Genomic DNA, 548,647 nt, shown 5'->3' on the forward strand with positions numbered 1-548,647 from the left:
CCTCCTAAACTGGTTTGCAGATCAGAATTACCCAGGATCAAAAGTTTAATGTTGAAAACAATACTTAAGTAGCATAAAGCTATGAACCAGAACCTTCTTGCACGGCTCAGACAGCTCTCCAGCCCTGTGTCTCCCCAAGCTCTTACACCAGGAAAGTAAAAAGATGGCTGGATGAGGCATGAACACATTTATTTCCTCCTCATGAACTCTCTTGTAATTCTTACTCAAAATATTGTGAAGTTCTCCTGTTACAACTGTAGGAAAGCCTAGCGCCTCCTCTGGGACCCAGCAGATGACATAAAATCAAGGTTGCTGCTCCCATGGGTCCTCCAGATGCAAAGCAAGCCCCCAGTTCACCATGGGAGTTGCTTTGGTTTTTGTTTTCTCAGGGATAGTGCATAAATCCCATTGGACCAGATGGGATAAGAAGGATGCACCAAAGTTTTTAATAAAGGGTTGATTTTCCCATGCGCACATATTTAGTGCTAGCAGGCAAGGGCACAGTCTGAGTCAAAGTTTCTTTGCATTTGTATCACAGTATTAGAGTAGGTTTGTAATTTTTTCTTCTCTACAGGTATAGTGGGCTTCACACTTAACTCATTTCCTCCCTAGAAAGACCCAACAGCAAGTGTTGACTTGCTGTTCTCGCATTATGTATTTAAACAAGAAAGTCTGGCCACAAAAAAAAAAAAAAAAAAGGTTTATCTAGAATTTAGCAGCTTTACAGTAGCCTCCTTGAAAAGTGCACTAAATGTTCCTTTATAAAAACAGACCTAGCATGAAAATTTTATTCAGACTGAATCAGTTGTTCAGCTGAGCAGACAGAGAGTTTGAAGTAACTAGCAGTCTCTGTTAGCGAGTTCAGCAAAAAGACGTGATAAAACAAATGGCCAAAAATACAATGCTAAAAAAAAGGAATGGATTATTTTCTTTTATTTTCTTTAAATATGAAGGTTACAGCAAGAGGCCAAGAGACCACTGCCACACAGCTTTCCAGACTGAGGTACAGTTTGGTCCTTGTTGCCCTTTCAGAGAAAAAAATACTTTCTTAAGCATACAGATAGTACCCTTATTTTTAGTTTTCTTAAAGTCTGTGACTAAGTGTACAACACTTCAGTGGCATCTCTGTGGCGTTCTCTAAATCTCCTCCCACCCTCCACCATTGCTTTCATCGTTCACAAGTGACAAACTCAAAGTGTTGATAGTGTTTCTGGTAATATGATCCAAGGTTTCAATTTTATAATGTTTCTGATTTCTTCTAGGTTCATGTAGGAGAAAGTACAGTATACAGAGATCAAGGCAAGGCACCTTCAATCTAGCAATTTGGTGGGCATATTATCCTAGGAAGCTGGGTGGAGGTACATACCGGGATATCAGTGAGATACATAGGACCAGATTTCACATGCTTACCTAAAAATAAAAATAAAGTTTCATAATATGTCCAGTTTTAAAACTTTTTTTTAAAATACCAGAAATATTAAACTATAATTTGTAACTACCCTTTGCATTGGTGCTGCAAAAAAGAACACAATAACATCCTTGCCCATGCTTTGCTAAGTAGGTGTGGGATTCAGCCAAAAACAACAATGGCACTGAGTTCAGTTCCTTAAAAACAGGAAAGGATTATATTTGAAACGGATTTAGGTAGCACAATTCTGGTTATTCTTTTTTTTTTTTTTTTTTATCAGTGGTGTTTGTTTTTCAAACAATGAAGATTTAGTAGATGAAAAATGAGCCTTAATTCAGGCCTACAAGGCCTACAAAATTCTTTGGACCCACTTTCCCAAAAATGAGTGGGTCTTGCTCGCTGGGCAAGGCAAATGTTACCATTACCAGTAAGCCTGTGATATGTATAAAACACACACACAAAAAGAAACTGTAGGGGGATGCCAAACACTTGTTTCAGAAAACTTCCTGTTGCTTGTGTTTGACACTCTTCCCTCCACTATAATACCAACCTCAGAAGCACAGTATCTGTTTTTAAAGAGTATTCACATTTAGTCAATATTGTAAGCCAGAGACAACAATCCTATTCTTTATAGATATAATTTGTAATAATAGATTTTTGAAGGCTTCCTGTTTCCCTGATTGCTTTCAAAACTAAGCCACCAGCAACACTTGAGTTTTAGAGAAACACAATCCCTGCAAAAGGTCACAGACAGTGGAGCGAGCAGCCTTATAAAAAAGGGAAGAAGAGAAATCCATAATAGCACAGGTCTACAGCATCTAACTAGAAATTACTTGATTATTTGTGTGCTACAAAATAGAACTTAAACACATGGATTTTGCTGAAACTGGACTCAAAAAGGGATTATGGGCAATCGTCAGCAGGCAAGGTATCAAGTGTACTTGTGAAGTATGTCATTCACATGAAGTGTCACAGTCACAGAAAAGATATTAAAAAGGCATTCCAATATCTGGTAGGGCATTCCATGGTCTGAGTTTAGCTGGTTCATCCAGGTGTCTTCTTGTTGTGGATGGAGCTACATGTTGAGATTTATCCGCTTGGAACAACTCAGTTCAGAGACAGCAACAGGCAAGTCTGTGACTTGCTGCAAGCTGATCCACAGACACTGCAGAGGGGAAGTCTGGCAAGGATAAATCACTCAACTGTACTCGGGACTCAGTAAGTCACAACACCTGTGAGGATCTGGCTATGTTGTCTTACTCTTGTTAACAACTGGTTTGCCGCCATTCATTATTGCAGATGCACTTGTGCTTTTACTTGGAGTTACCCCAGCCTTTGGCACTGTTTCTCCAATATCATGTAAAGATGGTTCTCGATACATGGCAACTGCAGGGAGAAAAGAGAAAAGGAGAGATGTTTTTAAGAATGTATCGCATTTAAGAGCTCATCTCTAATAGATATAATTTTCTACAATAACTGATATTGTAATATAATCCATGTTCCCCTTGCATGCAAGGGAAACTATGTCTATAGACACTTGTTTTGCACAACTGATAGCTTTCCTTCAAACTCCAAATTTCTCACTTCTGTATCTGACTTAAAAATACAGTAGGAAACTGTATTCTTGCTTGTCTAATGGAAACTATACAAGCCTCAGAAGTGGAAAATCTACTGTTCTGTCTTTGCATGAGGCAGACACACAAAAATGTGTGTGTATATATATGTACATACTTAAGTGTGTATATATATATACACAAATAAATATTCTATAAGTTTTTAGAAGTAAAATATGATAAGACAGATGGTGTTTAACAAATGGGATCATACAATACAGTTATCTAGACTTAAGTGTTCTTTTTTAGTCCTACTTTGCAAAACTAGGCCTGGGTCCAGTTCTAAAATATTATTTGTACATCTGTCTCACAAATCTGAGGAATTTGCCCATGTTCTCTTCAGCAGTGTACTGAAGGAATGTCTGGAACAGTGCTGCATAGAGTATGCAAGAGGTGTGGCTTTTTCTCTTCCTCCTTTCCAATAATGCACGCTGTAACCACTGATCTCCACTGAATGTAGAAGTGCAGAAAACTCCATATTGAGCTATTAACTGAATTCTTAGAGGAATGAAAATTTTGCCCCTTGGCTTCAGTCCCTATCTAATCACTTTAAATCCTTGGAGGAAAATACATGTGTTCAATTACACAGTTCCAGCATTAAGCTGCCTTAATGATTAATGTTCTTGGATAATTCAATTTCATTTTCCATGCCACTGAATCAGGTAATATTTCCACTTATACCTAACTATGGTAGCATTTATTTATATCAGAGCAACGTTAAAAGACATGTCGTAGCAGTGAAAGGAATAAACCATCATGTGATGATTTTGGGACTGGCTGTGTGCTGCCATAGAGAGCAAAATCCCTTCATCCCTTGTCTAATTAGAGTAGGAGGCAGCAGTATCAAGGTACTGACCTTGATCTTCAATGGTGTGAAGTTTCATAATAAATATGCAGGGCCCCATAGCATGATTAACTAATCAAATACTTGTTCTAACATTTCCAATAACATAATGTAAATCCTTTTTATGGCTTCAAAAAGTCTGAAATTAAATGTCTTCTCAAGAGTATGTAAGGCTGGTTATCATCTAGGTATTCAGAATGTTCCCCTGTAACCGTGTTTCAGATGTTTTTCTGATTAATTAAAAGACTTCGATGAAATAACACCATGACCTACAAAAATATTAAGTTGAATAGCATGAGATGAACCTATAATGTAAGGAATTATATAGCAGAGCTGTCATATTTAACAATTCTCATGGCCAATGTAAAACAAGTTATTTCTAAGCCAGTCTAAGCTATTTTGATAGAATCTGATCATCCAAATTTTAATGAAAAAGTAACTTATTTCCTAATCTATGTGAATTGATGTTGCTTTTAAAAATACACCGACTTTCATTCCCTAAATTCATACAGTTTAATATAAAGGGTTTGTGCTATAAAGTGTCAATATTGTTGAGAAATAATGAAAATGCTGTAAGCCTTTTCAAGACACGGGAAGCACAAAGGCATCAACCTGAATTCAAATACAAAGTTAAAACATGGGATCATTCAGATTCTTTCCTTATGATGAAACTGTAAAAATTTTAACAAACTCATTATTTAATCAAAAAATTTAAGTTCAAATGTTAAAAGAAATAAGACTGCTAACTACAGCTTTACTCAGGTATGGGTTTCAGATGTTATGTAATGAGATCATTTTCGGAATGACTGAGGCTATGTGTAGCAATAATACCAGTGAAATTTGGAGTTTCAACAGGACAAGAAGCAAAATGAATCACAGGTTTATAAAGGCCTGCAGAATGCATAGGATAATCCAAAATTTCCAAGATATAAATGAATGTATTTTTCAGAGAAAGTGTGATCTCATTTAAATATGTAAGGCTAATATGACTTTTGTTTGCTCCTATCTTGGATAAAAGGCCAGCTAACACAAGTTATGTGCATTACGTCAACTCGCTAAGTAATACAGTATGATTTGTTTTACAGAGACCTTTGTGTTTTGTCTTAGAAAGCTTTTACTTTGAAATGCTGACACTTCATCCATTCCCTTTATAACTTCCAATTATCCTACAATATCCATTATTTCATTCTGCTTAATGAAAGGACTATTTTCTCACTGCAAGAATCATAATGTCTTTTGTCCCGACCAAGACAATATTTTAAAAACAGTGTGATGCAATTCCACAAAAGATTTATTTTCTTTCAAAATGACCTCTTAATCCCTAGAATTTTTTTTTTTACATATGCCCTTTCTAGCATCACTATGCTGAAGCTAAAAATTGCATCATGAATCCTGGGGACTGTCATTTGGAATGGCCCCTGTGCGGGGCATGCACATACACAAAAGGTATTTTAGAAACCATTTCCTCTTCTTCTTGTGAGATTTATAAGAAGATCTGCCAGTGACATCCTGAACCTCACCTTCCAATGGCTTGGGTAGAAAATGAGCTGCTGGTTTTGTTTTCTTCACTCTGTTCCCTTTCATGACCTGCCCTTCTTTGTTCAGCCCCAAGAACCAGGCCCTCCCCGACTCCTGTTGTCTGTAGAGCATGGATGAGTAGATTACATAATAATTTTCAAAAACAGACTCCTTGAATTTGCACTCTGGTGTAAAAAGTTCCTGTGGGAGGAAAAGTAAATGTTAAACGATATCTCTAAAGAGCAGCTTCTGTTTTGTTAACTTACAGATACCTCTTGAAAACTTTAACATATGACTTATTATAAGCTTCTGCTTTCAGATCAGGATATCTGTCTTCCTCTAGAAGACCTCCAGATGAAGTTATTTCACTTCCCATGGATGCCTCTTTTTTTCTTAGCTGTGCAACAGGGGCAGTATATTTTCAAAGTACAGAGGAAGCAACATGGGCATAAACCCAATATTTTAATACAGGCATACATTTTATTGCGCTCATTTTTTTAACAGGACAGTCTATGCAGAACTAGCATTAATGAGAAAACAGTTGTTCCATTTTAATACAGCAAATGTGACAAAGTCCCCCTATTGTTTATAACTAATGTTTGATGCTTAAAAATTGTTGCTGCCAACATATTAAAATATATATAATTTCCTGGGGTACACAGACCCTTAAACATCTCATGAAAACACTGGTTTGAAGTACAAATGTTCATACAAAGAAATGTAATTCCTATTGACATCTTTGGTGTTCATCCCAATTCTGGTAATGTTTCCAGAAGTCACATTCAGTAACAGAGTAGTTGGACTAAACTCTTTACTAAGGTTAACCTAAGCACAAACTTCTGGAGCCCAGTAGTCAAATGAAATTATTATTTTTTAATAACACGATTACCAGCAAACAAAATAAGCAGTGTGAACATATATTGAGACATTATTTACCAAAATACTTTGAAAAAAACCCAGCAAGTTAGCAAGTAAATAAATAATTTTTAAAATGTAACAGAAAAAAAAAATATACTGTGTGAATGTGATTTTCAGTCTTTGGACCTCTCTGCTGAAACCAATGGAAGATAGCCCCACCATAAAAAGAGAAGGTAGATCATGGCCTCAAGCTCCGCCAGGGGAGATTTAGGTTGGACATCTGGAAAAAATTCTTTACAGAAAGGGTCATTGGGCACTGGAACAGGCTGCCCAGGGAGGTGGTTGAGTCACCTTCCCTGGAGGTGTTTAAGGCACGGGTGGACGAGGTGCTGAGGGATATGGTTTAGTGTTTGATAGGAACGGTTGGACTCGATGATCCGGTGGGTCTCTTCCAACCTGGTTATTCTGTGTGATTCTGTGTGATATGTTGGAAAGTTGGAGGTGGTTTGCTAAATTTCTATAGCACAAAGTTCTCAGCCCTGAATAATTTTTTTTGCATTTATGTTCCTTCCAATTACCTTTCCCAAGAAGTAAGAATCTGGAAATGTAATACATTTTTACTTCTTCCTTCAGTGTTTTTTTTTTCCCCTATTAATTTTTGCTCCAGGCCTCATGCAGTACTGTGTTAACACTCAGCAGGTAATGTTTTTTCAGGGTCTCTATGCCATCCCCAGCTGCCTATATATTGTAAGGATTTCACAGCTGTTTCTGTCACAGATTTCCATTCTGGAAATCAAAGTCGCTAAAGAGACAGCTCCCCATACCAGAAACCACCTTTCTGAATCTGCACTAAATGTCGCTTAGCACACAACCAAGTACTCCTAATGCTATGGGGTACACAGTATTTGCATTGCCATGGCTTAAGCTGCCACCTGTAAGCAAAGCTGCCTTCATGGATACCAGGCATACTGTTCACTTTCTCAGTTACGAAGCAACCTTTAATCTCAAATAACAAGAATCAGGTTATTTTATCCAGCAACAGACTAAAAGCAGTTACTGCAGCAGGTGGGAAGTAATTTGTGAACCTGCCCTAAAATAGGTCACTTTGTAGGTATGCTTAGTGCTATAGGTCATGCTCATTTATGGAATGCAAAAAACATTCTCTGATGTGTGCAGTGGCCATCTTCTTGCACTATTACTTCTTCTCCACCTATGGACACAGCTGTACTTATATACACATACAGAAATGCAAGTGTAGTCAGTACTAGAGACACCAAAACTAACAACGGGAAATACATTAACTGCACCTTCTCCTTTGCTATGGGGCTTTTTCTGTCTCTGTTCTAAGACTTTAAGACATCTGTTGTTTGTGTTACTCTTCTTTCTCCTCCACTGATTTTAAATCACAGTAGGACTCAAGGAAACTCAAAATAAAACCGCAGAAGGCAGAGTAGCATGCTAAAGGGAATGTCTGTTAAAGCCTAGTACAAGCATTTACATTCGAATCATGTTCCTTGGCTGTTGAAACAGCAGATGCTAATCAGGAAATGCCTACACAACTGTCCTTATTACCTGCTTCACTGCTAGTGCTACCCCCTGTGTTCCCCACTAAGTTATACTTCCTTGTAAAGCTCAATTACTATAAACACTACTTCTTAGCCAGTACTCACCTTTTGCTACAAACAAAAGCTGTTTGTCATTCCATGCTCTTCCATACTAGAGATGGTTGGCTGCCTGTAAATGCTATTTTTGTGTTGTTGCAAACAATATCCACTAGGACACTGAAACAAGATCCCTTCAAGCCATAACCCACATCTCAATTAAACCTGGTTCTTTCCTTTCTCATTTCTTTGGCATGTACAGTAGCATTACTGACAGTACACAGCATATGAAGTTGTAGGTATTTAATTTTCCAAGTCAAAAAAATGGATGCTGTCAACACAATTACATGACTGCTCCTGGATGCAGACTGATAGACTAGAAACTGTCATCATTACTATTTCTTAGGATTAAAAAACATAGTAATAATCTGCTGTTTTTCTTTTTTTGGCATATGGGGAGAAGCCAAACCTGAATACTGTACTCTGCCCAAAAGTAATGCAGCTATCCTACTCTAGATAGAAGAGGATAGAGTAGTGTAGCAGCTTTGAATAGCTGTGTCATCTGCCTCATATAAACTCTCAGTCCAAAAGTCATTTAAATATATATTACATTTAAGCAGGCTTATAGTTCAGCTGATGTGGAGAGTATGAATGAATGACAATTAGGCACCTCACAATGACTATGCTGAACTGCAACCACCAATTCCTCTGAGGAAAGAAATACCTGAAAAGAGACTATAGAAATGGGCACCTTCCCTGGGGCTCAGGTGGAAACCGAGGTAAGAGTGACATCTAAAGCTTTGTCTCAGACACTATCTCAGCTGGTTGAAAAGCTGTAAGCACCTATATTTTCTCCAGTAAAGCTGGCGTGACACCTAAAATGCTGTTTCGGCATGTACCTTGGCCAAATCTAGATCTGTATATCTAAGGCTCAACCCAGTAAGAACTCTTAGAAAATGACTAATGTGCTAACAGCACCAACTATAAAAAAACTTATTCACAGCTGACCTTATTCAAAATCATTGCTGGAAGGAAAGGCAGTACTATGGCTTTTTGTAACAGAAATTCAATGGTGAGGGCACTTCCCTGAGCCACTTGTCTATCTCTACCCAACTTGAAGGAATCTAAATCTGCATCTAGCTGACATGAATCATTTAGGTCTTCTCTGCAAGAATGAATTTTCTGGGGGTTTGATCCCAGGACAGTCTTTACATTTTGTACCAGGAAGTGAACGAATAAATTGCAAAACCAGACATGACTTGCAGAGAAGAACTTGTGCTCAGTATTCCTCTTCCAAGGTCAGTGCCCAGACTTAACCCATAGTCTTATATAAAAGGTGGTTTTCTCCTGTCAAAGAAACATTTGAAAAATAAAGTATATACCAGCTGCCAATTTCCAGAACCCCAGGAGTGGGCTTTGGCTGTAAACTGCAATCTGATCAGCTTCCTGCGTCCTGGAGAAGTGAAGGATTTATTAAATTGTATCTCGCTGAGAAGAATTTTCACTTGGATATTTTTGCCAGCTTCCCATCCAGCTTTTGCTTGATTTGAGTCCTATTTGGAGATATTTTAATTCTCCCTGTTGCTGTAGCATTTGTAAGTATCACAACACACAGGCTGTGGATTCAACCACTTGGAATAAGAAAGATCTGTCATTGAGGAATTCTTGGTTTTGGGTTCTCTGCCAGTGTTACCAAAACTCAGCATTGTAGTATTCCGTCATAATAGTGGAGCCTTAGCTCACGTAGTCATGTGGTGGAATCTATTTTCATTTAAGAACAGAACACAAAGTAAAGAATAAAGAACCACTATCCACCTCTCAAACTTCGTAGCGAAATGAATGAAAGCATTCAACTTACCTGTGTGGTCAATATGGAGATGGAAGGATTGTTGGAAAGCAACTCAGATGACAACTAAGATGAATTCCCTACCAAGTAATGTATTTCTGTCAAACAGAAGCTTAAGTCTGACGTGATTTATGGTTGGACTTTATGATCTTAAAGGTCTTTTTCAACCTAAATGATTCTATGATTCTAAATGATTCTATGACGAAGCTAGGCCTCCATGCCAATAAATAATATGGCACACTAGGAAAAGGTTATAGTTCAAAATCAAAGTACAGCAAATGTTACTGTCCTGCAAGTCACAGTAAATGAAAATATTCAAATGCTTTACAGCATAACTTCCAGTTGCTAAGCTTTCACAACTTAGTCTGTTCAATTTAGCTAGCTTTAATGAAGTTGCACGTATCCACTTGTAGCCATGGTCATTCACTTAAAATAGGTCCCATAAAACATAAAGATCTTTTACTTCAGCTCTCAGAAAGAAGAAATAATTACACAGCTATGGACAAAAGACCTATTCTGTGAACCACAGAGCTGCATATTAAAACTAGCATGACAACACAGCTAGCCACATAGACTTTAGATATTATTTAAAGATTACATGAACATCTGCAATTTTAAACTATACTTCTGTTCAGTAAGTCAATGAAGAATGGACTGTTGGGGCTGAACAAAGAGTGATAAGGGACATGTGATAAGGGACAGTGTAAGACCACATGTCTACCACGGCCATCTAAAAAGGCAGAGCCAAGGACAGGGGCTCCTATAAAAGTTGCCTACCTACTCCTGATCCTTCAAGCCTCTATAAATTTGCTTTTTATTCTGAAATATAGGAAAGAAGAGTATTCTAGTTCCAGCTCACAGAAGTGATATAGCTAGTAGTCAACCTCTTGAACTGTAGCCAGCAGCAAGTAAGGAGGCAGTGGATTCCCCTGGGGATGGGCACAACAGGACTCATTCCTCACAGTAGGCAGCAAAAACACAGCTGCAGGCTGAACTAGCTGCGCCTTCTCCTTGGTGCCAGGCAGAAAACACAACCACAAGAGAAACTCAGAGATTGCCAGGCGAGGAACAGGCAGTCTAAGCAAGCACTGAGAAAAACCTCAACCCAATACTATTCATTATTAGTACTTAGAAGTCTAGGTCACGGAAAAGGAGCTCAGTGCTTTGGAAGAAGAGACCAAGTGGAGTCTGCCTGATGTGGATATCTTTCAATCCAAATGGCAATTGATACAGGAAAAAAAAAGCCCCCAGACATCGAAGCAATAGTAGCAGCATGCTAGTAGCTGGTTATCCAACTTTATTGGCAGGAATGTTGACAAAAGATTTTTCAAGGAGAGACTGGAGAAAGGACAACACTAATTCTGTAGAAGTTTATAGCAAACTTCTGCAGAGTGAAAGAAAGAGCACAGAATCAACACAAAGGTATTTGGGGGGTTAGAGGCTAGCGACACTGGAATCAAAAGAAGGAAATAACATTTTAATAGTGGATAGAAAGGTTGGAAATGACTCATGAAGAATGGCCTTAAAATTGATAAGAAGGAGTGTATGTTTAATGAGTAGAAGTCACTCAAGAGAGAAGGGAAATACAGTTATAAAAACAAAGCTGGGAAATGGAAGTCTGCATGGCAGACTTCTGAATTGAGATGGTAGGGGTAGCACTGTATTTCTCAATGCAGGAGGGGATGATGCTGGAGTAATCAAGGTGTGAAATGATGAGATACCAGAAAATAGCTGCAGTGCTGTAGAAGGGCAATAGGCCCTATCACAGATGTATTTATGCAACAAGACCTGTAAAATCTGAAGGCTTCACCTGTACATAAGTACTAGAAAACACCTAAATATTTCCCCAGCTTCCTGCAAGTTGCTTTAGGTGAGTTTGATTACCTTCTTACAGTATACTCTTTTTTGACAAATGCTGGTGTAAGAGAATAAAAAAAGAGTTACTCAAGATTCCCGATCCATACCACCAAACTTTCCTAACTCTTAAGCTGGACAAAAAATGTTGTTCAAGAGTTCATATTCAAATGGCAGAAAACCCAGCAACACGTGATTAGATACTCTATGGATTAAAGAGAAATTGCTAATACATCCCCAGTATGTTCAGAAGATGTTTAGCTGATCTGGGCCTAACCCACCCCTAATAAAACCAAAATTTTTAAACATTAAATAACAATAGACAAAGTTGGCAGAATTTTCTACATGCAAACTGGCCAAGTAAGATAGTGAGGAACAGGAAGCTTTAGCTGTCGTACTACAAACTTGCAGTGACCTTACTAACAAAGCTTCAAAATCAAAAACAGTAATAGCTGAGCCTGCCAATGCTATGATTCTCTGTGAAAGCAGCAAATGCTCAGAAGTCCATTCAAATCCTTCCCAAAGTCTTCTGACAAAAAATTTCCTTAATAGTCTACAACAGTCAGAGAAAGCCATTATTGACTCCTCAGAGCTAGAGTCTGTTCTCTGGAAGATATCTAAACACATCTAATTTAAAAACTATATTTTTTTTTTTAAATAGGACTTGATACCATGCAGGTAAAAACCAGTTATGATTCTTGCTGATTGAAGAATCATTGAGAGTATAGTAAGGATATCAGCGTATAAAAGCAAAACTTTTAGCTACAGTTCCTATCTCATTTTTTCTTTTTAAAAGATCCAAAGATGTGAATATTACTGCTTGTAAAGAAGGGAAACACAACTTCTGAATAAATGCAGGCAAAAGTAAATGTAAATCAATGTTCTTTCAAATATTAGCACTTAACCAGGATTGTAATTAGCAGTGATACAATGCAAAATATTAATAATGTAGCAAGATTTTTATTCACGTACATTCATAAGCACCTAAAATAGGGTCATGAATAAAAGCCACATGGCATATATAAAGACAATCTAACAAAAAATAGCTTGGACAGATTTCTGTGTCTCTAAGACAGTATTGATCACAGCCTGAATTTGGCTTCATTTTCTATCCAGATTGAAACAGAATGTAAACCAGTTTGGATTACAAAAAATTCCTTGTTTCATAACAGAAAGGTTGCTTTACTAACAACTAGTAGCTACGGTCATATTAGACTATAATTAATTAAAGGCAAATAACATTTTGTGTGGAAGCCAGTGCACATACTGATCGCTTCTATAAACTTACCATTTGCAAGACTAAAAAATTATGTCAGATAAAAGCATATTTTAAATCATAATTTCAAGGATGATCCCAAATTACTACTTAAATGCACTTGCCAGGAGAAGTTAATGTACCTCCCCGTCCACATCAAAGTTAGTATTTTATCACAAGCAGTACTTAGGTATTTATGTTCTTTTGATGAATACCTACAAGTCAGAGTCATCAACTCAGTGGGACATGGCTGAAATAGAACAAAATTTCCTTGATATAAGCATTTCTGATATAAGTTATTTAAGGGTATACAGTTTGACTCTAAAAGTGAACTAACGTTTTTGAAAGGAAGCCCCTCATGCAGATCTGAACCATGACTCTCACACTAGGAATGTCTGAATCAAGGCTGTTTAAATTCAAAAACATGTGAAAGAAGGTTTGGGGGAGCAACTTGGAATACATTACATACATTACATACATTACATACATTACATACATTACATACATTACATACATTACATACATTACATCTGGCCTGGACAGGCGCACACTCTCCTGGGTGGAAAACTGGTTGGAAGGCCGGGCCCAGAGAGTGGTGGGAAATGGTGTGAAATCCAGCTGGAGGCCAGTGACAAGTGGGGTTCCCCAGGGCTCAGTGCTGGGTCCAGCCCTGTTCAATGTCTTTATCAATGACCTGGATGAAGGCATCGAGTGCACCCTTAGCAAGTTTGCAGACAACACTAAGCTGGGTGGAAGTGTCGATCTGCTGGAGGGTCGGGAGGCTCTGCAAAGGGATCTGAACAGGCTGGACCGCTGGGCAGAGTCCAATGGCATGAGGTTTAACAAGGCCAAATGCCGGGTCCTGCACTTGGGGCACAACAACCCTATGCAGTGCTACAGACTGGGAGAAGTCTGTCTAGAAAGCTGCCTGGAGGAGAGGGACCTGGGGGTGTTGGTTGACAGCGACTGAATATGAGCCAGCAGTGTGCCCAGGTGGCCAAGAAGGCCAATGGCATCTTGGCTTGTATCAGAAACGGCGTGACCAGCAGATCCAGGGAGGTTATTCTCCCTCTGGACTTGGCACTGGTGAGACTGCTCCTTGAATACTGTGTTCAGTTCTGGGCCCCTCACCACAAGAAGGATGTTGAGGCTCTGGAGCGAGTCCAGAGAAGAGCAACAAAGCTGGTGAGGGGGCTGGAGAACAAGTCTTACAAGGAATGGCTGAGAGGGCTGGGGTTGTTTAGCCTGGAGAAGAGGAGGCTGAGGGGAGGCCTCATTGCTCTCTATAACTACCTAAAAGGAGGTTGTAGAGAGGAGGGAGCTGGCCTCTTCTCCCAAGTGACAGGGCACAGGACAAGAGCAAATGGCCTCAAGCTCCACCAGGGGAGATTTAGGTTGGACATCTGGAAAAAATTCTTCACAGAAAGGGTCCCTGGGCACTGGAACAGGCTGCCCAGGGAGGTGGTTGAGTCACCTTCCCTGGAGATGTTTAAGGCACGGGTGGACGAGGTGCTGAGGGGCATGGTTTAGTGTTTGATAGGAATGGTTGGACTCGATGATCCGGTGGGTCTCTTCCAACCTGGTTATTCTATGATTCTATGATTACTAATTTTAAAAACTGTCTGTATGGCATTTACGTGCCAAAACAAGAACACTTCAACAAAAGTTCAAAAGACCACCTAGAAACCTGTGGCGTCAATGAATAAAAGAAGGAAAATCAATTTTATAAATATTAGTGATAAACCAGATTTGTAACTATGGGTTTAGAATGGTCTGCAGTCCCCAACAGCCATCGCATTTTACAGTGTGTGGTGAAATATAATACCTTCCTTTAATCCCAAAGACCTATAAAGGAGGGTGGGGTTATTTTTCTGTTTCAGTCCAGCTTTGAACTTTAACACAGAAATATGTATTTACTTGCTTGAGTACTTCCCTGGCTTTAAATGAAATGCAGCCAGAATCCTTGTAGAGGTGAAATGAGGTACTTTTTCTCCAAGAACACAATCTCCACCCCACTGAATCCTTAGAATCTAGCTTCCCTTAAGATTTAAATTTGCACTAAAAATCTGCTTTAACACTTCAGTTTGAACACTGACTATAACTCCTTGCTATATCAACACAGAAAGACATCTTTCATCTACTGTGTACGATTTGTGATTAAAAAAAATCCAGTATTGGTAAGAAAAACACATAACCCAAGACATGACTAGGAGAAATCATGTACCTATTTTCTTCTGCTACTGTTATGGGATGTTTTGGAGAAGAATGCGAGGAAACCAGCCTATCTTTCCTGGTCAGTCCTACTCAGAACAACCATATTCCTCAGCTTGTAACAACACCAGCTTCTCAGCTAGAAAAGGTCAGTGCCAAGGGAAAAATGGGGCAGTATTAAATTAAGAGACTGAGAGGAAGGTTTTAAAACATAGCTTTAGAAACAAATCTCAAAGGACTGGGGGAGAAATTCTCATCCAGTTGTCCATTAATCCACCATTCCATCCCTGGATGAATAATGCAGGAGAAATATAGAGTACTCTCAGATATAGACTGAACCTTTCCAAAAGACAGTCAAATTTTCACCTACAATTTTATCTTGACACTTGTAGTCATTACTGTAGACAACCTTCTGTAATCAAAATGGCTCAAATAATACAAACTATTATGAAAAGAAGCGAAATAGTTATTGAAATGACCGAGTAGCTGAAAAGAACCAAGAAAGATGACTTTTTCTTACCATTTATCACTAACAATATCTCTGCTCCTCTGCAATACACTGAAATGCTTGGTAAAGAAAATAGATTCCAGTTTTTGCCACTGCATGACCGATATATTAGAATTAATTAGCTACTATTGTCCAATGTGAGATGGTATATTTTCATATATGTGGTGGTGTTACACAGTATTTGCAGACTTCCTTGAGTATGGTAGTATGATGTGTTTGTAACTGTCTACAAATGCAAAAGTAAACAAAAATACATGCAAATTCAGAGGTATTTTGAAAGGTATGCTTTAGACTCTTTCAGTTCTACATGTTCCTTCCAAAAGATGTGTGAATTTACGAAAGTTTTAAATGGGTGTCATTTACAAGCTGAGAGGCTAGAAAAAGTTGCAAGAACACTCAAGTTATAAAAGAAGTGGCCTACTTTAGTGTACTCTTTTTTATTTCTTTTTTTCTCTACAGTGGTGAGCTTGTTTTTCCACTTACAGCCTTCTATGACCTCCCAGTGCAGAAATTATGCAGCCTAAAGAATCAACTGTTATAAAAGACAGGGTCTGGAATGAATAAAAGTCAAGTAGAGTAGGTAAATTATATGAACTTCTTGCTAATGTCTCTGTCATTCTTTTGCTGTTTTATGCTGGGTATTCATAAGAACGTGAGAAGAACCTCAGTCTGAGGAGACAAATGCAATCGATTCTATGATAAAATGCATTAGTTAAGTCTTCTCTTTGTTTCAGGAGTCAAATAATCTGTAGTTGACCACTGAAGGCTAGGAAGCAAATAGAATGAAGACCACTTTCAGATATTTGTTACTAAACTCTTATTATACAGGAAATACATATTTTTGGAGAAAAACAACATCTTCTGGTCTAGCTTTGGCTTTCATTCATAGAAGCACTGTTCTAAATATTCAATGGGTTTTCCCCATTTCCTCCCAATGCAGCTTTTACATACAAAGGGTCATAAATCCGTTCCCTGTTCTCCTTCCTCTTTCATTTTCAAATGAGAAGGTAAGAAATGACATATGTCAAGTCCGAAAGATGGCCAAAACCCGACAGGCTGACGTGCTCTTAAATATTCTGTACTGTTTTCTGTAGTGCATATTCATTCTTTAATAAAGGTGAATGTCTACAGCACTGTTTTACTTAAACATAAAAAGTTAATGTATACATGATGGGACACCAAACAGAGTTTTCCTCAGCACATAGTGTTTGTCCAGAAAAGGTTACACAAGAGCAAAGTCAACAGTCCTGAACTTACTCCACTCATGTATTTAAACAAAACCCCTAGATTTCTAACTAATATTTTTAAATGCAAGTGCACAAAACATTTTTATATACATATGCCTCATGCAAGTAGTAATTTTCACTTACTGGTCATTTTTCACATTTCAGTTCATCCAGTGATCTAAAAATACTTTTCTGTTATTATTTAATTTTCACAGCACTTACATAAGTGTTACTTCAAGAATCCTTTATCAGAAGAACCTTAAAGTACAGAGATTCACACCGAAACATTCAAAAGCTGAATAGTGAATCAATATCAAATCAAAATGAAAATCCATTCTGTCTCTTTTAACTAAACAATTAATGGGAAATAAAATGTCAGCCACTAAAAGGTATTTTTGGAATGGTATCACACTGTTAACCAGTTAGAAGTTGTGAAAGGAAACAAATTAGACACTTTTATGTATATCATTATATCTTAAAAAAGCAGAAGCTTAATGTATCTAATTAAACAGGAGGTGATTAAATGCAGTTCCTAACACACGCTCAGCAGTGATGCTTGTTGTTGTTATGGATGGGTAACAGCAGGATGATTATAGGTACATCCTGATGCTCAGACCGAATTCCTCTTTTAGCAACATGCTTATATATGTTGATTATGAACAATGTGGAAAAATAGATGTCTGGCAAAACCCATAAAGGTATAAAAATTAGAGTAGCAGCAAATTATGATGGCTTTTTATTTGCCTTAGTGTTACAATATGCATTTCAGAACTGAAAAAAAAATATTTTGTCTAATAGCATATATAACAACAATAAACAAATCAAGACTTTTGTCTGTAGCTGCTTGCAACTGAGCTATAATCAATGTCACTAATTGCTGAACGTGTTAGAAATCTAACAATTTCCCATAAAATCAGTTGTCTCCTTCCTCTCAAGCCTCTACCTAACTTGTTGGTAGTTATAGCATATTCCTATTGCTGTCCTGTGGGAAGTCAAAGCTTAGTATTGCATGGATAACAACATATTGATCCTAGAGTAGCTTCAACCTATCAATGATCCTGATAAATAATGTGATGTGCAAATATCCAACTTTTAACCATTCTAATCTGCAGCTGAGGAGTGCAGGCTGAATAGAAAAAAAAAAGAATAATAACCTTTTTTTTCTTAGCTTCTGCTGTTCTTTAATGGGAGTACTAACTACTCTATATCCTATAGTTTTCTAGCAGAATGCATTATACCATACAATACATAGCAGTTTTTGTAAAGAGGTTCAGCTGTGGTGAATATGTTTCCAAGGAAGCAATAACGGTTTACTCAAGATTATGGTTGCTTTTACTGCTGCTCGGAAGTGAATTTACTTCACCTATGTTGCTGAGAAATGGAGGATCTTCCTCTTCGTAAACATTGCATCAAAAATTAATTATGTATTGATGTGAGTGGCTAATTACAAAAAAAAATTGAGCTAGAAAAATGTATAATACTATTGAACCATCTATAAAAATAATCTGATGCATAGGGCTGGGGCCAGAACTACGGCCTACTCAAATAAGTAAGTCGATCTGTAACATGCATTTGACTGGCAAAGGAAACACAATCAATACACATATTAAGGTGTTCCCCTCTACATCACCTGTAAAGAAGCAAAAGAATGGAAAGAAAAGACAGTTTAAAGGTCTTACAAACACCCTATTGATTTCTAAAGCAAAAAGCAAAAGCATGGAGGTGAAAACAGCAAGTATATCTTATTTCTAAGTCCATTCGAAACACAATTCTTCCCTGTTTCAGCAAAGCCAAGAACAGTTTTTCAGATATTTCTTTTCTAAGACAAGTATGCATCAAGCCATAATACACACAAATGCTCAGCGCAAGGGATAATTCAAAAAGGCTGAAAACAGGTTGAACAATCAGCCAGTGACTTGGTTACCCCCAGCTGATGCCTGGCGATGCCTCTGAAGTTACTTTGATTGAGATCAAGTTGTCTTTTCAGAGAGCAATTACTTTACCTCTGGGTTAGAAGCACTAATTTAGCACTTAGTCATTTGCTCTGTAGACCCCAGTGGTCCTTGATAACTTACGTAACTCTCCTGTTACACCTTGTGTCATTGCTTATAATTTACTTGAAGAGCTTTGGAGTACATTCCTATATTAAAACTCCTTAGCCATGGCAGCATGTCTCTGCTCAAGTCTGTGCCTATGCTGTGGTGCTATTTCTTACAGGTTGAACATCCTCCTCACTCTTTGTGCTCACCTACTGGTCCAGCTCCAGGGAGGGGCTTTTTTATCAGCAGGGAAATTCAGGGAAGAGGACACGCACATGCACGCTCACATTTTCTCACCCTACAAACTTAATTCTAAACTTCAGCATCATGTCAACGGCAAAAGAGGTACATAAGATAGAATAGCTGTAAGCAAAGTTCACTAAATTTTCTGTACCTGCATTTGAGATGATACCCTGCCATTCTTCCCCACTGATACTTTTATTTTCTTTGTTTGATAATATTTATTTAAATGGCTGGTGGCTCTCCTCTCTTCTGACTGTGCCTTTGTCTCAAAGACATTGGGAGAGCACATCATAGCAAACCAAACCAAAACATAATAACTGAATAAAAATGGTCTAGCAAGTTTGTTATTTTGAGAGAAGCTTGGAGTTAAAAAAAAAATTAAAAATTGAATGAATTTTTCATCAAGGAAAAGAAAAACGTGCCCCACCTCTAGATCATGCCTTACTTCCTCCAGCATAAAGTTAACTGTAATTAATTTTCCTAGATATGTAATCTAATTTATTGACTTCTGACATACTGTGAAGCACTGGCCACACACTTTTAAGATTGTGCTTCCTTGCTTACAAGATTGTGGAATTCTTTATCTCTTTGTATTTATTGATCTACATTCCATTTTTCTTGCCCGTTTCCTTAAAGTCTTTCAAGAACTTTTTGAACTCTATTTTTTCTCCCACAATAATCAAACCATCAGCATATTAAAAATGTTGCTGCAGGCCATAAGAACTCCTTTTTCCTGAGAGTGTCAGAATAGGCGCATGCTTGTTTCCATGCCAACATACACTGAGGAATCAATCTGTTTACCTTGACCTTAAACTGATATCAAACAGGGCAAAGATCTGACTTCCTGCCTACACTTTCTTATATTAAGCTACAAACACACAGCTCTCTTATCATCAGCTTTTTCTGGATTTTCAGTTTTCTTCCACTGTGTCCCAAAGGCATTACATGGCATGCATTCATAAAACTGCATATGTTTTGTTCTTATTCCTGCTGAATTAGTTCACCAAGTTCTTAAAATTAAGCAAAGATGCACGCAAATGACTTATGCTTAGACTTAAATTCCTGTACCATTTTTTTACATTTCTTTTAGCTTCTACCTTTTACATTCCTCTAGATAGACATAAGCAGTCCCATGCATGCCTGGGTATGAGTCTATGTTTCAGTACTTCAACCATCACAACTGAATTTGGTCCTCATGCTCTTATAAAGAAAGAAATAGACATGGGTCCTTATTGTTTCTTCCCCAAACTTCCCAGTGGCTCTGCCTTGGTATCATCAACAGATGTTTTTTTCTTGCTGCTCATAATTCCTTACAGAACATGATTTTCAACTATATCCCTATCAAAAGGAAAGCTAAGGCAAGCAAACTTGAAACAGGCAGCCAAAAAAAAGAGGCGTGAGTTTTGTTGGCTTTTTTAAAATTTTCCTTTTTTCTTCTCGTTTTTCACAAAATCACTTGCTCCTGTTTAGGGGGCAAAGGGTGAAAGATAAAATGCACACGTGTAATTCACAGATATGTTTCAGCATGTGGAAAGAAGGACAGACCAGAGAAAAGAGGACTTATTTTTCCTGTCCTGCAGTATTTTTTAATTTTTTTTCAATTGAGTTGAAATACACTTCTCATTTGAAAATACAACACCACAAAACAGCATTCAATGCATACCTTCAATACCTAAACAAAATATCATACAGAGTAATAGTAATGAAAAAATCAGTTGTGTGTATCTGTATAACAAAAAACCACATTTCTTCCATATGGAACCAGAACACATTAAGTACTGCACCAGCCTTTAACTTGGAGCTTTAGATACACAAGCTCCCCTGAAGAGGCAAGCTAACTCAGCCTTTCTACTGGGACTCAAGCAGCCAGTTAGTCTCAAGAAATGTCAGGGCTGTTAGCCTTCTATGACAAGGCTACTGGCTTACTGGATGAGGGAAAGGCTGTGGATGTAGTCTTCTTGGACTCCAGTAAAGCCTTTGACACAGTTTCTCACAGCGTTCTGCTTGAGAAACTGTCAGCCTCTGGCCTGGACAGGCGCACACTCTCCTGGGTGGAAAACTGGTTGGATGGCCGGGCCCAGAGAGTGGTGGGAAATGGTGTGAAATCCAGCTGGAGGCCAGTGACAAGTGGGGTTCCCCAGGGCTCAGTGCTGGGTCCAGCCCTGTTCAATGTCTTTGACAACGAACTGGATGAAGGCAAGTTTGCAGATGACAGCAAGCTAGGAGGAAGTGTCGATGGGCTGATCGAAGTGGACGGATGGGCTGAGACCAATGGCATGAGGTTTAACAAGGCCAAATGCCGGGTCCTGCACTTGGGGCACAACAACTGTGTCCAGTGCAACAGACTAGGAGAAGTCTGTCTAGAAAGCTGCCCAGAGGAGAAGGACCTGGGAGTGTTGGTTGACAGATGACTGAACACAAGCCAGCAGTGTGCCCAGGTGGCCAAGAAGGCCAATGGCATCTTGGTTTATATCAGAAATGACGTGACCAATAGGTCCAGGGAGGTTATTCTCTCCCTGTACTCGGCACTGATGAGACTGCTTCTTGAATCCTGTGTTCAGTTCTGGGCCCCTTGCTACAAGAAGGATGTTGAGGCTCTGGAGCGTGTCCAGAGACAAGAAAGGAAGCTGGTGAGGGGGCTGGAGAACAAGTCTTAAGAGGAGTGGCTGAGGGAACTGGGGTTATTTAGCCTTGAGGAGGCTGAAGGGAGACATTATTGCTCTCTACAGCTACCTGAAAGGAGGTTGTAGAGAGGAGGGAGCTGGCCTCTTCTCCCAGGTGTCAAGGGACAAGACAAGGGGCAATGGCCTCAAGCTCCACCAGGGGAGGTTTGGGCTGGACAGCTGGAAAAAATGTTTCACAGAAAGGGTCATTGGGCACTGGCAGAGGCTGCCCAGGAGGTGGTTGAGTCACCATTCTTAGAGGTGTTTAAAAGATGGGTAGATGAGGTGCTCAGGGACATGGTTTAGTGGCAGATAGGAATGGTTGGATTCAATGATCCAAGAGGTCTTTTCCAACCTGGTGATTCTACGATTCTATGATATCACCTGTGCTCTCTTGCAATGGTCCAGAGGGATGGCTGGACTTCCATATCTCTAACCATGTTCTTTGCTGCACTGACATATCCCTTACAAAAACAGACAAGGGTGTAGAAGTTGGGTTTTTTTCAAATAGAATAATGTGTAAATAAGAAACATGCTTTCTGTGTACATGAACTCCAAGGGCAAAGGTAGGACAGAACACAGACACATTTTAATATTTAGAGACCCAATGATTTGTGGAAGAGCAAATGAAAGAGTGGACAAAGAAAGAGTTTCTGCTGCAATAAATGGAAGATTTCCAAGGTATATTCCAAGTTATGCTTCTTTCTCCTTTTTTTTTTTTTTTTCCTTTTAAGAGAAATATAGCTGTGAGTTTTAATCTATCATCAGTGGTATTTCCCCAGGACTTTGTTCATGGCATTTCCACTCTTTTGCAAAGACTTTAGATTTACTGACAAAAGCAGTGAGATTAGGGACCCATTCTTTTTTTTTTTTTTTTTTCAAATATCCTGTTTCTGTAATAGGTTAAGTATAGAGATGTGGGAAACTAACAGTAAGGAGAGAAAGTCTGCTCACAGAAGGTTGGAGCTGCTGTGTTTCATGAATTAAAATTGGGATCGCAGACACATTATAGGAGAAACCAACAAACAGAACATCCAGTTGAGAGTATAAAACTTACAGCAGGTGACATCCCCTCTTCTGCCTTTTCAGTTGACCCATTATTTTTAATTGTTAGGCAAAAAGTGCTAAGTAAAACCAAATAAGCAGAAAAAGAAAAAAAAAAAACAAACTACAGCCCCCTAAATATTTATTTATTTTGGAAATGTGAGTAACTTTCTTTTTCTACTATGTAATTTACAATGTTTTAGTACAGATGTATCACTTGGCTAATCCAGAGCTAATTATTTGTACAATGAAGGTCTGAAATAGCTGGAAAAACAATATTCTCACATGTCCGTGTTGACTAATTGACAATCATCTATCAGACCTATTAGTGCTTAAAATAATATGACAGCAACAATTGTGTTGGGTTTTTTTTTTCAATCACATGCTCTTAATATTAAGTAAGAAATAATTGTTCCTATTTAAATCCACATTTGAAAGGAGCTTGGGTTGTGCCACAGTTTGTTTGGATTCTTGACAATGTAACATCTCTTTAGCATTTAAGACCCAGTCATCTTTACCAATACATCACCTTGCAGATTCAATACTTCACCAAGCATTCAGAGGTGCCAGCAGGAAACACCAAGATATTTAGGAAATCTCAGGGTACAGAGCAGGTAGTTTGGCTGCCAGTAAAAGCCAAGAAATTCCAAATCAGACTGCTTAGAGAAAGGAGAAACCCTCTCATTCAGGCCGTGCACTAATAAGATGATCTGCTGGTGCTGGGAGCTGCCTGTGTGCATGCAGGTGTATCACACCACAAACTTGTGAATTGAACTCTCCCACAGAAAAAAAAAAAAGCAGCAGTTAAAACAAGACTTCCAGCAGATCTAAAATTGGAGCATTGGACATACCTTCTTACAGCACTCACTAATTTTAGAGAATAAACTTTAATTCACTTATTTCCCTGCATGAGATCAATAGTTAGAAAACAAGGAGGCATTGTGAATTGCTTTCACAGTTTATGCTGAGGTTCTCAGTCCCTGGCAGTCAGAAGAACAAGCTGTTTACATTGTACATGATTTATATCAATAACAAAATTGGTACTTCACCAAAAGACAAACAGAAAATCTTTTTTCTTTCTTTTACTTTCTGTCAAGCTTTATGTCTTCAGAGGTATGTACTAGTAATTTCACCCACTGTTATCGGTAGATAGGTTGGAAAAAGCCTCTGGAGTACAAGTAATAGCTAGAAAAACCTGGGAAATTAAGATTAAAGCCAACACTCTCAAAGGTGGTCACTGATTTTGAGATCATTGTGTTAGCAGCAATACCTGGAGGCCAAACATCCAGTTGTGCCATTCTGGGCAGCCTGTGTTTCACTTTCAGTACCCTCGCTAATTCTGAAAATCAGGCCAGGAATTCAGATCCACAAAACATACAGCTATGGAAATCTACTCATAAATGATCTTCCCCAAACTTGCAAAGTCAGTCCCGTATTTCAGACTAGCTTATATGCACTGCTTGCTAATGTTATGCCTCCTCAGGAAGACCTGGGAGTGGTCAGGGGCCATTTCACCACAGGTTGTCACTGTTAGCCCTGTGCTATCTCATCCACGCATACTGCACAGCACTCAACAATTAGCTATTTCTCTAACTAACTTAAAAACAACCCACATTTAAACACATATGCAGACCAAATGCAGTGTTGTGGCTGCAAATCAACACTCAAAACTAGTTATTATGGAGATTCTCTGCTGGTGTTCCAGGAGTGCGTTTAAGGAAAAGGGAGTCCACTAAATGAGTTCGGAGGACAAAATTTGCAAGCAGGAGTACATAAGGAGAAATAAAAAACAGAAAAAAATATTGGTCAGGACCTGGGAAGACCTGGACAAATAGGAGGAGTGGAGATGGGGCAAAATTGTCTGACAAGACTAGAGAAATCCAGCATAGACATTCAGGGGGCTCAGTGATATGAATTGGAAGGGAAGTTCATATGGACTGGGACACTGTGGAGGAATAAACAGATACAGAAATACTGTTCATGGAAACAATATTTCCCTCAGGGTTCCATATTGGGACCTGTGCTGTTTAATGTCTTCATCAATGACATAGGCAGTGGGATTGAGTGCACCCTCAGCAAGTTTACAGATGTTATCAAGATGAGTGGTGCAATGACACATCTGAGGAACAGGATGACATCCAGAGAGACCTGGACAGGCTTGAGAAGAGGGGCCATATAAGCCTCATGAATTTCAAAAAGGCCAAGTGCAAGACCCTACACATAGGTTGCGGAAAATCCCAGTATCAATACAGGCTGGGGGATGAAGGGATTGAGAGAAGCCATGCTGAGGACATGGAGTTACTGGTGGATAAAAAGCTGGACATTAGCTGGTAATGTGCACTTGCAGGCCAGAAAGACAATCATATCCTGGGCTACATCAAAGGAACCATGGCCAACAGGTCAAGGGAGGTGATTCTGCCTCCCTACTCCACTCTGGTGAAACTCCACCTGGAGTACTGTGTCCAGTTCTGGAGTCCTCAGCACGGACATGGACCTGTTGGAGCAGGTCCAGAGGAGGGCCAGAAAAATGATCAGAGGGATGGAACTTCTCTCCTATGAAGAAAGACAGAGAGTTGGAGTTTTCAGCATGGAGAAGAAAAGGCTTCAGGGAGACTATAGCAGCCTTCTAGTACTTAAAGATGGTTTATAAGAATGATGACAACAGACTTTTTAGCAGGGTCTGTTGTGATAGAAAGAGGGTAGGTTAAGACTAGGTATAAGGGAGAAATTTTTTGCAAAGAAGGTGATGAAAGACTCAAACAGGTTTCCCAGGGAGGCTGCAGATGTTCCATCCCTGGAAACATCCAAGGTCAAGTTGGACAGGATTCTGAGCAACCTGGTCTAGTTGAAGATATCCTGGCTGACTGCAGCAAGGGTTGGATTATATCACCTTTAAACGTCACTTCCAACCCAAACAATTCTGTGATTCTGTGATTCTTTGAAAGTCCTCCCCCCATATATCCAGTGAAACACTACAGTTTATTTGCAGAGCTGCTTATAAATTTTATCAGTGCAGAATGGCATTTTTCCATATTAAAGTAGCACCTGGGATCAGATAAACATATAGGGCTGATGGGCCTGAAGGCATCCCACTTCTCAAGTCTGGACACATTTTGACTGCCTTATTTCTACAGCAGAAAGGGAATATTTTAGCTGCTGAATATTCCTGCCGCTCCTCCCTTTTTAAAAATCACTCTCTTGTATATGCTCTGGGTGATGCCAGCAGAGACACTGACTCCAGAAATATCAACCAGGATAATATAAATCCCCTGGTTTTGCCAGCTGTCTTCTCAAACTGAGGGCCTTCTGACCCCCGCAGGATATGCAGCTAGATCTGGGAAGTGAAAGGGTATCTTCATAGGGCAACTAAGTTACCAGAGTTGTTTTGCAACTTGTGAGTATGAATGTAAGCAGAATTCTGTAAAAAACACTTTTTCAGAGCTCCAAGGTGAGCAGCATATTTGCTCATGATGATATCCAGGGGGGTACCATCCGCCCCCGGCCTCAGCTGATCAATTTGTGTTAGCAAAGCTATTTTAGAAACTGAAATTAAGTAAATAGTCATACATACAAAGAAAAGGGAGGAAAAAAAACCCCAAACAACCCTCTGCTCTATTTTTCTAACCTATCACTGCCTCTAGAACACTATGGCAGGTATTTCATTATTTGCTGTAATCAATAATAATAAAGAGGGGTAATATTTTAGAAAAAAAAATTCCCATTGCTACCCACACAGTGTCTGTCTCTTGCTTTACACTTCTCAGGCTCATGACTTGTACAACACCTACAGTCTGCGTACCTTTAACAGAAGAGTTATCCAGTGCCTCAGTTTGTACATCTATTGAACGTAAGACTGACTCAAATTTAATTTGTGGTGGGCTACAAAGTAGAGGTAAAACTCTGAAATTTTAAGACTGAAGACCTACAGTGTGACACAGGTAGTGAAAATATAAACCTGGACTAATTCACTTGCACTCATCTTCCTGGACTTTTAAGGAGCCTCAGAGCAAGGGCTTCAAAGGCCCTTAAGTTAATTAAAGCCCTGAGTTTAAGCAGAAACAGATCACACCATACACTACTGGGATGTAATTAAAAGTAATTTTTCTGGGACAAGCCTGGCTCCTGCTGGAGATGCAGGTGCCCAGCATAGGGGAAGCAGGGGTCCAGTGTTGGGGTGGGGAGCAGCCTCCTTCCCTGGAAGCAGCCCAAGGGGTGCAGAGCGAGACCTCAGTTTTTGGCGGATGCCTAGCCAGACCCTAAGTTTTGGGGTCTGCTTGGAAGTTGCCACAGCATGTGGCAGCAGTAAGTCATGACCTGAGCCTCCCAGGACACTAAACACTGTTTGCTTTTGTATTCTTCCTAGTAACCCACCAGCCAGGGTGGGTGGGCAAAGGAAGGTGCTCCTGAGCAGGTCACAACACAATTCATGAATATTAAAATAGAAGCTTCCTCCCTTTACTGAAACTCTGTGGAAACTCTGGTTTTCATTACCTTGGCCATTTCTTTATTATGTTTTTATTAGATTCCACTTCTAAAATCAAGTCCGTGAGCAACTAATAGTTACATTTTTAACTTATGAGCAATATTTTTGCTCATATGTCACCCCTTGTTTACATCTCAGGGTAAAAGCTTTCTGTAGGTATCACCACAGTTAGAAGTAAATAAATTACCATTTATATTACATGAAACATTCTTCTTCCTTGATAATTCATGTCTTATAAAGGAAAACAGATATAGTAAATGGAAAAAAAGGGTGAAGATGTTCTTTAATAATATTCTGGTTTATGTGCTTTTAAATTAAAAAGCTAGATACCATGGAAACACTAAAATATTGGCATGATTTTCTCTCTTTTAATGACATGAAAATTTTTCTGACTTGCTGAAGTCTCTACCAGGAGTCAATCCTCAGGGCCAATGAGCAGAATGGCAAATAGACAGAGCATATTTCAAAGCTGAGTAAAAGTACCCTTGAATAATTTATTATCATCAATGTTTTATTTGTCTAAATATAATATTTATGACTCTCATTTATGAAATTACTAAATGAAACATAAAATGTTATGAGCTATAATTTATATTATTAAAATGAAAATCAGGAAAATTCAATTACTGGTATGGATAATATCTGAATTGAATCCCTGTTGCTGGGCACTCTCTAATTCTTTCTAAGGCTCAGAAGCTGCAGATACATTACTTACAGAAGAGCTCTTCTATGTGAAGAACAGAGAGGCCCTACAGCACCCAGGAGAGTCCTTGTTACATTTATTTTACATGAAATAAACCCAGCAATCTTAAAAGCTCTCAACTGCCTTGGATAACAAAGCCCAACCTGTAAACACTTATAAACATTGATAACTTTAATTAGTATACCTGAAATTAGGACAACATTCATATATTTAAGCTAAAATATATAAATAACTGTAATTAATAACATCATTATTTGAAAATAGGTACTCTGTGAAGCATTCCAGGTATTCATCAATGCAGATTACTCTAAGCAGATATGGAGATGACCTCATCTATACCTGCTGCTGATAAAGTAACAGTTGAAAACTGTCAAAACACATAAATATACTAACCAGAGATTTGAAACTTAATACAAAACAAAATGCCTAGATTGGGATACTTTTCTTTCCTGTTATTTCTTAGCTAAGATATTGGTTACAAAGTGATAACTGCTTTCACAAAAGGCTTTTCTGCATGAGAAAGTTAGCTTGGTGTAATATGAGTGACAGTGAAGGGAATTAGGTCAGCCGTGTTGTTAAAAAAACCCCATCTATTCTAAAACCAGAACACAAATAATAAAGATCAAAAAGGTCTTGGGTTGTTTTACAATTTTAAAAGCCCCTTACTATTGTTCTGTTAACATTGCATATTATTTTGTGTTTCTGTCTTGCTCATACTACAAGTTGATACAACTTTTTTCTCATGAAAAGCCAGATCCCCATTCCATTAAATTTATTATAGAGCACGTGTTATAATCTGATTCAGTAAGTGAATATATTTAAGCACCTGTTCTGGCAAAGTAAAGAGAACTTTTTCTACACTAAAAGATACATATCTCTTCAAATACGGTCCCTTGCTGAGCATTCCCTTTTACTGCCTCTCCCTCCTCTAAATATCACTGATACTAGGTTCAGCATCACTGTTCTGACTTTCTGAGCTCATCTGAAATCTGAATCGGACAAGATTCTACAAATAGTGATGTTAATGTACTTTGCTTGTTGTGCATCTTCCTTACAAACCCATTGACAGATATTTTGCGTTGGAACACAGTTTATTATGATACAAATCTAAATATACAAGATACTGCATGAGACTGAAACTACAGGGTACCAGTCAGTAACCTTAAAGAAATCATCGATTTTGAGTTCCAATTCATGGAACTGATTTACAAGCACTCATCCAAAGATCTATAAACCTTCTGAAGTGGAACAGGCAGTAACTAACCCACTCAGTCCACAAAAAGCTTTGCTGTTGCAGCATTCAGTGTTTCAGATCCCCCGAGCGATGCTCTCTTTGGATTTTGAACGTGTCACTGCTTAAACATACAACTGATATAAAAAGGCAGTCAGAGATAACATTTTAATAGGAGATAGATATGCTACTACTTCTAGCTGAGAACATGGCTCTAAACTGTAAAATATAAGTCCAGGTTTCACTGAGAAAACTGTAAGCACCACTCTGTTATTCGGTCATTTGGTACCCCTTCTTCCAAGTGCGAACATTCAAACCCACTTCTGCCTCCAGATGAGGATGAAATAACATTAAAATAATCATTACAAATATTTGAGATACTTTATATTTTCCTTTCCTGTTTTTTTTTTTCCTTTTTAATCTCATTATTACTTTATAACAGGTTTCAGGTATTTCTCTACAAGTAAAAGGAGAAAATTACAAAATGGATTTTTATTTTTTTAATTACAAGGTGTAAAGACACTTGGATTTGAAGAAAACCAGCATAGTAACCATGCATTCACTCACAGGCTCATTGACTTTTATTTACCCAAACCCTTAATTTATAGTGTCACTCCTAAGCCAGCCTGAGCAGACTGTTGAACTATCCCACATAATTTCCCACGAGAGAGGAACTGGCCTAAGTCTTGCAGCAGAGCAGTTTCATGAACCATTCTGAATCACTTATAGTAGGAATTGTGGAGCAGAAAGAAAGAAGATGAAGGTATGCCATCAGCCCTTCATGCTTACTACAGACACAAGAGTAAGAATGAAGTAGTAGGTTTCCCCGTCTCTGCAGAGGAAGGAGACCCTGCTGTGATGTTCAGGAGTGGAGGCAGTTAAGGGTGGTTTTGTTGCCTGCATCAGGCCACCGTCTCTGTGTTGAGACAGTTCACAGGACTTGGAACTTGTCAAGCTCTGCTTGGGCTTGTCCTGGTCTGCCTGGAGCTTTGCTACAGCTTGTTTAGCTGTAACAGTAGCTATGAGAGACTGCCAGAATAACACTCATTAAAGAGACTTCAGAAGGTCCAATCTTCTGCTTAAACCATAGACAGCTAAGAGAGGGGGCTGCTCAGAGCTTTTTTTATTTTCTACATTAGCAGCAAGCCATTACTGGAGAATTTCAGCTCTCCTGTAATTAAAAGTTTTAGTTTCCAAGCTGTTAAAAGGACTCTGAACAGGTGGACACATGGTGCTTGGAAGCAATATGGAAGCTTGGAAGCTGGGAAGACAAGAGAAAATTAAAGTAAACTTGACATTCACTATCTGTTTTCAGCTCTCAAAATTTTTAAATCAATGTTTTCCAATGACTTGGAAGGAACAGTGCATTACTGTACCAGCAACAAATTGGTTATTCATTAACAATTACTAAGGCATTTGCAACTCTGGACATATTTAAATCAGATGACAATTACTGTACAGCCAACTCAAAGTCTTTAAATTCCAAGCATTGCCTTTAAAACACATGAAATTTTCTCTGAATTCATAAGGATCTCCTCTTAATTGGCTTACCAGGAAAAAAAAAAAAGCCAGAAAGACTGTCAAGCACAATCTAACAATCACATTCTAAATCATATATTATAATAAAATATTAAATCACATTATTTTAAGTAGTAATAAAAGGTAATGATGCTGAGTGAAACCAATGCCAAACAATATGAAACTTAATCAAGAGATTGAAAATGACTTATTTTAGTGGCAATTCATACACTCTAAATGTCTGTATACCTGTCCTCAATCTACTTCTAAAGAAAATCAGAAGCCAAATTTTCAGCCAAAAGAAGACATGTCACCACTTTTGGTTCCTGCTTTTGCCCAGATTAATTTTATAACTTCAGAAAGAAAATATTTTTTAAAAATATTTAATTAGTGGAAATAACAGTAAATAATTAATTGTCTGTACATTGCACTTATTTTTGACTCGCAACAAACTTTTGCAGCGTATCAGCCTTAAAACTCCTACTCAACATATTGTTAATACCCTTTATAGTACCATAAGAAATAGAGACAGAATTAACCTACTGTTCCACTTCTAATCACTTTCCACTTTTAAAACAACATATGGCTGAGGTTGAATACATTTTTGAGAACTTTGTTTAGAAGAAATTAATAGCAGCTTAAATTAATCTTTCCCTTAAATTCTGTTGTGATTACTCTTAAATATATCAGTAGTATTGTAATGTATTTCTATCAGAAATGCATAACACCAAGGTAGGGGTTTTTTTGTATGTTATTAGCTGCTCTGCAGAACTGAGCAAATGCTCCTGCAGCACAAGTACAGGCAGATACCAAGATTAACAATCCCATGACAAGTGAAAGCAAAGATATATTTGCATCTGCCAAAATACCCACTCCGAAAAATCTTTCTGTGTCTATCCAACACTCCGTGCTTACCTTCTCTCATTTACTCTTCTCCCTACACCACTCTTGCTTCTTTTAAGTGCCTGGAGTACTTCCCCTCCTGCACTCTCCAAACTCCTTAAAGTCACTTCCAATGTTCAGCAGTTCTCCAAGTCTGGGTGAGGGCATCAGCTGGCATGGGGCTGGGGAGAGACATGCAGCCTTTCAAAGTGCCTGCACCTGGTGGGGTCCTGGTTTCAGCAGCCACCTCCAAATCCTCTTTGCCTCATGGAGGGGAGGATTAGCTGTTGCTCACGCTTAGCTACCAGTATAAACACAGCCCTAGCCACATTGCAAATTGTACTTCTATGGCCCTCAGAAAAATTTCCTAATTATTAAATAACAGTTTTTTACCCCTAGCAATGGGAAAATACAGACTTCTTCCCTATTCATCTCTTTGTCCAGATGGCAACAAATTAATGGAAACAACAGGACAGAAAGGTGCAGGATCCTTCCTAACATCTCTTCCACAGCCAAAACTCGAAATTTTTACTGTGATAAATTTCGAGCCTGGGATATGAAGCTTGTCAAGGATTTTGCAGCATATGTGCAGCATTTGTACATAGAGAAAGACAGTTTGTAATGACATGCAGTCAGAGACTAGGACTGTTGCCAATCTTTATTATAATTTTTCAGTGCAGAAAAATGACTGTTTCAGAGACAATCAGCCCACAATGCTTGAGAGCAGTTTTAGCTACAAAAAAAAAAAAAAGAAAAAAACAAACCCAAACCCAAAACAGGATGAAGTGGTAAAGTTGTTTATCAGAAAGTGTAGGAGGGAGCAAATGAGAATCTTTTTGTGGAGCACATAAGGAGAAAATACTCATGTCAGAAGCAAACCAGAGTGCAGATGTATACAATTTACAGCTAAGGAAATAAAATAACAGTGGGCTATTGTAGAAACAGAGCCACTCTTCACTGAAGTACATAAACAACACAGTGAGAATTTTGTCCTGCAAACTTTTGAGCTCTTCCTCTCTAACCTAGAATGAATTTAAGTGGATAATATGCAGCTAACTCCATGAAGACATAAAATTGGTCTCCTTCTGGGGCTTTTGAACAGCTTCAGTGTGTGTTCTGCAAGAATAACAATCCTGTGTCTGGTTCACCACACTAAAGATCATTCAGAGCTCTCCTGGAAGACTAGGCTAAATAACTGAAGTGAAAATTATTGCTCAGACCCTAAGAGCTGCAAACGAACCACTGCACTACCCAGCAGCCTTCCTGCTGGTTTTAGTGAAACAATTTCAGAGATTAAAAATTTGTACTTTGGAAACGATCAGCATCCTCTCCCTCAACCTCCACAATGGTGCAGATGAGCTCGGCATTCAGACAAAACTTCAGCCTGGTGTCTCTGTAGCTGTGTGCCAAGCGATACTTTCGTGGAACTCCTGGAGCAAAGCATCGCACACTAACACATTTTACAAGCTGCCCTATATTCTCAAGAGCAATGACCAAATAAAAACATCTCATTGTTTGACTTTTTCCCCTGCTAATCCACGCTGCTTGGCCAACCGATGCGAAAAAGAATAGCTGATGGCATTTTTTATATGAAAAAATTCCCAAATCTGGAGGTTTGCAGGACTGCAGAATTGCTCCAAGAGGCTTTCTGATGAGTCATTATCCAGCTGTCTGAAGCTTCTGGCAGCAAAGACATCAAAAACACATTACTACTGCACAGCTTTTGCTCTGGGTCCTTGCTCCAAATGATATTTTTGCCTCTGCATACTGCTAAATACATTCTTTGCAGGATATTTATTCATGTGCTGCTAACTACAATCATTGCAGGATATTTATTCAGTTAGTATTCTTCTTACACTACAACGTTAGACTGCTGTTGGGTGGCCTTAGATGGTGCTATTCAGCTACAGTGGTTGCAAATGTCAGATTGCCTCAGACTACATCTCCATCAGCCAAATTTTCCAGCTTGTCATTTTTATCCCAGATGCCCCGAGGAAAAGTTTCATTCCAGGTAGTGACCTACATTAGGGCAGCTGCGGGGAGCACCTTTTAATGCCTCCTGCTGCTGAGCTACAAATCTGAACTCTGCTTCTCATGCAAAGTCTCTCTCACCCTTCCAGTCTTCGAGGAAATAACACAAGCCTTTAAAAAAAACCCAAATTCTTGGGAATTATTTGGAAAGGAATTAGTTACATTATAATAGTTGTACCTGAAAAATGCTCCACTTGAGCCAGAGAGACAAAAAACCAAGCAAGGGTATGCACATTAATATATGTACGCCTGTTCAGGGTGTATCTACTACAAGCACATGCTCCTGGAACACAGGACTCTACAAACAGCATGTATGTTATATATGTGTGTATATATATATAGTAGCAATGGATACATGGGATCTCTTTTGCATAACTTTAGTTATTAAGACTTCTTATGTATGTTGAAAATAAGTAGGATTAATTGCCCTTTTAGGATATCTCTCCTCTCCTCTCCGAGCATCTAGGAGACTGATCCCATGCTAACTACTGAAGTCCAGTAAAGAAAATCCAAAGGCATAGGACACAGAAATGTCACAGTTTAGCCCCAACCGAGCTAATTTTGGCAGCTAAAACCATGCAGATGACTCCCAGTTCCCCCTCCTAAGACCCCAGGGAAAGGGGAAAAGAAAATGAGAGGAAAAAAACTTGTGGGTTGGAAAATAAAACTACAGTTTTAATGAAATAATGATAATAACAAAACCAAGTATGTAATAAGATATATGAAAGCATGCCCCCTCCTCCCTGCATCTCAATGACTATATGTCACCACAAACACTGCAAAGCAGGCTCAAGGGAGTGGGTCCACAGCTAGGAAGGAGCTTGACTCAGCAACTGGATTCAGGAACACATGGATCCAGGGTAAGAAGCAGTCAGACAGACGAGGTCCTCACTAGACATTGGCCATCATAGAAGAGGGAGAAGCCTTCATGATCTCTCAGTTTTATACTGAGTGTGACGTGAATGGAATGGAATGGAATGGAATACTCTGTTGGTCAGTTTGGGGTCACCTGTCCTGTCCACCCCTCCCTGCAGGTGCAGCCTTTTTTGCCAGCTTGAGGATGGCCTTGGTTACTGTAGGAATAAGTATAAGCATTGACATTCTGCATACCAATGCTCTGTGTTATCACTTCTAGAGAGGAAGGCTGTCTCAAAAACATGCAGTTAGCTTTCAGGAAATGAAGTTACTTAGATAAGATTGAGCTAGACCCAGAAAACTGACTCTAATTTAGCTCAAACCACAACAAGAAGAAATACTGAATAGCAAATATATGGTCAAATGTTATAACTGTAAGCAGCATAACCTTTATCAACTTACACAAATTAATGTTTAACTTCTCTTATTTTGTGTTTATTATCAGAGGGATCTATACTGCCAGCACCCCATCAGTACGTAGCAGAGATACTTCTTTCAAAAAAGTCATGGGTTAACATCTGAACACAATTAGGTTAGAGGAACTTCATGGTTTGAAGTGGTGCTGGTGTTTACTATCCAGCTTCACTGAGTGTACAGTGCAGTGGAGGAAAAAACAGAAGAGTGTCTCAGGCTTGGGTCCTTTTGCTTCCTCATTTTACAGGAAAAAAATAACCCATGCAGGTGATTAGAAGGTGGCTCTACCCTGATGCCCCAGAAGGTGCAGCAGGACTCACTTCCACTTTAATTACGTGGAATGGGGGAACAGGAAGAATGTTTTTATTTACTAAACAAAATTCAAAGTAACTAAAAACCAGCCAATGGAAAATCCTGTAGATGTCCCCAGTTGCTTGAACACGGTGAGGAAAATCTCAGGAAAAATGACAATTACTTGCTGCTCAGAATTTTCAGTGATGTGTACATACATACTACTACATCTGATTCTTTAATCATAACTTTCAAGGACATTTTTAAACAGATATGTCTTACTGAAATGGCATGCACACCTGGGAACATCTTCTATATGTTGGAATATAATAATTATAAAAAAGTATATTTAACTAACAATTATTGGCTCGTGCTCTGAATTGTGTTCCTATAGAAGGACCATGGGGTCCATAATTGTAGAGTTTTTGCTCAGACCTCATGGGCACAGCCGACGTGACTTCCTTTGTAGAATCAGGGCTAATACAGTTTGCAAAACAAACATACCAAAAAACCCAACAAAGAAACAAAACAAAAAAAAACCCACAAAGAAACCCAACAAATGACAGTTTTTTGGTTTGTAAAAAGTGATGTTTAAAAGATGATTGGCTGGTATTGCTCAGGCAATCTATCTACATCTCTGTATTACATTTATCACCATAGCAACTGCAGCCTGGGAGGTGTTTCCAAGACTCTAAGAGCAATTAATTTTCCAGAAGATGTATAATAGTATCCCTTTTCTTTTGTAAAGAAGTTAGATGGAGTGCACTAAGTACTCCAAGAGTTGAAATATGATAGTTAACACGATTTATTTCCTAGGTCTGTTTACTCACAGTTACGATCATTATTCTATAACATGTTACATGCATGCGGTGTTAAATGCAGGAAGGCGAAATTTGTGCTCCCAGTTGGACATGTGGCAGGTACGTGGACTGGAAGAAGTCCATGCCAACAGGTCTCTCCTTGTGTTCTGAATCTGCAGCACCAGAATATCTAAAGAAGCCATTATCAACATAACCAAAAGCTTATTCCACTACTGTATGGCATTGTTTTCACACATGAGCAGCAAACAAATAGGAATTGACACCAGTATTTCTGCTCTGATAGCCAAAGACTCCTCTTATATGTTATGGATTTAATAACAACAACTAGGATCATCCCTGAAAAATATCACAACAAAACTTCCTATTAATCATTGCCCCATGCTGCATGGTATTTCAGAAACCCATGCACACAAGCAAGTGTTTTGGGAGAGCTGTAAGATGCTATGATTCTATTGGAAGAGAGTCTCTTTCCAGACAGAGATTTTATCTTCTATATAAGGTTGAATAACAAAATGGACATAAGTGAATTTTAGTAAGTGCATTTTAAAGTATGTGTAGTTTTGTAATGTACTGAGAGTTAGTGAACAATCCAAACATGTCATGAAAATCCAAATGCCAAGGAAACGCACTCCTCATCAGTTCCCCATCACTCTAACACCATTGGTGCTCTCCATGACACATCTGAGTGCTAATGCATTTTATAAAAAAAAAAAAAAAAAGAAGCATGCTCTTCATCTCCACCTTGTTCCTGGCTAACAGCTGGCTAACTCAGAAACCAGTCTTACCAGTGAAACTTTAGGCAGAAATGCTACTTCTTAAAAGTCCATTTCCTCCAGTAAAATACAGAGAGAAATGACAACTTACAAGATGTCAACTCAGCCCCTAAAGGCCATGGCACTGCCCGGTCCTGGTAACATCTGAGCTGGCACCAACACAAAGAAAGGTGCTTTTTCCTCAACTGCCTCCCATTGTGTTTAATCCATCTGCAGTCTTCTTGCAAGCACTATTACACATGGTATCTCATCATCATTACTAACCTTATTTCACTGCTTTCATTACTAGTGACTCCTTCTCCATTCCTGGCTTGTAGTTTTCAGATCCAGCCCCTTGAAGAACTTCTCATTATCATCATTTCTTCATCACAGATGGTGGTAATCTGCTCCTAAATTTATCACAGTGTTTTGCTAATGCTATTCCCTCAGTTGGTATTCATGTATCCTTTTGTTCTCTTTGGGCAGGTAGTTATCACCACATATTTACTACTTTACCACTATCACCAACCTTTTCTTAAATGTTACTTATTAATGTGAAATTGTTGGAAAGTCACTGTAAGAGCACACATAAGAAGTAGACTTGTGAGACTACACTGAAGCAGCAATCAACAAGCCCACTTTAACTGATTACTTATATTAGAAAAATATTCCTGTTCACCTCAGCTTTTCGTTAAGGAAGCATGAGGTAGAATAAAGCTTTTAAACCTAAAACTATAGAAAAGCATCTGATTCCGATCCTGCTTCTCGGACTCCAGGTCAGGGCAGCCCAGATGCAAACTTCTTTTTGGTCATGGTATAGAACTGTCACAGCCTCACCTGAAATATTCCATGCTAATGTCAGTGTGGATTTAGCTGTAAACTGCATCTCCCCTCTGAAAATTTAAGGAGTGCATCCTTCATTAATCCATTGTAACAGATTTGCAAAGGAGCTAAGAATGTCCCAGTAATGCAGCATCAGTGCACAGGGTACACTTTACATTGATATTAGACAAATAACATCTGGTTTAGGTGCTCCCATATATACTGTCCGTGCATACTAACAATCAGAGGAGAAGAGCCACTTCATGTAGCGGTGGAACATCAAATTACAAAGTCATTTTTCTCAATTTAAATAATTTACAGATTTGGCATTTCTACAGCCAAAATCTTTGCTACTTCAGAGCGGGCATGCTGGGGGAACGCTCCGCGGTCACGTAAAGCAAGTGACCTCCAGCTAGCTAAGGAATGGACAGAACAGGGAACTTGACACCCCACTTGCTTTCAGCTTATTCCTATAGTTTAAAGCAAAACCCAGGCAAAAGCTAGGGAATTGTAGACACAGGGAAGAGGAACTGCAGCAACCTGTTTCATCTGTGGGTTATGCATAGCAGGAAGACTGGCAACATTTGCACAGATAGTTACACACATAAATCCACATGGGCATGTGGATCTAGTTTGATCATGCAATTCCTAGCAAGTCCAAATATGACCCAATACCTCTTCTGTTGAAGGAATCTCTCAATCTGTAAAACAGAGTGGACACTAGTAGTAACAAAAGAAGACAGGCTGTGTTAACGTAACCTACTTCTACCTGATAATAATTCCCTCCTTTGATTGATTCACAGACAATATCCCAATCAACTGCCTGAGAAAGATTAATCTATACCAAACAAAGACACCTCGGCCTTCTCCTGATGGAGAGGTAAACTAGCAGATTCCCAAACTACAGTGCCAAAAAGCTTTATCAAAGAAGAAAGTGTCTTTCTGGTGATTTGGGTGCTCAGCAAAGAATGTTCCTGTGATGGAGCTGAAGAACATTGTTTAAAATACATTAGGCAGGTACTTCCTGAAGGCATAAATTATGATAACGATTATTATAAATGCCGGTGGATAATAAAATGATGTATTTAGTGCCATTATAGTGAAGCATTTGAAGAGTAGCAAAGCCACACAGAATTTCAAGTATTCCATTATTATTTTCCAATGACATTGTTTCTGCATTACACATTATAATTTATCTGATAGCTAATTGTATAAAAATAGTCCATATTTCACATAGAAAACAGGAAAAGAAAGAAAAGGGAGCAATATAATTTTAGGAAATTGCTGCAGTGTAAGGCTATATCATTACTGACTTGAGCTCTGACCCCTGTGTATAGCAATCACTGTGCAGACTGTTTTGGCTAACATGACAGGTTTGGTATCTACCTTCAGCCTGCAGCAGCTCTTCGGCTTCTTCACGGTAGCTTCTTCCAAAGTCATTATGGCCTAGTGACAAAAATAAGTGGCAGGTAGCTGATTCCCAGCATGATGCCGGCAAGGATTGCTCTTTAGGTGAGAAACACCCAGTTAAACATGGATAAACTTCATTTGCAGACCCTGTGTGTCATAAGAGCAGGGCAAAAGAGCTTAAATAGTAGCAAATAATACTTTTTCTATAAGTGAAATGTTCTGTAACTACTTGGAATAAATTACACCATAGCAGTGAGAAGTCTAGGACATGCAGTTACTTCCACCCCTTTCATCAGAGCAAGAACTTTGCCCCTCATCTTTTCTTCATTTCTCTTGCAAATTCAATGTAACCCAATTAACACTATATCTAACCCTTATCAGCACCTCCTTCAAATGAGTTTTGAAAAGGAAATGAGAAAATATGTTCAGCTGTGTGTAATGAGGAAGTACACATAGTACAGAGTATTTTTCAATTATTAGTTGGAAATAATTGATAGATAATATCTCCAGATGCATGCAGGTTTATTCGTTGATGAGAAATATTTGTGTAAACATATATCTGCTCGTCTGAGCACAAACAGAAAAATGGTCCACATGGCTACTCTGTGTTAAAGAACATACTATATTTTTAAACATAAGTACTTCCCTTAATATAAAAGTGCACCAAAGAACATGTCTAGGAAAAAAACCTCACCCAAATTAACTCTATATTAGAATTATCAAAAGTGTGCTGTCAGAAATGGGGCATTTGAGAGCAAGTTTGACCCCCAGTAGCCAAATTTCTGCTGTGCTAAGCCTTAGAAATGAACAAAGTATACATTGCAGGGGAATAAGAATACCAATATTTTAACAAAACTATAAATTTTGTGCTTAAGAAATCTCTTTATCAACAGAAATGAAATGCATTGCAGCTACTTTTCTTTCATTGCAGTACTCCTTTCTTTGTGCAAACTTAAATTCATCAGGAGCCCAACTAACTCCTTGAAAACTTTCTGTAGACACCTACAAATATTGAGAAGCACCTGTTCTGTAGATGCAGAGGTACCCCTCTCTTCCAAACCCTCTGTGCTACAAGGAAATAGGTAGCTCAAACCCCAAAGGACTAAAATGCCATATCCATGTCTGCGAGCAAGCTTTCCTGCATTCCTGCCTATATTCAAATGGTGTGGGTACTGGTGACCCTGCCAATGCACTTGTAAAGAAAGAACCTGACTCCTGTACTCATACAGAAGACAGAAAAGATCTCAAGAAGATGTAGATACTACATTTTTAATTATATGTTTGATTCAGTGGAGAGAGATGCTTTACTTAAGTGCACTGGACCAGTACTCCAAAGGCCTTTTTCTCCTTTCTGAACTAAAAGAATCTACTTAAAATCTGAATTTGCTCCTTGCCATCTCAGGGTTCACTATCAAGAGTTTAAGCACATTTACACTTCTGATAGGCACTATGTAAGATACAGTTTTAAGTTCTGCTTCATTTCATGAAATTTACTTCTACTCTAATCCTTCCAATGCTTTTTCTTCAAGGGAGACCCTTTTTCATTTTCCACTTTAATGAAAATTTCTAGCCATTTTTCAGGGACATTCATTGCCATGTTTGATTGCTCAGGTTTCATCATTTGTTTAAAATTACATTGTACTTTTTTAAGGAGTTTTGATTACTTGAACATATTTGACTGTCCAGAAGAATGAACAGAAACAGGGTCTGACTGGCTTTCTGGGTAAAAACGAATGCTCCAGGCACCTTGGGTCATCCAGGCTGCTACTCAACCAAGACGCTCTACAGGGCATCTGCTTACAGTGACAAAAGAGACTGCTAGCAAATGTGGTCTGTTGTGAAGGGCTTGAGAAGACTTCAATGCCTTTGTGTAAGTCAGGAAAAAACATCTTCAGATATTTCCTGAGGCAGAGCTCTAGATGTTATGTAGCTAAGCACCTTTTGCTTTAAAGTCTCCGTTAACTCACTTTGTATTTTGCAATAACATTTCATAGCTGCCCTTGTTTCCAAGGGTGCATTTTCAGGGTAGCATGTCAGGCTGATTTTACTCTATGCTTTCAGCCACTGTTTTGCTTCTGCAGTGGTGGGTTTTAAATGTTTAAGATGCATTGCTGTTGTAATCCCAGAACTGCAGCAAGAATTCAGAGGAGAAATTATTTTTTTCTTCATGGACAAGTGAAGGGGACAAATCTGGAAAATGTAAGACATCTCATTGCCTCCCGGCTGTGCATAAAAATGGAAAATTGCTGCAATGGGAAATTACAGATCTCCATCTGCAACTTTATGCTGTTGAACAATAACTTTTATTCTGCTTTCCAAAGTAAAAGCAGAACTCTCAGGTACTGAGAATACTGTTAAAAGAAGCACATATCACTAAGCTAACTGAGTGGTGTGCTGCTACGATGCTTGCTAACAGGAAGAGTGAACACAACATCCAATAAGCAACCATGGAAAGACACTTCTTTATACTTGGAAAAATGTTATCTCCAACTGAATTGAATTACGAACTGCCTTCCATTCTTTTATTTTATTCAAACTATACAAAGAATTCATTTCTGGAGAATTCTGCCACACCACATAAATGCTAACCTGATGATGTTTTCATCATTGTCTGGAAATCATGACGCTCCTCCTTTCTTTCAACACTGACTCAAAAGTGCCTCAAAAATATTAGAAGAAATCTAAGACAAATTTGTTTTGATGTAGTGAGGGGATCTATAGATCAACCGAAATCTGTGAATAGGTGGGATGTGAATTACAAAAATAATTTGAAAAGGTACAAGCAAACATTAACATGTTCTCCAAAATGACTGCCCAAAGGGCAAGCTTTCAGTTTTGAGTAGGAAATATAGAGGTTACAGCTGGAGGAGCTGGAAGACCTCTTAGGTACTTTTACCTTTTGCTTACCCTCTCCAGAACAACATATTCATCATTTGAAGATATGGTGAAAAGAATAGAAGTCTTCTTACTCAGACTTCCTGGCTGATGAGCAAATGAACATGTATTTTCTGTGTGTTTATTCGACTTATCGTAGTCACAGTTTAAAGCACACAGAGCCCCTGCGTGTGCCTCCATAAGCAGGGTCTTGCTTCACTTTCAGATAACATGGGTTACTCAAGTGAAGGTGAAATCTCCAGCATCCTTCAAATAGGTCTGTAATTAAAACCATGGTTGACATCTGAATTTAACTGACACCCATATATATGGCTTCAGGCCAGTCTCCACTGGTGTTGTGGTCTGCATAACATTAATTGAAATGCTTCCCTTGAAGGGAAACTTTCTGACAGTTAAGTGAGTAAACAGCTTGGATTCCATTTCCCTTCAGTCACTCTACCAATCTAATACAGTAGGAAGTGATTTTAAATCTGAACTGTCACTAAAGATCAAACCTCAAGGTTAAAAATAAGAAACAGATATCTGAAGTTTTTCACATGGACAAAAAAAAAAAAAAGGTTTATGAAGAGCTGTGTTTTAGTTACACCAACTTTGAAACAGATTGAATCAAAAACAGTCTGTACACTACAGACGTGCAAGGAAGTCAGGAAAACCCAGTTAAATAGACTGAGGAAACCCAAAAAATACCCCTGAAAAATGCCGTTACCACCAAACATATTTATTATGACTTGTGCTAGGAATGCTGGTTGAATCTGATGTAGATTTGGACAAGTGAAATCTGATATGAAACAGGTTAGCAAGAGCTCTTGCTTACCAAATCAGAATTGTATAAATTTGATAAATGTACTGAAACCCAGTGACTGTTTTCATAATCATTGTTAACTAAGGATGATTCACAAGACAATTTCTTGGTGCATCAACAGCCTTTGTATTTCACCGCTTTCACTTTTTACTAAGCAAATAAAGGAAAGTATTGGGTGAAATGTCTGGCTGCATAAAAAAATCAGATAAAGTCCCTGAGTTAGGTCACCCAAAGCCCCACAGTTTCCTTTCCAACCATATTAGTCTGAAACTTCCTTGACAGTCAGGGTGCCGTCCTGACTCCATCTGGGAAGCCAGTGCCTCCCCAGTCCCTGCAGAAGAGATTATGGACAGGATTATGTGGACCAGAAGAGAAAAAGAGTTTTCAGAGGTGCTAAGGCTATACGTTTCAGAAATGTTACAATAAATATTGAGCTGCTCAGTATGTTTCAATGCTGTTCCAAGAGCAAGCAACATAACAAGCCATTTTGTACAGCACCTCTAAAATGATCACTTTATTGTGTAAGAATGATGGATGGAATTATTTCCCTGCATAGTAATTTGTGCTACTGTTTGCCATGTGTGGAACCATTCTAGCCTTTTGTTAACAAATTGTTTATGGAAAAACTTTATCTAAGATTCATGTGCTTCAAAATACAACGGATTTGTTTTACAAATTTGAAAGAAATATTGTGTCTGCTACAGTAAAGCTATCAAAAACCAGATTATATCTAGTCAGTTTTTATCTTGTACAACAGTTTTATTTTATTGGTAAACACATGGCAATACTTCAGTTTTCAAGTATCTAAGAAGAGTTTTCTTTCTACATTAAATAAAATTGCTTTGAAGGAAATACTTGCATTGAACTGTGGCAACTGATTTGCAAATCAGAAGAAAATTAATGATAGTATTTTCATCAGAAGATAATCTTAACTAGCAGTACATGAAATGCAAGTGGGAAACACCTTTTGTTCAAAGTACTACTATAACTATAGTTGAGAAAAGTGCTTTTCCAGAATATAACTTTTATGTATTATATGCTATAAAGTAGTTTTTAAAGCAACTTATATATTTAATGTAAACCCAATTTAATTAGATGTATCCATCTACAGTACTGTAGCAAGCCAACCACCTCTCTTTTTTTTCCACACATCGGAAATCAGTGCAGAAGTGTATCTCCCTGGAAGCCCACCTGCCTGACTGCACTGAAGGATTTACATCCTAATGAAAACCAAAGCCATGAACAGTGAACACCCTTTTTGTTACTTAAAATTTTAATTAAAAGATAGAAACAAATCAAACTGCACAAATCTGAGGGCTAAAATAAACTTTCTTTCTCTTTCCTTTTTTTTTTAAAAAAAAAAATCAGCTTGTGCACATACAAAGGCTTAGACAGATACAAGATTTGCCCCAAAACAACTGTTGACATGTCTTCTCAGACACTTCCATAGTAAATGCTTCACTGCACACACAGCTGAAACCACTATTTCCAGCCTTGGGGGACTTCAAGTAAAGCTTGCAGCTCTCAGCCTTTAACTAAAAAGTATTGTTCATATTAACCCTAGAACAGATTGGTGACAAATCACCAAATTTTTAAAGGTCAACAAGAGCCTTCTGTGTTTAAAGCTTTTCTCCCTAACATACAATGAAAAATTTCCTCAAGAATTACTAGCACCAGGTTACATTGAGAAGCAGGAAAATACACAAAAGAAGAGAGAACAGAAACCTACTGCTGCTTTCTCAAACTGAAATCAGTGTTTCATACTTCCTTAACTGGTAATAAAATTCACAGGCTTCTCAATATTTTGCTTCAAATTTTAGGGACAGTTCCTGTTGTGATTTGCTATGTGTTGACTTCTTCAGTCACATCACCAAGGGCGACCACGGAGCAACACTTATTTATTACTCTGCAGACATTGCCATCTATCTTACCTTAACCATTTTGAGCACTACTTCAAGAATGACCACTGCCAATAACTCAGAAGCCATGCACCAGCACTTTGACCTTTTCAAAGCTTAGACTCTATCTCAAATTCTTTTGCATTTCAGAACAATGATTCCTTGCTGTGTGGACTAAAACTCTTTACCATTCAGCAAGGTAGGTGCAGAAAGGTACCTCCACTGTTCTTTCTCCTTACTGACCAGGGAAATCATTACTATTGAAACCTTATGGAAAGATTACAGAACTTGAGATAAAACTGAAACTAAATGAAAATAAAACTATTTAGTTTTACATTGCTAACTGACAGATCATCTGTTGAGAGTGGACTCTGATAAGCCTATGAAAAAAAATTGCACAGTAATATATAATAACAGATCCTTCAGTTTAACAATAATAGAATAAACATATGTCATACCAATAAGAAAAGATACGAAAAATTCTTCCCATTATCTTTACCCTCTCCCCTATTCAGCTATAAGAATATTAATTGCAGATGGCAAAGGAAAATGTCTTCTTTTATGTGCACAGCTGCATAGTTAGGTGGTGAACTTCAGAAACAAAGTAAAACTCAAAAAGTCATGATACAGTAACAACCTTTTGCTGCTGCACAAGCAGATTTAAAACCACAGAAAAGAACAGAAAATAAAATTCTTTTTGTGTTTAAAAACATAAAGAATGTTCTTTCACTTAAGCATAATGCTTGCTCAAGTCCCAGAGCAAATCTCTTCTGCTATAACGTTTATTTGTGTTTCCCTTCACCTCCCACTCAAGAGAAACTTGAGAAGGGCTTTAACCAAAGCACTGGCAGTAGTACCTTCGCTGAAATACAGCTTGGTACAGTGATTTATACATCTGGTTGAAATATCCAACCACTGGATGTCACTGTTACTCCACACAAAGTAAGCAAAAATAGCCATGAGACCACCACCAGCCTAGAGTAGCTGTCCACTGCTACCTCCTTCAGAAAAAAAAAGAAACTTTGACAAGTACAGTGAATTTTAAGTTCAGGAGGAATGTAAGGGAAAACCATGCTTGGAAAACAAAGTTTTAGAGAATCTGCTGTGCAAAGGAGTGTCAGTCTATGTTACTATGCCAAATTTTGGCTTTGAAAGGAACTAAAGAAAAAGTTGGATTTTCCTTCAGAACGGGAGAACAGGAGAATAGGTACTTCTTCAAGCCCTTTACATTTCTGAGCTTTGGGGCTGCAGATTTTTTCCAGCTGATACCCATTGCATATAACTATTGTTCTGCAGGTACTTTTCCAGTTGGAAGAAGACTGACTGACATTTAGGTAGCAGCACAAAGACACAAATGCACACACTCAAAAATTTCCCGTCAGTCCTCAGCTGGGTATCCTAACAGTGAATGGCTTTTGGTTCTAATTTCCCACTAGTAAATTAGTTATCTATCTGGTGTAAAAGGTTGTAAGCTGAGAGAGCTGGGGTTGTTTAGCCTTGAGAAGAGGAGGCTGAGGGGAGACCTCATTGCTCTCAATAACTACCTGAAAGGAGGTTGTAGAGAGGAGGGTGCTGGCCTCTTCGCCCAAGTGACAGGGCACAGGACAAGAGGGAATGGCCTCAAGCTCCGCCAGGGGACATTTAGGCTGGACATTAGGAAAAAATTTTTCATGGAAAGGGTCCTTGGGCACTGGCACAGGCTGCCCAGGGAGGTGGTTGATTCACCTTCCCTGGAGGTGTTTAAGGCACGGGTGGACGAGGTGCTAAGTGGCATGGTTTAGTGTTTGATAGGAATGGTTGGACTCGATGATCCGGTGGGTCTCTTCCAACCTGGTTATTCTATGATTCTAAGCTGCTTTAAGCTTCTTCACATTACATTGTAAATGGAAATTTCAACATGTAAAAAAAAAAAAAGACAGAAAAACTCCTCCAAATGGATACCCATCTTCTCCCTAGAATGCAAAAAATCCCTTTTTGTCCCCAACTGGTTTTGTCTGCACTAGCCATGAACATGAAACTTCTTTGATCTACTGGATAAGGCAAAAATCTACTTCCTTCTCCTTTGTGTGCCATGCTTCCATCAAGCAACTGTTTCATCCTTATTTTAAACTCCTCACCTGGCTGTCTACTATTCCAGTAGACCTTGAAAATATAGACATAATTCAGCTTCCTAGTTCCAACATCACCTCCAAGAAGTAATATAAGGATTTCCACAGAATCTGAAAAAAGATATAATTTCAGGGTAACATATAGTTGTTCCTAAACAAAAAGTATGCTCCTGGTAAATGCTAAACTTGTACCTTAAAATCAAAAGTAGTTCTCATTTGCAAATAGATTCTCAATAGATTCATCCTACTTCTTTATAACCATTTCAACTTCTGCTTCAAATTTCATCTGCTGATTTCTGAGACTCTCATTTCTTTCAAATTAAAAGTAAGTGTTAGGAATGAAAATCAAATCCTAAGTTCATAACGAGAGTTTGAAAGTTGTCTAAAATATGCAAGCATAAGTCACAAAATTCTCTCCTTAAGTATCCTTAATTGTAGTGCCTACTTTCACTTTGTTTATGCTGTATAACACAGCATAAAAAATATTTTTAAAACACTTCTACACTTTTTTCATTTTTCCTTTGCAGCTAAATATATACAATATTACTGAATTTGTATATTCTTATTAAAATAGGAACGCTATGTTATCAACATTAACTACACAGAAACTCTTAACTCTACTGTAATACGCATTCAAATTCAGCACAGGACCTATAATTCCAGTCAACATGTGGATTTGTTACTGTAGTTAAATGTTATGTGATGTTATGGTCTTGCTGCTCCTGTGCAATAATTGTTATGCTTCTAATTAAACTTAAATCTGTAGAAAAGCTTAGAAATATTTTATCGCTATAATCAGGAAGACAAAAATGCCTGGGACTCACAGATAGCAAAAGCATATAGAATGACTCGAAGAAGTTCTGTTAAGTTATTAAAATGCAATGGAAAATGTCTTTTAAATGATACAAATAGAAGGGTTTCCAGAGAACTAAAAAAAGCAGAGTTCATACAGCTTTTTCACTATAAAATGCAGCACTGATTTCAAATTTTTACATAAGATTAAAAAAAAAAAGGTGTAGGTTGGGTCTTAAATGAGATTGAACAATCATGCAAATTCTTTAAAAGTCAGAGATGGGAGGAATAAACAGCTAGAGTGAAAATACTTGAACCAAAAATGGCTTTTCAACCATCTTTCTAACTCCAGATGAGAGGAGATGAAAAATATTCACAGAGTTGACCTTTACTGAATGGCTCATCAAACCTGGCCTGCCCTTGAAACCAGCAGGACACACAGACACAGCATTTTATGAGGTTTACATGGAGCCAAACATACCATGGCCAGAAATTCTGCCAGACCGTTTCTGTGAACATGACACCATTTACAGTTCACTAATGAAATTTAATTTGGTGGAAGCATTCATAACAAAAAAAATCATCCACTGGAATAACAGATCATAAAAGGAAGGCAACAATATGGCATGTCAAGTGGACTCTGGCCATTTGATATTTGATTTTTGTCTATAGCTTACACTTATTTGACTTGTCTTTGCACTTATCGATTAGCCAAACAGAATGTGGGTCATTCAAAATTGCAGTCTGCAATACTGATCCTGCCACTGCCAGCACATTTAACTTCAATAGAAAGGCAGAAATTGGTCAAAGTAGTTTCATGAAAGAAAAAATATCACTGAAAATGTCTTCCTGTTGTCTTTAGACTGTTATGATGATGAAGCCTGGGTGGTAAGAATTGGGGGGGAAGGCAGGGAGGGCGTGAGGGAGGCAGCAGAAGAGAAGCCGTGATTACTGGAAGACCTCATAGAGTGCATTGCCAGACAGTAAAAAACACTGAAATTCTGCAGATGGTACCTTGAGGCATTTCCTGGCCTTAGATAAGTCCTAGTTTGAAATTTTCTCCTTTTAATCTTTTTGCAAAGACTTTAAATGATTCCTTTTTCCATGGTGGGATGTTAAACAGCTCCTGGTGCTGTCAGCCACAGAGGAGCTCTGACATTGCAAGGATATTTTCTTTGATGAACTGTAACGAAACCCGAGTGAGAGGCTGCATTGTCTTCAGCCTTCATAATGGGATTGCTCATTATATGGAAGGTAAACATATTAAGAATGACAATTTCCATCCAATCATTCAATTTAGAAAAGGACAGACATTCCTTGCAAAGTCAAATAGCACAGCAAGGTTATCTGTAATAGGGATTTTACAGTACAGCTGTGAGCATTCGCAGATCATCTGTTTACCAACAGGTATGGCTGTCACTGTTGTTGGGCTTTGCCTGAAGCGGAGGAGAAAACTGGAATCGTGTACAGTATGGCCTAGTACATTCAACAAATGTTGATACTGCAGATATGACCACTGTTTTCAGGCACACATTTGCAGCTGCATCACTTGTTTAAAGGAGAAAAAAAAAAGGGACAAATTCAGTGGCAAGTGTGCTAGAACTGTGCAATCATTCAAATACTGTAGGAGCTGAACTTGCAAAAGCTTCTGAACTCAGTGCTTATTACCATGAATACCTTGACTAAAATTAATGGAAACACTCAAGCAAACAAAGCACTTAATGCCTTAAATTGCCTGAGTCTTGAGGTCCACAGGTGCCTAAATGTAGAACATCCCACCCACATGGAGTCCCCTGACTTCCCCAAAAAACCCTCTATTTAGGTGAAATCATCTGCCCACACTGTTCTTTTTTTTAACAAAAAAAAAAATTAGAGATGCAGTTTGTGGAATAACATACGCAATAATTTCTCTGAACTTCAACAAGAAATAATTTGCTGCTTCTTCAAACAGATAAGGAGAAATTGACATAATGATACAATGTCAGCGCCAAAATATAATTGATTAAGTTTGACAGTAATGTGAATACAGCCACCTTCCAGAATTTTTTTGTGACCATAATGAAACTCTACTTTTATACAGTCATAAAATCCTCAATTATAATTTGCAAATAGTATTTAATTTCATAAGTGCTTTTCAGTTTTTCGCTTGGAACCTGCACAATCTTTTAGATTCATTGGTGGTCCCTCTCACCAAATATTTCCCGTCCATTTTCAACTTTATGCAGAGACCAAGGATACAAAGACTAAAGAACATAAAATTCACACTGCTGCCTCAGCATGACTCTCTTTCACACCCCTGCTCTTCCTCTAGCTTCCTCGTCCTTCAGGGTTAACAAAAAACTTGCAGAAGTTTCAAAATAACTAAACACACAAAAGCCCAGGGTGATGGTAAGGTCCAATCTTGCTCTTCTCAGACTTACTAGAAGAAATACAAGTAAAGTTGACCTCAGACTCAGATACATTATTAAATCACGTCTTAAAATTGACCACATGATACTGTTCTGATTGATTGCAACAGAAATTACTATGGGTACTGTATTTTGTTAACGGCTTTGTATACGTTTATTTTAAGAAATTTTCGTTTTATCAATTAGCACTGCTTTGAAGAGGGCATACAATACTGAATCTGGTAACAGTTCTCCACCTGCAAAGCTAATTACCATGTCCATTCCTAGCTGGATATTGAATTCTGCTTTTATATTAGACACAATTTATTGGTAAATCTTAAAAATTATACTGGATTAATTTTGGATTCAAATTTTCTACTGGTTTCTGTAATGTATGCCAGACCAATCCTTATATGAAGTACCCATACTAAACTCCACATAGTACGAGGGAAACATATAATTAATGGCAATTACTGAAAGAACTCATTTCTCAAAAATCACAAGTGAATGAATGGAACCTGTCACAGCAAATTAAGTGCATAATAAATATGTAAGGAGCCTGGTTTCATCTAGGCATGAAATATATATGCTTCCAATGGGCTGCTGACTTTTGACTTGCAGCTAGGAAAAAAGTGTGGGCCCATCTCAGTCTCAACTCCAGTGGCCCAGATATCAGCTAACAACTCTGGAAACTAAGCTACACAGTAGACTACAAAATACAAAAACCCGAGTCAATGTTCTCAGGCCACTAAGACATGGAGAACATTTCAGGTTTGCTGAAATAGTGCTTATCATACCATTTATTTTATGGACAGGAACCTTCTATTTTCAGTCCTCTTTTTATCTCTTGTGAGGGCTAATATAACTACATGGATAAGAAAACTTGTATTTGTTGGTATGACATACAGAGCATGTGCAAATACGCATGACTGACAAGTAATGCATATTCTAAAATCTTTGAGTCATGAACCACATCTTCTGTGTTTGGCATTATTTTACAGCATCAAAGTTCTGTAGGCAACAATAAACATCATGAAAATCTCTACAAACAACTGACAATTTTTTGATACTGAAGAAAAGAACAGAACATGTGCTCTTTTTCTCAAAAGTGAAAAAGCTGCCTAAGAGGAATCTCTAACCACCATGTGAATTTTCAGTACAAAAGGGAATTAGTAGGGAATCCTGCTTCTAACACTCTGCCAATATTTGAAGAGGGCAAATGGACTAATTGAGTGTCAATTAACACCGCATCAATCCCAGGCAACAAAACAACCAATGAGAAATAGAAACAATAGAAAATCTTAAAAGACTATATTGGATTTAATTAGCAGAGAAATAGAACTTAGAAATTTAATTAGGTGATTCAACATGATGTTATGGAAGATATATTTTGTCAGAAAAATTCTGTTTGATTCTCTGAGATTACTTTAAATTTGGTAGCTGACATAGGAAACTGTGCTTATATGCACCATATTTCAACTTGGTCAAGCATCTTACTTGATACTTTATGGCCTATTGACTGAAAAAGATAAGACATATCTCCATCACAGTCCTTTAATGAATTGTCCTGGACGGGTGCTCTGTCATTAATGATTCCATGAAGTAATAGGCAGTGAGAAAGACAGGTACTAGTTTGGACTTCTTGATAAAAGCAGCAAATTCAAGACAAAATAGATATTAATATGGCCACTTGGAGATTCAGGTTTTTATGTACAAGATGACAGCAACACTTCTAAAACAAGGAGGAGGAATTATGGAAAATGCTAACTTGAAAAAGGACAGAACTTTGCATGACTTTGCAGCGCACAATGCTTTGGCAAGCAGGACTTGCAGTAGCCTGGACTTGATATACCAAAGATCAGCTAATATTCAGAGAAGATGGCTTTACCTCTCATACAGCATGATCAGGTCAGTGATGGAATAATGCTTACATTTCTGATGCCCATTCTTTTAAATTTGGATTCATGAGAATAAGCAGCTGTGAAGCTGTCTGGTTTTGCACTTATCTGTTCTTTCATCACAGTTCTTATTGGAAGATGTATATTAAGTATTTTTGAGGACTGATGCAAGTCTGACTGTTCAAAATGATGAGATGACTGGTCTTAACATGTCACCTTAAACTGGCCACTTTGATACCTTAGTGTCTACTGGACTGCCTCTGCAAAAATCTCTTTCTGACATATCTCCTGGTGTATGCTGTCCATCATTTAAATTACAGGAAGGTTTCCAACAGAGACTGGAATGAAAATTAAGGTGCATCAAAATTTAGTTTGCATGAATAACATACCAGCACAATATCTGCTGAAGATAGCTGTACAAAAAATTCCTTGCTTTGGGAGACTTTGGAATGTCCTATAATGCAATGACATGTAAAAAGACATAATCAAGGTAACTTCTAGCATCAAGCATACCTCTACAGTACAGAATAGTCATGCAGGGATAGCTGGCCTTGAAAACAAGAAAAGCCACATGAGCATACTCATACTAATTACTCTCATGAGAAATTAACTAGAATGGGCATAGTGCTAAAATGATGCAGCTACAATGCTGCTAGCTGTGCTAGAGCCAGTTCCTTTGCATAAAGCTTGGTTGTCTGAATGGTTTTATATTACATGTTACAGACTGTGTTTACAGCAAATGTTACTGAATTTCCCTTCATCTCAAAATCCATAGTGATTACAGGAGTGTTATCACATTATTATAACACGAAGAACTAATACAAAATTAAATGAGATAACTGATGAATGTAAAGGGGGTGCCTACATGACAGACTTACTAATTTTGAGCAAGTTTTGCCTTTGTGATAAAACAGTTCTGAGCTCAGGCTAAAAGGTTTGTTGATGAACACAGTATACTGGCTGTGCATGTTATAATACTAATGCAGACACACGAATTTGACTTAGATACAGATCATAATCTAATTTGCCAAGATACAGGTCAAATTTGACCACTCACCTTCTACATACCGGTAAATGCACAGCACACCAGTAGTAACACCAAGAGAAGACATGCATCATTTGGCATTCCATACCAAGATAAGACTAAAACTGATTGTACAGAAGAACTTAGGATTCATTTATTGCCTCTTTTGGTGAGAATATCTTAGAAAAAATATACATTTTTTCAAAGAAAGCTATATAAAATACTTATTGTATGTGGATAGGGAAACAAGCATTCCTAGCAAAACCTTAACTTAGTTTAAGTACTACTTAGCAACAACTAAAACATCAGTGTGTTATCAACATTATTCTTATACTAAATCCAAAACACAGCATTATACCAGCTACTAAAAAGAAAATTAATTCTATCCAAGTTTAAACCAAGACCAAATTATTATATTAATAATAAAAATAATATACTATATTCTATTGTTGTTAAATCTCTGATATGTAGTTATTAAGCCATAAATGTTAACTTCTGGCTTTCACTGTAAGACTGTAAAACATTTAGATGTGAAAAAATATTTTTTTGCAAGCTATAGTAACATGAGTTACTATATGCTAATGATGAAGTCAGGATATGTTTCCACAATCAGCTACATGCCCAATGAGAAATACTCTGCTCAAGCAGGCATGCAGTATCTACTCAAGTAAGAAAACAGTGCACATCATAGCTTTGCAAGAAGTAACCTGATATGACAGCGTATGCTATGCCTCTGCAAAAATTCAATAAAATGCTTTAATTTTACTAAACCCTGAAAACTCACAAAACCACCAGAAATGGACTATTATTCCTGGCTATCTTATGAGAAGAAAGAGCAAACCACAACTGGGATACAGCCACTGCACTCTGTCTAACGGAAAGAAGCTTTTCAAGACAGGAGACTTTATGCTCAAGCAGGTACAGAAGTGTGAGAGGTGGAAAGAAGGAATGCTATCACAGATCATTTATAAAACAAACTGAATTCAGGGGAGAAAACAACCCAAACTTGACAAGTGAAAAACTCAAGCTCCTTAATCTGTTTTCATCCTAAAGCAACCATCAAACTCATCAAATCTTACAGTGTCGCTATCATTTGTATTTATCTCCTTTACATTTTTCTGTAACTTTTTCATGAATTTTATAGTATTTCAGAATTTGTATCATCATAATTTTAGATTTTCCCTACCCTCAGGCCCCAAAAAATTATTCAGTGTGAAAAATGTAAAAAATGTTTTGCACATCATTGCTCAAAAAGTTCTAAATGAAAAAGTGGTAGTCTAGGACATTCATGTAGGTTATTCAGGATGGTAAAAATATATTTGTTTTTAGTGCTCAGTGATTTCACACAGTCCGAGTTAGCATTAGTTTTTCAGGGAAGTACAGACAACAGAGGTAATTTCAATTTTAATTAACAATTTCATAGGTAATCTGATGGGATAACAACATTAATTAAATTCACAGAAAATTGAAAGCTGGTGTAAGCACTAATGGGATTGAGGATACAATAAAAATGAATGATAACTTACTAAGAGGAACTCCTTCCCAGACCTGAGGATCATCCTGTATCAGTATGCTCTATTAATAGCTAAACAGAAGTTGAGGATTTAAGTTCTTGACATCACCCACTGTATTTTATTAAAATACGCTTATTCAGATGTAAAAAGTGATAAAAATAATAATGCACAAGCATACAAATAAAATCTGTCTCATATACAGTAAATGTGAAACATTTAGAGAAAGCATCTTGGAATATACACTCAAGAGTAGGAGATTTTGATGACATTCTTTCCAATGTAAGTTCCAAAGAGACTTAGCGTGTTGAAAGTTAGGTCTTAGAGGCATGTGTAGTGCAACTTTTTATTAAGAATCTAAGATTTTGGTTATGTGCTGCTGTATTCACAGAATTGCTTTTTTAATTCATATGATTTTGCTGATACTACACTCGGATTATTGTATGCAATTTGAAGCTCCTCCATGCTGCTGAATGGAAGCAATTTTGGAGGAAATGCACAGAAGTCGTTGAAAATGATTCATCAATTCATTCATTAAAAAAAGAATCAGAAAGGTTGTTGAGGACAAGACAACAAACAAAATTCCACATCCAAATGTGCATGTAGAAAAGGGGATACTTCAGGAGGTAGAACAGACATGATTAAAAATAACAAGGTTCACATTTCTAACAGTAAAAAACAGATTGCTAAACTAGCCAGACTAATGTTTACTCAGTCAAGTCTTTTCAATCATTAAATTCCTCTGTATTGTGCTGCATTTAATTGCACCCATTGTCTAAGAATTAATGTTAGCTAATAGACTTGTTATCTTCTTTATTAGTGCTCATTATGCTAAGCTACACTGCTGTATTGGACCGCTGCCATTCCTATTTTATTCAAATTTTGTATACTAAATATATTTAATCCATTTAGTGCTGCCAAACCTCAACAAAAGGAAAAAAACTCTGGGAAAGAAAACTGAGTTTAAATATCTAAACGAACACAATCCATTTAACAAAGTATCATCAAATAACAAAGAATAATCCTACTTTGACAAAGGAGAGGAGCAGGTGGGATAGATTTTTTTATATCATAAATATCTATCAAACTGAGATTATGCTAAATCCATTATTCAAGGATTTATCCTTTAAAGGGCTTTATAGGATAGAGATTAAAATATGCCCCATATTTCAGAAGACACTCATGTGTTTATGTCAAGAAAGTATTGTTGCGAAGATGGCAATAAAAAGTTATTATTATAAGGAAGTATTTTGAAACAGGACTATGACAATCAGTACAATGTAGATCTTGATACTTTAACATAAGTTTTCTTGTAGAGCTTTTATTAGTTTCTCAGAGGTCTGCATTGTTAAGCATCAACACGTGAGAAACTGAGCAGCACTCCTGAGGAGCTGGATCATCAGCTGGTGGGTGCCACTACAAAGGGAGGTACTAGAGAGATGGCAACCCATGGCTTCAGGTATTCAGAAGCTTTTGACCCTGTCAAACCAAATGGCACACAAAGGACTGACTGCATTTTTTCCAGTGCACAAAGAGGAACAAGAATGTCAAAGATGAAGCACTGGAAGCCAAGAGTGTATGAGCTTTGTGTGCAACTTACTGAAACTGAATGACTGAAGAAAAGAAAATCTATGTATTTGAAACTTAATGAGATTTTTAGATTATTTTTGGAAAATAAGTATAATTAATGTGAAATATTTTGTAGAATAACTTAGGGCTTTTTTTCTGTCAAAAATAAAATTTTTAATTTTGGTTAAACAAATCACAGTTTTAGTTTAAAAATGGCAAATGAATCAGTACCATTTCAAGAGCATTATTATCCAAATGGATAGTGAAAAAGACAAGCTGGTTGAATATGGGTACCTCAACATCCTGGCACTGACAAGAAGCTCCAGAAACCAAACGGCCTAATAAAGTGACTTCTGGTAACTCCTCTACCCCACTGTCTTCTAAGGGTGATAGGACAGGAGAACTCAACTTATGAGTTAAGCATGTCAACTAGATACCTAAAGTGTGGGGCAAACCCGAGCATTATCTCAGCTGTTTCTTGGTGTGCAAGACACAATAACCTTGCTTTGCATAATCACAGACAAGAATAACACTCTTTGCTCCCTATCGGCTTTTATCTGAAATCAAATGTGATGGTAACCAAGCAATTTGGGATGACAGATTTGAGTTCAAATGATGCTGTACAGAGTATGATCACACAACTAAGTCCTACCTGTCCTTCTCTCCAATTCCACCACAAAGGTTTTGATGTTTTGCTCTCGCACAGTAATTACAGAGCTCTAACATCTTAGCAAATAATCAGATGAAGAGATGTAGATGATTTGCAGTGGCCTCCTACCACTGTTGGACTGCTGTGTTGGTAAATGCAGCTGCTGGTCCTTCCTCGACTGCAAGCTTGTAGAAATGCTTCAGTTTTTCTCTTTAAAGTCACTGCCCATCCATTACTCCAGGCTCAAGTAAACCAAACCGTAATACTTTCATAAAACTATGATCAAGAAGCTCATTTAAAGCTCTCCTCAAAAGAACAAGAACTGCAGTCACCATTTTCCTCTGGGAGCTCGAGTTCTCCAAGAAGCACAAAAAGACAAACACAAAGTGCAGTAAAGATTCCCTAATTTCATCTGCAGGATTGGTAAGGAATCAATAAAATGGTAGGGGAGTTTTTTTAGCAACTTTTTCTTTTTAATTATTAGAAAATTACTTCAAACAGTAAAACGGAAAGAATTTGCCTATCAGTTCATACTGAGTCATGAGTAATAGCTGAGGACTCTCAATACACCTGAACAGGCTCCACAGAATATGCGGGTACATTTATTAAACTGCCCTGTTCTTTCACAATCAGTTATGTTCACTCTTAATTCTAGCAAAATCATTCACTGCTGAAATTCCTGGGACTCCTTCCTTCTTCTTAATTTCATCTGCAGTTTTGAAAACCACTGAATAACCTCCAAATCATAACAATTTTCACTTACTCCCCAGTGGTGTGAGGGCAGATCTGTCTAGCAGAAATAGCAAAGAAAGAAGGCAGCAGGGGAAAGGAGACCTTTCTTAAATTAATACGTTTGCCTTCCTGCTGTTCTCTAATACTTTCAGGATGTATGAGAGCCAAATCCCCTCAAATCACCACCTTTTCACAGAATTTGGTATTGCTCAAGTAAGCTGGGTTACTCTGAAATATTTCCACTCTCTTCTCAGCTCTGCTGCAAGACCAGTCACCATCAGAAGCATTCAAGTAAGTAAAACATGACTTCCCAACGGTTTAAATTATGTAAAATGCTAACAATATTCTAAATACAGAAAAACTGTTTCTCTAATGCTTCTCTCTGACAGTTTACCAGAACTGCCTTCATTTCAAAGGCTTCTGCTCCCCATACAGAATTAAATAGCTGCTACAAATGTCCTTTGAACAAGAGCTGCCATCAGTGGGACAGGAACATAAGCAGCCTGGGGGATGGTATCAAACAGTCCCCCAAAAGAAAGATTATAAAGCAACCGAGGACATCTAAAGAGAGAAATCTAGGCTGAGAACTATTTGAGGAATTATCTTGAGAGAGATTTCTTCCCAAAAATATATCAGACATAGTTTACACTATAAAGCATCTTCTACCAGCGTGGTCCGGGGCATACACGTATTCTAGTCTTGTTTCAGACCCAAAAGCCAAACCTTGACCTTCTGCAAGTAAAGTAATAGCAATCCTTGGAGCTACACGAGCCTTTGATTGACAATTTTCCACTGTGGCAGTCTGTGTAGGAGTCTGTCAGCACAAACAGCTCTAACGTCAATATGACAGTGCCACTGTCTTTGCAACATTGGCTCTGCTGGCCGGATTTTCTACCTCTGCTGCCCAAGAATTACATGACTGTACATTCGGAAGCTTTAAGATGTCCCTGTGTCTTGAAAATGTCCCTTCTTTGCCTAGTTTATCAGCACAAGTGGACACTAGCGCCCTTGATAAGGAAAGGGATCCTGGATTTTTTTCAGCCTGAGGGTAAAAAAAAAAACCAGCACAGAACTCCAGCTGCCAGAAATCAGAGAGAATACTGATAGTCCTTTGAACATTTAGAACAAGACACAAAACCCAGTGGGTGATGCTCTGAAGCACAGCTCTGAAGCAAGAAGACAAAGGACAAAACCAAAACACAATGCTGCCACGTGCACGTGGGTACCGTGTAGAGCCTAATGCCACTTTGCACAGGGACTCAGTACCATTCCAGGAATACAGAAGACACTTGCAATGCCCAGAGGAAGGCTTCCAAACACTGCATGGCATAGGGCAGTTCATACGGAAAGGCAACACAGAGCACACAAGACCCAGGAGCTCCTTCAGGCTCAGCAAAACCATGGAGAAAGAGAGAAAAGGAAACCAGAGATTTACAGCTTTCCGTACCTCAAGCATTAAAAAATGACAGAAGTAAACCCGTAATTTTTGATTGTCTCAGCATTTGGCTCCCTATATCCCATCAAAATCTCCAAGCACTTTTCTCCTCCCCCACCCCATGCCACAGAACAAAGACAGTCTATTTCAAGATAGCCAGTTTGTTTCTGGGGCATGTATGTGGTAAAAGAAAGTACACAGTGTGACAAATTGTTAATCAATCACAACTTACTGAGAGGAGCATGCCGAAAACATTGTGTCCCAGCAAATCTGTCTTTGAAATCTAGTGCGTGGTAGTGTTTGCAGTAGCTATTTTTTAAAAAATAAAGCAATAAAGTCAACCAAATAGTCTGGATTCCCAAAGAAAACCCTTTACCAGAGGCATCTAATGTAGTTAAAAGTAAAAATGCTCACAAACAAAGTTAAAAAAAATAAAAACGTGTATGGAACAGTACTGATTCATGTTAATTTAAGTGTAGTGGAAATATCAAAGCACACCTGGAAAGAATTCAGCAACTGAATACTTGGACTGTGCCACATTGCAAACATACTAATGAGAACTCATCAAAAACAGTGATTCTGCTCAAAAATACATTTTTTTGTATTCAAGATCAAAAGTTCAAGTAAAAAGGAAAGTGCTTGCGAGCTGCACCTTAGTTCAATAATCAGGTGGAAATTACTGAAAGTCATAAGAACAAAACAGCAGCAACTGTTTCTCTTTGTAGGGACTGGGATGATTTTAGCTTTTGTATACCAGTGCACATTTATATAAATTTTCATTGAGTAATGACTGTTTTGTTCTCTCAGTTTGTTTGGGTAAATTAAGTTTTGTCTTAACATGCTGAGGAAGCAAAGCAAAGACTTTCCTCTTGTTCAGATGGTGATAGAATAGGTGCTGCCCCAAACTTTTGTGCCATGCAATATGCATATGCTCTACTAAGAAGAGAGAGAAAGGCAGTATGCACCTGCCTTGCTTTGCTACTGTGCTCCAGCAGGTCACCTCTGCAAAGAAGCAAGTGGCACACCTGAATCCTGGTGGCTTGCAACAACAGTAGCACTATGTGGTGAGTAAGGATTTGGCTTAGTTTTGCAATATTTCTGCTGCCTGTATAGTTCTATTCATTGTCTCCAAACTAACTTGTGCATGCTGAAATAGTAAATCATTCTTTGTTGCTTCTTATTAAGCTTTACAAGACAAAGATCAGTTTGGGCTCAAAAGAGTTTCCATTAGGATTGTAATGGCACCAAATCTTCCTGTTCAGCTTTGCAAGTTGTTGTCAGTGAATGATAACTCTGCTTGCTTTGGATTTTCTGATGACAAACTGATTATTATTGTCCAGTCCCAGGCAGGACAGTAAGCTATATTTCCATGTTCAAACCAGCTCTTGCAGATCTCACAGCTGACTATACCTGCAGGGACAGAAAATGCATGATGCACTGTTGCAGGAATTATATTCCCCCACACGAAAGTTCTGCAACAGCCAACAAGTAGCTGCACTTTTCATTGCAGTCTGTTTCTCACACCCACCACCAAATGTTTAATGAGCTCACAGTGACTACTCCACTGGTCTGTAAGTGCCTGTATCATCTGATGACTTCTGTTTACTGTCTTCATCATGCACCCCTCACATGATCTCATTTCCAGAGTAGCACACTTGGCTGCTCTGATAGTTTCTTTGAATGAAGGAATAGAAAAACATCGGTTACACATACTCTAAAACAAAGTACCTCAGCTTAATTTTCCAAAACAGAAGCTTCTGCTAAGGAAGTGGTGAAGAGTCTGAAAGTCAGTTTGAGAAACAATGGTTAGGAAACAAGTTGGATATAGTGACTGGATGTTTAAACAAAGTACATAATGGAGAAGATGGAAAAATTTAATTTAAGGGAGTTTGATCCTGATCACCTACTACACCCTGAGAGCAGGTCTGTTACAGCATGACAAAATGCTGTATGCCTGAAGGTAATACTAGGACAGTAGGGTGCCAGCATACTGCTACAATTAATTTCCACCACTGAAAAATACTATTGTGAGAACAGATTGCCTTAGGCAAAGATTAAAATATGAAAGAAATAAAGCCTCAAAACAAATTTAGAACTTGTGTACTACCAGAATTTTTACTAGTGCAATATCGTTGTCCATTGGTGAGTACTTGCAGGTGGTAGTGCTTGGACTTCGTATTCACACTGGATTAAAAATAAATAATGCAGGATGTATCTTGTGAAATCCTAGAAAAATAAATGTGAGGTATCTAGATATTATGTAACATGATGCAACATATAATCTGAAGTAGCATAAAAATACTTATCACAAAATAAAATATTTTTAAAAGATACATTAACATGTTCGACTGCTACTGATTTCAAAGTCTACTGAATTATTGACTGTTCAGTAATATGACTTAAAACTATAATATAGTGTAATTACTAGGGAATGCTATGATAAATTCTATTGAGTGCACTAAGATATCACAGAGCCAGTAACACATGAGGGTAAATCCTAGATTTGCAATGGCAATTACAAAACACATTGTTGTAATGGTCATTCAAGACACTGTACAATCCTCAAATTTAAAGTAATTGAGAAATAATTCTGGATCACAGTTTCTACCCAGTTATTTTGTGTACAGGGAACTCAACGAGGTTACACGATTCTTGTTATAAACATGTGCATAATAAATAGGACTATATTAAGATGTAGTACAAATATTTGGCTCATCACTTCACAGTTCATGGATAATTTAATGATGGAAAACATACTCCTTTTGTGTTTCATTAACCTCATTGCCTTGGGTGTAAGTCAACTCTACTCCTCTAAAAGCGAAGGAATAGAAAACTGTGAGGTTGAAAAATGGAATTTAGTGATCACTACAACTTAGACAGATACCTGTATCAAATTCAGAACTGATGAGCAAATGCCAATTATATATGTCACTTAACACAAGTATTAATCAAAGTATTTATGCCTTGCAATTCTGTGAGCTGGCATTCATAATTTTGTTGTGAGGAAAAATATGTACAAGGGATTGTAAATCCAAAGTAGTAGAAGCGTGCTTCTTATCTTTCTGAAAGGTATCTAAATTATCAGCAGCAAAATGTCTCTAAGCAGGAACTCAAGCATTCTATCTTTTTACAAAAATGATACTGAATGCATTTAAGGGCTAAATTCAGTGCTGTGATCCAGTGAGTATCCAGAAACCCTCAGATTCCACTCCTCAAAGGTAGTGAGATACAATACTTAGCAATGATGACATTTTAACACATAGAAAAGTTGCTATTGACCCTAAAGTGATTGCTGCATGCCCTAGGGCATAGGCAAACCTAAATTCATATTTTGGGCTGTGAGCAGAAAATGCTTCTCTGATGGAATCAAAAACCAAAAAAAAAAAAAAAAAGTGCTTGTCCTGCAGCCTCTCAGGGATTCTGAATAAATCCACCCAGATCACGGTAACTGAAAAGAAGTAATGTGTATCTCTGTAGTCTGCCACAGTTTTGTTCCAGATGGATGGAGGGAGGAAAGAGAGGAGGAAACTCTATAACCATCATTCCCTACAGAGCTTTAGTACCTGTGCTATCTTCTTACAGAGCTCATTTCAGAGGGATTTGATGCTGGGAGATCTGTGTATGAGAAAAGTTATGTAAGAAAAATTCATCAAAACTGGGCAACCGCACCCAAATCAGCTTGCTTTTGGGGGGAGGGTATTTTTTGTGAAATTTGAATATATTTAAATGTGTTAAAATAATTCTTCCCAAATTGACCTTAAAATTTTACCTATTTGGTCAGCCAAAACTGGCTTCCTAAAAGAAGCGTTTCTATACTGCTAGATTGGTGAAAATACATAGCAGAGTCTGATGACTTAATTACAAAAAGATGAGCATCAGGGAACTGCCAAAGAATCATTTGGATGAAACTTCACAGCTGAGAATTTGGATGTGAGCTTGGAGCAAACCACACTGTAGCCGGTATCTGTGCATAAGCTGCCACTGAACAGATGCAGCTCTGCTTTGGAGTAGAATCAAGAGGGAAGGAAATGCACTGCCTGGCCTCCAACACCACTGACAGGCAGTCCTACAATAATGCTGTGGGTGCATGACACCAAAAAGCGAGACACGTGGAGAGGTTTAGGAATAAAGATAGAAAGCAGAAGGTGATGTGGAATATTGCAAGTATTATTACATATGTTTAACTATTAACCTTTTTTTTCCTTTTTTTTCCCACTTTTGTATTATCAGACTAGATTTTGTCCTATATTACATCTATGAAATAGCGAGGAGTGGGCTTCGCTGCAAAGGAGATGGTAAAAGGAGTCTCTAATCTGGACTAGGACACCACAGCACATCGTAGGGAATCTCCCTTCTCACCCTTAAGATCCTGTCACACAGATACAAATCACCTGTGCAGGGGACATAGGATAGAGCTCGCAGGACTTTTCCAGTGTGGTAGAGAGGTTGGTTAATGCCGATTTCAGGGAACTGCTGGGTCTGCTTGACCGCACACTACTTCAGGGCATGTCCTGTTCTCGATAGCAATGCTCACAATTTACTACAATTACAAACAAAGCTACTACTTGTACCTTAACCTTTTCACTCGTCACTTCGCCTTCAAGACATCACTTATCCCTTTGGCATACCAGCTCCATCTAACTACTTCTGTACAGAACAGCATGTGAAAGGATTTAAGTTGTGAATTAATTATGCCGATAAGAAGCTACCAGGGAATACGCGAGTGCAGATTGCTCATTTGTCTCATGGGATAATATGTCAAAAAGAAAGTAGGAACAATATGTCAGGCAACCTAATGTTTCCGAAGCTTGATACAACACATTACGGGAATGAAAGATATTAAGGTTTAATACAATTACAAAGCAAAGGTAAAATCACATTGCTTTAAAAAGAGAATTATGTGAAAGTACAGCTTCATAATGAGCTACTACTGAAGCTTTATCTTCTGCAGTGATTTCTCCTGCACATTTAAAAGTCTGTACAGAAGATAGACATATTTAAACAGCTTTCAGACTGTAAACATCACCTGTGCTAAGCAGGAAAAGTGTAGGTTAGTGGTGACAATCTCAACTTCAGATTGTCTGTTTTGGCCTAAATCTCAACAGAAAAACCTATTTGAAGCTTCTTTATCACACAGGGAATAGCAGAAACAAGGACCATTTTTAACTTCTGTTTTAATTTTGCTCACTTGCATACTTTGCCTCAGCTTTTTGCCTCTAGTCTTCATTACTGGGTTGTGATAACAGCTTCCAGCCCACCACTTCCCAGACCTATAAAAAGAGCAGTACTTGAAATTATTACAAATGTAAAAGAAGTTTTAAACTGCCATTTGAGCAAACAGACGTGTAACCAGTTCTTCTTTGATACACGTTGTTAGGACAAAATGTGTGTTGCACTGACCCAGGCTGAGGGACTAAAGAACAGGAAAACTATAAAATTACCTCTCTTTTTCTCAGCATGAATAAAATGTTCTCTCCTTTGCATTTACATCATTTAGATGAATTGCTAAGAAAATCACTTTAATGGTTTAGTTACTAAGAAACTGTCAGGTTTTGTTTTTCATAAAAGATCCAAATATGTTTTCTTTAATCCATGCCATTTATGTGGTCTGTAACACTGGAGTCTTTAAAAAAAAATAAATATCAAAACCAAACTAGAAACCTTAGGGAAGTATCAAAAAGGAAGAAAAATACATGAGAAAAGCACTATATGCTTTCATATCTCAGAATAATTTCTGGTGATGTTTTTCATTAATGCATCTGCTGGTATGAAAATGATATAATCAGGTATATGGGCTTGAACTGTGTGTGCTGATCACCAGACCTGGATGTAGAGGGGAGTGCCTCAGTATGGAGGGGACAGCTGAGAAATGCCAAGGAAGGCTAAAACACGTCTGGGGGCTCCTCATAGTCCCACAAACAAAGGATTGGAAGAGAAGCACAGCATCTGTGTGTGGTAAACGCGCCTGCTGACACCCTGAGGCCCTAAATGCCAACAAGGCCATTCTTCTATAAAAGCTGTTTTTATACTATCTAGCACCAAACCACTGAGGGTGCAGCATGATAATCATAAAAAAGGCTACAAAAAAATGTTTCGTGACAAGAGGTCCCACACCACACCTAGTCAGCCACCTCACCACCACGGCTAGGCTGCGGCTGCTCATGTTAGTCATGTTGACATCTCACAGCAGTGCAGCACACTCAACCAGCAGAGCAGTAGCCTGATAGACTAAGACTCAAGAGATCTGTTATTTCTTACATCTGAAGGGCAAAACCACCAACTAAGATACAAATTATAACATTTCTTAGTGGCAAATTCTAAAAAGATTTATTGATTTTTTAGCAGTCGATTACATCTACTCAAGCAAAAGGTGTTTTGACATGTACAATAGTGTAAGGCATGGGAGATTTTAACCAAACACATGGCAAAAATATAAAATTACATTAAGTTTTGACCAAAAATTATTTGGTCTCTCCTCATTTCCATTTCTTGAAATTCTTACAGTTTTAAACTTTTTGGTTTACAGGAATATCATAAGACAAGGCTTAAGGATCAGGTTTGAACACATTTGAAGAAAATACAGAAAATGTAAGGTGAACTGAACATGAAACATGAGCAAAGGACACTGTGGGGGAACTATAAGTGTAACCTGGGCAAGAAATTTTTCTAATTAGGTATGGCTCTGCTATAAGGTGATGTTTGATACCATTTGCTCTGACTAGGTAATGACCAGGTGAGGCCAGCTGGCTTAGGCTTTGGAAGTTCAATCGGCCTGTTGTAGCTGCAATGCTTTTAAATGCATGAGACTAACAAAAGAGAAATTCAAATCACAAGATTGTAGTTTAACTGATCACTGGGAGAAAGTATTTTTTCTATTCACATTTCTCTACTCTCATTCCCTCCTTTCACAAACTATGCAATGGGCTTAAATCCATGAGCAAGGAGACAAACTCAAGCATATCCATATCCATATCTGTATCCGTATCCGTATCCATATCCATATCCATATCCATATCTATGCTTAGGTGCAGCCCCTTGAACACGGGACTCAGTTAAAGTCCTAAGGATGACCACTAGACTACAGATTTGGTGACCTAAAATATCCTGGTGCTGCAATGAGCTACCTGAGGCAAAATGTCTCCCTAGGAGCTAAGAAGAAGAATATTTAAATTAGATTTGAAATAGTTATTATGCACAAAAAAGCAATTGTGAAATTCAGTGTATGCTTATAAAGTCATCTCCCGAATACAACTGTGCTATGAGGTCTCAGCATATCAGATTCCCTTCCAAACACAGGAGTTCTCTATAATGTTTTTATTAATAAAAAGATAAACAGATGCACAAATTAGTTATAAATGACACACTTAAATATACCACATAAATTTGTACAACATTAAGTCAATAAATTTCTGCCTTGTTTACTCATTGAAGGTGGTGCATGTTTCTGAACTATTACAGACACACCATCTTCTTACTGTATTGAAGAGACCTACACAGAAAAAGACAAAGGAAACTTCACTCTAGCTATGACCAAAACTACATTAAGAAACTATTAAGAAACATACAGGTGCAATCATTCCTTGTTTCATCTCTTTCTAATTCTTAATTAAAAATGCAACCATAATGAGTGGTACATTAAACTGGGAAGTAAGCCTGAGCTAGAATTATTTTTATATGGAATAGAGAAGGAATAAAAACCATAAGAGAAATTGTATCTATTTTACCAAGTAGTGGATTAAGATCAAATAGAAAGTCAAAGTTGAAAACTGTAAATCCACACAGGCTGAGACGTGGAGATCAAATGCCATGATGTCAGCAGTATTACAGATTACTTAAATCTGGGCATACTTTGACCACATGAATGAGAACCAACCCCCTTTCTCCTCCAGCCTGAAAGCATCTCCCAGATGAATTTCTTCTGCAGTCTTTTCACAAGGACTAATGCAATATTTTGGCCAAATTGATTTTTTGAAGAAGCTTGTATAGCTGTGCAATATAGAAGAGCATAGCACAGCACTGGGGGCTGCGTGGAGGCCTCCCCCTTCTCCAGCAGCTCCAACATTGCAACGCTGTAATCTAGTGTCTCACCACCTCTGGAATCTCAGGCTACAGGGATAATATTTACAGAACTTGTTAAACGATGAAGGCACTAACACCACTGCTAGAACTGACCAGTTCATGTTTGCAAAGTACTCTGGAGAAGTAAAGAATTAGTTTGATTTTGGATTCTGAAGGATATCCAGTTCACTAAAAGCCAAAGTTGATGACAAAAACAGACTCTTAGAAAACCCATAGATGTGTAGATTTATAGAGGTCTGAATAATAAGACAAACCGAAAGAAAATAACTGCTTTGAACAGTTTGGTTTTTGTTTTGCTTTCTTTTAATTTTAAAAGAAGTGTTTCTTCTTGCTTCTTCAAATCCTTAAATCAAGTCGTTTGTAATAAACAAACCATTACAAATGGAATTTGATTTAAATGTCAGTCTGATGCTTTTCAAGAACAAAAGCAAACACAGAAACTTTCTCCTTTATAGACAGAAGTGAAAAAGATCCTATCTGGCAGCTTAGTAAAGCCAAATTTGAACCATCACAGAGTCTGTAAAATCAAAAGCCAAAATTTTATCAAAATTGCAAGTCTTCCTTCCAAAAAAACCATTGGTTATTCATTGCAGTGAAAACACAAGAGGAAAAAAGGCAAAGAAAAGAGGTCCGGTGGGTCTCTTCCAACCTGGTTATTCTGTGTACCTAACCTTACTATATGTGAAAATAGGATTTTTGATCTAAATCAAAATCCAGGGAAGGTATGAACATAACGCAAAACAATTGAGTTTTTTGTTCTCAAATACACAAAATAATTCAGGGCACCAATTTTACACCTACATTCACTTCCAAAACGTGTAAAATTAGTTATGTCACTACTGCCTAACAGTAACTGTTATTGAAGCGCCACTTTAATCTGTTGCTTTAGCTTGAGTTCAATCTGTTCTGTCTGAAATAGCAAATCATTAATAAAACCATACCCTTGAAAGCACTGTCATTCATACATAAAACACAGATGCATCCTTCATCGATGCTGAAAAGAAATATAGGCAAGAAGAGAATAATAACAACTATATGTGCTTACTATATATCCACTTACACATCATTGCACTATGCGCTGTATCTCAGTTTTATAGGCAACAGACACATCAGCTGTTCAACTCAAGCACAACAAATTGTTTTTATAGCATTGATTTGCAAATTTTGTTCAATGAATTGCATTGCTTCAGCCATTTGAAATGAATGTGATCACTACAGTAATAATGGTTTCCTTCACAAACACAGCACCCTCATTAAACCACAAGCAAATCAGAAAGCATTCTGGATTCTATAAAATAAACCCGTTCTTTTTATCAGAAATAATGTATTCCTGAGTCCCACCGAAGTTCAATGTATCAGCTTAATAATCAACATTATCATGGAAGTCCCAGACTGAGTCAGAATGACTTTTCCTTATCCAGAGGACTCATGTATATTGATAACTGTATGTATAAAAAATGATTTTTCATATGTACAAAAGGCAAATATTGATTTCTACTAGTTCCATAATAATAACTGCACTGTTTCTTGCTATTTGAGCTAATTACTTCCTTTTCTTATTGCTTAAATCAAGTCATCGTACATTGTTATACGTAATATACAACTATGGTTCTCCAATTGTCTTTGCCAGTTTAAGACAGAATTTTTCATATTAATGACAGAGAATATATTTTAGGATTATACATTTTACTGCACATAAATTCCTTCTATTTCTGTATGCAGGGACCAAAAAGTAATGATAATCAAAGTTCCCCCTTAGTCATTTTATCCCTGTTTTACGTTTTTAGCCAAAGATCAGTGTCAGAAAGCATTACACAAATCAGTGGTTAAGAACTGAACAGAGCTTAACAATACACATTTCACATTTCTCTAGTCTCCTTTATGGTCTGAGTTTTAATAAGTAGCTCTAATTAAAAAGAAATAAAACCAAAAATCACAGCCACTGTCAATGCTATCTCAGTAGCACTCTTCTGTCATGTTTTGACCTAAAACCACCACACTCTTAGAACTAAATTACTGCGTTTCTGTTGCATGAGTGCACATATAAAACCAGTTATGTCACTCTGAAAATCATGCTAATTAAAATATATACACAAAAATTTGATAATACTAGTAGAATTTCCTAAAGCTAGTGCAGACGAAGTATATGATGTGCTTCATCTATCTTAGTGCAGCACCATCAGGCCTGGCATAAGCATAATGACTCCTTCAAAGGAAGAGTAAAAAGCAAGATGAGTTGCTTGCAGCTGCTTGTGACCCATGCACCCGGGACCTCAAGTCCATCTTTGCAATCCTTGTCTAGGAACAAACCACTGTACCCCACAGACACACCACAGGACAGCACAGAGGCAGCGGTAACCTGCCAATACACTACTCTATGTCTCCTTTCTTGCATTACCTTCCTGGCTCACAGTCTCAGCAAAATAAATTCTCAAGAATAATGAGTATTGGCAGATCCTAGTAAGAGGCAGAAGTCTCCCAGGTGTCCAGCCCTGTCTCCTGGGACCACACTCTGACCAGGAATGACGCCAGGTTCAGAAAGCTCAGGAAACACCTGAGACTGCATCACCGTGATACAGGTGCTCACAAAATATACACCAATACAACTCTCGGCTCACTACTGTAAAATAAATAAATAAAAGCAATAATATTTCCTTCCAAGAAGAAAAAGCACAGGCAGCTGCTTCATAGTATAGAAAGTGAATATTTAAAAACCATCCTCTTGAAGTTGCAGTTTAAGTCTTCATAGTGAATTCTGTACCTATAAAATATGATAATTATCTTTGCACCATCAAGGAGTAATATGTAGCATGATGTCAGCTGCGGGCTGTTACCAAAGATTTATCATCACAAACCTGGCAAAATACCGTTGTTGCTGAAGATAACAAGTATATGATTTGGGGGAACATAAAAACAGAAAAAAAAAAAAAAGTTCTTTGACACAAATCAAGGGAAATGCAGAGAGGTACAGCAGATTCAGATGTGATGTTCAAAAATACTTAAAAATTGCCTTTGCCTGCTTCACACTGTGTAGTTAGTAATAGCACAGTACACAGGAGAATTGCAGCAGTAGAAACCCGACTGCAATCCCACTGACTATAAGGCTCCACAGAGATAAGCCACATGAGAACAAAGGCCATTTAGCCCTGTAACCTAGGACAGAAGCCAAAAATAGATTCATACGTAAAAAGCAAAAGTGAAATAAACATAGAAAGGATATGGTACATGAAGAATCAGAATGACTACTTACTTTAAAAAAAGGAAAAAATAAAAACCAAACTGCATAAGCGTTACTTGTGTGTGTTCCCAGCATGCTGGTGGCCTATATAAGATGCAAGCTGTGACATACACTATGTCTCTTCCTGTCTTAGAAGAGGTACAGCAACAATGTCTGCATGGAAAATGGGAGATGGAGTAGGATGAAGACCAATGTCTTTCAGTGAAGATGAACAATGTCTGAACATGGACATGTTTCTTTACAGATGCTTTAGAAGGCTTCATGCCTATTTGTGACTTGGGTAATCTAGAAGATAAAGGATACAGTGCTATTATAATTTGTTTTTAGACTTTTAATTGTGGAATTTTCATGTTTTCAGTTAAACATTTAAATCAATTTGCTATACACCAATGAAGAAGGAGGTTTGGGAATATAGCATGCTGAACTATGTTTAGACAACTGCAGTCTAAAAATCCAGTAATTTATTTCCTTTGTGATGATGCCACATTCTGCCAAAAACAACCTCCAAAAAATGTAGCTATTGCTATACTATATGGCTTAATTAAAACCTTATGTTTATCACTTCATACACTGAACACGCTGACTTCATGAACTGCCTCCAAAATTGAAATGAATATGAACTTCTGATATATACCTTTTATTGCATACATCCAGAATTCAAGTAGTTTCTTGACACACTAGTATTTTGTTCCAAAACATTTTAGCCAACTTAGAAAAGGGTCAAAAAATCCAAGGTTTTATCTATCGTGTTGTGGAGGCTTTTTAAGTCTTGAAGCAAACCATCAGATTGCTTCCTAATCTCTGTAATATTTCTAAAGTATACTTTACCCTTACAGCAAGCTCAAAGGTTGTGCCCTATTGCACATCCATGTCATATTAAGCTGCCTTCAAGAAGAATTTATAGGCATTAAAACCATTTCTAGTTTTGCTGGAAAGTAAGTAAGAGGGGAATGGAGAAGTAAGTGGTGCACACTAAAAGGTTAAACAGAAGCTTCTTATGAAGGAACATTGTAGAATGTAATAGAAAGTCACATGAAAGTTTGCAGAATAAGTTCCTCAAAGAATATAAACTTCAGTTATTAGTTACACGGAAAGCTAATAGAATCTCCTTAGTTTGCTTCTTACTTGTGATAAAATTTCACTTATTGACAGTTAATGGATACATCTGGTTTTTGAAGAAGTGGACAAATGAAACAATATTCAGCATTTAAATTTCATCCATGACTTAAGTGAAACATTTCTCTACTAACACAGCTTATCAAAATTGTTTTCCTGTAGTTTCCTAACTTTTCTGCCCTCTCAGTAGCATGAAATACTCTATTAGTAACAGGATTACTATGCCATTTCTGAATTGTCATCAGGTCATCACGTCATTCCCTTCCTGAACATTATTTGCTCCTTACAGTTAAGTGTGCTCCTTACATGCAGTACAACACAGAGCAAAGTTATTGAAAATCTATGGACTATCCCTAAACACAGAAGGGTAAATTAAAATACAGCTTCTTTTTGGGGGGAAGGGATCTTACCAATTGCCTCGTTCCAAGACCCCTGGGAAACCTGTTCCATTGCTTGACAACCCTTAGAGTGAAAAATTTCTTCCTAATATCTAATCTAAATCTATCCTCTTTCACCTTAAAACTGTTACCTCTCATCCTATCACTGCACTCCCTGATAAAGAGCTCCTCCTCAGTTTTCCTGCAGGCTCCCTTTAAGTACTGGAAGGTTACTATAAGGTCTCCTTGCGGTCTTTTCTGTAGGCTGAACAGCCCCAACTCTCTTAGCCTGTCCTCACAGGGGAGGTGATCGACTCCTCTGATCATCTTTGTGGCCCTTTTCTGGTCTCACTCCAACAGATCCATGTCCTTCCTGTGCTGAGGACTTCAGAACTGAATGTAGTACTCCAGGTGAGGTCCCACGAGAGCAGAGTAGAGGGAGAGAAACACCTCCCTTGACCTGCTGGTCACACTGCTTTTGATGCAGCCCAGAATATGGTTAGCTTTCTGGGCTGCAAGTGAACATTGCCAGCTCTTGCTGAACTCTTCATCCACTAGCACACCCAAGCCCTTTATTCTTAAACAGCTTGCTAAACTAATTAAGAGTTGTTATTATTGTCACTTACATCATAAAATATCACCTCTCAAGAATATATCAAAGCTGCCCAGACCTCACAATGAAACTAATGCCAGAAAAACAAATATAAATCACACTAATATATTTTTTTCAAAGTAGTAGCAGTTCAGCTACTTGTGTGTCCTTTTTACATGGTACCTACATTTTCTATAATAATATTACATCAGAAAACAGGCAATTGTTTCATCATTCTGTTTAATGAAAAAGTGGGTTTTTCGAATGTATTCACTTCTGTCTAGGTTTTGCTCCAACTGAATTTAGTATGAGTTTTATGCTAAAATGAACACTTTTATGCTTGGATCTTTGGAGCAGCTGAAGAACGTTAGGTGCCAGCTACTTTATAGATACAAAACTGTGCTGCTGTTACATAAGATTTCAAATAGGGACGAAGGCCGCATACTACTTCTTTAAGCTCTGTTGCAGGTCAAATGGAGACTGTTACTTGTGTTGTTTTCTGACCAAAAATTTAGAATAGATATTTTTGTTTTATTTTGCTCCCTCAAAGATAAAAATGAAGGTTTGGACTTCAATGTAAAAAAGGACAGCATTGAAGACCAGTGTGTTCAATGGCAAATTTAAAACAGTTGAGAATACAGATTTTTCTGTGTCCATTTTTAGCTTTTCACACATAAAAACAAATGTCTACTACAACACTAATATTGCACAAGAAACTGGCAAAACAATCAGTAGGAACCACTGAAAAAAGCAAATCAAACAAGAAAGGTATTGGACAAAATACTAATAGAAGGATTTTCTATGCTCTGTGCTGCTAACTGGATTTAATTTCTATTTTGAATCATTCCCAGTTCCCTTCTATATTCTCCTTTTTCTGTATTACCATTCAAAATAAAGCTCTAGCTGTGTTTTGTAAGGAAGGATCAGGATATGAAATTTAGGGATTTATATTAGTGCTGTAACTATCTCATTGAATATCTCCAGAGCACTAGGTTTTGTTTATTGGCTTCCACTGAATTCAACAGCTTCCCTGTCATGTAACAAAAGACTCCTTTTAAGAATCAGTGCATAAATATTGCCTTTGAATTGTATACATTAAATCCATATTGTATATGATGACAGCTACCAATTACAGTGACTGACTATTTTTTCCTGAAATAATAACCCACAAAGCAACTTCACCTTTCTATCTCCGAGTAAATTTAGCCTCCTAAATATTAATATATGCACACTATTCCTTAAGGTTGGTTTAAAATGCAAATGAAGTAGAGCAGATTTTAATTCACAGCTTTCAGAATTCAGGAAAAACGCTTCTCTTATTCTTCTGGTTAATAAAAAACTTTGTTACATGTCAAACAAGAAAAACACATGCAGAAAAGGATATATCCAATAACTTACACAAAGACAGGCTTACCTCCACGATAAAAAATAACAACATTTCCGTGTACCTTCTTCTTTTCTGCTAACTGCTGAGGGGACATTACAAATATCCTCTCAAAGGGAGACTAGACGCAGTGCAGTCCTTGTTCTAACAATTAGCTGAGATTCCCTCAGTACAGAATAAAAATTTCGAAATGGAATAAAGTAAGCTGCTGGTATTTAGAACTTGCTTATGAAAACCTAGGGACACCAGAAGAAACAAAACCATAACAGTATCTTGTTTTGTGATGACAATACTTTACAACACTAAAAGTGGGAGGAAAAAATGAAAGGAGGTAGGGAGGGAGATGGGCCTTGCAGATCAAGAGGCCAGGAGGAATACAACAGCGGACTGAGCTGCTTTTAGGAGCATGAGTTAACTTTCCTTCCTGATACATCAGTTCACCAGTAGCCCATGTGTAAAAGTAAGAGAGAAAGTTGTATTATACTCAAAGTCAACAACAATCTGTTATTACACTGTACAAGACAGTGCTGTGTAATTATAGCATCACTTCTTTACATTCAGACACAAACAATTTTTCTCTGAAAGCTCTGTCTAGTGAGTCATACACACAGAACTGAGCAGCCTCAGAAATTATATCAGTTTCTGAAGCATCCCCAGTTACAAAATTCACTGGTATCCTCTAAGACCCCTAGAACAAATTTGAAATCTATGGGAAATTCTCAAACAAAACCAAATTTCCATGGCACTGCAAGATGTTTCTGACTCTGGAAAAACAATCCCTCACTAAAAAACCAGGGAATTCTAATTTCAGTCTTCATGCCACAGAGCACTCACAGTTTTCAGTTAATTAGGCTGAACTTACTGTAAGTAAACAATCAAGGCATACTTTTTGAGTGCTATTTCTTTATATTTCTAAGTGGGAATTATCCAAAGGACTCCAAAAGAATGATTCAGAACCTATATCAACCACACTTAAATAGTCTGAGCATGCATGCCAACAGAAGAAATCTTCTCTAGGAAATACACCAAATATTGACTGAAAATCATCAAGCTTGTGAAATTAAACCTAATGTTACTTTAAGAACTGTACAGCTTTTAGTGGAAATAAAGTTATACACTTACTACTTTTTCAGATTGAGGCTGCTACATTTACTAAATGACAATACATTTCTTACATTTAGAATTAACTAAGTTTACTAGAAAGATAAACTAAACTTCAAATCTCCTAATTCTTTACCAGGCTTACTGAAATGGGCGGTCCCCTAAGTATTTCTTTTTCAATTCTGACTGCTTGATTAAGAGTTGCAATCCAAATGACAATGCATACAAGGTGAAAGATTGCAGTTAGTAATTATTTAATTGCATTATCTCTCAATGGCCATAAACTACATAAATCAGTGTAATCATACAAGCATTGGACTGCAAAAGGGTGTTTTGTTTAGAGAGGTTACAGACCATGCTGAAGTTTAGGTCCAGCCAGTAGTGCAGTATCACACTGCCACTAGCTCACTCTCTACCTCTGCCACGGTGGAATGGGCAGGACAATGGGAAGTAAAGTAAAACACATGGGTTGAGATAAACACAGTTTCATAAAACAACAAAAGAAGTAATAATAACAATAACAATAAATATGCCAAAAAAAAGTGATGCACAATTCAATGCAATTTCTCACCACCAGATGACTTGCTGGCCAGCTGCCCAGCCTCGTTTGACCTGTGATTGTGGATCAACATGCTCTTCTTACCCCAACAACTTCCCTTTTACGTACTAAGCATGATGTTTTGTGGTATTGAATATCTCTTTGGCCTGCCTGGGTCAGCTGCCTGGCTATGCTCCTCCCAGCTTTTTGTGCACTACTACACTTGCAAACATGGGAAACTGAAAAATTCCTTAATTTCTTAGCAACAACTGAAAACGTCAGTATATCATCAACATTCTTCTCTAATTAAATCTAAAAACCAGCATCTCTTGGGAAGAAAATTAACTCTATCCCAGCTGAGCATAAGCATTATCTGGGAATAACTAAAACAATACGTTTTATTAACATCATTCTCATATTAAATCCAAAACACAGAGCTACTGGGAAGAAAAATACCTGTATCTCATCTGAAAACAGGACACAAGAGTTTGTCTAACTCATAGTTAGAAACCTCCAGTAAGACTATTCATAGGTTATTAGACTTTCCCACTACCTCACATAGCTGAAGAGCTTTTCCTGATATTGTCTTCATTGACTACTAACTACCTCTTATCCTATCCTAGATGAATATAAATTAATCGATTGCTTTCCTTGCTCCTCTACAGTACAGATTAATGTAATCCAGTTCCCTCAGTATTAAAATCCCACTAAATTGAAGATACAGCATACATAAACCTTTCTACTTGCCACTAGGTAATCCAAACTATCAAAAGAGCAATGAGACTGATTTAACACAGTAATTTCCTGATAGATTCATATGGGCTGTTCCTTACTATTCAATATTTGTATCTTTGTAAAATGAATACTTTCAAAAAGAATTTATCTATGATATCCAGAAAAATGCTGTTTGCTAGATTCTACCTCCTCCTCCCACTCCATCCCTCCAAGCTAGATAGAATACTTGCCTTGCTTTGGGGTTTTCACTCCTACCTTATCCCTTGCAGCTTTGAGTTCCTTTGGCTATTAGAGGCCAGTCACAGCAGGCACTTCTAATCAATTACAACTAACTAGTAAAAAAATCCTCTAGCTAGAGTGAGTCTTTCAGTGGGTCCAATTAGGTTCAGATTAGTTCTGGACTGCTTTGGCCTTCTCAATGCCATACACTGTTCTTCATCCTGTTAAAGATGGACCTATCCTGTTAAAGATGGACCTTTCCTTCTCTTACTTTAGTTGTGTTTATTCAGGCTCTTCTTATTGCCTTTTGTGTTTCTCACTGTGAGTTTTAGAACTTTATCTTTTCCAAATTAAATGCTTCAGTTATTCTTTTGTACACACCTCCAGTCCCATATCCTTGTTTCCATTTCTTCTACAATTGTATGACTAATAGTCAAAGAGGTTTCTTATTTTCTTTTGTTTTATGATATGTCAGCTGGTATTTTTCCCTTAATCTTATAATTTTTAATAGTGGTCAGCTCTCCTGAATACAACTGTCCATTTATTATTTTTTTCACTCCATCTTTTGTGACCATTTTTCTCTTGAAAACAGCCTCCATATTCAGGTTTTCTCTAAATCCATCAAACTACAATTCCAGCTCACGTGCCGAAAGAATAGGCACGTGATTTTAGCGCATCTAGCTGAAATATTGATTTGTTTAGGCATATTTTTACTCCTTTGCAGATTTGTGTTGGTGCGTGACTCTAGACAGAGCTCCAATTAAATTAATGTGGCTCTGCTTGGGGTGTGGCAGGACATATATATAGATTCATTTATAGGTCTGCCTAAAAAAATGACAAAAGGTAAAAATTGGTTCAGACAAGGAGAAGAGAAGGAGGGAAGGAAAGCAGAATGACTGCAGTACCAATGACGGGTACATGATATTACCATCAGCACTAGCAGCTTTCACTCCAGGAGAGGATAATGTACTCTACCACACATATCACATGAACCATAAACAGTGAATTAACAAAATATGTGGAAGATTAACTTATATCATAAATGTTAATCCCTTCTAAAAATGTCTTTTATGCTGTTTCTTTCTATTTCACATATATTTTCTACCTTGAAATTAATTGTACTTTTAAATGAGAAACACACACAGTAGTTAATATTGACACCTTTGTTGGGAGGTGTTTGTGATGAAAAAAATTAAAGAAAAAATCCTGTTCTTTGAACTTATCCTATCTTGTCTTGTGGCATAATTAGATATACTGCAGTTTCTTACTTACTTTATTGGCACGTGTCACATGAAATGAAAGTACTAATAGAAATGAACCCAAACTTTATGCTACCAGAAGTTCTTAAAAATTCTTCTAGTCTTTTTAGTAGAAAGAAATACAATATACAAGAGGTTTCAAATCTTGATTGTTATATTAATCCTTAAGAATTACTTATCTTCTACTTAATCACTTCTTATATAACACAAGAGAATTACCGTTTAATGAAATAAGGTTAGTGTTTGATAGGAATGGTTGGACTCAGTGATCTGGTGGGTCTTTTCCAACCTGGTTATTCTATGATTCTATGATATCCATGTTTTTGAGATTAAAATGCACATTCTGACAAAGTCAGAAGAATCAACAGCAGACAGAAAACAAACACAAATAATATAAATGATGAATGTCATGGCAATGAATCACTTTATACTTAGATAAGGACCAACAGGAGACCAAGTAACACATTTTTCCACATAAAAAGAACAAAAACACTAGAAAAAAATCACAAAACCATAAATTCCAAAACCTTCCATTGACAAAAAGACCTCAAAAAATATTTTCTCTTTTTGGTAAGAGAAAAGTAACACAGCCTTCTGAATGTAATAAGTCGTATCAACAACGTATAAAGGGGAAGGGAGAAACAAAGGAAATGCTTCATTATATATTAATAAGGCTTCTATTTATACTATAGATAGCATTCAAGTTTACATAATAAACCTCTATTCTGCAGTTTAAAATCACAAATTACTTTTCGAGTTTCAGTGGTAGAGAGTATGATATATTTATTCACAGATTTTCACATCATTTACCTCCAGTAACAACTTTGATTCAGTAACCTTTTACTTAGGTGGGTCTTTCTCATTTCAAACCAATTTCTGCAACAATTTCTGGTTCATATATATAGCATTTCAGGCGTACTTGTCTGCTTCCTACCTCCTCCTTGTAATTGTCCTCTTGAGCCACTCAGAGATGGAGATTAGAAAACTGCATTCAAATTACCATCTTACATTTCCAAGTTAACTGGAAATTTTTATTACAGTATTTTTTCTTATTAAGGTAGCCAGCATCATCCTACGCACTACTGGATAGATATTATGGTACATCCTGATGCATTTCCTTTGAAAAGCCTTTTGGTTTTCCTTGACAATTGATACAAAAGTCTTCTGAAAAGCAATGCAAATGTTTACATGTGACTGAGTGAAAGGTTATCAAAATACCTTTGCTTAACAGTTTTCTAACTCCACGTATATACATATATTTATTTATCTAATTCTGTTATAGAAGTATGAATTTATCTTTGGCTCTACCATTCCTAAGGTTATATAGAATGAAAAGTATAGCCAACCTTCACATGCTCTCCATATCGTTCAGGAAAGGAAGTAGCACTCTTAATGAAAAACAACAGATAATTCGATGCTAGAACCTGTTACATATGCACTTTTATGGAAAATCATTCATTACTGGGTTTTGTGTAAGCTACTTGCATAATACTCACAAATTTTGACCAATTCAGTCATAATGTTTGCAGCCTAATATTCGATTGCACTAAGCACCTGTAATTTTAACTTCAGTAATAATGCAGGGTAGATTTATTCGCATTTCTTCTTCACAATAAAGGGTGCTGTTAATCAGGCTCCACTGTTGACTTTTTTTTGACAAATGTAGGTGATGTTTCTGATGCTTCATTACCTTTCTAGTAATTTTTTAGGCAAAGTGGGGAAGGGAAAATAAAACATAAATGTAAGCAAGGTCCTATCCTCCTCTTTGAAAGGTTGTTGGGTTTTTTGGCAATGGGCATAACTTGTCTCTTAAGTTCTTAGTACTAGCATGAATATCAGGCCATTTTTAGGACAAAAGCTCATCTTGCCTTCTGGACCACTACATTTCAACATACAATTTACCAAACATGTGAATCTGGTCTTCAAAGTGAAAGAGGTAACAGATACAAAGTAAATTTTCATTTATTCTATTCTCTGGCATGCAGCATTTGAAAATACAGAAAGCAGAAAAAATAACCCACAGAGATTATTTAGGCTTCAAGTAAATAACACTGAGAAGCACTGTTTAAGACAAAAGTAAATGTAAATATATAATACCATCTATACATAGTGAGCTACACTTAGGAAAAGCATTGAAGTAGTTGTATTAAGCTCCCTAGGGGTAGAAGCTCTGACAAATAGGAAGACAGATCTTTTGTGATGCCATACTAACATCTAGCTTTAGATATGCCTTAATTTTATCTATCAGCATCTTAAAAAACAGCAGTTAACGCTCAGGTAATTTTTTTGTGTCAGATTTATTGTACAGATTTGGTATAAAGGCATTTTAATATAAAGAAATGCAAACAAAGAAGTACTAACAGTTTCAGACTAAGATCTTTCCTTGTTGTGATACTTTTAAGACAAAAGAGAAACTACTAAGTACATCTCATCAAAAAGAAAGGACCTTTTCCCCTTTCATTGGCATAACTCTTTTCAAGCACAAAAGCTTTACAGGTGATATAATTTAAGTAGAGAAGTATCTATAAACATATAGCTATTTTTCTAAGTGATATTTACATTTCAAATCACCTATGATGCTATTAAAAATCAGGAGCCCAATCTAATAGCAGTATTAAAAGGATTGTGGTCTGCACTGCTTATCATTTCATTGCATTTCCCTTAATTATTAACTAATAAACATGAATTTTATATGTTCAAACTATGAGATTTCCAAATAATTATGCACTTAATTTATATGCTCAGTCTGACATCTGAAATGATCACTTATGTTTAGTCTGATCAATATTACTTTTCTTTCACCATTCTCCACTGTAGAAGTTAAGCCTAGCAGACAACAGAGTCACAGTTAGCAAAACATTTCCAAGAAGCAGTAGTACATACTAAAAGTTGCTTCCTGCTACTGCTGCTTTGTCTGACTCAAAACAGCTAGATTTCCACTGTCAGGACCAAACTAGACAGATCAGGTTGTGAACGTAAAGTTTTATCTGAGTAGTGATAAGGTGTCTGTATGTAAAATTCCCCTGGGAGAAATTACATCTTAGTACCAGTATTCAGGTAATCCAGTTAGCTAACAAAACGAGCTTGAGGCAAGAAACATTCACCAGAAATAGGAAAAAAAAGAGAAGCCAAAAAGCTCATTTTAGACAGCTACTTTGAACATGAGATTTTAGCCCAGAGCAAACAAAGTGCATGAAAAAAACAGTTTTCTCCCCTGTTCTGACACTGTGTTCATAATTTTGTTAAAATGATAGAGAGACAGGACTTTTAAAGAATAATTTTTAAGATAAATTTCTGGAGACAGTATGTGAAAGAACAATGCAATTTTGCCATGGTTTATTGTCAGAAAACAGGATATTCCACACTGCAGTCTACATATAGGCTTCCTGCAAAAATAATTGGAATTCATTCTATCATAAACTTATCTCAAATCTTTTGAATCTAGGGCAATCATTTTAGTAGAGGTTTCCAGGTGATGGACAGCTTTGTGACTGCATTCAACCACACACCATGGCACTATGATGAATTTATCATGACTTTTAAATTCAGAAAACATTAAGAAATTCAGCTGCCTTTTTTCTAACCCTGACTTAGAAAGTCCAGAGAAAGAACTAGGGACTCTGTACAGATTAGCTTCTACTGTTAAACCTTCATATATCTCAAATCTTTGCTAAATACTTAATGCTTGACACATACTTCTGTTACCATGGTGAAGTAAACTCTAAACAATTTCCTAAACTGAAGGGGGTTTTTAGATTTTTTAAAAGAAGACAAGAATGCTTACTGGCATTTTTGCACAGCACAAATGGGAGTTACAAAGTTACATTCATTCCTGCATATAAAGTTCTTTGAGTTCCCCAGGTGGAAGAAGTTAACAAAATAATAAGTTCCTGTCACCATATTATGGCTATTTGTTGGCACTTCAGCTCCAGTTTCACAAAGCTTTTTTCATGGAAGTAGCACAGTTCCCACCTCACTGAGACTACCCAAAAGTATGAAACTGCTGATGTGCATGAGAAATCCTTAGCGTATTCTTTTATTAGCATAATATAAGATTATCATTTTAACAACTTGTCCTAGAAAAACCTGCCTTCCTGTCAATGTTTCAACACTGATGTTTAGAATGCATATGGAAAAGAAAACCTTGTTAATAAAATTATTTGTTTATTTTTGTTTACTTGTTTTACCTATTCATACTATAGAATAAATGAATGAGTCAGCTGATGGGTTTTTTAAAAGTCAAAAAAATATTTACTTCAGAAAAGGAACAATATGTCACCTTAATAAGGACTTATCCAGCAGAGCTTGCTTTCCAGGTCACTCCAATCACAGAGCAATATCAATTTGACATTAAAAGAAAGATGCTACTAACAATCTTAAGCATGAGCTAGAGAACCCCCCGCTGCCTACCAGTGAGGGGAATTGAGTTGGAAACCTTTAGAAAAAGCAGCAGGCCATGAAATGCCAAATAAAATTCCTTCTTCCATCCAGAGATAAAGAAAAAGAGTACAGCACTACTTTAACAAATAGGACTTGACAAAAGGAAGAGAAAATAGATGCAGGCATTTTTCTGCATTTGTTGCTTTGTTGAATGGAAAAATGTGAAGAAAAATAGGTTTCTCATCTTTTTGGAGAAAAAAATATCACATACACGCAAACATATTTACTGAACTTCTGAAGACATTTTCTTTTACAAAAACACTATACAGTCTGATTAAGAATTACCAACAGATGGTAGTAATTAAGAAGGAAAACCAATTTTTCTAATTTCTCTGATTATTCATAAAGTTACTGTTACATACCTTCGAATGAAATGCTACCTGATTTGACTACCAACAATTTCCATGTACTGATAGAAGCACAAAAGAAATTCTCTAAATCTGCAAAGTACACAGGTTCAATTCTTGTAAACTGGTTAATAATTTGGATTATTCAGGCTGTATTGAAAGGGAATAAGTATATTCTCAAAATAGTTTTGTGTTTTTTTCTTTTACATTATTTTTTATGATTAAATTATATTTTTAGGTATAATTTACACTAATTTTATTTGTGCAAGGAGGGATACCCATAAATGTTTTCTTTGCATTTCCATGATGGTGTTTCATTCATATGACTATGTGGAAAGTTTCATTCCACAAACTTGTCCAAGAAACATCTGCCACTGTAGACTCACATAAAAACACGTCTACTGACTCATGAGGATAACAAGGTTACAGTGTATCTGTTTTTTAAGACCAGGACCACAGAACTCCATGCTGTATTTCCAGGTTTGGAAATGAAAGATGAATGAAAATGAACATGCCTCTTCACAGCTAACAAAATCTTTGATCCGCCAGAATAAAAAGACACCTTGCATGAACTTTTCATCTTGTCTGCATCTGACATGGCCAGTGCCCTCACATTTCCTATGAGGGTAACTCCAGCAATTTTAAGCAAGGCTATTTTTATCTTGAGCAGTTTCAGGCAAAATTTACTAGTGATACTGTTTTCCTATGACTGGCAGAATTTGAAGTGAACCTCCTATGATCTACCTGTCAATCACCTAATCCTAATCCTTTCTTCTGCCTCCTTCTTTCACAATGCCTTATTTACACATCCAAAACTGTGAGTTGGACACAGTAGTTTATCTCAGTATTCCTCACATGCCTTCTATAGAGCAGTCACCTCCATAAAATAATCTTTTAAAATAAAAAAATAAACTGATCTATCTTCTACTCTAGTCATGTCAGTGGAGGAAATGTGGCTTTCACAGTTCTGAGTAGGACAGCACAGGGCAGGATGCTGTCAACTGTCAAAGATGCAGAGAAATTTCTTTAAGTATTAAGAGGAAATATAAATTGTATCTCTTATTCTGTTTTCAAAAGCTATTCTTCAGCCACCTTCAATGCTCAAATGAATGTTAAATGGGTGATAGAATTGCCTCAGCTGATGCTTCTGAAGTTGTCACTTCCAATGCCTGAAAGGCCGATTCCTTCATCTCCTTTGCTGTTGGTGCCAATAGAGACTCAAAAATGAAGAGACAAGGGCACACTCTTGATCTTCAAATGTCAAGAAAAAAATAGTCAACTCAGTCCTCCTCATGAGCAACCTAAGTGTTGAAAAAGAATATTAAATGCTGTATCTTGCTATCTTACCCTAAGCCTTAAAAAGCAGTTCTCCAGAAAACAGAAGGGGGGAAAAAAGCATGAGGTATGCAGATTAAAATTAAACATACTTGGTATTAACAGCATTCAAAATTTGAATTAAACAGAGGGATTCTCCCTGTGATACTTTGTTCAAGAAGAAGCTGAATGGAAGTGATGCTTAGACTTATCCACATCCTTCTGGTACCTACTGAAGTATAGCCCAATACCTCCAGATCTCACTGGAATGAAAAATTCCTACCAAACCTAAAAATTATTCTAGGCCATTATAAAAAGAAAAGTAATTCTTGTGAAACTATGAAATTACAACTGAGCTCTGAGAGAATGCATTTTTCAGTTCGTACCTCCCTGAGAACATCAATAATTTACAGAGATGGTTCTTCCAGATTATTCTTGATTAATTATACTTTACTTTTTTTGTCTGACTGGTCTGTTCTCACATTATCACAGTGACATGCCTCTTGCTCTTTCCTTGGCAGGGAACATCCAAATACGTTCGAGCATGAATTAAAAAATACCAACAACGATTGCAGAGTGTGGTTAATCACAGGCAAGTCTACTTTTTAATTATAATTTTATGAAAATGAAACCTTTAGTTTTTTAAAATAAAGCCATACCTAGCCAATAATGTAAAACATTGGTAAGAGAAATAGTGGTAATACTTGGCCAATACATTAAAAAATACATTATACTTCTACTTATTCTTAACATCTACTAAACTACTTCAATGAGTAGATCTTTTCATAATATTCTTCTCTTTCCTGATGATCTGGACTGCGCTCCGTTTTGGCCTGTAGCCTGAATGGCAATGTGACAGGTTATAATTGCTTAGGGGACATCAGTCACAACATGGAAGTCAGATGCTGGCCAAGAGGGACATGAAAAAGAGAACATATTATGCTTTTGAAAGATTGGCTATATTTTGTTTTGTGCCTGTGGTATAAAACCCTTCACCTATTTTTTTTAAAATTCACCAGCCACCAGGCAATTCTGCAATAAGTAAACAATTCCATGGTGAATTAGGCAATCACATCTCTTTGTGGAAAACTCTGGATTTTTAGGTGTGTATATCTGTGGAGCTGCTAAGTACCAGCTTTTCATTTTCATGCTGAAACTTCTTGTTTTCAGCTTTGCAGCCACTATCACACTAAAGATTAAGTAATATAATGCAAAGGCCTGACAATACTAATAAGTTTTATTATCCTATTAATAAGCCAAAGTTATCCGAAAGGTGAAGTGCCATTCAAAAAAGAAATCCACAGGTCCACAGAAGAAATTAAGTCTTCAGCTTCTTGTTTCACTTACTCAAATTCCAGGGTCTTCCAGCAGATCCAGTATATTAAGTCCAGGGATTCATGTTTGCCAGGTAGTGGCACTGCATCACTTCTTATTACAAAATGTTTAGTGACATATATATAAGAATTAAATATAGAGGTCACAACTACATTCAAACACAATGGGGTGAGTCATTTACTAACCCCTACTCCAGTGCTTTTAGTGTAGGATTCATGTTTGACTGCTGATTTAATACAGATTTATTATTCCTTTTGAGACACCCCCGGGGAGAGACAGTATGTCCCTAAGGCTGCATTTGTAGTCTACTAAAATACAAGAACCCTTGTCAAGTCAACAGCAATCAGTCAAGACAGCTTCTCATCTGACACTGGATAGAATATATTGAATAAACATTGCACAATAAACCTTGCAAGTTTAACCCTTGCAAGAGGGGCTTTTGAAAGTGCTCAGTTATGCACACCTCGCTACCTGTAAGATCAGCAATTATAACTAGTATCACAATTAGGTCAACACTTGGTTCTCCTGAAATTTTTGGAGCCCTCCAACAACCAGAAAGTAGTTCAAAAATTTGAAACTGGAACTTCTATGTGATTAAAGATGCGTGCAATTACACTAAAGCATGGGCAGAAAAGGCCCCACCACTGCTGGATGTTGTTCTGATGCCACACCACAGCTAGTGCTTGGTCAAGTAATGAGACAGATCAATGTCATACATTCCTCCAGTAGGCCAGTATCTGCCTGTCTCCACCTAAAACTGTGTCCCCAGTAACTGGATCGTGTCTCAAATGAAGGAAAGAAGAGAATGCAGAAGAAAAATTGCACTCTACAAAGAAAAATGTCACAAGCAAGTTGTAAGGTCTATTATATTTGTCTAAATGAGCACACATGATCATGGACTATCCATGGAAATATCCCAGGGATCACTGTTAGGGAAAGTTCCCCACAGAGTAAGTGGAGGATTAAGGAATTTGACATCAGAAATGAAGAGGGAGATGAAGACAAAGGAGATGATCACAAAGGTTTGTAGTGATAGGATGAGGGAGAATGGGTATAAACTTCAGAGGGGTAGATTTAGGCTTTACATAAGAAAGAATCTCTTCACCATGAGAGTGCAGAGACACTGGCACAGGTTGCCCAGGGAAGTTGTGCATGTCCCATCCCTGCAGGGGTTCAGGGCCAGGTTGGATGGGGCCTTGTGTAACCTGATCTAGTGGGAGGTGTCCCTGCCAATGGCAGGGGGTTGGAATTAGATGATCTTTAAGATGACCTTCCAATCCAAACTATTCTATGATTCTATGATTCTGTGACTTGATGTTTGCTACAACTACATACAAGAAGTTACTGGATGCTTACTTTCCTAGCTAGTTTTGCATAGATACCTAAAAATCAGTCTTAGCAAATTCATTTACATTGCAAGTGAATTGTAATCAGTGAATAGTTAACCATAAATTTAGCTAAAGGGGGAAAAAGGTAGTCTCAAGTTATTCTTTCAGAAAGGTTTAGTCCCACAGAAATGAGAAGGCTTCAGAGTTGATCCCAGTTGTTTACGTGGACATATTACCCACAGACTTCCACAATTCTGCAAAGACACGCACTGTATCTAGTCCCTGGCCACAGAAAATCCACAGGGAAAAGCTGGTGGAAGCAGCTCTCTGTCCTCCCAACACGCACAGGTAAGGCAGGGGGACAAGAACACTCTAGAGCAGCTCCCAGGCTAATGGGCTCTGAGGACAAGCAAGAGGCCAGGGTAAGGGAGTCATTAGTCAGGACATGCAGAATCAGCATTTCTACGGGCCTGCCCAGATGGTCGGGTTTCCATGCAGGATCCACCCCAAGGCTAAAGCAGCCGCACCAAGGAGGAAGAAACTGAAATGTCCCAAGTTTTTCCACAGGGGCACTTGGCATATGGGAAGATTACAGTGGATATAATTTTATCACTAATTATCATTCACTAACCTTAGCTACGCACTTGCCTATTCAAGTGAAAATATGAATATGCTGCAAAAAAGAAAACAAATGTATATAGTAGCGAGGTTAGAAAAAAAAATTCAGTAATAACATGAAACCTGTTTTGTTCCAAAAATATAATGGATATTACACATAAATCAGTTACTAACATATGTAACACTAAGACAGAAGACATATATGGCTATTGTATTGCAAACAGCACTTTCATTTTACAACAGACTGTTGTGGCTTCTTTCAACATATAGTATTTATAGAAACAACTTTTATACGAAACCCTACTGTGTAGGGTTGCACACTACAATAACATGTTAAATATACCATACTCCTTTTGCAACTGAATCTTAAGGACCACATGTTATGCAGAATTGTGTTGCAGAGATACAGTAATAAATTAATACTCATATACATGAGCCCACACCCTCTTACTATAGGATACGTAGTGTGCTTTACCAAGCTCCCTGAAGTTATAAGATGCTTGCATAATTTTCTTTAATTACACAGGTCAATACAACATTTTCCTCTTTTATGTTAATATCATAGGATATACATTGAATATTCTTACCCAGTTAATGTTTTAGAGAAATTATAAAAAGTTAAAAAGTATGCATTTGACTTTTTTATTATTGTAACATAATGCTGAACTTTTCTTGCATAATGAATGCATGTTTTTGCCTTACTAAAGGCATTCTTCAGCCCACTATAATTTTTTTTTAAATAGACTTTATACTTAAAAGCTCATAGCTCATTTCTGTTCATCTGTCTTGGTATCTAACCATGTATCTTTTGGAAATAGTCCTGAACAAGAGAACATATATTAACTATGCAGCTACAGCAATGACAGACAGTACCTCATGTGTCTATTTTTTTTTATTCTAGCCCACACAGAGTTAATTGTTGTGTCCTACCTAGAAATCTTGAGGATGCAGTAAGAAGCCTTCTTTAAATCATACAAACTAAATTTATTCTATAATGAAATGGATTTAAGTTTACCATAAAATCCATCTACAATTTTCTTCAATATTTTGAATATTCATTAACCAATAACGGAAATAAGTAGTAAAGTTTGGTAATGAAAATAAGTTTTTTGTAATTGTCCAAAATTTGAGATATTTTAAATCTTTTATAGCTACTTTTCATTCTTTGATGCAATGAATAAGATTAAATAGTAATGAAGAGAAAATTAGAAATTTCAAATTAGAATTTTCTTCCAGCAGATCGACACTTCCTCCCAGTTTAGTGTCGCCCACAAACTTGCTAAAGGCACACTCAATCCCCTTATCCAGGTCATTGATAAAGATAGTGAACAGGACTGGACCCAGCACTGAGCCCTGAGGAATACGACTTGCGACCACATCATCTTACTTCCTGAAGCATGAGATAAGATTATTACCTACCTACAGTACTATTCCTTGCCATGCAATTATTAGTTGAAAAATATCCATCTGTAGCTGCTGAGTCTGTCATCTTCCATGCTTGGACAAGAAGTATGGAAGAGCAGCTATTTAACCATGATACATTTACATACATTTCTGTAGTCTTAGGGAAAGAGAACACATATATCAAGAGATTTATTTGCATGTGCATATGAGAGAAAAAATGTGAGAAAGTTAAAGAAATATTTTAAGCAAATATGAATGTTTTTCTTATAGATGAAAATTTCAGCTAAGCGCTGTCAAGAATACAGTGGATGTTAATGAACCAAACAGGACCCGCATCTTTGGTTTAACTGTCAAAAAACATCACTGCAAGTTTTGAGTCAAGTCACATTATTACCAGTATAGCGTAAGTGGCAGAAATGGGAAACACTGCAACAGCTGCCACAGATGAAGCCACACTAAAATACTGTATCATTATAGTACTGGTTATATTTTTGTATATTCAAAGTAGCGTACTTTTTAACTAGTACTGTTTATGAACTGTAGTTCAAATAGTAGTCATTTCTGCATTTAAAAGACTCAGAGAGGTAGTAATAAATGCAAGCATCATGATACCATCATAAACGTTTCTACAATGATGATATCATCACAGGGTTTTTTATAATTCTGTTCTGCTCAACTATGCTTTTTCTCCTCTTTCTTAAATCCCTGTTTATCACAGTCTCCTCATGTCAGTCTTTTTCCATTCGCATCTTTCCTTCTTACTTCTCTCCTTACGTATCAAACTCTCATGTGTCTGTGCATGCCTCCTTTTTCCCTTATCTTGTGTGTGAAAACACTGGCTTCAGCACATTTAATATAAAAAGGTACTGAAACCCTGACCCACTGAAAAAAGTCATGGACTTAGTATGCATTTTATACCCCTTTTCTACTATACTCTGTAGCAGGGACATCTGGCACTGTTTTGTACAATGAAGAAGGTCTATGTTACCAGTTGTTTCTTAAGTGCCACCATAGAATAAATAAATATATTAGCAATTTTCTGTATTTATTTTTGGCAGGCAGCTTGAGAGACAAATTATGTACCTCCAAACATAGATATGAATAAGCATAAACCATGCAGATGTTTTCCTCCTCCCTGTCAATGTATTTCAGTGGCTTCTGGAACACGCTGAACTCATTTACCTTTCGGGCTACACAGCTTAACTTAAAGAAGAACATAGCCATGAAACGTCCTGTTTACTCTCCTCTCAAACAAACTTTTGTTTTATGAAGCAAATATAGGACAACTTTCAACTGATATCAAATTGAATAAAAAATAACAAACTATGCAAAGGAAGTATTCATACATAAGAAAGCATTTTAGTGGTAAGTCCTTAAAATTAGCTGATGGAGCTTGCATAAGGTCTATGCATTTACATTCCTAAAAAAACCCACTGTTAACATAATTAGCTATCAAAAGTCTTTATCGGAATCTATGGTTTTCAGATCATTAAATTCACCCATTTTCTCCTCTCCAAAGTGTGCCAGAGCAGTTCCAAGACATAGATGATGATGAGTGAACTAAAAAACCTAGTCTTTAAGTCATAGACCAAGCTCATATTTGTCCACATCTCTCAAAACAGATATATTCCTAACTATTTCTACAGTACCTTGCAAATTAGTGAACAATCTGCCAAAACCTAGGTCAACTGCTCTTATGCTGTAAGAACACAAAATCAACAGAAAAATGCTGTCTCAATGTCACATTAACAACTTTTTCATTATTCCTGTAAAAAAATATGAATTTTAAAACACATTTCCATTATGGTCTTGTCTAGTTTAAAAACCCTTCTGTTCTGTTTATTGTAAAGTTTAACGCACCTTTGAACCTTCAAAGTAGTGCACACATGAATCATTGTTATTCCAAAGCACAAAGAGAGGCTCTATGAAAAGTTACTGGAAACTTATTTTTCATTTGACTTTGATTTAGATTCTAGAAATACAGATTACTTCAGTTCTCAATCTTTTTCAGGTTTTACTGTCTGTGCTCCTATGTTCTTTCTTGAGGCTGAATTCTGTTCTCCTCAGATGGGTCAATTATGTGAGCTTAAAGAAGCGATGGAAATATCAGCACTGGGAAGTTGCTGAAATGTCAGAAGAAACCCTCCAAGGCTTTTGTTTCAAGTGAGAGTTGCCAAAGTGATATAACAAATACACTTCCCAGTAACAGATATTGATGTTCTCTCTCATTCATAAAGGCTGTAACACAGACAGACATATTACTGTTGCAGAAACACTATCCCACCAACACCATTCAAATACCCTCAACATCACATACCATGGAAGATCAAACGCAAACCCCCATCATACAAGAAGATTATTCTGTAAAGTTGTGTGTAATCTGTAATTCTGAGATATTTTATAAAAAGTTGGTAAGACCTCCCAGAAATGTGTAATGCAGCCTTGACTTTCTATTACTCTATCTACCCTCCCAGCGGGGTTCCCACTGTACCATACCTAGAAGAGTAGCTCTGGAGCCACAGTACTCAAATCCTGCCAAGCACCACACTAGAAGTGGTGACCAGGCAGTTCAGACCTAGTCCTACAGGCACAGTCATCTTTTAGAACATATTCTATGATTCTATATAGTTCATCAGCCTAACTAAGAAATTATGCAGTGGATTGCTCTGACTTAATACCTGCTGCTGACAATATCACAGACATACTTTACCCTTTCTGGTTTCATCCACATTTCAGGTCTCAGTGAAAACTGGCAGAAGAAATAGTTAAAAAGGAAACACAAAGATGAAAGCACAAGCAGGCAAGGGTGGTTTAGAGTTAGGAATGTTTTCCTTTTGATATTTTAGTTTTTTCCTTTTGTCTTACTCCAGCAGCTACCAACAGGTGGTAACACCCTGATAAACTGTTCCTAGGATGAAAAAACACCCCACAGTAGTCCTTCCAAACCCTCCCAGATACATCAAGTAGGTCTTAAGAGAAATTAATTTACACAATCCAAGAGGACCTTCATATCATTTCCTTAGGAAAACAGTTATCATAAAATGGACTAACATACAATTTTACTTCTGAGTTCATCCTGTCACAATAGCAGAAAAACCTAGAAGCAAAACAGGCTGCAGACTCCATGCAAATTGAACTAATGAACCTTTTGCAAAGTTAGCTGACCAAAATTAGAATCAAAACAAACAAAAGCTTCTGCCATGTACTGCACTGCCATCTTCCTGCTGCAGGCAATATCTGTTCCCCATGGAGAATCCCTGTGGCTGTGCTCAATTTTTTCAGCGCATGAAGCTGGTTTCACTTCTTTTGATTTTGACAGGATCAACTGTGGAAACAAAACCTTATCTTGTCCACCTTTTCCAAAAGTGAGATATGAGTAAGGCATATTTTTGGACTTTAACATATAAAGTCCATAACTATTACAAAAATAATCTTGCTAGAGATTTAGAAGATTCTTTGCAGAAAAATCCAGCTATCCAGCACTTCAGCAATCTTTCACAGTGGTAAATTCAGTCATAAATACTGAATTATTCACAATTCATGAATGCATCTAAAATAAATTTCGACTCAGTTTTATAATTGCCATTGCTCACTAACACATGCCTAGAACCTGGAAGCTATCACTAAACAAATGTACCCAATTATGAGTGGATATAAATGGATATACACATGTAAGTAAAGGTTTACATACTCATGCAGAAATGAAGTTGGATGCAATAACCAAAACTTAAAAAACAGTGAGCTTAATGGACATTTTTTAAATGGGTTAACCCTTAGAAGTGTAAGGAAAAAACCTGAGCATGAAAAGCTCTTGTTCTCACATGTTATATGATAGAAAATAATGAATCATGGTATTACAATAATTACTTTTGAAAGCATTGAAAAATAAGGTCATAATTTTGGAAAAGTATTTTCCCTTAGGAATTCTACAAAGCCATTTCAAACTCCAAAGATTTTGCTTCTCCTTTATTTGACAAGGCTTTGGTGGTGTGTGTTAGGGACCGTGACTTGATAAATCCCCAAAGGACAGAACACAAGCCTCAACTGCTGCAGCAAGCAAAATAGGTATGAAAGCTACACAATTTGTTGTCCTTCTGCTTCTGTTAAAAGAAAGAAACAATGCCATAACACTGATGTATGATGTATGATATTTCTGCATGTTTATCTACTTCTAATCCTGTGAATTAGTTGAAAAAATTCTTAAATATTGCAGAATAAAATGAGAAAGAAAGGAGACTACCAAACTGACACGAACAAACATTAAAAAAGAAAGAGTAGTTTGGGTTTTTTTAAAAGCAAAGTACAGAAACAGTGCAAATCCGCATTTGATAATCTTGTATGTGAAACTGGTCTGCCACTCTAACTTCCATTTTCCTTTTACCAAATACTCCATATCAGAGATAGCAGGATCACACATAATAGTTTTCCTGTCACCGCTGTTGCTTAATTAGCCAACATCATGTGAAGATTACGATAAAAAGTAATTGAGTTGAGGCCTTTAGTCTCTGAAGAGAGGCATCAACAAACGAGATACTCACACAAGCTGTTGATTTCATAGACTGTGAAAGGAGAAAGGGACACCGAGGTACTCAGCAGAGAAGGACTATACAGGACTTCAATAAATTCTACTTCATCTATAGTACATGTTTTTAAAAATTTTTATAAGAAAGTCCTAATATATCTAAATATATGTAAATTTTAACTAGCATTCCCATTATGTGGCTTTTTTTCTTCAATTATGTCAGTTGGCACACAAAACAGAGCACTTTTTTTTCTGCTATTTTCCCCTGAATACCCAAGGGGGAAAACATGTATGACATGGAATACATAACTTTGGCATTTAGGTGCAAAAGACACACAACCATGACAAAGAGTCAAAAAAATCCACCAACAAGACAGTGATAGAAAGCCATTGGTTAAAAATATTTTTCTACAAATGACAATATTCAAAAAATTCCACAGGCAGTATTTCTTCATCTTGATCCTCAGGGAGAAGGCAGGCTTCTCTCTGATGCTTTATCTTCTTATTTCAAATACTTTAGTTTCTAAGCTGAAAACAGACAATTGCTAAGACAAAAATGTATTGTTAATGTTTTCAATACATGAATATGAAACAATCAAAACTCTATTTGAACACTGATGTTTTGAAATCACTACCTTTAAATTTGCATTAAATTACTGAATATTACTACTTTTCAACCTGGCAAAAGCGTAAGTTGAAAATCATTTTGCAGACATATCAAAACCAAAGGCTTCCACTGAGTTTTCAGATGTGTCACATCTCTGTGCCACTTAATGGGCCACTCATCTTTCATTCTCCACAAGAGGAAAAGTAAGCAGCTGTGGGAAGATAACAGGAGATTGTGAGGAGGAATTGTAAAATATGCTCAAGTGACCTTGCAGCTGGGATGTAGAAAAACAAATAAATCATGCTCATCATCGCCTAGTCTTGTGTGCTTAACAAGTAGAACCCTTTGTGCTTAGATAACACAGGCTTGTCATAAACTCAAGACCATCCCAGAAAACTTGCTTGAGATTTCTGCCCTGCTGTGAGAAAGACCAAAGCACACTGGAAAACTACTTAGTTTTTCTCCGATAAATACAGACAAAGTGGCAGATTCGGCACCCACACACTTTCTAGCAAAGACCTAGCTCTTCAGTGTCTGTATTCCTGCTTCCACTTCCCCTGTCTGGGTGCTTTTTCAGAGTTGCCTCAGATTGTGAGGTAACAAATAAATGTATTCTTTTCATTATGTTTGTGTCTTTGTGGCTACTACTGCATTCTGCCTGCATTTGGCTCATACACTAGTACATTCCAAAAAATCACCTTTCCTTACCTTACAAGCTAAAGATAAAAATCTCTTGGGAGAGCGTGTCTATGTGAAATACACTTAAAACATAACATTCACAGAATGAAATTCAGAAGTGGTTAACAAGTTGCCAGTAACTACAGGAGTATAGGAAGTCATCGAGTCCAAAAATCTTGCATTTAGTGTCAATGAAGAATATAGAATCCTGCCAAACATTAAGCACTTGGATTACATTTTCCTTTTACATAATCTTTTATCTACATGCATAAGACATGATCATAACCTAAGTAATCTCGGTTGCTCAAAAAGAAGACATAGGAACCAAGCAATTCAGATTCTCACTGGTGTGCCAGAAATATCTTGTTAGACCTGAGGATGTTCTGAGGGTTGGGTTCACATCTATGCGAAGTCTGGATCCAGCCATCTCTTCTTCTCTTGCCTTGTACTTTCCACTCCTTTCACTTCCTCAGATGCCGCTGTTGATTAAACTTGGTCCATTTCCAGCATCATGCATAAACATGGCGGCTGCCAGAATCTGTTTGTGTAGAGTCCCCTCCTTTGCAGAATTACCCATCAAAAACCTAGTACATTTTCTGAAACTTATATTTCTCTCTGAAGTACTAAAAACTCACTTCAGAAACAGTGCTGGGCAAGAACGTACTCTTAACTGTTAAAACACATTTTAAAAGCACTGTTCATGCCACCACAATGAAATGAATTCCCCACATGAAGTGAAGAAACTGGGAAGTCAACAATGTATTTTCTCTAATAGCTCTAAGATTTTCTTCTAATTAACTTCCCTCTGACAGCTGGTTTTTTTATTTTGAACAGAAGAAAATAAATGTTTTGGATCATACTGCTGGAGTTTCCAGCACACATTTTATGAGGAGTAATTTTCTTTGTCTTTAAATTGACATTCAAGATTAGTTCCATTTTTTCTTCCTAATTAGCTTTTCCAAGACATTTGTGTATTCAAAACAAACAGAATATTTTCTCTCAGGGCATCAGAAACTTAATCTGTCCAATTTACTTTCAACAGACATTGAAAACAAAGCAGTGTATTGTAACTAAGTGAGAAATTAAGAACCATGTGATGTAAAAAATGGAAAAAAGCATTGTGTAAATAAATTCAATACAGATGGCAATATTAATAAAAAAATCCTTTAAGCCACCTTGTTAATACCTGACAGAACTGCCTGTTCATATTAAAGTCTGTCCTTCAAAAAAGGTTAAGACATTTCATTTACACAAAACTGATTTCCGTATTTACAATAACACACTAACTGATTAGCGTTAAATCATTCAGGATATCTTAAACAATCTGAGGATTTTCCAATCACTTTATGCAGCAGTCATGTTTGTGACTTAAAAGATTTTTTCTAAACTTTGATCATTGTACAAGATACAGTCCCTCACAGAACTCTTTATCTTCCTTATACCTGAAATTAAAAAAAATCAATAATGCTAAGCATACAATTACAACATTATGATGATAAACTGTGAGGCTGTTAATAACTTTTTAGACACAAGTTACATCTGTAACTCTTATCTGTAAAAGTAACTGTTGACGCATCTTTTGGATTCTGACCAAAAAGTCACTAAGAAAATAATTTCAGGTGTTTATTTAAAAATTCTAGAGAATGTAATTAAAAAAATAACTTTTGTGGTGAATTGCACACTACCAATAAAACCAATGAGAAAAAGAGCTCTACCGAATGTTTTTTTAGGACCGGTAACACGCAGACTGTCATACACAGTACACAAGAATTCCTACTGTATCCCATTTATAGATATGCTGCATACATATATGGGTACACAAGTGTGTAGTATATGTATAAACACATATAGGCATTATAGAACTTGTTAAAAGTGAATATGTAGATTTCAACTTCATCTGTGCCTCTCAAACAGAGTTCAGAAAGGTACTTACTGATGTGTAGAGGAAACCTTCTCCATTTAGGGCTATATACAAGCCAGTCTTTACACCCTGGATAGCAACAACTCGAAGTCCCACTGGTATAAGGTTGAATAATGCTGTGAAGAAAAAGCAGGACCAGATATGAATATGTTATGGTTACTAAAATATTCTAAGAAACGTCATTAGTAAAAACAAAAATAAAAAATTCCCTGTATATTTTTTCCTGACTTTAAAATTAAACTTACACAGAAAAACTTGCTTCTAGTAAAGTTAATCCTTAAAATTAAAGTCTAAACATCTCTCTAGCAACACATCCAGCAATGGCTTAGTATTTGGTACAAGTGCTAACTAGCAAATACAAAGCACAGCAGACTGGACTGCAATTATTTATGCAGCACTGCAGACAAGGGTATTTCAGGCAATCTGAAGAGTCAGAGCCCAACAGTTCCTTCATCACCATAGACTTATCATAAGGGTAATACTTGTGAGATATCCTGAAGAAAACACATCTCTCATTCTGGCAAGTAGTTTTTTTATCTTCTTAGATATTTTAATGGTTTTGGATAGGAAGCACTCTCATTAAGATTGCTTTCAAGGGAACTGCGATTTGAAAACAGGACTTTTTCTTTTGCTTTTGTGAATGATATACTTGATACAAGCAGTAGTACATAGGCCTCAGGTAATGGCAGAGGCTTATCCTGGGTTAGGAAAGCACTGAAATATGTTCTTGACTCTAACTGAGCTGAATATAGAACATCATTAAACACTGACATTCTGGGAAAAAAAAAAATAATTACAGGGGGACCAGGAGAGTAAAGCCCCTCCCACTGTAGAGGAGAATCAGGTTCGTGACCACCTGAGGAACCTGAACATATATAAGTCTATAGGACCTGATAAGATGTATCCCAGTGTCCTCAGGGAATTGGCTGATGTGGTTTGCCAAGACACCCTTGTGATATTTGGAAAGTCATAGCAGTCAGAAGTCCCTGGTGACTCGAAGAAGGGTAAATTTGTCCCCATTTTTAAAGAGAGTAGAAAAGCTGACCCTGGGATGTACTGACCTGTCAGCCTTACCTATGTGTCTGGGAAGATCATGGAACACATCTTCCTAGAAGCTGTGCTAAAGCACATGGAGAGCAGGGAGGTGATTAGTGGCAACCAGCACGGCTTCACTAAGGGCAAGTCCTGTCTAACCAGCCTAGCAGCTTTCTGTGATGGGGTAACCACATCAGTGGACATGGGAAAAGCAATGTCTTCTGTAAAGCCTTTCACACAATCCCCCACAACATCCTTGTCTCTACATTGGAAACATATGGATTTGATGGGTGGACTGTTCAGTGGATAAGAAATTGTTTGGATGGTCATATTCAGAGAGTAGTGGTCCACAGCTCGATGTCCAGAAGGCGATCAGTGACAAGTGGTGTCCCTCCGGTGTCCGTACTGGGACCAATGCTGTTTACTATCTTCCTCAATGATACCAACAGTGAGACTGAGTGCACCCTCAGCAAGTTTGCAGATGATATCAGGCTGAGTGGTACACTTGCCACACTGAAAGATGAGATGTGGTCCAGGGGGACCTGGACAAGCTGGAGAAGTGGGCCTGTGTGAATCTCATGAGGTTCAACAAGGCCAAGTGCAAGGTGCTACACCTGGTTTGGGACAACCCATAGTTTAAATACAGGATGGGGGATGATGTGATTGAGAGCAGCCCAGCAGAGAAGCACTTGTGAGTGCTGATTCATGAGAAGCTTGACATGTGCCGGTAATGCATGCTTGAAGCCCAGAATTCCAACTATATCCTGGGCTGCATCAATAGAAGCACAGCCAGCAGGTCAAGGGAGGCAATTCTGCCCCTCTATTCTGCTCTTGTGAGACCTCATCTGGAGTATTGTGTCCAGTTCTGGAATCCTCAACATAAGAAGGATATGGAACTGTTGGAATGAGTCCAGAGGAGGGCTACAAGGATGATCAGAGGGCTGGAGCACCTCCCGTACGAGGACAGGCTGAGTGAGTTGGGGTTGTTCAGCCTGGAAAAGAGAAGGCTCTGAGGAGACCTTCCAGTACCTGAAGGGGGTGAACAAGAAAGCTGGGGAGGGACTTTTCACAAAGGTACGTAGAGATAGGACTAGGAGGAATGGCTATAAATTGGAGAGGGGAAGATTTAGACTAGGCATTAGAAAGAAATTCTCCACAATGAGGGGCGTGAGGCACTGGAACAGGTTGGCCAGGGAAGCTGTGCAGGCCCCTGGAAGTGTTCAAGGCGAGGTTGGATGGGGCCTTGAGCAGCCTGGTCTAGTGGGAGGTGTCCTTGCCTATGGTAGTGCGGTTGGAATCAGATGTTCTTTAAGATCCCTTCCAACTCAAACCATTCTACAATTCTGTGAAAAACTCAGCTAATAGCAGATACGTTAGCAATGGGATACACCTCTGTAACAACAAAACCAGCCATGATATACACTTCTGTAACAGTAAAAACAGCCACAGCTTTGATTACTGTCTGAAAAACGACCAGTGTGAAGAGCAGGAGTTTCCCAAGCTCACCACAGAACAACAAAAGAAGAAGCAATAGAAGTAGGAGAGACAGACCAATTCTTCTAAAAATTATGCCAGCACAAACCTATGCTAAGTTTACTGACTCATACTAGGAAATCAGATGCAAAGCACACATCAAACAGTCTCAGAAGAAAAGATGTGGATGAGCCGGAGCTCATGCTAAGCGGTTTTCCTCTGTATATGAGTCACGGATTCACAAATACCTGGATGAAAACCAAAAGCACAACCTGTGTGTTCAACATAGGCAGCGAGGATCATGGTTCCAGCTAGACAAGTTCCCAATGAACACAGTAACACCTACAGTGAGTCCCTCCAAATTTAAGAAGGGCATCCATAGGTGTGACCAAAAAATGTACCCTATGAGGCTGTCTGCAATCACAATGCCAGGGGTAAAGCCCAGATCAAGAAAAGAAGGGTCTTGTAGTTGCAGTGGATAAGTACATTTTTTTTAAGGTGTGGAAACTCCTAGTTGGTTAAGAGACACAAAACCACAAATGGTTTACGATGAAGATGATCTAATCTTTACAAATGAGAAAAAACATAGGCTGACTATTAGCATTTAAAGATATGTGGACAGGAAATAAGTGGGTTTCCTTCAGTATTTTCATGCAGAAAAAGAATATGTAACATATGATCTTTTTAGCAAAAAGCCCATATAAAGCTAGGAACTGTTGTAGCAGAGCACTTTCTAGATGTGTATAAAGAAAAAAATACTCAAAAGAGCTCTGGAAGAACAGAAAACAAATTTATGGATTTACAAATAAGGATAAAAGTGATGACATCAGACAAGAATTAGCACAATATTTAGCATTTTCATTAGCATTTTCATTTACGTGGTTTTCAAAAGTCTTTGTCATGCTAGGACCTTACTAGATTGTGAACTAGAAATATGTGTACAGACAAGTTTCCCTCTCTAATCTATAAAACATAAATTTAAACCAGTGAAATATGACATATATGGACAAGATATCCTAAGAGTATATAAGGTAAACACTGTGTGACTTGAGGGCTTTCAAATGTTCAATATAATTTGGAAGTTGAAAAAACAACGAGCCATTACTCTCAAATGAAACAATGAAAAACCAGCAAAATCACTATTGTGGATGAGGGAGAAGGAGTCTGTCACAACAAAATTACGTTTCAGATGGCAGTGAAGTTTGCTTTTTTCCTAAAAGAAAAGAAATTCCAGGAGGAACCTGGGTATGAACACCATGCTAGATGGAGGACAGTGACAACTGAGGGAACAACAGGAAGGAAAAATAAAAAATACTTGCAAAAAGAAAAGAGGTGAACACAAAAGATAAGTCAGCCATGGAAAACTGTTAATGAAAAGAAACTTCCAATCATAGTGGTTCAGTCAAACTTCTGGAATGTAGCTATAATTTGCTGTATTACTAATAAAAATAAAGCAACAAAGCCAGAAAAAACCAATCACCACTGAAGGAGAATTAGAGGCCTGTAACATGGTGGTGTTTTATGGAACCTATAAAATTACTAGAGTGCTTTATAGTTGCTGGTACATTTAGAAAGCACTGAGAAGAGGATATAATGTGTCTTTTACTGCCACCAAGTTTTAATCAGAGATTGTCAGAGCTGCTGTAATTAGTCTAAGACCATAAAATTTTAGAGTCTGATCGAATATTCAGTAACTTCCACAAAATTTTTCAGACCTGAGTGAAACTAGGGAGACCAGTCTGCATTCAATTACTGACTGACCAATGTTCAGCAATGTGCTTCATTCTGAGGTCAGCAAAACATGCACCAGTAAGGCACAGCATGTTTTTTTTTAACATACTCTGAGGCTGGCCAAGGGAAATTTTATTTCCTCCAGAACCTGTCTGTGCAGTACTCTTCACTGAGCAGGACTTCTGAGCCCAATTACACATTTGCAGGCTTTCTAGGATTCACCTGTGCTATCCCCAACGCTAATAAGAACCTGCCTTGAGAAAAGCAGAAAATGCTCCAGAGTTTGCTGGCATTTCAGGTCTGCACAAAGCTATCCCATATTTGAGGGGGATGTGAAAACAAACGAACAAACATGCTCCCGGCTTCCCTCTGTCTTTAAGATAATTACCAAAACCTAAAACTAAGTGGGGAGTTAGGTCCCTGAAAATCTTTATATACCTACACCCAGCCCGCTGAGTCCACAGATAAGTTGAGACAGGGAGAATTCTGGAATCACTTAGAAACACACAGGTCTTTAGGGACAGATGACATCCACTCGAGTGCACTGCAGGAATTGGTAGACGTGCTCCCCATTTTCCAACATTTATCAGCAGTCCTGGTTAACCAGGGAAGTCCCAATAGACTGGAGGTTGTTAAATGTGATACCCATGTACATGAAAGGGCAGAAGGAGGATCTAGGGAAACACAAGCCTGTCAGTCTGACTTCTGTGCCAGGGAGAGTGAGGGAGAGGAACATCTTGAGTGCCACCATACAGCAAGCATGGGACAATTAGGTGATCATGCCCAGTTAGCATTTGTTTAGGAAAGTCAGGTCCTCCTTTACTAACCTGGCCTCCTTCTATGACAAGGTGACCTTTTTAGTGAATTAGGGAAAGGATGTGGATGTTGTCTACCTGTAGTGTTTCCTACAGCATTCGTCTGGAGAAATTGGCTGCTCATGGCTTGGACAGAAGTAGTCATCACTGGGTAAAAACTGGGTTGGATGGCCAGGCCCAAAGAGTTGTACTGAATGGAATTAAATACAGCTGGCAACCAGTCACAAGTTTTGTTTCCCAGGGCTCAGATCTGGGGCTGGTTCTGTTCAATATCTTTATCAATGATCCAGGGGTATCAAGTGCACCCTCATTAAGCTTGCAGACAACACCAAGTTCAGCAGGAGTGATGATCTGCAAGAGGGAATAAAGGACCTACAGAGGGATCTGGAGAGGCTGGCTGGATGGGTTGAGGCCAGTTGTATGAGGTTCAACAAAGCTCAGTGTTGAGTCCTGCACTTGGGTCACAACAACGTCATGCAATGCTGAAGGTTTGGGGAAGAGTGTCTGGAAAGCTGTCTGCTGGAAAAGGAGCTGGGGATATTTGTTGATAGCTGACTGAATATAAACCAGCAGTGTGCCCAGGTGGCCAAGAAGGCCAACAGCATCCTGATTTGGATCAGAAATAGTCTGGCCAGTGGCACTACATTAGTGGTTGTTCCCCTGTACTCAGCACTGGTGAGGCTGCACCTTGAATACTGTGTTCAGTTGTGGGCTACTTGCTAAATGAAAGACAGGTTTAGACTGCATATTTCTTCACAAAAAGTGTTGCCAAGAACAGGCTGCCCAGGAAAGCTGTGGAGTCACCATCTCTGGAAGTATTTAAAAGACACATAGACACAGTGCTTAGGGACATGGTATAGTAGTGGACTTGGCAGTGTCAAGTTAATGGTTGGACTGGATGATCTTAAAGGTCTTTTCCAAGCTAAATGATTCTATGAACAGCCCAAGAAACAGAATTCTGCCTGATGCTCAGTGCTTTTATGCTGCACACAAGTATAAAGCCTGGCAAATCTACCTGCAAATAAAATGTGGGAACATTGGGGAAATAAAATGAAGCAGTCAGCAAAATGATGTGAGTAAAACCCTTTCTCCTTTTCAGTGCTGAGCCTGTGCTTGTTCCCTTAGCTCCATCTAAACCACAACTGTAAAGCACACAGTTTCTCTTTTTTCTCCTATACCAGCAAGCCTACTCCTACAACACACAAGATCAGAAAATGGGGATGGGTAGTTAACAGCAACAACTGGTATGAAAACAGTTTTTGGTTTAGGTGTTATGGAGGGGATTTGCACAAACAAAGTTGAGTTGGACTCTAATCCTCCAAAAGTTTTAGTTGAAGTTATATAGTCCACATTTTATTAAGCAAGAACTACTTCCTTGAGTAAAACACAAAACTGCAACATTTATTTTTCCGTTTTTTATGTAATACTATCACATTATATTAACTTGAGATCTGAAATGCCTGAAATCAGGTATTTCCATATCCTTGTGAAAGTCTGTTTAGGTACAACTGACCTGTAGCTACAAGAAAATTGCCGTTACAGATCCCTGTCTTTCTAAAGAAGCATGCTAGAAACCAGTTGCTCAAGGCTTATAAATTTGCTGTAAGCTCTGCATGTGCACTGCCCTGGTGTCACTTAACAAAACTTCCCACAAAATCTGCAATCAGACCAAAGCAACAATTTATTTAATTTATCTCCACCCACAGGCCTACAGGCAAAAATGATGACTCTATCAGAACATCTTTTAGATTGGCAATGACTGCAGAGGTGTTGGTATTCAGAGATCAGTCCATCCTTTTCTTATGGAGCAAACCCACCCTACTAGTCTCATGTTACAGAAAACATAATCAAACATACTTTTTAGTATGGCTGAACATGGCCTCCATTGATATTGTCACACTAACTAAGATTATACTGATGGGAGAACCAGGCTTACTTAACTCCCAAAGGTGATGTAAATAGATGACTAAATGCCTGTGTAACTCTTTGAAGACAAACTGCAGTAAAAAAAACCAGTGTAAAAATCAGACTGCAAATAGTTCAGTAATCCAAATTTAACAGTATTGCAGGCATTGGTTTTTAATGTTCATGTGCTTTATTTCAGTCTAATTACCTCCTTTACATTACAAGGGTGCTGTGAAGATTATTTTATTAATATCTTCAAATCAAAATATGATAGTAGTAGATACTTTAGAAAGACATTAAAAGTTAATACTTCCATATTTAATTTGGAAGATATAAATAGAGCACTAGGAGCATGTATTAAAAGATGAAAATAAATGACTGTTAAATGGTTACATGATTTTTTGAACACCAGCCCTTTCAGGTAACAAGTGCCATGAAGGAAGTGAAACATGTTGCTGCATAATTAAGCGGGAGATGCACACAGCACAGACAAACCAATGTTGCTTGGGTAATCTTAACTTTGGCATTTACCAGTTTATAAAACAGGGCTATTAATCAGCAACTCTTTTAAATCTTTTTTAAACATAATTCTAATTTCACAATGGGCACAAATAGCAATGTTTAAGCATTAAAATCATGTTTATCACCTGTTAAGGAAAGTATCATTTACACTGAATTTTTTTTCAGTGGTTGTTGGCTGAGATACACTTTTTAGGTGAATCAAAGTTATAGTGGGATCTAGGGATTCTGGACTTCAGTTTCAGAAAGTGAATTATCAGAATTGCCTGCTTCCCAAATTAGTCTTCCAACTAAACCTTCCCTTCATTCATGAGGCAAAATTTTGAAGATGGATCAAAGCCTGAAAATTAGCCATTTCAGGAGGGGAAGAGGACAGGAGGGGAGTGTAATGCTTGTTACCACGAGTTCAAAATAGAAATCTCTTCTGTTTCTTGATTGTTTGTTTGTAGTAGCTTGTGTTTCCTAAGTAATAATGGTGAATTCTCCACTAATGCTGAGAACTACAGTAAAATCCAGGAAAATCAGAGCTAGAGAGACAACTACACTGAGGTGGACCTCAGTTACTCAGCCTACAGTTCTAACCACAGTCGCTCCTGCTTTCACTACAAGCAAGCTGCCAAAACAAACCAGAAACTGTAAAGCATTAAAGGAAAGAAAAAAGAGAAAACCAGCTAAGAAAAGAGGAGCAATGCAATAAAGCCACTTTCCACATATCACTGAGAGTTTGGCAAAAATACAGACTGTACGCAGAAGATGCTTTAAGCTAGCAGCTTTGATCTGGTCATGTGACTTAAGGAAACTCAGCACCATTAACCAATAGGTGCGTTAATTCATACTCTGTCACAAAATATCACTAACTCTGAAAAGATACAAAAAGAAATTGCAATAACGAACTGAAACCCATTACTCTATTTAGGCTGAGTCCTAATAGCGTGTCCACCAACATAAGCAGCCAAAAGTACATTCAGGGATGCAATTACAAGCAGTCATATCTTTCTTCCTCTTTCAAGCAAGGGTTTGTGCACAGCAATAAACTAAAAATCTTGCCATGTGTCTCAGCAGATCCTTGCCTTTACTCAAACTTAAGGCAAGTTGGGACAATGGTTTACACTACAGCAGCTGACTGAAATCACTAGTAAAACTCATTTTGATTTCAGTTAGAAGCAAAAAGCCACCTTAAAGAGACTAACAAGAAGCTTTAAAGACAACCTAAAAATGTGAACAGAAGAACTCAATTTGAACAGGCTACCTCTTAATCTTACTTTGTGCTACTTCTCTATGATATTGTGACTCCAAAGTGTCTAACTTGTGTTTACCAACATACATATAAAATAAGTAGAAAATTATAGATGCACTTTAGGGAATTTTAACTTCAAGCAGCCCTCTGACTGCTTGACACAGAATAAATTGCAACAGCTCAAAATGTACCAGCATGACTAAGTTTCAAAGAGCTTCCCTGCTGAAAACACTTCTCTGTCCCTTGCTACTCACTCACTGCATGACACCCAGCCACTTGGGTGTTCCATGGTGAGGAGGACTGTTTGACAGGCTCCAGTGACAATGAATAGTGCAGAAGATGGGTGGAAGGCTGGCAGAGATGCACACCCTTCAGCAGTCTCTATTTCCTCCATTTTTATGAAACAATTTAAATGGAAGTCATACTCACTATTGAAGTAAATGTACCATCTGTCCTATTGACAGCTAATACATGTCCATCTTTTTGCCCACAGGGTGCATTAAATAGGCAGACTGCAAGCTTCCTGGTTAGAAGCAGGATTTCCCCCCTCCCAAGCAGACCCTGGCAGGATGGGACCATGCCTCCTCCTCCGGCAGCTGCCAAAACCTTCTTAGCAGTAAGCCTCAGACACAAATTATCCTAATAAGGAGCTCACAAATTAAAAGATCAAAGACTAGGAATTGTATCCATTAGAAATTTTTTTTCTAAAAGAAAAAGGAAACCCAAGATATGTTACAATTAAGAAAAGCAATAAGAAACAAAGTTCATCAGGAAACGGAAGGAAAGAGGGTGTAAAGGGAGAAGAAATAAGGAGAAAGACTGACAGCATAAAAGAAACAGACTTGTACTCATATATTCATGAATATACCAAATGGGTCAGTCTTTTCAGCTCTCCATATAGTGATGATAGATACGTACTAGCAAAATATAATCTGTTGATTGCATGTTTCCCTGGCAAACACGTTAATTTTACATTCATGTGTTCTAACCTGTCTTTACTAAACTATATTGTAAGATGGGACTAGTGATGAAACAGTGAATCACTCCAGCTAAAGAGAAAAAAAAAAGGGAAAATGACATAATAAGCAAAAAAGAAATGATGATTTGTAAAGCTGACAACAGCAAAAAGAAGAAAGTAAGGCACTATGGTCTAGCTTTGCAAAGATTCAAAATCCATCAAGTTCTAAGATGTTAAAAAACAGAAATAGCATTAAAATATCCCATAGTTGTTGTAAATATACACACCTCCTCACTGAAGCTGAAAATAAGAGATTGGCAGAGAGGGTAGGAGAGGGAGAAAGAGATATATATGCTCGCACATTTCTTGGACCTCATATAGGCAAACCTTCAGTAAAAAGCAATAATGATTTTGTCTGTAGAAGGTCTTAGTATCTAGTCTTGTACAGAAGTGGGCATGAGAGATGGACACATTAAGGGAAGAACAAAAGTAAGGAACAGCAGAAAAAAACACTGGGAAAACAGGCAGGGAGATAAATATACATCAGAATAGATTACTCCATTAATAATCTGCATTCTCAAAAAAACAGGACAATAAAAAATGATCATGCTACCTATTGATGAGATGTGTTAAAAGTGACAGCCATGCATTAACAGATAAAACAAGAACCTAACCAGGGAAAAGTAGAAACCTCAAATCACTTAATTTCTATAGCCTAATTTCAATGTTCTGAGGAATCTAAAGGCTTATTTATATATACATAGCAAACAGATCAATCTTTTTCATTAAAAATCCTTAAAATAGACCTCAAGATCACATAGAAATATGTTACTTAAATATTCAATTATCATTAAACTAAACAAATTATAAATGTTCTCTGCTAAACTGAAAATCAACTGTTTCTAGAGTAATAACAGGTTTACTTAATTATCATTTGCTGCTGAAGTTATCAAACTTATATATGTTCATTGAATGAAAATATGTGGCAGTGTCATGGGAAAAGAGTATGAAAACAGTGACACACACAGCCTTTCAAGACAACTTTTTTTTGCAATGTTTTTGAAAACTGACACTGTCACAGTCCATACACTGGCAGAAATTCTCTTTAAACCATTGGAACTCTTGCCGGTATAGGGACTATAGAATCTTTAGCCCCAGTTCAGCAAGCTTTTTCAGCATGTGCTTTAAGCAGGACTTTGACAGTTAGAGATACGCACATTTGCTTTGCTGAATCAGGGCCTACGTAATCAGATTTTCCAAAGATTTTTTTGGTTTCTTTTTTTTTGTTATTATTTATTCATTAAATATACATATAAATACATTTATTAAATATTTTAATATATTTTCACCATTTTTATAAATTACCAGTGGGCAACCATTGGCCTCACTTCTGAGGTTCATTGACACTTACGCCTCCCCCTTTAGCGGGAACACATTTAGGCCAATGTCCTGCACAAGATGTGCTGGTGGTCATCAGGCTTCAAATGGACAGAACCCTCTTCCTTTTGACAAAACACATTCAGAAACCCTCCAAAGGCATTAGCACTGTGTCTGTGCATACACACTCAAGCGATGCAATCTGCGTGTGTGATTAAGACATTCCCTCGGGGCAGTCACTTACTAGAATTACTGCTGTCATCCTTGGTTCCATCGAGACTTCCATCGGGGTGCATTTGCAAGTAGTAGCCTTGCCTGCAATATAACCTGGTCACTATACCCTTGAGCTGGGGATCTGAAAGACAAACATATTTTGTCACTAGCCTCAAAACTTTTTCCAAGAGTTATCCCTACTTCTCTAACTGTAGGAGGAAGTTTGGTGAAGAAGCATTGCCATCTTAAAAGTACTACAACCGGATGGATCCTGATGGAGATGGAGAAAAGTCTCACCACAGAACATTGTTAGGCCAATTGCGTGCCCAGTTCCCTGCCTCCAACATCTTCCATTATAATTAATATAAGTTAAACAGAGAAAAAAAGAATACCCCAAACACCCAAGATGAAGTCTTAAACTAGATTAAGCCCTGCAAAAAATTTTAGATGTCAGCAACAAGTGTAGAGTCTTATAGAAACTAAGAAAACATGAACAAAACCCTACTCATTTGATACACATTAGTAACTTACTATACTTCAAGTAAATTTTAAGGGCACCTACACAAAACTATATGTCTCCCTTCACTCTGTATCAAAATAATAAATGTATCTGGTATAATATATTGTAGACATTCCACCTGAAGAGTTCCCAAAATATATTAACAATCCAGAAGTGGATGCAATTCACCTGCCCTCTCCCAACCCCCAGGGAATACCACCCACAATACGGGCAAGGCATAATCCTCTTTCATGAGAGGAAAAAAACCCCTGGTAAACTAAAAATAAATGGAAAATTCAGGTAGTGGAACAGTCAAGCTACCCTGTGTAATACTCTACATTTATGAAAATTGCCAAGAATTGGGTAGGGTCTGCCAAGCCACAACTTTATGATTCATCTCAAGGATGGTGCCTTGCAAAATCATAAATAAAGCTGCTGTAGAACTGGTTCAGTGCTAAGGACGCAGACATAGCATCTTAAAAAATTAAACAGCACTACCTCTGTATGATAGTGGTATTGATAATGTTAAAAACAAACTATTAGGCCTAACTCCAGGCAGTCAATTCATAACTTGTGGGGACATTGAATTAAAAGCATCTATGTCATGTCATGCTTAGCTCCAGAATAACGCACTAAAACCATAAAGACTTTGAGACAGATATGTAATAAAATACACAGCTGAGCTTCTAAGGAAGCCATAAATTATTCCTATGCAACCCTGCAGCAAAAATATAAAATCCTCCTTGAATTTGCGTATAATTTCTCTCACAATCAATCATGCTGGGTTACTGACAGTATCCTAAGGGGAGGTGAAAATAAACACTAATAAACAAAACCATTTCTGAGTGCAATGCTCTGAAGTTCTCTATAAAAGCTCAGTTCCATTAAATGTCTATGAAAATGGTAAGTTTTTATTGTATACACAAATTAAAGAGTCATATTAAATAAATCCACCTAAATTAAAAATAAATATGCAAATATCATAGCAACTGTTACTATAATTATTAACACACTAAGATGTTTAAGGCATGGAAATAAATAACATAAACATTTAATGATCAACATGTTAGCACATAACAATGTCTTTTTCATTTTCACTTCTCACAGCAAAATTTCCTTTCCACAAACTTTTACATTAGCAGAAGTTTCTCTGCCTTCATATAAAAATATTCAGAAAAGAAGGGTTTTAAATTTATAAACAGAATAAACTACTTTCTTTGAATGTGTTGTCTCAGTCAACTTTATCAGGCCACTCTAAAATATTTTCATAATTTAAAAACAAAAAGTGAGTTCCTTCCACACAGGTATTATTCCTAACAATGCATCTGTCAGTGTGTACTTCCAAACTGATGATTTTTAACATAATTTCTTTACACATATTAAAAAAAAATCTTAAAAGACTAAAGAAAAATATTAAAACAAAATTATTAAAACTAGAGCTTTAAAAAGTATTTAGAGGAAAAATATCAGTATTTTGACAGACAGTTTTGACACCAAAAGAATAATGAAAAAGTTATTCTTTTTCATCACTTCTGGCTCAAAGAAGTATCTCATAGGAAGGCAAAGTACTGTCAATTTGCTATCACCACCTGTTTACACCTATTGCTTAGAGGGAAAAATGTGAAATTTAGAAGTGACTTTCAAAGTTGTTCTTTGTTCTCATTCTTTTCATTTTTCTCAATTCACAAATAAAATCCAGTTTCTAAGAAGAAACTGCACAATCGTTTTTCTATGTTTTCACCAAAAGCATTACTTAAAGTTAACTCTCCCTTATCAGCTATCCAAAATTATAACTGAATGAAAATAATGTGGTGTATAGCTACACATATCAGCTAGCACTTGAGTTTATGTGTGATGTAATATGGTAGGAATCTCCCATTTATTAGTTTATTCAAGTCTAAATACAGCAAAATAATAACTACTACAGCATGAAGCTGGAGGATCCTAGTTTTATATTTTATCTTACTTGTATACAGTGTTAATGGTTTCATTTGTCAAAGAACTGAACAAACTGTCCCAAACATGGCTCTTTCACTTGAATGTTTCATAGAAAACTGGAATTAACTACGAATATTGTGATATTAATTAATATTTTCATTGTGCAAAGTAGTTCTCTGTAGACTAATAATTGGCAAAAAAAAAAAAATAAGTCTTCTGCACAATTCCCCCTCCCAAAATTGGAATCTTCTTTCTTATTTTTCTCTGTGGATTATTAGAATCTTTTTTATTCGCTCTCCTAAGAACACCTTTTCTACCTTAAAATCCTACCTGCCTATACCAAGACTAAAACATTTATTCCTCACAAGTAATTTATTCATGCATTTTTTACTAGTTCTTGATCATAATATTTACTTAATATATATCACAGCACCTCGGATCTACAAATCAAACAACAACTAAATGCTTTAGCTGAGCAGTGCTCGAAAAACTCAGGGAACTGGACAATAAAACATGGTATTTCTTTGATTTTAGCCAGACAGCAGCCCAGATTTAGTGATGAAGTTGTATGAAATGATTCATTAATCTCAATGCACGTCATAATACGCAGTAGTAAAGAAAAACTACTCCATATAACCTCAAGGTAAATATCTCCAAGATGAAGCAGACAATCCTGTCAGGCAAGGAATTTATCTCTTCTCCTTACAGAAAGATAAATGACTTCCCAGGTCCCTTTTGAGACACCTAGGCAGCAACCAGAGAAGAGAAATCCGCTAGTCCCTGTATTTCTATAGCAGTTTATCTACCCATTGTCACTTAATAATATTACAGGAGCAGTCTCAGCTTCAGATGCTTTGCAAACATGTTTTTTGCACCTTTCCAGATCGCACTTTTTTTTTTTTAACTGCGTGCTAGAAAGTAGAAGTGACCCACAATGCCTAGGAACACCAGTAGAAGACTGATGCTACATGTCTGCAGGTGCATTGGACATGTTACATCTTTTTAACTCCTACTGCAGTGATACAGGTAGACAGACCAGCAACTGCCCTTATCCTTTACAAGTCATGCAGGCCTTTTTCTTCTCACATGAAGGAGAAAGGGAATGGCAAGACAATACAGCAAAAAAAACCCCCCAAACCCACAAGCAAATAGGATGAGAGTAGATGACCTCACCTAAGAGTTCCCAGCTCTCGTAATTTTATTATAGGTTTTTTACTACTAGTTCTCTTAAAGTCCTAGCCACCAAAGGCAGGTGATTATGTGAACAATACAATTTCTATTTCAAGTTAAACACTTTCACTCCGGGGGGAAAAGAAAAAAAAACAGAAAACTTCACCATGGATGAAAACGAAAGGACAGTTTGAGATCTCTGATGATTTCTATCGATCTCATTTTGCACCTTGACTTCTGATGACAAACAGATTAGCATGACAAACCTGCAATGACCCACTGTTGAAAGAATTATTCTGACTTGTAGTTACTGGAGGTTGTCACTAACATTTCAAAGACGTTGTACTGAAGGACAAAGCAACAGTTTCTCAAGTCTGTCATCCAAGCAACCTCCGTGGCAGCAGCCACTGGCACCAGCCACTTTTATTGCTTTTTTCCCCTTGTCAGTGGCAATGGCAGGATGCATGATTGTAGTTAGCATGCACGCTCTGTCAGGAGCTTTTCTGATGTCCTCAACAAATGCAGAGTTTAATTAAGATGTCTTCTCTTCTCCCTAGGATAGCGGCTACAAAAATGGCTTTGAGATTAACTCATGACAAGCTGAGTGCAGCTGTTGTTTTAGAACAATTATGACACTTAATGTCTTGAATTAAGAATATTTTATGTTCACAAACAGAATGGTTTTAGCATCTCCCTCCCTACCCTGACAGGCTGCCAGGGCAGATATCTTTGAAAATTTATGGATTTAAAGTAAACAAGGGGACAAACTCATTGAACACAGGTTTTAAGGATTTTACATTTGTGTTCAGAGATAGATGAACTTACAACACTAAAAGAACAATGGTGAATATGGCCATTGTATTTTAACACCATGAAAAAATGAATCCCTTAGCATTCACTGGAGTTTTAGTTTTTAGTTTTTACCATAGAAGAGCTTTTTTTGCCTGTAATTATTTACTTACTCCCTCTTTTGAGAAAAGGTACTAAATAAAAGACAAGAAAATGCTTAATGGTGGGTTAGCCTCATATCAGCTCACATTCTTCTGGAGAATAAACTGTTCTATGCAGCCAATTACCAGTCCGTCACGAAAAAGTTGCTCAGTGAATCAAATGAAAGACAGTATTTAGAGGCGCATTCTGCTCAGATAGCATAGCATCAAACTCATGTTAACAACTGGTAGTTCCAGGTCCTTCATGGTTTACTTGCCCTTTATTCTTTGTATTCGCCTCCTGCCACTTTTGGATATTTCAATACTCAGAATACCACTCATGCTGGTCCAGAATAAATTAGTCACTTTTTTAATATTTGTAGTGCACCAGTAGTCACCATTACTTGACTGTCATTTCTTATTCACTGACATTACAATCACCATCTGTTAGGAATCTTCTCCCTCATCTACTAAACTTTATTTGAAGTATCAAAACCAACTATATTCTGTATTTGAATTAAGAAAACATCAAACCCCTAAAAAGCTGCGATGCCCAGATTTCTTGTGAATCTCAGAAGCAAAATGCTCATCGAAAGCACAGAATGTCTCACCCATTCCACGCCCATCACCCAGTTAGTTCATAAGACCCAGGCCATGTAAATTTTCTTGACTTCTCACAAGAGAGTACCCTGACAGTAGTGTGGTGTTGTCTTGGACTGGGATTCTTGCAGTCTCTGTAGCTGAAGCCACTCTACTTTTTAAAATAATTAACTATCCACCACAGGCAGTATTAGAGCTCATGCACTAGACCACAGTTCAAGGCAGACTCCAGCCCTTCATTGACTTCTGTACAGAAACTTATTGATGCTTCAGATTAACATTGGGATACTATTCAAAACTTTAAACATGTATCAGTACTAATTAATACCTTAGAAACATTTTCCACTAATTCCACTCCTGAAGAAAGGACCAAATCTCATGTAAAAGGACATTTCCTTTTTGCATTCTCATTTCAGTATTTCAGCTCCTACTGTAACGCTTATCCTACTTTCCAAAAGTTGTCCTCTTCTCAAGTACGCTGTTTATATTTAATTGCAACAGTACTCTAACAGGTACAGTCAGCAGAGATGACTGCATCACACTTCATTTGCCTTGGTTTTGGCAACTTTTGCATCATCATTCCAGCACATAAATGTGCAGGATCCTCTGATATGCATTTTACACAATCACAAAAGCAAGCTTCCTAAAGTGAGTGCATAGCCTCATTTTGCAGTTCATTTAAAGGTGATAAAATCACAGAATCACAGAATCACAGAATAACCAGGTTGGAAGAGACCCACCGGATCACCGAGTCCAACCGTTCCTACCAAACACTAAACCATATCCCTCAGCACCTCGTCCAATCCTCAATATGCATCTGAAACCATAACGTTCTTTTATTATTAATCTCTTCAGCTGTTATTATGATACAGCTCTTGCATTCAAAAGCTTAATATACTCCTCACTGCTTTGCTATTTTGACCATCCTGTCACCTGGTGTCTCAATGTTTTGAAGTTTCTGATCATGTTGTTTTTACTTCCCCTCACTGCTAATAGGAAATGCTGAAATATGGAAATTTATATGGTGGTGCTCTTTGATTTTAATAATAATGTTTCCAATATCTTATAATACACACGAGAAAACTAAAATTTGATTAAAAACTCAAAAGAAAAAAAAGTTGAAAAGAAAGTTTTTCTCTATTCAGGACAGAGGGGAAAAGGCTATAATGTGAACTATGAAAAGCAATAGCTTCCATTATTCCCTGTTCCCATAAGTAATAATAGTACTTATTCTAAAACACGGTGGCTTTGTGAGTCTGTTTCTCTGTGCTCACTTATTTTTCTGTCCTCACGATGATTACAGGGCACTCAACTTCAGTGTTTATTTTTAACTCTACTTTTTGTCTGTTCATGCCTCACATCACAAGCTCTTCTCCCGCAGAACCTCGCTTTGAGAGTACATTTAAGAGAGACAGAGAGTGCTCCTATGTTCCTGCACTGTCATTGTCATCGGCACTTCCACAGCATTTATGAAATTTCTTGGTAAACTATGAAAGCGGGTTGGGGTTCTGCAAAATGGTTGCTTTTCTTGAAAGCACAGCATCGTACCCTTTGTGCTGGCGTCCTTGCCTTTCTATTGCAAATGTTTTTATGTTAACTGCAAAATGTGCTCCCTTCCATTTGTGTGTGCTGACATTTTGTCTCTAGCGCTTACAATGCATTTCAAACTACATGAGGTTTGCTTCTTGATACATGGTTCTACTTGAACTAATTTGATTGTCAATAGAATTACAGCAACTTGGTTCCTAGCTGGGATAATTTATATCTGTTCAGATTCACAAGATGATTGGATTTAATAGACTTGTTTACAGCATAATTGTTAACAGTCTCTTCTACAAGCCATATTCTTTTTGGAGTGTTTTGGAAGGCGAAGAGATTTAGGTTGATAAGAAAACACATCCTTCCAAAATTGCGATTTTACATGGGTATGGCTGTTCAATTTAAGAAACTTCATTTAATGATTAGCATTTCTCTTCCTACTGGACTATACTGCACATTTCCAATGTTTCTGATCTTGCAATGCATGGATTTGTTGGGAGATTTCTCCCTAGATATTGCCTTCCACTGTTGACCCATATTCCTTCTAGTGCACTAAAATTTAATAATCTCTAATTTCTCACTATCTGAAATAGCTGATGTTACACACAGGAATACTGAGAAGTATTCTATAAGTACTCTATTCTCAGGCTTACTTATATAGCTCTAGCCACAGTTTAATGCATTTAACTGTTAAATGGCAAGCATCACCTTCTGCTAATATAAAAAAAATATCACCCTTGTAACCATATTCACTTGCTCAAAGTTTACCTCAAAATGTTAAAAAAAACCTACTGTCTGAAGTTGCATGTTATAGCAGTCTTGCTATTACATTTTTTATTTGTTCTTTTCATTTTACATAGGTCTAAAAAAAATCTTGTCTTAATAGATCTTCTTGACTCAGATAAAATAGTTTTCTAGTATTTCGTTTATGGCTCCTATACCTGCACACCTTAGATCTATCTGGTATTTTCTTGCTTCTGAATTCTGAGAGTAAAGCATTAACATCACATAAAATATTTCTTAACATTTCACTTTAAAATAAAAACAATAAGAAATAGATCCAAGAGTTAAGTCATTCCAGGGTCCTCATTTTTGCAATAGTCTCCACTTTGTTACCTTCCCATAAAAAGGCTTTGTGAAAGACCAAACTTCATTTCAGTCACATTCAAAAAATACAAAAGCACCGTAATGTGACAGTTTCTGTTGCCATTTAACTTGTGTTTAAAATTTGACTAATGCATTGCCCTTTGAATCAGTAAATAAATGAGTTTTAAGAATGAGATTTCTCTGAAGATGCCACTGAATGCTGAGAGCACATACATGACCTCTCCAAATATAACTGAATATATTTTACATAACACCTAAATTACTGAAGAATGACATTATGTTTATTTTTAGTTTTGACTATTTGTCCTCTTGCATGTTGCATCACAAAGCAATGAAATATTTGAAGTCAGCGTCCATTTCTTTCATAAACTGACTTAGAATTAAATTTGGAAAGCACCTGAAATATATAAATATTTCAAAACATCATGGTAATACTCACTGGAGAGAGGATAACAGGATAATTTGCAATGCTAAGTATTAAATCCTAAACTATGCTCCATTCTCTATTTTTACTTACAAAAACTTTACATAATATCAAGTGGCAGGGGTCCTTATAATCTGTTATTACTTCTTTTAATTCTTGCTAGAATACATAAAAGCTTGCAAAATGAAGTAGTATATTCCTTCTGCTTAGATATGCAACAGCATAACTTCTAAAGTGTGCACCTCAAGAACACAGTGTATTCTGTTTACTTTTACTTTCTCGCCAATGACAAATAACGGAGGAAGACATTTATATTACTTTCAAGAAATCTTACATTTTCATTTACCAACTAGCCTCAAAAGTAGAGGTAAACATATGAACTGCACTGCCAATGAACTGGGACAAAGAAGGTTTGACCTAGTTAAAAGTTTTAACTAAGAATTGCAGTATCATAAAAATTATAGAATCATTTAGGCTGGAAAAGACCATTGAGTCCAACCCATAACCTATCACTACCAAGTCCATCATTAAACTATGTCCCTAAGCACCATGTCTACACATCTTCTAAATGCCTCCAGGGATGGTGACTCAACCACTTCCCTGGGCAGCCTGTTCTAATCCTTGACAACTCTTCCATGAATAAATTGTTCCTAATATATAGTCTAAACCTCCCCTGGTGTAACTTGAGGCCATTTCCTTTTGTCCTATTGCTTGTTGCTTGGGAAAAAGAGACCAACACTGACCTTGCTACAACTTCCTTTCAGGTAGCTGTAGGGAGCAAAAAGGTCTTCCCTCAGCCTCCTCTTCTCCAGATTAAACAACTCCAGTTCCCTTAACCATTCCTTATAAGACTTGTTCTCATACGGTATGACAGACTCATTGCAGGATAAACACTCTTAGTTTTCTTTCATAACTGAACAACATAAAGGCTTTCCTGGCTTCAGGTGCAGCAGATTCCAATATCTCCTAATGTAGCAGTCTCAATTTTTACTGCCACCACTACAAACAGATATATTACTACATTTTACAAAATTAAAAAAGAAAATCACAAGTTGTAATTTCCACATTAGCGGGGTTGAGCAGACAGAACTATGACTCGTGCAGTTTTAAACATGTAAATCAGAAAGTCAACAGAAACATGACTTGTTCTTTTTCATCAGTACTAACAATTTACTCCACAAAAGAAAACAATAAAAGCATTAAGTTGTGACCAAAGACAAATTAAAAAAAAATCACTCACAAGGAAGTAAGCAAGTACCAAAGATGTTGATAAAATAATTGCATTTTAATGTTCATTGTTGTTCAAAACATTGCATGAACTTCATTGCTTCTTTTCTTTATATCTGACAGAAAGCATTTTCTATGAAAAATATGGATCAGTAAACTGACTTACAACCTTCAAAGAAATGGAAAAGTGAAAATTTTCCTTAGTTTAACACTATGTATTTATATATGTTATTTAATTCTTATGCTTTAACATAAATCTCAAGTCATGTCATTCCCCAATACTGTCTGAATAGATTTATTTTCAAAAATGTAAAATCCCAGAAAAATGTGAACTGTTAAATGGAAACTACTTTTCAGGCCTCTTCATGAAGAAGTAATATTACTGCAGATATAGGACTACAAAGATACGTGGCCAGGATGAAAGGAAAATTGACTGAGAAATGGATAATCCCATTGTGAAAAGGAAATAAATGTATTTCCATATTTGTTATTAGTTAGGAACAATCTTTATTGTTTCTGTATAAAGCAAGATTACAGAGATCCCATCAGACAGCTTGCACTGTTAATATGAATAAAATTATTTATTTATAAAAATATTTATTTGTGTAGTCAAGCATAAATGCACTGACATTAATTCATGAGTTATAGGAAGCAGACTATTAAGAACTACTTGAAGCAGAAAACAGCAAGTTGTACTAAATATTTCAGCTGTTCTTTCATTTTTGCAGTGCAACTAAGTGTTACTCTGGAATGCAATTTAACCAGGGAGCCGCTGAAGAAATACGAGACATTTTTCTACACTTTATTCTCCCATACGCACAAGCACTTGTATCTTTTACTTGCAAGAATTCAGTGAGATGGAGAGACAGAAAGAGAAGCAAAGCATGATTGTTTTGGTTTTCTGAGGTCACGTTTTCCCCAAATCCTCTCTGTAAGAAACATGAGAGTTCAGCCTACAGATTGCAAGGCCACATAATCTGTGCTATTAAAACACAATACAGAAATCTTAAGAGAAGCAGCTTGGAAAACTGATCTTCAGCCAGTGGAACAAGAAAATAATCCTCTGTACTTGAAGAACAGAGTCTGCATCATTTCTAATGCAGAATTAGAGACTCATTTTTTCTATCATCAGTATGACAAAGCCATGCCTTTTTACCAGTGGTGCTCCCTGCTTATTTTTTGAGTTCGAGGTTAACTTGGGCCACAACTTTTTTTTTGTCATCTCCCCTTTGCTGCTGTCCAAGAAAACTTGGAATACACAGAAAGAAAACAAACACTTATGAAGTTATATGACCCCAGGAACTGGGCTTTAAGGAAATCGGTAGACTTTGACATTGACAATAGAGGACAGATCACAGAAAACTGTGACAGGCAGTATTTAACAAATTCATTCTGAGGGACCTCAGCACAAACAGCCTTGCTTCTCTGGAAATGCTCTTGCTTCAAGCCTGAAGCTGGCAAGAAGAAAAAGGCAATAAGTGGCAGACTATTTATCCCACCTAGATTACTCCGGCTCTCTTGGAAAAGCTATCTTTAGCTACTAAAGAGAAACTAAATAGAACTACACTCATAGCATCTATGAGAAAATGAGCAGAAACAGTTCAGATCAACTTGATTATTCAGTAATAAGGAGTGAATTGAGTCGATGACAATACAGTGAAGACACAGTCAGCAAACACTACCCCAGCTTCTCACTGGTGCCATGAACTAAACCTACTGTTCACCTACAAAAATCAAACTATTCTATAAAGTCTCACAAGATTGCAAATGTCTGCTAGGTTTTGAAGGAGTTCAAAGCTGATTCATCTTTTGGCGGACACCTTCCTAAAAATACATCAAAAAACACTGAAAGGGCTTTTAATCTCTAAACCCAAATTTTATTACAACACAAACCAGAACAAATATCTTTTAAATATATAACCTGAAAGTTAAATAAAAATGAGCATGAGTTTTATAAGGAATCTCAAATCCTATCTAGTGCGTTCTTGCAGTGATTTCATGACCTGTTTTTTCATCTAGAATTGCTTCCCATCCAGTTCACTCACCATGAACCATACATCCACCACCCCTACATTTTTTTTAACCCGTTCAGGTGGCAGGCTCTCTTTGCCCTCTCTCATACCTTGTCTTTCACTCCCTACCTGATTCACTCTTCTGTACAGCATTGTCTCCCAGTTGTGCATCTCCAACTATGCTGAGCAGTCAAGAAGACACAAAAAGATAGCCCTCCTCCCTGCTGCCCAATCACATCTTAACTTTAATAACAAAACATATTTGTAATCTTAAATAAAACAAATATGCCATCAGTCATAGATACCCTCCTCTAGTGTTATAGAAACACTCAGATTCTCTTTAGGCTAACTATGTGCTTAGCAGAAGATATGAACTTTACTTTGTAGCTACTAGGAAATAATACACTGTCTATAATTTCTGGATGTATACACAGAAATTTAATAGCACACTGAGCCAAAGCCACCAGCAACTTCATTGTCATCATATGCTTTTTGCAGAGTACCGAGTCATATTGAAGATCAATGGCAGTTCTGAATGTGTGTTTTCTCCCAAGACGTGTAATACAACACTGGTAAAATAAAATCCGAAACTAAAATATATTCCTTAAGTCTCTTAAGCCACACCACTTCCATGATGATGGCTCCTCCCCTCAATGTCTGCTTGGCCAAAAACAGTTACATCAGCATCATTCATTGTCAAGTCTGGTATAATCTCTTAATTTATTACAGATGCCCAATTATGTGTATGAAGATACTAAATGAAGCCAATTCCAGACCTGTCATTTGGGGTCTGCCAATAACGTAACAAGTGACATTCCTCTGATGAGGTATGGACATTTGCCCCTGAGCCAGTGATCTTGAACTCCTTCAAGAAGGAGGATGGAGGAACAGGCAGCTCTTAGTCCCATTTCCTTAATTCTGAAGGACAGGTCAAAATGTACCTACTGGATCACACCCGAAGCGGACAGCTTATCCACTCAAAACATCTTGTGTGTGCTCTTCAGACCTGTTCACCCCCTGGAGACACTAATGCTCTTAACCCTCTGCACAAGCCTTTTCTTCCAAGGACTCGGGTCTAGTCCTTGTCAAACTACCCTGTTAAAACTAACTAGACTTATGGTCTGACTCAGGCAGATCCTCATTCATATCATGTTAGGAGACCTACCTATACAATAAAAATGCATCTATATGGGCACAACTAAATTTAAACTGGTTTGCTTAATGCCCTGCTGACTTTTCTCACACTAGGATTTCCATTCTGCCCTTTCATTCAAAGCTTGTGCCGAAAAACTGCATTACAAAAGATACACATTCAACTAGCATGTTTTAAACAGAATTCAAGAACAATTTCATTCTACAGATCTGTTTGCTTGTACTGCAGCAGTATCTGGTTAGCCCCAGTGAAGACTGAGGTGCTACTGTGCAAGCCAGAACTCAGAAAAGCCATCAGGTATGCTACTAAGGAACAAATTACAACATTTTCTGAGTACTAATATTAAACTCTCTTTAAATCTCTTACATTTCCTGCACATTTATTATAACGACAACTTAAATGTTATTTAAAGCTGAAAGATTAGAGATTGAAAAGCAGGAAATTTGTCCCCAGGATTTCCACAGCAACTTCTGCCTGCGTCAGGTGATGCTGCAGTGACAGCACTGCTATTAGCCCATATTGCCAGGCAGCTGCAACTAGTGGCACAAACTCTACTCTGTAATAATGTCCTAATGACAGCCTTTGACTGAATGTTTCAGCTTTCTTTGGCTTCACAAGCCCAGACATGAGCATTCCATGGCCATGGCAAGGCTTCCAGTTCAGGGGGGACCCTTGGCTGCAGGCTGGTCAGAAGGCTGGCACGCTAATTTCAAAACCCTGTGTTGACTCAGTGTAAAGAAATTGCTCCCTGTCCTGTTTTCTGTTTCAACACTTCAGTGCTCTTACTTGGGCTTCCTTACACACAGTCCAAAGGCTGTTCCTCTACACCTCAGTGATGCACAGTTCAGAATCGTAACACATCTCCAGTGCATGCTTACATGCACTTCAAAAATAATATAACATAGCATGAAATACCTAACACTTCTACTTTTTATTAGGACATAAATTCAAGCCTCTCCAGCTCCTAAGTATAGACAGGAAAAAAAAAAAAAAAGAAAAAGAAAAAAAACCCAAAATAACAATAACAACAAAAAAACCCAAAAAAACCCCCAGAAAGTTGTCCAAAATTAATCTACTTCCTTTTTAACCAAGCTCATATTATAGCGGAAGTTCTTGTTTAGTTTTCAGAGGCTTTTTATGTAGTTCTCTGTTTCTACATTTAAACATAGCAGAAATCTCTGACATAAATCTTGTTCCAATTTGACACACAAGCCAAATTCCCTTTTCTGCACACAGAGAGGAGGGGTATGTATGGGGCTTGATTAGGCTTTATTAGGTTCTTCAGTAAAATCTGTGTCAGTGTCCTCGTCAACAGGGTCTCACTTGATTTTTCTAAGAAATTATTTTTAGCTTAATGCAAAGTGTGGGTTTACAGAATCACAGAATCACTAGGTTGGAAAAGACCCACAGGATCATCAAGTCCAACCATTCCTATCAATCACTAAACCATGTCCCTGAGCACCTCATCCACCTGTCTTTTAAACACCTCCGAGGAAGGTGACTCAACCACCTCCCTGGGCAGCCTGTGCCAGTGCCCAATGACCCTTTCTGTGAAACATTTTTTTCTGATGTCAAGCCTGAACCTCCCCTGGTGGAGCTTGAGGCCATTCCCTCTTGTCCTGTCCCCTGTCACTTGGGAGAAGAGGCCATCTCCCTCCTCTCTACAACCTCCTTTCAGGTAGTTGTAGAGAGCAATGAAGTCTCCCCTCAGACTCCTCAAGGCTAAACAAACCCAGTTCCCTCAGCTGCTCCTCTTAAGACTTGTTCTCCAGCCCCCTCACCACCTTCTCTGGACTTGCTCCAGAGCCTCAACATCCTTCTTGTGGTGAGGGGCCCAGAACTGAACACAGGATTCGAGGAGTGGTCTCACCAGTGCCGAGTACAAAGGGAGAATAACCTCCCTGGACCTGCTGGCCACACTGTTCCTGATACAAGCCAAGATGCCATTGGCCTTCTTGGCCACCTGGGCACACTGCTGGCTCACGTTCAGACATCTGTCAATCAACACTCCCAGTTCCTTTTACTAGGGAAGGAAGAGGAAGAAAGGGGAAAGAGAAGTTAAAAGCTTCCATCACCCTGACCAACGCACTGTCAGCTGTGTGCTACCATAAAACTCTGTCTCTTCTAGTGTTTACTTTGCAGACAAACCAGAAATCTGCCACTCAATAATCAAAGTGTCGCTTCAGCTGTTTCTAGAGAACGTACAAGACAGCAACGTAAACCGAAGACACTGGAAAGCAGCCAAGCAACAACTTTTCTTTCAATACAAATCCTGAAGATGCTTGGCCCTTCCCTACCTATGGTAACTATACAGCCCTTGCCACTGTATTGCCAAAGCAATAGAGGAGTTTTTCATCAGGTGCTTCCTTGTTGCAATAGTATGGACAGGAGTAGTGGTAACTGATGTTACCGAGAAGGACTGACACACATTGCTCAGAATCTATTTACACTGTATGACTTCAGGTTTCTAAGATGAGCAACTTCACTCGCACTCTGAAAGGTCATAAACTACTCAGGGTGCTTAATGCTGAGGACAGAACTCTGAAGTTTGATGATGGGATAAAGGAACCATGGTATCACTCAGGATGTTTGCAACTGAAAAAGGACTTGGATCTGAGTCTCCATAGCACCAGCAACTGCCTGGAAGTAGGAAAGCTGGCCTTTGTTTTTAGAACCAAAACTAAATTAATTAAAAGCTTTTCCATTCTTCTCTAATATAGCAAAGTAAGTAGTAGTGTACTTGGAAAAAAAAACACTGAGTCGCATGAAACCACACAAAATCATCAATAACTCAGAGTTTAATATTTTATCACCCAACAAACTAAATACTTAATTCAGTCAAAGAGTAAATAGTTCAAAGATGAGTGCAGTTTGATAATTTTAAAATTAAATTGCCTCACAACTTGAAATAAAGACTTGCTTCAAAAAACTGGAAAAATAATAGTAATAAAAACTGTAAAATGCCTAGCTGAAAATAAAAGGCTTGCTCCAGATTGCTTTCAGGTTCACTCCTTTCCCCTACAAAGAGCAACATGATTAAACTAACATGTCTGTGAAGACTCTTTTGTTGCTTTGAGTTCTACATTTTAGAATCAAGCTTACAATACAAAAAAACCTTTAAAAAATAGCCCTACCCTACCAAAAATCCCATCTGAATCAGATACACACCAATCTTTTCCATCTGAACTAATGGGATCAACACTGTAGCTTCTGGTTTCTACTAGCAGAGTAGTTCTGACATATGTGAAAGACCTAAAGGCCTCACCATAGATACATGTCCTATTTGGAAATACAGAGATACCAAGGAAGCAAAGCATTACCACCAGATTAAAATTCTCCCAAGAATAGAATCTACAGCCTTCCACTGGCAAAGTGTCATGCACTCAGAGAGAACAAATGTGCTCTACTGAATTTTCTTGGCTGCTTCCTGACTCCGGAAATACAGCTCTAATGCAAAGACCCCCAAAGTTAGTTTTTAATTTCTGCCCAGAACTGCATCACAAGTTGCTTCTGTATTTCTACTTTGTGTTTTTTATTTTTAGAATGTGGCTAGTTTTGAATATTTTGACAGAAATATTTTTAAGGCCATACAGTTATCCAATGAAATTATTATTCAGGTTCAAACTAAAGACAAGCTGCTTCCATTATATCTAAGTTAAAAAACTGTGATATCTAGAGTTTTCATGTGTGTCCAGTTGATTACAAGATTCTGTGGACTAATGTGAAGCCAGCACTACAGCATCATGAAGAAGGTAAGGATAACCGCATGGGCAAAGCCCAGAGGTCTCAGTCAGGAGAAGAGTGTGGGTCAGGCTCCACCTCAGAGGGGCTGAGCTAGTCCAGAGCACTGGGGCGCATCCCTGGAAGAGGAGTAGCACTGGTCTCATATTGTAGTCAGAGTAAAAAGACCCTCCTGCCAGCAGTTCCCCAGGCAGAGTCTAAATGCATCATCAACCTCACTTTACAGACAGCAAAACAGAAGCACAAAGTGAAGATAAAAATGAGGCTTTCTGCATCCTATCAAGGAGGTAGATGCCCCTACTAGGCTAAACAAAAGGACTTAATATTACTGGAAAAGACAATTAACAACTGGATAGACAGAAACAACTATTTACAAGCATGTCAGAAGCCAATTAGTACCTTGAGTTTTATATTAAATTAAGTGTGTTTATTTGTGTAAAACAGCATAAATCCCACTGTTGAGACACATGGAAGGATTTTAACAGAGGAATTTGTGAGGGAAGTGGATGCAAGGGGAAAAGGCTTGCCACTGTTAATAAAATAAATAGATGTCAGTGCGCATAGACATCACTTCTTAGAAGCTTTCTGTCCGTGTGGCGGAATCACTGCTTATAAAATCTTTCCCTAACACTTTAATATCTAGTGATGAATGCAACTAATACAACTGGAAGGGAAAAAAGAAAAAAAAAAAGAAAGCCTTGTCAACACTTCACAAACAAATTCAAATAAAATAATCTGCTTTAAAATTCTGTTTTGGACTATTCATGCTAACTACTAGATACGTGTTGCTCAGAATAAATAATTTCTCAGTGGAATTACCTCCTTTGAAAATTCACAAAACATTTTAATGGCAATGTTTGTACACTATAAATGGCTCTAAGACTTTTCTTAAACTCCTGAGACATTTAAAGCTGAGTAAACTGTAAATTAGTATGAAGATTACCTTACATAGTTTTGGGACACCAGCAAAAATCTAAAGTGTTCAAAATCTCCTCAATGACTGAACATTAGTAAATGCTTCAGGTTTCTTCCACAAAAATGTGTGTACTCCAGCCTGGCAATCAGTGCTCACTGGAGATTCAGGTTAAAGAGTTTTTGTCTCAATGAATGCAAGGAGGAACTCAGACCTGAAATGTCCACATGACAGGAGAGTGCTTGATCCACAGAGCCCTTGGTACATCCTGAGGTTTAACAAAGAAAATTCTCCAGCCTCAAGTTACTTTTCCAACAGAAATTTTAACAAAACTGTCCTATTCTGATGGAAAGTTGGCATTTAGCCAAACCTGACAGAACAGTAAAACAGTTTCTGGTAAAATTAAAATACCAGTCCAACAACCTCTACCAAAAGGTCAGAAGAAATGTAGCTCATCTGCCTATGAAGAAGGATTAATGCAGACATGACAATTTCACTTCACTTGTTCACCATGAAATATGTGGTTATTTCTTTTCCCTTGATGATGATACACAGTCCTAAAGAACCGCTTTACCTTTTTTTTTTAAAAAAAAAGTAATTATAGTTACAAGCATAATGAACAAAGCAAAATGCAACTGAATATAATACAATAGAAGGTCACTTAAACAAGTCACAAAATAAATTAGCTATGTCTTCTAAAGAATCTCTATTTCTTTAGGGAGCAGTATCACTACCGCTACAACAGCAACTGACAATCTCCAATTTAGCACACACACGCAAGTGTGCACCATTCCACTCTCTCCAGCGAGGTGAAGCCTACTTATTGCTGTCATCACTCCTTTGTCATTATGTGAAAACACAAAATGGAACAAACCCTTCAAAATATATCTTCAGTAGAGCTACTAAAAATAAATCCTATGTAAATGAAGGTATTTAATTTGTTAAAACATACTCTTTAACCAGTTGTGCTAAACCACGCACCATACTCATCTCTGCTTTCTTATAATAATGACTAGAACTTTCTAACCCGCACAGTTCTTGATGTTAAACCTAAGAGGTCTGTGCCTCCGTATCTGAATTTTGGCATGTTTGCTTATATTTGATAGTACAATTCCTCTAAGACTGTAAGCTAGAACACCGGTGCAATGTACTGAAATCTGTCTGGATGCCAAACATGACTCATTTCAGTAAGCATCCCATAAAACTTCCATCAATAGAACAATTTTAGTTAAATTTTAAATCAAGTCTGATTCTTTATGAGACAAATAATACCTTGATCATGTTTGTGGGTTTCATTAAAAGCTTCCATTCAAAGTAAACCTCTCAGCATTTATTTCTAATAGGCCAGTTTAATGAGTCCCTAGGTATCTTTCCTTTTATTCAAAGTCAGTGTGAATGTAAAGGCAGCTGTATTTTAGATACAACTTTAACGTATAGGAAAAAAAGTATTTGCAGAGATGGTTTCACCTTTTTGGAAAGACAAAATTACCTCTGTTTTTAGTTGCTGCAGAAAATATTTCTTTTCTTCTTTCAAAATTGTGAACTAAGTAACTTTGAATCTGCAAGATGACTTGGAAGGATGCATTTGTAGTAACTTTTTTTGCTCTAAAAGTTCGTAAAATTAGTACTAAGGGCATCTTGTTTTGTCAAACAGAAGACTACACACGTTCTCACAAATATTTTTATTTCCCTTTAAATCTCATAAGTACAAAGAGCATAATCTTCCCTTTAAAATATATGAATTACAGGAAATACATAATACAGCATACAGGTTTCACTGTCCCTCACTACATCTTGCATAGCTTGCGTGGGTCTATCTATCCTTGCCCACTTTCCCTTCTTTTGCAATATCTGATCTCCATGCATCTGGAATGAAATTACATCAGGAATGAAGTACAGTATTCTTTCATTATCGGATAGGGGTGTTATGGAAAAAAAAGAAGTTAGGGATGAAAAAAAAAGAAATCAGGGTAATGGAATGGTGTAAAAACTAAGGCAACCCATTACAGGTGATTAGGGGATTTTAGGTGGTGTCATGTATCATACCTCATCTAAGAATCCACTAAGCTCACTTTATATGGCTTAGGCAAATTAAACCAAAATTAAGAGCATGGACCACGCTGCAATTTTTACCAGTTCATTCCTCACTAGTCCATTTCAGCAGTAGTGTAGAAAGGGGTCAGGTGCAGGTATAAAGGACAGGATGATAAAAGCTCTCTGAAGTTTCTATAGTCAAAGCTATGCCATTAAAGTTACAAATGTAAACAAGGCCAGGGGGACATCAGAATCATCAGTAGTTAATGCACATAAATGTGCTTTTGCACAGCACAAAATGTACTTTTTCCATATCAAAAGTCTGTTCATGTATCTACTACTGCCATGGCTACTTCTAATGTGCTGTAAAGTCTGTTCTCACAGCCTTGCTTGCCATTTCCAGAAGCAAACTCAGAATGAGGAAAACGTTCTGCAGCTTCATATGCTAATATTAAAATTTCAGTATTGAAAGCCACATGTAACTTCTGTACATACAGAAATTGGCTAAATGCAATCAGTGTTTCTGATTTTGGTTACCAAAATGTGTACAAAAGTTGGTTAACAGCAGGTTCCAAATTTGCAATCCCAGAACCAATTGGCTATATTTTGTTTTCCTTTTACAGAACTGAAACTAATTCCAACTGTTTGTTTTAGTAGCATAAAGTTGTAATAACTATAAACTCGGTCAAATACAGTGGGGATCCAGAGACAGACCTGAAGCTCAGAGATTTTATGCTGCATTTCTATATTCTTCATCTTTAAAAATCTCTCTACCCACAGAGACGGGTAGTTGGCTGTCACAAAACAACTGTTATTCCCCTTGGCTGTGTTTTAATGCATGAAACTGCAGGACCATACCAGGTAAGAAGCATTACTGAACTAACAAAATAAAAGTTAAAGCCTGAATAATTCATATTCTAGTACTTTTGGAATAAGTCTTGTATACCTACCATACATTTTTTTAGATGGAACAAAATATGTATAGCTCATTTGTTTCTTTGTGTTCCCACCCCATCCCGCCCCTCGCATCATCAGGTGTCTTACCAATTTGGCTATACGGTACTGCCCAGTCAGGGTGTGTTTGTCAAAACAGGCTTTGACTGGAAATGCTGGTCTGACAAAATAGGAAATACAGCACACTTTGCAGTGAAAATCTCCACAAACCTAACTGTCAGTTTGTTTTTCCAGATGACAGTACAGTCATTTTCTGAACAGCTTTGTTTAATAACTTGTTGAATTACTACTACTCTGATTTCCAAGCCAAAGCTTTTAAGCAGCCAGAGCATTTCCAATACACTGCTATGTTCTCCTCTTAGGAGCTCCTTACGAAGCAGACCACAAACCACTTCTGCTCCATTTTGGGGTTTTGAGTGGTCTCAAGGTCTTAGGCCTTAGGCAAAATGCCTTCCAGCAGTCTAAGCTTTGCCACAGCATCACCAAGTATAATTACGGCCTCGCCTGCATCAGAGAGTCATATCCTTCTCCTCAAGAATCCAGGTGCTCATAGAAGCAACATCGCCATCGTACATACTTGCCACAGCAGTCACACAAATACCCAGAGCAACCTTAACATCTAATATCATAACTGATCTACATGTGTTGTGTATCAATTACTGCATCTCATTGCTAGTTTAGTCATAACAATTTCTTACTTTCATTCTACTGTTTTTCTAATTTGATTTGCAGATACATAGTCACTTAAACAGCATGTAAGCACTGCAGTATCTGTTTCACTGCTCCCACTGGAGCAAGAGGTGAGATCCAGCACTGGTTGATCTTACTGTTATGACTGAGCAACAGCCTCATGGCCAGCTGTCTTTCAGCCTCTGTCTTTCAGCAGAAGGATGGCAGCATAGATGCCTTGACTTTGAACAGCAAGACTGAACAACTGCACTTTGGGATGGTTGGAAAACAGTCATGTTTCCTTTCGAAAGCATCTCTGCGGAAGTTTATAGGCAAAAGTGGTGGCAAAGGGCTCTCAGAGCTATAGAAATTCATATTTCTTCTTCCCCTGTAGGAGTGCAAATCAGAAAATTTCTGTCTGGCTCCAAATATAAAGTCTGAGCAATCACAATAAAGAACATCGGTTAAATCTTCTCATCTTTTCCTGAAACAGGAGCTTAGATACAAGTAAATAAACAGACAAAGTAACAATATTTAGAATTAACTCACTGATCAGTTGCCTCACAATTGTTTAAAAAACACTGATCCAGTGCCTCCCTACAAAGAGAGAAGAATAAACATAACTAGCCACACACTCAAAATGTGGAAAGCCCAACTGCATCCAGTATAAACACCACAGTCCAGTTAATCATGAAAATGTTCTTCCACAGCTAAACAAGGGATACAATACCAAAAATAAATAATACTGGTATTTCAACCGTTGTCCCCCAAAGACACTTTTCTGTTTCCATGGCAGTAGACAGCGGAGTCCAAAATTGTGTAATTTTCATGTTACTGAAAATAAAATAAATAAAAAGCCTTCACAGGGATGAAAATTCAAACTGATAACCAAATGGAGGCACTCAGGACTCACTGAGCTGTCAACATATTAGAGCCACTGTGCGAGACATTGCTGATACTATGGCACAAGTGAAGAAACATTTTTTCACCTCCTACACAGCTATGACATATCCTTAAAAAAGAACTTGGCATGCCACAATCTATTGGACTCAGGATGAAAGTTGTGCCATTAGTCCTCTGGTGTCACATCTGAACTGCTCTGGGAAATAACCAGCACACATCCCAGTTGATCCTATGGAATAACACACATCTATCTGGAAATCAACTGGAACTAATCCCATTTTACTTATAAACGATTAAACAACCAAAACCTAGCTGCATCTTATCGAAACAGAATAAAAACAAATAACAAATAGTTAAAGACTGTTTTTATGTCAGGTCTTGTTTGTAGTAGTCTGTGTCATCCTTGATATGGTCAAGAGCAATAAAATATCTAAAAAGAAGAAAAACCTTTTTGCTGCTTCAGGTTCCAAATGTGTCTGGTTTCCCTACTGTAATTAGGAACTGAAGTTAGCCACACTACCGACATAAGTAAGAAGCCTAAATTCAAAAGATACTGCTCCAAACAACCCCAGTTATATCCTAGGTGGACACTAATATGAGGACAGAAATAATTAAAATATTAAAAACTACATTGTCTTTACAAATCCATTTGATCTACAGGTACTTACATCTCTAGTCAGATTGCTCAGGTACATTCAACTTAACCCTTTCCACACCTTAATATAAATTAACTTTCTTAAAGTTTAGCCAAAATTTGCAGTTAGTGCCTTTGAAATCAGGAATTTACTAACAATGCATTCCACAACTTACTTATAACCCACCCTTACACTGTTTATACCTAACTGCTCATTAAGCTGACAGCAGAAAACAGGCTTATCTTCCTTACATCCCTCACCATATTTAAGACAAATGCCAGCTGTGAAAACCAAAATACCAATCCTGTGTGAAGTTGGTAACGAGCTGACAAAATTACAGTTAAGGAACCCTAAGCACAGACAACTTCTAAGAAAAGATTCACCATTTTCCTCATACTTGTGCCACTCAGGCTTCTTAATCCACGGGGGTTTAGCTGCTATTACCAAGGCCCTGCAAGTGGAGAGTTTTACTAAGTCAGATCCTGATTTTTTGCCTGTTTATCCATGATAAACTTTGAATAGGAAGTGCCCACTGACATCCAGTGACCTAGAAAGCTACCCCAGTATTCAACTGAAATGCTTGCTTATGTCACCAATTCATTTCAACTGTTACGTTTACAACATAAAACCCTAGTAATCAGGGTGATGACTGATTAATTGATTGATTGATTGATTGACTTGTACTGAAATTATCATAAGTGGCTCAGAGATAGTTATTGGCTTGATCCAGCCACTTTGTCATCACAACGAGATACAACTGACTGTTAATACCTTAGCTTAAACATGACCATATTATTCAGGCTTAACCTACACTGATTTTAGTAGCTTTTAACTGTATGGAAAACATGATGAGGTTTTTTTTCTCTGTTGTTAACATAGGAACTCTTTTGAGACATAAAAACTATAAGAGTGCTGATATACCTGTCGGTGAGTAAAGACATAGAAACTATGGCTAATAGGAATGGCTTAGTTTTTCTTCATTTCTTTATTTTGGAGTCAATTATCTTATCTCTACACTGATATTTACTGTTTCCAAAGAAAGATGTCTGCTTACTGGTATCATTAATGGCTTTCTAAATGCCAAAATTCATATAAATCTGAGCCATCTACTAATTTTGATTTATTTACATGTATGTTGATTCATAGCCATCTGAACGTGAGCCAGCAGTGTGCCCAGGTGGCCAAGAAGGCCAATGGCATCTTGACTTGTATCAGAAATGGCATGGCCGGCAGGTCCAGGGAGGTTATTCTGCCCCTGTACTTGGCACTGGTGAGACCGCACCTCAAGTACTGTGTTTAGTTCTGGCCCCACACTACAAGAAGGATTTTAAGGCTCTGGAGCATGTACAGAGAAGAGCAACAAGGCTGGTGTAGGGTCTGGAGAACGAGTCTTAAGAGGAGCGGCTGAGGGAACTGGGGTTATTTAGCCTTGAGGAGACTGAGGAGAGACCTCATTGCTCTCTATAACTACCTGAAAGGAGGTTGTAGAGAGGAGGGAGATGGCCTCTTCTCCCAAGTGGCAGGGGAGAGGACAAGAGGAAATGGCCTCAAGCTCCACCAGGGGAGGTTCAGGCTGGACATCAGAAAAAAATTTTTCACGGAAAGGGTCCTTGGGCACTGGCACAGGCTGCCCAGGGAGGTGGTTCTGTCACCATCCCAGGAGGTGTTTAAAAGACAGGTGGATGAGGTGCTCATGGACTTGGTTTATTCGTTGACAGGAATGTTAGGACTCGATCCTGGAAGTCTTTTCCAACCTAGTGATTCTGTGACAATGTTTTTTTTTTCTCATTGTACATAGAAATTATAACAGAATGCTTTTTATACAGAGCATTACATATGTCTACAAAGATTTCCAGAATCATGTGCATTACATCAAAAATCTGGTTTTAGGATGGTAACATCATAACTTTTCTATTGTTTATCACATAAACTACTGAGACAATAGAATGTAATGAATATATTTACATCTACAAAATGACTAAAATGCGGGATTACTTACTTGTACACAAATTGCAAATTTGGGGATATCTGACACTTAAGAGTTGGAATTAAAAAAAATCTTTTTTCTTAAATGTTGCAACAAAAATTCATTACTGAGTTTCAGTAGAAGCAAATCTCTCATTAGCTTTAGTGAAGTTTATGGACATGTTAGCTAGACTGACAAATATTTCTACTTTGCCAGAAAACTAAAATACAACTAGAAGCAATAATGAAGTTGGATTTCCCAACCTGATGCTTGGGAGAGTTCAGCCATAAACTAAAAAAAACAACAAAAAAAAAGTGGTTCTCAGAATCCAGGCTGCTATTTTAACTGACGGTTGGACTGGATGATCTTAGAGGTCTTTTCCAACCATAACAGTTCTATGATCCTTTGATTTAAGCAAGCCAAAACTAGTAATGAATTTAAGGCTATGGTCTTCATTTTTAATATTTATTAAAAAAGTATAAATAATATTTGTGCTAGACTCCATTTGGAGTTTGTGATAAACACAAAAATTGATTACCCAAATAAAGCTATTCAGACAAAAAAATAACTTGCGAGGTAGGGAGAACTGATGAGGACGAATTATATCGTTCACTATAAATAATTTTCTAATGAATTCCTTAGGAGGAACATGTATATTTTCCAATCCTTAAAACACACACAAATTTTGTTATATTTTCCAGAAACAACAAAGGTTTTCATTTCTTTAGACTACTTGCATCAGCAGGGATCAATCTCTCTCAACTTTTCAACCCCAGGAATAGTTTTCTACTAAAAAATTCTGAAGTATCCTTTGCTATTCTATAATTAGTCCTACTTCTCGGCACAGTCATGACTCAAGATAATTGATAAGATAATGAAAAAGAACAGCGGGGAGAATCCATTACTACTTTTTTGTGTGTCTCCACACAAGACATGGGGGAAGACTTAGGTCTCCATCCTGTAATCACACCTCTACTTGCTTGAGGGCAAGGACAGGTAATCTTCAGGACTTCAGTATACCTCCAGGTACAAGCGTGACCAGAGCTCTGATAAGACAAGACTTGCAGTGGACACAAGGGCAGCCCTGCTGAATTCCAAAAGGCTGTAGCAAAGCCATCTTGCCATGCAAGTCTCTTTCTAGTGTCGTAGAGAGAGATTTCATAGTTCTCGGAATCTTTTTTTTTGTTGGGTTAAATACCAGAGTTTTAAAAATGTTTTTGGAACAAAACACATTTCTACAAAGAAGGAACTGCTCTGATTACACAGCAAGAAAAGTGAAAGAAAACAGAGCAGTGAAGTTTAAGACTTCATTTATTTTATAGTTACTGGTATACAGATTACAGTGGCAAATTTTCAACTCATGAGAATTTTATATGAAGATATGATATACAAACCACTAATTAAAGTAGAATTCAAGGCTCAGGTATACATATACTACATAGACGAAAATGAGAGCAGCATCTGTTTAAACTAGGATATTCACAATGCATAAAGCAGTAAGTCTATGAACAACTAAATACTTAGTAAATGTTGCAAGATTTTGGAGTGATTATGAACTAAAATCCATGACCTACAGAGCTTAGGTTACAAAAGAGAGCGATTGGTGAAAAACCCTAATTCATCACATTTATAAACATACCAATTTTTTATGAGACCATTCTTACAAACAGAATGAAGATAAAATGATCATGGATTAAAACCAAACTAAATAAAACCATAAATATCTATTTTATATATATGATAGCAAACAGATTGTTCTTTATGAATTGCCAATAAACTTCACACAAATTGTTCTAATCACAAAAATTAAGTCTGCTCTTATAAATCTCTGTTACAGATTTTGAAAGAAAATGTAAGCACCATGCTGAAATAGACTTATTCTTGGTGAAGTACTCACAGTTTCATTAAAATATACTTTATAAAGAAGAGCGCTAACATAATCTAGGCATAAATAACGAATTAATATAAGAAGGTATGCACAAACCATATATTTAGTACTTATGATCACAGAAGTGTGATGTAAATAGTTGCCTTTCAAGGGCATTTCATTCACACTACAGAAAATGCTACAATAAAAGCATAGTAATTTCAGTAAATAAAACCCATTGCTCTAGTTTTATATGGTAAGCAAAGAAGCAATTCTCTCTCAGGGAGAGGCAATTCACTCAGGGAGTGAAAATTCTCATCAAAACCAAATTAGAAATACCTGTTGCATCACTGCATTAAGGGAGACCTGGGTACCAGCTCCCTCCTCTAGGTTCACAAGAATCTCTAGTGTAAAGAAACCTGCTGACCTTTTCTTAAATCTGACATATCTGTTGTTTGCAGAGTGACTTTGAAATTCAGTAACAAAAATGCCCTCAGGCTTGAAAAGTCCTTTTGCACTGGGACATGAAATTCCACTCAGACTTACCTGTACAATGAACCATTAAAAAATGGAGACTAATTTAAAAAATCATTACTTCCTTTCTCTCCTTTGCATTTTTTAAAAAAACTCTGGAAATAGTGTAGCAACCAAAATCAGATACTTTCTGGAGCCAGGCTTCACACTACCAAAGGAGGAGCAGCAGCAGCTACACTTAGGGTGTTGAATACATCTTGGAGATCGCAAAATAGAGCCAAAAGGGCAGGCATTTCAATGGAAATGATAGTTAACCAAGAAGGTCTTTTTACTTTTTTAAAAAAGAATAAATTCTACGGAGAGAAAAACAAAACCCTGTGTGCTTGTGTTTCATAATACTGAATTATTCTTACATGAAATTAAATGCTTGATTTAATATTTTAAAAAAATGTTGTGTTCTATTATTTATCTATGCTGATTACTGCCAATCAGCAGGCCAATCTTTGTTCAATTTACAGCAGTTTAATAGCATAGTAACTCCAACACCTTTCAAAAGTTCTACAACTAGGCAAGGGATTCAGATCAAGACCATAGATTTAATTAAATTGTTTAATTTAGTTACATCCTAGAGAAAGGATATACTTCACATTCCTGTTTCAGTCAACCTTCTCTAGCTTCATTTATGAAAATCTTACTGAACAACAACAATCATGTTTATTAGCTCATACTCACCATTTTACAAAACAGAAACAAAACCAACCTGGGATCCTGAAAACCATGATGAGACGAGGTTTCTGTACTTTTTTTCAACATAGTCCATGTATTTAAATTTTATATCAACCTTTTACTATTTACTTCTTTCAATCTTCTGTTAGCTTTTCATTGAAATACTAGAATTCTCCATCTTCTTTGTTTAACTATTTATTTAGTTACAGAAATGCAAATTTAAATAATGCCACCTATTTAAGGACATGCTGAAATTGCCTCTAGTTTGTAGCATAGAACCAGATGTAAGGGTCCTGGACTCAACTCCTACCCTTTCGAACTTGATTCAATTATATACTCCTAAATCCTGGAAACAAAAGCAGCTAGTTTCTTTCTTGGCTCCAGAAAAGAGTATGCTACCTCATTTTCAGTCCCGTAGGAAAACATATAGAAAGATCTAAATTTGATCTCATCAAGTTATCTGATTTATATAATTGAAAAGAAAGAAAAAATCCCTAATGTACAGCAATCTTATTGCCTACAGTGCAATGAAAGCAGGTTGCTGATTTTGGATCAGAGCTTTACTAATTTTTTCATTGTCTTTTACCATGGAATGCAGTATCATATATTCTTTCTATTTTCACACCACTACGTGTACGGCAGAGAGAAAAATCTGAATTAGCACTGATAACCCCTGAGAACAAAAATGTACCAGTATAAAAGGTTTCAAGAAAAAGCTGATGGCACAGTAGGAATACATGCCATTGGAGTACATTTTCCTGTCTACCGCTAACTCTAATACTTGCCCAAGAGAGAAAAAAGCTTACACACGACCGAGCAAAACAAGCCTCTGTTTACTCATTACAAAATATGGGTGTGCAGTCTCACAGTTCTGTGTATCTTCAAATCTCTAAATTATGCATGGAAATCTAAGTCAAAAGACTTTAACGGTAAATTTTTCTGTAATAAACTTCTTGAGCATTACCTCTTTATTAAAATTAATTATTTCTGTTTATAAGCCAATGATGTGAAAATTCATTATTCAAATTATTTTTAGCACTTCAGTATAGTTCAAACTCACAGACTGAAATACCCTGAAAAAAATGACATCCACTAATGTATTAGAAATTGTTAAAAGATAGAAATCTGTTTTTAAATACAGTATAGAAACCTGACCTCACCTGCAACGTTTCCTTGCTACACCACTATGAATCAGTAATTACCTTTACTCAAATCTCCCTTAATATATCCATTAACCAGATAATTTCATTCTATAATGCATTTAATAGTTACAGTAGCTGAAAAACCTTTAAAAAAAGCTAACTGTAAGTGTACAGAACCTGCCTGAACTTTAGCGATCCAACAAGATCACTCAAGAATAAAAAGTTCATTTGCTAATGAACAGTTAAATCACCAAGCGAAGACAGTGAAAAGCAATGTTTGTATGTATGAGAAGTGAAATTTGGATTTATCCAATTTTGCATATGTTTCCTCTGGATATGCAAATTTTGTGAAGTAAATAAATATAAACTTATGCTTACCAGGAAGAAAGTGTTGAGCAAAAAAACCCCAATGCTACAGCACTTTATAGACAGGACAAACAAGGAATTCAAGCCAAAACAACTATGAAGCCTTTGAGAAATTTCAAAGAAACCCTAACTGTTACCAAACTTGGAATATTTTGAAAACGTAGATTTAGATACTGAATACTCTCTGAAGTTATCTGATTTCTATCATTAGCACACTTTTTAAGATATACAATGGGTATATTTAAGCTTTTCTACTTGCTTTACATTAAAACGGGAGATATTCTGAAATAACATTGCTATAGCATTACATTTACATTGAATGCCCACTATTCTATCACCCCCATTTAACAATCAATAGCCTAAAATTATATTGCCATTTTAAAGTTATTTTTCCCCATTTCCACTCACAAGCATTTCATTCATCACTGTTTGAGCCACTAAGACCAGTTCCAAATACAACAATTACATTCCAACCATTATTACATTTCTTTTTAAAGCCTCCCTTAGCAAATGCAGGGTCTTTGTAAAATTCTGAATGCATGGGGAAGAAAACTTGACACTGAGTCTAGCAAACCACACTTTCAAAAATTATTTTCAATATGTATATGAGGAATTATCTTACATCTGAGATTATGGGCCACTCCCACGTCTGCAACAAAACATTAGCTGATATAATGAGCAATTTTCCAAAAATGTTTTCTTTGGAGAATTAAATTACCTTTATAGATGCTCTAAAATCTAATCAGTCCATTTTCTGAACAAGTTCCCTAGGTCTCTCTTTCTCATAAATATTAATGTACAAAATCAGAGGCCAAGTAATTCAAAAATTCATACATTCTATGTATAAATTTAGAAGTTGTAATGTGGTATTAGCACACAGAAACAGTAAACATCATACTTTGGTTTTAATACATTTAAATGTTGAGTATTTTCCAGTGAAGACTCCCAAGGGACCTAATTAACCAAATGACAGTTTTTCAGATTAGCAAAGAATCTAGATATGCAGATGAAAACATGGGCTAAGAAGTTTGTATTTGCAATAGCGGCAAGACTACGCTTTTAACCTCTCTGCACTGTAGTTGCATGAGGTTAACATCTGACATATATATGCTTCTTTTTATTGGGTAGCCCTAAGTTATATAAGGTTATTTCACATCAAGACTCAAAATCTTGTCTGTCAATTCTCCCATTTGTGATTATATTAACATAAATTAAACCATCATGACTGAACAACCTCTAATCCAGGAAAGGATGACTTATAATTGATTGATGTCTGGCATTAGTGTCAGGCAAGATCTTGACTTCATGGCTATGCAGAAATGAATGACAATGATTTCTTCATCAGATAGCAGGTGGAATAAAATAAAGATGAAATAAATCTTAAATCTCATAATACTAAACAACATGAATGAAAATGGTTTCATCCACTCAGTAGATGATTAGACAAGTCTCCCACAGAAATCACTTTGCCTGTTTAATTAATTCATCAAATTTTTAGAAAATCTGTTTAAAACTACCATTGCTTCTACTATTGGAGCCAATACATAAACAAATACTACTCTTCACCCCGAGTGTGCTCCTGGATGTATCTTTAATTCTACTCTTCCTAAATGTTAGTCTCCCAAAACACACTTCTGTTAATATTGTAGTAGTCCCCTAAAGAAAGGGTTATGAACAGAAAATTAACCACAATGACAGAAAAAAAGTATTTAATTGGGAATACATATGATTTTAGCATGTTATGTATTCATAATAGCTTGATTGGTTGATGGGGCTTTGAGCAACCTGGTCTAGTGGAAGGTGTACCAGCCCATGGCCAGGGGAGAAGGGACGGGGAGGAGGTGTGTTGAACTAGATGGAAGGCTCCTTCCAACCCAAACCATTCTATGATTCTACAATATGTTCACAAATAAATCCCACTGAACAAGACCAGTACTAACAAGTAGTTTTTAAGAAGAGTTTAAAAATAAAGACTATTTTCAAAACTTTGTTAGCATGTTGACAAGTGTGCATAGATTGTGTATTTATCTACACATGTATGTAAAAGAGTAAATATATATTTTTAATTTAAAAAATAGGATCACTAGTTTTTTGCTGCCTGACTATTTCAAAGATGGGAAGACACTTATTTTTCATATGTAAGTACAAAATAGAACACTGTTTTATTCTATCAGAAATACAGTCTAGCTTTTACTGCTCTCTATATAACAAACATTTTACATATCTTTGTACTCTTCCATTGAATTTTATGAGAATGCTATGGATGATCCGTCACATCTTGATTAGCTCATTTTTCACAATGCTCTCATGACACTTCATGTATCATTTACATAAGGCTTATCTGCTAAAATCCCATAGCACCTTTCTGACAACAGGTGTTTTGAAATGCATTTCTCTTTTGCTTGGCAAAGACTTGTTTTAATGGGTTTGACAATATGATTTCAGTGAACAATTCAGTGGTCATTTAACTCAGTTTAGGAAAACTAAAATTAGAGACTCTTGGAAATGTTCATTTTGCAATCAGGTAATTTTAAAGCAATCATCAGCCTTATAAAATGTGTACTTTCCAAATGGTTATTCATTCTAAATTATTCTGCATAAGATGTTTAAGTAATAACTTCTGCTTGATTGTTTCTTCAGTTTCCCTCCAAATATATTGCAACTTTGAATCCACAGGTACTCCATTTACCACTTTATGCATCGTGAACATATACAGTAGAAGCTACAGTAGTATTTTCTTCAGCAGGAATTCTTACAGATTAGCAGTAATCCCGAGACCTTAACATAAATCAGTGGATAAATACCACCTTGTCTCTATTTAGTGCTTTGTAGAGAAAACAATCTTGGGGGTCTGACACTGCAGACTTTACTAGTGAGCAGCCTTTGCTGCAGTTATTCTTACTGACCTCATCTGTACCAGTGGTGTGGGTTAACAGTTGAGTTATATTCTAATCCAGTTCTCTTTTTCAAGAATGTCACAAAGTGCTTACGAAAAATGAATGAATGAAAAAGGATGAGTTCAGAAGTCTTTTTAAAGCCCCTTCCTATCTAAGAAAACGCTCAACATCTCGGTGCTGCGAGACATTCGTCTCCTCCTCAAACCATAATATAGTTAAATACACAGTTTCCCCCTAAATACAACTGCACAGGTGGTTGAGAACAACTGCTCAACTAGCAAATCCTCCTAGGTTTGTTTTCATGAACAAGAACCACATGTATGAATTCACTGTCATAAACCAAGTGCTCTAGTACTCTTTTTAAACACGTATGCAGACTGGGTGAAAATAAGACACCATAGACTTTGCCACTGACATTTTCTCACTCATTTTCCCTATGTCACTGTGCTATCTAAAAGCGTCGAGACTCAGCTTGCATTAGGAGTTACAAGAAATAATCCTGAGAGTAATAAAGCCACGTAAAAGTAAAAATTGCACGCATTTTGTCAATTTATGCTATTTTGAGTACGAAGCACAGAAGAAAAAGCAGGAAGGATCAACGAAGACAGATCACCGATTACACTTAAAATTACCTTCTGACCCAACCTAAAGAAGAGCTGTAGTATACATACCAAACTACAACACAGGGTGGCATTCTGTAGTGCAACGGAGGGTGGCTTGTATTATACTTTGCTATTGATTGGTAGGTATCAGTGACATGGAACACTTCTGGTCTTCCTAATACAATCCCTTTGTTTTAAAACTACGTGTTTCCCGAGGACAGGTACAAAATAAGTCATTGGCAGTTCTGAACGCTGCTGAATAGTGAGTAGAATGCCACGGAATTTTAAAAAATAGAAAAACCAGTGCGATATCATTCAACTGCTTTTATTTCTAGGGTTTTAATACAAAGAAGACTGATAGAACGCCATCACCGTAGTACTCGTGTTAGTCACCTCGGTCCCAGGTGACAACCGGCCGTCCAACCTGAAGAAGAAGCGGTGGGAGCGGAGCCGCCGGGCTCCGGGGCGCCCGAGGGGATGCGGGAGCATCTCTCCCGGCTCCGCCGCGCCCCTCGCTTCGGTACCCGGGTACCCGGGCAGCGGGAAGCGAGCGCCCCGAGGAAGGGACGAGGCTTCCCGGACACTTCCAGAGCGTTCCGCGCCGCGTGCTCTTCGACTTCTCAGCGCGGGCGAGGCGGGGGAGCGGAGGGTCCCGGCTCCGGGTGTCCCCCCTCCCGCTGCGGCCCGCGGGGCGTCCCGAATCCCACCCCCGCACGCCCCCCCCCCCCCCCCCCATCATCATGCCCGGGACGCACCTTGGCGGCGCAATCTGCGCTTCTTGAGCCCGAAGATGCGGACCTTGGAGAAGATGTCCACCAGGTTGCCGTTGCAGAGCCCTCGGTTCTTGCTGGGGCTGTTCCGCCTCCTGCCGGCCGAGGGCCGGTCCCAGTGCTGCTCCCTCGCCTGCCGCTTCTGGCGGATCAAGCCGCTGGCGATGGCCGCTGCCATGGCTGCGGGCGGGGCGGCGGCGGGGCGCTCAGCGCCGGCGGGGCCCCATCCCGGCCCCGCGGGTCCCCGCCCGGGCGCCCCTCGGCCCCGCTACCGCCGCCTCGCCCAGCCGAGCGCTCGGGGAACCAGCATCGGGAGGGAGCCGATCCGCTTCCCCCGGGGGGGGAGAGCGGCGATCACCGCTCCGCGGTCCCACCCCGCTCCAGCCCTTCCGACACACACGCGCACCGCTGGAGCGGGGCTTGGGGTGGGTTTTTTTTGTCCTCCCCGAGCCGAGGGTGTGGAGGAGGGACGGGGACGAGGCAGGAGAATAAAGCCAAGGGGGGGGGGGGCGAGAGGGGCGGGGGGAAGGGGGTGTTGCTGGTGCGGGTTTCTGGTGGAGGCTGCGGGTTGCCGGCGGATCCGCCGCCTCTGCTCCCCCCTTCGCTTCGTGCAGGGGGAGGAGGGAGCCGGTCCCCCTCCCGAGCCCGGCAAAGGAAGGCGGGGAGGGGACGCGGGGCACCCGCCCACCCCCGCCCCGCGTCCCGGGGACGGGCGGCAGAGAGGGGGTTGTGGTGCCCGGAGAGGATTCGGAGCCGTGGGGAAAGAAAAACGCCCGCGAGGGAACCCTCCGCCCAAGCCGACACACGTTCTTTGGGAGAAGAAGATCATAGCAGCATCAGAGTTTGAATTCGGAACACGAAGCGATTTCTCAGTTTTCAGAAATTCCAAAGGAATTCCATAGGGCACCCACAAACGGCATCAATAGGTAGATCTGTTGATCGCTAGCACCGTGCCATTCATTTTCCACATCTTGGATCGCTTGAGCTCGCTAGACACAGAGTGCCTCAAAAGTCTCTGCCCCTAGGAGTTCACAGTGTGCTGCAGATAATAAATATCATGTAAAAAACAACATCTCATTTCTTTCCCTTCACCTTTTTCTGTTGGATCCTCTCCCTTTTCAAAGAAAGGCTCAATGTTTTTCAGATTTGCTTTCTGCCAGCCTACTGGTGCCACTTCCTTAAGTTGTAACTAACTGGAGGAAAGTAGAAAAAGGAATCCAGTAACTGCACAGAAAAAATGCAGGGTTATCCTGTAAGGAAGGGCAGATGCTCACACAGGGAAATATCATGTAATAAGTACCTAATTTATACACTGTTTTTAGATTACTCTAATTCTTATTAGATGGGTCCTTATAAAAGCAGCCTTTGAAGTGTAAATATCCATCCAGAATAACTGACTGCTTTGCAACACAGAACCTCATAGGTGAGAATAGGATATTCATTCAGCAGATCCTGCAGCATGTCAAATATTGACCATTATTTCTCTAAATCCTTTAATCTACAAAGGGCTATTTTTATACAGAGGGCAGAAATATATGGTGGGAACTCCCTCATCTAAAGATTTTATATTATTACTAGACCAACGAGGAGCATAACATGCACAATCGGATCTAGATAATACATTTTAATTCTATTTAAAAGTTTCTCTAAAGAGATTCAGCTAAAACACTCGCACTGGATTTTCTATCTGTCACTTTTTAGAGAGCAGCAATTTCCTTACAATGGTTATAATTATTACCTTAACTAATGCAATTAGGCACAGAGAGGTTTGTGGGGCTTTTTTGGTTTGTTTTGTTGTTGGTTTGGGGTTTTGTTTGTTTTTTTTTAAATTTAAATTTCACTGTAGTAGTTTTGCACACTGCTTCCCCTTTCCGTACTTCCCAGCAGCGGACAAGACACTGTTGTTAGCCTTACGTGTCCTCAGGACAGAAGTGCTCCTCCCGCTCCCACACAGGGAGCTTCCCCACGGCCACGGCCCCGGCCCCGTCAGCCCGCGTCCTTCAGCACCACGGACAGCAGCGCCTTCAGCACCGTGGACAGCAGACCAGAGACTGGATGCGTGGGGCGTCCTCTGCCACCAGCGGCGGAGGTGACAGGACACAGCCCCAAGCCTACTGCTCGACCTAGCTCTTGGCTTCAAACAAAGGAATGAATGAGAGGAAGTAGAGTGAAATAAAGGCCAAACCTCCACTGTCTTTAATTTTCACAGGAATTTCACATACAAACCTAACTTTTGCATTAAAAAAAACCTTTCTCCAAAATTATGTAGGTTCCACGTTTCCTTTTGCCAAAAGGTTGTCTTTATATTATGCAGTGATGCTATTTACTATATGCTATGTACTACTATTGTCCCTTTTCCAGAGTTTCCTTCAAACACTGGGCCTTTGCCAAAACACACTGACATTTCTCAATGATAGGATGCTTGAGGTGATGGCAAAGAAAGGAAAGAACTAATGTGAGAATGGGCAGCGTGCCTGTAGACAAGAGAAATTGTGTTTCTTACTCCAGAGATCAAAAACAATAGATTTCTACTTGCATGTCAGAAACGCAGAGCAGTTGTTTACAGCTTGAGGTTTTGCAATGAAAACTCAAGAGAGCCATCTGCTGTCTTAACCTGTGATAAAACATGTGCAATTCTAGTCAAAGTGAAGGTTTTGCTGGCAGATGGATTGTAGAAATATGAACACGTTGGATACCTTAAAGACTAGAAACTGCATAAGATTATGCATTTAGGACAAAAGGAAAAATGTTAGTTATTACATTTGATACATTAAAATACAATTTTATTTCTTATTATCAAGATTATGAGTAGGAAAATAAATTATTACAAGCAAAAGAGGGGGAGAAGGGATTTTCAATACTTTCTATTTTCCCATCTGTTAACTTCTACCTACTAATTTATCATGTATTTCAGAGGTTTTCTAAAGCAAAAACATTTTAGAAGATTTAGAAAATTACTTGCTGAATGAATTTTAGAGGAAAGCATTCAACCGAGATAAAATGTGCATAAAATACTTGCTTTATTAGATACTCTTATATACTATATAACTTTACTATTCCTTTTTTCTGTATTACTTGGAATAAACTATATTCTATTTCATCTAATTTGAGATGTAAATTTCAGACATCAAAGTCCATATATTAAAATATACACCATTATTATTTGTATATACACATTTACTAGTGATACCTAAAATGTTTTTATAAGGGCTTCCATTTGGAAAAATGAGATTTTATGCTTTATATTCTCTCCTAACCTACATTCATAGGCTACTAAATTTACAAATCAAAAATTTCATCCTTATGTTTTAAGGACTGTGATATATTCTTTTTTCTTTTTTTTCCTCCTTTTTTTCTTTTTTCACTTGTATGTTTTGCGTTAGGTTGGATAGAATTGCAAGCTACAGTAATTCTTTTTCAGTGCAGACACGAAGACTCTACAGAATTCTTCCTTTCATAATCTATTTCAATATAAACAAAAATGGTGAAGCTGGTGAAGGGCCTGGAGAACAAGTCTTAGGAGATGCAGCTGAGGGAACTGGGGTTTTTTTAGCCTAGAGAAAAGGAGGCTGAAGGGAGACCTTATCGCTGTCTAGAACTACCTGAATGGAGGTTGCAGTGAGGTGGGTGCTGGTCTCTTCTCCCAAGTAACAAGTGATAGGACAAGAAGAAATGGCCTCAAGTTACACCAGGGGAGGTTCAGATTTAATATCAGGAAATATTTCTTCACTGAAAGGGCACTGGCAGAGGCTGCTCAGGGAAGTTGTGGAGTCACCATCCCTGGAGGTATTTAAAAGATGGGTAGATGAGGTGTTCAAGCATATGGTTTAGAAGTGGACAGGTATGGTTGGACTTGATGATCTCAAAGGTCTTTTCCAACCAAGCAATTCTACGAAAAATATCTTTCTATAGATGTGTTCCCATACACATACACACACTTCACCCATATTTTATCTTCCCAGTTATCCTGAAACCATTCCTCATACCAAAACTAAATCAAATCAAATTAAACCTTAGAAAAAATAACTTAAAGTCCTTACAAGCATATATTTTCTAGAAGTGTAAAATGCCAGACTATTACATTGCTACTAAACATGTTTTAGTTCTATGAGCTCTAGTGAAATTTTTATTGCACTATAGTTGCAAAAAGAATAGTACCTTACTCCCCAGGTTTTCATTCAAACAGGAAAGGCTACTCTATTGACAAGACCACCAGTTTAGTCACAACAATTTTTAGGTATGTACGACAGTACTTCTGGGCCATTGGGAATATTTAATGTCATCCCAAGAAAAGAAAAAATACTTGTTTATAAATTCTGATGGAATAATTTAATCAACAATCTAGTGCTTTTTCCAAGACAGCCGACTGATTGCCAGAGTGCTGTTTCCAACTAAGGTTGTCTTTCTAAACATTTTTCAATATGGATCAAAAATTCAGTGAAAGTTGCTGGCAATTTTAGTGGACTGTAATTCAAGTGTCTAAATTCAGTTTATATACTATGGCCCCTTCATTCCCACAAAATGATGTCATAAGAAAATGTGATACAGGTCTACAAATAGGATTATTCATACAGCTACAAACTGGTATCTGTCCAAAGTGCACAAAGTGCATGTTTGTGGTGGGGTGGGCATTGGTAAGCAATATTAACTTCCAATTCTTGGTTTCATTTTCTTGGGGGACAAAGATAGAGCAAGAGCTGTGGCTTAATGACTTGAACAAGATGAAAGGAACAGTCTCTGGCTTACTTTGTAGTTTGGTAAGTGTTTAATTTTTCAAAAATTAGCAAACTTGAAAAATGTTTGTCAACATAGAAGATCATATTTTTTCATGAACGTGCCAGTATGAATATATTAAATCATAGGCAAGAAATCTCATTTCAGATAGTTTAAGAACATCCCATGCTTATAATAAGACCAATATGGATATGCAGTGAGCTTTAAACAGTTTAAATTAGACAAATTGTACATGTTGTTGTATGTTAATCTGGATACAAATTTTCTCATAAGTTATTGTTAGCTTCTAGAAGACAATGCACTGAGAAGCACAGCAATTTAAAATCCTTAACAGCCAATGCTTCATGCTGGTGGATTAGACTTTGAAGAGCCTTAAGAACAAAGTTTATTAAACCACGCTGATATACTTCACAGACTTTGGATACCTAGGCTTTTACACTGTTCTATATCAAAAGCACTCAGCTTTCAGTCTTAGCATTCACAATGCACTCAAAAGGAACCAAACTCATATCCATTAAAATTTGCTGAATACATCAGGTACAGTATGTACTAAGTTGTTTAAATACATCAGATGAATCCCTTCAAATAAGACAAAAGTGAGCTTCCAGTACAGTGGTATGGTGTTTAAACTGCACATATTTCAACTCAACTCAACTTTATATATTCAAGTTGTTAGAAAAACCGTTACTACATAAGTAATGTATATTTGTGCAGTATTTGTTCTACATTAACCAGTGACATTTCTTTCACACATTGTCTGGGATATGTCTGGAAGGCGAAGGACTGATTACATATGCTAGTATGGACTCAAGCTCATTTAGGGAACTGAAAAAAATTGTTTTGGAGATGACCAATAGGACAGCACTGAATCGATATTCTTTAGAACTTACATAATTCTCAAATTGCTGGGGTTTGTGGGTTTTTTCTTTTTTTGACTTTGCTTTCCTCCTTCCTTTGAATTTAGCATTGATTATACTGTAGTAATGGATCTCACGAATAGCGCTGTGTCAAGGAAAATACCTACTTTGATTACTGAGAGTTTAATTTTCAATTCCACTGGCTAATTCTTCATTCTTTAACAGGAAAAAGAAAAATGGAGATTCTTACACCGTTCTTACACAATACATCTTTCAGCAAAATAAGATGCATGATTCCAGCTCCTAACTAGTAGCACATCTCTTGTGAGATCTTTCAAGACTTTTCATAGTTTTCACTCTATCTTCTACTTCTGATACCACTTCTTTTGAGACTAGGTGAACAAAAGAAATCAGCTGAATTGATGGGAGAATCTGAACTGTTCACAGATCATATGAGGCTCTCCAGGATAGCTCACTCAGGCCCCAAACTTATCTTCAACTAATCTTTTTCAAACAACAGTTAACAACAAATATGACAAAAAAACCCCAATCAAGATCTCTTTAAGGGACAAATCCATAAAAATAATTAAATACATCGTGGCTTCTGCAGAGAAATTTAGAGAGAGAGAGAGAGACGATTTTAACTTTAAATATTACATAGTATCCACCGCTCCTTGAATACTGTGTTCAGTTCTGGGCCCCTCACCACAAGAAGGATGTTGAGGCTCTGGAGTGAGTCCAGAGAAGAGCAACAAAGCTGGTGAAGGGGCTGGAGAACAGGCCTTATGAGGAACAGCTGAGAGAGCTGGGGTTATTTAGCCTGGAGAAGAGGAGGCTGAGGGGAGACTTCATTGCTCTCTACAACTATCTGAAAGGAGGTTGTAGAGAGGAGGGTGATGGCCTCTTCTCCCAAGGGACAGGGGATAGGGCAAGAGGGAATGGCCTCAAGCTCCGCCAGGGGAGGTTTAGGCTGGACATTAGGAAAAAAATTTTCACAGAAAGGGTCATTGGGCACTGGAACAGGCTGCCCAGGGAGGTGGTTGATTCACTTTCCCTGGAGGTGTTTAAGGCACGGGTGGACGAGGTGCTAAGGGGCATGGTTTAGTGTTTGATAGGAATGGTTGGACTCAATGATCTGGTGGGTCTCTTCCAACCTGGTTATTCTATGATTCTATGATCCTTAAAGACAGGTTCCTAATTACCAACAACAGAAACACATTGCTGTTTATTTTGATCCCACTTAAGCTAACAGCAGATCTGCTACCAGAGTGCTTCAGACAAGCACTGGTGACACAAGCCAGAACAACAACTTTCAGTGAAGAAAAACACCATCCTCCTCCCCCTCCTCTCTTGTCCACACAGATGCACAGAGCAGTTTAAGATTTAGAGACCTAAGACCAGCATGAATAGCTGCTTCATTAATTCCTCATACACACAGCTTAAAACAACATCTGTTGCATATGCTTATCTAGCCACAGCAGGACTTCTCTGTTTGGCCTAGCTTCTGATACATGCAACAGACTGCTGTTATTCTTTCAAGTAACTGGAAGGCCCTGTAACACGAGTCTGCTAAATTTTGTTCTCTAGAAGCAAAAGGAAGATCGTTCCTGAGAAATTTGGTCTCTACAGTGAATTTCCTCTGGAGTCAGTACAGCTGGCCGTGCATGGCAATATGTAAGCTCTTATACCTGCTTGATAATACTCTCCTGGGAAGGTTTCCTACTACTAAAACAGAGAAAAAAATAAGGAGGTGGCAATGAGCTTACTTCCAGTCTCTGATTGTAATCATCACAGATATCCTAAACACACACTGATTTTTGCTGCACAGGTTCTAGAAAAAAACATGGCCTATGGAAAACTAGACATCAGTATGAAACTTTCTAATTGTAAGGAAAAAAAGAATCAGCTCTGTGGATAGCAGTTATTACCAGCATACACATAGGGGATTGTTCCTTTCATAGAATTTGACATCACATCACTGTATTTATTGGTTCATTACATTTTCACTTTCCAACTGTTAACTTCATAGAGTCCTTTTGTTAATGAAACAAATAATACCAGTGCATGCACGCAATACCTAATACATACAATTTTATAATGTATGCATATGTAAAATTTTACAAATTTTTTTTACACATATGTACATGAGAGTATTTTCATATTTATGAGAATTTGGGATGATTAGTAAGAACATGGTTTTGTCTTGTCTGAATACCATTTAAAAGTGAATAACCTGTTTGCATAAGATCTGACGTATAAATCCCAACTTAGACACTGAATCTATATCTTCTGTCTTAAATTATTAGAAAACCTCAAATAAAATAAATATATATAGACAAATATATAGGTAAATAAAAAAACCTATATAGTCCAAGCTGACAGTTGTTTTATTGAAGTCCTCCAAAATATTAATTTTAAATCTCTACATAAGGATTTCTTGCTTTTCTCAGAACAGATCTGAAAACATATGACAAAGTGAGAAAAAATGTGTTATATTTCTGGACTCTGAGAACAAGAAAAGGTGTTGGATACAGAGATCCAGGAGAAAAAGCAATTTATATCCATTATAACAGAATGCTAAATGGAAAAGATAGGATAAACCGAGACATAGATAAATTTCTAGCTTCAGAAGCAGAAGGATGGATCCCCCCAAAATATATCAAATAATCCTATATGTATAGAAAGTTATTTTCACCAGTGACAGGAAGGATTGGAATGCAGCTCTCTGCATACTTGCATGCATACATACACAAATATGCACACAATGTCACTTTGTGACACTTCCTGGCAATTATTTAGAAAAAAAAAAAAGGTCATTTTATTGAAACTAAAATTGGCAATGTACTTAATTTGGGAAAAGAACTTATTGAGAGTTGGCTCTCTTTGCTTACAGTTCTTCTAACTTTTGTTTTCAAATAACTTTTGGTTTGCAACCCATTTGGTACTATTCTGAAGACATTTGCAAGGAAAATAACAGGCCTGAAACCTAAAAACCTATTCTTTTCTTGTTCTAGAGGCAAGATAGTGAAGTGTTTTTTCTGAGTACTGCTAACAAGGAGAAGGTAAGTCTCTGATGGGAGAAAAAGTAGGTACAGAACAATGTTGGCTAATGCAGCATTCATCCTTGATCTTGATCCTCATCCTCTGAGATCTTTTCATGCAAGAATGTCCCTTCCTTTGTGGTTCAGACACAACTAATGCTGTCTAAAAAAGCCACATGCACTGTTTCCCTTTTTCCAAACAAACAAAAAATTCAGTAAATTTTCCATTATTTCTATTGAATGACAGACACAAATCTCTGAAACTAAGTATGCCTTGGCTTCTTTTTATTTAATCTAGGTATTCAGAAGTATCAACACGGTTTACGTTAGCGTAGAATGCACCTTAGCTTATTTCTCCTTAATGGTATTTTCACTCTGTATTATTTTCTTTGACTGAAAGATTTTCTTTTAGTTGACATACTATCGTTAAGCCACAGATGCAAACAAATACAATCTACTACAAAACAATACCAGAAGAATAACTTTTTATATACCAGCTTTTTCTCTTCCTCTCTTTGATAATCAATCTACTTCAGCTCTAGCTTCATCATACCAATGGTAATTGCTATATCAAGCTGGATGTTTCCATTTTATTTCCTGCAGAACAGAAACATTATTTCTCCTATACTTCATTTGAACATTTAAGAAAAATCTAGAAAAATCAGCAATGAATGCTTTGGCCTAAAACCCACCCACATTTAAAGATTTCTGCTTGCCTTACTTACATGAATTAGAACATCAAGACAAAGTTCTCAGTGTTGATATCTTTTTCTTTACCACTAGAATATAATGAATACTACAGTTATTGTTAAGTCCTGAAAAAGATATTCCAATGTGTGCTTATATTACTGTGCTGATATTTCTGGCTATTAGTTCAAACTTCATAGCATTTATTATTAACAGTAGCAGAATGAATACTCCAACTGATTTTACAACACAGCCCTACAAACATAAATTACAAAATATCTCACAGTCAAAACTTAACTCGTCTAAACCTTTCAACAGCATATTGCTCTAATGTGCAATGCAATTATCTGATTTGCCAGCAGTGGACACTGTTACTCTAGTTATCCACAGATGTATTGCCTGGGCAATAACTTGCAGCACATACTGGTAATTTTTTCTTTTATTACTTGCACTGCACTAATAACTTGGAGTTATTTGTACCCAAGAAAAGCAGGAGTAAAAACAGTGTGGTAGGAGTATTTCTTGACATATGTGCGATAGCAGATGGATCATCCCTTTGTTTAAAAAAACTGTTCAGTTACTTTAAGAGAAATAAACATAGACTTATTCACAGGGTTATGCTTTTTTATCACAATCATTTAAAGTCACAGAAGGTGTTCTGATGTAAAAACAAAAATGTCTTCATTTGTCTTTTTCACAGAATAATAGTCATAAAAAAGAAACTGTACATCTTTTGCATTGCTTCTATAAAATTATTTCAAATAATTTCAAATTCAGTAAGCTAAAAATTTCTAAACCGTATATTTACTTCAGTATCCTGTACTATTTGTTGAATAATATAATTGCTCAAAATCTGCAAAGAACATGTTTTAGCCACTGATATTTTAAAGGCACTTTGAAGTTAAGCTGAAGTGTACATTTTTGCTTAGAAAGAAAAAATAGATAGATATCTATGAGACCAACACAGAGAGTTGCAGAAGGATTAGCTAGGAATCAACCTAAGTAGTTGGAAGAGAGAATCTTAGGGACAGAAAAAAAATGTAAGCAATTACAGAAAGCAATGCACAGGTTTAATGACAGATAATAAATTTTATCTTCTTAGACACAGTTACAGGAGTTACAAGAATCATCTTTTAATCTCAATATTCAAATGACTCATTAAGTTCCCCCTAAGATTCCCATTAGTCTAACATTATTGTATAAATACATTTTTCATGTAAGAATACGTACAACCTTAAGAGCGTAATGCTTATTGTCTGGCCAATAAAACTTAAAAATAGGACCTAATAGTCTGTTGCCAGTATGTATACAGAGGGCATCCAGCAAACTAGGGTTTTTGTCATATGAAAAGGCAGTTGTTGATCCAGTGCATTTTTTTTTTCTTTTTACCATAAATTGCTATGACTTAGGATGCAGTTTGGTTATGTAGAGCTGGCACATATGCCTGTGAAACAAGGAGGGTCATGCCTTTATTAGTGGTAGGATAGTCTCAGGTCAGCCTAAGGTTATTGTGAAAGTGCCTCCCAGGAAGTCGAAGTTCAGAAAGATTGGTGTGAGGTCTAGCCTCTAGCTGACTGTATTTCAACAGTTGAGAACCTTGAGCATTCACTAGGTCAATGACTCTTGCTCACAGCCTCCTATTATTTGGGTAAAAGTCACTTAGAAGCCATTGGTCAGTTCATACATCCAGTCAAAACAGAATAACTGAACTAGACTGAGAGATGGCAGAAAATTCCCTCCAGTCACAGCAACTCTTAAACCTGCTTAGCCTTGAACACAGATAACAGAACCACCTCTTCCCAAAGCCCACTTTTCCCAATGCATCCACATTGAAACTGAACTTGCTAAAGATATACAAAGTTACTCTTCAGAATCAATCCTTTGGAACTAATTTTACCAGACATCTCCAAGTGTCCCTTGTATTGCCTTCTGTTTTTAGGTAAGCCTCGTCTTAAAAGAGAAGAGAAGAGAAGAGAAGAGAAGAGAAGAGAAGAGAAGAGAAGAGAAGAGAAGAGAAGAGAAGAGAAGAGAAGAGAAGAGAAGAGAAGAGAAGAGAAGAGAAGAGAAGAGAAGAGAAGAGAAGAGAAGAGAAGAGAAGAGAAGAGAAGAGAAGAGAAGAGAAGAAAAGAAAAGAAAAGAAAAGAAAAGAAAAGAAAAGAAAAGAAAAGAAAAGAAAAGAAAAGAAAAGAAAAGAAAAGAAAAGAAAAGAAAAGAAAAGAAAAGAAAAGAAAAGAAAAGAAAAGAAAAGAAAACTTCACTAAGTCTCAAAGCTTTTTGACTTTTTTCCAGCCTTACTTCAAGCACTACGGAAACTTGCTTTCACTGCAGATGTAGGGAGGAAGAGCTAAATTAATATCAGGAAACAGCTTGATGAGTGGAAGCTTTCTTTGATGCAATCCAAACTGTGCTCTGTAAATAATAAGAGAGGGGTTCTGGCTATGCTAGGCTGATAAGGAAGAACAGAAATCATTAGAAATGGAACATACTGGCAGCCAAATTGCTGCAAATCATAGTTCCTTGACTAATATTCTCTCTGCAGAGAAAAAGCAATCCTTTTGAGGCCTTAAAGACTCAAATACAAACAATCTACATATCATAATTTATTGTGAAAGTATTTGCTTACCATTACTGTTTTACACATGTGGAATAGGGTACTATACCATGCTGTAAATATCACTCATATAAGTAATGTTTTAATGATTTTAAGTGTGTTATACAAAATAATGGTGCATTGATGTCACTCATTTTTTAAATTGACTGCTATACCTTGGATACACGTAGGACAACTTTCCAGATCAATCACTTTTTATTATTTTAAATCCCCTAATTTAGTGCAAATAGACAAACAAACAGCTGTCGCTCATCAATCTTGCATATAATTTCCTTTGAAAAATATCAGCCCCTTGCAGACCAGCTTCCTCATTATTTCAAGATTTGCCCCACACCTAAAGAAATTTGACTGCTTAACATTGCCGAAGGCTTAAAGGAAAAAAAATAAAGAGCATAATGATCTAAAATAATGATGTTTTGTGATAACCATTAATTGTTATCATCATCTGTAAATCACTTTACAGATTTATGGAAGGTTTTGCCAACATATAAAAAAATATAATCTTAAAAAGATCAAGTGATTAAACTTTTTTGAAAACATAAATTTTCTTAATTAAAAACATGTAAATTGCCAATAAATTTACTGGCTTTTGTCTACTATTGAATAGTTTAGGTTATATCTCTGAAGTCCCTTTAGAAAAGGTTTAGTAAATGAGAAAAATCTGTCCACGTAGACCGAGATCTGAACAGCATATAGGTATAGATATTTGTTTCCTGAGAGAAAAGATCACTTCTGTTTCATATCTTTTAATTGAAAATGTATGCAAAAATGGATTAAAAATAATTTATTAGATAAGTCCACAGAGCACAATTTGATTTTGAAATTATTTGTTATCAGACAACAGCATATTTAAATGTGTAGTTGTTGGCAGTTTAAATCTCAATTGTACCTCAAACACTTCACATGACACAGGATTTTCTGAAGCATATACAGTCTTTACTTCCAGTTGACTTTCAGAAAAGACTTTTCTGATGGCCTTGATTTGTGAACCACAAGACTTGAAATTTTACTCTATATGAAAGGAATCTATCAGTGGCCTATATAGGTTTAAATATTAATATCACTGATTAATCAAGAAAGCTTAAGTGAATTCTCCTAAGATTGTCAAGGGACATAATTTCTTGCACTTTTGCTTAAAAAATATTTATTTAATAATTATGCTTATTTAAAGGCAGAGATTTATACATGCTACACATAGCTACATACAGGTTTTCCACTGCTAAAATGAAATGCAAAACTAGACTCTAGAAAACAAAACTTCATAGCCCATCAAGAGAGGATATAACGGAAAAGATAGCTTCAAGATGGATAAAAGTATATGGAGAAAAATGTCAGCAAAATCATAATTATTTACTGTTGGAAGGAAAAAACATTTTCTAGCAAGCATATCATACTGTCACCAATCAGCAAATCTGAAATGGACATCTACATCGTAACATATATATAGTAGAGTTAGAGCAACTATTTTAGTAATTTCAGTCATCACTAAAAACTTTAAGACAAACCAAAAGGAATGGTGCCATTTCTAATGAAATATATGGAGATTGTTCGTGGAGAGTGTGCCTCATTTTACGTGCCCCAAACAAAAATTCAAACCTTTTGTTTTCAAAGATCGGTGGATTTGATGGGCAAATCCCATTCATGATGAAGTTGCCTTAATATGAATTATCACACTGTTTGAGTTAACAGGGACCTTCACGGTGGTATGCAACACCCTGAATGTGGAGGGCATTTGGCCACCAGGTGTCCTGAGTTTAAAAGGAAATATTCAAACATATTTTTATAATTTATTAATTTTTAGTAGTTAATAAATCATTGTTAGAACTAGGCTTTCCATCTTGCAGCATTAGCTGAAATATCCTGGATTTTCTTTTTTTCATGTTTATAATGCTCACATTCATCAGAAATCTTTAAGCTATTTACATTTTCTCATGAAAGCCAACAAGGTTACTAATTAAAAGATTATGTAAAACAGTTTTAGTGTGAGGCATTGAAACATTTTAAATTATCAAGGATTAGTGACTTTTACACAGACAGTTATATCTGCTGAACCTTGAATAATTTTGTATCGTAGCTCTGATCATTCTGCCTGGTTATTCAGTAATGCCTGAACACATCCCAGGACAGATTTCCTCGCTCTTCTCGCTACAGTTAATCAATATTCTGACATATTATCAAAACCTAGTGTGTTTACTTTGTTACATGCAAAGGCTCCCATTGCAGCCTCATCTTTGAAATTAAAAAAGTAAGAGCTTTATCATCTGGCTAACATAAACTAATAGTAGTGTCAGAGTCTATTTTCTCCATGCTAACAGCTGGCTATCTCTTCCACTGCAGTTAAGTGGCAAGATATTATGTTAATGGGGGAAGGGAGTTATTGTGTTAGGGGGGAAGGGGAGTGAGACAGCTAGTCAAAAATCTAAGATGCTTTTTGTTGTAAAGCACTCCTACATTGCAAAACACTTTCTGAAATGGAAGAAAAACACCCATCTCCCTCACATACTCTGAATATAAAAAAAAAAATTCTGTTTTAAAGCTTATTTTCTAGCTGAGATAAATATTTGTATTAAAATGCCGTATCGTTCATTCGTCTTTTATATGTGCTTAATCCTATTTTTTTTTTGACTGAAATAAGTCAACTACTAATGAAAAAAAACTACCTGATGCAGTTCGGTCATAAAATTAAACATTATACCATATTCTGTTGAGGCAGAAGACACAAGTTCATTCCTTCTAACCTTCAGCACATTTTGATATTTCCTTGGGAAAATAAATATTAATTTCATTTCAATTTAAAGCCAAGCGAAATCTACTGCCCTGTTGTGCATTGCTTTGCTCCAGATGAATGCTGAAATGCAAGCAAAACAATCCCCCCTATTTTTCGAAGATCTTTTTGTGGATACTAAGTTTTCAAATGGATATTAATAACAACAAACTGGCTTTTCCTTTTTGTTTTCTGTGTCCCTTTTTTCTGTTTGGTGGCCAGTACTATTAATCAACCTGTTATTTTCTCCATCACTTTGGCTTCATTAACTTTGCTATGCTACCAAAAAAACTCTTGCACATTGTCAAGATCTAGTCTGTATTATTTTTGAGTTATTAATTAATTCTTTTTGGATTCATTATTATCACATCCTATGCTCTGTGCCAGGGCTTTCCTTTGCATACCATTGAAGTCCCACCTCAGCATTACAATCTGATGGCTGCCAAGTGAGCTTTTTGGAGGAGGGACTCACACTTTTCTGTGTGTCTGGTATCTAGTACTAGGACTGAACCTCTGTGACAGCTATGCCAAGACAAAGTGCACTGATGATCTCCACATTAAACATCTCTGATTTCATCGCCTATCCACCCTAGTAATATCTTCCTCCATAATACAAAACAGCATGAGGAAATCAGCATTGTTGCCAGCATCAGAGCAATTGGAATGCTCTGATGTATGGCACAAAAAACTGTGCTTCCTTTAATATTAATTAGACTGTGTAGGCTAGCTAACTGTTGTATAAAGAGGGTCTTATTCTCACTGGTGTCTGTGTGCTTTTTTAGTGCAGTGGTAACTACAATTCCTAATATAGGAAAGGAAAAGAAATCTGAAGAACAGTAGGTATATTTTAGGAGATAAAATACAGCTTAAACTCATTGAAAACATCTGTACTGCAGTTTTCTCATGACACAATAAACAATAGATCCTTTATGCTCTCTGTACCACTGATTTAACTCAAGGGCCAAAAAGTGTTAATAATACTCAAATTTTTTAAAAAAACAGAATGTTTATTATAGCCTCTTAAGAAATCTTCAGCCAATCAATGAAACATGACTAACAAAACACTGTGTCAATCTGGAGGGAGAGATCATGCAGGAATGCCTACATAATACACACAAGCAGTGAGAGCTCTTTAAGGACAAGAGATGCAAAGAACTAGATTAAGCTCACCTAAATTTCTTCAGTTACTAATTTGGAATTTTGGCTCCTTCTGTCATGGAGCAACCTGTCCCAAGGAGACTAACACTCACCCAGCCTTTGGAAACTGCTTACTATCCTCAGCTGATTCCATGCTCTGAAGCATTAGGTGAGACATGAAGAAAGTATTCAATAAGTTTGGTACAACAGAAACCTTTTGCACCCAACTATATAAATGGCATTCCCACGTGCCCTCCCAGTTTATGTCTAATAGCTGTCTCTTCTTCATAAGCCAGATCAAGATTTTACAAGCTTATTTTGTAAAACCTGCTGATAGGCTATTTTCCTTCTTTCTACCCTGTATTTTGCTCGCTATTCCATGTCTTCATTCCATGTCACAGAAGCTATTCTTGCTCTGCTGAAGGGCTTGGTCTGACCAGAATCAGTGAAGTCACAAGGCTGGATGAAGTCATTTTGCCTCTAAGTTCCCATGTCGTGCCAAACTGCAGTTGGCATAGTTGCCATTTTTGTGTTGAGGTGAAACAGGAAAGGGAACATCAGTTTGTTTAGTACAGTCAACTTGTCTTTGTATTTAAATGGTCATAAATATCATAACCTTCCATAGATACATTATTAAAATAAAAAATGAAGAGAGCCATTGAAATTCATTAGCTCCTATTTTAGCTAAATAATTCCTCATGGAAACAATGACATTAAAGTCTTGCAGGAGTCACTTCCAGCAGAACATCTGCAGATGCTAGATTCATAATAAGAATATCTTGGGGATTAAGGGAAAATTCTAATAATTTATTTTTATTTCTTTTTGGTATCCTAAGCAGTAAGAATGATACATACACTTCAAGGATTATTATGTACTTGTTTGATTAGATAACACTTCATTAATCTCCTGAGCTATTAATCTTTGTGAATCACATGCCATCAGACAGGCTTCCAGTACTTATCTAATATACTTTCTGTCTCATTACATTTTGCCTCCAACTTTTTGCTCTCTCTTTCATCTCCTCTACCCTCAATTCTTTCCTTTCCCTCCAACTTTCTAAACCCTGCAATTATTCACCCATCCTGTAAGACATTTTACACTAAACAGTCACTGAGCAGGGTAAAGAATACCCCTAGGAGTAGGAACTGAAAGTCAGGAAATCTCTTGTTTCATAGGAAAATTTTTGTTACAAGGCAACCAACATGCCTGCTACTCCCTTCTCATTATTTGATGCACGGGGCTACAAAATGAACAGGAGGAACAGTGTGTCCTGTGTCATTGCCTGGTCTGTAATCTGCAATTCCCAAATCTTACCTGTCTACAAAGGATGTGTTGCTAAGATCTCTCATTATATATATAGTCCTAAGCAAGTAAGTATACACCAATGGAGGCTATATGAAAAAATGAGCATAATTTTCTGCAGTGTCAGCTGTAGATAGTGGCAGGAGAAATTATCTAAGCTCTAATATTTAAAGTGACGAAGAGGGTTCTGGGCCTAACCTCAGGAAAAGGTTTTGGCTCTAAGTATCAATCGGACAAATACAAACAATTGCAGTGTAGTTTACAGCACAACTGCTGAAAAGAACTAAAATATATTTTTGTGAGTAGAGACAAGGAACTACAGATGAAATAAATTTTATTCACAAAATGCATGATCCTTCTTGACAAGGAAACTGTTTTTGCAGTCATAAAACATGAAAATTTTCACTTTCAGAAGTCACATGAGAAAAATATGAATATTTTCATCCTTGTGAAGAAACAATCACCAGCATTAAGGGGAAAAAAAAGAAGGGACTAATATTCGTGGGTGGCAACAATGGAACATTTTAGTGGTATAGTCAACACTTCTTTAAACTCATTTTAAAGCAGTTAAACAAAAATCAAGGCATCACATTTGTGGGTCATTTCTGAAAATATCAACTCTCCATGCTGCATATAAAGAGTCAGCAATATCAGCCATTATTTTCCATATAATAAAATAACTATCAACAAGATTTTTGAGAAGAGAAGAAACTGACTTTCAACATTATTCTCTTGTTGTTTTTGAAAGATAATATTTCTTAGTTTCAAATAAAACTTTATCTGAATGCAGGATTTAATATGTTAGCATACAAAAGCCAAGTTATCAGAAAACAAGCAAACCTTTTTTTTCCAACATAGCCTTGAAATGAAAGGTGTAAATTTAAGTAGTACTGTCAGCTGCTTGTGGTACAAGCCATTTCACAGCAGGTTTCTCAGCCATTAACAAACCCAACATCTACAAATTAAAAGGTTGACAAGCAATTTGGAAATGCCTAGCCATTGTCTACTTCTTATATATAATGGTGAAGTAGAAGGAATATGAATTGCCATGTTGATGTCAGTACGATGCACAAAAGAAATGTCAATGATTAGTCAATGAATGCTCCCACCACAACATTTGATATGTGCAGACAGCACCTCCCCTTTCATACAGCTTTCCTGAAATCTGTACGTCTTGAAGGGGCAATAAGTAGAACCTAGTAGCAAAAGGCCAGGAATAGGAATCCATCTCTTGTTTTGAAAGTCATTAGAGGTATAGCAGTGCAATTTCCTGGTCACAGAAGGCATGATTTCACTTTTTTTCAGTGATGAAAAGGCTTAGCTAAGAGAATATTTGTATTTGCATTTGCTCTGTGTCTGTTGAGACATAAATTCAGGTCCTGAACAAGACGCACTTTCATTTTATACTGATCTATCCACTAGTCTCCAGCTCCCTTATTTGAACATCATACCCCTCCTCTAATGAACAGTGGCTTTAGCAGGAGTCAGAGCAGCTCACTAATCTAACAGAAAAAATGGTTTTAGTTTTAGCAGATTAATTTGCTGGATTATCATGAGATCCTGTTTGCTCTGTAGCCACAGTGATAGAAGGCAGGGAAGAAGAATGTGAGGTCACAAAGAACACAATTCCTCCCAGATGAATGGCTTTATAAATGCTTAACATATTTTATTAAAATGTCTAGTGCTCTGTAAAAGATGGTTGCCTTCCATATTTGAACTTCTGAAGGTTGCATATTAGTCTGGGATCTGCTAGCGCAAAAGGTGTTATTGCTACTAGAAGTCTATGACTGCAATATTCTATCATAAGGACTTCATAAATATTTTAAAAATTAAGCTATCTCTTTTTAAAAGAAAATCAAAGGAAACTCACTTTAATGAATGTTCCACAGCCCCTTTGTGAAATGATAGCATCATATGCAAATAGTGAGGCTATTTCAAAGGGAATGCCACAGGCATCGGATGATTTAAAGACTTTTGCACTGATAAAGAAGATTCTATGGACTTAAGGAATTTTGAGACTATTGTAAAATGTTCACAAATGTTTGTCTATTGCTCAACACTGTGTACATTTCTAAATCAGCTATGATGCTCCTTTCAGAAAGCAAAGCTGAAAATTACAGGCTAAAGCAAATGATCTTGATGATCTTGATTCTCACATTTCTGAGAAGAGAGAGACTAGTCTGACTCTAGTCTTGGTTATGACTTCTGAAGCATAAGGCTTTTGACAGTATGACCTCTGCTCTCGAGTTCAGTGATCGTCATGCCATGAGACAAGTCCTGTGAAGATCTGTGATACTGTGGTCCTATCTCGGCTCTACTGTGTTGAAACTACATGACTTTAGTAGCCTGGTAAGGCATCCAGACCATTTACAGTTTCCTACATAATGCTTCTTCTCAGATTATTTTATGACTTCTAGCAGCAGGCACCTGTGAAGACCTATCGCCTTCTGGAAAGGGAAAAAGACTGCGAGCAGTGAATTAAAGTCAGGAAGAACTACAGGGACCATGGCTTTCTAGTTCTGATTAGAATAGAAGTCTTCTCCCACTGCCAAAAAGTAATGTCTAGAAGAAGCCACCAAGTACTCAATAGCTAATTAGTCTTGGAAATAGATACAATAATCAGAACAAATTATCTTTACATTGTTTCTTCAAAGAAGATGCTATTGGACAAGTACAAATGACAGCAGTGAAGCCATCTAAACAACTAAAGAAGAAAAATTTGTTTATGAAATAGAAAGAATGCTTGCACATGAACATTGTTTTGAGTTGTTCACTGACCTGTTTTACCAATTATTACGAACATACAAATTCAATTATTAGAGTGTAGGAGACAAAATAGAAACTGTATATTTATGTTTGTTATGATGCTGAAAACCTCTTTTGTGCCAGCCCACTTCATTACAAGTACTTATTTTTATTACAGTAATGGCACTGATTAAATGACTTCTCACGAAAAACAATGGCAAAATGTCAATGATTTTGATAGATCAGACCCTAAATAGCTGCCAATTACAGTACTCCAAATTTATTTTGGATGTATTTAAAAATGTTTACCTCTGTTCAGGCAGCGCAGGGAGAGATGCTTGTTATTTCAGCTTGCAAAATTATTCATGCAACAATAAATATGAGAAAAGCATAATGAAATATTTATTATACATAGTTTCTGCTTTTCTGTTGTGGCTGGTCAAAGCACACTATATAGCAATTTTAATGAAAACTGTTAGAAAAATTACCTATGCTGAAAAATTACGTATGCTGAAATTATCTATGTCTTTTTTTAGAAACAGCTTAAGAGATGTGACATCTTCGTCCAAAACAGGGTGTGTGTATAAACCCCTGGATCCCCAATCCCAGCTTGGTATTAAGTAATTATACTGACTTTTCCTTAAGTAGTATGGGAAAAAGTAGTGGGGAAAGGGAAGGTGGTGGGGTGGGGGGGGAAGCCTAAGGAAGAATGAAGAGATATGTAATAGCTGCACAAAAACATGAAGAAAAGTTTGCCAGTGATGGATAAGAAGTATATAAACTAATTCAGAAAGGCAGTTTGCAAACATAAGTTAATATAGCTGCTCTTAAGGTGTCATTCTCATTAAGAAGGTTTCTTATCAAATAATTCCTTTCAAATAATACCAAAGCTTCTTAATTTGCTATAGCTTTTATATAAAAGGCCATCTTTTTCTTTGTAAGATATTCGATAGCTTTTTAATAGTATGAGTCTATTGGTTAAATGTCTACTCAGACCGAAGCACAGTTGAAAGTGTTTGAACTTTCTAATGTCAATTTAAATCTGATTTATACAAAATCAATGAGAGAATGGAGAACATGGATTAAATTCAGTGTTAAGAAGGCTTTGCTTATATCTAATTTTAACAGTCTGAGATCCAAATTACATTTTCATTTGAGGCATATTTCTTCAACATAATGAAAAATAAACTGGAAATAGCTTCTAGTAGAACAGTTTTATTCCACTAGAGATTCAGAAAAACACTGCTGAGCTAAGTATTCTGCCAAATTAAGATAATTTGCACTTAATTTCCAGAAACTTAAAAGCAAATATAATTTAATCCTAAAAAGTAGGAGGAGAAACCTGCATCTGCTTGGCACAAGTCAGTCAGTCAGTATATTCAATCATCACATAACACCACTTCATTATTTTGAGGAGCCTTGCATTAGACGTTAACATGCAAAACAATTACACTAGCACAAACCACCCTTCCAAGGAAGGACAGTCAAAGAAATCAGAAACAGAAGTAGTGGTATTAAAATTAATTTGTTTAGGAAAGTTAACAAAATCAGAATGTATTGTTTCTTAAAGAAATTTAACTAGCCCAATGTTTTGCTGAAATGCATTATTTTGGTACACCAAGAGAGCGATGAAAACAGTTATGCGTGACGTGTTTTCCATCGTTTCCACTTTTCTAGACCTTGTCTACATGTGTGAATAATTTGCTTCAGCCATCAAATAATATTTTAGTTAAGGATAAAGCTAATGACAAGTTTGAAACTTGAAACAAAATTAATTTTGATTTATTGAAGTGAAAAAGTATCCTTAAAAAAAAAGAGAGAGAGAGAAGTTTCTATCATGTTTCCAGGCTCAGACTCAGTCTTTTGCAATTTTTTTTTGGCACTTTTAAAAATAAAATCATTATTAGTTTGAGACTCATTACCAGAGGTGTCATGCCCTTAAAGTAATACAAGACGTTTGGTTGTTAGGCCAGTTTTAACAATTCTCATTGACAGAAAAACTAACACATTGCTGCAGCTCAAATACCCTCAGAACCAGCAGCTGCAGTCACCGATGTGTCATAGAAGTTGACCTCGCAAAAAAGCACTGATATTTTACATTTAGAACCAAAGGAAAAGAATCATTTGTTTCCTGTTCAGCTATAAGAACGTCTTGTTCTTACACTGGATGCTTGCAGTTGAATTTCATCTTAAAAATAATCTGTTGGACAGAAATCATATGCAGCTTGCTCTAGCCAATAGTTTTTAAAGGAAATTTCTAAAGAAACCCTTCCAATCATCAATTATATGAATAAGAAGCTTGCTTTGCTAGCAAATGTTCATCACCCTAAATTTCAACCTCTTGAACTAAGCCAAGGTTTCCATATGCAGGCTCTTAATTCCAGAAGCAACACTTTTAGGATTTAAACCTACCCACCACAAACACTTGCAAAGCCTGATAATCTCCATTTTTGGAAAGTCAAACCAAAATCCTTGCCCAAGGTTATAATGTCAGGCAAGTTACAAGACAGCAAAAGTCCCCGAACCCTTTTCCATCTGTTGTACCCATAAAAATTCCCAGTGCTTGCTCCAATAAAATATACATATATTAGTAGTTAGCAGCTTATACATAATTTCTAAAATAACCTCATGTTTTGAAAAGAAAAACAAGAATGGAAAGACATGTATATTGGAACAAGTTTTGAGGAAGATAGCCATAACAGTGATATTGAAAGGAACAGCTGCCTACATAAATTGTCTCAAAAAGAAAGATGTAAACATACCTTTTGAAGAACCTAAGCTCAGTAACTGTCATGAAATAATATTGAAAAAAGCCATCTTTAAAGAAATATTTCCTCACTCTTCATTGTCCAGCTATTGTATCATAATGCTAGTACTTGAGAAATGAGAAGTGAAAGGAAAAAAACTGAAGCAAAAGGGAAAAAAAAGAAAATTTATATTATTTTTTTTGACTGTGGAATACATATGGTGAAAACTAAATTTAGATTGGCTGCGATCCCATGCATCTCATTAATTTTGGCTTTCAGACCCAGAAAGGCTGTTTGGAACAGCCTCAGCACAGTAGGGTCCTGGCCCAAGACACTGAGGTATTAGAAAAGAAGAGTAACCATGCGTAAATATTTACACATATACATAAAGCAGAGAGGAAGCAATACAGTAATTCATAGAAAATTCCACATATCCATTCTCCCCTGTCACTCATTTACCTCTCTGAAATGTATCAGCATGAAGATCAGATACTTGCCCTTAAACACAACCTACTAGTGTCAAACCAAGCACTAGCAAAACTTACACAATCTAGTCTTAACAGAGCAGAAGTTTGTAGGACAAGTATTAAGGATAGTATGAATGAAATGAGTGGAAATGTGTGTTTGTAGGGAAAAGAGGGAGAGAAAGAGAATGCACAGTATGCGAAGCAGCAAGCTTTGATTTACAGGATATAGAATTTAGTTTCATAGAAAGAATTACTCAAGAGCATCCCTTAGTTATAATGAGCTGCTGGCAGAGAAATGAACCTAAGGGAAACTACCTGCAAATGGCACAGAAATTTGAAATTTTTGAGTCCAATGGCTGATCAGCAGGCTTTGTCCACAGTGCACCTCTTCCTACCTTGCACCATTTCTCATTGGACCAAAATCATGAGTTTTACGTGATGAACTTCCCATCAGAAAAGAATAAAACAAGCTATTTTCTATTTTCATCTGACACTCCACAATTGTGTCACCAGTTGCTTCTGTAGCCTAACTGGCTACACAGGTGCTGGAGATCCATAGACTGGACAATCCTTGTAGACAGAAAAGTTCTCAAATAATGGGAATCCCAGAAACTCAGTACAGCAGAAATTATAGCACCCCATTCACTTGCTCTGGCATTAGAAAAATACCTCTGTCACCTCATGTTTGGTGTTCAACACTGGGAATCATGGTGTAAACTAAAGTAGCCTACATGGTATTCGTCCGTATACCAAATCAAGATGTCCTGAGAATGAGAAAACTGTAGCTGGTTTGCACCCTTAGGGGTCTATCCACTTATTTTTTTGCTAATTTAAATCACAACTATTTTGGTGATTTTATTGTGTGATCGTAAAAGAAAAAAACAAACAAAACAAACATCCAGATTAAACTCATAGTCCTTCCCAATTTTCTCATTTGTTCCTGAAAAGTTTGCTAAGTAAAGGCTGTTACTGGAAGGTGTGTTTATTATTTTCATGAACTTTGGAAACAGATTCTACCTGGGCAACTGCCAGAAATGAGGAAAGAAGAAATAAAGAAACATCAAAAAAGCAGCTAAACTGATTTTGTTGCTTTCTAATTTGATCTGTTGTGTACAACAGCTTGATAAATGTTTAAATTAAGGATGGCACTTTAAATTAAAGTATGAATGAATCACTGTATTAGTGTTTGCAGGCTCCATTATAGAGTAAAGAACACAACTGAGATTGGACATAAAAGTAAACTCTGTTTAGGGTGCACTAAGAACCTTACTAATACTTCAGCTATAATCATGCAAACTGGTACAAGTCAGCTGAAACACATTAGCTGTTTCTGGTTGTCAGAATAAAATATTTAGAGAGGTACTTCTCTGGCTAAGTTTCAAAGACAAAATTGCCATTTTTACTGCTAGAATTCTGCAATTTGCCCTAAGTTACAGGTGAGGGCACTATAAGCAAGAATAAAACCTTAGGACAGGCTAAATGCAGATACCTTTGAAGTGAATATCTTTAGAATGCACAACAAAAACGTGCTTACTGTAAAAAAAATTCCCTAAAATTAAAAATCATGTAAACAAACAGGATTGCTAGACCTAGACTGAAAAGTTAAATCTGCGGCCCAGAGCACTTGAATCAGGGTACAGTCTTAGTTATAACTATAAACCAAGAAGAAATAGCTCAGACTAGCTCAGGCTTTTTCTCCTATGATTATCAAACCTTACTTGATAATGTTGATGAGACCTGATGTTCTAAGGTAGCTCCATTTTTTTCTAAGTAAATGCAGCTGTATTTGATTTCAAATAGATTTCTGGTATATAATGTACATCACACAATCAATATGATTTTACTTTAGGAGTTAGATGGTATTAAAGAATTAAATAATTTAAGAATTAATTACTTTAAGAACTAATTACTTTAAGAATTAGAATCAAAATTACTTTAAGCTTAAATAGTAGTTTTCTCTGTTGCTAAGATTGCTTAACATTAGAAATCAGTAAGTTTTTAATCTTACTTTTATTTTATAATTTAAAAGTTATTTCAAAAATTCATCATTCCAGTTCAAAATACCTAACTGAATTGAGCAGGCAAAAAGACTGTGTTTAGAGAGTGATGTAAATGAGATGATTTTAAAGAACACGGCACCAAACTGCTTCATAATATTTTTTTACAGTTTAAGATATGGAGTAACAGAAATCTAATGCATTTTTCTGGAATGACTGTTAGAAAAAAAAACTAAACTATTCTCTGAAAACTGCTGTGAGACAACTGAAGATGCTGTCATGGTGCATGTACGAGAGAAACAACTTCAGTCTTTTATTTGGCTTCCTCTGACAAAAATTCTTAAAAATGAGCAAATTCAAAATCCTTCCAAACACACAAAGGAAAGAGGAAAAAAAAAGGGGGGGGGGGAGGAGAAAAAACCCTACAGTTTATGGCACCTTAAAACTCATGAGATTTCCAACAGTTTGCAACCTTGAACTGCTACTGCATTACACCAAGCAACTACATCAACTTTAATGAAACTATGTAAGTGAGAACAGCTGTACCAGAGAACTCCATGAATAGAAGACAACCGGAAATATTTGACTCAGTTACCAGTGGAAGCCTGCCATCCTTCATAAAGCACTACACATTAGGTTCAAAACCCCAGCTATTTAAAGTTTCAACTAATCCAAGTCTGCAGGCTTTGTGACACATGCCTAAATATTTGGATCTTGCCTTGCATTGAAACCCATCAGATACAAATCTAAACAAAGTCAGCTTGGCAAACAGTGATCCACAGCGGCACTTGCTTCTGAAACTTGGGATACATGGCTGATTTTTTCATGGATCCTTTTGCAGCCTAAACTCAAAGGTTATTAATTCAAAATCTAGTAGGTCAAAGCCATCTACTAGTAGGGCCAAAGCAATAAAAGGGTTGTCTAAGTGGTTTGCTGAATGCCTTCCTTTTTCACAGCAAGACTGGGAGACCTGTCTAACCCCAGGACAGCCCCTAGGATGCAAAGACAGGGAGCGAGAGTGTCGGTAAAACATATGGTGAGGTTGAAGAACCAGTGGCGTGATGATGGTGATAATGATGATGACGAAGTCGCTTATCCCCAGAACACTTCATGATGACACTTCTCTTCAGGGTATGCAATGATTATCAAAACTCTCCTAAAAAGTCCAAAGCCTACCCCTGCCTTCTAAAAGCAGATAGCTTGCACTTTGAAAAAGGTGGTGGTCCTTTTTCGATTAACAGTTTTCACTGTCAGAGGTAATTCACCTCTGGAGTCACCCAAACCTACTGTAAGCATGATGCCTCAGAATTGCTCCCTGTGGTTTTGGGCCTTATATCTGCCCAGATAAATTAAAATGGTTTTAAATCTGTGAGGTAGTTGACAGAGCTCTACATTTTGTTTTAAGAGAAATCTTTAGGTGCATTTTGGACAGAAGCTCTTCTTGTATGGATCTTACACAGCAAGTCACTGGTGAAGGAGGTGCTGTCATCCCAGATGCCACCTGCCATAAGCCATGAGCGTGCTACCAGGTTGCCTCAAACTATCAACAAGACAGTACTTCCTGATATACACTGAAATGTAATTTGAGGCATTCAGGGTAAGGAAAGTGCCCCTATAGAATTTAAGTCCCTTCAGTGTTTGGTGAAAGTTGAGAACTTATTTGGACAACAACTTGGACCTGGCTTCCAAGGAGATATTTCTAATGAGATAGTTCTCTCTATGCATTGCATTTTCTGTGCACTTTCTCTCAGTGAATGAGAATGCATTTTTATAACATTTTGGAAGCATAAGTACATGTAATGAGCCTGATGACACAAAAAATATATAACAAACGCAAGTTTTCTTCCAACTAGGCAGCCAGGCTATCACCCCACATTTCATGTTTTAAGAGCAAGTAAGCCCTACTTTCCTACATAAACCTTTCAGGTTAAAACTCTAACACTTAGCAAGACTTTGTTTATGTTAAGTGAAAGGTTTGAACAGCTACAGTTACAGCAGAACTACAAACCAAACAAACAAAACAAAGCAATGCCTTGTTTTCACAATAACAAAAAAGAAGGGAATAAAAAAGTCACAAGTTGTCACAAAAATTTTCACATTTAACAAAAATATTTTTCTTTCATACTTTTTTTGCAATAGAAACAGCTCATCACAACTGTAGACATTTATCTGATCTGCTATGTCTTCCACAAAAGTGGGGGGTTTAATACAAACATGTAACTTTCACTGAATCTTCCTTGCAAATGAAGATTATATATTTAGTATTTATAAAACCAATGATGAGAACACTGTCTGGTAAAACGCAAATTAAAATCTATTGCCTGAATTAAGAAATATCGATAAAAATGATTTTTGGTAATAACTACTGCTATTATTTAAGAATCTAAGTTCCCAGAAAAAAAAAAAAAAGAAAGAAATATAAGCCTACTTTCCCACATTCTCTCTTCCTCCACTATCCCTCTTGCTGCCACCAAATGAGCAAAGTACCTCAAAGGTACAGATGCAAATACCATGCAGATCATATACTTTCCAGGTTCCTCAAACGTATCCATATATTACCTATCCTTCATCTTCCAGTTTCAACTTTTCTTTACTCCAAAGTGGTTAAAGTGTTTTTTTAAGAAATAGTTTTAGATAACACAATTTAACTGTGGCAATTTATAATGGATGGAACTTCATTTTCATTGCAAACTAGTTTAAAAATGCATAGAACACCAAAAAGGCCAGTTTCCATCAGAGCAGAACTAATGAAACTCCCTCCAAGTAGATTCACAAATAAGAAGTCTCAGACACTTGATACCAAGCTCTGTGACAAGTAATTCATTTCACAAAGGACAAAAAAACATTTACAGAGGCTTGTTAGCAATGTCTTGACAATACTACCTGCAACAAGAGGAGAACCTCAAGGCAGAAGGATGACTGCCTCAAGCAAGAAACCATACATTTTTTGAGATTATGAGCATACAGAAGGAAGTAATTGGCCTAAGATGACACTGCTTATGACATGGATGTCTATATACTCCATGGGAGACATCTCTTCTACTTTAAGGCTTCACACAGGTTTGAGTCAGTACGAATATTTACTTAATACCAGGACAGACTCACTATCACTGATGAAAAAGAAAATACTATTGTCATTTTCTAGCATGCATTTTCAAGTTCCTCCTGATATTTTGTTTGGTTCAGTCAGATTTACTTTACTTAATTTGGATTTGCAGACCTGCATGACAAAAAATGCAGAAATAGTGTGTTTTCTCTTGTAGTGAAGTGAGTTACACATGTAAGAAAAGAACAGCTTTTTATTAAACTAAAGCATTTTCTTAGCAGACAGATGACAAATTGTTCCTTCAGGACAACTATGCGTTATAATCACTAAATGCTAACACAGTTATAACAGTCAGATACCACATTCTTTCAAGATACGATGCTAATATTTCACAAATGCAAAATAATTAGTAAATTTAATGCATAAAATTCTATAAAGAAGACTAGAGGTTGTTTCTAAGACTACCTAATATAATCAAATTAAATCAAATAACAACAAGCTCTTAATGGATGAAATTTACTACATTGAAAGAAAAAGATACATCCAAGATGATATAAAAAATCTTCTGATTTCTGAGTGAAGAAGTTTTACTGGGATACTTTTGATGCTTTCATACTGAAATTTGTGTTTCATGTTTAATACGATGCTGGTCTTAACAAGTGATGTCAGCTTTAAAGTATGCCTGAAGAACAGAATGAAGCATGGTGGTAAAACAATTTATGAAATGATGCATAAATAGCCTGTGCAGTTTCCCTGTGAGACTTGACAAAACATACTGGCTTCTATCCAGACATCAAAATGTAATTAAGTATGATTTGTTGTGTATATTCATGGATTATTCACATCTGAATACTTTGCTTGCTTGAACTGCATTAGTGTATTTGGCCCTGATCTAGAAAATATTTTAAGTGAAAAATCAAATTAGAGCTACTTTTCCTGGAGGAAATCAGTTTCTTTTTGTCTCCCCTTCTACAGATCTAGAGCAATTAATAGTTTGAGACACTGGATTAGTGTTAGACCATTAATCTAAATATTTAAAATAGCGACAGATGGTTCCAATACAACACACAGTGTGATCCTGCAGGAAGGAGAGCCCAGCTATGGGAGCAATACCAATATTCCATATGTTCAGGTTGGTAGTGAACACTTTAAAGGAAAATTATTTGGTTGCAACAGTGGCAGATTCACCAAAATACCTGCATAAACCAATAAGTTTTCAAACTATTTTGAGAACCACCCAGTGCAAAATCTCTGCATTTTCAGGCCTTTGTCAGGACACTATTTTCAAACACACGGAAAACTGAATCCACTGATCAAAGACAAGCTCAATTTTCTCTTATTTGCAACGATGAGAAATCTCTCACCTTTAAACTCCTACCAGATTGGCCTTAACCTTTTCTGTGTTGATTTAGTAGGTCAAAATGTTTGTTTAAATAAGTGGTGCCTGATGATTACCTCTAGTGAAAGAAGAGAGAAGTACTCAAGCGGCAGCCTTCTCCCCTTGTTCTGCTTTTCCCTTGCTTTCCCTGGTCCATGTAAATATGTTGGTTTGTAAATGTTCTGCAAATTTCAGTATGGGTCAAACAGCTTTTACAAGATGTTAAGAAAAACCACAACCTTCATTGTACAGCCCAAACAGTACAGATGTTCTCTTTGACCATATGGCTAACAAACACACTATTACTCCTTCCTGTATCAAAGTATGCTTGCTTTAACATTCCTCTGTACCGCAAACTCTCCCCTCCTCTAAAACTTCATTTGTCCCACTTTATGGTGACAAATACCAGATCTGAGACACTTCTAGGCACATTTCCATGAAACTCCCTCTGTGTGGTAACTAACACAGTGGGAGGCCACTCAAGAGCTGTTAGAACACCAACGTTAATTTTGCTGCTTGTCATATTCTGCTATCAAAGCATAAAGGATGTTTACAAATCTTATGAACTGTACGCTCTGTTCAGTTGTACAGATATGCTGGAAGAACGGAGAAAGGAAAGGAAGGAAGTACTAGGATTCAATCTAGAATAACAATAAATACAACTGATAAGGGTATTTATATAGAAAGAAATGCATTTAGTCAGCAAGAGTGTTGTAACAAAGTTTTAAGCAAATATAGAAAAACCCCATCCATTTCCAAAAAGAAAAGTCATTCAAAATTACTTTTTTTTTTGCCATTGAACTATCAAAGTAATACAATCTAATTTTATTTATTTACTTATTTGAAAACGCTTAGCATCTTGTAACTATGGCAACATGCCTTGCTAAATGCATCTTTGTTAATGTCCCCTTGCTATGGTAATGTTTCCATCACCATCTGGCAGTGACAATTTTCTTGCTTGAGTGAAAATTCCTCCAAAGTATAAAAATCAGGCCATTTATATTTAGAGGGCTGACTGCCCCAGCTCCTATTGACTTGCAGGGTGCAAGTCAGGACCTTTGCAAATTCAGTCATGTGATTTTGATACTTTAATGAAAGGAATAAGCAGCAGTGTGAAAAATGATAAAGTCACAAAGCTAATCAGTTGTGCTCTTGCCTTTGATAAAGAGGGTTATTATTCAAACTTTTTCAAGGAGTGGTGTTTTAAAAAGCATGTACTCAATCTCACCTCCTTTGCTTCACATAAAATCAGTGGTATTAAGCAGATGGTAAAATGAACTCTGTTATTAATAAAACAGGTTCCAAGAATATCACATGAAGACTGGGAAGCCTTAGGTTTCCATGGTAAATCACTTGACTCTGATACACTTAATAAATACGTTTAACATTCGAGACTCTGTAGGTCAAATAGAAATAATGTAATCATAGTTATCAGGTCAAATAAATAGGTAAGGACTCAGAAGAACAGTAAAATACCAAATATATACTAACAATCAACAAGGCTGGACAGATATGGAAGCAAGAATCTTTTCAGACATGGGCCTGCCTCCTGTCTACATTTTGACAATTCAGTAACTCTTAAGAATTCTTGTCTAAAGCAGAAAACAATATAATTGCATCACAAGTATAAAATACGCATTATTTTTCAGTTAGAAATAATATAAGTGCTGCTAAAAATGTAGTAAATTAAACTTCTTCGTCTATGGTTCTATTTTGCATATCTGGTTATTAAAAGTCAGATGACTAAGAAATTATTTATGTACTAAAAATGTTCTTCAGCATTACAAAAGAACAGTCAAATAATCCTTCTGATTTTGGGGGGAATACAGGTAACCACCAAAGTGATGACAGAGCTTAGAATACATTTATACATGCTTATGTATGTCTCTAGTGTACATGAAGATTATAGACCAGACAAAACCATAAAGACTCTTTCTTCCAGATCACTCATCCAAGCATTGCCCCTGTTGATTTTACCCTTTACAGGTTCAGAGTATGAGAACCGACTCTGCTATTCTGCTCTGTGTAGCAAGCATATAACAAGACTCTTTATATGCAAAATTTACTTTCTATGTGTGTTCATACACCGGCAATTCTCTACCTCAGAGTGATTTTTTTTTTCCTGAAAGTAAATGTTTTCAGAAGAAACAAAGGAATTGACAGTAGCAGCTTTGGCTGGCATTTGGAAACAATGGAGAGAACAGCACATAGCTTGAAAAGAAACATACTGCTGGAAAAAATGTATTGATGGTCACAATGCGAGAGCTGAGAAACTGCAGTAACTTTCAAATTCTAGAATAATTCTGTAGGGTTTGAATGCTTCATAGGACAGATATGTTTTAAATAGCATATTTAACACAAACACTTGACAAAAAAAGCTGAAAAAAAACCAACTTCAAAAAAATGAGTCTTATTCTGCGTGGTATCAAATAAGTTGCATTTCTTAAAGAGAGCTCCTTAAGTTACCTTAGAGAAACAACTAAAAGTCTGGTTATCTTTAATGATTCAATATCTCTCAGGCTTGATGTCTCAATTCACCTCCCAAACAGCAATTTTCTAATTTATTAGGTGTTTATGTTTGTTTGTGTATTTGTTTAATATTGCTGCAAGCTTCCTCTCTTTCACAACAGACTTTTCTTTTTATTTTTTTAAGCTGGTTGAAGAAATATGCTAGAATTTATTAAATACGAGATAAATTCTTTTATGAAGGGACTGAAGAGCAAAATCTCTATTAAATATCTAGTTTTATTTTTTTAAAGTAGTTTAGCATGTGTAAGACAACTTTGGAAAGGTTAGATTCTGTCTAAGGAAGACCGTTATCAATTTTTGACCAGAAAATACAATGATGGCATGGAGTTCTTTAGGCGAAAGTATAAAGCCTAATGTTTCTGTTTTCTTCTTTACAAGGTAAAAAAAAAAAAAATCTAACTTTTATTGAGATAATTACTCCTTCTTTGTGTTGTGAACTTTCATAAAGTGCATAGTTCTTTTCACTGGGTAAAAAACTCATATATTGAAATGAGAAATGTTGCTTCTTCTAGTCTCTTTTATGGAGAGAATTTAACACGTGTTTACAATGTAGAAGGAATTACCAAAAAGTCACATGAACAAAATCAGGAGAACTCTTAGAGCTACAAATTCCTTGTACTGAGATGTGAAAGTAACAATTTACCGCACCTCCACCATAAGCATAGTATGAAGAAAGGTATTGAACTCTGTTCAGAGTTAGATCAGCTTCCGCTGATAGGGCCAGTCTCTCTACTGACCCTCAATAAATAGTCCATGGTCATTGCCTGTATCTTAGCGAGAGTAAAGGGAGATGAGCTGAATTGTCACCCTTCTTATCACTCATCTCCAGCAATGCAATGGAGGCCAGATATAGCTTCACAAAAGTCAGCGGCGCTGTAACAAAAAGGAAGCAATAGCATGAAGACATGCATCTTTTTGAGCAGCATTAGACGGGAATACGTTCCATGTATTGAAAGAATCATAGAATGATTTAGGTATCATTGCATATGCACTTGCCTCACCTTAGCCTCAGGAAAGCTAATATTTTGTTAATTCTCCTTCCCTAGGAATTAGATGCATAAGAAGGTTGCTCCTGCTCTTTGGCTGGTATCTATTTTTTCAGACATCAAGTCCATGACTAACAGTTTTCTCTTCACAATACTTCCAGAATCTCATCTCAGTGTTTAATGAAAGAAATCTCCTCTTTTACTGCTGCTACTGAGCTCAAAACAGGCATAAAAAATGGATGAATATATTTACAAACTTATTATAATAATTATAGGCTAAAAGATCAAAACCAGAGGACATCAGAAATTATTTTAAAGGCAACAATCATTCTATTCATGGTAAAATAAATATAATATACTTGTCATAAAACAAGAAAATTACAAGCTATGGGTCAAACAGAAGCCAACCAAAAGTGTAGCACAGCTGCACCACAAACAGGCATGAGTACAGAACTGCTCTTAATCTGTTTTGTTAGAGATGAATAGCAGTTTTCAGGTACTGAAGCAATTCCAGCCATGCTGTATTTCTAATTTACATTGTAAAAATTCAGTATTACCGAAGAAGCAGAATGTTATTTTTTATAATATATTAAACTTCATACTCTAAGTATCCATTCTCAAAATCTACCCTACAGTATTCTGAAGCACTGCCTTTCATTATTTATAACAGAAAAATTGCAAAAAACCTAGCAAATGGCAGAAAATACACCCACACACCTGCTACTAAGTATCTACTTATGTCCATAGGAAAGCTTTGCTTAAAAACGTTTGTTGTATTGTTAGCAAATTGCCATACCTACTTCATCACATTAGGAGGGTTGTTGTCAACTTCGTTTTCAGGAAACACAGCAAACACAAGACTGGCATACTGTAACGTATATTTTACATTCACAATTCAGCCAACACAGTTACTGAGGTCTTTACTCCTAAGCAGGATTTCTAGCTGTCGCAGGGATATCAAGGTCTCTCCAGGAGACCCCAGGTTCCACTATTCCTCTCCACTCCAACTTGTAAGAGTCACTATTCCACACCCATTCCCATTGCATCCACAGTACCGAGACAAAGAAAATTTTCTGGGCCCCTCGCCACAAGAATGATGTTGAGGCTCTGGAGCATGTTCAGAGAAGAGCAACAGAGCTGGCAAAGGAGCTTGAGAACAAGTCTTATGAGGAGCTGGGGTTGTTTAGCCTTGAGAAGAGAAGGCTGAAAGGAGACCTTATTGCTCTCTACAACTACCTGAAAGGAGGTTGTAGAGAGGAAGGAGCTGGCCTCTTCTCCCAAGTGACAGGGGACAGGACGAGAGGGAATGGCCTCAAGCTCCACTAGGGGAGGTTCAGGCTGAACATCAGAAAAAAAAAATTCACAGAAAGGGTCATTGGACACAGGCACAGGCTGCCCAGAGAGATGGTTGAGTCACTATCCCAGGAGGTATTTAAAAGATGGGTGGATGAGGAGCTCAGGGGCATGGTTAATGGTTGTTAGAAGTGGTAGGACTCAATGATCCTGGAGGTCTTTTCCAACCTACTGATTCTGTGATTCTGTGATAATATGAACCAGGATAACATGGAAATGATGGCCACTCCACTATAGGCCAGGAACACCTCTTGCAACCTTCTAGGCTGCATGAGGAGAAGGTGGCTATCACAGCCATAGGTTTTGTGATGGCTATGCAGACAAATAATGATAACATATAAAGAAAATTTTAAAAAAAGAAAAGCAATTCCCCTCCACACCCACCTCAAGTAAAATTTGTAATTATATATGCCCTTGGAAATATTAAAAGTGCCATTTTTCTTAACACCTCAGTAGCCCATGCACTTTCTATCAAACAGACAGCTCAGTTCAATGTGTCATGGCTATGCAACAAAGTTATCATGAAAATTAATGGTAATGTTACAACCTAAGAATAAAAGCAATTAACTTTTTTTTTCAAATGCCAACAGTACAAAATCTCTACATCTTAATTAGTTCTCTATTATCTTACTTCATATTTTTCCATAACATGCAGTTATTATCTAAATAAAATACACTTTGGAGACTCATTTTCCAGCATGATGGAGTTTTGCTCTATATTGACAATGTGAATTTACATTTGACTCTAGTCTGGGGAGAGAGGCTGAACTTCCTTTGAAATGGACCAAGCACAGATAGATTATCCAAACCACTTTTGTTTCTAGTTTCACAGTAGAAAGAAAAGAATTATCCTGACCACAGGCATTGTGTCAGTCCGTAAAAGCAAAAGCATACTGAGGATTAAAGTAATCTGTTATAATGGGTTCTTCTGTTCATGGGGGGAAATAAAAGATTCTATTTTACTGAGTCTCAAACAGAGAAAGTTTATTCTACGTTTTCCATTTACTTTCTTGACACACAATCTGTACAGATCAGTTAATGTACTGGATCTGCTTCATAATGTGCTCTTACCAAGAGAAGCACAGATTCCCTACTCCTCTATTGAGGATTTACTAGGTTTTGTTCTTGTTTTCAACAGAAATGGAAAAGCTCTCCCATCATCATGGCAAATATAAATGCAGCTTTTGTTTCATAATTATCACAGCTATTCAGAACTTGAATATATGACTTGGTTTTTGCTGTAGCTGTACTATGCAGATCTTAGGGGTGTCATAGAAACTAGCAATGATTCACTGGGCAGACATGTTCCTTCTCAGACAATAGTGAACCAACAACCCAGAATGATGCTAAGAAAAAATGGTGTAATGAAGATGGTATCTTTCTTGAAATAAGTTTTTGACACATCATTCATTTTTCTCTGTTGCATTGTTCTCAATTTGTTTTTTCAATTTAAATCATAACCCTTGTGCTGCTGCCATCGTGCTTTGTATATCTGCCTAATAAAGACTGCTAATTTGTACCATTTTAAGAAGCAAACAGAATTGCACCTTACAATGGGAGAAGAAACCCAAACCAAAATCAAATGATGTCTTATGAATAACCTCTGTGCTTTTGGGTGAAATGTTCACACACTACACAACATGGTACTTTTAAAAGTGCTGTCCTACCCTTAGAAATAATACAACTCTTCTATCTTCCCCTTTATTTTATGAGAAAAATCACTCCAACCTCCAGACAATAGGTTTTACACAATGCTGAGTACAGCCTCCCTATGCCATTCAAACTAATTAAGATTCTGCAACTAGAATTTAAGTTTACATTGTTTTGATGAAATGACCCAAAAAACTAGGCACTTCTCTATGAGCTCTACAGTATTAGCTTCTCAAAAAGATAGCACACTCTGTGCATGCAGTCAATTTTATTTTAAATAGAAGGATGATTACCCTTTCCCCATCACAGCTCTTTCCTCCAAAATACCAAATACAGTAAGTAGCGTGTTAAATATTTTAAAGGATAATGGATGTCTAGGGGACTTCAGATGTCACAGTGGGATATAGAACTTGCTCAGTTAAAGTTCAGTGACACTGTGGCCAAGAGTGACCCACTACCTACGTATCATATATCATATTTTGTTTGCATTCTTTCTTAAAATGCTTCAGGCAATTATCTAACAAAAAAAAAACCAGGAAGATGTGTTTTTATTAAAAGCAGCAAATAGCAGTACAAGGTTTCATCATATGATTGAGCATTCTGTGTAAAGACTGGTAAGTAGGGAGAGACAAAGGAGAAAGGGAAAATTACATACCACTATTAGAGTTTGTTGTAGTCGTCCCTCTTCTTCCACCCTACAAAACAAGATCCCATACAGCAAGCGTTATCTACCTACTAGGAAGCAGGAGGTAAAAAGACTGTCAATCACAGGGGCATTACATACAGTAAACTTCCACCCTTTCTCCCCCTTGTAGTCATTAAAAAATGGGAACCAATTTTGTAGAATTAGGACATATACTATTATAGAGAAAGTGAGTAAAATGTAGAATGGAGAAAGAGGGAGGAAGGTAGGATGGAAGAAAACAAGACTCTGACAAACACAATTACTTGCAAGTAATTTTACATTTTTGTATATCCTGTCTCCTCCCACCCTACAAAACAAGATTCCATACAACAAGCAGAAGTGGTAAGAAATTAAATCAGGAGATAGGCTCCTCTTAACTGTCAGTCTGAGGAACTCTTCAATCAAAACCATCCAGATTAAGCAATACTTCTTGTTGATAAAGACAGTGGCAAGAACTGTATCAAGGATCAAATCTCAGCTTTGTATGTCATAGACGTTGCTGCCTCAGTCGTTTGGTCTAAAAGGTTAAAATGCCTCCAATGCACTGCTCATGAACAGGGAGACACCTAAGATTTTTCTGTACCCAATGGAGTATCTTCACAGCACTAAGCAATGTTTATTTTAAGTATAACTAGAAACTTTCTTTCTCATGGGATAAAACAGACATCTTTATATGAATGTGGTCTAGGTCAGGGAAGATGCAGGGCAGATCTGATGGCTCTTGAAAACCAAGAGGTATAGCAATTCCTATATAATGCTGAAAAGTAAAGAGACATGCTACACAAACGACTTCATCTGGAAGTAGTTGGTTCAGAAAAATAACAAAGTCTGACTCCAGTGGTGGTTTGTGTAGAAGCAAATGAGAGGGCTCAAAGAGACACGCAGAAAATTTTGGAATATCCAGGTTTTGAAATACAGACTATCCTTTCCTTATTGACTGGCAGGTTGTATCTTGAATAAACCAAGTACAGAAAGTTCTTGAGAAGAGCTTTTTTTTTATGAACTTAATGGAAAGAGGAATTAATACTGAATACCTTCAGAGGTCACTGGATAACAAAACTATCCTAAAATAATAAAACTCAACAGACGTAAACCAGCTTCAGTACTTAAAAATATAAAGGGAACTGATGTTGTAGTTATAAGACAAATATGATGAAATTACTACTAAACAGGATGAGGTAGTCAAAGCTGGTCGTCGATAAGCTCAAGAGGATTGAAAGAATATCTGCCGAAATACATAACTTGCTGCAAAAGGTTATTTCCCTGTTTCTACACACACTTAAGCATAAGCAAGCAACTAAGCCAAAAGGAGAGGAAAGGGGAAGTTAGATATTCATGCATGAACTGGTCGAATGTTACAACAGGATAAGCTTTAGAAATGCAGTTTCCTGATACCTTAAACACATTTCTTGCAACTGCTAGTTCTGGATTATAGAAGAGCCGTTCCTTAGAAAAACATAAATCACTGTTCTATATCAGTTCACACAGGAGATACAGTTTGTTCACTAAGTTATAGTAAATGCAATGCAATTAAGCTGTACTTTTTGGAATAATTATTACAGTATTGGGAAGCTTGCAAATTAGAGAATGAATTTTTTTAAAAAAAAATTTATAAAAAATTATCTGTACCAGATGCAAAGGCTTGAATACATGAAGGTTAAAATTTTTCAACTCTTTTGGAACTCTCTTTTAAAATAATATAATCAAGTCACAGGGAGTAGACACTACAAGAGGGAACAGCAGTATGATGGAAGAAGCAAAATCCAAGAAAAGACTGAAAATATTCATCTTCTATAGCCCATTTTTTTTGAAGAGTAAACCCAACAGAAGTAAACTTTGAAGGCAAGTGGAAGACCAAAAAAACCAAAAAGATAAATAAACTCAGAGAAAGAGAGGCCTTAAGAAAATAGAAACATTCTGTGAGTCCCAGAGCAATTGTAATAGATTAAAAGCAAGATAAATTACCTATTTTGCTTGTTGCAGCTACAAAATTCTTAATAAACTTCTATTCTCAGGTAGCAAAGAAAATATATTTGCAGACAAGGACATGTTAAGACAGCCAAGAAAACTGAAAAGCCACAAACCACAAGAGGACAGGAGAATCCATCATCACCAGGTGACCCACTAGATAGGCTGGACAAGACTAATTGAATCCTGTAGCTACTGTACACAGGCAAATGCTAAAGCTACCATACCCAATAACCTCTGGCTTCCTAAATATGCCATTCATGGCTAGGTTATCTGAATCAGAGCATTTAAGCCATCTTAAAGTCAGCAAACATCTCTGCTCTTGGACCTACAGAAATGCTTTCCAAAGGAGAAAGGATCTCGGGTAGAAATTTCAACAAGGAACATAACCAGGAACTGTGACATCAGGCTGTGTTTCTGGCTTTTTGGCTGTAGAGCTTTCTTTGACCCTATAGACACCTTGAGCTGCAGTCAAGTCTTGCTTACACACATCAGTCACTGAAGTGAGAGGAGAGCAGGCTTGGAATTCCCATACAGGTTCAAACTCCCCTCCATCATGCACATTTGATTCAGTGGGAATGTCCTAATATACTTAGATGCCAGATTACAACATCATTAAATGCAATTTGCTGTCAGATACACAGTGCCTGCCCAGATTAATCAGAGCAAAGCCTGCACAGCATACATAGTAGAGAATAACAAAGATGCTCAAATCTCACTGTACTGTGCAGGTACACAAGCATAATGCTCTTAGGCACATAAACTCTGCATTCAGTCATCTTCACTTCAAATAATTCACACCATTTTCTTGCCAAAAACACGTTACTGGCCATGAAACCCAAAGAGAGCACAGTAAGAGATGTTTTTCAGTTGTGGTGCCTGGAAGATTCTTTAGAATTAAAAGTTTGCCAAAAAATATATATAAACAAATCCTACAGTGCAAAATTTGTTCTTTGGCAAAAGTCACCACAAAATTGATTTTAGATAAACCTATTTTTACTGAAATGAACTACAGAAATTCTTACCATTCTTTCTCCTGCAGAACAAAAATGTTTGATCCCAATGAAGTCTACTGCAGAAGTTTTCTGGGAAGTGATGGTTTCCTTATATAGAAGATATAACATGTTAGAAATATCTGTTGAAACACTGTACTCAATCTAAACCTTAATTGGCCATTTTTTGGTGGTAAATATTATATTCCAAAGGGTCTTGTGAGTTAATCTCAAAATCACTTGAAAGATTTTTTTTTTTTTCAGAAGAAAACAGTCCCACTTGGGAGTTATCCTACAGTTCTGCAAAACAATTGTTTTATTGGCAAAGTTTTTTATCCATATAAATGTAATTATTTGAATAATAGGTCCCACTGGTCTGAGTGGAAGAGAGCCATAACACTAGATCAGAAGCAGGCAGTGCAAAAACAAAAAGAAAAGCAACTATTCCTCCAAAAAGGGTCAGTCTTTTCAAGCTAGGACATGTTCTGTTTAGGAAGTGGTGAATGTATTCAGAAAAAAAAGAGTAGGGAGTGAATGAGCATTGAAAAAGGGAATGACTAAATAATAAGACCAGCTACAAAAAGACTAGCTACAAAAAGACCAGCTATTTGGCAGTGGAGATTAAGGGCAGCTTTATCTATTGTAAAGAACACATCAGCTGCCAGAATACTTGGGGCGGGGGAGGAGAGGGGCGGGGCAATAAAAAGAAAAATATCAAAAAACACAGGAGGATTTAAAAAAGTGAGCTACCAAGGAATGATTTCATAATTTAACAAGAAAAAAAGCAGAAGTGATTTTTTTCCCCAGAATTCTAAAAAGATATATACCCAACTGTGTATGGAGTCTGCATTTTGGCATGGGCTGTAGCAGAAGACACACATCTAAAAAGAACATTCAAATACTAGAACTCCTGGTTTCCTTGAAAATGTTTGGCAAAGGACAGGAAAAGTTTAATAAATAAATAAATAAAGAGGAAAGAGAAAAAAATCCAAACAGTGAACCCTGGGGCACTAAGAAATTTTATACAGTGAGAAAATGAGGCAGCTACAACTACCTGGCTGTGGTCTTCCAGGATGTCAGTGATACTGGATACTTCGATGACAACATACAGAGGTTATAGCCGGTGCAATGTAATTTTTCCCCATGTCCAAGAGAGAGACAGTCTGTGACATGTGGGAACAATAAAGTTGATAAAGGCTTGCATATGTTTCTTCTTTTCACCCTCAGCTGTCATTAAGGAATGTACAAAATCAGATACACCTCATGCTTGAAAAGCCTATTGCCCTCTGGAAGCAAAAGGGTTGGGCTCAGAAGTGTTAAGAGAGCCAGTGAGCTAAGGTAGCATGCAACTGGATGGTTTATACCTTCCTTATTGCATTTTCTTTCTGTTTCATCCTTTCAAGTAGGTGGAGCTATATTGCTTATTGTATGGAAAGTTATTTTTGTGGGAGAGGAAGGCATATATGAAAGTAAAGTTAAGGTGAAACCTGAAAAATAGCACTGGCAATTTATTTGGGTGAGACTGACCTATCTCTGAAACATGAGTGTAAACAGCAGTATTCCAGTCACCACACAACAGCATCTTAGATGTTGAAGGTGTAAGAAAGGAAGAAAGGAAGGAATAAACTACCTACTACGTGAGAACATGGAGTTCAGTTTTCAGATTTTTTGCTGCTGTACAGATACTGCTCAAAAAAATGAATCTACAATAGTGGTAAAATTCATTAAATGAAGGAGAGCAGACATTTTTCACACATTTCAGATACACATAGAAATAACCTTCACAAGGCCACACAATTCTGTGTCTCTAGTCTTATTTTTAACTGTTTCGCCCATAGTGAAATAATGGTGAAAATATTCAAGGTCAGGGATTTATTGTAATTAGGCTTACATACTAGATAGCTCACTATAAATGCATATATCAGAGCTTACAGTGCTCTGAATGCATTTCATAATTGTTTAGAAAGGTAACTAACCTACTCTGGCCCAACAGCCTCCATAGCAAAACTAAAGTTATTAAATACACATATTGCATACATACACATTTGCTCACAAATTGCAATATAATTAATAACTATTCTCCAGTCACAACAGATAATCATTCACTGTACTGTAGACAGGCAACACATCAAGCAAATACCAGCTATAAAAATGCAGCCATAAAATTAAATGAGCTTATTTTCTTTATAAATCAGCACCTTTTGTTATCCCAATTTTGCTTCATAAACAATTAGAGTTCGACAATACCATATTTGTTATTTTAAGCCATTGGCACATGAAGAAAATTACCTTCAGGGTGCCTTGGGGAAGGAAAGAAGATAGCGTGTATTCCCTGAGATATAAACACTGTAGTTAAGTGCAGGTCTGATGTGATGTGATTATAAGTAACACCAGAAAAACAGGAAAAATAGTTATTTATCTTACTCTACCAGGGTGATCCAAGACCTACTGGAATAATATCATATCAACAACTGACTTCTCTTATACTTCTTTATGTAAAATACTGCTGCACTGACAGATTGAAGAGAGATGTTTCCTTAAGGAAGGATGTCATTCCTCAGCTGTGTGAAAGCTAAAGCATATGAATTAACTCAGCTCTCAGTTTTTACAGCAGACAGTGGCTTTCTGGACTATAACGAAGCCTTTGAGGCAGTACTGCAGTATAAGTAACAGGTGTAACTATACAATCTCTGTGCAAAGCTATTCAGCTGTGGCTGATTATCCATCATATATTTGAAAAGTCTACTCTGTTCTTTACTTCTACTTCAAGATAAAGACAGTTATTTGTAATATTTTGTGTTGCTGGCCATACAAATATACTTCTATTTGTTTGGGAATATACAATGAATGATACACTTCCTAATGTAAAGCGGTAATCTAGGTGTGAATTTGACTACAAAAAGACCCAGACCTCAGGGAATAGCATACAATGGCCATCAGGAAAGACACAAGAGAAAGCAACTCTAGAAAACATATATGCAATGCTTTTAGAAAAGAAAAGAGCAGGAACATGTGATGAGAAGATAAAGCGCTAGATGTAGCTTTTACATAAAAGTCAAGAAGAGCAATGACAAGATATCCAGCCTAGAGGGAGAAGCGTAAAACCCAGCTATGAAAGCTGAAGTCCCTATGAATGGAATGAGGAAACACACTTGGAGGAGGGAGAAAGAACTTTATAAAGAGATGGAAAAGAATTTGAGGCAGATTGGACAATAGAATAAAAGAAAGTGTGTGTATGTCAGGTAAAGACTGGCATTAAGAGAAATGAAAATAGGAAATAATTACCAGAGGAGAGAAGTAGACATTAAAAAGAGCTGAAAATAAATTTTAAGTGAGTATAATCAGGCTTTAAAAATACATGAAAGAAGCATCTACTGAATAAGTAGAGCACAGGTAGATAAATGGTACTTCAACAACTTTCTAGAAATCTTGGCATTTCTGTAGGTCTCAACAGCACACTATTCTGGCTGCCTAAAGTAGTTTTTAGAACCTATAAAAATTATATAATACATCTATGTGTTTAGACACAGCATTTAAATGCCTAAGGCTGTACAACTGCATTTGAACACTGAGGTCTTTTTATGTGCTATGAGAATCCCCTCTAACATGTGACAACTGGGCTGTTTTTAAAACTTGTACCCCTCCAAGCGTTAGAATAGGAGCCTGGACTAAGTGACTGACATCAGTTGTAGAAGTGTTGATTATATCCCCTCAGCGCATTGCTTTTAACTTCTTCTGTAAAGAATATTATGTGCTAAGGCAATAAGAACACATTATGCTGGGCTGTAACAGCTTGAATCCGAGGCTGGCATTTTGTCTAGTCTGCACGTTAGGCAGCTGTCAAGTGGTACCTAACTTGCATCAGCAGGTCTTATGGGTCCAGCACATTGTATAGAGTGGCACGAATATTGTTTATTTCCTAATACATTTATTCTTAAAAAAGTCTTTTTCTTTTTGCTGAAAAAATCTCAAAATGGGCTCATAAGGAGGAAAAATAAACTGCATGCTCCAAGGAAAATGAAGTACCTATCAGTCTCCTATACCTTTTAAAGCCCTTTCTTTTTACAGCAAGTGTGACTCACCCTTTCTAAGCTGTAACTTGCTATATAGGATCAGTGATTACAGACTACATTTGTGCACATACACTTGATCCTACCATAACTCTCCAATGAGTTAATAAATGAATACTAAGCCATCATCTCCTCTATACACTAGCCTCCAAAAAGGCCATAAGAAATGACTTTAGATGATTTTTCCAATTGCCTGGCTTCCATTCAGGTACCTAAGAAAGACTTTCCAAAAGGCTCAGCAAATGACACATTCAGAATATTCAAAAAAGCTGATGTCTTATGTTGATAGGTAGATAAGACTGGAGTATCTTGCTTGTGGTTTAGAACAAGAAAAATCCAGTTCAGGAAACCAAATCTTCTTCCACACCAAGCGAAAAATACCTTAATCGTCCTGGAGTTACTTTGAACCTTAAATATACTTTCCAGCAGGATGTCCAGGTCTGCAAACATGTTAAGTGGAAAAAGATACAGCCTGCCACACGCCTTCTTGACTTTTGTGAAATACTAAGGAAGGACAGTATAAGACAATAAAATTAAGATACAAGGCAAGAATCTGCTCGCTTCAATGTACTCAGAGCTATTAAAAAAGAAAGTATATTTACAAAGGGAATAAAACATTATAGTTCTTCATATGTACAACAGAAGGCTCATCTGGGTTAAACACTTTATTAGACCAGACTGACTGAAGATTTTAATTTCCCTCCCAGCTGTCCTTCAGAATGAAATAATTTAATCTGGCTTCTCGTTCCACTATTGAAATTTAACAGATTTCAGGTCCAGTGTTCAGAAAAGAATTTGAATGGATTTCCACCTGAAAGAGTCTCAGAATTTTTATGCAGGTAAAGTAAACACAACAGGATTTGATTTCACATCAGTCAACATAGTAATCCTATATACCACAGACTTGCTGCAGCAAAGGTAGGCTATCCATCTTCCCACAAATGAACCCCAAGATGTATGAAATCCTCCCTGCTCTGTAACACTGTTCCTTCAAAACCTGCCCATCATTACACAACAGGTGGCATCTGTAAGCACCCAGGAATAACAGAGCCCAGCATGTCCACATGTGTGTGGTATGTACTTCTCTCCTACTTTTCACGTATTAACATTGTTTATATACCAGGGAACGCTAACAGAGAAACAGAGGACAGACATTTTTTAAGTATGACAGTGAGATCCATTATTGATGTCATTAACAGCTGATAGACAGGGAAATCCCAGGCCACATAACCCATAGCCTCCTTCAGATTTCTGCAGGTGAGTGATACTCAATCAGACAGGGGAAAATCCACTACTCTTTTCAAACGTTCAGGTCTCTGATGTTATACCAATAACATTTTGGAATATTCTGACTGTGGCAGACTCGAAATTGGATTTAATCTAGCATTAGGAAAAAATTTTTCACAGAAAGGGTCATTGGGCACTGGAACAGGCTACCCAGGGAGGTGGTTGATTCACCTTCCCTGGAGGTGTTTAAGGCACGGGTGGACGAGGTGCTAAAGGGCATGGTTTAGTGTTTGATTGGACTCAATGATCCCGTGGGTCTCTTCCAATGTGGTTATTCTATGATTCTATGATTATGCAATCACCAGAGAGGAAAATTAATCCCTGAATAATGACACTGTCATGGAGTTCAAGAGGAGCAGCACTGGGCACAGCCTGGAGGGGGATATGCATTTCTTAGTTCAGGGAGTCATATCCTGCAAACTGAAGAGCTCCATGCAAAGTCTGAAGGACTCTCAGCATTTCTCAAGATAACATGAGTTGTTTGAGTTCAATTTAATGAAATCTCTGAGAGTGTTAACTGGTTTAGAATATAACATCACAAGTTCTGTTTCACATTTGCATCCCAAATGATGGAAAGTAACCTGGAAAAAAACTATAGCACTCAAAAGGGAAAATGCTTAATTTAATAACATTGACACGTCAGTCACATGAGCTGAAATGTTTTAGCTAAAAAATCAAAAGTCAAATGTCTTCCAGTTTATAGGTAATTAAAAACAAAATATAAGTATTGTGCAAATAAATACAAGTTAACACTTTTCTTCTTTGATTGATGTGATTGTAGTCAACCAATTACATACACATCCATAGGAACAAGGGATTTATTTTTGTAACATGAATGCACATGACATCCAACACTTCAACTTAGAAGAGCAACATCATCACTGAAAACAGCTGAGAATTTTAGCTAACATCTTACATGCCAAATCTCACCACCACTCCTGCTGATTCAAAGGAACTTCTTCGGTACTTAGACATACACAAGGAGTTATACTAAGATATAGGTTGCTGTAGGTTCACATTACAAATCACTGCATGGATGGATATTCAGTATGTATCATCATGGTTAACGTGTAATTATTAAGAAAATCAAAAGACACAGTTATGAAAAAGATTGCATCCAAATTTTGGGGGTTTAATTATACTCAAAAGCAAATTTAAGATGATAATTGAACTAGATTTTTTTTCCAGCAGCATTTCAATTTAATCAATCGCTTGCACAACAAGCCACAGCTTCAGCATGTTCTCTTGATTTAAGCACTTTTCATTAAGCAGTGTAAAATTTTATTAAATTATTCTGTTATAAACTACTATCCTCGGCTCTGGAAAACAGAGAGCTTCCAAATTCTACACAGTTAGTAATTTTTCAGTAAGTTCCATATGAAATTAAAGTTTCCAAATTTGATTGACACTTTCTCATACTGCTGAGAAGTTCTTTGATAACTATTAAGGAAAAAGAGGCTCACTTAAAAAAAAAAAAATGAAACCAATAACATATTCCTCTTCCCAGAGAAAATGTCCTTTTTATCTGGCAGCACGAAGACTGACAAATCAGCTGTTTGTGAACTGAGACAGGAGGAAATCAGCTGTTATTGACATAGATGGACTATGCTGCCACACTTCAAGGAGACTATGTGTCCAAGAACGCTAAACCTTCTGGACACAGTGTCCCCGCATGGGATTAACTCAGCCCACTGTGAAACTACGTTATGTCACTTGAAGTATGTGGATACAACTTCTTCAGCCGTATAAAGCCTCTTATATGGAAGCCAGCAGGACTTCAACAGCTTGTCAGATAGTATTTCTTTTTTTTTACATACAATCAGGAGAACTTGTATATGAAAAATTTTACCATTGCCCATGTTTCTCACTGTGATAAGCATTCTTTACAGAGCAACACCAAAGCGTATTCGCAAAAATGTTTTCTACTGTATATACAGCTTAAGCTTTAATAATTTCTTTCTCCCTTACTTTTTGGGCTTGAGTTCATCCTAGCAAGATAGTTTCCTTAAGAAAATCTACTGAAATGAAGACTGGAATTGATACCTGCTTATTTTTTCATTTAAAATACCTCTAAATCTCACCAGCAAATATCTCAACTAAACAAAACCCAAGAGAGTAGCTTATTTTATTATATAATTATGGAAAGCAAGAATACAAGGTTTCTAATGAAGGTTTGAAAATACATATTTTTGCTATAGAATGAATCAAATTACTGTGGAGTGAAAATTACCTGGATGATAAAAATTTACATCAGCAAAAAATTTTTCATGGAAAGTGTCATTGGACACTGGAACAGGCTGCCCAGGGAGGTGGTTGAGCCGCCTTCCCTGGAGGTGTTTAAAAGATGGGTGGATGAGGTGCTGAGGGCATGGTTTAGTGATTGATAGGAATGGTTGGACTTGATGATCCAGTGGGTCTTTTCCAACTTTGTGATTTTGTGATTTAGTGATCATTCTGATCAAAACACAATGTAAACAATATATCCACAGTTCTGCTATCCCTGCTCACATGGAAAACAGCAGTCAGAGGAAAACAGAAGAAATTGAATTTTTTCTTCTCATAAGAATATTTACTTTATTTACCATAAAGATGTCCTACTGGTAAAATTCCCAAATATGTATCAAGTGCCTCCCATCCAAACTCATTTAAGGGAAAAGACACAAAACCTCCCTGGATTCCAGTTGTCTCTGACATTGTGAGGAAGGCAAAGTAAGTGTCTGAAGGGCACAACAGGTCAGGCATGTGTCTGATCAGAAGCCACTTAAACTGCCACTCCTGCACATCCTCCAGAATGGGCCCCTCGCTACAAAAAGGATGTTGAGGCTCTGGAGTGTGTCCAGAGAAGAGCAACAAAGCTGGGGAAGGGGCTGGAGAACAAGTCTTATGAGGAGCTGGGGCTGTTTACCCTCGAGAAGAGGAGGCTGAGGGGAGACTTTATTGCTATTTACAACTACCTGAAAGGAAGTTGTAGAGAGGAGGGTGCTGGCCTCTTCTCCCAAGTGAAAAAGGACAGGACTAGGGACAATGGCCTCAAGCGGCACCTAGGGAGGTTCAGACTGGATATCTGGAAGAAAATTTTCACAGAAAGGGTCATCAGGCACTGGCACAGGCTGCCTAGGGAGGTATTTGAATCACCATCCCTGGAGGTGTTTAAAAGACAGGTAGACAAGGTACTCAGGGACATGGTTTAGTGATTGATAGGAATGATTTGACTTGATGATCCAAGAGGTCTTTTCCAAGATGGTGATTCTGTGATTCTATGAATATGAAATGACATCCATCTTCATAATCCCCTTGTCTTTCATCCTTCTGTCCTTCTGTAACTTTCCAACTTCTTTTTTAAGCTCTAAAAACCTACTTCTTGTTCCCCTTTCCCCTCTCCCACAGCTGTGGTTTTTTTCAGCCTCTAAATCTCTCACAGAGACCAGACATGGGAAGGCGAATCTGAAGATGCCGAGTAATCTCAGTCAAAAGTGCAGCACTAAATTGTCACCTTTTCCTCAAAAAAAAGACTTTGCAGAGCATATACATGCTCAAGTAAAATGTAAGATAGATGCCGTTGCAGAGAGAGCACAAATATTTCAAAACTATACGATCTTTTAAAGTTTCCATCAGCCTAAAATGAAAACAGAATTTGCTAAAGAAAATATAACTGCAAATTATGGAGGAGAAAATGAATTGTGGAAGAAAAATAACAGCTTTCAAATATCAGACTAGTGATATTGCATAACATTTTGCTCAGAGGGGCAGTGGCGCAGAAGAAAATATACTAGTTTCTGATGTGGAACTATTTAAAAAATGGATAGCTATGCTGTCTGTAATAATAAGGTCCCTCAGACATTGCATTCTCAAATTCCTTACAGCTATGTCCAAACAAAATGATTCTCCATGGCTCTGGTAAAGTCAACATAAAATTAAAATTTGGCAGATAATATAGGAAAAATAAAAATGTGCAAGTTGTTATAAATTTTTTAAGAGGAGTGAGAGGGAAGAGAGTGCAGGAAGATAATTATAACAAAGCTATTTGTTCCAGTTCCTTGTATGCAGCAGGAACATGAAAAGGCAGGAGGTTAATTATACTCTGTAAATAATGTTTTCAACGGAATAGCTTTGGAAAGTGTAATAGGTTCTCTGGAACTGCAGCCATTATGTATTGCCACCACCTGTCTAGACCTACATTTTAGCTGATATATCTATGGAGAAAGTGATACACGCCATATTTTAAATAAGATTTTCAATGCTTAGATAATATCAATAATTCCCATGTGCAATTTTATCTATATTCTGTTTCCCCACCTTCAGTTTTGTGACTCAATATTATTATTACTCTTAACGTTACGGTGTGAAACATTTCAAATGCATTTCAGCATTTCAGAAAACTACCACGACACCCAGCTACTCACCACAATGAGTGAAAGAACCATCGCACTGAGCAGTAAATCACTGTTTGTCTTCCACAATAACCACATAATTTATATGCCATTTATTTTGGGGTTTGTAATAACATTCAGAAGAGCACTATAAGCAATATTATAACTTCAGCATTGGCAGCGTGATGCTTACATTTTCACTTCTACTGATGTTTTTGCCTCTGAGAAGTGGAGATATGGTAACTGATATCAGATAAACTTAGAAACACCAAAATACAAGCACTGCTGATAACACATTTCAGAATAACTCACTCTTATCTGGACAGGCAAATAACAACGATAAATTCAAGAGAAAAGAAATGATGACAGGCCACACAACTGCAGAGGTTGTTTTGTGTACTCCTTCAGCCTCTTCTTCAACTGCAGCTACCCGCTCCATATGCCCCCTCACCCGGTGTCTTTGCTCAGGGAATGGGGAAAATACCACACAGAAGTAACAGAAGACTTGCATGCTATGACAGTGAAGAAACACAAAGCAAGTCACAAGTCTAATTTATATATCTAAATACACTCGCCTTTTTTCTACTAATCTATGGAATTTAGTGCTTCGTACTTCTGCCTTGCTGTGTATATGGTACAAAGTTACATGGAACAGTTTTGATTCATCTAGTTTAACACTGCAACAAAAATTGAAAGATGATGCTCTTTTTATTTAAGAGGATTAATTGTGATTAATAAAACTTTGGAACAACCTTAGAGCAAGTTCGTAAATAGAAGTGTTTGAGAATCTTAGAAAAACTGCAAAAAGCTTGTTAAAAATGTGTGTGTTCTCGTTTTCTTTCATGTCACGTAAGTATTATAGATTTAAACATATTATTTAAATGCATCTAATGCTGAATGAAGAAAATTTACAATAATTTAAACTTGCATTTACTCATCTATGTACAGTAATATGTGAAGTAAATAGAAGGAACAGAAAAATCAGAGGTCAATCTCCTATGGGTGATACAGTCATTCAGCCTGTGTGAGAAGGCACAGAAAGACCTTTATCCATTGATCTACGGAATAAAGCCAGATTACTTTTGTGAAAATACAATACTGAATATAAAAACATTCTGAGCAGTTTTGTCTGTGAAAAAAATATGTCTTTTTTGGTATAAGGAGAACACAGAAAAGGAATGAATGAGATGGTAAGAAAGAACAGTGGTGAAAATCGTTAAGGGCAAAAAAAACCAGAAGCCAACTGACTGACATAAAACCCACCTTTTTTTAGCTAGTAGTAAAATCATATTATCTTTATACATTCTATAAATATATACACACATATTTTTCTATTCTCTACAAATCTATATATATAAAGACCACAATGAGGAATCGTGCAACAAGCTATTCTGTTTTCTCTAAATGCACTAGTAGAACAACAAAATCCAAAAAATACACTAAGGCAGTGAATGGTTGCACCTTTCCAATTACATTTACAAAATGTTATGACCTACAAGATGACAGCTCTGACAGATTCAATAACCTCGAACACAAGACAAATTATTGATATTATCATAAAGCTGAAGAAAACCTGATCAATACATACCAAGGCTGTTTAAAAAAAAGTATAAAACTCACTATGTTTTATTTAGTTACAGATGAAGACTTGTCTGCTATGATAATTCTCCAGTCCTCATTATTTTATTTAAACAATTTTGGCTCCTGTTAAGAAATATTAATTGAAATTAGGGACTTGCCCCAACTTCCTGCATATTTCACTTGATGAAATAATACTGCAGTGAAGGGTGAGGCAGTCTTTTTTCAAAAAAAAAAAAAGAGAGGAAGCAGATGTGAAAAGATGTCAAATAATTATTTACTAAATCTAACCATTTGGCTGAAACACATTTGTCACTTTTGACAAGAATTTTTTTTTTTTTCAGATGTGGGAAAAGGAAAGAAATAAAGGAGGAAAAAAAAAACCTAGAGAAGTAATTTAAATAACATCCCCAGCAAGGACAACACTTGGAATAAGGAGAATCTGTTTAAGATCCTAAGATCCACTTGTTGCAAAACTTAACAGGAGGTAATTTTTAACCTTGCTGTCTATAATGCAGTGAACATTGATTATTTGTCTCTTTTTGGTCCAATGCCTAAATATAGTAAAAGAGGAAAAATATTGCCATTATGTCTTAACTGGAAGATGGATGCACATGCCTATCAGCTCATCTCGGAACACCCAGTTGCACTGCAGAAAAGAATGCATTTAAATTGAGACATGTCCTACGGATGAGGAAACTACCCCTCCCAACTCTTCCTACATACCACTTTTACTACAAAGAATTTTCTATCTTTTCTCGTATTGAGTAATGTTTGTGATTTTCCTTTAAAGAAAATAAAGAAAATCATTACTTAGATCCAGCAAACAGTTGATGTAGGAAAGTAAAAGAAACCAAAAAATCCCCAAATTCAGCTATTGATTGCTTCCATTCCTATAATATATTTTGGATTTTTGGCAAAAATTCAGCTTAAATTCCCTTGAAGTATACTGGAAAGTACTGGGAAATTTTCAGCACTTTAATTAAGATTTACTTTGAAGTATTACATAAATTAGGATTCTTCAGCTTTGACAACAATACTACAGTGGCTGGGGAGCAGAAGTGTTTTCTGTAAACTCAGAAGTGTCATAGAGAATGTAAAAAGAGAGCCACTGTAAAAGAACTATGCTAGCAAATGAAAGAGGGAGAGGGCAGGTATGAAAGGAATGAAATTCAGTCAGCTCTTTGTCACCAGATATTGTAGATGAATCAAGGAGTAAGCAGGCTGCAAAACTGATTTGACCAGATCTCAAGCAGAAATCTTGAGTCAAATTAAATCCAAATATACTGCCTCTGACTCTGGAAGCCTCTAAAATATGTAACTTTCTGGGGGAAAAAAAGAATCTCTTCCTGCCCACCCTATTTTTATTGTTCTCCAAATACCTGTTATTGAATGACGGCAAACAGAGCTAGGTGGACCTCTGTTTGCACAAGTAGAGTAATTTTAGCAGTTACATATGACTGCCTCCACACCTGCCTTTCGATAACCATAATCAGTCTGAAAGAAGCAAAAGGCCAACATACCACCTAAGAATAAAAGTGAATACAGCCTTGGCCTGAGCAGAAGTCACCACTGTGCTGCAAGACATGAGCCTGGGTACCACATGTAGCAGCAGAGACATAGGGAGGACCACAGCCTACCTCTCCCTCTTCCTCTCAGCATGATTCTGGACCAGGAAGCCTGAAGAGCCCTCATGAAGAACAGCCATGCCAGTGGTAATTGTCCTTCAGCTGTTCCTATCTCAATATGTTTTCAAGGTCCATTGCAAACCTGTTCACAAGAGCTATTTGCTTTAGAATAGAAAAAGTTAGTGTTGCTTTTAGCATCAGAAACCAAGTCACTTTGATAAAAATAATCAGATACAAATGAACTTGTGACAAAACATATAACACTTAAAACATGAGATGTATATTGCCGTATGCACATACTATTGGCCAGCACACTGAACCAAAACCTACCACAAACCTTAGAAGGATCTAAACAGCCTGAAATGAGCTTTGGAAGAAGATCTGCATGCAAAGATCTTTGCCGCTTTTCATGAATGACCTGCTGCAGATTTTTGTCTTCTTTCAGAAAACAGCATAACAAATAAAACAAAAAAAAAAACCAACAAAATCATACTGATGACAAAAACTGATCAAAATACTGTACAGTGAGATGCTTGAAATACAGTCTTGTTTAACAAGATTTGATTTGATTTAGCACACATGTATAGTAGTAGAAATTCTGATAAGTAATATGGCTTGGTAATAATATTCAAAGCTCTAAATATGCTCTGCATCAATTTGGTTTAAAGAGATGTACATGTTCCAGAAGGTAAGGGTGGAAACTGCAGAACACAGCCTAAAATAAAATAAACAGCAGAGGGAAGAAGAAATTGCCTTCTCACAAAATCACCCTATTTTTAAACCAGTTCCATTTGGGGGTCTTTTACATACATATTTAATTTTTTCTCATTTGGTAGAGAAAATACAACGGTTTCTTATCAATCATTCACGTTTCTAGGCTCAGTTTCTCTATGGCATATAGCTCATTAGGAAAAGTAGTAATATTAAATTACCTTTCTTTTCAAGTATATCCTGCCAATAAGAAGGGAGTTATTACTGCCTTGTAAATACACATTATATTACCACCAGAAAGCCTAGAACTGGGGGTAGGGAGGACACGACGGGACAATCTTACTCATAAAGGAAAATAATTTCTCTTTTTTCAACAGTTTGCAGTAGAGGCCTTACTACTGGAAATCAAACATTTATCCTCATTGCTTACAAATATGCCCTCTTCACTTTTTAAATAAACAACATAACTGTTTTGTATCACCATGATGGAATTCTTCATCAGGAAGAGAGAGAAATACAGGAAACTGGTAGTGTTGAAAGCTACAACTTTTGCTATAGTGACCCACATATCAAATGTACCTACCTAGGTAGTCCAGAAGGATTCAGGACTGGCATTTCCTCTCTTTGGTAGGGGTGGTGACCAGTGATGAATACACTAGTGATGGACCCAAGACCATTTTCTTAAAGCAAGCATGTTTAACTCTGGGAATAAAGTGTGTCAATGAGAAATACTAAAGAAGAAAGAGGTCTATATTGAAGTCTATTTACAAGATGCCAGCAGGGCAATTGAAGTCATGAGTGTAATACACATAGATTTATTCAGACCAATTCCAATGGGGTCATCCTGACAAACAGAGCAGTGACATAGGAAAGATGGATTTCAGTGATGAGCAGATTCTATCAATACCAGTCAAAAACAATCAAGAAAAAAAGAAACAACAAAAAAAACCCCAAAAACTAAACCCTATGCCCTCTTGCTATCGATGATACAAATAAGACCCAAACTGCAAAAATATCAGGTTTTCCGTTATTCAGTATAAACCATAGCATTATCAGTAGTATCAAACTATTTCATTCCCGGTAGTGACTCAGGGATTTGAAATGAGAAAACAACTACAATCTGCTTTTAATTTATTAACAAGCAAAAAAAAAAAACCCCTCTCTCCTTATTCTCCTGTCAATGAAAAGAAGGTGTGATGCATTGTTTGGCTATGCTTCAGCTTTGTAATCAAAATAGCTAACTGCCACAGGTATTGGAAAAATTAGTTAATTTATTGCAAAACTTATACAAAACAATGCATAAAGGGCAGTCAAATGCTATTAATTATTCTCTGAAGAACTTTCCTACGGGCAGCAGGAGGGAAATAGAAGCAGCCTATTAAGAGGAATCTATTAGTGTACACAGGTAAGAAGAACCTTCATTTTCTTTCCCCGTCCCAATTCCTCATTAAGATTACATTAATCACATGGTAGCCTCCAATAATTACACATGAGATAGTATTCAAATTCATAACTTTCAAACACACTACCATTTTTATTATCCCCCTTCAAGATACTTATACTTCTTGAAGCACATTTTACAGATTGTTACAAATTTAAAATATTTCAGAATATTGAAACAACTCCCTATTCCCCTCACATCCCGATTCAAATCTCTGTTTTGAGTAGAAGAACAGCATAATTTACAACATGAACTTCACCATCTATTCAACTCTGATATTAGCAGCAGTGTGCTTTCAGGTAGCTTGTCTGGGGAATCACATGTCAAATGCAGCATTTTGGATTTTTATGTGCAATGCAGAATGACAAAGGCTTTGGAAGCAACAGAACAGGATTAGACTGTGCACTGTCTCTTAGTAAAGTTTAAAATTTTGAATTAAAACCAAACCTTGCCTCAGTAAAGAGGCAGCAATAGAGCCCTAAAGCCTGCCTTGCTCCAGACGTCTCTGGAAACAACCTCCAGTGACTCACTCAGAGCTTTATATGGTCCATGTTGGCAGTGCAGAACAACATTGCCAGCAAGACAAAACTGAAAAGCACTCAGCTAAAATACAAGAGCTGCTGAACCTTCCAGTCAGACAGGACATTGCCCCCTTGGCCAGGGAAAAAGCGAGAGCAGAGTGAGTAAAGGCTTGCTCTGGCAAAGACTGCTTTGTACTGAGGGCTGTGAGCAGATTTAATCCTGAACAGTTCAATCAGAGAAATTAGCAAAAGCCTGCAGGAGCCAGAGATATCTGTTCATCCTGGTCTTTTCATGATCCCTCCAAAAGAAGGTACTGCTGATGCATTTTCTTCTGACACTTTCCATATGCCCATGAAACACTTGTTAGGCTTCTCCTCTCACCAGCGATTTATTGCTGAGCTGTGCTGGCCTACCGAGGCCGATACCCATCATTCCTCTTCCTTAAATAAAGAAACGGATCACCACATGCACACAACCCTATGCATTTTAAAAGTTGTTTGAGCTAGCAGGCAAAGGTATTACATCTTGCAGAGCATAGGGACAAGCACTGGCTGCTGTAGGGACACAGGAGCTAGCACAGGTCATCCTCACTTCAGCGCATTGAACTCTGGGCGCTACAGCGCTAGCCCCATCAAATCACTGAACTTGTGTGCTTGGCCCTAGGAAACATCACCTTTTGGAAGAAGCATTGACATAACAGCAGTTTATCATCTGTATCCAGATATGCTACAGCCCAGCCTAAAGTAGCTGAGGGATTTTTGGTGATGTGCTGCACTAGAGTTAGCTAAAACTCCTTCCAGCTAAGAAAAAGACTATTTGGTAAGTAACTGTGCCTTTCAGATAGAAAAAATAAAATCAGAATTTCAGAGGACAGATAATGAAATGCAGCTACAGAATAAGATGTCTGATACTTCTTTCTAACAAACATCTAGCATCACTTTAAAAAATAGGCAATGACTGCAGAATATGAAACAGGTACTCAAAGTTTTTAAATCACCTGCATGCACCTGGTAACATTAACACACAACTGACTCTTGAGTGGAGAAGAAAGAGGGGAAAAAAAGGTTAAAAGATGCATTGAGAGATTTTCAGGAGAGAAGCAAGAGAGTGAGAAGCATCCCTGTACTGAACAGAAAACCTGAATTTAGTTAGTATCACACTGTGACAATAAGCATCATTTAAATGCTGTGATACAGCCATGGCTGCTTTGGTTCCAGTTCTTATACTTACAAACTCTGGGAGAAGTACAGCACTGTGAAAGAAGGTGAACTGGGGATGACCCTGGAGACCATTGTGCTCAACTTCATATGTATATATTTTTATTTATATACTCATAGCTCATTTTCAGGGATGTCAGGGGAAACAACATCTTAATACTAGTAACAAATATTTAAACAATAGGGAGATCATTTCAAGTTACAGCAAGAACCTTTCACAGCATACAGAAAAAAAAATAGTGGTGCTACTATCACTCCTTGTAGGTGTGCTATTTAAAGACTGAGTTATTGTGCTGAACCATCAGATTAGTCCCATCCTCTCTTGCTTGGAGGGGCAGACTTGAACCATTCTGAGTTCATTGGGAAGCTACTGGTCACAGGTTTGGAATGTCCTCCAAAGCACCTTTAAGCACTGAACTAATTTAATGCAGGCATCTCCATTTCATTCCTTCATCATTCTCTCATCATTAACTTTCCATAATGATTGTATAAATTCCCTTAAGTATTGTTCCTGTATCAGAAAGTAACTATGACTCTGACAATTATACTGGTTTTATTTGCCTTATTCAGCTGTTCGGTAGTGAAAATAAGTTAGTGTCTGTAAGAAAGACTTAGTGGTCAGCAAATATTAAAATTCTTTTTTTTTACCAGTATTTTTTAGCTTTGTACTATTTTTATTTCTGGTTACTTACATATTTGGCTCTTGTTTCAAAGCAATTTTGCCTGCATAATTTTGTCTCTAAGTTTTAGAATTAATAAACTTAAAAAAAATCTGATGTTCTCATGCAGTGGGGAGAGGCAAGTAGGAAGATTGTCTCCCCCTAGTGCAACAAAAGCAGCCAGTGCAAGGGGCAGGATAAGGAAGAGCAGGACTGCAAGCTTTGGCATCCTACGTTTTCAGAATAGATGAATATGTGTAAATAATATATTTCTAAAAACGTAATTCCAAAGAGAACCAAGCACTGGTGGGGGAAACCAAAAGCATCTCATAAAAGTACTGGCAGCTTTGTAAATGATGAGCAATCGTTTTAATGTTTTTATGATGTGATTTAAAGAGTCCTTATTACTTTATAAGAAATCCAGGGAACAATGTTCCTGTCTTCAAGAACATAATTATTAAACTGAGATACATACCCAGCTTCAAAAGCATTAGAAAGCAGACTCCTTCTCTCTCTCTCAAAAATGTGGGCAAAAAACAAGAATCCACAATGTCTTTCAATCTACAAGCTTTTGTAAAACAGAGAAGCAGATCAGAGCCTCAGTGAAGCAGCCAGTTTTGAGGGTAAGCTTTCAGTACAGTATTAATTGGGGTGATTGCTAGAGTCCTCCAAAACCATCTGAATTTGCTTTAACTTCACCCAAATAAACAGTTCCACTGAAATCCAAACTTTATGAGAAAGACTCAAATTCCAGTACATTCATATTTGGAGATTATTAGCAGGAGGCATGGTATGGGAGAAAAGTGTTTAAAACACATTTACATAAATAAAATTCAAGAATAGCAGCCCTGCTTCTAGCAGCATTCATTACAGCCTGCTGAAAATGACTCTGTTACCACAGTAACCAAGCTAATATTGGCTTTCCAGCTTGCAGGCATTAAATGCTTTAAAAGCAGATCCAAAGGATGAATTCACAGTTTTGAAGCAGGTGAATTTTCTCTGCCAAAAATGTCAAAAGAGTAAGAAAGAAGGTGCTCCACATTTTTAAGAAAAAGATGTTGTAAATCAGTTACCCAAGTAAAGCAGTGGAGGAGCTTGTGATAGTAGTGAATTCACGCTGGATGGAACACAAGCTCTAACTATACAATTCCATTGGTTTTCCTTGAAAATAATAGGCATTATTTGACGAGTTAGTCTGATGATGCCTAGTGTAAGCTAGAATTCATTTCGTTTCCTTTAAGGTTTAGGAATCATAGGCAAAATAGAGGTTATTTTTTGTCAAGTGAGCAGCTGAGTTCCTGAAGAGAAATATTCTCACAGTTGTTTTCCAAAGGAAAAAACCTCAGTCCTGGAAACACCTGTAGTACTATGAGGGAAAAATGCTGTTCTAGCCTGTCCTACCAAACAAGCGGTACAAAAAAGTTCTATCTAGATACAGGTCATAGACATCTAATTTTTCCTAAAAATGGTTAGTACTGAATTCCAGGAGAACATTCACAGATAGCCCTTCCTAGAATTATTTTCATACTACTCATTTTAACAAGTGGTTGTTTGTTTTTTTCATTTATACATATATTGCTCTTTTGCCTTCTGCGTTAACTGCAGCCTAAAAAAAAAAAAAACCTTACAAATTATAAGTTTTACAAATCATACAAAAAACGTGCATATTAAAAAGAATTTCTAAATTTTATGTGCAATACTTCATGTTCCAAAATGAAATTGCATTCTGGCATGAAATCGTTGTTACATCCTACATTTAAAATAGATAAATATATGCATGTTGATACAGCATCTGAGTCTACTAACTGTACAGTTTCTAGCCTGATCCTATGAGAAATCTTTGCCAATCTAAGAACACGAACATTTGAGGAACAGAAGTCAAAGCTGCTTGTCTCAGTCTCAGGGGCTGTGCATGACACCAGGATGCCCTAACCTCTCAAAGGGGCTGCACTTAGGGTGAGGTTCATGAGTCACTTTTTTCTCTCACCCTCTGACTGACTCAAGCATTTTAAAAAAAGCATGACTAAGGTAGGCAGTCACCTGGGAGAACTCACCCTTAGAACATCTGGGGCAGGCCAGATCAGCTTAGCAGAGTTTTCTGCCTCTTTCAATGTACACATTCACTCAAGAAGGTCCATATTACAAGGCCCACACTTCAGGGGAGCCAAGATGACATTTCCCAACTAATCTGCCATTTTTTCAAAATAATTTAATCTATATTTGCTAAACATAAGAAATAAATAATAAAATAATGTGCAAGGAAGTAAATAACTGTAATTTCATTGCCATGAGAATAATCAGAGGTTTTATTTAGTGATTCAGCCAAATGATTTTAATAAATCTTTCCTCTCCAAAGTTTGACTATCACAGATGACATTTCAGATTCAAGAAATCTCTGAAGCATTAGATAACAGTTGAATATTTTTTTTAATGAGCAAAGGATCAACACAACAGATTCTTATAAAATAAATGTTAATGCAATGCTCTTGCTCAGTTTTAATAAGAGGTAGTGTCTTTGCCAATATTTTCCTAGTATTCCCGTTCAGGACCGTGATATTTCAAGCATCAATATTGGTCCATGGGGAGTTTCTGAAGTAACACTTGTATTTTTTTTATTATAAGGGCTATTTAGAATACCAAACATTTAAATAACAGGCATATCACTGAAGGATGACACTACCCTGAAATCTATTTTTTTTCTTTCTCATATGATAGTAACACCTTGAAGACTAAACAGCATGAAAGAGTAAAGTAACTGTCTTACAAATCAACACAGAACAGGCAGACCTTTTTAAATACTGCCAGCTGGTGTACTACAAACAAGAATTTATAGCAATGGGTTATTATGCAGTACCTAAACATATATAGCATGGATATTTAATAAAGATATTCTAAGATGGTTGATGCATCGGAAAAAGGAATGTAACTTGCTAGCATTCAGCAGGAAACACTCAGAAAAATTGCACTAATCTAAGTTTTACTGATTTTCAGAAAAATTTACAGAGCAGCAGCCTGGAAAATGAACATCTTAACCTGCTGCAAAGTCTTATGAACAACATTTCCACTTTATTACCTCACTTTCAATCTTATACCAGGAAATTTGCAAAGTTTTTGTCAATCAAGTCAAGAATCATCATCCCAGTAAGGAAACAGTGGTTCAGTGTATGGGAGAACACCAAGATTCTAGCACTCGATGTCACTTATTGGACACTGTGTTTGCTTCTAAATAACAGAAAGGCATTTTCTGTACTGCTTTCCCTCCATTCACAAACCATTTGTGCCAACATACCACGGATGTTAAGAGTGTCCCTTTGACAAAGCACATACAAGTATCAATTCCTGCAGTTTGTAATGAAAGATAAGTCAATGTAACAGGTATTTTGGCCAAAAGAAGACAGCCTTGAATAATTCTTCACTTAAGATATCTGTTTTAAATCTAATCTAATAGGGTATTTTCACCAGAATGCAAATAGTTTTAAACTGAAACTTTTTTAAAGTTATTCGAGATTCCCATAAAATCTCAAATAACTATTATCGTTAGATAATGTCTATGTTATCTAACATAACATTGAATTATTTTGCCTTTAAGTAAAAAAATCCACATTTTTTCCTTTAATTTTTAATTATAGATTGATTTAAAACATAACACAGCAGCCTCAGGCTTGCAAAAATGTTGATTAAATGCAGAAAGCCTGAAAGTTTTTGAAAGTCCAGTTTCTCTGCACAGAAGCCTCAATATCAAACCCTGTTATTAAAGGAAATGTAGCTGAAGTTATATAATGAGTTTAAGAAATGTAGATAATACCCATAGTATATTTAAGAACACCTGTTAAATTAGAAGTCTTACTAAGGGGACCAAACCGATGCAGCATGGGACTGTTTAGGATCCAGATGCTAAGCACAGATAATACTGAATTGAGTGCTGTACAGAAATTCAGAAATATAGTCAGCAGTCAGAGTTGTCATCTCTGCCTGACATGGCATCATTGATGTTTTTGTGACAGGTCCTATTCTTCATAAAATTATACTGACTGACTCAAGTACACGTTCATCCTCTGATGTCTTAATGATTGCATCTCCTGTGGTATCTTCAAGCTCTGATGATGAGCTATCCAGGTTGCATTGTTATCAATCAGCCTGTATTCACATATAAAGCGAACAAAAAATACTGGCCCATTGTATTTTCCAGCTCTCCTAAATACATCACTAGGATCAGATTTGTTAAACTTTGTCAGTTACTTAGAGCTTTATGGTCAATTCTTCTAAACAACTTTAATATAAGTTATCAAACCTGCAGTTATCTGGCTTCTGCTTAAACAGATAATGTGACGCTACTGCTTTGACACTCTCCCAGCTTTCCTTAAAAAAAACAACAATTAATTATTTCTGTCTTTTCTCCATCATGCTTGATAACTTAATAATGCAAACTGATGTCAGTGCAGAAATTCTGATATATCAGAGCTTAGATGTTAACTGAACTACTTGCTATGCACATAATTTTTACTTAGTGTCTAACATAATCTTTACAGTGTCTAACTGCTTCAGTCACTCTTTCCTTCCTAAAGTAATTTATTCCCATGATTTAACTTTCTCTAAGAGTCCCTGTAATGTCATTCACCTCAACTCTCACTTGTATGTAGGATATATTCCATTAAATTAATGGAATGTGTACTCAAAACTGCATATAAATAAGCACTTTACATTGTAGAACTTTGGCAATTTTCATTTACTTGTAGGAAAATAAAACAGTCTTTCAGCACTTCAGTGCACTTATGATTTTTTAAAAATCTAAACCTTAAATATTCTGGAATATTTCACAGTTATATGCTGGTTTAACACTTGTAAGATAAATAAATAGTCTGAACCAGACACTAATTCCTCACTCGCAACTTTATCATTTGAGAAACAGTCACATAGTATATCAACATGGCATAAAGAGCTAAATCTCACCATTTTGCAAACTGTCATGAAAGACAGCTAAGGATCCCAACACTGCTTCAAGAAAATGTGGTATGTTTTTGTTATGAAGAAATAACAAAATAGTAACCTTTGAATTACACAACTGTTGTTTACCAACAGTGCCCAAACACAGGCTTAGTTTATTTTTCTGTTTCCTTCATCTGTCTCCAGAATCCCTGCCTGTTTTCAAGGCTTCCCGCAACATTTCTCCATGATTATAAATTCCTTCAGCTTCAACAGTCATACAGCATTATGACATAAAATGGCATGTAAGATGCATCCATTACAAAACCAATCACATTTTCCTTATTACCTCCACATTTGATTTAATTTCTGCTAATATCGGAAGTCACAGATTCCTTTTTGATGTTATAGATCGTGTTGTTGTGTTACAGAATTATTCCCTTAATCAACAGAAAGCTTGAAAATCCTATTCGTTTTAAAGGAAAACCTATATTAAAAATTTCCAGCTAAACTAGTTTTATCAGATGGGCTCTTAGCAAGCAAGATTATTTTTTTTTTTTGGTCAAGAGATTAAATAAATATACAACATGGAAAGAAAATATTAAAATGCAAGAATAAACAAAATGAAAAAATAAAGCAAAATAAAAGATATTCTCATTTTTATAAAAGTAAGAAGCTTCTTTTCCTGAGGGGGTTGTCACTGAACTGAGCTAAAAACAGACGTGAGGATAGCAGCATGCAGCCTGCAAGCACTACGCCCTCCAAAGCTTGTGTCATATTTGTCTAACCTCCTCCTTCCCATTGAAAAATGTGTGCCAGTCATCTTTCATGCATATTCAGGCCCAGCTGAAGTTAACAGTTCCCCAATTTCAAGAAGTAAGGTAAAAGAAGCGAGAAAACCCACGGACTGCTGTTCTGGGTAGCCATAATCTGTAAGTAGCTCGAGACATGGTGCAGCCCAGAGGAGAAAGATGCTGCATAAGTAGGCTAATTGGGCAGGCAAAATCCTCCTCTGTAAGCTGACAAAATATTTTTTTCCCTCCGAGTTTATTATCCTTTAGAAGAGGAGCAACAATTTGTTTATTTTGGAAGGACTGTTTTATTAGGTATCCAAATACTTTTGGTATTAGCTATATATGCTTTTTTTATTTATTTACTTTTTTACTAGAAGATAACTGTAGTAAGCACTGAATTTTTAAACTAAGTTCTACCACTCCACCATTATGACCAAACTGCAGCACTTCACACATTTACATCATTATTTTAATGCACGGAGACTTTGTTGCACAAAAAAAGCATTAATGGAAGCCTCCATAAATTGATTTTTGTCTCTACAGTAAAGTAAAATGAATGTTTAAATCCAGTTCCTCAGTGAGACCCCACAAATAATCTTATAAGAGACAAATATTGCAGCGAAATTCTGCTACCATTTGAAATAGCACAGGATTCAGCAGAATAATTTCCACTTCACTATGTAGCTATGGGCTGAGGAGTTTGTGAGTGGCTTCATTGTCCCATCATACCAGACAAACCTCTAATTTCTACACATTCCCACTGAAAATATTCTTCAGATAGATAAGAATCAAGTAGCAGAGATTTTTAATTGCTCAAAAAAAGAAACCCAAAGAGGCAGTTTTCTACCTGCCAAATAACATAAATAAATAAGGGAGATATTCTAGAGGTATTCTGCTTCCTCCAAGTCAGGAGGAGTTTATCTTTGGTGCTAATGAGAAAAGAAAAGCCAACAAAGAAAGCTTTGCCCAGATGATACCAAGTCCCTTCTTGCTGTAGCCTTCTGAACAGGGAGCTCAGTATGTAGGCACACTCACAGCATTCCTAAAATGTTGCTGTGGGTGTTGTAAACTGTCCTCTGACAACATGTACAATGGAAACAGGTATCTCTTTTGACAGATGTCTATCACCAAACATCCAGATGGATTTTTTTTTTGCATGCAATAAAAGCACAATTAAAACTGAAAACTTTATAGTAAATTTGATGGTATTACAGTCACTGTACTGATCAGTGCCCATGGCAGGGAGAAATAAAGGCCCTCCAAAACTGTGATATGATAAAATTTTAGCTGTGCTCTAATCTGTTCACTAAGTATTTTCCCCTCCCCTGCTGAGACCCTGTTAGTGAAAGAAACCTTGGGGAACCAAAAGTAGCAATATTGGCTGTAGCACCAGAGCACAGTGAAGTGATTTGTTAATTTAGACTTTTGCAGTTCAGCTAAACATAGTAAAACTGATGTCATCAATCCCAGAAACATGTCTAGAAATACTCACACCACTCCTTTTCAGAGAATGAAATCATCTGAAGGACACAGGCAGAGCTGGATGGAAAAACAAAATTCACAAAAATGTTCTCGAAGTTGTTTTCCTTCTTAAATGTTTTAGAGAGTTTTGACATTTCTTGAAAGAGGAACAACTACCTCTCCACCAAAAGCATGTGAGCCCAAAAGGCACTACACCAGTGCAGACCCAACACAGATACATGCACCTAGGCCTCTCATATTTCAAAGAAATAATCTAAGATCTGAAATATCATTTGTTCCAAGACATATCTGTCTCATTTTAAAACAGAAATTAAGTCTTAGAAAGCCCTGTCAAAAGTAACATTTGGAGACATACTTCAGCTTGATAAATTGGATGATTTTTGCCAGAGGCAAGTGAAATATTGAAAAGCAAGAGCTAATTAAAAATAATACCTATCTCGAATACTACATCTGAGTACAAGTGTTAGAACAAATATCTTAGTTTTAAACAGCAAGAATGCAGCAAAACTTGGCTGTTTGTGAATAAAACTGCAATCAACAAGCTGTGCTCAGGCAAACTGGCTTCTTTAGGTCTCTGAGTAGGATAGCAGAGAATCTGTGTAAATTTTATTGAGGAAAAAAAAAGAGAGAAGGGTTAAAAAAAAGCCCAGAAGATGTTGGTGCCTGCCTTCTGGTTTTTGTAGCAATATTCCTTGGGATTATAATTCACCTCCAACTGAAGGCTCCCAATGTGAACATCAAGCAGTAAACCTGTCTGAAGTAATGCTGACATACTGAATTATTTAAGCAAGAAAATCTTCATAATAAGGATTTTTCAAAAGCAGAAGAGAATTATTTTGCTTTAGCCCTGTTGCACGTCTTAGAAGTCAGAAAATAAAAGCATTCTCAAAGCTTGCTGTAGGTGATATCAGCACCAGGGGCCATCAGTGGGAGGTGAACAACTCATTCCTACCCTCAGAAAGTGCTTTCGCTGCTTTTTAAAGGAAGAATAAATATGGAGGGTGGGAAATCACTTTCTCTGTTGCCCTCCCTACGTTTGGAGTTTATTGTTGTTAATTAGTTTCAGCTCGCTGACTAATATCCTTGAAGTTTTCTGTCACCATCCCACTAAATTAGAAGTGTAGAGGTAAGGAGGCACAACATACAGTCTAGTGACACAGACCCTATTGCTTCTGGGAAACGCAGTGCCTAGTGAATGGTAAATATGCCAAATACCAATTCATATCAATGCCACCAAACCTATCACCCCTGTCAAATCTCCTCTCTGGTCTTCTCCTTTTTGCCTTATCTCTGAAGCACGGTTGCCGATACAGCTCTCAGCGTGATGGCTGATGCCCAGGGGAGCAGCAGCAACTGGAGTGCAACCTCCACTGCCAGGATGGAGGCAGCTGGGGCCAGCTGATCTGAGGCTTAGTATGGAAAACATATGGAAGAAGTCTTTATGCACTGCTAAGTCACCCTTTAACACGTGCAGTCAAGCAAGAGACCCTACCAGCCACCCACTTACTGGGATGCAGTACGGTTTTTGGCATAGTCTCTTTTTCATGCTTAGCAAAGTCTTTTTTCCCTAAAGAGGAATAACTCATCTAGGCAGTGGGATACACTATTACATACAGTTCTGCATCCTTCCCTAAGAAGGATGGTGCTGAAAACACTGCAAGTCACAATGTCACAAGAGAGAAAAATCTAGTTCCAAGTTTCAGATTCAGCATCTCCCTGTGCAGCTCGGCATCTGCCATCAATACGATAGTTTTCTCTGTAGCTCAGAACATACGCTTCTTTGTGCGTGAGACAAGATTGGACAATGAATGACATCATCTTTATCTTTGTTAAACCATTTTCAGGAAACTGGAGTCCCTTGACAGTTGAATTTAGAAAGATAACTAGTTTTTCCATGTGCTAAACCAAGATAATCTCCTGTGTTTTGTTTCTTCTGGCATCTTGCTTAGCACTTATGCAAATAATATAATTTATTTGAGCCATTTGCAACATTAAACATGGAATTCAGCAGACAGCATGCACAACCAAATTGCACAACCATATGAGAATGAGATGGTTTCCAAAGATAGTTACACTAAGCTTACATTTGCAGAATAAATAATTCAATCCTCATGCTCCACATTTAAATATTTATACAAATACACTGCTTGTCACAATTAGTTTGATTAAACTGTTAAGAAAAAGGAACTGTTCCAGAAATGAGACTTCATCTAGGAGGAGAAGGTATTTATGTTGAAGTTAATTATGTGAAATTACAGAAGTAGAAGCAGGTCAGGAAGTGGTCCTCCAAATCAACCCAAAGATGTGACCCCCAGCTTATTCAGGGAAGGTTTTCTACCTGATTTTTTCATTTAGCAAACAAGACTCTGACCGTACTTTCCTCTTGGTTTCGTGGAAACAAAAGACATGTTTTCATCTTTCTCCCATGAAAAGTCTTATTTATAGATTGTGAAAACACACTGTAGTTTACAGACTATTTTCTGTATAATTTTCTTTCATAAGATGCTCAGAAAAAAATATTTGCTTTCACAGCACGCTAAACACAAGTCCCTGAAGAGAATCATTAATGGGAAACCTTTTCCCTTTAATCTCAGGGATATTTTTCAGGAAATTTCAAAAATCCTAAATAGCCTCAGGAAAAATGTCTGGATTTGTGATCCTGTTTACAGATCAGAATAGGGTTTATTTCTGACCTATGTGAAGTTTGGTGCTACAAGATTTAGGGGGAGAAACTGACACTCCCCCTCTAGGAGGAAGAAATCAGCTTACGCCATCTCACTGGCATTAATTTTGATATGACTAAGGCTACCCAGAGCTCCACACATGACATTTTGTAGTATTATGAGGAATTCAAGTCTGACTGTATGCACAATATTGGAGGGCTACTGCAACAAGACTTATGAATAGGCAAGTGGATCACCTTAATGTACAGCATTTTATTCTGTGTTTTTCAGTAGCTGAAGGAAAAAAAGGTGTGACAGGGCTCTATTCCATCACTGATCATGTTCAAACTGCACAACATGTGTAAAAGCATTTACTGCACAAAACAACTGACCAGTGAGAAGGATTCTGCAGGAAAAGCCAGACTGCCAAACTTGCCTATTCAACCTTGTGAGGGATATGCCCTTGTATGAAAGGGCGTTGAGTATAGACTTCGTCCAGAGGACAAATACAAAATTCCTCTTGTTATTTCAACACCAGTTCTGCAATAAGCCTATGAGAGCCAGATTAGGAATGCTGAAAAATTTCACTAACGCCTATTGTACCTTTCAGTAGTGTCTGCTGATGCAGGAGGAGAAAGTGTGGGTAGGAAAGAGTGAGATACAGCCTTTAAGTGTCATGGATCTGCCAAAAAAAATACTGCCAAAGAGTTTCTTTTATTGTATGGTTCAAATGACTCAAGAAGACCAAAGAATTTAGTTATTGTATCTATGAGGCAAGCTAGATTCCTGGATGTAGGTGAAATTTTTCTAGTTTATTATATATTTGGTTGACATATTTCCTTATATTCCACTCTCTCTTACCTTCCCCTCACAAATACGTGTTTCTCTTTTTTTTCCTATTTCTGAGCATGAATACATAATTATATGTGAATGAAAGTGAGACCAAGAACACATTCAATGAGGTGGTATTTTCATTTTCCAGTACCAAGAGTGAACACATGTAGCTTTGTGAAAACTCTTCTTCTACCTGGGTTTATGTTTAGAAGAGCTCTAGTGAGACTGAACCTGGTCCCCTTCATTGCTAGCATCTGGGAGAAGGTTAAACATAATTACATACATACAAAGAAATCCATAATTAAGGACAGAAGTGGTACACACTTAGAATGAAAAAATAAGTTGACTACTTCTCCACAGTTTGTCAATCAAGCAGAAAAGCAGGTGGATAGTTACAGAAAACCACTGCTTCCCTCCCATCTAGGCAAAAGTTAAGATATGCAGCTACAGTCCGTAGGAAAGAAAAAATGGGTAGTCAGGTAAAATTATACAAGGAATTGATCCAGAGTTTATGCTACTGACAAAAGCTGCCACTGCACCACAGACTTTCTCTACTTCAGTAAAGAAACCAAAAAAAAAAAAAAAAAGAGGCATCAAAGGCATGTGGAACAAGTAAAAGGGGAAAGTAAATACGCATGATCTGGGTATTTGTCAGCTTAACCTTTCCAGGAAATGGATTACTAAGACCCTTCACTTCCTCCCCTTTTATTTCTCTGTCACTAAAACAGTAAAGAACAATATCTCTGTGTCAAAGAGGGAAGCCCTCAGGAGCTTTATTATTATATTTATTACTACCTAAAAAAAAAATTCCTCCCCAACAATCCTCAATGCTGGCAAGCTGCTGAGAGAAATAAAAGCACAGTGTATGAACTGTTTGCTGTATTTGCCAACCTGTTCATGACATATTTACAGGGGCTGTGAAAACACTTCATTTTCACAACGATAATGTAGCAAATCAGTAAAGACAAATTCTAGTTAGGAACTGTAAAAAGGCTTCTACAAACCAGGACCTGTCATAAGACCTCTGTATTAAAAATATTCTTGCATACTTTCTTCTTGACTATTTTAACTCATATTAGTAGCTTAATGAAGTAACTGTACTAGAGAACAATTTACACCAGTTCAACCTGGACCTGTTACTGAAAGAATCTTACTAGGTATGATTTAACCTGGAGAAACTCTCCAGCATCTTTTACTGCATAAAGGTTTGTGCCAGTCTGAGACTCTGGTTAGCACAAATGTAGGAACAAGGCATGGGGATGGACCATGCCCTGGACTTTTCTTTCAGGAGTAGAGCTGACATTAAACATTCAGGAAACTGTGACCAAAGATTTGGGGTATGGGAGAGTTTTACAATTATTTTGCAATTATTTCTCATTTCATATAGACTAGTTCAAGTTATAAAATCATTATTCACTGTCAGGTGAGTCTGACTCGGGAAAAAAATGTCCGGAGTTTGTAGAAGAAATTGAACTTTTAATTATACTATTATTTTCTCTGATTTCACAATGTGCTACTCTCTAGTCATTGTCCCTTGAATATAAGGTTTCAGAAGAAGAAGTTAAAATAAAATCCATTATAAAAAAAGGAAAGAATGATAATGCTAACCAATATTCCCTTCTCTGCAGCAAAGAGGGAAAAGTAATTGCAGTGATAAAACATTTTAGATTTCGTTCTCAAAGTGGTAGTACATCTGTGATGTAACTAACTACATCTTATAACTGAATTATAGATCAATAGTTATTTTGCTACCTATGTTCAACATCACATGTATACATATGTATATGCTAAATATAAGAAATACTTGCTTGCTTGTCGATAAGCTATGTGTGTCTGACAATCACCTGGGGACCTGTCCAACAATATCCATTCTGTGAGTCTGTGATTGTTCCTGCATATTCTACATTGTCCTGAGTTGTGTTAATTCATAATTTTACTTCAAAGTGTTTGAATTCTTCTATTAGAAATTTTGAATCCGTAGAAAAGTAAGTATCATAAAATCCACTTTAACGTGTACTCCAGTCTTAACTTTTAAGGTTTCAGAATGTTCAGGATGTTATATTTCTCCTTAAATATACAGTACTGATGTACTCCAACAAGTTTAAGGTCAGGATCTTAATTATATTCACTGTTCTGCACATCTTTCAGACCCAATCATTACCTAATAAAGATGCCACTAGTCTATAAAAGTTGCCTAAGTTTACATTGCTAAACCAATATATTTTGTTTTCTTATTTAGTTAGAAAGTAATGGCCATCATTCACTAGCAACCATAAAAAGAAATAATGTTTGAGAGTTCAAAATGATTAAGGATCTTTCTGTAATGACTTAATTTTCCTCCTTCCAAAACAAGGCAGTATATTATAACAGCCAAATTTGCAAGGAAGGTTGGTCAGAAGAGTCTACCAGACGCCATCAGTCACAAATGGTACTCAAATGACAAAATGCGAAGAATGTGTGGAAAAATAATGCCACAAAACCAAAGGCAGTCCAAAACAATTACAGAAATCATCTAAGATTTATAAAATCTTAGTTAAGTCAGGCTAAAACTTTGTTTTAACTCCTTATTAATATGTTATTCTCTTTTCTCTCAGCTATTGAACCATAACAGACAGCTCATGCAGTTATCAAGAGTGAATGAAAGACATTTGTATTCACTGCAGGCTAATCTTCCTGATTATTTCCTCTCAAACTTCTCTAGCACCCACTATAACCTGTACTTAGGATCATAACATAGCTGTGGTGCACACATGATCTTTTTCTCACGTGTTTGTACTATGCTTGCCCTGGTGGGGTACCACTCTTTGAGCAGAGTGTCTAAATGTCACCCTAAAAGTATTATCTAATTTTATTTGATATTACCTGAAAGCAACAACATTACTTAATATTACCTTAACAGAAACATTAAATCACTGCCACCTCTAGAAGAAGATGTAATGTGTTACACCCACCCTAGTCTAATCACATGCTGCTGCCAAAAGCACATTTCCTTTCTGTCTCCTGCCACATCTCATGAAGACAGGACTGCAGGGCAAATGGGATAAACTTGATGAAAACCTGGATCCCATAACCAAATTTTGTTAGTTACTTCTCCACAAAAGAAATCAATGTGAGTTATCTGCAAAATGTACAAGTGCAAAGACAGGCTGAATCTGCAGGTCCCTGGGGAGTCATGTGGGGATTAGACCCTCAGTTAGATTTGATCAGCTTTAAAAAGAAACTACACCCCAAAAGAGCTGAAAATTACTTTGGAAAGGCACTAGTTTATCATTACAAGCATGAAAATAAACTGGGTGATCCTGTACATAAACACTGTAATGTAACTATGGATTTTTATTTTATCCTAATAGTAACACTACCGATGGAATCAAATTAGCTGTATCAATATCCACTAGTTTCAGAAACACAACAGTAGGAATCATGCTTAATTGCAAAGCAATGTGCTGACACCCATCAGTCAAACAAGCAGAACAATTCAGGAAAACATATGTCACAGGAAAGAATCTTTGATTAGAGTCCTAGCCTGGTATGCAGATTCAATTTCTTGCTCTCCCATAAATCTCTCAAGATGATTTAATGCTACTAAATCTACAGAATGACTACAGAGTATTCTAATATCAAACATCAGAAGCCTCAAGCTTAAAATGCCTGCACCTAAATACATAGAAGGACTTTAAAAAAAACAAAAAAACGAACAATCACAAAAAGAAACAGTGACAGAATTATCTGTCTCAAATTAAGCATGCCTGAATGATGTCTACTTTTTAAAATCTTGGCCAAAGAGCAGAATAGAAAATTCAGAGCTAAACACAGAGCAAGTACACAAGAACTAGAGGTGAGGCAAGAGACTCGTGCTACAAGAAGGAAGTTATTGAAAGTCAAGTAGCGGGAAATATAATTAACCAGACATGTGAGCTTATCTTCCTTTGAGCTTTGACTTCTGACCTATTTGGACTCTGTAGCTCTGATTTTGGTGTGTCAAGCAGTGCTGACAATTCGTCTGTCCAAGAAACAAGCTGAGGATGGTGGAGGACATGTTATTTCCGCTTCTATAAAAGGTAGCAGTAACTGATCTCTAGCTGAACTCCAGATTGAAAGCATTTTTCCTAGAGGGCTGGAGTTAACTTCTGCATGCTCCATAGATCAAGAACCAGAGTCACAGTCTGGGACTTCAGCCTGCCTCTCCTGCAGACAGCACTGCCAGAGCAAGACCCTGATGCAGCTACCTAAGAGCCAGCCATACCCTAAAGACTGACTTCTGAGTCCTGTTCCCTAAAACTGCCATTAGAGTTTACAAGGAAAAGTCATTATATCTTTTATTGGTGCCGTGAACAGAGCTACAGTACAAAAAGAACAAGAGTAATTGCAAGAAAAATGTTAAAGAAAATGAAAGATCAAAATGTAAAGAGTGGATTTTCTAATATCACCCAGCCCAACACATGTTCCAGGCCATGAAACAAGGAAAAAATTTTGCTGCCTTTCCTAGTCCTCTTCCAAACTGTCTCACAGCCAGCACTTACTAGGGGCTTAAGATGTTCAAGCAGAAGCCTGTAGTCCCATACTGTAAGAAGTCTGTTTAAGGATAGTTTTAGCAGTTTCAACAGTTAAAAGGATTTCTTCTTTTGCTCCTTTTCTCACTTTTGGCTATTTCATGCATCCAGCAGAAGTTTGTTTGAAGATATGCTGCACAAATAGACAAAATCCAGTGTAATCTAAAACTGTCACAAACTCTGTACCAACCATCTGTGCTGCAGGAATGATTCTAGAAGCAAAAGTACTTGAATGTCCTCTGCCACAATAATTAATGCCAACACATAAATTTCATACTACAATCATGACAATTATTTTCTCAAACATCTAAAGATCCCAAAAGTAGCAATTAAAAATTAAGCTCATTTGCACTTATACTTCCCCAAATATGAAAGCTAAAATTTGTAGAGTGACTGGAACCTCAATTTAACACAAGGTGACAGATGCCATAAGACCTTATGATGCCCGTGAGCCACTGTAACTGTTGATGTCAAGCAGTCCCTTACAGAACAAGGGTGACATAGGGTACAAGCCATATGCTGTCTATATTGCAACTGCCTTCTGAAAGAACCCTCTGCCTATATATGACACACAAGAAATACCATCCCCTGGCAGTTCTTTTTACATGTGTGAAGCAGTTACTCACTTAAATCTCAAACATCATTTTGTAGTAGAAATAATATTCACTTTGTCATTCACTGAGAGATCTATCTTGAGTTAAAACAGGGGTCTTCACTAATTTTGGAGGAGATCTTCCATGCTAATTACAAATATGTGTCTATACTTGCAAGGAAAAAATGCTGTAGGATCCCAAGGCCTTCACATGGGACTCAGAAGAATTTCTGTGACAAAATTATTTCTGTCAGAAAAAAAAGAGGAAATGAATCCACACTCTGGTCTTGTCATAGAGTTTTTCTGAGCACAAATGATAGAAGTTGATTAGTTACTCCATCCTAGATTAAAACAAAACAAAACAAAAAAATTCAAAACAAAATAAAACAGGTTTTCACCCTAACAGGAGATCCTAGGAAAACACTTCTTCGAAAGCATTTTACCATTCATTGCATTTTGTGATACTCTTATAATTTCATTTTTCAAATCCTTCACCAATCTTATATCGGAAAGCTAATTTTTAAAATATGAATTTGCTTAACACACTTTGCTTCATTTCCTTTCCACTCTGTTCAGGATCTAACTGGTTTCTTTCTCTCCTAAATCCAGCCCAATAACAGAACAAGAAAATAAGGAAACGTCTTCTCTAATCCCAGAGTAGGCTTTAGTTATCTTTTAAATCCATTTTTAGAGGAGATGCAAAATGCGATATTCAATGAATTAACAACATCCCTTTGAAACAGAAAGCTCTGGTTTGGGGGGAAATACCATCCCCTGGCAGTGCAAAAGCTTTATGCTACAACACTCTCTATAGAGAAAGGAACACTTCAGGCACAATGACAGTGAGATCTTAAAAGGAAGAAGATTACAGTTCCATTGGGTGTTTTACATATAAGGATTTTCCTGTTTCTGAATATAATACAATTTTACCAATTCTTCTAGGTTACCTTCAAACATGTTCATTGTTTACTACCAGAATGGTAAATTCTGTCACATGAACGTGATTAATCCTTAGAGTTCAGTCTTTTGTATATATTCCTTTTAGGCATGTTCATAGTAGGCAGAGTTCTGACAGGATGAAATATTTGTTCCTTACAAACAGTTAAATTCAAGCAGTATTACAGTCTGAAACAGTTAATTTTCTTAATAGCATTACAGAAAGCAGCAGATTAAAGAATTCATAGTATATTGATAGGGAAAGCAGTAATATAAATTTCAATTAGGCCTTCACCTTAGAAGAGTTTCACTTTATATATTTTATTTTTTCCCAATCTGAATCCTTGGCAACTTTATTATTAATAGACACACAAAAAAAATATTTGACATAGCAAATTCACTTGCTTATAGGATCTGTGGTCTTTATTTGCACCCACATGGATCACAGGCACCAAGAGGCTGTGAGATAGAAACAAAAACCTATCCACTGAAAATAGGAAGACCCAACTGACCCTGCATACGCAGACACACAGCAAAGTCCGGTACCTTCCTTTTCACTGACTGCAAGATTTAGCTGATTACATGGCTGGATTTACAGCACAGATTTTACTTCCCATGAAGAGATTTATTTAGCTGTAACAAATTACAAGAGTTGCTGGAAGCAGGTTGATGGTGCTAGTCCTGTGAGACTGTTGAACTTCACTGACAGGCTGGCTGAGATGAGGGCAGTGCCCCTGGTCTGAATTCTTACAGTAGCTGCCAGCAGAAACATGCTACAGATTTAACACATTAAAGCTGTAGATGTCAGCAAATAACAGTTTGAATTCCAAACTCTCACCCTTCCAAACACCCCCCCTGCCAATTCTGCAAAAGTGTTAGATTATTCTGATAGCAGGTTATCTGTGACAATAATGCAAATATGCTCATTACTCAGAGAGAAAGAAAATAATATAAGGCTCTATCGCTCAGTTAAAAAAAAAATGACACAGATAAGAGCACAAACATCAAATGAAAACAGAGATCTAAACCAATCCTACATCAGTCGTTTTAAGACTTCATGAGGGAGTTATGACCATTCAACAGACTTGCTGGTGAAACACCAAGGAAGAAACATTACATTCATCCATTTCCAGGACCAGTTAATTTTCATTCCAAATCAAAACATTGTTCTTCTAATGATTCTCTTCAAAGACAAAATTTCCACCAATATCAAGTTAATAAAAGCAGTCTAGAACCAGCACACACTGCATAAGGACTGAAATAGCAGCAGTAAGTCCTATCAGAAGTCCTGTTCAAATCAGACTCTGCATTCCTCCTCTATCCCAACAATCTCAAACACAAAGCCCTCAAAATAGCAAGAAGGAGAACAGTTAAGTTCAAACCTAATGAAACATTATTTAATATTAGCATTATCATTATTTCCTGTATTTCTTATATTATGTCATGGTCAAACAATACTCACAGTTAATCTAAAAAGATATGCTTTTGAACAGGTTTACGCATAGGTGTTTGGGTTTTTATTCCTTTATAATTACTTACCAAGTGTTTGTCAAGACAGGAAGAAGAATTTTTAAAAGCCAATAGTTTGCTGCACATGCTTTGTATGATCACAGTTATTAGGTCCAATGTGAATACAGCGGTGTTCCCATGTGTCTTATGTTTCCAGCAACAAGTCATTAAGGGAATGTGTTCCTGTAGACAAATACTACTTCAGCAGTGGTAGTTGTCCAGCATCTTATTAATAATGTCATATGAGGATAGACTATTAAGGGACCCGAAGCTGCGATCCTGGGGTACCAGATCATCACTCAGACAGGGTCTGGGAATATATAGTTTGCCTTGCTGCAAGTGAGACTTCTTCAGTTCTTTCATAAATTATGCTGGATTTAGAAAAGTGGTTAAATAGAAGGGAGTTTCGATGAACATTGATGAGAAAATTAATCAGTATGCACAGGGAGAAAGAACAAGTTTATTCTCCCTCGGATTGAGCTAAACAAGGGAATGAACCATCCTGCAGGATGCCAGAGAAGAGGAAATCATCTGTGCTTAATGCTGCAGCATCGCCTATTCATAAAAGAGCTTAATATAACCCATCATATCTGGGGGAAAAAGCAGTCATCTCAGAAAACGTGTACTAGAGTATTGAAGGAGCTACTATATCTTTCTAAAAGTTGTTAGTGTATTCAGTAGAACTGAGAGGAAAAAGTGTCTGAAAGCATAACACAACAGCAATTGTTAGGCCACACATGAAATACTGTGTTTAGTTTTGGTCCCTGCTGTAAAAAAAAAGGTGTGGACAGACTGGAGAGAGTCCAGAGAAGGACTACAAAGATGATCAAAGGACTGAGAAGCCTGCTATGTGAGGAATGGCTGAAGAACTGGGTTTGTTCAGCCTTGAGAACAGAAAGTTTAGGGGAGACCTAATAGCCACATTCCAGTATTAAAAAGGTGGCTACAAAGAAAATGGAGACTCCCCTTTAACCAGGAGTCCCATGGAAAAGATGAGGGGTAATGGGTCCAAGTTGCTTCTGGGGAGATTCTGATTGGATACAAGAGGAAAATTTTTCACAATGAGAACAACCAGCCATTGGAGTAATCTCCTCAGGAAAGTGATGGATTCCCCAACACTGGACAGTTAAGATTCAGCTGGACAGGGGGTCAGGTCATCTTGTCTAGACCATGCTTCTGCCAAGAAAGGTTGGACCAGATGATTCTTACAGTCCCTTTGAACTTGGTATTCTATAATTCCATGAAAACAGCAGTAAGGGAAGTACCCTTTAAAGCCATTACAGGAACTGGTAAACCAAATGTCTTGTGGAAACAATATTTCACCAGCATAACAGGCTGCCCAGGGAGGTGGTTGAGTCACCTTCCCTGGAAGTGTTTAAGGGACGGGTGGATGAGGTGCTAAGGGGCATGGTTTAGTGTTTGATAGGAATGGTTGGACTCGATGATCTGGTGGGTCTCTTCCAACCTGGTTATTCTATGATTCTATGAACTAACACAGTTGCTACAACCAAGATGCAATTGGTTAAAACCAGCTTTCCTTCATTTAATATATATCTAATAATACGGGAGGCAGAGAGATTCTATTCTGTCTAAAACCGCACAGCTTCATTCCCAAAGCAAATAAGTCACTGGTACCACAAAAAATGTATGATCTCACCACTCACCACTTGCTTCATTCAGTATGTTTTGACAATTTACTGAAGAACTCCATTTCTTCAGTACCGCATCTATTCAAGAGTATTTATAGGCCCCCTCTCCTCCTTTTCACTAAAAAAGACACATCTCTAAGGATGACTAACTGGAAAGGGGAACACAAGAGTCCTTATTGGTAATTGTAGCTGTGGTAGACTGCCAGCTTTGTAGGCTTTCATTGTCCTCCACGGCTCCAGGCATCACAAGTGAGATGATGAAATACAAGAAAAATACTGATGGACAATTAACATTTTACCTCAAGTTCCAACATATTATCCAAGGGATTGATGACTGACTTTATTGTGAAAGTAAAATCTGAGAGACCCTGGAAGGTTAGAATGGGAGACCGTTAGACTTGGGTTAGGATCTCCTCATTAAAAAGCTGAGGGAGGGTTCTGAGTCTCAGTACCAAGTTAAAGGCCACCTAACACGTTTTAAAATACCCAGGGGGGAAATAAGTTTACAACTTCTAAGGACATGCTGCTTTCACAGGGAAAATAATTTGTTCTCTTGCTTATCTAAGACAACAACTCATTGAACAATGAGAGACTTTCTGAATTAAAACTAAAGCAAATTCAAACAATTCAAAGGACAAATTGGGTCTCTGTGAGTGTCTCATCTGTGAAGACCTCCTTTGATTTGATTCTCCTCCATACCAGATCAAGAAAATTAAAGACTATTATAAACTGAGTGGAAGAAAATAAAAGAACCAATGTTATCAGCATTGTATGATTAAACATACAATTAAATCAGAAGACATGCTGCTTGCTTAGAGACAATGCAGAAATATGATAAATGCCTGTACCAAGAGTTGTGTGGGAGCAGCAGTGCCTGCAAAAGCAGCCAGTGGTTATGCCTGTGGTAGCATCCCTGGACAGGAATGCAGGGTAAAGCTCTTCAAGAGTTTTCTTTCCTCCATTCTACTACCTTCATCTATTGATTCTCTGCCTGGCATTTACCTGTAGGCAAAGCAGATAGACATCTGTAGTCATATAGTATCTCTTTCTTGGCTGTTAGTTGTAAGTGAATGCTTTGGGGGGGGGATCCTCAAGAGCCCCAATGTGTTAAGGTAGAAAAAGATTAATTAAATTACTTGTAATTAGTTGTACACAGACTGAAGAAAAGCTCCAAAGTTGGTATACAACATTTTTTTACAAATAATGCTCTTGACATCCAGTAGAGCATAAATGAGCATAAAAAGAAAAAAAAATACCACAAAATAAAAAACCAAAACAAAAAAAACCCCCTTAACTCTCAAAAAAATCCCAGCAAACTTTTCAAATGTAAATTTAACCTGACAGCAATCTTGTAAAAATGTCAGTAATTTCAGAGTTCCTTACCAAGACCCAAACAGAAATAAAATCAAATTGGGAATTGAAAGCAATGATGCATAGGTAAGAAGGAAGATTTCTGGAGCTTTTTAAAAAATTATTTTCTACACACACAAATGCATTTCATCTGTGTGAGAACTTGAGCAAAGTAACTGAAAGCTTAATAAATTATAACTTTTTTAAAGGAAGGGCTGTTCATTCACCTTCCTTTCTTGAATGCTGAATTACTGACAAATGGATTTCTTAAAAGAAAGGAAGAAAAATATCTAAATTATTTATATTAGTCAAATGATAGAATATGATGGTTCATTAATTCAAACAAATTAGAACTCCTTAATATAAGACTATCAATATATCAGACAGACCTTACAAATTCATTGCGCTATCTACTTTTGATTCACTGTAAGTATTTAGTTAATTTTTTCTTGTTAACAGCCTCATCTTGCAAAGATTTATAGCTCCTTAATTGTTACGCTGTGATACACTCCCAGATCTCAGTGGAACTATTCGTGTCATTAAATGTACAGAATACGCATACATCTTTTGCAGAAGCAGGGCCCAATTCTCAGACTAAGCTCCAAATTGAACAATGATGCCAACTGCCTTTGTCATTAATTCAGTTTTCAGAATGTATGTTCAGGAGGAAAGAGGGAAAAAATTGCCTCCCCTTTAGCAGAGTATCTAGGCAAACAATTCAAGGGATGACGTATTCTGGGTAAAGATTGATAAGTTGCAAGTCTGTGGAAAAATTAAAAATGAATATATAAAGGAAAGTCTGAGTTTTTATAGGCAATTCATGTTTTCATCTCAATAGCTGAAAATACAGACCTTGTTCTGTTACTATTTTTTTCCCTTTTGTAGTATTAGGCACATTTTTAATTGAATGAAAGTACAGAGAAACATAAAAAGCAAATACTATAGTAAAAGCAGAGAAATGGGGGGACCTAAATCTTTGAGAAACAAAATCCTGAGCTAGGATAAAAGAAAAAGACAGGCTGTTATCGTTCTTCTAGACCTAAACTCCTTCCATTTGGCTTCTGTAATTTACAAGATAGGCACCCATGCTGGCATGCAGCTCTTGATTCAAACATCTAACCTTGGGAGCCTGTAATCCCTTTGTAATCACTTGAGATCTAGTCAGTATTTTCAAGGAGGACAGAAGGAGTCACCTCACCACAGGTCACCTGAACATCGGTCTCTGCTCCTCCAGGAATATTAACTGCATCTGTATTGAATCTAAGAGGTGCCCAGGCACTTGCTCCAGACACGTTGGCAGCTTGGATGTCTCGGTTTGGACCTGAATCGCATCCCTCATCAATGTCAGTATTTCAGACTTCTTCTTGAAACCCAGGGAGAAAAATAAGCATTTCTGAAGGCATGTTTACCACTTCCAAAATATGTATACAATAAATAGGATGAACTGCCTTCCAGGAATGCCTGCCCCGCTCCCAGCAACACAAGGCAAGGTTCACTGTCTGCCTATAGAACAGACACACTGAAGAAGACTCATCACACTTCCAAAATCTGCAGTGCCAGCATTTAAGTATCAGACCAGTAAAATAAATCCCAGTACTGGACTGACTGGAATGGATAGTCCACAGTAGGAGTTTGCTCTCTTGAGCTGTTCTTTCATTTGAACTGGAAATCAGTCAGACCTGCTAGAGCCTGACTGAATGGCAATATGAGCAGTGGATATGCCAGCTTGGCTCACTTTGGTGAACATTGGGAGTCCGTTTGTTCTTAGGGAAGCTCGACATTTTTTGCCCACCATCTACCTCTGAGCATGAAGGTTTAGTAACTTTATTATAAAAGGGATGAGCTTCCTTTCCATTTTCTGGAACTTTTGTTTTACTCCCATTACTGTTAATCCCTGCTACTATTTCACCTCTGCAAAACAAAGCTCATTACTGCAATTCAATTTTGCAAATGCTTTCTCCCCTCAGGTTCACTGCACCCCTGGGTTCCCCATCCTACTCTGGGTCTATGACTAACCTCTATTTCACCCAATCTGGCTGCCCACCATTCCTCCTTCTTTTATGGGCTTTGATAATAGCTGGCAAGCTACTTTCCTTCCCACTGATTACAGCTCCCCTACCTACACTCTTTTTCTTACCTCCCTAGATGTACTGTCCAAATAATAACTGTCTCTGTGTGGCTATTTTTCCACCTTCTGTAAAATCTTTCCCCCTGCTCTACCCTTTCATTTGTTTTACAGTTTCACAGGTATGGTGGGGTTTTTTTAATGCCTCAGATCCCACAGCAATGCTTCACATTACACACCTAGAAACTAGAACTGAATGCTGGCTGCAGTCTCCAAGTCACAAAATTAAAACACTCTGGGGATAAAATGTCTTAAAAGCAGAAGTAAAAAACTAATGGAATCAAACAGCTAGAACTGGTTTTGCTTCTCAGACATGGAGGCACCCTGAAGATAGAAGGGAGTGATCTGTTTTCTCTGTCTATAAGTAACCTTTCCATCAGATGCAGTTACTCTGAAGGGCAGAACAAGGCCCATTACTTTTACAGCCCTTTGAGAACTGCACAACATAAACATTCACTAGGCGGTGCTAAGGCAGCACTCATTGCATGTTTGAACAACCAGGAAACCTAGGTCTCATCCAACGACTCATCAGGCTAATCATGCTGTTTTTTTCAAATGTCCAGTCAGTCTCTCAGTGCATGTGTGATGTATTTTTAGTCCCTGGCTTCATTCCTGGACCTGCTGTTTTTCACCCAATGGCATGGATGTGGTCAGTCTCCGAGAGGCGCATGGGTCACTGGTCGGAAGCTTCACAAAACTGCTTTTGCAAATTTACACTCACATGTATTGACCTAGAGTGGAAACGCTGCCACCTCCAAAAAAGAGCAGTGAAGGTACAGAAACAAATTCTTAGCAACTTAGGCAAAGCTGACACTTCTATAGGTATTTTGGTTGTGGATTGCACAGTATGCAGTATGCTGTTCCTGAAGCTAAAGAACTTGACAAAGCTCTTAGTCTTACAATGAGTCCTGCAGGACTGCTGCGACATTGCTAGGAGAAAGGCTGTTGGCCCCAGGGTGAGTGCCCAGGAGAGGCTGAGCAAGGCCAGGAACCCCCTTCATGACCTGGTGGTGAATTTTCCTGAAGGATGTTCATAACATTTCGCAATGATAAAGCCTTATTTCCAATTATTGAAATCTGAGCAGATATTGCTGTTTGAGGGGACACCGCTGCATTGCAAGTCAAGCTGTGCTGAATATCACATATGTTCATATATTCTCATCTCCACATCTATGCTTGAAAAGAGAGACTTTGTAATGAACTATGTACAAAAGGGCACACAACATCAAATTGAATGTGCGTAGACAGATCCTGAAGTTAAGCCAGCTTAGATTTTTATGGCAATACCACTTAAAACATGGCAAACGCCCTTCAATAAAAAAAAAAATCTTTCTAAGCAAGCAGCATCTGCAGATCTTCCACAGCTATCAGTGCTGACAGCATATTTCAACAGTCTGAAACCCTTCACTGCAGGCAAAGCTATGAATCCATGGTGTGATATTGTAAGCGAGAGCTGAAACAAAGCAAATGTTTTTGAAGTTCCAAAGTTAAAAACAAGTTTCCAACTTTTCAAAGTCGTCACAGTTTATTATCAATCCTTGATTAATAAATTAACAGTTCTATAAACGATCAGCCAGTGAAGTAAATAACTTGTTTTACAATTAGGAAAGATGAAGATACATCTGTTCTCTGTATATAATTTCTGGGGTTTAAGGTAAAGTCCTGGCTCCACCTAGCTCCTAGGAATTTTATAGCTGATTCCTGTAATGCAAAATTTCACCAGATATTCCATTTGTTCATACACCACATACATTTTTTCATGCACTATATACATTGTGCCTGCCATATCAGGCATCCACAATATTGTGAATTTTAGCAGTGCAAATCTATAATTTCTAGCAATATTGGTAGTTATACCTCATTTCAAACTTGAACAACTAAATAATAAAATAAATATTTCTGATATAGCTGGAGCACATCCCTGTGCCCTGAAATCTGTTTCCAAGCACAGAAATATTGAGAGTTTTGTTCTTATCATTCTTATGATATCTGTCTGTCACAGTTTAGTCCCAGCCTGGCCAATTTCAATAGCTAAAGCTGAGAATCTGGCCTCTCAATTCCCTTCCCCCTCACCACCAGGGAAAGGGGAGAAGGAAATGAGAGGAAAACACTTGCGGGCTGGAAACTAAAACTACAGTTTTCATGAAATAACAATAATAACAATAACAACGATAATAAAAATAATATACAATTATATGAAATTGTGCTCCCACTCCTTAATGACTATACATCACCACAAATGCTACACAGTAAGTCAGTGAAGGGGCGAGTGGCAAAAAAGAGTTGGACTAAGGAACTAGATTCAGGAATGCATGGATCTGGGATCGGGGGCAGACAGTTGAGTTCCTCACTGGACTTCAGCCATCAAAGGAGAGAGAGAGATATTCTCATGATGTCTCAGGTTTATTCTAAATATTACGTATATGGGAGGGAATACTCTGTTGATCAGTTTGGGGTCACCTGTCCTGTCTACCCCTTCTTGCAGGCACAACTCTTCATCTTTGACTTACGGCACTCCACTAGCTCAAGGATGGCCTTGGTTACTATAGGAATAAGTACAAGCATTGGCCTTTCTGCATGCTGATGTACCATTTTATCACTTCTAGAGAGAAATACTGTCTGAAAAACATGCAATTAACTTTAAGAAAATTAAGTTACTTAGATGAGACTTAGCTGAATTTAGAAAACTGATTCTACCTTATGTCAAATGAGAACACTGACAAATGCAGTGCCCCTACAACCGCCACAGTCAAAAGGTAGAAAACCCACATTATAACAAGCAGCAGAGTCTGCCAGTTTGAGATGTTAGACACAACAACAATTTATTGAAAAACAAAGGACAAACTGATATTGTAGATTTATGCATAGCTGTGTTGTAGTATCTTAATAGTTCAAGCATATATAGCATCAAGAAAAGTTGGTTATGAAAGTAGTTATTTTATTGAATGTCCCGTGAATTATTTTAACAAAATTTACACTAACTGTAATAAAAATTATCCTTGTAACTTTTACCTGGTAAGTTAGTCCTGCTTAGTTGGCAGGCAGCAATTTGTTAATCAAAAGTGGTCAAACTACTGTGATTTATGAAATTGTACTCTCTTCATATAACCACTGCTGAATATCAATGCTTCATACAAGATACTTAACTTGGAAGAATCAGCCTTTCCCACATGGAACAATTGTAGCTCAAAATGCCCGGATCATTTAATTGTTTTTACTGATTCCCCATCTCTTAACTGGGTGGCAATCACCATTTCATATGATTTTTATTAAGCAATGTTTGCAAATGTAAGGTGTTTTGAACCTGACAGTGCTAAGTGCTACTAGCACACTGAAATTGCAGCTAAGATAAAGATCTTTCAGGAATCTTCATAAATGCACTCCTCCTTATCGCAGTTAAGATAAAAGTGGCAACTACTCGGTTGCATAAGTGGTTCCATCTATGTTGCTATATAAAAAGCCAGGTATTTATTGGATGTTTTTTACTACATCCTTGAAAAATGATTGTCATTGCCAAAGGTTTACCTGTTCTGCATGGATGAAGACCACTACCCATAACAAAGAATTTTGAAATAGTATTGTATTAGCAGAGCTGGATTCAGGACTCCAAGTCTTACAAAACTTAGGTAAAATTTTGACAGTTTGAGAGGGATTAATGTATCAATGTCCAATATATCTAATTTGGGCTACAAATAGTTATTTAGGAAAAATGTTTCTCCTCTGCACACATACAGCAAAGCAGCAGTTCTGATTCTTTTTTAGCCTACCTTTCAAGGCTGTCAGCCATGCAACTACAAGCCAGCAAAAGCTGGTTCCTGTTAGCTGCACCCAAACAGCAGTGCTGGCTCAGGGACCACTCAGTGCTCCCCACCCTCCACCTCCCCTTGTCCAAACACCCAACCTGCTTCCCAGGAGCAGGAAGAGAAGGTCAGCAGCAAAAAAAAAAAGGAGGGAAGATAAAAGAAGAGGGTAGGCATCCTCTTTGTACCCTCGGGTGCAGCTAGGAGTCACCCCTGGGAGCTTGAAGTTCCCATAGCTCTGATGTACACCACAGTTCAAACATCAGATGCCACATGATCTGTGATAAGCACATCTATTTAAACATGCTGTTTCTGTAAAACTCCACATACTGATGAGGACATAGTTTCGTATGTGACAAGGTTACAGAATTGAGCCCTACAGGGAACTCAGTTCTATTCTCATTATTGCTACCAATACTCCAGCAGCAATAGTGACAGTGATCAGATCCCTTGCACAGAACTGCATGCAGATACATAAGATGGCAGTTTTCCACCTAGAAAGGTTTTGTGCTCTAAATTTAAATGAGGTCTTATAAATAGCAACAGAACAATGTGTTTAAATAGTCTCCTTTGTTAGCATCATAGTGATTCCAAATTGCATCAATGGAAGCAGAGAAAATTAACAGCTTTGCCCTAATCCTTTGTATGTTATGTTGGGGAACTTGTCAATATGACTCCAACCCCAGCACTTCTATTCCTGTAACTTGCTGTAAAGAAAACAAAATTGAATGTCCCTGAAGACAAATTATTTAAGCCAGAAAGTGGGTGAGGATAAAGGTATGAAGTCCAAAGTTGAAGAATCTACTCATTCCTCTTAAAAGAAAAACACACACACACAAAAAGCAAGAATCACTAAGCAAAAGTAAAAATTGACTTTCCAATTTTCTAGTGGAATCCCCTTACAGTTTAATATAGATTCCTCTTCTTTAATAGTTGAATCCAGCGTGCTTTACAAGTTGGTTTCAGTGCATATTTCAGTACAAAGTTTTGGTGTCCATTATATTATTGAAGCTTACAGAGGCATAGTTAAATGCCATGTAAATAACAAGCCATAGTGCATGTCACCAAATGGCTATTCAAAGGCTCATGTAGGCATCCAGAAAACCTACAAAGACAGCTTTTGTAATGGGAAGAGTTACTAAGCACACCTCTAGAAGCAGTACAAATATGAACAGTATTGCAGGAAAACAGCTAAAAAAGGAATAGGTCTGATTTATCACCACACTACCTGAGTTACGAATGACTCTAATTCCAGCAATTTTCCCAGGAATAAGATGAATCCATTTTTGGTGGACAAAGTTTGAGTGGCTTTAATAACATAACAAAGCAATTAATTGGATTTTCTACCAACTGCTACTATAGATTTCTCCCTGTCTAAACCCAGGAGGAAATATGAGATATCTTTGAAAATAACAGCAAAATAATAACTTCATAGTGATAATCACTCATTAAGAAAGAGGTATAAAATATCTCTCAAGGCCAAAAAAAGTGGAAAAAGTTACTTTCATTACCAATGTTCTGACATGGACTACAAATCTGAGGAGATAAAGCGTGGCCTTGCAAAACAACTACGCGCATGTACTCTGTAAGCCTGACAGCTCAGATGCAGAGGTGGACATATTTTAAATAGAGGAATAATCTGGCCAATTTTAATAATAAGTTTTAGTTTTCAGGACAAAGCCCCTGCTAGCACTCTTTTCAGTTATTTGGTTTTTAGGTAGATGCATAATGAAGGCCATCTTTTGATCTCAGAATGTTATCCATAATCAAACAGGAGTACCAGGTATAAACAAATCCAAGCTAGACTTCTTAGTGTCAATGCTCATTTGTGTATCATATTTAAAATATATAGGCTGGGGAGAGAGTGAAAAATATTTCAGTGAAAAATATTCCAGTTAATTCTAGCTGAAAAATATTTCAGCTAGAAACATGTGTGATTGTGTATTTGATACATCATAAAAATCTTTAAAGCCATCTTCAAAAATAATCCACGAATGCAAACCATACAATCCACATGATACCTCCTCAAAAACACCTTAGAGGAGGAATGAAGATGATAATGTAATTTCCCATATTTCTTGTTGTATCTGTGCCTAATCACAAGGCTCCTTATAACCTTGCAACCTTAACCTTTATAAGGAAGTAGAAAGAGGCATTCTGTCTTGAGTAGGCACAGAAGGGAGCACAGGGAATTCACAAGGAATGAGCTATGCTAGTCTTTTCTGTCTCTAGTCTTTCTCTTCCCTCCCGAAAGAGAGAGATGCCAGGTCAACCTTCCAAAAGTGCAAGGGAGGTCAGAGACTGTTGACCATTCCAGTAAGAGCCTTCTCCAATAGCAGTGCTATGTCATTCCTGATCTTAAGAACTTTAAATGGCAAGCCTCACAGATTATCCAGCACTAAACAGTTAATGATTAAACCATACTCATTTTAATATGAACTATTGTTTCATGCTGATATTCATTAACATAATCTTTTTTATTCTAACAAAACTTTTAAACTCTGTATGTGATGAAGATGATTGACTCATCTGATTTGTACCAATTTCCCTGTCCCTTTGGAAATCCTAATCAAATTACTGGTAGACTTTGGCTACTATAAATAAGAAAGCTCTGGTAACATGGGACATGTATTGCAGTTTCTTTCTCCCACAAAAAACAGTAAGATTCCTGTTGATCCTACAAACCAAACCTGCAAGGAATGATATCTAGTGAGTTATAACCAATATTTCAGTTGCAAGTGGGAAGAGGGTGTGGAATTCAGGAAAAAAAAAATCACAGAAAGGGTCATCGGGCACTGGACCAAGCTGCCCAGGGTGGTGGTTGAGTCACGATCCCTGCAGGTGTTTAAAAGATGGGAAGGCAAGGTGCTCAGGGACATGGTTTAGTGGCAGACAGGAATGGTTAGACTCAATGATCCAAGAGGTCTTTTCCAACCTGGTGATTCTATGATTCTGTGATTCTGTGAATATCATAAGACTGCCAGGATTTCATGTTTTTCATGAATAGAAAAAAATGAGAGAGACAAAGTCAGTTTAGCTGACCAAGCATATGTAAAATACAAAACAAATGCAGTAAATCCAGTGCATACTCCTTGTCAAAACTGGCAGTTCTGACAAGAGAACAGAAACTGTTGCCTTAATAATTTTAGGTCTATCAGGAACATCTGAAACCCAGTACATTGCAGTGGATATTTCCTAAGAATAAGTCAAGACACTTGTGATGGCAAGTAATAAAAATTCAACATAGCTTCCACACATGTTAAATTATGTACACTTCAGTAAGTCCATATCCTTGCTTGATCTTGATGAAACTGACTGGGAAACTGAACACATACAAGAAAAAAAACTCTAATTTTGTGTGGCCAGCACCAGGCCCCCTATAAGGACTGGTTGTAGGACTAATAATCAATAGACAACCTCCCTCCAGATTCGCTAAAGAAAATCTCACTGCAAAACTTAAAGTAAATACAACTCTTCTTCTTACTTTGGAGCCTTTTTACTTGTAATTTCCATCCCAAGTTTTTCCCCGCTAAGGAAAGAATCAATGTAACTCCCTATTAATTTTAGTAACTTGACAGGCTTGTTGCTTTCCAAAAGCTTTAAATGAGAAATAGAATTGTAATTCTCATGATACAGCTGATAGACCGCTCGAACCGTTTCAGTTCTATTTAACTTTCCCTACAAGCAGACAATATCCATTACAGAAAATCGCAGTCACTGCTGCTGATCATGACTGTTTCCACTGTACCTGCCATGGAGTCTCAGAACCTTAGTGGATTCCTGGAATAAAATGTGTTGCAATATGAGTAGGTTGCAAAGCTGCTGCAGAACTAGATACTTCACAAAAAACATTTCACTGATTCATAATGTAGTTGTGTATGCATAACTATCAGCAAAGTAAATTGTGCAAAACCCTCCTTATTCAGGCTACATAAAGAGTGTTTTCCTGTGAAACTGCACTACCTAAAGAACAAATAGTACACAGACAAAAAAAATGACCACCTACCATGCAAGTTTCCAGGCATGGACTCCTTCCCCTTTAATCGTGTCCTCCCTGTGATTTTGTGCATAGTGGTACAGGTGTAAACGATCTCAAAAATTGCCCAGCATGACAGAAATACTAGCAATTATTTATCTTCTTAAATTTTGTTTAGTAAAACTAGTAAAAAAACCTGAACAGTCCTATTCTCCTTAGTTCACTCTGCACCAGGTGGGTCCTGCAAGCAGAAAAAGGCACTGTTTCTCTTGTAACAGGTTGGAAAATGCAGGGAACTCAACAACCAAGGCTATAAGAGCAAGAATGTCAGGACCTGAGTGAAGCAGAAATAGATATTGTATCATTGTCACACACAGCAAACAAGAACACTCAAATGCCAGGTTGGTGAAAAGGTCATAACCCATGTATGCCAAAGCAGGATGGGGAAGGAGTTTTCAAATCAACCAGTGAGTACAGTCATGCTCTTTGTAGGAGAGAGACTACTATGGGTTCTATGGCAAAAACAGGCAGGAAGATCAGGCACTGACCCTTGGACACCTGATGCTTTTAAAGGTCTTTTAAGTAAAGTTGCATGAGTTTTTGAGGGTCTTAGGAAGAGTGGATTGTTTACGGAAAAGAAGGAGTTAATAGGGAGGGCAGCCTAGGCTGGAGGAATGTTGGATGGTAGGCAGCAGCTCATGTGAACTGAGAGTGAAGATAAAAGCAGGGCACTAGGAGACAAAAACAAGTGTTAGTGGGGATCACACTGGGGATTACAATGCTAGGGAATATTCCTTTGCCTCAGAAGGGCTTAAACAGCTGCTGCTAGGAGACAATGGTGAGGCTAGGAAAAGAGACTGAAGAAAATATTTTCAGATATTAAAAAAACAAAACAGAAGAGGGGAAAAAAACAGACTGAGTTGGCTTGGGCTAAGGCAGCTGTTACAGCAGTGTTGGTGAAAATACAGCAGGGGAGATAGGAAGGCGAAGAGCATCATTCTTGCAAGAAGATAGCTGAGAAGATTAAACAGAAGTGACTGGGTATGATGGGTAGAGTGGCTGCAGTACAAACCAGAAGACAGATAGAAAAATGGGGTCTGGGGGACGGGCAAAGAGACATTTGGGATTATCCCAGTCCACCTGGGTCTATACCTTGTGAAAGTAAATCACCCCCACAACTCTGGTGTCCATATGGCCCTTTGCACAATGAGGGACAAGCATACAAATAAATAAGGACAAGATGTAGTGGTAAAAATAGCAGGGCAGGTAAAACTATATGAGAGAAGGGCCACTGAGAATGTGACCATGAAACACAAGCAGCTACTACTCAGATTCAAGCTTTGACTAAAGAATTGGGACTTTTGAAGAGCTATGTGAGCTGGCTGGTGGCTTAAGAAGCATAGCTTGGTTCAAAAAATCCTGACTGAAATCACCTGGCTTAGACAGCCTGTGTGGCCACTGAATGGGCCATGTGCAATGCTGAACCACAAGAAAAAACAGCAATAGCAAATTATATGGTTACAGCCAGTGCTGAGGTGTGTTGAGGCAGCTGGCTTGGTGTCTGTAAGCCTTCATTTGGAAGAACAAAAGCTAAATGGATCCAGAGCCACATATTGTTAAAAGCAGTTACTGCTTGAAGCCGTTAAGCTGGTGCTGGAGAGAGGCAGAATCTAGATATAGTGAGCTGATATTCAAAACCACTGGAGGATTCACTCATCCATTGCACTTGATTACAGAGCCTGTGAACTCTTCTAACATAAACCCAGTGAATTTGGAAAGGGCACTGGCAGGGCTGGGAAACGTCTCCAGGAAGGAGAAGAGCCCAAGGAACCTAATAAAAAAGTAGAAGGCATATAAATACAATAGTAAAAGAAATAGGAGCTGTTGTCAGGCTTGCTAATACAGGCCCTGAGGGCAAACAAGCCAGGTTTCTGGAAGGGAAGGACAAGCTGAATGCCTGCAGTTCTGAGTATGGGGCTTACCTGCAAGATGGCACAGTGAGTTTATTTATTTTTTATTCTTATTTTTGCAGGAGTGCTGGATAAGTGATGAAGACTGCATTTGAAATACATCAGTTATAGGGTCTGGAATAAAAAACAGAGTTTATGGGAGAAGGTACAGCCAAATGGATTAAGAAACTGCGTACCACCTTTACGCACAGGTAGACAGAACTGTGTGCTAGAAGTGAAAGAGAAGATTCCAAGAATTAGGTGGTGAAACCAGTGCACGTGATCTCTGGCAAAAGGAGAGTAATGCCTTCAGCCCCACTATCAGTCAGATTTTAAGACTAGGCAGGTCCCCTTTCTTGAGCCTTTGGGACACTTTATTAGATTAAAATATAATCTGCCAGGGGAGACTTTTATGAGCCAGACCAATTATTTAAGGGTAGCTGTAGGGAGCAACGAATGGCCCTACCTTGTTGACAGAATCTGGTGCTGCTATTGATGTTTCAAAATACACTGGGTGCTTGGGAGACACAGCATACCAACAAGTCTTTGGGTACGAATGGTTGTATCATATTCAGCAAGACAGGAGAAAAAATGGCACTTCAGGAAATGATCTCTGGCCAGGAAATAGTCTCATCTGGATCCAGCTAATACTTGTTTGTGTGGGGGCAATACAGAAGAGAAGCCTTATAGTAATCTTGGTTATACTGCAGTGAAGGCCCAGAAACACTTGAAGCACAGCAGGGGTGAGTTGCAAGACAAATTTCTACACATGTGTGCTCAAGAGAAGTTAGAATGTACACTTCACAGAATCACAGAATCACAGAATAACCAGGTTGGAAGAGACCCACCGGATCATTGAGTCCAACCATTCCTATCAAACACTAAACCATATCCCTCAGCACCTCATCCACCCGTGCCTTAAACACCTCCAGGGAAGGTGACTCAACCACCTCCCTGGGCAGCCTGTTCCAGTGCCCAATGACCCTTTCTGTAAAGAATTTTTTCCTAACGTCCAGCCTAAACCTCCCCTGGCGGACCTTGAGGCCATTCCCTCTTGTCCTGTCCCCTGTCACTTGGGAGAAGAGGCCAGCACCCTCCTCTCTACAACCACCTTTCAGGTAGTTGTAGAGAGCAATGAGGTCACCCCTCAGCTTGTATTAATGTACACTTGTATTAATAACAAGATCTGATCCAAAACCAACAGAAACCAAATGAATGCCCAAGTAAGGCTGAGGAATTATTGTGACCCATTATTATTAGCCCTTTTCATTACAGAGTGGTAGTCCAATGACCTGGTTTATATAGTTTACCAATGTATCATAGACTAATGGAAAGATGTGGAATCTGGATTTAAGGGCAATAAACACTATAACTGCACAAGCAGCACCTAGAGATCTCAGACTGACAAAACATGGCCACAGGAATACAAGGACCAAAGCAGTTTTCAGTTATAGACACAGAAAGGTCTTTTTTTGTTGGTGGTTGTGGTTTGTTAGGATTTTTTTTACCTCCTCCCTAGAAATGATTGCTGGTACAAGTTTGTTTCTGTTTCAAGGGAAATATATATTACTTCACTTGAATTCCTCATGAGTTTCACAATGATCCTGCAGTCTGCAAGCACACATCACCTGAATGCATAGTAAGTTAGTACATGAGTGAAGGAAAAATAAAATATCATAGATGCTGAAGTAAATTACAGGTTTGACCAAAAAATTACATTTTTGAAAACTAAAGAATTCCATATATCGTTCATACACACAAAATTATGCGTTAGGCTAGAAAGGAACAAGAGATACAGCATTCAGCACTGTCCATAACCCCTTTGAATGCTAACAGAGTTTGTCATATGATATAAGCTAGGAATAAAACCTTAACAACATTTGAAAACCAACAACAGCTGAAATAGCGCTCAAAATTACTTGTCTGTGTTAAAGAATAGGAACAGACTAAGCTTTTATATAGTGAATTGTTTAAAACTCTTTTTTCCAAAGTACATGCATAACGAAAAAAATCCATTTTCCAAATCTTTTTGCAGTATAAGAGACATCAGCCTTAGATCATTTTATATCAATAGACATTGATACCAGCAGACGTATTGTGCAGCAGTTGGTTTTTGAAAATAACAGTTTGGGGTTTTGTAAAGCAATTGGCACTGCAATTATCCGAATGGCTTGCTTGACAGGAACTGCTTGAATTCTACCCTGGTTTCTGCTTCCCCAGAACCGATTCCTGTGGAGTTCCAACCCAAACTTCCTCTCAGTGGTAAAATTAGACAGGAATATTTTAAGAATAGTAATGTTACTGTAACTGCACAGCTTAAAAATCAGTAACAGCAGCTGTATTTTAGGATTTGATGTTACTAAGCATTTTTAAAAAGCAGAACAAATGCCTGCTTGAATGGAACAGGCTAGTATTATAGTAATATTAGAGTGAAGGTTGAACTTAAATTGCTGATTCACTTCTGTATTTTCATTAAAGTTGACAATCTGTAAATTGTTGGCTCGCAGAAGGGCAAGGACAGCAGTAAACAATTGAACCTGACTGTGGAAAGATGATCCTGCACTTAGCAAATTTTAACCAGTTCCTTAGTAAATCCAGGTTTATCCTGCCCCAGCATTTATGGTTTCTTTTCTTTGACAGTTGATTCTTTAAGTGAGCAATAGTAATGCAAAGAATACATCAATGCAGTGAGATGGCTTTATGGCATCCCTCTAGCTGTGCCAAGGAAGATGTTTACCAGGTGTAGGATGCAGAAAGGAGAAGGAGAGGTGGAAGCATTCATGAAAAGCATTTGCAGGCAGCCTGGCACTGTTTGAGAGCAGAGCATTTGCCCTTAACATGGTAGACCCATATGGGCTGTAGGCAGCTTTCTGAAGCTACCTGTAATATACCAGAATTGCCTCACTGTTCCCTGTCTAGGTGAGCCAGTGAAACTGGAGGCTGACAGATGACTGGCCAAAAAGTTGCTACTTCACTTCTTTTAAAATACATATATGAATTTAAGTCAAACTTTAATGAGTGATGTTTCCCTCTTTGCCATTTTTCTTTCTCTGCTAAGCTGATGGAAAAGGGAGTCTTTGGTAAGAAGTGAATGAAGCTGGGCATGGCTGGGGGAGAAGAAAGCCAGTCTCAGAACTTCCCGAGATCAGCGGGTAAGAGGAATTTCAGATAGCAGTATTCACATCCATGATGGCTTCTTTTAAAGGCCAGAAAAGCCTCAGCAGCATAAATCAAAACAACGGCTCAACACAAATTGAGGGTTAGTTCCTATTCATACACCACTTTACAGTGTCTTACTTTGTGAAAGCATAAAATAGTTTTCAGTTACAAAAAAAATTTCCCTATATAGTTTTCCACACGGTGATAAAGGAACTTCATAAGCTGCACCCATCGTTCTCCTTATTATACAAAGGAAAAAAAAGACGCTGCAATGGAAAGGCCATTGCTGATTTCAAGAGTTGATCTAGGAACAGGTACAGAATGTTCAGTTTGTGTTTTTTCACCCCTTTTAAATGGAAGACCTGATGTAATTTTAATAGCGGCATAATTGCTATTGTTTAATGTTGTCTGGCTAATGAATGAAAGGAGATGCTAACACTATCAATTCTAGGGACATGTTGCTTCTTCACTGGTTTTAAGACTCAAAATCAACATGCATTAAGTTAATCTAATCTGTAAGGCAGCACTTCCAAGAGCAGAGTTTGTACTGGGAAACAAAGTGGCGTCTTTTTTTCTAAAGACATTAAAATCAAATTATTCTGAAAGATCATAGCCTAAACAATCTCTCTGGTCAATAAATTTTCTTAAAGACTACCATACAGAAATTTTCAGGTTGTTCCATCCCATTCAAAATACCAATTTAATGTACGGAAGGAGAAAGAATGGTTTAAGTCCATTGAACGTCTTTTAAGACTTATGTTGACATCACCTTCATTTAAATCTTGATTGTTTAAAATATACTCTATTTTCATTTATTTTGTCTCTTAACCATTGGGAATTTTATTCTTTAATTTTGTTTCATTTTCTTATTTTGTGCTACGTATGTATTACTCATTAATTCATACAGCTTTTCTTGTGGTGGGCATAGGCTTAGGTGAGCGCAGGCTCCACCACAGGACCAGTATCTTACTTGATTCCAGATCCGGTGCTGCTCAACAGGCACCATTTTCACTCTTGCAAGTCATAACGCTTAGCTATTTAAACTGTCATAGGATCATTTAATTAAATGGTCTCCAGGGCTGCAGTGTTGACTAATAAGTTCTAAAATAATCTCAATTCTTGGATGCACTGTAGACTTGCAATGGCAAAGGCAGCTTGGCTACAAATATCTTCATTCACAAAACAGAAAGCATTTGATGAACTCAAGGTAATTCTACCTGCTCTGCAATCTTGAGCCTTTGCACTGTATGTGTACACAGTGCAGGCTGTTATGCCAGAAAATGATAAAGATTTTCAATATGGTCCTGTTTTAATACAGCTGCAAGTCCTACATCAGCAAAAGAAGTATAAAAGCCAGTATAATGTTATGGCAAAATCCATTATTTAACCTTAGGATTTCATATACTTCACCACTTGAGCTTTACCCTTGCAGTCTATAAGGTAATAATAGTCATTTCAGTGAAATTGCAGCCTTGCAAAGCTCTGCTATATACACAGCCACACAGCCTTCTTCACTGTAATACAAGATTTACAAGGCAATATGTAGGAACTGGAACATTTTCAAACCTGATGCGGATATTTGAAGTAACGAAGCACGTAACAAAGCACTTTACAAAGGTGAGCAAGGCAGGTCTTAAAGCTCCTTTTCCTTGATGCTCAGAGAGATCTTTTTTTCCAGTACCTTCTTTAACCTAAGCCATATCTCTTTCCATTATAAATTCCCTTGCTCTTGTAGCTCTCTGCACAAAAGGGCATATGCCAGTCCCTTACTCCCAGCTTTCTTGCCAGTAAGCAGGTTGGGTTTCTCATGGGCTTGCAGCAGCCTATAGAGGTGGCCAAAACCACACAGCACACTTCTGTGTCCTTTCCTGTTCTCACAGCCTGAATATATAATAGGGAAAAGAAAAGCACTGCCCTGGGCTGCCCAGGAGCCAAGGCCCAACTGTTTAGTGGTGTCACAAGCTGACTTACTAGTATCTCACTCACCTTCTCTTGCAGATGCTTTATCCGTCAAACAAGGTATACTTTCCTTATTCTATAACGTATTCTGCATGTTAATACTCACAAGGCACGTTTAGATTAGCAACAAAAGGATACAACTTAAGAACAAAGAAATGGCTGACTCAAATTGTCCATGAGGACAGTGGGTTTTGTTCCCATAAGGATCATTGTTTTGTCTTGGGAAGCAAAACCTCTGAAATCTGTATTCCGCACATCTGAAGTGAATAACAGTAACTTGATATGAAGGACATCTTGAAATATTCTGCCTTTGTGAATATGAATGTAAGAATCTGCAGAAACTGTGAATGAACATTTACAACAAACTGTGAGCCTCCTACTGATGCACTCACATACAAAACAGGAGGCGAGAGAGAGAAGGAAAAGAGATGAATTTGTTTTCCTAGCTAACAGCTGTCTTCTTTAACAGAAGAAACTAAAAAGAAAACAGTGTGCGAAGCTGCATTAATTACAGTATTTTTAGATGCTACAAGCACAATTTTGATAAACACTCTAAACTGTGAAAAAACTGTACTGTCGATGCAATTAAGCCTTTTCTCTTGGTGCAGCCTCATCAATGCATGTGCCTGCTGAGAATATACTGTGGGCTGTGCAGTGCAGTTACCCTTTGATTAATGATTCAAGGCAATCAGTAGGGACCACACAAACTCCTCAGGGATGCAACAGTAAGCAGCACAATGTCATCATTTAATTTCTTCTCTTGACCTACATTACAAAGAGCGAAGACACAGTCACTGTTAAGGGCCAAATTCCAGCCGTGGTTATAGAAAAAGCACTCCTCCAGAGTTAAAAATAATAGGTACATGGCATAGAAGCAAAATTTGCCATGGAGAGATTGCTTCTTTGATATTTGGGGGGATATTATTTGTTTATTTAGGTCAACTGGAGGATGTGGAAGGTGTCAGACTAATTCTTATGTTTAATGGCTAGGCTGCTGTTAGATGTCCATAACAGAAAAAACTAATCCCTCTAGCTAGAAAGAGCCAGATCTTGCTTCTTAGCTGGTTACTATTTCTATTTAGCCAGAGGATGGAATTAGAGCTGGTATTTTACCAGGAGAGACCTAAAAGTGAGTCTGAAATAATCTTTTTGCTAGAGGCACCAACCACTAGTGACATCAGATTGTCAGCTGGATTGCTTTCCTTCACTGACATGAAGTCCTCCATTTCATGCCAATGGGCAGTGAACATATTATCTCATGAAGTATTTAGAGCTGAGTAAGGTAACACAGCATATTTGGGTTTGTAGCCTTCAGCACTAAGAAAACACTAATGAGTTCAAAATGCTGTAGCACCTCCTTCAAACAATGCTGTCTACTATTTTGATAGCAAATCTGTCCTTTGTTTCCTGAACCAGCTCTCTGTAAGGTATTTATTCTTGCCCAAGGTCTCAGTTATTATCCTTAAGTATGTCATTGTTGCAGCCAAGGTTAACCGAAAGGCCAACATTAGTAACATTGCCAACAGCATTGCTGAAATTTTCTACGGTAAGCATGAAGCTCATCTGCACTAGAGACATCATTTTCTTCAGGGCTAAGTGTTTGGAATGTATTTCCTGAATAATCAAAGAGCATCTATGTGCAAAAGTTATTTTCAGCTTTGACTTCATTTATAAACCCGAAGCATCTCCACTATTCTTATTTTTCCCATGGGGAATAGAAGTAAGAATAGATATGATGGATGCTAGCCACATTGCTTTCTGCACTTCAGAAAGCTGCTCAGACACTGAAATATGAAAATCTACAGGATATGAAATGGAACAAAAGAATATAAATGCTTAGATATATGAGAGTGCAGATAAGGAATAATTCTGGCTGTAGTGGGAGTTGTCAGTTTAAGCAGCTTCACAGGGAACACATATATCAGTGCAAGATTAATATTTTTGCTAAGTAAAGTACTATAAGAGCTTCTATTTTTTTTTTTTTTAAAAAGGTAATCGTTAAACTCCCTATGATGTTTATGAAATGTAGTCCACAGGGTCATATACACTGAAAACTGACTTCAAATTTGTGAATTGTCACCCATTAAATACTTCCTCTGAGTATGGTCATAAAAATGATCTGGAACAAAAGAAAACACAGCACTCTGTAGGATGCCCACAAGGAGCTGCTTCTAGCCCAGTATAAAAGAAATCAGGTAGCAACACTGGAACCCCTTTGACTGTCTACTAAATCTGAAATTGACCAAAACATTTAAAGACATCCATTATTTGGGGCATTCACTGAGAATTTGTGGTTTTGTCTTGCAATGCATAAGAAAAATGTTTTTAGATTTGGTAAGTCTCACAGATGCTGAAACAATCTTCTATGTATTTATAGGCAGTTCAGCAGCTGTCATGAACTACCATATCTTTCCTCACCTTCACACCAATGATGGTTTAGTGCCTACACCTTTATAATTGGAATGGCACATAAAACTTTCAGTCTCATAGAAATAGTCTCAGATTAATCACTTATAAAGCTTTTTATGTCATGCAAAACCAGTTATTTCTATTACTGAATCAGTATAACCGGTACATATCTCTTAAATTAATAATGTATCTCTTTTGAGCTACTTAAGGAGGATTAGGTTGTTCTATATGCATCAGGCATGAAAGCACAACTCATCATTTTCTAACCCATCTTTGTTTATATCCATCTCTCTTCATGTAAAGAAGTGATCCATTCTCCCTGAGAAGAGTAACACTTTTAACCCTTAAAATATGGACTTCAAAATTATTCAGGTACCTGGAATTGTGCTTCCATGCTTAAATGCAACTGGCCTAAGACTGAGGGAGTTGAGCAGTAAAGTTACTTTATTGACAGACAGTCTCTATTCCAAGGATATCACTTACCCATTATCTATTTAATATAAAAATAGATCCTTAGACCAAGCATGAGAACCAATGTGTCCTATTTCTTCTCTCCTTCCCTTATGAGCCCTAGCAGCTAAGGAGCTCTGTCCTCAACATTTAAAACATTTAATTAGACCAATTTCAGCAGGAGGAAGGAGAGTAAATCAATCAGCGTACATCACAGACTTATATTTCCCTGAAGGCACTTAAAACCTTCTTCACTGAGACCTAAAATGTGTGTTTTGTAATTGGAGAAAAAACCTTAGAAGCAGCCAATCTAACTTTAAGAATAAACTGGCTTGTCTCATTCCAAAGGAGGTAGAGAGAAGAGGAGGCTGAGGGGAGACCTCATTGCTCTCTACAACTACCTGAAAGGAGGTTGTGGAGAGGAGGAAGCTGGCCTCTTCTCCCAAGTGACGGGGGACAGGACAAGAGGGAATGGCCTCAAGCTCTGCCAGGGGAGGTTTAGGCTGAACATTAGGAAAAATTTTTCACAGAAAGGGTCACTGGGCACTGGCACAGGCTGCCCAGGGAGGTGGTTGATTCACCTTCCCTGGAGGTGTTTAAAGGGACGGGTGGACAAGGCGCTGAGGGGCATGGTTTAGTGATTGATAGGAATGGTTGGACTCAATGATCTGGTGAGACTCTTCCAACCCGGTGATTCTATGATTCTATGATTAATTGTTCTTTAGAGGAGTTTCCCTCACTCCTTTGACCATGAAGAAAATCTGGGTGAACTCCTGAAGCAAGAACCCTTTTCCTGAACTGTGTTGCTGGTCCCTTCTTGCCTTGTGTTCTCATGTCTACACTCATCCTCTCAACATTCATTGGACCAGAGAAGCCCAGTTTGATATGAAACAAAACTGACAAACTACCGACCTGATCAAGTACCATAGTGTCCTTAGGGTACCAAAACTGAAGGCCTAAATATGAAGAATTTAAGACATTACCCACCATACAGATAGGATGGCAGCACTGACCGCTATGCCACAAGAGATTAGAGGCAGAGAGGACAGGAAACACAAGAATAGGAGGAGCCTTCAATTATCGCTATTAATATTCACACTGGTACAAAACACAGAAATCATATATTTACAAGGCCAAAAATAAGTACATCTTGAAGCAGCTGTGAAGGCAGTGCACAATGTGGGACACCTCTCTCAGCTTTGTCCTGACTATTTATTACTTGGCTCAAAAGCGCATATGTGAATCTAAATAAACTCTGTGGTCCTACAGGAGCAACAAAAGCCAAAATGATACAATGCAATTTCACTCTGTTTCTAGAGGTACTCTAGAGCCACTCAACAGTGAAGAAACTTGTTTAAAATGAGCAGCTAAGTGAATGATAACCTTACAGAGTGGAGACTATTGAAAGATCAGCACTGGCGAATGCATATCACAGATATTTTTTAAAGAGATTTTTAGAAAGGGTGGAAAAATCATGAGGACTTAACTGCAGGTAAAGGAGATTATTGCAAACTAGAAGGCATCCCTCAGAAGGATGGAGCTGCGTCAAACCTAAGAAAAGGAAATGATCATGAACTCTGGCAGATTAAATGTACAAACAATGAGGAGGGTCTAAAAGAGGGCTTGAAGAGTAACTGGCAAAAGGAAATAAAACCAAATAGAAAATTCCTTCAAATGCATAAGTATTGAGATGCTTGGCAAAGTCTGTAAGGCCAACTGATGATCAAAGTACACAAGAGAAACCTGAAAGGACAAGATTGCAAAGGATAAAATAAATTCTTTTTGTTAGCTTTCTCTGTGAAAGAAACCAGGCAGATTTCCATGCTGAATTCCTTATTTTGAGGGGACTCGGTAAAGGAAACCTGACTTACTGTACCATATTTTACAGTTACCTGAAATGACTGGTAATAAACTGGGAAAAAAAATCTGGCATTCAATGAGCAGCTGTAAGAGAAATCAGGGATGAAATCAGTGGTTACTAGCAGTGGTGAGTAACCTTTCCCTACAAGCTGTCAAAATAGTTGGAAATGGTAAATGAAAGCTGAGTTTTTCAAAATTGATTAGTTGATAAGTAGATGTGCAAGTCCAAAGGAGAACAATGAAGCTGGTGAATGGTCTAGAGAAAAAGACATGTGAGGACCATCTGAGGAAACTAGAGTTGTTAATTCTGGAGAAAGGGAGGCTGGAGGGAGACCTTCTTGTGCTCTACAACCACCTGAAAGGAGCTTGTAGCAAGGTGGGTGTCAGCCTCTTTTCTCAGGTAGAAAGCAATAGGACAAGAGGAAAATGCCTCAAGTTGCGCCATGGAAGATTTAGAATGAATATTTGGAAAAAATTCTTCACTGAAAGAGTTGTCAAACACTGGAACAGGTTGACGAGGGAAGTGGTTGAGTCGCCATCCCTGAAAGTATTTAAAAGACATGTAGACATGACTAGGGACATAGTTTAGTGGTGGACTTGCAGTGTTAACTATTGGACTCTATGATCTTAAAGGAATTTTCCAACCTAAATGATTCTATGATTCTAGAGATTCTAGATAAAGAGTATTCATTAAGTTTGATGCAAGTACCCTTACAAGTAACACAGATATTTTTCTATCTTTATCAATAAGAAGATGATTGAAATAATAGTTCAGGCTATGGTGTAAAAGCTTCACCCCCCTACTTCCCTCATAATGCACTCCTTTAGACACTAATTTGGATTATTATTCAATGGAAGACTGAATACAGCAGTTGTTATTTTTTAAAAAGATGCTTTTTGGTTTGGATGGACTATTTTTTCAGAGTCAAAATATGTTATTGCTTAAAACCACAAAATAAAAATAGTGTAACAACCCAAAAATACCTGCTTGAAAATATGTTACTCACAGTCTTTGAGGCAATTTTACTGTCTTTTCTTTTGTATATCAGAGTGCCCTCCTCTAAACTGCTTACTTCTTTCATTGGTGTAGACTTACCTAAATGACCTGATCTTTGAAGAAAATTTACTGGAAATGACCTAGTAAAGCCATCATTTTATTTTGTGTTGTACTTTGTTCTTGTTCTCAATATGTTGAAAGATCTTATTTGTCAATGTCTACATGACATTTTCAAAGCAGTGCTTTCAAAATAATCATGTTGTTCACCATTTGTACACAGATATCTGCTTGAATAGACATAGGTGATGTCAGAGCTGGTGATTTTCCAGAAGGAATATTTGTCCTCTTTCTTCTCCCTAAAATATGCACATTGGGCTCTTTTTCCTGCCCTTCAGATATGAGCAAGATCATCTTGTCTAACTCGAGCTATATGTTACATTCTTGTATTTCCTGATAAAAATATCAGTACTGGGCAAGTCCAACCGTTCATCTGACCTGGCATTCTGTTTCCAACAATGGCTATAGTCTCACCTCTGTGCCCAGCAAGATCATGGAGCAGATACTCCTAGAAACTATGCTTAGGCACATGAAAAATCAGGAGGTGATATAGCTTTACTAAGGGCAAATCATGCCTGACAAATTCAGTGGTTGTCTACAGAGAGATTACAGCACTAGTGGATAAGGGGAGAAGAACAGATGCTATCTACCTGGACTTGTACAAAGTGTCACACATGACATCTCTGTCTCTAAATTGGAGATATGGATTTGACAGACAGACCACTAAGTGGATAAGGAATTGTCTGGATGGTCACACTCAGAGTTGCAGTCAACAACTCAATGTCCAAGTGGAGACCAGTTACGAGTGGCATTCCTCAGGGATCAGTATTGGGACCGGTGCATCTTTGCAGCTGACATTGATGGTGGGATTGAGGACATCCTCAGCAAGATTGCCGATGAGACCAAGCCGTGTAGTGTGGCGGACACACTGGAGAGAAGGGATGGCATCCACAGAAGCCTTGACAGGCTTGAGAGGTGGGCCCATGTGAACCTTATGAAGTTCAACAAGGCAAAGTGCAAGGTCCAGCGTCTGGGTCAAGGCAATCAAAAGTACAAATACAGGCTAGGCAAACAATTAACTAAGAGCAACCCTAAGGACAGGGACTCGAGAGTGTTGGTTGATGAGAATCTCAACCAATGTGTGCTAGCAGCCTAGAAAGCCAACCATAGCTGGGGTGCATCAAAAGAAGTGTGGCCAGCAGGCTGAGGGAGGTGATTCTCTCCATCTACCCTGTTCTTACGAGACCCCACATGTAGTACTGCATTCAGCTCCGGGCCCCTCAGTAAACTAAAGACATAGACCTGTTGGAGCAAATGCAGAGAAGGAAGGCCACAAACATCATCAGAGGGCTTGAGCATGGCTTCAACATGGGTCTTTCCCACAGGCTGCAGTTATTCAAAAATTGTTCCAGCATGTGTCCTTTCCACGGGATGCAGTCCTTCAGGGATGGATCATTCCAACACAGGTACCCCATGGGGTCACAGGCCCTGCTACAAAACCTGCTCCAATGTAGGCTCCTCTCCATGGGCCACAGTTCCTGCCAGGAGCCTATTCCTACCTGGGGTCTCCATGGGCTGCAGATTCCTTAAGGGAATCAATAGGGTCTTCCATGTGCTGCAGGTGGATATCTGCTCCACCGTTAACCTCCTGGGCTGCAGGGGGACAGCCTCTCTCACCATGGTTTTCACCACGGGCTGCAGGGGAATCTCTGCTCTGACACCTTGGAGCACCTTCTCCCTGTCCTCCTTCACTGACCTTGGTGCTTGCAAGACTGTTTCTCTTACAACTTCTAACTCTTCTCTCCCAGATGCTGTTGTGCAGCAATTTTTACCCCTTTTTAAATACATTATCACAGAGGCACTACCACCATCATCAACTGGCTCAGCTTTGGCCAGCGGCAGGTCTGTCAGAGACAGGTAGAACTGGCATTTTCTCACACAAGCTACCCCGGCAGCCCACCCTGCTCCCAAAACCTTGCCACATAAACCAAACACACACGACCAGATTACCAAGCCACAGTTGGTATGGAAGTTGTTCCCTGCCTTTGACTGTCATCACTGCTCTTTCCTGAATCTCTTCCACTATTGTTCTATTGAAACTATTGTTTCTCCAAAATGAAAGGGTTTTTTTTCCAGGTTCCTTTACTAAAATCTCCCATCCTCTAACTTAATATATCTTTCATTTTGTTTAAAAATATATTTTCTGAATGTGTGGGATGAAAATGAGTAGTAAAAAAGAAAAGTTGAAAAGGACAAGAATGTTAAAGTCCTTTGCATGGTTCTTGCTTGAGTAAACAAGCTCTACAAGTAAAGCTTTACTTTTTCCTCATGTATTGATTCAGCTTCTGTTTTGTATAGTATAAGGGAGTAAAGGGAGAAATTCTCACAAAGAATGAAAAAACATAGATCTGCCCATGACCAAGCTGAATACTTCCTAATACCCTGATTAGGATGCATTTACTGCTGCTCTAAATGTAGAAGAGGCTCTCAGCAAGCCACGTGTGTGCCAACCAACTGAGCGTGGGGATGAGTCTGAAGTTTTACTTTTCCCTAGGGAAACATAAATCCTGCATGCATTCAACTGTTGTATTTCTGATACACGTGTTTGCATAAAGATAATGAGATATTTGTAAGTGGCATGATACATTACCCCATAAAACTGATGAGCAATCCATGCATCATGCTCTAAGAGAATCAAGAAATTAATCAGTCACAAAGTAACCTTTCTGGCTTCAGAATTTTAATTTTTTAGAGGAATGGTGAAAACAGTAAACTATCAAGAATTCCAAAGTTAACATTCTCCAGTAACATGATTTCAGGATTTGATTTGAAAACTACCTAGTAGAAAGATTTAAGTGCTTATTTCTCTAATTAAATAATGTAGGAGGATAATGCAGTGAGTGATACTGTTGACCTACCAGAAAACAGGCAAAGAAAAAAATCCATGAAACCAGCATTTTCAGGAGGTTTTGGCAGGGAGAAGAGTTAGCCAAAATCAGGAGAATATACAGCTTAGGGCAGGAAGCCTTTCATACTGAAGTCTACAGGCTACAGGATTATCTTTCAGTGACTTTCAACAGTTTATGAAGCACCGTTCAAGGGCTAGAATGGATGGATTACTGGAGAGAGCGTACTTCCACTGTTACAATATAATAGCCAGAAAGTTGGCACAGGTCTTTGGACTCGAGAGTTACTTTCACTTTTGGGCTGCTCCAAGGGCCAGATAAGTATTACCTGTTCCTCGCCTTGAGCTGGCTATAATTCAGTCTTAGACAAGATGTACTAGAAATATTTTCAGAACCCTGCAGAGTTCAGAAATTTTTATTTCAGAGAGCTACTCCACACTAATGCAGTGTTTTCTTTAAATCAGTCTACAGTATATCAGCTAAAAATACCTTCGGATATTTCAGCAAGAGCCGTGATATTGAAGCAATTGTTCTTCAATTAATTGATTCCACTAGACTTTGGGTTGATCTGTAACCTTTCAACACAAAGAGTAATATCTCAGTTGAAAGAATTAATTTCATCAGGTAAGACTGCTAGTCCCTTGTTGTGAAAGAAATGGGACAAAATAAAAGCAAGCCAAATCACATTCAACTGGAACTGCCAATTTAATCTGTTTTTTTCTTTTACACCTCTTAGAAAGCCACCTGCTTCCTGTTAATTTAATATCAACCTTTTATCACCTTTATTTCATACTTTTGTTTGGACTTCAGCTAAATGACAACAGCAAATGTCTCTTAAGATTTTTTAAATGTTTTTCCAAGGGGAAATAGGACTTGACTAGTTTATATCAGCTTGAAAAATAAGAATCCTTCAACCTTGTCAAGGCAGAAAAAAAAAATTAAACATTGCTTGGAAGTAATGCATCAGCTTTATTAAAGACAAACATATAACAAAAAATAGAGCCAATTACTGTCTCCACAGAAAGCATACTGTTCATCTAATTAGTCCCTTTAAAGATATTTACTTTTCCCTCCTTACACCTGAAATGGAGAAGGAAAAAAATGGCAGAATACAATTTCCTTCAAACTGCAGAAATCCCCAATGAGTAAAAGAATGGGCTTGATAGAGAAAGTCAGAGGCATCTAATCACAAACAGAAAATTAAATTCCTACATATAGTACTCATTCAATTGCAAGAGTATGCATGTGCTCTGCAGCACGCATGTTTGAACATCTGATGTAGAACACAGAATTTAAATAGCCCCAGAAAACTCAAATGTATATGACAATGATTTTTAAATAATATTCCTTTTTCCATCTTGAGAAAATCGCTAATCAGTTTGCTTCTTTATTGCAGGTATTAGAAAAGGATGCCTTACACAAACAGGGTTAAACATGAAGTAATTCTCAATTACAAATCAAGTGACTGGAAAACAATAAATGATTTGTGGTGGAAACAAGAGAAAGAAAATTAAGCCCATGTATATGGACTACAGGGTACAGAAAAAATAAAACAAGCCAGCTGGGTGACAAGAGGAACTAATGCTGACCACAGCAGCAAATCAAACTTCAAAGTTTCTTGACTTTTTAGACATAGTATTTTTAAACCTAAAAATAAATTACTATAGTAATTAATAAGTTGAAAGACTTTTCTGAGAAGTACAGAAGTTATATGCAAAAAACCTGAAACAACAAATATGAGTGCCTTTCTGACCTATCCATTCTAAATTCCTTCTATTTTGCAACAACTATGGCAATGAATAGATTCCTTTCTTTTAATATAAGCTGATTTAATTACCTGCCTATTTATGTATACAGTGCAGCAACTGCTAGGGCAGTTCCCTTCAGTCCCAACTTGTCCATGCATCCCTCATCCATTTCTTAGTAGAATTTTTCCTGTTAACTTCCATCAACTCTAACTTGATTGTAACATTTTCCATGTGATGCTATCATAAACATTTTCCAAAATAATACTACAAGATACTTATTGAAATGGCTCATCTTTTCATAACTAATAGTCTGGGGCTGCCCTATTAGAAGATAATGTTCGAAGTCATTAATACCATTACTTTATTCATAGGATGCTTGCAGTTTCTCAAACTCACATTCAACTCCATTTCTCTGTTGGCAACGGGTTACAATTCCCTCCCTTAACAAGGTCAAATCTTCACCTTCATTCTCAAAATTGTCTTTTACTGGACCTCTCCACTAACATTATTGATACATTTGAAGATTGATGCTTTGCAGTATGCTTTTCTAGAGAGGCAAAGACTGCCTATGAAATTTGAATGTCATCACTATTGGCAATGCAAAAGAAACAAACAGGAAAGGTTAACAACAAAATTTCACTCACAACAAGCATCATTTTCTCCTCTTCACCCTGGCCTTTTCAAAAGCAAGACAAAGATTGCTTTAAATGAGGTGCACAAAATGACAAACACCAGCTAGTTACCCAAGTAGCTTCCTTTGGGGAAAGACTCTATTTGAAATAAGTGACTCATTGGTTTCTGTGCTTTCCAAATGACAAAATGCCTTCACTGCACTTCCCTCAAGCACTCTCCTTGCCTTCTGTAATGTTGGCGAGATACTGGCAACAGTAGCTGGTCTTGCTTCAGGTTTGGATTGCCCGGTAAGACCCCTACTCCCTCTGAAAACAGAGATTGGGTTCCATGGAGTAAATGCAACAACACAAGTAAATTTATTTCTATAAGCCACAGCAGAATTGCATATTTCCAGGAAGTTCTAAAAGAAGATAACAAAATGAAAAAACTAAAAGCAGAACCAGTTCTGGTCTTTGTGAAACAACTGAGGACAGCTATGCTCATTCCTGAAGCTAGAGATGTGCTTAAGCCACAATGCTTTCTCCTGGGCAAACTATCAGATACTGCATTCCGTAAAACAACCAGCCCAGATGGGAGCAAGCAACTGATATGTTTAGCCTCCCAAAGTTAGAGGTGATCTAGTGGAGCCTGAAGGGGACTGCAGAGATCAGGAAACCTGAGTTTGGATTCTGGCTCTGAAAATGGCACCAACTCTCACTGAAGCCAACAAAACAGTCCAAGTTTAGGAGTTCTGTGTGAAAATTGGTAAAATTAACAGAAGAAAGAGCAATAGAGTCTACAGAACAAGACACACTTCATGGAAATGTAAAAGAGAAAACAAAATCTTAAAAATTAATTTTAAGGCAGTGAAAAAGAGAAAGAGACAAAATCTTTGTCTTCCCTCTTACACACACTGCTCACACTGTTTTAAGTGCTCCATAGTTTAATAGGGTTTTTTGGAGTCTGCAGCAAACAGTTGTTATAGTCATGCCATGCTCAGTTACAAAACTCTCAAAAACATCAATAGCTCTATGGACGTATTTATTCAAAGACTAAACCTTAGCTGGTGAAGGAGAAGTCAGCAGGAATATAGATTCAGCTTTCTTCAAACAACACCACTTTCAGTGAAGTTCTACTGCGACCCTTCATCTCGCCCTCTGCAGTTTGCACATGGCTTGTCAGAAACACCACCAAGGACTGCTGTGTAGTTACTGTATCTGCTCCAATGGTTGGTTATGCTGGTGTTCAACCCAACCTACTAACTTAAAATCCAAGCCCTTATTAGCACAGCAGGTTGGGGGCTTCCTGTGCACCAGGAATGATGGCTGCCCACAACTAGACTATCTGTCAGATCAGACAGACTTTGACAGACTCCCGTGGAGTTATTCCTGCATGAACAGTCCACTTCCCAGGCTACTCCTAGGACAACATGGCAATTCACCACACCATTGCCTAAAAACTCAGGACATAAGCATGAAAACAGACACTAAGCAGTCTTCATGCCAGGCTGCTCCTAACATTTTTTCCCTTTGAACCTTTGTCACAGACTTTGTTCTTTGTTCTGAAGAAACTTCTTTCCAACACTTTCATGCCCTGAATAGAGAATACCCAAAGCAGCCTCCTAATGTGTTTCAGCAATGCTTGCACTGAGGTTCTACTTAGAATGTGAGAACAGGATGCCTTGAGAAAACAACTCCTCATCCTGAGACCAAGTGTGGAGTCTGCCACCATAACTGTTCTGATTAAAATAGAAAACATGACTGAAGGCAGACAAAAAAGGCCATGAAGTACAGATTGCTAAACTCATACGGATCCTGCAAATGGGTCATCAAGATTTACATTTACAGTAGAGATGCTAAAACCAATGCTCTAACTGCAGTATCAGCATGCTTTTCAAAATTTCTTTTAAATTTTCTTCCAAAATGCTCACAAGAAGGTGAATTCTCAGCATTCTTATCTTCAGAAATCTCATTGAAATTTCTAAACGTACAAAGTAATACTTGGCAGCACAGACCTAGTGGAATTTGATGTTGTCCTTGTAATTACAGAATCATAAGATCATAGAATGGTTTGGGTTGGAAGGGACCTTAAAGACTATTCAGTTCCAACCCACCTGCCACGACCAGTGACACCTTCCACTAGATTGGGTTGCTCACAACCCGATCCAACCTGATCTTCAACACCTCCAGAGATGGAGCATCCATGACTTCTCTGGGCAACCTGTTCCACTGCCTCACCACCCTCACAGTAAAAAAATTCTTCCTAATATCTAATCTAAATCTACTCTCTTTCAGCTTAAATCATTGCCCCTCATCCTATCACTGCACTTTCTAATAGAGCCCCTCCTTAGCTTTCCTGTAGAGGGGCTCTTTATCAAGGAGTGCAGGGATAGTTAATACTACATGATTATTCCCATAAATAGAGCTTAAATTTATTTTCAAATCAAAATAAAGAATTTTAACAGGAACTGTTTAATGAATACAAAACTTCGTTTCATGAGTGAAAACCTTGGACTCTTAACTCAGAATTTTCTCAATTTACTTAGAGCACCTATAATCTTTTGCCCCTGCCCCCTATGTAAATGTCAGGCTTCCCTGGGGTTTCATAGTGCTTTGCATGAATCTTCCAAACAGGCTTCTCAGTTAAGAAATAATGTATTACAACGGTTATATCAGTTACATATATATATTTCAAAAGCAGAAGCCTACAGAAATGGACTAAATTTTTCAAGCAATTAATGAAGACAGTAGCTTCACTGACCAGTTTTGCTAGCTGAGAGTAACCTATTGCCATAAATATGAGAAAGTAGTCTTCCAAGTTCCCAGCATATTTGCACATCACCTAACTTGATGTATGGAAATACACTAGGTGCTTCATCTGCATGCCTTTTACTAATACAGTAATTTATTTACAATGCTAAAGTATGTGTTTTTAATTAAAGGAGTTTTAATTAAAGAAATTTTAATTAAAGGAATTTTCTACCTTAAGTTAACAGCTATACGTGTGAATAGTGGGATACTGCCTACTGCCTACAAGGTAATACTTCAGTGTTGCATCTGACCTATCAATTTTCCTTCATGATGTGTACTTTCTACCACTGCCATTTTCAGAGAGCCCAGGACACTTTTGTCTCAAACTGAGCAAATGAATAAGTATTTTGTATGTATTTAGTTCTTTAAGAAATGCCTACTAAATTTGTCCAAATAAAAAGTAATGTTATGCATGGAAATGCTAATATTAATCTTGATTCCCATACATGAGTTCTATACAAGTACCTCCTAAATTACTAAAATGTATTTGTCATCTTGAAATGAAAACCTGGTTAGCAACAATTTCACATTAATGAAACAGAATACAAAATAGTACTGTTATGTCAGGGCTAGAAACATGGCCAGTGAGAAGGCCAGACAAATATCTTTTGACCCAGGACATGAAGTCCAGATTTGACCCTCATCAGCACTCATTGGACTCTGTCAACATCACGAGGATAATCACATAGCAGTGCCACAGTGTCAGCCAGGGCCTTGCCAATTCAGAATAGAACCCTTGTTGGTCCGAGTATAGTATGTAGAATAGGCTTAGCAAAGTAGAAATGAAGGGTTAATAATCACTGCCCTAGAGAGCACACCCTCTGACAGTTTGATGCTGCACTGAAACTCATGAGCCCAGCTCTTTAGCTCATGCCAAAACCCTGAAGCAGCCATAAACTCTGCATAGTGTCATCTTTGCTCATGAAATTGAGATAGACCCAGTCCTTTAAAAGAAAAGCTACTGACAAAAGGTAGCAGTGTTGGAGGAATGCAGGTAAACAAGTGCAAGTGTTTATATTTTTATTATCAGCAGCAGAAAATTTCCCATTTCTTCTTTTTCTTCCCTGTCACCCTTTTTATTTTTTTTTAAAGACGCTGAAAAGACCTTCGTGTCTGTGTTTTTTTTCTTCACCTAATTCATTCTATACAGGAACTACGAAGCTGGCAATATGCTATATAATTTCTGTCTTTGCTCTTTTCTCCCCCAAGTCCCATAGGCTTCCCAATGGTGAATTGGCTGCACCAGAGAAAACATCATTCATATCAGATTTTGAAAAATAATTCAGTATACTTTTTAATAAGGTGATTTGTTATTTTAATTTGTAGATTTCCTTATGAGGTTTGGATCAATCCATTATCTACCAAATAAAGGAAATCACAAAAAGAAATGTCTTAATGCACTAAGGAACACATTTTTATTACAACACTTCGATGTTTTGATATAAAGAATCATGATTGGCTCAAAAAATGTTATTTCAAGGAGACACATTGGTATAATTTTTGAAATGGTACACAATAACTCACTCTCTAAGCACCCTTGCAGGTTGCTCTCTTCCTGTCCTCTTTGTTCAGGAGGTTCATTGAATCACAGGGTTTTTTTGCCTGCCAGAGTTTCACCCACTCATTATCAGGAATGAATCACATCTCTGTAGCATCTCTCCACCCATCCAGAGTCTCCAAACAGAAGAAGCAGCCCACAGATCAGCTCCTGATTTCAGTCAGGCGAGCAATTCTCCCACCCCAGTAGATGTGGGCGACCACCTGTGATGTTTGTACAGCTCAGGCACTGCCTGGGTCCTGCAGGGCAATGGGAATCACTAGAAGTAGGGAGTCATAAACTGACAAGAGCTACCACTGTACCTCTTGCAAAGTCCCTTTCCCTCCCGTTTTGTCTTCCCTCACCTGTAAAATGCACCCATTGCTCCCCTTTTTTCCAGAAGTGTGGCTTTAAGTCAAAGTTTCTAACCCAGACCGTATTGGCACCACCCATAAGCACTATTATTTCCCCATGCTGGGATATGCTTTACCCCACTTCTGCAAGTGACTTGGATTATTCACTCATAAATGGTTCAGAAAGTAGTTGGTCTCTCTTTTTCTTTTCTTTCCTTCTTTCTTTTTTTCTTCTTTTCACAGAACTCTCGTGAAAGGAGCTGGGAACCCAGGGTTCAGATTGTCCAATATTTTAAAAGATAAGTATTATACTTCTGTAAGTTACTGATTATTCTAGTTATGAAATGTTGGAAGTGATTCAAGCTTTTACACTGATGATAAAATAAATACATTCACACTAACAGCTTCTTTTGACAGTTTTTTTATATTTTTACTTTATGTACATGTTTTTAAAAGAAGGCTTTTTGGCCAGAATTTTCTTTCCACAGTCTTTTATAATAACTTTACAGAGTTTTTTTATAATATCATGTCAAATAAAGTAACATAAAAAACACAGTGGGACAAAAGATGCGAGTGGAAAGAGCAAGTAGAAGAAAACGAGTCTCATGAATGCATTGAAGGCTACATGTTCAAATCATGGCAATACTAATAGATACACATGCCCTGAGAAGAGAGGCAGGCACAAGAGCTGTTCACAGACCTGAGCTTAGAAAGAGATGTTAGTGGCAACTAGCTTTAGGGTTTTAAGCATGTCCGTATGAATATGGCATTTTGAGAGATAATTTTCTTAGGCTTTTTATGGAATCAAAGATAAATGCCGAAATCCTCCAGATTCGGGGTACATCTCTCTTAGCCAGAAGGCCAGCCTTTGTTAGATGCCTATAACCAGGTAGTGTGGCTATACCAGCTGAGACAGAACTTTATAATACACCTAGGTAATATAAGCATCGCCACATTACTGTTTGTAAGAGTAGATGTTGTTCAGGCTGCACTCTTGAAAATTGTGCAAAGATTCCTAATGTCACTGCATTAAGGCACAAAAGGGGAGCAGAATGGCAGATCTAATCTGAAAAAAAGATTTAATACTTTTGATGGAATAAAAACTGTGGCAGGTGAACAAACGAACAATACTAAACTATCCAAAAGAATGAGAAATAAATTGTATCTTATTGTAGATTATTTTATCTCTATTTTGATATTAAGAGGAGGGGTCGGAAGAAAAGCAGTAGAAGCAAGCAGTCTCAGAGGATGAACAAACTTGGCTGCTACCCCTGTCACCTTTCCCCAGAGTCACAGACCCATTAGGACAGTGAGGAATCTTCTGTTTTTTTAACGTTGTCCCAACAAGATCCAGCAGAGAGTCACACACTGACTTTACTACCATGCCTATTACATCTGGCTAAATCTTGAGCAAGTCCAAAGTGACATCTGTTTTCTACTGTTCCCCATTTCTCTCCTCTCTGAGACCATGCAAGGCCATCTTTTTCACAAAACAACATTTCTGTGAACCTGTGACAAATGAAGTAACTCAATAATATTCCCAGCAGCCCAGTCCTGCTACAGGTTTGCCACATCGCAGAGCAGCTGATGAGACCATGTGTTCTGCCTACATCTTTCCAGTACCTGAGTCAAGAATGGCTTTTTCTATTTTTGCTACTTTTTTTCTAGTACATTTTGTCTTAAGAAAAAAAAACCTTCAAAGCAGCAGTCCATCTCAACTGACTTTTTCTTCTCCATCCCTTCCATAGTACCTGAGAATGGTCAGTAGTTCAAAATACAGTAGAAGGCAGTCAAGAAGGATTTTTCCCCATTAAAATACCACACTACCTCCTGCGAAAAAAAACCAAATCCAGAACAAAATTAAATAAATCCACATACTTTCTAGAAAAAATGGAAGTTTAAAATTAAAAACAAAAATGATAAATTCTGCCAAAAACAGAAGTCTTAGTATCTGTTTAATGTTCCCATTGCTTCTGCTTACCTGTTCTCCTCTTTCACATCCATCCTGCCCAAACAGAGATTTGCTAACATGAACAGAGCAGCCTACAGTACATATTGGCATCTATATTAGCATGTAGTCTACTGCAACAGGAACATATCTGTAGAGCAAAGCATCTGATGCTAGGGACCTGGCATCTACTAAGATGCTGATATAGATGCACTCCCTGTTACTCAAAACTGTGAATGATCTCTGAATTCATCACCCACAGTGAGAAAGGCTCATAAAGCATCCTTAATTCCCTAGGTTTATTAATAGAAACAAAATGCAATACTGCTGCTTCTCCTTCTATGAAAAACAGATGTTGCACTAATATTAGCCAGACCAAACAGATATTAAATTGACTTCAGAATTACCTGTTCTAACAGGTGAAAGTACCAGGGTAGTGAAGCAACATTCATAATACTATATGAGCCTTGCCATCAATGCAGTGAATTCAGAGAAGACGCTCTTCTAATACTTCTGTGCTAAAACAGCAGATCAGCTTAGCAAAAGCTCACATATCCACTGTTTTGTTGGGGTCAGGCTCAAACTCTCACTACAATTGCTTCTTAGAAATATCTTTGACTATCACTTGTTGCTAGTTGAGTATTTCACTTCCAAGTTCACTAGATAAGTATCTTTTGTTCAGTTCTCCTTATGCCCATTAAAAAATATTCACACATTTCAAAAAAACCCCACATTCTTTACTATACACAGTGAACAACAGAGGAGGAATTCTAATTAAGGTGCCTGTACTGATGGCACTTTGTAACCAGCAAAATCAGCTATTGTAACCAGCATTCCTTTCAAAACATGCCATACTCTGTTTGGTTTGGAGCTCCATACGCAAGCGGTATTGAAGATTCAGGCTTCAAAATGGACTTTAACATTCAGCAGAAAAAGAGCAGAGGTTAAAACAAATCATCTTTCCAAAAGATTTAGATGAGAAGGAAAAAAAACAGCAGTTGGGTTAAACAAAATGTTTGTGACCAGTCCTTAAATGGATGGAGCTCATGGAAATTGCCTGTCTCTGAACTTGCTGTCACTGCTGTGGAATTGTTCTTACAGAAAGAGGTCGTGTTTTCTCCAAGCTTCCATGTTGTTTTGCTTAAAGTTCAAGAAGGAAATAAAACAAAGCTGTCTCTAGAGGGAGATCTAGTTTTATGTGCCTTCAATCTGCACTACACATTCGTGACCAGCCTACAGGGATGAACAAATGATCAGCCCAAACCACTTACATAAAATTAACACTGCAAATCATTATATCAGAATGTGCTAAAATTGCAAATAACAAGTGTTTGAAAGTCAGAGTGTTCAAAAAGGAAACTTATCTATAAAATCTTAATTCAGTATTTTCTGTATAGGCAAAATGTATCAGCCATTAATTGCAGTTTCATTTCCATACATGAGAGCTGCTGCTTACTATTAGCAAAGTTATGGAGAGCAAAAAAAAAACTATACTTATCCATTTGAGATCTAAGATGAGTCACATTTACCTATGGATCATTACAGACCAGCCAGAGTACATATGAACTGAAATTCCTCAGAATTGCATGACTTCTATTTCCCTTCAGCATTCGTTCTTTGAGTTTTTAAAAAATAAAAAGACAAAAATCACTAGGCAACCCAAAAACATTCTGAGTCAAAACCACAGCACCAAAAGTTTCATTCCTATGTTTAAACTTAGCAGATGCAAATCACTCAAAATAGAATTGTTTGAAGCAAAGCAAAACAAACAAAAAAATCCCTACTTAGTTTCTTAAAAAAAAATCATCATTTAGATGATACAACCCATCCTAACTGCTCCAAGAAAAAAACCCAAAATTTAAATGTGCTCTGCAGTGCCCTGTTTTAATTTCTTTTACAAGCGCCTGACTGCACTCATAGAATCATAGAATGGTTTGGGTTGGAAGCGACCATAAACATCATCTAGCTCCAATCCCCTTGCCATGGGCAGGAACATCACCCACTAGACTGCTCAGGGAACCATCTAACCTGGCCTGTGCATAAAGATTCCTCCTAAAACACTTGTGGAGCTGGGGAGTATTCTTGAAGATCCTAGCAGGTGCCTGTGGGGCTCTGGATGCCTCCTTGAGGCCACATTTAAAGTACAGAAGCATCTTCTGTATGGTAGTACAGAAACTTCCTCAGCCCAGTCCAGCCCTGATTAGAGAAGAGACTTATAGGTTTATTTAAGCTTCTGCAGCTTAAATAGATCTTTTCACTTCCGAAGGAAGAGCGATTGGCACATGTTGCTAGTTTTCCATTTCTTCTCTCCTAGAGGTGAGGTGTGCTACATGATTAATCATAACAAATGCAGGGAAGAAAATAATGAAATAAACCCGCTTTACTGTGTGTAATGAGTGGTTTATTCATGTGGTTATGGAAAACATTTTGAAACAGTTAAGATTAAACACCACAGGAAGCTGCTGAGGCACATTATTTATCAATATGATCTGTACAAGTATGTGGCCCCCTCATCCTGCAAATAATTTCCGCTATGCAGTACGTTACCAGACACTAATTGGTAGCACTGTAGGTAATCTTACAGTATATTTTTCCTTGCGTTCAGAAGTCAAAGAGTGAAGAATAATGTTCTTAGGCTGATATTTTTGTGCTTTTTTTATTCCTTAGGGAAAGACTACAGGAACAACTGCTAAATTTGAGGTATGGCACATGTGGTCCTTACTGACTACTAATTTTGGATTTTACTTCATGTTTTTAAAAAATGGTTTTTCACATTAACAAAGACACTCATAGCTTTTGCTAGTATAGCCAAAAACTTGTTTAAGCATTTCACAGAACCATAGAATGGTTTGGGTTGGAAAGGACCTTTAAAAATCATCTAGTCCAACCCTTCTGCAGTCAGCAGGGGACATCATCATCAACTGGATCAGGTTGCTCAGAGCCCCATCCAACATGAATTTGAATGTTTCCAGGGACAGGGCACCTGCCACCTCTCTGGGCAACCTGTTCCAGTCTTTCACCACCCTCACTTTCTTCCTTATATCTAGTCTAAATCTACCTTATTTAAGTTCAAAATCACTACCCCTTGTCCTGTTGCAACAGGCCCTGCCAAAATGTCTGTCCCCATCTTTCTTATAAATTCCCTTTAAGTACTGAAAGGCCACAATAAGGTCTCCCCAGAGCCTTCTCTTCTCCAGGCTGAACAACATCAACTCTCTCGGTCTGCCTTCGTAGGAGAGGTGTTCCAACCCTCTGACCATTTTTGTGGCCGGCCTCTGGATGTGTTCCAACAAGTAATTGTCCTTCCTGTGCTGAAGGCTCCAGAGCTGGATGCAGTTCTCCAGGTGGGGTCCTACCAGACTGTAGCAGAGGGGCAGAACCACTTCCCTTGACCAGCTGGCCATGATTCTTTTGATGCAGTCCAGAATAAATTTAGCCTTCTGGGCTATGAGCATACATTGTCAGCTCACATCCAGTTTCTCATCCACCAGTACTCCAAGTTCTTCACTGCGGGACTGTTCTCAATTCCTTCATTCCCCCAGACTCTGTTGATACTGGGAGTTGCCCTGACTCATGTGCAGGATCTTGAACTTGGCTTTGTTGAACTACGTGAGGTTCACAGGGTCCCACTTCTCAAGCTTGACCAGTGAACATGCTTTTAATTTGATTTTGCAAACACTTCAGCTTTCCAGTAATTTCAGGTACATAATGGCACTTGACTATCAAATTAGCAATGAATAGTCATGCATTTTAATTGTGATTCAGAATCGACAAGTAAAACTCCTGTATGACATTGTTTCTTCTGACAACACTCATTTTCAGATTCAAATGTGCTGCTGTTCAAAGGTGATGGACAATATTTGTGTTGTATAAGTGACCATGCTAATAATTTCCTTAGCATGAAGGAAGTAAATTTAGTAAAACTCCTTTGTGGTTTGCTAAGGTTTCTTTTTTGAACAGATGCATGATCTGTTGCTTACCTGAAGTATGGGAAGCAAAGAAGTATTTCCTGATTAAACAATTTAGGAAGTGATCATGGGATTATTTCCAGTGATACAAGCATCCAAAGTTATTGCTTTCCTTTGGTGTTTTACTTCATTTCCAACAGCTCGAGGTCAGTCAAATTGCTCAGCTGTCTAAGCATTTGTATAATATATATATATATATAGTAGTTCTGTAGTTAGGACTTTAAGTAGCTATGACAGAAGGCAGTTGGAAAGAAAAGGAGAAAAGAGCAAGTAAGGCAGAAGTTTGCAAACGTGGGAGGGATGCCAACATCACTTCAGACCACAGTATTATACTACCGTTTCAGTAGAGTTCCTCCAAGTACCATGGATCTGGGTATTTGTATGAATTCTTTCAATACCTCCACCTCATCAAAATCCATGCTGAATGTGATGCTGTGCTTTGAAGATGTAAAGCACAGATGTATGCACCAGTCACATACACTTCTAGACTTGATGGACCATATTCTGTAGTTACAACTAAGAACTGGATCCTTACATTTTAAAATCAGGTTCATTTCTTCACAAATGATCAAAATCTAAAAGAACTGATAATACAGGATATAGGAAACGAATAATGTATACATATAGTATAAGTAACCCCATCATTTTCAGTTTATTCATCTTGAAACACAATTTCTAAAAGAACAAATTACAAATGCATAATAATAACCTGAATCTATTTTCTGCCCATCCATCTACAGAAGTTTTAAGTGGTTGTCCAAGTGCAATTATTTCATAAGATATCTCAGTGGAGGCAGCCTTGTTACAACAAAAAGTTTATTTTGATGACATCCTCCACAACCAAGGCATCAAAGAGCATCTCTTCTACTCAAAAGCCTTTTACTTCGCTGAAGAGCGGCCTTCATGACTCATACCTTTTTGCTTACCAGCTGTAAGCAAGGGCAGAGATGGGGACAGAGGAGGTACAGCAGACTGCTTTCTCAACTGCCACAAGCTAGCATTTACTTTGAGTGTCAACTCAACGCTAACAGCTTTGCCAAATTTTCTTCTTCCCTGTCCAGAGTCTTGTAATTTGGTGAGGAACGTACAGACTGAAGGTACCTCGATTTCCTGCAGTGTGCACCTACATAATTTCTGTTCATTTTTTTTTTATTCAGTCAGCACTCTAAATGTGCATTCTAATGCCAGCTGTGCTGAGGGTATTTGAAGAGCTGATTCATTCCCCTGCCCTCATTCCAGAAGGTGGGATTCTTGTGCAGGTATGTTGAAGTACAGTGCAGTCCTACGCCTGCAGACTGCTGCTACACTTTAAAATTTATGTACTTTGCAATGTTTGTAGCAAAACGTTCCCTTCAAGCATTAGCCATCTGGCAAGGTTTGCTTATCAAATCTTTCTGCATGCCTCAAGGGACAGCTGTGGGCAGATCTAAGGCAGTAACAAATACACCAGATTAGGCCTTTGGTCTTTTTAATCTATTTTAATGGAAAGTAGGGAGAAAAGGAGTATTCAACATAATACCTTATATTCTCCATAAATTTGTCATGCATTTTGGTAGCACATACTTTTCCTACACAAAGAACAGTCTGTGCTTTCAAAGCACTTACATAAATGTAGACTGGTAACTCTAACCAGAAAGGAAACACACAGCCAGGCTAGGTATAATTGCCACTCTAATATTCAGATCAACTTGAAATGTCTTAAATTGTTCATTGCATCATAGCCAGTTAGAAACCTTCACATCTGATAATAAGGTTATGGTTTACTTGAGGAATATTTGTATGAATAACCAACTATGTGCTTGAATTCAAGTTTCAGGAAAAAAGTCAATAATTGATAATTTATTCTATTTCACAGATCCTCATATTTGGAAAACACAGTTGAAATCTTTTTGTCACTCTTCAGAAGATATAAATTCAATCAGAAGAAAACAACATCAAGCTTAAGGAAAGACAAAGTAACTCAATTGTGGGTTTATGATCTTGTTATTTGGAAGGCTTCAAATTCAAGCTCACTCCCTCCCCTTTTATTTTTATATGAATACATAAGGCATTTCTATCAGAACAATCAGTCAAAGAAACATTAAACACTGTTCTTGATGGAATATATCCAGTAAATAATCATACTGGAATCAGTTTATCACCAAGCAATTCAAGGATATGGGCTCCAGCTTTTATGTAACATACTTTCTTTTGACTGAAACCAAGTGAGGACACCACCAATTCAGAAGATAAATCTCCTCCTATTCCCTATTCTGCCTCTGCATACCCTGTTACTTATTAATACTGGTATTCAAACTGTGGAATGAACACACATTACTGATTAGGATACCTCAACCCCTTACTTCCCAATTTAAAAACCTGTCTGAATACACAAAAAAATGCTATATTACCTGCCATTCTGTGAAAACCAAATATATTTTTATTTCTATCTAATCACAGAATCCCTCAGGTTGGAAAGAACCTCGGAAGGTATACAGTCTGACGTCCCACTCACAAAAGAGTCAGCTCTGAGATAAAACCAGATTGCTCAGGGCTTTAATCTGTTGCATCTTGAAACTCTCCAAGGATGAAACCTGCCCAGCCTTCACAGACAACCTGTTCCACAGCCCAAGTGCCCTCCTGAGGTGAGAAATTTCTGCTTTATAAAAGGTTGCAAACCTCCCCATCCCCATTTTTCAATCCGTGGCCACTTTCTCTCATTTATTTGCTAATCTCAGTTCCTTCCCGGTAGGCACCATGGGCCTGCTGTTAAGTCCTCTGAAGCCATCTCTGTCCCAGGCTGAACAACCTCTTCTTCCTCAGCCTGCCCAGCACTGACTGATTTTGTGGCTCCCTGCTGACCTTGAATTTTTCAGCATCTTGTATTGGAGTGCATTAGAACCATAGGCAGGACTTCAGGTCCTGCGTGGATCAGAAAGAAACAACCACTGTCCCAATGTCTTGGTTGCTTTCCTGCTGATACAGCCATGGATACTGTTGGCTGTCTCTGCTGCCACATCTTACTGCTCATTCTGTCTGGCCTGCTGTCTGCCGAGAGCTCCAGCTCCTCTCTACAGACCTGGTCCCCAGCCTGCATCATTACCAAGGGATGGTCCAGCTGCAAGACTTCATATTTCCCCTTTTTGGGTTTCACGGCTGTTGTGTTGGCTCAGTCCTCTTGATTGTCTAGGTGCCTCTGAATGACAGCCTTACCCTCAAGCATATCAAAGGTCGCTGTTGATGGTGCCTTCCATCTCCTCCTTCAAGTCATTGAAAAAGACATTAAACAGGAGAGGACCCAGGACAGATGCCTGCAATACTGCACTTGTAACTGACCTCCCGGTAGGGTACAATCACTGAACTTTAGCTTGACCATCCAGCTGGTTTTGCCACTCATCTGGTAGACCACTGATCATGTCTGCAATACCCTGACTTGGACAGAAGAATATTGTGGCAGATGATGTAGAAAACTTTGCTAAGGTTGAGGTAAATGACATTCACTGCTCTCTCCTTGTCTACCAAAAAAAACCCAGCAGTCAGGTTTGTCAGACATGATCTATCCTTCGTAAATTAATGCTGGCTGCTCCCAGTCACCTTTTTTATCTCCACAGGAATGTGCTCCTAGAGCACAATACCCCCAGGGGCAACAGTGAGGCTGATCCCCTGTAGTTCTCCAGATCATCCTTTTTGTCTTTTATGAAAATAAGTGCAACATTTGCCTTTCTCCACTCACTGGGGACCAACCATGATCTCACTGACTTTCAAAGATGATAGAGAGTGGCCTTGCAAGTATGCAAGCCATCTCTCTAGGTAGCCTTGAATGAAGTAAATCTGATCCCATGGACTTGTATGGGTTGTGCTCTCAAAACTAATCTCTGGCTTAGTCTTAACCTACTGCTGATCATTCTCCTCGTCCAAGGCTTTCCTTAAGCACAGAGACCTGGGAAACCTTTCTTGTGTAGACCAAAGCAAAGAAGATATTGAGTCTACCAGTTGTACCTGTGCCTCTGGCTACTGAATCACCCACTCTACTCACCAAAGGGCTCACATTTTCCTTGTTCAGCCTTTACTATTAATGTAGCACTAGAAACTTGTCTTTCCCTGGGTATTCCATACCACTATCAATTATTTTGGGTGCAGCTGTCTCTCACATAAAGTCCAAAATAGATGTTCCAGCACAGATTGCAAGCACCATAGCACTGATACAGTTACCATCTTTCCTGAATATCAGGATGCAGTATTATTTGCTTGGAGGATGCTGTCCTTACGGGCCTTTAGAAGCTGTCCTTAAAGACCTGTCAGTAATATTGAGCTACTTCACCCTTCAGAGCTTCCTCCCTTGGGATCCCACCTATTAGTTCCCTGCAGAAGCCTAGGGCTTCCTGAAGCCCAGGGTCTGTGCTTTGCTACCTGCCTTCCTCACTCCCCTGTGATTCTGAACTCCAGTATTTCATGGTCCCTACACTTAAGACTGTCACAGATTAATTATCACATTCAGTTGAACAAAGTATTTTTTTGTCTGGCTTAGAAGATCCAGCAGACTATCACCCTTGGCCAGCTGACCTAGCATCCATGTGATACAGTAATATTCAGCATTGGTTCCAAGCCTCCTGGATTGCTTGCATCTCATCTTGTCTTTCTAACAGTGCAACTTATAGTGGTAATGTTTATTCCCCAGGAAGATTTCTAAGCAAATCGGGTAAATTCTTTTACACTTCTTTGATTTTTTTTAAATTCCATCATCACAGTTCAGCATCTTTTCAGCCTTCATCAATCTTCCAATAGTCTACTCTGATTTTCATCCTACTTATACCTTCATGGGTTGTTCAATCTTTTTCACACTAAAATGAAAATTTTATACAGATTTGTTCTTGAATCCACAGTGTCGTCATTACTTCCTCAAAGTGAGATCTGCTTCACTCTTTAGTTTATGTAACACTCTTCAAATGGTCCATTTGAATACTTTTCCTTTGGTATATACACTGTTCAAGTTAGTGCTACAAAAAAATCAGTATCGTGAACACACATGAATGTAAAAAACACTTTCAAGATTTAAGGATGTCATAGGACCCCTCAGCACCTTAGAAAATAAATGTGGGAAATATTGATTTGAACAAAAGGGGTTGCAGAAAAGAGTGATCGGAGAAAATACTATTTACAGACAAACAAGGCAAATTACTTTAAAAATAAATCAAATTTTGGCTGAGGCAAAGAAACAGGGCACGTACAGAGTATATTTTTTTTTCACTGCTGAGTAATACTCTGATCAACCATGTGCTTTGCCTGAATGTCAGGTCAGATGAATCAGTCACATCTGCGTTACTTCTTCAAATACCATTATTTTTCCTTCTAGACAATGAGAAACCTTCTTAGAGATGACTCATTTACGTGCCTGTAGCTGAGTTTCTATGATGTGAAACTTACTCATTCCAGGACAACTTGTAGCTTGGTAAGAAATAGCCACAGTGCTCCACTCTGTGAACAATTTATACCCAGTCTATTTAAGTACACTACTGCCACAGTGGTCAATATAAACCCACTCAGACAGTGTACAATCACATTAATGCAAGGATAAGTCTTGAGTCAGCCTTGCTGAGGTATTCAGACCTTAGCAGAGCCGTGGGTGAAGCACTTTAAGAGAATTCCTCAAGCAGAATGGCCTTGATTCAGGCCCTAATATCAGGTAATGCTCTGAAGACCTGCTTGCTTCTCTTATTTAGATGGGTAAGCAAAGAAAACTAAGGGTTGCACACACACACATAAATATCAGAGTAACCACATTTGTTCTTTCCTGGCCACCACTACATTAAGCATAATTCTTGGCTCTTAGGCTTTCAATATTATCATTACTTTGTGTTGTGAACTCAATCCATGTTAAAAGTACTATAAACAGTACTTGTATGTTTAGATAGGCTGAAATCTCCAGCTAATTAAAAGCTTCATTGACTAACAGCAAGAAGAAAGTACCTAAACTCAAACCCAGCCAAAACAGCCTAAAACCCTTAGTAACTTGCTGAATAAGATACAAAGCGCACTTTTAAAGAAAGTCAGTCAGACTGAATTTTTGATAACCTTTTTGTTTGTTCACACTTGATAGGCACAGAAAGGTCACAGAGAAGGTCTGACCCCCTTCTCCTGCTCCTCAAGGAAATTGCTCTTCACACAATTATTTTGGGTGCAGCTGTCTCTCCCATAAAGTCCAAAACAGATGTTCCAGCACAGATTGCAAGCACCATAGCACTTTGGCCTGGGGCACAAGGGATGCTGAGGCTGTGTTGGTGGAAAACTGTGATCCTGCCTCTCAGCCATTTTGCATCCTTGAGCAATGAGGTGGGAAGGCACTGTAGGTAAGAGAAATGCCAGCACATAAAGTGGCCTGCTTCATCGTCCATCATAGGTTGATTATACCCATGTTGTTTGGTTGCTCTGGGAACCTTGCAACACCTAAGGAAAAGAATCTCTTTCTAGGTATAAAAGTCCATGTCAAAATAGCATCCTTAAAAAGGTCTTTACCCTCCTCTCACTTGGACACAGCTTTTCATAAAGTTGCAAATCTGAGTTTTCTGCTTCCAGCCATTCTTTGTTTACCTTCCCATCACCCATTCTTTATGGCCCTTTCTCTACCTACCTATATTTGAATAATTTATCTTATTTGCACCTCACAAATTTCCATCCATCTATGTGATTTTGTTCTGTTACAGGTTTGCTCAAGTTTTCCTGGCTGAAAACTCAAACAAAAGGATCCTAAGCATTGCAGCAGCATGCTATATACATCTGAAAAATATCTCAGCCTCCAGAAAGTCTCAATATGCTAAGTACAAGCGGAGTCCTGTGATACTTGAAAAAAAACCCTGAATCTCCTTGTTTTTAAAATAAGACAAGGCATTTTTTTAAAAAAAATAAGGCAACAGCAGGTTTAATAAAAAATTACTTTCAAACATAGGGTTTTATTGCTTTGAGGTAGCTTGAACAGTCTACAAATACCTGAATAGTTCTCAGAATATGAAAACTCAAAGACTAGTCCAAACCTTGAACTCAGAAGTGCTAAAAATTTCATAGATCTGTGCAGTATTAATTCAGTCAAAATGCAGAAGCCAGTGTTCAGCCCGATTGTTGATTTTGTTTATACGGAAAAGCAAACCAATTCAAAACACACTCAATTATTTCACCAATTTATTCACACGTACAATTTCACCAATATTAACTAGAAGCACAGAAGTTCATTAATGAGAGACTAAGCCTCAAAATCCTCTTCCTGAAAAATTTGAAAAGACAGCAGTCTCAGGGTGCTGAGACTGAAGCATCTCCCTGGTACCACAAGTGCCCAGTAATTCCAAAGGGAATCACTAAGCTGCCCTGCTAACTGAACCACTGTCCTTCAGAAGTTTTAGCCCCTACAATATCTTATTTCTGTCTGGAGCTGAGGCAATTAATCTTTCACTGGAATTAAAAGGCCTTTTTCCCAAGCACTGGCACCAAAAAAGAAGTTTTTAAAAAATAAAGAAAAAAAAAAACCCAAACAACCCCAGAAACAAATGGTGAATGAAAGTTTGTGGTTCTTACCAAAGAGAAATAACAGTTTTTCTGCCTCCTAACAGGACTACTATATTTTAGTGAAAAATGATACGCTTGCTGCTTTCTGCATCCCAGAACATTTAAAACAAATATTCATGATTATTGGAATGTAGCAAATCATGAGAATTTTCTATCGAAATTCCAGGTTATTGAAGAACAGGTGAAAAAAACATGTGAACATACTTGTCTAAATCCACTTCCCATTCATTGCAGACTTAATTAAATCAATACACATTTAATGAACCTATTTCTAGCAAAAGAAAGAAATGCGTGTTTCACAAGTCAGTACCTTCTGAGATATTTGGGGCAGATTTGGTAAATATACCACCATCCTAAAATCCAATTCACTGAAATATCAATACCTCCCCAGCTTGTTAAAAAAGTTATATTGTGATACAAATTAGATCCTTTTTTCTACAGAGAATGTCTATAACAGCAACTTTATTTCGTGTTTCACTCAAAAACAAGATTTTAAGTATGATTATTCAATAAATTCACATTAAAAAAGCTTTCCTCAGCTTGGTCTAATATGAAACCATTAGTTGGAATGAAATTCACTTCTTTAAGGGCCATTGTTTTCCTACTAAAGAGGTGATACCCCATCCCTTCAAGGCTCCTTCACTGCTGCATCCTCCTTTGCGACATCCGCGCTATACAAATCCTATTAGTTACAGCTCAGAGACCCTCTGGGGGTGCATTGTTTGTGCCTTAGCACAAACTTATCAAACCCCATTCAATCCTTTTAGTGAGAAAGCACCACCAGGCACAGGCAACCACTCACCAGTGACAGGCCAGTCATTGGACAAACATGATAAAAACACATTTCTCTCAGCCTTCTCACTATTTCATGAACAGTCTGCTCTCAGTTCACTACACCTGCATCCAACATCCTCAAATGTCTACAGCTGGTCTGTGTTGACCTTTCACAATCCTGTCAGCCATCCCTTGACCACAGCCTCTCCCAGACATAGCCACTGTCCAACCTGCCCCACTGAGGATAGTTGTGGGTGGCTGCCTACCCACCAGCTATCCCTGACTTTAATCTTCTATCATCTTTTCTTTTTTTCATATGATATTTTTCAAATTTGTTTTAGTTTTAAATGGGTTCATCAGCAGGCACTGTACTTCTGAATCAGGAAAAGTTACCTTCTAGGATTTTCATCTGGCAAAAAAAGATTGATTACACCAAAAACTCACTAAGCTGAAATCCTATTCCTGTAAGCAAAATTTAAATATGTCAAATATGTCAGATAAAAATATTCAGGAAAAAAATATTACCCTGTTTTGTATTCATCTATGACCAAAAATACTGAGACCTGTGATGCAAATATCAAATTAGCAGGCAAAACATTAACAACGCAGGCTTAGAAAAGAAGAAAACAACAGTTAAAGGGGAAGAAAAAGAATACAACTGTGTTTAATGCAATTATTAGGTGCACAGTAGGATAAAACATCAGCTTGCAGCAATTCTAAAGACAAGAGATACTCCCAGGTTGGAGTATCTATATTCTGTAGAGCTTTATGTCTCATCCTAACAAAGAGCCTTGAATTGTGCAACTCCACATCCAACAAACACCTATGGGTTCACAAGAAGAAAAGGACAGCATTTTCAGATTATTATTGTTGGATCCTTTTACAAATTGTTACAACTGCCACTTTTTAAAATATTAAACACTCTGGAAGAAATATTGACAAAGCCTGAGTTTTGAAAGAAAGAGCACTAAGGTGGCCCGCCAAGCAAGCTGTTTATGGCTACAGCTTGCATTCACCTCACCTGCTTGGCAATTTAAAGATCATGTACACTTAATGAAGCCAGCTACCCAGGGGAATCACTGCATTACCCTTTACAAATAACATAAATATTAACAAGGATTTCACTTCCTACCCATTAAAAAACTGTAGGTTGTAATAACTCCAATTAGAATAATAGTCAACTCTTACACTAATTCCCACCTTCCCTGAACGTTATAGTCAATAAGATTTTTGTGGATTTAAAATTTACTTTTCAACTAAAAGTCAAGCTTTTTCATTTGTAAACTCAACACTGAAGCACACATTGTTCTCCCTGCTCTCCAAAAAGGTGCTGTAATAAGCTTTAAGGCTTTTCTACAAAAGGGAGATGATGAGGCTGATGGGAATTTACAGCTTCTCAGCTACTTCAAGGCAACTCATATGCCCACATTGTGAGGATGCAGTAAGCACAATCACCTCACAGCATATTGAGCCAGGAGCAGCTGCCAAGAAGCCCTGGTGCAGATGCATCTGCAGGGCAACACGGCCACTAGCAACCACTGTCCATCTCCATCCTGCTCAGTGTTTTCAGTTGGAACATTGGTGTTTGTTCAGCTTACATGCCCAGGTCGAGGGGTGCCTGAGGGCTGGTTGGTCATGTAAACACACCTCCTTTACTGGCAGTGTCATTTTAGGTCTATTTAAGTTACAAATGGGATTATCCCTTACTCCATTTTAACATACTTCATGGTACCATCTCCACGTTACAGGCTCTTTACAACTTGCCCAAACCCAAGAGAACAGGTATATTTATATAATTACTTTTGCAAAAGAAGCAGAATGTAGCAAAGCCAAATACTAACAGAAATGGAGACAAATGAGTTAAATCAAGGTTTGATTAGAAGAGAGCTCAAATTAACCTATGATGGAGCTGCCAGACCCTTCCTTTAGCCCAGAACATAACCCTACCAAAAAAAAGCATGCTTGCAGAAAGCACACCCCCCGCCAAGTCCAGCTAACAATTCCATCACTAATATTGCAGCTGCAGGTTATTTGCAATTAGTAGCCAAATGACAGACCTTCCTACACTTCACTTCAGTACAAACACAAACCGCTTGTTTCTCCTCTACACTAATTTATAGCTCAGTTCATCCTAATATAATATGTGACCAGTACAAGACAAAGACATACTGCCTGCACTTGGCTCTAGAGTTCTAGGCATATAAATGTGAACTAAAACCAAGGAAGCTTACAGCTTTGAAGAGTATAAAAAAAATACAAAAACAAAAACCAAAACCTTTAATAAAATGGTAAGGTTCTGCACTTAATCCTGGTGCATATGATCACCCTTGTAATCCTGATGCTTATCTATCAAAGAAACTGCTCTACTAGGACTAGTAAGAGACAGGAGAGCAATTTAAGGTGTACTTCTGATCAGAAAACACAAGTTTCATTATTGATGGATTTGAAACTTAATCATTACCTAGAAATTTGCTTTGTGTTCTTCAAAAACTCTTACAATCAGATTTGCAATTAAGCTCCTCTATCGCAATTTTGTGAACACAATGGTAGGTGTTCAGAAACTACTCCAATATCTCATTTCTTGTAGGAAAATTAATTTAATGATTTTGGGTTAGGTGGTTTGGGTTTACTTTTTTTCCCTGTCTACACTGAAGCACATTTCAAAACACGACAGCAGATAGCTGTTCCATCTGGCTTCACATTAATTGGTGAAACACCAGCTGATCCTGTCATTTCCCACTAAGCTGTCCCTCCAATCACAAAACTACAGGTCTGACAGTCATCCTCTAAATTTTTTACTGTTGTGTCCATTCAACTTAAAATTAACTGCAGCCTTCTCATTACCTTCCATTCTACTCCAAAACATTAAAAAATACTAAATGTGTAACTAGATTATAAAAGTGATTCATATCTAATCACTAAACAAGTTATCTCTCTTGTATTTACTGCAGCCTTTACTTCAGCAGATTAGCAGAAGTACAATTTTTTAGTGAAAATATTTTTGAAGAGTCAGCATAAATTTGTATGAAAACAGTATATCAGCTTTCATGCAAATTATATTGAAGTATTTACAAGAGAAGATTCAGGTAAGCAAGCCATTTGAAAAGGACAACTGCCAAATATTCAGCTCAAATAAATCTTTTTCTTCTAATTTTGTATATGGTCCCCTGATATTTTTTCCATCTTACATTATGAAAATTTACTTCTTAGCCTCTACATAACGCTACTTACCCCACTTTTGTCTTAAACTTTCTACAGTGACTATGATTTTGTCTGACATTTAGAAAATAAAAGGCATTTTTAAATTACATTTTGAATCTAATGTGATTTACATTATTAGTTAGGATCTATACCTCTACTTAAAATCATAGAATCTTTTAGGTTGGAAAAAACCCTTAAGATCAAGTCTGACCGTAAACGTAACACTGCCAAGTCATATAATTGTCATACACAAATCTTGAAATTACTCATACAAAATCATATGCACATGTACTAACAAATTTAGACTTTAGATGAGATTCTCCATACTTCTCTACAAAATAAATTTGAAGGAGAAAGTTGATCTTCAGGTAAAGGCTATGAGCTTGCACTTGAAATGCCTCTGTCAGGATAAAAACAAGGTTGTAATTTTCCTGTGTCTTTTAACCCCATATCCAAAATAAAAATAGTAACTATATGACTACACAGGTCAGTGATACATAATACAATCACAAATAAAGACAATATAGAAAGTTTGAGTTAGCTTTGAACTAGCTGCTGTAGTTTCTGTGAGCCATATGACCTTGACCGTGCCAGGTGGCAGATCAGGCACTATTTGTACTCCTCTTTTCAGGTACCTAACTACAGAAGCCCATCATCCCCAGCCACCTGCCCAACCCCTCCCCACAGGCAGTGAAGAAAAGATGCCCAGAGAGCCAAAACTGCTGACCGTATGCCACCCAGCACAGAGATCAGGACCAACGGTGTGCCACACAAAAATTATCATCTCAGATGAATTCAACAATAAAACTTATCTTAGAAAAAATCTTAGAAAAAATATGTTTATGCTTTACATAAGACAATTATCTAATCATTATACATTTTTAATACCTGTAAAAGCCTGAGGTGGAAGGTTTCTACATGAAAAGGAAAATATGGTACAGCATTTACACATAAAATTCCTATCTATTTCCCATGAGAATATAACAGGCATTCCTGTACACTGTGGTTGTTGAACCTCAGGTCATATATATTTTCATCTTTCCACTCTAAATATCAAATCCGCTTTAGAGTGATTACTGCAAAGTGAAACATTTTCATAGAATCATAGAATCATAGAATCATAGAATCATAGAATAACCAGGTTGGAAGAGACCCACCGGATCATCGAGTCCAACCATTCCTATCAAACACTAAACCATGCCCCTTAGCACCTCATCCACCCGTGCCTTAAACACCTCCAGGGAAGGTGACTCAACCACCTCCCCAGGCAGCCTGTGCCAGTGCCCAATGACCCTTTCTGTGAAAAATTTTTTCCTAATGTTTAGCCTAAACCTCCCCTGGTGGAGCTTGAGGCCATTCCCTCTTGTCCTGTCCCTTGACATTTGGGAGAAGAGGCCAGCACCCTCCTCTCTACAACCTCCTTTCAGGTAGTTGTAGAGAGCAATGAGGTCTCCCCTCAGCCTCCTCTTCTCCAGGCTAAACAACCCCAGCTCTCTCAGCCGCTCCTCATAAGGCCTGTTCTCCAGCCCCCTCACCAGCTTTGTTGCTCTTCTCTGGACTCTCTCCAGAGCCTCAACATCCTTCTTGTGGTGAGGGGCCCAGAACTGAACACAGGATTCGAGGAGCGGTCTCACCAGTGCCCAGTACAGAGGGAGGATAACCTCCCTGGACCTGATGGTCACACCGTTTCTGATACAAGCCAAGATGCCATTGGCCTTCTTGGCCACCTGGCTCTGCTGGCTCATGTTCAGTCAACTGTCAACCAACACCCCCAGGTCCCTCTCCTCCAGGCAGCTTTCTAGACAGACTTCTCCTAGTCTGTAGCACTGCATAGGGTTGTTGTGCCCCAAGTGCAGGACCTGGCATTTGGCCTTGTTAAACCTCATGCCATTGGACTCAGCCCAGCGGTCCAGCCTGTTCAGATCCCTTTGCAGAGCCTCCCTACCCTCCAGCAGATCAACACTTCCACCCAGCTTAGTGTCGTCTGCAAACTTGCTAAGGGTGCACTCGATGCCTTCATCCAGGTCATTGATAAAGACATTGAACAGGGCTGGACCCAGCACTGAGCCCTGGGGAACCCCACTTGTCACTGGCCTCCAGCTGGATTTCACACCATTTCCCACCACTCTCTGAGCCCGGCCATCCAACCAGTTTTCCACCCAGGAGAGTGTGCGCCTGTCCAGGCCAGAGGCTGTTTCCAAAGCAGAATGCTGTGAGAAACTGTGTTGAAGGCTTTACTGAAGTCCAGGAAGACCACATCCACAGCCTTTCCCTCATCCAGCAGCCGAGTCACTTTGTCATAGAAGGCGATCAGGTTAGTTTGGCAAGACCTGCCTTTTGTGAACCCATGTTGACTGGGCCTGACCACCCGGTTCTCTTGCATGTGCTTCATGATAGCACTCACGATCACCTGCTCCATGACTTTCCCTGGCACTGAGGTCAGACTGACAGGCCTGTAGTTCCCTGGGTCCTCCCTGCGACCCTTCTTGTAGATGGGCACAACATCAGCCAGCCTCCAGTCCAGTGGGACTTCCCCAGTCTTCCAGGACTGTTGGAAGATGATGGAAAGGGGTTTGGCCAGCACATCCGCCAGCTCCTTCAATACCCTTGGGTGAATCCCATCCGGCCCCATAGACTTGTGGGTGTCTATTCAGGCTAGCAAGGCTCTGATCACCTCCTCTTGGATCATGGGAGCCTCAATTTGCTCCTCTAGCTCCTGGGTTTGTACACGGACGGAACGACTTTCTTTACAATTAAAGACTGAGGCAAAGAAGGCATTAAGTACCTCAGCCTTTTCCTCATCCCCTGTCACTGTTGTTCCTTCTGTGTCCAATAGGGACTGTATAGTCTCCCTAGTCCTCCTTTTATTATTTATATATTTACAGAAAGGTTTTTTGTTATCTTTCACAGACTTTGCCAATCTGATTTCTAGTTGAGCCTTAGCCCTTCTGATTTTTTCTCTACACAATCTCACTTCCCTCCTCTAGTCCTCCCAAGAGGCCTGTCCCCTCTTCCAGAGCCCATAAACATTTCTCCTCTTCTTGATATCACACAAGATCTCTCTATTCAACCAAGCTGTTTTTTTCCCCTGCCGGCTTTTTTTCCAGAACACGGGGATGGCTTTCTCCTGAGCTGCTAGTATTTCTTTTTTGAAGAGCTCCCAGCCCTCATGGGCTCCCTTGCCCTTAAGTACTGTCTCCCATGAGACTTTGCCAACCAGCCTTCTGAATTTTAAAACTGTAGCAAATGTATCGAATTAGTATTATGTAGCTGACGTCCTTCCAGAACTAAAGATATTTCTGTACATATAGGTCAAAATGCTGATGACACAAACTAGAGGGAAGGCATATGAAAACATGGAAAAAAACCTCTCAGCTTGCACAGTCATTATATTCCAAGTTCTATCAACAATCTCTTGTCTGGAGATTATGAAGTTGATATAGTGCTGGATTATGAAGTGCTGTGCAGTTTCAGCATGTGAAACTATATGAAGGTTAAGTTTAGGATTAACCTGCTTGCACAAATTGTTGCAGATATTTGCAGGGATAGGAAAAAATCATTTGTTTTGTTTTCAGAAATAATAAGGAGTAACTTGGTTCTAGTGTGAGAAGAGCAGGAGAATGTGCCCTTTGGGAATGAACCATATCCTTACCAGGCTCATACCTGAATATGGCCCCAAAATCAAGTTAGAAATAGAAAAAGTGTGACTGCAACAACTGATTCAGGAGACAGGGATAAACTTCGGACAGCTCTCCCTCCTAAGCAAGCAGAGGTCACAGTGTGCAGAGGGCAAGCAGAAGTCAACAGCCATTGCGTCTGCATTTTAAATCCACCCAAAACATCTGTCCCCTTCTTATGGTGACAGCACTGTTGAAGAAAGGTGAAACAGCTCTGTTAAATGAGGCTCTTTCAAGAGTACTTGTCTGCTTTCTGGTAAAAACCTGTTCTGAAAGCAAGCTGGAGGCCATCTAGATGCCTTTATATAAAACCACTCCCTTTCAAGATAGACAAGTTTACCTTTGCCTACTAATAATAATTACCTTTTGACCTCAGTGGCTACTTTCCTCTCCCTGCCCTGGGCTTTATGGGCCACATTTAATGCTAGCTGGTAATTAGAGAAAAAGAAAGAAAAAGCCCACTGCCACTGTGCATTAACTTCCTAAGTAATGCACACCTCCTCTGCCTGATTTAGAAAAAACAGCTTATAAATTTACATTTGTATAGAATAAATTAATTACAAATAATGGGGAAAAGTCACCATGTGTCATATGTAGGTCTTCATATAACAAAATCAAGGAAACACAGTTTATCGAAGGAAAACAGCATATCCAGACAAACTTATAGCCCTGAGAGCACAGCAATAAAATTGAAAATAGTATCTCATGCTAATTTTTCTGAGACATAAGAAAATTCATCTATTTATTATTTTAGGAAAAGAATTATAGAAAAGAATGAGCTATTATTTTAAAGATATTGTAACAACACATTAAGATTTGTGTCATACTAGTCTCCAGGATTGTTTTATTCCTGGGTGTTGAAAAGTTTGGAATGTTAAGAAAGAGCTGAAATTGCCTAGGGGAAGATATTCATATCGATTTCATTTTCAGTTTTCAGGACGTTTTCCCTCCTGACCCTTAGCAAGTGTTTTGCTACCATGTAAGCATGAAAGGAAAGCCTCCAAGATTTTGACTACTGAAATTTGGGATAATTCATGAAGTATTCTTGTCCTGTCTCCAGCAACTGCTACAGTTGACTACTGTGCTAGATGGCATGCTGCATGGATTTCTTGTATTACGAAATTGTTCTTTCTCTGAGAATGCCTTCCTCTCCTGAAAATAAAAAAAATGAAAAATTGGATTTGAACATCACTCATAATAAATGCTGCAAGCCAAGGGTATGATACATTATCAAAGCCAAGAAATCACATTTGTTAAAACAGGAGAAATCCTCTGCTATGTAATTCAGAAAAAAAGTAAAGTGAAAAGACCACTGAGTTTAAAAATGATATTGTGTCACCAGCTTTATAATTTAATCTGCATACGCAAAAAATAAATTGCTAATGACTAGCATACTTCCTCTGGAATTTGTAGCTCAGTCCTGCTCTCAAAGTAACGAATGTTTATGAAACTTCTACTGAAATGAATGCTTATAAGTCCTTTAATTTTATTGGAAGGCATATGGATTTTCCACTCAAGTAAAGTTATTGTTGAGTCATAATGGTATTTTTTTCAACAGTACAGAATTATTACTTTCTAAGCTTTCCAGGTATTTCATTTTGGCACTGATTTCCAGTACCTGTTAATAAACGTACTGCTTCTATTTCCTGGAACCTGTATGGTTGTTTAGGGACAACCTCCACTGTCCAAAGTACTTCAGTGATGAAGCTGAACATGCATTTTAATTGAGCCTCCAGTAGTTAATCTCTCCTACAGCTTATGCTGTCTGGACCAATGTAAGGTCTAATTTCACCCAAACAGGAGAATTTTTATATTTCTCACAGCTAGGTAATACCTGTTTCCCCTTCAATCTTAATTTATAGGCTGTTGCAGTTCACTGAGGGCTGAAAATCATGAAAACACTGTACTACAAGTACAAGTAAGAAACATAAACATTCACACAGTCCTTTTAAAAAATAAATAATCAAGGTTGGTCACTTCTAAAATATATGAATTAGCTTCTTCACATGGGATTAATCTCTGCAGACTTTATCAAGATATGGTTTTGGCCTCCAGTACTAAAGATGGCAACTTAGCTTTTATTTCTCTCTGTTCCTTAATAAACACAAAATTCCTTTCTGATTTCAGTAATTAACAGTTCTGACACCTTTAAGACACCTTCTAGCTAGTGGTGTATTTAAATCGGAAGGAAGGAAGGAAGGAAGGAAGGAAGGAAGGAAGGAAGGAAGAAAGGAAGGAAGGAAGGAAGGAAGGAAGGCAGGCAAACTATAGAAATGAGACTTAGATTTTGTAGAAGTGAACGTGAACTGGAGAAATCCCACCCTTATAGGCTGCTTTGGCAATAAGTAGAAAAGCAGTATAACTTTTTAGCAATATTCCTGTTATACAGGTTCCTAATCCAAGATGCAGAACTAAAATCAGTCTTTCCAGCTTTTGACTTCTGAAAGTTCAGAGTAGGGTTCCGATTTGAGTTTGGATCACTGGTAGTCTTGTTACATGCCCCTGCAAAATCCCACTGATTACAACCCAAAATTGATACTTTTAGAAAGAGCTTATCTAGTTCCATGGTGAAACTAAAAAGTGCAGTCTCAAACCTCTCTCTCTGAAAGCCACAAAACCTAAAACCCAGCTACAGCTGCCAGTTCCATGTACTCCACTACCATAGCTACCACAACAAGACTTGAATACCAACAAAGAGAATCCCATGATAGGTGTGGCATAACCTTTGAGGAAAGAATTGCCACAGTGCTCTGGAAATTTCTCGTTACCAAGGTAGAGATGTTTTGTTTACCTCCAAATGTTTACAGCTAATGCTTGTCACCAGCCTGCCACCGAGGACATGCAGCACCTCTTGCAGGACAGGGTTGGTCAGTGGGACTCAAACCTCCCTTCCTGCTGTTTAATGGCAGAAGAGATACTTACCTTGCTTATCTTCACATGTGATAAATCTATGGGTCAAAAGGCATGCAGCAGAAAAGGGCTTTATTTTTCACACTTTCACCCCATAAATACACTAATTGTAATATGCCTTTAATCTTATTAGTAGGCAAGTACTTGGAAGCAAACTGCAAAAAATCCATTAAATGTCACGAACACTCTCAGCTTAGGAGCAATTTTAATTTAACTAATGTTATTTAATAACATGGCATCCGATCGGCAAAACTACTCCCATTCAAAAAAGAAAATGCATGGGAAATGTCAATGACTGTTATATTTGTGAATATGTAACATTAAGCAAATTATATTACTAAAAATGTGATTATTCCACGGAAGATCCAGTTGCCAAAACAATATTTCTCATCACTAATAATATTTTGACATTTATACCTCTAAAGTTTTTATTATGCACCCATTGCAACACAGTGATCATAGTGACTGTTGTCATAAACAAACATGGAAACACTTCTGACCAACTGGAAAAAAAGGAAAAGCAAAAAGAACCAAGATGTCCAAATGCCCCACAAAAAGGAAAATAAAACTTATGCTTCCTTTTGCTAAAGTTATTGATATATTTTCAAATGAGCTCTTAGTCTGGCCATTTACATGAAAATGGAAAAAGAGAACTGGCCATCTATCTGTGCCAAGTCAGAGCAGTAACTGAAATTCACATAATCATTAGTATTTCTTTTCACAGATTTTCCTCCTGGGTCACAAGGACAAGTGATGGCCACAACTGCTGACTTCCAGAGACACGTAAGCCCTGAATTGCCTCCCTACTCACTAAACTCACCACAGTGAATTTGTAAGCATGATTGGTTTCAAGCACCTCGAAGTACCTCTTAGGTACCAAGAAATACACATTTCTCTGGCTGCATTGTGTGTGGACTTTTTACCATACACAGATAGAAAAACGCTCTCCTGTTGTATATTTAATTGACAATGAAACCACTCAAACATGAGTTGTGATTGGACTTCTTCCAGTGAACACACAGGTGGACAGTGACTGATTTAACCTGTTTTACTTGTCCTTAGCGATAACAACTGCCACTCTAAAAAAAGTGCCACAGGAGAGTTTTGCCAGACAGGCCATGCACTTCCCAGAATACAAATTATTAGAAGTTAGCTCAAAATCTTCAGAAGTATTAGTTAGTACTTTTTTGTTTGTTTGTTTCTTTGGAGTTTTCTTACTCCCTCCTCTTAGTGAGTTTTATACTGGTTCTGTTGTTGTTAATGAAAAATACTTAGAATATATTTCCTGAGCCAGTTTTTAGAGTACATGTCAGAACCGTTTATTGAATACAGGGCAGACTTATGCTACTGCATCATTCTGAAAAAAAAGTTAATCAGTAACTGCAAAAAATCAATCCAGGTGGACTAAGCCCACTAGATACCAAAGAAGATCCTTTTCAGATACAGTACTGAAAAGTCCTAGCAAAAAAAATATAAATATGATAATAAAAATGACAGAAGTCTTAGTAGTGACCTGAAATTCTGTGTGAAAAAATAATACACATATATGTATGTAAACCCAAAATCCTAGATATAAGGTTTATTTGATATCCACATTTCATAACTTAATGCAAGAATAGTTCACAGAAATGAGGATGATACTGGATTACAACTATTTGTTCAAACAAAGACAAGGGAAATAGTAATTTTCCATATTTATTTCACATATTCAAAGCACATCCTGATGCGATGAGAGCAATAAATTAGTCTGCCTCAGAAATTTCCTTAGAGTTCAGAGACAGTATTGTGTGTTATTGATGAGTTGTATTCAATAATAGTACAAATGCACAAATACAACATGCACAGCCACAGAGTCAGAAACATCTATGAACAAAGAATAAATTAACAGGTTTTGCCTCTTATTAACCTCTGCCTCACATAATTTATTTTAACCGAAGTATCAAATGTGATTAAAAGCTCAGAGCAGATTAAAAAACTAGATACTTTTAAAAAGCAGTGTTAGCTTTATTAGCAGCACCCCTGGCTTTGCGTCTTAATCATACAAAAAAAAGGAAAGTAAACTGATCTAAAAGATTTTTTAACTATAGCTCTAGACAGCCTTGTTAAACTGTTTGGGTTTGCCTGGATGTGAGAGTACTCTTCCTTAACTCCTGCATCAACAAACTTCATCAGTTACCTGACTTCTGTATTGAGACACGAGTTGTAATTTGAGAGGGTTAGTATTTTATTTCTAACAATTAGATAATATCAGGTAAACATTGCCTATCTTTTAATCCAAGATTCGGGTCCTTCCATTGAACTTTGGAATGTAAAGAGACCTTGGCATATGCAGCAGATACAATAAGCAATGAATACAATCTTGGATCATCCTGAAATTTTCTCCTAATGAGGCTTTCCCCTAATCCTTCCACTAGAACAGGAGGCTGGATCATTCTCTTTAAGCCATAAAAGGGCTTCAGTGTCCATATGAGTATAGCAAGAGAGCAGACCTTATTTGTGCCACTTCAGTGGTGTTCTCCCTTTATCTGGGAGTATCATGAAAACAGAGGGCTAGAGGGATCATTAACTTCCAGTACCAAGACAAAATAAAATATAGACAAATAGATGTAGGTAAGAATAATCTAAATCTGCCCAGAAGGCCAATTTTCTTTTAAATATCACATGGCTGTATAGTTAGTTGATGAAAATAGTCCTTGATCTGAATTGACTTTTTAGAGCCAATTCTGCAAACAGGCCTGTGTATTTGTCATTTAAAAAAGACTTAATTTGCCTTTAGTAATTTGAATTGCCTGCAAAAGAAAAGCACAGTATCTGAATATGTGCAAAACAACGACTAAAATCCAAATGGTGGAGGCACTTGCTTCTTTGAGAGTTTTTTAATGGAAGGGGAGTTTTTTAATGGAAAATGGTAGTATTTCTGTACTTTGAGTATGAAATAATTGGAAAATTATTATGAAAAATATGCAGCCAATTTTCAAAAGTATAAAAGAATTCCATTAATTTTTACATTCAAATATTGCCATCTTTAAAAAGTCACTGATGATATCTGTTTACTGTGCACATAAGGAATAAATACAGAATATAGATTTGTATTCTGACCTAAATTTTACTTCTTCTAGCCAACTCCACTGTGTTGACACATATCCAACCTCTTACTGCAGAAAGAGGAGATATGCCAAAGTTGGCTTGTGCTGACCTTACACAGAAATTACAATGATTTTAAGCTTATGCTTGGGAATCAGAAAAGACATGTCACTTCTTAGCACGAATATTATAAACAGAGTAATAACAGACTCAAACTTGTATTTCTAGAGACCATGTACACAGTTATGATCAAAGTGAACCCTAAAAACCCTATTTTTAAAATACTGTGATGTTGCACAAAAATGTTAATTTAAAGAACATTATAAGAGTTGCAGAATTCATTTGCTCATATTCAGCCTTCAGGTAATGCCTGAACTAGGAGTGCCTATTTCTTTAAAAAAATTTTTTCACAACACTCAGCTCTTATTCAGTATATCACTTTGCCAGTGCCCATTTGACAAGCAGCTATTTGACATTTCATTGTTGTTGGAGGCTTGGCCCAATACCTGATTTACTACCAATGATTCAAATCCTAGTCTTAAAGAACAATCACTAATTTCCTCAAAGGGTTTTTGAAAGCTGTCATCACTTATGCTAGCCAAAGGCCTCAGTAAAATTCATCTCCTCTGCAGGTGAGGGCTATAACAGCAACTCCAATTTCAGAGCAATGTCACTTGAGAGGTGTCCACAAATACTAACTGAAAACTGACAGTTTCCCACAGAGCTTTTGTGAAATAAAGTACATGGAGGGTCAACGTTCAGTTAGAACTGAGCCCATTTCCATAGGACAGACAAACAGCTGATGTGAAAAAAACATTATGCCTCCCACAGCAAAATTTCACAACCTTCTTCCTTAATCACTGAAGTGCTACAGAGCTTCTTTACGAATGGGTGTGGGACAGTTTAGCACATAGAGAAACTTGGAAGGGTTGCTGAATTTCATACTTAGGAAAGATCTGGGGTGGTTCTTCTTTCCCCCTGTAACTCAGAGGGAAGCAACTCCTGAAAACTAGCAGGGCTGCAGGATAGCTGGGAGAGCCACAGGTTTCTGTAGCAGCCACCAGACCTCAGCGCACACCCAGTAGCTTGAGGTGGCTGTGCTTAGGCCACCACGTCCCAGTGACCATATCCTATACAGAAACAAAGAATCAGCATGAAAAGTAAATACAGAGAAAGAGCTATAGTGCTCATGCCCTAGAGCTGTCGCAATGATGACATTCAAACTTCAGTGCTTACACGGTATACTTTGGGACCACTTATATCTGGCCAAGCCAAGATAACTATCATCTAGGCGTTTAAATCTGAGCTAATCACCCTAGGCTCTCTTTATAGTCAATGGAGAGAAAGAAGCAGTTCTAGGACATGATTCATCTCGTTCTAAGGCAGGTGTCCAAAATAGGTCAGATGAATCATGCCCTAAAAGCATCTGTTTCTTTCCATTGACAGCAAAGGAGCCAACATCGATGAGCTTGAACAGAAACTGCTACCACAGAGAACTTCTGAAGTTTGGGGAGCTGAACCTCACCCATGCCCTGCAAACAAGTTGAGGTTCCAGGACTTGAACTTGCTAAGTGCAGCCTTGCTAGGAAAAAAGGCTCTTTTTTACTCATCCTCAAACCCGTTCCCAAAAGCGCATCCTTATCCTTTCCTCTTCACTTAGGAGCTGGTTTCCTATTCCCTGTTTTTCAGAGACTCATGTCACCTTGAGCTTCACAGCATGCCCTTCTAGCAACACTCTTCTAAGTGCTCTCCCTACTTCCTTAAGCACTTCCCCTCCCCTGCAGCCTTCTCCTGAGTGCATTTATTCCTTGCAGCTGCATTTCATAATCCCATCTGCTGTCTTGACAGAGCCTGTGTTAACCATTTCTCTGCTTGAAATATCTTGTAAACCCTAGCCCACACCATGACTTCAGATACATTTATTAGTGTTTATGCAAGCTGTGTACACTGAAGAGCGTGTATGCATGTTAGATTTCTGGATTTGAAGGAAACAATCTGGAGAAGCAATAAAATAACGTAAAAAATTAAGACTTCTGGCTCTTTTGAAATGAGGGTAAATGTGTGTGTTTCCCCTCAAAAAGTATTCTATAGGATCCAAGCATCTCACCCTGTAATAATGAAAATATCGCAGCATCATAGTAATGGTGGTACTATAATTCAACCACAATGAAAATAAAACATGCAAATATACAGAAGCAAGTTGCGTGAATGAAGAAACCACATCTTTTTTAGTTCCAAGTGGAACTACAGTCTATAAACTTCAGGAAAAAAAAACCACAACATTAGCTGTGTTTCACACAAGTTAGAAGTTACATTACCATGCACCAACACAAAATAGCAGCAGCACAGACAACTCCACAAAAAGGGAGAGGAAGACAGTGTCTCATGAAATCTTAATTCATTAAGGAATGAATATGTTCCCATAATTTGTAAAGGAATAAATCTGTTCTGAAGAACAAGGCAATTCAGGGTAAGGAGGAGTATCTAAGCACTTTCCTTTTGATCTGAAAACACATCTTTTAAGCATCACTATGTGCAGCTGAAAGAACAAGGAATGAAGGTAAAAATGAAACTATAAATATTAAAGACTATGTAAAAAATACAATCTCTGTAAAGTTTCCCCAGTTCCTGAATGGTTGCTATCACATGAAATAGGGAAATGTGGACAATAAACAGGGCAACTTCTGTCTGTATAATATATGATTTTTTCTGTGATTCTATGCCTTATTTGTCCAATCCTGAAGTCACCAACTCACTCCACTGTGAGGAAACTAAAAGCATTGTTTAGCCTTAGGTTTAAATAGCACAAAACAAATATGTAATTTTAATTTTACATAATTGAAAAGCATTACTGAATGAAATTTAACTATTCATTTACATTCAGCCAGGTGTATGCTTGTAGGATTCAAATCTATTTCATGGCTAAGTATATTTCAAAACCTGTGACTCTGATGAATTTTTCATATCTAGCAATTTCTCTTTCTTAATACGGTTCAAAGAAGATTCGCAAGTACGAGTATAAGGGAACAAAAATGATGGTCATTTAGATTCAGCACTCTTTTCTCCTCTTAAAGAGGAAGAAGAAAGTGTCTGATACATGAATGAACAATTTCATAGAATCATAGAATCATAGAATAACCAGGTTGGAAGAGACCCACCGGATCATCGAGTCCAACCATTCCTATCAAACACTAATAAACTAATAAACTAATAAACTAATAAACACTAATTTCAATAGAGAAAGAATGCTTGAGGGTGGCTCCATGGAGAAACTACTTTTTAAACTTAACTGTCTCTATATAGTTCTAGTGTTCATCACCAAGGAGCACGAATGCTGCCAGCCATTTGCATGATTAATAAAAAAATCATGCCAAAACCAAACATATGACTTCGTATAAACCCTGTAACTGGCACGCAAGAGCCATGAGCTGGCAGGCTGTGCTCCAGTGGATGTGGGGGAATCACCACGCCCACCTCCAGATCCACTATGGAAAATAGTAGTGACCCTAGGAGCAGCAGTCTCTCCCAGCAACTCAGCTTCAAGAATTGAAGCACCATCTCTTGTCCTGACTTTATCACAGTGCACTTAGTCTTTGGCCTTAAGAAATACAGAAATCTTCATTCTAAGTCTTATGGTAGCTGTAGCCTGGAAGACAGAAAGCCAATTTTTTTGACTGAGTGAGGTGTTTATTATGTCCCTAACTTTTAAAAAAAAAACCTTTCCAAATTTTTAAGTTTTAATTACTCATTTTTCTTGAACAAACTTATATATTGTCCTGATAGTGTGTGTGTATATATACTATTTCACTGATGTGTATATATACTAATTTTATGGATACCTTCTGAGTGGGTCAGAGATTCAAAGGGATGTTATAAACTTGAAAATCAGATTTTCAATGGTATCTTACTGCTCTTTATTATAAAAGAGAAGACAGCAACTTAGAGCTAGAAAAATACGGACAAAACTTTTCTAAAGGTATGTATATAAAATGCTCTAAAGCCTTCTGAAGCCAAGAATCTCAAATTAGCCTTCATAAAATATCTTTATAAATTGTTCCTATCCATTTTTTCTTTCCTGTTCCTCTGTTAAACACTGCTGTACTATTAATGAAATCGAGCAGAACAGATATGCATTAACAGGACAGACATTAATATATGAAGCGCAAAGAGTCTTCCAAGCTTTTAATGTCATTTCTGTGAACAAGTTTTGTTTTAGTCCTTTGCAAATGAGACATATACATCAAACAGGTTAATTTTATAGAATTAAATCATGCTGTTTGCCTGCATTTTCCATGGCATAATATTTGTAATTCTAACATTACTAGTATTTGCTAAAGGTCCATGGAGGAAACTGCAAAATGGCACTCTCTTCTCTAAGTTGCTCAGTCACGCAAGCTCGAAAATTAATCATATTGGAAGTTAACTGAAAGAAGCTCAAAGAACTACACACTTCATATCAGTCTTAGTTCTGCTGTAATACCTATGGAAGCAACCCTCTGCACTGTTATGTCCTTATGCATTTTTAAATCAGCTTCTAAGGTGCTTTCTTTCAGCTTCATGTCCTCTGCAGAAGGCTGTTCTTTTAGGTTCCAAATTAATTTTAGTTGCTTCTGTATTGCATCAGCTGCCCCCTACTCACATGGGTATCATAACCCAAGTGTCTCATGGGCCTTGATGAGAAATGGGAGTCCCAGATGAGACTGGGCCATCAGGGCCTATTGGTGTATTCATGGAACAAGTACAAAATAGTAAATATATTTCTGGAAGGACATATTCCTTTAAAAAGCAGCAGCTGATTACATAACAGGAAAAATAAACTTTTCAAGAATCATAATATCTCAGATGTATAATGGTAGCAGAAAGAATTAGTTTTACATTCATTACACTTTGTCACTGAAATGATTACTAGTAATGGTTGCACTGTCTCCTTCTTCTGGCTACACTGGTAGGTTTAACAAAAGGTATTAACACTACCAACTTACCTCTGTTTGCCCTTAGACCATCAGGACTAGAAAAATGCTACCCACAAAGAGTGTTAAGGATGACAATCATCTTAAAAGTTGTTATCGTTGATTCCATACCACTCCTCCTACACATTTTTCAGCCAGTGTAACACACCAGCTCTTAATTCACATGGGGAAAAAAAAAAGAGTTCCAGCCGACATGTTATATAAATTAAGCTTATCCATCAGAAGTACCATAATGCCAAAACACCATAAATCTTTGTCACAGTCAGTATCTTCTTCTGCAATGTGGTGGAACAGGATCAGTTTGTAGATCCGTTCAGTCAGCCATGAGGAAAGAAAAAGTGTAACATCCAAAATTTTTGTGGAGATAATTAATTTCTTCCAGATTTCTGAGTTTCCAGGACATCCTCATGTTTTATGAAGTGGGAAATTGAAAAAAGAATTAACTGGAAGGATATTACTTTGTAAGAGATTGCTTAGACAAGATTTGTTAAGGAGAGTGACATTTACAACAATAAAACTTCTTTATGGTGCATGCAGCCACCAGAGAAAGTAGATCAGATTGCAGCTGATTTAGTCTGGCCAAATGCATTCTTGGGAAATGAAACAAACAGCATCTCCGTTATCAGCATGCCGACAAGTCTTTTAGCAAACTGATATTGTTAAGTGCCTTTCAGTGGCCATGTGCCAATACTGTCATTCTGCCTCTAAGTAGCTATCTGTCTATTAAAGTTATCCGACCAGAGGGAATATCAGCAATGATATTCTGAGTCTGTTTTGATTGTCTTTTTAAGTACTGTCTTGGTACTACCAACACCTTGCCAAGGAAATCAAGATACCTTTCTTCAGTCTTTTTAGCCAGTGCTTTTTGTTCATATTCTTGTAAATATCTGGAACAAAAACATAAAACAGATATGTATATTGCTGTGAATTAGCATCTCTCTCAGTTTTCTCCATCATTTCCTCAAGTCTGTTTGTGCACATATGCAAACCCCTATATTATCAAGTAACTATTTTTGTGCTTCATCTCCCCATCTACTTGCCTCTCTGAAGCTGTGCTGAGGCTGTGCAACATTCAGTGCATAAAATCACAACCAATACAGCCACAGTAGAACCATTCAACAGTTAATAATTCTTTTTAATTCTCCATATTGATTATAAATTACATAGGGAATTGGGGCTGGTGTATATTTCCAGCCAACACACACCTCTTCAGTGCCAGCATGAATCCTCTCTGCAGAAAGTCCCAGGAGCAGGGACATTTCCTCCACTACTAATTATTTCTCTTTCTCCTTCATTTATTTTATTCTCTTGAGCAAAAAGTAACATTTTCTCATTGTTTCTACAGCAGTACGGTCTCAGATGCTTACTCGCTATCAGCAACAACCTAACTCCTCTGATATAGCCTTTTTGCTTCTGAACAGGAAATTTATCAGTATATTTGGGGGAGGGGAAGAGAGAATGCTGAGGTGTTTTCCACAGCCTTCACATTATTGCTAATGTCAGATGTTCACAATTCTGGAACAATGTCACCACAAACTGCAAGAGAGCATCTAAGGTGGGTGGGAGAAGAAGAGCATTCAGGTGCCCTTATTTTGCTTTTTGCTTTTCGAGCAGTTAAACAATATTTTTAATAATTTCCTGACTTCTTTTTCTTGCAGGCCCAAGAGGTAAGAACATACTAAAAACTATAAATGGGTTTCTGATACTTGTATAGCTTAGGCAAGCTATAAAGGGCTCTGAAATTCAAATGAAAACCCAGACAGTCCTGTGACTAGATTTAATTCCTTTCCCATTTGCTTCCTAGATAGGGCAGTTTGTTTAGTTTTTTTTAACAGAGATGTTTAAGCCATGTATAATTCCTAAAGCATATAGAGCTAGTATACAAAGGGATGATATGGAGCTGAGTAGAAATCTTGAGCAGTCCATAGCACAACTAACTACATGCTCGTTTTGTGATGCAAGTTATGCTTCTTTTAAGCAAGATTTTATGCCTGGGCTGAGCCTTGTTGGCTCAATCTGCCTGACTTGGGCAGCTAATTTGCACTGAAATTTTACACAATGAAGCAGTTATCTAAGTCAATAATCAAGTTCCTCATATTGCCAATGGAGAAGGTGAAATGCCTGCAAAGGAATAGCATATCCATCTAACATAAATATACAGATTCAGGCAGAATTACTCTCTCTTTGGACATCTCTGAGGTATATAACTCTTCCCACTTGTACTTCTACAAAAGCAGTTTAGGATAATCAATTAATTTAGGTGAATGGGGAGACTAAAATTGAAGCTCATATTAGGTAAAGGTCCTCACTAGTCAGCTGTATTTGGCATTAACCTGCAACAGATTCTGATGCCTCGACCGCATATATTGGTATTAATTAAATATTTATTCACTTCTGTGGTGATAATGCATTCAGTTATGGATGCATAGTTGAGCAGAAAATTTAGACAGAAGTATTCTGGTATTCATGAGAAACCTAGTGATAAGAGTCTTAAGCTAACGGGTCAGTAAACCTTAGTGAAAATCAGCACATAAAAAGGAAAACACAAGAAGAAACACATGACTGATGATCTATGTTTTAATTTTTTTTTTTTGTTATTCCGCAGAGGTCAAGAGTAAGAGGAGCTTTTATAAACATCAAACCCAAGAGCTACAAGAAAAAGAAAGCATATTAATACATGAAAAGAGAGATTAAATTAGTGTGTTTCAGAAATGAATGTTATACTGAAAACTCTTTTCAAATCTTTCTTTAGAAAGATTAAGGAAAGGAGTCTGAATAAATAAAAAGCAGTGAAGACACTGTAAAATAAACTATTGAGAAAATGAAGATGAAAGAATGAATGCCACTTTGGATGAAGCCTATCATACTGTGCAGCTGCCTGGAAAGGCACAGGCAAGTAGGTGCTGGAAAACTGGAAGATCACACTACTGGGTCATAAATGGAAAGAAGGGCAATATTTTTCAAATACATTATTCATTGCCTTTTATTACTCATGGTCTTTTATTAGACCAAGTAAAAAGGTCAAAACAGGACCAGAAGTAGCAGTAAAATGTATATGTGGGCATAAAAATGTAGGTAGTGTCCTGTAAATATTTTATTAAATTTTTAAAAATGCCAAAACAAAAGAGATGTTGCAATTGAATGATTCTACTACATATATTTCTTAGACGATACACAGGATATTATTATGTATTTAAGCTTTGCAACTTGTTGTTTTCATTTTTCTTCCTACTTAGAGAAATTTTGATTTTTATCTATTCTCTGTTCTTTTAAATGTCAGGGCAAATAAGCACTCAATTAATGCGTCCATATTTGTGTATTTCCCTTCATATTTCCATGCACACGTAGAAAATAATGTTCTTATGCTTCTGCATCAGGGAAAATACTCTCACTAGTGAGGTTAGAACTCAACCACACATTGTAAACTGCAGAATCACTTACAGCTTTGCTCTAATACAGTTTATACTCCTATAATACAGTTGCCATGCAGCTGTGTACAGAGATTAATTTTTGCATGTCAATAAGGGATATTTTCAGCAGTGGAGACGTACAGGTTAAATTCAGAATTTCAGAGAAAGGGATGACACATAGATGACTTCATTTTCATTTTGAAGTTTTCAGAAGGCAGTCCTTTCCCCTTCCGTCATGATTTTGGTCTTTTTTATGTAGATTCAATAGTACAAGCCAATACCGTAGTCAGGGGAAAAACAGAACTTCAAAATGAAAGCTAGTTTCAGCTTCAGGCTGCAGTTTAGTAAACGTAACTCTAGCTAAATATAGCTTTTCTTTATTTTATAAAAGCATAAACCTGAAATATGTGCAACTCACTTTATCAAAGTAGTTGGACCAATTTTTTTATTTGATAGCAAATGATGCTGATGCCCAGGTAAAAGAAATCAATGCTTCACTACTGAGTAAAAGAGATGTTTTTAATGGAGCTGGTAAGGAGTGGGACAGTGTAATGGTTGTGAAAACGGAGACTGAAAAGTTGTACATTGCAAGACTGTAAAGGGTAGACGTTTAAAGTCATAGGATGTTCTAAAAATAGAGAAAAATGAGGATATTCTACAATCATGAGAGAGACAATAACATTTTTCATCAGTTGGAATGCATGTATTTTTTTTATTAAAATCCAGTTGGAATAAGCTTTGGGCTCCAGATAAATTAACCAAAAATATTAGATGAGAAAGTTTATATTACCCAAATTACAGGCCTATTTCTAAAATTAAGTAGGTTTTAGAGACTTCTAATATGGTTGGAAGAAAAAAAAAAGTCAAAATAAATAGTATTTTCTTCATATAAAGAAATGTTATTAAAATATGCTGAATTAAACCTTTTTCATTATTTCTGTCTATAAAAAAGTCACCTGAAACTTAAATGTTCCATAAGCTTTTTTTTTTTAAAAACTCAGATACCACTGTCATCAACAAGACCTTGTAAAAGTACTCCTTGCATTGACGGAAGCAGTTTGTTAATAGCACGACATTCAAAATACTGCAGTAAACGATGCAGAAAATACAAGACTGCAAGGTGTGGAGATAGCCATTAATAAAATATAGGACAGCAAGAAAACTATTTTTGTAACACACCACTATTATTTCGGATTACTTGGTTTTGCCAGTACTTTTGTATGTAGAAAAAATTTCATTTTGACTGCCTAAAATTAAACTCCTGAAGATGATCTGATGTAATGCATGTGCTTTGATATGTTCATGACTTCAAAGGTGGTGGACATGCAGAAGCTGCTAGTGTGTCAGTGCTAAATTGCGGATTGAGTTATCTCATCTAAGGCACTCAGCATCACTTTGACTACCATGAGGCATCCTGCCTAACTTTTGCTACCACTTCATAAGGATGGAAGTTTCCTAAAAGTCTTGTGTTACACTAGCCAGCACTATCTTAAATGGCACTTCACACCTATGTTCTGTCAACTGAGCCCTGCCTGAAGTATTTAACTTTCAGAATGAAAGATTTCAATTAGCCTACAGACATTTATGATCCATACTAATAGTACATACTATACATCTGAAAAAATCTGCATATTTAGATGTCTGAAAATGAATCTGTAGCATAATTCTAAGTAAAGCTCTTTTCGTAGTGTCTTGGGATTTTTTTGACAAAAGCTGTGATTCGTCATGGATCCCCCACAAAAAGACATTTTTGCAAAACTGGAGCCTTTTAAAGCTTATCCTTTAGACAGAGAAGGACCTGGGGTTGTTGGCCAACAGCCAGTTGAATATGAGCAAGCAGTGTGCACAGGTGGCCAAGAATACCAACAGCATCCTGGCCTGTATCAGAAACAGGGTGGCCAACAGGATTAGGGAAGCCATTCTTCCCCTCTACTCAGCATTGTTGAGTACAGTGTACCTTGAATGCTGTGTTCAGTTTTGAGCTCCTCCCTACAAGAAAGTTATTGAGGAAGTGAAAGGTGTCCAGAGAAGGGCATCAAAAGCTGTTGAAAGTTCTGGAGCAAAAATCTTATGAAGAGTGGCTGAGAGAACTGGGGCTGTTTAGCCTAGAGAAAAGGAGGCTGAGGAGAGACATTATCACTGTCCACAACTACCCGAAAGGAGTTTGTAGCGAGGTGGGTGTTGGTCTCTTCTCCCAAGTAACAAATGATAGGACAATATGAAATGGCCTCAAGTTGCACCAAGGGAGGTTCAGATTAGATATCAGGAAATATTTCTTCACTGAAAGGGTTATCAGGCACTGGAACAGGCTCCTCAGGGAACCTGTAGAGTCACCATCCCGGGAGGTATTTAAAAGATGTGTAGACTAGGAGCTCGGGGATATGGTTTAGTAGTGGACAGGTACGGTTAGAATTAATGATCTCACAGGTCTTTTCCAACCAAATAATTCTATGATTCTAATTTGAAGAACTGCACAAAAGTATTGACCACTAAATAAGGTCCCCTTATTCATTAGCTAAAGCATATTTTGGCAATGTAAAAGGGTAAACAAGAAATCTACACAAGTCACATAGACTAAAAAGTGCTCTTGAAGAAACTTCAGCAAGCATACTTACAGCCATATATGCTTCATGGTGCTATTCAACCACATACTCCATGGGAAACACTAGCTTTGTATCTTCTGCAGAGGACAGACAAAAGGTCAGAAGGAGCTGTGTCATGGGCATACTTCATAGAATCATAGAATCATAGAATCACCAAGTTGGAAGCGGCCCACCGGATCACTGAGTCCAACCATTCCTATCAAACACTAAACCATGCCCCTCAGCACCTCGTCCACCCGTGCCTTAAACACCTCCAGGGAAGGTGACTCAACCACCTCCCTGGGCAGCCTGTGCCAGTGCCCAAGGACCCTTTCCCTGAAAAATTTTTTCCTAATGTCCAGCCTAAATCTCCCCTGGCGGAGCTTGAGGCCATTCCCTCTTGTCCTGTCCCCTGTCACTTGGGAGAAGAGGCCAGCACCCTCCTCTCTACAACCTCCTTTCAGGTAGTTGTGGAGAGCAATGAGGTCTCCCCTCAGCCTCCTCTTCTCCAGGCTAAACAACCCCAGCTCCCTCAGCTGCGCCTCGTAAGACCTGCTCTCCAGCCTCTTCACCAGCTTTGTTGCTCTTCTCTGGACTTGCTCCAGAGCCTCAACATCCTTCTTGTGGTGAGGGGCCCAGAACTGAACACAGGATTCGAGGAGTGGTCTCACCAGTGCCGAGTACAGAGGGAGAATAACCTCCCTGGACCTACTGGTCACACCGTTTCTGATACAAGCCAAGATGCCATTGGCCTTCTTGGCCACCTGGGCACACTGCTGGCTCATGTTCAGTCAGCTGTCAACCAACACCCCCAGGTCCTTCTCCTCCAGGCAGCTTTCTAGCCAGACTTCTCCTAGTCTGTAGCACTGCACAGGGTTGTTGTGCCCCAAGTGCAGGACCCGGCATTTGGCCTTGTTAAACCTCATGCCATTGGACTCTGCCCAGCGGTCCAGCCTGTTCAGATCCCTTTGCAGAGCCTCCCTACCCTCCGCAGAACAGATCTTCAGCATGAGAATAAAGCCACTACAGAAAATACTATTTGTCTGGAAACTTATGGTATTTAATACTATTCATCTGGAAACTTTAAGCTAGGCATGACTGTCACTCTGTGCAGTGTGAAGCTTCTTACCAGTCGGACCAAAGCTAAGCATTATCTGAATTTGAAAAGAGTGAGAAAAGCAGAGAAAATCATTGTATGCTTATTCACATCCTCCCATGACAATAAACAAAACTAATTATTCAAAGCTCAGACCCTGTCCCCAAAGGAGAGGACAAGCAGGGTTAGTTCTCTTACTGAGCTGGACAGGGACATAGCTGAGCATCAAAAGAAGCATGGTGAGCTGTATGTAAACCTGATGGAAGAAGGGTGTTCTGCAAGAGCACATATTAACTTTCCCTCTCCAAGTCCAGCACTTTTCCATTTTTCGGCTCTTCAGAATGCAGGACAAATGCTCCTGGTACCATGATTACCTAGGCACTATCATTTTCATATAACTGCATTTAATTATGCATAACAGTAATAAGAAATCTTTGACAGCACACGTGCATGAAGCACTTGTGTCAACTTATGCATGTTACAGTGTCACACAAAAAATTGCATTGCCTCTGCCAAATTCAACATACTAAAATATACATTAGGCCTTAATTCTTTTTCTATCAGCTATCTCACAATCACTAAACACCCCAAATACAGAAAATGTGAAGTCCACTAAGTATATTTATTAAGTTTTGATCTCTTCCATCACCAATAGTGTTCCCTTCAAACTCACCCCAAGTATGTGTCCAGCTTGCTGTCACTTTGCTGTTCACTTCACAGTAACGTTTGTGAAGAATCAAGTTTTCTTGTGAAGTATTTCAGTGAAAGAAAGTGCTACTGCATTTCTTAAATTTCTTTGTGGTTTATGCAGTACACTGCACTGTTCTATGTGATCCTGACTTTTCAAGGTTAAAGAAAGAAGGATTTGGCATGGCAGTATCTGGTATAAAGCACAGCAATCAGTATCTGTTTCACAGTGTAAACAGGCAGAAACAGCAGCATGGCATCACCAGACATCCAGCAACTCACTACAATTGCAATAGCAGACAGCAATATCAAAGAGGAGGGCAACTGGCATCCCTTCTAGTGAACACCTGCAGTACAACAAAACAGTTGTGCTAATGGAAAGCTCTAAAAACTCACTGTGACATCTCCCCCGTAATAAGTCTAAAAGCTTTTGATAGCCAGAAAGGCATTTCAGTCTTCAATAATCTTGCTACTTGCAGAGCCAGGAACCTTTAGAAAGAAAATTGGAATACAGGTAGGGAGGAACTTAATTCAGGTGATTAGTTCAGTGACAGACGTTTTAGTAGGGCCTGCTGCGATAGGACAGAGGGTAGTGGTTTTCAACTAAAAGAAGGTAGATTCAGACTAGATATAAGGAAGAAATTTTTTATGATAAGGGTTGTGAAAGACTGGAACAGGTTGCCCAGAGAAGTGGTAGATGCCCATCCCTGGAAACATTCAAGGTCAGTTTGGACAGGGCTCTGAGCAACTTGGTTGAGTTCAAGATGTCCCCACACATTGCACAGGGGAACTGAGCTAGATGACCATTAAAAGGCTCTTCTAACTCAAACTATTATGTGATTCTATGATTCTGATTTTTTCCAGGTACCGTTAATTCTCACTTTTTCTTCAAAGACCTGTTTCTAGTCCAGGGTAATTAGCAAATTGCTTCCCATCCTTCCCAAGGTTTTAAGAAAAAGAGGGTCAGTTTAAAAGAAATTCCTAACTGACCTCCAAATCTGGTCAATGGATCCAAATTTGCCTCACAAGGTTAATCACGAAGCTCTGCTCCAAATACTAGCTCTTCAAATCTCAAAAATGAGAAGTGACCCAAACCTATTAAAAAATGTTTATGTCACAGAAATAGTGGGCATTTTAGGGCATTCTTCTGGGCAAGGCCGCATAAATTTGTAACAACTGTTCTGTAATAGCACAGTCATAGTAATTTCACCAGAGTAAGCAGAATAAATTTTTAAACCCAACGATCAGCATAAATTCATCAGCTTTTTTACCAATCTAGCTATGAATCCACAAAAGCCTCCCAGAATCTGAAAAATTCAGCATTGCCTCATCTAGCTGTGACATATGCTTTTAGGAAGAAAACTGGCTTCACTGAGATGTGTATCTTCCAAGGTTAGAATTAAGGATGAAAGCTAAAGTTAGTTGGTGCAGTGACAAAAGCTGTTATGCAAGATTAGGTGATATTATCTCATGGGTTTGGAGAAAAACTACATCAGCCTTATGAGCTATAGTAAATTAGGAATTTATGAGTCCTCTGCTCCAATCATAGCATGCTGGTGTGGAGATGTGTTCCCTGTCTCTGTAAGAGGAGCGGGAATCACTGTCAAACACATTCAGAAAGAAGGAAAAGACAGTCCTGAGGATACAAAGCGGTGCTGTTATTCCAGGTCAGACCAAAAGGAGCTCAGACTCAAATTATGAGTGGCCATAAATAACATAAAGAGGCTTGGTTCTATTTGTAGTCACCTCAGGAAAGGGCTGGCTGCTTCAGCACACGGATTTCAGCAGTTCTTGCACTCTGGTGGCAGAGCAGAGCTCACAGCAGTAGGAGATACACTGCCCAGAATGCTGCATGAAGTGATTTGGTATCTAAGAGCCAGATGCCTTCCAAAGGCATCAGCAGATACGTGTGTCTGGTAGAGATTAGGTAGGCTTCACAACAAATTTTCCCCTCCTACCACTGCTGCCCATCTCGTGCTGATGCAAAGAAAATATTCCTGGCCTTGACCCAGCTGATTACCCTCAGTACTCTTTTGCACTGAGTGAATCAAGAAAGCTGATGAGAAGGCCTCCTGCCTGAATCAGTAAGAAACTCATAAAAAAGCATATAGTGTCTGGAGAAGGCAGTCCAGTATTTCATATTGTGCTTTGCCACAAGAGTTCCAGGCATAAGGGCTGGAGGGACAGGTACGCTGCTGCCCATTCTCCCACCTCTGAGGGGCTGGTCAAGTCTCCTGATGTTATCCTGCAGGAGCGCTCTGTTCTCTGCCAGGTGAAGAGACACAGGTCACCTATGAAAGTCCCATGGCCTGCTGCTCCAGGGCCATCATATGAGTCATCCTGTGTTTAATACTCACACCTCCCCACACACCGTTCTGGGGAAGAAAGCCTTGACTGTGGGCCTGCCACCCCACCTCCCAGAAGCTCTGAAGAGCCAAGTCTTTGTTGCGAAAACAAGAGAGTGTAGAATCTCTTACATAAAGCGCCAGGAGATGAGAGGTGGAGGAGGGAGAGAGGTGTCTTCCCATAATACCCTGTCTCGGTGAGTCTGCCAGAAGACAAAGCAAGCGCTCTGGAAGCGGTTCAGCTTCCTGCATTGTTGAATAGGTCTGAACCTACTGTGTTCCTACTGTCTGTCTTTAGACTTGAGAATTATTGGGTATAAAACAATGAAATTTTGCCCAAACACGCTTTGCTGCACAGGTCTGCAGAAGGAAGAGCACTTTTCTCTGCTGTCATAAGAAAAAGAGGATCAAATAATGTAGTTAAATGAATTAACAAATACCTGCACGCCTTCAAAGGATGCATGCAACACTGGGAACCACTGCTGAGAACAGATGTTGGGAACTTCTGAAAGGTTTTACCCTTTGCATCATCCCTTCTGCAACAGAGCCCAGGTCCTCTTAGGCAGGCAAGTGCCCACCTACAATTCAAGCCAACAGCAAGGCTTCCACTCACAACTAGTCTGTTTGGGGTGCAGCCTGTGTCTCACCACCAAACACAACAGTCAGCTGGTCACTGAATATTTTTAAGTTATTCTGAATTCACAAAGAATCCATTTTTAGCACTGCCTTTGGTTAGAAAACTTCCCTTTAAGAAATGGATGGGGTTAGCTGATGAAGAAGAAAGTCCCAGAAAGATCCTCCAGTCCCAGACTAGCTACTGAGAGTAAAGTAGACATATCCTGAAAAAAACCACGCTGCACAACTGTTTACAGGGAAAGAAGATGAACAACCAGAATAAACCTGGTCTGCTAAATTATTTTCATTGTTACAGAGCAGTTGTCTTGGATACTCACAGCAAGTTTATTGGACCTTTTAAATGTCCTTGACAGAATTATACAGTGTCTTTTATTGTCGTTAGGTTTAGTAGCCAGCATGCCAAGATCTGCCACTTGCCAGAATTGAATGCTTTTCTCTTACAGCCTTAATCTTTCGGCCGTGCAATCATTATCAAAACACACAGAATGTTCCTCAAATAATTTTAGTAAATTAAGGATGAAAAACCAAGTAGTTCATTACTTGATCTTTTTTTCTAATTGCACATTTACTTTATATTTATTGTTCTTTTGCTGGAAGTAGTAGGACAGTGAGTCTTCCGGAGCTTCAAAATATCTTACTGATTCTTCACTTACGCTCTTCAGGCCTGGGTCCTCTTACATGACACAAACATTTAATGAAACAAATATTTCTTGTCATGAAGAATTATTTCCAGAAGAAAAGCTACTATGAGAATCTGTCTAACAATATGAGTAATGTGAGATATAGTGACACTGTTCCTTTGAGCCTTTTTTCTGTATTACTGGCTTTCCCAACTGCCTTTTAACAGCGTGATGAACCACTTACTGATTATGAGTGATTTCATCAGCACTAACAACGTCCTCGAGACTCAGTACTATCTCTCCTTTGAAACACTTCTATCAATAGCCAAGGATCACATGGTATTTATCAAAGGCATCAGAGGTAATTCAAACTATTTTCTAGCTTATTACAAGTACTTTTGATATACTACATCCTCTCCTGGGTGAAGATGACCCAGATGTGTTCTAAATAGCTTCAAATCTAACCTCTGACCTACATAAGGCTTGTTCATAATTCAGAGTTTAATATCTCTTGCTTTTGTATAGCTTATATATTCCTAGAGAGAATTCATCCCAACACCAACAACAGCTCAAACTACAGCAGTAAATAGCTTTTCTTTACATCACCTGTTTGCAAGCCACATTATTTGAGTGTTGATACTCAAACAGGGTTATTTCAGTTTCTCTTAGACATGACCATGCACTTGAGAAAAGGACTGTAATGTTCTCTGTAACACTATGGCCATAGATAAATGACTTCAACAGTAGCCCACCAATATGTTACAGTCGTGACTACTGTTAGGAGACAGGTTCATTCTCTAGAAGAGACTTAGATCATTAACTGTTAATTAATGAAAAATTAAGTAGAGATCTTTCTAGTGAAAGCTGCAAGGAAACCAATGCAGTACCAACAACATATTGGATAAATTGTGTACTTTTTTGGACAGCAACAAACAGGCTGAATTTTAAGCATTAACTATAAGAAGAAATTTCCATACATCATTCACCATTCCTACTAAACTACAGAATCTCAACCCTCCCCACCACCAAAAAAAGACTTAACTTGTATGCATTATTTGGAAAAAAAATCACCTTTCCAATTACATGGGTTTTGTTATTTCATTTGCCAGAAATTACTTTAAATCTACAGAGAGCTCACCACCAGAGGGTAATCTGTCATAGGATCACCTTTCTCTATTTTTCAGTCACTTCTTTGAGTTCACCAAAAAAAATGTTTTCTAGGCTGTATGATTGTGTCTCAACAGAAAAACGGTCTTCTCCTCTAACAAAATCCAGGTGATAGTTTTCAAGCAGAAGAGATGGAGCTTAAGCTCCTATCAACCTCCATCCTCCAATTTCCTCACATCATACCTTGCTCATCATCTTCTCACCCCTTCACTGCCATAGTTCTGGCAGCTCTCCTCTTCTGAGCTGCTTTGCTGCTAGCAGGGAGAAGCTGTAAAGTTACAGCACAGGCGCATGTGCTCAGCTCTCCTGTCCCTAAAGTTTTACCATGTTGCACTGCGTAAACAAACATGATAGTGGGGTCCAGACAAGTCCATCATGTTACAATTACACCTGTCCCTGCTAAAAGAGATTAAAATAAGATGAAAACTCTTCCAAAGTAAACCCTAAAACCCTAAACACATGCTGCTTGCTATCCACATCTTCATTTATGATGTGACATGTTTGTTGTACAGTTCAAGGTGAAGAAGCTGAACCATATGCTCTGTGACCATTAGTAAACTCATAGCACTTGTCCAAAGGATAACAATGCTATGTGTGTACTGACAAACTCTAACACATTTCTCCCAAGCAGCTTCATTTACATTCCCGCACTCTCTATGGGCACAAACGCTTGACAAATGAAACACCTTTCTATGAGCCCAGACACATTTCTGAACTGATGTTCCTCAGCCAGCTCTGGTTGCAAGGGGGTCACACAGGAAGGCTGTTGCAGAAAAGCACACTACAGCAAACCATTTGGAATAATTTAATAACCTCCAGCCTAACACATGCCTTTTCTCACACACAGATACATCTATTTCTGTGTCCTCAGATCGATGCCTTTACAGACCGAGGAACCTCTGCACTGTCATCAGGTACTGCTTTAAACAGCAGAGACATTTAAAGCAGGGAGAAACATTGCAGAACAGCTATGCTGCATCATCCTGTTACTATTATTTGTTTTCTCAACACGCTTCCCAAGGGATAGAAGTACACTCCACAGTGAACAAACAACATCACACCATTATCTTCAAAGCATGAAAAGATACCCAAGTGAAACACAATTCAAAGGATGACCTTTGTGTGCTATTATCTGGAGTGCAGTAATTAATTTTATCTGCTATGCACAACTGAAATGAATAGCCATTTCGCAAATACATGAATGAATGAACAAATAAATAAATAATAACATACATACGTACATACATAAATGGAAACCACCAGAAGCCTCTTCCAATACAACCCTTTTTCTTCCACTTTGTGAAGCTGTACACAGTGGGCAGAAATAAAAGCCAATAGCTAGCAACCCTATGCCTGTGTTTTAAAGTGCTAAGTTGTTCACTCTGAAGTGTTACAAAGAATATTGTGGCTTCAGATACAAAGAAAACCTTCCAGCAAATAGGACTTGATGCTACCTGTCATCTCATATCACGGAGAAAAAAGGATCCTGCTGATGTCATCCATGCTTTCAGACACAAGCAAAAACTTGCTGGCCCAGGGCAGACCACATCTGTATAGCCAGGGTAAGGGTAGGCCTGGTCTACCTGTGGGTGACAGGTCTGGGTTGTAATGGAATAAACTAGGAAGTCAAGGGAAGAAACTTCTGCAAAAATATTGTAACGTTTCAAGCAAAGACAGCTGAGGCAGATCAAACAACTGCTTAAACCGTTAAACAAGGCAAACCACTCTGCTATGTGCTACACAGCCTATTCGTTCTTAAAATAGAAAGTTACAGGCAGGTGTCTCAGAGAAAACTCAAACTGGCATTGTTGCGTCTATTTTAAAGAATGTTTTCATATCTGTCGTTCCTAAATTTTTGCAACAAACATGCTCCTGACCTTGATCCAATGATATCAGGACTTGTATTTCTCAACACCAGTTGCAGAGAGGAGTTAAGCAGAGCCAAGAGATACATTTGGCTTTGGTTTTGAAAATACCCTTTGCTCTGCCCCCTGATTAGTGCAAGCCATCAACACTGGAGAGTAATTTTAAGGCATTTTTCCATGAAATAATTTTAGAAACTCAAAGATATTATTTTCCATCAGAAACACAGACACATTTTCATTTGTTAGAAATGGGCAAACCCAGCATTACCTCCCCTTTCTACTTTCCAGTAAAATGAGTATCATGTGGAGACCAAGCTTTCCCAAAGAAAGGAGTGGTTATTTTCAAAATGTCATTTTAACTTTTGTAATGACATAACAATTCTAACTGACGTCACTTTTCATCTTCCTTCTGCTGCTCCACACTTTGATAGAAGTGAAATGCCGCAAAGTGCTCTGGGCGCGCTCATGTGCTGAACTGCAGGAGAATTATTTTTATTCCAAGGGATCAGCCACGCAGTGTATGTGCTACTAACTCCACATTCTGAATTCACTGCAAAACTTTGGGGATCTGCTTTTTTTTACTGTCTGCACATTAAGTTAAAGGCCCCTGTTGATATCTAATTTGCATTGATCACTCAGTCATGGAAAGCTGCATGTTAATTAGGCCAATAACTGAAATATATTGTAGGGAGATTTAAGCTTTGTAAAGCTGACAAAGATTACTCAAGCATCAAACAAAAGAAGAACGAAGGAGCACATTTCATTGGGATAATGAATGTGGGGCTTTTATGCTTAATTAAAAAAAAATAAGATAAATGCAATAAGAGAGAAAGCTCTTTACTCCTCCACTGTCATGAACAGTGACAATTCCTAAAGCCAGAAGTGCCATAGCAAATCTCTAATAGAACAGCACAATCACTCATTACTTTATAAAACTCTTTCTGTACTCTGGAGCTTTTTTCCTCTAAATTCCAGAATCATGAAAGTCCATTATAATTTGATGTTTTCTTTAAAAAAAATTAATAAATGCTTAATCTTCATATTTGTCATGAAAAGCTTGAAGATGCCACAAAAAGAAGGGTAGAAAGAAGTTGCAAAGACACACAGACCCCCAAACTGTAGACTTATTATTTTCACTACAAGGTATTATTTTTATATGTTTGAGATTTATTTTGTATTTTTTTAAAAAGTATATAAAACCAGGGTTTGACTATTTTTTCATTGTAAGCATTGTATAGTTATGACTCCCCTTTCTTTGCAGGTGGAGAAACAGAGTAATAAAACTATTTGAGACTCAGGGTTCAGAAATGTTCACTAACTTTGATTTCTTCCACACTGTGTAATTCAAAATGAGCTATTTGATACTTTGCTTTGATAATTTGAATATAATTTGTTTTCCTGGAGACTTCTCCATACAGAAAAAATAAAGATGCTACCAGGACATTTTTATTTTAGAAGAGGCCCATAACTTTGAAATTTACTACATATGTTGTCCCAGAAAAGTCCAAAATGCTAAAGTATGCTGCAGACATGTTTCAAAGCTTATCTCTTTTGAAGAACTCGCTGATTTTATGTGTTACACCTCCCAAATCACATTGGGTGTAGGTGTATCTGTAGCCTAATTCACCTATTATTCTCAATGTTAGAATCTATCAGGAATTCTCACATTCTTGGGAGAATAAGCATAGCTTTATCCTGCAAGTGATCTCAGGGGTTATAATAAGAATTTTAAAGGATAAGAGTTATCATACTCGATTCTAGTACAGAATGAAAAATCCGGTCAAACTTAAATATGAGTTTTTCAAGGAGTTTATGACTCGTAGAAGGATGACCAGGTTAAATAATGCTGTGTTTGGGAAATTTCTGTTATACTCTTCACAGGATAACATGGATTATACCCAAACAGTGGGACGTGCTAACATCAAGAATCTTGCTATTAATATGCCCAAGCTGTACTGTAACCTCATTTGTTTTGTTGGTTCAGGTTTATATTTTGTGCTGTTTTAAATAAACTCACAGTGTAATGATGTCACTTCTTTGTTTTCTGTCAGCACATAGATGCAAAGGTAATCGCCCAACTGAACAATACTGCTACAAAAAGAAAATCAGCATGAAACAGCTTTAAAAGAAAATTCCATAAATAAATAAATAATCTGTTAACAAAACAGTAGAGGTCAAATAAATCAGCTTACAAAGAGGGATGTGTTTCAACACGATGTCATCCCAAGGATTATTTCAAAAAAGGCTTATATTTGTGCAAACAATTTTTATATTATCTGGTTTTAAAATGCTATGAAGCAAATTAGGATTTATCTTTTAAAAAAGAGATTATTTACTTCTTTTTGTCATCAACAACATGATGCATATTGGCTGGTTTCCATTAGTTCAGAGTCTGGTTTCATTCGTACCAGAACAAGAAAACACTTAATGTATTTTGCATTTAAATGTCAGTTTTTGTCATTTCTAGTAGATGTCTATTGTGGCAGGTCAACACCAAGGGAGATTCACCCAGTAAGTATAGGATTTTACCCAGCATAATAACTTAACATTAATTCTTATTTTGATAATAAGGTAAAACTGGAGGCATAATATTTTTTGGATGGAAAAAAAAGACAGTGAGATAAAACAGGATTTTTTCAAAAATACCATATAATGTGTACGTTTCCTGAAATGTACACTTCTCCTGCCTCTAAATCTATTGTTCAAGTATTAATAAATGCAATTTACTATTTAAAGAAGGACTTATCAGTTTTAGTCAATTTGAATACATCTTTCTTCATTCACAGAACACTGGATATGAAAAACTGAACTTTATTTTAATTGGGAGCTCAGGGTTAACAGAATTGATATGCAGTAGGTTTTGCAATATATCCATGTCTCTTTAAACAGCATGATCTTTCCACTGCTGTGTTCAAGGCAAGACTGAATGTCATAATTTCAGAATTACTAAGAAATTGAGAGAAGAGCAAATGGCTAAATCAAGTTAAGGTAAACTTTCTTGTTGAAATTGAAGTGTGAAGGCAGGTTCTGCTACTACAATGCAGAATTAAAGCCTTTTTGTCTTTCTGCTTTATAACAATATATTTCTACAGAAATGTTTTATTTACCATAATGTTTTTTTCTGGAATGGCTTGCTATAATTCACCATTCAGGTAACTATATTATGTCATAAATTTTATCATGTATAAAATAATTTTTTTTCTAGCTTTCAAACTGCTTCATAAAAACTTCAAACATACTGTGACAGAAATAGAAATTAGTATGTCACTGTCACTGACAGCATCGCTTTATCTTTGTCATCCCTAAGAGGACTTTAAAATTGCTATTTTCATACAAAGTAGAAAGCAACTTAAACCACTCAGAAAATAGTTTTATATACTTTCGGCTGCAGGTTGAACAGAGAGAGTGTCAGAGGTGAGAGGAAATTTTGTTGCATATAAACAAATCTGAATTCTATGGAGTTGATGACTAGAAGGAAATACAAATTTGTACTACCCAGCTTTCACATCATGGTTAACGTTCGGCTTTTCTGAACAATGCAGTACAAGAATTGGAAAATATCTGGAAACAAGCACTTATATTTCATTTATCTCTAGACAAGATGGTGTCTACAAATAGTGTCTATAGCCAGCAACAGCATTAGCTGCAGATGAAGATGTTGTGTTAAAACTGAAATAATTTTCTTCATTATGCATTCTTATACTTTATAACATTTCTAATGCATTGGCTTTTCAACTCTTAAAAATAACTAAGGAAACAACAGTTTAGTTTCAATGAGGTTATATGATAACAAATAATTTCTTTTGAAACATTTTTGGTGTTTGATTTGGGGCATCAATGGCCTCAGAGGAAAATATATCCCTTCAAACAAGTCATTAATTTTAAGAACTGATATATTATGGACTATATATAATGATTCTATCCTACTGCGTGACAAACAGCAGTACTTAATTTTCCACCACAGTTAAGTGATCAATGTGAATAATTATACATAATAGGTAGTAAACCAACACATTTTCTCCAGAATCCTCCTTATCATTTATTGTATTTTCTTATTTTACGATCTTACTACTGCAAAAGTTTCAAGAATTCTGTTCTTGAGCTATACTAGAGTTGCATCTGTGATCTGCTCCATCTGCATGCTGTCCTACATCTGACAGTCATTTCTAAACGACTGAGAAATTTCTTCTGCACAAACTCCAGCAAGCCTTGTGACAATTACTGCTGTTTCTACAGATGCATGAAACCTGCTCTCCTACTCGTTTTTTAAAATGTAAAGCTTCTCTTTTTGTACTTTGACTCACCAATGTGATGTTACCACCATGGTAGCACTGAATAAAATATGAACAGATTGACTAAAAATATACTTCTAATATCAAAACGTAGACTTAAATAAGTTTAGATATTCTTTCTTCCATCCCTCACATCCAGTAGGATCTGGGATTCTGTACTCTATTCAGCCATGTGATTTGCCTACAGTTATTCTGGGGTTATTTAGTTACTTACTTATTATTTCATATCTAAGTAATCTGTTCATAAATTTGAAGAAGAAATTTGAGCTCTTTTAGGGTTTGAAGTTACTACATAGATCTAATTATGCAATACCTAGCTTTGTATTTACTTCAAATTAGATGTTCAACTTCAAACAGCAGGGTGATTTAGGGAAAAGAAAGAAGAAAGAACTGCTAGCCAAAAAAAAAAAGAAAAGAAAATTAAAAACCAGAATTCCAACTTGTGGCACAAACATTTACATTTTCTTCAGAATTTACTGTCTCTTTTTTTGTTAGGTCATTCAGCCTTCAAACTGTAGTCCCAGTTTTGTAAATAAGGGAATTGTTTAGCAGCAGTCGTTCATCTCCATTCTCCTCTAAAACTCACATTTAGTATTTACCCTTTGGGGTGCCCATTTCACTTACTGTCTTGGCACCTTCTTTGCAGCATCTCCTTAGTGACTCAGAAAGAATCAGCACCAGAGTGCAAATTGTCTCCCCATTCTCCTGTAAATGGCTTGCTGGGATTGGATGAAAACCTCTGGAGAGTGCTGGTGAATGAAGGAACATCCAGGTTTTGTTAGAAAGCGTTGTCTTGCCCCTTTGTTTCACAGTCCTACCGCATTTCAGATCAAAGTACTCACTGGACCTTTTCAATAAAACTTAATAGCACAGATTTACTCTCTGCACAGTCACTAGTGACCCTCTCCAGGAGTTCATTCCCTTGGTCTACATCACCTTACTGGCATCATAAGTGGAAGTTTCCTGTGTAAAGCCACATTTCTGTATCAGGTGTATAATTCAACCTTGGGAAAACATAGAATGAGAGCCTCTCTTCTCGAAAACTTACTTTTATCAGAACCATTCTTCTCAGGCTGCATTTTACCCTGGTGAGGAAGTTTAATCAACACTTACATTGCTTCAGGTTATTCTACAAAGGTCTGATATATTGAGCCCTCCAGTTGTTCATAGGACAAATGAATGAGAAAATCTCTGTCCCTTATAATTGAAGGGTATTTTCCCCTCAGAAAGAAATTCAGGAACAGATAACAAAGTATTGAAGGTATGGTCACCCAAAGTCCTAAAACCTCTAGGTATATTTTGCTTAGCACTGGACAGAACTAAAGATGAACTGCATTTCAGAGACCTAAAGCCTTATTTGCAAGAAAATACTACCAGCAAGTTTGATGAAGAGGAGGACAAGAAGGAGAGTAAAGATAAGAAGGTCATACAGTCATCTAGTATTTCTACCAGACATCTCGATGTCTTAGATCATATCACACCTTTTATTCTTAACAATCATCTCACTCTGTCTGCCATGAACTAGCTATCATGGACTGCTTAGTCTTTTCCGTGTACCAAAAAAGAGATAACGACGAAAAAAGAGCAGCAGAAGCAAAGACATAAACCTTAAAACCCCCAAGGTAAAGGAACAAGGAAGGTATTTATTAGTGGAGAAGCCTTCCTAAATACAGAAAAAATGCTGTTCCTTCAGGGGACAATAAAATTTCTAGAGAGAGTTTGAGGAGAAAATAAATGTAATACTACTAGAACCAAGAAGCAGAGAGGCTGAGAAACAGGAGAATTCAGCATCTGGAGATCACAAATTAATTAGCAAGACATCTGATGACATTTTTAAAGCTTTTTAATGTTACCTTTAATATCATATTTCTGAACTACAATGTGATGTAACTTGCAATCAGTTCATACTTTGGGGGTTTGCAACTACATTAGTTAGATCCTTCCTTTTAAAGAAACAAGCAAAATACCCTGAAAATTGGCATTCTGAGGAACTGGCCATGAGAATGTTCACCAGCTCTTCCCAAGCCTTTAGTGTCCCAGTATGCTAATATTTCAAAGATTTCTGAACATCAAACTGATTTCATTTCTTTCCTACATCCTTTTTTTTTCAGCACAAAACCACTGTGTATTTTTGTAGTAACTACCTCTGAGATGAAGTCCTCGTGAAGAAAAGGCTCTGGTATTTTTTAAAGCATTTTAGGACTTTCAGGTTCCACCCTAACCTATCCTTTGTTCTGTTATTGTATCTGACAGGTATAAAAAGCCTTACTTCAACCAGGATTTTGCATCATCTTAACTAAAGCGAGAGTGCAGCTTTCTTCCTATGGTGAACATGCCCAAGAAAAGTTGAGGAAAAAGTCTTTGTTAACAGAACTGAAAGACCATCTGGGCAGTGGCTGTCCTTAAATTCATCATCTTTTACACTCAGTGTTAAAAATACTAAGAGGAGAAGGTCTCTCTGCAGAAAAAAAAAAAAAAGAAAAAGAAAGAAAAAGGGTTTCAATTAAAACTTCCAAGAATAAGAAGCTATCAAAAATAGGGACTAGGGGTTTGAATGGAATTTCAATGGATTTTTTTCTTCCTTACCACTATATTCCAAGTGAAATGCTAACCTAGACTCCCTGGGCAGGGAAGGCAATGCAATGAATAAGCCTTCACTATGAACGCAACATGAATATAACTGGTCTCCAATTACAGTTTTTAGACATTTATTGAGAAAGAAAAACAAGGATTAAGGGAGAAGGGGAGTGAGAAATGTACTGGGAGGGAGAGAAGATAAATTGTGTATGTATTTATGTATGTATGTATGTATGTGGGAGAACAGAATGAGTTTAGAAGAAGAAAAAAGTCAGCTTTAAATCTCCTTTCTGTTTTATCCCAGATTTCTTTGCATCATCAGATCTTTGTTCAGCATCCAACACCAAGAATCATTTTCTGTTGGAAAGCTAATTTATAAGCCTCATTTAAGAATGAACTTCCTTTCGAAGAAACTATGTAACACAGAACTGATTCAGAAATAGCTTCTTTTGCAGGTAGTAGTTAGGTTCAGGAGGCTGAAAGAAGGAGATTAGGATTTGAAAACCAAAGCCACCTGAGAAAATGGAATAAAAAGGAGAGAGGAGGCTGACAGGGTAATTGAAAATGTGTAACAGCATATGTAAGAATATCACATAACAATATATTCAAAGTACCAGAAAGAACCTGCCTGAGCCATTTCTCTTTTTCCTTCTATGCTTTTGTCATTAGGAAATGTTAAAGCAAAGATGCATTGCAAAAAAATCACTAAAATTTTAATACTGAAAGGCATCTGAATCTTATGATTGATAACTGATATTTTATGAAATTATGAATGACTGCACCACTGTTACCCTTTCTAAGGGCTGCAGAATAATCAAAGTGTGCACAAATAGCCTAGCAATAAGAACCATGAGAGTTACGGCCATAAAGCACATTTACTTTGTTGCAATATATTTACATTTAAAAGATACAGTTTAAATAATGATCATGACAAGAAACTAAGGAAAATAAGAATGGTGACTGCTGAATATGTTTTAAGTGAACTAATTTTGAAAGAAGTCTAATTAAAAAAAGTTTAGTTTTTTACCTGGATGAATAAATGAAATAATTAATCATTTTTAGTCTCCCATGACTTCATTCCAAAAAAAAGAGTCTAAAATTGGCAGATAAAAAAAGATTATTTTCCAAGAGAAGCAGCCTTCTAAGTTAGATTGCCCCTTTATGAGTAAGCAGAAAAGATTACTATGAGACTAGGCAGATCTACAGAAAAAGGTCTTGAAAAACACATCTTCATCGAATGAAGAATCTTAAAGACAGTAGATAATGACTCCTGTTTCTTTAAGCAGGAGTTCATGAACTCAAGGAAGCGGTTGTGGAGTCCTATTACACTGAAACAAATGCAAGTTAAATAGCAAACCTGGTAACAAAAGGAAAAGGTATTGCAGGGATGTTTCCAAAAATTTCAGAGAAATGAAAGTGAAAAAATGTTAGTCCTGCAGTATCTATCAGCTTAGGGGCTTTTGTTAATATTTGACAATGAATGAATCTAACCTTAAAATTGATTTTTAAGAACAACATCAAACTGAGAAAAGCATAGAAGCACCTGACTGTGGGGATAAAATAAAGACTCATGACTTCCCAGGCTTAGCAGAAAGTTTCTTTTATATGAATAATCTATAACCTTCTACACAAATCAAACCCCAGCAAATGGTGGGCTTGCTGGTAGCAACACTGTACTGGAACTCATTTGTTAAGCTACAATTTTATTTTAAAAAACCCAAATAAGACAAGGGAAAGAAACACAGAAAAGAAAGACAAAACACTGGATGCTTTCCATTTCTCAAAGTTAACATCCAAATGTAACATCAAGATGATGCTAATATTATACAAGCTTGCTGCACTGCACCAAACTTGCAGAACATACTGCACTACTTAAAACACTGCCACACTCTCTCTACAAGCAGGCTGACATAAAAGAGCCTCCTAAGTTATTTCTAGCATTAAGCTGTTCATCAGAGAAGGCATTCGTTTAATCATCTTAAAAGGGTGTAATATATAGCTGTGTTATCCATTCATTGATATGTATCCAACATTACAGTGGTATGTAAAACTAAAATCCAAAATAACTGTGCTTTTCCTCTATACAGAAGCTTCCTTCTGTGAACAAAAAAGCAGTGATTCTTCACCTGCATCATTAACGTGAGGCCCACAAGGACTTTCTGTTATACAGGATCATGCAGCTTTAAAGCAAGACACGGGATCAGTTGGGCAATAAATAGGATAAATGTCACATTATACTGCAGGAACAGAAGAAAAAAAAAAGTTTTAAGACATTTATAATACATATATCAACTTTTGTGCCATTAAAACTTTGAATATTGCCTAATTCTAGATTAGAGGATTAGTAACAGAATTCTGGAAGAAGCTTCTTCAGGAGAAACATACGATATTTGCTCCCCCGACAGTGGGAATTTTATCAGCCAGCCATGATAATCCTGGAGTCTAGTTTTCAAATCCTAATCCAACATGCTAGCAGAAGATGCAGGACATCAAGCAGGTCTAGGCCCACTCCACATAAATGCCCTGCGTTGCATCACTGAATCGTTACAGCTTGGTCCTGCCTATTTGCCCTTCTGTTTAGATCGCATTGGTATCCTCCATATCCCTAATATGGCACTTACTCAGCTTATCTGGCAGATTTTATGCATTAGTAGGCTAACTAACACTGCTAGAAAAGGCCCAGAGATTTTGGTTGGATTAACATCTACCTGTTGGGCACCAATATACATGTCTGAAATTAGCAGAGTATTAAACTGTTACAGCTGTTTCTTACAAGGTTTTAGCTAGGTCTGTGTACCTTTGCTTTAGGAAGGAAGAGAATCACCCAAAGGATGCAAGACAAGCTGCAGGAGCTGGTTTCAGGGGCAGAGGCTGGCTCCTGGCTCATTTTATTTGCAAGTAAAGACATAGCCAAGCAATTCAACCTGCAAAGACACCGAGTAGTCATTTTTTGACATGTAGACATCTAAGACTCTTATAATGGCAAGAAGACAGTCAGCTAGGAATACCAACTTTATTTTGGCTGGTGATTTGGTCCATGCTGCAGAAAAAAAACATGAAATAATCCATGATATCCATGTCTGTCAGAGCTGGGGTACCTGGCTTATGCACCTTGGGTCTTCATAGGCACATATCTCATCATGGTGTTCTGCTTGGTGTAGCCCTGTGAGATTGCTTTTCTTCAAACAAAACCCTTCCAGTTTCCCATCTTCCTTACTAACAACCAAGAGTCTGTCAAGAATCACAGACAGCCTCAGGGAAGGTAATGCAGACCATGGCAGATCTGCTTGAAGCACTATTTTTCCACAGACTACCATAACTCTCCATTTTAAGATTTAAAACAGATGACAGATGTCAGGCCAGATTGCTCTCCCTCAGGTGCACTGGGGCAAGTGCCAGGGTCACAAAATTCTGCGCTAGAAACTGGACAAGGAACATGACCTAATTCTAGCACATGTATTCTTCTTGTGCCAGAAGTACCTCCAGTGGTATTACTAGCTGTGTACCATATGGCCTATTTCTGTTCACATTTTGATACAAAACCACTGCTGATTACCAATATCCCACCTTAAAGACCAACCCAGTGGTTTAATTGGTTCAACGACTTCTATCAGACACATCTCAGTTAGGAAGTCTAAACCACAAATAAAATCGAATAACCTGCATCGTACTAATGAGATTATTGTACCTAAGCCTAATTTGATTGTGATTTTCCATAACCAAAGAAAATAAATGCCTTTCCTCTTGTGATGATACACTGATTTTTTCTGCTTATAAATCTTTGGCACAGAATGTACATGGACATTTGAAGTATTCCACAGACTCTTCCATGGCAATGAACTTGCACTGATAAAAGCCCTTTTGGCGTTTAGGGAAAGGGATGTATGCCAAAGATCTGAACAACAGTGAAAAAGAATAGGGTGGATGGCAAACCACAGAAAGATAAGAAAATGAGAACGCCAGGCTGTAGTTGTACTGAGGAATCTGCATGCCTTAAAGACTTGTCATTCACTTAGGAGAGGAGAAATAAGTCAAAAATATGTAATGTATCTACAGGCAGGGTATTTTTATATATAAAACCATCTGTCTTCCAAAAGTTCAGGTCGCATCGTTCAGTTAGATAATTATAAGCCCTTCCAAAGACCCAGTTTTAGTTGAAAATGCTAACTTGATATGAGTTCCTGGTCTGAAATAGCTGTAGGGTTTGCTAAGGCATGATGGAGGGAAAAAGGATGTGGTCAAAAATCCTTCCAGCTTCAGAAATTCCTGCTCCCTAAGGGAAGGTAAAGATGTATTTGTGAGGCTGTTGCAAGTCACTGGGAACCCCAACAGCCCCGGGATCGATGAATCAGAGTGCCACAGGCAAGACAGAGTGAACAGCATCCCACAGTAGATCTGGATACAGGGGTTTATTTAACAACCAGTGAGACAAGAGTTTTATCTACTTAATTATGAAATATCCACTTCCTCACTATGCCCAATGCTATTGTCATGTGATCTTGCCATCTCTTTCCAGCACGGAAGTCACTGCTGGCTCAGGACAGCTAGGCAGAAAGCCAGGTCAGCTCCTGCTCTGTTGCTGTTCACCATGATCTGTCTTGGTTGTTATAGGCCAAATTCTCTGGGCATCCCCTGGCACTGATCTCCATTGGGGTCCTCAGTGAGATTTTTGGTCTCCAGGATCACTTCTAGGATCTTTCTTCTAATCATGATCTTAACTTTCTTCTCTCCAGGCTCCCTTCTTTCTTTTGAGAGTCTCCCTTCTTTTCAGACACCCTTCATATTGGCATCATCTCTTTTTTCCAGCACCTCAGGCTCCTAGTTTTCCTGATCTAAATTGTCTACATGCAGAAGTACAATATGTGATCAGCTTTGTAATTGTTGTTTCTGGCTCATGTCTCTCTCAGCTGGGGAACAGAGGACATGATACTTGTTTAAATGTTTAATCCAGAGTTTACAAGGAATTCATATGGGCTGCTGCTAGTAAGTAGCAGTCTTCTGCTGGAGATTTCAGTAGTGCAGCTTGGGGGACACACACACACATATGCATCCCGTTACCTGGCACCTCATGGCGTGCACAATTCAATCAATTTTTTCACCTGCAACAGTTACTCTAACTCATACCAGGCAATGTAACATAAAGACTAGAAACATTGCATTACGTAGCTACAATGCACATCTGAGAGCACTCAAATAACTGTACCTGCTCCAAAAACTCATTTCAATAATGTTAGATGAGCTTTTCTCAGCTGAGTCAGGGACCACAGTAGTTCCTTCTTATATGGCCATGAGCTTGCTTTACATGGAGGTGTGAAAAGAGAAAGCAGAGAAGCTTCCCTCCTCCTTACTGAGCCATACCTACCAAGTGGTACTGGGAACTTTCATGAGTGCTGGAAGATTTGGCTAACTAGGGAACTAAACCAACATTTTCTGCTTGCTGTCTGAGCACTTCACCTGCAAGCCTCACCGCAAATCTTCCCCTTCGGTATCCTACACCCTCACACTATCACAAGCTGCCTTTTCTTCACGACATCTTGCCATGCTCCCTAACCTTCTCCACAAGTTGTCTGTCCCTAACCTTCTCCATGTTGTCTGTCCTATATCAGTTTCCTCCTTCTCTTTCCTGTGACTAGTTTCAGAGTGTAAGCTAGTACTATGAGCAGAGCTTGACTCTCCTCCTGATATCTAATTCTGGTACACTCCAGCCATCAAGAGTTTGGAGCTTTGGCCCCAGAGGTATCAATAAACAGGTTTTTTTTGTACAGGCTTCTCCAATTCTGCTTTGAAAAGCAGCAGCAAGAATGAACACACTGTGCTCAGAAGAGGAAGCTCATATTTGGACAAAAATGGGGCTTAAGTGGCAGCTTAAGTGGCAGCTTAAGTGGGGCTTAAGTGGCAGATAGTGCATGTAGTCTTCTTGGACTGCAGTAAAGCCTTTGACACAGTTTATCATTCTGTTTAGGAAACTGTCAGCCTCCGGCCTGGACAGGCGCACACTCTCCTGGGTGGAAAACTGGTTGGATGGCCGGGCCCAGAGAGTGGTGGTAAATGGTGTGAAATCCAGCTGGAGGCCAGTGACAAGTGGGGTTCCCCAGGGCCCAGTGCTGGGTCCAGCCCTGTTCAATGTCTTTATCAATGACCTGGATGAAGGCATCGAGTGCACCTTTAGCAAGTTTGCAGACAACACTAAGCTGGGTGGAAGAGTCAATCTGCTGGAGGGTAAGGAGGCTCTGCAAAGGGATCTGAACAGGCTGGACCACTGGGCAGAGTCCAATGGCATGAGGTTTAACAAGGCCAAATGCCGGGTCCTGCACTTGGGGCACAACAACCCTATGCAGTGCTACAGACTAGGAGAAGTCTGGCTAGAAAGCTGCCTGGAGGAGAAGGACCTGGGGGTGTTTGTTGACAGCCGACTGAATATGAGCCAGCAGTGTGCCCAAGTGGCCAAGAAGGCCAATGGCATCTTGGCTTGTATCAGAAATGGCGTGACCAGCAGGTCCAGGGAGGTTATTCTGCCCCTGTACTCGGCACTGGTGAGACTGCTCCTCGAATCCTGTGTTCAGTTCTGGGCCCCTCGCTACAAGAAGGATGTTAAGGCTCTGTAGTGTGTCTGGAGAAGAGCAACAAAGCTGGTGAAGGGGCTGAAGAACAAGTCTTATGAGGAGCCGCTGAGGGAACTGGGGTTGTTTAGCCTGGAGAAGAGGAGGCTGAGGGGTGACCTTATTGCTCTCTGCAACTACCTGAAAGGAGGTTGTAGAGAGGAGGGTGCTGGCCTCTTCTCCCAAGTGTCAAGGGACAGGACAAGAGGGAATGGCCTCAAGCTCTGCCAGGGGAGGTTCAGACTAGATATCAGAAAGACTTTTTTCACAGAAAGGGTCATTGGGCACTGGAACAGGCTGCCCAGGGAGGTGTTTGAGTCACCATCCCTGGAGGTGTTTAAAAGACGGGTAGACAAGGTGCTCAGGGACACGTTTAGTGGCAGATAGGAATGATTGGACTCAATGATCTAAGAGGTGTTTTCCAGCTTGATGATTCTATGATTCTATTCAACCACATCAATAATGAAAGTGCATCTGTATTCACAGAAGTCAGATTCCAGGTGTCTTAGAATTTTTACAGTCAAAGAGAAAAGCAATCATGCTGCTGTTCCAGGGTTAGGAAGCATATGAACAGCAGTTTCTGCATCACAACTTTATGTACTGACTTCTGAATTCTGCTTGATACACATTTAGATTTTGATGTCTTCCTTTTTTGGTCCGGCCCTTTCTCTTTCAGTAGGATTCCTTGAATGTGCTTGGTACTATCATTCAAAAGTCTCAGCCTTCCCAAACCGAGGCACTCTTGATAGGTTAACAAGAACCTGTCAGATCTTCTTATAGAGACCAGTCATTTAAATGTCATCCTGAACATCGTCAGAGTATGTAGGGATCGACGAGTAAGGCCTAGGCCCACTTGGAATTAAATCTAACAAAGGACATCAAGGACAGAAGGGCTTCTTCAAGTACCATCAGAGGCAAAAGGAAGACAAGGGAAAACATGCGCCCACTGCCAAATGAGGTGGGTACCCTTGTGATAAAGGATGCAGAGAAGGAGAAGTTGCTGAACGCCTTCTTAGTTTCAGTCTTTACTGCTAAGACCAACCTTCAGAAATGCCAGTGGCAGGACAAACTGAAACACAGGAAGTTCCACCTTATCCTGGTGGAAAACTACTCTACTGTGAGGGGGATGGAGCACTGGAATAGGCTGCCCAGGGAGGTTGTCGAGTCTCCTTCTCCGGAGATATTCAAAACCCACCTGGACACATTCCTGTGCAACCTGCTATAGGTGAACCTGTTTTAGCAGAGGCGGTGGAGTAGGTGATCTCCAAAGGTTTATTCCAACACTGACCATTCTGTGATTCTGTAATAATTATAAAAATGGGTGGTCAGGTCAGTGAGTGCCATCAACTTTCTCAGAGAACAATGATCCCTAATTGGATGCTTACACTTCATCGTGCAGCAAAAAGTCTGCCTGAATGTGCCCTGCCTCAAAATGCTCTGTCAAGGAGTGAGCAAATACACCAGACTATTTTTGGATGTGAACTGACATCATGAAATATTCCATCAAGGTTAATGACATGATCTTCTAAGGTGCCAAGGCAAATCAAATACAAAAGTTAAATTTCCTTTTACCTTCAGGTTGAGGACTAGAACTTTTGTTTTTTGAAATGACAGAGAGCAACACAGCCCCCAGATTCCACTATAATCCTCCACTTTTGAGACAGACATGTAAAGGAATAAAACTCTGTGCCACATATATATTACAAAGCCTCAGTGCATACCTTCTATACATAGTTCAGACATCTTATGCTGCTTTATCATAAATGCTTAAGACATTGCACTATTCTGGATTAAAAAATCAATGTCTTGGGAGTGTAGCAGAAATAATAACCTAGCTATTACACTGAAATTTTGTATCTATTTTTTATGTTTTATAAATAAAGGGAGAAAATCAGAGAGCTCTAAGTCAAGAGCCTTTTGAATGACAAATTGCCCTAAATATGAAACAGAAAATGCAATGCGTATAGTTATTATTACCCTCTCTACCCATGTATGTAGTCATATTCTTTTTATAGCTTTCTAGTATTACAGCCTCTGTGTTCCACTTCAGCAAATATTGTGCAAAGGGGCTGCAGAGCGGATCTGCTCTGGACTTGGTGGCAATTGTGAGCAATATTCATTGTTCTGTATTATATCTCTCATATTTCCAGCAGCTGCTGAAGACTCCCACCAATGGAAGGACCCAAAGTAACATAAATCATAAACTAGCCAAGTCCTCAAAACGAAGCAGATCCTTGTGATCTGACAAGACAAATGACAAGGTGGTTTTCCGCCACAGATAACACTATGTGTTGACATAGGAGAACATTGATTATTGATGCTCTGTTAAGTACTATTGTTTATATTACCACAACAGCATCAAAGTCAACATCAAGACTATGATATCAGGACTATCAGGTCCCTATCTTACCACATTTAGTGCAAAGATCTCAGGCAGAGCAGACGTCTTTTGAAATCTCTTACAAGGAAAGGAAAATTATTTGTTTAGATTTGTGTTATGTGGCTTAAGCCTGGTGATTACACAAATATTGTATAGTTGTTACTGTGTAGTATGCAGTCACAGCACCAATGTGATAGCTGATGCATATCTTACAACACTGAGCAAAGTCAGAGGGCTGTTTTGTAGAGGATATGATCAGATCATAACTTTCATTGCTTAATCTGTTGTGGTGCCTTGAAATCTTGAGAGCTTTAACTTCATAATAGAATCATAGAATCATAGAATAACCAGGTTGGAAGAGACCCACCGGATCATCAAGTCCAACCATTCCTATCAAACACTAAACCATGCCCCTTAGCACCTCATCCACCTGTGCCTTAAACACCTCCAGGGAAGGTGACTCAACCACCTCCCTGGGCAGCCTCTGCCAGTGCCCAATAACCCTTTCCGTGAAAAACTTTTTCCTAATGTTCAGCCTAAATCTCCCCTGGCACAGCTTGAGGCCATTCCCTCTTGTCCTGTCCCCTGTCACTTGGGAGAAGAGGCCAGCACCCTCCTCTCCACAACCTCCTTAACCTTAATTATGTCCAACCTATAATTGCAAAGACATAAAGATAAGAAGCCCACAGCAGAAGTGCATTTATAACTTCTTTCATATTTCTCAGTGTTTCTTTTTTTTTTCCTGCTTTTCTTTGAGGGCAAGCAGTGGAATAATTAACATATTGCCTAAGTTAATATTTTTTTGCTATATAGTTCGTATTTTTACCTCCACACAAGAATCTGTACCCTCATGTTCTCTAAAAAAAAGTACATTTACATAAAAGTGCATCTCCCAATCACTAATATTTGAGCATAAAATTGTGAGACGTCATTGACAGTAAATTCAAATTTCAATTGCTTGTGGTTATGTTTGAAATGCCTTTGACAAAAATAGTTTGCATATATGTGTATGTACTTCTGCAGGCACATACTTAGAATGAAAAAAAAGCTCCAAACAAGTGATTCAGGCATTACTCTCCTGTTTTACCTAGCACTGGATTTTGCTTCAGTACAGCTAAGTATAATCTGCTGTTGTTTCAGCTTCAGTAATATACATCATCTGGTGTTGGCAAGAAAAGACGTTATTTGAATTAGCAGGATGAAATTCAATTGGAAGAAAAGTCAGTCCTACCAAAGCACGTAGTCGCTTTGCCCGTCCATCCAAGGGTTACTCTGGTGCAGGCAACCCAAGGGTTCAAAGTGGCAAAAAAAATCCAGCAAAAAATAAGAGCTGAAATTGATGATTACTTACATTTGACAAAGGCCACTAGAAGCAAAGGGCAATACTTTTAGTGACAGCCTAGGTACTTTTGGAGCCTGCATCTCATCCTCATGTAGCATTTAAGAAGACAGAGCCAGACTGCTACACGCTGAGGTGCCTGAGGCAGCTGGTAGCCTGCATATGAATTTCAGCTGTACCCAGCAACTGAAAACCCATTAATCTCAGCTGGTTCAGACCTGTCATTGGACTGGTCATCATCCCCAGTAACCACTTACTGGACAGTGGCTGAACCTCAGGAAATTCCCAGCTCTTCCTCGGGTTATTGGTAAAACTATTTTACTAGACTTTTTTGTAGTTGTAATGAAAAACATCAATTCCACAGTTGCCCACTTTTTATTACTGCCTGAATTCCTATGCTGATAATGTGTTAGGTTTCTCTGTTTGAAAAACCGCAGGTGGTAATAGTATCTGCAGAAATTTAAGACATTCACAGTTTGATGCGATAGAGTTCATAAAATATAATTACCGTGTGACCATATGAACACTGTATTATGAAGGTGTGGATCCTAGTCTGATTTTATGAACTCCTTGCATACATCTTTGTTAAACTACAGCTTATATTTTAATTGTGAGAATAGCCTGACTTATCTACTATTAATGTCACCTCCATTTTAATATGAAATCTAAAGCAGTGGTGACAATACTAACTAATGGAGATTTCAAATCCTGAAAATTTTGCGTTTAAACGAAAACAACATCAATGAAGGTGGTTAGGTGAGTGAAGCCAGGCAAATTAAAAACAAAAAGTAACTCAGTACCAGACAAGGAACATCAGTCCATCTATCAAGACTCCTCAGTGAAACAAACTAGAAAAGGATGCTGAATTTTTTAAAGATACTCTTCTTTAAAACTAGATGAGAGAAAGGAGAGCATACAGAGCACTAAATTGGATCCTGCATATGTTCTTGTACTAAGTTAGAGTTTGGAGCTTCTGCAAGGTGGATGCTCAGTGTCTCTGGTGTCTCAGGAAAGCACAGGAAAGATTGAGTCCCTGAGTGGTGCTGCTTCTGGCTGGCAGTGTGCTCACGAGACCCCAATTCACACTGCTTGTCATGCAGCTGAAACTACAGTCTCACTGTGAAGCATTAAGAGACCACAAGCCCTTTTTTTGATCAAGGAGAAGACAACAAAGAAGCCTGAACTAAAGCATACCCAAATTAAAGGAAGCTCAAGGGAAAATGTGGTTGCTTGCAGTCTGCCATAGGGCAGGAAAACACCCCTTCAGAACACAATCTCTGGTACCTAAATTAACTAGGGCTGTGCTGGGATGGGATGCAATCTGACATTTACCTTCTTTTGTTATTTATATCTGTCGGTTTGGAATACAATGTCCAAAAAGCGGCCTCAGAATATCTCCTGGTTATTTATTTACTTTTATCTATCTGTTCATTGAGAGATTGCCACAAAACATATGCAAATAAGACATGGGAGTAACTGTCACTTCTGTATTCTTTTGAAATGAAATACATTTCATTATTCAGCATATCTGATATCCTCATCTCCTGTATTACCTTTAGAAGATTCAGACCTAAGTAGCTCCTGTAAATCATGTATATAAACTGATATTCCCAGCATCTCAGGGAACATATTTTCTATATATCTCAGCACATCCTGCATCATTTGGTGTATGAAACCAAATTCTCTTTTTATTGAATCAAGCCCTTAAAAACAACAAAAAATCCTGACATCTGAGGTGAAAGTGCCTATAAAAATCCAAGCAAAAAGTAAAGATTAAGTGATTAATAAATTCATTTCAATAAAATGTGCCTGCAAAGAACAAGTCAAATTAACTGTTTTCTCAAAAGCAGTAGTAAATTCTCATATTCCATTTATGTAATATTTTCTACCAATTCTTCTACGCATTTGGGGCAGACACTTGACAGAGTGTCAACATAGTATTAGGAAAAATGAAAACACACAACTCTACAGATCAGCAAGATATGACAGCCCGCTCCAGTACCTCAGCTCTGTCTATTTACCTTTTTGTTCTAATCTACTTTTTGTAAAGGTGTATGTCTAGTTCTGTCGTCAACTGAATGCACAGTTCTCATTTGGGAAAGCATATGGTACGCACAATGTTATTCATGACAAAAGAGAAAACCAACACATTGGAAAGTCTCAAGCTCTGGTAAATGAAATACTAAATTTATATAAATTGTGCACTGATGTCTCTACTCTGGACGTCTCCTCTTCCTGACCCGGCCTTGGCATGCAGAGTTCACCGATGTGTATGTAATAATTTATGTCAAAGAAAAAAGGGCAGATTAGATTATCTAACAGTCATTTTGAGCCTGTCCTGCAACTTCCATTAGGAGTGCAAAAAAAAAATGAGTATACTACCAAGTCAATTCACTGCTAGGAGTTATAGTTTCATTATCTAATAGAATTTGGCTGAAGAATTGAAGTGTCTATTTAAAGCAGTGGTTTAACTCAATGATTGCAGAAATACTTTCCTGTAGACTGTAAAGGACACCCTTTGATACTAGCTGCACCATTCACTCTGAAAGCAATGGATGATAGTCTGAAAAATATTTTACCCCTTAAATCCAAACCTCTGAGCAAAGCCATCCAACTAGGAGCCATATTCACAACCTGGAAGAGTAGGCAGAGTCATGTTATGGGGCAGAGTCATGTTAGGAGGTAGAGTCATGGTAGAGAGCAGGAGCATCTGTAAGGACTCACTAGTGACTATGAGCTGCCGGAGAGAAGAACAGTGAGGGACTATTCAGCTGCAGCAGCACTGGTTAAAGAGATTTCAAGCACACTACCTTGCTAGTGAAATCCTTGCTATTTTTCAGGAGATCCAGAAAGAAAGGCAGAGGTGGGCAAAATTAACCAAGAAAGAGAAAACCGCTTAGAAAATCTGGTCTTATCAGGGCAGACAAGAGACCAAGGTAGTTTAGCCACAAACTGTCTTAAAATTTTGAGGTTAGCGAAGGATAAGGAATTTTTTTTGGGGAAAAAAGATGGCCTGTGGACTTGCAGAATGTTATAAACAAACAAAACCACGTGCATAAAACAAACACATTCCACAGCAGCTCCAGAGTGATTAGAAACTCCTGTTGTAGTGAAGGATGATGTATTATTACATTAATTTGAAAATATATTCTCTAATCCCATTCTTCAATCAATCTGGACAAGTATATTCAAATTTTGGCTTTGTTCCATGTTCATCGGAAGTTGAATACTGCAAAATCCTGATTAAGCACACGGAAGAACAAACTACAGTTCAAGATGACAGCAATGAACGGACACTCCTTACACTGACTTCCCTGCAGCAGCTCTTTTTGTGCTCATGGTAATAGGATAATTTAATAGGAAAGCTAAAACAAAGCTTTATATTTTATATCACATTGTTTGTTTGCAAAATATCCAATCTTTATTCCTCTACTGTACTGTTCCTTTCAGACAAAATAATAAGTGGCTGCATATTAAAAAATATTGCTCACACTCCAGCATTTGACACATCTTAAAAGGGAAAGAAATATTGTGCAAGTGGTTATATGTCAGCTGGAGCCTTTTCTTTAAGATGCCTCTAAGATGCCTTGGTGATTGGACCCAAGAGCATCAGTCTTCACTGTTGACTATTGCGTCCCTGGTTCCTTTGCAAGGGTTACTGCCTTAGTGATTTTTAATCTACATGAAAAATAAAGGCTTATAATTCACCTGCTATCAATTCTAGGAGCTAAGAATGGGCAAGAAAAGAAAGACATCAAGAACCTTAGGATATCATCTCCCATCCTTGGGAGAAAAGAAGAGACTCTCCATTAAGAGCAAGATATGTCTTAATGTATAAATCCTGAATTTTCCATGCAAGAATTAACTGACCTGATTAATCTATGCATCAAATACATAAATGAAAGACATTCATATTGATCACTTCTGTACGGGACTGTGTTGCCAAAAGTGCTACTTAATACACGTGTAGACAGCAACTCTGATCTCTTAGGACTCTGTAGGAGCACAGAGATCCATCTCCTTGCAGATTTTGCCATATAAGTCCCCAGTGATACCCCTCACTAAACCCCAGAAGGCAAATTGAGGTACTGGTGAGGAACTGGATAACACAGCTTCAATAAGATACCAAATACTTGCTGAGGGATAGCAATTTTTTAACAAATACAACTTTGTTTTTCCATTTCACTTTGTACATATATTATAGCAGAAAGCATAAGAAAATCTGTGCCGGCAGAAAGATTATAATAACTGTTTTGCAAGTCTCTCTTAAAGGTCAGCGGAAGTCAAAGACTGCAGTGCAGCAAGGCTCAAACCTCATTGTAAGAATTTTAGACATCAGAAATCACTGTACATGGCTAGAAATCCCTTGGCTGTAACAATTATATATTTTCTACTTATCCTTACCAAGAAGTTTACATAGGAACTAGAAACTAGAGAGAGAAGTAAAAGATAAAATAAACCTCTTTCAGGTTGTGTGGACTTCCTGAATATACTATGCATTTATCGGGTCTCCCAAAAGGGAGATAAAACATGTAGAGGAGGATTACAGAAACAGGCAGTCTGTTTAAAAGGCTGGATTTGAAGTCCTAAAGGAGGAAATACATTTCAGACAGTCAAAAGAAGATCCAACTATGAATGCTACAGGTCATGACCTGCAGAAAGACATGATGATGTTTAAGGTAGCAAGAGGGTATTTTGGTACCTTAGCTGGCCACATTCAAGAACTATAAGACAAAGACTACCCTGGCAATAGCAGACAGATAGACATGCCTATGTGGCACCATTCTGATATTAGAAGAAGTGCAGTCATGTAAATGTTTCCCCCAGAAACTTTGCTTGCAGAAAAAATGAAATAGCTCAAGAACCCACATTGTCACCTCAGCCACACAGCTCAAAGGCAAACTTTGAATGTTGCACCTCAACTTGCCAGATTCTTATGGTACACCTACACTGCTTAATCACAGAAGTTTTCCCACTGCTTATTTGATATTTCCTCACACAGCTGAAGCCTGCATTGACTGCCCACTGCAAAAAAATCCTTGTCAATTCTTCCATGGACTCTTCACACCACAAAGTATTAACAGTGTCAAAAGGTAGTAGAAAGAATCACCACGTGGTGTGCTTCAACTGTGTGCCAGGTTTTGCAGGGTTAAGCGCACACTCCTTACCTGGGGATTGCAACTGCCTGGGTACCATGCACAGATATATTGCTCTGAAGGGCAGCAACACGTTCCCCACACAGAGCCCAGAGAAGAACAAAGGCCAGGTACACATTGTTTCCAGACAGCCAGTCTCCTCTAAGTATATGAAGGTCCTTGGTTTTCTTTTATTTAGCAGTAGATGTACCCTTAGTGTCTAAAAAAAAGCGTCTAAAAAGTCTTGGAGACAATATTTTGAGGATTCAGATCCTTGCTGCAGAAGGAAGAACAGGGAAAGAGGGCAGGGGTTTGCCATATAACCTCGTCAGGAAGATTAAAATCAGCTCTGCACCACAAAAAAAAAAAAAAAAAAATCCCAACCCTTTTAATTCTGCTGCCAAATTATGTAGGAGGATTGAGAAATTTGTAGGCAAACGAATTTGTCTGAGGATAAGATGATATTTTCTTGAAAAGGTTTTTCTTTTCTTGTTTCTCATTTTGCTGATTTTATGGACTTCGTAACAAATCTGGCCTTGACAGAAGTTATTTAGGTAAAACCCTTAAAGCGTGCAATATCCCCAGTGGGATCCTCAGAAGTTGGTAACTACTATCCTGTAAACTATGTAACTTCCATGGACAGTCTTCATGACATCTCCTTTGTCCCAGCTTTCACACCAAGGGACCTACATTTGCAGACTCCAGGATATTAAACTAATTAAAATACATAGTTCTCAAGATCGAAAGGCTACTGATCTGGCTTCTGCAAAGATGTCAAAAAAAAAAAAATCACCTTTCCTCTGAGTCAGAATAAAATCAAGTTATACACAGAGTAGATTAGATTAGAGAAGGTCTGTTTCTTAAAGTACCTTATCTGTTCTCTTCTCATTCTATTCAAAGCTGGCGGATTCACTGAATGCTGTTTATATCTGTGAGCCTCATCCTAGCATAGGGATCAAATTTTGATCCGGTAAATGTTTAACTCATTCCAACAATGATATGTATAATCTTCATCTGACTCCAAAGCAGAGGATTTTAGCAAAAAGAGCAAGTAAACTGCGATGGGTGTATAAGTGCATTAATGGCTCCTGCTAAGCCTCAGTGATCCTCTTACAGGCTATAATGGATCCATGGTAGACAAGAGGCAATGCATAGTGTTTCATGCATAGCTCATCCTGATAGCAAAACAGAAACAGTGATCAAGGAATTGAACATCTTTCAAAAATGGTTTAGCTGTTCAGGAACTACCATGGAGGTCTAATGAGCATAATTGGGATGAAACTTCTCTCGTTGCTAGAGGAGTTCCCCAGAAGGGAACTTGAGAAGGCATCTAGTCCTGTCCCAGCCTGAAGGTAGCAGCAGCTACACCTCCACACTACCTGGAAACAACTCAGTTTTCAGGAAGACACAGTATATTTTACCTGATTACCTGAGAGAGTGAGAAGCCAAGAAAGGAAATTCTAGAAAAATATTATATTATCTCCTGGTTATTATGGCTTGCAAGCCACCTCAAAGAGCCTGTAAGCTGAAAATTTCACAGAAGTCACATCACCATCACCAAATGTAACCATTTATCACTTTTATTTTTGTCCATTCCCTTATTCCTGTGTTATCCTGGGGACAGTTAGTTCTTTTAAACTTTCTGATTGACTAAGCAGGCACAAATGTGCAAGTAATGCACAAAATAGAAATATTAAATATTAAATAACTGGTAAAAAGTTCTTTTAGTTCTTCTAACTATCACTGTCTTGTCTTACCTTTATAAGCTATATTTTTATCATTGTAACATACTAAGCGTGTTTGCTTGAAGACAGCTATTGTTATTGAGCTTTTTTTCATTACTTTCTGAAAACTAAATATATCTAATGTTTTATGTAAGCATTTCTAAAAATACAAACTGTGTTTAGGACCTGCTTTTTTAAGGCTTTTTCAGTCAAAATAAGTTCAAATGCATAGTATTGAGAAGTAGCTACTTTTTTCGTGGCCTATACATTTATACATAAAAACTTATTCACATATAAAAATGTCACAGTGTTTAAACATACTCTCTTTCTGATATTAGACAACTGATTAGATTATATTTGCTATTCATATACCTAAGACATTTCAGAACTATGAACAAACCCTTTACCACAATGGAAAGCTTTCAGGGATATGGGACACCAAACTTAATTCTCACTCACCTAATTTGAACACCAGTTGAAAATACAGTGGTTGGTTGCATATTTTGTGCCAAAGAGGACAGAGTACTGTAAATTGCCAGAAGAAAGAAAATTATTTGTAGTAGTGCATATTTATTAAAGGTCAGCCATCTGAAGCAGCTGAGACTTTCAAAATATTGGTTTCTCTGACAGGGACAAATTAAAGACTGGTGAACAGCGTTTAAGTATAATTCATCTTCTGCTTCAGAATGCTGCCACGTGATCATCAGCTCCACATCTGGTGGATGCTCACATACCACTCACCTAATTTATACATAAACAGTGCTCACAACTGCTGCTTGTGCTTGTGTTTATATTTTGGAATGTTTTCCTGTATAATGGGGAAAAAGGAACTTGAATAATAGGAACTTTTATAATAGGAACTTCCTTCCTTTATAATAGAAAAATGAAAGAGAGAAAATGTGTATGAAAAGACAGGAAATTCAGCACCTAAAGGTCAGAAAGATGGGAGAAAAAGATAAATGTTAGAAATGTCATTTTGTTGTATTCTGAAAAATCATGAGAATCTGATATTACCTCAGAGACAAATGACATCACCTCAAGGCTACCTTGTTCTTCAGCAATAGCGAGCAACTTACATAGGCCTTGTTTTAAGAAAAGTGAAAATCAGATACATTTGAGGAGTGAGAAAAGGATAAATCTTCGATCATATCATGTACCACCTTATTAACCTGAATTTACCTACAATGTACATGTATAACCTAACACCACAGATTAACAAGACCACTTCTCCTTAGCCCCTTATTTCAGTTTAAAATTTATTTGAATACCAGAGCAAAATTTGTGTGAATTCTGAAAATGGTAGAAGGGTAGGGAGGCAGTTCAAAGCCATGTAACTATAGTATCAAACATCTCAAACACTCAAAGAGCTGTGCAATGTGATTTGTCAATCTGAATTCAAGAAATTACTCAAAAGGCAACCTCAGCCCTTTAGAAGTGGCATTACAGTAACTTTTAGAGACCTCAGCAATGGTACTGAATAGTAACATGCTCCTATGAAAGCTGAAGAAATAAAATACAATTGCAACCATAATAGCAGTCCGTTCCAAACCACCTCAAAGTTCAAAATCATTTCATAAAACAGCATTAGCATTTTTCCAGACAAACCAGGCAGGCAACTTAGATAAACACTGGCACTGGCACAAAAACATTTTCTGCAAATAGCTATGTGTTCCTCAAAACAGTTTGTTCATTAGAAGGCAGAAAAATTGGAGTATTTTTCTCTTGAAAAAAATTATCCATAAATCTCTATTTCTAGATCTTTCTAAATACTGCCTGGGCAGTGGAAGCCTGCAGCACTAAGGAGTCACATCAGATGTCCACTGTCATGCAGTGTATGCTTAAATAAATCCAGCCTTGGAAGAACTTAAAACTACAGAGCAGCAGATGCAGTGACAAAAATGCTGAATTATTCTGACTGCAAGGCAGGAATAAATTAACCTATCACAGAGAGTTACTGACTATTTGACCCTTCTTGGTTTTCTTTGGAGCATCCACATTCACTTGATGTCCAGATGCCAACTATGATCACCTCTATTGGCAGGAACAAAATTTAGTACCTAAAGACACTCTCTCCAGAAACCCTGATACACAGACCAGTAGACTTTGCACTCTATTACTTATTTTTTTAAAAAAGCTTTCCTTATAAAATATATCTTAAAAGCACCAGACAACAAGGCACACTCTCCTTCTGTAAAAGCTCTGGTCAGATACTATCATAAAAGTGGTGTTCTCTTGCAGCATCCAGGTGAGCAAATATATTAATAAAGAAAAATCAAGTAGCAGAAGGTAACAATTAAGTAATGTCATTGTACTGTCCAGATCATTCATTTGTGTTGTGATTGCATATTGAACCTCTTAAGCTGCAGAGATATTTCCCAGATGATGCTTCATAAGATGCTCCAAGCTATGGTCCGCTGGGCTCTGGCAGGCAGATCACTTCAGGGCCTGCCAGGGACACAGCTCCTACAATAGACCCAATTCTTTGCTAGCCCAAAGGGACAGAAAATAAGCAACAAACTCTGTTGGATACGCAACTATATAAACACAGCCTTGCCTACAGAGCTGTACAGGCAAGGAGGTGGTGGTGCTGCTACTAACTTCTCCTCTTGCTCTCACCCAGGGATTCTTATGTCTTTTCCTTCTCTCCTCCCCACTCCTGCTTTAGTACTGCTTTACATTATGAATAGGACCAGTCTGATCTTAGCACAGGTCACCCGAAGCCAGCAGTCTTTTGCACTGCCCTCCTGCATGGCGCAGAGGCATCAAAGCCGGTGGCAGTACGGGAGCAAGCAAAGCACCGCCTGCCCCAGGCTTCCTCCATAGGGGAAGGTGATGAACAAAGACCTTCGTATTAAATACTGAGTTATATTGCAGTAGTGATAAAGGGCTAATGTAAATGAGCTCTCACTTCCTTTATTATACCACTATTCCTTTTGTAGGCATACGTTGCTTTCTCTCTGGCTCTGTAAAGTGTGTCAGACCTGCAATAGTGAAGTGCACCATCTTGTACACCATCATCTTTCTGGGGCTGTGCAACCTGGAAAACCAGAATTTTCTCTAGCTGCATCTGACTTTATTTATAAGCTCTGCTTTTTGTTTTCTATGAATAAAGACTCCATGGAATGAGATAAAATTATTTTAACTTTGTCTTTACATTGTTTTTATGAGAAAATAGGTGATAATCAAATGCCTTAACTATCTTAGGGAAGAAATTTAGAAAGAATACTACAGAAGAATTCTCTTTATCCACAAGAAAAATTAATACTTCACGAAGAATAGATTAAATTTGAATATCAGTCTCTATGTAAAGACGCAAAATCTGTCTTTATGCAGACATGGATTTGATAGAGAATATTTCTTGAAAATTACTTGCTTGTTGTAGCATTCAGAATTTGCATTTGGATTTCCTTAAACCTGTTTTGGATTTTTTCTGTAACAAAGACCAAATACAACTAGGCTACTGCCTAACCAACAAACTGTACAAAGCTAAACAAACTTTACCACCTCAGAAGTCATTTTTTAACTTTGCCCACTGAAGGTAAAATGCTAATCTGAACTCCTCACCTAAGTGATACTGAAGTAGAAGAACAGTTGCCTGACTTAGGCTGGTTCCATCTAACTTAGCTTAGGTGTTTAAAAATAAGGTGTTTACATTTCTGGGTCAGACATTTGGTATGAATCTGATTACACACAGATGGCTGTTTTAATATAAGAAGTATCACCTTCTTGAGCTGCCTTTTCCTCTTTACTGACTGTTAACAGGGCCTCGGATAAATAGCACACATTCAGTAGTCTTTTAGATGTTAAAAACTAAACAGAATGGATTCCCATACAGCAAAATGCTTCTTTTTTGTTTCACTGAGATTTCAGCTTTTCTACACTGGAATCTAAGGGTGTTACAATGCACAAGCACGAACAAATGTCTCTACACAACAGAAAAAAAGTATTTTTTAAAATTTCAGAAGCACTCAGCTTGCATGTTTTACCTATTCTGCAAAATGTCCATCTGTGGATAGATTACTTTAGGAAACCAATAAGTACTCATTTTTCTCAAGATTTTGGTAAAACAGGAAGAAAAGTACAACTTCTGCAGAGCTCAAGTTTTAGTCTCTCTATAACCTCTTATCTAACTCCTGATATATTTGACTTTTGCTGTCCACATAAGCCTGTTTTAAGTCACTTCTTGAAAACATTCTGATATCATCACTAAGCTTTCAGATTCTAAAATCACACATGCAAAACAATAAACATTTTATACCTCATGAGACCAAAACGGTTATATGCATGCTTAATCAAAAATACTGATTTAGTTTCTAATGTACACGTGAATCTAAAGCACCTAGATGAATTAGAACCCAAGGGCATGAAAACCTAAGATACTGGCTCCAGCATTTGCTGTTGAACAAAGGAATGAACAGGCTTTGAACAACTCTTAGAACTACAGCTGAAAACCTTTTTCTTAGAGTTAGACTGGAGTAAAAATCATTTCCTATTTTAGAAAAAATTCTTCAGAAAAATCATAGACACATACCACATCATTAGAATAATAATAGAATCATAGGACAGTTTTGTAGGAAGTGATCTTAAAGATCATCCAGTTCCAACCTCCCTGCCATGGACAGGGACACCTCCCACTAGATCAGCCTGCTCAAGGCCCCATCCAACCGGGCGTTGAACACTTCCAGGGATGAGGCATCCACAACCTACCTGAAGAAAGTGACAGCAGTACTGTCAACTATGGCAAGAACCATCAATGCAGGTGATAAGTTACAGGTAGGCATGCAAAAACCTCCCCAGCAGCACTAATAATCTATCTCAGCAATGCATCAGATAAAACACTTCTGAGAACAGTGATTAACACATTCACCAGATCAGTGTTACCTTTGATCTGAGCATGTGACAATAAAAGCATAATTTTATACATACACAACCAAAGCATACTAATTATGGTCTGAGCTTAAAATTTCTGGAATGACTAACTGAGGGAAATGGGATAAAACAACTCTACTGCAACGGAGTTCTTTGAAACATTAGGTTTTCAGTGTGAATAAGATGATTTTAAAGTTGTGATATCATCAAAACAGAGCTGCAGCCAAATCTAAATTCTTCTATTTATTTGCAGTACTGTACATTTCCTGACCTATCATATGAATGATTATTTCAATGGTGTTACTGTCTGTGCAGATCCTATGCAAAATAGATGATTTTCTGTCCAGCTTTACGTGCCAAGCACTAGGCTGCAAAACACAAGACAAATACCATAGAGTACATCTCCTCTGCAAACACCTCTGTCTCTACCTAAAAATGTTGGTTGGTACAGTCGCCGGAGCCCTGTCCATGTTGCCTCATGTTCAGAAAACCACAGGCAAATGTCCACAGCATAAATTTAGATTAGCTCCAAAGTGCACATGCATAAAGTCTTCCTTTCTTGGGATGCTCGCCTATGCACCAAGCAGACGGCGAACATTTGGATGCAGTAACTCTGATACATTTTTTGTGTGTCAGACTTCCTGCTGATGGCCAGATCAGCTCAGCGGCACATGCACAGTTACTGCTATCCCAAATAAAACAGACTCATTCTGCAAAGGACTAACATATGCTCTTATATTTATGGCACCTCTATATTTTCAGTTCTCTGAAGTGCTAAAATGAACGTCAACATAATGCTTTTTAAAGTTACAGTATAACTTATGCTGGTTATAACTGCTGAGAATCTAATCCTTTCCATCCAGGAAGGGGAAGAAAGTACCATAGAGTTTTTTCTTGATGAATTCCATATAGTAAGTACCCTTTGCAATCTGTTCCTGGTGATAATATCTGCTGTGGAGCTGGTGAAGGTACAAGGCAAAATCTCTCTTTAAAGATTCAGCTCCAAAATATGCATTTTGTAATTTTAATCACATTCATCCACACTAAATATCAGATAAAGAAAATAAATGAAAACATTGTGAATTTGCATGACACATATGCAGTGCAAATGAGCTTGTGAATTAATAGGAAGAAGCAAGAAAGTGTTTATTCCAAAAGAGAAAGCCTTTGTTAAGGAAATAAAAAATAAACAACTTGGGATTGTTGCCATATCTTCAGTGCTGTTGCGTTTCATCAGAGAGTGACAATCTATCCACATAAATAGTATCTACAGATCTCCTGTAGGAAGGATACATTCTATAATGTTTGGATTTTTAGTAAGTATGTTTGAAAGAAAGGAGATGTATGCAGTCTTGTACCCTTAGTGAAGGAAAAGAAGGTGCCCTCAACTTTTAACTCAGCCACTCCTGGATTTTAGAGGAAACTGAAAAAATACAGCTTGAGTAAATTGACTTATATCAGTGATCATATCACTTGTATCTGTGGCAGTCAAGCCTTGCCAGCATTGAATGCCGAAGTATATGTCCCATGTTTGAAAATTAAATACACAAGGTCGTGGACACTTGAAGGGGAAAATAATCCCCACTGAACAAAAAGATATATTAGTTAAAAACAACATGCAGAATGTAGGCAAAATAGCTGTATTTGTTTTAGTGGATTCACAGTCTTTTAAGCCTTTTTAAGTCTTTTAAGCTGTTTACTGATACTGAACTTCAATTTAATAAAGTCAAAGATGATATCTTTCAGGTTTTTTGATGATTGAATTATTTCCTACCCTTTTAAAACACCTTTTTTTTAGCAATTGGTGCATGTCTTTCCTTAGCACTTGAGTGAGACTGCATTTGAATCACCAGATTCAATTAGCTGCACTATGTTATCTAAACAGCAATGCTAAATCAGATAAAGAGGATAAGGGGGAGCACAACGTGGTTTAGTGTGAAAAGGATTAGATGTATTTATTATAAAATAGCTGCTTCTTTATAGGAGTAAGTCAGTGTCCCACAAGTATTTGAAGACTACTAAAGCCATTTAGGGGAAGAGATATTTTAACACGCAAAAAAAAAATAAGAATAATTTTAGGATTAAATCAGGAAGAAGCACTTATGCATATTTCCAGGAAAACTGCCCTGTATTCAGCAATACAATAATCTGGGAAGAGAATAAATACAAATCTTGTCTTCTAGGGCTTTTAAAATAGAAGTCAGATGTTCAATAATACAGTAATAATGCAGTAATTCCTTCTTGAAATACAGAGAATGATCTTTTTTTTCCAGGAGACAAGAATGATAGATCCTCCTACCCTTGCAGCCACAATAACACTATTGTGTACAATGGAACTATCTTCTACTAATGCTGTCTGAGCAAGGTGGGAATACCACAGATTCATGTAAAACACACTTTTCTGCCATTTACACTCCTTCCAGTGATTCTGATGCCCAAACCGACAGTGTTTACTGCTTCCTTCTATCCCATACTCAGCTGGGGATGCCTTAATGCACTGCTTTTTTAAAGAATGAGAGAAAAGGATCTTTATTTACACCCTTGCTCTGGTTTGCATATCAACACATCACCAGGCAGAGCATAATGCCCACATCGTGCTAGGCAATGGCCTAACTTAATGCTCATATCAGAGCTAAACATGCCATTTTACAAACTTCTTATAAAATGATGCAATTATTACTGGACCATTGGCCTAGATACAGTCTCCCATAACCGTACAATACGCAAGTCAGTCAGATGATTGATCAACACTGTTACTTGTCTTTTAATCTCCTGTTAGCCATCCCAAAATTGCAATACCTGAACCAACAGCTCCTTCAAACTTCATATATATGCCTTAGTTATCTCAGAAGATAATAAATGTTGTGGTAGCAATTCAACAATCTACTCGACAAAAGCTTTTAACAGTTTCAATAGTTGAAATTAATGTGACAAATTTTAGTATTTCTGAAAAGCTGCTTTGTTCAAGACCATAATCTTAGTTTTAACTGCAGGCCACAGCAGCAACAAAGGCTAGTAAAATGTTATTTACTGAGTTTCTTATTTCTGTGTAAGTGGAAAGCATTTTGGTATAAAGAACGTTTAGTTCAATGGACTTTTTCCATAACTGCAAAATGAAATCCATTAGAATTTATCTTAGGTAACCTTGCAGCAAACACTTTCACATTATAATCCTAATGTTTATACAAAAGTTGACAGATGGAAATTATTGCACTTGTTCTCATGTTTTGCTTTTGAGCTTTTGAGCACATGAACAAATGGGTGTGCTGCTTTCCTACAAAACAAAAGTAGGAACTTGGCTGTTGGACTCATCGCACATGGTCAAGTTGAGCAGATGGGCTGAGCACTGAAGTCACCAACCCATCAGGACTTTCCCTGTGCTTGGGATGCAGAACCAAAAAGGAACTAAGTTTCCAGGTGCACTGAGACAGAACTCAGTTGCAACAACTTGCTTGCTGAACTTGGCTATAGTGCTAAACTTCCAGCTTATGTTGTGGTTTCTAATAATCTTTTTCTAAGTTGTCACTCCAGAAGTATTTGAGATCATCCACAGCCATAGATTTACTCTTTTGATTGCCGTCAGCACTGCTAACAGCCTTCTCTTCATGACTAGGTTTCAGATCTTTCAAAATATCCTCTGAGATGATAAAAATCATGTGGAAGAACAATCTGAGAAAATACAATCTGAATAGATAGGTAGGTGTTTTCTCAGAATCAATTTATTTCCGAACTGCTTGGAACTGCATCCAGACCTGGCATACATGCCCAGTTTTGCCAGAGATAAGTGAATCCTTCCAGTATCCTGTATGAGGAAAATTAATGAGCACAAAAGGATTTGGAAGTAGACAGAAACACTTTCACATTATGAATTGGTATTTCCCCTCTTTACAATGTCTCCTATCAAGCCATCGCAAAGTTATGATTTTTAAATCCCTTGTCTTTCACCTTTCTCCATGCCACATACACATCACACACAGAGAGCTGTGTAGCTCACCCAGTCTCTGCTGATTATTCTCCAAGGCTGATCTTTGACAAGCTGGTAGAGCCTACTGTACTTAACTTTTTGTTTCTTCAGCACATATTTTTGGCACAAATGAAATATTATTTTTGTAAAACTGTGAAGTCATTGAGCTATTGCGGAAAGCATAAAAGGGCCTTAAGAGGCTAAAACATCCTGCAAAGAAAGAAAAGTGAAATTCAATTTGGAAAATGCAGAGAAAAATACAATGCCTCATAGAAAATAACTTGACAGAAGTGTTCAACAATACAGTGCCGACACTTTGTACTTAACCAGCTCCTTTCATGGAAGGAGCTAATGTGCTTTAACAGGTGTTGGGAATAATTCTTTTGTCCTGCTTCTGAGGTAGCCTGTGTCTCAAAATGTTGCGTGACTTGTTTAAGATGAAACAAAGAGTAAAGAAAAATGCATATAGTGGAAGAAACATAGCTTGTCTGTAGTGTTACAGGCCCGGTCACAGGTTGGGGTCAGAGGAAGGCAAGAGACTGCTTTAGCTATGGTGGCATTCTTCCACCTACACGTTTTAAAATTCTTCCAGCTTTGGGTCAGCTAGTGATGCACTCTATTCCCATGCAAGAGAATAAAAGCAGAAATCTCCTATTAACACCTTAATGCCAATCTCTGCTCCCTGCATTTAACTTCTTCAAGGTCCAGAGAAGAATTCTAGTGTAGCAAACACATCTTTATCATCCCTGGAGATGACTAGAAAACCCTGGATTTAGGGTATAAAAGGTTTTTCTTCTACTCTGAAATTGTGTTTGCTCTAAGAAAACATCCCAGACCACATCTTTTGAAATACTTCCTTTCTTTGTTGGTTTTTTCACATGGAGTTTGGCGTCCTTCTTTTTAGGGTCTCATCCTTTTTATTCTTTTTGAGCTTTTTCTGAAATAGATTCTAAACACTGCTCCACTTAAAGGGCATCTAGGTAGGTGTAAATGTTACCTATATAAAAGACCTTCAGTGAGACAGAGAGTAAGCACACACTTGCTTAGTATTTTGCTGAGCCAATAATCAGTTCCAGGGCAAAATCAACCCAAACGTCCTGTGGGCTACACACTTACTGAAGCCATCACTGTTTAAGTCAAAGCTCCATTTCAGGAAGCACTAACCCCTGGTGTATGGAGAAAAGAGGTTTTATTTACTACTCCACTCAGCTGTTAAAAATTATTACTATTCCAAGCAAGTTCCCTATTAGTATGAGCTAAATGTTCAACCCTTCTCTTCACAGTTTCCTAAATGAGAACCTCTGAGCCTAAATAAACATAATATTTTGTGTCATTTAAATACAGAAGAGATTCAGTGCTTACTTTTAAAAATATTCCTAGAGCTACTGTTCAAATAATTCATGCCTGATCTTTATCTGGCTGTTAAAAACCTCTAGAATGGCTAAGTTTTTTTTATAAAAAGAAAAAGATCTCATGGGTCCTTGCTTTAATTTTTTTTTAATAAATTGTCACAGCCAGAACGTGGAGAGCTTTTAAACTGGTTATGTAACTCACAGAAAGATCCATCCTTAGTCATCAGTAACACTATCAAGCAAGCAGCTGCAATCCATACATCCTCTTTTGCCTTTATCATGAAAACAGAATGAAATTTATCAGTTATCAAATACAATGCCTTCCCTGTATGAATAAATTATCTTGTGGTTATAACATACAAAATGTTCCCATCTCTATCCATACCAAATGCATCAAGTCATTTCAATGACAGAACACTACAAAAATTATCTGAGCTGTCAGGAAGCTGCAGTGATTTATTGTATAAAAATTATTCCCTTTTTACTAACTCAAAACAGTAGCAAAGAGGGCGAGAAGAGAAGTCTTTCCAGAATCTTGGTCATGTATAGTTCGGAGTGAATCATTGTTGAAGAAATCATGTTTGCTCTTTCTAAGGAATCAATGATTTATATTTTAATGCCACTTGACAGGGAAGTCGTGATCCTTTCTTTCAAACATATCTCTCTCCCCAAGAAGCATTCTATGAAATTTTGAGAGTACCAATAACTTCGTTTTAATGCAAATGAATTTAGAGTACACATATCTTCTTATGTTTCCTACTCAGATACTGTCATCCACCACAAGATGATATAGAGCTTGAATCATTAAAGTCGCACCCGACTTTTAAAACTTCTTTGTTTGACGCTAAGAAACTCCAATGGAGCTGAAAGGAGATCCATGGACGAGAGAGACATACAGAGCTGACTGACAGAGCTTGAAGAAGAGGTCTTTAAGCTGTTTTTTATGACTCTTCAGTTGGAATCTGGTCAAAGCATTCAGTAAATATTTGGATAACCACGAAGAATGTCTCATTTTTTTAAAAGAAAAAAAAATACCTTTTTCTGTCCATTTTGGTGATTATGTAGCCAGATCAAGGTTTTGGTTTTCACAGTAGGGCACAAGTCTTTTCAAAAAGATTTTTCATAAAATAAAATTGTAGCTCCTTAAATCAGAATTATTTTCTTTTCTTTTCTGGAGACAGCAACTTATCCCTCAACTGCAAAAACTTCAAGCAGTTTTCACTTGAGCTGAGTCAACATAGATTGAGCTGAAGCATCTGGTCCTATGAAAGCTGCTGTGAGAGTTTGCAGAATTTTAAATCCTATTTCAGGACCATCATGGTGACACTGTAATTATCACACTGCACTACTAAATAGGCTTGAGCTTCCTTTTAAACACACAGAGCTTATGCTCCAACATAGCCCAGAAACAGTAAGCTAGGCTTGGCCAGTGGCCTGACTCATCCAAAAATGTCTCTTAGAGCAGCATCCTAGGATCTCTTCAGAGGGAGACAAAAGAAATCCTGAAATATGCAATTACAAAATGACTCTTTTGGTGGAAACAGTCTTCCCAGTCCCTCAGTAATAATTAAAGTTTGGGTTATGACTCAAAGTGTTGAAATTTTTCAACGTCCCAATGGTGGATCCTTAGCACGTAGGCTGGTGTCACAGCACTGAAGGCAATGCAATGGCCATGGCTGAGGCACCAGCCCAGTTACAGGTGCTTCTTCTTAATCTCTGCTGTATGTCTGAAGGCTTAACACTCCATGTAAGCATTCAGTTATCCTTTCAATCCTAACTCTTTTTTTTACTGATATCCACTGACACTGTATCTCTACAGGCGTTTATTGCAGTACAGATTAGTAGAATCATAGAATTATTAAGGTTGGAAAAACTCCTAAGACCATCATGCCTACCAAACCATGTCCTGAAAAGCCATGCCTACATGTTTTTTGAACACATCCAGGGATAGTGACTCCACCACTTCCCTGGGAAGCCTGCTCCAATGTTTGATCACTCTTTTGGCAAATAATTTTTTTCTAATATCCAATCTAAAATTCCCCTATTAATCTGGTTTTAATTAGCTGTACTTTAGTTTGTTTGCTCCTGCACCTCTGAGTAATTAGAGCTTTTAATTTCTGGTTTTAATCTCTTTGCATTCCTTACTATCCATTTCCTTCCTAAACTGAGTGATCACAATCTCTCAGACCTTTTCTCCTTTCTACTACTCCAGTCTGGTTAAAAACTGTTCTTATAATTGATTTTCAGCCATATTTTAACAGTGGAGAAAAAAAACCCACCACATCAGTAGAATAATATTAATCAACACAGAATCCCGCAGATTGTCCCAGCAAAAAATGCCTTTACTGATTGACCTCACATGCAACAAAGTCCCATGAATTTCCTCTTTCAGTCTCCACTTAAGGAAGATGGCACTGAAAAAAGAATGCTACTGTGGAGGAAGTTTGTGACTTTTTCAGCCTTCTACAGGACAAGATGACTGAAAAGCAAGTTCCAGCCTTGTTGCGCTCACTCAACAAAAACCACAGTCTTTGCATTTTACTCATAAATGTTAAAATAGAAATGTCAGCTAAATGTGTTTAGGTTGGAACAATCCACTCCAATGCCTTTGACCTTGTGATCTATGACATATACCACCAGTAATCAAAGTATAAGACGTGCTCAGTCTGCCTGTAATTTCCCACGTAATATCTTGAAGCAGACAGCATTACATTTTTTATGCAAACCCACAACATGATCTTCACTCCCTTAATGTAGTCCCTGTGAATTTTCTATGGAGGGCAGCAGACAGAACATAGAGCCGATAGCACAGGCAACAGTATCTGACCTTTCTGTCATTCTGGAGTTGGAACTAGAACATCTTTAAGGTCCTTTCCAACCCAAACTATTCTATGATTCTATGATTAATATTCCTTAGCAAAACACACTGACAAAAAGACTTTTCTTTGTTATATAATATCCTTTCCACAGTCAGAATCTTCCTTCCTTCCTTCCTTCCTTCCTTCCTTCCTTCCTTCCTTCCTTCCTTCCTTCCTTCCTTCCTTCCTTCCTTCCTTCCTTCCTTCCTTCCTTCCTTCCTTCCTTCCTTCCTTCCTTCCTTCCCTCCTCTTTCCTTCCTTCCCTCCTTCCTTCCTTTTTTCAAGAAAGTGACTTGTAACTTCATAATTGCATTTTGTATCTGAATAATTCCACCTTAGTTTACTCCAGGGCATGATCAAAGATATGTGAGGTTGTGCTGCTGTTGCACCAATTATTATAAAACTCCTTGATTTGCCAGGCACACCTCATTTTTCCTTTTACTCTAGCATTTTTCTTAAGTGATGCTCTCCTGAGTAATCATGGAATTAACTTAAGAAGTGCTTCTCCTGCATCAACCTTAACCCTGTCTCCTTTGATCAGACATTATCCAAATTAAAAATAAGACAGCTGAAAATCCTTCCAGATGATAACAGAAAATATACAAAATCATGTCTTACAAAATGACAGACAAAACTATAATGGGTCTGGTCTTCCTGTGTATAGATGATAACAGGAAGGAGGTAAAGTGAGGCATCATCTGGACTTCTGCTACTCTGTTTATGGTTTATCCACGAGCAAACAGGTACAAAATTTGCATTTGTCTGCTAATATAGAGAAAGAGTTCAAATGTTGAACCAGGTCACCCAGAGAAGTTATTGACGTCCTTGGAAATAGTCACACTTAAGCCTGAGCAATCTCATTTGGTTGGTTCTACACTGAGTTGAACCAAATGAACTCCAGAGGTCTCTCCTAACCTCTTCTAGCTTATATTACCCCATTACTCTGTAATACATATCTTAAATGCTTCATTTTGGATGTACTGAAAGGGAAGGGAGGTTTTTGACCAACCCTGCCTTTTCTTCCTAGAAAGCAGCAGGTATCAGACCTACATGTAGTGCTTATGGAAGAGAAGGCACATGATTAAAGGCACAAAATCTATAGACCATCCAGGGCTACTGTGAGAATAAAACATTCAAATGCAAGTTTTTTTGTTCCTTGAACCTACCCCTTGCTCAAGGGAAAATAGGAGATGCATAAATTTACTACAAGTCATAACAACATATGCCTTCGAAAAACTACCCCTTGTTTTCAGGTTTTGACAATCGCAATCTTTCTTAAATTTCAGAATAGCGTCTTCTTATTGGCCGTATAGAGCTTCTTTGTAGTCCTCATTGGAAGTATCTAACTATACGACCAACTTTCATGTTATATCAACTTAATATGCCTTGAACACACAAAAGCCTTTTTAAACTGGCACATGTTCTGAGTATGGAGGCAGAAAAAACAAGAATCTCTTAAGGGCTGAAAGGAAAGATTACTTGAAAGAAGGAAAAGTCTGTTACTCATTCATAAATGAGAATGCAGAAGAAACTGTTCTGTGTTTTTAAAATGTAAGACTAAATAAATTAATTCTGAATTGTGAATTTCATGTTGAAAGGAAAGCTAAAATACAATCTCGAGATTCAGATTTGAAGGGATGAAGACATCAAATAAAGTGACTAGGTTTTAATGTGACCACGCCTGTCTAAACATTCACTGGTTGCAGTCAGACAATATTCACAAAATCTGTTGCAACATGACCCTGCATGTATAACAAAATCCAAATAGTATCAGTTGTCATTAATCGCTCTTCATGCAAGTGCAAGGTCATTTAAACACAGGCTACATCTATGACAAACACTATCACTATGGAGCTTTAAAGAAGTGGAGTGAGGAGGCTTTTAGTAAAGCAAATACTACCCCCTAAATCTGTCTATAACAAGGACTGATTTTCTCCTCGATGTTTCTCATCAGAGTGAACATTAGTGGGAAGAAATTACAGTACCGTGCAGATGCTTCCTCCCTGCCAAAATGAAGGCGTTTAGTGGAGAAGAAAATAGAAGTTGCCTACTAAGGCATTTGCTTCCTTTCAACAGTTAGGTAAAAGTAAGAAAAATAATTTTATAACACTGAATCCACTGAAAAGGTACAGGTAAATCCTCCTTCACATACTCTAATGAATCAAAGACCTTAAAAAAAAAGTGCATGTATGCACACATCTCTGTTACCACAAGTTTAATGTTGTGTTTTTAATTAGACGTGATAACACAGTCAAAACTGATTTTAATGATCCTGGATATGTGTTGTAGTCTAAAGTGATGAATAGGTTCATTTACCCAGCTGATAAACATGAAATGAACATAGCTGGGCTTGCTTTACCTAGAAATGGCAGCAGAAAAATGGTTTTCTGATGAATCCTTTATCAACTTCCTATGATATGAAATCTCAAAGATTCCTTATGAAATAAGGATATCTTCTAGGGGGCCAGAAGTAATGTGATAAACTGTCAAAGAGCTTATAGGAAAATACTACTTTAAGACCATGTATCACATAAGACATATCAAACAAGATGAAAGACAAAAAATGTGTTTAATTTAATAAAGTATGCATCTTTCAGGCCAAAAAAACTATTTTCACGTCTAGGCTGGCTTTTGAGTTATGAGTGTGGGAAGACATATCAGCCAAAAATATAGGACTTCATCAATACTTGGGAAAAAAAAAAAAAAGAAAAACCATGAGGAACCATCAAATCACTTAGAATGTTCTCAAAAATTCCCTCCTAGCTTCTTAATTCAGAGTGCTAATTTGAGGCAAAGACTTAGATTTTTAAAAAAAAAAGCAAATCAGGTTTGTTTTATGGGGTTTGTGTGAAATGCCTCCATGGAAGTCTGCAAAGCAGAGAGTAGCATAAGCACTGAGATTAGTGATATCCAAAAGTAACAGGGGAATGGCAGAAAAGGTGGCAAGCTATAGGCAGAATACTCAAGAGGAAAATGCCTATGGTACTAGCATAACGTCCTTACTTTAAATACTTCAAAACTATAGCAAACCATCATTTTTATGGCAGGGTACTCTTCGGCAAATAAAAAAAAAAAATACTTAGGGAAAGGCTCAGCATTAGCTACAGAGACAGCATGCAGACACCTTGCCTAGTATGGAAAAAGATAAAGCAATCCCTCCTGTGCAGTGTCTGGTGACTCAAGAAGTATTCCAATTTAGAAGAGCTACTAAACCAAATAATTTGCTTTTAACTTAAGCATGTCTTCAGGAAGGTATCCTGTCTATATCTGCAGACCTTAGGAAACAGAGAATATAATCCTCAACAACCTGTTCCATCTTCATTTACTTCCACCATTAAAATATGATGTCCCCTTACAAATTCGACTTTATTCAGTTTCAAATACCAGCCACTAGTTTCTGCTGTGCCTTCCCAAAATAAAGTAAACAATAAATCCATTTCTGACAATATCTTCTAGGTCTTATAGACTGTAATCAAGGCACACTACTAAAGACTGAGCTTCCCAAGTCCCTTTCTAAAAGGTATTTTCTCCAACTTTAACATATTTTTTCTCTCTTGTGTCTTCTCGTTTTCCTACAGTTTCTTGAAAAAACAGTAGTATCGGAACTGCACACACTGTACTATGTATTTTAGCAATCAGAACAACGTTGTACCCATCTGCTTTTACGCACAATATTTAGACTAACATACTCACAGGCCAAAGTATTGCCCTAGTACCTTCGCTGAGATGTTCACCCACCATAATTCCCAAGTACTTCTTAAAGTCACTACTTCCTGCACACAGTTGTCCTTTCCATAAACATGGTATTTGTCCCTTGTCCCAGTGTTTACTTGCTCTAGCAGACAGACCCAAACAATCCAAGTCACACTCAGTGATTGCCCTTCCTAGAAAGTGCAGTCCTCCACTCATTATATCATTTTTTTGTTTTAAATCAGCAGTGACTTTCAAATTTCATTTTGAAACTTCATGAAAAAGACAAGCAACTTCTCAGACCCTAAAAGTCTCAAAACTACGATATGTGGAATTAAATCAGTAGCTTTATGAAACTGGATTTTACTTATACAGTCTTCTCTTTGTCATTCAATCTAATTTATATTCTCTCCAAAACAAAATAATGGTTGTTTGATGAGAGTTATTTTTCCATAAAAACATGTTGACTGGCATTAATTAACTTCCTGTCCTTGAAGATGTTAATAACTACCATCCAGTATCAATTTTTCCATCAACCCAGGACTGATGTCAACTTGTGGTTAGCCGGGTCAGACAAACTATCCTTTTTAATGTTGGAACAATGTTGTCCTGTCATAGGTCTGTTAAATTGCAATAGGAACAGCTGAGAGAGCTGGGGTTGTTTAGCCTGGAGAAGAGGAGGCTGAGGGGAGACCTCATTGCTCTCCACAACTACCTGAAAGGAAGTTGTACAGAGGAGGGTGATGGCCTCTTCTCCCAAGTGACAGGGGACAGGACGAGAGGGAATGACCTCAAGCTCCACCAGGGGAGGTTTAGCCTGAACATTAGGAAAAAGTTTTTCATGGAAAGGGTCCTTGGGCACTGGCACAGGCTGCCCAGGGAGGTGGTTGAGTCACCTTCCCTGGAGGTGTTTAAGGCACGGGTGGACGAGGCGCTGAGGGGCATGGATTAGTGTTTGATAGAAATGGTTGGACTCGATGATCCTGTGGGTCTTTTCCAACCTGGCGATTCTATGATTCTATTTTTTCTGATATTTATTAAAAATTTACAATAAGGCAGCAGATATCTTCCCAATCAGATACTTACAAGATCTGCTGATTAAAAATTGCTCTTATCTCTGGCAGATGTTATTTAATATCCTAATTGTTTATGAACCAGGATCAAAATGACTAAATTATTTTCATGTAATAAGAATACATCATCCTATTTCTTTCCAAATACAGAAATGAACAGTTTTGTTTCTCCTGAATCATACTAACAATTTTATAATTTCCACTCCATATTGAACTGACACCTTTGCCAACATTTCTTTTGTTCTTAATCTATTAAATCATAAAAAAGTTCCTACTGTTATTAGCTCTGCCAGGCACAGATTTTTCCTGACAACCTTTTATGGAGATTTTCTGCTTTTACTTACAATGAACATATTTAAGTCATGATCTTTTGTCCCTGGTCCCCAAATACCCATCGTGTTCAAGTATGATGGCTAATTCATCTTTACCCACTATACCAATGACAATTTACTTTGTACTGGAGGCAGTATTCCCTAGCTCAGACATTACTTACTATCTTTTTCAAAAATTTAGATGTTTTATTATTTGTTGCGTGAAAGTGAGCAAATGCCATCCAATTTCAGTATCTCTTTCCTCACATTACACACTATTCACTATTCTGGATCAGGACAGGTGACAAATTATAATGTGCACTGAAAGTATGACACCAGAACATCTAAGGTAAAATCTGAAAAGTAACACACTGTGAGACAGCGGGGGTTTTATTCAAATAGTTTCACCATCCATAATAAAAGAAGATAAAAGTCAGCAAGCAGCGGGGGAATCTAAGAAACAAAACTAGGTGATTTAGTCTGATACATTTAGTAATGATACAAGACATCACAGAAACAGAGAACATCATAGTAAGTGAAGATAAATATATACTCTGACCCTAAAACACACAGAAAAGAGAGTTTTTGTAGTGGAGGGAAGCAGTATTATATCTGAAAAACATGATAAGAAATCAGTGATGCCTTCAACAGAGTATAAATGAATACAGATCTTGAGTTATAAATATATAGCATAGTGCTGATATTTCAAAAGCCAACTGACCAAGGAAAGGAAGTCCGTTTCACAAACTTAAGAAATAAATCCAAATGTCAAGTGTTTATAAGATATTTCATCTCCATGTGCAAAATATGTCACATGTACTTAATGCCTAAAAACATGGCTTCTCAGGACAACTTTTTTCACAGCATGCGGGACTTGAAATAGTTCTCAGGTTTCTCTTCTAAATCATGCTGGAATTGGTTTAAGAAGTAACTACAGCAGAGCCACTAATTAACAGTGACACAATACAATTAAATTCAACTTCCTCCACAGAGTAATCATACCATAAAATAATACCATCACACTTATCTTCTGAGAGGTGTATTTAAAGAAAAGTGAAGAAGCTTATCAAAAAGACACAGAAGTAAAGAGTGAGCACACTGCAATTTTTAACCACAGCATGAGGAAACCTAAGGAGTTTTAAATAGTTTAGGTGGTAAAATACCAATACTTATATATCTAAATAGCACAGGAGGAGAAAGAAAAGAGAAAGAATGGGGAAGGAGTGAGTACTTCTATGCTTCAGAGAACAGAAACTCAATTTTAGGGAAGTCAACAGGAAGAAATGATGGCAAGTAAAATGATTCCTGGGAAAAGACCATGGGCACTCTTTGTAGAAGAGTTCAGTGAAGACTTCTGCTTGCTCTGCAAATCAATAAAACAAACAATGCTGGGGTGTATAAGGTACTGAAGAGAAAATAATAAGAGAATGATAATAAGGCTGGTACATGAATTAGTGCAGCCTTAACTGGAACATAGTGTTTAGTTCTCTCAAAGTGAAGATGAACCACGGAGTGTGCAGAAAATGCCCCCTAGAAAGACCAGAAAATGTAGAGAATGAAGGTATTAAGGTTTAAACAGGGGAGACTTCAGTGAAGTAGACCAAAAAAATTAACAAAAAGAAAAACTGAAACCAAAAAAAAAGAGAGAAGGTACATGGGAAGGTAAAAAACCTTATATGCACTTTCATATTCATAGTGATACAGGGTTGATCAGGTAAACCGAATGGTCACAAAAATTAAAAGAAAAGTATTGAACAAATCCATAGAGTTTGCACTTCTGATGTAGAGGCAGGAACTTGCATCTCACAAAGAAAGAGCACTTTTTACAGATAACACTTTCATTGAACACATGAAGTTTCAGAAAGAGTTTTGAAGTTTATGTAAATGCCTTTCCTAGCTTAAGGGGCAAAGCCAAAAATTCTTGTTTGATAATTAACAAATGGAAGATATAGTTGAACATCTTCAGCCAACTGGATCTTAACGCTGAATGACAGATAACATCATTAGCAACAGGTAATGAAGGGCCTTGAGAGGGAAGGTAAAGAGTGCCAGGGAGAGATGGAGAGTCAGGAAAACAACCAAAGTAAGAACCTAGAAAAATAACTTTATACCAGATGTGTGCACATACTCTGCAAGGCCTACCTCTTCTCTTTCCCCTTTTTCCCAGAGATTGCTACAAATATAGGTGAATGAGAACAAAGAAGTCCAAAGAGACAACCTGGCAAGCACGATCATCAAGATCATATTGTGCCCCAATATTTTTAATATACAAGCAGGAAACCTCCATAACATTGTGTGGCAGGACAATATAACCTCACAGTCCACATACAACATGTTTAAAATGTTATTCAACACGTTTAAAACTCAGAAGAAAGAAAAGCTAACTCTGGAATAATTTGAGAACTACATTATATATATGACAGGAGATTCTCCTGCAACATCCACAGAGAAAAAGGATGTTAAGATTTAAGTTTTGTGCAGCTGTAACATCAAACACTACGTAACATTCCCTGGACACCCCTCTAGGTCAGATACCTTATTATCCCATGAAAGTCTTATTATTAGGACTAAGACTCCAGGTATAGATTTAATTACAGCTCGAAGGAAACAAGCCATGGTGCCACACAGTGTGATCACAAAACAGTCCTTAGAAAACAGGAATGTGGGAGAGTGTGACACTTTAAAGCTCTTTTCAGCCTTCATAGCCGAGCCCTATGTGTCAGCCTGTCACAGTGCTGCATGTGGACTAAAATAGTTCAGTAATTTAGTACCATTCTGCCTCAATTCCTTAAAGAAGATCTCTTGAGAAGTAGTTGCTTTAGATAATAATGTCTCATCAAATGGCCTGCTTGATTATTACAGAACATTTTTTCCTATATGTTTTTCGATGTATTGGATGGAAAGAGTATATTTCTTTATTAGACTCCTCCTCTCTTTGCCTTCCAAAGCTACCTTTTTTTTTCATGAGAAAACAGTCTGACTCTGAGAATGAGGCAGGTAAATATTGACTGATCCTCATATTGAGTCATACAGTCACTGCAGATGGAGTAGAATGACATTATCATGATAAAACGCACTTCTTGATCAAGTCTGGAGGAACATTTCCCATCTCCTACAATTCAGGTGAAATTCATCTGGTATAACATAGGAATACTATGTTAGACATCCAGATTTGAGTGAATCAGCCTGAGCACGCAGTATTCAATGGGAAGAAACTAGAATTTCCGAAACTAGCATCCACCTCAACCCAAACAACACGTCCAAAAAAAGGCCAGATGAAGATCTTTCTGGAATTGTCTCCATCAACTATAAAACAAGATTCGGACTACCAGATCAGTTAAGAGGTTTAATTCTATGGTATCTATAGCATGATAAAAGTCAAAACCTCTTTCTCACCCCTATCAGTCTATCCAGAATACTTTCTAACATACGCTTAACCTTCTTTCCCTCCAGCTTTTTAAGGTTTGTTATTCCGGGTACATGCTAATTGTCACAAAATTGGTTCAAGTTCAATAAGAGAGTGGGAAAGGGAACACACTGAACATCCATCTGCTTATCCCTTGTGGATCTTTGTAGGATGTCCTGACTCTGAATAAAAATCTTGGCTCCAAAACCTTTGAAATTTCCCAAAACAAATACCAAGACCTGGATCCTACTTCCTTGTGCCCACACCCTGACACACAATTTTCCTAAGGAAATGTATACTGCATTTGTTTATTCTTTTCTTTGCAGTCCAATGATATACAAGAAGTATCATTTCAGTTACCTTCAGGTCAGCTTCTACAGTGTATTTTTTTAAACACTCTACAGCTTTCTGAAAGACAACTCATTTGCATCACTTCATTTGACATTCGAGTGGTGTGTGTCCTTGGATGAGTCAGCTCACAGAGCCTAGAGCACAGAGCTTCTTTAATCGAGGCCTGAGCTGCACCACATTTTTGGAGGTGCAGAGTAAGACTCTACAACTCTGAGCTGTGGATTCACTTCAGGCCAATTTGTGCCACTGGTGTAGCAGCCCATCTTTCACAACAGCCCAGCGCCACAGCTCAGTTAGAAAAATGTCCCTTCACTTTGCTGGTATGAAGTACATTTCTGTTTCTAATGTTTTACACCAATTATTTTTAGGACTTCCTGTAAAATGATTTTTCTACCAGACAGCAAATCAGAACACATAGAATCCATTTTTTAAAAAAAGGGAGAAAAGCCACAGTGTAGTAACAAACTGCAAAAAAATGTAGTGGAAGCAGAACAAGCTGAACAACTACAAGGTAGTGCTGGTGCCTCAGCCAAAGTTCTGTTGTAGAAAGGTCAGCATCCCCACATTTTTCCCTCATTATTTTAGAGCTTGAACCAGGAAAATCCTCCCTAATAGATGGAAAATCCCTCTTTCTCCTCCACATTTGTCATGTACCTCTTGAAGCAATGTGATTAAAAGAAGTAAAGATAATCTGGATCATCTTCGTAAGTAATTCACAACTCTTCAATCGGCTACCAGAAGCCAGAGAAGTTTTTGTCAGATGGGATCAGATGGCTGTGGTAATTCATCTGCTTTCCCACACCAATGTCACAGAGCTCCATGCAGCCAAGACAGAGAAAGGGAAGATTTTCTCCAGTCTTTCTACAGTCCTAGAGACTAGCCATCAACAGGCACTCAACAGCTGGCTGCTGGTAAGATGATGGAGAGTGGAAAGCTGAGCTTGCAAGTGTACCATGATCAACTACATAAATGCCTCAGACTCCTACCCTCACTTCCATAAGATTGCTGCATTGTTTGGCCTGCCCTATCTCTAGTGACCTTTGCTTTTCATCAGTGAACAGCTGTTTTCTCCTTATCTCCCTGCTGAAAAGCAAAACTTAGAAAATACCATAAAAAAAAATCTTTTCATAATCATTTGAGCAGATTGTAAGCATTTTGGGAGGAGAAAACTCTCCACCATTACTACACCAACCAAATTATTCAAAATACAGCTTTATTGGAGACAACCTCATGAATTTTTGTACTAATGGGCAATGCACTACTTTAGGACCAAGGATGGTAAGTTTTTTCTGGAAAATCTTTTCCTACTGATGACTGCTTTTTTCTATCATCCATTTAGCTCCCATCACCCAAGTCATTCCATTTCTGAAGATACATGGATACAGTCACTGCATTTTATAATAACACAACACTTCTTCCTTTTAAAAAATGATTAAAGTACACAATGCACAGTGCAATAAATATACTAAAACACTTCTTCTGAACAACTGTTCCTAGTAGACTTACTCATCTCTGACAAGACAAAGACTAACTCCCAGTGATGTAAGGACAGAGCCATAGATAAGAGGAAAGAAGAGGAGATCTCTTCTTCTCTTAAGCTATTTGTACATGTGTTAAGGTTCATGCACATGTGTGTGCACTGTATGTAGTCAATCACTGCTGTCACACATTAGAAATTACTCTCAGAAGTAGTTTTAATTTTGCAGATAACAACAATTATGAAGTTTAAGCTCTGGAGAGAGTACTAATGAAAGGCCATATCAAAAGTCCTGCTTTTTGGCTATCTGACATCATGATTTGATCTTAAAAATATTTACCTGGCTTAAAAAATGCTAGATACAGAAAACAGAAATATTCTCTCAAAACTTGAATAATATTTAAACTTAATTTCATGTTACAAAGAAATTACTTACATGTGCAATGCTAATCAGATAGATATTAAATCTTGTATATAACGTTTGTCTCTTGGTAAAGGCAAGGCAGTTTGCTGTTACCCCTTCAAATTTACCAGATTTTAATCTTTCTGAAAAGTCAAGCATTATTTATAATTAATTTCTGATGGTGACTTTGGCAGGGTAAAGACTCTGCAGGGAACCCCACATATGATTGTGCTCTGTCAATTAACTAGCTTCATCACGGAAAGAATTTTGGACTCTGTTTCTGCAGGGTAACCAAGGGAGCTCCTCTTGAATGTGCTATCAAGGTCCTGCTGCCCTGAAATGCATGGCCAGGATCTATGGTTCCAAATTTTTGATCACACAGATTGGGTACAAACTGGGGAAAGCAGCTAACAGTTAAAATTTCAAAATAAGTACTATTGTAAGACTGTTTCTTCTTTATACTCTCCTTCTTCACCATTATAACTTTAAAAAGTCACATCTTTAGTATTTCATACAAGTCCCACTGATCAGTGAAATATGTACGTATAAACATGAATATCTTTTGATATCAGAAACAACTCCTTTCTAATTTGTTTCTCAAGTGACTAACATTTGTAATTTCTCTGTCAATCTCATGAAATCATGCTATCTTACAGTATTCTAAACCACCATTGTCACTTTCCAGGAGCCAAGGAGTCTTGGTTATTTTTCTAATCAAGGTTCGACATCTAGATGTGACAGTGAGAATTACTTTAAAAATCCACTTTATCAACAGCTGAGATGATAGAGTTTTCTTTTATAACCAGCAGGCAGTATTCAAGGAACAAATTTAAGAAACCATGAGGATTTCAAATGAGACATGATTTTCTATCAATGAAGCTGATGAAAAGGAAATAGAAGGGAAGAAAAACCAGAAAAGGGAATATGTTTTACAATTGCCCCATCAACACATGCTTCAAGTGACCAAAGCAAAATATGAAGGTAATATTTTACTTCTGCATAGTGATCCCTTGTCATCAGCCTGCACAGGTATCTGCTACAAGCCTGCATCTGATCCAAGAATACATGGAAGCTAACCGAAAGAAGACATTGTCTGCAAACTGAGTGTCTCCTTGCACACAGCTTTATGACGGAATACAGACACTGAGTTCTTAGAATCATAGAATCATAGAATCACCAGGTTGGAAGAGACCCACCGGATCATCGAGTCCAACCATTGCTATCAAACACTAAACCATGCCCCTCAGTTCTTGTCACTATTAGCACTGCCACAAATATAACTTAATCTGGTCTTAATTTCTGAGATGTTCTATTAACTCTCCTTCTTTAAAGGAAAAAAAAAAACAAAACAGTGAAACGTTTAATTCTAAACTAGAAGAAACTATTTTAGAAACAAGATAACCCCGCTAAGTGTAAAAATATTTTCAATGATCACCAGGGGAACAACAAACAAATAAACAAACAAACAAACAGCAATAACAGAAAAGGTCATCTCAGCTCTTTTACCTCCCTCAGATAGGAAACTATTCTTACAAAACTGCACATTTGTCAGGGCAACAGTATCTGGTAAGATGATTTTTTGACATTAGCAGTTTTAGAATATAAAGTCCTAGTTTAAAGGAAACAATGAAAGAAAAGGTCTAAAGGATACACACTAAAGTGCAAGTCCACATAGAAAAAAAAAAGTCATAGCTCAAAACAATAATTATAAAGCAAACGCTTCACATTCTATTAAAAAAATGACTAGGAATGCTTTACTAAAATTTTTCTTTCCCCTCATAACTATATTAAGTCTTTCTACTTCTTATCACCCCACAGTCTTTTTTAAAACACTAGTTTCCACAGTGGAAATCTTTGAAGCTTGCTAGAACCTTCAAAGCAGGACAGGTAGGTAAATAAATATCCCTTGCAGGTGTGCCCTTGGCTGGCATCCTGAGCCCCATGTGGTCATTGTTTGGAGCACATCATATCCCTCCCTTCCTGCCGCCATTCCCCGCTGCCAGACCACGCTGATCAGCTGACCACAGCTGGGATGTGCAGACCAGAAGGGCTGGTCCTATCTGCCAAAGCAACTGCTTTGCAAAGCGTAGTAGAAGGGATGGTAGAGAATTGAACAGCTCCTGCCTGACTGCATGAGGTAGATGTGTGTCTGCTTGTGTGTGTGTTTCTCCAAGTCACGATGTAACTGCACAAATACTTCTTCTCAGAGGCAAAGTCAGTTTAAGAGACTCTTGCTTTAGCTTCAGATGCACTAGTTGTGCACTTCTTGAGAAAAGTTATTTTTAAGCCAGATACTTCCCAGTCTTGGTGTGCACAATATATCCACTGACCACTTGTACCAGTACAAACACAAAATGGGAGAGTTGAGGTGGGAAGTTGGGTATAAGCAGCCAAGACCAGAGATATCCTCAGCTGACTTCACATGTGCAAATAAGTCCTCAAAGTGCACACGTGTCCTCTTCAAACACTTCTAAGCATTTTTTACTCACACTATAAAAGAATTATAAAGAAAAGAGGTCAAGCCTACCAGTGACGCACTGCTTACTTCTTCAACTTCTCACCTTCCAGTAACACCATTAGATCAACAGCTACTGTGTAAAAATAAGTGTAGTCATGTCTACACAATAACAGAAAAAAAGGTTAGAACAAGAAGAGAACAAGAGAACACAGAGAAGGGGTGAAAAGAAAGAAACTGAAAGATGCAACCTTTGGGAAAAAAATAAAAGGAACTGAAGCCAGTCTTAAGGTCCTGTTTCAAAACTGTTTGCTTTCTTCGTACTATAAGCATATAAGCATGCTATAAGCATAGTGTGCACAATCACAAAAATATTTTTTATTAAGGATAAGAGATATTACTATTAAAAAAAAGGTGGCTGTCTTCAATACTTTCTTCCCTCCACCAGTTGTTGAGTGCTTATGTTTGTCCATTTTCCTTTCTGAACCACTAGACTAAACTTTCCTCTACATGACACACAGAGATAATTTTCCCAACAATTCAATTCAATATTCAGCAGAAAACACTTGGGAGGTGACAGAGAGAGAAATGCCATATTATGCAGACAACATCTCTAGAGCAGCACTAGGTGTAGAGCAGACATGATGATTTGTTTGAATGCATCTGTTCTGCCCAGATGCTAACATGCACAGTACTGCATACAGAGACATTACTGACCTGAGAAGAGCATTTGCAGAGTTATATCTAAGAATAACACTGGTGTTTGAAATGATGAGATTGAATGAATTATGATCAAGTGCTTTTACCACTATATTTTTATTCATTCTCAGGAAGGATGGTCTAAGGATCACCAGCGTTCACAGTCTGCTTTTTGGGTCGATAGTATTTCCATTAACACCCTAACAAATTCACAGTCTTACTTTCATCAGTTAATACACAATCTGCATGCCAACACATAACACTGTAAACCACTGGCAGTCACACAGGAGAAAACTTCATCCCAGTGGAAGGTGACTCTTCCTTCAGCTAACGTATGTCATTCCCTGGTAGACCTCTGCATGCCAAAAGTCAGGGTTCTGTCAACCCTGTCTGATTTAACAGAGAGCATGGGAAGCTCTGGATCTTCCCTTTTCCCCCAGCCCAGCTCCACTTACTCAGTAGTCAGCTGGCAGCAGCTACTTGTGGCCCTGAAAGTTACACTGATTATTTTGTCGCCTCATGCACTGAGCACAGCATTAAGGCTGAGGGATAAAAAGACACATCTCTTGCCTTGCACATATGTTCACAGAGGTGGACACATCATTCAGGGGATCTGTAACTCCACAGCTGCTCTGGTACTCGAGGCAGAGTGCAAGGCAGCAACTTACAGACACCTCCATATCATGCAATCAGACAGGCTTGGCGTGACTCTCCTGCACACTTCCACTTAACAACTGACACACCCTCCTGTGTTTTAAAGGCTATGAAGGAGAATATGCTTCTGGGCAGAGAAGCAGCAGTTTACCACTCATCACATGAAGAACTGGCTGAAAGGCAGGACTCAAAGGTTTGTAGTCAATGGGGCTACATTTGGCTGGTGACTAGTCACCAGTGTTGTTCCTCAGGGTTCAGCTCTAGGGCCAACTCTGTTCCATATATTTACCAACAATCTGGATGCAGGAGCTCAATGTACCATTACCGTGTTTGCTGATGATGCCAAATTGGGAGGTAGAGGGATGCTGATAGATTGTAACATTGGGTTATGACTGATAAGATGAAATTTAACAAGTCCAAATGCCAGATTCTGCACCTAGAATGGAGTAACATCAGGCACAAGTATAAACTCAGAGAGGAGTGGCTGGAGAGCAGCCTTGCAGAAAGAGATCTGAGGGTGCTGGTCAACAGCAGGCTCAATATGAGCCAGCAGCACGCCCTGCCAGCCAAGAGGGCCAAGTGTACCCTGGGATGCATCAGAAACAGTAAAACCAGCCAGTGGAAAGAGGGGATTATCCCACCGTACTCAGTGTTGGTGTGGCCTCACCTTGAGTACTGTGTGCAGTTCTGGGCTTCACATTTTAAGATATTATGTGAGGTACTTTCATGTGTCCAGAGGAAGGCAATAAAGCTGGTGAAAGGGCTGGAAGGAATGTCCTGTGAGAAGTGGTTAAGGACTTTGGGCTTGTCTAGTTTGCAGAACAGGAGGCTGAGGGATGACTTCATTGCCCTCTACACCTTCCTGGGGAAGAGATGTAGAGAGGGAGGTACTGATCTCTTCTCCCTGGCATCCCGTAACAGGACACATGGGAACAGTTCAAAGTTGTGCCACGGAAGGTTTAGACTGGATATTAGGAAGCATTCTGTACCAAGAGCGTAGTGAAACATTGGGATGGGCTTCCTGGAGAGGTGGTCAATGCCCCAAGCCTGTCAGTGTTTAAGAGGTATTTGGACAATGCCCTTAACAGAATGATTCAACTTTTGGTCAGCCCTGAAGTGGACTAGATGATCATTGTAGGTCCCTTGCAATTGAAATAGTCCGTTCTATTCTATTCTTTTGACCTTGTCTATTCTATTCTATTCTTTTGACCTTGTCTATTCTATTCTATAAATTACAGAGGAGAAATTATGTGTTGCATATTTTGCTTTTCCTACATTCATGTGCCATATGCACACTTGGTAAAGTATGGCTGTGTGATTAAGCAAGCCCAGCTGCTAAACTGATAACACAAGGAAATCATCCAAGGATTTCTCTTTTTCTCTTCATGAAAAGGGTGGGCAAACCAACATAATGTGACATAATTGTTCCATTTGACTGACACTTCATTTTGCTCATCCATATGAAAAACAAAAGGCTACATTAATAGCAGCTACAGCAACTAGCTTTTTATCTCCAAGAACTGACTGCCTTGAGCCCTGGAGAAGTTCCCTCACCATCCAGGCATGTGGTAGAAGAGCAATAGCACATCTTCACCCAGCAGGTTTCTAGCCTCTCAGCCTTTTCTTTATTTCCCCATCAGGAAGCACACTGAGAATTTGGCCACATTTGCAAATATTTTCAGGAGTGCCCACACTGCAGTTTTCAGAACCTTTACTCTCAGTTCCAGCACAGCACACGTAACACAGCTATGACAGCCTTTCTCTTTTGAAAATCACTGTCCCCTGCAGTTTCACTCCAGACTGTGCTATAGCCCAAAGAGAATATGTAGGAGCTGTCACATAGACAATGTCTTGCACCTTGCTTGCTTCATGCCTGATGTAGTGGTTTTGATGATTAATGAGAAATCCGTCTTGGAGTTTAACGAGATAAGAAGGACCAATAAGCTGGCAGCCAGAGGGGAGTCCACCCAGCACTCTCCATGGCATCTTAGATGACAAGTCAAGCCCTAATGCATACAATCCTGTAAATATGGCCTAGTCTCCTTTTTAAAAATTTGAACAAACCTAAGCAAGACAAATACTACAATAGCATGCTCCACTGGTTTACTTTACTTCTACAAAATGCTTGTACAGGGTGACTTTCTATTTTTTTCTTTCTTGAAGTAGAAATAATCAACGACTTTGAAGATATAAACTGTTTCTTACACAAAGTAATTATATTGTGTCCCTCTCTAAAGCCTACTGACGTAACCACTGATGTGCTGAGTGGGCTAATTTCCTCAGCAACAGAAGCCAAGGCCAACAGTCAGCAGTCACATTGAGCAGGCAAGCTTGTTTGTTGCAGGCTACCTTGCCTTTACCTCTGGCATACTCTGGCAGCTCTAACTACTCAATCTGACTCAGTATTTCAAAAGCACTGTTCCCACACCTTCCTACATATACTTGGCACAGCCCTTTGACCTGCTTCAGCACTTGGAACCTACATCATTAGCACCTGGTGAGAAGGAGCTTAAGAAGGCTATGAAAAACGTTTTTTAGTCTAACTAGTGGTTCTCAGGCAGTCTGGACCAACAGATTGCTGTCAGACCTTGACATTTTTCCTGAACCAGTAAGTACTGTGCCACTAAGCAATGTGCCTATCACCAGCCAAGGGACGCGTTGAGTTACAGGCAGAAGAGAAGTGATGACTCCCAAATAAGAAGGAAAGTAAAACTATTCGCTAAATGTGTTCCAGACTGAAATGAAGTAATCCACAGGACTTATTCTAGAAGACCATTACCTAAAATACAGGGGCAAATAAATCAAAGCCATGTAATGTAAACACAAGCATGAGACACATAAATTGATTAACTTATCAAAAAGAAGAGTCTTAAAGCTACATTTATGTAAGCTGAAAGATGTAAATGAACTTTAACAAGAGGTCAGCCTTTTTTGTGCTGAATCTTCCTTAAGCTTTCCTAAAGATGTCACTTCTGGGATGAAGAGGGTGTCCCTTTGTGCTTTCAGCTGGGAACTGAGCATGAATATGAGTCATTGCCAGGAGAACATTGCTCCAGGGCAAAGTCCATGGTTTATTACCTAATCACTAAAATTAAGATGCATTATTATAAATAGCAGAAGTTGCTGCAATTATGGTATCACCCTGTTTCCAGGCAGATTCAGTCTAATCTTAAGTCTGATTTTTATAGCCTGTGGTTCCCTAAATCACAATCCTGTTTCATAGCCTGTGCAACTTGTGCAGACAAAAAGTTTATTTCTTCTACCATTTTTTACCCATGACTATTTCATTTGACTTTTCTTTCCTTGATACCTCTTTTTGGTCTGTCCTAAGTGAACTGCAAAAGGCACTAACTTTCACAGAGTACTATAAAAAGGACTCAAAAAGTCATTGTTACATCCTCTTTAGCACATTAGGAATTTAGTCTGTGTCTTTCTTACTTCTATGTCTTACTCCATTTTCTTTCATTTCAGCCACTGGTATAAGAGATTTTGAGGCTCTGAGGTACTGTTTAAGCCCTAAAGACTCTGTTAGAGCAAGTCAAGATGTCAGCAAAGACTGCCAGCTGTTTGTTTCCCTGGGACAGCTTTGTCCCACTTTCTGTAGCCTCAAAGACTTCCAGGGATCTACCGACCACTTAAAGACTACTAGATCCAAGGCAACCAGCACGTATCAATTAACACCTAGAAAGAAAATGCGTAACTTCCTCATTTTTTCCTTGAGCCCAGCTCCGGATTATATATTACCTAAATCCCTCAATCTCTCCCTAGCTTCTTTGTCACCAGATAGCATTACTTGCACTGCCAATCTGCATTCAGCTGCCGAGACTTCCCACTTTAAAACTGTGTCAAGACACCGATGATGTTTTGACAGCGCAGGCTGTAATGTAGAAGATTTGACACAGCTTAGAAAATGGGTAGGAAAAAATGATTTTCAAATACAGAAGCAACCAGTTTCAAAATGTTTCATCAAGAATAGCAAAGCCATCATGGAAATAAACCATCCATAGTCATAGAAATGATGGCTGGTAGAGTAGATTACTTTAAGATAGCGTCTCCTTGATACTGAAACTCTGCAGTATATTTTACTATGCGCTAAGACTCAAATTTTTAAAATATTATTGTCTAGAGTCAGCTTCCTAAATCAAATTTAAGTGCCATATTTCCAAAAGTGCTGAACACCAGCAAGTCCTGCTACAATGCTTCTCCTTTCTGTGGCATGTTGACTTTAGTATGATGAATACTTTGATAAAACCAATCCGTTTATTTAGATGTCTAAATAAGGTCTGGGCTAGCATATACATTTCAGACTCACAAAAATAATTTTCCATCACAACAGGAAATGTCTCTGCAGTGAAAATGCTGACACATTCTTAACAGTAGCAGTAAAATAAAATCCCAGAATAGAGTGCACATTTATTTGTTCTCATAAAAACAGTTAATTTCATTAAATTCATTACAACTGTGTTTGAATCTCCTATTACATGAGTGCTCAACATGACTTGACAAATATGGTTTTTTAAATGCATGTGTAAAGTTCCTAAGCAAACGAGTAGATAATGGATTTCTTTTCTAGAAGTAAAACCATGGACAGAGGGTGCCCTTAGAGCAGCAGAAATCACATAACTTTGAATATCTGAGAGAAAAGTCAGGATTTCTGACATTTGTTCAAACCATCCACATCTCCAACATATGACAGCCAACCGGGGTCTAGGTGGCAGGGGCACAAAGAAGTGGAACTGAGCGCTTGCGAGAGCCAGAAAGTCGTGTATTAGTAGATCCACAATCAGCCAGTGCCTAGCAAATCTCTGCTTCTTTTATTTTAAGAAACAAACAGAAGATACAAACCCTGTATTTTCACAAAACAAAGTATGGTGTGGAATATGGATATATTTTGACGCATAAGCAATATGGGTATGCTTTTGACTGGTGCCTTAAGTTTAACTCATTGCTTCCCAAGCTCAGTCCTTGATTTTTCTCCTTCTGTCAATGACGGCTGCTTGAACATTTCTCATGTAAGTTGCCTTTTGTTTTTATTTCAATCGGACACTGGACTGCAATAACCAAAATTTAAGAATGGATTCTTAGCAAACAGCAAAGACTTCTATTTCATAGTAAAATGGTATTATACTATCTGTACCATTTACAAAATGTTGCATCACATTGTCATGAATTAACCATAGCATGTTGCTGTGACTCAGCCGAGTTCTTAGTTGCAACATAGTCTCTGAGCCAATGACACAGAAATAACAAGACGAGGGAAAGAATGTGATTTTTTTTTTCCTCGACTAGACACAGTGGATAGAAAATATAATGCTAAATCTGTGGCAGCTAGAGTTATTTGTTGTAATACAGCAACAATTTCGAGGCCATAAGAGGATCCAAACAAATGATAAAGTAAGTCAGAATTCTTATTTGGCAAACTTTTCACATTTGTGACTGTCTCATGTATGTCCTTAAGGTGTATGAAACTCATCCTCAGCAGTGCTCAAATTCTTCAATCTGCATGCAAGACTTTCATGCTTATTTGGCAGTACACCAAAGGTATCAAGCAACCTTTAACATGAGAGTGAAACAGTAGCCACAAAGTTGGTACAACTAGCTTCTGCACTACTGAGAGACCTGGCAGAAGTGCTCACCAACCCATTTTCCATCATTTATCAGCAGTCCTGCCTGACTGGGGAAGTCCCAGTGAACTGGAGTTTGGCAAATCAGATGCCCATCTACAAGAAGGGCAGGAAGGAGGTTCTGAGGAACTACACACCTGTCAGCCTAACCTTGGTGCCTGGAAAGGTTATGGAGCAGATCATCTTGAGTGCCATCACATGACACACGCAGGACAAGCAGGCCCAGTCAGCATGGAAAGGTGGGTCCTGCTTCACTAATCTGATCTTCTTCTATATCCAGGTGACCCACCTAGTGGATGAGCAAAAGGCTATGCATGTTGTTTACCTGGGCTTTAGTAAAACCTTTGACACTGTTTCCCATAGCATTCTCCTGGAGAAACTGGCTATTCAGGGCTTGAATGTGTACTCTTCACTGGCCAAAAAAAAAATACTGGATGGCTAGACCCAAAGACTTCTGGTAAATGGAGTTAAATCCAATTGGTGGCCAGTCACAAGTGTTTTTCCCCAGGGCTCAGTGTTGGGGCTGGTTCTGATTTTATATTTTATCAATGATCTGGATGAGGGAATCAAGTGCACCCTCAGTAAGATTGCAGATGACACCAAGCTGGGCAGGAGTGTTGTCTCCTTGAGGGAAGGAAGGCTCTACAAAGTGATCTGGGCAGGGTGGATCAATGGTCTGAGGCCAGTTGTATGAGGTTCAACAAGGCTAAGGAGGTATTTAAATATGGCACCTAGGGACATGGTGTAGTAGTGGACTTAGCAGTGTCATGTTAACTTAAGAGTGTTTTTGAACTGAAATGAATCTATCATTCTTCAAACATATTCTGATTCTATGCTTCCACTCTGTCCTGAAGCCTTCAGTGTAGAAACGGCATGCCAGAAGCTTGCTAGAGTAAGGCTGCTATGATAGATGCTGCACTGATGCTCAAAAGCGATCATTAATTGACCAGGAGAGGCAAAAGGCCACTTACTAAACAAAAATGCATTCTATGGTTAAGAAAAATACAATAAATATGACATCTAATAGACTATTATTTTCCTTTCTTTCAGCTCATCCACATGAAACCCCGAAAAGAGGATATTGTACTGCAGAGTTGTCTGTGTTTTTGGTGTTCCCATTCCTACCAAAAGCTCTTGCATTTGCAAGGTAGATCATAGCAGCTCTCTCTTTAGGGTATAAAATACTGCCTCCGACACGTACATGTGCATAAAGCATAGCATAATCCAACTAGTATTTACACAATGATTGCCATTGTAACTTGCGGATAACTTGCTCAGTGTATTTGCTATGTATTGCTCATCCAAGCCTTCTGTGGAGTTCAGCAGTTTCCTCCCCATCCTCCAGGGTGTCTGTGGAATAACAAGGACCAGGTAGACACATGCCTACGGCAGTGATAGCCATTCTATTAGTTGCATTAGGCACAACAGATTGTGACTAAGTGTCTAGTGACTAAGTGTCAGTGACTAAGGCAAAAACCTGGCTGAAGAACTGCATTCACAAAAAGTGATGCTGGTGAGGAGAAAAGCAGATGGAAATACATAAATTCTTCCATAATGGCACTTTCCATGATGAATGTCTGCCCTGAGATCAGTAAGACCTTCAGTAACTAGGTTGTTCACTGGGATTTATGAATGTTTCAGAACATCTAACTGCAGCCACTGCTGTAAAAGCACCTTCCTCCTTCCACGGCTTAAACAAAGTTGGACTTCATCTTGTCAATTGAAAGCTGAACTGTAATAACCTCATACGTAAAGCCTCCTTATTATTTACATAGCTATAGTTCTGAGTACTCTTTATAATTTACCTCTCTTTTTATGACACTGCTAATCTTTAAAGAAACTAATTCAGTCAGAACAGAAAAATCGATAGCATGATTAAGTGCACCACTACCTGCCTGCCCTGTTAAATGACAAGTCAAATTGAATAATATCAAGACTTCCTCTTTAAAAGCCAATTGTCATGCAACCATCTTCATGTGATCCTCCAGAAAACCTATATTCTACTACAGCAATAGGACTTCCATTTTCAACAGCAAAAATCATAAAAGCATTAGAGGTTTCTCTTGACACCACAATAAGAGCTGGAATTAACTCCTAGAAAAGAAAACAGATTCTCAGCCTTCACAGAAAATTGCAAAAGCTAATGTCCCCCAGAAAAGCTAAAGAATAATGTAGTTCTGTTACTATTTTGAAAGTGGAAAAGAGAGAGTAATTGTCCCTGACATGCACCTTTTAGGTTTTATAATGTACCTGAGTAATACAGAAATGAACCCACAACAAAAGAAAGATCCGCCTTTGCTCTTCTTTGTGCAGATGAAATCGTAACTGCAAGTTACTTGAACTGACTACCTATAAGTGAAGAGGGAAATGCATGAAATGATGGATATGTTATTTAGCTCAAGAAACTTTTGTGATTTCATTAGCTGTCATTTCCCTTCTGTGCAAGGTGCAAATCACATCTGTCATCACATTACTTGTTGGAGCCTGAACTAGGAAAATAGTACTGAGTTTTCTCTCTTTTTCATAAATTACAGCTGTAGGAATGAAGCTGTTACACACGACAAAAGCAGCATTTCCCTGAAGCCATGTAAAAAGCCTTTTAGTTTAGAATTGTTTTGAACTAAAGCAATCAATGCTATTGCAGTCACAGACTCCAAAATTCTCTTTTTAATCTTTAACACAGATTTAGGGCCTCGCAGTTCTATAAGCTTCTGTGAAGAAATCGCAATCTTTATTCTTGTTACTATCAAGGTTTCTATGGAAAATTCTTTTCTTCTTTGCAAATCAATGACAGATTAAAGATTATATATACACCCACATGCACATAAACATTTTTTTTTGGTTTACTGAATATATTCACATCCTTTCTGAGAGAAACATAAAAAAGCTTGAGTGTGGAAAACTATACATGGAAGGAGAAGGCAACCTAGAGACTGTTCTGTAAATCAAGTATTATGCTGCCTTTGCAGTTTCAAACTCTCCTTGGCACTACTGTCACGCTTTGGAGCATTGCAACCAGGTGCCCACAGGCAAGGGTTTATACAACACAGCCTGAACTGTGCTAGCTTTGAACCCTCTGACTAAAGTTGCATCTGTGTAGCTTCACCAAAATCAATGTTTGTGCACCTGGGTAATTGCTGGTCACTTCCTCAACGGCAAGTAGTATTGACTCAACAGCAGCTATATGCTTGATCTTTCTCTCCAATGGGGAAGATGGAAACACATCTGGTCTTCAGCCTTTTCCAAAAGAATAAGAATGAGTGACAGGCACAGCAGCTTGCGTGTGGATAAAGAAAAGGGGCTGCAGTTTTTCATTAATAATAAAATAATGAATAACCGAAGGATACTATTTATAGCATACAGGTGCAAACAATTGCTAGTGACAAAGCCCAGATTTAACCAGACAGTACAATAAAAATGATAATATTGAAAAAACAGTAGCAGCAGCTACACCAATAGGAAAGATGAAAATCAGAAATACATCATTTTCCAGAAAGGAAATTGGGACTGAAACGAAGTAAGAAGCAAGATAATACACATTGTTTGCTTAGCAGCCTGCTGTGTAATACAGTGCTTCAGCAACATGTAATTGTTAACTTAAAGTGTTGCTTTGACATTGTTTATCTGTGTGTAAGAATACAACATTTAGCAGTATTTCAAATGCTAGCAATGTAATTGAAAGGAATGAACTAAAGTGAAGTATTCAAAATAGCATGAGTGTTTAAATAGATATACATTGATATGAAACAAAAGCCTCATAATAATTGAAAAGTGCTTGTTACTGAATATACAGGTTTGCTAGACATCAATAATAGGGAATGTATTTAATGTTGATAACCCCTAAATAACTGGGAAAAAAAAGGTTAAAAAAGAAAAGAATGTACGAAGCATTTTGCCATTCTTATAAAACAGTAGGTATTATGTCATCTACCAGTTCTGAATATGCCATAAAATGCTACAGAGGAATTACACACTTTGAATTATAAGCATGTGGCTACTGCCATTACAATAAACAGATTACTGCTATGAATATTTAAAATATAAGCAGTACATATATAATGAAAGTAAATTTGACATTTACAGCACTGCATGACCTGAAGGCAATGCAGGCGAAGTACCTGCAATGCACCTGAAAGCTGCTGTACCTGTCAATAAATTGTGAGATTGCATGAGCTCTGAAAAGAAACAGATATCCAGTCTCAAACGACTGCAAGACAGTGCAAAAACACCCCACAATTTTCAGACTTTTTTCTTATCCCTATGAAGACTGTTGGCAATGCTGACTTCTATTACGTGCTTTAAATTAGAGAAAATTATGGACATAACACTAATGAATTACAATACATGCAATGCTTTGACTGTAAGTCTATCCTGTATAAACAAAGTGTATACAAAGCAATTTCATTTCTTCAGAGATCATGACATTTATAAATTACTCTCTTATAAAATGAGATTAAGGTTGCTAAATGACCCGCATAGGCACATTTTACTCCAAAATGAGATCCATAACTCATAACGTGATATTGGTGTATGGATACCCATACAATACACTGATCCTTTGCACTACAATGAGTTTCCAATAACAGTGCTGACTTCTGTCCTGTTTTCTTCATACCCTTCCTAAGTCACGGAAATATAGCATAGCCTTATTTCCAGACAAAGATTTCACAAAACACACAAGGGATGTACAGAAATCCCTGAGGCATTATTCCTCCTTCTCAAGCAATGAATGTGGCTTCCAGGCATAAGTTATTTCACAGCTGTGGCAAAAAAATATATGCTCATGTAGTGTAAAGGCAAGAATATGAAGTCCTCAAAATAAGGTATCCAAAAACACGTACATTAATGAATGATTAGCGTTTTCAGTATTAGATTGGCTCTCTCCTGCCCAAATCAAAAGCAACAGGCTTTGCTAAAGTCATGTTATAAATACAGACAAAGGTTTTATCCCTTCTGAGGGCATCATCCAGCACATATTTATCCTTTCACTGTGAGGTAGAGAGGTGTCCTCCCCATATTGTAGATGGGAATCTAAAAGAGGTGATTTGGTTTTCCCAACCTTCCTAGGATGTCTATAGAAGAAAAGGAACAAACTTGCTTTCTGGAACACCAGCTAGCATCCTTCCTATTACATCCAGCAAAATTTCTGACATTTAAAGTTGAAAATTCAGTGCAAATCATATGACAATCCCCATTAATAATAACGTATTGTCACTTCTTTTGTCTGCTTTATGAAGGAATTTCTGATCAGCTGGATTTACTTTACTCCTGAGACACAGAAGATGCTGTGTGCACCAAATCTCTGAATTTCCTTTCACTGTGCATGGAAGTTAGAGTTATCAGGAAGTTGTTTGCTGGGAACAGGTTGTGGTTTGGATTTGTTGTTATGTTATTTTGAATCTAAAGCATAATCCAACATGATAGCAAAACTTCATGAATTCTAAGCACCAAAATAACACACTCTGCAATGTATAGTATTTTGGTGTTTGACCTAGGAGAAAGATACAGTATCTCCCACAATTCAGATAAAGGCATTTACTCAGAGTATAACATATACAGAGACCTACTTTTTTAATAAATTATAAGTTCTATTAGTTGACATGCTAAAGAAATATTCTGCTATTACTTTGGGAAATATCCGGTACCCACAAACTTCAAAGAGCCAGTAAATAAGCATCCCAAAAGGATACTGTAAATATTGTCTATATATAAAGTATGGCATGTATCAGTTGCAGCACACAACACATCATACTACAATCATACGTAACTAAAACTACAATCTTCTCCTGCATTTTTGTTCCCATCCTGACTTTCTATTCCCGAGTAACTTCTGTGACAACTTCATAGTAGTAGTTCAAATTTTAGTCCTTTTTTCTGTGAAGGAAACAGACATGATTTATTCAGCGATGATCAACAGTCTAAAATTTTTCAGCCTATGAAGATTGCTAGATAATTTACCCACTAGGAATAAGTCTCTGATAACAGGCAGTATTTGCTGGTAAGAATTACAATTCTTTGGAAAGCTTTATCATCAGAACTACAAAAAGCTGTTATCAAAACCAAGCTTTGGCTTCACTGCATTAAGCTTTGCTTTCCATTCCTCTTTCCAACACAAGAACTCATAAGGGCACACAATGTATAAATCCCTTCAATTTATCCTGCCATACTTTATTTCAACAGCATAAACTGTTTTGTTGTGAGATATTGTGTTATAACGTACTGCGTGACTTTTACTCCTATGAATGTCAACTAAACTTCAGTTTCTTACAAAACTGGGATGATATTACCTATCTTCTGTGAACAGATAATCCATAAAAAAAAAATTGAAATCTAACAAGCTGCATTAAGTATACAGCAAAATAGGAAAGTCTTCTTGCAGACATTGGCAAATTCTGAAAATATTTTTTCCAACAATAAAGTGAAAGCTATTAGTAGGTTATAGATCTGCAATTCAGTATGTAGATCCCCAAATGTAGTATATTTCTTACAATCCACAAGGTTGAAGTGAAATCCACAGATATTTTAAGAATCTGTTATGAACTTTAGCAGTTTTGTAGAGAGTGTTGCACAGAATGAACCTTCTTCAGATCTCCCTCTTCTAATGTTAACTTTTTGAACATTTTACTTGGAAGACATCAGCTAGTTTGCAACTAGCAACTAATGGACATAGATGCAAACATATTGTTACCTATCCATTCCAATACTTCGTGGTGTTTAACCTTATAAAGGTCGAGGTACTGCACTGCCATTCCCTCTGAATGTTTAGAATGAGTATTCACCAAATCTGAGGATGTTTTGCAATTAGTTGTCCACTTTGTATTCAGTCTATATTTTGGAACAATTTAATGTGGTATTTTCAAATATAATTGAGTCTTCAGTAAGAACATGATCAGTGCACAGTCACTTAAACTGTTGCCTTCTACGTCAACATTACCTAAATACTGGGCTAGAAGATTTCTACTTACAGCTATGCATTGGATACAGTCTATGCTAAAGGCTGGATATCCCACTTATTCAAGATAAGCAGTTATGCTGAGAAATAAAAAGGAAAACTGTATTTGTATAAAATTAAACACTGAAGGATACTATTATGTGATAAGAAAGGTTTACATAGCAAATTTCTGGCATTCAGGTACATTTAAGTAAAACTTGCAATCAATTACATCATCACATACCATTCATAAAAATACATAAATCACCTATACTGGAGATGTGGCTACTTCATAGACTTTGATACATTTATGATGCTTTTAAGCTAGTCAAGGGAAAGCACTTCTCGCATAATTTAACTGAACTTAAGAACTCTTTGCAAAGTGGATCTCCTACACTTAGAAATGCATTATTTTAATAAACAATTATATTTTCTTTGTGCTTGATGGCCAAAGCTATCAGCACCTGTTAATATGCTTACCTGTTGAATGATTTATATTAGTGAAACATCATAAAAACAGGGCCTGAAACAAAGAATTCTTTGGAATGGGGCCTTATTTGTATTTATCTGAAAGCAAGGAGGGGAAACCACTCTTGACTACCTGTTTCAAACAAAATCCAAACTAAATTAATTGAATGGGGAACAATACCTATGCCTGATAATTTAAAAAAAAAAATTTCTAAGTGCAACCAGTTAGCTGGCTTATCTAATGTAGTGATTGCCAATATGTAAGAGTTTTCTACTTGAAATATAGAGTGACTTGCGTCCTACTGCTTTCAATTACTAAGAATGGGATTAGAAAATGGAAGAAATACTGTTCCAGCAATGTCTGTTGGCAAAACTGACCTGTCAGGTCTCTGAGAGTCTGACATTTTGGACAACCCTGAGATTTTTCCAAGTCATGCTAAGATCCAGTTCATCTTTCAGCAGCATAGGGCCAATACAGCGTGCCCCAATGTCAGTCATGTACTATGAAGGAGAAGCTCTATTTTGGCTGAGATTTGTGTTGCACTGCTGACATGCTCCACACTCCCTGTGGTCCCACGCATGATGTTGTATGACAGGGTGCCCGTGGAGCACCCCTCCTGCTGTGTGGACACAGCATGCCCCAGTGGGTTCCTACAGTTGGCAACTGGCCTGAGCTTCATTGCCAGTAAACACCTCATTTGCATCTTGAGACCTCAAAAAACCGGATTTGCCTCATTCTTCCACCTTCATACTGCACCCATCAATAATGGAGGTGCACACGCTGTGAATCAGTGTATGAATCCCACCACCCCTCAGATGTAGTAAATGAAGCTCTGCTGCAGCACCAAAACTGCTTGCTGACAAAAGTACCTTATTAACTGTAACTTCAGGAGAAAAGGAAAACTTGAACTCACCCAAGTTACATGTTCATATACTAAAAAAATCAGTATTAACCATGGCCTTGGAGCCTGTCCTCTTGAGAACACTTTTTAAAGCAGCTTCCATGGATGATTTCATGTGTGCAAGAGTAATTCTCTTGGTATCACTCTTAGGAAATGATTATTTTAACTGTCTCTTAGAGAATTAGATCAGGAAGAAACAAATACAATCAGGTCACTATTTACAAAATAACCCATAAAGGTTTTAGTTAATATAAAAGAAAATGAGACCTTTTGTGATCTTAACTCGGCTATTTAACAGTAATAAACCAAAAGAAATATATAATATTTTCATAATGCGGGCAAAATGTCAATATACTACCAGTTTCTATAAGATGGTCATGTAAGGGACATAAGGTTAAGGCATTAACAGAGAAATCATTTTGCCTGTGGTTAAGAACTCCAACACACAGGCTGAAAGGTCTCTTTGCTTATGTCAGCTGCACATGACTATAATGCCAGCGACTCTCCTGTGATTTAGACTAGTTATTCTAGATTACATTATATCAAACCCAAATCCTTGGGATAACACCTAAAAAGATACCTGCACTTAAGAAAAATGTAGGCTTTTGAAACTCAAAATTAGAGCTTCAGCTTTTTTTTCACTTGCTGTAATCCTGTTCTTTTTTTTTTTTTTTTTCCAGTATTGTCTCAGCTATGGATACTGCACTGCCCTATGACTTTTTTTCTGCTATAGAAAGAAGATATCTTTCTCAACAATTGCTGCAAAAAAACAAAGGCAGACAAAAAGGAGAGGTTCATGACATAGGCTACATATAGCAGCAATTAAGCCTGGGAGTAGAAAAAAGAGATTTCAGTTTCTTCCTAATAAAAACATTCCTGAACAAAGCCACATACAAAGATTACTCTTCTTCTAATTGCATGAATAAAAAATGTTATAGAGAGACCATTTTAATTATAACTATATTCATATCTATTAAAATTGCAGGTGAACACACTTAGAAATGTGAATTCAATAAGGCTCATCCTACTTTTTCAATTCTTACTAGATAAGAATAGCTTATCTGAAAACTCACCTTTTAATTGCACCTCTTGACATGTCAAACCGCGTACAGGTATTGTGTGCAAAGGCAGCAGTGCATAATCAAGCTGTATATAACAATAAAAACTACCTCCTGGCATAAAACTCTACATACACAGATGGGATGGCACATACAATCATAGAAAACACTTTCTATTGCCTTCCAGATTTGATTTGAAAAGACAATGCACATATATAAATGTATATGTGTGTGTGCACGCCTGTGTATCTACACAGAGACCAGCAATGCAAAAGACTGGTAAATAGTTATCTGTCTAGAGAAATGATGACAGAGTTTACTTGCTTTTCCTTATTAAAGTGCAACTCTATCTTACTGACTTAGATGGCAAGTCCTGCACTTATAGTTTCAGCACCATTCCAAACAACTACATGCATTTTTCTAAAAATCGAGAACAGTCAGTTTCAGAGTATTCAATCCTTTTCTTACAAAAAGGATGAAATAGCTAATATGATATTATATATTGCATATTATATGTTATTATATTAATTATATTATTAATATATATGTATTAATATGTTACACTAAACATTTAATTTAACATTTAATGCATTTCTGAAAGGAGCAACAATGAAAGATGAAATTATTTCCTTACATAACAAGCGTCAAGCACAAGACAAGGTTGTCATCAGTCACCTTTCTTTACTCCACAAATGCTTTGCTTTGCTCAGGTACAATAACTGACAAATACCATTATCCTATGGCAAGAACACAGTAAATTAGCTAATGCATTGTATGCAACACTACAAGTTTTTTGTAGCTTGTACATGCCCATCCACATGGGCCCACGTGTATAGCCAAAAGACCTAATAAGGCAATTAAGAGATGTATACACTACTGAATACAGTCTATTTTTTTTTTTTACCACACCAGTCTAAGCTGACTAGTGTGGTTAAGGTGTACTGATTTCTGTAGCCAAGAGAGCAATTCAGGACAGCAATGTGGCTCCTGCAGCACCTCATTCACGTTGTTTCCCAAGTCCTTATGATCCACTGCCCAGCTAGAACTGGATTAAATGAGGTGTATTTGGCACAAACTCAAAAGACTCACACCTTCACCACTGGTTTCACATGCTGACTGCACTGCTCCATCTGACCTCGAGCGATTACAATTATTAGATTCTCTGTTTTTCAGAGAAGATTTATCAAAATGCTTTGGACTCACATTTTTATATAGTGTATTTGAAAGCATTTCTCGGTACACAATGGAATAAATCATCCTTGCTATTTCACTTTCTTTTCACTTAATCCTCAATTCACAAAATTGGGTCGTTTTCAATGTGTTTATCCCATGAGCAGTGAGAAAAAATAATAGTCAGCAATTAAGTCAAATTTAGCACTGATTAATCAACAAGAATTGCCTAGGAAGAGAACATGTTTTCCATAAATGCATTCATTGTTCAAAATTCTTTTCAGCATGTTTCAACGCATGCGCTTCATCTCCTATAGACTTCTAATAAACTGGTCATTCTGAGAATGTATCACAAGTTGGATACTCACAATTCAAAATTAAAGTTAATTTGACATGTCTCCAGTTAAACACCACTTTTTCTGATTACACAAGGATAACTCATCTGATTTGCAGTATGTCCATCCAATAGCCTGAATCCTATATTTATTTTTCATGAATATTCTCAAATAATAAATAAACACCCTGTTTTTCTAACTACTGCTATGAGCGATCATGTTCCCCTGAGCAGAGCCAAACTACATACAGAGGGAAATCAGACCGAAACAGCTTTGTTCAGCTCTATTCCTGCTTTGAGCACAAATCCAAGAATTAAATGTATTCGAAATATGACTAGTAAGTTCCAAAGAGGAAAAATATGGTGTCATTGCCATGGAATTAAGATCATTCATCTTCTCACCTGTTTGTATACAAGAAAAATATGAGCTATTGTCTAGGTGTAAGTGCCATACACTTAGTGTCAATCATAATAATCTCGTAGCAAATACTTAAGTGATCAATTTCGTATTCATCAGCTTTATCTCACAAAGTAAGTGTTTGCCTCCAAAGACCTTTTAAATATGTAATAAAGATACTTTAAATATGTACAAAGTCTGCAGTAGCAGACATGGCTTTCTGGACCATTTTCTTTTTCAAGCCGTAATATAACTGCATGCACACCTACTACAAAGTTAGAGTTCAACATCTCTCTCTCTTTTATATTTCATTTATAACTTGCAAAAAAAGTCAACATCCCCTTACAATACGAATCATTCAGGTTGGATTCTCATTACGTGATCAAAATAGAAAGTGAGGGGTTAGAACAGGCACACTGTATTTATAACATCCTTCGACTGTATCCCAGCTTCAGTTTCCCAGCACAGAGAATCAAGTCTTTAAGTTAAAAATAGTCTTCAAGTTTTTGGTCGTTAGGTTAAAATTAGCACTCAAAAACATTCATACCAAGGGAATCATAGCTTGAGCAACAAATCTTATCATTTCAGTTACAATATGCGATAACACTCTTCTGCAACACCTGAAAAGCTAACATGATGAGATGTTCCCTATTAGGTAGAGACTCAGGAGGCATAGAAGCTCCAGGCTGTGTGTGAATGGGTCTCTGAGCCTAAAGCTAGAGCATAGTGCCACAGACAACGTATTATACCTGCAGTCTCCATTCCACAAACTTGAGGGAAGTGTCAGGTTGATGATGACAGTGCCACAAGGCAATGAAGTTGATCTGCTTCAGGTCCATGTAGCACATCTTCGGCCCATACACTGTTTCAGTCTCCAACCTTCATTCTGTAACTCATGCAATTCACAACCATGTAAAATGAGGCTGCGATAAGCAGACAGATCAGATTTGGTAGAGTATTTATGCTTTGCACAAACACAGGAGGCCTCACACTGTGCACAGCAGTAAAGAAGTCAGCCCAACATTTCTCCAAGTTGTTTATCAGCTACCTCTCACTCCCACATATTTGCAGGCTGCTAAAAACGACAACTTTTCTTCATTTCAGCTGACTGTCTACCACGGTTTGAAATTTCCAATCTGACCACTGAACAAAGTGGGAGACCGTAATGAGACAACTGAGCCAGTGAAAGGCTCTTCCCCAGACACTGTGTGGCAGAAACTGAAACACCTATTTCTGTACACATTTATTTGCCTGGGTTGGCTTGGATATCCATTCACCAGAATTCATTACAGGTAATAATATTGGCTAACTAAGCCTTCCTTTTGTCTTCGAATAAACACCACAATATGTAAGAATATATAAAAAACACGTCCGTATCATACCTGTCTTCTAAACACAATAACTTGTGGATAGGATTGTTAATATCAATAGACTACTACCTCACAAGAACGGTTACGTATGTTGTCAAAAAGCCAAATATACAAGGCACCACATTAACAAAGTCATAGCTATCTCTTTGGAACTTAATAGAACAGTAATGGTGAAACACTCTCAATTTTTTATATTCTGGCTTTTTTCACTACCAATTTTCCCAGACTTCATCGGTATACGTATATATAAATACATATTATTGCTAACCTCACAGTCACAAAGCTGAATAGAGCAGTTTTATCCTGGCTTTGGCCATTCTTTGGAAGGACTGACATTATTTCATTTTGGAGTGCTTTCAGGAAGCCTTCCACAAGGACCTTTACCTTTCTGCTTCTGCAAAAAGGCAGAGGTACTTCCTTCGGCCCCTTCCTCCCTGTGCTGTTCCCTGTGGTCCTCCACAGCTGTGGACATGCCCCTGACCTTGTTCCTTCACAAGTTCCTGTCCAGTTTCCCATCCCTTACAAAAGTGCTGTTTTCTTTTTTCTCCATACAGTGTGTCTAATTAAAGGACCAAACAACCAGCTCTTTTACATCCTACCTTGTGGTAGGACCTTGTGGCAGGATGCAACAACTCCCAAACAACTCCTATGCCTTTCCTCATCTCACCTTTTCCCCTGGGCTGTGACAACGACAAGATGAGGAAATACACAGACTGAGCATCTGCTACACATACTCCATCACCTCTCTCTCTCCCACTTCACCTCAGAGATACAGCAGACTTCTTGGTTTGCCCCACATGTTGCCATGCATGGGACAGGAGAAACCAGTTTAGGCTGTGCAACAGCTGCCTCAGCTGGAAGTATTCTGCACCTCAGTCCAAAGCCATCTTCCACCCTCCAGCTCTGGCAGCCATCCCATCCTCTGCAGCCAACACTGAAGCAGAACTGCTGAGCTGTCAGCAACTTCTCACAAGAGGCCAATTTTTACACCGCATAATTGTAGCAAAAAAAAATAAAAAAAATCATGAGAGTTGGCAACCCGTGTTAAATTTGCATGCATATCTGATTAGCTGCATCTTTAGAACACACAGTCTTACAAAATATTGCAAAATTATTCATTTTATTTTTTAAAAAGTCTGGATTGAGTTCTGTCAAAATATAAAGCCTGTTTTCTTCTTCCTTCCCTCCCTCCAAGTGAATATAATCCAATTTTCCTTTGAAACTGTAACATCTTATTTCGCATTGCTTGGGAGTCATGAACAAAAAGAGAAAAACAGTAATAAGAATGAAAAAAGGAATTTACTAGCTTCATCTTTATTTAAGCAGACAGAGAATGAAATAGGACACTTTCCTACATTTATTCCTCTTCTTCCACTGACTTCTCCAGAAGATATCTAGAAGAGAAGGCTCCAAACTGGCTAATCAAAGCTTATAGAAGGCAGTCTCAGGGGCAGTTTTATACATCTTCTATATGTCCTTAGCCTGAGAGTTCAGACTACTGAGATCACCATACAGGAAAGGAGCCAAGATGTTACAGATGTAGGTGCTGATGGAAGTCCTGCTCTGGCTCACCTAGACAGCCAATGTCAGAAGGCCAAAAACATAGTTGTCATTCAGGCTTGAGTGTAAAAGTTGTAGTGCATCAGCAACAGAGAAGATTTTAATCAGTTTGCCAGACCGACTGGGACATATTTTGTGACACTGGGAATGAGGGCATTGCAGGAAGATTCAAGGAGGGGAGCTGGGGTCACGTTTTCTGATCTTGTGGAAGAATTTGGTCCGAAGATGCTGCTGTTTCAGCTTTGCTTGTGAAGGCTCAGATGACAAATGCTGCATTTCAGGCTGTGGCCAGGACCACCGAACATCCATTTCATTTGGCAGTTTCAGCTCACAGCTTGGCCTCTTGCATCCAGCGGAGCTGCCTCAGAAGGCAGATGACAGCCTTATCCTGTAACATCAGACTGCCCCAACCCATCCCATCTCCTCAGTGTATTTGGGATGTCGAAGTAAGGAAGATCAAACACTTTCATGCCTAGAAGAAGGACCCAGTCTTATTTCCTACCTCTTCATCCACCAAGCTACTGCATGTGACAGTCCCCTTTAAAACTCCCCATCTCAAACCTGACTCAAAACTTTTTCCTGATCAAGCAGGAGAAAGCCCATGTGAGCCATCTTCTCAATCAACGGGTCTTCACAACAACCAGAAGCCTCCAGCAACACACAACCACCTGTCTTCATCCTACCTTAACCCTGCCTTTGTCAGTGCCTTCCGAGCACCCACAGACTCTCCATCACCTACTTAATGTCGTGAAAGGTATAATTACGTGCAAAAAACCAAATACATAAATTGCTATCATCAGTGACATTATATGCCACACAAACTGAACCTCAAAGTCTGTAATAAGCACAAAACAAATTATGTATCCCTGTGTGCTAAAACTAAGACCTCTCCTTTTCCTTCTCTCATGGTTCCAAAGGTACAAATTCTTTATTCCATAAATATGCATTATGTAAACTGCCAAATAATACGATGAGAAAGGTTGTATCAAATTGTTTCATTTTTCTTTACAATATTTCAGGCAGCATTTTGAATGCTGTATTTTGCTCAGTGTGAATATCTGAGCACTGAAAGTACTTTCTCAAAATAACATTTAAAAAAAAAATAGACATCCTTGCAAGACTTCCATACAATGCCCTGGATGTGTTTGTATAACACTTTCTGAAAAGAGCAACAATGCAAAACCCAGGCTTCTGTTCAGAAAGTGTACAAACAAAAACGTCGCAGCAGTGACACTAATTTTGTTTCAGTACTTCGATATGTAGGTGCTCACACACGTTTGACAAAAATAAGCCTTCCATAAAGACTTCCTATTAGGAGGCTAGAAAGCCCAAAGCAATAAACCATCCCCAGTGTCATAAATAAAATTCATCCACTTCTGTGGTGAAACACAACTTTTAATTTTTCATTATCCTCTTACAGCTTTAAGTAATGTGGCCACCATAGTTCATTTTCTTTGTGCCGAAACTTTATGCCCTAGTTCATAAAAATAGAGCATAACGTTTAGCCACAAAGAAAACAGATAGTCATTGCCTGGTTGATGTGTAAGTGAGAAAGCAGGAAGCAATAATAAAAAAAGAAGATCTGGGAACAAATAAACTATGAATCTTGCATACTACTGTCGATTCACACACAGCAGCTGTCAACTCAAACAGTAACAGCAACCATTTCTCTTGTCAAAGGCCACAGAGTCTCTGTAGTTAATCTGATGGTAGTCCTCAACCCTGAAAGGTGTTTGGACACTGAAATCCTAGTAAGGAATTGGCACCTACATTAACTACTTTCTGCATGTGGAGGGGACACAGTAACAAGATAGCATGAGGTACCTGGCATCAGTGCCTGCATCCATCAAGGCTTTTTAGCTCCAATGAGAACCAGTTTCAGGTGGATCTAAACAGCTTTGCTTGGAGCTATTTGGACGTGTCTGCATTGCACTCTTCAGCACACCATGTTATAAGAACAACTATTCACTTGGGCACGATGCAGCACAAGTACACACAGACAGCTTGGTTTCTAATCACACCTGAGCTAATAAGCCCTCCTGAGACTTATTAGTATCAGCATGAGCTGTCTGGAAGCATTTTGCCCATATTTAAAAAAAACTACCAATCATTTCTCTGAAAAGGTCTAGTGCTTTCATGAAGTAAGCAGACACCCGAAAAACCACCACAGAAAACATCAGACTGTGTATTTATAAGATACTTACTAGAATTTAGTAGCTAAAGCCTCTGGTTGTACTGCACATGCTTTCGCCCAGGATTTTGATCCTTGAGCAGGGGGGATTTTCCCTCCTGTTGCTCCTAACATCTTTCCCAAGCTGTCTGAGAGGTACTCCCCCCAGTGCTTCTGCAGTGCTTGGGCGATGCTCAGTGCTCAGTCAGTGAAGATGAAGAAAAAAATCAACAGGCAAACAAGTAATTAAAACCCCAAACTACCATAATTAATACATATGCTAGAGATCAGTTAAGAAGAAACTTAACTGTTCTCCCAACAGGAGGTTGCTTTATTCCAGGGCTCCTCATTGCTTCCTGGTACAATGGCCTACGAAGTAGTGCTGTAGTTTAAGTAACACAGCTTTCTAAAGTCAACTAGACCTAACATTTGAATGCTTTATATTGCAGCTCCTTTTAATGAATTCTAATTTATTTTGGGCTTTTTAATAATGCATTGACAAATATTGTCAAGCAGCAACAAAAACAATTTGAAAACAAGCACTATGATCACATGCAGCAGGTTTAACTGCCTCACATCCTTGGGAGCTATCTACTTTTTTCAGGTATCTGGATGCCACGGTATGAAGGATAGTGAGCAAAGAATGGCTTTATGGATAAGGCATTGAAAAATGAGAAAAACTATTCTCAAAAAAACTATTATAGAAAAATATAAGTCTATTTTCTGTTCCTCCTTTTCCTACTTCTAAATAGAGGTTAGTAAGACTCCCTTAGACTGTAGTAACGTTTAAAGTGCTAATTAACATCTGCAGAAAAATTCATGATCACAGATGGATACAATTACCTTAAAGCAATTAATTTTTATTGGCTATCTTTTCCATAGTGCATCTGAAAAAAAGCCTGCATGTTGCAAATCACAATTTTTATACAGCTCCTGGCTATGCCCTGTTCTCTCAGAGCATTCAGCACACTACTGAATGAATGGATGCAAACAGACCTGATTTTAAAAGAAAAAAAACTACCACAAACCTGACAGTTTCCATAGCACTAATTATTCTTTATACTCTTTTTCCCAAAAAAAAAAATAAAATAAAAATGCTTGGCATTATCAATGAAACCAGGCAAAAATCACTACAGTTGCAAAATATTCTGGAACACTTTTCATTACTTCTATTCATACAGAAAAAAAGGTAATGCACTTGTTTCAGATACTATATTATGCAGCAGTCCTTCTAGGAGGTAAGTGCTGTTGTGACAGAAGCACATTTCCGCAGCATCACTGATGTGAAAGAAACCCTTTCAGTTTTCATCATCAGAGATGCTGTTCTACAGTGAGGGGGTTGCTAGTTTTTCTCCTGAGGCTGTTGGTATCTTACTGCAGATCCAGGAGCTGAAACATAGGAGAATTGTCAACATTGTCCCCACATCATATAGACAAATGACTATGATTCCTGGGCAATTTTCTTTCACGTGTTCACAGAGGGAAGATTGTGGTCAGAGGAACTGGGGCATGACTTCTTATCTTTGTTCTCCCACTGTCATCTCAGTCCCCTGGGGTCAATTTTGAACAGCATTTCTAACCTGAACCAGGAACCTAGAAAGCTGGCCAAGGAATGCATATCTGCAGTGAAAATGTTTATTTACACCATATGCCCATGCACTAGCTTCCTGTCATAGACACCATAAAGGAACTAGTCTTCAGAGAAAACACCAGAAATATTAGAAAAATAAGTTATCTCAGTTCTGCAACAAGCAGGAGGTTGTTCTTCATTCCCCCATCTTGTTGACTGCTAAAGTCACCCTCTCTAAAGTATAAACAGCTGAAAATACATCCCGGTCTTTCTGCCTGCATTGCGCGTGATGCGTTCAAATCATCTGGATATCAACACATCCAGCTTTGAACAGATGCTTGAAGTCAGTAGAACAGGTAATGTTTCCACTCGTGTAAATATTGTATGTTAGCAACTCTATGTGAGTCACAGCTCAAATTCTGAGAAGATGTTAAAAGCCCTCTCCATTCTTCTGACTGCTTAGCAGCCATTAGAACTCACTATTTGTCAAAGATTTGAAATAACATCCTGCAACTTGATATTTTAATTTCTGCAACATATGACAGTAGCATACACTGTTAACTGATCAGAGGAAATGAGGTAACAGGAGACTAGAATTGCAGTTTAAGTAAACTACCCATTACAGCACAAGGATAAACGAGTGAGGAGCAGGAAGCACCTAACACTGAAAAAATATTGTGAAGAACTGAGGTGGAGTTGTCAATTTTAATTGCTATTTACATGAAACTAGAGTACTGGATTTGCGGTTGTGTCCCACATGTTAGGGAATCAGGGAATCAGAGAATCTGGGAATCAGCAGAATCACACCACCCCATGTGACGTCAGAGACAGATCTGTTCTAATTAGAAGAACCATTTCTTTATACTATTTCTTTATGCTATTACTCTATGTCCTGTAGCCCACAGGGCTGCCTATAGCCTTCTGGCTACTGCACAAAGAGCAGAGACATAGCTAGTCCCACCTTGTTGAGGATCAACCTCCTGGACATCCCTCTGTGCCTAGAACAGAAGTCATCAGCTAGTGCCAGCCACTCTGCAGGAAAACAAGGGAGAGAAAGAGCTAGGTATGATGAGTGCAGAACTAAGTATAATCTCACCCTTACCATATGAATAGCACCATTTAAATGAGTGCACATTATTGTACGGGGATTTTCTTGAAGTGCATCTGGCACCATCAGCACATATTTTTAGTGCTTTTTTTCATGACCATGGCAATGCTATGCACATAAAGCAGAGGCACTCAATAATAAAATCCTATCCTTTGACGCTGCCCAGTGAGATGCTGAATTTGGATAGAACGCAGTAAGTCCTGTGGGGTCTTGGGATGAAGAACAGTGACCATCCAAAACTCTTTTTTAACTGTATGATGACATTATTCTTAATAATTTTTGTCCCTGAAAAGATATTTCAAGCAAGACAGGTTTCCAGTCTCAGTTCTAAAAGTGAAGATGTATATGACCATGACTCCAATGCCTCCACTCCTGTAGCTACTGTGACCTATTTAGTTTGTAAAATAGAATAAGCTACTGATAAGACAAAGGCAGCATTACCTTCCTTCCACACCTGGAACATTTTCAAAGACCAATGAAGACTAGCAAAGAAATTTACTTAGGATCAAGACTAGCTAGTGTAAACAGTAAGCAATTGCTGTCTTTTAAAAGACATTGTTAAGATACAAATACCCTTCTTATTTCCCACTTGTGTTTTCCTATTCATGTAAGTAAAATAATCTTGAAATAAAATAGTAATTAAAACCAACCAAAATTTAATATAACTCACTTTTCATCTATTTTCAAGCTGCTTATTATATGTGAATATTTTTCTTAGTTTGGGTAGTAAAAATACCCTGAAATCTTTAATTTTATGTCTTAACTCGTTTGCTCTCTCTTTGATATGAATATGATTGCTACCTCTATTAATAAGGTCCTGTTTATGGCTGTATTTTATTATTTAATTATTTACTACATTAGGTCACTGGATCACTCCCTAACTGGGTCTTCTAGAAAAAAAAAATACAGCATTTAGTGCCAGTTTATAAAAAGAGAATTTTTAATGAGACAATACAATTTCATCTGTTTACACAGTGGTTCTTGTATCTCCTCAGACTTGCATGTAGGCGATATATTTCCACTGTATTTATAATACAGTATGTGAATGAAAAATACCAGTTCAGACATGAGCTTGTGAATAGCAGGAATTGTCACCTCTGCAACACAGTTCTTCAAAGTTTCAACCAGATACCAAGGCGGCACAGATTGTGCAGTGTCCAGCTTGGTATGAACATGTCGTATTTTGAGTAGCTTGATACAGTAAAATCAGTCCTTATCTAGGCATCCTGAAGTACAATAACAGCTAGCAAGAGTCTGAACCTACAGAGAGGGAGGAAAGGCAATCTGCAACATTTTTGTTCCAGCCTCCAGGAGCAGAGGAGAAAAAGGCAGGAAGGAAAATACTCAGAAATAAGAATTTCTTAGTTTCTGAAGGATAAATAAAACAACTGGATCATTTGTAGGAACAAATATCTTAAAGACAAAATTTGTATTTGCTTTTTGCTACTAACCCTTGTAATATAATCATCGGTTAGCACCTTCACTTGGGTAAAGACGAAGATATGGACAGAGCCTTAAGTCTGCTACTACTGAACTGATATAACTGTCGAATGATTCAACCCTTCATAAAACTTATCAAAACACTGAAAGGCACTGGTAAAGCTATACAATCAAGAAAGGTTAGTTAAGAAACTGAATGTTAATATTACCCTTAAAAACCATATAGGACAGTTGTACCTTCCATTTTACATTACTGTTGACTGAATAGATCCCGTTTATTAAGTCAGTATAGTGAAATTTTCTCTACAACACTCACCCAAGCCAAAGGCACTGCTTCCTTTTACTGAAAAGACCTTTGGGCCTGGATTGAATGCTCCAAACAAAAAGGGAGGATTTGTAATAGAACTGATATTCCAAGACATGACAATGAAAGCATAAGCCTGACCCTAAAATTAACATTACATTCTGCCTTTAAAAACATTTTGTGACCTGTTAACAGGAGAATGGGAATTTGAATAACATGTATTAACCTATTTATCTCTCAAATTATCACTAGAACTTTTAAACTAGAAATCACCTGCAAAGAACCAAAATCTAATAGAACGAGCATCCAATGAAAAATCCATCATGTTTCTTTGTATACGGCAAACTATCTTGGGCAATAATACCAAAACTGACCTGCAAGTGTTCTTTCAGAACCTTGTACATCCATCATAAATATGACTATTTGGCTACAGTTTAGACATTATCTTCTAAAATCCTCATTACAGTAGTGCCAAAAATGGAGCACAGTCGAGTGGACACAAAAGAAATGGCTGCTGCCTGATTAAGAATCAAAACAAAGGTCATGTTATAAGTATTAAGAGACCCATGGTAACCATGAGCCTGGAAGAGCAGGAAAGAAGAGAAGTACGCAATGAATACTGTAGTATAGTACATTGGAAGTGCTGGAAGGCTCTCTGTAATTAAATTAAAACTACCTTGTTTTATCACCTTCTGTAAAAAAGAAGACTTTTTAGTAAGAAGACCTCAAAATTTTGATATCTCAACCACGAAACCCAAAGATCATTTGCAGGACATCTGGATACCTGTGGATTTGCCAGCTTTTTTCTTTCCTCTCTCTATTCTACTCACACAAACCCCTCTGCACACAGGCTGGATGCTACACTAAGCAGAGCTTGTCCTCTCTCTACAGAAATTTTAGAAACCTTTTCTCCTCCCACCTGTTATTCAAATCCACCCTGATTCATTCTGAGCCGAGCTTGTTCTCAGAAGGGCGGTGTTTGCCCCACAGTACCATAAACTCAAAGCTCAAAATCTCTTCACCCCTAAAGCAAAGGTTTCTTCCACTACAAAACAACTTTGTAGTCTGAACCTCATGGAGTGACGGGGCCACGCTGAACCTCATTAGGTGGCAGGGCTACATGCCACGCTCCAAGGATGACAGTAATTGTCATCGTGGCTTTGAAAGCAGGCACTGGATATACTCTCTCATCACTGAAGCGACCTGTTGGAGGAAGGCCATCAGATCTCTTATGGAGGACAGCAGAAGTGTCCTAGCTCTCAGGCTTTTTAAAATCCATCAGGATGTGAAATATATGAAAAGACACAGTGCTGCCAAGGCCCCGCACTGCAGGGAAGGATGTGAACTGACAGGAGCTTTGTATTTTACCCACAGAAGTGGAGAGAGTGATGAGAAAGCTTTGCTCTGCGCCCCATCCCGAGGTGGAAAAATATCCCGACTGGTTACTGTAAAGCCAGATTTTCACTCTAACAAATTTATCTGAAAGGAAGACAGGGAGAAAGGCAGCTGAAGTAGGAAGGAAAGAAGTAAGTAGATAAAGTGTAGTAGAAGCCATGGCACTGGCGAAAGTACTTTTCCCATGTCCATATCCTTTGTGGGTTAAGAAGACAAAATACAGGTTAAAGAGCTCTATAACCAGATAATCTCTAATTAGGTAACTACAAATCCAGGGGCAAAAGCAGTTCAAAGAGTTATCAGCTGTGGAATATTAGGACAGAAATAGTGTCTTTTAACAGGGCTGTTACAGGAAATGTAGGAGCAACAGCTAATTTATGACCTTGAAAATAGTGTGGTAACAGTTTGTCCAGCTATGAACAAAACAGAAAAAAGAAGCCAGGAATGCAAAGGCATAGTGATGTAAAACGATTCTGTAAAAATACCTGAGTGAAAAACCTTCAGCTCCATCCTTTCATTATGAAAGCACTGGGTGTGATGAAAGATCTGACTCCTCTTGAAGTGCAGGTACGACTTGAGCACACAATGTACCACACTCCAGACACTCCTACTTATTAGCACTTAGACAATTGTTAATGTATAACTGCTTATCACTAATTTAAACAAATTGCATGTAATCATTTCCTATAAACCCTCCAAAAAACACTGCTTCACTACCTTGGCCATCTGATTGTCTCAGTATAGTCACAGTTCTAAAGGTTTAGGCATTCACAGAGGGTACCATAAACTCTGGGTTTAGTATCACGCAGCTTTTCATTTAACTGCCCTACTAAGTCAAACAGCACTGAACTTAAAGCAAGAATTTTTACGTCTTGGTGATGGACCTTTATTTCATAATTAGTTGAGTGTACTGCAGTCCACTGGGCAGCACATTGCATACTGGCCGTACCACCAGTGCTCTTTCCAAAGCTATATAAACTCACTATTATATCTAACTTTAAAAGAATTAATATTTTTAGCACTATTCTTTGGAAAGTACTGCTAGTATCTGCTGATGACACATATTTCTGCACTAGCCAGATCAGAAAGAAAGATCCAGATCATTCTGTTCTGGATTAAAACCAAAATAATAATAATAAAAAAAATGACAGTACTCTGTCAGGGACTTAGGATACTGTTGTTGCATATCCCCCTCAGGGAGAAACGTTAGTGCCATGTATCACGAGCAAGGAGACTACCAGGTGACCCGCTTACTAATTTGTATACTGCAATATTTGCTGTCTGAACTTTCATGCTCTGATATTCCTTTTTTAGAAGGATTTTTCAGAAGGATTATAAATTCCTGCCAACTCAGCCTTTCATTTTATAAATTTGCTCTGAGGTCCTTCATTAAAGACACACTGAGACTTCTGAAATCTATGTGTATAACCCCCAGTTTGTTCTGGTTTCCACTGTTGCCTGTTCCTAATAGAGCAATAAAAAAAAAAGGATGACTTTGGAACTCTGAGAAAAAATGCTCAATTCTCTTTAGAGGGAAAACCCAAGAGGACTGCGTCCACATGGGGAGGAATTGTTCTGTCTCAACCGTTCATTTGCTGCTTGTTCAATTTGGTTTCTGTAGACCTTGATTAGTTTCATTATACATTAATGCCCTTGAATGCAAACTGGGGAAGACATGCTTGTTCTGCAAATTAGTCACTGTAAGTTAAAATAGATGAGAAGATGGAGTAGAATGAGGCTGATGCTATAAGAATTATCCAAGTAATAGTAGATTAAGCACAGAACCATTTAAACTGTACAAGAAAATTATTGTCTTCCACAGGAATGGGAGCCTCCCCTTACAGAGACCAAGGAGTGATGGATTAGCAAGAAAGGATTTGAGTATTTAAATTTAGCTAGATTTTTAAAACCCAAAGCAGTCTGCCAAGACTAAAAAAAAAAAAAAATCTCCTTTCTTTTCCTCTGAGGTCAAAGATCATTTCCACCACAAGAATCCTCCCATGCTCTGGCCATGGAAAGCACACTCATTTTATCCTCCTGTAATACCTTTCTTTGGAGGTCTTTGCTGACCTAATCTGACAATGGAGTGCTGCAGCATAAAGCAAACAGCAAGGAACTTCCAAAAAAAAAAAAATTCACTGCCCCAGTCTGGAAGAGGGAATGAAGAAAAGGTATTTGCACTCTTGGAAAGAATCTCAGTGCAGTTATTCTGGCTCAAATTTACTTAATTGCCATGCCCTGTGGAAAATCCTAGACATGTTACATTAATGGGTTACTAAATGAAGAAACAGTTTCCAAGATACCTAATAAATCGAGAAATATTTCTATCAAAAGCCTTTTACTCCTCTACTGCTAAAAAGACTTTACTGGCTTAGAAAGATTTAACTTGACTTCCAGATTTACCAAGTGGTTAAGCGTGGTTTCAGAAATCCCAGCTCTTCATAACAAGCCCACATGCTAAACACAGTCCCCCACTGTGTTTTACTCTAAAGCAACAAAAAACCACGTCCCATCATCAGAGCTTTTCACAATTGGCTTTATTTTAGGCAATGAAAACATGAAAATGTCTTTTCTTATTAAATATAACACCTTTCTTAGCCCCAAATTAAGTAATGACACTTGCGTTTCTTCAAATTTTTAATTTGTAAAGGAACCTTCAGGATTTTGGGGGGAAGTCATGAAAATAGAAGACACTGCTTAAATTCAACATTTTCATATACAGCACTTAAAGCAAGAGTAAATAAACCCTTTGAATCCTCAGAGGAAAGAATCAAGAAAAGAGATCCCACATGCTATAAACTGATTTTCCCCAAAAACTATTTTAAAAAAGAAACCCACAAAACAATAAAACTGCTCTATGATAGGAAAAATACACAGAAATATACTAATATATACTGTCAGACAATAAACCAAATACTTTCAATTCACAAACCGTGACCAGATTTAGCCTGTCAAAATATTTAAAGCATCAAGAATCAGTAAAAATGTTTCTTCACCTGTGCTTCTCAAAACTATGTAAGGAAAGAGAGGGACTAGTGGCCATATGGGAAGAAATATGTACCCTTTAATTAAAGGAAGATCAAGAAGCATGCGCAGGAGCAGCTCCGGTTGATGTCCATATAGCTTAGCAAACTATGTAGGTGTGCAGTAAAACAGCAGGTTACTCAGATGACTGACCGACAGTGTTGACCAGCTTCATTGATCATGCTCACGCAAATGAAGGGGTGTTCCCTAGTAAAGTCAGCAAAAAAGAAAGCAAGTACAAGTCAGTGAGATGGAAGAAAAAGGTTTTACGTAGAGATGGAGGAAACCTGTCTTTCAGCTCTCCCTTACCCTGGAGCTACATCTCCTTCTTGTCAGAAAGAGGAGAAAGGGGAAATCTGTTGCTTCCCCAGCAAGACAGAGCTTCCCTTCCTGTCTGTTTCACCCTCCTCTGAAATTCATTCTAATTCATTCCTTGCAGACTCATGTCTCTGCTGCTCAGCTGCCAGACTTACTCCAAAGCAGGGCACTCTACTCTCTCTCCTCCAGCAGCTTTTAAACAGGGTTAATCAAGATCCCATGGGAAACCCCTTTCTAGGCACTCTTCGCTCAAAGGATGAAGCTAGGATTCATTCTTTCTATTGAAGCTCTGATATTCCATTTGCCTGGCTGGGATCGTGTCATATGCTGTTATCAGTCCAGGTGCATTCCCACACTAAGGTTGGGGGCACAAGTAAATCACCCTACAATCAGGGCTTGCCCTAACTTTCCTTAGTGGGGGTGAAAGGGGTTAACTGATCCTCTTTGGCTGTGCTCATACTGCTGAAAAAAAGAATCGCTAGACCCCTGGCCACCCACACTTATTCCTAAGGTCCCATGAGGTCTGGGACCACTTCAGCTGGCTTTCTCCAAGTCAAATCTGCTAGGGAGAGTGCTAACTGTAAGCAATGTGAACGTGAGCAAGACAGAGCCATTTGTACTTGGATCAATCCCTAGCCCTTTTCAATTAAGCAACATAAATTCAGTCTTAAGTTTCTGAGCAACCAGAGGGAGTTTAAGGTGGAGGAAGGATATCAATGCCAAACTGAAGGTGGACAGTCGTCTTCACAATTCTTTCTTGCCATCTGTTAATGAGAAGAGATTGGTGCTCTCTCCAAAGTTACTTTAAGATCTCCTGTATAAGCTTCTTGATGCAGTTTTATGATGATCTTCTAGGTCTGAATGGCACCTGACATTCTTGGCCTGCTTGATGTGGGACTTAATAAGCTACTGGAAGAAAAATGCAGACTAATATTGAACCTATGCTACCCTCCTTTAAAGTGCCTAGTGCTTGGAAGTGTGAAAAGATGCCTTTGCAATCTCTCAATAAAGACAAAAGCTACTTAAACGCTTCTAGTGTTGGATACCTCTACAGTCTATACTGTCCAGTGCGTGGTGTCTTTTACAGAGATTCACAAAGCTTAAGGTCCACAGGGGCACATACACCCCATTTTAAAAGTTGTGTCTTAAATCAGTTTTGGGGAATCATTAATTTCCTCTCACTGGCAGTTACTGTGGCAACTACACTAACTGTTTGAGTTTAGCCACCCTCGTGAGCAGACTCAGTGCCATCTCCCCTGCAGGTGAGACCGCAGGTGTTAGCCCGGGCAGATGGAGCACACGTAGGACTCTATGTGCCCATGGAGGTCCAAACCAGCAAGGGCTGCCAGGCGTGCTCACACAGACCATCCGTGCAATAGCAGGCAGGCAGACAGGAGGCATCAGACACCCAGTCTAAGGACACCCTGGAGGCCACTCCTTTGGAGCTGTGCAGTGACGGCAGAGCGTTAGGGCACCTTCATTTATAAAAGCAACATTTACAGGGATATCTCACCTATAGCAATATAGCTATAAATGGAATACACTGAGACAAGCTAGACTTTCAGATGTAACTCTCTTGGATGTCCTTGGGAAAAAAAACCCACTTCTAGAAATAGAAGTTTTCCATGAAAATGTCCTTAAATTTCAGATATATTTGCTCTTTGATTGATAAGTAGTTTAAACAATTTGTAAATTCTGCTTGCCTGTAAGACTCTCTATCACGAACCTTTCTAAATGACTACAGATTCCTTTAATCCCTTTATTATTTACTTTATAATTTCTTTTGTGGTTCTGGTTTTTCATCTTCCTCTGAGAGTAAGTGGGAGAGAGAGCAACCCACACTATTCATGTATCATCCACACAGCACTGGAAAAAAAATCTCACCTAATGTACTAACATTGCGTTCTGACTTAGTTTTGTTCAAACTTCAAGTTCCACCCTCAAATTCTTAACCTAAATATATGACTACAAGGGCTTAGTATTTATCTTTTCCTCATCTTCCATCTTAAATCTATTAGCAGGTATTCTTTCTGACATGCAATTTAGACCATAGTCATTCCTGCTAGCCACTGAAAGCCAAGGAAAATAGGTCTCAGCAAACATAATGTAGCCTTCTGTTGCTGTTTCTCCTTACATTTTATTGAAATTATTTTAAAATAGCCTGCACAACTTACAGCTCACTTCTTTTTTTGGTTATAAGGTCCTAAACTGCTGCCTCCACTTTCATCCTGACGGCAGCTTGCATAACTGGAATAAAATCATTCTCATCCAGCATCTAAGAGGCCTTGAAACTACGCTATACAGTTAAAATACTGTGATACTCACCAGCATATCCTTAGATTCAATTACTTTATCTCACTGTGCTTAAAGACTTTTTTTTTTTCAGTCAAGAGCACCATATTTACTTAGATATCTTGAGGAACCCCTTGGATTGTCTTTTCCTCAACGGTATATGAGAGTGGTCAAAATCAACATGGAACATCAAAGTGCTAAGAAAGCCAATGTTTTCTAAGGTGCACTTTCACTGAAAGCCTTCTATGAGGAGAAAATATCTTCTGTGGCCCACAAATCACAAGACTCATCTTCAATTCATGTCAGTAATAACCTAGATAAACCATCTCTTATAAACTGCACGGACAACCTGAAACAAGGAAAGACACTAGAACACAAAATCACAATGACTCCATTCCCACTACCTCGACACATATGGCTCCTACCATGAGTAAACCAACTGATTTTACCCAGATATCTATCATCTAAGAAACTACAGCTAGCTTTACTTTCTCTTACACTTTTACATCTCCACAAAATTTATCAGAGTTTAAAGTCCAGTTCCAAAAATACATCAGTCCACCTTCAAAAAACGTGGGTCTTCAATATAAGTATTACGCAATGACGTATCTGATGTAAAACAATCTCATACTGCTTTTAAGTGACCCGTTCCATGGAATAGGAGTCTATGTTACAAGTTTCAAAGGCAAGAGAATTAATCTCTGATGTGTTTCAAAACTTTGTGCAAGCAGACAGAGTTCAACACTCTAGAACACAAGTATTAGTAAAAAATACAGTCACTGCTTTTGCCACAAATGTCCCTGGACAGCAGGAACCCTAGAGCACGCTGCACTGAAGTGGCATGTTACAATCCCCTCATAAAACAATGTCTGAAAACTATATTATCAAAAGTGAACACAATCAAAGGTCAACAAAGAAAATCAAAGGTCAGCAAAATCCAGAGCATGTTTGCTGCGTCCATATTCTGCAGACCATATGGCATATGGGGCATGACTTGCATCCACACTGGTGTTTTTCAGTTCTGTGGGAACTCAACAGGGTACCATGACACCATGACAAGGAGGCAACCCACATGAGCAGGTACTGCCAGGACCTGGAACCAGTCCCCCGCCAGGTTAAGTAAGAATTGCTCAGCAATATTAACCAGAAAACTTTCCTTGAAACCAAGGAGTCCTGCTTTAACAGCAGAATCTCACACAAGGCATTTTATCCTCAAGCAGGTAGCATCCTCAAACAATCCTCAAAACAAAGGACAGAGAGAACTTTCGTTCTTAGGTCTTCTGAATCCTCTTGTTGATTTTATTGTCTTTTCTTAATCAATCACAGTTGCTTTACTGCCTCTGAATTTATGTACTTCTGCTACCGTTCTGCTACTGTAAATTAGCAGAAAGTGGGAAACATTTATATAGACCATGCCCAATAAAACAAAGAGTAGTCCATCAGCCTACCCTTCATCCATCATCAATATATATTACATCATTAACCTGTACAGTCATTCTGTTCACTGCCACTAGCCAATTATTCAAAGGGGCGGACAGAACTTAAAAATATCTGAAAAAAATATAATTAAGGGCTAATTTTCCCCAGAGACCCTCACCCAAAGTAAGAATGTGAGATGCCTGCACAAGCAGCAGGTGAAAGAACTGAAAGGGATGTGAGTGGCTGTAACAGAGGTGACAATGTTTGCGACAGGTCAAGGTTGTATTCACAGAGATAAAACAAGTCTGAGTAAAGCCAGGAAGCTAACAACTGTTAGTACCAAACACTTGTATGTCCCAATTTTTTTGAGGCAGAAAGTCTCCTTCACATGAGGGCAAACATAAAAAAACCCCAAACATTTATACTGACAAGGGGCTAGGAGGGAATCTCTGGGGGGTACAAGGCTTTACAAATTTTAATCCACCCTTTAATGCCATTTAAAGACACGGATTTTAGTGAAAGCTGAAAGAGCCCAAGCCACAAAATTGCACCTAGGTCTTAGACAGACTGAAGTTAATTCACATGTGAGATCTTGGGTTGATCTCCTAGTGGGATAATCTGTCTAAATCACATTCAGGTTTGCTTTCTCACGGACTATTAGCAATCTGGGCATTGACTTGCAATTTCTAGTTGCAAGAAAATCAGAACCGTAAAATGTTTCTTCATATCATGACCAGTTTGAATTAAGAAGCACTACTATTAATTTAACCTTTATTAAGACATTCCTGAAAGGATGCTCTGCTGATGATTTCACTGATTATTTTGAGCATTTCCCTACTGTATACCTTTTCCACATCTTTTTCTGTATTTTCCACTATATTTTGCACTGGCAGTTCCTCTTCATCTCATTCAATGTCAGTAAATGTACCTATATTAGCAATGAGTGTCATCTGCAGAAACTACTGGGCAATAGTGATGCTCCATAATGAACTTCTTTAATGAGAAGCATAAACTGGGAACCGTTTTATATGGACATTTTGTTTAAATGTAGCAGGACATGCTTAGGAATACATTTGCTGAAAGTGCAACAAGTCTGGCAAACTTGCCGTCTTTAAATTAACATTTGCAGCTCAAACCTCATTAAAGGGCAATGAAATTCATGTATATTTCCTTTGCATTAGTGAGAACCAAGAGATTTATATGTAAACAGAAGCCTTTGCTTTTATACGCAAGCTCTCTCTCCTCTTCAAACCATTCAATGCTGGTATAAAATTATAGTTTTTGGTCACACTAAGGATTAATTTTTTAAAAGCTTGTTCAAGGTAGCAACACCGGCTTCTTCCCTCAAGAGAAAGGACTTTGCGAAAACATGCCCTTTGCAGAAGATACTTCCTTATCCCATAGGCCTAGAAAATCCATAGGAATGAACTCCTTTTAGCTGGATGAAAACAGAGCATGCAAAGGGATGTGTCAGCTGCTGCCTCATCTTTGTCCTCCAAAGCCAAAACCATCCTACATCCTCAGTTAAGGCAAGTTATACTGCATAGGAACTGCTATGAGAAAAACTCTGAAGATTTTCTGACAGTTCAAGGAAAGCGAAGGCACCATGAAGGAACTAATCTTCACCCTATAGATGAGATTAGCCTTCATAATCACAACCCTAGAGCAGGAGTAGCAACATTAGCCTATGTTTTTCAACAGGAAAAGAATCGAGGAGTACCCACTGAAAGTACAACCCCCCTTTATACTCTTTCCACACAGCATGTGGTTACAAGGAGCCCACTGCCGCACAAAGTTTTTGATGCCCGAAATAGAAATGCTGTTTGACAAGCAAAGGTGTGTAGCTCCTTCAGAGGTTGCTACATGCAGTGGCCTGAATAAAAGTTCTGACTTAGGACATTGCAGTGACAGCTGGAAACTGAGAGGACAGATTATAGAAAGGATCAAACCCAGATTTGCCCTGTGGCTTGTATTTTTCTTACATCACCTAATGCCCAGAGCTGGAGACAGAACATGTTCAAGAGCTAAGGCATGAGTCCCACACATTCTGTGTCCTCGCTATGTTCTTATCTTTCCAAATTACAAAGCTGTATGGAAAAAAAAAAAAAAGAAAACATGGATGACAGGATGAATTTTCAGGGAACAGCAAAGTCTATTCCCCTATGAGCTCAATGAAATGCAGACCTTTCTGGTATCTCCTTAAAACAAATTTTTCATAGGGAGGATTACAGCTTATTTCTATCACTACCTGAGAGCAACAGCCAAAACAATTCCAATGGAATTAAAATGTTTAACCTTGGTTTGATTCCACTGTTTGATGGAACCAGGTTAATTTTAGTGCCACAGAATGATTATGCCAAGTAATTTCCAAGACACTGTCTTCTGTATGCAAGCATTAAACTTTTCATTTGCAATTCCTCATGCTGTTTCCAGATAAAAGTAAAATAAGCAGGTGTCAAAGTGAAAACACGAAATACGGACATTAAAATTACACCATCAGTTTCTGCCATCAACTCTGTGTCATTTGTTTTTATTTGCCTCATACAACCATCTAATATTAACTATCAAAGTGTTGATTATGTACAACACAGTATGTAACCTAAACTAGTGCACTGAATTTTACTACAGAAACTGTTATTATTCTCACTTTTGTGTTGAATTGTACTACTGGTATTATATTATGACTTCTCAATGCTGTCTCATCAGTAACCATTAACTTCCCTTGCTACTATTTAATGTGAAGGTTTTTAACGCACTTGCTACAGATACACCAAACCTGTGTTCCATTTATTCATTTAAACCTTTCACTAATGATTTTTGGGGTTTTGGCCTCAGAAAGATCCTCTTCAAAGACAGCGTGCACCTGATTTTAGTAATAACCTTGTTAGTTAATCACATGCTATTTACCTTTGCTGTAGAGTATATTAAAGAGAACACACCATCACACACATTTTACTTGCTCTGAGTCCAGTCCATCACGGTGCCAGACACCATCCGTTTGCTTTGCAATTATAATTCTCAGGATCCACTCCGAGAACACAATAAATAATTTTTTTAATAGTCAGTCTGAAGATGAATAGCACTTTATCATGTGATCTCCAATAACAAGGTTTTCTTCCCAGCTGCTTTTTTTGATCTGACAGTAGAAACACTCTTTGTGCAGAAAGCTGGCTCTTTCTGAACTAAACATGGCCACTGTCCTGCAAAGTTTATTTCCAGGTACATTGTTTTACTACCGTATGCATTCTTTCTGTACAATGGCAAGTAGCTCTTAGGGATATTAATTGTAGTCTTGTGCTACATCACAGTAATTTTCTCACAACACAGACTGCAAAATTTTAAGACCATTGTTTTGTGGCTCAGTAAGCTATTCAGTAAACTTGTAATTTGTCTTTGAAAATATATCATTCGCTGAAATGTGGGAAGCAAATAAAATGAGCAACAGCACACGTGTGCATTGTTCAGACATTGCCTGCAATTTTTAGCAGGCAGCAAAGCAAGGCACAGGTAAGTGACGGTGTGCCCAAAATCACAAAAGTCATCTGAAACAGAAATAGGTATAGAAACAAATTATTGCTCCCAAAGTAACAAGAACATCCTCAATTGAACAAAACTCGCTCCAGCAGGACTCATGCTCACAGGCACATTTGGCAAACATCTGTATATATTCAGTAGAGTTTCATTTGCACACAACTACTTCATTTATCCAACCACATTCTAGACCTGAATCATGCTACGTGCTGAGTGATTATACAGAAACCTCAGACCGCCCCCCCTCAACAATCATATACCAGCTCAGAATCCATGTAATGCCCTGACTCCTGTTTCTTTAGTTTCTATCAAGTTCTCTTGAAAAACTGCTTTCCTATTTCGAACAACTGTATCCTTTCCAGATTATATTTTTACAGGCATTTACTGGACAGAAAATGTTTGCAAAGGGACAAGTACTGAACGTCTAAATCACTCCTTATCTAAATTTTAAGCCAATGAGAATTTTAGCTCAAAATTAATATCCTTAACATAATCAAAGCAGACAGGTAAACATCATACCCAAAAGAAAACTGCTTACACATAAATATTTAAACCAATGATATCTGTAAATACATTTTTTGTATTTTCCCTAAGCCTAAGTCATCCTTTGTATATTTGAATTAATTTATAAATGGCTTGTCAGTAGCAGACATTAAACTAGATGCAAGCATTTTATCACAGTAGGGAGATGCATGAGCAGGCATGAATTTCACCCCTTAACAAGTAGAATATGCAATTTAATTTGATCAAGAATAATTAAATTTGTATAAATTTAGGAAATGCATTCCATAGAGGACAAAACTTCAGTAGGTGAGATACATGCAAATTGGCAATTTTACATTTGAGCAAGAGAAACACACCACGGTTTGATTAAAAGTACAGGAATTATGGTATTTAGGCAGTCAGAGCTGCTTTTCAGACCTACATGAAAGAAACTTTTATGACCTGATCCTGCAGCTCTTACTGAGGCGAAATATCCTTTGTCTATTGGTGAGAAATTTGATTTCTATGAGTAAGGAAGGCAGCAGGAAGCCTCAGTTTACTTCTAATTCAGGTAAAGACACACTTTATGTATGTTATGGTCAGGATCCAAGCTTCTGCTTCAAACAGATCCTCGTATGGCTGGGCTTAGAAACTTTTTCAAAATTACAAGTAACCATCAAAGAACAGTCTATTTTACAGAGAAGGAGTTTAACAAGAAACAATGCAGAAATCCAGTTCAGCCACAGCCTTCATTTCACATACTCTTTAAATAAGTTGTGTTCGAGATTGATATGGGATTGATACGAAATCCAAATTCCTCTATCAGCAACATATTTATAGTAATGCCAATTTCCATCTACTCTCCTGTCAACTTGAGTGATTTGGAGGGGTGCCTTTCCTTGGAGGTAAGCGGAGAGGAAACCTGATCCTCTGGCTGCAGGGCTGCCACCAAGAGTGAAATGTGACAGCAATTCCTGCCATAGGGGCATCTAGTACTCCAGCCAACTAATTCATCTCCCATAGGAACTGTAATAGCTGTCACTCAATTAAAAAAAGTATTCACTTGCTTTATTTGCTGCAAAAACTACCCAGAGATGCTCTCCTTCTCCTCAAGCCCCAAACACTCCCCATGATTTAGCCATGCCCCAACTTAACCAGTTTAGAGCCTCAGGGGAGGAATCTTTACCATTACAAGCTCTGGCTGAGTCCTCACCATCTCGAGCAGTTTTTAATTCTTTGTGAGATAAAGTCTCTTTTGCCTCACGCTTTGTGAAGTCCTCTCCGTGTGCTGGAAGGGCAGAGTTAGGTGGGATGGGATGCTGCATATACGTGGGGCTTCATTACTTCTGGTACTATTAAACTCGGGAAAACTCAAAACCAAATCAGTGGGTGCAAGCAAAGCCACACCTACTGATTCTGTATATTTTTTTTCTCTTTATGAAGAAATGTAAACAGGTAAACAGTTGCAGCGATCCAAGGCAGCTCCTCTTTTCCAGGACCTCAAATTTGAAAGGGTTTTAGCCAGCTGTGATTGATAAAACAAAGCCTCCTGGGGCAGGAGGGTCCCGCTCGCCCCTCACTCCAGAGCTCTGCTCGGTGCCCCTAAGCCCGGTGAGGCCAGAGGCGGGGGGGGGGTCCCGGGGAAGGCAGCAGGTCGAAAATAGATAAATAAACTGAAATTGGAGCCAGACATAGCTGCCTAACCCGCTAGAGTTTCCGCTCGGCTGGGGAAGCAGCACCTGCTCGCTCGCGTGGTGCCTTTTGAGACCGAAAAGCCCAGTCGTTCCTGAGAAGTTTGGGGTAGGAAGGGGCTCGGGAGGAGGCCGGGGGGCGGCGGAGCCCCGTGCCGCAGCGGGACCGGCCCCGCAGCCCCCGCAGAGCCCCGGGAACGGGGCAGCAGCGCTGGTCACCCAGCTCGTCCAGCCAAGGGGATTATTCGCTCTCCCCAGCCAGGCAGTCGCAGTTTAGCGGGTCGGGACGTCGGGCCGGGGGCTGGGCTGGGCGTCCCGGCTCCTCCGCAGGGAGCGGAGAGCGAGAGCGCGGCCCCGGCTGGCCGGGGAGGGAGCCGCAAGCCCCGTCTCGGCTCTCCGGGGCGCCCGGAGCCCGGGACGCGGTGGCGGTGTCGCCGCCGCCACGAGCCGCTCGTCCCGTGCGGAGTGCGGCCAAGTCCCCCGGGAGGGGGGACAGCGCTCCGAGGGACGCGTTTCGGATTCAAGGGACGTTTCCCCGTCCCCTGCAAAGGAAAAGGCCGCGGACCCGCGCGCGGGTGCTGCTACGCGCCTCTCCTCCCCCGCCGTGTGGGCAAAGTGAAAGGTCTAGAACCCAGCGCTCCCCGCCGCTCCGTCCCCGGGAGCAGCCCCCGTGCCCCGCGGGGGCAGGGCCGGCTCCGCTCTCGGCCCCGGGGTGGTGGGGGTGGGGGGGGGTCACACGGCTTCGAAGCGGCCCCCGGCCGGCTCGCTGCGGCGCCGAGGGGCGAGGGAAGCGAAGGGCGGAGCGCAGGCTCCGGCGGGGCATTTCGGCCTCTTTGGTATGCTGAGAAGTGGCTGCTCTTTGCTGCAGAGGCAGGGAGGAGAGGGGCGAGACGAACTGGCGAAAGGGAGCGATGGAGGAGGGGGGTCCGCAACCGGCCGTGAGCTGGGGGCGAAGCGGGAGCCGGCGCCCCCGGGGAGGAGAGGGGTGCGGGCTGCCGGGGCTGCTGCTTGTTGATGTTGGGGTGTCAGAGTGGCAACGAGAGCCTATGATCTACTACACTGCAGTGACAGCGTCAGGAGGCTCCTGCTCGGGAGCTACCACTGCAGGGCAGCCGGCACACACACACACGCCCCCACACCAGCGCGCACACGGCGTCCCCTCCCCTCCCAGCCCAGCGGCTCTCGCCTCCCCAGGTGCTTCCAGACAACCTGCGCCCGGGGGGGAGCGAGCACGACGGGGGGAACCAGAGCCCGATGTGAAAGCGGCGGGGGGGGGGGGGGGGGGGGGGGCTGGTATTTCCCCCGACAAGCTCTCGGGTCCCTCGCCCGCCTCGCTCGCCGAGAGGGATGCAACAGCAGCAGCGTGACCCCTCGGGACCGGCCGGCCCGGAGCACCCGCATTTGCATTTCTTATGTAACGCACTGCAAGTTTTCGCCTCCGGAGCCGGCCCGAACCGGAGCGCGCGATCCCGACTGCCAAGCGGGACGCGGAGCCGCCCGCAGAGCCCCCGGCGCGGGGACAGAGGGGTCATCCCGGCCGGGGGACGCGGAGGGGACGCGGCCGCCCCGGCGGCGCTGCTGCTGCTGCTGCCGCTCGGCTGAGCCGGCCGAGTCGCCGTCCGGGCACAAGCCCCAAGCAAAGCTCCCACCCCCTTCCCTCGCCCCCTCTCTCCGTCTTCCCAGCCTAGAGCCCCGGGGGAGTGAGTGATAACGGGGAGCCCCCGCGCCGGGGGGTGTCGGGCTTGACTTCAGAAAGCCGAGCGAGGCGGGGGCGTGCGGAGGAGGGAGGGGGGTTAACACACTGCCAGCTCATCAGAAAGTGCGGTCGGTGCAGGACCCCAGCCCCGCCGCAGGCCGGGCCCGGGGGAGCGGGGCGCCCCTTCCCCAGCCCGGCCGGGGGCGCCCCGGGAACGGGAGGCGGCCGGGGGTGGGGGGGTCCTACCGGCTTCTCCTCCACAACGGCAGCGATACAAAAGTTTCCTCCTTGCGAATACACGGCAACTAGGAGATGCCACCTGGGCTAGGGTCGCTTGTAATTATTTTTTTCTTTTTTCTTTTTTTTTTTCCCCGTGGTGACAGTGGCCGAAGCCGATCCAGACCGCTCCTCGCTTATTCCTACACGAACCCACATGCATGTCCGTGCTGGCCTCCTGTACGTCTCCCCCTTCTCCCCTCAGCAGGACTGCGGATCTACCTCGGCGAGCAACAGACAGTGTAGCATAAAAGGCAAACAGCGCACTGCAATGGGTTGCTTACCAGTTTGGTTCTTGTTTTTCTTAAGACTCTTGCCACAAAGACACTGCAGCATATGCGATCCTTTGCTGAAAATGTTCCAAAGAAACCACATTGATTTGGGCGAAAAGCAATCCAGCAGCTTATACACCCTGAGAAAGAAGAGATCCTTGCGGTTGCATAATAATAATTTGAGACCAGTTCTCCTGAAGAGGGGCACCAGTTTTATCATAGAAAAAACGATTATATTCCGATCTTCTCCCAGTTTTTTTTCCTCACGTGGTCTATTTCTTTGAGACTTTTCAACGGATGCTTTTTTTTCAGCCAGGCTGAACGGTTATTCCCCCTAGACCAACATCGGATTAGAACCAAAAGCGCGGAGAAAACAGAAGAAATCCCTTTTTTTTTTTTTTTTTTTCTTTTTTCTTTTCAGCTCGAAGGCAAACGAAAAGTAAGGTAGCGAAATCCCGGCCGAGGCCAAAGCCTCGTCGGAGACACCGGCGAAGCGCGGAAGGAAGATCCCCGGGGGAGAAAAACCATCGCCCGGTCCTCGTCCGCTAGGAGGATGGGTGGATCCGCAGAACAAAAGCCGCGGCAGGATCCATCCTAGCGCGCTCCTGCCATTGTGCAGCCCCCGCGGCGGCAGAGCGCTCGGCCAGCCCCCGGCGCACCGCCCGCCGCCGCCCGCCGAGCCGCCCGCCCCCGCCCCGCAGTCCCCGCCGGCCCCGGCCGCCGCCGCCGCCGCACCCGCCGCGCAGGAGGCAGCACCCGCGCCGCAGCCTCGGCGCCCAGTCGCCGGCGGGCGCCGGGGGGGTGGGAGGAGGAGGAGGAGGAGGAGCCGCCGCCGCCGGAGCCTCGCCGGCCCCGGCCGCCGTCACGGGCCCACGTGCGGCCGCGGCGCCGCCCGCGGGGGCGACGGGCGGGATGCCCCGTGAGGGAGCGCGGAGACCCGGCCCCGCAGCCCGCGCCGCGCTTGCCCCGGGCGCTGGTACCGAAGGGCGGGAACGGCCGGACGAGCCGCAGGCTCCCTAAATCGCGGGTTCATAGAGTGGGTTGGGTTGGAAGGGACTTTAAAGATCAACGAGTTCCAGCCCCCCGGACACCGGCAGGGTCACGTTCCGCCAGACCGGGCTGCTCAGCGCCCCGTCCAACGTGGCCTTGGGCACCTCCGGGGACGGGGCAGCCACAGCTTCGCTGGGCAACCTGTGCCAGTGCCTCACCGCTCATAGAATCATAAAATCACCAGGTTGGAAAAGACCCACTGGATCATCAAGTCCAACCGTTTCCATCAATCGCTAATCCATGCCCCTCAGCACCTCGTCCACCCGTGCCTTAAACACCTCCAGGGAAGGTGACTCAACCACCTCCCTGGGCAGCCTGATCCAGTGCCCAAGGACCTTTCCATGAAAATTTTTTTCCTAATGTTCAGGCTAAACCTCCCCTGGCAGAGCTTGAGGCCATTCCCTCTCGTCCTGTCCCCTGTCACTTGGGAGAAGAGGCCAGCTCCCTCCGCTCCACAACTTCCTTTTAGATGAAGAAAATCCTCCTTCATGGTGAAGAAAGTCCTCCTTATATCTAACCTAAATCTGCCCCTCTCCAGTTTATACCCATTGCCCCTAGTCCTGTCGCTACAAGCATTTGTAAACAGTCTCTCCAGAGCTTTCTTGTAGCCCCTTCAGGTACTGAAAGGTCGCTATAAGGTCTCCTCAGAGCCTTACCTTCTCCAGGCTGAACAGCCCCAACTCACTCAGCCTTTGTAGCCTCCTCTGGACCTGTTCCAAGAGCTCCATATCCTTCTTATGTTGAGGATTCCAGAACTGGACACGCTACTCCGGTGAGGTCTCACGAGAGAGCAGTAGAGGGGAAGAATCACCTCGCTCAACCTGCTGTCCCCACTTCTTTTGATGCAGCCTTGAACACTTCCAGGGACAGGGCATCCACAACTTCCCTGGGCAACCTGTTCCAGTATCTCACCACCCTCATCGTGAAGAATTTCTTCCTAGGGTCTAGTCTGAATCTTCCCCCTTCCAATTCAAAGCCATCAACCTGCAAATGGTGTTTCTGGATGCTGTCCCTGCTGGCATCATACCTAGAAAGTGTTCTAGTGAGGTCTGGGGATTGCCCCGGCAGAGGCAAGTGCCATCTGTCTCATGTTAGGATGGTACCATCCACGGTAGAGTCCTGGGCCGTATGACTGGGGCACCCAAGCACCTCAAATATCTACAGGGATGGTGCTAAAATAATCCTGCAAAGCACCAGCTTCACATACAATTTGAGAGGTCCACAGGGGGCCAGCTCCAGAGTGGTGCCGCTCACTGCTCTCCATATTCCCACCCAGGAGCACTGCCCTTTCACAAATCCTCTCTGGCCTGTGGCAGAGGGCTGTGACCAGCAAACCCACAGCAGCTGCATCTGTGCATGGTAGCAGTGGCACTAGAAGTGCTGGAAACTGATTCCCGTGTTCTCCCTCTTCCTTTTAGATGTTACGTGGAACAGTGTGGACACAGGAAAGTGCCGGAAGTGATGGGACAGAGAGCATGAATAAATGAGGGAAAAGACAATGAGGAAGCAATAGAAAGGAACTGCTGAGAAGAAAGTGGAAGGAGAAAATAGAGGTGACAAAAGTGGAACAGTGAATAGTGCTCTCTTCTCTCTTGCTCTGTCACTTATTGCCAAAATCTTCTATATCCACCTTCTTGGTCATCTTTACCTCTTTGGATAAAGGTCCACTTCTTGACCGTTAACTTTTTTTTTTCCAGCAAGAAAGCAAAAAATAGAAGTACCAGGACACTGTTTTCACCTATGACATTTCTATTAGTATTTGTATTAACTTAGCCATGGTCAGATGTTGGCGTTTTCTCCTGAAGCTAAGGTAGCTGCCATTGCTGCAGGAAGCGTGAGACCGAAGTATGAAAAATGCCGGGATTTGAGTGTGTACTTTTCCTCTGCTGCAAGGATCTCTGTCTGGTTTCTAACGTTTGGGAAACTCTTAGAGTAAGTGTTTGGTCAGCACACCAACAAAACCAGTGGGAACTGAAAATTTTCCAATAGTTTTCATTTCAGCGAGATTCTAGATTTATACACATCAGTGAACTGCTTGGTTGCCAGATCCTCTTATACATGATGTTTAAACATCTTAACTCTGTTTTACAGAGATGAAGAACAACGCACACGAATGAAGGGCTGGGTGGTGAGAAGTGGCCCATGAGTTTGTAGAACACTGGAGGTGGGTGGAGATGCCTACCTCTCAGTACACAAGCTGACAAAAATAAAAATAAGCAAAAATTGACTGTGAAAATTTAAGAAAAGATAAAAAGAGAGTGAGGTAAAGGTCACAGAAGTTAGCGCTAAGAAGTGGCTTGATCCCCTGTCCCACCCCCTTGGCTGTGCTGCCTATTGAGCTAACAAATTGTCCTTCCTGGTGTGCAGACATTACACAGGCTGCTGGGAAGATGAGCTGGCTCAGCCAACTTGCAACCAGCTGGCTGGGAGTTTGCAGCAGCCCTAGTGCTATTCATTGTAGCTCATATGTCATGGCTTCATACAAACGTAAAATTGATCTAGAGTCTTCCCAAAATATCTGAGGTCTGCACCTATCTTCCCTTGACCACAAGAGCCAACATTATATAGCTGGGAACAGTCTGTGATCTGTGAAGAACAAAAAGTCATTGACAAGCTTTCCACCCAAGTGTTTGGTATATATACCTCCCTCAGGCTAGCATGTAACTCCCTACTTTCTAAATAAATGTAAAACCTCTCTTTAACATCTCCTTATCATTCAGATGTCAGGAATTGTGGCTACAGAACTGAAGGGGACTGGTTCTGATGGTGACATATGATTTAAGATTTGCTGGAATTAGAACAGAAGCAGAAACTTCTGAGAAAACTAACATTCACCTTACCTGTCTGGTAACTTAATGCCCTTGAGGAGGTCCTTAAAACATGACAGGCCTGCAGCTGAATACCTGAGCAAGAACTTATGCAGAATTCCTCCTTACACAAAGTCAAAAGTCATGGAAAGATTAGCCTTTGGAAGGAAGAGTTGACCTAATGTCGAAAAAAACCAGAGGAAGTCTTTTCTTCCCAGGTGAAATACATGTAACCTTAAAAACTGTAAACCATATACTCAGACCTATTTGGCCTAAGTATAAATTATCCTTTTCAACACTTTTAATTAATTTTAAGTGGCCTATCATTATCTGACACTGAACTGCGTGTAAGCATTTTGTCACAGTAGCAAGATTCATGAACAAAATAAATTTCATGCTTTGCTGTATACAACGTGCAAGCAAACAAATCAAAAAGCAACTTGGGAAAAGAGAACAAAACATTCCCTCTAGAGTCCTTACCTGTCTTAGAACCATGGGATAATAACACCTTACCTGAAAAATTATATATATTTAAAGGGGCGGCGGGGATGTGGAAGAAAATGTCACCTACATGATCTTTGCTAGTCAAGAGCCAACGAGTAATAGTTGATCAGCTCTTTCTCCAAGAACTTCGGGTTCTCATTTAGTGGAAAGGGAGAAAACAGTAGTAAAGATTCTGGTCACTCAGACCATACCAAAAAGACCTCTGCTGATAGAGACTATTGCAGGTTTGAGGCAGAGCAAGAATATAACTAAATGAAAGGTTTCTTGCTTTTACTGCACCAAGAGGCCCTGCCTCCACGTGGGAAACCAACATGATGGTGATGGAGGACCGAAAGTCCTGGTAATCCATCCTCAAGGGGTGGTGGCATCAGAGAGCCCATTTTTATATGAGGAAAATTAAGCAAAATCATGTTCTCAAAGTCCTTTTAGAACAATGACAATTTTCTCAAGATGTCAGAGCACATACCATTAAAACGGCTTGTTTATTAGTCAGTAAAACTGTGGAATGAAAAACCCTGCTTAACCCAGAGTTTATTGTATACGTTGTTTGCAGGAGTAAATTAGACAAGTTTAGCTGTTTGCTCATTAGCCATAAACTCCTTTGTCTTCTCAAATACAGAGCCCGCATAATTCCCATGTAGTCCAGAAAACCCAAAGGATGATAGCTGTTGTTTAGTGAGTCTGAGCCTGCAGAACGACACATCTAGATGCCTACCTGCACACTAGGTGGTTCAATTCTGTTATAGTCCATGAAGATCTGGGTCTTGATTTGGCTGCTGAAACTTAGACATATAGTAGTATGTGAGACTTCCTAGGATATTTTGCAACCTAAGGCATGGCAGATAGGGTTTTGGGTCTGTGATAGATCCAGGCGCTTCTGCAGCTGCAGGTGGAGGCCACACAGCGCATCCTACAGTATCACGAATGGCAAGTGCTGGTTGTTCATGTGTGGGTAACTTACAGAACTCTTAAATCCCTATTGATTGCAATGGATTGCTCAGTTCATGAGTTTACACATACAGAGATAATTCAGTTTAGGTGTCTTACAAGTTGTATCTCAAACTAAACGAGACTTACAAGGAGCAGCTGAGGGAACTGGGGTTGTTCAGCCTAGAGAAGAGAAGGCTGAAAGGAGACCTTATTGCTCTCTACAACTACCTGAAAGAAGGTTGTAGAGAGGAGGGAGCTGCCCTCTTCTCCCAAGTGACAGGGGACAGGACAAGTGGGAATGGCCTCAAGCTCCACCAGGGGAGGTTCAGGCTGGACATGAGAAAAAAACTTTTCACGGATAGGGTCATTGGGCACTGGAACAGGCTGCCCAGGTGGGTGGTTGAGTCGCCTTCCCTGGAGGTGTTAAAAAGATGGGTGGATGAAGTGCTGAAGTGTATGGTTTAGTAATTGATGGGAATGGTTGGACTCAATGATCCTGCGGGTCTTTTCCAACCTAGTGATTCTGTAACTGTGGACTATTGCCATCCTTGGAGACAGCTAGTTTTGAACTCTTCATCATACTTCATGGTAGATTTTTTGACTCTTCCACAGAGAGTACATCAGAAAGAAGTATCTGGGAACCAAGAGCAATGGAAATAAAGGGATCTAGACTTTTTGGAAATGTCACCTTGTTCCTAGTGGGAAAGGGAAGAAGGAGGGATTGTCATTCACCCGCAATTCAGCATACGGGTGTGCTTGCGCTGAAGGAATGAAGAGGATGAGTTTGAACAGTGAATGATCTTAGAAATTAGAACACGCTGATCCACCAGTTCCAGCCCAGTGCCAATTTCTGTAGGAGTACAAGGATGGCATTTCTTATGTGAGAAAGGAAGGAAGACAGTGGGGAATCAACCACATTCTTACAAGCAGATGTTAACCAAATTCATAATTGTATATATAAAAAAAATGTACCAAATATCAGGATTTCCCTGTTGTTCCATGGTGGTGAAAAAGTTGCAGGGAGTTCCTGGGGCAACTCAGGTGAATGCTGCCCTAACCCAGTGGTGCCCTGGTGTCCTGTACTGGTCATGCTTGATTGGGTAGCCTGGGTAAAGTTGAACACACACTGAGGTCCTGGAGTTGTTTTAGTAAGGGAAATAGGTAATTTTATGTGCCTGAGTGGTGTCCCCTGTTACCTGTCTCTATTCCACCAGCCTGGTATCTCATGATGGCATTGCCTGTGTGGAAAAGGAGCTAACTGAGTGGGAGAAAAAGGGTCTTGAGTTGTCTGCTCAGCAGGGGTCTAAGGTCCTGAGAGTCAGGAGGAGCAGGTACAGGAGGAATCCTACTGTCTCTGTACAGTGTAGTAATGGAATAACTGGGGGGTGGATGGGATGTGAGTGTGATATAAGCTATTACATGACATGGTTTGATGCTCAGAAAACCGGACCAGAAACCCTGTAATGTTTACCCTGTTTTGGACTGGAAGCACAGTGAAATGCTTTACAAGGAGATGCCAGGATTACTTTACTGAACAATTTGTTGTTATCAGTGTAGCAAAGCCAAAGAGCGTTAGTCAAGGATCGAGACCTCACTGTGATGAGCCCAGTAGAAACAGTCAAAGACTGCAGGAATGAATAAAAGACCTCACTTGGCAGAAACAGCTAGGTTGGAACAGCTCAATTATTGTCCCACATTAGACAAAATTTAATTCATCCATCGATCTGTAAAAAACATGAGATCTTTTCACAGAAGCAGAAATGCTCCTGCATTTCTTCACTGTACAGACAAATGTGAGGTCCGGTGGGCATAAACGTGGATCTGTCCACTGGGGTATTTATCACCCTTGCTTTTTCCAAGTGAGAAGCTAAATACAGATGGTCTGGCCAAGCAGAGTCCAGCAAAAGGGGTGACATGCAATGTGTGAGGGACCCATGTACGTTTGCATGCAGGATTTGTCTTCAGGAAGTCTATTAAAATTTCCTCCATTAGACTTGCGTGCCGGAGCAGGTCGTGATGTCCATACTTACCTCTGCCTAACCTGAGGCAACCAGATGGCAGTGACTGCTTTTAAGGCACTTGGCAAGGGTTGGAGACAAGTGAGGGATTTACAGATTGAGCTTTTCTGCCTGAAGCCATCCCCTGGCTGTGCTGTTGGGCACTGCCCCTGCACCCGCTCCAGCTGGCATCAGCACAGAGCCTGGCTCAACTAACCAAAACTTTGGAGAGCAGAGCCCTAGCCACTCCACGATGTACAGGCAGCTGGAAAGCACTCTGGTTATGGCAGAGGACTGGGCAATATCCCTGTTTAAATTGCGAGACAAACACTGCGGTGTTTTGCTCTGTGGAAATGCAAGTCAGTCGTTGCAGAGACAATAATCTGTAGCAAATCTGAGATGGCTGTTGTCATATAAACAAAATACAGCTATGGGTACTAGAGCAGGAGGTATTAATTTTTAAACAAACCTTGTCTCGGCACCACTTGCAAATGCATATTGTGTGTCTTTCCCTTCAATAATAGAGTTTTCATAAAGTGCAAGAGCGTGTTCTACAGGGCACAGGATAGTAATTTAAGAAATATAAAAACTCTGAAGAAGCAGTTACAGTTAAGATAAAACAAATACATGGTAAGAAATGTCTCAAGGACTTAAGGGCAATGGCACTGAAGAAGCAATTAACTGTGAATCTAAGCAAATATTGCAGATTTTAGGACACAGGAAAGACTTAAAATAGCTTAGTCTAAGTTGTTTAGGTTACACAATGGTTTGGTATCTGTAGTTGCCTGATTTAATTTCAGATATGTATAATTGCTATGAAGATTGACTAGTGAAACTTTTGTAGTTCTTAAAGGACAAAACATTTGTGTTACAGCTCTGTGGCTAAATTAAAAATCGTGTCAGTGAAGGGCAGCAAAATGCTTCAAGTGGTTTAAGTGGAACAAAATAATTCTGCTTCAGTTTATGTTTATTGTATTTGAAAGATGGGAAGAAATCAAACTATTAGGGAAAGAAGAAGGTACTGTAGTGTTTTTTCACTAACCTGAGCAAGAGAAGTAACCAAGTCTCTGAAAGATACTTAGAAAACCAGCAAACCCTGGTGAAAGCATAGGTAAAGTATGATACCTTAACTTCATCCTATGATCCAACAAGGAAGCGCAAAATACACGTTGATTCAAATGAGAGTATAATTGGTATAGAAAACAGAGACTCAGTTCCTGACGAAGGAAAGGGGAAGTACAGTGGTGACAAGCTTGGACATGTGTTTACAGACTGTATTTGCCTTGGTGCCATTTAGCAGAACACCCTAAGGCAGCAGCTGCATCAATTAAAGCAGTGGGCACAAAAGGTGATGCAGTGGGCTGCCAAGCTATTTAAACAAATCTCAGTGAAGTGTGTAGACAATGCAGCACTATGAATATGAGGACAGATCACAGGAAAACAGCACAAATCTGTTTGCCATCAAAGCAGAGCAGGAGAATTTGCAAACTCGTACCTGCTGGACACAGAGGACTTTTTCCTCAGTGAAGGACTTTTATCTGCAGTGTATTCACATCAACACATATGTTCTCTGAAACAATAATCATGATCCACAGGAGGAAATCAGAGTCCCCCAGAGGAAGATAATCCAAACCATTCAAAACCTAAGTCAAGTGCATGTGTTGTCCCTTAGAACAAATTATAATATTTTCCAGGCTTGGCTTGTTATGTGGTGCATCAAACTCAGCCAGCAATATTAAACTGTCGTAAGATAAACATTACCTTTCAAATAGGTGAGTAAGAAATAGTTGGAGATAGAATTCAACTCACCTATCTAGTTGCCTGACTCAGGAACTGATAGCTCTGAAATTGTGGGCACTCAGCCATGGGAGACAAGAAGGGAGTGTCTTTGTCTTTCCATTGATTAGGCAGAAAACTGAATTCAGCTCACTGCAAAATTAGCCAGTGGCCCAATTTGTAGACCTGGAAACAAGAGATTCCCTTCAGCCTAAAAAGAGTGATTATCTGATTACTAGGTCCTATCATTGCCATTATCTATAACAACAGTCCAATATAGCAAAGCATTCATGGGCCAGGCATTAGATTCCTCCACTTACCTGAAGGTCTTTGAGCCCTACGGTAGATTCAGGCTTTCTCTTCTCTGACATATCCCGAAACATGTGAAGCTCAGGAGAGTGCTGAGGTAGATTTCTAGTTCTTCCTTCTTCTAGTTTTCTGGAGCGCTGCAGGGATGTTTAGATCGTACCAAGTTTGTTATAAATGAAAAGCATGTTTAAGCAGCCTGATGGAGAACTATGTGGCTGTATCTCTCAGTATGAATGTAAGAGGGATGAAGCTTCCACAGCACTGACTCTCCAGATGTGAGGGAAGGGAGATCTGAGTGCATCATGGGCAAATGGATTAAATATCAATGGGCAAAAGAAAACATAATACTAAACCTAACTAAGAAAGGAGGTAAGAAGCCTCACCTTTAATTTCTAGATCATGACAAAGACTGATACCTTCACTAGGAGGGGCATATCTACAAATGCAGGACTCTACTGAAGAGCTGATGGAGCTCCCTCATTTAGGGGAGAGAGACAGAAATTGTGAAGGCTCTGTAAAAAATTGTCATTGTAAGAAAAAAAGAGTTCTTTTTGTCCTGTTCCAGGCACAGTCTCTGACTCTCTGCTTCCTGGCATTGGCACAATGAACAATGAGAAATTTCTGTGCGTGTGTTTTCAGGAGTGTTAGGACAAAAAGTAAAAGAACCATTCACTAAATTGCTTGCTGGAAGGAGTTTTTGACACTACTGTTCTCCACTCCTTTCATGTCTAACGTTAGGAACTGCAGCCATGCCATTACAGATATTCAGATATTTCCTGCTGAAAGCAACACTTTGAGTACTTGACCCAGTGTCATAATGCTAAGGTCATTGACTGAAGCTTTTTCTCCGTTGTATATTATGTATATGTGAGATACTAGAAAAAACAACAGTTTGTGAATAGCTTAGGTAAATAAGACAATAAAAACAGTTAAAGGTATTGAAGAGCCTAGTAAGCAGAGACAGTGCCAGGAGTGGTTGGGTTTTTTTTCATTAGAACTCTCTACGTGCCGGATTTCATTATCACTAACCATTTCCACAGCAGAAGTGATAAAGAAGAACAAAGATCCATATTTTCCTTTTTTTTCCTTGACCATAAAAGTAGCCAAGGCTTACCCAAGACATAATTAATTCAGATCTAGCTTGAGTACTTTGCTTGGCAATTTTGTTGTGCCATTGAGAGACAACTGAAATTTGGAAATCTGTTCTCTCAGGTGACCCACTTCTGCTTTTTCTTCCTGCCTAAATAAAGAAAAATATTTTCTAGGTGAAGACCATACCAGGAAAACTATCCATCCTTTAGCTCCAAAGCTGTGCTTTCTACCTCAGAAAAGTGCACATTTTCTTTGTGCCCTGGTTCTTACTGTGTATTAATGTATGAGAATTGCTGAAAACAGCTGTAGGACCTGTATTTTTTTGTATCGAGGAGTGCAGTTATTCTACAGTGGATGTATAAAGTGACTATTCAACACTGAGTTCAGATTTCGATGCCTGATGATAGTCATAGCAAATGGATTTTAGTTCCCAGTTTAAAAGATCTAAATGTAAGATGCCTGCATGTATTTATACATAATCTATATATGCCTATGTGTGAGATAGCTGTCTCTGTTCCCAAGGCAGTCAATGAGATTTCCTCAGCACAGTGATTGGACTCTAAAGAAGAGTAGATTCTAGTCCAGATTTTTCCTGCTCACCTCAAAACAGACATCAGGTCAGCTTTGCGTCCAGTCAGATGAAAACCATTCTTGATCCCACTGACTCTACTGACTAGCCATCCATAATAGAGATTACGCTTAAAAGCCCTAATCTGCAAGATTAATCCAATCCTTTATTATACGCAGGTGATATGACAACAAACTGAATGTGGAAAGTGGTTGGGTTAATTTAAAAAATTAGCTTATTGGCAACAGAGTGAATAAAATAGTAGGTAGGTCAGACATCTACTGCTGATGCCCAGTGCGTGGACGTACTGGTGTCTGCACGTGCAAGCTAAGCTACATTGGTTTGACTTTCTACTATGATCACCACCCACGTAAACAGCTTGATCTTCTGAGGTGCTGAGGATTCATACTTCCTGGAGCCAAGAAAAGCTGCAACAGTGCATCAAATGTGAAAATTGGGACATTTATTTAGATTGCAATGTGGCAATGTTGATTTAAATACCCAGCTTGAAAATGTTGGCCACAACTTCTTCACTGAGAAAAGCAAGCAGTACCTTAGCATAGCCAGTGAAAGATTCTTGATTTAGTTCTACGATTATTATTCCTTGTTCTTCCAGTTAACTTGTTCTTTCAGTTGGCATCTTTGATTCTTTTTCTAGTTTTTCCCCTACAGGTTCTGGCCTGGTGTTCTGCTGACTGATATCCATGATGGCCCCTCTTTGACACTTTCAGTATTTCCAGATCTTTTCTCAGTACTGTTGTTGAAAACAGAGATTTGCTCCACACAGAAGTCATGTCCTCCCTTGCCTCTCTCCTTGTGCTGTCATGTATACAAAGAAAGAGTCGGAAATAATTGGATAAGTCAAGACTTCTCATTTATCATTGTTACATTGATTATACTTAGATGCGACTATACAAGCAGTGTAAGTAACCACAAAGTAGTGTAAAGCAGGGCTTTTCCAAAAGCATTTTCTGCCCTCATTTACATTCAGTCTCCCTTACTTGTTACTCTAGTGTATGAAATGTTTTAATCTGTAAGGAATTTACAGTTGCATTCACTCTAACATCTTGTGTACTGCAACAGTGAAGTAGCAAGGCCTGTTTTAAAATGAGAATTATGCCTCAAGTCCTTTTCTGGCAATATGTTTTTATAAAAAAAATATCTGGAAGGGGTTCTTTTTTGCTGTACCAATAAAAAAATAGCAACTCCAATAAAGAACACTGAAGGCAAAATAAACACAATCTTGCCTTAGGATGAAAGGTGTTAAATAAAACACATATCACTTCTTTTTTCAGGTCTTTCTCTTCATATCAGTATTTAGTCGATGTTTGTGCTAAACAAGCTGTTAATCCAAAATACATTTCAAAACAACTTTTTAGGGTTTTTTATAAAGAAAAAATATTCACTACGTGGTTTTCACATTTTTTTCATATATTTTGCCAGCCAAATTATTTGTTTCAGGTCTGATCTGGGCAACTCATCAGCTCGTCATCTACATTAACATGCTAATTTTTCAGTAGTCACTTTTACTACACAGAGTTTGCACAAAGATCACAAAAAATATCCAGTTAAAGGCTTTACTTTGTACTAGGAGTATGGGCCTTAGATGTAACAATCTCCTATTTAATAAATTAAAACACATAGTGATGTACTTTTGTGCTGCAAATGAATGAGAACATATTTTAAATAATAAATTACAAGACAGACTGACAAAGTATCCACCGCAACATCTTAGATCTTTCATTTGTATTACACTAAATGACTAGTCTGTGGCTTGTTTCGTGGAAGTGTAGGACAAGGTACATTAAAATGTAGTGGTTTAAAATGAGAGTGCTCTTGGAAAACAAAGTCCAATTTTGTTTCTCATATGCATTGTTGATAATCTGCAGTAACTGTCAAATCACTGAGTTGCTATTCATTATTAGAGATACAAGTAAGAGCAGAAGACGGCTTCTAATAATGCTCTACCCATCCTCTGTGGAGACATCTGAGCCATTCTGCTATTATTTTTTAAATAAAAAAACGTCTGCTCAGGGGCAGCATTTTGTTAATTTTTATTTAAGAGAGCAAGCAACAAAGCATTAAAAAACAGAATTGAAGCTCTTTGGTTTAACCCCATTTACCCATCTGCAGTCAGATATAGAGCAGGAAAATCAAGAAATCTGGAAATCAGCTTAATCAAAATTAATATCGGTTCAAAAGTTCCAGGAGCTACAGAACTTCTGCTATTAGTTCTTCAGCTAAGGCTCATTTTCACATTGAGTGACAGCAAGACAACATTTGCAGAAGTCATTTAAGAGTGAGGGGCTGGATATATTAATTAACCCTGCCACCAGCATGTATTAGTTTTCAATGGAGTTCTAGAGAGAATCCAACGCAGGCGGCAACTGGCAAGGACAAAAATACTGCTGTGGAAAACTAGGCAAAGCAGAAAGCAGTTGTGCTCTTCAATAAATAACCTAGGGTCCAGGTTTTTTTAATACATTCCTAATATATACTGAATCCGTTCCAGGACTGCTTGAATCTGGGCAGGAGGGAACACTTTCTGTGCTTTCCCTTCTGCAGTGATAGAGACTAGAGGAGCATCTGCTGAGAATGAGACCATAGGAAGTACGAGATTTGTCTGTTTAACTGGTATGGGAAAATCAGATTTTGCTTTGTTAACAAGTATCTTCATAAACTCGCCACTACAAAGAAATAAAATGGCAGTAGAACTGGTGAGAACAACTTGAAAAAAAAACTGGCAGAAGCCCCACTGCATTGTGCCACACCAGCAAGGAGTTCCCAGAGCTGGTACAGGCATATTGCTATTTCTAAATGTGAAATATGGTTTAGGAATACAAGTGCCCTATTATTTCCTTGTTGTAACTCACTTTGTAAAGGAGCTGAGTTGAGCAAACACAAGAAATACAGTTTGATAACAAGAAGGTTTAGATTAACCCTGATCAGGGCATAGGAAAAAAACTCATGTCACTCTTGATTTCATGTGGAAGAGCCAGGCAGCTAAAAGATATGTTAGCCAGCTGGAGACACCTGAAAATTTTTAACTTACATAGCTACTAAAAATACAATTTCTTATTTTTTATTTTTTACTATTTAGCTACCCAATCTAAATCTTATTGTGTTATTTCCAAGTTAGCTGCAACAAGGTACTGCAGAATTGGAAGGCTTTAGGGCTTTTCTGCAATAAGGCTGTTTAGCAGGCATCAGCTGCCAAATAAGGCCAAAATACAGAGGGAAGATGAAAAACAGAACAAAACTTGAAGTTCCTCCCTCTCACTACACTCAATGCTAGATGCACTGCTTTTTGTCATTGTCCATGAATAGGAGTAGAAGATAATATTCCACACAGCATTAAAAAGGACACTGTCAATGTGGCTTTAATAAATTAAATAAAAATCTAATAAAGCTACTTTCTCAAAAGGCCTCAGAGATCATCTCCTCTGTATTCTTTCTCATGATTTAAACTAATTGTATGTAATTTAATTTTTTTATTACTTTTCCATTCTCTGCTGCTGTGAGACCATTTCTTCCCCCCCTACAGAGATGCAAGCAGCCTGAAAAGATTCCCCTGAGAATGATTGAAAGTACGACTGACATCTCAGGGACCCTTAATGGACAGCTGTGTCACTGCTACAGCTTTATGCACCTACATGCACCCACCTGTGCCTGTTCATTGCTTCTCTTCTTCCTTAACTTCAAGCAGAATAAGGCAAATTGGCAAAAACACTTAATTCTGGTGTTGTAATCCCTAACTACCCTTCCTTAATTGCTGTGTGACTTTAGGATGCTTAAAGACATTACAAAGGGAGTTTAAAACTCCTAAGGCAGAGAGGAGACTGAAGTATGTGCATGCTAAGTAGCTGCTCTGTCCACTACCCCATCCTTCAGAAAGGCACAGCAGCAAGTTTTAAAAGGTTGGTGCAAGCTTGTCCAGCTTTAAAGGGAGACTGAAGGATCCTTCATTAAGGACATGGTCCTGCGAGGAGAAAAGGAAAAGTGAGGGGATGTCTGTGTCAAGACTGAGATCAAAGATGCTCTTGAGTATGCAGCATTCCCATCTTGACTCTCACCTCACAATCCCACACTCAGTAGTTTGACTACAAGCATGTTTCTGTTCAACATGATAATTACTCAGGTTTCGTACACAGATTTGGTTCAATTACCTTCATCTTTACAACATCTAAGTTTGGTTTTGATGTTCCCTTAAGATCCTCTTTGCCTTTGTTCTCCTTGACACCATTAAGTCTTCAAAGCCCTCACACTTCCATGAAGAATCCATTGTTTTCCATGGTGGTTGTATTTTTCAATCAGAGATGTCCCAAGAAAGCACTAAAAATCTTCCCACATCTACATCAGTCAGACCGTAGCACACTAAATAAAGCAAACAGTTCATTTTCTGTGGCAGCTTGGCAGTTATTCTGTGTGTTCCCTTTAAGTCTTTTGGGAAGGTAGAAAAGGAAAACTGCTCTGCACATCCATTGCAGTAGTGCCTTCTCCAGAGTGAGAGCTTCTGTTCCACTTGCTTTCTCAGGTTATCACAAAGACTGACCACATGCTTCTGAGACAGGGAGCAGCTGCTTAGATAAACAGTCCTTTCCCTAGCATCTGCAGCGACTCAGTTTAGAAAAACAGTACTACTCACCAACTGCTGTGTGGACGTACACATTTTCTGAACACTCTGAAAACCTTTACAGAGTAACTAATCTCAGTAAATAACATTCTCCTACTATCATCTAGCTAAGCTCTTTGTCATCAGCCACAGCTCAAATGCTTTAAATTTAAGCAGCCGTATTTATAAGGTCTAGGCTTTCATCCTAGAAGAAACATGGCTATTGAATTCTCATTTCTCATCCCTTAGACTAGGACATGACACTGACCAAAGGGTCACTCATTTCATATGCAAAGAAATAAATTGGAAATAATTCCTCTCAAACTGAACAGTTCTGGGAAAACTGCTCATACATTCTGGAAGTGGTGTTTCAGGTGACAAAGTCAGTGGTCTGCAGAAAGCTAGTCAGTGCCGCTTGTGATAGCAGTGCTTGTCTCTGGATCTAAACTGCATCAAAGAAAGCTAACTACCCTTTTGACCTACTTTTGTAATGATACCATTTAAAAAATTGATGCCATTGTCTTAAACTGCAAGTGCTTTTGAAAATGACCCACAGCAGCCCAAACCATGACTGAAATAGCTACAACTCCCAGCTCCACAGCTTCCCAGTCACAGAATCACAGAATAATCACAGAATAACCAGGTTGGAAGAGACCCACCGGATCACCGAGTCCAACCGTTCCTACCAAACACTAAACCATATCCCTCAGCACCTCATCCACCCGTGCCTTAAACACCTCCAGGGAAGGTGACTCAACCACCTCCCTGGGCAGCCTGTTCCAGTGCCCAATGACCCTTTCTGTAAAGAATTTTTTCCTAACGTCTAGCCTAAACCTCCCCTGGCGGAGCTTGAGGCCCTTCCCTCTTGTCCTGTCCCCTGTCACTTGGGAGAAGAGGCCAGCACCCTCCTCTCTACAACGTCCTTTCAGGTAGTTGTAGAGAGCAATGAGGTCACCCCTCAGCCTCCTCTTCTCCAGGCTAAACAACCCCAGCTCTCTCAGCCGCTCCTCATAAGGCCTGTTCTCCAGCCCTTTCACCAGCTTTGTTGCTCTTCTCTGGACTCTCTCCAGAGCCTCAACATCCTTCTTGTGGTGAGGGGCCCAGAACTGAACACAGTATTCGAGGAGCGGTCTCACCAGTGCCAAGTACAGAGGGAGGATAACCTCCCTGGACCTGCTGGTCACGCCGTTTCTGATACAAGCCAAGATGCCATTGGCCTTCTTGGCCACCTGGGCACACTGCTGGCTCATATTCAGTCGGCTGTCAACCAACACCCCCAGGTCCCTCTCCTCCAGGCAGCTTTCTAGACAGACTTCTCCTAGTCTGTAGCACTGCATAGGGTTGTTGTGCCCCAAGTGCAGGACCCGGCATTTGGCCTTGTTAAACCTCATGCCATTGGACTCTGCCCAGCGGTCCAGCCTGTTCAGATCCCTTTGCAGAGCCTCCCAACCCTCCAGCAGATCGACACTTCCACCCAGCTTAGTGTCGTCCGCAAACTTGCTCAGGGTGCACTCGATGCCTTCATCCAGATCATTGATGAAGACATTGAACAGGGCTGGACCCAGCACTGAGCCCTGGGGAACGCCACTTGTCACTGGCCTCCAACTGGATTTCACACCATTTCCCACCACTCTCTGGGCCCGGCCATCCAACCAGTTTTCCACCCAGGAGAGTGTGCGCCTGTCCAGGCCAGAGGCTGACAGTTTCTCAAGCAGAACGCTGTGAGAAACTGTGTCAAAGTCCTTATCTATTCCTTTCTGCCTGAGGTTGGCCAGCTGGCTCAAGTAAGCTACCCCACTCCTCGTCACCTCTCTCCCAAGGCAGCTGATGTCATTTGCATGTACAGGTGCAATTAAGCAGCTGAGTAGGTCAACCTGAGTAACTTCATCATGCTCACCCTCACAGACAGACAATGTTCAGCTGCTCGTTTCCTCTCCTAGGGCGAGGATCAGTTTGCATGGACCTTGTCTATATGTTCATCTTTGCCATCTCTGCCACCTTCCTATATGGCCTTGAATCTTGAGTTTTGCAGCTGCTTCTCTTTTCTGCCTGACTTTCTGCTCCATTTCCACTTTCAAATAAGTTAACATTTTTTTAAGTGTGGTCTGTTGTTTTTCTGGAATACATAGTAGGACTTCAGGTTTTCTGCTTTCACCCCCAAAATTAAGTACGAATATTTAAACTTCCTAGTTTCCTTCTTTCCATCAAAACCAACCTTTTCTTCACCCTGCCACCTTTCTGTTGATCTACGATTGGCCCACACCACTGCAGTGCTGACTGCTTAGGAAGATGCTGATGGTTTGATTAGCGTGATTTGTGTGGATGGACCTTTCTTCTGTACAATGTCTTGCTGACTGTAGTGTAAGCTTCATCTGCCTTCGAATTAGCAACACTGAGGCCTCCATCAGCCAGAGTTCTGTTCTCAGTGTCAATTTAGAGTTCTGTAAAGCCATCAGATCAAAAGGAAATGCTTATAAGCTCTCTGCTGTTGTTGGCAATGCAGGCCAGATGTAAACACACAGGAAAAAGACTCTCTTAGCAGTTTTAGGCTATTGGAAGTTTGTAAGACTGTTGAATGGCAACATCCAGGAATATCTGAAGTCAATGAAACTGAAATAAAATTTATTGCTGACGGTGCTTATTTTCCAAGTCGGCAGCGTGTACCTAAGATACATAGCATATGTTCCACCACATACATTTGTGTAGCTGGCAATCACAATTTGGTTGTAAAGTGACAGATGTAGAATGAAGCCATTAAAGAACAATAAAAATTAGAATCCCGTGAAACCAATTGTACATGATGATCACTTATCAGAACATGGCTACATTTTAACATATGGTCCATAAAAAACGTTACTCAGTATATTTTAAAATCTAAAAGAATGACCTTTTTAATTGCTGGTAAAATTGGCTTGCTCCCCAGGCAGTCCAGTTTTGATAGAGCTGTAAAGAAATAAACTGTTTTGTTACAAGAAATGAATAACACATAGATTATATTTCTAGGAAATACCACAGATGGAAAAGGAAACTTGGAAATATGGTGTGACTTCTAATTATCATTTTTTAAAAATTCATAGTGAAAAGAACCAGAAATCAAAGTTATCACAAGCCACCATTATAAACATGAATTCAACTAGTTAAAAATTACATCAATGATTTATCCTATTTTAGTAATAGAATAACAGACTAGGTTTGATGAGCTAATAATACAAAGATATGTCTACAGACAGGAACACATTGTGCACAAGGTACATAATTTTTAATAGTCATAAAAGATCCATTTCTCTTATGAAAAGATTGTAAGATTTGATCTACAGAATAGGATGCCAGAGTGTGGCTGATGTAAAACTATCACAGTAGCTATACCAAATGTATTGTTTCGTATCTCTGTCTTATTTTAACCCTGCTACTTTTCAAATAGTCGTTTGTACAGCATGACACGGGGTCCAATGCTGCCTTTTAAAAGCACTTTTTCTTACATTTAATGCCATAAAAGCATTTTCTTGTGAGGAAATCATAGCTCATTTTACATTTCTCTTAACAGCATTTACTTAACGACTTCACCACTTTGGAGTTACAGCTGGGACTGACTCATAAGATATTTATATAAAGGACTATTTTATCTTGTAGCTAAATTCCCGTATACAGACAAACTCTAACCATAGATAGAGCAGGACAAGATTGGTACTAAGAAATGTGGATTTATATTTAGGATTGCTGAAGACTCAATTTTACAAAAAGCTACTGAAGTGATCTTAGTATGTATTCATTTTCTAACAGACTAACCCGAGCTTATTTCTAGGCAGAAGGTGCATGTGAATCTTGAGGAAAGCAGACCGCTGCTTTTACAGTCCATTTGCTACCCTCTTCTACCCAGAACATGTGGTAGTTACACAGCTGTATTGATTTGTTCCTATCATAGTATGTGCAAGGAGGTATCTCAATTATTTCCTAATAGAGCTAGGAACTCAGTAACTGAAAAGTGTTGGTTCTTTAGATACACTCTTAGATGAATTTAAAATAATATATTATTATTTTTTCCCAGCAAAACAAAACAAGACCATGTAATGCTTTGACAAGATGTGTTCTCTTCCCCACATTTGCAGTTTTACCAGTAAGATAAACAAAAAAGATGAGAGTAATGGTTAGTAATTAAAATCCCCAAGCAGTCCTAAAAAATGGAAGACTGAGAAAAAACATTTATAATCTGGGTGGGGCAGGGAGAAATGGCTTCTACTGGAAAATAGGCTGGTAATTTTCAAAATTCCATTTCTCCTGCTGCCATATCAGAGAAGAGACAGACCACAGCCAGTATCTGCTAGGAGACATTTTATTACGGAAGCTGTTATTCTTAATAGAGTCAGGCTGTTATTATGCAATTAGTAGCAGGTAATTATCCATCAGCTACTCTGGCTGGACACTCACTCTGGGGGTCGAGAGACATGGAGCGGGCTCCGTCTTACCATCCTCCAAGGGTCCCAGCCCTGTCGGCAGGTGTATGCCTGCCTGTAGCCTCCTCATTCCTTCTCAGCTCTGTTTCCTGCCTCTGGCTGGCTGTTTTCAGTAACCCTTTCTCCATCCATGTCTCTATGTCCCTACAGAACCCATTCACACAAACTCGCACACGGGGCTTTTATGGCAAACTGGCTTTTATTTTTGACAGGAGGAGAAGGAAGGGAGGAAGGAGCCTCCTCACCTAAAATCTTCAAATCATGGTTATATTTGTCTCTTTTGCAAAAACAACTCTTTGCTCTGATTCTCTTCTTCATCTTGTTTATAATTGAGTTACTGTGGAAAATGTTGCTTCGTAAAAGCATCAGATAAATCTAATAGATACGTGTTTATGTTCTTAATAGTTAGAAAGACTTGGAAAAAGCCAGTCAAGAAATTTGAAGATAGCGCATCACTACAAACGGGAGATCAGCAGTCCCAGCAGGGTGAGTTAGCTACCTCTGTTAGTAGCTAAAACTCAAGGGTTATGTTAAAGCTTTCGCCATATTACAGGTATTGTACTCTCCTACACTCCAGTGTCATAACCAATTCATACATACTGGCAGCTTTTTGATGTGTCTGACCGCAGAATTACAGCTATTCAACTATTTCTTGCACCTCAGTAAGGGAGGAGTCTCAATCATGTGACATAGCTGTGTTATTTCCAGGAAAAGGGGTGGGAAAGTGTATTAAAATTATAGAACTCTCACTCAAAAATCCCTGGATGACAAGTGTCCATGTCCCTGTGCCTATCCTTTTTCACCTGATAGTCTATAACCTTTGTACCTTGGAAGAAAGGATGGAAATGTTCTTCCCTTCTTAGTACATCAGAACCTGTTTATTACAAGATTTACCTGGGAAAAATGAAGACAAACTTCCCTGGGTCTATGCAAGTGCACAACCAAGGCTGTCCTACTCTGGATTTTCATCACTCTGTTAATATGTACATGACAGGAGAGTGGGACACCACGGTTATCATTTTGTTTCTTGAAAAGATCTGGTCATGCTTTATTAGGTACATATCTTCAAAGAGGACTACACAGAATGGATTCTGAGTAGACAAAGCCATCTAGCATTTGAGTCTCTGTCCCATTAATGAAGAAAGATAAACATCTGATGTAGGCTGCATTTCTCTTCCACTGTCTTCAGAGACAACTACCAGGCTACATTAACTTTAAAGGAAATGTAGGCACTTTCTTTTCCCCTACTAGGTCCAAATAATTAGAAATTCCTGCAGATTTTTGCACATGGGTTAGACACACTGCATTTCTCTTGCACAGACTCCCCTTCTACACGGACTCCCCTTCCGCAGGACTTACTATAATAAGTAATCTTATACCCCCAACATAAAACAACTTTGTGTTGCATCACGTGGTATATATGCTTGGCACTTTCAGGATACAGCTAAAGTTGACTCCCAAGGGATGAAGGCACCAACCTGACTGCCCACTCCTTGTACATTGTTTAGTCTGTCTGTACAGCACCAAGTGAATGTAAAACCCATCTGCCAGACGACTTGGCTTTTTTAAGCTAACACTCAAAAAATTATAAGTGTCTGTGACATGGCAGTATTTTATTCTGTATTTGTACCCTGTCTAGCTCAAAGGAGTCTTGGGCAGGAGTCTGGATGCTATGACTAATGTGATTGTATATGAAAGTGGGGTTTTTATCTCAAAATGTCTTTTTTTTTTTTCCCTGGCTGCAAAATTTATTCCAAGAGGATTTTAATAAGAGCTTAGAGTCAGATTTTGAAGGTGTGACCAAAACCAAGTGCTGGTGCTTTGTTATTGTGGGAAAAGGGATGGGAGACTATACCCCAAGGTGAAGGTGCAGATCATCCAGGTAGATCAGGCCTGCGAGAGTTGAATTGGAGGTATTGGACAACTATGCTACCTCTGGGGAGAAGTGATAAAGCACATCTCATTACAGATGGTTTCATTTTCTGACACAGATGTTCTAAAGGTGGTGGACACCTCTGCCCTATGTGAGAAGGACTTTTCCTCTGTTTGCTTGCACTTTCTCCATTTATCTTTGCCCTCTGAATGTATTTATAGCTTCTGGAAGCTCCTTATCTTGCAGCCAAGAGGCCAGGCCCTTGGAGTCTATTAGCTACTGGACTCCTGCTTTTTCTCAGTAAGACGTGACACCTTTCTGCTGGTGATAGCTACAAGCCTAAATCCCACAACTGTGGGTGAAGACAGCAGCTCCCAGTTTGGGAGGATGATCTGAGGTCTTGTCTGAAGTGCTGCTTTCCAGATGTTGCAGAAGTTGCATGTGGCTCGGTGCACCAGCTCTCTGCTCCTGGATGGGAGACCCACAGATTCACCTGCGGGCTATCAAAGAACTAGGGCAGGTGGATGCAGACTGCTTATGCACACAGGCAAGGAATGCACATTGTGGCAGAGACTGAAAGGAGTTGGAGGTAAGAAGACCAAAACATCCTCGGTAAGTAAAGAGTCTTGGTGTAACAAGTGACATTTGATGGCTGGTTTTGGTGCAGTATTCATGATTCATAGGGGAGATCATTAAGAGAAGTGGTGATTTCATCTTTTCATGGAGTATGTCATCTTAAGAGGCCAGAGATGACTGTTAAAGTACTTAAACTAACTTCTCATGTATTAAAGGCATGTAAATGTCACCCACACATTCCTGTACTGAACACAATGACTTTAATTAGACTTAAATATTTCAATTCTCAAGCTACTAAACCCTTTTCTACCACAGAGAGGGAACAGGCAAGATTGAGGCATTTGTCTACAGTGGAGGGGATCATAGAATCATAGAATGGTTTGGGTTGGAAGGGACCTTAAAGATCATCTAGTTCCACCGCCTTCTGCCATGGGCAGGGACACCTTCCACTAGATCAGGATATACTACACCACAAAGGACCTGTTTTCTTTCACTTAAATTGCAAAAAGTGTCATGAGTCCTTCCAGTATAGAGATATTTTTCATCTCAGAAACATTTCTTTATCATCCCAAATTTTATGTTCAACTGGACTTAGAAAAAATGTCAGTCATCAGTCTGCTGACTGAAGTACCAGTCCATGTGTTGTCCTATGTCCAGCTACAGTCAAAGTTTGACATTTTAGAATAAGGGAGAAAAATTAAGAAAAGAAAATTTTGCCAGTTGTTATTCAAATGGGGATCCCTGGGAACAGATCACAGTCATTTGTTACAGAGCTGCCAGTTTTGCGAGACTGTGCAGGCAAGACTGTCAAACTTTAGAGATATATGGCTGAAAGTGGATGGCAGACTGGTATTTGGAGCCACAAGATCCAAGGCAAGAAGGAACACAATCACCTAGGTTTACTTAGGTACCTACCTGTGCAGCTTTCAAGCTTTCTGAAGCTGGATCAATCCTATTTTTAGGACAGCAACTAACGTCACCTTCCAATTATAGTGACTGTACCACCCTCCAAAATCAGTATTAATTTATCATCTTCCCTGTTAGAAAACTGCATCATATGTCAAGGTGAATTTGCCTGACTTCTGCTCATTGGATCTGGTTGTCTCATGTTATATAAGACTGAAAAGACTTTCAGTTCTACTTTCTTTCTAAAAGCCAGAATTACACACTTTTAGATTCCTTTTTTCCCTACATGTATGAGTAGCTACGCAAGATCGTATCTCAGCCTCCTTTTTATAAGCTGAATAGGACCATCTTCTCATCTTAAAAGTTATTTTTAGTGATTTCATTTAATGACTCTTCCTCTTGAAGTGAGGATAGCAGAGCCCTTGTGATAGTCCAGCATGCTACAGTTGCACAGCATTTACTGCAGCACAGTAGTACAGCTATTGCAGAAGTAGAACTGTTACAGTGGTGTGTTTCTCCTATGTGCAAAGGCAATATTGTGCCTCCTCCCAGTTCAATATGATACTCCCTCTCTTTATCTTGATCAAGGAGGAGTATCATCCTTGATAAAGAGTGATGTTGATACCTCTAAGGACAGTGTAACACTGAAAGCTGACAGTAAGATGATGAAGATGGCCATTGAGTAAACCAAAGGAAAAAAAAAAACCAGAAAAAACCCGAATTAATTTCTGGGAAAAGATTTATTCAAAATATTTTAGCGGAGGGTGGGGGAGAAATTCCGTTTTCAGTCATCATGAAAGTAGAGAACTAGAATGTTTATATATTTTAAAAAGAAACAGGAATGCACTACTTGACTGATACATGTCTCATCGTTATAGTCCTATTAGCACTTCACAAAAAAGAAATTGCAACATTTTAAGATTCAAGGACAAGGCAAGGAGAAAATCAAAACAGAGAAGAAATATTCTGGCTACCTCATCCTTCTCAGAGTGAGGCTTAAATTTAAAAGGAAGAGAAACGCTGAATACACACCACATTTGATGGCAAACATGTGGCCAAGGGTAGCTCTAAAAACACATTTCAAACCTGTAAGTTGCACCTGCTTAAAGGAAAAGGTGTTTACTCCTTGATTAAGTAGATAACTTAAAATTTAGATGCAAGGTTCAGAAAGGTTCTGATGTGTTCCAAGTATGTCACTTGGTTTGTAGGCCATTAAGAAAACCAGGTTCATGTTGCTAGAGATATTTCTCAGGAGAATATTTGAAAGTATAGTTTTACTAACAACTAGCTATATCAGAACAGCGTTAAATATTTTTAAATGTACGTATTGACCAAAACAAACTTATTTGAACCTATCTCATAAAACTTATTTGAACCTATCTTACCCTCAGCAAAAACACAGAAAATAATTGGAAAATGTTACTCAAGAAAAGAAAAAAATATCAAAGAGAACCATTTTTATAGATATCGCAGAACATATTTATTATCACTTAAAGGATACCTTGTATGAAATGGAAAAAACATTTCTCTTTTCTTCAATCAGCAGCAGAAGCCAAGTGAAAGGAATATTTCCAGTTTTAAAAAGTGTATAACACTGACAGTAGAACAGTCGTATAAATAGTTCGCAGCCATTTCAGGTTGCAGTACAGTATGTTGGCCTAAGTAAATAATGAAAATTGTTCATTTATGCTTGCAGATTGAATAACCAAATATGCACTGCAGAGGAAAGTTTCATAAGACAAAAATACTAGTTAGACACATGATTTTCACCTTCTCCCTGTGGACGTTATGTCTTTAACTGATTTTTGCACATTTAAAAGTTTTTCCTGCAATCACCTCATCCAAAAAACACAAATTTTCTTTTTTTTTCCTTTTAAAAGGAGCCATATTCTCTCTATCAAATCATCAGGTATAGATTTTTGGTTTCTACTGATGTTTTCAGTCCTGAAGGATGTATCCCTACCAGAAAGCTCTCAGAAAGGTAAGTTAGCATTGTGAAAGGATCTGGTCTCTGAAATCAAATAAAAGCAAAGCAAACCAAAATGTAGGGTTGCCTCTACCAGCTAAATTAGGACCTGAGGTGTTATTAGTGTATTTTGGTTTTATCTGAGGAGGCACAAGCAGAAGGCATATGATCACAGAATGTTTTCGGTTGGAAAGGACTTTTTAAGATCATTGAGTCCAACACCTCAGGTGGGGGACCTCTTTCACCCAAATCCCATCCAACCCAGGGTACGGGTATCCACAACTAATCTGTGAAAATCTAGGGAGTAAAGCAACCCAGGTAACTAATTTGTGGAGAAGATATCCGACTATGGATGCTGAGGGTTAAAACACTGATCAGAGTTGGTTGTGGCTAAGCTGGACCTGAATGATACATGAGATTGCTGAGGAACACTGTTCCTTCAACTTTGACCTCAGTGTTCTGAGCTTATTAAGCATCCCCCTTGAAATAAAAGGTTCCTCTTGGGAAACTTCCAATGCATAGAGCACAATTATTCTTGTTTCTCTCTGGTTTGCCCTCCCCAGAAGCACCTGTCACAGGCTCTGTCAACCTCCTGTTGGTGGAGATTTGGGACATATAATTGAATATGTGTACTCTTATGACAAATCATAACACCATTCATTCCCATATTTTTCCACCCACATTATTTTTGTGCATTTCTACTTCAGAAAAAATGAATTCATTTTTCTCTATGGTCACTCGGTAAAGCAGCAAATTGAGGTATCATGGAAGTCTATGTTACAGCCATGGAGATTATCTGCTGTGATATCAGCAAATCTGACAAGCCTGACCCCAAAATTTACCCATGTCCCAGCAGCCCCTGGAGAAGGTTGATGAGCTGTTTTTGGCCTTCAGCTAGTGCCAGGAAGACATTACACTTGCTGTTTTCTTATCTTGTATCCTACACAAGAAAAGATAGGTCAGAAACTCCATTTTTTTCTATCTGTGCTCTATTCTTGTCTCTCGGGAGAATGACATTCTCTTCTTTGTCCTCTCCTTGCTTTTGTACAGAGTCTTCGTGTCTCAGCAGGTTCTGACACAGCTGGGACCTTTACGAGAACAACTGCAAAGTAAATATGTTCAATCTTCCCTGAGCTGCAAAAATTTTCCTCTTGTTCATCTTTCTGGAAATCACAAGATGATGTAGAATTAACTTCTACTTTTTAAATTATTAAAAGAAATACTTGTGTGCAGCAGCTCCTTTAGGGAATGTTGAGCTCAGACGTAAATCCAGAAAGCCCTTAATTCCTTCAGTTACTGGTTCAAATGTTCCTTCCCTTTGGCTTTCTTGAGAAACTCTTTCCTCTGAGGAAGTGTGTGCGTCAGTGGAGGTATCTTCCCTGACTCTCTCCAGCTTCCCCTGTGAGTGCAGGGTCTCCACTCCTGAAGCTCTACTTCTCTACTCAAAAATCTTTTTCCTTGAGCAATTTTTCAGATTCTTTCTGAAAACCATATTTGTTTCTGATACATGCCGCTGTGCCATATGGACAGCAGGAAATGTGCAGAGTAGCAATGTTTTTAAGAGCCTAAAGGTATTCTGGCTTGGCATATGCTGGTAAATCATCCTTTAGGTAATGTCAAGGACTTGCTCTGGGAAAACAGCATGTACAGACCCCGAAGAGTGCTGAAATGTGATTTAAGAATATACAGGCCACAGACATTTTAGGTCCATTTGAGGAGGTTTTGGAGCCCTTCAGCTCTTCACCACCTTCAAAGGATTGACTGACAATTGATGTTGATAAAACAAGATGATAGCGCTGTTGCAAGAAGTCTCACTTCATCGTGTGGATTTTCCATTTTTCTTGGAGGACCAGAAGCTTGAGTTGACTGACACTGGTGAATGTAGAGAATTGCCACGTGTCATTTCATCTGGGCACTGTTTGATTCCTTACATTCTTGACTTCTGTGACAGCCAGTTCAACAAGCATCAACAAGATATAAAACAAGTTGGACCAAAGCTGTGAATGATTTCAGTTACATGTCTTTCTATATTTAACAGTATTCAAACTGGAAAAAAGATCCATTTAAGACCGGAGCTTAAAAAAATGCGATGAAGATGTTATAAATGGCTTAAATGAAACAATGCTTATATGAAACAAGAACAGTAGGACAGCACGTTTTCTGATGAATGAATGAATGAATGGATTTTGATCACTTGATAGTTTTTGCCTTTCCACTAAGAGTGTGTGTGTGCATTTTGGCATGAGGCTGTCTTCCCTGTTATAGCTACTTATAGGAACACCAAATCATGCCTTTTTGTGAATTTAAAAGGAGTGACAACCCTGACTGTCACGTGACCTTCAGAAGGTAGGAGGTGGGGAGGAGAAGGTGAACTAGAAGGACATAGTTTAGCATTTTGTTTTATTTTACTTACTTAAACCACATTTCTGGCTTCATGGACCAAATTTCTCCAGGAGAAGAGGGAAAAAAGTAACTGCTTCACAACTTTCATATGTGATTGTCTTCTGCCTCTTGTGGAATTAACATAGCAAATTGAGTGTTCCAGCCACTGTGACTAACAATAATTCTTTTCTAATGCATACTTGTATTGCGTATTCATTCACTCTTCTTTATTCATTGAAAAATAAACTAAGCCTGAAAATGTTTGAACCAGTTTGATATTGATGTTGGATCAGGCTTCAGGTTTTGATAGTTATCATTCATTCAATGAATTGGAATTTTTTAAAGACAGTTAATAAATCACTTTGTCAGCTGAAAAGTGAACCACCAGAAAAAGAATAGAAGTGGTAAAAAAGCTTTTTTAAATATGATATATATATTCTGTGACTTTCTGTGAAAACTATGGAGAGAACATTTTCAGTCAGTCTCCTTCAAACCATTGGTGCTTGTCCTCTGAAACTTTTTGTGTGGCTGCAGAGTCTAGCATAAAATATATTTGCACATGCCAAGCTGAAAGGTAAATGTGGCTTTTTGTTCTCACTAGACTATCTGGATAAACCCAGTACATTGTACGGGAAATACCTGCAGGACCTCCAGTTCACCTCTACAGATTAGCGTGAAAAGATATATATCTGGAACTACCAGAACCAACGTGGCATTTCTAACAATTAATGAGTGATGTAATGGACACTTCACTTAAACATTTGTCTAAGTGCTGAAAGTTCAAAGAATTAAGTTACAGGATTCATGCGGTATGAAGCTAGAGACTGCCGCTGGGATGGTCATGTTGACCTCATCTGGTCGTGCAGGCAGATAATGTGATGACAGCAGGGAGCAGGCCAGAATCCCTGAGTTCAGAGATACACCTGCATCTTCCTGTTTGGGCACAGTTATGTTCTTACAAGGTCCCCTCCAAAGATTTCTGCACAAGCAAAGCCTGAACTGGATCTTTGCTTAGAACGTAAATATGGGCTCCACTCCCTAGTCTAGCCGAGATGTGAATTTGAATGCTATTGCTCAATTTCTGCTGACAATATAATGATACAGTCATGTAACAGTCTCTCATAAACACCTTGAAAACTTAGCCCTAAATTTGCATCTCTTCTTCAGCAGAAGACCCCATCTGTGCGAGGAAGTGATTCAGTATGAATTCAATATTATTGGTTATATTTCCTTATGTGACGCAAAAGATGCAAATTCAACAAATGCAAATTTTGCAGAAGGAGCCTGGAATGTCTTTTGTGATTGTTGTTAACATAAGTAATTACACCCTGCAGTGAAGCCAATTTATTCGACATTCACGATATTAGACAATGGGCATCTTTTGTGTGTGATGGCTGGTAACAAAGTATAGCACCTTCAGTAATCAATTTATTTACATCACTGACTGGTTTTGAGCATGTGATTGAGTGCGCAATATTCACTTCAGCATTTTCAGCAATTTGACCCAAAGCCTGGTGGTGTTATTTTGTATCAGTTGAAAAAGCAATTTCCTTCTACTGAAATTTGCCATTAGACAATTACAGGATGTCCAACACATGTAGGACAAAGACAGGACAAAATTAGAACCATAGCCCTTTTTGGGTACAGTGTTCTTTCAGTTGCACTGTCATCAATATTCAGCACTTTAGCATTGTGGTTTGCTTGCTTGTTGCATTTTGATGACTTTATAAAGCCCAAACTGCACTTTTAAAACCTAAAGGAGGCACGAAACACAGAGCCAACGTGAGGAACTTAGTAAGGTTTTACCAAGGCACTCGTATATTAGAGCAAGGTGACTCCATTTATTTCTGCCGCTTCAAGAAGCCATGTATGACCACAATCAAGAAGAATTGGGCTAGCTAGTCTTCTTGAAGTCCAAGGCCTACAGACATCCTGGCAGAGGTGTGTGTGTGCTTCATCCCTTTGAGTAGAGTGCTGGAGAAAAACAGATGCTCACGGCCTAATTCTCATTTACAATAAGGCCCTCTCACAATGACCTAGCTGTCAATACAGGGGCTTTACAGCATGACAAAAGTGCAGCCTCATACTCTGTCTTACCATAAAAATGGAATTTCTAGATCCTTGCCCTGATGGCCCAATGAAACCAAATAGCATTCACCATACTTGCATGACGAGCCTCATCATCTCTACAAAGCTTCATCCCGTAAGTAAAAGGGTTTTAAATTCCACTGAACTTAATATAAAGGTCTCTGTAGAGGATAAAAAGCTAGGGCCCTGATCCTACAAACATTTTATTGTTTGGGGCATTTTATTTCATTTTTTCCCTTCTATTCTTCGTCTGGCACAACAGATTTCTTCTTAGTGTTTGTCACACATCAGTCTCTCACAGGAAACTTTCACCCTAGGGTACTGAAGGAGCTGGCGGATGTGCTGGCCAAACCTCTTTCCATCATCTTCCAACAGTCCTGGAGGACTGGGGAAGTCCCACTGGACTGGAGGCTGGCTGAGGTTGTGCCCATCTACAAAAAGGGCCACAGGGAGGACCCAGGAAACTACAGGCCTGTCAGTCTGACCTCAGTGCCAGGGAAAGTCATGGAGCAGGTGATCTTGAGTGCTATCATGAAGCACATGCAAGAGAACCGGGTGATCAGGCCCAGTCAACATGGGTTCACAAAAGGCAGGTCTTGCCAGACTAACCTGATCGCCTTCTATGACAAAGTGACCCGGCTACTGGATGAGGGAAAGGCTGTGGATGTGGTCTTCCTGGACTTCAGCAAAGCCTTTGACACAGTTTCTCACAGCGTTCTGCTTGAGAAACTGTCAGCCTCTGGGCTGGACAGGCGCACACTCTCCTGGGTGGAAAACTGGTTGGATGGCCGGGCCCAGAGAGTGGTGGTAAATGGTGTGAAATCCAGCTGGAGGCCAGTGACAAGTGGCGTTCCCCAGGGCTCAGTGCTGGGTCCAGCCCTGTTCAATGTCTTCATCAATGATCTGGATGAAGGCATCGAGTGCACCCTTAGCAAGTTTGCGGACGACACTAAGCTGTGTGGAAGTGTCGATCTGCTGGAGGGTCGGGAGGCTCTGCAAAGGGATCTGAACAGGCTGGACCGCTGGGCTGAGTCCAATGGTATGAGGTTTAACAAGGCCAAATGCCGGGTCCTGCACTTGGGGCACAACAACCCTGTGCAGTGCTACAGACTGGGAGAAGTCTGTCTAGAAAGCTGCCTGGAGGAGAGGGACCTGGGGGTGTTGGTTGACAGCCGACTGAATATGAGCCAGCAGTGTGCCCAGGTGGCCAAGAAGGCCAATGGCATCTTGGCTTGTATCAGAAACGGCGTGACCAGCAGGTCCAGGGAGGTTATCCTCCCTCTGTACTCGGCACTGGTGAGACCGCTCCTCGAATACTGTGTTCAGTTCTGGGCCCCTCACCACAAGAAGGATGTTGAGGCCTGGAGAGAGTCCAGAGAAGAGCAACAAAGCTGGTGAAAGGGCTGGAGAACAGGCCTTACGAGGAGCGGCTGAGAGAGCTGGGGTTGTTTAGCCTGGAGAAGAGGAGGCTGAGGGGAGACCTCATTGCTCTCTACAACTACCTGAAAGGACGTTGTAGAGAGGAGGGTGCTGGCCTCTTCTCCCAAGTGACAGGGGACAGGACAAGAGGGAATGGCCTCAAGCTCCGCCAGGGGAGGTTTAGGCTAGACGTTAGGAAAAAATTCTTTACAGAAAGGGTCATTGGGCACTGGAACAGGCTGCCCAGGGAGGTGGTTGAGTCACCTTCCCTGGAGGTGTTTAAGGCACGGGTGGACGAGGTGCTGAGGGATATGGTTTAGTGTTAGGTAGGAACGGTTGGACTCGGTGATCCGGTGGGTCTCTTCCAACCTGGTTATTCTGTGATTCTGTGATTCTGTGATTCTGTGAAATGCAGCATCCTTGCCAGGGTCTTGGTTTTGAGACTGCTCAACACAAGCCCAGCTCTGACATCTTCACTACAATGAACCTTGAGGTGTCACACGCATCTAGTGCTGCCGTTACGGAAACATGGTGGGGTGGTTCACACAACCAGAGTGCTGCAATGGATGGCTATAAACTCTTCAGAAGGGATAGGCAGGGAAGAAGGGGCAGTGGGGTAGCTCTGCATGTTAGGGAGTGTTTGGATTGTCTGGAGCTTAGTGATGGCAATGAAAGGATTGAGTGTTTATATGTAAGGATCAGGGAAAGGCCATATTAGAGTTACTGATATGTGCTCTGCATTATAGATAATAACAGTATTAGCAATAGTCATAAGAACATACGATTAGTACTGTATTTTTCTTTGTATAACTGTAAACTACACAACTGTGGATTTTTTTCTCGGGAAAAAAAGCCGTGTGATTTCAGGAGTGGTGTAGGCTGATTTCATGAGTAGGTAGTACAAAAGCAAATTCACCACAGAGTCCTGATCATCCAGCAAACCTTTTGCTTTTAATTCCCATGACATTACTCTTTTGTAAGGATATGAATTGTCTAAATACCTATTTTCAAGGAATAGCTCCTTTTAATGTGGTGCAGCTGATGTAAAAAAATATTGCATTATGCAAACACAAAGCCTCAGTCAAGTTTTCAAGAGCATTGTATAGCCTTGACTTCATTCCATTCTTACTTCTTGAATCTGTGCATTCTCTGGAATGTTTCCTCCAACCAAAGAAGTAAGAATAAAAACACCTCCATTTGGCATTAGTTGTCCTATTTCTTTTCGGAAAAGAGCTGTAGTCTTTGTAGTATTCATGCTCTGCTATTAAGGGCTAAGAAACCTTTTCCTTAATTATATTTTTCAGACAATGCCTTCATTTCACATTTCCCAAGGCAGATAATGCCATGTTGCAGCACATCAAATCCTGGCACACCAGCCACACACCTCATTATCCCAGGTCATGGGATGGAATGCAGGAAGCCTGGTATAAATGGATGTCATGAAGCACAGTGTAGGATGTCAGAGATGAGTCCTTTGACATGCGGTATTTTCTGCAGTGTAGCACGATGAAAAAGCATCTTCTCTTAACTCTCCAGCATCTAAAGGCAACAAACTGAAAGCATGTGCAAAAGCATAAAGAACTCCAGACCATGCTTATTTTCTCCTTTTTAAAATCTTCAAAATAGAGATGATTACCTAATTAAAGTTGCAAGCAGAAATGTTTCAATATAATAGGATCTCAGATAATAGGAGTCTCTTCTTGATTCTCATCACTCAGGATCCAGGCCATTCAGCTTTGAGAGACACGATCTCTCTCCCTCTGGAAACCATCAAAGTCAATGATGCATCTTAATTGTCTATACAGGAAAATTTGGCCTTACGTCAGGAGGATTGCTTTGTTAGACATATAAAATGTATGTACAAGCAAATTGCTAAATTAGGCAGACTTGATACAATCCTCCCTTTTTTTTCTTGTTTTGGAAGCATCTTGACCTCATTAATGACTAATTTATTTAATGTATGGAAATAGTTTACATTTTAAAAAAATACAAACTCTAAAAAATTATTTTATTATGTAAGAACAGAATCCAATTATTTTAGTAAACTAATCAAGGTATCTGCATTAATCATTTATAAAAACCATAGCTAAAACTTCCTGCAATCTGAATGAAAGCAGGAGTTCATTTTGCAAACAGAATCCATTTTAAACATTTACACAGCCTCTAGCCATTAGGGCAGGGTGCGCATAACAGGGGGACTGAACTGTGATAAATGAAAATAGCTTATTCTTTGGGAAACAGAAAAGCTATCAGCTTTCCCAGGAAAAAAAATTAAATACAAAGCAGGGCTCCTTCATCTCATGTTCTATTCATCAGCCTTTCATCACCTCTAGCATTCTTGGGGCACATTTCTCTGGTGTTGTCCCCAGACTTGAAATGCGTCCTAATATTTTGATGGCACATGTAGTATTCTGTGTCCTGTAAACAGCATTTATTCTTGCAAGATGATGCAGTTCAGAGGCAGGAGGGTTTGTTAATTGTACCAACAAAACTGAGGAAGAAAAGGATCACTGAGAGTGTGACCCTACTCTAAGTGTAGAAGTATTTTGTACAAGAACCTCCAAAATGCCATTTCAGCTTGAATGGGCTTATATTTTTTAAGCTGTTTCACTAGGGCCTGAAGTACACAAATGGAAGCAAATTTTAAAATACTTTTGCTTTTCAGCCTTTTATGTAGCTATTACATGAATTATTTAAATCTTTTAGGGAAAATGGAGGAGAGTGAAGAAGGTTCACTTGCTGTTTCATCCTCTCCATTGAAGGGAGCTGAAACCCCCTCCTAAAACAAAAGTGCAGTCTTTTTGCAGATGTGAGGCAGACAAATGTAAAGCTCAGTAAATGCTGCAGTTATGTGCCTATTTGCATGCTGTTTTCTTCTGAAACAAACAGGTTTGAGCTACAGTTCTCTGCTTTAAGCCTGCTTCATCTTGCAAGGTCAGAATCCACGCAGCCAGTGATGATCTTGCAAGCACTGTACTGACTCTAATGCCACGTTCCCCTCATCCCCGGCACAGGAGAAGGGTTTATGCCTTGTACTCTGGTTCATCCAAGTTCTTTACTCAGGACTGACCTGAGCTTGGAGGAGCTGTCAGAACATCTCTGAGCAGTAGCAGGCTCCTGAACTGCACACAGTGCTCTCTACGTGTAGCACTGAGTCAGGCACTTTGGGATTACGAAGTATTATATCAATAGAAGAGGACTGTGTGCACACAGTATGAGTCTGTTTGTCTTCCCTAAGATTTACTGGTGTGACTCATGACTGGCTTTCTCTGTGCCATTAACGGGATAATTGAAATACTTTTCCAGTGGTCAATTTAACATACTCTATACCCAACAGCAAGATGACAAGAATGGCAATTATACTCCCCCACAGGTTTTATAATTTTTAATCTCCATGGGCAGAATATATTCTCGTTTTCTAAATGTATGGCAGCTTACAGGTGCGTACCACAATGCTGCACTCTCCCCATGGCTCGCATAGGGTTTCAGTGGTTGGAATCCATTCAACTCTGCCTCTACGTTGCTTGAGCCAAGTTGGCAGTAAGTAAAAGTAAGTAAAACAAAGAAACAGCAGTAGAGTAAGTGACATGAAGGGTCATATGGAAAGAAAATGTTATTATTGACTAAGCAAGAGAAAAAGATGAAGTACAGAATGTTACTTGGTAAGTACCTGAAAGAGTTGAACCTGAGCTAAGGGATAAGGGAGGAGGACAGACAGATGAAGTTCAAGACTTGGGCTGGTGCAGAGAAGCACTGAGGGGGCATTGTGGAGCATGTGCTGTACAGAAATGAGAGGCCAAAGCTGTCTACCACCTTCCCTTTCGTTACATTGAAAGGACCAGCCTCACAGAAGATGCAAGGAATAGCCCTCAGTCCAGAGCTGGGCAGCCCCAGTCAGACCTACAGGCTTTCTCACAGCAGAAGCATTCACTGTCTTTGTGAGAGGTCTCAGCAGCCAAGTTTGTAGTGGTGACAACACACTTGGAGGTCAGTCAGCCTTGTCACACAGAAGGTGTATCTGATGACTGAGCTGTTGCTTTAGGACCCTGCTAAGAAAGTAAAAGGGGAAAGAGCAAGAGCCCTTGTGCTAAGGGCAAGACTTATGGCTATGTAAGGAACAGTGTAGAAGGACTGTCTGTTGGAAATGCAAGGCACTGTCAGATCCTCAGGAAAACAAAAAGGATAAGAGGATTCAAGCTGCTGTGCAAGCAGAAACAGCCATGGGTCACATTGCTGCTTTAGGCAGAGGTATGACCACTCAAAAATTACACACTCGCAAAATGCCTAACAAGGGACTTACAGCTTCCATGGAAGAGAAGTAGTAGGCTATCAATAAAAAAATTGTATAAAAAAGGTACTTTTTGTACTAGTTGACATTATGTGGGCCACTGTTCAAAGTGAAAAATCATATCTGACTGCCCAAAGGCTGTCTGCTGATGGCCGAAGAGAATGGGCTGAAAGATTTTATAGCAAACATTCTGGGAAACCAGCACAGCCATCAGGGAGTGGCAGCATCCTCTTCTTTACCACATGGCTCCTGAACTGGACAAAGAGCACACGGCTGGACTTTGAAAGAGACATTTCACACCCTGTGCTGCTCATATGTGTGACCAACTGCTGCAAGCTGTCACACTGATAGCCTGAAGAGAGTAACTCTTTGTCGTTTAGGGAATAACCTCAGTTTCTGCAGCAGGAACATGTCTGTGACACCACCTGAGACCAAAACCACCTAGAAATAAGACGTGTTTCAGGGGTGACTTCCCTCCCTGGAGCTAACTTGCTGTTTAAGTTTCAAACACTGCAGTCCAAAAAGAACTATTCTGATATAATTCGGTGCAAGACTCCGCAAAATGGGAAAGGGACTTGAATTTGAACTGATTCCTTTGGGTTGCTGATAGAAGAATCAGATCCAGGCTTGCCGCCTTCTGCAGTTTTTCAACGTGGACCAGTGAAACAATGTAGACATGCACTTTAAACTCCTCTCAAAACTGTTATTTGGGTGCAGAAAATGGCAGTTTACCCTAGTGCTGATATGGGCATACAGCTTTGGCTTGCATGAGAGTCCATTGAGACCCAGTTCCAGACTGTGCAGAACAAACTTTCTGTGACTCTCAAATCTGCCTCCGAAAGAAAGTTCTGCCCTGTGTCATCACAACTCACATGAAGCATGGACGTTAATGGGAGCTTTATACAGGAGCTTTGCTGGATGGAGGACTTCACCCAGTAGCATTATGGCAGCTTGTTCATTACATATTAAAATAAGGACAGAGGACTTTTATTTTAAAAAGTGAATATTAATATCCTTTGAACTACCTAACTAAAAAATATTTTTTTTACAGCTAGATGGAGTGATTATAGCACTTTAAAAATCAATCACTGTTCCCCTTTTAAAAGGTTCTTTGCATTTACTAAACTGATGAATAGCCTAATTAAATTCAAACGAATTAAGGAAGAAAAACAAGTTCAGAAACTGAAGCATGCCGAAGTGCTATTTTGGGGAACACAAAATATGACTATGTCAAAAGCCTGTTTGGTGAAGCAGCATGTGATGAAAATTGTTTTACTCAAATGAGGCTGCTCCCTTTCTAGATGTCATAAAGATTTTGAATGAAGAACAGTAGTGCTGTTCTTTCCAGTTTGGAGCTCCTATTTTATCCTCTCCTTTTTCACTTCCAGTAGTGATGTAAAACAGGAGGAAATTATAAATGCAGTAGTGTAAATTACTACTCTTCATTTTTATGGAATTATGGATGCATAATTATTTTTGTGCCTTATTTTACTGTCTAGGCAGAGCAGAATTCTGTTGTGCATGGCAATGTGCAGAGCATAAAGAGGGCTGAGCTACTTTAGTGTAAAACAGGTATGACAAAAAGAAAAAATTCTTTTCCTCCCTCAAACTGGGAGATTTAAGGAATACAACTACATAGCTACAACTAAGATATTTTAATTTTTGTATCTTTCATTGTATGATAAAGTATATCTATTTATTATCTATTAATACCTATTTATTATTTATATCTATTTATTATATAACAGAAGGGTGTCACATTTGCTTATTCTAAACTTCTTGTGAGGTCTTCTTTTAGTTTCTTAGGCTTGTTTAGTTTTCAAATACTACAGCAGCAGTTGATATTTCCTTAAAGAGAGTTAGTGGAGTGGATATTTCCTTAAAGAGAGTTAGTGGAGTGAATATTTCCTTAAAGATGATCAGTGAATCTTCTATATCAGAAGTCACTTCATCTGGTGCTTGGACATTGAAGAACCAAACTCTCTTTTCTTCAAGAGGATCTGTTGTTTGCCCATCTGCCATGTAATGGTAGTAGGGACCAGTTGTGCTCAAAATTTTCAACTGTTCTCTCAATTTAAGTGAAGTAAAAGAAACACAAAGGACAAAGAGTATTAGGGCTGTTATTTTTATATGACATTTTTATAGTTTTAGGTAGAGGTAATGATAGAGAAGAAAATACGATTATGATTAGAAAAAATGTACCAAGCAGACAAATAGAGTTAAGGTCCAGAAAGAAACTTAATGAGAAGGTGAGAGATGGAGTTGAACTAGGACTCAGGGGCAAGTGAAAAAGTGAAAGACGTAGGAAGCAGCTGAGGCATAAAAGTCAGAATAAGGGAAGGAAGTCAAAGGACTGGAAAAAATAAGAACTGCAGACAGACACAAAGTGCCGTATCTAAGAAACATAGAGAAGGAATTGTTAGCAAAGAACCTATTAAAACCAGTGAGAGAGAAAGGGAGAAAGTAGGAGGCATGGAAGAGGAAAATCTGGCTCTGTGATGGCCTTAACTGTGGAGTTCTGCCAATCAAAGTGTAACTGCAAGAACAACATTAAGGAAGGATGGGGTAGGTGGCAGCTAATGTGAGGAAAGGGACAAAGCAAGAGAGGAGGACATTGAGCTACAGTGATAGATCTGTGTTTTTTAAACACTGTGCTCATTGAAATGTGGGTTGCGTTTTCTTCAAACTGTCAAATTCTGAGGCATGTTCAGGCTTACCCTTTCCCTTGGAGAAGAAAGAATGAGAGATTACTCTGATTTTCTAGTTATAGATCAATGCTTTAGAAAAATTGATAGAATAATTTCAAGTAAAAAGAAAACTGCCAGCAGCTCCTTTTCTTGCTTGGATTTCCTTTTACTAGTGCATACTGGAATTTGATGTTACTTTCTCTTTTCTTCCAGATGCATTAGCACACACTTTTTTTTATGAGAATAGTGTCACTAGAAGGTTTGGATTGACTTCTGCTACTGACTGAATTGGAAAGTTAAGACTTCTGGGGTAGATAAGCTTATAAGTAGCTCCATAAAATTTCTACTTGTCTCTTTTTTTCTATTGTGTGGAGGTTATCAGACAGCCAAAGTTCAGTCACTCTCGATGCAGTTCACAGCTCAGGAATATACAGGTGCCGGAAGAATTTATTGTGGAGAGGCACAGGCTGATTTCAGTGTGAGAACAGTCCATTGGATGAAAAATTCATAGTGTATAAAAGTTGGAGTTTCTGAAAAACCTCTCACAATGAAAAGCTGAAACTTGTGATAAATTTAATAGGTGGGTTTGCTAACATTTTTGTTTTGTGAAATAATTTGTCTGAAAAAATATCAGTCTCTTGATCATTTTATTTAGACATTACATTTGTTAGTTAAAATCTTTTTCTTCTTGTTAGCCTAGTGCTAACACATCCTCCTACCAGTAAGTCCTGGCAAATGGCCATAGAGTAGTAAGGACAATTGCATGTTCGGTCATCTGAATGCTGGAAATCTTTAGAATCTGGTTTTGCTAAGCCAGTTTTACAAAGCAGTAACAGGATGATCATCATTGCCTGATACTGCTTTGTGATGATCCCACCAGGTGCCTCAGCTACATATATGTGCAAGCAAAATATATGTTCTGGTTTTCCATGTTTAACTTTAAAAGCTATGTGGTGGTTGGCAAAACTACTTCTGTGTTCTTATGCTTTCCTTTTCTTTTGGCTTGCTACATTTTTAAAATCTATACTCTCTCTGCATAAGTGCTTTAGTTTCAGGCATATGAAGGTATCACCCAAGGTGCCCTGTTCCGTCACAACACTTTCATTACTCAGCCCTCAAATGGAAAAAGTCTCATCCTTCTCGACTCCCTCAAACTGCACACTGCTGGGAGCAACAGTATAGAACTGCAAGACCATCTAGCAGTGATACGTTTCATTGGATATTTGTCCAGATATTGGACCTCTAGGTTTCTGGATGTTCATTGCTACCTCGTCTTGTATTGAATGCAATTTTATTTTTAAAAAAAACAAGGCTATGTTTAAACACCATCATAGCTGCCAAACAACCATCTTGATGCAGGTGGGAGAGTTTACATACTGATGGTAGGTCCTGTTATTTACACCAGAGCTGGACCTGTGCCAGGGGACAAGCAGGGCAGCTGCTGCCCATGCAGGCAGGGGAGCCAGGAGCAAAGGGTGACAGTGGGGCAGGACCCGGACCCACCCAGACAGATCTACAGCACCCGAAAAAAGAGAAGCAGATCAGGTCCAAAGATGGTCATGTGGGTCAGCTGAGAATCTTGGTGGCCAGGGCAGTCCACAGGAACAAAGCAGGGCCAAGGTCAAGATGGGAAGCCAAGTCAGCACAGCAAGGCCAGGCTTAATGCAGTACAAGACTGAGCGCTACCTTTCCTGTCACGTAGCTTATGAAGGGATAGGGGACTGAACTTAAAGCTTAGCTTAAGCCTGGGTTTAAAAGCATATGCCAAGTTAAATGACATAAAGGACCAACCTCTCTGACCCAGCTCTTTCCCAGCCATCAGCTCCGAGATGACAGAGCTGAGCCTTACTAAAGCTGACTTGAGTATGGGCAGCAAACCCAAGGGAGATGAGAAGAGAAGGTGGAAGAGGTTGTAAAGACTATTCTTGCCCGCAGGGCCATGAATTAGATAGTGATTCAGAGAAGCTCCCTAATCATCTAAATCAAGGAAACTACTGTGGCATCCTGCGATTCCTTTTCTTCCAGTAGAAACCAGCCTGTGGGCAGGGAATGGAGGAAACACAACCTGTGTAGTACAGACATGGCTGGGATAAGGGAAAATCCTCCTGGAGCCTCTCTGTTTAGGCAGAGATATCAACAAGAAAAGTGGTATTAGTGTCCACTAATTTTAGTGCCCAGCCCAAGACAACCAGATTTTTGTATTTCAAAGTTATTACTGCCCTGTATCCCATGGCACACAGGTACCAGGGCCGGTTTTGTAAGAGTTAATGTGAGCAGCTGTTGGAAAGAGTTGGGACTGCTAACACCACAGTGCTTGTTTTGGGATCTCAGTTCAGCATCTGCTTCTGAAGTGAAGCCATCACGCTTCTTTTGGGGGACTCAGAGAATCCTGCAGTTCCATCTAATCAGCACTTAGCACAGATCACATCTTCAGTCACTGCAATGATCAAATTCTATTGCCTCTACTGTCAAACTGAGCACATTTGATAATTTTCTGAATCGTTTTGTGCAGATCCAAACGGGAGAGAAAAGGTAAACCCTGCCAGTAAACTTGAAGTTTCTTCTTTGTAGAGCTCTTCACAAAAATGCTTTTAATAATGGAAAGACAAAGATCTTATACCCAGTCTCATTTTTACCTAAAATCTTGTAAGAAACTACAAATTCGCAGCCTGGGAAAAAAAATATCCTAGAAGTTTGGTTAATCTTTGGCAACGTTTTAAATAACTGGAAACAGTCTTCTAATGGAATGTGTCAAGCAAATTGAACTGTAGGAGGGACTGTCAGCTATGCCTACGATTTCTTAAAGTCATCTCCTATTGGAAATATCACTATATAAAAATCTTAAAACATGATTAGCATGAGCACTGCACCCTTCCTAATAGTTTTCCTTATTTGAGCCTGATAATTGTCCATTACATCATCATTACTGCAGTTAATTATACTTCTCTTTCTTCACAGGTTTGCTTTCTATGCATCTAAGTTTTACGTCAAGTAACAGCTCTTTTTAGTGGTGGTGCCTTGAAGAACATCCTACTTTGTTTCTGACCTCTTGGGACATGCATGTAACATAGAGGTATTGAACTAAATCCAGGAGGAAATGCAGTAAGAGATCCTTTACCACTACGTGAGTTACCTTTCTGCATATATACCTAGCTTTTAAGTGTCTAAAGGCAGATTAAACTAATCCCATCCCAAATGGATCCCAACTACCTTCCTCACTATCAGATGAAGGACAAAGAAACACAAACAATTACCAAAGTCTTCACCTTCATTTGCAAGTGTCATCTGTCATTCTCCAAGAGTGGTGAGGATACTATCCTGAACCCAAATTCAAGGTAGGCAAATTTGAATCTATGCAATCAAATAAACAAGATTAATAGTCCAGTCACATCTGCCAACTCTGATGTCTACTCAAGTCTAAATGGTATGTTGACATCCCAGGTCATAGCATCACCAATTTTTATTTAGAATCCTCTTGAAAAATTTAGGGTGTGTTTTCCCTCTAATTCAGTCCAAGAATTTCTCATTTTCTATCTCTTTGCAGAAAGAAACCTTGTGGCTCTGAGGAAATATCAACTGTCCCCTTCTCAACAAGTTACATATGGATTCTTATGAAGTTGTTGGCTCTTGTCCCTACTGGAGAAACCCTTCACTTGCATTGGAGAAACCCTTCACTTGCATTCTTAAGGAAGAGTCTGATAAATCATAGAAAGTGCTTCTATCCCATCAGTGCTTCCAACTGCTTCAAGACATATGGAGCATTCTCTTTCTGTTTCTCCCACATTTGATTTTGGAAACACTAAACTATTTATTGTTCAGAAAGAAGCCACAGCTTGTCTTCATCTTCTCATCCTTTTTTAATATCTCATGCTACGATAAATAGTTCCAGACTGTCACTGTGACTCTTCCTCAAAGCTTCTCCAAGCTTATGGGGGATGATTCTGACACAAGTTTTGTCAATTGCTCAGTTGTCTCCAGCAATTCCAGGGCTATCAATTAATTTTATTCTAAAATAGGCACCTAGGACGCATAAAAATGCCAAGGGCCTCATCCAACTATAACACTTGGGAAAGCTGGAAGCAGCAGCAGAAGCACTGGGAGCTGTAGGATCATAACCTTGAGGAAGACAACATTGTTCCAATAATTCTTGCTTCATGTTCAGAGGGTTTTCATCTAAATCACACAGTCTTGAGCTGTTGATTTCCATATTGATATTTAAATAAAGCTACAATTCTAGAGAATTTGATAGCCTTGTTTGGAAGAACTGAAGTCAGAAAGGAGCTATTTCGTCAAGCCTTACATATTTAGTAGCTGACATCTACTATATTTAGCTTGTGTACTGAAGAGCAGATAGCTGATTATACAACAAATTGAACATTTTGGGGCCTCCTTGCAATGAGCAGGGCATTCAGCACCCTGATTGCAATGGTAAACAGTTAATAATTATTGTAATAAGGACTGTTGTCATTAATCTAGCATTAAACTTCTGAGATTTTCAAAGCATTTTACAAAATAATGGAGATTTGTAACACTGCTGTGAGTTAATTAAGACCTGACATCCTTTTTTTTTTTTTTGGTACTGAGGATTAAGTGCCCCATCTAGAAAGGAATATAGATGATACTGGCTCAGGTTTCCATTTTAACATTAATAATATTGATAACATTTAATTGTTTAAACTTGTGTAAAATTATGTGCTTTAATATCATAACTGCAAAGTTATACTAAGGTAGTGTTGGTCGGACTTTTCCAGAAGCTTCTCTTGCTATTTATACTGAAGGCACAAATAACTCAAGTATTAATGAACTTATAAATCCTGCTAGTGTAACATCTGTTCCATGTAAATGTGTGAGAAAAAAAGAGGAAGGTTGAGAGAAAAATTCATGCAACAGAAAGCCATTCTTTTTTTTTAATCCTAGTTAATGTTGAACCAGCAGTGTAAGTATCAGGCAGAAGAAATTTTTTTAGGAATTTTTTTTACAAGTGTTTACTTTCATGTAGTTGGCACTTTCCAAAGATTACTGAGAAAATGGATGGCATCAGGACTTTGAAATCTGAAAACATTTCCCCAAATACACCTTTCATCTCCCAGCGCTCTCCTCTAAAAATTAAATCCTCACCAATCAATGAAACAGAATTCTGAATATTCGTGACTGTGCTGTATAACTCCACAAGTAAATCAGGAAAGATGCTTCATGAGAAATAAACATCTTACACTCTCTTGTTTTCCCCAAAGTGCTAATTAGGACTTCTATTTGTTCTTCTTTTTGTGATTAATCTTCTCGTCATTTAATAAATCACCATGGTATAAGAATGACTTTGACTGGTTAACTGTGCAGTAAATTGGCTGTTATTAGTCAGTAGCATTTCTTAATACTGTGTTTGTGCATATAGCTGCAGGTGAATTGCCAAAGTAATGTAAGTCAATAGGGAAACCCACAGTTGTTCTTTCTAATTTCACCAAAAAAAGCAGTATTCACGTTTTAAATAGAGAAAAATTTAAACAAAATCTCTGTAGCTGATTCTATCAACTTGTTGTTTGGTTCATTCATGCTTATGCCATGTGTGGGCATAGCCATGATAAGCCCTCCAGTGTTCACCTATTTAAAAACCACAAAAATTACTGTTGGTTAATTAACATATATTTTGGCATCTGCTGAAGTGTCAGCTCTCAGGAGCCGGATTAGTTTATAGTCTGTATTCCCTAGGGGATCACACATTACCTATGCATTACCACATATTGGATGCAACAAAGCAGATTGTTTTTACCCGAAACAAGCTGTGTTTGAGTTAATGCATGCAAAATAAATTGATCACTTTTGTTTGTCTTCCGATAAAGACAAATTTTCACTTCCTTTCTCTGATGTATTGATATTTTGATGTAACTTTTAAAGTATTGCTTTATATGTTCTTTTCTCTTTTAATAAACACACTGCTATTATATTTTTGACATTCTGACAACTGTGACAAACAATAAATTCAGATTTAGTAGAACTTCAATTGTTTCTCCTTCAAACACTGATATTCTGTGATTTTGTTGCAAGCCACCCTTCCAAAGGAAAAATACATCAGAGCTAAAGAATCATAAAGAGAACTGCCTAGTTTCTACATGATCCCATCCTACCTTAGCTCAAGCATGTAATGTCACCTTACTAGGCAGTAAGAGGCAAAAGCATTGTCCACCAAATGAATGATAAACCACTACACAGCTCCTGTCCCTTCTGCTTTCTAGTCTCATTCAGTCTCAAAGGAAAAGAAGTTCTGTGCTCTTTTCTTTCCTTCTGTAGCTGTTTCTACACTTTTGTTGGCTGAGTATGCATTTTTTCTTAATGGCAACTCCTGAGATTTGGAGAATGAGGGACTAGTTCGCTGACTAGTTTTCTTAGCTTTAGTATCTGTGATTTCTCTGATTAGGCAAGAGCAGGCAGTAGATACAATGGCTGAAATCCTGACTGCTGTGTGACACTAATTGTGAAGTTGACATAGACACCAGCTCAGATCAGAAACAGATCCTGAAGTGTTGGTCTCCAAGCTCAGATTCAGACAGATGCTGCAACTGCCTGATGGCTCAGCTGATGACAAACGTGATGCAATATCTAAGCAATAACTTAGCCCACTGTGAAAAAGGATAACAGCAAGTTGTTTCCCATACATTCACCACGGTCTAGGAACATGTGCAGCGATCTGATCATGTGTCTGACCCTAGTGAAGAAAGCCATGAAGAAAGTTCCAACATAGAAAAGCTTGGCTATAGGGAGCTGGAGAGGGAAGAGAGAATATTTTATTGTAGTCACAGTGTGTTTGGAGTGTGTTACAGGTGTTTGGCATTCCACACTTGGCTTCTGATCCACATAATTCCAAAAGCGTTCAAAGGCTTAAAAGTTTTAGTTAAAGCCCTTAATTTTAGTTATTGAGCACTGAGAGTGTTAAGAATTTTCTGAGTGATGACTGTATTGTTTATAGTGGACTGATTAGTTACCAGTTAGTGATAGCATGAAATTTATATGATGCCAGTGTATAATTTAGCTAGAAAATCATGGACTATCACATCAATCCATTTGAGAAGTCACTATCTCAGAGTCTGGCTGAAATTAAAACTCAGCTTTGCATAATCATCTGGCATATAAGCACCAACAGATCCAGAAACTTTCCTTGTTTCTAGATAACTGTTATTAGTAAATTTTTAGACTGTTAGAGGTGTCTCAACACACATGCTAATTAAGGCAGATTGCCATAGTTTAGTATCTTCTCACTCATCCTTCCATTTTTCATCCAGTAGGTCTGTTATGAAAAGAACTATATTACTTTTAATCTTTTGTTCTATTTTAACCTAGCACAACCCACTGCCTTTTGTTCACATGTGTGGTAGAATGTCACTATGGTAATAACTGTGCTATTTTTTTAAGCTTTTTTAATGGTATGCTAACGTTTTTAGAAGCTAGAGGTTTCATTGGGGTACTATTTCTCACATCTGTAGTATATTGTCCACTGAGGTTTGTACTGTTGATTCAATTTCTGATTATAATTCCAGACCTAAATTTTATTTGTTCTCCTTGGCTTTCACTGAATGAACTACATTTGTGTGTTTGTATTCTTTATATATAATTTTCCTTAAGACACTCTGTGAAAATCGCTATGTAAGCACAATTTGTGCTGCATGGTGTTATTAAGTATTCTCTTTTAAGTTGTACAGTGAAAGAACTGTATAATTCATTTTGTTGTTGTTTCCCAAACAAATATATTTTGCTAAAATATTTTTGATCAAAAATAGATGTGTCATGTAGCTGCTTCCCACTGATTTTAAACTGAACACAAACAGCATAGGCTAGAGGATTTTCGAAAGATGTGTCCATCTAGAGTATTTTCTTTGAGTTGAATCTAAAAAGGTTTCCACTAGTAAAACACTGTTTCAGAGCTACCACACATAATTTCCTATGCCAGTATTCCTATAAAAGTCTTAATGTCGGATCATCAATAACAGAATGTGTACTTCATAGTTGAGATATGCAAATCAATCTCCTTTCTTTCACTTTAAATTTTAATACACTACAGATCATAGTATAGAGAGCCACAGTATTCAGTACTGCCTAAAAAATTCTGCTGGTGAGAAGGCAGTATAAGAACTGCTATTTAAAATAAAAAAAAATCCATTTTTACATCAGCCCAGGAGGTAATTATACACTGCTACTTCACAGTTCACCACAACAGTCGTGAATAGTGAATGTCTCTGACTGTGGCTGAGTTCCTATGCAGATTTTAACCAAACTGCTTTTTCATGGTAATCACCTCTGGGGCATTAGACAGAGATTTTTTTGCTCTACCGGTATATTTCATGGTGTAAAACATTTTGGTTTGTTTGGAGGACAGTTTTTACAGAAATTGCCTTTAATGCTCTGCAGAAGGCTAGCTTTGTCTATGGAGCTGCAGCCAAATTTTACTCTCAGATCTACATGACAAGCTTCCATTTAATTTCATAGTATTCACAAATGTATATACAATCTGGTCTAATTTCACAATGCCATAGCTTACATTGACACAAGGGAAAAAAAAGCTCCAATTCAAATAAATCCTATTCATTCCCTTCTTTAAAAAGCATTAAATTTGAATCAAAATGACACTGAAACAGAAATATCTTCAGATTTCGATGTGGAGCTGAGTTCCACTGAAAGCGATAAAAGTACAGAATCAAATACAAATGGAAATACCCCTCAAAGTCACCAAGTAAAATTTAGAACTGGATCTGAGTTTATGTGACTCAAATCAGTCTTTAACAGTTGAATTACCAAATTACAACTATTACTTGATTTAGTCACATATCCAGGGCACAGCAAAACTTGAGATCCTTTCCTAAGCTCTACTGCAGTCCAATTTTTGACATGTCTTTAAAGGAATCATCATCTTTCTAAGTCACTGAGGTACAATAGCATCTCTTTTTCTCTTGTCAGTGGCTCTTTATGTCAGTTTTTCTCTGGCTCATCACTCTTCAATGCCCTATCCTGCCTACTGCAGACTTTCCTCAGTCACCATACTGCTGGCTTATATTTTTATTTTTCCTACTTTTCTGGAACTTCAATTCCTGAGAGACCTCTTTTGCCCCGTATTCTCTGTAAATAGTTTGCTATATACTTGTAGCTTCTTAAACCTATGTGTAATCTTATACACAAATATTGGGGGGCAGGGGAGCAGATGGGCAGAGATTCAGGCTAAGTGACTCAGAAACCAGACTTGTGCTTTAATTGTCTGTTCCTAGTTTGTCACTCTTTGTAAATTGGATAAGCCTCCTGTATAGCTAATGGAGTGAAGAGTGTGCTTTTGAAAGCCTTCAGTGGGAGGCCCTATCTGCCTAAATTTTAAGTGCAAGTTAAAAGCCTAAATTAGGCACACTATATATTGCGTACTGTGACTCCCTGGATACAGAGATGAGATATTGTTTGGGCCTGTACTTCCTTAGCTTGAGGATACTAAAATTGAATTTTGTTCCTTCCTATCCCTTTTTTATGTTATTGTCATTGACATTTCAGATGTACTTGCTGTTATTCAGATTTCCAGCTGTGCAGTTCCCTGCCCTGTCTTATGCTGCTCATGGGCAGCTTTATTTTTCTAACATCCTTCGAAATCCATCCTTTTCTTTACATCTCAACCAGCAAAATCTTGTGTCATTTTTTTCTTTTTTTTTTACTTTTCCAAAGGTTATAGTATCCTTCTTGCCCTCCGGTCTCTCTCACTGAACATTTCCTTCTTAAATTTTTTTGGCTTGTAACATTCATTGAATTCTGCTCTAAATTACAACTTACGTGAGTTCTGAGATTCCCAGTTCGGTCCTTATCTGTTGCAAGATCAAGCATTAACTCTGCTATTGAGAGAACCCATGCTAAGGTGATGCATAACTATGGTTCTTCTCACTTGAGTACCCTTCTGCCATTGAACTCCCTCCCTGCTCTCTGCCCATTTTCCTTCTTTGTTTCTTTCTTTGCCTTTTCTCCCTCATTTGGAGGTTTTGATGGCTTAAGGTGGTAGAGGTGGGGACAATGCAGAACATATGACAGTAGATTGCTGTTCTCAGTTGGCCTAGCAGAACCCTCTACCTCTTTCCATTGATTATGGAAGGAGGCAAAGGCAGCAAGCCTCTCTTGGGCCAGTCACCCACTGTTTTTAATCCTGCACTTTTCCCTCTGCCTAGTGATTTTCTTGTAATGAATTAAGGAACATCTGTCCCAATAACCACTTCCTATCCAAAACCTATTTCTCTTGTCTTCAGTCTTCCAATCCAACAGTGATTCCCTGGGTCATTGCCTAGTGGACAGGGGCAACAGTATCTTCAGGCTGTATTGCCATGGAGAGCAGAGGAATTTATCCTTTCCAGTCTGAAGGATATTGGTAATTGTGGCACTTGTACAAGATGTTTTCATGTGCAGGGAGTGCTTGCTTCAAATTATATTTTACACATACCTTTTATTTTTATAAGTAAAATTTAGTTTTAATATCAAAACATTCATGTCAGGAGATGGTTTTTAACCCTACTTGGTTTTATGTTTAAATTGCACTGAGAGTAATGTTTCAATTAAAATATTTTTCTTAGACTTGAATGACAGAGGAAATATTAATGAGGGATTCTGCACCACAAGAGCTACTGAGAATGAAACAATCTTTGCAGAACACTTTTTTTGTACTGCTCACTTGAACAGTGAATGGTTATGCTACCTGTCTGTGAACTGCACATTTTTTGTCCTAATTGTACTTTGATTTCCCACAGTACAGAAGACACCCATTCATTCTAGCATGTGTCAGTTCTGGTGGACTTCCATTCCACAAGATATAGCATGAGCTGATCAGTCATTTTCCAACAGAAATTCATTGGTCTTCTGTTCATCTACTACCATGTCTCGCCAACCAAAATTTCTGGCCTTGTTAAATTTGCATTCTGTCTAGGATACTTTTGACAGGAAAAAGCAATTGAAGACTAGCTATCTGTTTCTTCCTTTCCATTCACAAAAATATCACCACTCTCTCTTCATAGATGTGTATCACTACCTCAATACGGTGAAAGAGGTTGATCCAGTGTTTATATTCAAGGTTAAAGATTAAAATAAGAAGGACAAGAAGGTTTGCTATATGATCTTTTTTGTTTGTTCCACTGTCACTACAGAATTTATTTCTGCCAAAACTTGTAATGCTTGTCCCACTTGATGTCATATGATGGATTACTTAAAGTGAAACATTAGTCAGATATAACATATTCTTCCAGTGCAATATCGCATGAATAGAAATGCTTGAATTACTTTGAGTTCAGACTTGTAGAAAGGAGAGACTGAGGAAGTTCAACAAAAACAAACAAACAAAAACCAACGTGTATGGGCTTTCAACAGAAAAATGAGAGTAAAAATATGAAACGAGATGTCAGAGCACTCTTACAGAGAAGATAAAGCCTCATTTGTGTCTGATCAATGTTCCTTGCAGTCTGAGAATGAAAACAGAAGAAACAACGATAGAACTGTTTTATTTGAGGTCTGAGGTAAAGTAAAATTAAATACTAGATAGAAAGATCCCTGGCAAAGACAGTAACAGGACTGACACAAAGGAGGTTCCTTAAGATCTCCTAAGCACTGAAAGTTTCCCTCACATGGATAGCTTCATACAGAGTCTTGTAGTGTTTGCATCATGGGGTTTATGGCATCCCTGTCTAAAGATGGTGTCAAAGGTCTTGGTCTTAAACCCAAGAAAATAGGCCTGAGATTTGTAATGTCTCCTGAGGTTACTTCTGCTTCTCCCACTATCTTGGTACATTTCAACAGTAGTGCAAATTTTTTACTAGCATAGCTGGTAAATATAGCTGAGTTTTTGCAGTGTTTCCACAACTTTGAGTGATAGCCTAGAGGTATCTGTCAAACACAGCAACAAAGGTAGAAAGACAGTGTGGTGCAGAAGCCAGGAAACTGTGTGCCCCAAAGAGCTAATAGTCCTAAGTAGTTCCTTCTCCATCTCTTTGCACACAGAAGTGTTCTAGATATAGCAGCTCACATGTGCCTGGGAGGACCTGGAACATGGCACAGGCTCTGAGCACTTAGAGATACAGAGACATCCAAATGCACTATTTGTAGGAGAGTCCATGCATGACTCTTCAGCTCTTGGCAAGGATTCACTCAGGTGTAAGCAAGGATGTAAGGAGGACTATGAAGACATCCTGGAGGGGGGTGGGAAAACCTTTGGTAGTCAGTAAGTACTTGCCCTGCTTTGTATAGCCTTTCTGCCACTAGGTCCCTCTGACTTCATATGAAGCACTTAATCTGCATAGAGCTTTCCCCATATGAATAGAGTGCCAGCCTGGTTGCCTCCTAGGACTTGCACTTTGCAGGACTTGAGGCACATAAGAAAGGTGGGCTGTGGTATGAGAGGGGGCTATGCCTCTGGCAGAGATCTGAGTGTAAAGAGGGCTTTCAAAGGATTAGTGGATGGCAGAAGGGCCCGAAAGTATCATGTGCTGACTGCCCCTGACGGGGACATTCTGTGTCATGCAGCCTGCTCTGAACACTGTTTCTGACATACGTGATGTGTCCATCGTGAGGCAGGCTCTGGCTGCCCTATAGCATCATTATGGATTCTCCAATATCAGAATTTCTGCACAGCAGGGTAGGAGTCTCTCCTGCTAGTTACACCTCTGATTAGCATCACTAGCATCCAGAAATGGAAAACCTGCATCATGCACTTTGAACCAGTCAAAAGGAGTTTTGTCCAAGAGAGTGTGGGCCCTGTGCTACAGCATTTGATCCCAAAAAGGGCAGGGGGACAGCCTATGAATGTGGTGAGCTCCATGATGTGAGGCTTTTGAGAGGACTCAAGGGAGGATCAGAGAGCAGGTGCCTAACTGTACCAAAGCAGCTGCTTTTGAACAGTCCTGTCTCCCTGCAAGACAGCTTTAAGGCCAACACAGTCTGTGCATCTTCATGTCCTGAAGATGCTCTTGGAAATTCTCCTACAAGATGTCATACATAGAGCTCACACAGTTCTTCTTCAGTATTTCACCTATAAATAAATGTCTTTCTCCCCAGAGGTAAAATCTGGTGGAGTCTAAATATTTTGAATTTTGATGCTATGGCAATGTGATTGAATGCTTTTTCCATACTTACAGATCAGTTCCTAGGAGAAGACGCCCTGTATTCTCCCTGAGGAAAAGCGTGTCTGTCTACAGTCAAGCAAAAGAATAGAAAAAGAAAAGCAATAAGCTACTTGAGTTCCTGCCATTCAGAATTGTTTCAGATGTCAATCAGCAATCAGTTACTGCTCTCAAGTTAGGACATTTGTGGCTGAAGAAGTTTTAACCTTAGACTTTACAGCTAAAAGAAACTAAAAGCCAACAATGCTACTCAAATTTTGTTTCAGAACAAGTAAACTGACAGTCAAAATTTGTTTTATAGGGAACTGATGTTGGATGCAGCTATAGTAAAAATGTAAAACTGACAGAAAAGTTTGTTACACTCAGATTTTATGATATGCTAGAGTAAACAGGATTTTGACTGACAGCTTCTCAGGGAGTCAGTCTTACCATCCTTGTATTGCGAAAAGTATGTTAGCAGTAGAGCACAGTAAATGGTACATGAGCCAATATGCAACAAAACCTGTCCAGAATTGTTGATGCTACTTGAAAACAGGTGATATAAAAACAGCTTCAGCTTTTCTTTGATTGATTGATTTACAAGAACATTAGGAAAATGAGATAAACCTACTTAGACTACCTAAATTCTTTAAACTATAATAACTTTTCTCCTGAGAAGTTAAATTTTCATTACTTTTTCTAATTTTCGGGTTGACAGATCTTTGATTTTGCAATGCTTTACCTTGTACAAGCCACATATTTCTTCTGTTTTATTGTCATTTTTTTGACTGTTTGTACTTCAGGTACATCTAACAAAATATATAAGCAATACTGAGAAAGCCAGAATTCAGCACAGTATTCATGCTAGGGACCTACTATTCAAAATAACATACTTTTTAATATGTATTTTTCAGTGTTCTTTTGCATACTCATAGAATCATAGAATAGTTGGGGTTGGAAGGGACCTCAAAGATCATCTAGTTCCAACGCCCCTGCTATGAGCAAGGACATCCCACTAGATCAGGCTGCCCAAGGCCCCATCTAACTAACACCCCCATCTTGGGGGTGTTGGTTGACAGCCGACTGAACGTGAGCCAGCAGTGTGCCCAGGTGGCCAAGAAGGCCAATGGCATCTTGGCTTGTATCAGAAATGGTGTGACCAGCAGGTCCAGGGAGGTTATTCTCCCTCTGTACTTGGCACTGGTGAGACAGCTCCTCGAATCCTGTGTTCTGTTCTGGGCCCCTCACCACAAGAAGGATGTTGAGACTCTGGAGTGAGCCCAGAGAAGAGCAACAAAGCTGGTGAAGGGGCTGGAGAACAGGCCTTATGAGGAACAGCTGAGAGAGCTGGGGTTGTTTAGCCTGGAGAAGAGGAGGCTGAGGGGAGACCTCACTGCTCTCTATAACTGCCTGAAAGGAGGTTGTAGAGAGGAGGGTGCTGGCCTCTTCTCCCAAGTGACAGGGGACAGGACAAGAGGGAATGGCCTCAAGCTCCACTGGGGAGATTCAGGCTGGACATCAGGAAAAAATTTTTCAGGGAAAGGGTCATTGGGCACTGGAACAGGCTGCCCAGGGAAGTGGTTGATTCACCTTCCCTGGAGGTGTTTAAGGCACGGGTGGTTGAGGTGCTAAGGGGCATGGTTTAGTGTTTGATAGGAATGGTTGGACTTGATGATCCGGTGGGTCTCTTCCAACCTGGTTATTCTATTATTCTATGATTCTAACCTGATCTTGAACACCTCCAGGGATGGGGCACCCACAACTTCCCTTGGCAACCTGTTTCAGTGTCTCACCACTCTCATGGTGAAGCAAGTCTTCCTTATATCAAGCCTAAATCTGCCCCTCTCAAGCTTATACCCGTTCCCCCTCATCCTATCACCACAAGCCTTTATGAATAGTCCCTCTCCAGCTTTCCTGTAGGCCTCTTTCAGGTACTGGGAGGTCACTATAAGATCTCCTCGGAGCCTTCTCTTCTCCAGGCTGAACAACCCCAACTCTCTCAGGCTGTCCCCATATGAAAGGTCCCCCAGCCCTCTGATCATCTTTGTAGCCCTCATCTGGACCCATTCCAACAGCTCCATATCCCTCTTATGTTGGAGATTCCAGAACTGGACACAGTACTCCAGATGAAGTCTCACAATGGAGGAGTAGCGGGGCAGAATGACTTCCCTCAACCTGCTGGCCACGCTTCTTTTGATGCAGCCCAGGATATGGTTGACCTTCTGGGCTGTGAGTGCACACTGCCAGCTCATGTTGAGCTTCTCATCGACCAGCACCCCCAAGACCTTCTCTGCAGGGCAGCTCTCAATCATGTCATCCTTGATCCTGTACTGAAATCAGGGATTGCCTCAACCCAGGTGTAGGATCTTGCACGTGGCCTTGTTGAACCTCATGAGATTCTCACAGGCCCACTTCTCCAGCCTGTCCAGGTCCCTCTGGATGACATCCCGTCCTTCTGATGTGGCTACTGCACCACTCAGCTTGATGTCATCTGCAAACTTGCTGAGGGTGCACTCAATCTCTCTGTCTATATCATTGATGAAGACATTAAACAGCACCGGTCCCAGTACGGATCCCTGAGGGCCACCACTAGTCACGGATCTCCATCTGAACTTTGAGCCATTGACAACTACTCTTTGAATATGACCCTCCAACTAGTCTCTTATCTACCGCACCGTCCACCCATCAAATCCATATCTCTCCAATTTAGAGAGAAGAATGCTGGGGGGGACTGTGTCAAAGGCTTTACAGAAGTTCAGATAGATCACATCCATCAGTTTACCTGTGTCCACTGCTGTGGTCACCCTGTCACAGAAAGCCACTAAGTTTGCCATACAGTATTTGCCCCTGGTGAAGCCACGCTGGCTGCCATTAATCACCTCCATGTCCTCCATGTGCTTTAGCACAGCTTCTAGGAGGATCTGTTCCATGATCTTTCCAGGCAAAGAAGTGATGCTGACTGGTCGGTAGTTCCCAGAGTCTTTTCTACTCTTTTTAAAAATGGGCACAACGTTGCCCGTCTTCTAGTCACCAGGGGCTTCCCCTGATCGCCATGACTTTTCAAATATCATGGAGAATGGCTTGGCAACCACATCAGCCAATTCCCTCAGGACTCTGGAATGCATCTCATTAGGTCCCATAGACTTATAAATGCTCAGGTTTCTCAGGTGGCCATGAACCTGACCCTCTTCTACTGTGGGAGGGGGCTTGCATGCTCCAGGTCACGGCGCTCCAGGTCACGGTGCTCCCTGAAGACTGGGTAAATCTGTTGATGGTTCTGGGGCCGTGCCCCCCCCATCAGCTGCCATGAACGAGCCTGGGCTTCCAGGAGTCCAGACCCACCTGCCAGGCTCCCTCTGGGGTTCCTGAGCTTCCCCCACTCTGTCAAGCGCCCCTTCACCTCGATCTATTGTCCGGCTGCAGCACTTAACATGTCTTCTGCCAAACCGCGTCAATACTGGCCCTTATTTCTTTACACAGGCAAGTTAGGCTTTTCTGAGTAGTGTACTTAGCAAGATGACAAATCGGCAGACCTTTCTATTCATCACCGAACTAGCACCACTCTAATGCATAGGTTCTCTAGTTGAATGTAATTAAGATATGCATTATTGATGTGCCTCTGCAAGAAAAGAAGCAGCAAAAATGTATCTTTGTCATCAGGATCAATCTGAATATGATGGCATCTGTGGTTATTAGTTTTACCTAATATCTTATGAAAGCAGTTCTGTTTTAATTAACTATCTGAGGTAGTTCTTTCCTCTGTTCATTTAACAGACTTCTCTGGTTACCCTACCAGGATTTCTATGTTCGCTTTTCTCATTAATCTCCCTTTACATAATCTAATCGTAACTTCATTTTCTTTCCCTGAATTACCCCAGTCTTTCTCTGTTCATTTACATTTAATGTAGTCTACTTCCCTTAATTCATTTTTAACATATGAGCTCTTAATTCCTGCTTCCTTAAAACCACGCTCCTCCTTTCCTAACTGCTACAACTCTGATATTTCCAAAATTTTTCCCTTGTGAAACATCTGGAAAGTTAGGTCATTATGTATTTGGAGGCTTCCAGCTGTGAACACTTTCTTTGCTTTCTCAAGCACTTCAGAACTACCTAGAAGACTCTACTGAGCTCGAGGCTCATCACAATCCATGATCCATTCTATGAGTAACATAAATGTCATGGTGTCAAAGACCATTGCTTTTCAATGAAGAACTGAGATGCAGAAATGATAGCCTCTCATGCAGTTCATGGCAGTAAGTGAATTCAGGACTTCTCTGAATCATTTATTGTTTTCTGTGGTCACTATAAAAAACAGAGTGCTTTCATTCATACGGCTTAATAACAGGGTACAAAGTAATACAGGGGAGGAAATAAAATTCATGATATTTTTATTGCTAAAATATTACTCTGAGCTTGGAAGACCAGCACTTGAGGATTTCTATTTCTTAGGCAAGAAATTTGGTGGGGTGTCTATATGCTTAGAATAACATCTAGATTTCTCAGGAAAAAAGTCAGATGATGACATGATTAAATCATGGAAGCATAAATCAGGTTTCCCATCCAAGTGATTTTCATAAGAAACTTTAATTAAACTTTGATTAGATGTAGATTCAAGAGAGGTACTTTTGTCTCATCAATCCACCTCTGTGTTCACCTCTCTGTTTACCCACTGTCTAATAATTTTTGAACCTACCAGCCAATTTCAAATTTGACAGACTGGTTGAGGTCTTAAATATATCAGGCATCAGGCAAAACAGTGACCGAGTAGAAAAGGGTCCCAACTGAGCACTGCCATGAAAGGAAAGGTAGTGATTTCTCAGACTCCTATCAATCCCCAGGAGAAGCTGTCCCCTGGCAAATGGAAAGTGTCCGTTCCTAGCAGAACTCAGACTAAGCTGGGAGGAAGGCCTGCTTCCCTGAGGGATGGGAAGGACAAAAGCTGAGGTGGGAAAAAAACAGCTTTGCAGAACTGAGAAAACTGGAATGCACAAGTTCTGCTGCTAAGAGAACTATTTGCTTTTTCCTCTCTCCTTTTTTTTTGATCTTTATGTTGCATAAGAGATGGAAATGTTTCCGTCCCTTTTGATCAGTCCATAAAATCAGTTAAGCTGTATCCTGTTTCCAGCAGCTGTTGGAACAAGAAAAGCATTTTTACAATTACAGAATTACCCATCCACAGTGGGACCCCTATTCCCATGTCTTCTCAGTTAATAGCTGTAGCTTGTCCTGAACATGACTTTTATATCTCTTCTCTTTTCTTGGTTGGCTTTCTGAAAGCAAAAGGAATTCACTATTAGTCTGCCTACCTGTTTGTGTGTCCAGGTGTGTCTCATGCCCAAGAAGAACCATTGAACCCACTGGCCATTTCTAGCAAAACCTGAAAAAATAGAATTGTAATAAACTGTGTGAAAATTGATGGTTCTGGTTGGGGCTTAAATTAATGTTCCCACTCAGAGAAGGTCTGCAAAATTCAGCTGCAATACATCCAGTTCAGCAACAATCAGGTAGCCAGCCTGCACAGAGTGTACAGTAGTGTTGCCTCTGGCAAATCAGCATCACGGGCTGGGGAGTTAGGGCTAGGATATATTGGGGGAAAGCAGAAGAGGGGACAAAGGAAAAAGCAAATCGGATGGAATATTGTTTACAATCAACTTGCTTCAGAGTCAGTTTCTTCCATAAGAATAAAAATAATAAGAATAAAAAAGTACAAAAGACTCATAGCTTTCATGTCAGTCTCTTCATGTTAGCTATTCTGGAGGAAAGGAAGAAAAATTTCCCTGGCATCAGGAGAAAGTTTGTACAGAATATTTGTAGCGAGTGACTTCATTGTACTAGAAGAAGCTTTAACCAAAATTACTGAAGTGTTTATGAATTTTTTAATCCATGTAAACCAGAGTAGTTTAATTACATATAAAAAAGGATTGCATAACCTCCGTAAAGTGTTGAATATTTAATCTCAGGCTAAGCAAACTAGAATGCTCCATTAGTTGAAAAAGCCCTTGAGAATGTGTGAAAGTGGTGTGTGAGAGTGTCTCTGTGTATGTGAGGTTGGGAATACATGCATACATTTATACATACATGTGTAAATATAGGGGGAGGAGAGGAAATATCTATGGGCAGTATAACATTGGGAGGAGTAGGTTGTATCTTACTGAGAGGAAACAGGTGTTTATAGAGAAACATACTATCAACTTTCATTATAAAATCTTATTTCAATAGTATAATAATTTTGACTTGAAGTATTGTTTTGCCTTCAGTCTTGCCTTTGATTACCTTTGAAGAAAAAAAGGGAATGCTTATGTAAAGACTGAGTAACATTCATAATTCCTTATCTGAATATCAGGATGTTAAACAATACCCTGTTTGTAATATTTGGCATTTGCCTAAGATGTCTTTGTTTTTATGCAATCAGCTTGCTGCTGAATGTTCAAACTCCTCGTGGCTATTGGAAGGAAACAAGATTTAATTTAGCGAGGTACTTATTGTTAATTTGTTAGATAATTTGGTCTCCACTGACGTAAAGAGACTATTCATTCAGTCATTTATTTTGCTCCTGGCTTCAGCAAAAGCACAGTATAAAATGTATGACTTCTCCTAATTACAGTGCAGAGACAGCATATACTACATTCTTTGCAGCTCAGGATTACACGTTCACACCTTCCACAGAGCAGGGATCTGAAATAAGTTCAGTGTAAAGGTAAGTTTGACTGTCCAGCCACGCTCAGTTAAGCAAGAATATCCCCCTCTCAGTAAGTACAGAAAACTGCTGTTAATACATTAGTTTCATTCATCTGTCTTTGCCACATCACCTAGATTAACCCATTAATAGCATGTAAGAGTATAATCATTGAAAGCTATTCCATATCTAGCCTTTAGAAAGTATAACACTTTGCTTTTCTCACCTGTTACAGACCTGGAGCCAAGGTCAGCTCTGAGATAGACAGCAGCATTTTAGAGGGGTCCAGAAACACAGGGACAATATTCCTTGTAGGCATCTGGTCCAGAAGATGAGAAAGATATGCCCAGGCACAAAACTCACTGCTGCAGTGTGGCAGAGGAGAGCAGGCAAGGAAGATATTCAGCATTGTTGTTGCTTACAAGGCAAACTGTACTTTGACTCCTATGTCCGACCACCTAATAAACCCATCTGTTCTCCCAGGTATCTTCCCTAAATGACAAGCAACTTATAAAGCAGGAGCCTGGGACGAGCTGCATGGTACAGGCACTGAAAAATCACTCTCCAGGAGCCACGTGGCCAGGAAAAAATCAGTTTTATATATAAAATATAAAAAAGACAGTTTTAACTAGAGGTCTGTAAATATCCAGGGAAAGGGTTAATGCAATAAACAGTTGGTTTTTGACATTTCCCTGTGAACATAAAGAGATCCAACAAGCAGCCACTTACCTTTTCTGCTGGCAAATCAGACTGCTGCTTTGCTATCTCCTCTTTGATTTAGTCTGAGCTGTCCACAGTGGTCCTTCACATACTTTTCATTCTGATGCCACAAAATGTGTCGTCCTGAGCTGCTCACTTGGAAGACTCCAGGGTGACCTGCCCACCCCGTGTTGGTGTGCAATATTTACTCCACTGTGAGTGGGACGAACAGCAAGCAGACCCAGCTGAGCCCACCAAGCCTATCCCTTCCATGCTGCAGGAAAGGCAAAGCCCATGCTAAGTGGCAGCAGAGGCCCAAGCTTTCACCTTTAACATGCCCCAAATCTCCTTAAAATCCTGAGCCTTCAAGACATGTTGGTACGGTGCAGGTGCAAGACAGGTTCAGGTCCAAAATGATGTAAAGCCACATTGAAACACAGGATCAACTTAACCTTGTAATCCAGTATGAGTTTTATTTCATTTGACAAGTTTAAAGAAGGTTTTTAATGAACATTGGCATGGGACTTAGTCACAGAGGCAAATTTTCATAAGGTAATCCTGGGAAATCCCATCAGTGTACTTGTGCATCAGAAACTCTCTTTTCCCCCTTGGAGAGAGGGTAGGAATTGTAGCTCTCAGGGCTGCTGTTCAGCATCTGCCATATAAACACACTGGACATCCCAGCAACAACTGCATCTCACTTGTCTTCAGTGGTTCACCCCCTGTGTTATGATGTGGTCTTGCAGAGAGTTGCCCTGATATAAAGACTTCTCACCACCAAAAAGGAGAAGATTTGTTTCTCTGTCTTGTTCACTTCCCACAATAATAAAAAAAAAAACCAACCAGAAAAAACCCACTCTCTAGTTTTTCTTGTGCTGGAACAACAAACCAAATTAATTTCCAAAAGCTCAGCAGGAGAAGTATGCATGCAGGAGAAGGCAGCAAGGCAGACAAAAAAAGAAGCTAATCCTCTCATTTGGCAGCAGTGGATTTTAAATCTGTTCACCCCATCCTGTGAAAACTAAGTTATGAATGCAGAGAGATGAGTAGCTTCTACCCTAGCAACTTTAAAATGGATCTTACCTAACTACAGTCCAAGGCAAATTAAGCAACAATTCACTGCATTCATTTGAAAAGTTTATTGAGAGTGCTCAAGGCAAAGTGCATCCACACTTTAGGACTGGTTTGTTAGTGCCTCATCCTATCTGTATAAGGAATACACCCTCAATCCCTTTTCTCCAAAATGGATGCTTTTAACTCTGTTTTTGTTACAAAAAAAATAGCTTTATCAATCCTGCTTATCACCTAGAAGATATAATTTCACTCAATGGATTTTAGCTGCTCCCACAACTCCTCTAGTCAGTTTTTCAAGAGATATTTCATCTTTGTTTGCTCACTGTCCTCTTTCTCCTAATCCTTTTCTTTGCTGTCATATAATCAGACAGAATGCTATCAGTTAGTCAAATTACAGTGCAGATGACACTCTCAGCCAGAAGAAAAGAGGAATTACAGAGGCTGGCCCAGTCACATGCCAATAGCTAATTAATTAACATCTTGTGAGATTTTTGGAGAGTAGGGGTAAAGAGTAGAAGAAGGAAGGGTGCTAATATATGTCAGAGATCATTTTTTCCAATAGTCTCCAAAGGAAGCGACTGATGCTCCTGTATTTGAGTATTTTGAAAATTGTTACGGGTACAGCATTCTTCTGTCTCTAAGCATTTTCCATCTCTATGATGCTGCCAGGAAACACTTCAAAGTTAATTAGAGAATATTTGTAAAATGCTTTGAATATTCAAGAGCTGTGGTACCAAGGTATTATTAACTATAATCCGAATGAATCAGGGAGGAAATTTAGATGCCAGCAGCACCAAGCAGGCATTAGTGCCAGGCTGGCTTGCAGATCTTCGTGGGGAGAAGATGAATTCAGAAATGTATTTCAAATTCACCTTAGACAGGTGAGGAGCAACATGAGGAGCTTTTCATCCTAGACATGCTAAACCAGCAGTGGCTGGAGTATCTCACAGATGTAATTCTCCCTTACTACAGATTCCTAAACAGAAATCTTTGTAGCACAGCATTAGCAGTTACTAGTTCCTAATTGAGAGGAACAACCATCAGCATCCTCTTTTCTACACTGTTCCAGTCCCTTTTCATGTAGAGGATGAAGAACTTAGAACTTTCGGTGTATGACATATTCATGTCGACTCTTTCATGCTGTATATGGAGCACCTCATACATTCCCAGCCTGAATGGAATGGCTTTTCTCCTGGGGATTCTATTGAGTTGAGCTTTTCAGATCAATCTTGTCTCTCACCTTTCCACCAGCACAAGACTGGAAGCAATGAGAACTCTGTAACTCTTTTGTTTTATTGATAATTTGTCGTCTTCCTGAGTTATATGAACTCAATGGGCTGCAGCTCACTGAGGAAAAGAAACTGGAAGGCTTCTGGGTGGATGCATTCCCATTATTATTCCTTCCTGGTTGTGCTGTTAATCTAGGCTACATAAGTTTGAGGGAGCAGAACCTGAGGCCGGGAAAAAGCAATATCTTATAGGAGTCTGCTGGCCAATAATGTTCGCCTTTCTCAAAAGACATGGTTCTTTTGAAATCCTCCAGCTTGGTATGGCTTGGACTGGAGATCTGGTGACCTGCAACATTAAATTTTGAAGACCAGTTGATTTCTGTCATTTCTTGGATCCATGGAGAGGCAGGTAAGACATTCTATTTACTCTTTACTCTTACATGGAGATCCTCATGGGATGGATTCCTCTTTCACTTGGAGTATTCTGTGGAAACAGTGATTGGTAGCTACACAAATGTGTCTTACTATGTGTACAACAGTCTCACAATCCATGGGAGTTTTGACTGGCTTGCAGTTTTTAAAATCAAGCCTTTTGTTTTCAGTGAACAGAAAATACATAATTTTAGGTGCCAAATGACAGTATGTAGAAATCCATTTTAGTGCCCAGCTTGACGTAATTTTCTAGCCTTTCTTATCCTCTGCCACTGATCTCATCAATTTCTGGAAAATTCAAAGAAGCTTCTCTTAAGGCACATTAAGGACATCAGACGCAATTGTCTATTTTATATAAACAATGAGACAAGGTGAAAAGAACAAGCAAGGCTAAATACTGTTAACGTCAGGATGATTGCCACTAGTTTTCATGGTACATGAAGTTACCTAGTCTCTTGCAGGTGGTAAGCATTTCCAAAATTTTCCTGCTTAATTTTAAAAGTCAAGAAATCGAATATTGCATATGCCAGAGTGCCTGAAAAGGAATCATACCGAAGGTCTGAGGGTTAGGGAATATGCATTTAACATCTGTTAGTTAATTCTACAAGTTTTCTCAGGGCAGAGGCAAGCAGAATGCCCACACTGATCTCTGGCAGACTCTGTTTGACTAAGAGGCATCGTGACTGTATGGTGCAAGCTGGACAGCTGCCACATGCTCATACTTCAGCTTTGAGCAGTGAGCCCATAGTCTGAAATCTGAGTGTGTTTGTACAGGAAGGCTGCAGTTCTTAGGCTCTGCAATGCAGCCAGTCAGTGCCTTGTTTTCCTTCCTGAGCTGCTTCAACTGACTGCAAGTTTTACTGCTCCAGGTAATGAGCCCTGGATATTTTAAATGACCATCAGTTGTTGAATAATTCATTCAGGCCTTTTGATACTGTTCACAGATAGGAAGATGTCCCGGGTGTTAAACCACTTCAGCTATAGTAGGGCTTCATGAGATCTACTCACTGGACTAAGAAATACTACAGGAAGTGTTGAGATTATAGCTATTGAACTTGCCGGCAGGAAAGGAAAAAATCCCAACTCAGCAGCAGACTTCACAGCACACAAGGTTGGAAGATCTTCAACAGGGCACTTGGGGGAAAAAAAAAAAGAAAGCAGCTTCAAGCAAACTCATAAAATGGAGAAAGTAACAATTGATTTTATCAACAGGTAAATAACAGCATTTCTTTTTTGTCCACATGTCTGCTCAGTTGCGAACACTAAGAGCCTGCATGATGCAGAAAGCAGTGACTCCTTCCCCTTTAGGGTACAGCTGTTGCAATTTAACTACTTATCTCTCCTGCAGGATGCTATTTAACCCTATGAATGTCAGGATTTCATTTTTAGACATCTAAGAATACCAATGCAACAGTAGCTCAATCTGCCAGCCAGAATCCTGTTAGATCAAATTGCACCACATAAGAAATCACAAAATCACCAGGTTGGAAAAGACCAACAGGATCATGGAGTCCAACTGTTCCCATCAGTCACTAAACCATGCCCCTCAGCACCTCATCCACCCATCTTTTTAACACCTCCATCTGGACCCAGCCCTGAGCCCTGGGGACACCACTTGTGACTGGCCTCCAGCTAGAGTTAACTCCATTTAGCACCACTCTCTGGGCCTGGCCATCCAACCAGTTTTCAGCCCAGGAGAGCATTGCCTGTCCAGTCCAGAGATGGGATTTTGTTTGTTACATAAATATTATTATTTTCCTGTAATGCCATTTTACAAGGCCTTACTGCAAGGTAAGCAATACACTGTTGAATTTAACTGGAGTGGGCTGTATCTACAGAACCTCTTCTTCATTCCTTCATATTACCTGTACTGGTTAAAATGAGAAACTAAGAGTGGCCGCATTGGCTTAGGTCTCTTCAGCCCATCACCTGTCCATGACAGTAAGTAGGGGAGGATCCTCAAGGAACCATCTAAGAATGGGACAAACATTTAGGATGCTTCCCCTGTTTAATATACTCTCCAACATTTTGTGGCTTGTACACATATTGTAAGCATATAATAACTGCCACTTGACTTAGAATGATAAGATTTCTGAATCCATACATTTTTAGTAGCCACAACATCTTGTGAAAATAGATCTTACAGCTTAATTGTACTGTGTGCAAAGATATACCTCCCATACATCCAGTTTCATCTGCTGCCGTCTAGGTTTTGTACTGGAAGATACAGTAATTCCTGTTCACATCATCATAGTACTCCATTTAGACTTCTAACTTATGTCCTTCATTTCACTCTTTTCCCTACTGCAACCGGAGTCCCAGTTTACTGATAAATCCATGAATTTGCTCATCCTCGTCCTTGTAGCTCTTCTCTGAATTTTTTCCAGTTCTGCTTTCTTTTTTCTCATGTCTGAATGTTTTTTGTGTTCTTCCCTTTTTGAGATGAAGCATGTAGAACTAACTGCATGTAATGAACCATGGAGCTGTGGCATAATGATGTTCTGCTGTATTCTCTGTACCTTCTGCTCATAACTCTTAATATTTAATTTGGGTTTTTTTATAGAATCATAGAATAGTTTGTGTTGGAAAGGACCTTAAAGATCATCTAGTTGCGACCCCCCCTGCCATGGGCAGGGACACCTCCCACTACAGCAGGCTGCTCAACACCCTGTGCAGCCTGGGCATCCACAACTCCCCTGGGCAACCTGTTCCAGTGCCTCACCACTCTCATAGTGAAGAAATTCCTCCTTCGACTTCTGACAGTTTGGGTTTTGACCTCTCTGTATGTATAAATATGTATCTTTATATAAGATGAAACCTTCTTTTGCCCTAATTTCCCTGAATGTTTAAGTATTATTTGAAAACTCTTACCTCACCACATCCTCTTCTCCAGGCACGTGCATATGTCCCAGCACAGATCCATGCAGAACTCACGACTCCCCATCATTTAAAGAGATGAAAACTTATTTCTCTGTTGTGTTTCCTAATCCAACCAACTACTTGAACATGAGTCATCAGCATCCAAGGTTGCATCAGCAGGAGCACAGTGAGGACATAAGGTATGCATTGGTCATCCCCTTCTGTTCGGTACTCACTAGATGACATCTAGATACTGTGGCCCGTTTTGGCCTCCTCAGAACAGGAAAGACATCAAAAAACTTCAGAGAGTTCAGTGATGGTCAGGGCTGGAGCAGGGCCCTTGAGAAGTGCCTCGAGCAGGGGGATTGTCCAGCCTGTGGCAGAGACGGCTTTGGGGACACCTCACACCCACCCCAGTACCTATGGGGAGGTCATCAAGGAAATAGGAGTCAGATTCTCCAGTGCGGTGTGCCAGGGGAGGATAAAAGACTGTGGGCATAAACTTAGTCTTCTCTGAAGCTTCACATTTTTCGTCAACTAAAAAAAGTTTAAACCTGTAGGCTGTCTGCATTGACCTAAAAACGGTATGTTATGTCCATGCCTCAAGGTCTCTTAAGGCTCACTGAAAATAACTCCTTTATTTTTAAGTATTCAGAAGTCTTGGAGTCCCATTCTGAACTGGTTTTTACCTCACAATGAATTGTGATTGCCCTTTGCAATTCTACTTTTCTGATCATATTTGTATCACTCACAAAAAGGATAAGAGAAGTAGTAGAAGACTTTGACTCCAGGAAACATATTGGGTAGTTATCTGGATAGGACAAATAAGTGTTAGGGATCACATTGGTGTGATATGGGAAAAAAAAACCCAATAAATTTATTTAATTTATTATTAATTAGGCCTAAGCATTATTTTGGAGTTGGAGAAAATAAATTAGCAATTGAAAAGATATATTTGCTAATTTCCTAGTTCTGTCTGAAACAAAATATTTTGAGCATTAAATCAAAGAGCTTCTAGCAGACCTTACATGCAAAGGTCTGCTATTTTTTTTGTTGTTGTTGTTTTGTACTACCAATGTACTTTTCCAGAGAAAAATGTTTTTATCAGATATAAAGATCTAATTGTTGAGACTTCCGACAGAGATGTAATTTTTAAAAGAAATGCTGAATATTCAACGTATGGAATTAAGGACAAAACACTAGAAAGCTATAGAGTTATTCCACATCATTTTTAATGGACTACAACTAACAGCAATGAATGATGCTTGAGTTGTGTTTACATAGAGCAATAGTCACATCTAGTGGCCATAAAGTTAATTATTTCTATTTACTTTGCATAGCTAATCTGAAAGCATTTTGTACATCATGTGTCAGATGCTATTATTTTCTACTTAAATTGTATGCATGTTAATAAGATCTGAAATATCCACCTATGGAAGATGTACATGCATCTGTGTAAAAATTTATACTTGATAATTCTGAATGATGATAGAGCAAAAAATGATACAACACTAACAGATGTAAGAAGAAGAAATACACAAGGCATTTAAAGATATTCAAATGGGTAAGGAAAAATTTTGATTTAGGCATTTCTGAACCCAGTCAAGTGTGGTGTAAAATAGTAATATAGTCAGAAATATCAAGGACTTGAGGTTCTTATACCTTTGAAAGCAAAAGCACCATGAAGAGGCTTGCTGTATATGACAGCAAGCAGACATGTACATTAAACTAGCCCTTCAGGGCACATTAGATCATATGGACAAAAACCTTTCTTCTCTTGTCTAGCCTGGTTAAGTTGGTCATCTTGTGGAAGAGAGATCTGCCTGGTAAAAGAAGAGCTAAACTTCCTGAACATCAGACAGGGGCTCCGCTGCCACCACTCGAAAGGACTTCAGAGAAGCCGTACTGATTTCCCTAGCTCCCCCAGTTCAGCCACCTACCATGGCACCTGGCCTTCCTGACTGCTCCATGCAGGGCCACTAGTTCCTTAATTCCCAACAAGGACTGATCAACAGCATCCAGTACTTGAGTTCACCAATCAAAAGACAGAACATGGCACTAGGTATGGACAAGGGATAGCTCTGCTTTCAGCTGAAACAGTTGCTAACAAGTCAGCCATCCCAGAAAGTTATGGGAGTAAGTCCAGCTGTACAGATACAGGGAGAATGGAATCATTTGCCTTCTCACCAGCCTGGAGGCAGTTCACCCTACACACCATACAGAACAACATTGCATGCTCAGGTCTCCTTCCTAAGCCTGAGGACAGCCCTTCCAGGAAAGACATGCCCACTGGCTTTCACGTCAGCGTAAGTTAAATTCTTATGGTCTTCATGATATGCCTTGAGATTCCCCTCCCTAAATTTCCTCTGCTTTATGATGAACTGATCAGTATCACTGCAAATGGAGAATGTAAGTACCCGTAAACTACTTGAGGGTTTGGATAATGCTTACAGAGTATATGTTCATTCTACAACACTGCAAGTACTCCTGTAGAGCGCAGTTCCATACAAACCATCTACCTCACACTGAAAATCGTATCCCGCTCTTCTGGGAGCTGGAAATAAACCATCAAATGAGCAGAAGGCAATCAAAGTCCTTCCATTGTTCCTGGTATCTCTGCTTTACTCTCCAAGTTTGAGGAAAGTCTTACTTTATGGGTCAAAAACAAAGAAAAAAGTTCTGAATCACAGGGTTTCTATTAATAAGATCAATGTAGCAATAAAATAAGACATGCCAATGTGCCTTTGTAGCATTGCCAGCAGGAAAGGCACCCAGACTTGTCTTATTTACTCTTTTATCTAGCTTCATTCAAAGACTACACAGAAGTAATTGCTATCTTCAGTAGTAAATACAGCACTAGTTCAACCTGTTGTTGATAGCTCTTTTCTTAACAAATGACTGAGGAAAGAAAGGTTGTTCTTTTTAGGCTTGCACTGAATTTGATATGACAATTAAGAGAGTTTGCCACTGTTGGTGTAGCACGTGGCATCAATACAAGAAGTAGATGTGCGTTGATGTGCAGAGATACTTCCTGAAACCTGCCCCAGGCCTACTGACTACTGTAATTATTTGCATTTATTTGTTCTGTGGCATAAGACTGCATTGAAGAATGAAGCCACACAGGATACACACAAACAAGGCAGTCTGAGCAAGTTGTTTTTGCTGTGTTGTTTGTAGTTGTTTCTTTTTGTCTGTTTGAAGGCATAGCACTGTGTCCACGTTAAAGACACAGTAGACAGAATACAGCCAGGGATGTCATTTGTCTTGACATTTCGTGTGTGAATATGCTCATGAATCACTACAGCTGTCCAAGGCACGTGAGTTTTTCACACAGCCTTTGGTTGAGCTCCACTATTATGAAGCTATATTTAAAAAGCTCATTTTAAACTTTGTTACACAGAGCTGATGCTAGCTGAAACAATTCATAGAAAAAGAAAACTGCTAAATTTTTAGAGGATGTCCAACATTTTTTCACCTTATCTGACAAATAGTGGAGAGATTATGAGGTGTAGGATATATTTCTACCTCTCAGTTACTTTGTCCTTGATTTATAAGGTGAAGCCTCGATTTCATACACTGTATTTTTCAGTTCGGCTTTCAGGCTTTGTCCTTTCCTACGAGAGCTACAGAGCTGTACGCTAAGCCATGAAGGCCAACAAGCAAGCGGACCCTGGCCTATCTCAAATTCAGGATATTGTTTACCACACCACTAAGAAACACGAACAGCTTCTAGGTCTGAATATTTGCTGCCCTCAAGAGGAGAAGTTTAACAAATACCTAACTCATGACATCGCTGTATTAAAAGCAATAACTGAGTGGGTTCTTTGTTTTGCAAAACAAAAACACATCCCAGTCAATATATCTTCAGCTGACTGTCTGTAAAAAGCCTGAAGAGTCTGAAACACTTAGTTTTAGAGTTATTTATATTTTTAAATTAGGTAAAAGGAAACTCATATACTGGATAGCTGTAACCTTTTAAATTAGGTAAAAGGAAACTCATACACTGGATAGCTGTAACCTTTTAAATTAGGTAAAAGGAAACTCATATACTGGATAGCTGTAACCTCACCACTGCCAACATATAGTTTCAAGTGGAGATTAAATATGTGTTTGGAAGGCAGATCTATGTAAGGCTAGTATATAGACCAGCCTCATCAGGTTCGGAAAGTTCCCTGAGCTGAAAATAGTAGAAGTTTAGGATATTACTCACAAATGTCATTTATATTTGCCCAGATCTTACTGCTCCCTTGGTATCTGCTAATGGCCCTTACTGTGAAATAGGAAACTTGATGGTCCCATCAGTCACTCAGATTCTGAAATATAGTCTTCAGGTATTGCTTAAGTAACCTAGAAAATGCCTCTGAGGAGCCTAGTGTCCTTGTTATCTCCTGGAAAGAGCTGTGCAGCTCTTCAAAAAAGGTGTTTCCCAGAAGCATTCAAAAGCTTTCCAGGACATTCTCAGTGGTTCATTCTTTTCACAAAACTCTAGCAATAGATTTACAAATTTCTTTGAATTTCCTGTTTAGGCATATCTTTGTCTTTCTGGGAAAACTGAAGTGTAACAACAGACAAAAAAGAAATCAACCCTGAATTAGAGAGCAACTTAAGAAAAATAAAGAATAAAAAAAGGAATAGTTTGAGTATTTAAGCTCAAAAACAGTCTAAATTTCTTCAGCTATCATTCAAGCCCTCTTTTGTGAAATATTTTCTTTAATTGTTAGATGTTCTCTTTGCATTGTACTGCTCAAGAAATTATATTAAAGGCTCATATGCCATACACAGTTAGCACAGAGATTGTGCCTGTGATATCGTTTAACTAATGGGGATCTCAACAGAATATGTTGTACCAGATATCTACACCTGTGTATGAAACAGTGGAGGTTGAGACAACAGTACCATAAAAGTCAAGAACAGCATAGGTTATGCCGTTCTTTGTCGCCCACTGTAAAACAGAAAATAAAGGAACTTGTCATTTTCTCCTGTGCTTCCTTTTCTCTTGTCAAACCAGGTTGTCACATAACTGACTCTATGACCCTGAAGAGATAACAGCAATATACTTGCTGAAGGCTAGTAATGTGTTCAAGTAGCCATTAACTAAAAAAAAGGGAAATTACTTACAAGATATAAAAAGTTACTACTTATTGTAACTAGCTTGTATGAGGTTTGTAACTTCCTCTGTTTTAAAATGGAAGCAAAATTTTACTGGGTATTTGCACTACTACATGGTGTGCAAGAACAACGAAAGATTTAAGAGGGGGATATGAACATCACTATCCTCAAGGAAAGAGCTGTTCCTGCTTGGAGAGATTTCTCACAAAAGACACCCCTTACATTAGAGGAAATTCAAAGTTACTTCTCTTACCTTGATGCAGATTTCTTTTGCTTTTCTTTCTGCCAATGGTAAGTATTGAATTGATTCCTTGTTTTACTTTGTTTCTGTGCACAGCTTTTGCTTTACCTGTTACACGGTTTTTATCTCAACTGATCAGTTTTCTCACTTTCACCCTTCTGATTCTCAACCCCAATCCAGCAGGGGGAGAGCCAGCAGCTCAGTCTACTTAGTTGCCAGGTGGGGTTAAACCAGGTCAAAGTATAACTTGCACAAGAGTATTTGCATTCATAACTTTAAAAAGAAACAAAGCTGTGGTGTCTTACAAAATTCGACTAGTTAAAAGCCTAAAAACCCCAAAGAGGCCTTCATCTAACAAAATAAACACTGTTGCAATGCTGTCTGCTTTGGCAATCACCCTATTAACATAGTATTCCTGTGATTGCAGAAATTTAATACAACAAAACTCAGTGTGAAACCACATGGTAAAAGAAGGTGATACTTATGTTAAACAAAACCAGTTTTTGTAATTTACATTCATTATCTCATAGATTGTTCTCCTGCACTCACACGTTTACCTGCAGCAAGGTGTTTGTGTCTCAGTGGTCTGGTCAGTTTCACAGAATCATAGAATCACCAGGTTGGAAGAGACCCACTGGATCATCGAGTCCAACCATTCTTATCAAACACTAAACCATGCCCCTTAGCACCTCGTCCACCCGTGCCTTAAACACCTCCAGGGAAGGTGAATCAACCACTTCCCTGGGCAGCCTGTTCCAGTGCCCAATGACCCTTTCCATGAAAACTTTTTTCCTGATGTCCAGCCTAAATCTCCCCTGGCGGAGCTTGAGGCCATTCCCTCTTGTCCTGTCCCCCTGTTTCATTTATACATGACACAGTGGACAACGGACATCAGCTATCAGCTCCTAACTAAACCTCTTGGATTCCTCTTGCTAAGAATGGGGTTTTATTAGGCTTCATATTTCATACCAGATTTCCTTATTTGTAGATATTTTATGTTATATGGGATTTTTATTTAGCAGAGTGATAAGGCAATATACTAAAATCACAAGTGCAATATAGCAATTGCAATACCCAGTAGGATCACAATACAAACCCAATTGCCATTACCAGTCTCTGTGTGCTCACTGTTATGACACTGGGCATCCCATCCTCCTTCTCCAGGGAGGAATACATTAGTTGAAAACAGCTCACGACAGTTGCTCTTTTCGTTTTTCATTTTCTTAATTGTTCAGCTTTTAAACTTCTAGGTTTGGCTGAGTCGCCTACACACTTCTCCACCCATACTGTTTCTCTCCCCTAATTATCCCAGGCAAGACTGTTTACACAACTCAAAACCCCACTGGTACAGCTGGATATCTAAAACAAAGGTGACTCTCAACACCCTTTGTGTTGAGGTAAGTTCGGCTTTCCTTATGATAACCGGTAGCCATTCCTTATAGTCTTCTTTGTACTCACCATTGCCCATTTCCTCTGAGCTTTCTTTCCTTGTAGGCATCAGTCGTCAGAGAGTGCAATTCTCTTTATTTCTTTCTGTACCCAAAAAAAAGCAAACATGGAAAAACATTTGTTAGTTATATTGAAGATGAAAGGTGAGTATGCCATTTGGGTTTGTGCCACTCTTCTGAAGGAAAGACATCTTAAAAAACCAACTCTGCTAATAATTTTTCCATGGAATAAGACTAGATGTTTCATGTTTAACTGGTACTGAACTTCAGCTGCAGCTTTTTGCTGAGGCCAGTGTCTTGCTAAATGAACCCTATCTTCTTAAATTTTCAGGACTAATGAGTTCCTTTGAGCAGCATTATTGAGAAAGTGTTTAAAGTGATACAAGAACAACACTCCATATGGATATAATTTCAGACAATTTTTAGCAATTTTGTAAATGACAGTATAGCCTAAAACCATTGGCTGGGCCTCAAGAGTCTGTGGCAGAAAACAATAAGAAGTTGTTAATTTTAGCTTCTGCTCACTCTGACAGCCATATTTGAAATGTGATTATGTTGGAGACTAACAGCCAGCTGTTGTTGACTAATGATCTCATAATTTTATATGTACCAAATGATCTCATTTTATATTTATCAAGGGAGGAACACGGCAAAATGACCCAGCCAGGCACATAACTTTATGAAGACAAAGTTGAGGATACATGTTCGAGAAAGGAAGATTCATTATCAAAACTAAAAGATGAGTATGTGTTTTCCTCTGTATGAAGAAAGAGCATCAAGGTGCTCACTGCACAGACCTGATAACTTTATCCACATTGAACTGTTTTGTATTAATGAAAGAAAAAAGTATTAGGATTGAATCTTATCTGAAAATCTTTGTGAATTGGATCCACTAAAAGAAACTTCCTTGTAGATATCCAGGCACTTTGTGGAAGTCTCAGTACAGGAAGTAGTAATCAAAATCTAAATCCAGATTCCCTGCCAGATCGTGCTGCGTACTATGCGCAGAGTCCAGGGCTCCCCATGCAGTGCCACAGACCCATGGCCTGTTTAACCAGGGAGCGCCGTGCTGTGAAGGACCATCTCCATGCTGCACCAGCACAAGTATGACAAAGGTGGTACAAGAACCTGTCTCAGACAAAAGTTCCTGGCTGCTCTCGTGGGGTCGTTTTCAATCACATTTATTCCTTGATGTGCTCCACCATGAAGCCACACCAGTACAAGTGACTGGGGAAGCAGAAGAACAAAAATTAATGGCCAAGGATCAGGCTGGGTGGGAGAAGAAAACTGTTCCTTCTGGAGGACTTGTGTTGATTCATACTTCCATGGGAATAATGAGAGCCAGTGTGAATGGAAGAGAGACACACAGCAATGGCAGGAATTAGACACATCTTGATGCCTACTTCATTCAAGGATCACCTATCCCCATTATAACCTACAAGTTAAATACCAAAGCTGTCCCTCTCTTACAAGAGGGGGATGAGGAGTAGTCTTTACAGAACACCTCAGTAATTAATGAACTCACTCAGACTACTGAAGTGCCTCCCATGCCTAACGTGATTTGATCAAACACCTCCTCTCCTGGTCTAACTTGTAGGCTCATTCTTCCTCTCAACATGTTCTAACTGAGGCAGGGTTGAAAGAAGACATGAGTGGGTGAAATCTGTAACCCGGTGACTAAGGTAATTGCTAGCAACTGAAATTTAAGTAGTTCTTCTTCTGAACTCCAACTGATACTTTGCATAGAATAATTTGGTGTTAATTAAAGAAAGAATGAAAACACTAGTACTTCTCCATCCATGCCAATGCCTGCACTAGTAAGATATTAGGTCATGTTGTCTCCTGTTCACTTTGGGATGCTTCCATGCAAAACAGAAAAGCCTGACTCAGAGAGAACCCTGCAGCAGCTAGAGCATTTAGTTTGCAGAAAGATGCAAGCTCAGACAGAAAAGAGATTTGAATCCCACCATCCAATTTTGGGGTGTAAGGTAGGGCAGAAGATGGAGAAAGTCTCCTCAACCTTCTTACCTGAAGTGTATCAGAGCTGCACATGAAATCAAAGGGGATTGTGAGCTCAGCTCTGCATCCTGACAAGCCTGTTATGAGCAAGCGGGGGAATTGCTCAGCGCTGTCAAGACTTCTGAGAACCTTGCTGGTTCTCAGAAGCAGACCTAGAAGCACATCTGCTTTTGGAGTATTCAGAGCTGAATCCAGATTGACCATTCCATGACCATGGAAATCTAGCCACTTGTGTGCATTTAGATGTTGCCAGGCCTAAAGTGTATTTCACGGTAGAGGAATTATTGTTAGGGAAAAGGAGCAGCCCTAACTTGAAAATCAGAGTACTGGGACATGGCAGCAGTGGTTTACTCTTCCTTTGGCTCAGTCCCAAGATTCAGATGCAAACAGCTGAAATGGTTCCTAATATGGAGATGTGAATCTACTTAATACAGCAAACCCAAATGCACTGCTGCACAAACTTAAGATCCTAGGAGAGGCTAAATCATTACTGTCATGAGCAAACCATATTGTCTCAAGAAGTTTTGTGACAAACTCAGAAGAGTTTTCAAGATAGCAACTTTACTTTTGCCTTTACTTTTGTGGAATGGTAACAGTATTCCTCAGAGAAAAATAAAGCTCTATTTATTACAATTCAGAAACTTAGATGCGGTAAGGGAAATCAACATTGAAACGTGCATATTACCATTATAAAATAAATACATTACAGAATTGTAGCAAGCTCTATAATCAAACTAAACATTAGAAACCTGAGGAGCTCAGAATTAAATGTAGAATTCCTTAAATCTCAATGTCTTCAGATCTGCAAAGGCTCGGTAAGATGCACCTTAACCTTAACCCTGTATCCTAACGAAACAATTATATCCATATAGTTAATACAATAGGATTATGTTTTAAATACTGTAACCAAATTTAGGTTTTCTTTCTTCTCTCATGGTGCTCCTTTAAAGTCTGTTAAAAGATGTTTGGCACACCTTCCTCAAATCCTGGTTTTTCCTGCAGAACCTGCCCTGCTCCTTGGCAGTGCACATCATTGAGTTATACATATCTATACAATTAATGCACCTTCTAATTAGATGAATTGTTTGTGGTATAACTCTTAAAACCAACACAACAGAGCAGAGCAGAAAATTTCAGGGTTAGCAATAAATGTTTCCAAATCACAACATACAGTTTGTTTATTGAAAGTGATGTAAAACATTTTGATAATTTGATGTAGATTAATATCTTAAAATATACTAGGAATAGGACATATTAGAATTCTCTTGATCTGAACATACTACCAGAAATACAAGCATCTCCCACTGAGATGCATAGGCAATTTAGAAAAACAAAACTCAAATGGTGGTGAAATCAATATTAAACAAGATATTAATCAAGACCATGTTGGACGAGGCTTTCAGCAACCTGATCTAGTGGGTGCCCCTGCCCATGGCAGAGGGGCTGGAACTAGATGATCTTTAAGGTCCCTTCCAACCTACACCATTCTATGATTCTACAAAGTGAATAAACACCTTGTCAGAATAATTCTGTCTTCTGAAGTAAAATAAGTCAAGGGTTTACGCAGTTCTAAAAAATGCGAATGTGTCTGTCAGACACCAGCACTATTCTAAGAAAGTTAAGTATATGGCATCTAGACATCAAAATGTAAAATTTTGACTGATGATTGAAAGAGAAAGAAGGAAGCAGCTTGAGTTACACAGTAAGCATGTATGGTAGATCTTTGACTTTTTTAAAAATATAATACGCATTTTTCAGGCAGTGCTCTTCAGATTTATTTCAATACTTGCATGAAAATCTGTAGATCTCTAAAGCCATTGATGAGCCAATGGTAGTTCCCAAAACGTGGAAAACACATAATGTATCACTATTTGCCAGCACACATCCTCCCCTTTCTGCTAAGAAAGATCAAATGCCAGATTTCATTCAATGAAGATTAATGAGTGACAAACATTCCATAAATAATCTCATCAGACCTATGAAACAAGTAAATTAGAAAATAGAAATAATTATCAAAATTAGAAAATAGAAAATTAGAAATAGAAAATTTCTCAAAATTAAAAAACCCTTGCATTACAGTGACTATGTTAATGTATCCAGACAAATTTACCCCTTTTTCCCCCAACATAACTCTCTGAACAGAAACTTGCCTGAAGAAAGCAAAGTGATATCCAAGTAACCAAGCAGTCTGTACCCACACTTGCGGTTAAAAATGTCTAAAAAGCCATGTGTCAGACACTATAAACGAGACAACTTTGTACATGAAGTTCTCCATACATTTGGTTTTAGATATTCCATAGTTCTGCTCTCTTTGCAAGCTTGTATGTGACCACGAAGTCTAGAAAATAACTTCAAAACCTCTCTTTTCCTTTATCTGCTTCACCACAAATTTTATTCAGAGCTCCCCATAGCCTTCATAGAATCACAGATTGTTCCGAGTTGGAAGGGACCCACAAGGACCATTGAGTCCACCTCCTATCCCTGCATAAGACAACCCCAGCATTCACACCATGTGTCTGAGAATATTGTCCAAATGGTTCTTGACCATTGTCAGGCTTGGCACCACGACTACTTCCCTGGAGAGCCTGTTCAAGTGCTCCACCACCATCTGGATGAAGACCCTTTTCCTGATATTCAACCTAACACACCTCACCCCTGACAATCTTCTTGCCATTTCCTTGGGTTCTCTCAGTGGCCGCCAGAGAGAAGAGATCAGCATCTGCTACTCCTCCTTCCCTTCTGAGGAAGTAGTAGGCTTTGTATTTTTTCCCTTTGCTGAACAGCTGCACAAGCATCAAACCACTGTGCAGTACATTACAAAAGCCACAGTGATGGAGGTACAAGGCTCCTGCAGACATTGCACCCACACAAGACATTTTCATCCCAGACAATTAATTGGCAAATAAATAAATAGATACTAAAATAGAATCATAGAATGGTTTGTGTTGGAAGGGACCTTAACGTTCCAACCCCCCTACCATGGGCAGGGACACCTCCCACTAGACAAGACTGCTCATGGACCCATCCAACCTGGCCTTGAACACCTCCAGGAAGGGGGCAACCTGTTCCCGTGCCTTACCACCCTCATCATGAAGAATTTCTTCCTAATGCCTAGTCTAAATCTTCCCCCTTCCAATTTAAAACCATTCTCCCTCATCCTATCACTACATGCTCTTGTAAAAAGTATGTCCCCAGCTTTTCTGTAGGTCCCCTTCAGGTACTGGAAGGTAGTTATAAGGTCTCCTTGGAGCCTTCTCTTCTCCAGGCTGAACAACTCTCTCAGCCTGTCCTCTTATGGGAGGTGCTCCATCCCTCTGACCATCTTCGTAGCCCTCATCTGGACTCGTTCCAACAGTTCCATATCCTTCTTATATTGGAGATTCCAGAACTGGACACTCCAGGTGGGGTCTCATGAGAGTGGAGCAGAGAGGCAGAATCACCTCCCTCGACCCGCCAAGAAGTAAAGAAATACAAAACATTTATTATTTAAACATCTAAAATATTAGAAGTAAACATTTGCACATCGGTTCTCTTTGTTATTTGGAGGATTTGGTGCATCCCCATGCTGCACCACTGGCATCTCCACCCAGCAGTGCCCAAGGGAGGGGAGGGGAGGGGAGGGGAGGGGAGGGGAGGGGAGGGGAGAGGAGAGGAGAGGAGAGGAGAGGGAGAGGGAGAGGGAGAGGGAGAGGGAGAGGGAGAGGGGAAAAATAGGGAAGGGAGGATGGAGGAAGAAAACGAAGGAGGGAGGAAAGGATGGAGGAAGAAAGGAAGGAGGAGGAAAGGAGAGGGGGAGGGAAGGAGGGAGGAAAGGAGAGGGGGAGGGAAGGAGGGAGGAAAGGAGAGGGGGAGGGAAGGAGGGAGGAAAGGAGAGGGGGAGGGAAGGGAAAGGAGAGGGGGAGGGAAGGGAAGGGAAGGGAAAGGGAAGGGAAAGGGAAGGGAAAGGGAAGGGGAAGGGAAGGGGAAGGGAAGGGGAAGGGAAGGGGGGAAGGAAGGAAGGGAGGGAGGGAGGGAGGGAGGGAAGGAGGGAGGACAGGAGGGCGCGAGGCCTCCCCGCCGCGGCCCCCGGCTCCCCTCGCGGGTCCCGCGCCTCAGCGCGCGCCGCCCCTCCCCTCTCCCATTGGCCGCCCCCGGCTCCGCGAGGGGGGCACGCGCACGGCGCATGCGCCTCCCCTAGGCCACGCCCACCTGCCGCCCCCTGCTTCCCCCCCGCCCCCGGCCCCCCTCGTGCAGACGCCGGCGGTCGCGCTCTGGTCTCGCGCGGCCCCGCGTGCCCCCTCCCTCACCTCTCCCCCCGCCATGGCGGCCGCCGCCGAGGAGCCTTTCCCTTTCCACGGCCTCCTGCCCAAGAAGGAGACCGGCGCCGCCGCTTTCCTCGCCCGCTTCCCCGACTACGACGGGCGGGGGGTGCTGCTGGCCGTGCTGGATACCGGCGTGGACCCGGGTGCGCCGGGCATGCAGGTAACGGGCGGTGGGGAGAGGCGGAGGAGGCCCTGAGTCACGGCTTCGGGCCCTCGGGCGGGGACTGGGCCCTGCCGGGCTGCCCCGTGGCGGGACTGGGGAGGGGAGCTCTGAGAGCGGGTCCAGAGGAGGCCACGAAGATGATCCGAGGGCTGGAGCACTTCCCGTGAAAGGACAGGCTGAGAGTTGGGGATGTTCAACCTGGAGAAGGGAAGGCTCCGCGGAGACCTTAGTGCGACCTTTCACTACCCGAAGGGGCTACAAGAAAGCTGGCGAGGGACCTTTTATAAGGGCGTGTAGTGACACGATAAGGGCGAAAGGCTTTAAATTAGAAGGGAGAAGCTTTAGATTAGACGTTAAGAAGAGTTTCTTCACTATGAGAGTGCTGAGGCACTGGCACAGGTTGCCCAGGGAAGCTGTGGCTGCCCCATCCCTGGAGGTGTTCAAGGCGCCTTGGGCAGCCTGGCCTGCTGTGAGGTGTCCCTGCCCATGGCGGGGGGGTTGGGACTAGATGACCTTTAAGGTCCTTTCCACACCATTCTGTGAATGCGAGGCCAGTGTAATTGCCTGGTAGCGGTCACGGCCCCCAGCGGCCCGAGGCGTCGGCAATAGGCGCGGGGGCCCCGTATGGCTGTCCAGGGGAGCTGGCGTTGTGCGTGTGTGTGTTTGGTTGTCGTTCCAGCTGAGTGCACGTCAGCGTGAGACTCGCGCGGAAGGAAGGGGGAGATCCCGGTAGACGGGGGTTCCGCAACAGTCATCTCGGGTGTTTCTCATAGAATCGCTAGACTAGAAAAGGCCTTAGAGATCGTCAGTTCTAACCATACTCGTCCACTACTAAACCATATTCCCTAAGCACTTTATCTTCCCGTCTTTTAAATACCTTCAAGTATGGTGACTCAGTCACTCTCCCTGAGCAGCCTGTGGCAGTGCCCCATAACCCTTTCAGTGAAGAAATTTTTCCTAATGTCCAGTCTGAGCCTTCCCTGGCACAACTTCAGGACATTCCCTCGAATCCTGTTGCCTGTCACCTGGGAGAAGAGACCAACACCCAGCTCAATACAACCTCCTTTTAGCTAGTTGTAGACTGTGATAAGATCTCCCCTTGGCCTCCCTTTCTCTAAAGGCTAAACAACTCCAGTTCCCTCAGCCACTCCTTGTAAGTCTTGTTCTCCAGCCCCTTCACCATCTTCATTGCCCTTCTCTGGACACCTCCAGGACCTCAGTGTCTGTCTTGTAGTGACTTTTAAACCGTTTACAGACACTTTATGGCACTTAAATCTGTCTTCTTTCATGTAGAACTCATTATGAAAGGATACTTTGTGGTTTTGTTAAACCATGGCATTACCTCATTAGTAGGTAGCTAGGGGCTACAAACAGCCTCTTATGTCTTTTACATGAGAAGTGTATTTCTGGCAAAATTTGCATGCATCTCTGTGTGCGTTTCCTGTCTTGTATTGCAATAGCAATCTGTATCAAGCTTGCTTCTGCCAGCTTTTTTTTTTATCAGCTCACACAGTGATTGCTGTTACAATCTTGATCTCAGTGTTGTAGATTTCTGTGTCTTGTCTCTTTACATTTCTTTATCATGCAAGTTTATGTGGCCTTTCATGTTGCTGCTGTTTCCAACTTCTTGTCAACATTTTTTTTCTGAAATGTGGCAGAGGAAGCCTTGAGAAATTATTCAGTGTGTTGTATGCAACTCGCTTGGATACTGCATCCTTTATTTTTTTTTAACCAAGCAGGACTCGTGTTGGTTTCTGCCCTTTCTTTGGCACAGATTTTACTCCTAGGTGACCTAGGTCAGGGAACTAACCCTGGCAGATGTTTACTTCAGTGTTGTGAAATAACTCCTTGTGTGGGGCTCAGGTAAGTGAAAGGATAAGTGAAGAGGACAGGCAGTGTGGAAGGAGGGACTGGGCAGCTGTACCTTCAATTTATTTAAACTGTAATGAAACTGGCACTTTTGACAAAAAGTTCTGGTTAGGTGGAGTAGTAACTGGGAAGCTAAAAGAAAGGTAGCTGCAAAGCAAACAAGAAGAAAACACAGGCAGACCAGAAAGTAGTATAAGATGATTAGATATGAATGTAAGTGGGATGTGCATAGATCTGAAGCTTTACATATGAAAGCAAAAGCCTCAATCTCTAGAGGCTGTAAATGAAGAGTGGTCAACTAAAACCCAATTTTCTTCAACCCGTTTTCTTTATGTGGAAGATGAGATTTCAGGTAGTGAAGTAGAAGATTTGTAGATAACCTTTTGGGGAATAAAAAATTCATCTTGCTATGGGTGAAAGTGAGTTAGCTGGGATGTTGGAAAAACCTGTAAAGAAGCTGTGTTGTCTTTCTACACTGCCTGCTTGAAACACCTGGCCAATGCTACTTGCTAAACTACAGAATGGGGCAGCTTATTACACAGAGAGCAGGGAATTATAAAGGAGACATAGGCAGTGCATGACCTGTAGGATAGCTTTGTAAGCATTTTTTCAGCAAGTGGTTGTCCTCAGTCGGGAGTATTGGGCAGCTTACGTTTTGGCTCCATGGAATAAGACAGTGTCCTGGACACAGCTTAGCTGTACTGTGAGAAAGTAGTTTATAATCTTGGGAGAATTTTTTTAAATTGTTTGGGTGTCATGCCCCGGTTGTCTTTCCTGCTGCCTTTTCTTACCGTCAGTCCTCAGCCTGGCAAAGCATTAGAACTGTGAGAACTGAGTCAGTTGCTTAGAGAAGGAAGAGAAGACGTTATGTTTAGCAAGGTCAATAGGTATTACACCTTTAACTTCAGTTTAACGTCAGTGATCATTACAGGCCAAAATGAACTACCCTGTTTTGAATATGGTGGGGTTTTTAGCGAACATAAGATGGCTTATGTTTTGTTGTTCCTTAGTATCTCGGTCTTGGGTAGGGTTCCTTTGCTTGTTGATGCAGTACTTTGGTTTGTAAACACTGATACCCTAACTTTATAGCATACAATTACTCGCTGAGGGACAGAAAGAGTTGGAGACAGAGTATAACAGGGAAGTACCATTATATTTATGTTCTTCCCTGGACACTTGCTGCTATAGAGGGGGTAGTTCCTGGACTTAGCAAGTTTTCTTGCATCGATTTCATTTTTGTTTCCATTACTTTGCACTCCACATGTTGATGCCTACTGTTAAGTTCAGTTTGTTGGCTTCTTTCCTGTTAATTCTGGGCCCCCTGCTCCTCAGCCCTCCTAGGTTTAGAAGTAGAATCTGTTTCCTGTTGTTATCTGCCAAGCCACAGCTTGTAATTCCTCATTAAGGCACCTGGTGGAATTTTAGGTGGACAGTTAAGGTAGGTTTAATGGAGCATTTTGGTTGTGTATGTGTAGTCTTTTATTCAACCCCACCCTGGCCTTTCCCTGTTGCCTTTGTCACTTCTTGTTATGTTTCATGGTAGGTAAGTTGTTTCATCTGCTGCTTTCTTGCAATTTTGTTTTGTTTGTGAGGTGCCTGTTGGGGTTATTATTTACTAAAATTAGTTTGTACTTTCCTGAGGCGGCATTTTAGCAGTAGCAGCCAGTTTGGTTTGCCTTACGTTTTTGCAGAGTTTAAAAAAAATACTCGAAAATTATTTTATTTGTGATGCTGATCAGCTGTCTTGTGACAAGCTGAAGGACTTGTTAGTCCCTTGTTGCTGCAGTAGCTGTCAGTTGGTATCAGTAACATTGTATGGACTGGCGAAATCATGCTCAAATGCATCTGGCTTTGTCTTTTAATCTGGGATTGTCACATTGCTCTGCTACTTCTTTTATACTGATCAGATGCCAGCATTATGCAGATAGATTATTTTTGATGTTCTCCATTTACTAATTTATTTCTTTTACAATCAGAGCTTTGAGCAACCTGACCTAGTAGAAGGTGTCTGCCTGTGGCAGGGGTTTGGAACTACATCATCTTTAAGGTCCCTTCCAACCCAAACTATTCTATGATTCTGTGAATCTATGATAGTATATGTTTTTCAGAATTTTAAGTAAAATGTACAAACAGCAAAGGCTACTAGTTTATTATTGAAAATTACTATTTTATTTGGTTTTCTCAAATGGCTGTAGGAAAACCATGATATTGAAGGTAGAATTGGGGATTTTGTTGAAATATACTATAGAATATTTTGAATTGTATAAAAATTCTTCGCTTTTTTAGTATTAATATGAAAGGTACTAAAATGTAACTTCTGTCTATAGTAAATTTGTTACTTCAGGATTTTCTGGTTCACATGAGAATTGATCAAGTTCACTTGATTATTTTAGTCTTTCCTCAGAATTGCAGAACTTGAGAAGGAAAACCCAGTTGAACTGAGTTTCACTGTAGCATTACTGCTGGTGGGTGGTTGCCAAATGACAGTTCACATCAGCAGAAGCAGCCATATCAGTTACTTGCATGAAATGACTGTGAACCTATCTGGATTGTTGCCATTTGGCATTGAACCTTGGACCTTTGCACAGAAACTCTGAGTTTCTTGTGTCTGACTGAGGGACTCTGATTTGTTGATTCTGATTGTACAAACTCACGTGCGTGTGTGAACCTGCTATACAGCTAGGAGGCAAAGAGCTGTATAGTGTAGGAGTTGCACATCGTCTTCCTAGTTGGGAAGCAACTTTTAAGACTACCCAAGCTTGCTATGGCGTAAATCTGTGTTCTAGCTACCTGTTGCAATATAACTTCAAACAAAGTCAGGAGCAGCTCTTGACTTTTCTGAGCCAGGGCTTGCATTTTAAGGCGTTAATTACAAATGCTAGAAGAATATATGGTGTGACTGCCTGTGCACTGTTTCCCACATTAGTTTTCACTACTGTGTTACTATTGTGCAGTAGATGTTTTAACAGGTTAACATGCTTTAACCATTTTTTTAACTTAATGTGAATTTCTGTGAACGGAATAACAGTGTTGGTTTCTGCAAGGGAAGTTCTTCCCTAGCAAGCCTCTTCAAAAGCTGCATTTGTTACCTTCTGGGAAACAGTAGTGAATGTCCCTTTTACGCTTGCCGTGTGTTTGGGATGTAGGGGTTTGCTTCTTTTTTCTTCTTTTTTTTTTTTTCCAAAAAGTTTAAACTTGTTTTCATTTGTAGGGGAGGTTGCTTGGTTTTGTTTGAGAATTTTTTTGAGTTGTGTTTTTTTGGGTGCTTTTGTTTTGAACCATGAGAATTTGAAACCTTGTAAGTACGTGTTGAGGTAGGACAAAAGTTTGATCCTTGTTGTCTTTTGGGCAGCAACACAATAACTTTTTTGAAGCAGGTCAATTGTGTTAATTTCCAGCAGCTGAATTCACAATTCCAGAGCATGATTGGAGCAAACTACCTGCCATCTATGTTATGTCTAGCATCAAAAATATTGTTAGACAATAAAGGCTAAAATACTAAATATTTAAATGATAGAAAACAGCAAATATTGCCTCTTTCCTGAACAAGAACCTTTTTTTGCTTTCAATGTAGTTAATGTGTAGGAAAAATTGAGAAAATTTATTTCTTTTTTGGGTTTTGGGTTTTTTTTTTTTAACCAATCTTTAATGTAGAACTGTAAAAATAGGTGCATATAGCCAATTCATAGAATCATAGAACAGTTTGTGTTGGAAGAGACCTTTAAGGGTTGTTTGGTCCAACCCCTTTGCAGTAAGCAGAGACATCTTCAACTAGATCAGGTTGCTCAGAACCCTGTTCAACTTGACCTTCAGTGTTTCCAGGGGTGGGACATCTCTGTTTCAGTGTTTCACCGCCTTCACTGTGCGAAATTTCTTCCTTATATCTAATCTAAATCTACCCTCTTTTTATTTAAAATCATTACCCTTTATCCTTTTGCTACAGGTCCTGCTAAAAGGTCTGTCCCTGTCTGTCTTATAAACCCCCTTTCAGAACTGAAAAGCTGCAATAAGGCCTCCCAGAGCCGCCTCTTTTCCCAGCTGAACAACCCAAACTCTTTCAGCCTTTCCTCATAGGAGAGGTTTTCCAGCCTTCTGAACTAATATTGTCCCTTCAGAAAATACTATTGTTTACAGATGGTAGTTTATTTGCTGAATAAACTCATGGTACCTACTAGATGAAGCATGTTATTACAAGAAGAGAACAATTGACGTTTTTTCTAAATGTTGAAAAATATATTAATCATAATCTTGTTAATTGTGTAGAAGGTTCCTCTAGGTGAGAGGAACTTTAGATAGCTTGGCAGGGGGGCATGTTTTTTAGTTGCTTGCAGCTAGTGTGAAGCCTATCAGGGCTAGTTTTCATTTAATTTGGGGAAGCTTTAAATATATACTTGAAAACTCTTCTTAGCTAGTCAGCTCCTCACCCTGGTGAAAATACTCCTTACGTTATTAGGTGTATATAATAGCTGTAGCTCCTAGCACTTCAGTTTGATTATAACATGAAGCAGAATCCGTGAAAAGGGAAAATAATCGTATGGTAACCTGTTTTCCTTTCAGGTTTCAGCTCAGCTAAGAGACTCAAGCTTGTTGGTGCATGTACTTCAGCACCTTTCCTTTTATTAGAGTTGTGCAGTCATTACTCTGCAATTTGGTCAGACTGTTGGGATGGAAGCAATGCAGCAAATTATTTGAACACAAATGGTAGTTTTTGCAAATGGCTTTGCAAATTTAGGTTCAGGTTTAAACTGAGGCTCCTGTACTTAAGTGATCTAATTTTTTAACTTATAAATCCTTCTTAGAAATGTGTTAATGAATTTGTACAAATTGGAAATATGGGCATGTTTCTTTTAGTTCATTGAAAATGTCACTAACTTCGAATTGGTTTTATGTCCTTCATTTAAAGGTTGGGTGCTCAAGAAACTTAGTTACTGTTTTTAGTAACAAAAATTAAAAGCTTCCTGGTTTGTATGCTAATGGATTATCTGCTACATTTTCAGTTTTTCTGTGCTCATATTTTCAGATTACAACTGATGGGAAACCCAAGATAATTGATATAATTGATACAACAGGCAGTGGTGATGTAACTACATGTACTATTGTAGAACCTAAAGATGGGGAAATTATTGGTCTTTCTGGAAGAACTTTAAAGGTGAGTATTTGGTGGTACAGAGACACCACTAGGCATTTTTTTTTTCTTGTTTAACAACAGATTTAGGACCTATTTTGTTTTCTGCAGAGCTTGCTTCATTTTAGCTAGATCTTATCCAAAACTAATACTGCATTTGCTCATCTTCATACAGATTGCTTATTCATATGGCTTTTTTTTACTGTTCGTATGTCTTTATATTGAATATTCTCTATAGATGAATGAGGATATGTACAGAGTTTTATCGGGGGGATAATTTAACTATTGTGTTCAGTTTTAGAAGTTGGCTGAAGAAGACATGTTAACATGCTTTAAAAATTACTACAAGAGGAGTTATGTTAGGCTTGTGCTAAATGGCCCTGGAGACTGAAAAATCTGAGGACTTTGTTATAGTCTCACTATATAACAAAAATCATCTAGGGTTTTCAAAAAGGTTATGAGATCTAGTACAGATTTTGGCTGTGTAAAACTGCTGATGTTACTGTCGTGTTCTTAATTGGCTGGATAGATTGATGAAGTGATATGGGGGCATCAACTTTTTTGATCTCTTCATCCTCTTAGCTTTCTTCTGATTTTTGCACAGGATATGATTGTAAGGGTGAATCTGTCGCTTTCTTTTGCTGCAGTTACTAGGAATAGTGGATCTGATCTACTGAGACTGTAAATTGCAGCACGATAGGAAATCAGACATTCAGATCATGACCTCTTACCATCATGCCCCTTCATGCTAGGGTGCTTCTTTTCATTTATAGTGCTATTATTTCCCCAGACCTCTGCTCAAAAAAGTCACTGCTCAGGCTGTATGTTTTAAAAGTAGAGTATCAAGGTGACTGAATCTTATAGGTGTTCAATGGCAGTCTTACATGAATTGGTACTAATTACTCTGGAACTGGATTGAAATTGCCGTGTTATGTTGTTGAAACTTAGTGCAGTAGTTACTATCACAGAGACAGGAAATTAAGTTGACTATATCTGCAAGTCCTTTCTGCTAAGCTCCTTTACATAGTTTGGGTTTTTGATGCTGTTAGTCAACCTATTTCTGAATATACTTTTCTATAGATTCCATCAAACTGGGTAAATCCATCATGCAAATATCACATTGGCATAAAAAATGGCTATGATATATATCCTAAAGCTCTTAAGGAAAGGATTCAGGTAAGGAATTAAATTTTGTTTCTGGTGTGTAGTCATATTTCACTGTTCTGATTTTTAGGTTTTTTTCTGGGAAACTGCAGTATGTGATTTGTTAACACATCTAGGCTGCTAGCCAGAGCTATTCCCTCACTGATTTTTGTTTGGTTTTGACATGATCTATTTCTTCTGTGATTTTTTTAGAATGGGAGATGGCCCTCTGGTCCTCCTCACAGCCATTAATTACAACAAAACACTTAGAAATTGCTGATACCTGGGGAAGGGGTGGGGTGTGTAACAGTTGTTGCTCGTTAATAGTATTGTTTTAAACTTTCAGCTGTTTCTAATAGAAATTTTCAAGTTATTGTTGTAGTCTTCAAACTTCGATGTGCACATTTGTCAGTATATTGAGGAACCTGATTTTATTTTACAGAAGGAACGCAAGGAAAAGCTCTGGGATCCTGTACATAGACTGGCTTTAGCAGAGGCCTGTAGGAAACAAGAAGAATTTGATGCTGCTCATAGCTCTCCCTCACAGGTTTGTATAAGTCTAAATAAATTTGTAAACTTGTTGTCATCAATTTGGTGCTGGTTGAGAGGATTAAAATATTTTATTGGATAAGTGAAGAAAAGATATTTCTGATTGTTTTGGCTTATATCTTATCACTGTATCTTCTGGTTGCTTTAAAAAGTCTGTATATGGTTGGTTGCTTGATTTGCTTTGTTGTTGACTTTCTAAACTTGTTGGATATGAAAAGGGTATTACTTGAAATAGTAGATATTTTTAGTAAGTTTTATTTTTAATATGATATGCTCAGTTTTGAGGCTGTCATCCTTGCTGTGCTTAAAGTTGGAATCTTCTAAACGTATCCTTTCTTTTCTGAACTAAGTACTATTTGAGTGAAGTACCAAAAATGCCTCAGACTACTTCTGTATCATTCAGCAGTCTGTGAAAAAGATGAGGGCTTTAAATGTTGCAATTGCATTAAATTAATTCAACTGGAAGTATTTATACGTAGTAGGACAAAAATGTAATGCACTGTTGAAGACCACTGAACTTTCAGTATAGCCTTACCTTCTTGCTTGTTGAAGTAATGGAATGAATGTGTAGCATCAGAAAGGAATATTGGAATACCTCTCTCTTGTAATAATTTTAGAAATACTTCAACTGTATCTTTGTTCCCTTATTAGGCAAATAAGCTACTAAAGGAAGAACTTCAAAATCAAGTGGAACTGTTGAATTCTTTTGAGAAAAAATATAGTGATCCTGGTCCCGTATATGATTGTATAGTATGGAATGATGGCGAGACCTGGAGGTAAATGCCTACACTTGTCAAAATGTCTTGTTCTACACGTGGTAAAACAGCTTGCATTGAAGACTGTGTTAACTTTTAAATCTATTCTTTTTATAGAGGTCCTAAATATTATTTGCTTTAAAATATCATACTGTATCACTTGAGTTTGATGACAAAGTTCTGATCCCAAATGAAGATGGGGTAGAATGAAGCCTTTTTAAAGACAGCATGATGTAAAATGTAAGCTTGTGGGATTTTCCTCTGAGGAAGAGTAGAATTGCTTTCAGTATCCATTGGTGACAGGGAAAGAAAAAAAAAAAGAACCAACCAGGAGTCTTTGCACAAAGAACATGGCATTTTCTTGACTGACAATGTGCATCATACAAAACAGTGGGTGACACTTCAAATGTTTCTATGCCAGCACTGAACAGATAGCTTTAGTAAAATTTCTTACTTGAAGAAATTGCCTGAATATCCAAAACCACATTTATTTGAATTTAGTAGCATTTGAAAAATCAGTTTATTTTGTAGGTTTCTTGTTTGGTTTTTATTATTTATTTGTAGTTTCTGAATGTAAGCATAACGAGCAGGGTTTAAAAATATTGACTTAAAGAAGGATACCATAAACATAGAAGCAGGCTTCTTGAAGTCTTTGTGATACTTTGCTGGGAAGTGGGGAGGTAACTGAAAGTTTACAGAAACTGGAAAATCACCTTTTTATTTCTGTCAACAGAGCCTGCATAGATACAAGTGAGAATGGTGACTTAACTAGCTGTACAGTGCTGAGAACATACAAAGAGGCTCAGGAATATGGATCTTTTGGAACATCTGAGATGTTGAATTATTCCGTTAATATTTATGATGATGGAAACCTTCTTTCCATTGTGACAAGTGGAGGTAAATGAAACTAATATTAAGAAAATCTTGCTGCCAAGTAGGTATCATGAGAAGCAACAATTTGTATTGAGTCCTAATTCCAATACTTGGGATAGCTCAAAGCAGCTGTCTTAATATAGTATTCATTACTATTTCCTGATGTGTTTCCTGAACTTGCTTGCATTTTTGTCTGAGATTTGTTTTCTTCTGCATGCATATAAGGTACTATTTAAGTTGTTCCTGCATCTTGAAGCCTAAAATAGAGAGAACCATCTTTCAGAGTACCTTTTTTTGTTTTGTTTCTTAGATATAGGGTGGTGATTATTTTTAATTGCTGCCCTTTGTGCTTGTATAATTTAAGAATCTTGAATAAGGTGCCCATGAGCAAAAGGAGTATTAGTCTTTATTTTGGTTGATGCAAACTTTATCGTGATGACAGGTGTCACTAAGCTGTAACTCCAACCATTCTGAACCCCTGTTTGTGTATTCTTCATATAATCGTGTTTTGTTTTGGAAGCATACTGTGGTTAAGGCAGTACAGATGTATTTGATTTGAAAAATGCTCTTAGGACAGTTTCACAAGACTTATCAGTAGAGTTGAAGAAGCAGTTCTGGTATCTAAATTGATAGTAATTTTTGTAAAGACTCCTTTTTATACTTCTGTACAGTTTTGTTTCTAATTCTTTTCTTAATCAGCTTCTGTTCGTGGAATTAAGTTAATACTTCCTTTCTCTCCGTCTACTAACTCCTTTCTCAGCTTAAAAAGCTGTTTGCCTACTTGGTCACCTGGGCACACTGCTGGCTCAGTTAGCTGGCTGTGGGCCAGCATCCCAAGGTTCTCCTCCACTAGGTAGGTTTCCAGCCACTCTTCTAAGCCTGTGGTGTTGCATGGGTTTGTTGTGGCCCAAGTGCGGGACCCAAAACCTAACCTTGTTGAACCCTATACAGTTGGCCTTAGCCCCTCGATTCAGCCTGTCCAGAGGCTTTCTTCCCTCAATCGGGTCAACACTGCTGCCCAGCTTGGGATCATCTGCAAACTTACTGAGGGTGCACTTGATTCCCTCATCCAGATCGTTGATAAAGATATTAAACAGGACCAGCTCCAATACTGAGCTCTGGGATACAGCACTTGTTACTGGCCACCAACTGGATTTATATACTTACAGCTCAATAAGTAAAAATTAAGCTGTAGCATATTAAATTGATACAAATGAAGTTCAGTAAATATACAGTGATATTTTTCATTTGCTTAGGAGCGCATGGAACACATGTGGCTAGTATTGCAGCCGGGTACTTCCCAGAAGAACCAGAACGAAATGGGATAGCTCCTGGAGCTCAGATTCTTGCAATCAAGATTGGTGATACAAGGCTAAGTACAATGGAAACTGGAACTGGTCTAATAAGAGCTGTGAGTATTTCAATGAATAAATGATTAATCTCAGCAGTATGACCTAATTGTAGAGCAGTATGGAACACAGAAACTGAAAATAGAAAATTATATTTGTGTCCCTTTGAATATCTTGCTATATCAACATAAAAGTGTACAGTAATGTTTTTGTTTTTTAATTTAACCAAACTGCGCAGGAAAGGAGAATTTTAAGTTATTGAGGGCAGGTACTTGAGACAATACTAATGTCTGCAGTTTTCTCTTAGGAAAATGTCTTAATTTGTAGCTTGAAACATGTCAAGAAGACAACTGTTCAGGGAGTGGAGTTGTTATTCTGTTGTTTCCCTGGGAAAATACCACTTAAATAACTGATTGAATCAAATTATTGTCTTTTGTAGAATCAAATGAATTTATCCCTTTTTCTTACATCTAACCGATAAGTTTAAGCAGTTACTTTTTGCCATTCCTTAAGTGACTTATTCTATGACTAGTATGTATTTTGGCTTTTATTTTTACTTTATTAGATGATAGAAGCAATAAAATACAAATGTGATCTTGTCAACTATAGCTATGGAGAGGCAACACATTGGCCAAATTCTGGGTGAGTACCACTGTGGTTAACAAACTATTTCAGTTCCTTTAGCTTTGCGTAAATGAGCTATTGGTAAAAATGCTACCCAGGTCCAAATGATTCACGTGCATTAAACTATTGCAGTTTACATTTTTAAGTAAACCTGTCAATAGGGATACTGATTTATCATACAAAGAATGATTTAGAATAATAAAGGTATTTTGTAGCTGGAACACCACGTAATCTGGGGATGAGGTTAAGACCTAATATTGCTACATAACTGTTACTCCTTTTTAAAACTAGAAGGTGTTTCTTAGTAGTCAGTTTCTGTACTGGAGCTGCGCCTGCTAGGTGTGGGAAGTAGGATGCTTATTCCTGCTTCTGTGACTGGTTGTAGAGATTCTACTAGAAATAGGAGTTCTGCTCTGTGGGAAGAAGGCAATATTGTTAAACAACTTTTTTTTTTTTTTTCTTTCTCATAAGGAGAATTTGTGAAGTGATTAATGAAGCAGTGTGGAAACACAACGTAATCTATGTTTCAAGTGCAGGAAATAATGGCCCTTGCCTTTCTACAGTAGGATGTCCTGGTGGAACTACATCTAGTGTAATTGGTAAATAATTTGTTGGCAGTATTCAGCTTCTGTATTTTTAAGCTTTGTACTTGTGTTACATGTTTGAGATCACTACTTGATTGCTGAACTAAATCTGAAAAAAGTTAGACTGCTGAACTACAAGAGATGAGAGGAGCATTCGCTGTAAGCTTAGGTATAAAAATTTAGATTATCTTCTTACATTTGAAGGCCTTATGTAGAAAACAAAGGTAGGAGGCAGATGGTCTTGATTTGATGTAGCTTTGTATAAAATTTGGAAAATAGAACTTTAATCTGGCCTATTCGATTCTAAGATTATTTTAACTGTAACTGAGCACAGTTGTTGAGCACTGCTGGTAAATGCAACTTGTAAAAAAATATAAACAAATTGAATTCTAATTAACATTCTGCGAAGTCTTACAGTGCATTCTGAATTGTCAGAACCACAGTTTTAGATTATCTATCTTCGTCAGATACTCCAATTCCCATTTGTAGTGAAAAAAAACTTTGAATATAAAGTAATTCCATTCCATGACTTAGACAATTTCTTCTAGGGGAAGAATTCTTTCAGCTGGAATGCCACTTCGGTGAAAGTCTATTACTGGCATAAGAATTGGCTTTTCTTATGGGCTAGTGTATGTTTTTGATGTTTCAGTAAAAGACTGAGGTATAAGACTCAGCAAAATGTCTAACTTTCCTGATCTTAATTTTCATATAAAACCTCTGATGCTGCTTTACTGCATTATGCAAGATGCTTGTTAAATCTCAGAATTCTCATGCAAGCACATGAGCACATAGACACGTAAGTTGAAGGCACACTATTTCAGGACAACTAGTGCAATTAATGCTGATTACTTTTTAAAAGTTAAGTTGCAATTAGTCCTCTGCTGAGACTGGAGGTTGGAACTGGAATTAACAAGCTTTTTCCAAGTCTGCATTGCTTTGCTCTTAAAGTGCATCTACTCTGTTTATTGAGCTTACTTGTATCATTCTAGAAACTGGGTAGTCATTCACTCTTGTGTGTGAAGTAGCTTGCTCCTTGTCCTCCATCTGGTTGGTTTTTTTGTTTTATGAATTTAAAGCATTTGACAGGTTGATGAAGTTCACACAGACAGCATGAACATGGGCCCTGCCAAATTTGTCAATGTGGTGTGGTAGTCTACTATCCTGGTAGTGCTTATGCCATAAAAAATAATGAACTGTATGCTTTAGACTAGGTACACAGCATGGATGCAGTGTGTATCTTGACGCAGTTTTCTGTAAATACAACTTTAGTAGGCTTTGACTTAGTTATTACTTTCCCATATATCCGTTCAAACTGCCCAGAAAATTTAAATGACTATCTCATCACTCTCTGTGAGCAGTGTGGATATGGCCATCTGTTCCAGGTGGTGCAGCTCTGAGCCATGTGAACATGAACCAATTCACACAGACTGCTTTGAGGTATGGTTGATACAGTTTGTAACAGTGTAAACACATCCAAAAGAGTGCGGGAGAGAGTGGAGATGTGTGAAAGTGATCCTTTGTGAAGGAAGTATAGAAGGTGACTGCATTCTATTCCAGTTGAATAAAAAACCGAAACTTTGGTTTTTATATAAAATTTTAATGTTATGCAGTATGACCATCAGCATTCTTACTGTTCTTCTCGTAATTAATTTATAACTCAAATATTTTACTTTTAATTAAAATTCATTGTATATCTCAAATGCTTTCATGTTTCTTACAGGAGTTGGTGCTTATGTATCACCTGACATGATGGTTGCTGAATACTCTTTAAGGGAAAAGCTGCCAGCAAATCAGTACACTTGGTCATCCAGAGGGCCTAGGTAGGTTATACTGAAAGAACAAATCCATTACTTTTTGTTCTAATTATGTTATACAAAATCTAAAAATTGGTTGTTAATGCCAGAATAAAAATATTATTTTCCCATGGGAAGAGCATTGGTAACCTTCTCTTCCCAGAAGGCCTTTGTATATTGGGCTCAAGAACTTCTAGGGGAGGGGAAGACCACTGAACTACCCCAGCACAACCTGTACATTTCATGAAAGTGTATTTGATAAACATACACCTATTTGGAGATGATAATTTGTTAGAAAGTTGGTCAGAAATTTGTTCTCTTTCAGAGGATTTTTCCCATAGCATTTGTTTCCTTAAGGTAGCACCCTGAAGTTAAGTGTTCAGTTAAAAGAAATACTGCTACTGCAGTGGTGTCACGGCTTCAGTGACATTGCTGTGATGGCACAACTTTGCTTCAGTCCAGTAGAGGTGTGAGTAGACAGAAAAAATGCTTTTCAACTTTGTGTTATAAAAATTTATCTTGAAGGTCTATAAAAGAAAATTTAGGAGGCAATGAAAAGTTTAGTTTTCATTTCATGTCTCAAAAGCGTTTTATAGTAATGTCATAGCTGAAAGCATTCAAGAATATCATCTCTTCATGGGTTCTTGCCTGTGTTTAGACTTGAAATTGTTCTTGTGAGTTGTGGAATAACTGTATACTGTCTTTTATAGTTTAGCCTGTGATATTATTGGGAGGTGGAAAACAAAAAACATAACTTGAGGTTATCCTTAGTTTATTTGCTGATTATGTAGCAGATGCTTCCCTGTTAGTGTTGGTCTTTAAAGTTAGTTGTCATGGTGTTTGTATTTTTACAGGTGAGTGTATTGTTCTAAGAACCTTATTATATAGAAGTGTCATGTTTCTTGTAAGGAAAAGAGAAATGCAGTCTCAGCTGAGAAGGGGAGAAAGATTTGTAATTAATATTGATATACATATACACACACGTATGAAAACTGGGTTTCGTGTACTTCGTCACTTTGCGTTGTAAGATAGTCAGAATGAGCGTATGTCAGCCAAAAGGCCTATGTCTTGCCAAAGGAGGATTCCCCCAGCGTAGGGTGCAACATGCAGATGACGGGAGAGTTCCTAAAGTTTTGCTAGAGCAGGCCTGGGTAAGGGATCAGACTGATGAAGCATTAAAGGCTTTGAGGCAGATATTCTGTGCACTGCTTGGCCAGAAGTGTCATGGTACAGAACCTGTTTGTATGGGGATGTCATAAAATCTGTCCAAACGTTATATTACTGTATCATACTGCGTGTACTCTGATTTGAAATAGACTGTAGATATGTGAAGCTGTTGGCGTAGGGTATAAATACCCTAAAATACCCTGCCTCTCCATAGAGCTCAGTAGTATGGACACTCGGGCGTGATGGTGTCCTTATATAAGTGGTGCAGATTTTGTCTACCCAGAACAAGGAAGACAATACAACTTGCTCATACAGTTGCAAAGTAGATGCTACATTAACTGTGCCCCAGGTACCCACTCCATTCCTTAATACACTTGGGCAAGAAATAGAGGTGGCTTAGGCCCAGTTGACCTTGATCCACCTGTTGACATTCCTTCCTTTTTTTCCCCTTGCTCTCAGGTTCTTACTGCAATTAAAAATTTGACTTTATAGTGAAATGGCAACATGCAAAATTAGAAGAGATCCAAAATCCAGATCTCTAGTCTTCATCTCTCTTTTACTATCTTTCTTTAAAAATAATTACTTTTAAATAGGTTATGTAAAATACTATTTTATGTGCTGAATTGTTTAATAGGTTTATTTTTCTTTATTTTCTACTTCAAATCCCAGAAGGTGTTCCGCTGACTAAACTGAAGCCTGGTGTAGAGTATTGAAGGAGGGAAAGTGTAGAAAACTCGCTGTAAAACAGGAGTAGCTTATGATTAATGTGATGGTTTAAGTTGTTACTTAGTAGCATGCTTTTTCTGGGGTTTAATGGATTAGTGGATTTAGTGAAGTGATACACTTGGGAATGTTCCCTTAAGTATTCCCTTTTAAAAGCATGGATAAGTTCAAGATGAAGTGTGCAAAACAGAAATGTTTGTTTTCCAACCATTCTGTTTTAACACTAGCACTGATGGAGCCCTTGGAGTAAGTATCAGTGCCCCAGGAGGTGCTATTGCTTCTGTTCCAAACTGGACTCTGCGAGGAACGCAACTCATGAATGGCACATCCATGTCTTCTCCCAATGCATGTGGAGGCATTGCATTAGTATTGTCAGGTAATGTGCAACCACGTTAAATATAGATTCATAGTCTAAAAGATAATAGATAACTTTTCCTCCTTAAAAAAAAAAAGCTTTAACTTTCAAACTTTTGTATTGTATGCAATAATACCCTTATTTTTAATTTCAGGACTCAAAGCTAATAATATTCATTACAGTGTTCATTCTGTCAGAAGAGCTTTAGAAAATACTGCAGTGAAAGCTGAAAACATAGAAGTATTTGCACAAGGACATGGTATTATTCAGGTACTTGCTTGCAAAAAAACCAATAATATAAATAACTGTCATTGGAAAACTAACTCACCAAAAAATAGCAGCTTTTTTGATGGTTCTTGGTTCTCATCTGATTGAGGGAGAAGGGAATGTGGTGGGAGGGGTTGAGGAGTGAGACAGTTCTTTCAGTTTCAGCATGCAGTTACTGTAGAATAAATGTGTTAACTAGACACATTCTTAGACTGATCTAAAAGATGTGTGGACATAAAAGCGGGATGTAGATTTTTATCACCCACATATGGACTTGGATGCCTAAATTCTGTCCCTGATGTTCAAAAGTGTTTTATGCTCTTGTTAGAGCTGAACTTGTTCTGTGCAGACAAAAGTTGGAACTGTAAGTTCTGGGCAGTGAAAATAAATACCCACACTGGTTCACAAAGAATACAGCTGCAACTGTGGGATAACTTCACTCTGGGCCTGTCTTGAGAGGTCTGAGTGTTCATTGTATCCTTTGGACTTCCAAGCAGCTTGGAAATCTGTGATGTTATCCTTTGTGTGATGAAGGCGTAGTGAGCTACAGCCTCCCTGTGCAGAAACTTAGGTTCTTAAAGAGCTGCTGCTGTTCTTTGCCTGCAGTCACACCCATCCTAGCCAAAGAGAGGTACTGAGATTTTGCTCTCATGCTTAATATGCTGGATATTAAATGATTAGCCCTAGACTTAAATTCTGGAGGTGCTAGAACCCAGCAGGAAACGCCCACTAAGCACATCTGTAAAACTGAGTTTGATTCAGAAGGCAACAAGTGGTGGTAGCCATATCAAATAAACATTGCCACAGAAACATGAAGTGTGCTAGTCGTGTCTTATGATTTAATAGTTTGTTCTTGAAGCATGTGTTAAAACGGGTCTGAGAGGCTGTTGTGTGTCCACTTGTCTCAAACAAGAATGCCCTAATCTTCACTAGTGAAGGTAGCTCATTGTAAAGGAAAAGAGAATGTAAGTTTTTTTGTTGTGTTTTTTAATTTTTGAGTCAGTACAGTAGAAAGTGAGATAGAACAGTATCTTTTTAAAATGAAAAAGTGAACTTGTCATCTGAGTTTACTGTGACAGCTCATTTACTTAAATCTAGGACTGGATTTCATGATGTGATTCTCCTATTTCATCTCAATATGTAAAATGTATATGGGCATCCCATATTGCTTATTTCTTCCAAATTGCTCAATTTCTTGTATAAAAGGTTTAAACACTTAACTAGTGTTGCTCTACAGAAAAAGGCACCTAAATTCTGGGCCTTTGAAGTCAACTCTGAAAACTTCTACTATGTGTTTTTTGATGGATTTATAGCAGAGGAGATTTGTATGTTTTCTAATAACGTTCTTGACTTTGTGCTCTCTGTGGCTGTTGATGACTGACAATGTTGCCTCATATTCTATACTAAGTATCATGTAAGGTGCAATCAGTGAGTTACTTCACTGTTGCTGTGCTTGCTGAACGCTTCTTATTGAAGGCAGTGTGCATAGATTACTATTAATTTGAAATGTGTTAATTTAGAATGTGTTTATTTTCTAACAGGTTGATAAAGCCTATGACTACCTCATTCAGAATTCATCATTCACAAGTAACATAGGCTTTACAGTTACTGTTGGCAGCAACCGCGGAATCTACCTCAGAGATGCTGCCCAGATAGCTGCACCTTCTGATCATGGGGTTGGCATAGAACCTGTATTTCCTGAGAATACAGGTAGGAAGGAACTTTTGTATGGGGAGGGTGGTGTGTGGAATAAAATTTCACATTAAGTGAAGGCATACAGCTAAACAACTTTTCAATTCTGACTTATTGTATGTCTCTGCGTTAGGCAAGGCTTTGTATCTATATAAGTTTCTATCTGCTTCCAGACTATGTCATGAGTAACTGAAGCATTGCTGACTTGCCAGCCTACCTCTGCCTTTGTCAGGTCTGACTGTTGAGGGGAAAGGGGAGGGATTTCAAGGTTGGGTACAACCTTTAGTTTACTGTATTCTGCTTTTCTGAAGTTAAAAGAAATAATACAGAACGTTGTCCTTTGTGGAGAATCTGGCATCTGTAACCCTGAGACATTGGTTCCTGTTACATTTTATTGATGTCTACGTTTTAATGGCATATACTGTGTTATATTATAGTAGAATATGAGCACATATTCATGTTATTGACTGTCTTTTATATTTGTTTCTTGACAGAAAACACTGAAAGAATATCACTCCAGCTTCATTTAGCTTTAACTTCAAATGCACCATGGGTCCAGTGTCCTAGTCATTTAGAGCTTATGAACCAGTGTCGACACATAAATATTCGTGTGGATCCACGTGGCTTGAGAGAAGGACTACACTATACGGAGGTGAAATATTGGTGTTCTAAGCAAGATTGTGTGGCCTTTCCTTTTCATGTCGTCTCCATCAACTTTTTATAGAAGTAGTTTTTAAGGAAATAAAAGCTGTGTACTGTACAGACCAGAAAATACTTGCAACACTCCATTTCACTATATAGGCTGAATCCAAAGTTCAGCAATAAGTTATGCTATACAATGTTGTATAGCACATGCCAAGGGAGCATATAGGAAATATAAACCAGACGTAACCATGCACTAAGGTGTTTTCCTCTGGATGTATTTTCACCTCTGACTGTCTGGCTCAGTGCTGTTGAGGATAGAGATTTGTGGGTTTGAGCCTTAAATATTCTTTGCTTTGTGTGGTGGCTAAGGACTGGCCTTGCTTTTGTGGTGTTGGCATGGAGTCTTATATGGACCCAAGATTTTGCATTACCTTGAGGAGTTGCTTGGGTGCAGTGATGCTACCTCTTTTCTGGTTTCCTCGCTTCTGCTCTACTTTGGAAAGTGAAGGAGAAAAATGTATGGTGAAGGCTGTGTACCGCAGAAGTATTTTGCTGGCTTTAGGTGGCTACATTCAAGTTTGGACAAAAATAATATGAAAGCCACTGTATTGCTCATTTTCTCTCCCAACCATTTTCTTTCACTCCTGCAAAGGCAACCTACCAACAAAAAATATTTTTCAGCCTTCTCCATCTTCATCAAAAAACTTACATTAACATGGAAATGTTTCCATTGAATTATAGTTGATCATAATGAAGATGATGATATCTGTCTGCTTTATAAGCGACTTGCCTAAGGCACTTAGAGATGCAAGTCTTCTATGATATCACTGAGAATATTTTAACAAGGTGATGAAGGAATAAATTTTCAGAGATAATATTTAAGGCTTGGCTATGAAAGATGTGGTAAATAAAACTGTATTTTCTCAAACATAGTCCTGGAAAACAAGGATTAAAGTATTTCTAATACAACAATAACAATAGCTGAAATAAAATAATAAGGCTGTATGAGAAATTTGAGTTGAAACTAGATTGAGCTTTTCTATCAAATTTGGCTTGAAAGCTTGAAAACTTCTAGGGAAAGACTAAAATAAGTAAAGTGTGAAAACTAATTTTTTCTTTCTTCTTCGTGAATGTTAATCCTTTACTATTTCTAGGATGAAAGTGGTCAAATGAAGATTTTTTTTTTTCTCAATGATAACTACAAAGATTCATAATACTCTGCAAATTTAAGTTTATTGTTGTCTTCTATAATTTCATTTTGACCAAAAGTTTTACATGGCTATATTTTATTTTGTTAGGTGTGTGGATATGACATAGCAATGCCTAATGCAGGTCCTCTGTTCAGAGTTCCAATAACTGTTATTATACCAACAAGGTCAGTACACCCAAGCTTTATCTGCAATTTAAGTTCAGTTTAGTTTTCTGTACTCACTTATCATTTATTTCAACACCTTTTTTCCTCTGGGAATTCTTGAACCTAATGCTAACGGTAAAGGAGCAGAGATCCAAAAAGGTTCTTTCAGCAGACTTATACAGCGGTGGCTTTTTTTGTGGTTTTGGTCTTGACAGGCAGAAGATAAGGTATTCTCGTGGGCTTAGCCACAGATGCAGCAGCTTCCTGGTCTATCAGAATATAGATAACTTCTGGCTTGTTGACCAAAGTATTGATCAGTGTATTAATAGACGTAGGTCAACTGGAGTTTGGTTTTTAATTTCTAACTGATGGACTAGAGTACATAAAGGCAGGGGGCATTATTTGGCAAAAGTGAACATTGGGATAAGCTTCCGTCGTTACTTTAATACAGCAAATTCAGAGGGTTAGTATTGTGCCTGTGGTTGGTTTAAACATATGACTTCAGAGATGTTGATAAGGAAAAAGTATCTTACTAAACCTACTCAGTGGACACTCTGCCCTGGGAAAACTACTGTAACTTGTCTCTGATTTGTAGAAATGTTACTTCTTGCATACCCTAGCTCACTTCAGTGGAAAGTCATTCAGACAGAAAAAGCAGATCTGCAGAAAACTAGGATTCTGTGATACTTATGTTTAAGCATAGTAATTTTAGGAAGGTGGGGACGATGTTTACTTAATATGGTAGAGCTGATATTTTTAATCTTTTAGATAAATTCTGCTGTCACATTCTGTACTTGTTCAGATTAAAATAATTGATGCTGAGGACATTTAAAAATACTTAAAAGTGCTTCACAGCTTGTTTGATTATTATTTGTATTTCCTTTTTGACATACAGAGTAGATGAATCGTCAAGCTATGACCTGACATATACAGATGTTCATTTTAAACCTGGTCAAATCCGAAGGCACTTCATTGATGTTCCACAGGGAGCTACGTGGGCTGGTAAGGGAAATAACCACGTTAATTAAATTTAAAAATCGCATCTGTCGGACTTGACAGAGTTGTTTTGAAATCATTCTGAGTTCTGCCTGAATAAGAACTGAAGGATTTAATCCATGAATACGTAAAACATTTATTTGGCCTTAGGCTCTTAGAGGAGTGATTTTTTGAGTTATCTTATGGTTTCTGGTGTAGTGGAATCCTGATTCCATTCATCCAGAAACCAGCAAATAAAAGCTGAAGTGATTCCCTTTAACTGGATTCCCCATCTTTATGGAAAAGTATTACTTTCTGAGGTTTGCCTAGTTTTTTTAAGGTGTTTGGATATAGTGTTGAGAATGTGATTTTTCTAAAGGGAAAGTTAGCTCACAGTTCTGGAAAGAGAAAAAAAAGGAATGTTTTTATCATCTTTCTGCTTGAAATAATAATCATTTCAAGAATCTTTCATTTAGAGTGAAGTTAGTGATAAAACTTAGTTTGGAATTCAGCAGCAGTCTGTCCTGTACAAATTATACATCTGCACTATCTGATTTATTTTCAGCATTTGTTTCAGCCATGTTTCTCTTAACTGATTTCTGAACTCGGATTATTTTTCTTTATCTGAAACAGTCTTTGTAATTAACTGATAGAAGTGTTGTTCACACTTGGAGCTACTTGGGATACTGCATAACTTAATAAATTACAAATTGTGAAACTAGTGTTCTTCTGATAAGTCTTTGTTTTCCTTCTAAAATTCTTGGCTCTTGAAACTAAACTTTTTTTTCTTTAATCTAGAAGTGACAGTATGTTCAGGTTCAGCTGATGTGACTGCCAAGTTTGTGCTTCATGCCGTTCAGCTAGTGAAACAAAAAGCGTATAGAAGTCATGAGTTCTACAAATTTTCATCCTTACCAGAAAAAGGATCAGTGACTGAAGCATTTCCTGTCTTAGTAAGTTACCTTAGGGTGGCATTGGGGAAGACAGAGAAAGTGATATATCAGTACAGTGTAACATAACTCATTCTGGATTTTATCCCCAAAGAAAAACTCCAGACTCAAAAAATCATGTTTGTTACAGTAGTGAATGCATCTTGTTGTTAGTTTTGAAAAGATCTCTATCAGCTTGCTAGTGTTTAATTATTTGGTAATGCCCTTATAATGTTTTAATCTTTTCAGTTTGTTCATGCTTGTTAATGCAGACCAGTTTGTTTCCCTTTCGGATAGGGTCTGTGACTTGTTGGATAGATGCAAGTCAGCGTATTTTGCCTTTAGTGCTTAATCTGGAACGTCATTGATATTGAAGCCAAGTGATAGCTGGCTGGCTCACATTCATAATGCTTAGATACAGCAGGCTTAGCTTGAGTAATGCTAGCTCAAGATTGCAAAATAGAACCAGGAAGGGAGCTAGCAGTTCAGGAATGATGGAGTCCACTTCTCAAGTTTGTCCCCTGCCTTGCTTAATTTAGTTGTGTAGTTTTAAACCCTAAGAGTGATTATGATTTTTGTGCTATTCAGTCTCTTTCCCTCTGTGAAAATGTCAGGTGGGGGATGTAACATTTAAAGGCTGTACCTTTCTCTGTAGTGTATACCCTTGCACTCTTTGTTTTCGTGCAGTCATTGCTCATCCTGTTTTGTTAGAGCTGTCTTGTTTTCTGGACCAAGTATGATGTCTTATTTGGTACCGTACAAACTTAGACAGTTGGAGTAAACTGGGCATAATAGGGTGTGTTTTGATCTCTACTCCAATTCTTTTGGCCTGGGATGTGGGAGGCTGGAGTGAATAGAAGGGGGAGATGGGAGCTTGAGACTAACTTTGTGTTTTTCTTACCAGGCTGGAAAAACACTTGAATTTTGTGTTGCTCGTTGGTGGGCAAGCCTTAGTGACGTTAGCATTAATTACACAATTTCTTTCCACGGTGTGCTTTGTGCTACTCCTCAGCTAAACATGGTAAGTTTTCCAGAGTGTTAATTTTGGATTTTTCTGAAGTCCTGTGGTATCTCAGAATAAAAAAAATTATCATTCTTTGTATACATCACATGTTTGTGCTTTTTTCTCAAAAATAGATAAATAGGAGTTCAGTCCCACAGAAACACCCATTACCATTATTTATGGAGTCTTTTTTCTACACCTTTGCATTATAAATTAAGAGCAGAGGGAGAAAAGAACAATCCCAACCCAACACCAAAAGAAAGGGCGTGGTGCAAGTACAGTTAAAATTTCACTCTTTTACTAAGTGTTTCTGTGAACAAACTTTACTGGAACCACAGTTCTTGAACTTGAATATCTAGACAACTGTTGCTAAAAGACAATACTCTGAATACAATTTTTAGAATAAAATGTCATTAAAATTTAGTTCCTGTTTGATGTTATTGTGATGTGCTGATTGGCTTGAGATTCATCATTTGGAGCCGTTGAAGGCGCAGTGAATGGGCAGCATCATGATTCTCAAGGCTCTGTGATAAAAACGTGGATATCGGAGAATTTACAGTACTTTTGGTTTTGCTCCTATGTTCTTTGCTGTCCTGTGCAATCTGATTTGGCTTGACTTTGAAACAGCACCTACTAATTAATCCTGGCTCCTTCCTTTTTTCAGCTAAGAGTAAAAGCAAATTATAGCTGTTCCACAGGTAAATTTGGATATATTCAGATTCTATAAGCATAATAATCTGGGGACAAAAAAAAAGTGAGTGCATTGTGCTAAGGTACCAGGTATTGAACTAGTAGAACAGGTGAAGAAAGAGCTGGTGGTGATGGTGTGCGCAGCAGCTTCCCTGACCCCAGTAGGATTGCATTAACTCAATAATGGAGAGTTAAAAACGAGAAAATGCAAATAGTTTTGCCCTTCCTTTGTGATAACCTGTAACTTCCTTAAAATAAATTTTAATAATGCTGATATACTGGTGGCTTTGTGATAGGATACTGCTAGAAAAAGTTTCCAAATTATTTTGCCCATTACTAGCTTGTATATGTACTGTCTTTTGTTTCATAAAGTTAAAATATTGTGTAATGACAATCTTAAGCAGAACCACCGTAAAATACTTGTTTTAAGACTCTAAATAAATAATACTTGTATTTATTGAATTGCATATTCAAAAGAAGTCATCACAGATGGACAAACAGAATACATCTATGCCCACAGTGCAACTTGTCCGGTTCTGTAAAAATTACTTACATTCTTAAGGTGAAAAACATAAGGCTTTAGCAACAGTTGCTCAAGTTCTGCAAGTCCTGCTATATCTGCTGTTGTAAAACAGAGATAAGCTTATGACACTTTCACACTCCTGCAGTATTACTACTTATCGTATGGTACATACTATACTTATGTTGTGTTTTCGAGAGACTATTCAGCTGGTCCACATCTGACGTTGTAAGAAGCATAACTGTTATATACTCTTTCTTTAGCATGCTTCAGAAGGCATCGTACGATTTGATGTTCAGTCCCTCTTGAAGTATGAAGATATTGCTCCGTGCATAAATCTGAAAAGCTGGGTTCAAACACTCAGGTAGAGTTTCTGGGGAACCGTATTGGGAAAGTGGGAAACCATTCCTATATAGTTAAAACAGTAACAAGTTAGCAATGAACTTGAGGATAGCAACAATATTCTTGTCAAATTTTAGGTAGGTTTGGAAGCCTCAATTAAAAGGAACCAAAAAGGGAATGCTGAGAAACTCTATTATCTTTGAGACAATTTGAGAATTATAGTGACTTTGCACACAAATTATTTTCCTTAAGCTAATTTTTGTAAATGGTTTTCTTAAAAAAATATCCTGCTGCTTCTTTAAGTGTCTGGAGACACTTAAAATTAGAGGAACTTTAATATCTGAAGAAACAAATTGTATAGTTATTCAGTACTACTGTTTGTTGTTTTGGTGAGTGTTTTAAGCAGCTGCTTTGGATCCTGCCAAATTTTCACCTGGGAAGACTGTCTTCTCTTTCTTGCTTGATTGGAAGTGTTTTGCAGTTTTTTGTTTGGAAAGTTGTTTACCTTGTCAGTTTGACACATGCTGATTTGGACAAAAAGCTTTGTTGGAAAATTTCTAAACAATGCAGCAGTTATTAAAGTTGATCGCTTTATTGGGGGGAAGGAAATGTCATAAAGTTTAAGCAGTACTTTAAAGACTTGGACCAGACAATTTCAGAGGGGTCAGTAATCCAAAATTTTCCATTATTTGGGCCTCTCAGTGGGGGCTTTGATCTCTGTCTCCAGCTTTTGGTTCTTGTAACTGGAATTGACGTCACTAGGAGTTCATTGTTTATTTAAATTACTATGTAATACTATATTCAGAAATACCCAACTTGATATGCCTTAACTGAGGAAATAAAAAAATACTTTAATACATCTTTGCCTCATTATCGATTTGTAAATTGGAGATGCTTTTGTCTCCTTGTAATATTTGTGACACTCATCTGACAGTAAACAAACTGCAGTTAAGTCAATTAATGAGAAATATTTATGTATTTAAATTAAGGCATGAATAGTGTCTCTTGAATGAAATAATGAGTCATAACAGAGTGGGGCGGGGAAGTATCGAATGGCTTCCCATTCAATCTCTTGAGTTTCAAATGCTTGGAGGCAGGACGAGTATTAAGGAGACGTATCATGTGGTATTACTCGGTTCTTAGGTCTTCTGTCAGCAGTCTATCTGGTGTCTGCCAGACTAGGACACCTGGGTTAAATGGACCTGTGTCATCTAATCTCTACAGAAACGTTACTAAGTGACTAGTCTGTGCACTTGGCAGTGAAAGAGCTGACAATCTCATGAGAAGAGGAGGCTGAGGGGAGACCTCATTGCTCTCTACAACTGCCTGAAAGGAGGTTGTAGAGAGGAAGGTGCTGGCCTCTTCTCCCAAGTGACAGGGGACAGGATGAGAGGGAATGGCCTCAAGCTCTGCCAGGGGAGTTTCAGGCTTGACATCAGAAAAAAGAAATTTTCACGGAAAGGGTCATTGGGCACTGAAACAGGCTGCCCAGGGAGGTGGTTGAGTCACCTTCCCTGGAGGTGTTTAAAGGACGGGTGGACAAGGTGCTGAGGGGCATGGTTTAGTGTTTGATAGGAATGGTTGGACTCGATGATCCTGTGGGTCTTTTCCAACCTAGTGATTCTGTGATTCTTTCTTTGGCAGTCTGTAATATCACTAAATCTTGGTTTTGAACTGACGTGCATTAATTGAGGAATTTATTATGCCTGGATAGTTACGTAGAGGATACATGCTTAAGACCACCTTCTGTTGTTTTTTGTTTAACTGTAGACCAGTGAGTGCAAAAATAAAACCTTTGGGATCCAGAGATGTTTTGCCAAATAATCGTCAACTGTATGAGATGATTTTGACCTATAACTTCCATCAGGTAAGGCTATATCTGATTTGTTTTTTTAAAAAGATGTTAATAAATACAGCATGTTTTCTAAAAAGTTTTTAACTATAGCTAGGTTTCTGTCAGAAACAAGGTCTAGACTTATATTCTATCCTCTCTACAGTCAAAATTCTAGTATGGTTCTCTTTAGGAAGCACTGTTGCTTGAAATGGGCTTTAGTTCAGATGTCCTTTTAAAATGTATGTGTAATATTACACTTGTTTTATTCAATGTGGATTAAAAGTTTTAACCATTCTTTTAATAGCCTAAGAGCGGAGAAGTAACTCCAAGCTGTCCACTTCTTTGTGAGCTGTTGTACGAATCTGAATTTGATAGTCAACTGTGGATTATTTTTGACCAGAACAAAAGACAAATGGGTTCAGGAGATGCCTATCCACACCAGGTACAGAGTAATATACTTATCTTCTATTTTTTTCCACAGTGTGAAACTTAATTCTTTTTCACTTCTTAGGCCAGCTCTTAGCACCTAACCTTTCCTGATCCATAGGTGTAATATTCTTGTATCTTCACAAGACAATAGGTTCAGTGGTGATATATTTGTATGGAAAAATAAATGATGGGTTTGTTCCATGAAATAGAACATTATGATTATATTTTCTCCTCCATGGAAGGCAAGAGGGTTATATTTTATTCCTACAAAACACTTGTGATTTCTTGTGATTTTTGACTGGTACTTCTCAAGAAGTGAATCCAAGTTCTTGTTGTCTTTGTTTGGATTATTTAGAAAGATGACGTCTTGAACTTTCCTACTGAAGGTGGAAAGGATTCATGATTTTCTTCTGTAATCTGACTTGTGCACTAATAGGTCAGAGGCTCTTGAATCCATGAAGGGTGTCTTCTGTGCTATTGTTGTTTTCAAACAGCCTTTTAAATACTATAGCTTGGTTTACTTCCTGTTGCTGTCTTTCAAAGGCAGTTTTTTGCACAAGACTTGTAGATACTGTACCCTCTGTGGGAATGTCTTTCTGCTGGAAATGTGGGAATATCTTTCTGTAGTTTTGGGGTTTGGAACTATTTTTTACCAATTCCAAATCACAATTGAACTTCATCAATCTAATGTTTATTTTGATGGATTGATCATTCTGGAAGTGTTCAAAAGGTAAACTTTTAAGCATATCTTTTGAATCTTATAAATAAATTTCATAAATTGTTATTTAAACATTTATTCCTTAACCTTCATTTTTCAATCCTATAAAGTCTGAAAATCACCGAAGTAGTCTGTTACTTACACGTGGTGGACCATTGCCCTGTAAATCTCTGGTATTGTGCATCGCAGAATGGTTCTAAAGCAATTCAAAATTGTTTAATTTGGGAAGAGACGGCAACAGGAAGCGTGACTACCTAATCCAGGAGAGGGAGCTTCTGAGAGCTGGCTACTTCTGAATTATTGTGCCTTTCTGTTTAAGGCTGCCTTTTGTTTTATAGCAGTAGCAGCAGAAAGGAGAACTAGCATGCTACTACACAAAACATCTACATGGTGCCCTTTTAGGCTGGTAGAAGTGAAAGAGCGTTTTCAAAACTAAGAATTTAAGAATCTGTAGGGTTTGTTGTGTATTCTTTTCAGGGCGTAGGGTGGTTTTTTTTCACTAAGTGGAGATAGTGTTATCGGTGTATTCCTAACTGAATGTATGAAAAGCTCAGGGCAGAGTCTGACAGCAATTTAAACTGCAGCCTTAAATCTCACAGGAATATTGAGTCCCTTAGCGTGAAAGCTGGTACAGTGTTTGAGACAGTAGGTGATGTCCTGTGGTCTAACCACAGAACACCCGAAGTTACATAGTAAGCTGGAAGTGTCTCAACACAAGCCTTCTAGAGGTTTTAAACTGGAAGTTTAACAAGAATTCGGCCTATTATTTGAGAAGTTAATACAGTGTTAGAATAGGAACAAATGATATCAGTCTGGTTTTGTCATCTGAAAACTTTTTTCAGTCAATCCAAAATGGATTTTGGCTACTAGTAAGTCATGAAAGCACTCTAGTTTCAGGAGATTCCAAAAGTAAGCAATTTAGCATATTTTTAAACATTGAAGCTGTATGAATCAAGAATAACATGACAGTCTTATTTCTAGGTTTCTTTCTTGGGAGTGAAGTGTTTAATCTTGACATTTATGAGAATTTCTTTCTTTCAGTATTCTGTGAAACTGGAAAAAGGAGATTACACTATTCGGTTACAAATTCGTCACGAACAGAACAGTGAGCTGGATCGCATCAAAGATCTTCCATTTATTGTTTCTCACAGGTTGTCTAGTACCTTGAGCTTAGATATTTATGAGAACCATAGCTTTGCCCTCTTAGGGAAGAAGAAATCCAACAGTTTGACATTACCACCAAAACACAGTCAACCGTTCTTTGTTACATCTCTGCCTGATGACAAGTAAGTTAGTGAAGTCCTGTTTCTCTCATCTACATCTAATTAGCTGCCTCTGCACCTAACTAAAGTGATGCTTTGATAGTGTCTACATGTTTAGGCTTGGTAATTCCTCTCGTGTTGCTCTTTCACTGTTTGGGTTCTTTATTGTAGTACCCATGGAACATTAGTGAACCTGTTTTTAAAACTGAACTTTCTTTCTTTGAATAGAATACCTAAAGGAGCAGGACCAGGATGTTATCTTGCAGGAGCTCTTACACTGTCTAAAACAGAACTTGGAAAGAAAGCTGTGAGTATTTGAAATGGATGGCTGCTTCTTTTTCTGAAACTTTTGAAACAAGTAAATGGCATGCCAGGAAGAGCTGTATGGTTTTGATACTTTAAAGAGCAATAGGTTTAGTAACATAATACGTTTTAGAACCAGTTATTTCGTTATAAAGTCAGAGTAACTTCTAAATAGTTCTGGTTTTATTTTCATCTTATAATTTAAAATTGTTTTCTGAATTTTGAATTCTAATTCTTCTCTGTAAACCCTTTTATTTCCAGAAGCAACTGCTTTTTTGTTTGTGTGGCAGCCTTTAAAAATAATTTTGTTTAATTGCCTAGCTTAACATAGCTTTTGAATGAAAAATATGTGCATATATATTGTTCTTTGCATGTTGATTCTCTAATAAACAGCTATACTCTCCCTTGCATGCATATCATTTTCAGCCAAAATGTGCTTTCTTAACACGTACATGTTCCATTTACAAAGTAGTGGGAATTTTGCTGACTCGGATGCATAAGCAGATAGTCTTACCTGCTGCACACTGATGTTGTCAACCACTAATATAACTGTATGCCAACAGAATGATGTAAGATCTCTGTATGTGAAGGTAGAAAAAAGCTGTAAGTTTTCCTTGCTCAAAATGCAGCATCCTATAAAAAATATTTCCTAACTTGTATGAGTGTGTAGTGCAACAGTGATTATAGTAACCAGATCACTCTTGTGTATCTAGTGCTAAGGTATTTGGAAGATTCCCTTAGTTATTTTTAAAAAGATTACAAAGCTGAGAATAAATTTAAATCAGTCTTGGTGATTATTAGTATTTAGGGGTAGTTGATCTATGTCCATATGTCACTAGATCTGACTGAATGGTATGTATAAAACTAGAGTATGTTTTTATAGAAAGGAAGTTTCTGTGTGTAGGTAGGCACATATGAGATCTTGTTGAGCAGAAAATTTAAGTTCATTCAATCCAATTTGGTTGGAGGTAGTACTTTTGAGGTAGATTGCATGTTAACTGCAGGTTAGATAATGTCTGTCGGGAGAATTACGTATATCAGTGACGAAAAGTGCAGCACCAAAGAACTCTAAAATACTTAGTTTTATATTTCTTTTTTATTCCCACAAGGCTGCAAGTACACTTCTATGCAATTCCCATCTATCTTATTTAAAAAACAGACTAAGCGATTACGTACAGTGATTTCTGGGATGGGATGTAGTAGGTAGATAGGTATTGCCTGTCAAATTCCATGTGAGGAAGAATACTTAAGAGCATATATGGAGAGAAATTCTAGCTGAGGTGCGTCTCATTTCATAGTCTTAAGTCATTACTGTTATGGTTGTATTTCACTGGAAAAAGGATGATATCAAATAACATCAACTACTTTCTGCTGCCTTTACTGAATCTCAGTATGTACCAAGAGACAAAAAAGGAGGACAAGGCAGCGAAGTTGTCTTTAGGTCAGAGAGTGGATGCCATGTGAAAGAAAATGTATCTAATTTACGTATATTTGTTATGAAGTAGAATGATGCCACTGAACAGACAAAATCTCAAATTGACACTCTTAAGGCCGAATTTCTGTAATTTATTAATTTAAGCTAAGTGGTTAACAACACTTGCTTGTCTTACAGGAATAACAGACTGTATACACAATAATGCATTGTTTTATTATTTTTTTAAAACCTGAAAGAGCATGCTTTAAGAGCATGGTTGATGTGACTCTAAAAGTTTAAAGATCTGTAGGTTGAAAGTATAACCTTAATTGTACAGAGAAGGTGTCTCCATCCTGTGTGGTGTGTGCATGTTTTCTTACAGTATGTTATTCTAACTCCCAGGGGCAGTCTGCAGCAAAGCGACAAGGAAAATTTAAAAAGGTACTGAATGTTAGTTTTTGAAAAAGATATACTTAAGTCTTTTTGCATATGACTTAAAGAATTTGTCTACCAGTATTGGTTTTGAATTTGTCTACTTCATCTGCCTCCTTAGTTCCGAGTTATTTACTTCAGCACAATAAGTATGTCTGCTGGTAGAATGACAAAATACTACTGTAATACAAAGCTGAGGGGCACATGAGCATTTGGATACTTCTTCAATAAGTGCTGTAAAAATGCATGCGATGATTAGTGGTCTGTAATTTTTCTTTATATGAAATACTTGAGAATCTTCAGTGTTTGTGGTCAAGACTTTGTGGCAAGCGTTTCTGCCTATTCTGTTCTGTCTGTAAATTGAGAACTGAACATAACACTTTGATATAGAATTGAATATTTAACAGTATACCAAGTCTACTGAATTGACAACTAGCTTCATTAGTTGTAAAAAAACACTGTAGCAAGCAGTTTTTTCTTAGGAGGGATGGACTTGATTGAAAAAAGTCTCTCAGTTCATGATTCTACTAAAATTACATATAGCTTGTTATAGGCTAGAGTTTATAAAGTGACGTAGCAGGTTGTAGAATTTACAAAAGGAATTTTGGAGCATGTATAAGGTATTTCAGGTGGAGAGTTAGTGACGTTTAACATAGCAGTGTTTAATATTTTGCTGTCTCCTATTTTTACATTAGGTAATACAGTATTCTGCTAGCAGAGGCTGAAACAGTCTTTATTAATAAACTTTCAATAGGCTATCTTTATATGGTTACTGTTTTGTTTCTTGTTTTTTTTGTAAGTTGTAAGCGTCTTTATATTCTTTTGGTTTCAGAGTACTGTGTTCTGGAGTGACATGCAAATTAGATCAGATTCTTTTTAGAAATAAGGCATGAGAATCTTGAATAACGTAGTTTATTGCCGTTATCTATTACTTAACAGTGAGCTGGTAACTGAGCCTGCTAATTTACTCTGATCTTGATGTAATAGTTGTGTGGGAATCTGGTTAGGCTTCACAAAAAGGATATTCATACTGCATCTCAAAATCGGGCAGATAACTTTTAGAAAGGTGATTTAAAAACCTATGTGAATGTGGGGATTCCTGATGAATAGGTTATAAAATCTTCACTAAGAATGTCTCTATAAAGGAAGCTAAAACTGTAATCATAATTTAATTTGCAAAACAAAGCCTATTAAATGGATACAAGAAGTTGCATGTTCTGTGTTTCTTTAGTTTCTAGAACAGAGATTTGTGTTCAGATCTGAGCAATATGCCCAACCAAGCCTAAATAAAAACTGTTTTTCTTGATTCTTCCAGTTATTATTCCTAAGTCACCCGCATACTAGCAACAATGAAATAAAATAGTGCGTTTCAGAGCATTGGTCCATAACAGCTCCATTAATTAATATATTTTTCTGAGAGTGCAATTCTGAGGGCTTCCTAGTTGGCAAGCGTTGAATTTTTGCCCTGCCATGTCAAGTTTACACGTGTTTGTTTATTTTGTAATATGTAAAATATGTGACTTGGTCAAAGAAGTGTTGTAGATTTTTTTCATTTTTTTGGTAAGTTTTTGTTTGTTTATTTTAGTTGCAGAGGGAGGGAACTTGTTAGATTATACCTACATGCATGACACTACCAGAACTTCAGGGTGGGCGTTTCTGGTTGTTCGGAAGTACTTTTATTTTCACAGAATCGCAGTGTGTATGAATCTGGAAGGGAGTTGTGGCAGTTATCTGGTCTAACCCCAGGGCCTGAGCAGGGCCTCCTAGAACTAGTTTCGTAAGACCGTGCCCAGACGGCTTTTTAGTATCTCCAGGGCTGGAGACTACACCAAGTCTCTGGACCACTTGTGCCAGTCTTCAGTCACCTGCACTGTAGGAAAGTATTCCAGTGTCCAGAGGGAACTTCCTGTGATTCTGCTTGTGACCATTGCATCTTATCCTGTCACTGTGCAGCACTGAAAAGAGTCTAGGTTTCTCTCTGCGCCCTCCCTACAGATATTTATGTAGATGAGATTTCCTCCTCCCTCTCCACCCACCCAAATGCCTTACCTAGGTGAACAGCCCAAGCTTTCTCAGCTTTTCCTTGTAAGGAAAAATGCTCTAGTCAATCATCTTCATGGACCATCATTGCACTCTCTCCAGTATGTCCATGTCTCTCTAGTACAGATCAGAGAAGGATCACCTCCCTCAACCTGCTGGTGGTATGTCTAATGCAACTCAGGATACCATTCACCCTCTTTGCTGCAAGGGCACGTTGCTGGCTTACATTCAAGCTGGTGTCCACCAGGATCCCCACATAGTTTCCTGCAAAGCTGCTTTCCAACTGGGTGTCCCCCGGCGCGTACTGGTGCATGGGTTTATTCTTCTGGAGGTGCAAGACTTGACAGTTCTTGTTGAACTTAGTAGGTTTATGACAGCCCATTTCTGCAGTCTGTTAAGGTCCCTCTGGATGGCAGCACAAACCTCTGCTGTAGCAGCCACTCCTCCCAATTTGATATCATCTGCAAACTTGCTGAGAGTGCGCTCTGCCCCATCATCCAGGTCATTAATGAAGATATTGAACAGGATTGGACCCAGTACTGACCCTCTGGGGTACACCACTAGGTACTGGACTCCAACTGTGTGCTGCTGATCACCACCCTCTGGGTCTGGCCATTCAGCAGGTTTCAGTCCACCTGACTGCTTGTCCAAGTGATACTTCAACAGCTTCTCTATCTTGCTTGGAAGCATTTTGTGATTATGCCAGAAAATAGCAACCTGATTTCAAAAAGAAGGTAATGAATGCATTTTTAAATGGACAAAATTGACAATGATTTTTTTCTGCAGAAGAAACAGGTGTGGGTTTTTTTACAAAACACATACAGCAGAATCGTATGCCTAATCCATAATTTTCTGCTCAAAGAGCTATTTTAGGGAGCTGAATTTTATCACCAAACCCAAAACAAAACCCAAAGCAACCCTTGGGTATGGGTTTTTACCTAATGTCTTCCCATCTTCAGTGCATCTGGACTTAAAGAAAAGAATCCTTAACTACTGAGCCTGTCTCACGTATGAAGTTCAGAATTCAGTGATGTATTTCCTTTCAACTGGTCCCGACTGAAGTAGAATGCCCTACTGTCATGCCTTGGGAAGCTGATGTACCCTTAAAAGCACCTTTGATCTCTTAGAGCACAGTACATGATAAACAACCATGTGAAAAACACATTGATTCTATGTACCTTTCTTTTTTCACAACCTGACTTTTGTAATGCAGTTAGAAAGCGATTATATTTTTCCCCTTGTCTCCTGGTTTTGTACTGAGCACCTCTTTTGTTCTAACTGACTTGTTCTGGTCTGTATTAAGCATTTTTTTGTTGTTGTTTCACATAATGACATAATGCAGCCCTTGAACAGCAATGTGTAACAACTAGGTAAGGGTCAGAAAATTTCTACATCCTTTTCCCTCCTCTGCCATCCTTTCTTCCAATTTGAAATATAACATAAAAGTATGGCTTTCTTTGAGCTTTATGACACTCTCTCTTTAATCACAAAGTCTTATATCAATAAAGTACACATCTGAATTAATTTTGTATAAGCCTGGCTAGTGACTTCAAGAAACTTTGTTCTTTTTCGATTACATACGGGTATTGATGTAAAAATAAGCAACGTTACATAAATTGTATGCAACTTCAAGAAGATACAGATTCCTTATATAAATTAATCTGTGTGTATGCAGAAGTGCATGTTATTTATTAAATGAAAAGTGAGATCAGAGATATGCTCCTTCAAGGAGCTTTTTCCTTTGGTTGGTTGCTGTGGGAAGTTTTAAAGTACTCCTAACAATAGTTAATATGTCTCTTCCATATAAAATACTAGATGTTGAAACATTGGATAACTATGTAAATTTAAATCTTTAAACAAAGTTAACTGTTAATTAAGCTCTTTTAAGAGATGACTGTTTTGAGGGCATCATGCTTGTTTCTGTATGCAGTTTGTAGTTCTAGTTAGAAGTAAACTCACTGAGACTTATCAAACTGTCACAGTGTACGCTGACCGAAGTGCATATCCTATATGCTTCCAAAGTTTTTAATATTCCTTCATTTTTATAGAAAATAAACAAAGGGCAGAACAAAGGGTAACTTTGCCATTAATTTGAACGTTTGTTTCAAGCCATTTTTTCAATAGTTAATATGCATCCTCTCTGCCTTTCTGTCTGTGGCACTATTTCTTTTTATAGCTATATATAAAATTGAATCCAATACACTCTTCAATCAGTTCTGTTGCTGTGGAACAGTTATAGTGAAATTTGAATAAGAAAACAGATTAAAAGCAGTGAATTGTGAAGTTGTCTTCTCCTTAGTCTTTAATGATGAATGTTTCTGTAGTGGAAATGACAGTGTCATTCTGGGATCTTCTGGTATCGAGGGGGTTGCCAAGCTTTATGAAGAATGCTAGTGTTTACAGACAGAATAGAGAGAAGAAAGAAACCTTTAGTCCATCTTGTGGTAGTTCAGTCAAATGTGATAAATATATAAACCTCATTTATCCCATGAAATAAGTTTGATGCCTCTAAAAAAGTGTGAACCTCCTTTTCTGTAAGCCCTTTTGAAGAAGGAGGTTGGCTAGGCCTGAAGCTCATTGTTTTCCTTTCAATGGCCATAGCTTGTAATGCTTGCAGAATGTCATGAGACCAAAACTACCTAGCTTAGAGAATGGTGAGTTGACGTTTTACTGTTTATGGTTTAGCTATGTAGAATAAGTCCATTAAATGAAACTGTTCATCCACATAAGTGGGAATTTGTTAATCTAATTATGCTTGGTTTTAAACTTAAACCAGAATAGCAGAGTCTCCTCATAAATACAAGGCTTGAGAATGCAGAGACCATTTAGATACTTAACTCCAAATATCCATTGCTAAATAAGATCGAAGAGGACTTTGAAGAATGGAACCTTAAAATATTAGAAAAATATTTCTGGAAAGGCAGGTTTCTCTCTTAGGAAAGTATTTGTCTCAATAGAGAATATGTTATAGAAAACCCTGGACTACTGCTTCAGATTTTTGTACCGAACTATCTTCTTAGGCATCTTAAAATGTTTGGTCTGCTGTAATAAGCTACGTTGTTGCTTTCTACCTTTCTAATTGCATTAGCCAGCCCCATACAGTTCCTGATTCCTGTATCCTCCACTGCATGTGCTTGCCTCCATGACCTGTTTTGTCATGCTGTGGCCTAAGTCTTGCTGAAGTCTGCATTGGGTGTGCTGCCTGGTCATGCACTTCATACTTGAAATAAACGTGTTTAGGAGAGTTCCTGTGAAAGCTACACTTTAATGTAGATTAGTCGCCTAAACTAGGTTTTAAAACAAACATGTAAATGTCAATACCATGATGCATCTGCAATCACATAATAAGTAGCTGGAAAAATTGTTGAAAGGGAATGCTTTCTTACCGGTATTGTTTTCAGTAATCCATAGCAAGCTACTAGTCTGTTTGAACTTTCAGTTCAAATGAAATTGTTCTGCATCAATGTTCTTGAGTAGTTTCAGGAGCTTTTGTTGATGTCTGTTACTGAAAGGTTATGCATAGAAGTTTCTAACAGTCACCTTTTACTCATTGTTTATGTAACCCGAAATAAATAGTATCTTGTGCACAAGACTTCATTTCATTTTGCAACATTGACTTGTTTTAGGATAAACATGCCCACAAACTTGTGCCTTCACTGTTTGAGGAGAGGCTTTTTAAAAAACTGCAACATTAAAACCAACAGAAGGGCCTCCTTCAGCAATTGTAACATTCTAGAAGCAGTGACTTAAATCTGATGGTGGCTTATTTCCAAATTTATATGTAAATCATCCCAAGAAATGGACTTCAGAGCATGATCTAAGATGAGTTAGAATTTTCCTTTTAAATAGCTGTAGCTGATTCTGTTGTGGTAGTTGTTGACTAGTGTAGCATGACCTTAAACTGTAGTGCTATCTCTGTCCTAGCATATAGGATTTTTAAAAAATCCTGCAGATTTGTACTTAACTGGAGCACAGAAACAGGTGAAACTGGAAAGTCTGTAGCAGCAAACTGGAAAACAGTTGACTGGATGCATCACCTAATTCAGTAGGCACGTGGAAGGAATACTGTCTCAGGAGAAATAAAATTGTGTATCCTATGGTATGATTGATGTTTATGCTGCTGTTGTATTACTGTTGAGAATTCAGTAATCTTTATTCATTTGTTTATTGTATTATTCATTTGTTTATTATCCTATTTGTAGGATAGGTTCTTTAACTGATTTTTCCTTTGCCTTTTAACCAAGATATTTGCTTTTTTATATATAAGCAAACAGGAAAAAACCCCACTTTTTTGATTCTCTAACTAATATTATGTGAAATTATATGATTACAAAGTGTTAAATTTGCTAAATGTTAAGCTTTCTTATCTTATACCTAGTGTACTGCTTTAATATCTACATCCTTGCATTCCTTAAAATAAGAAGTTAAAGCCATTTCTGAATTCTTCATTACCAACACCTTTGCTCTCAGAATCCTTTCTCAATGTATGCATAGCTCAGAGAGGTTGCTTGCTATGATTTAGCTTTTATATAGCATCAGAAAGAAGTTTACTGTAGCCCTCTCAGGATGTGTCTCTTTTCCTACCTCCAGGATGTCCTTACTGTTCACTATCACCTGATACCATCACCATCAAAGACTAAAAATGGCAGCAAAGAGAAAGAAAAAGAACAGGAGAAAGAGAAGGATGCAAAAGAAGAATTTGCTGAAGCTTTGAGAGATCTTAAAATACAGTGGATGACCAAGTATGTTTGCTGTCATGACTACACAAACTTGAAGCACCTGTACTAAAAAATACCCAGAATCTGTACTTTCATGCTATGTCCTTCTCTCTTCTAGGCTGGATACCACTGACATGTACAATGAGTTGAAGGAAGCGTTTCCTAATCATCTTCCATTGTATGTTGCAAGACTTCATCAGCTGGATTCTGAGAAGGTTGTTAATCTTAACCACTTCAAAACCTGATTTGTCTTAAAGCATCCTTGTCTCAATACATTGATGTAACCTAAATGACTGAATCTTCATAAATGTTTGGTCTTAAGGTGACTGACGTAGTTGTACTCAGCATTGTAAAGCAGGAATGTCTAGATTGACAGCTGCCTCCCTAAATGACTGTAATTCACTTAATCCCACAGCAGAACGAAAGTAAGCCTGCCTTCTTGCGTGTTTGCTTATCATTTGCGCCTTGTTAATTTAAACATACTGTAAGTTTCCATACTGATTTAGGCTACAAGAATATTATTCTAAATGGTAGTTGCTGAAACAAAGGATGCATCCCATTCTGCTCCTTTACTGGACTGGTAATTTTTCTAGAGGAATTGTTCAGGCAACTGAGGACAATAACCCCTTGAAATGACACAGCTAAATCCACCATCTGTCCTTGTCCTCAAAATTGAGAACCATGAATAAAAAAATTTACGCATCTTGAAGGTAACCCAAGTTTGTGTATATGTCAGTAGCTTCAGTATTTTTCTGTTTATTTGCTTCTTATTTTATATATATTTCTGAAATTAATAATTGCTACCATTACTTAAGAGGATTAATTTGTACTGAAAGGTGGTTTTGTTTCTGTAAACTTTGTATTTTACATATACCCACCTCATTTTCCAGTTTGTTTTCATTGGAATGGACTATGTATGTAGGAAATTTTGATAATGCAGACTTACCTGTTTTAGGGAATGGAAAATCGGAGAAAGTAGAGAAAAAGGCTTGTTGAATTATCTAATGTTATTTTTCCATACTGTTGCAGTTATCCTAGTGTTAGTAGAATCAACAATGAAGTAGTGTGATTTCGTAGTGCTAAACAACTTTTTTATTCTTTTAGGAACGAATGAAAAGACTTGATGAAATTGTTGAAGCTGCAAATACTGTAATAACTCATATTGATCAGACAGCATTAGCAGTATATTTTGCCATGAAGAGTGATCCCAGGCCTGATGCAACTACTATAAAAAAGTACCTACCCAGTAAATAATTTTATTGCATCCTATTTCTGTAATCAATGTACTCTATCTCTGTTTATAAGCAATGGAATTACTATAACCTTTTTAATAACTTGTGTTGTTCTTTGGGGAGCACAGGTCATTTCAAACTTGACTGAAAAATTATTTTGTTCTCTTATTGTGTTTCCAGAATGCAGCAATACTAAAACCTGTTAGTTTTTATTTAGAAATATTGAATAAAATAAACAAGGGTGCTTTGGGGATTTAAATGTGTCAGAAAAGTGAGCTATTAAGTTTTTGTTTCAAGCTTCGTCACAGATCAGAGGTGTGTGTTTTGAATGCTACCTGTCTTTTCATGATATTTTGCAACGTTTTGGATCTGGTTTTGAAGACAAAACGATAGCAGTCTAGGAAATAACTGCTTGCAAAAGATTTGTGAAAAGCGTGATGACTGTTCTTGTACTTCAGGGTATTTTTGAGTCCTGATTTTCCTTTAGTTCTAGATAGTTCCTCTGAATTACCAGTATGTATTCTTAAAAAACAGAAGTTTGAAGGCGACACCCTAGTCTGGAGAAGAACTGGTAGATTTTGCAGTGTGGGGCATGGTGCTGTTTTGGTTGCAAATAGAGCAACAGATTTGATGATCAGGCCCTTAAAGGGATGATACGTTATTTGTTGATTACTTTAGATAAAATACCAGACTTCAGTTTTAAAACTAGTCTGTCCATTCTAGCTATCCTGGATATTTGTGTATAATTCCGGAATTGCTGATATAAAAGCAAGGCTGTGACATAATAAACATAATTCTAAACATTTCTTAGTAAGTTGACTCATTAGGTCATGTGGTTGAATCTAATATCTGAAACTGAACACCAAATTCAATGGTGCTTTATATGGGTGCAGTTCCTTTGAAGTCAGCAGAATTGTATCTGCTGATGTTAGTGGTGGATTTGACTCTCTGTTTATAGTGCCAACTATAAAGCTATATTTCTTGGTGCTGGCTCATTCAGTTTTAGAATCCTGAGTTGCCCTTGCCTTAAGACACCAAAGTCATTTTAGGATTAGAAAAATGATTGTCCTCATTTAATATGTAGTGCCTCTAGATAATTTTTTACAGTTAGTTTAATTTATAGTAAATATCCATGCTTCAGGAATTCTGTGTTAATTTTCATTTTGGATGTGCTAACTGCTGTAAACCTTTCAGCTTAAACTCTGCTCTTAATGAGGTATCTGTAAAAAATCCTTAGTATTTTTAATGCTGCGGGGTTTTTTTTCCCCTAGTGAAATGGAAAAACAGAAATCAACTTTAGTGGATGCACTTTGTCGAAAAGGAAGTGCATTGGCTGACCAGCTGCTTCATCTGCAGGCCCAAGAAGGGGCTGCTTCCAGCGATGCAGAAGGCAAAGATGAGGATCATGATAGCTGCTCGGAAGCTTTGACAGAGACATTCTGGGAAACAACAAAATGGACTGATCTTTTTGACAGCAAGGTAAGAAAGCGGAGCAGTTTTTCTTTTGCATGTTGGGTTTTTTTGATGGCTTCTTGTGGAATTATGCACCACCTTTTTGTGCACAGCCCCATACATTCCTCCCTTCTACTTTTTCATGCTGTCCCCACTTGTTGTGCTTCCTTAATGACCTTTCTTAACAGAGGTTTGGCCAAGCCTGTCAAATCTATGATAAGACCACATCTGCGCATGTGAATGTAGAAGTTAAGGAAAAGATATAGAACAGTACCAGACTTCCTTGAAAAAGCTGCTTTATTGAATTGTTTCTTTCTGTACCTTTCAGGGATTATTTTTTGATTAGCCTCTGTGCTGTTCTAGCGGTACACACACAGAAGTGTGCAGCATCCCTACTTTATTCAGCCCTGCATTCTGTAGAATCTTCTATATGGACAAGAGAAATTTTGTTTTGCTGTCAGTAATGTCTGTAGAGATAAAGGAAGAATTCCTTGGTAATAATTACATTTACATATTTCTAAGCACAGATTACCCTGTCATTTCGAGGTTCTTAATCCTGAAATTAAGATTTTGTCCGCTTCATTCAAGACAGCTATTCTGGAAGGAAAGAAAAAAGCCATTGTAGATGATTAGTTATGCAGCTTTTAATTTACCAAGTTAATGTCTTTGTTTAACTGTTGAGTTATTGATTATTAATTAATTATTATACTTGTGTATGTCTGTGTTTTAGTGGAAGATGAAATTACCGATGTAGTTGTTTATATTAAATTGCCAAAGCACTTCAGATAGTTAAAAAATGAACTTTAAAAATCACTTAATTTCCTTGACAATCTTCCCACTAAGAACTCCTGCTTCAGCTGGAGGCCTGAACAAGATGGTTGATGGTGGTTACCCTCCCTTCTTTTAATCTCTATGTTCTTGTGCACCTACATCTTTTCAGCATTCCTTTTCTAATCTGTAACTGGCTATAACATCCTATGGCAGCAGATTCTGTGCTTTAATGATGTTGCCTGGCATATAATTTTCTTGCTGTCCTTGTAAATGCAGTACTGTGTTCCAGTATAGTGACCCCTGGTTTACTTATCTTTTGATTTTTAAAGCTGATGGGAATAATTTCAGTGGAAAAATAGCCAATGGACACATCTTATTGGGAATTTAATCACCCTTTGTTACAGATCTTTTTTTCAAGACAGGTATTGATTCCTGTCACTCTTCTGTGTGCTCTGGGCCTGGAATGGGTAGCTCTAATTTAAATCACGCAGATTAGGGACTGAATTTCTTTCTCAGACTTATTTACCCATGGATTTGTCTAAACGCATATTCGAGTTTTGCTCTGAAAACTAATGCTTCTGAATGGTTAAGTTGATACTGAAAGACCAAGAAAACTTTAGATTTTTGTAGCATTTACATGAAAGTAACTTCTGTTATCTTTAATGTTCGGTATGTTCATCTGCTCCTACCTCTTGATTTTACTAGAAAATTGAAATCTAAACTGGTTGGCTGTCAAGAGCACTACACAGCCACTTGCACACACCCCCACAGTGGGATAGGGAAAAGAATTGGAAATGTAGAAGTGAGATTGTCTTTATCTCAACCTACAAGTTGTCTAACAGGTAAAGTGAAAGCCACACATGCAAAGAAAGCAAAATAAGGAATTCATTCACTGCTTTGCATCAGCAGGCAGATGTTCAGCCATTTCCAGGAAAGCAGGGCTCCACCACATGTAACAGTCACTTGAGAAGACAAATGCTGTGACTCTTCAACGTTTCCCCGTTCATTCTTCCCTACATCTTTATCTGAGCATAATGTCACATGGTATGGAATATCCCTTTGGTCAGTTGGGGTCAGCTGTCCCACCTGTGTCCCCTCCCAGCTTCTAGTGCACTCCCAGCCTGCTTGCTGGTGGGGTGGTCTGAGGAGGAGAAAAGGCCTTGATGTTGTGCAAGCACTGCTCAGCAACAACTAAAACATCCCTTTATTACCAACAACAGTTCTCATCACAAATCCAAAACCTAGCTACTATGAAGAAAATTAACTCTACCCCAGCTAAAACCAGCTGATTGAGGGTACTTTGAGCCCAGAAACATTCTAGAGTGCCCTGGACATTTTAAAAGGGTGACTTCTGAAAAGGGAGAAAACTAGCCTATCGTACTACATCCTGATGACTCCTGGGGTACATCTCTGTCCTGTTCTGTTCTTCAGCCTTTCTGTCCTGTATCCATGCATAACTTCATTTACTCAACCCTGACTAACCTGCAGGGTTTATCTTCCGTGTTTTCTTGCTGCTGGATGGATACCCTTATATCGGTACAGCTATGATTACTAGTAGAAATAGTATTGCAAGGGCCACAGAGATTAAGGGACTGGAGCAACTGTTCACCCTGGAGAAGAGAAGGTTTGAGGAGGTTTTATCTGTGTGTCCAGATAGATGGTGTGGGCAGTAAAGATGATGGAACAAGGCTTTCCCCAGTGATACCCACTATCAGGACAAGAGGCAGTGGGTGCAAACTAAAACACAGGAACTTCTACTTTAAGAAGTTGGGGGTTGTATTTTTCTATGGGGCTGGGGGGAGCATGTTAGTGTGAGGGCAACCAAACACTAACACAGGTTGCCCAGAGAGGTGATCAAGTCTCAGTGCTTGGAGGTAGCCAAACTTAATTGGACATGATCCAGGGCAACCTGCTATAGGTGGCCTGCTTTGAACTGAGAGGTCAGACTAGATGGTCTCCAGACCTCCCTTCCACCTAGAACTGTTTTTTATGCTCAGTAACTGCTTGGCAAGTAATTTATATAGCTCACTCATTTCCATAGTGGTTTTCTTCATAGCTTTCTGTGATTTAGGAGCATGTATGCTGGTCAGTAATGGCATAGTGATAGTTTTACTAGCTATCAATTTAATATGTTTAAAGATCACATGATGGATGTGTCCTCTTCTCTCTCATGGTTCTGTGCAGTAATTGTAATCCCAGGAGCACCTATAGATAAGGTTAAAAAAAAAAGTTGGAAGGAAAAGTACCTGCTACTGCTTAAAGTAGTTGCTGCTTTTCCTGCACATGGCTTTGTGGCATTGACATTTGAAACACAGAAAAAATGGATAGAAAGGGTGGAATGGAAATAAGGCCCTTCTCTACTGCACTGATCATTAAAGTAAATGTATGGCTTTAGATAGAAACATTGCTCAAAATGTTTTTTCTCCTAAGCTTCCTTAGCTCCCAAGTTCAAACAGATGTCAATAATTAAATGTCTAAGAAAATTTTTAAAAATAAACCAGTCTCTCGTTGTTTTATGTGGTATTTTAAAGATGAATCAGGAACATTATAACTTCTTTGTTTCTGCTCAGTCTCTAGTAAACCAAGTACTATCACTTGTTTCACGTGTTCTCTGCAGATGTAGCACCTGTGTTGCCACAAGACATTCTTGAGTTCCTCAGAATTGCCTGTTTTCCATTGAAGTATCATGCTTTTCCTCATATTGTAGCAAGTGCGTAGGGAAACTGGTGCTCACTGATAGCAAGTGCACTTGTTCATGCTTTCAGCTATTTTAATTTAAATCGCTTGTCTCTGAAGGTTTATTTTAAATGAAACATGGCAGAATATTTATGTCCCCAGTGTATGCAAAAGTATGCAAAGTATGCAAAAAAAGTGTGCAGTGTATGCAAAACTCCAGTTGAGACAACTCTATACAGCATTTTTTTAATTATCCTAACATATTCGTGATTGTGCTTTAAGCTTTTTAGTAATGGAATGTGAGTTGTGCAATTTTTCTTTTACCCAGAACGTAGCTTTAAAATTTGTGGGCCAAAATCCCCAGTTTTTAACAGAACTGCTGCAGAAGAGTAGTAGAATGTTGCTATTAGGAATGACTCATCTGTACAATTTAATGTCCCATAACCTTTAAATTAGCTGTTGGGCATAAGCAAAAGTCATGTTTAAAAATAAGTTTAAAAACAAATAAAAGGCCCAGACCTTTTCATCCTGTCTTTTAAACTTCTTTAACCTGGATTGATTTTCATATTACTGTCTGAACTGTCACATGTTGTTGGATACTTGATTCCCATAACTCCTTTTAACTTATGAAAAAATGACGAGTCAATTTTTTTATATGAATTTTGCTTTTATTTGTAATAGGCCAGTTGGTAAAGCAGCAAGGAGTCCACAGATGTAACTAAGAAGCCTTAGTTATTACCATAGATTTATATGAACCTGAAAAAAACCTCATTTTCTGGTAATTATAAAGATGACAACTTTAGTGTTCTTAAAGTTGTTGGAGTGTATTACCTATAAATTATATTGCTTTACTTGGTATTTTAATTATTTTTTATGGTAAAAATGTTTTAATCAGCTGGTTAAATAATTGACTGATTGTACAAGTCTGTTTTCCTTTTTATAGTTATCAGTTTTAGGGTATTAGAGAAGTTCAGATAGGTAGCTTAGTGTTGCTGGATTCAAAAAGTGTTCTTTTTTAAAAAGCGTTTTCAGGCTTTTAAGTACTTTAGCCCTGCAGCTGACTTGAGAGGTCATTTCAGCATTTTACTGTCCTAAATATGCATCTTTATGTAGCCAATGGCAAGTTAAGCAGTGAATTGGAAAATGGACATCCAACCACTTGCATGGGTCTGGCTCTTAGCATATTCTACTACAGGCCATTGGCTTGGGGAATAAAGTATCGAAAAGTGACTTCCCCCCCAGCATCCTAGAAGTATGGATTACCTTTTCTTATTATTACCCTTTGTATATTGCTCTTTGGCCAATTTCTGGGCCATATCACTTGTTCTACTGAAATTATGAAGTAATGTCAGATATTAAGTCATTCCAATTATTTCATCTAGCAACTGCTTTGAGATGCTACAGACTGGTTTATTTGCTGTTGTCATATGTTCAGATAGCAGCTATTTTCTCTTATATCTAAATAGCACTCCAGTTTACATTTTGTTTCCACATATCAAGGAATTGATCTTCAATTTTGTGACAGTAAAGTTTGCAATGTTTTAATTATAAGATTTTAAATTGTACACGTATTTGTCAAATATAAAGTATTCTTTCTTATCTATCATTTTTTGCTTGTAAACCTATTACGATTTTAAAGCATCTCATGCATTATTCTTAACTTCTGAAGTGCTAATGAACTTCTAGTAGTTTTACTTAACATGTATAGTTGATTGAGTTTTTTTCCTTAGTATTAAGACAGAAATTGTCTTTTATCAAGAGCTCTTGGAATATTGTTTTCAACCTTTTGGTCCAGAAGAGAACTTTTTTCTCCTTTAGAAATACCCGAACTTTTATTTGGCCAGAGCAAGGGTGTTTCGTAAAATGCTTTGTTTTCTTGCCACAAAAACTCTAGGAAGCCCTGTTACGAAAGAAATGCTGTCAAGTGGCTTTCCTCCTGCCTTTATCACTGATGTTCAATAACCATTCAAAACTTACAGGGTCAGGTAAGAGCTTTCTTAATAGAGCAGTGACATTATTTCTGGTTAGCCTCCAGTATGTTATATTTGCTGACAGCTCCAATGCATTTTTCATTTTTTTTTTTTGTTTTGTTTTTGTTTTGTGGTTCTGTCATCTTTTACTGAAGGGATTTTTTTTTAAGTTTAGTTTAACAAACTAAGTCTGCTAATGGATCCACTGAGGAGTTACTCAGAAGTGTTCGCTAATGTGTTTTGATTTTAGGAAAATATCCAAAATAATTGGATTGAGAACGCAGCATGCAAAGTGTTTTTCCAATAGCAATAGTTGGAAAATCTATATGTGAATGCTCATTGTTGCATATATGTGTGTGTTTTAAGCTACAACAGATTGACTACTTCAACCCAACAAAATAAATACATGAGGACTGGAAGAATGAGCAACTCTGAGTGTTTGGCATATACTTCAGAGCTTCAAAACTACACCTTTAATTGCTTGATAATTAAGCTTGTTATTTCTGGTTTTTTTAAGCTCAATCTTTTAAGTTTTGATCCTGCAAAGCCTTGGGCGTGCTATTAATATTCAATGGAAGTGTTCAGGCAGATAAAATAGGGCATTCTTCAGTCCTTGCAGGACTAGGATCTTGGATTCCTTAATATTTATATTCTTAAGAAATATTAACTTTTTCCTGTAATGCAAAAAATTTATTTCTGAGCATCCTTGAAGTGGTTTTGTTAACTTTTCTTAGTGGGATATTTTAAGTGGACATTGGGAAAATGTAACTTTTGTTGGAGAATTCAAAGGAAAGGAAAACTGTAACGTGTAAAGGAAAATTGTAATGAGTGAAGGGAAATGAATAGCAAAGTGTAATACCAGAATACCTTGCCGACAACAGGAACAGCACTGTATTCCCCAACTTTGCTGCTACATTACTCTTCAGTAAAAAATTTAAAAAGCTATTTACTGTGAGTATTCCAAAGGGTATATATGAAACAGTGTCTTGATTGCACTAATTCTTAGTGCTGTAACTGGTGGTGTGAACTATCCTTCAGCACCCTGAATGCTGTAAGTCTTTGGCTGTCAAGAACCTGATTTATTTTACATTAGCTTTTAACTAGGCACACTCATTTGTTCATATTAGTCACAACATTAACAAGTATTGTAAGTTCTTTCTTTAGAATTACTATTGTCAAGAGGAAGCTTTTTTATGATCTCTTCTTAATAAATTACCAATGGTGAGGAGCTGACCCAAAACCTGAAGCTTGTCTTCATGCTTACCTGTCTTCATTGCTTGTTTATAATTATGTGCATTTCTCTGTATATGTCTGTGGGTATATATAGATATCATTCATTATGTATGTTCATACTCATTTCTGCAGTAAGTTTGTGACTTCCTAGGAATCAAAACTCTCAATTAGGTCTGTGTTTGTGAGTCAAAAATATACCTGCCTGTTTTTTAAATAGTTTACAGTCTCCTCTATAGAATGAAAATCCAAAGAAGGTAGAAATTAGATGAATAAAGAATTACAATAGTGACATCTGTATTACGCAAGATGTTCTTTAGTCAAATTATGTTCATGAAGTCTGAAATAGTCTCTAGGAAGTTCATATTTATAACTACTAATGTGAATCATCTGTTTTACTGCAAAGGAAAATGCAAGCTATCTTGTGTAAATGTTTTACTTTGTTTAAATCAGTTCTGCTACCTGAACAGAGTCTGCTATTATTTGTTAAGCCTTGTAAGATTAAAATACGAAAATATCTAATTTAGTTTTGTTTTCACATTATAGGTTTTGACTTTTGCCTATAAGCATGCTTTGGTAAATAAATTGTATGGGAGGGGTCTCAAGTTTGCTACAAAACTTGCAGAAGAAAAGCCAACGAAGGACAACTTGAAAAACTGCATTCAAGTAAGCTGCATTTGGTAAAGTAATGGGCCATGTTCATTCTGAGTAAGCCTTTAAAAGTAAGATACAGGTATTTTTGAATTTGTGATACCTCGTACGTAGTAAAACTCACTAAACTTAACATTTTAACTTTATCCAGGCTTCTGTGGCTTGGCCTCTATGTTTACCAGTAATTTCTTCTTTCCTTTTATAGAGTAGTTGAGTAACTGTCCTTTTAGCAGATTTACTATCTGGAGCTTATTAGAGAGCATAAAGAAAACAGAGACAACCAAGCCAAAAATGTTCTGAATATTTAAATTCCCATTACCTTGCTGTTTAACCACTGTTATTGTTACTATTATTAATCACAAATATTGCTAGCAGAATGTAGGTGGAGAACTAACGGGGATTACTGTAACTCCTTGGAAAAAAATTTTGTGCATTAAATTGAAAGATGATGTAGAATGGTTTTCTTTTTCCTCTTTCTGGACTAATTCAGTGGTCACCAGTTACACTGCAGTTAACATTCCAACCTTTCTGATAATAGACATCTTTAAGATGTTGATATCAATGTGGTGTTCATTGGAAAGATTTAGAGAATAAAATCCTAGAGCTTATTGTTATTTCTAATGCTTGCTTTTTTTCTTCAGCTAATGAAGCTGCTTGGATGGACTCACTGTGCAACTTTCACTGAAAACTGGCTTCCTGTCATGTATCCACCTGACTACTGTGTATTCTAGAAAACCAACAATTGTAAACTTAGAATGATTTTTATATGGGGCAGGATATGAAAAGATAAGTTTGAGTTTTTATTGGAACGCATGTTTTCATTACTGAATGCTGATTATTAAATTGTGTGTATTTATCAGTAAAGGCACCTGGGTACAGCTTAATACCTGGTAATCTAACTCCTGACATCAGGGAGGTTTCCTTATTGTGCATCCCATTGCTGGCAATGGATGTGCCAGAACTGCCAACACCAAGGATTTGGAATTAAGCTGGAAAGGCTTCCTGCATGCATGTTATGTTCTTAACTGTTACTTTTAATTGCAAACCTGTAAAAGCTCTGTATTTTTTACAGTAAACAGAATTTTAACATGTTTGATCTTAATTTCAATTGTATGAAGGCCTTAAAGCTACTTCAAGAGTAGCTAAAATCTTATTTATTAGACTAAAGTAATAGGACATCATTACTTGTATTGTTTGCAAGAGTTTACATTTAATTTTTTTTAAGAAAAATTCAACCTCTCAAACTGTTACAATGTGTAACTCAGAATTGCTGACGCATAGGTGCTCTTGTAAATCTTCATTTTGGCATTTGATTCAGGCAAACTCAAAAATCCACGTGAAGTTGAGTATCAGCACAGGCTGATACATGTATAGAAGTGCCAGGCAGTTAAATCTTGGTCAGGTATTGTAAAGCTTTACATATATGTTTAATAATGTTAAAAATGTAAAACACAGCAGAATAAATGTGCAAAGCTGAAGATCAAAAAACACCACATGCACTCTGATACTTTAAAAGTTCATTTTATAATTAATAAAAACAGATAACAAAGCTGAAAATTGTATTAGTTTCTGGAAGAGTACATAAATGAAACTTCCTGAAAGAAAACACCTTACAAACAACAGAAGTTCAGTCCAGCCCAGAAGATCAATGCTTTCTGTTAAAGCCTTTTCACTAACTATTGCTACTAACGTTGTTCATTCAGTGGAGTGAAGTTGGTCTGTTTAAGCGGGTCATATGTGTCAACCAGAGACAAATTGCTACATCATTTGTCTTGCCAGTTTTTTCATAGCTTGTAATGCAAAACTCAGATACAACTTTACAAACATAATGCACAGAAGGTGCACTGTAATGCTGCAGAACATTCCAAACAGTAAGGTGCTGCCATTAAGTAAAAATTAGTAATAGTTTTATCTTTAATTCTCTCTTACTGTGGCTTTAATGAGCTTGACATTTGATTCTGGAAATTCTGCTAGAATGGTTGTATTAAGTATATTGCTAAGTTTTTCCAAAAATTCATAGTCAGTACTGAATCTGAATTTATTTGCCCATAGTAATACTGTTCCTGGCTTACAAAAATGCACCATTGTTGCTAGCAGGGGGTCAAGAGCTGTATGATGGTATACCACATCAGTGGCCAGTAGGAAATCATAATGGTAAGTTGATACAGGGAAGTCTTCATCAAGATCTTCTCCCCATACCAGTTTTCTCACTTCAGGTTTATGTATATTCATGTCTTGTGTATTTCTTGAAATATTATATGAGAGATTTTCAAGGACTTCAGGCAAATCAGTAGCTGTAACGTAAGCTCCTAAAGAAAAAATGAATTTCGTTCAATTCATAGGTACGTAGTTGAACCTATATATACATATATAAAAACCTTTATCTACATAACTTCCCCAGCTTTCCCTTCACCAATAACTAGGTCAGTTACTTTATTAACAAAATAGTATTTTACAATAATTTTCATTTTAAAAAAGCAGTGACACACAAAGTTTACTTCAGCTGTTGCTTCATTGTCCTAAAGTGACAGTGGCAGATTTAGATCATCTTTCACAAGAAATCCAAAAGGAAATATGAAAATACTAACCTAAAATACAGGCCACAATGGAAACCAAGCCTGTCCCAGCACCAATTTCCAAAACTTTTTTGTCTTTGAGGTTGAATTGTTCTTGATTTGATTCCAGATATTGAGATAAAGCCAGTGCCTAAAACAGTTAACACATGTTCATAAGACAGTAGCAGGTAAGTTGCACAAAAATCTGTTAGATGTTTTTATACAGCAATTTTTTATAAAATAAACACTGAAGGCAGTAACATAAAAGTGTAATATGGAAGGAATTACTGTATGTCCTGCTTTTATATTTTAAAAAAATGTAAGCAACTTACTTTTAGGTTTATGATATGGTTTTGTTATACGTTTCTACATGCTGTGAGACTTCTGACAGCTCAAGATAGGCAGTGTGTAGACATGAGCCATACAGTCAGAACAGCAAACAAGGTTTAATGATATGCAAAAAGTGATGTTGTGGTTTATTATCATAAATATTTTGGTTAATTATCACTCATAAAGTAGATTCAGGCTTCAGAGATTTTTCTTTTTAAACAGATTTTTTTTTAAATTTTTTTCAAAGGAAATATTAAAAATCTGTTATTTACCAACTTAACACTTGTTGTACAAACTTAAAAAAAAAAACCCAAAACAAAAAAACCCAACTGTACTGTATGGAAGTATTGCTTATCAGACTTTTGTGAAGATCTTATCAATGGAATATAAATTGGCTGTTTATAAACAACATAAACCGATGCCAAAGAAACAAACTCCCTGCTTTTGCTTCTCTGCTTTAGAATTGTGTTACTGTTACTGTTTCAACTGTTGTGCTTTTCATTATGCAACACTGGCTACCTGCTCTGGGAAAGCTGACAGCTAATGAATCACCAGTCTAATTTGTGCAACCTCGATTTTCTTGGAGAGTTTTACCATCTGCATTCTGGCACCTGATTAATGTGAGAACTGATGATGTGACATGTCAAAATAAGATACTGTTTCACCCACCCGTACGATTTCTTTTTCTTTATTGTTTTGAAATTGTCTGCCGTTTTCTGTGAGCTTTTTCAATAAATGTGGATCTGAAAAATTTTGAAATCCTAGTTTTCATGTCTTTATCAGTTGACCCTTTTTCCCCTCAGAGGCAGTTTTCTCAGTCCACACAATTCTGCTTTTAAGAGCAACAGGAGAAGAACTGTTCACAAGTAGTTTTTCCTCCTGCAATGGAACTGCTCCAGCCAGCTTGTTCTTTAAAAGATGCCTATTTAATTGTTTTAAACTCCTTTATTTAATCTCTCCTTTTTATAGTGCTAATTGTTTGCTTCCCAGCAGTGACTGATGGGAATTACAGAAGATGCTGAAAACTTTTTCCTGAGTTCCCTTTCTTAATTTTTTCTCAATATCTGCATCCAATATACAAACACATAGGTGCCGCAGTTCTTTTGCTGTCAATTGTCAAATCAGCATAAGGTAGAGCTTTCTGCTGAAGTACTTTACAACTTTTTTATGCATAGGGAAAACTCCACTGTCAGAAGTGTCATCTAAAAAAGCTTCCTTAATATTTGTGTGCTGCTGTCGTGGTTTACTTGTCTGTTGGGTCAGCTTTCTGAGTACCATGTCTTGTACTTACCCCTGGCCACACCACAGCTCCAAAGTGTTCTATGGACTCTTGAATGACGATCTGGTGGCCTACATATGTGTAGTGCTCTTTATCGAAGTAGTGTGAAACTCTAGGAACCCAGTTCTGTAGTATTTTAAGAATTACAGGTGAATCTGTTAGAGAAAAGACGAAATCTGTATTTTTATATGCAAATAGTTGTATGCAACTTGTTAAAGGGTAAAAAGTATTTTGCGAGAACAGCATGCAGGCACATTGACTAGAAAAAGTGTTAGACTGTTGGCCTCGAGACTGGTTGCCATCCAGATGAGGATGGTCTGGCTGGCCAGGAAGAAGAAGGAGCAAAGGTCTTTGCTTGCCATACTGAGTATTCGCATGGGCAGTTATGGATAGAAATGAGCCCTCTAGGAAAAAAAAAATCTGCCAATTCAAATATATAACTCTTGATAACAACAGCTAGAAGACTTTAAGGACCAAGTTAGGTTGTATTTTGTGGTATGTCACATTTTATACTATGCCAGAGGGTGCTATGTAGGTGTTTATGCTGTGGTTTTTACTTATGGGGCCAACAGATCTAGAACACTTAAGGTTCTTTTTACAGAAGAAATCATGAATCCTTATCTCTTAAATTGAAAAAAGCCTAGTTCTTTTTAGTGGTTTTATTTTAACCATTCTTCCCTTAAAGGAGAATTGTGAGATACTCTTAAAGTGTACGTTGACATATACTGTGCTGTTCAGTGAGTGTCAGTACTACAGTTGTGTTAGCATGTCTCATCATAGCAAGTAGGCTTGTAGGTGAGATTTTTTTCAGGAGAGCTCTGCTGAACTGCTCTGTCTGATCCCACTGAGAACAAGGACGCTGTTCTGAATGACTGCACTGTTCTTGGAAGCCTGTTGGAAGGGTATGCGTAGATAATACAAAATTAACTGCAAAGAAAAATTTTGCTCAGGTTTGTGTGGATTTTAATTGATGCCTGCCTGGAATCCTTGGTAGGTGTTTGAGCAGTTTAGCCTGTTGAAATTTGTAATGCTACAGCTTCAACAGTGACAGCCCAATTAATGCATATTATATCTCTGATTTCAATTGTGAAATAATTCTTAATGTCTAAATAAAATCCAGAGAACCTTTTTAAAAACGCATTACGTAGAGAGTCCTTTTTGTAGGTTTTGTCTGATAGATAAAAACATAAGGGGAAATGGTTGAAAAATTAGAGATCAAAAGGAAAGGTGACATGGTGACATTTGAATGCTCAGAAAAGTGAAAGTATGAAATACTAGCATGCCATAGCACTTGCAGCATTTAAATTGGGTTAAACCTGCTGTTGATGATGAGCAATTCATGGTCCAAGTACAGTCATCAGAGTTACATTGTTCTTCACAGGTTTCTTCTTCCTCTGTTTGGCAGTCCATTATTCCTTGAATTCTGTTGGGAAAGGGTGGCTGCTGTGCAGAGATCATGGCAGAAGAGCTGAAATGGAAGGGGAAAAATAATGTTTTAAACACTTGGGGGCCTTCTCTTTGTATGAGATGGTGGGAAGAAGATAGTTTGGGTGGGCTTTGGTATGGGGTTTTTTTCAATGGTGGGATGAAGGAACTGGAGGCTGACTTCCTTACTCCACTGGAAATTACTGCAAGCATTTTGTGGTAATGCAGTAATTCTATCAGGTTTTATTTTATAGTGTTTATCATATTTATTATCATGTTTATTTTATCTTAGCATTATGTCACTAAATCGATGCCACTAGTGAGTCCGAGAAGTAAGCTACCTGCTTCAACTGATAGCAGTACCATGCAACAGCTGAGAAAGATGAACTGTATTTTAATATTTCTGAATTTTATCTGTATAATTTATTGTTTCCCAAAGAACTATGGATTTGACATTCCTGTGATAAAGCTAGTTAATTTGCCGCAGCCAGTACTCTTGTTTTTTTTCTTCTTGTAAGCAGTTGCCTTCTCGTCTCTGCCTTTTCCTGTTAAACAGCTCATTGAATTACCCTGAAATGTAGTGAACTGCAGGGTATGCAGATTACGGTCAGGAAATAATTGCAGTGGGAAGTTTTGAATGGTAAGCTGCTTTTTGGAAAATGAGGGGGATGAGGGGTTGTTACAAGTGACTGTGCATTTTCAGTGTACAGGGCAGCACCCAGCATTGGAAAGAACTTGATATCAGCTAACAAGCACTAAAAACAGGAGTAGGACTGGATCTGCATTTGCCTGAGAAATGCGGCAGTGAAACTTTTTGCTTAACTGGAGTTTTCTTCAGTGATGGCATTTATATATCTTTTGTATCTATATGTATGCATATATGTGTAAAAAGGAAAAAATATAGTTCATAAGAAAAATATATAGTTCATAAGTTCCTCTGACCAGAGGCTGTACAAGCTCCTTTCTTACATATCACGATGGCTGTGCTGTGCTACGTCTTTATCCGTGACTGGTCTTACTCTGCTCATTCTTGAGAATGCATTCTTGTTGGCTCTCTCCAGCAAGATGCGCTGCAAAGTATTCTGTAATTTGGGTTTCATCATACTGCAGGAGGCTGTTCAAGATGTCCTGGCCAGAAGCAGGAGAGGTTTGGCAGCAGCCAGGAGGTTCTGTAATGCCTGCAGGTATTTTTTTTTTTTTTTTTTTTTAAGGAGCAGTGTGACCGCTGACTTGTGTGGGTGATTTATTTGCACACATGATATTGACACCATTGCAGCTTTACTGATACATGATATATGCCTTATTGCTTATCTGTTTATTCATGAGGACAGGATTTGTGTTCTGACTCCTTTAACTCTGCATTTGTTCAGTCGTGGCAGTGATTTTTGTACCGTTTCAGAAAAGAGAGTGCTTTGAAGTGAACTGTTTTCTGCAGGTGGGGTTTTCATACTTTTCCCGTAGAGGGTCTCTAGCTAGTAATACGTTCTGGTTATGCACCCTTTGTGTATAACTTGAGATACGATGATAGCAGATAAGAGACTGAAGATAATGCTGCAGTTACAGCATCCGCTGGCATATGAGTGAAAGCATCCGTGTTCACATCTCAAGTGAAAATTTACCTCCTTACAACAGCAGTGGATTCTCTTCAGTCTCATATAGTCAAAGGTACACTTCCAGTTTTCATCAATGCCTGTTTTTTATATCTTGAGTTAGAATAAAATCTGGTCACGTTTTAACATTTTAGGAAATCACTGGGAAAAAATACCTTAAGACTTCTGGAATTGGCAAGGTGCATAATGAAAAGAGAATGTCACAACTGGTGATGACTACAGACACAAAACACATGAGGATACAGTCTTTTGAACATTTTGTATTAGAAAAAACAAAACAACTTAAGCACTGCATTTTCAAGCTTTATGTTTTGGGGTTTTTCTATTTGGCAAGGGTCCTGTATCATGTACTGTTTAAGTGGAAGGCCAAACCTGAAATTGAAAAGTAAGGCCCTTTTTTTTTAGCTGCAAACTACAGGACAAATTTAATCTTAAAATTTCAATGTTTCAGGTATAGTAGCATCTTGGCCTTAGTGATGCACAGGTTTATTTCATCATTTTAAATGACAGACTGTACCATGAAGACTATAGACACAAGTGAGTATTGAGTAAGCTGTTTGCAAATAGGTGGTGTTTGCGTTATTACATACCCTATGTGTAATATGGTCAAGTTGCTGTTGTTTTAGAATAATAAATACTGACATTTCTTACTATTTTGACATTTTTTGATCCATATTTCACTGAAAATGGTATGTCTGTTAAAGCATTTTGATTTCATATAATAATATTGCAGCAGAAATCTGGTCCCTTAGAAAATGTTGGCTCTTTCTGAATGTTAGCAGCTGATATTATGCAAAATGATTCTCATGGGAAATTATCTTCTAAATTCTGTGCTTTCCAAAGCTTTCACACATATTGACTTTGTTAATAGCCTCAAACTGTTGTGAACAAAACAACTTACAGAATCACATTTGATTTCTTCAGAACCTAAGGAAGAGAGAATAATTTACAAAATTATATCTATTTGACAATGCCACGTAAAATTAACAAGATAATCAAAACCTGAAAAGCAAACTGTAAGATGATGGTAAACCTTAAGGTAACAGTTCATCCCCTATAACAATAAATTTTGTGCCTCTGAACTTACAAAATCCAGTGTTTGGAAAGAGCTTTTCAAATCTAACTATATGGCTAAAAGTTAAAAAAAAAAAAGTAGGTTATTCAGCACATCTGTGTCACTGGGTCTTCACACTGCTGAAATGTTTCTCTCACCTCTGCACAAAGTTGCACAACATAATCTGGTTTAGTCTGATTTATTTGGGCAAAAGCCAGTTCCATTTGCTTACATGGGAAATACAGCTGGAGTGTGTCCTTTGTGAGACAGGGCTTAGCCATATGCTCGTACCAGACACAAACATCCATGTTTCTTAGAGCTCACGCAATTTCCTCATGTTCTCATGCACTGAATTAAATATTTATATATTTGTGAAAAGATGAATACAAGTGCTAGGAAACAAGGAAATGTCAGTGCTAGTATCATCACTATAATAAACCTATATGAAATTTGATTCCACAAGTTAAATACATCCAAATACTGAAAACCAGCAAAGATAGACACTCCTTGTGAAATACTATGGGTTAGGTTAGTTGGATGTAATTAATAGCTCAGGTGACCTGAAATATAAGAATTCAGACAAACGTATTTCCTTTGTTAGTTAGCAGAAAACACAAGGGCATGTCAGACAAGGTTAGCTGGACAGCTGCGTGGTTACCTGCTGTGACAGAGGGTGCTCAGGTTTCCTGTGGACAGATGCACGCTCCAGAGGTTTTTATATACAGGCATGCACCTGGAAGGAATCGCTCTCTGCTCTGACCAGTCAGCGTGCAGGCTATTTAGAGTAACATTACCAGGCAGCGCTCAAAGAACTTACTATGTCACACTAAACTCTTCTACATTTGCTGTACAAAACAAAAAAACTCTTGGGTTTTGAAGTCCCGAACGTGCTAACCTTCAGAAGTAAAATCTGTACTTCCTCCAAGCTCTGTTTTTGCAGTTTAAGTGTTCTCTGTGTTTGCTTTGCACTCAGCAGAGCTGAATTAAACGAGGCGCTTACTGTGGGCAAATCAGTACATAAATAACGCGTGTGGCTGCTTGGCAGTAATCCAAATGCAGAGAAAAGTTCACCAAGCTCCTGCGGCCAGGAAAAGGTCAAGTCTTCCTTTGCCCCACCGAGCATTCAGCTGGTGAAGCTCTGAATACCCACCCTTGCCCTGAGTCACAGAGTGTGCCAGGAACTGACAGTCCTGAGGAAATAAAACCTTTCCCATCATCTTTAGTGTGGGCTGGAACCAGAGGAAATATCATCTGTACTGAAAAAGATGGTGCAAACGTGAAATTCACACCCTAATTGGAATATCTTGTAGCTGCTTGTTTCAAAACAGGTATTGTAGATGTTGGAGATTAACCAAATGTGTATTCCTTATACATGTCAAGAATTTGAGAGTTTTATATGCGCTTTGCTCATCTTCTGCCCTCCCCTCTCCCTCTTGGAAAAGATGCTGTAGAAAGAAATTCAGCTACAGGGTAGAAAAGAATTAAAGGAACCTTCAAAAGTCATAAAGCTAGAAAATACCCCCCAGCTAAAAATCAGCCTTTCTGTTCACGGTGGGTGTTGATTTCACACGTTAGCCACTGCACGTCTCTAGTAGTGACACCCAGTATAGGAAGCGCTTGGACGTTCATTCAGATGCTCACCAGTTTCTCTCCTCTGAAATTTGATAGTTAAGACACCTTTATATATATTTATATATTTGGGGCCTAGTGTTAAGATATTAACAGTGTTAAGTTGAAATCGTAAACATTGCATTTCAAAGGCCCGCCTGACTTTACAAGTAGTGCAAACGAGCAGTCCTGAGCTAGGTCAGTAGCTGTTATTAGAAAAAGGCTGATACGTTGTTCTTGGAATGACTGCCATACCTTTTTTTAAGACATGGTCTTTTTAGCAGGCACGTTCTCTGCTGACTTATTTATTGTTTTCATCACCAGGGATGAATGTAGCTCAGACTGGTGCTGCTGTGGAAGTTCTGTCCTAAGCTTTGGTAGTGGGATCAATACGGAACATAAAGAGTTTATTTTAGTTTTTAAATCAAATCAGAGGGATTGGCTTACTTTATATCGTGTCTCTGGAAAGCTGCCTGGAGGAGAAAGACCTGGGGGTGTTGGTTGACAGCCGACTGAACATGAGCCAGCAGTGTGCCCAGGTGGCCAAGAAGGCCAATGGCATCTTGGCTTCTATCAGAAACGGCGTGACCAGCAGGTCCAGGGAGGTTATCCTCCCTCTGTACTCGGCACTGGTGAGACCGCTCCTTCAGTTCTGGGCCCCTCACCACAAGAAGGATGTTGAGGCTCTGGAACGAGTCCAGAGAAGAGCAACAAAGCTGGTGAAGGGGCTGGAGAACAGGCCTTATGAGGAGCGGCTGAGGGAGCTGGGGTTGTTTAGCCTGGAGAAGAGGAGGCTGAGGGGAGACCTCATTGCTCTCTACAACTACCTGAAAGGAGGTTGTGGAGAGGAGGTTGCTGGCCTCTTCTCCCAAATGACAGGGGACAGGACAAGAGGGAATGGCCTCAAGCTCTGCCAGGGGAGATTCAGGATGGACATTAGGAAAAAATTTTTCACAGAAAGGGTCATTGGGCACTGGAACAGGCTGCGCAGGGAGGTGGTTGAGTCACCTTCCCTGGAGGTGTTTAAGGCACGGGTGGACGAGGTGCTAAGGGGCATGGTTTGGTGTTTGATAGGAATGGTTGGACTCGATGATCCCGTGGATCTCTTCCCACCTGGTGATTCTATGAATCTTATCCAGCCAAGTAAAAAGTACGATAACTGTAGGAACAGTTTTAGAGCTTGCTTACAAATCATATAGATATGGTTTCATTTCCTAAGTTACACAAAGCAACCCTAATAATCTGAAATATATCTGTTGACATGTACCTACTATAGAATTTCTATAAGTGCTTTTTGCTGCTGTCTGTCTCCAAACATTTCTTGTTAAAGATTGAAAATAAGTGTTGTCTGGAGGCGTAGCCCCTTGGAATTAAAATTTCCCCAGACTTCTCTGAGTAGGCAGGCTGAAGGGAGTGCAGCACCTTAGTTCTATGTGTAAAAGGGTGGTTTTATAAACACTCATGGGAATTTGCCATCTAGACCATTTGTGGAAGACAATATTTGGCTGCCAAATGCTATCAAGTAAATCAAGCTCTTCAAATATTTTCAGAATGTATTTGCTTTTCATGCGAGTTGAATGACTTGGGTTTTGGGAGGTTTTAAGTCTGGTTATATGAAAACTAATTGGAAGGTATTTTTCCCTTTTATTGCTGTCAAACTACCAGGAAAAATGGGAGGAATTCTTCTTCATATAAAGGCAGAGCAGAACTATCTTCATATTATTGCATTATGGAACAGAATGATTTAAATTTAAAACAAATTTTAAAGTTCCTCTGCTGTTAATTGTAGCAAGCTTGGTGAAAAAAATTATGTAAAATTGTTAAAACCTTAATTAAAAGATTGTGAGGAAGAGATATGAAAATGTTAAAGTCTTCTCTGAACCCATCAGGAGCAAGAAGATTACTAGATTTGTGCCAAAAGGCAGTGTTGAAGATACTTGTATCAATAAAATTAACAGTCAGAAATCACCAGGACCAGACCATAATTACCCGGAACTCTACTGTGAAATTACCAGCCCCAAACCAAAGTGTGGTACCTGCTGCTTAAATTGTACTCCACATTAAAGCACAGAAAATTGTACAAATGTGAGGTATTATTTCTGAAGTGGTCTTGAAGGGATTTAGGGAACAGTGGGTCACTAAGTCTGATATCTGTGCTAGTTAAACTGAGTGGAACGGTAGTGTAGGTGTTGGTTGACAAATAATAAGGCAGAGTGTGGAAAAGGTTTCGCATGTTCTTGGGAAAGAAGTGTCCATAAACATGTAGCTTGGGATCCTCCAGTAAATACAGCATATGTGGATTTCCACAAGCTTTTGATAAAGTCAGTCACTAAAGAGCCTTATGGAAATTAAGCTTTGGGATAAGAAAGGGGAGTTGTCATCTGTTTTAATAATTTGTGAAGAGGAGGAGGCAAGAATTGGTCAGGTTTACAATGTCCCGTGGAGAGCTGTGCTGCTGAGTGTATTCCTAAAAGCTAATGGAAAACAAAGAAAATAGCACAGTGACAATCATGCGGAATTATTCAAGATAGTGAAAACAAAAATAAGCTGGAGGGTTCCAAAAGGATCTCTGACACGTTGTGAGAAGTGATAATATGATAAATGAAATTCAGTGCTGACAAGCATAATACACAGGGATATTAACTCAGGACCACCTAGGAAAAAGATCTCAATGGCACCAGAGGCAGCTATATAAAAATACCTTTCCAAAGTGTATTAGTAACCAAAAACATCAAGAGTCTGTTGTGTTTCCATAAGGAGAAGAAAAAAAAAAAGAAACCAAACGTAAAGCAACCAAAAAAAGAAATGTTTTTCCACTCTAGGAATTCAAGAGTTTGTCTCTCAGTTTCAGTGTGTGACTCAAGTTCTCAATTAAAACATTCAGGGTTTTACACCTCTTGCAGGATTTGCTTGGAGGTCCTGGGCTGGCCTGGTGAATGACTAACAAAGAATGGAACACTTCCAGTTCTAGAGCAGATTCTCCTCATCCTTGTTGCTGTAGGGATCTGCTGGACTTTTCTGCATGTGGAAAGCATGTTTGCATTCTCCAAATCCCAGGGACTTCTTAGCTGCTGTCAGCAGCCAGCTAAATGTCTGCAGCCTGGTGTTGACAGGGCCTGTGCTTTTGCTCAAGTACAAACAACTGCAGGGTGAAATTTGTTCCAGGGTAGCATCTTCAGTGGTTTGCAGGTTTTTTCTGTTTCTGTGGCTGTGGGATGAACCCCCAGCTTAAGGTCACTAACACCCAAAGGTAAGACCCATGGCCTTTCTGAACAGGGGCAGCCAGAAGTGCAGGGCAACACACAATGTGATCCTCAAACCAAACACTCTGTTTTCATTATTTTTACAATGAGAAATCCTTTCTGTTTGGTACAGCTCTTCTTTTGCTCCCCTGGCTGGGGTGAGCGGCTTCCTTAATGCAAAGGGACAGATGTTGCTTCTTAAAGGCTCTCAGTGTTTCCAATTTCTTGTCTAAATTCTTGACCTGCATGTAAACTGTTACAAATCTCACCACTGTTCATCTCACATGGAGTGTTACATACCTAAATCCAGCACTCCTGAACAAATTGCTTTGGGAACTTGTTTCTGTGTGGATCGTCCAGTTTTTCCCATGGTATCCTTCATAAATAAAACCATATGATTTGCACACAATGCATATAAAATTGCTGACTTTATTGAGAGGGCAGAACTGTTTGCAAATATAAAGCCAGATGCCCAGAAAGGGCTGGTTTTATAAAAGTTTATTTCACCACCATAGAATCACCACCACCAGGTTGGAAGAGACCCACCGGGTCATCGAGTCCAACCATTCCTATCAAACACTAAACCATGCCCCTTAGCACCTCATCCACCCGTGCCTTAAACACCTCCAGGGAAGGTGACTCAACCACCTCCCTGGGCAGCCTGTTCCAGTGCCCAATGACCCTTTCTGTGAAGAATTTTTTCCTAACGTCCATCCTGAACCTCCCCTGGCGGAGCTTGAGGCCATTCCCTCTTGTCCTGTCCCCTGTCACTTGGGAGAAGAGGCCAGCAACCTCCTCTCTACAACCTCCTTTCAGGTAGTTATAGAAAGCAATGAGGTCTCCCCTCAGCCTCCTCTTCTCCAGGCTAAACAACCCCAGCTCTCTCAGCCGCTCCTCATAAGACCCGTTCTCCAGCTCCCTCACCCGCTTCGTTGCTCTTCTCTGGACTCGCTCCAGAGCCTCAACATCCTTCTTGTGGTGAGAGGCCCAGAAATGACACACATCTCAAGGGGAGCAAAGCAATCTGTTGCCACATAAGTAAGGATTTAAAATTGTGCTACCCCAGAGGTGATCTTCATGTTCACCACCAGTGCTGCATCGTTTGGATTCACTGCAAGAACCAAGAGGGTGAGCAATGGGACTAAACTGAGTGTTTGTTTCCATCACCTAACCATCCTTTGTGATATGGGCTGCTCTGGATTAGGCTAAAGAGCAGCATTTATGTGAGAAGAGACGTGTTCTATGCTTTCTGTGTCCCATTTGTTTGATCTGAGAGGAAGCGCTCTTCCTGCCTTACAGGAAAAGCAAAAAGAAAGCGAGTCAAATTTCAGCTTTGGGTGGTATGAGTAGGACATCCCTTCACTTGTTTTTAAGTGAAGAGCCCTGGAGTTTTGTTTAAACACGCACTCTGTAATAACAGAAAGAATAGTTTCTTCCCCCCCTAGAAATTTCCTTGTTGTTGAGGGCTTTTTTTCCAGTTGTTTTGACTCCTGTTTTATTATAAAGCCACGTGCTTTTGCTCCTCTGAGCAATGAGTTTTGGGCATGTCTTTAAGCCTTCTGTAGTTTAATTTTTCAAAACCTGAAACTATTTGTCTCCAAGGGATTGTTTTAGTTTGAATTTCCTAGCTAATCTTAGTCCTACTCTGTATTTGGGCAGTGCTTTTCTTAATAGGGACAGTTTTTTCACTTGGTGCCACCTCTTTCTCATCTGCTTATTCACTCTCTTTGGAGATCCACTGCTCCCTGAGGTAAAAAAGTTATTAAAGCTGAACTTCCTTCTGAACTCTCTCAAAGCTTGGGATGAATTTTACCCCCTTGCTAAGGATCCCTCTGCCCTGCCACAGGGTGTTGTCTTACCTCCCATGGTCCCTCTGCCATTTCTCAACCCGTTGCTCAGTGAAGGACTTGCTGCCATCTTCTATTTTTTCCTTATGGCAAGGAAAGAGATCTTGAACTATTTCCATGGGGCTTTTTATAGAGCAGAGATTGTGATGGTCTTAATTTACCGAACTGGAAGTTTTACAGCACGGCAGCCCCTGGGGCTGGTTACATTACACGCTGCTGAGGGGCTGACCAACTGAAGTGGCCTGTGCTAAAGATGAACACTCCACTCTCAGTGCTGGAGCTTTGGTTGACTACAGTTGCCACCATACAGGGATAAAACTGGCAGGGCTCTTTTAACAGCTTTTTTTTTTGTGGGGCACACGTAGTTATCTCCTGTTGTAATAGTATTTGCCTAGGATTGAATTCTGCTGAAGGCAGGGGGAGTTGTGTTGTAATGAGAGATGATTAAATGGCTGAATAACAAGAATGCAAGATCTGTTTAATTTTAGCCACTGAAGAGTCTCCTTGCCTCTCTTCCACTTGTGAAATATCTGCTGTTTTTCTAGAAGGTAGGTAAAATGGATTTAAAGTAATTGCACATAAATGACTAATGAGTAACCCAAGCAACACTTACAACTAAGCAAATTAATTTTGCAATGGGAATTATTTAGAAATCAGTCTTTCCAGAGTATTATTAAAAGCAGCTTGACCTTATTAAACCACATTTTATGGGAGAGTCTTCATTGGCTTGGCAGCCACCTTAATGCAATAGTTTTTAATAAACCTGAGCTTCCATGAACTTAACTCTACAAATAGAAAGGGCAATAGAAAATCTGTTTCCTTGAGTATTGGGCATGCAGATCAAAAATCTAATGCAAATCAAATCGGCTCTGAGCCCGAATTAATCCTCAGGCTTGATGACATCATTGAAACCAGAGTTAAAATGTCAGATGGTGACCATGAGGTAAATTTCTATGTTATTGGAGTCAGTGGGATTTTTGCTTTGGACTTCAGAAAATAAAATATTTGATCAGCAGCTGGTTTAGCTGTAAGAAGGCTCCTGTGCATTTGATATTGTGCTCCCCACCCCCTGCATTCACAGAATGAGTTTGGGTGCAAAAGGGATAGTTTGAAGGCTCCAGTTTCACTTGGATTGATTCAATCTGTGTGCTGCAGTATGTGATGTGTCTGAAAGTTCATCAGGCTTGTCTAAGCAAAAACTGCAGAATTTAATCCTGAGTCACTGCTGAGATTTATTTTTAAAATAATCTATTGGGCTGCTAGATCTATCATCGCATCTTTGTAACTGCTTTCCAAAGTTATAGATGGGCTATAAATTCAGGATTCACTTACCTGCTGTATCTTACTGCGCACCTGTTTCACAGACAAACCTGTGCTGGCTGTCTCTTAAGTAGGAATAGGATGCTGACCTTGCTCTATGAAAAGGATTATAATCTGGATATTTTAGAAATGTCTTTTTTCCTATAGCAGTTAGAAGTCATCACTAAGTCCTTCCTAGCTCACTGCAGGGGGAGCTGCTAGCAACGTACCCCTCATGATTTCTTTAGGACATCAAAACCAGTTTCTGGGTTCGGTCTGCAGAAGGACAGATTGGGTTTTGCTGCGTTTGGGGGATATAAAGCAAAGTTTGACTGTTTGAAGAAAGAGATTCGGCATTTTTTTTTTTTTATCATAGAATCATAGAATGGTTTGAGTTGGAAGGGACCTTAAAGATCATCTAATTCCAACCCCGCTGCCATGAGCAGGGCACCCTCTGTCAGAGAGACTTTTGGATATCTTGGTATGTTTCCTTAGCTTCACCTACTGTATCAGCGTGGAGGTGAGAGGCGAGAAGTCCCAGGACTTCAGCTCTAGGGAGGTCATGGGTCTTGGCAAACCTTTTGTTGTCCTGCTGCCTCTGCAGTCATGCAGTGTGTGTGTAACATGTTAGGAATGGTCCAGAGAAAGCAGAAGTACATTATCTGGAAAGTACCAGTAATACTTAAAGCTATGAAAGATTTAGCTGGCAGCTTTTGTAAAGCTGTTCAGAAAAGATATTTTGGGATGACTATTACAGCAACATTAAAACTATTCAACACAACCAAAAAGCTGAGGGGTCACTTAATGCATTTTAAGCCAGTGATGGGCCCTGCAAACACTGTTGGCCTGCTTCCCTCCAAGGATGTGGCCCCAGGAGGAGAGCCAGGGGGTCTCAGTATTCCAGCCTACTCGGGAAAAAGATAATTTTTTTCAAAGCTGTTTAAGGACCATGATTTCAGTGCAGACACAACCTCAGAGCAGGGTTGGCCATGCTGTGTAGGAAATCATCAAGTGAAATGTATGTCATGAGTAACAGTATCCTGCAGCAGAGCATGGGCTAATCCAGTGCTACTGCGGTAGCAATCCCAGGCAATTACATCTGGTGTTACAAACCTGTTTCTGTGTCTCTTACTCATTCTCTCCTCTGTCCCAGAGCTCTAATGTGCCTGTTTGCAAGCTTGTTGTCACTGGCAGGAGCGCAGCCTTTCTTGCCCCATGAGCTTGAGTGGTGGAAAGTGAAGCTCATGCCTGCATGAATGGAGGTGACCTCTTCTTCTGTCACTGCACTTTCTGCAAGGAGATTACTATTCACATATCTCCAAGAGAATACTGTATCATTCTATGGATGCTTTTATGTTATTTCTCATTCTGGCCAAGCACTGAAATGTATTGCTAAGATTCCAGGGAGCCTTCTTTAGCTGTTTCATATGGAAACAGTTATTATGAGTGTTGTAAAATAAATGCTTTACTACGCAGTTATCATGTATGAGTTATTAAAGTAATTTTTAAGCGTAATAATCTTATTTTGATTTTTAACCATCACCTCTTCTGCAATGTAGCTATTCTAAACAATGTGGTTTGTGGTAGAACCAAGTGAGCTGAGCAGGTTTTCCCTGCAACAACTGCCAGCTACAAAGACTTTCAAAAATAAATAAGCAAGAACTTTATTAGGCTCATTTATAACAAGTCTTTTTTTGGCCCAGGTCCTTGATCTGACGTTTCAGTGACTCCAGAAAATCGTTTGGGGTAGCAGCTCAATCTTCAGCAAAGTTTGCCTAAAACAGGATCTAGCCAAAAGGCAAAGACTGGAACAGACACAGGTGGGAGCAGAGACAAGAGACACTGTCTGCTATGACCTAGAATTGGTGTTGTAAGCAGTATGGCTCAACTTCTTCCAAAATGTGCAACTGTAACTTGTGTACATCTGTGTAGTAATGCTGGCTTTTAAATACATTATTTCTGTGATATGAATTACAGCATATGAATGAGTTAAGGCAGCTGTACCCTCTTTGACCACAGCCTCCTGTTGTTCCCATGCTGAGTGTGATGTCGGCAGGCATCACTGGTTTATCACTCAGTGCTGGACCATGTGTGTCCCCATCAGTCAAGCTTCTCCACTGCTGGAAGCTGACACTTATAGAATCACAGAATCACCAGGTTGGAAGAGACCCACCCATCGAGTCCAACCATTCCTATCAAACACTAAACCATGTCCCTTAGCACCTCATCCACCTGTCCCTTAAACACCTCCAGGGAAGGTGACTCAACCACCTCCCTGGGCAGCCTGTTCCACTGCCCAGTAATCCTTTGCGTGAAAATCTTTTTCCTAATGTTCAGCCTAAACCTCCCCTGGCGGAGCTTGAGGCCATTCCCTCTTGTCCTGTCCCCTGTCACTTGGGAGAAGAGGCCAGCACCTTCCTCTCCACAACCTCCTTCCAGGTAGTTGTAGAGAGCAGTGAGGTCTCCCCTCAGCCTCCTCCAGGCTAAACCACCCCAGCTCTCTCAGCCGTTCCTCATAAGGCCTGTTCTCCAGCCCCTTCACCAGCTTCATTGCTCTTCTCTGGACTCGCTCCAGAGCCTCAACAGAGCTTCCCCTTGCATCTGTGAGGTTTGGGAGGTGGTGAGCAGCTTTATGTGCCTGCCCGTTGCTGGGTGTAGTTCTCATACAGGTGTTGGTCCTCCTGCTGAGCATTTGCAGAGGTATGTATTGCAAAGGCACTTGTGACATGTTTTTTCGGTCCTTGCTGACCAGAACCTATGATGTCATGCAGAAGCTAGGGACAAGATGAGACGTTCGCACCTTGCTGATTCTGTGCCATATTCACAGGTTGGTGACAGGAGCTAGTCATGACCCCATCTCCTCCATGCCCTGGCAGAGGCTTTTTTAGACATTTGTTGGTAACTCACAGTGACAGGAGGAACTGGATGCTCTTCAGGGACCACTCCAACTGGCCTCAGGACAATACACGGTGCTCTCATTTCTTAAACCTATATTTAAGTACTACCAACAAAGAAATTCAATATCTTAGAACTGAGTAAACTCATCCTAGTAGAAGTCAAGTATGTGCTGAATATGGATAGTTTGGTGGCGGACAGCAGCTGAGAGAGCCAGGGAATAAGTATGGTCCAGGCTTGTGTCTGGGGCTCTGGAGGCATCTCTGCCTTTATGCCATGCACATATAAACTCCTCTGTCCCCATATCCTTTCTACAAACTGAAGGGGAAGGGAGTCCTTTACAAGGATCTCGATACACCTATAGAAGTCTCTGAAACAACTAAGGAAGAAATTCTTTTGTTTGTTTTGTCTAAAGGAGTTGCTGTTTCTTTCTGCCCAACCAATGATAACTTGTGAATTGTTTCAACTGAATCCAAGTACCAGGCAGAAACATTTCACTATCCTGGAAAGCTTGCAGATGTGCAGGGTGTTTCTGTCCTTTTAGCCTCCTGGTTTGCTCTAAAACTGCTATTTTTTTTAAAAAAAATGATGCTTCTCACTTTTGATACCAGGCATTCTACACAGTGTGTTGAGGTTGAAAACTGACTAAAGGGGAGAAACATTTATCCCCTTAAGTTAAACAATTATTTTAGTGAGAGAGAAGATAAGTTCACACTAATCAGCAAATATATAAAAGCTCTAGATGTCTATAGCATGTTCAAATTGTTAATTTAAAGCTTCCATTTTTGAAACAGCTGGGATGAGGTTCAGGGATCTCTAATAACAGGTTTACCCAAACCCATTTGAGTCTAGATGCTGTCTTTGCTCTCCTGTGCTGCTCACATGCTTGTGTTTGGAGCTGACAATGGAAATCTTTCATCATGATGGCATGAGGATTCCTTTTATACTTGCTGCTCCTCATTTCACACAGAAGAGTAATATAGCATTAGGGAATTGTTGGAAGGGAATTTCTTATCCTTATACCTGCTCACTGAGATAAAATAAGAGATTGGAACTATGTGAATTTCTGTCTCAGAGACACGTTCAAAAGCAAGAGTATTTAAGAGTACTTAAATGTAAAGGCAAGTTTGTTTATTTGCCAAGTGAACCTCTCTGCAAAATCAGAGAACCATAAATAATTAAGTACAATGAGACATTCATATTTTCTCTTCTCCTGCAGAGATATCAGAGTGTCCTCGTTGCTGACCATGTTGATAGTGTCCTCCCAGCCATCTTCAAAACACTCTGGGCAGGTTTCAGTGGCCTAAATACGGGTGCCCAAAGCCCTCTGAGAACACCTTGACATGTCCAGAGTAACGGTGTGGGGCTGATGGAGAAGACACAGCACTGCCAGGAGACCCTCACCCTCCAGCAGCAGTGGCTGGAGTCCAGATAGGGTACCTAGGATTGTAGTAGATACTCACATTTAGGCCATTTAATCCTTCTGGAGGAGTAGGTTTGATTCCAGCTGAGAGCACCTAAATGCAAACATCAACATGGGAGTTTGGTTCACTCCTACCCATGGAAACATATTCTGTATGATTGATGAATCTAGAAGTAATTAATCTCTCTAAAACCAGGATTCAGTCACCAAAAAGCAGGTGCTTAATGCTATTTTAGGTGGTGTGGAGTATCCCAGTTGGCATCCTGTTGCTGCACCAAATAGAACATGGGCTTCCTCTGTCTTGTGTCATGTCTGCCAGCCCCATGTGGATGTCTCATCTGTCCTGGAGTATCAAATGGCACGAGGAGCCAATATTAAGGGAACTGAAGACCAACTGTTCTGGTAGGGCATCTGAATCATCCTCCAGGCTCCTTTGACTGTATCAACCAAATCTCTGATGATTATAGTGGAAGTCAAAATACTAAATTTTAAGAGAAGATCTAAGCGGAACACCCCAAAATAAAGCTATATCACTGAAAATATCACAAGAGCTGGGACACTGAAAGCCTCTCTTGCCTCCCAAAATAGCAATCCAGCTTACAGACTGATGGTTATTTTTAAGTCAGTTTTTCATAGTTCCCCTTGTTGTAACTGTACCTCCACTATGAAGAGGCTTGAGCACCCCTTGGTACCTACAGAAAGGTGCCATATCATGCATTCAACGAGGCAGTCAGCAGCAAAGTATGACATGAGACAAGGGGTAGACTTAAACTTAGGTCTTCCCCTTGCAAGGTGAAATAGATGGGAAAGTGTCTCTTTTGGAGATACAACAGGTCTTTTGTCTGGACAAAAGCATTTGGATTTGACTAATTGTAAGCATGGACGGCAGCTCAGGAGATGGGAGATTTTATCATGGAAAAAAGAGAGCTACAGGGAAACAGAGCTACAGGCCAGATTTATTTTGCCAGAGTGGCAGCTTATGGTGGAGTTCATAGGCTGCGCATTTTGGACTTAGCTGACCAAATGGGCTTATGATTGCTATTTGTGATTTAGACTTTTTTCTGTCTGTGCAAACCCTTGGGACAAATAGCAGGTCAAATGGGATGGGAAGTATGTCCTCTCAATCAATAAGCTGAAAATAATTTTCTTCCCAATGGGAAAACATTCTCTTTCCTCCAATCTTCTCTTCTTAGGTAAGATATCTAGGTAAATTTAGAAAGTTTTAAGAGCTACAGAAGAATCTGTATAATGAATTTCATTGTTTTTAAGTTTGACTACTAGCTAGAAGCTCTACTTGCCATCCATGTAGTAGTCTAACCCTCGTGTAGCATATTTTATAAAAGCCTCAGAAAACTGCATTGCAATTGCATGTAGAAGGCCATTCTTCCAACCCAAGGCAGAACTATACCTAAACCATTCTTGGCAGATGTTTGTTTGCTCTTCAAGACTACCAAACAGATATAGTCTTAGAATCATAGAATGTTCTGAGTTGGAAGTGACCCACAAGGATCATTGAGTCCAACTCCTGCCCCTGCGAAGGACAACCCCGATATTCACACCGTGTCTGCGGGCATTGTCCAAATGCTTCTTGAATATTATTAGTCTTGGCACCATTACTACTTCCCTGGGGAGCTGTTCCAGTGCTCCACCACCCTCTGAGTGAAGAACATTTCCCTAACATCCAGCTGAAACCTCTCCTGGCACATTTTCCTGCCACTCCCTTGGGTCCTATTGTTGGTCTCCAGAGAGAAGAGATCAGTGCTTGCCCCTCCTCTTTCCCTTGTAAGGAAGCAGTAAACTGTGATGAGGTCTCCCCTCAGTGTCCTCTTCTGTAGGCTGAACAGACCAAGTGACTCCAGCCACTCCTTGCACAACTTCCCTTTAAGCCCTTCGCCAACTTTGTGGCCTCCTCTGGACAATCTCCAGTAGCTTCATCTCCTTTTCATACTGTGGTGCCTAAGCTGCACACAGTCCTCAAGGTAGGGCTGCACCAGGGCAGAGTAGAGTGGGACCATCACCTCCCTCAGCTGGCTAGCAATGCAGAGCTTGATGCAGCCCAGGACACAGTTGACCCTCTTGGCTGCCAGGGCACGCTGCTGGCTCATGTTCTACTTGCAGTCAACCAGAACCCCCAGATCCTTTTCTGCAGGGCTGCTCTGCAGCTTCTCTCTACCCAGTCTGTATGCATAGCTGGGGTTGCAACATTCCAGGTGCAAAATCCAGAACCTGCCCTTGTTAAACTTCTTAGGGTTGGTGATGGTCTCTGCAGGGCCTCTCTGCCCTCAAGACTGTCAATGGCTCCTCTCAGTTTTGTGTCATCCACAAACTTAGTTATTAAACATTCAAGACCTGCATCCGAGCCATTTATGAAGATGTTAAAGAGTACTGGCCCTAAGATGGATTCCTGCGGATCGCCGCTAGTAACCAGCAGCCAGCTTGATGTAACCCCCTCATTTTACTGAAGCCTGTGTTGAGCAGCAGATTGGAGATCCAGGGCCTGGAGGCGAAGGTGAGAGCAGGTTTGCACAGTTTGTTTTTGTACACTCATTAACGACATTCCAAAACCCATTAAATCAAATAAGATATATTGAAAAATATATACATAATCACTTTGCTGAATGACAACTGCAAATGCATTTGAGCATGAGCTTGGATTGCTTGCCACCTTACTATTTCACTTGGTGCCTCTCTAGACCGAGACTTACATGGCAAGACGTCACTCCAGCCTCTTATTAGCCAACAAATTTCACAGGGAATAATGTGTTGAGCATGTTCTCAGTTAAACACTGCTTCTTAGCAAAACGAAGACATTTCCTGACAGAGGACCACATGGAAGGAAACATTGCTTAGGCATGTGAGGGTTTTTTTTTGCCAAACTGCATCAGTCTGAAGACCGGACAAGAATGTACTCCCTCCTCAAACCTGGAATGAGATCCTGCAAACAGAGCTATATCCAGCAAAGTTTTACAACTCAGAATTATCTCCAGCATCTGTGCAGGAAACATGAGAAAGGACATTCTCTCTCTGTGGTTTACGTTGTTGCTAATGAGGGTAAGGTTGCCTCCACTCCCTCTTGTCAACTGCCCTCTGCACACTCAAGATATTTCATCATTTCAAGCTCTCCCCTTCAACACCAAACTGCTAAGCACAGGCTGGATGTGCTGTAGCAATATTCCAAATGCAAGAAGACTCAAGAGCACTCTCTATGGCATCTGCCACACTTCTGCATAAAGCCGTATCACTGATTAGTGTGTTGTCTGAATATAAAAACATTTCTTAAATGTTTCTCTGCTGCTTTACTGATGGGTGGATCTGGGACCTATGAGTCATTTCTTTAGTTCTTGGTGATAAAATGCATCTTCAAAGAGCAATACTTGCATGAATATTTTGAGCACCGTAGCACAGCTCTTTTCAGTCAGCTGTTACCCTGGACCGGGATAGCAATAGCCAAAGCCACCAGTCAGCTGGAAGTAGCCAAAGCAGAATAAAATCCCTTAAAAAAAATGAGCAATTCCAGTTTTTTTAAATTACTGATAAAACAAATGCAGCCTTGTTTGAAGGGAACATTTTCTGCAAGCTTACTACTTAATTCATAATGTTTTAAAGATTTACTTATGCACTTCTAACTTCTCATCTGGCTACGTTGCTCTGAATAGAAGAAAACCTGTTCCTGAGCTTAGAGGCTCCTTTAATGTGGATCTCTGATATGTTGGTTTTAAATTACAGCTCACGAGAGACCAAAATTCTTATTTGTTACTAAGAAATACGTAATAACAGAGAGAAAACATGCATATAGTTAAACTTATTGTGTGTAATATTTATGTTTTCATTTAAATTCATCAGTGAATAATATGAGATCCGACACAAAAAAAACAAGACTTACGCTATAGCCTGGGAATCAAGAGTGGGAGGAGGGAGACAAAAAGATGGTTATAGAATGTGTTCTAACCTGTCACAGTGAAACAAAGATCAATTTGATCACTTCAGTCAGTGTGAGTGGACATGCGTTCAAACAGAGATGTTTTCTTACCCTTGCTTGGAAAATGTCAGTGTGCACCAGCCCACAATGTCTGTGAAGAGATTTTTAGCTAATAACAATATCGCTGTGCTTGAGCACCCACCCTATTCATCAGACCTGTCTCTCTCTTCCTAAAGATCAAGCTGGTGCTCGAAGTTGGTAGAAATCAAAGCAAAAGTGATGGAGATCCTCAATGGGCTTTCGGAAAATGTTCTGTAGAACTGCTTTGAATTTTGGCAGCATCGTATGCAGCTGTGTGTTTCAGCTCAGAAGGGAACTATTTTGAAGGTGATTGTAGTTGATTTTCTTATTTTGTTAAATAAAAAGAGTTACAGGCACAGTCTCGGGGGTTTTTTTGTGTCAGAACTTAGGAGAATACCTTGCCAGTGTTTGCTAATCACTCTTCCTAAGAGTGACAGATATCCTGCATGGTCCAACAAACGCTAAGTCAATCTTCAGGTTCAGTGCAAGGCAATATCCTGAAAGAAAAATTGCTTTGGCTGTTTGTGATCAGCAACTTGAATTACAGTCTTGGAATTCTGAGATTCATACCATTTCCTTTAAGGAGCATGACCACATGTTTGCAGAGTGAGGACTGGTTTTTTATTTCATTGCAGAAGCCAAGTTAGAAATCATAAAGACAGCATGATAGCAACAGGCTGCCTCATGAAGAGGAGGAAAAAATCAGAAGCTAACTCTTAAGTATAGAAGGAAATAATGTTATATAATATATGTATAATGTTTTATATAATATCAGTAATAGCAGTTACAACACCGGGCTGATGATTGTTTATTAAGAGAGCTTCTGTGCTTGTTCCATTGCTCTGATCTCTGAATACAAATGTGGTATTCATTTTTTCCACTGTGCATACCAGTTCTTACCAGTTTATCGGAAACATTTAAATGATTCGTTTCCCCTGCCTCCAGACGGGTCTCTTTGACATAAATTAGGCTCTGCAACATTGCTGAAAAGGCCAGGGCTGCCTCACTTTGCGTTCCTGTTGGTGGTACAAAGGCTCTGCCTTTGCAGCCAGAGCTGACCTTGGCTGAGAGTGTAGGGTTAACCTAGATGGTGCCCAGCACATGCAGGGAGCCTCTGCTCCAGTTATTAATCCAGACGAAAAACGATAGGCGTCAAATGCAGAGCAACAGGCCGTTTGGCAGAGCCAACATAAATCAGGAAAAAGCATTGAGGAAATTCTTCCCCCATCATCCTTCAGCAGACAAGGCAGGGTTGAGCAGGGGGACACCTGGACCAAGTTAACGTGAACCAGCTAACCCAAGCCTCACCATGTCTGCCAGGTGAGGAGCTGCCCAAATGCAGCAGTGGGGAAGCTGAGCTTTCCCGGTCCTGGTCTCCCACGTTGTGACCCACAGCCAGGCAGGATAGGTCTGATCTGCTGTCTTCAAGGCCTAACTAGCTCAGGCTGAGTTTCCAGTGAGGCCCGAGCCCCTCCTGAGTCCAAGCAACACATCATGCTTGGAGAAGGCTGAGAGGAGACCTCATTGCTCTCTACAACTACCTAGAAGGAGGTTGTGGAGAGGAGGGTGCTGGCCTCTTCTCCCAAGTGACAGGGGACAGGACAAGAGGGAATGGCCTCAAGCTCTGCCAGGTGAGGTTTAGGCTGAACATTAGGAAAAAAATTTTCACAGAAAGGGTCATTGGGCACTGGAACAGGCTACCTGAGAAGGTGGTTGAGTGCCCTGGAGTGCCTTAAATGCCCTGGAGGCATTTAAGGAAAGAGTGGATGAGGTGCTAAGGGGCATGGTTTAGTGTTTGATAGGAATGGTTGGACTCGATGATCCGGTGGGTCTCTTCCAACCTGGTGATTCTATGATTCTATGATCATCAGTCACTCAGTTCTAGATCTGACCTACTCAGCCCTCTGCAGGGTGAGAGGCAGCAGCCTGAGCTGGTTCTCCAGGAGAGGGGACCATCAGCAAGCCAGGGCTCACAGGGATTTTGGCCATGTAGCACCCACTTGCTCACCCATCTCCACATCAAGGAGTAGACACCCTTGGTGCAGACAGCCAGTAGCTGCCTCTTACTGGAAGCAGGACATTTTGCGGCAAAGGAGGAAGAAGAAGAACCACATTCTCAATTCCATGCACTGTCTTGTGCTGGCATAGAGGTTCCCACCCTGCCAAAATCCTGCAGCTGACTCATTTAAATCAATTCAAGAGGGTACTTGCACTCCAGGAATGTAGCCTCTGTTTTGAGGGCTTGTCCTCTGCAGGAATGCTGCAGCTGCCGCTTCTCCAGACAGATGCAGGAATATCCAGATCCAGCACATTTCCACTGTACAGAGACAGCAACAGAGATGTTGAGAAGTGACCTCTTGTGCCCATTTTTTCTTCTTACCCTGCTGTGCTTCCAGGACACAGTACTCACTTCTTGGCTAGAAAAGTCACTGTCATTTTTCCTTGAGCAAAGACTCCTTTCACAAAAATAGGAGCTTTTCTAGTTCTTTCTAATTTCTAATTTTCTAAATCTTCCACAGAAATAGGAACTTTTCCTCTTTAAAGATCTGCATTTAGACCTCTGACCAGGTGCTTAGTTAATTGTCATGGCTATTACAGCATTCCTAGGTCAAGAGTATGGCGAATAACTCAGGCTGCCTTTTCTGCTGGGCTGGTGGACGATGGAGAGAGGCAGTCACACCACCTCACCCAGGCACCTCTGTCAAGTGGTCAAGAATCCAGGCACTAGGATTATTTTTTCCCTATGGAAAAGGAACTGTTGTTCTCTGTTGGAAAGCCATGAGCAAGAACTAGTCAAATGTAACTTAACACATTCAAGAAGTGCCCAAGTGCATGACTTATTGTACCTACAACGTAACACGGCCACAGCAGACCAGAGACTTGGGCCCTTCCAAGCCTGCTGAACTTGCACCTAAGCAATTGTATTGTTTATTTTCACTTTTCTACTGTCAGTTACTGTCTCTTTTCAACTCAAGTAGTGTTGAGTTTTCCAGAGTGGGGACCATGGCTGTTCACGTGTAAAGTGCTCATGAGATTTCCATGACCAACTGCCCTTTCATCCCATGCAGTTGCAGATGTCACATTTGGATGGGGGTTTCACCTTCTCCTTCAAGCACAGGGAAGGAAAATAGGGAGGTGATGAATCCTTTGAATTATAGACTTTAATATACACACACTGTAAAGTATCTGATTCAAAGCTGCCTGGTGCAATGGGACAGATTTGTGCTGAAGTGGAAACACAATCCTGTTTTTCAGAATAAAGTTCACTATACAAACAAGGCCTCCTAATTCAATGATTTTATTTCACTAAGTCAGCACCCCAAATTCTAATTCAATGAAGTTCATAGTGGCACAGACCTGGCTTATCACTCAGACATGTGTAGCTCGAAGCATCATGTAATGCATGGCATGGGCTATGTATGGATGTGCTTAAGAGTTTATTTGACCTTGGTCCCCACCAGCAAACTTCTGGATCTGATGTGGATGTGATGTAGTTGTAAATAATCGCTTCTTCAATTAAATATGGCCTGCCTGGAAAACAGCTATTTAATAAGCTGCAGATGCATTTATGGGTCTTCCTATTTAAGATTTCTTCTTATTTTAAAAGAGCTGGTACTGTTTATTTCTCTCAGAGGGTGCAACTCTTCACAAGTGATTATTCTTTTTTTCCTGAAGCTTTCCAGTCTCCCTCAGCAACTTTTCTGTATAGAAGGATCCTGAAAGCGTTTGGAATAATCTCTTCCCTCATTTCAGTGTACCTGAGATTTATAACTACTCATGCACCTAAGAGAAATTAAGTTTAGGTGGAAATACGTAATATCTTTAACTCCACAGACATATTCTTGTGGCACCAGGAAAAACACTGAAGCTGGACATCTGACATGCCAGGCACCATCAGGCCAGCCGCCTCCTGATTCTGCTCCCCACACCTCTGAGGGAAGAGGAAATAATCTGGCATGGTCTTTCCCTGAGAAACTGAAACCTGAAGTCAGAAGCACAAGTTACAGCCCTGCCGTTGCCTCAACTAACGATCTGCCACGATGGTGCCAGAGAGTTGCCTCTGATATCTGGCATAGTGTCAGAGGTGTTAACATCCAATTACAGGAAAAAATGAGCTCTGCAACCAAGGGAAAAACTAATGCCACCCTGGGAAAAACTAATGCCACCTTTCTGTTGTCCTGGGAGATTTTTGTTCCTGGGAGAGAGGGATTTTTGTCAAGTATGAAATAAATAAAATTTCTGAGAGATGTGTTTCCATTAATTTAAAAACTTCTAATGTGTAGATATGCTTCCCGAGTATAAGGGACATTATGCACATAAAGGTTTTGGTAACGTTTGAGAACAGGGAAATTAAACTGTCTGGAAATAACAAAAACTAAAGCCACCTTGATTGACATCTGAGACCTCACTAAGTTTTCAAAACAAATTACTTTCCCCCGTTTTTATTCTGTTCATTCTAATGTCCGTTGGCATGAGTTTTTATGCTTGACATTTTTGGGTCTGTTACAGGCTGTTATGTCAGTTAAAAAGGTTGATGCAAAGAATGGAGCCAGACATTTCCCTGTGCACATCAGGATTTAGGATCCCCCTGTGTTTGTGAGGATAAGGTTACTGGTGAGTGAGAAGGCCTTCATGGTCAAAGATACCCTGGGGACAGTTCACTTCCCAACTTTCCATAATAAGCAGCAATGAAAGAAAATCTGCCATGTGTACCCACAGATATAGCTGCTCTGTTCAGTCTCTCACACAGGTTTGTGGCATTTCTGTCTGGGTGAGCTGCAGTTTCTTCCTTCCCTCAACCCAGGAGGAACCAGGAGATGCTCTGTCTTGAGACGTGTTCCTGTGTGCCACCCAAAGATGATGTAAAGTGTACTGTCCCTTTGCAGCCAGAGACACAAGACAGCAAAGTGGGAAGGAAAACAACCCTAAAGGGGCAAAAGAGTAATTTTCTTCAGCTTTTTGTCCATTCAGTTCCCTGAATGCTGCAAGACCTTCTACAGAGGCATTGTAAAGCAGCTCCTTGAGGGAATACAGAAAAAAGGAGGAGGAGGGCCAGGCAAACATTGACAGGGGAAGGGTCGAAGTTAAAGGGGGTATAACCTTGCATGTCCACCCTCCAATTAACACCTTGTCTCATAGCAGGGGCTGAAACACATGCTTGTGACTTTTGGCAGTCAGAAGAAAATGACAAGAAGGTGATTTATATGATTACGAATGGGCAGGTGTCAAGAAGACGGGGGCACCACCTTCCAGCGGTGCCCAGCAACAAGACAAGGAGTAACAGGCACAAAATGGAACACAGGAAGTTCCACCTGAACATGAGCAAAAAGTTCTTTACTGTAAGGATCACAGAGCTGCCCAGAGAGGTTGTGGAATATTTTCTCTGGAGATATTCAAAACCTACCTCAACATGTTCCTGTGAAACCTGCTGTAGGTGAACCTGCTTTAGCAGGGAAGTTCAACTAGATGATCTCCAGAGGTTGCTTCCAACCCTGACCATTCTGCAAACCTTCAATGACTTGCTTCTGCAGCGGGAAGTCCAGCCCTGCTCACCATCTCTCTTCAATCTTACCGCACAGTCCCCAGGAAGGTAC

At 38.6% G+C, this 548,647-nt stretch overlaps 3 protein-coding genes across 12 annotated transcripts; 1 reads left to right on the forward strand and 2 right to left on the reverse strand.

The window, feature by feature from the left end:
• Window positions 1-791: 791 nt before the first annotated feature.
• Window positions 792-393,056, reverse strand: FGF14 (fibroblast growth factor 14). 6 transcript variants are annotated; one of them, XM_069879281.1, is made up of 6 exons: window positions 392,422-392,510; window positions 177,064-177,103; window positions 107,151-107,261; window positions 95,869-95,972; window positions 5,386-5,584; window positions 792-2,794 (listed from the first exon to the last, which is right to left on the reverse strand). In XM_069879281.1, exons 3-6 carry the CDS (start codon window positions 107,200-107,202, stop codon window positions 2,655-2,657), a joined length of 495 nt encoding a protein of 164 aa, XP_069735382.1. In that variant the 5' UTR covers window positions 107,203-107,261; window positions 177,064-177,103; window positions 392,422-392,510; the 3' UTR covers window positions 792-2,654. The 6 variants fall into 6 exon arrangements, with proteins under 6 accessions (XP_069735382.1, XP_069735375.1, XP_069735348.1 ...); XM_069879274.1 differs by lacking the exon at window positions 392,422-392,510 and adding an exon at window positions 228,750-228,767; XM_069879247.1 differs by lacking the exon at window positions 177,064-177,103 and having other exon boundaries at window positions 392,422-393,054.
• A 76,728-nt stretch (window positions 393,057-469,784) lies between these two features.
• Window positions 469,785-520,043, forward strand: TPP2 (tripeptidyl peptidase 2). Of its 4 annotated transcripts, XR_011339284.1 has the most exons (31): window positions 469,785-470,025; window positions 476,918-477,046; window positions 478,103-478,198; window positions 478,608-478,712; window positions 479,366-479,490; window positions 480,203-480,366; window positions 481,599-481,753; window positions 482,257-482,333; window positions 482,787-482,914; window positions 484,620-484,719; window positions 486,810-486,958; window positions 487,092-487,207; window positions 488,746-488,914; window positions 489,391-489,548; window positions 490,840-490,916; window positions 491,791-491,897; window positions 492,669-492,823; window positions 493,704-493,820; window positions 495,276-495,376; window positions 497,125-497,221; window positions 497,493-497,630; window positions 499,377-499,621; window positions 499,826-499,904; window positions 501,717-501,755; window positions 508,377-508,528; window positions 508,623-508,719; window positions 509,609-509,739; window positions 511,008-511,215; window positions 516,530-516,620; window positions 518,382-518,501; window positions 519,128-520,043. XR_011339284.1 is itself a non-coding variant. In XM_069879177.1 (30 exons), exons 1-30 carry the CDS (start codon window positions 469,864-469,866, stop codon window positions 519,215-519,217), a joined length of 3,786 nt encoding a protein of 1,261 aa, XP_069735278.1. In that variant the 5' UTR covers window positions 469,785-469,863; the 3' UTR covers window positions 519,218-520,043. The 4 variants fall into 4 exon arrangements, 3 of the variants coding, with proteins under 3 accessions (XP_069735278.1, XP_069735286.1, XP_069735299.1); XM_069879177.1 differs by lacking the exon at window positions 516,530-516,620; XM_069879185.1 differs by lacking the exons at window positions 501,717-501,755; window positions 516,530-516,620.
• Window positions 519,992-527,657, reverse strand: METTL21C (methyltransferase 21C, AARS1 lysine). Of its 2 annotated transcripts, none has more exons than XM_069879236.1 (5): window positions 527,635-527,657; window positions 523,967-524,118; window positions 522,663-522,805; window positions 521,075-521,192; window positions 519,992-520,795 (listed from the first exon to the last, which is right to left on the reverse strand). In XM_069879236.1, the coding sequence occupies exons 2-5, from the start codon at window positions 524,106-524,108 to the stop codon at window positions 520,401-520,403; spliced, it is 798 nt and encodes a 265-aa protein (XP_069735337.1). In that variant the 5' UTR covers window positions 524,109-524,118; window positions 527,635-527,657; the 3' UTR covers window positions 519,992-520,400. The 2 variants fall into 2 exon arrangements, with proteins under 2 accessions (XP_069735337.1, XP_069735329.1); XM_069879228.1 differs by lacking the exon at window positions 527,635-527,657 and adding an exon at window positions 527,398-527,520.
• Between the last annotated feature and the right edge of the window lie 20,990 nt (window positions 527,658-548,647).

The sequence above is a fragment of the Phaenicophaeus curvirostris genome, chromosome 1 (genome assembly GCF_032191515.1).
Source record: "Phaenicophaeus curvirostris isolate KB17595 chromosome 1, BPBGC_Pcur_1.0, whole genome shotgun sequence".
NCBI lineage: Eukaryota > Metazoa > Chordata > Aves > Cuculiformes > Cuculidae > Phaenicophaeus > Phaenicophaeus curvirostris.

Bases quoted from the DNA above. Each gene is read 5' to 3' on its own strand.
- FGF14 (XM_069879247.1), bottom strand. From the start codon at position 392,629: ATGATAAAACTGGTGCCCCTCTTCAGGAGAACTGGTCTCAAATTATTA. The intron at 95,973-107,150 runs GTAAGTGACTGC...TTTTCTTCACAG, and splicing joins GGATGACAGCAGTAATTCTA to CATTATTCAACCTTATACCA. The intron at 5,585-95,868 runs GTAAGTACCTTT...TTCCTCCCACAG, and splicing joins AAGGTTTCCTCTACACATCA to GAACTTTTTACACCAGAGTG.
- TPP2 (XM_069879177.1), top strand. From the start codon at position 469,864: ATGGCGGCCGCCGCCGAGGAGCCTTTCCCTTTCCACGGCCTCCTGCCC. The intron at 478,199-478,607 runs GTAAGGAATTAA...TTTATTTTACAG, and splicing joins CTCTTAAGGAAAGGATTCAG to AAGGAACGCAAGGAAAAGCT. The intron at 508,529-508,622 runs GTATGTTTGCTG...TCTCTCTTCTAG, and splicing joins AAAATACAGTGGATGACCAA to GCTGGATACCACTGACATGT.
- METTL21C (XM_069879228.1), bottom strand. From the start codon at position 527,468: ATGCCTGTATATAAAAACCTCTGGAGCGTGCATCTGTCCACAGGAAAC. The intron at 521,193-522,662 runs GTAAGTACAAGA...TAACTGTTTTAG, and splicing joins GAGCTGTGGTGTGGCCAGGG to GCACTGGCTTTATCTCAATA. The intron at 520,796-521,074 runs GTTAGTATTTTC...TTTTTTCTTTAG, and splicing joins CATTGTGGCCTGTATTTTAG to GAGCTTACGTTACAGCTACT.